Genomic DNA, 576,716 nt, shown 5'->3' on the forward strand with positions numbered 1-576,716 from the left:
GTCATGGCTCATCCTATATAACTACTGCTGTACACACCTTTTCGATTAAAATACTCTCTATATACACCATTTGTTTATATATATATACATATATATACACTGCTCAAAAAAAAAGGGAACACTTAAACAACACAATGTAACTCCAAGTCAATCACACTTCTGTGAAATCAAACTGTCCACTTAGGAAGCAACACTGATTGACAATAAATTTCACATGCTGTTGTGCAAATGGAATAGACAACAGGTGGAAATTATAGGCAATTAGCAAGACACCCCCAATAAAGGAGTGGTTCTGCAGGTGGGGAACACAGACCACTTCTCAGTTCCTATGCTTCCTGGCTGATGTTTTGGTCACTTTTGAATGCTGGCGGTGCTTTCACTCTAGTGGTAGCATGAGACGGAGTCTACAACCCACACAAGTGACTCTGGTAGTGCAGCTCATCCAGGATGGCACATCAATGCGAGCTGTGGCAAGAAGGTTTGCTGTGTCTGTCAGCGTAGTGTCCAGAGCATGGAGGCGCTACCAGGAGACAGGCCAGTACATCAGGAGACGTGGAGGAGGCCGTAGGAGGGCAACAACCCAGCAGCAGGACCTCTACCTCCGCCTTTGTGCAAGGAGGAGCAGGAGGATCACTGCCAGAGCCCTGCAAAATGACCTCCAGCAGGCCACAAATGTGCATGTGTCTGCTCAAACGGTCAGAAACAGACTCCATGAGGGTGGTATGAGGGCCCGACGTCCACAGGTGGGGGTTGTGCTTACAGCCCAACACCGTGCAGGACGTTTGGCATTTGCCAGAGAACACCAAGATTGGCAAATTCGCCACTGGCGCCCTGTGCTCTTCACAGATGAAAGCAGGTTCACACTGAGCACGTGACAGACGTGACAGAGTCTGGAGACGCAGTGGAGAACGTTCTGCTGCCTGCAACATCCTCCAGCATGACCGGTTTGGCGGTGGGTCAGTCATGGTGTGGGGTGGCATTTCTTTGGGGGGCCGCACAGCCCTCCATGTGCTTGCCAGAGGTAGCCTGACTGCCATTAGGTACCGAGATGAGATCCTCAGACCCCTTGTGAGACCATATGCTGGTGCGGTTGGCCCTGGGTTCCTCCTAATGCAAGACAATGCTAGACCTCATGTGCCTGGAGTGTGTCAGCAGTTCCTGCAAGAGGAAGGCATTGATGCTATGGACTGGCCCGCCCGTTCCCCAGACCTGAATCCAATTGAGCACATCTGGGACATTATGTCTCGCTCCATCCACCAACGCCACGTTGCACCACAGACTGTCCAGGAGTTGGTGGATGCTTTAGTCCAGGTCTGGGAGGAGATCCCTCAGGAGACCATCCGCCACCTCATCAGGAGCATGCCCAGGCGTTGTAGGGAGGTCATACAGGCACGTGGAGGCCACACACACTACTGAGCCTCATTTTGACTTGTTTTAAGGACATTACATCAAAGTTGGATCAGCCTGTAGTGTGGTTTTCCACTTTAATTTTGAGTGTGACTCCAAATCCAGACCTCCATGGGTTGATAAATTGGATTTCCATTGATTATTTTTGTGTGATTTTGTTGTCAGCACATTCAACTATGTAAAGAAAAAAGTATTTAATAAGATTATTTCTTTCATTCAGATCTAGGATGTGTTGTTTAAGTGTTCCCTTTATTTTTTTGAGCTGTATATATATATAAATTCTGAAATCTGACATTGCTTGTTCTGATATTTCTTAATTTCTTGTTTTTTACTATTTCAATTATGTGTTTATTGTTACTGTATTGCTAGATATTTCTGCACTGTTGGAGCAAGTAACATAATGATTTTGCTGCACATGCGATAACATCTGCAAATCTGTGTACGTGACCATTAAACTTTGATTAGATTTTGTTTTGAAATAGCAATTGTCTGCAATTCTATTACAAGAACTGGATGGACCCTTTCATTGATTTCACCACTCGGTCAACGTTAGAGGAGCAAATCTATAGACCTTATAAAAGAGCTGATAAAGACCTAATGGTGAAATCATTATACTTTCTTTGTTTAGTCCGTTGCAAATCTATGGTCTTACTCGAAAACTCTTGACATCTATCACATCATCATGATTAGAGGCTGTAGTGAACTGTGGCTCTCAGGGTAGCACACTGTATTCATATTATGTTCACACAATCAGTGGCCTTAAAATATTTTCAAGAGATACTAATGTTTTTGGGAAAATAAATGTCCCAAGGAAGAACACAATGATCTTTGCCCAATTTTACCAATACAAAAAAAGCTTATTTTTTTTAACTAGGCAAGTCAGTTATGAACAAATTGTTATTTACAATGACAGTCTACCAGGGAACAGTGGGTTAACTGCCTTGTTCAGGGGCAGAATGACAGATTCATACCTTGTCAGCTCATGGATTCAATCCAGCAACCTTTACGGTTACTGGCCCAACGCTCTAACCACTAGGCTACCTGCCGCCCCCTCAATGACGTGGTTGAAGTGTTGTTGTGGTTGAAGTGGAATTTCTTAACAAAACACCAATTCTGTGACATCCATGCAAGGAAACAATAATTGTTGCAGTTTTCTGATGTAATAATGCAGACAGATGATTCATTATTCAGTCAAGAAACGATGCCTTCCTAACACATTTTGGAATAAATGACATGGCCAGAATAGGAAATGATACAGTGCCATTTGACCACAGCGCCAATCTTTTTACAGTGTCAAAGTATCTCTAAATATGTGCTGAGCTGCTCCTAAAACATCCATTCAAATCAGAAGCCAACACTGCTTTTCATCTTCAGAAACACTAATTAATTTATATCTGTATGAAGCTGTGGCAGGCTATGTGACGGTTTGTTTTGGATGGCTTGGTCTCTTCTCGTCTGCAGAGTGTGGGGCTTTACTTGATCAGCATTCCTGCTGCTATCTCATTAACTCTAGAGCTGCAGGGGCTGCTGATCCACCCCACAGGACCATGGGTAACAGCAGGCCTGCAGAAGTGATTTCCATCTCCCTGCCCTGCTCTGTTCCTGCTGGCCAAGGCTCTGCTGCTGCATGTGGCTTCTGCTCAAGCTCCAACCCAACGTGTGGCTACATTAACCCTCAGGCAATGAGCCTCGCCACATGTTAACATTGGCATATGTAATGTGTAGGATTATATGGACAGTTGTATTTTCTATTCAGGGTTTAGTTCCTTACAATGTAGGTTTGAGCATGTCCACCACACCATTATGAGTACATTAGTCATGGCTGAATAGAGAGCCGACAGCTAGAAAAAATCCACAGAAAAATACATTTTATGGGTGTATGTAATTTTGTTTTTCCCTGTTTGCCACATTCTGTGCTTCATTTCCAATGTCATGGACTCTACCTCTGGTAGTGCACCAGCTTGAGTTTGGTACCATTGTACCCTTTGTGTGTGTGTGTGTGTGTGTGTGTGTGTGTGTGTGTGTGTGTGTGTGTGTGTGTGTGTGTGTGTGTGTGTGTGTGTGTGTGTGTGTGTGTGTGTGTGTCAGAGGTGCCGGAAAACTTGTGGGGAGACAGAATTTGCCTCAGTACTTTTCAATCAAACTATACATTACTTCACGTCATAGAAGCATGTAATGGCGGAAAAGAAAGCAAGCATTTCTCATTGGACAAGTTGACATAGTACCACCCCCAATTTCAGCCCGTTTGCCTCTGTTTTGTCTGGGGAATACAACCCCGTCCCTGGGATTTCATGCAGTAACCCCCACGCTCGCTGTGATAGGTGGATTAACTTTTCAGTCTCAGTGGTATCCTAGCTACAGACTACAGAGCCTCATCAACCACACATCCGAACAACTACGTTTGGTTGCACCAGCACCTCATTGTTTGACTCTGCACTTGGTTTCTTTCTTTGCTCAATTGATCCAATCTATAGCTAGCTAAGAAAAATATTCACGCTAGCTTTACTAGCCTAGCTAGATGGCTAGCTAGCTAACATTAGCTAGCTAGGTTGATGCAATCATGTAGACAGCAGCTAACGTTAATAATTTAGACTCACTGAATAAATGTGTTTGGCAGAGGATAAAGAAAGAACAAACGATCTGCTGCTGCTACTCAAGGCCAACGGATACTGAAGTTCCTGAAAAGGTCAGTCAGTTTGTTAGTCCAGTAATGTCGGTATATTATTTTGTTTCCGCTGCTAGTGATTATTTACAAATGTTTGTGGCGCAAATGTCAATGTCTTAAAAGTAAAGAACCTACAAATCCCGCCACAGAGCAGTCTACACAGACAATATGAACACATTTGTCCAACCATAACAGATGGATGGATCATTTTTTATTTTTTTTACCATTATTTAACTAGGCAAGTCAGTTAAGAACAAATTCTTTTTTTCAATGACAGCCTAGGAACAGTGGGTTAACTGCCTGTTCAGGGGCAGAACAACAGAGCTTGGGGATTTGAACTTGCAACCTTTCAGTTACTAGTCCAACACTCTAACCACTAGGCTACCCTGCTGCCCCAATGCAGAAAGAGAGAATGCAGAAAGAGAGAATTGATGGCAACAACATAAACATAAGAAATTCAAGAATCTGGCACCACCATAAATTGTATAAATGCAGAGACAGGCAGCCATCATGGAGTCAGTCTTTTTCGAATGGCTAGTATTGCATAGTGACACCTACTGATATGAACTGGTCTTGCAGTTTTGGTTAGAATTAGGTGCAATGGAATGACTGACATTCAATAAAATCTACTTCATGCAAAGGGGGATATTATTTTCAATTAAAATGTTGAAAGTACACTGAACAAAAATATAAACGCAGAATGTAAAGTGTTGGTACCATGTTTCATGAGCTGAAATAAAAGATCCCAGCAATGTTCTATATGCACAATAAGGTTATTTCTCTCAGATTGTAGTACGAATTTCTCCTTGCCAAGATAATCCATCTACCTGACAGTTGTGGCATATCAAGAAGCTGATTAAATAGCATGATCATTACACAGGTGCACCTTGTACTGGAGACAATAAAAAGCCACTATAGAATGTGCAGTTTTGTCACACAACACAATGCCACAGATGTCTAAAATTTTGAGGGAGCCTGCAATTGGCATGCTGATGTCAAGAATGTCCACCAGAGCTGTTGCTAGAGAATTGAATGTTAATTTCTCTAATTTCTCCGGCTCCAACATCATTTTAGAGAATTTGGCAGTACGTCCACAACCAGCCTCACAACCAGACCACGTGTATGACGTTGTGCGGGCGAGCGGTTTGCTGACGTTGTGAACAGAGCGCCCCATGGTGGCAGTGCGGTTATGTTATGGGCAGGCATAAGCTACGGACAAAAAACACAATTTCATTTTTCGATGGCAATTTGCATGCACAGAGATACCATGATGAGATCTTGAGGCCCATTGTCGCGCCATTCATCCGCCGCCATCACCTCATGTTTCAGCATGATAATGCACAGCCCCATGTCACAAGGATCTGTACACAATTTCTGGAAGCTGAAAATGTTCCAGTTCTTCCATGGCCTGCATACTCATCAGACATGTCACCTATTAAACATGTTTGGAATGCTCTGGATCAAAGTGTACGACATCGTGTTCCAGTTGACGCCAATATCCAACAACTTCGCACAGCCATTGGAGAGGAGTGGGGCAACATTTCACAGGCCACACTCAACAGCCTGATCAACTCTTTGCGAAGGAGATGTTTCGCACTGGTGGTCACACCAGATACTGACTGGTTTTCTGATCCACGCCCCTACCTTTTTCTTGAGGTACACTATACTGTATATATAAAAGTATGTGGACACCCCTTAAAATTTGTGGATTCGGCTATTTCAGCCTCAATCGTTGTTGACAGGTGTATAAAATCGAGCACAAAGCCATGCAATCTCCATAGACAAACATTGGCAGTAGAACGGCCTTACTGAAGAGATCAGTGACTTTCAACGCGGCACCATCATAGAATATCACTTTTCCAACAAGTCAGTTCTTAAAATTTCTGCCATGCTAGAGCTGCCCCGGTCAAATGTAAGTGCTGTTATTGTGAAGTGGAAACTTCTAGGAGCAACAACGGTTAAGCCGCAAAGTAGTAGGCCACTTTGGTAGGCCGCGTAGTGCGTAAAAATCATCTGTCCTTGGTTGCAACGCTCACTACCGAGTTCAAAACTGCCTCTGGAAGCAACTGTTCGTTGGGAGCTTCATGAAATCGGTTTCCATAGACGAGTAGCGGCACACAAGCCTAAGATCACCATGCTCAATGTCAAGCGTCGGCTAGTTAAAGCTCGCTGCCATTGGTCTTTGGAGCAGTGGAAACTCGTTCTCTGAAGTGATGAATCACGCTTCACCATCTGGCAGTCTGAGGTTGTTTTTCATGGTTCCGGGTAGGACCCTTAGTTCCAGTGAAGGGAAATCTTAATGCTACAACATACAAAGACATTCTAGACAATTCTGTGCTTCCTATTTTGTGGCAACAGTGTGTGGAAGGACGTTTTCAGTTTCAGCATGACAATGCCCCGTGCACAAAGCGAGGTCCATAAAGAAATGGTTTGTCGAGATCAGTGTGGAAGAACTTGACTGGCCTGCACAGAGCCATGACCTCAACCTGATCGAACACTTTTGAATTGGAATGCCGACTGCGAGCCAAGCCTAATAGCCCAACATCAGTGCCTGACCTCACTAATGCTCTTGTGGCTGAATGGAAGTCCCTGCAGCAATGTTCCAACATCTAGTGGAAAGCCATCCCAGAAGAGTTGAGGCTGTTATAGCAGCAAAGGGGGGGGGGGGTGGGGGGGGGGGCAACTCCATATTAAGGCTTATGATTTTGGAATGAGATGTTCGACGAGCAGGTGTCCACATACGTTTGGTCATGCAGTGTATCTGTGACCAACAGATGCATATCTGTATTCCCAATCATGTGAAATTCATAGATTAGGGTCAAATTATTTCCTAATATGAACTGTAACTCAGTAAAATCTTTGAAATTGTTGCATGTCGCGTTTATATTTTTTGTTCAGGATAGTTCATTTAATGATTGAATATATGGATTTTACAGAAAATCAGTTACTACAGTGAGCGCCAGGGAACCAACCTCTGGTGGGCCAGATGAAGACCAGGACAACTACACATGGTTAGTGGTTTTATGACTCACACATTAAAAAAACGTTACAAAGTCTACTGTGTATAGTGTTAAATTTAACCCGGCCTTGTTACAAAGTCTACTGTGTATAGTGTTAAATGTAACCCTGCCTTGTTACAAAGTCTACTGTGTATAGTGTTAAATATAACCCTGCTTTGTTACAAAGTCTACTGTGTATAGTGTTAAATATAACCCTGCCTTGTTACAAAGTCTACTGTGTATAGTGTTAAATGTAACCCTGCTTTGTTACAAAGTCTACTGTGTATAGTGTTAAATGTAACCCTGCCTTGTTACAAAGTCTACTGTGTATAGTGTTACATGTAACCTTGCCTTGTTACAAAGTCTACTGTGTATAGTGTTAAATATAACCCTGCCTTGTTACAAAGTCTACTGTGTATAGTGTTAAATGTAACCCTGCCTTGTTACAAAGTCTACAGTGTATAGTGTTAAATGAAACCCTGCCTTGTTACAAACTCAAATCAAATCAAATTTTATTTGTCACATGCGCCGAATACAACAGGTGTGGACCTTACCATGAAATGCTTACTTACAAGCCCTTAATCATCCATGCAGTTCAAGAAATAGAGTTAAGAAAATATTTACTAAATAAACTAAAGTAAAAACTAAAATTAAAAGTTAAATAGTCCAGGTGGCCAACTTTGAACATTTCTTCAATTGCAGTTGCAAAAACCATCAAGCGCTAAGATGGAACTGGCTCTCATGAGGACCGCTACAGGAAAGGAAGACCCAGAGTTACCTCTGCTGCAGATGATAAGTTCATTAGAATAACCTCAGATTGCAGCCCAAATAAATGCTTCACAGAGTTCAAGTAACAGACACATCTCAACATCAACTATTCAGAGGAACATTGCATGTTTGTATAGAGTGAAAGGTGTATTTAAAGACATTGTAACCATTCTTTGCATAACGTTCAGCCCTGCTATAGCACTTCACTAAACTACAGAGTATGTTGCCCATTGAAGTTGTTGTCTCTGGCTCTTTTGGTGTCACATTAAGAATGAATAATAACAAGGTTTGTGGTGGTTTGATCCACCTTAGGCCAGGAGTGTTTCCAATTCACATGACCCGACAAGAAAAAAAAACAGACCTGTAGTCATAACACAGAAGAAAAGGGAAGCTATCTATAATAATAATATTTTGTCATTGCCTACGAATAGGACAAGAGATTTACCTGACCAGGCCATGAGATCAGTAAAAACTCCAGGCCTTACACATTTTGACAAAGCACTTTTGAACCTGTGGTGCCACCTGTGTTGTGTGAGTGTGTGCAGACCTGTGTCTGAGTATGCACAACCTTCAGGTTAAACAGATTGCCCTGTCTTATAAAACCCTTTCCAGGTCATTACAGCTGATATTTAGGAGGTGGACAGAGCCCATATGTGGTCATTACAGTAATATCCTCCAGATCGAGCCTGTATATTTTCTTTAACCACCAGCCAGCAGCAGGGCAAAGCGAGGGAGCTGGCAGGGGGCCACTCTCGCAGAGAGTGAGTCCAGCAAACTTATTATGTGGCTTGTTAAGCACATTTACACTCCTGAACTTATTTGCCATAACAAAGGTGTTGAATTTTTACAGTATTGACTCAGGACATTTCAGCATTTTAATTAATTTGTAAAGATTTCGAAAAACAAAATTCCACTTTGACGTCATGGAGTATTGCGTGTAGGCCAGTGACAAAAAATCTCAATGTAATCAATTTTCAATTCAGGCTGTAACATAACACAATGTGGAAAAAGTCAAGGCGTATGAATACTTTCTGTTGGCACTGGAAGTTAATAACCTTATTTATTTGTCCTTTTTTTAACCTTCTAAGATTGTATATGTTAAGGTATATGTATATTGTGATATTCAATCACTCATTTTTCTGAGACCTTTTATTGTCATTGGGGATGGTATACTCTTGGGAGTTTGTCAAGATAGTGGAAGGTAGAGTGAAACCACTGAAGAAAACATACATCACTAATGAGTATGTTCTTGAAAGTAGATCAATTCCCATGTTTGAGATTTTCTTTTAGTATACATACTGTATATGTTCCATTCTTCAATAACTAGACTTTCAGTTTCCAGCTACCCTCTCCCTTTTTATCACATTGCCACTTTTCTTCTCCCGCCCACCCCTCTCTCCAACCTTCCATTGAGAAAGTGCTGGAATTAATTTCTCTTTCTACATCAAAATGGTTTAGAATTAGAGTGCTCATCCCTGGAGATCCCAGAGGTGCTGCCACAAAGTCATAAACCCCATCAGAGGGTTGTCACTAGTTCCCACAGCCACAAAGTCATAAACCCATCAGAGGGTTGTCACTAGTTCCCACAGCCACAAAGTCATAAACCCATCAGAGGGTTGTCACTAGTTCCCACAGCCACAAAGTCATAAACCCCATCAGAGGGTCGTCACTAGTTCCCACAGCCACAAAGTCATAAACCCCATCAGAGGGTCGTCACTAGTTCCCACAGCCACAAAGTCATAAACCCATCAGAGGGTTGTCACTAGTTCCCACAGCCACAAAGTCATAAACCCCATCAGAGGGTTGTCACTAGTTCCCACAGCCACAAAGTCATAAACCCCATCAGAGGGTCGTCACTAGTTCCCACAGCCACAAAGTCATAAACCCCATCAGAGGGTTGTCACTAGTTCCCACAGCCACAAAGTCATAAACCCCATCAGAGGGTTGTCACTAGTTCCCAAAGCCACAAAGTCATAAACCCCATCAGAGGGTCGTCACTAGTTCCCACAGCCACAAAGTCATAAACCCCATCAGAGGGTCGTCACGAGTTCCCACAGCCACAAAGTCATAAACCCCATCAGAGGGTCGTCACTAGTTCCCACAGCCACAAAGTCATAAACCCCATCAGAGGGTCATCACTAGTTCCCACAGCCACAAAGTCATAAAGAGGGTCGTCACTAGTTCCCACAGCCACAAAGTCATAAACCCCATCAGAGGGTTGTCACTAGTTCCCACAGCCACAAAGTCATAAACCCCATCAGAGGGTCGTCACTAGTTCCCACAGCCACAAAGTCATAAACCCCATCAGAGGGTCGTCACTAGTTCCCACAGCCACAAAGTCATAAACCCCATCAGAGGGTCATCACTAGTTCCCACAGCCACAAAGTCATAAACCCCATCAGAGGGTCGTCACTAGTTCCCACAGCCACAAAGTCGTAAACCCCATCAGAGGGTCGTCACTAGTTCCCACAGCCACAAAGTCAGAAACCCCATCAGAGGGTCGTCACTAGTTCCCACAGCCACAAAGTCATAAACCCCATCAGAGGGTCGTCAATAGTTTCCACAGCCACAAAGTCATAAACCCCATCAGAGGGTTGTCACTAGTTCACACAGCCACAAAGTCATAAACCCCATCAGAGGGTCGTCACTAGTTCCCACAGCCACAAAGTCATAAACCCCATCAGAGGGTCGTCACTACTTCCCACAGCCACAAAGTCATAAACCCCATCAGAGGGTCGTCACTAGTTCCCACAGCCACAAAGTCATAAACCCCATCAGAGGGTCGTCACTAGTTCCCACAGCCACAAAGTCATAAACCCCATCAGAGGGTCGTCACTAGTTCCCACAGCCACAAAGTCATAAACCCCATCAGAGGGTGGTCACTAGTTCCCACAGCCACAAAGTCATAAACCCCATCAGAGGGTCGTCACTAGTTCCCACAGCCACAAAGTCATAAACCCATCAGAGGGTCGTCACTAGTTCCCACAGCCACAAAGTCATAAACCCCATCAGAGGGTCGTCACTAGTTCCCACAGCCACAAAGTCATAAACCCCATCAGAGGGTTGTCACTAGTTCCCACAGCCACAAAGTCATAAACCCCATCAGAGGGTTGTCACTAGTTCCCAAAGCCACAAAGTCATAAACCCCATCAGAGGGTCGTCACTAGTTCCCACAGCCACAAAGTCATAAACCCCATCAGAGGGTCGTCACGAGTTCCCACAGCCACAAAGTCATAAACCCCATCAGAGGGTCGTCACTAGTTCCCACAGCCACAAAGTCATAAACCCCATCAGAGGGTCATCACTAGTTCCCACAGCCACAAAGTCATAAAGAGGGTCGTCACTAGTTCCCACAGCCACAAAGTCATAAACCCCATCAGAGGGTTGTCACTAGTTCCCACAGCCACAAAGTCATAAACCCCATCAGAGGGTCGTCACTAGTTCCCACAGCCACAAAGTCATAAACCCCATCAGAGGGTCGTCACTAGTTCCCACAGCCACAAAGTCATAAACCCCATCAGAGGGTCATCACTAGTTCCCACAGCCACAAAGTCATAAACCCCATCAGAGGGTCGTCACTAGTTCCCACAGCCACAAAGTCGTAAACCCCATCAGAGGGTCGTCACTAGTTCCCACAGCCACAAAGTCAGAAACCCCATCAGAGGGTCGTCACTAGTTCCCACAGCCACAAAGTCATAAACCCCATCAGAGGGTCGTCAATAGTTTCCACAGCCACAAAGTCATAAACCCCATCAGAGGGTTGTCACTAGTTCACACAGCCACAAAGTCATAAACCCCATCAGAGGGTCGTCACTAGTTCCCACAGCCACAAAGTCATAAACCCCATCAGAGGGTCGTCACTACTTCCCACAGCCACAAAGTCATAAACCCCATCAGAGGGTCGTCACTAGTTCCCACAGCCACAAAGTCATAAACCCCATCAGAGGGTCGTCACTAGTTCCCACAGCCACAAAGTCATAAACCCCATCAGAGGGTCGTCACTAGTTCCCACAGCCACAAAGTCATAAACCCCATCAGAGGGTGGTCACTAGTTCCCACAGCCACAAAGTCATAAACCCCATCAGAGGGTCGTCACTAGTTCCCACAGCCACAAAGTCATAAACCCATCAGAGGGTCGTCACTAGTTCCCACAGCCACAAAGTCATAAACCCCATCAGAGGGTCGTCACTAGTTCCCACAGCCACAAAGTCGTAAACCCCATCAGAGGGTCGTCACTAGTTCCCACAGCCACAAAGTCGTAAACCCCATCAGAGGGTCGTCACTAGTTCCCACAGCCACAAAGTCGTAAACCCCATCAGAGGGTCGTCACTAGTTCCCACAGCCACAAAGTCATAAACCCCATCAGAGGGTCGTCACTAGTTCCCACAGCCACAAAGTCATAAACCCCATCAGAGGGTCGTCACTAGTTCCCACAGCCACAAAGTCATAAACCCCATCAGAGGGTCGTCACTAGTTCCCACAGCCACAAAGTCATAAACCCCATCAGAGGGTCGTCACTAGTTCCCACAGCCACAAAGTCATAAACCCCATCAGAGGGTCGTCACTAGTTCCCACAGCCACAAAGTCGTAAACCCCATCAGAGGGTCGTCACTAGTTCCCACAGCCACAAAGTCGTAAACCCCATCAGAGGGTCGTCACTAGTTCCCACAGCCACAAAGTCGTAAACCCCATCAGAGGGTCGTCACTAGTTCCCACAGCCACAAAGTCGTAAACCCCATCAGAGGGTCGTCACTAGTTCCCACAGCCACAAAGTCATAAACCCATCAGAGGGTCGTCACTAGTTCCCACAGCCTAACCTTAACCATGCTGCTAACTTCAAGTACATTTTGTTTTCATGAATTTCTGCTATATATAGCCAATTTTGACTTTGTGGCCCTGCTATCTAGTGGAAACCAGGTCAGAGGAGATGAAAAAAACCCAAAAACAATTGCACACAGAATCTCTATCACAGTTGTAAGTCAACAGAAGATTATGTAACTTGTTTATTGACATAGAAAGTGTAGTTACCGTACTTCCTATTTCAAACATCTTGGAAGAGAATGGTGGGTAGTTTCTAATGAGGCTGTTGTTCATAACAATATTTTCTGGGTCACGTGAGACGCTGCAAGTAAAATAATCTCATACTTTGTAAGTGTAATCAATAAGCAATGATGAACTTCTTAGATGGAAAGTAACTGTTTGTAGTCAGTGTTGTCAGATGCAGCGTTATATACATCACATGAAAATGTAATAAATAATGAAGAATGAGTAACTATTAAATATGTATTTTTCATGACAACACGTCTGGGAAAGAGGTCAGCATTTGGTTGTTATCTGTTTAAAGCAACGGCAGATCACAACAATGTAAAGACATTTTCTAATATTTATTAACAGCATAGTAAATTGGCAGCTCTCACTGATGTCAACATACAGTATTTAATGCGTAACCTGTCAATGGGTAATTTTAAAAGGTATCCCCCCCACAGACTTACTGTGAGCACTCAGAGAGGCAGCTCTGTACTTTGCATGACAATTACAATGTATTCGTTATCGTCTGGGGTACATGCAGGGGTAAAGAGTATGTACTCTATAATGCATTTCCAACGTTCTGTGAGAGCAGCATACGTATTGTCAGGACCTGATATACCAGGCATGCAGAAGAGATGTAACCGGAGATTTAATGAAGCCATTCCTTTAGAACCGAAGGATAAATATTAATATACCCTAATGTGATATAGTGCATCTCACCTTCCACTGACTGCAATTCTCAGAAAGCAAAAGGTACTATAATTGGTTTTGTGTGAATAATGTATAAAACATGTTATATTGACTGTGCTTAAGAAAACATTCAAACCAAGAAAGCACATAAAGTGGCAGTTATGTAAGGGGGCTAGGTGGAGCTACTTACTGTAGTGTGCTTTCTGCTAGAGAGTGTGAAACACTGGAATGCTGCTACAGTAGCATCATAACAAATTGTCAACGGTTCAGGTCAACCTATAATATCTCCCTCTATGCACAAATTAAACTGTTCTATATATTTTTTTATGACTTTAGACACAGTATTACATTACAAGTTTGAATATGTTTTCAGAAAAATAGTTTGTATCTTTGTTGATTCTCACGTCCCACCCTCAAGAAACTAAGAGGATTAAGTAAGTAAGGCGATAAATGGTTTCAGTTTCAGATAGTAATGACATCACACAGACTCCCTGGTCTGACCTTCATCTCTCCAAATACCTAAATGGTCCGACTTCCAAAGCAGGCAGGCAAACGTTGTGGGGAAAGGTCTGACGCAAGTCGGTCACAGATTAAGACTGAGGAGTTACTTCACTTCCTGGCTCACAGGAGGAAGGCTGACTCTACAGGCTAGAGGTTATCTCTAAGTCCTGTAACTTTGAGGCGGCTGACGACTGGAAAAGACACAGTGTCCCTTTTACGCCTATTACACAGCCTGATGCTGTCCCATCCACTCCTCTCTAACAGAAGAAACCTATCACCTAGAGAATCACCCAGAGAATCATCTAGAGCATCACTTAGAGAAGGTGTGTATTTCCGCTCCACTTACTAACCCATATCGTAAGGAAACATAACCTGACTAGCTGGTGGCAACAGCTGTTGGGCATAGAGTAGTGACAGAAGCAAGATTGCCAAAATTGCCAATTAGTTGTCCAGAAATCAGGCCTGAAATTGGAATGATGCAGAAATTGACTTAATGCTTGATGTGATTTCACACATGCCATCAGGGAAAGTAGCCATCCAACCAGTGTGTGTTTTTGCCTGTCTTCAAGGTGAATTCGTTATTTTCGGTTTTGGTCAAGATTAGCTATTTGATGTAGCCTACTGTTCAGTGCTTGTAACACTAATGTGTGTGCAATTGTGCCATAATATTGGTCAAGTGAATGTGAACACCAAGGCTTGTAGTCTTCCCATATTCACTAATGTTGTTTTTTATAAAACGTGCTTCTGAGCTTTAGTTTTAGTGCACATATAGGATGTAAGGATGAACATATATCTGAATCTCTAATGGTAATAGCAAAGTCCTAATGGTCACCAAGCCATTCAGATGACCATTAACAAACTCATGGCGAGAGATATCATCATGAAAAGAGGGGAGAGAGAAATAGCGGGAGTTTTCAGTGCTGATTAACTTGATGATAGCCTCATTAATTCTCTGGTCCATTCACACACCAGCCCATTCCAAGTCTGCGGGGGGATGATTGTTGAAGCATATTGCATTTGGCTCAGTCAAAACCATGCCTAGGCCCTGGAGAGAGAGTCAACCCAGGGCTGACCCCGTTTAGCACAGCGGGGGAGCACAGTGACAGGATGGATGTTATATGCCACCTCCCCACTCCCCCAACCCCCAACCCCCCAGCAATGCATGGAGCTCGCTGAAACAGTCAGCTACCATCCTTCTCCCCATCCACAATGTGTCAACTTCATATGTGACTTTATAGGGACAGTGAGCGGGTCCTTGTCGGTATCGCTTCTTGTGCCTGTGTAATATTTGAATGGGAGTGGCGACCCTGTCAAAGTTCAAAGGCCATCTAGAGCTGGTTCTTTGTGTCACAAGATTACACATTTCTCATCTGTTTATCTGTTTGTGATAACATAATGATTATCAGAAACAGTTACCTTGAACTTTGCTTCAGAATATGAGATGACATCTGTCATATTCATTCATGACCACTGTATGTCAAATAGAATTAGCATATAACACATGCTTCATGACATGGTTGGAGGAGTTCTAGATCCTACCGTGTGTACAGGAACATCAAGTACACAGGTTGTAAATAGAAAATCTAAATCTCTTCAACATTCGTATTCAGGTATCTCAGATAGCATCACCCTCGCAAAGGGGAAGAGGGGTTGGAAGTCAGACATGAGCATTTGGGCCCTATGCTGATTATTATTTGTCCATTCGGGATTTAGTGTACAGCTTGTGACACTCTTCTCATTTGTGTGTGTGTGTGTGTGTGTGTGTGTGTGTGTGTGTGTGTGTGTGTCTATGTGTGTACAATTGACAACTCCTGGGAGGAATCCTCAACTGTCACTCAACCACTATCAACCTCTCTGATGGGTGACAAAATGACAAGTGTTTGGAAGAAGAGGAGGGTGGATGGGGGGGCAGAGGATGTTGTAGGAGAGGACAGATGAATCATCAGCTGGAACGGGAGACTTGTCACTTAGTCCTGTGTAGGCAACGCCCTACTAAGACACTTTATGTTGGTGTTTCCTTTATTTTGGTAGTTACTTGTAGACCTATACGTGTATACTGTCCACCTTGCCAACATTAGAATGAATCATTCATCAGAATCTAAAGGATATTCACACATCAATGTCACAATTCAGAGTACAGTTGTACTATTGTGGTCTAACGCAAAAAATCACATGTGATTAATAGGATAGTTACAAATACGTTTTTACCTAATTAAGTTTTATTGCTTTGACCACCGAGGCAGCTAACTCCATGTCCACAACAAGGCTTGGTCTCCTGCGTGCACTGTTAAATAATATACTTTAACAATAGCATTTATATTTTGTCTCTTCCAAGGAATACAATATAAAATAGGTTCTGCTTCTATATTCACTTTGATATGCAAAAGCATTTGTTCTAAGTTACAGTTGTACACTTGACACTTGTTGAGTAAGCAAACAAACATTTTAAATTCAACCTAGCTCTTTCAATTCCTGCAGCATAATCTTCTCTATGCACAAAGACGAATCCTGTCCTCATTGTAGGAAGTTCACCGAACATTCTTGTCCTTATTCAAGAAGTTTGCTCTTGTTTACATCTGAGCGTTGATGTTTTATTTATTTCAAGGAGTACTGCATGTCTAATATATCCTTCATGCTCCATTCATAATAGTTGCTATGATTGTTGCAATCACCTTTCCTTTCCTCACACACTGCAAGGTAGATGGGCTGCTCTGCAAATATGCCAACTACACAGTAGTCTTGAATCTATCTACATTGTGCAGGTATTCTTCCCTAATTGTAAGGTGAACAGAATGTGACACAGGATTCACAGTGTGTTATGTCTTGTGAAGTACAGTATATTATCTCTGTGTGTGATTTGTGAAACTGTCTCTGTGATTTGTGTGCTCTTCGTGTGGTTCCCTGGCTCTTCCCTTAGCCTTATCAAATTGATCTGCATAAATGTTTCCCTACCCTTGTGGAGATGCCTCGGTCCCTCCCGGGAGCCTGTGTGTGTCCGTGAAAGAGAGAGACAGAGAAAGAGACAGAGAGAGTTCCAAGCTCTCCAATCACTGTTCTGTGTGTGCCCGTGAGTGTGTGTGTGTGCGTGTGTGTGAGTGTACGTGTGTGTTGTGAAGGGGGCTGATGTACTCTCTTCTCCCTGAGGGACAGCAGCAGTGATGCGTAGAGAGGTCACGCGTGTCCAGGGCTTTGCCCCTCCTCGCTCTCCTTCTGGCAGACATCCCAGGAAGCTGGCACTCAACCCACGTCACAACTGGACTCACTGAGAGCAATGGGGGACGGGGTCCCATGACCTTTGACTCTACATAATACTGTCTGAATTCAAAAGATGACAGAACACAGACAGGCCTCCAGGAGAGAGAGGATCACTGGCTTTAATCCACATGCAGCAGTTCCTGTTATTATGGCGTCAGGATCACTGCACTTGTTTGTTTTTCATCTCTTTTTATATAATCACAACATTATACGTAAGCAAAACAATATGATTAGTGAATTGGGAATCATATGAAGACGTTTTGGAAACCGCTGAACTGACATTGAGGACATGAAGCCATAAAGAATTTATGCATTTTATCAAGTAAAAGAGTGCCATTGTCGTTTCTATGGTATACTGTAACTGCTAAGCATTAGAAACCTGGATGAGTACTGTTAACATCTTGCTCATGTTAGCAGAGGGTGTACAGTATACAACAACCCCCATGAAGTTGTGACATTTTAGCAGAATTCCTGTGGAATATGTTCCATCTGTCTGCCATCTGTTTTTAATCTGGTAATTGTTACTTTTAGGATGGCCTGTATTACAAATGTTCTCATGTAATGGCAGGAGACTTTTAAGAACCACTGAGAAAGCTTGGTGTGGCAGTATGAAAGCTCTAGCCCATTCCAAGTTCAGAACTGTCCCGGGAGTTCAAGTGTTAGTTATAATTATAGTACAGATGTAAGATCTTAATATGAGCCAGTTTGATACAGCAGGAAAATAATCCTGCAGCAACAACAAATGTGAAATATTATGTAGGGTTTGATACATTTTTCATTAAATAAAATTGCGTCTGAAATTTCAAAGTGGAAATTACTTAACTTGACTTAATTATTAACTTCAGAAGCCATTTTTATACCTCAAATACACGACACGTTTAAAATGTCCAGCATTTCAGTAAAGTTCTCCTGCAACAAGGTGATCAAATTAAGATACTACATATGTACTCCTTTCTATGACGTCAACTGCTGATGTTCAACACCAGGGTCCTCTCAAACATATCTGAACATGGTGTAGGTTATGCATATTGTGGTACTGGGCATTCATTTAGGAATGGAAGGCCACATACTGTATTTTTATTTATTATGGATCCCTAGTCATTCCTGCCAAGGCAGCAGCTAATCTTCGTGGGGTCCAGCCAATATTAAGGCAGTTATATACAAATCAAAACATTACATTACATTTCACAACAGATTTCAAAACACATTAAGTGTGTGCCCTCAGGCCACTACTCTACTACAACATATCTACAACTCAAAAACAACAACAAAAAATGTGTATGTGTGTGTATAGTGCATATGTTATCATCACTGTGTGTGTGTGTGTGTGTGTGTGTGTGTGTGTGTATGTGTGTCTGTGCCTGTGTCTTTTCACAGTTCCCGCTGTTCCATAAGGTGTATTTTTTTCTGTTTTTTTAATTCTGATTTTACTGCTTGCATGAGTTACTTGATGTCAGTGGTGGAAAAAGTACCCAATTTTCATACTTGAGTAAAAGTAAGATACCTTAATAGAAAATGACTCAAGTAAAAGTGAAAGTCACCCAGTAAAATACTGCTTGTCTAAAAGTATTTGGTTTTAAATATACTTAAGTATCACATTAAATGTAATTGCTAAAATATACTTCAGTATCAAAAGTAAAGGTATAAATAATTTAAAAGTCCTTATATTAAGAAAACCAGACAGCACAATTTGTTTTATTTTATTTACAGACAGCCAGGGGCACACCCAAACATAATTTCTCACATAATTTACAAACAAAGCATTTGTGTTTAGTGAGTCCGCCAGATCAGAGGCAGTAGAGATGACCAGGGATGTTATCTTAATAAGTGTGTGAATTGGACCATTTTCCTTTCCAGCTAAGCAAAAAAATAGTACTTTTAGGTGTCAGGGAAAATGTCTGTAGTAAAAAGTACATTATATTATTCAGGAATGTAGTGAAGTAAAAGTTTTTTTAAATATACAGTACCAGTCAAAAGTTTGGACACACCTGCTCATTGAAGGGCTTTTCTTTATTTTTACTATTTTCTACAATGTAGAATAATAGTGAAGACATCTAAAATATGAAATAACACATATGGAATCATGTAGTAACCAAAAAAGTGATAAACAAATCAAAATATATTTCATATTTGAGATTCTTCAAAGTAGCCACTTTTTGCCTTGATGACAGCTCAGCATTCTCTCAACCAGCACACTCTTGGCATTCTCTCAACCTGGAATGCGTTTCAATTAACAGGTGTGCCTTGTTAAAAGTTAATTTGTGGAATTTCTTTCCTTCTTAATCATTTGAGCTAATAAGTTGTGTTGTGACAAGGTATGGGTGGTATACAGAAGATAGCCTTGCTCGGTAAAAGACCAAGTCCATATTATGGAAAGAACAGCTCAAATGAGCGAAGAGAAATGACAGTCCATCACTACTTTAACACAAGAAGGTCAATCAATATGGAGCATTTCAAGAACTTTAAAAGTTTCTTCAAGTGCAGTCGCAAAAACCATCAAGCGCTGTGATGAAACTGGCTCTCAAGAGGACCACCACAGGAAAGGAAGATCCAAAGTTCATTAGAGTTTACTGCACCTCTGATTGCAGACCAAATAAATGCTTCACAGAGTTCAAGAAACACATCTCAACATCAACTGTTCAGAGGAGACTGTGTGAATCAGGCCTTCATGGTCGAACTGCTCCAAAGAAACCACTACTAAAGGACACCAATAACAAGAAGAGACTTGCTTGGGCCAAGAAAGACAAGCAATCAACAAATCTGTCCTTTGGTCTGATGAGTCCAAATATGAGATTTTTGGTTCCAACCGCTGTGTTTTTGTGAGACGCAGAGTAGGTGAACGGATGATCTCTGCATGTGTGGTTCCCACCGTGAAGCATGGAAGAGGAGGTGGGATGGTGTGGAGGTGCTTTGCTGGTTACACTGTCAGTGATTTATTTAGAATTCAAGGCACACTTAATCAGCATGGCTATCACAGCATTCTGCAGCAATACGCCATCTCATCTGGTTTGCGTTTAGTGGGACTATCATTTGTTTTTCAACAGGACAATGACCCAAAACACACCTCCAGTCTGGGTAAGGGCTATTTGACCAAGGAGAGGGATGGAGTGCTGCATCAGATGACCTGGTCTTCACAATCACCTGACCTCAACCCAATTGAGATGGTTTGGGATGAGTTGGACCGCGGAGTGAAGGAAAATCAGCCAACAAGTGCTCAGCATACTTTGAAGAATCTAAAATCTATAATATATTTTGATTTGTTTAATATTTTTTAGGTTATCTCATGATTCCATATTTGTTATTTCATACAATGCAGAAATAGTAAAAATAAATAAAAACCCTTGAATGAGTAGGTGTCACATCCTGACCAGTAAAGGGGTTATTTGTTATTATAGTTTGGTCAGGACGTGGCAGGGGTGTTTGTTTTATGTGGTTTGGGGTTTGTTGGTATATGTGTTTTGTAGAGGGGTGTTTGTTTAGATTAGTCCGGGGTTTTTGGTTAGGTTCTATGTTGTGTATTTCTATGTTAGATCTAGGGTGTTTAGTTCTATGTTTAGTTAATTGAGATTGGGCCTTCAATTGGAGGCAGCTGTTCCTCGTTGCCTCTGATTGAAGGTCCTATGTATAGGGGTGTGTTTGTTGTGGGAATTGTGGGAGGTTGTTTGTGCACTGCTATGTTTAGCCTGCATTACTGTTTAGCTGGCGTTCGTTTTTTCGCTTTTGTATAGTGTGCATCATAAAATAAAGATGAGCATTCACATACCCGCTGCATTTTGGTCCACTTCCTATGACGGCCGTTACAGTAGGTGTGTCCAAACTTTTGACTGGTATTGTAAATGGTAAAGTAAGTTACAGATGCCCCCCAAAAACGACTTTAAAGTAGTTTTACTTAAGTACGTTACACCACTGCTTGATGTGGAATAGAGTTCCATGTAGTCATGGCTCTATGTAGTACTGTGCGCCTCCCATAGTCTGTTCTGGACTTTAGGATTGTGAAGAAACCTCTGGTGGCATGTCTTGTGGGGTATGCATGGGTGTCTGAGCTGTGTGCTAGTAGTTTAAACAGACAGTTTGGTGCATTCTCACAAATAAAAGTAGTGATGAAGTCAATCCCTCCTCTATGTTGAGGCAGGAGAGATTGACATGCATATTATTAATGTTAGCTCTCCATGTACATTTAAGGCCAGCCGTGCTGCCCTTTTCTGGACCAATTGTAATTTTCTTAAGTCCCTCTTTGTGGCACCTGACCACACGAGTGAACAGTCGTCCAGGTGCGACAAAACTAGGACCTGTAGGACCTGCCTTGTTGATAGTGCTGTTAAGAAAGCAGAGCTGCAATTTATTATGGACAGACCTCTCTTCATCTTAGTTACTGTTGCAACAATTTGTTTTGACCATGACAGTTTACCATCCAGGGTTACTCCAAGCAGTTTAGTCTCTTTAACTTGCTCAAGTTGCACATTATTCATTACAATATTTAGTTGAGGTTTAGGGTTTACTGAATGACTTGTCCCAAATACAATGCTTTTAGTTTTTGAAATATTTAGGTCTAACTTATTTCTTGTCATCCATTCTAAAACTGACTGCAGCTCTTTGTTAAGTGTTGCAGGGATTTCACTTGCTGTGGTAGCTGACCCTGACACACAGGCTTTAGTCGGAGCCAGTGGCAGTTCATTAGTAAAGATTGAAAAACTAAGGGGCTTTGAGAGCTGCCCTGGGGAATGCCTGACTCTACTTGAATTATGTTGGAGAGTCTTCCAAGAATACCCTCTGTGTTGTGTTAGACAAGTAACTCTCGATCCCCAATATAGCAAGGAATGTTTTAGTAATAAGGTACGAGGGGGTGTGGTATATCTTCAATATATATGGTATATGGTCAATAAACCACAGCTAAGGGCTGTTCTTAAGTGTGATGCAATGTGGAGTGCCTGGATACAGCCCTTAGCTGTGGTATATTGGCCATATACCACAAACCCCGAGATGCCTTATTGCTATTATAAACTGGTTACCAACGTAATTCGTAAAAATTCATGTTTTGTCATACGCGTGGTATACGGTCTTATACCACGGCTTTCAGCCAATCAGCATTCAGATCTCAAACCACCTAGTTTATACAAAGCCATAACACATAAATTTTTTTCAGCAGCATATTGTGATCAATAATGTCAAAAGCTGCAAAACAGGTCCCACAATCTTTTTATTATACATTTCTCTCAGCCAATTATCAGTCATTTGTGTAAGCGTGCTGAAAATCTGTTGTTAATTTGTTTACTTTGAAAATGTATTGCATCTAGTCAAACACCATTTTTTACAAAAGTTTACTATTCTTGGGTAGCGGAATGACTTTTGCTTCCCTCCAGGTCTGAGGGCACACACTTTCCTGTAGGCTTAGATTGAAGAGATGGCAAATAGGAGTGGCAATATTGTCCACTATCATCCTCAGTAATGTTTCATCCAAGTTGTCAGACCCTGGTGGCTTGTCATTGTTGATAGACAACAATCCTTTTTTTCTCCACACTCAAATTATGTCTTTCATAATTTGGTCAGTTATGCATGGATGTGTAGGTTCATAATTTGTTGTTGACATGTCATGCCCAAATCTGCTAATCTTGCCAATGAAAAAAGCATTGAAGTTGTTGGCAATATCATTGGGTTTTATGATGAATGAGCCATCTGATTCAATGAACGATGGCGCCGGGTTTGCTTTTTTGCCTAAAATTTAATTTAAGGTGCTCCAAAATTCTTTACTATCATCCTTTATATCATATATCTTTGTTTCATTGGACAGTTTGTATTTTTATTCAGTTTAGTTACATGATTTCTAAATGTACAGTATGTTTGCCAATCGGTTGTGCAGCCAGACTTATTTGCCATTCCTTTGGCCTCATCCCTCTCAACCATACATTTTTTCAATTCCTCATTAATCCACAAGGATTAACAGTTTTTACAGTAATTTTCTTAATGGATGCATGCTTATTAGTATCTGGAGTAAGCTATTTCATAAATGTGTCAAGTGCAGCGTCTGGTTGCTCGTCATTACACACCACAGACCAGCAAACATAGGAATCCCTATAAAATGTATTGTATGATTTCTTATACACTATATTAAGCCCAGCTTTAGGAACTTTGGTTTTCCTAGATATGGCTACTATATTATGATCACTACATCCGATGGATTTGGATACTACTTTAGAGCAGATTTCTGCAGCATTACTAAGATGGGATCAATACACATGGATGATTTCATTCCTGTGCTGTTTGTAAGTTCCCAGGTAGGTTGAATGATAACATGGACCAGGTTTCAGGCACTGGTTACAGTTTCAAGCATTTTATTGAGTGGTCCGCTTGATGAAAGCCAGTCAATATTTCTATTTTTTAAAATTTAACTAGACAAGTCAGTTAAGAACAAATTCTTATTTACAATGACAGCCTACCCCAGCCAAACCCTAACCCAGACAATGCTGGGCCAATTGTGTGCCGCCCTATGGGACTCTCAATCATGGCCGGTTGTAACAGCCTGGAATCAAACCAGGGTCTGTAGGGACGCCTCTAGCACTGAGATGCAGTGCCTTAGACTGCTGCGCCACTCGGGAGACCAAATTCTGTTGATATCACATACATTATCAAGCATTTCACACATATTATCCAGATACTGACTGTTAGCACTTGGTGGTCTACAGCAGCTTCCCACAAGAATGGGCTTTAGGTGAGGAAGGTGATCCTGTAGCCGTATTACTTCAGCAGCATTTGACATAAGATCCTCTTTAAGCTTTACAGGAATATGACTCAGAACATCAACGGCAACACCTCCAGTATTGTATTCCTGTCTCTTTTGAAGATGGTGAAACCATGTATTGCTGCCACTGTATCATCAAAGGTATTACCCAAGTGAGTTTCAGAGATAGTAAGTATATGAATGTTGTGTTACTAGCAACTTATCGATGTCATGAACCTTGTTTCTCAGGCTGCATATGTTAATGTGGGCTATTTTTAGCACTTTTCTGGAATTCTTGATTGTATTTATTGCTTTACTTGGAGGCTTATCAGAGGTAGACATGACAGTGATATTTATGTATCAGCTGATAGTGCAGGGTATAATGGGATATGCTTAAGAAAATAAATGGCTTTAACTTATAAAGGAATGAGGAATGGGAAAGGATAGCTGTAGTTGTATGGATTGTATCTGTACATGTGAAGTGTCTTGATGTGCTTGGTTTAGAGTTGTTATACAGTTCAGTTCGGTATAGGTGAATGTTAGTAAAAAATGCTCCGGGGAATGATTCAAACTCTTTCAAAGTCCAAGATGCTGGACTACACTCATTCACCCTGAAAGACCTGATCCTGTTGAATGTCTGTACAGACAGACCTCCCCACACTCATCTACAGCCATTCATTATTCATTCCACAAGGGGGCACACTTCAAAACAGCACAGGTAAAACTGAATAATACATAAAACAAATTTGGAAAATATGATTCATAACGAATTCAGTATGAACTTGTCTGATGTCTCTGATGAAGGCAGGTAAAAAACAAAGTATACCCAGTATCCAAATCTGGCGCCCTGTGGGGAGGCTGAATGGGCAGAGGGCAGGAAGTGTTGCATGATAAACAGAGGGGGTCTGTGTCAATGGGGTGTAAGTGTGTTCATGGTTGGGAGTGGAGCCTGTGAAATGTAGGTTTCCTCGATGCATCTCTTGTACGGAGCTGAGTTAGAATGTATTCAGATGAGGTACTGAATGCAAAGCTAGTCAAATTGGATCAAAGATGCACCTCATAGACAACCCATCAATATTCTCATCACATCACCCCGTCTACCAATTTTTAGACTGCCAGCCAAAAACTCCCCTGTGAACAAACATCAAGCTAAGGGTAAGGTCTCTCTCTCTCCTTGCCCGACACGCACATATGCATGTTGATACACACGCACACACACACACACACACACACACACAAACACACAAATCCCGTTTTGTGGAGTTTAACAAAGTGTTCACGGTGGTGAGCCTACATGGTTAAATGAATTCATGATGTACATATCCTTAGCCACTGTTTAACTAGAGGCAAAATGTACGTAACCAGGTTTGCTATACATATACAACCATGAATCAGTTGCCCCAAAACCACCCCCTGGGCTGTTATGGATTTTTTAAGGAAATAAACAACAAAACATGTACCTCTTTGGAGCAGACCTTGGTTTAAATACTATATTTAGGGTATTTCAATTACTTTCAAAGTAATTTGGAAGTAAGTAGTTTAATATTTGAATGTATTTGGAAATACACTTGGAAAGTACAGTATAGGCATATATTTGAAAATACTCAAATACACAGTATTTATACAAATACTTGAATACTCCCATGCATTTGGACCAGGTCTGTTTGGTATTTGAAGTAATATTTAAATAACAAATACACAGAAAATACATATTTAAATAACAAATACTCAAATACACATGTATGTGAACCCAGGTCTGCTTTGGTGCCATGTTGTGGATTGATTTGAGAATTTGATGTGATTTGTGTGTGCCACAAGTTTTATTCTAACATACCTCACTCCCATTTTTTTCTACTTTTCAGTTCAGTCTGTCCTGTGGGTGGTCTTCTAAAGTCCTTTACCTGACGTTGGGAGCTGTGAGGAAGATGTAGTCCTCGGCGACTGCAGAGAAGACTGCCACAGCGATCACTGATGACTTTTGTATGCATACCTGTGGGATAGTGTAGGCTCTATGTGGGAGTGTTACAGAGAAATATTTCACCGAATAACCCCTGAGTTCAGAGTCAGACAGAACCTCAGGAAGGCGCCAACATGGAGCAGATCTGTGTGTGACACACCACACACCAACATCGCTGTGGAGTTGGATCCATGCACACTGTTTACTGATCTGGCATGCCTTGACGGTAGAGTGGCTCCCACCTGTCTTTGAAATGCTAATTTCCCTTGACACTGATGCTATTGACCTGTATAGGGTTAGTCACTACTCAGTGGTTTCAATAGAACAGGAAATGACTGTCATCTTGAATAGCATATAGTAATAATCTGTGGTCATTTCAGTTGTATTCAAAGGTTGGCAGTACACGTAAAAGGCTATAGTATGCTTAATTGAAATGAGTCCTTTCAGAAGAGCAGGTGCTCCCCTATCCTCCTCAGCAACATTTGTTCAATAAATGCTACATTAATCCCTACAACACCAGATTTAGTGAACGAGCTCAACCCAGTATCACAGATAAAAGTGCATTTTTTTGTGTGCAGTACACAATTTTGTACACAGTGCATTTCAATCACAGATCAAGACAGTGGGTTACTTAAGACAGAAATGATAGGAGGTTGGTCAGGGAGGATGGGTGTGTGTATAACATGAATGTCTAGCAACCCAAAAGTTGTGTGTTTGAATCTCATCATGGATAACTTTTGCTAATTAGCTACTTTGAAAGTACTTACTACTTTCTGTCTACTTTGCATCTACTTAGCATGTTAGCTAACCCTAACCCTAACCCTAACCTTAACCCTTTAACCTAACTCCTAAACCTAACCCTTTATCTATTTAGCTAGCATGTTAACTAGCCCTAATCTTAACCCCTAACCCCTAAACCTAAACCTAACCTTAACCCCCAACCTTAACACCTAGCCTAGCTAATGTTAGTCACAACAAATTGGAATTTGTGTAATGTACCCAAATGCATTATGAAGAAAGAAAATTGTGTAATACACACAAAATGCTTTGTGATGAAAATCATGTAATACACATGGGCCTTTCACGAATTTCGAATAAGTAATTTGTGTCTATTTCACAATAAGTTGTGATAGTGTGTTGAGGAGCAAGCTACTTGTCTCAATGTCAACTTAAGACTCAACAAAAGACACATTTTCTTACTTTAAAAGAAATATGACCGGACCTAGTTGTCCAATGTGTGCATAGGCCTGAGGAAGAGTATATATATATTTACTGTTGATCATGGGGATTCAAAAGCAAAATGGCTAATAGCCCGAAGACACACAGCAGAGGGGGCAACATTAAAGTATCCATGGGAGGAAAGCCCCCTCAGCCATTCCCTGCATAGCTTTTGAACATAGTGTATGTCTGTAAATCAACCAGGATACCTATCACTAAGCTTCAGAGAATTGAGAAGCTAACACTGGATTCCATATACAGTGCCTTCAGAAAGTATTCATACCCCTTAATGTCTTCCATTTTTTTTGTTACAGCCTGATTTCAAAATGGATTCAATAAAAAAAAAAATGCTCACCCATGTACACACAGTACCCCATAATGAAAATGTGAAACATGTTTTTAGAAATCTTTGCAAATATATTGAAAACAGAAATATCTAATTTACATAAGTATTCATACCCCTGAGTCAATACATGTTAGAGTCAGCTTTGTTAGAGACAGTCTTTCTGGGAAAGTCTAAGAGCTTTGCATACCTGGATTATACAATATTTGCACAGTAGTTTTGACTTAAAACAACTTGGAGCCTTCAAATTCTTCAAGCTCTGTCAAGTTGGTTGATGATCATTGCTACACAGCCATTTTCAAGTCTTGCCATAGATTTTCAAGTCGATTTAAGTCAAAACTCCTGTATAACTATGCCACTCGGAAACATTCAATGTCAACTTGGTAAGAAATTCCAGTGTATATTTGACCTTGTGTTATTGTCCTGCTGAAAGGGGAATTTGTCTCCCAGTGTCTGTTAGAAAGCAGACTGAAGCAGGTTTTTCTATAGAATATTGCCTGTGCTTAGCTCTAGTCTTTGCCGATAACATTGCTAGACAACCATTTTCAAGTCTTACCATAGATTTTCAAGCAGATTTAAGTCAAAACTAACTCGGCCACTCAGGAAAATTCACTGTTAACATCCATCACATCCATCACACATTTTGTGTGTACGTGTATACTTGTTTCATGTACAATACCATTTTCACCCGAATAGTTTTCAATGGCAATATAATGTATATCGACTGTTTATGAGTGTTAAAGGGATAGTTTTGGATTTTGGAAATGAGGCCCTTTATCTACTTCCCCAGAATCAGATGAACTTGTGGATACCATTTTTTATGTCTCTGCATTCAGTTTGAAAGTAAATTGCTAATTTGCGTTAGTGCAATTGCAAACAAGCCTTAGTGCAATGACTGGAAGTCTATGGCAACAGCTAGCATGCTAGCTGTTCCTGTAGACTTCCAGTTATTGAGCAGATGCTGGTTAGCACTGGCTCGCAAAATGATCTCTAACTTTCTTCATACTGGACGCAGATACATAAAAAGTGTATCAGAGTTCATCTGGCTCTGGGGAAGTAGATGAAGATACAATACCGAACTATACCCTTAATGAATGTTTGAAGTGCAAATGCTATGAACACATTCTAAAGATGTGTTCATACCATGTAGCCTAAAATGGAATAATACTTTTTGTTGGATTTGCATCTGAGAATTGACAAGCAACAAATGGATAATAGAAAGAAGTAAAGAGAGGACACCAGTGGGAATACCAAATCTGTAAAAAAAAAAACATTCATATTCGAAAAGCAGTTGGAGACCATGCTGAACGTTTGTCCTTTTTTTGTTGCTATCCTAAAGTAAAGGTACAGAAAGACAACAAGAAAGTGCTGGCATGGAGGCTTACCATGACAACAAGAACAACATAGACAATGTCAGCTAGAATAGCTTGTTATGTTTGTAATGCTCTGTTGATTTGAATGGGAAGCAGAGCTCTCGCAAAGCCATCAACAGAGAGCATTCTCTATTCTTTTGTGCTTGAAAAGGAGTTTCTTCGTTGTGGTTTTTGAATAGCACTCAGCCGTATAGGCTAAGCTCCACTAGCTAGAAGATAAGAGGATCAATGCAGGTGAAATGGAAGGATAGAAAATGTTTTCTATTTCTTTGGATGCAAGACGTTGAGTCAATGATTTAAAAGCCTTAAGGATAACGGCCTTTATGAGGCCTTCCTATCATTGACTCAGCGTCTTGCATCCAAAGAAATAGAAAACATTTCATGAGAGCTGAATGGCACCTCGCGGAGGAGGGAACAATTGCCCATGACTTAGCCAAGACTGAAAACTCCTAAAGATATTCATCATCCAGAAAGAACAAACGCTGGTAAACAGTGTACTACAGGCTACGATGGAGTTAGTGATGCAAACTCCACATATAAGTGTGCAGATTAGTCATGGATGGTATAAAATCCTAGGACCTTTCTTTGCTTGCTTTCCACATTGAACGCATTCAGAATGAAAATCTTGAATGTCTCTCGCTGTTTGCTTTATGGCCTGTTATTGTTGGCTAGAAGGGATATAAAGTGCTCTATTGTATGGTTATCAAATGTGAACGAGCCTAACTGTACACTTACTGTATACACTGTCTGAATGAACATAGGCTCAGAGAGAGGATCATGGAGAGTTCAAGAACGTACAGACACACCTGGGACTACTCACATGCACCAGGAATTATTCTCGAGAGATACTCAATAGAAGACTTGAACATTCAGGATGTCCCTTTAGGTATGTAAGGCTTTCATGTTGTCAAGGCAGCATATTTGAAGGCAGGTCTATGAAATAACAGCGCAGGAATCACGGAAGCGTACAGCTAACAACAGCATGACCAGCTTTATTTCCTACCTTTTCTTTCATTGTGGAAACTAGGGCCCACTCCTCTGTACCTCAATGTCCCTGCAAGAGCTCTGGAGAGGAGAGGCAATTTTTTTGTCTCCATATTGCTGTGCTGTCCTGTGCCTGCTTGATTGACAGGTCAATGTGAGAGTGGCATATAGGCCCAGTCTCGCCCCCGGACGAGCTGCCAATCAGAGCTGTGGAGCAAGAGAACCCGTCTGGTGTTGCTGGGCATTGAGCTGCCTGTTGTCTGCCCACACCACCGTTACAGTATGCCTTGACTTTCCTCACTGGAGAAATACATACAGTACATGTCCTGCAGAAAAGCCTACATTTGTTATTGTCTTATTCTGTCATTGATCTGTATGGCTGCCCGTGTAAAACAACACATTTCACTGCACCTATCTGTTGTATGTGACAATAAAACAACGTTATTCTTTATTCGTGAAGCATCTATGAAGGGGTTATAAAGACTTTAGGAAGATTTCCAAAAACCTTTCTAAGATATGTTCTGTTTAATGTGTAATTAAAGACTGCTAGTCCAAAAGAGACAGTCCCTCATAACGGTAAGACGGTGAAGGAGAGCTGCAGTTAGTCAGGGTTGTCAGGTACACTCTTGAGTGGAATCTGAGATCTCAGTAATTACTGATGCTCAATTACCTTATTGAAATCCATTACGTCATTGGATGGCATGAAAGTTTTGAGAATTACAATGATGGGACCTTTTGGGGCATTCATCAGGACTCAGTGAATATCTGAAGGGCAGGTTTAAACAGTACACCTTGGAAATGGCTGCTCTCCCATTTCAGCCTGTCTAGACTGTCCCCTCGCATTATTGCCAACATCTTTACAGAGGGCGCCAGAAAGGGAGCTGCATTGGCATTAAATATTAACACTGTTTTCAGGAATTGGTCAATGTGGCAGGGGGAGGGAAAAAATATTTGTCTTCCTTTTCTAAGTATGGGAAGTTTGAAAGTGGCTCTATTTATGTAAACTGCTATTCATATTTCTGGGGACTTTGTGCAGAATGATATTCCTGCATTGCCCAGAGATTTCAAAGATCAAAGTGGGTAAATGTGTTTGCTTATTAAATGTGTTTAATAAGCAAAGTAAGCAAAGCATACTGACTTCGGGTGATTCAACATCATGGTTTGCTTTTTCGCCTCCCCAATAGAAATGTTATTGAATATTGTCAATATTGACAAACATTACAGTATTTTTTCTGATTAAAAATGGGGTTTAAGGGGTGGGTGTGCCAGGGGTGTGGCCATGGGTGTGGCCAATGGTGTGGTCATTGATCTAGCATTTTAGAGGCCCTCCTGTTGGCCACAGTGTAGCTGTTTTAAAGCACAATTCCTGTAATTCTACACATTTTGCCATGGCTTATGCTATCCGAGCGACAGGCGATACATCATTTTGGACATTTTAGATTCTTCCTGACTGTCCAGCTTTTATTTTGGTGATCGTTTGTTCTCAAATATGATCTTATTTAAAAATATATACTGTAGATCCATTATCTTTTCTACATACTTTTTTATCTGGTTTTAGTAACTGTTTAGAAAGGAATAATGTGTGTGTGAACACGTGTCCATACTTATGTGCTTGCTTGGGTGTATTTGTGTATACTTGTGGTACAGAAGTCCCTAGCCCTACATGACTCCTTGCTAGGGTGGATTAGGTGAGCGCTTCCTGAATCTGACAAAATGAGCTTTCTGTACCATGGCTTATGGCCAAGTAACATCTCTGAGAGGGAAAGGAAATGCTTCAAGGAATGGCATATCAGAATATGGAACTTTGAATCATTCAGATAATGAAGAGTTAGTTCAATAAGTTTCAAAGATTCCCCCAACAAACTAGGACAAAAATAAAATAAGCCCTTATAGTAAGGTGTGAAGATATAGGACCCTGCAGCCTATTTAGTTGGTGTGGGGGAAAAAACTGTTGAATTTATTTAACAGTGCAAGTGATGATGAAGACTGGATCCAGAGGTTGTATTTACAACCTGAGAGAAATGAAGCAAAATTATGAACTTGACATTTTTTTTTACTTACTTCAACTAAATTAATATTATAAAGCCCTTTTTACATCAGCAGTTGTCACAAAGTGCTCTACAGATACTCAGCGTAAAACTCCAAAGAGCAAGTAGATGCAGAAGCACAGTGGCTAGGACAAACTCAGTAGACCAGTGGTTCCCAAACTTGTTATAGTCCCGTACCCCTTCAAACATTCAACCTCCAGCTGCGTACCCCCTCTAGCACCAGGGTCAGCGCACTCGCAAATGTTGTTTTTGCCGTCATTGTAAGCCTGCCACACACACTATACAATATATTTATTAACCATAAGAATGAGTGTACGTTTTTGTCACAACCCGGCTCATGGGAAGTGACAAAGAGCTCTTATCGGACCAGGGCACAAATAATAATAATAAATAATTTTGCTCTTTATTTAGCCATCTTACATATAAAACATTATTTGTTCATCAGAAATTGTGAATAACTCACCGCAGGTTAATGAGAAGGGTGTGCTTGAAAGGATTCACATAACTGCAAAGTTGTGTTTTATTGGAGAGAGTCTCAGTCTTAAATAATTTTCAAGACACAGTCTGAGCATGTATTTAGTTTTAATGCTAGTGAGGGCTGAGAATCCATTCTCACATAGGTATGTGGTTGCAAAGGGCATCAGTGTCTTAACAGCGCGATTTGCCAAGGCAAGAAACTCTGAGCACGGCCCTATCAGCGCATCAGTGTCTTAACAGCGCGATTTTCCAAGGCAAGAAACTCTGAGCACAGCCCTATCAGCGCATCAGTGTCTTAACAGCGCGATTTTCCAAGGCAAGAAACTCTGAGCGCACCCTATCCAGAAATCTGGCAGTGGCTTCTGATTAAATTACATTTCCACAGAACTGCTTGTTGCAATTTCAATGAGGCTCTCTTGTTCAGATATCGGTAAGTGGATAGGAGGCAGGGCATGAAAGGGATAACGAATCCAGTTATTTGTGTCGTCCGTTTCGGGAAAGTACCTGCATAATTGCGCACCCAACTCACTCAGGTGCTTCGCTATATCACATTTGTCATTGTCCGTAAGCTTGAGTTCATTTGCACACAAAAAAGAGAAAAACTTCTTAACCTCTCTGGGATATGTGGGGCGCTAGCTCGTGCTCATGGCCGCACGCGTGACTAAACTAAAGGCTTTCAGCCAAACCACTGGTTCAAACAGCTCTTATTCGCTCCCCTTTTACAATAGATGAGTTCTGTTATACTCACAGACATCGTTCAAACCGTTTTAGAAACTTCAGAGTGTTTTCTATCCAAATCTACTAATAATATGCATATCTTAGCTTCTGGGCCTGAGTAGCAGGCAGTTTACTCTGGGCACCTTATTCATCCAAGCTACTCAATACTGCCCCCGTTCCCAAAGAAGTTAATCATAGCCTCAATTTTGTCCCGCACATTGAATATAGTTGCAGAGAGTCCCTGTAATCCTAGATTCATATCATTCAGGCGAGAAAAAACATCACCCAGATAGAACAGTCGTGTGAGAAACTCGTCATCATACAAGCGGTCAGACAAGTGAAAATTATGGTCAGTAAAAAAACTTTAAGCTTGTCTCTCAATTCCAAAAAACGTGTCAATAATTTGCCCCTTGATAACCAGTGCACTTCTGTATGTTGTAAAAACGTTACATGGTGGCTGCCCATATCATTGCATAATGCAGAAAATACATAAGAGTTCAGGTGCCTTGCTTTAACAAAGTTAATCATTTTCACTGTAGTGTCCAAAACATCTTTCAAGCTGTTACGCATTCCCTTGGCAGCAAGAGCCTCTCGGTGGATGCTGCAGTGTACCCAAGTGGCGTCGGGAGCAACTGCTTGCATGCGCGTTACCACTCCACAATGTCTCCCTGTCATGGCTTTTGCACCATCAGTACAGCTACCAACACATCTTGACCACCAAAGTCCATTTGATGTCACAAAGCTGTCCAGTACATTAAAAATATAATCTCATGTTGTCCTGGTTTCCAGTGGTTTGCAGAAGAGGATGTCTTCCTTAATGACCCCCATAAACGTAACGTAACACCCATAAATAAACCAGGAGCTGTGCCAGGCCCGCCACGTCTGTTGACTCATCCAGCTGTAATGCTGTTACGCACTCCTCTTGGAGGACGGAACGCAACACCCTGCTACTCTCAACTCCCCGTTGAGTGAAAGAGGTATGGGATTGCAGGTGCGGGTAAGGATGACAAAGGCAGAGAATTTTATCGTTAACAGGGAATTTATTCCTTCACGCGGTAAATTTGGGAAAAAGGGTCTGGACGGAACCAAAGCAAAGGAAGTAAAAGTTAAAGAGCCCCCTCTCCTACCTACCCACCCACAACTTATTTAACTAGCACCGACTGGCGCACTAACCAAAATACAGGGGATGGTACACCTTGGTCTTACCTAGTGTGCACAGACAGAGTACATACTACGGGTATATGTATGCCCGCAGGCCTCTTGCCTAAGCACTCCCAAGGTGCCTTCCCCTTCCCCCCTGGGAACAAAAACAGAATAATTACAGACCTAAGTAAACAATTTCAATAATCAAAACAGTTGTTTTGACATACATGTCTGCAGGACCTGCTACAAAACACTTCACAAAACCTGTCTCTGATTAACAACCAACATAGGACATCCAAGACACTCTCTCTGAGCAACACAGGACATACCAATGAGCTCTCTACCTGAGCAAAGGAACACTGGCTTTTATACAGCTGTAGAAGGAGTCTGCAATTGAAGACAGCTGTATCCCTTAACGAGAGGACGAGGTCAGCTCCAATCTGCCATGGGGCCGACCAATCAGCTGCTTGGGGAAATCCAGGAAGCCATTTCCTGAAATATATACACATACATACAAACCCACAACAACACAGAAACTGGGGAGCGTAACACGCCCACCCCAAACTCCTAGTTTGCAACAACAAAACTAAACACACATCCCCAGTTACTAAACACATGGCAGCGCATCGGCGATAACATTCGTCGAACCCTTCACATAGTGAATCTGCACATTGTGTCCTTGTACAATCAGAGCCCACCACATAAGCGACGGTTCTGATTGTACATTTGCTTCAAAAACACCAAAGGATTATGGTCCGTGAAGACCAGTACAGGCAAGGCACTGGAGCCCACATATATTTCAGAATAGAATAGAATAGAATTCACTGGCTTGTATGCGAAGCAGTAACTGTTTCAAAACATCTCCTGCCATGTCACTAATGCCTCGTGAAACAGTGCAGGTGTAGTACTGCTGGTATGTTAGTCTATGGATGCAGGCCTTACTTTTTTTTAACCATTTATCAATTTTCGAGCAAACGGAATGAGTAGCAGCTACATACAGACCGTTAGTGGAATTCCCGCAAGAGAGTAACGTTAATGTGATTGGATGTTAATTATTTGACGAGGCTACCTGTATTTGACATTGTGTTGTTATTTCGCTGAACACTAGACGGTTTAATCTTATTTTTGGCAGTGAAACGAGGCTACTCTGGTAAGGAAAAAACATCACCCAAATGTATAGCCCCGTTGGAAAATTTAAATGTACTGTTTGAAAATGTGAATCACATTTTTATTTGGCGTACCCCCGATGGCATTGCGCGTACCCCTGACTCCAGGACAAAGGCAAAGTGCTTCAAACACAGGACAAAACGTCCATAAACTCATATGTCAGGGTATATGGCAGAGCTAAAGTTGACCTGGACAAGCAGCTTTCCCACAATGAGGAGAGAGGGTATCCTAAAAGTAACGGGTTTGCGAACGAAGGGTAAAAGAGCCATTAATTTGCATACTAGGCCTAATATTTTGCTTTTTGAGTTCCAAATACCGATTATCTGCAGATACGTTATAAAATTATTGGACACGTTCGTTTTGCATAGCCCGGTGCCCAGGTGGGTGGAGATTTCACTTAAAGGGATACTTTGGGATTTTAGCAATGAGGCCCATTATCGACTTCCCCAGTCAGATGAACTCTTTGATATCATTTTTATGTCTCTGCGTACAGTTTTAAGGAAGTTGCTGACTAGCACTAGCTCAATTGTTAACTAGCGTTAGCACAATGACTAGAAGTCTATAGATACATGCTAGCATGCTAGCAGATACCCACAGACCTCCAGTCATTGTGCTAACGCTAGTTAGCATTGGCTCACAAAACAACCTCTAACTTCCTTCATACTGGATACAGAGACATACAAATGGTATCCATGAGTTCATCTGACTCTGGGGAAGTAGATAAAGGGCCAAATTGCAACGGGCCATGTACAACAAACTCACACTCTGAAGTTGGTGAATCCTCACTGCAGGAATAATAAATAGGGAGGAGAGCGCAGCAATCTGGTCCACGCTCATTTTTGCAATGTGCTAAAAAAAATGTATTCTAACTCACATTCCACAATCTGACATAATAGTAGGCTACTTTTAATGCCTCATATTATATATTTGCAATGCTTTCATGGATCTAGGTACATTTTTATGCCCTACTGAACAAAGAGCTGTTTGGGAGCCACATGAACAGCTTTTTTAGGTGAACAGAGACAAAATGATACTGGCTCACTGAAAAGGCTCTGAATGTCCATCACTACTTCACATGAGTTACAGGCACATCGTCACACACATAGGGTAGGCTAATGTTGTTCTCTACCATAGGTTATGAACAAGAAAGGTTTTGATTTTATATACCAGATACACTTTGACTCTTGACACTTCTATTTTCATACAGCAGTAGTGATGGGTCGTTCGCAAACCAACAACTCTTGGTGAACGACGGGAACCGTATTGCATCTATTAAAGAGCCGTTCATTTGACTCTCCAATTTGCATACTGCTATTTCTGCTTTTTGAGCTCCAGACAACCATCATCTGTAGATAAGTTCTTAAAACATTCTCTGGTAATTCCTCACTGTAGCAACAATAGGTAGTAGGGAGAGAGCCTCATTCTTGTCAACACTCATGTTTTCAGTGTGTTCACACTAACAATGACACCGTGGTAAAGAAGGATCAACAGTGCCTCTACAACCTCAGGCTGTTGAAGAAATTTGGCATGGCCCCTAAGATCCCCATGAACTTTTACAGATGCACCTTTGAGAGCATTCTGTCGGGCTGCATGACCGCCTGGTAAAGCAACTGCACCACCCTCAACCGAATGGCTCTCCAGAGGGTGGTGTGGTCAGCCCAACGCATCACCGGGGGCACGATGCCTGCCCTCCAGGACATTTATAGCACTTGGTGTCAAAGAAAGGCCAAGAAGATCTTCAAGGACCTCAGATACCCGAGTCACAGTCTGTTCACTCTGCTACCATCTAGCAGACAGAGTTGGTATTGTATTTGACACCTTTAAAGGTTTAGTCACGTTGATTGACAGTTATGGTGTTTTATGTAGCTACACTGGAAAAGTAGTTTACTTTACAAATCAAATTGGTTACTTACACAGATTTGCAGGTGTTATAGCAGGTGCAGATAAATCCTTATGCTACTAACAGTGAAGTACAATGTCTCACAAATACAATTATAGGAGACTGTTACATTATATTTTGCACTGTTAATGAATCAACATGATGATGAGGGAAGTTAGGGGAGGTTGGAGGGGAGGGGGGGGGGGGGGGGGGTTGGCGGGGGTGCAACTCAATATTAGGAAAGTGTTCCTGTTGTTTGGTATTACACCTAAGCCAAATACATTTAAACTCAGTTTTTCACCATTCCTGACATTTAATCCAAGTACAAAAATCCCTGTTTTAGGTCAGTTAGGATCACCACTTTATTTTAAGAACGTGAAATGTCAGAATAATAGTAGAGAGAATGATTTATTTCAGCTTTTATTTCTTTCATCACATTCCCAGTGGGTCAGAAGTTCACATACACTCAATTTGTATTTGGTAGCATTGCCTATAAAATGTTTCAGGTAGCCTTCCACAAGCTTCCCACAATAACTTCCTCCTGACAGAGCTGGTGTAACTGAGTCAGGTTTGTAGGCCTCCTTGCTCGCACACGCTTTTTCAGTTCTGCCTACACATTTTCTATAGGATTGAGGTCAGGGCTTGGAGATGGCCACTCTAATACCTTTACTTTGTTGTCTTTAACTTAAGCCATTTTGCCACAACTTTGGAAGTATGCTTGGGGTCATTGTCCATTTGGAAGACCCTTTTGAGACCAAGCTTTAACTTCCTGACTGATGTCTTGAGATGTTGCTTCAATATATCCACATTATTTTCCTGCCTCATGATGCCATCTATTTTGTGAAGTGCACCAGTCCCTCCTGCAGCAAAGCACCCCCACAACATGATGCAGCCACCCCCGTGCTTCACAGTTAGGATGGTGTTCTTTGGCTTGCAAGCCTTCCCCTTTTTCCTCCAAATATAACGATTGTCATTATGGCCAAACTGTTCTATTTTTGTTTAATCAGACAAGAGGACATTTCTTGTCTGATCTTTGTCCCCATGTGCAGTTGCAAACCCTAGTCTGGCTTTTTTATGGCGGTTTTGGAGCAGTGGCTTCTTCCTTGCTGAGTGGCCTTTCAGCTTATGTCAATATAGGACTCGTTTTACTGTGGATATAGATACTTTTGTACTTGTTTCCTCCAGCATCTTCACAGGGTCCTTTGCTGTTGTTCTGGGATTGATTTGCACTTCTCACACCAAAGTACGTTCATCTCTAGGAGACAGAACACATCTCCTTCCTGAGCGGTATGACTGCTGTGTGGTCCCATGGTGTTTATACTTGCGTACTATTGGTTGTACAGACGAACACGGTACCTTCAGGCGTTTGGAAATTGCTCCCAAGGATGAACCAGACTTGTGGAGGTCTACAATTGTTTTTCAAAGGTCTTGGCTGATTTCTTTTGATTTTCCCATGATGTCAAGCAAAGAGGCACTGAGTTTGAAGGGAGGCCTTGAAATACATCCACAGGTACACCTCCAATTGACTCAAATGATGTTAATTAATCAGGTTAATTAATCAGAAGCTTCTAAAGCCATGTCATCATTTTCTGGAATTTTCCAAGCTGTTTAAAGGCACAGTCAACTTAGTGTATATAAACTTCTGACCCACTGGAATTGTGATACAGTGAATTATAAGTGAAATAATCTGTCTGTAAACAATTGTTGGAAAAACTACTTGTGTCATGCACAAAGTAGACATCCTAACCGACTTGCCAAAACTATAGTTTTTTAACAAGAAATTTGTGGAGTGGTTGAAAAACAAGTTTTAATGACTCCAACCTAAGTGTATGTAAACTTCCGACTTCAACTGTATCTAGATTATTGATTTCTTGTTTTTATTTTTAAATATTTGGTAATTTGTATTGTATATGGATGACATTCTACTACACTGTTGGAGCTGGTAACAAAAGCATATCTCTGCACCTGCTATAACACCTGAAAATCTGTGTACACGACCAATAAACTTTAATTTGATATGAATAAAGAAATATATACACTACCGTTCAAAAGTTCGAGGTCACTTAGAAATGTCCTTGTTTTCCATGAAAACATACATGAAATGAGTTGCAAAATGAATAGGAAATATAGTCAAGACGTTGACAAGGTTATAAATAATGATGTTTGATTGAAATAGTAATTGTTTCCTTTCGGCAAAAAATCCTCCATTTGCAGCAATTAGAGACTTGCAGACCTTTGGCATTCTAGTCGTCCATTTGTTGAGGTAATCTGAAGAGATTTCACCCTATGCTTCCTGAAGCACCTCCCACAAGTTGGATTGGCTTGATGGGCACTTCTTACGTACCATACGATCAAGCTGCTCCCACAACAGCTCAATAGGGTTGAGATCCGGTGACAGTGCTGGCCAGTCCATTATAGACAGGATACCAGCTGACTACTTCTTCCTTAAATAGTTATTGCATAGTTTGGAGCTGTGCCATTGTCCTGTTGTAGGAGGAAATTAGCTTAAATTAAGTGCCGTCCACAGAGTATGGCATGGCGTTGCAAAATGGAGTGATAGCCTTCCTTCTTCAAGATCCCTTTTACCCTGTACAAATCTCCTACTTTACCACCACCAAAGCACCCCCAGACCATCCCATTGCCTCCACCATGCTTGACAGATGTCATCAAGTACTCCTCCAGCATCTTTTCATTTTTTTCTGCTTCTCACGAATGTTCTTCTTTGTGATCCGAACACCTCCAACTTAGATTTGTCTGTCCATAACACATTTTTCCAATCTTCCTTTGTCCAGTGTCTGTGTTATTTTGACCATCTTACTCTTTTCTTTTTATTGGCCAGTTTGAGATATGGCTTTTTCTTTGCAACTTTGCTTAGAAGGCCAGCACCCCAGAGTCGCCTCTTCACTGTTAACGTTGAGACTGGTGTACAAACAGTGTACTGCGGTATTGCCTTATTTAACCATGACTGTTGAGTGAGTGTTTCAGTGTATCAGTGTATCATTTCTAATTCATATTTCTCATACAAGTCTTTATCTGTAATGTGAGTAAAGCAGAACTGGTACACTATAAGAACATATGAAACTCAAGAAATGTAGAACTGTAGAATGGTTTGGGACATTTGAACCTGTTGCACACTATTTACTTTTGTCTTGTTTTTTGCTCCTTTTGGCATGTCTAAACAAACGAACAGGCAAATAGCCAATGCAACAAGCGGATTCAGCACAAAGGACATTGATCGGAATCACCACAATTTGACAGTTAGGTCTAAAAGATAAAAGTAGAAGAAACAATTTTTTAAATAAATTATCACGGAAAGACGACAAGCACTTTATTGAAATAACTTGATGTTCCTAAAAAAACGTCATACAGTCACTGACACCTTTCACTCAAAGGGCATTGCACAGAGGTCTAATGAGTACAAACTTTTCACAGTAGCTGCATGGACAAAAATAATGTCCAATATAAAGATAAAATTGCAATGTCTGTTGACTGTTTTACTGCTTGTTATATTTGAATAAAACATTGATTATAGGCTACTAATTAGGCTACCATGAGCCTCCGCTGGCAAAATCGATGCCATAACCAATTCCGTTACCAGTTGTGCTGCTTGAAATTGGCACATTCGCACACGTTTTTTAAGAACACAGCTCAAATATTTCCACCCCTCCCATTTCAGTGCAAGCAAACTGATATAAGACATGTCAATTAAAAACCCTGGTGCCAGGGTTGGAAAATAGCCGAGCATTGGCTTTTACAAGTCTGTATTGCCAGAAAGTGTGCTTTTGACACTAGCGCCGCCTTAACGCCAGACGGAAATAGAGCCCTGAGGGTGCTATGGCAACCACAGCAGCACATCAGTGTGTGTTGCATGAGAGAGAGAGAGAGAACGGAAGAGAGAGAGAAGAGTGTTGTTAATTGACTACCTATGAGGATTCTTTCATTGATCAATAGAAGCGATCAGTCATCACCAAATGCCAGGAGTCTCTGTGATGTTAATTAATCAACTACTGTGGTAGTCTAGCCCTCATCACACCCCTATTACAATCCAGCCTCGTCCTCATGTCACTGGCCGTGTCCAAAATCTGGCTTGCCCAACAGTTATTTACTGTATACTGTGTGCTAGTAGTACTACTAGTATATATAGTACCTACAGAAAGTATTCACACCCTTTGACCTTTTCCACATTTTGTTGTGTTACAGCCTGAATTTAAAACGGATAAAATTGACATTTTGTGTCATTTTAGACATTTTTACAAAACGAATTAAAAATGAAAAGCTGAAATGTCTTAAGTCAATAAGTTTTCAACCTCTTTGTTATGGCAAGCCTAAATAAGTTCAGGAGAATTTTTTTTCTTAACAAGTCACATAATAAGTTCTAGTGTTGTCACGATACCAACATTTTACCAACGATACGATACCAGTAGTATTGCGATACCACAGGGGAACATTTTCTGAGACGCCAAACATCTTGTTTGTCCCCGTCCCCCGGACACTTGTTCTCGTTTTCTAAGTTATGCGCATGTGCTACTGAAAAAAACCTGTCACTGATATTTACATTTCTACTCAGTACATCACATATTGAATTAACTTCACACTTTTCACTGTATAATAGAATATTGCATAGAATGGCTCATTTGCTCATACTTGCAAAGGCCTACCTGTGATTTGGCTGGAGGAATGGGAGGAAGGAATATACTGTGCAGTGCATTCTGAAAGTATTCAGACCCCTTGACTTTTTCCACATTTTGTTATATTACAGCCTTATTATAAAATGTATTAAATAGTTTTTCCCCCTCATCAATCTACACGCAATATCCCATGATGAAAAATAAAAACAGGTTTTTATAATTTAAAGCAAAATTATAAAAAATTCTAAACTGAAATATCACATTTACTTAAGTATTCAGACCCTTTACTCTGTACTTTGTTAAAGTACCTTTGGCAGCGATTACAGCCTTGAGTCTTCTTGGGTATGACGCTACAAGCTTGGCACACCTGTATTTGTGGTGTTTCTCCTATTCTTCTCTGCAAATCCTCTCAAGCTCTGTCAGGTTGAATGGGGAGCCTCGCTGCACAGCTATTGTCAGGTCTCTCGAGAGATGTTCGATCGGGTTCAAGTCTGGGCTCTGGCTAGGCCACTCAAGGACATTCAGAGACTTTTGGCACTTTTGCGTTGTCTTGGATGTGTACTTAGGGTCGTTGTACTGTAGGAAGGTGAACCTTCACCCCAGTCTGAGGTTCTGAGCGCTCTGGAGCAGGTTTTCATCAGCGATCTCTTTGTACTTTGCCCCGTTCATCTTTCCCTCGATCCTGACTAGATTCCCAGTCCCTGCCGCTGAAAAACATCCCCACTGCATGATGCTGCCACTACCATGTTTCACCTTAGGGATGGTACCAGGTTTCCTCAAGACGTGATGCTTGGCATTCAGGCCAAAGAGTTCAATGTTGGTTTCATCAGACCAGAGAATCTTGTTTCTAATGGTCTGAGAGTCTTTAGGTGCCTTTTGGCAAATTCCAAGCGGGCTGTCATGTGCCTTTTACTGAGTAGTGGATTCCTTCTGTCTGCTCTACCATAAAGGCCTCATTGGATTGGTGCTGCAAAGATAGTTGTCCTTCTGGAAGGTTCTCCCATCTCTACATAGGAACTCTGGAGCTCTATCACCTCCCTGGCCAAGGCCCTTCTCCCCCGATTGCTCAGTATGGCCAGGCGGCCAGCTCTCAGAAGAATCTTGGTGGTTCCAAACTTTTCCACTTAATAATGATGGAGGCCACTGTGTTCTTGGGGACATTCAATACTGCAGACATTTTTTGATACCCTTCCCCAGATCTGTGCCTCAACACAATCCTGTCTCAGAGCTCTGCGGACAACTCTTTCAACCTCATTTATTTAACAAGGCAAGTCAGTTAAGAACAAATTCTTATTTACAATGATGGCCTACACCGGCCAAACGACGCTGGGCCAATTGTGCGCCGCCCTATGGGACTCACAATCATGGCTGGTTATGATACAGCCTGGAATCCAACCAGGGTCTGTAGTGACGCCTCTAGCACTGACATGCAGTGCCTTAAACCGCTGCACCACTCGAGAGCCCTCATGGCTTGGTTTTTGCTCTGACATGCACTGTCAACTGTGGGACCTTACATGTATAACATTTTACAAACGATGTCGTTTTAATCAAATCCTGGGTCGCTAATTATTGGTTTGATAACAAACAACGTTGTTCCGTCATTTTATCTAGCTAGCTAACAACCTGCTAACTTGACAGTTGGTCTAGGTAAATTTGATTTGACACAGGTTGAAAGCAAAAGGGTCTGCTACTCATAAGATGTGCTTCAAAAGGTAGGATTCATATAGGCCTAATATAAGCCTAAACTATATAAAAAATCTCTTCCTGGTGCTCCTTAAATTCTGCTTGGTGCCTAACATTTTAAATGTTAGGAGCATTGTATGAATTCATTTCTGGGAGAGAGAGAGAGGTTTGTGTGTGTGCGTTTATGAGCGAGTGAGACAAAGAGAGTCAATGAAGTGTGTGTGTGTGTGTGTCTGTTTTAACTGAAGAGTGAAGCAGGTTTGATGCAGTGTTTTCCCCCAATGACATGCAGATCATTATGTATGTACAGTGCATTTGGAAAGTATTCACAACGCTTGACTTTTTCCACATTTTGTTAGTTTACAGTCTTATTCTAAAATGGATTTAAGAAAACATTTCCTCATCAATCTACACACAATACACCATAGTGACAAAACGAAAGAAGGTTTTAAGACAAATAAAAAACAGAAATACCTTATTTACATACGTATACAGACTCTTTGCTATGAGACTCGAAATTGAACTCAGGTGCATCCTGTTTCCATTGATCATCCTTGAGATGTTTCTACAAATTGATTGGAGTCCACCTGTGATAAATTCAATTGATTAGACATGATTTGGAAAGGCACACATCTGTCTATATACTAAAATGAGCGCGAAATCACGCAGGATGAATAAAAAGTAGCTCCAGTAATATGGGTACTATTTTTCTAACAGTTTGCGCTAGAGCCAAGCCATTTTCTTTGCTGTAACGCTGTAAGCATGGCTCAGAGACTGAGTGAAAGTGAATTTGCGATTGCAAAGTCTACTCAGACTGGCCTGTTTTCTTGGTTTAAACAGGTGATTAAATAATAGTTTTTGGTTTTAACAGGCAATTCAATTATACAATCTATCAACTTTGCTCGCTCTGCTCCAATCTATCGAATGTACATGTAACAGAAGATTCATCAGGGTCTGCATCCCCGCTCGCCATCACATCAGCATTATATTTTTTAAACTGATGGAGAAATGGATGCGCAGGAAGAGCACATGGAAGCAGGTGAGTGATGACTGGAAGGGAACATGGCTGGCTGATCACAGTTGCCATACCTAAAATGCGCGTGAAAGTGAAGTCGACATTACTGGACTGGCACACGAGTCTACTTTCTGTAGCTTAAAACATTTAATAGAATTTATAAATCTAACTTTAAAAAAAATTGTATAATAGGCACCAGCTGGTTTCTTTTGATCGATAGGGATGAACATTTGGTAGTATCATTTGAAACGGTACTATTGTATTCTAAAATGTTGGTGTCATAAGAATCATGACGTTTTGGTACCGTGATATTACCATATAGCAGCAACACTAATAAGTTGCATGGACTCACTGTGTGTGCAATATTAGTGTTTAATATGATTTTTGAATGACTACCTAATCTCTGCACCCAACATATACAATTATCTCTATGATCCATCAGTAGAGCAGTGAATTTCAAACACAGATTTAACCACAAAGACCAGAGAAGCTTTCCAATGCCTCTCACAGAAGTGCACCTATAGGTAGATGGGTAAAATAAAATAAAAACAGGCATTGAATATCCCTTTGTGTCACGTCCTGACCAGTAAAGGGGGTTATTTGTTATTGTAGTTTGGTCAGGGTGTGGCAGGGGGTGTTTGTTTTATGTGTTTCGGCGTTTTTGGTTTATGTTCTATGTTAGTATATTTCTATGTTTGTTCTAGTGTGTCTATTTCTATGTTTAAGTTTCTTGGGTTGACCTTCAATTGGAGGCAGCTGTTCCTCGTTGCCTCTAATTGAAGGTCCTATTTAGTAGGGGTGTTTTTCCATGGGTTTTGTGGGTAGTTGTTTCCATGTATTGTCAGTGTACCTTACAGGACTGTTTTTCGTCGTTTGATTAGTATAAGTGTTTTTGTTTTTGTTTTCTTCAAGAAAAGAAGATGAGCATACATATACCCGCTGCGTTTTGGTCCACTCACTACGACGCTTATGACAGAACTACCCACCAAAAAAGGACCAAGCAATGGAGGAAGGAGCAACAGGAGAGCTATCTCGAGTCCTGGACATGGGAGGAGATACTAGCTGGAGAAGGACCATGTAGTAAGGCTGGAGAGGACCGGGAACGTTATGCCGGGAACACGGCTGGCAAGGAAGCCTGAGAGAGATTGGCTGTCAGGCAATAGACCTGAGCCAACTCCCCGTGCTTATTATGGGGAGCAACTGATCAAGAAGATTAAAAATATTCCAAAACATGCAATAAGGGACTAAAGCAAAGAAATTAACTTTATGTCCTGAATATGAAGCGTTATGTGTTGGGCAAATCCAGTACATCACTGAGTACCACTCTTCATATTTTCAAGCATGGTGGTAGCTGCATCATGTTATTGGCAGGTTTGTCATCGGCAAGGCCTAGGGAGTTTTTAAGATAAAAATAAATTCAATAGAGGTCAGGACAGGCAAAATCCTAGTGGAAAACTTGCTTCAGTCTGCCGTTCAGTAGGACAATAACCTAAAACACAAGGCCAAATGTACACTGGAGTTTCTTACCAAGATTACATTGAATGTTCCTGAGTGGCATAGTTTATAGTTTTGACTTAAATCGACTTGAAAATCTATGGCAAGACTTGAAAATGGCAATTGTTTAATAATAATGTGCACATATTGTACAATCCAGGTGTGCAAAACTCTTAGAGACTTACCCAGAAAGACTCACAGCTGTAAGGTGATTCTAACATGTATTGACTCAGGGTTGTGAATACTTAGATATTTCTGTATTTCATTTTCCATAAATGTGCACACATTTCGAAAAACATGTTTTCACTTTGTCATTATGGGGTATTGTATGTGAATGGGTAAGAAAACAAATGTATTTAATCCATTTTGAATTCAGGCTGCAACACAACAAAAAGTGGAACAGTACTATTTAGAACATACTGTTTAGTAAAAATGTATACAGTAAGCAACAAATAACAGCATACTAGGCTCATCCATACAAGATGGCACTGAAAGACATGGTCACCCTGTTTATAGCTCCTAGACAATTTTTTTATGGGATGGGTTATTTCTTACATTATTTGCTCAGAATGTTTCTTGCATTATTATTTACAGCCTGAAATAACTTTTGGATATTAGATTTGCGGTCACTCATCAGCATTTTGACCAGAAATTCAACTTCCCTGAATTGGACCCTTTGTTTTAACTTCCAGAGGCAATTCCATTCAACCCATGGGCTGCTCCAAGATGCTGTCGCCACAGAAGAGGAATAAGAAGTGTGCTTTTAGTCAGACTCAGGAGGCATGCATACCATCCACCACTTACGAGTATTTTACTTGCTGAAGTTCAGTCCCTGGACAATAAAGTAGACGAGCACAGGGCATGGATCTTCTTCCAGAGAGACATCAGAGACTGTAACATACTCTCTTTCACAAATCATGGCTCTCTCCAGATATACTGTCTCCAACCATTGAGCCAGCGGGGTTCTCCATCCATCGCATGGACAGGAAGAAAGAAATCTCTGGAAAAAAGAAAGGTGGAGGTGTATGTTTCATGATGAACTACTCATGGAGTGATTGTGGTAATGTACAGGAACTCAAGTCCTTTTGTTCTCCCGAGCTGGATATACCTGACCATCAAATGCTGCCCGCATTACCTCCAGAGAGAATTTTGTTCAATCAGCATCACGGCCATGTATACTGTATATTCCCACCCAAGCTGACACAGTGATGGCCCTCAAGGAACTACACTGGACTTAGCTGGGGACTATAATAAACGAAATCTGAGGAAAATGCCACTGAAGGTTTATCAACACATCTCCTGTGCTACACGACAGTACAGGGACAAAGTGGAGGTGCAATTCAATGGCTCAGACTTGAGACATATGTGGCAGGGACTCCAGCCTGGTCGTGGACACCAACGCCTTGCTCCTAGACAAGCTAAATACCTTCTTCGCCCGCTTCAAGGAAAACACAGTGCCGCCAACGCGGGCCACCGTTGCTGTGAGCTCTCGATCTCTGTGGCCAATGTGAGTGAGACATTTAAGCGTGTTAACCCTCCAAGACTGCCTGCCCAGACTGCATCCTCAGAGCATGTGCAGACCAGCTGGCTTGAGTGTTTACGGACATATTCAATCTCTCCCTATCCCAGTCTGTTGCCCCTACTTGCTTCAAGATGTCAGCATTGTTCCTGTCCCAAGAAAGTGAAGGTAACTGAACTAAATTACTTTCATCTGTAGCACTCACTTCTGTCATCATGAAGCGCCTTGAGAGGCTAGTTTAGGATCATATCACCTCCACCTTACCTGACATCCTAGACCCACTACAATTGTCATGCCGCCCCAACAGATCCACGGATGACGCAATCACCATCGTACTGCACACTGCCCTATCTCATCTCTACAAGAGGAATACCTATGTAAGAATGCTGTTCATCGACTACAGCTCAGCCTTGAACACCATAGTGCCCTCCAAGCTCATCACTAAGCTCAGGGCACTGGGTCTGAACCCCGCCCTGTGCAACTGGGTCTTGGACTTCTTGACGGCCAACCCCAGGTGGTGAAAGTAAGCAACAACACCTCTGCTACGCTGATCTTCAACGGGGGGGCCCCGCAAGGGTGCGTGCTTAGCGCCCTCCTGTACCCCCTGTTCACCCATGACTGCGTGGCCATGCACGTCTCCAACTCAATCATCAAATTTGTAGGCAACACAACAGTGATAGGCCTGACTACCAGTAATGATGAGACAGCCTACAGGGAGGAGGCAAGGGCCCTGGCGGAGTGGTGCCAGGAAAATAACCTTTCACTGAACATAACAAAATGAAAGCGCTGATTGTGGACTTCAGGAGACAGCACATCCACATCCACAGGGCCGCAGTTGAGAGGGTGAAAAGCTTCAAGTTCCTTGATGTGCACAAAACTGACAACCTGAAATGGTCCATCCACACAGACAGTGTGATGAAGAAGGCGCAACAGCGTCTCTTCAATCTCAGGACATAGAAAAAATTCAGTTTGGGTCCTAAGACCCTCACAAACTTCTACAGATGCACCATTGAGAGCATCCTGTTAGGATGTATCACCGCCCGGTACGGCAATTGCACCATCTGTAACCACAGGGCTCTCCAGGTGGTGGTTCGGTCAGGCCAACGCATCACTGGGGGCATACTGCCTGCCCTCCAGGATATCTACAGCACTCGGTGTCACAGGAAGGCCAAGAATATCATCAAGGACCTCAGCCATCCAAGCCATGGCCTGTTCACCCCACTACCATCTAGAATTCGGAGACAGTACAGGTGCATCAAACTGGGACTAAGAGACTGAAAAACAGCTTCTGTCTCCAGGCCATCAGACTGTTAAATTGTCATGACTAGCCGGCCTCCACCCAGTACCCTGCCATGAACTGAGTCACTATTACTAGCCGGCTACCACCCGGTACTCTACCCTGCACCATAGAGGCTGCTACCCTATGTACAGTACATTGTCATTGGACACTGGTCACTTGAATAATGTTTACATACTGTTTTACCCACTTCATACTGTATTCTAGTCAAGGATAATTCTATTTATAAACTGGGTGTTTCGAGCCCTGAATGCTGATTGGCTGACAGCCGTGGTATATCAGACCATATACCAAGAGTATGACAAAACATTTATTTTTACTGCTATAATTATGTTGTTAACCAGTTTATAATAGCAAAAAGGCATCTCTGGGGTTTGTGGTACAGTTGAAGTCGGAAGTTTACATACACTTAGGTTGGAGTTATTAAAACTCGTTTTTAAACCACTCCCCAAATTTCTTGTTAACAAACTGTAGTTTTGGCAAGTCGGTTAAGACATCTACTTTGTGCATGACACAAGTCATTTTTCCAACAATTGTTTACAGAGATTATTTAATTTATAATTCACTGTATCACAATTCCAGTGGGTCAGAAGTTTACATACACTAAGTTGACGGTGCCATGGCTTTAGAAGCTCTGATAGGTTAATTGACATAATTTGAGTCAATTGGAGGTGTACCTGTGGATGTATTTCAAGGCCTACCTTCAAACTCAGTGCATCTTTGCTTGACATCATGGGAAAATCTAAAGAAATCAGCCAAGACCACAGAAAAAAAATTGTAGACCACCACAAGTCTGTTTCATCCTTGGGAGCAATTTCCAAACGCCTGAAGGTACCACGTTCATCTGTACAACCAATAGTACGCAACTATAAACACCATGGGACCACGCAGCCGTCATACTGGTCAGGAAGGCGACGCATTCTGTCTCCTAGAGATGAATGTACTTTGGTGCGAAAAGTGCAAATCAATCCCAGAACAACAATGGCCAATATACCACAATAAGGGCTGTATCCAGGCACTTGCCATATACCACACCCCCACAGGCCTTATTGCTTAAATAACTACTGCTGTACACACCTTTTCTATTTATATATTGTCCATAATGTCTATACACACCATCATATACATATACTGTATATTTATGTTCCGGACTCTTACATTGCTCGTTCTGATATTCATTATTAGAATTTTTCGGGATTTGTGTGTATTGTTTTGGTATTACTGCAACGTTGGAGCTACAAACATTTGCTGCACCTGCGATAACATCTGCAAAATATGTGTATGCGATCAATCAAATTGGATCGATTTGGTCCTTCTGAGAATGCATAATCTAATGTGCAATTGCGTTTATTCTCACCATTCGTTCATTTTGGTAGAACGTGTCCCCCTAGCTGATAAACCATGAATGGTTCACACATAGGCCTAAAGGAATCATTCTGTACCACAAACATGTTGGAGTGATAAAAAAAAGATGATTGACATTTATCAGAGGCTTTGTGAGAAAGCCTGCCCCCTGTTGTAATTGCAGTACCATTGCAGTTGCCTGAACTCCCCTTGCAGCCATGTGTCTAGAAGGCAGAAATGTGAGACTGCTGTTAGAATATCCTTGCGCTGTTTACTGAACAGTTGGCAGTTGGCTTTCTACTGTGCGCTTCAGCGCAAGAGAAACTAGTAACGGCCTTGAGAATACTGTTAAGCCTTGAATATATCACCAATGTGGAAGGCTAACCAGCCTTCTCCTAAGTCAGATACATTTAATAAAGCCCCTTAGTAAGACTGTGACTTAGGTATTCAGATTCAGGGCACATGGAAGCAGTAGAGAAACATTTCTGTATCCATATACTTCTCCCTCATATTACCCATTTATTGGGTAAGGTCCATATCATATAATTAGATTTCTAATTATATGGTCCATATGTCCCTGTGGGTTATTGCAGGTTTATTGCCACCCATAGCTGTGTTAGCAAAGCATCAGTACATGGCTGTATTTCTCAGCTCTTGCAAAACGCCTTACATCCTCAACTGCTCTCTCTTCTTCCTACCATCTGCCTTCACTTAGCTCCTCCTTCTGTGGGTCTGTAAAGACATATGTTCATTCGATGTTACTCCATTTTGCTTAGTCCGTATGTATCTTACTGGTAAGTCATTAATCAGGTTGTACAGATTGCAAAGCGCACAGGTCAGCTATTCATTAAGAACTGATCTGATTGAACTGCTGATGATTTATTCAGGGCTGAATTAAAAATGACTTTGAAAGGGCATATTTGTTTTTGGTAAGGAGATTGAACGCTCTGTATTTCTCTCCACACCAAAAGCACTTGTTTTACCAACGACTTTACATCTATTTGCACGTCAGGGGTCTCACAAAATGGTTCCAAAACCACTGATGGCATCTTTGTTTTAGCCTGTGAGCTGTTGATTGGCAAATAGAGTGAACGAAAAGAGCTGATTGATTGTGAATAGCTTGTGAATGCCAGGTTGCATAAACCAAGGGGACGGTCTAGCATCACTGTACATTCACATGGCTTAAACAAATGATTAAGGGGTTTCAGAGAGAGAGGAACATATCCCATAGGCCTAATTTTCCATTTTAGAGTGTCTAATCAGAGATACAATAATAATAGTGATTTCAGGCATCATCAGTGTTCAGGGCTAATGAGATAAGGAAAAATCTACACAAACAAGACCATCCAATGAGGAAAACTGTTGAGATGCTATAAAACAAACTCAGAAGTCCTGAAAATGCATAATCAACAACAACTTTGCTTCGCAGAATAATTGCCTCTGTCTGTTAAATAAATTGTGATGTGCAGTAAATAAATGAACAGATAGCTAACAATAAGAGTTTGCATGGGCTAAATATGTTGCGTAAGAATTATGCAAGTGTTTACGTGGGAACCATACCTAACGCAACGTCAGTAAGTGTGTCTGAGACCCCTGCGTCGTGTCTGCTTTCACATGGCTTCTCACCTCAAAGTAAACCTTCTACTGAAAGGTGTTTCAGCACCATGCCTACAAGTGCTACTGTGGGTCAGGGAAGGTGCAGCTTCAGTGCACAATTAGCCAAAGGCATACACTAAGGCCTCATGTTCTACACATCTGCAGAGACATCATGCACACGCTCCACAAACATTATTTGCTTGCAGAAGGAGAGCGAGAGAGAGAAATCCAAGGGAAGGCGTAGCTCTGTGAATCTTAATTGCACAAAGCCTATTATTTGGCAGGGAATACTATTTGTAGATCAGTGATTCTACACCTCACCTGGCTCAAGCTGATCTTCCCCAACAAACTCGGAAGTTGCAGCTAAAAAAAATAACATTAGGGGCAGTTAAAGGGGAGAGTCGATGAAACCAAAGATTATATATTATATTGACAAGATGGCCGACTGAACCTATTGATGACCTATCTTCTCTCATCCTTCTTTGTTATATCCACCTACAGAGCCATGGCAGTTACCTCAGTGTTCTCTAGGCCTTGGCCCTCTGTGACCCTCTGTGAACTTCTGTGACCTTGTCATGAATGGTCCCACTCCTTAATTCAGAGATAGATCACATTTTAACAGTGGAGCTGAATAGTGTTAATCTCTCATCCCCAGGGTTATAACTTCAATGAAATGTAATTATCTTATCCCCTCTAGCTTATTATTACCATTGTAACAGAAAAAAAAAATGTATGAAATTGTATGAAATGTATGTATTCACTACTGTAAGTCGCTCTGGATAAGAGCGTCTGCTAAATGACTAAAATGTAAAAATGTAAATGTAATAAGTATCTTTGCCATTCCAGATAAATTCTATTTTTCTTTGCCGTTTCTCTCATGATATGACCATCTTCCAAAAAAGATGACTGTAAGCTATGGGAAAGGCATATGCTTGCTCACACAGGGTCAATAGACCAATGACACTTATTGTTATTCGTGTCATTTCAGACAACTTGAAGTTGATATGTATGTATGTAATACTGAGATATACTCCTTGAGGTTAATGTTGTTTGCTGCTCAAGCTGCAATGTCACTCAAATTATTTAAAAATAACTTTAACATTTTAAGAACTTAAACTGATACAAGCTTATAATTGACTGAAATGTCTAAAATATAAATGCAACATGTAAAGTGTTGTTCCAATGTTTCATGAGCTGAAATAAAAGATCACAGAAATGTTCCATACTCACAAACAGCTTTTGTCTCTCAAACGTCGTGCACACACTTTGTAACACCACAGCTGCATAACTGTTTTGACAAATAACCTAATGGGATCTTTGGAGAGCCAAAATTTGCTTGAGTTTTCCTTGTCAGCTTTTGATTTGGGGCAGGTTTCTGCTTGAAAGCACTAGCAATGTGTTTATGTGCATTGTCAAAAGACATCTAGGCATCAGCGGGGGCAGGACTGTGTGAAATGCCCGTTACTGTGTCTGCTGCTGGACAAAGTACTTATGTGTTTGTGCGTATGTACGTCTACGTCTGTGTGTGTGTGTGTGTCAAAATCACATTTTATTTGTCACATGCGCCGAATACAACAGGTGTCGACATTACCGTGAAATGATTACTTACAAGCCCTTAATCAACAATGCATTTCAAGAAATAGAGTTAAGAAAATATTTACTAAATAAAGTGAAGTGGAAAAAATAAGATTAGTCTAGGTAATTTGTAAAGTGACTATGCATACATAATAAACAGCGAGTAGCAGCAGTGTAAAAACAAAGGGGGGGCCTTCCTCTGACACAGCCTAGTATATAGGTCCTGGATGTCAGGAAGTGATGTACTTGGCCTTACGCACTACCCTCTGTAGGGCCTTACGGTTAGATGCCGAGCAGTTGCCATACCAGGAGGTGATGCAACTGATCAGGATGCTCTCGATGGTGCAGCTGTAGAACTTTTTGAGGATCTGGTGACCCATGCCAAATCTTTTCAGTCTCCTGAGGGGGAAAATGTGTTGTCGTGCCCTCTTCACAATTGTCTTGGTGTGTTTGGACCATGGTAGTTCATTGGTGATGTGGACACCAAGGAACTTGAAACTCTCTACCTGCTCCACTTCAGCCATGTCGATGTTAATTGGGGTCTGTTCGGCCCTCCTTTTCCTATAGTCCACGATCAGCTCCTTTGTCTTGCTCACATTGAGGGAGAGGTTGTTGTCCTGGCACCACACTGCCAGGTCTCTGACCTCCTATTTATAGGCTGTTTCATCGTTGTCGGTTTTCGGCCTACCACTGTTGCGTCGTCAGCAAACTTAATTATGGTGTTGAAGTCGTGCTTGGCCACGCAGTCGTGGGTAAACCGGGAGTACAGGAGGAGACTAAGCACACACCCCTGAGGGGCACCAGTGATGAGGATCAGTTTGGCAGGTGTGTTCTTGCCTACCCTTACCACTTGGAGGCGGCCCGTCAGGAAGTCCAGGATCCAGTTGTAGAGGGAGGTGTTTAGTCCCAGGGTCCTTAGCTTAGTGATGAGCTTTGTGGGCACTATGGTGTTGAATGCTGAGCTGTAGTCAATGAGCATTATTCTTACATAGGTGTTTCTTTTGTCCAGGTGGGAAAGGGAAGTGTGGAGTGGGATTGAGATTGCGTCATCTGTGGATCTGTTGGGGTTTTCTTGGGCACAGGGACTATGGTGGTCTGTTTGAAACATGTAGGTATTACAGATTCCGTCAGGGAGAGGTTGAAAATGTCAGTGAAGACACTTGCCAGTTGGTCCGTGCATGCTTTGAGTACGCATCCTGGTAATCCGTCTGGCCCAGCGGCTTTGTGAGCGTTGACCTGTTTAATGGTCTTGCTCACATCAACTACAGAGAGCGTGATCACACAGTCGTCTGGAGCATAAAAGGCATTTAGCTCATCTGGTAGGCTCGCGTCACTGGGCAGCTCACGGCTGAGCTTCCCTTTGTAGTCCGTAACATTTTTCAAGCCCTGCCACATCCGACGAGAGTCAGAGTTGGTGTAGTAGGATTCAATCTTAGTCCTGTGTTGACGCTTTGCCTGTTTGATGGTTCGTCTGAGGGCGTAGCGGGATTTCTTATAAGCGTGTGTGTGTGTGTGTGTGTGTGTGTGTGTGTGTGTCTGTGTATAGTATGTGTATCTGGCTGGTTAATTATTGAGTTGATGTAAACTGGCAGCTTGATGCGTCCTAAATCAGACAGGTACAAATACGTAGCGTACTGTCAGCCATTAATGAGCAGCATTAGGTTAGATACATGAGTGATGAATAAATAGAGGCTGGGAGGGTTTGCACACACTCGTGTTTAGAATGAGGAATGGGATCAACTTATCCCCAGGCTTCTCCCATTGGCTCTCTGTGGTGGATCGGGTTAAAAGACACAACTTCGTAAATATCGTTCTAGAGCAATTTTTTGGCAAAATCTTGATACATTAAAGCTATGCTGTGCCACCAAGGACATAATTTGAATCATTAAACTGGACTGAGAAATCATTTTTAAGGCTCAAATAATCTTTGTGAAAAGTCGCACCCTAAAGAGAGTTCATTTAATATTAGCTGCAATATAATATAATAAAATGTGATGAGATGAGATGCCTTTATTGTCAATTCACATGGTACTTCATCTTGCTCAGATAAGCATATCCAATTGTAATGCAACGGAAAACGCTTCAACAAATGCAACCAACACATTGACATATTTCTCTGGCATGATGTTACGCTGTCATGACAGTACAGAATGCAGTACACTTACTTGACTGTTAGGTTGTCTTGGTAATTCAAGATGGCTGTTGTAATTATTGAGAGAATGAATTCAAATAAAGTTGAAGATATACATTAACAGTCTGAATAGAAAACAACAGATAGACGGTATGTGGGGGAGTTGTGTACTGGATAACATGTTACAATGACTCATCGACTGAAGACAGAAATAAAGTAAAGAATACACCAACTTTTTTTTATCAACACACAGGGCACTACGTAGTTGATCAACAGTATCTTACATACTACTTAAACCTGCATTTTACTATGTAAATCATATAGTTGAATGAATAATTCATTTTTATTTATTACCTGAAAGTGTTTATAGGTCTGTATGGTGCTGTGTCCGTTTTATGTATGACAGTGTCAGTATTGACATTTGTCTCTGCAGTGGCATTTAACAGCCTTTGTTAGACAACGTGGTGGTATATGTGCATGTCTGAGAGGTGTAAAACTTATCTCTCCACATTCCCCTGGGGACCCATAGGAGGAGCCTTGTGACTGGTTGTTATCGTTGCCCTGTGAAAGAGGATGCATGATGGGGATAGCAGGACAGACATCGTAACAACATAAGTCTAACTGGAAATATAGGCTTCTGGTCTATCCCCAAAACCACCATCTCCCAGATAACCACTGATCAATGTTATGATGCTTTTTCTTTCATGTCACAACCCTTTCTTCTTCAATGCTTTTCTATTCAGCTATATCTCCCCACCCCCTTACCCTCTCAGCCTCATCCTTCCTTCCTCCTCTCTTTAATTTCAATTCCCTCTATGTTTCAGAGACATAACTGGGAGGCGCTATGTGAGTGAGTGACAGCTCCTGCATTGTGACTCTGCTCTGCCGGTGTTGCTGATACTAAGATGCAGCCTGTTCTGTTCTGGTAACATGCGACAGTCTGCTAATACTGCAGAGCTTTGCACAGGATTTGTGCATGCATTCTTCATCTCTCTCTCTGTCTCTCTCTCTCTGTCTCTCTCTCTCTGTCTCTCTCTCTCTCTCTGTCTCTCTCTCTCTCTCTCTCTCTCTCTGTCTCTCTCTCTGTCTCTCTCTCTGTCTCTCTCTCTGTCTCTCTCTTCCTCTCTCTCTTCCTCTCTCTCTTCCTCTCTCTCTTCCTCTCTCCCTCTGCCCCTCCCTCTTTCTCTCTCAGAGGCGGGCAATCTTCCAAATGCTGGCGGAGCTAGCAGGTGCAGCCTCGTTTCTCTCTCTCACTTCCCTTCCTCTCTGTCTCTCTCTCCCTCTCGCTCCACCAGTGTGCACATTCTGCTCAGCCCCTGCTTTTTTCTCTCTCTCATTTGCACTCCCTCTCTCTCTCTCAGCATCGGCAGCAGCAGGGCAGGGAAGCAGCTGTCTCCCTGATTCGAATACCAGAGCCACCGGTCTGCTGGATCAGCATCCTTGGCTAAAACCACAGGAGGGTCAGGCTGTAAAGCCGAAGAGTCTGTTGTGGAGATCTCTAATCATCCTGAAGCAATCCCTGGAGAGACGAAAAACAGCAAAAACTGCAACAAATCACAACATTGACTGGAAGGCTGCCATTCCTCATAGAGGGACCTGAAGTAGAGGAGCGGGGAGAGGAGTGGTACAGGGTGGTTTCAACGGCTCCCTCTCTCTTTCTACATCTCCTTTACTGTCGTTTCTGAGAGGATCCTTATCTTCTCTCTCTCTCTTCTCTTTTTCTCAGTACACGAATGTAGTTGGCGGAAAAGGGGCAGGTTTCTAGCTCTTTGCTGCATTAACAGGCAGTGCACAGACACGGCGGGGCAGAGAGCGGACAGCTTGGGGAACCTGAGCTACGGGAGGAGAGGAAGGGGACAACGCATCGCAAACGACAGAAACACCCTTTACTGCCACCATTCACCCATCCTTTTCTCTCTCTATCTCTAAGCTCCAGGGTTGTTTTTTCTCCTCGTTGCCATCAATGGATTCTGTCTTTTTTCCCACTGGAGAATAGCAAACAACTCATTGCTGGGAGTTGGCTTGGTTTTGCTCTAAAACTGAATTTTAAAAAAGCATAAAAAGAGAGTACCTTTGTGGATGTTGTAGAGAGCAGGTGGTCTGAAGAGGGAGCAACAGCGCACCCAGGGCAAATCTCTCCTCTCTCTGACGGGAGGGACAGGTTTCTGTTTCTGGGGCTGAGTAGCTGACTCAGCTAAGGAGAGATAGCTGCAGAAACCCAAGGATCCTGTCTGCCTTGCCTACTTACTGTAGGTGAGGGATTCAGAACAGCCCCTGTAAGTTTTTCTCATCAGCATCGATAACCCAAACGCCCCATCTTGGAATATTGACCGAGGGAATGAGAAAGAGTGTGAAATAAAGAGGGCTATTCTATTCTCCTCTTCATCTATTTTGTCTGGATCGTCCTTGGAGTTGGAAGTCTTGGTCGCTTTTGGGCAGGATTTCAACTGGACTAAAGATCATTCCAAGTTCCAACGCATCTACATTGGCTTTTTCCACCTCTGTTGTGCGTCTCTGAGAGTGTCTGAGTGTGTTTGTTTGTACGTATCTGTATGTGTGTGTCTCTGTGTGTGTGTGTGTGTGTGTGTGTATGCGTTTGTGAGCATCTTGTTGCGTGTGTTTCCTTCTTGATGTCCAGCATTGTCGGCTGCCATTCTGCCTCGTGCTGCCCATGCCCGTCACGCGCCTGTCCCCAAGGTTAACCCTTGCTAAGCCGCGTGCAGGATGAGCGAGAGCTCCGGAGCAGTCACATCCGGGGCGGTGATCCTGGAGGAGTGTCCAGAGGGGAGTGGGGAGCGAGAGCAGGTCCAAGCCCAAGAACCAGGGCGCCTGCGCTGTGGAGGCTGCACCCTGTGGCCCCGCCAGCAGACATGGCTATGTGTTGTCCCTCTGCTCATAGGCTTCATTGGCTTGGGACTAAGCCTGATGCTGCTCAAATGGATTGTGGTGGGCTCTGTTAGGGACTACGTGCCCACAGACCTGGTGGACGCCAAGGGTATAGGACAGGACCCCATGTTTCCCCCCCATCTCTCCAAGCCCAGCGCCTTGCCCAAGAACTCAGACACCACCAGTACCACCACCACGGCAACCATTACTACCGTGGCCAACCCCACCTCAACCACCGTCACGGCAGTGAGGGGCAGAACTCGAACTGTCGTTGCCAACCACCCTGGTGGCACCACTACTACAGCCAGGGTGGGTGGTGCATCAGGCAGCCAGGTTACACCTCGCAGCACCACACAGCGCCAAGGCAACTCTGGGGGTGGAGGACCACAAGGCCCCCTTATTACCACAACCACTGCCGCACCAGTCGCCGCCTCCACTTTTACCACCTCCAGCCCTAAACCTTCTAACCCCACTGTGCTGCACGACTCCACACAAATGTGGACCCACGAGCACACCACGGGGAGGCCTGCCTCCACTCCCACATGGACCCATGTGAACCGAAAAACACGTGAGTCACCACTATCTGTAATTACTGCTTGGTTTGAGAAGAAGCTAAGGTACTGACTAGTCACTATTTCTTTCTAATTTGCGATTAACTCTTTTTTGAATCAAGACATTTAAATACTTACAGACATTGGTTGGTTTTGTGTTGCAAATCTAGAAAAAAAGTCAAATGTGCCTTGGTTGGGTGATTTACCATTAGTTTATATATATATATATATATATATATATATATATATATATTGGAATATATATATATATATTGGAATGAGATGTTCAACGTATGTGGACACCTGCCCATCGCTCATCTCATTCCAAAATCATGGGCATTAATATGGAGTTGGTCCCACTCTTCTGGGAAGGCCTTCCATTAGATGTTGGAACATTGCTGCGGGGACTTGCTTCCATTCAGCCACAAGAGCATTAGTGAGGTCGGGCACTGATGTTGGGCGATTAGGCCTGGCTCGCAGTCGGCATTCCAATTCATCCCGAAGGTGTTCGATGGGGTTGAGGTCACGGCTAAGCGCAGGCCAGTCAAGTTCTTCCACACCAATCTCGACAAACCATTTCTGTATAGACCTCAGTTTGTGCACGGGGTCATTGTCATGCTGAAACAGGAAAGGGCCTTCCCCAAACTGTTGCCACTAAGTTGGAATCACAGAATCGTCTATAGTGTTATTGTATGCTGTAGTGTTAAGATTTCCCTTCACTGGAACTAAGTGCCTGGAATGAAAATCAGCCCCAGATCATTATTCCTTTTCCACCAAACTTTACAGTTGGTACTATGCATTGGAGCAGGTAGCGTTCTCCTGCATCCACCAAACCCAGATTCGTCCATCAGACTGCCAGATTGTGAAGTGTGATTCACTGCTCCAGAGTCCAATGGTGGCGAGCTTTACACCACTCCAGCCGATGCTTGGCATTGCGCACGGTGATCTTAGGCTTGTGTGCGGCTGCTCGGCCATGGAAACCCATTTCATGAAGCTCCCGACAAACAGTTATTGTGCTGACGTTGCATCCAGATGCAGTTTGGAACTTGATAGTGAGTGTTGCAACCGAGAACAGATGATGTATACACGCTACGCGCTTCAGCACTCGATGGTCCTGTTCTGTGAGCTTGTGTGGCCTACCACTTCGCGGCTGGCCGTTGTTGCTCCTAGACATTTCCACTTCACAATTACAGCACTTACAGTTGACCGAGGAAGCCAAGCATGGCAGAAATTTGATGAAATGACTTGTTGGAACTGTGGAACCCCTTCAAATTGGTGGATTTGGTTATTTCATCCACACCCTTTGCTGACAGGTGTATAACAATGAGCACACAGCCATTCAGCCTCTTTTTGAATTAAGACAATAAAAACCTGTGTGATAGAATCCTGAGTTGTTGTATAATGTGCAGTTTCCAATGTGAAATTCACAAAGTCTAAAGTTCTTTATGGATGAAAGGTGGGGATAGTGATGATGGTTGTGGTTGTGGCTGGTAACTCCCCTTATGGAAGGGTAAAAGCTGCAGGAATAAATTATCCAGTGTGATGGATTGATCAAATGAGAGGTTCTTGCATCCTTTTGCTTTCCGGGAAGATTACTGTCAGCATCCTCACTGGATTCCATATTCTCTTTTAAGAAATGTATGTTCAACAAATTTCCACGTGGAGTTGATGAACATCTGTCAGTGTAGCTAGCTACAGTAGCATGCTAACCTTATCTAGCTAGCTAGCAAGCTGTCTTGCCAACCTTATCTAGCTAGCTAATAATATCTGTTGTTGCTGTTTTTTAACTACATCATATTCAAATGATTAGCTAGCTGGCTCTATGGCTGGTTCTGGAGCTAATGTACCTGGATCTGGAGCTGGATTTGTCGTAAGCATTGATTTATGGAAAACTTTGCCACAGATGGAAACCACTGGCCTATCTTTGACTTATCTCCAAAGTTTTGGCATCTTCCATAAATTGCAGCTGCGAATCTGCTATAGAAATAATAAGTTGTAGCTCTGGTTATATGGCTAACTTTTGAAAGATAGCTGATATGCATTTTTCTACAGTGTAATTTCTACAGTGCAATCTTTGGTAGTTTGCTGGCAGGCTTCGGCTACGGTACAGCAACGTCAATTCAGCCCATACTCATGGTTCTTACAGGGGAAGTGGCATGATAGTCTACAATTATTTTGCTCATGCATGGCACAAATGACATGTAACTATGTTCCTTGAATTTTCATTCGCGGGTGCCTTTTCATTATCTGGATAGACACTTGTGGTTTCTAGCTAACGCTACACCAATCAAAGCAATGGAATGTGTAGTGAAACAAAACTTTAGTGGTCAAAACCATTCATTTTGGGGTGATTGGGGGGGAGCGGGTTTGCAAAATGCTATCATATCACACAATTATACCATTTATAAAATTGTTATATAGGTTTTTTTAATACAGACTAGCTAAAAAAATATGTAAAAATTTACGAATTATCCAATGTATTACGATCATTTTCTGGCAGAAAAAGTGAAGGTGAAAAATCATAAGTTTGCACCCCTTATTTTTATTAGCTCCATGGCTCAGGCGGCCAAGTGGACACAAGGCTATTTGGCTCATCTCAGTCACGTAGAGGAATAACTTTGCAGCTGTTTCTGCAATAAACAATGCCATGCTTGTGGGTGGTAACATTCAAATAAAACCCAGGCCTGAAACAAATGTGGGCTGAATATAATTTGAATGTCATTTCATAGGAAACCACCACATTAACACGGATTTGCACATAGACATCTGCCAACTGATATTAACACTTATAGTTTTGTAGAAATGTTTCTGCCTTCTGTAAGGTTAGGAAACATTGCCTTGAGCCTTGAAATTCTCCCTCATGGGGATGGTCCCGTGTGGCTCAGTTTGTAGAGCATTTCCCAGAGGGGACCAGTACAAAAACATATGCATTCACTACTGTGAGTCACTCTGGATAAGAGCTTCTGCTAAATTACTAAAATGTAAATGATGGAGGATAATGAAAGTTCACAAAAGTAAAGGTAGACATATCAATTATATAGTTAGTGTTTTTACTGATATCAATTCCGTTACCAAATCGGTATTCGAATTTCTGAAAAATCGGTAATAGGATTTCTGCATTTGAATTGGCTACAATGGGAAGTCATAGCAGTCACAAAACACAGCTGGGTTCTCAAGTTTGGACAGCTCAGTACAGTAAAGTAGAGTTCAGTACTGTACACAGTAGAGCACACTAGAGTTGTGTACACTATACTCTACTGTGGTCTACTGTACTATACTTAACTCTACTGCACTGAACTCTACAGTAGTCAATGTGTCATGTCATAGCTGACACTTCATTCTTTCTGCAGACCTAGTTGAATCTTAGAGCTTTTGGAAAATGTGGACACAAAAAACTGAGGGAGATTTTACCAAAATTCTGTTACCAAACTTTGCATCTGCACAGTAAATGTGTTTTTGTAAAATGTTCAGTGTAAATTGTTAAAAGTAGTCCTTGTGCATAGAGTGGTAGGGTTTGTTAAACTTTGAAATCAATGTTTTTTGAATGGGATACATTTTAAGTGAAAAATCTGAGCAATTCTGTTACCGTGAAATTGCCCATAGCCTATTTACTAGGGCTGTGACAATACCAGTATCGCAATATTTTTTACTTTGCAAAAATATGAAAACACAAAGCCGACCAAACTCTTTGGTCCTTTAAAATCCTGCTGTATGTAAAATATTGTGTGCTACAGCTTTGGAAAATAAATAAATGTGACTCTGGACGACAACGTAATGAAGTTTCTTTCCAACATTAGTGCTGTTTCCTAAATAAGTTAAATCCACTTTGTGTTTAGTTTCCTTGCAATGGTACTAACGAGTATTATGATACTGGTATCGTCTTGGCCTTACTATCTACTGTATCAAGACTGGATTAATCTGAAAACAACAATGTTATGCTCTCCCAGTTCTATCCGCTCTACTGTCCTAGACTCTGGTCGTTGGATCACCATAGCCTATTGATTTGTGCAGGAGGGATTTTCTTGCAGTGATCAATCAACTTTGTACCTATGACTCCATTACTCCAATGATAGATGTTATTTTTCCATCACGTTGTCTATTATGATCCTTGAATTACACAAAGCAGAGCAATACATCAAATTAGCAATACATACAAACTCATGCATACAAACTTCTGATGGTGTCCAAAGTAATCAGAATTTACTAGATTGGAATTAAGTGTACTCTTTGATCATTAGAGTCAGTAAAAATGTTGTATTATTTCATAAGCAAAGAAAACAACAGGAGCCATTCATCACACATTCATTTATTAATTAACCATTTTAAGAATGCCATTTCGCGAGCAAGTGCTCCTGAAAACCATTAGGCCCCAGTGATGGATATCCCATGGAAAATGCCACTTCTCCAGCATACTGCAGCAGCCAACTCTAATCCCACTCCCCCCTCCTTCCTATATCCAATCTTCCATCTTCCCACACATTGTTCGCAATTTCAAAAGGGCATATTTTCCTTAACTATCAATTACATTTAGATTTGCTTTAGGTATTTATTGAATTATCCTAATTAATGTACTACCTATCTTTACTGGATTATCCTAATTAATGTACTACCTATCTTATCACACATTCATTCATTTAAACGAAAGGTGCTTACACTGAGATTTTTGTCCTTTAGATAATACATTCTGAATGTGAATGTACTGAACAAAATTATAAATGTAACATGTGAAGTGTTCACCCCATGTTTCATGAGCTGAAATAAAAGATACCAGACATTTCTATACGCACAAAAAGCTTATTTGTCTCACATTTTGTGTGCAAATTTGTTTACATTCCTGTTAGTGAGCATTTCTCCTCCTTTGCCAAGATAATCCATCCACCTGACAGGTGTGGCATATCAAGAAGCTGATTAAACAGCATGATCCTTACACATGTGCACCTTGTGCTGGGGACAACAAAAGGACACTCTAAAATGTGCAGTTTTGTCACACAATAATCCCACAGATGTCTCAAGTTTTGAGGGAGCGGGCAATTGGCATGCTGACTCCAGCAATGTCCACCAGAGTTGATGCCAGAGAATTGAATGTTAATTTATCCACCATAAGCTGCCTCCAACGTCGTTTTAGAGAATTTGGCAGTACGTCCAACCGGCCTCAAAACAGCAGACCACGTGTAACCACGCCAGCCCAGGACCTCCACATCGTCTGATACCAGCCAACTGGACAGCTGATGAAACTGAGGAGTGTTTATGTCTGTAATAAAGCCCTTTTGTGTGGAAAAACTCATTCTGATTGGCTGGGCCTGACTCCCCAGTAGGTGGGCCAGGTTCCCAAATTGGTGGGCCTATGCCCTTCCAGGCCCACCCATGGCTGCGCCCCTGGCCAGTCATGTAAAATCCATAGATTAGGGCATAATGAATTTATTTCTATTGACTGATTTCCTTACATGAACTGTACTGTAACTCATTTAAACCGTTGAAATTGTTGCATGTTGCGTTATATTTTTGTTCAGTATAAATAAAACTATAAAGAACACAACTAAAGTCAGTGCAGTTCCTACATAAGTCTTTATCTGGTTATTTTCCAGTTCTAGAAGGATGTGCTACCCGCAGAGGGACATGTTTCTATTGACTTGACAAGAGGGTGTGTAAGTGTATATTTGCTAGGATTACTTGTCTACTTGTCGGGCCCAATTACCTCTGCCATTTAGATAGTATATATTCAGGTGGCCTTTCTACAGTGGGGGAGAGTAGGTTCAATTTAATACAGTATTATTTCTAACAAAGATATATAAATATATTTTCAGCAGGATGTGTATCCCTGGAAATAATCAGAGTTCATATAAACTTTACAGTTTTTAAAACACAGTTTGTCCCAAAAAATTGGACTCTTGGCACAATTTACCCCAGGTATAGGGATACATTTAGCCGTGGGACAGGGTAAATTAAGCTGGCCACAAATGTCTGAACTGAATGAAATATTACCACTACCTTTTTAAAACCATACCTATCTTCATTTCCCAAATGCAATTCAACACAATCACAATAGGTTTTTGTCTTTTAATAATTTTCAAACATATTTTAACAAAGCCTTAACAACTACCAAACACTTGGTATTTTTTTTTTTACACTTTTAACATTGGCTCTTGTTACCTCATATACCAGGAATAATGCCTTGCATTACACCTGAGAAGAAAACACTTCAATTTGCTCATCTTGCCATAGGGTCAACTGTTGGCTCAACTTACCCCATGGCGATTGGCTCAGTCCCAAGGCAAACATTTTGACTATATTAGCCCACACTGCTATAAGGATACACTTTCATGCTAGGTTGAGGACCTCATATTGAAACTTATAGAGACCCAAACTGATGTATAGAACCATCTTAAACGTATCTACTTTGATGTAGATACAAGCATCATGAAACCTCTAACACAATAAATTAATTTGACTTCTTGAAAATCCGTTTTTTGGATCTAACTTGCTTACCACTTTTTCCATGTGGTATCTTCCTTAACAGACACCCTGAAATGATGACCTCTTCCTAAATATTTGGTCATAAGATACATTTTGTGTATGGTTTCCTAGAAACAAGGGTGGCTTAATTTACCCCTTTGGCTCAACTTACCCCACTCTCCCCTAATACAATTTGAAAGGGATGTTACTTTGTCTCAGGCATTGAATATTGAATCAGGGTGTCAAGCAGCCATGCTTTAGCATCGTTCACTGGCACTATGCTAGATTACTTTTTACTCAAGCCATCCTTAATCCAGATTAATTTCTCATCACTCTGGAGGAGCAGCTAAACAGAATTATGCACCTATCATTAGTCACACCCATGATGCGGTTACAAGCATCCCAGTGATTGGGATTGTATTGATAGACAGTATTCTGTACCGTATAAGACTGGGTAATATGCTCATTGAAATGTTGTGACTTATTAGAATCTATGAATAAGCCATTTTTCATACAATACTCATCAAACAAGTGTGTTGTTTTTCAAGTGAAATACGAACCTGTTAGTTTCACATATACAGTTCCAAGTTCTAATGTCACATGCACAAGTACAGTGAAATGCCTTTCTTGCAAGCCCCAATTTAACATAAAAAAATAACATCAAGTAGAACAAAAACAAGAAATAAGAAGACCAAGAGAAAGTAAGAAGTTATATCCAGGGTCAGTTCCAATAGCATATTTACAATGTGCATGATACTGGAGTGATAGAAATAGATATGTATGGGGGTAAATGATAAACAGAGTAGCAGCACCGTAAGTTATGATTATATGTGAGTGTGTGTGTGTGTGTATGTCTGTAGAGTCAGTTAAAATGGGTGTTCATGTTATGTGTGTGTTGGAGTGTCAGTGTGCATGAGTGTGTAGAGTCCTGTGAGTGTGCGCAAAATACAAATAAAATACAATGGTCAACTCAGTCTGTGTAACCATTCTGTTAGCTACTTAGCAGTCTTATGTCTTGGGGATAAAAGCTGTTCAAGAGCCTGTTGGTCTCAGGCTTGATGCAGCGGTACCTCTTGACGTGCATAAACCCGAGAGAACAGTCTACGGCTTGGGTGGCTGGAGTCTTTAACAATTATCTGGACCTTCCTTTCACAACTCCTGATATAGAGGTCCTGGATGGCAGGGAGCTCGTCCCTAGTGATGTATTGGGCTGTCCGCACCCCCCTCTGTAGCGCCATGTGATCGAGAGCGGTGCTGTTGCCATACTAAGAAGTGATGCAGCCAGTCAAGATGCTCTCAATGGTGCAGCTGTAGAACTTTGAGGATTTGAGGGTCCATGCCAAACCTTTTCAACCTCCTGAGGGGGAAGAGGCACTGTCGCGCATTCTTCACAACTGTGCGCGTGGGAATGGAACATTTTTAAGTCCTTAGTGATTTGGACACGAGGAACTTGAAGCTCTTGACGAGCTCCACTACAGCCCCATCGATGTGGATGGGGGCTTGCTCACCCACCCCCATTTTCTGTAGTCCACGATTAGCTCCTTGGTCTTACTGGCGTTGAGGGAGAGGTTGTTGTCCAGCCACCACACTGCCAGGTCACTGACCTCCTCCCTCTAAGCTGTCTCATCGTCGCCGGTGATCAGGACTACCACCGTAGTGTCGTGCGTGGCCACGCAGTTGTGGGTGAACAAGGAGTACAGGAAGGGACTAAGCACACACCCCTGTGGAGCCCCCGTGTTGAGTGTCAGCGTGGCGGAGGGGATGTTGCCTACTCTCATCACCTGGGGTTGGCCCGTCAGGAAGTCCAGGATCCAGTTGCAGAGGGAGGTGTTCAGTTCCAGGGTCCTAAGCTTACGCTGTGCTGTAGGTATTCCTCTTATCTACAGTGCCTTCAGAAAGTTTTAACGCCCCTTTTTCACATTTTGTTGTGTTACTGCCTGAATTTAAAATTGATTAAATTGAGATTTTGTGTCACTGGCATACACACAATACCCCATAATGTGAAAGTGGAATTATGTTTATAAATTAATAAAAAATGAAAAGCTGAAATGTCTTGAGTAAATAAGTATTCAACCCCTTTGTTATGACAAGTTCAGCAGTAAATATTTGCTTAGCAAGTTACATAATAAGTTGCATGGATAGTGTTTAACATGATTTAACATGACCCAGTCACTACAATGATACAGGTGTCCTTCCAAACAAAGTTGCCGGAGAGGAAAGAAACCGCTCAGGGATTTCACCATGAGGCCAATGGTGACTTTAAAACCATTAGAGAGTTTATTGGCTATGATAGGAGAAAACTGAGGATAGATCAACAACATTGTAGTTACTCCGTAATACTAACCTAATTGACAGTGAAAATAAGGAAGCCTGACATAATAAAAATATTCCAAAACATGCATCCTGTTTGCAATAAGGCACTAAAGTAAAACTGCAAAAAAACATTGGCAAAGCAATGAGCTTTATGTCCTGAATACATAGCGTTACTGTGCAGTATGTTAGGGGCTAATCCAACACAACACATCACTGAGTACCACTCTTCATACTGTATTTTCAAGTATGGTGATGGCTGTATCATGTTATGGGTATGCTTGTCATCGGCAAGGACTAGGGAGTTTTTGTAGCATAAAAATAAATGGAATAGAGCTAAGCACAGGCAAAATCCTAGAGGAAAACCTGGTTTAGTCTGCTTTCCAACATGCGCTGGGGGACAAATTCACCTTTCAGCAGGACAATAACCTAACACACAAGGCCAAATATACACTGGAGTTGCTTACCAAGATGACATCGAAAGTTCCTGAGTGGCCTACTTACAGTTTGTCTTAAATCAGCTTGAAAATCTATGTTAAGACTTGAAAATGGCTGTCTAGCAATGATCAACAAGCAACTTGACAGAGCTTGAGTCATTTTTTAAAGAAGAATGTGCAAATATTGTACAATCCACTTAGAGACCTACCTAGAAAGACTCACAGCTGTAATCGCTGCCAAAGGTGATTCTAACATGACCATGTGCGAATACTTATGTAAATGAGATATTTTGGGATTTAATTTTCAATACATTTGCTAAATTTGTTAACTTTGTAATTATGTTGTATTGTGCGTTAGATGGGTGAGAAAAAACATATATTTAATCCATTTCGAATTAAGGCTGTGACACAACAAAATGTGGAATAAATCAAGGGGTATAAATACTTTCTGAAGGCACTGTAGGTGGGTGAGAGCAGTGTGAAGAGCAATCGAGATTGCGTCGTCTATGGATCTGTTGGGGCGGTGTGCAAATTGGAGTGGATCTAAGGTGTCTGGGATGATAGAGTTGAGATGTGCCATAAACAGCCTTTCAAAGCACATCATGATTACAGATGTGAGTGCCACAGGGTAGTAGTCATTGTGGCATGATGTCATTTTAAGACATGTGGGGATTACAGACTGGGACAAGGAGAGGTTGAAAATGACAGTAAATATGCCTGCCAGCTGATCTGCGCATGCTCTGAGAACGCGCCCTGGAATACCTTCCATTAGCCCATGTTTCACTGAGATCATTTACTGTTGTATTCTATTGATTTGACAGTCCGAAGTGGAATCAGAGCCATTTAGGATCTGATGGGGCCTATAAACAAGATTTATTAGGAACTCTTCAATCCTGGTGCCTCTAGTCTAAGATTAAGGTGAGCCATTCCCATGTTTGGTGGGCCTATTCCCTTTCATGAGGACTTAGGCAATTCAATGTACTGAACCCCATCCAGCTACAGTACAGCGATAGTGAACATTAACCTTTTAAATAAATGACATATTTAAGAGTGTACTGTGCATGCTTGCCTGATTGTGTGTGTGTGTGTGTGTTTGAATGTGTGTGTATGTGTGTGTGTGTTTGCGTGTGTACCGACAGGGTGGGGATGGGGTGGCCTAGTTGTGACCCAGTTGTGACCCAGTTGTGACACCCAGACTAGTGAAAGCTGGGATTCACTGCTCATCCTTGAAATCTGATTGCTTCCCACCTCTAAGAGGATTTATGGGCAGAATTACAATTCTTGGACATGCCCCTTGTTTGGGGTTTGGCGGTCAAATCATCATGTTATGTTTATCAGTATATTCCTAGAATCATGATCCAAAATATTTTGGTCCTTGGTATTAAATATCAATGCAATACCTTGTATTGCAGTGTTCAGAAGGAAATGTTGAAAGAAGGTTTGCATGGGTAAAGTCATTGCCAAAGTCAGAATTTCTGAGATTTTTCCCAGACTGCTTTGCAAAATGTGACATGCTGTGAATTTGAAAATGCACAGAGATTTTGGAATTAGATCAAAGTACATGTTGAATCAAAGCTGGGCCATTAGACATGGCTTCAGTCTCATCTACCATTGAGCTGGTTCATCAGTTAGACTAACAAGATATGATTATTAACTGGTCTGCCTACCTATCTCTATCAGTTATTGATAGTAGGCTATATAGGCCTAGCTCAAGGAGTATGTAGATGGGTGGGTGCTACACTGGAACAAGAGAACTATGAGTGAGGTGTGGGGACATCATTCAGGGTGACACCAGATGTAACATGAATACAGTGTACTCAGAATGTATTCAGACCACTTAACTATTTCCACATTTTGTTACGTTACAGCCTTATTCTAAAATTTATTAAATTGTTTATTTCCCTCATCAATCTACACACAAAACATTTTTATGCAAATGTTTTAAAAATAAAAAGCTGAAATATCACATTTACATAAGTATTCAGACCCTTTACTCAGTACTTTGTGGAATCACCTTTGACAGCGATTACAGCCTCAACCTGTATTTGGGGAGTTTCTCCCATTCTTCTCTGCAGATCCTCTCAAGCTCTGTCAGGTTGGATGAGGAGCTTTGTACACAGCTATTTTCAGGTCTCGCCGGAGATGTTCGATTGGGTTCAAGTCCGGGCTCTGACTGGGCCCCTCAAGGACATTGAGACTTGTCCAAAAGCCACTCCTGCATTGTCTTGGATGTGTGCTTAGTGTCATTGTCCTGTTGGACAATTCACGCCAGTCTGAGGTCCTGAGCGCTCTAGAAACAGTTTTCTCTGGAGACGGTTTTCATCAACGATCTCTCTGTAATTTGCTCCGTTCATCTTTCCCTCGATCCTGACTAGTCTCCCAGTCCCTGCCACTGAAAAAAATCCCCACTGCATGACGCTGCCACCACCATGATTTTTGCTGAGGAGTGGATTCCGTCTGGCCACTCTACCATAAAGGCCTGATTGGTGGAGTCCTGCAGAGATGGTTGTCCTTCTGAAAGGTTCTCCCATCTCCACAGAGGAACTCTAGAGCTCTGTCAGAGTGACCATCGGGTTCTTGGTCACCTCCCTGACCAAGGCCCTTCTCCCCCTATTGCTCAGTTTGGCCAGGTGGCCAGCTTTAGGAAGAGTCTTGGTGGTTCCAAACTTCTTCTATTTAAGAATGCTGCAGACATTTTTTGGTACTCTTCCCCAGATCTGTTTCTCGACACAATCCTGTCTCGGAGCTCTACAGACAATTCCTTCGACCTCATGGCTTAGTTTTTGCTCTGACATACACTGGCAACTGTGGGACCTTATATACAGTAGACAGGTGTTTCCAAATCATGTCCAATCAATTGAATTTACCACAGGTTGACTCCAATCAAGTTGTAGAAACATCTCAAGAATGACCAATGGAAACAGCAAAGGGTCAGAATACATATGTAAATAAGAATTAGTTTTTCACTGACTTGCCTTGTTAAATAAAGGTTAAATTAAAAATTAAAAATTAAAGACAAAATAAGGTATTATTTTATTATGAATACATTTGCAAAATGTTCTAAAAGCCAGTTTTTGCTTTGTCATTACGTGGTATTGTGTGTAGATTGATGAGAATGATATATTTTTTCATCAATTTTATAATAAGGCAGTAATGTAACAAAATGTGGGAAAAGTCAAGGGGTCTGAATACTTTCCGAATGCACTTTATGTGATGCTATGATGCTGAAGTAAACATTGGACATTTACATCGGCAATAACGTTATCAGACTCCCTTATTCACCCACACTTTACATGGCGACAGAAGTGGTGAAACAGCACAGGGACTGCACCGCATCGACCAACTGGTTTTCAAGGAAAATATCGCAGACAGCTAAATAAAGTTTGAAAAGGAATGGCGTATATACTGCCAAGTATATTCAATTACTGTATTTTAGATTTGCTCAATCACCAAGTCTTGAAAATGGCTCCCCAGTAACAGTCATGATGGCAAATCAAATGGCTATTCACATGATGTATCATTACTAATCTAGCAGGGGTTATCAGAAAGCTGTTTTGGATTTACATTTCAATCAATTTGAATATTTCTGACCCTGCATCTCTAACAGAATGCAGAAATACATTCTCATGCATTGCCATTAGATTGAATTCCTCTCTGAAGCTTTCGCAATAAAGCCTCATGTTACTTTGATTTATCCTGGTGAAATGTCCTAAGGAGGGAAGAGCCTTTAAATATTTATGTGCAGAAAAGGAAACATGTTCAATATGTAGAGGAAAATGTGAATAATTGACGATGCCCTATGACAAACTCAAAACAAGAGTGAAACATGGCTTATGCTTCATGAATCGGATAGAAGAGATACGGAGATAAGCTAGAGATACAGGATGACACATGGTAAAATACTAATTGTCGGAGAGTTGACAAGGTGTGTTCTTAAGACTTTTCACCAGGAGATGCTCCATTGCTTCTTGAAAAGCGGGGCAACCCTGGGTAGCCTAAACTGAACATAGAAACGACCTCCCTCAGTACAGTAACATGTCTAGCAAACCCATTGGTCCCAACGGTGACGGAGTACAAAGTGGCTGAATGCTAGAGATGTATCCTTTTTATCAGAGGGGCTTTTGATAATGAATTCAGTTTTAAGCAGGCCTGAGATGAGGTTCCTTAGATGTCTATGGCGGTGAGATGTGAGATCAGTTTATATATTTTGGATTGGCTTTCAGACCCCAGCTCCACTTGTCCTCCAGAGACGGATTGCCACTTTACTCAGAACAGGGACGACACAGAAGTGTTTAGTCCTTGCTGATGACAGTATAAGGACTTGCATTAATAGTTACCTACAGCAAACTGGCTTGAACTGATTCAATAAGTGATGCAATGAAAATATGAGCACTTGCCACCTGTCACTTCGAACTTTGCAGAACGAAACAATTTGTCTAGCATTCCTGGAATGATGAAATTCCTGGAGCCCCCAAACCTCATATTCTTCTTGGGCAGCAGATGTCTGGTTTGAACTCCAGTTCCAATATCGATCACCATAAAAAAAGCCTTGCTATACACAGGAATGACAGGGATATTAATGAGTTATTGTCCTATTATCTACAGCAGGCGTTATTAATAATGAAATGCTTGCGTTTGCGGTGTAGTAGTTCATGTGATTTGGTTGAGCAGTCCATCATTAAATATGATAGATGCAGTATAATCTATATATAATGGGTATCATGCTTCTATAGAGATGGTATAGGGTTTGTCAGAATGTGTAGAATGGAAGCTTGCCTTAGGAGCTTGTCTTCATTATTAGGATATTTGTCTATGTCACAGCTGCTCTCAGCCAAAATATGCCTTCCACTGAATCATCATGGGCAGTATAACACATCCATTATGTGCTATTTTGTAGATATTTTGTTATCTGACATTTCCCTCATCCTGCAATTCAATTGTTCTTATGAATGACGACACCCAGGAAAGGTAATGTACTGATGTTCCACTAGACCTATCAATATTCACAGAAATGTAGCATGTACAGTAAATTCCTTAATATGTTCTCTAATGTGTTGTACACATAAATGAATTGAAATTGATTTAAGCTTGAAAAGGAGTGATTATCATTTTGCCAACTCTCCCTCTCCCTTGTGCTTCTCTTTCTATATCCTCTTGCAAGTAAGCTGCAAACCGTTTATTAACATTAGTGAGCAAACAAACGTCACAGTGCTTTGATTTTAGCCACGGTCAGTAGCTGGGGCTGTGGTTTGTAGCCTATTATTCTGTAGCAGCTTCAAAGGAGCTGAGCAGTGTGACAAATGCGGGCCATAAACCTCCAGCAGCTTGGCAGGACGGCCGGTGGACGCTGGCCAAGATCAGACCAGAGAAATAGCCTACTGAGGAGGAGGAAGAATTCTCTGGTGGCAGGCAGACCTTACCCCAAAACACACCCCAACGGGAACACACAAGTCTAGGTAGAGCTCATCAAGGCAAAACATGGTACAGTATGTTCTGTCCATTCTGGCTGATTATCTTCATGGCTGATAACCATCCTGGCTGATAACCATGCTGCTAAATACAGAATACAGCTGCTACCTCCATTGTTTAACCTACAAAGAGGGGATTATTTCATTGATTCAAGTCAAAGGCAAGTCCATTTACGGTCTGCATTGATTCAGTATCTCCCTCAAGGTCAATTTCGGATTAAATTCAGTTTCCTTTGATTCCACCACTGAGTAGAATGTCACCTGACTGGAGAAATTTCTTCAGTGCTGAGCTTGATCTACTTTGTTCTCAATCCCATTGAGTGTTGGTGCACGTGTATGTGAGTGTGCACAATGTGTGCACGGAATGCTTTGGCATGGTGCACGAGAGAGTAAGTGTGCACATTTGAATGATCACTAATTAGCGATGTATTTGTGTTGCCATGGCAGTCTTCTGGAGGTTGACTCTCTTCCCCCTTCTGTTTCCCCACTAATATGGTTCTCCCCTGGGATTTCTTCTCTAACGAACAAAAATATAAACACAACATGCAACAATTTCAAAGATTTTACTGAGTGATAATTCATATGAGGAAATCAGTCAATTGAAATAAATTAATTAGGCCCTCATCTATGGATTTCATACGACTGGGAATACAGATATGCATCTATTGGTCAAAGATTTTTTTTTATTAAAAAGTAGGGGCGTGGATCAGAAAACCAGTCAGTATCTGGTATGATTGCCTCATGCAACACGACACATCTCCTTTGCATAGAGTTGATCAGGCTGTTGATTGTGGCCTGTGGAATGTTGTGGCACTACAATGGGTCTCAGGATCTTGTCACAGTATCTCTGTGCATTCAAATTGCCATTGATAAAATGCATTTGTGTTTGTTGTCCATAGCTTGTGCCAGCCCATACCATAACCCCACTGCCACCATGGGGCACTCTGTTCACAATTTTGACATCAGCAAACCGCTCGTCCTTACACCGCCATACACGTGGAATGCGGTTGTGAGACCGGTTGGACGTTACTGCCAAATTCTCTAAAATGACATTGGAGGCTGGTTATGGTAGAGAAATTAACATTCAATTCCCTGGCAACAGTTCTGCATGCTCCCTCAAAACTTGAGACATCTGTGACATTGTGTTGTGTGTCAAAACGGCACATTTTTGAGTGGCTTTTTATTGTCTCCAGCACAAGGTTCACCTGTGTAATATTCATGTTGTTTAATTAGCTTCTTGATATGCCACACCTCTCAGGTGGATGGATTGTCTTGGCAAAGAAGAAATGCTCTCTAACAGGGATGTAAACAAATTTGTGCACAACATTTTTGAGAAATATGGGTTTTGTGCATATGGAAAATGTCATTTTTTTTTAATTTCAGCTCATGAAACATGGGACCAACACTTTACATGTTGCGTTTATATTTTTGTTCAGTGTATTTTAAATCTGTATTCCCATTCTCCCTGTTTCCCAATCATCATCATCTTCCATGGACACCACATGTTCTCAATGTGTAATAACATACCCTGAGCTATTGAGAATCATCGTTAAATGTGTTTGGTACCAATTATTTAAATGTTTTATTTCAACCATGCAGATTCAATTGCTGTTATCACGAAGATACATGTATTCCATTAACTGAGTGTACATGTGCCTGAGTGCCTGCATGCTTGTTTGTGTGAGTGTAGGTGCATACCAGAGGAGGCTGGTGATGGGAGGACGGCTCATAATAATGAATGGAATGATGCTACAGTATCAAACACATGGAAGGGGTTTGATGTGTTTGATACCATTCCATTTTTTTCCATTCCAGCCATTACTATGAGCCCGTCCTCCTCACTTGAAGTGAGACCAGCCACCACTGCTGCATACACATCTTTGGGTGTGTGTTCATATACATTATGTGAGTCATCTGAGGAACAGAAGGGCCATCTTGTGTCCCGCATGAGATATCGATTCCAGTATTATTTTGCCTTTTTTCCTCTCAGCAGTTTAGCAGAGCCCTGTGTTCATGCGTAGGCTCTGATTATCTAGGTGCAGAGCGTTTGGCTGCTGTTATTTTTAGCTTTTAAGATCCGTTTGAGCTGTGCATGCTGTGGGGGCCTGGTTTTCTGGCACAGGGCTCCTTTCCTTCATCTCTACCACACATCTCCCTTTCTGTCAGCCAAAACCCATTAAGACAGTCCTGATCAGAAAACTGGGTTGATAAGTGCAAATCATTTCTTAATTGTTATTTCTGCAAGACATTTTTGATGTCAGTGTATTGAGCTGATTCAAAAGTATGTTAAACGGTTGGTATGTCAGCGACCAGTCTGGGCCTCATATACACACCCATTCCACTCTCTTGGTGTCATTGAAATGGCTGATGTAAAATTTCACAGAAGGGCAATGCAACCTTGATGGAACCCCCCAATCGACAACAAAGAGAGAGATACACACCAAATGCTTAAGTGCAATGCTCTGCTACACAGTAGGGCTCCGGGCCCTGCCCTTGGGTAGTCTGTTACATGGCTTTACTCTCTAATCATGACATGGAACAACCCGCTCAGAGTGTGCCAGGGTACTCTCACAGAGTGCAACGTTAGGCTATCAACACTTCCCCTTTCTGTCCCCTCCATGCTTATTACGGTGGCACACGTCTCAGAGAGACACTCTCTCTGGTTGTGACAGGCCTCAGCCCTATGGCTCTCTGCTCCAGGGCAGAGTTGCGGTGGGGGGGGGGGGGGGGTTATGGAAGAGTGACTCTACACAGCCGCTGAGAGGAGAGGCAGAGTCATCCATCTACACTGGACACTATCGCTTCATCGTCCCTTCCACAGCCTACTCAATGCATCTACATTTATATTGGCCCTGCTTCGAGAAATCCACCAGAAGGCGTTTAGATTGAAGGTGATGTATAGTGGATGTGTGCTGTAGGGTAGGATAGGAAGAAGTATGGTCAGCTTTTTGGTAGCTACTGCATTGAGGAACGAGGTGCCAGTCCGATGTGCTTGGTTTACGCTGAGATGAACATGTTGGTGATGAAGCTGTCAGAGGCCTGTCCGCCACCTGTCAATAGTGAATGATGGCTCTCTGTTTCTCTAGCTTAGGAGCGGGCATACAGGCAGACTTTAGGCTCTGTTCAATCAAATCCGCTTTTGTCAATTTTTCAATTTGAGCATAATTATTTTTTATATAGCCTACACTTTCTCGTTCTGAACTTCTAACACCAGTGGGACAGGTGTGGCTTCCTGACAATAATCACAAGAGCAGCTGCTTACCGATTTAACGGCTCCAACGCAGTTCCACCTCCTACACCACCAAAACATCACCTATGCGGCTGTCGGCTTTCGCCTGTTAACGATTGATCTGATTGAATCTAGGCCTTAGTGGAGGACGCTGAGACAAGGAGTCATGGCGGCAGTTTAGTATGAAGTACTGTACCGCTATCTTTCACCAATATACCAGGGCTGTACTTGGCAGTTGTCTCATGTTTCACATTCTATTCTTTTTTAATGCGTAATCACAAGTAAGATATTGCTGACCCTGTTTTAGAGTCAGGTCAAGGTAGCTGTGGGCCAATTGTGGTGTGATCTCAGCAGGTGTGAAGACAGCTCTGCCTATTGAGCCCCACAGAGGAGGTGTGGTAATACCCATAAAACCTAGTGGTCAAACAGGGAAATGGTTCCAATTGTTTTTCTTGAAAAAGAAAGGAGAGCCACACACTAGAAGCTCAGATGCAATAATTTAATAACCGAAAAACCAATGTTTCGACAGACAAGCTGTCTTCATCAGGGTATAATTGTTTTTCTAACATTCATTTTTCCCATAGGAGAATTTAGAAACACTTAAAATAAGTGCTGTTTCGGGTAGGCTTACCCTGGCATGACGTTTTGATAAACATGTAAATTTCTTTTGGCCAAGTTAACTTTTATCAGTATTTTCCGCTCTATTTACTCTAGACTCAAAAATGATAATTAGCATCAAAGTAGACATGCAAAACTACAAGTCCCTGTAAGCTCCTGCACATCATCTCTAGCTGACACCTTTGCTAACAGGTATTGTGTCAATTTAAAACTTGCACAAGACAGTTCACAGAATTGTCAATTTAAAGAAATGTTGCCAATTTATTCTTTACTGCATTTACCTAACATCAGATAGTTAATCCACATTCTTATCTTTACCTCGATTTGGCAGTCTCGTCCAGATTATCATGGCATTTGTAGTTATTTATGATAGCCACGTTAGCAGTCAATTAGCGTTTCATTTTGGGGGGTAAATATAGGCGAATATATTGATAAAAGTCACCTCATCCTAGAGGGATTTACACTGTTATCAAAACTTTGTGCCAGGGTAAGCCTACACGAAATACAGCCTTTATTTGAAGTGTTTCTAAAATCACCTATTGGAAAAATGCATGGTGGAAAAACTATTGGAACCATTTCCCTGTTTGACCGCTAGGTTTTATGGGTATTATGACTCATACTGTGGTACAAGCCAGTTTGAATTATAAATCAAATGTTCCGGGCACAGCTTGGACAAATACCTTTTTTCACATTTGATAACGCCCTGTTAACAATTGATATTACGCTTGCGAAGAGTGGCATTGTACAGGCAAGCTGTCTAAAATATAAGTGAGAGCATTGCAGGCAAGTGACGGAGCAATAGCAATCGTGTCATGGCAGATGTGAATTACAACCCTGGCACTCTCTGCTGTTATGTGCTATTAAAGCGCATCAGAGCGCACATAAAGGTTACATACTACACACTGCTGTTCTATTCAAAATGGTGGCTGTGCAGATAAAGTACTGCTGAGAGAGACGGAGAGCATTTTAGATCTAATTATTTTGTGTGCTATGTGTGTGTGCCCCTATTTTATATGTTTAAGTTGTTAGCTGTTATTTTCAGAGGGTGGTGTTTCATACAGTGGAAGGGAAACGAGGAAGGAGCAGCGATAGAGGAAAGGGACCTTGTTGGCCTCACCCTTCTACTGAACGTGGATGACACATCCCTCGTATTAGAGACAACTGCCATTAATGCACAGGCTTGGGTCTCTATGGGATTAATGGGATTTAGACTGTTTTGCCCTCTTTATCTCTCTGCCGCTCTCTCTCTCTTTCTCCCCGTCTCTCTCTGTCCTGCTCTCTTTATATATATATCTTTCTCTCACTCTCTGTCAACACACAGGATTGCGTCAGAAAATCTACTCATTCTCTCAAAGCTAAATCCACATAATGGTATTGGGAGTTTATCAGTCTCTAAACTCCCTCCCCTATAACATCTGTCACTCTGTCACGGAACTCTGTCCCCCCTTCTGTCAATCATCCCCCATTCCCAGAGTAGTGGTACTCTCTCTACCACTCTGTCAGTAAGTAAGATGGGCTTCCACAGTCTCTGTGTAGTTGACTTGCCTCCCTCTCTACTCTAGTCTATCACTGAATAGTGGGTTTCTCTCCCTTACCTTAACTGTTCTATCCTGAACTATCACTGTACAGTGGACTTTGTAATGGACTTCTCTCCCCACTGTCCCTCTGGGTACTGGATTTTTCTCCTCTGCCATTAGAATTCAGGGCAAATGCCATCCATTTCTGGAACCTTCTCACCCTCATTAATGCGGCCGGACCTTCAGGCGTTCAGATCTAAACACATATTAACCTTTAGCGAAATGCGTTCTTCCAAACCTCCAATTTGCTGCGCTTTTCCGCATCCATTCAGCGCCAGATAGAATTATTTTGGGATTTTGGGCGGTGTGATGTATGGCCCTGCATACAGGCCTAGCCGAGGCAGTTATTGCTCCTTTGTGACAGAGAGGAAAAACTGCTCAGGTTGTGCCCATATCTCAGGACCAACACATTAATAAATAATGAGTTTACAATGATATATGGGTGTACAGGTGTGCATAATGGGAAGGCTCTCATTGGGTTTAGGATGTGGCTTAGCATGTGTTTTTGTCTGGGTTCACGCTCATAAACCACTCTAATTACTATGTAAATGCTATAAAGACTTTATATTTATTTTTGCTATGTTGTAAATTACACTTGTTGTACCGTCCAAATTGCTTACACATAGTAGTTTACCTCTTTATCTGACTGGAGATCAGTGGACCTATCTGCATCTCCGTCCTCCATTTTGAGGGTATTGTGTGCCATGTGGCTGGACCTGTTCACACAGACAGCTAATATTTGCCTTTGATCCCTGCAGGACATCTTGCAGTTCTGATGCATCATGCATTCAAATGGGCTTGCTCCAACTAGGCAACTATCACATCATGTAGATATTTTTACTGAAGTCTTTAAAAATTGTTTTTATTTAACTAGTCAGTTATGAACAAATTCTTATTTACAATGACAGCCTAGGAACAGTGGGTTAACTGCCTTGCTCAGGGGCAGAATGACAGATTTTTACCTTGTCAGCTTGGGGATTCGATCTAGCAACCTTTCTGTTACTGGCCCATTGCTCTAACCACTAGACTACCTACCACTCTTAAGTGTTGACTGGCTTTGGTTATGTGTCTTTGCTACAAAGAATACCCTACATCCAATTATAGTGAGGTCCTATCTAGTTCAACAACAGTTACAGGCAATAACATGAAGAGACCCTTTAGTCAAAGACAAGATTGGGGACTAAATGTAGCCTAGATGTTGCTATAAGGAATGTATACAACATCTTAAAATAACATTCAGTAGATATAAGGTTATGCTATGGATCTAGATAATAAGTTCCAAGTTCTGCTTAGTAAGGATGTTTGGTCCTGGATGTGAATGAATGTTACTTGTGTACTGTGAACCAGCTCCTCTCCTGGGCTTTCTGCTAGGAGATAAATGAGTTTCAATCCCTGAGTCATTGTTTACACTGGCATTATTCCAACTCAGTCCTGATTGAGTAGAAGAAATTAGGAACCTGCCTTAAATCCCTTCAAGATATATTGGGAACACTTTAGCGAAGGACACGGTTTAAACTACTAAAACCGTGTTTTACGACAGTAAATTCTCCAACTCTGGGAGACACTAGTGGCTGTACTCACTGTAAATTGTCATGTTTTCAACAACTGATATGAAGGATTTCAAGTTTTTTTTGATACAGTGCATTTGTCGCCCATACTCTGCTCCCAGTGGTACATGCCTGAGTTGTAGCTAAATTGCTCTAGCCAAGCTGTCTTGACGACTGTTTTCTGGGCTGGACTGTGGAGATTGAACTGTCAGACTGGACAGTAATGGACTAAAATCCTCCAGAGGAGAGCCCCTCTACCTTCTCTCCTCTCACATGCCAGGTTATATTGACCCTACCTCAGGCGTGGCTGTGCTTCTATACAATCCTTATTTGTGAGTGTTTTTCTGCATGGCAGTGGAAGGGTCCGGGCCATGGTGTGATGGATGGCAGGACGGATGCCCGTTCCTCACTCCTGGGCCCAGCTTTACCGGTAATGGGTTGCAACACGATAGCAGTATAACCTGAGGACAACCCGGGGGAAAAAGGAAGCCCAGGCTATTCCTCCAAAGCCCAAATCTGACAGAATAAAGCACAGAGGTTTTCTGAAACGTGAAGGTGATTTACAATCTCGCAGTGAGGGAAAGGAATCATGGATCATTTCCAGGTACCTATAGTGTTTCTTTCTTCAATTGTTCAAACAAAGATGCACATACTTGCTTTCACAGTATCACGGTGCAAGGCAGCCACCAATTCTCAGTAAATTGTATTGTCCCATGATGACCTAGAACTTCCTCATACGCCTTAGTATTTATGTGATTAGCCTATAGGGAGATGGCAGTGGGCATTAAAATTCATGGACCGAGGACACTGCAGATTTACATAAGAGTGTGCTTGACAGTTTAATTGCATAATGAGTAGAATAACAAATGTCATGGAAACCACTTAGCATGGAAATAAGGCATTTCTGTTGACCTATCAACCCCTCCTACTATTGGTTGTATGAGCTTTACTGTTTCATTCAAACCGCCCCTTATGTGTTCTGTGTCAAATATCCCTTCACTATTGGGTACAGGTTAGGGAGATGGAGCTGTATTTTTATGTCACTTGAACAGGAAGGCACAGAGGAAGTGGTGGTGTTCTTTGGTCGTGGTGTTCTTAATTTGGATGTGGGTTGCTGTTCCTGTCCATTAGAGTTCTGTATTTTGTCATGTTCTATGTTTTTGTGTGGACCCCAGGAGGAGTAGCTGCTGCTTCTTTAACAGCTAATATGGATCCTAATAAAAATCATAAATCGTAAATCATAAAGGCTTGATAAGGAGCACTAGAGGACTATACACAAAATGGGTTGAAGAGGCTCAGTTGGAGATTGGGTAACAATGGCAGATTGGTCGGTGTAGGGTAAACTGGAGACTGATTGGTCTCTTACTGTGTACCAGCGCCTCATTGTGGGATCTCATATTGTTCCTGTGTGTGAGAGGAGATGACTGTGTCTGTGTGAGTGTTTTTCACAGTATCTGATTGGGTCTATCCAATTTGACACCAGCAGGCTGAATGAAATACCCTCGTCCAGCACTTTATCATGAGCTGTAATAATATTTAACGTACAGTAGAAAGCCTACTATGGGGGTTTGTTGGACTCTATATATAGTATAGCATATCCATGACGGCTATCTCTAACCCTAGCTTTGATGGCTATCTCTAACCCTAGCTTTGATGGCTATCTCTAACCCTAGCTTTGATGGCTATCTCTAACCCTAGCTTTGAGCGAAGGGGTTTGCAGATTTTATTTTCCTACAGAGTGATAAAAATGATGGGCAACCATGGACACATTCAATATTTAGCTAGACTTGTGCAAGCACACATGCACATACACCCATACACAATACCCAAACCATTGTGGGCACCGATGTCTCATTGAATGTGCCATGTTGTCTCTTCAATGAACTGAATGTCTGATGGTTGTTGTAGCATAAGCAGTGGAGTGGAAGACAGGGGATTGTCTATGCAGGTAGCTATATCTACAGATGTAGGATCTGAATTTTATCCCCCTGTTGTTGCAGGAAACTAGTGTATTCGAGGTTTAAAGTTATAAAGTGTGTAATTTCCACTTAAAAATGTCAGACTTGATTTGCCCTAACTAAAATGTATCAACCCCTACAAAAATGTCCATTAATTATGATCTACACAATAATGAACATTTCCTGTTTTTCGGCTGTGAGAAACTGGTCAAATTAAGATCCTACAGTTCAGATCCAATCATTGGGCTAGTTTGAGGGAAGGAAAATGGGAAAATTGGAAAATGGAAGCAGCAGGGCAACAAACAAGCTATTTACGCCACGATTATTCCCCATCACAAAGACGCCTTCTGTCAAAATGTTCTATTTTCTTTGGTGTCAATTGTCATGTTTCTCCCATTTCTATAGCCCCTCTATCAGGAGGGACTAATCGTTTTTTCTCAAATTGTCAAATCATTACAGTTTTGTGCGAACAGGCATTGTGTGCCTGAATGAGCTCTCTTTTGTTGACTTGTTCTATTTTAAGACGTGTCACATTGCATAAATGATTGGAGACAGGCACAGGAATATTTAATAGGGGGTTTTAATACTCCACCCAAAAATACAACATGCCATGAAAGGCACGGGGACGAAGCCCAAAACAAACATGTATACAAAAACACAAGGATGTAACCCAAACAAAAGAGCGTCGTAAAACCTCTAATAAATACACGGGACGAGACCCGCAATACACAAGTGCACAATACATGCAGCACGAAAGCCGAAATAACAAAGCACAGGTACTCACAAGACCAACCTACATGGGAACAATAACCCGACAAGGACAATGGGGAACAGAGGGCACATATATAACATACTAACAAGGGGGAATGGGAACACGGTGTGGGTAATGAGACAAGACAGTCCAGGGTTGGTGGTAATGAATCTAGTTCAGTGACGCCTTGCAAGCCGCTGACGTAGACCTGAGCTGGTGCACTGAATTTTTTTGTTTGAGATCATCTTCTAAAGCTACTGATGAATCAGGAATGTGCTGCTCTCTACAGGTACCCAAACACAGGTCCTCAAACCCTTCTCTCCATTAGCTAGGACAACTGTATCAGCGCTGCAGTTAGGACTAGAATCAAAGTCTAATCAATGATCATTAGAGATTTACCATTCAGAGTCTATGGAGAAGCACTTGTTTTATAGTCAATGCTTGTCTCATCTAACACAGCCAGCTTCAACCTAACAGAGCAGGACACACAATCCCTTTCTCCACCTCTTGGTCATAGTGAGATGACTGTGATAGGATCCATATTGAGACATATTTCCTGATTCTTCAGCAGCAGCAGCTGTAGTTGTTTTAGCTGTGGTTATAGATGTTGGGGGATGAGGTCAGAATGTATGGTGTATCATGCTCCAGCTTTCAATATCTGGGAAAAGATCCACATCGGGCAGCAGATGAGCGTGTCTGAGAATGTGGTGATGAGGCTTGTGGAACCTCACGTTGGCAAGAGGACAAATGTCACCATGGACAATTTCTTCACTTCACTGTTATTGGTGAACAAGTCTGGCCGGCACCGTGAACATAGTAAGACGGGCCCTCCATCCCTCTGCGTAAAATAAGGCACCTGCACAGCCGTTGTACTCCGCAATGGTTCTGAAGAATGACAAGACGACGGGAACACAATAACAACCAGAGATTATTACACACAACAATCAAACAAAGGTATGTCAAAGTCTGTCAAGCAAATGAAAGTTAGGAATATTCGTGTCAACTGTTAGGACAAGGGATAACAGCTAAATTAAATCCAACTAATGCCCTTGGGTGAAGACGCACACAGTGTAAGCACGAGCTGACAATAATTGACTATCTTTGGCTATCAAAGCATTCATTATAATGCCATTGTTGTTTTTCTGCCGAGTTTCAGTATTTGTCAAGGCCACACGGCACTTCTAATGATGTTTAGGCTACTGATGTTTTCATCATTTGACCATGCGCCTTCTTGACTGTTCGTCTTGGTGTTTGGGGTCTTCATTTTATTTTGTCATTTAAAAAAGAAGCTGTTACCGTGTTCCAACACAAATGTTTTCTGTTTCATAGTTGTAACAAAGGCACCCCACGAATAACTTTATGAAAACACTTCAATTTTTTTTTGTATTTTTTTTTTTTTACATATAGTCTACAGTAAAATAAACTAATGAACATGCTATTGTGTTATTTGAAATAAAATAAAAATTGTATTCTGTTACCCAAGGCCTTCATAAACACAACCAAATGATTATTATTGCGATAGCTTTTATACGAAATGTATTAATTACACTGTTAGAATGTGGCAGTCATGAAAACTGCTCATTAGCCTGAAGGGGGGTCCCTCGAGGCCCAGTGGTACCAGTGTTAATGCCTGCTCTACATGGGTGAATCAGTCAAGAATCACTCTGCAGTGGTGGCTGAGGCACATACTGTATGACGCATGTGGGCTTTGCCCTACGATCAGGTAAATCCAGGCTGAGGCTTAGTGTATGTGGCCACTTGCCTTCACTTTAGCTTCTCTTATGGAAGACCCTCAACAGACGTTTCTGTACAGCCCCTCCCTCCCCTGCTCGCAACTCTGTACACACATGGTGTGTATGCATATTTTCACACACACACACACACACACACACACACACACACACACACACACACACACACACACACACACACACACACACACACACACACGGGGGTTGTTGAGGACATGGGATACTCCAGTACAGGCATCTATGACCAACTGATTCCAGGGACCAGGGGGAAGAGCTACTGTAGCAGAGCAGTAGTCTCATTACAAATCCTACCATCGCACATCAAAGAACACACTCACTATTCTGGAGAGAGCTTGGGGATGAGGGGAAATAACTATGTGCAAATACGCTGCACACACACACCCCTGGATGTTGACTGCACAAATTGTGTGTGTGTGTGTGTGTGGTGTGTGTCCGTGATTGCATGTATCTAGCCTATATGATTGCATTCAATGTAAATATGCGGCGTGGGTGACCAAGGGATTACCAATACTAACGATCCAGACAAGTTGAATGGGAATACCCCATTCTCCAGCATTCCAGCATTCTCCAGTCTATCAACACAGTAGTGTTCAACCAGGGCTCAGACACACCAATAGCGTTTGCTGGCCGAGAGTACTTAGCACCTCTGAACGTAATTAGCGAACCGAGTGTGCACCGATTTTACATGTAGATGTCAGCAGTAAGATGTCTACAGCGGGTGGTCCCTAAAACACAGTGCACTGAACGACAGAAGAACACTAGATACACATTTGGTGCGATGTGTGCAAGCCTTAAAAGCATCAGGAAGTTATCTCACATAGAGCAGTAGAGGTGGACCCTCTTGGGTCCCAGTACATTACATCTCCAGCCTTACCCTCTGTCTCTCTGAGTAATCTCCTGATGTCTGCTACTTTAGACCAAGACTGGCTCTGAGAGGGTCAGGCATTAGGTTAATGAAATACTCTTCCCACTGCTGAAACACTTAGATAATATTTTTTTTTTTGTTAGAGATGTTTTTCACAATTTTCCTGCTTATCAGCCATTCTGTTTTAAATGTCATCACGCATTTGCTTTGGGCTAGCCCGGCAAGCAATTTTAAGTTTGAGGGATGAGAAGAGTTTACATTTTGCTGCTAGCTGTCTGTGTATATTCGGTATGGGTTAATCTCTCGTGGGCAGATGTGACCGGTGTAGATTGCCTCTGTGTTGTGTTTAAATCGGCTTACATATAACCATAGGATCAGAGTTGGTGTTGATCTTTTATTCTCTGATATTGACAGGAAAAGCAAATGTTTTGCTGGCCTTTTATGCCAATTCCTCTCTTCCACATGTCTACATTAGAAATGAACAATAATGTTCTTTCACATAACAATGCAATGCAAATGCAATGTACAGTATTACATGTCAATGTACAGTATTACATGTCAATGTACAGTAGCCTATAGGCCTAGGCCAGCTTTGTCAATGACAGCCAGGTGTTACCTACAGCACAGTATATAACGTGCACTTGCGAACACAGCTGACTATAGAATGTCGTCAAAATATATTAACAAACAAAAACACATGACATACCTGATAAGGATAGGAAAAACGTCCAGAAAACAAATGCTGTCTGCCCTTATACAGTACCCCAACTTGGATTAACAACGAAAGGGGACATGAATGTCCATGCTAGCACAATGACGACATATACAGTAACTAAAAAGGGCACTTACAACAACAAAAATAATGTACACTAATATTAGGCATGGGAACTATTCTGATTTTGTGTAATTATATGATATAAAATTCAACACTTATATTCAACTAACATAAATGGTACCGGAGATCTGTACTAGGGTCACCAATAGCATTAGTTCTGGTGCTTGGAGTTTTCATCACTGGTGAACATATCACGATTTTGCAGGTGTTGGCATCTTTCCAATTTCGGAAAGGGAGGGGACAATAGGCCCATAGACTTGCCCATAACTTACAAAGAGAGAGGGTGAAGCTTCTCGTTAAATCTCTTCTCTTAACATGCTGAGTGATTAAACCAACTTTTCAGGAGGTTTTAGGTTAATAAATTGACTGACATCAGCTCAATTACTTGAATTCCATTTACTTCATTTTTTTGTGAGCCCAACGCGCCGTTTCTCTAGAGAGAAGTCAAATCATTCACGAGAGAAATCTGAGAAATCAAGTCAAGAACTATGTGGAATGCTGGGCTGAAGGGAGTGGTAGTTTTCATTAAGCAAATTTTCAACCTAGTTCAGTGCAGAAATTTGGTAATACATTTCAATGACCATAATCCATTGCGCCAGTTGTGTCCGGCTCAGAGACTGGTCAGAGAGGAAGAGGCGAAGCGAGAGGTTTCACTCACCAACATCTGTCCAAAATAAGCACAATGTGTTTTTAATGTCTAATGTTTAAGGACAGAGACTGGAATATTTTCAATGTTCACTATTTTAGGCTTTGGAATTTCCCTTAAAAAGCTCTAAAATCATTGTAACACCAGTATTTCATAATGCATTTCATGTTTAAAAAAATTATTGAAACCAGAATAGAAAACAATAAAAAATATATTTATATAATCGAACCGAACCGATCGCTCAGCACTAATGAACCAAAAACTTAATCGAGCATCTGACCAATTACTCAAGACATTAGTCCTGGGTTTAACCAAGATTAGGTATGGGTGTATAGTATGTGAGCAGGTTGACATTTATTGTGATGAGTCTTGACCTTGAGGAAGAACTACGCTGAAAATTCAAAAATCGGCTATATTGTAGAAATTCATAAAAACAATCATATGCTTTTTGATCTTAATTTAAGGTTAGGATTCGGCATTAGGGTTAGTAGTGTGGTTAAGGTTAGGGTTAGAGTTGGGTTTAAAATCTGATTGTTTGACTTTGTGGCTGTGCCAGCTAGTGACCACTCCAGAACAAGATTAATGACTATAAAACGCTAACCTGCTGTATGTGCGTGTGTTTAACTTTTTTGGGCATGGTATATTTTCTGGATGGAAGTCATTCCATGTTTTTAGTAAAGCAGGGGTTTTGATGTATTTGGTCACAGTTTGGCATCGCAGGCCAATTCATCAATTCCTCCCGCACCCTCGGCAGGGAAGCACAACACACAAATCTCTCCCCTTCCCCCAGGAAGTGGCGCTGATGGCAGGGGCCTACGTCCAAATGTCGAGATTTATGGGGCGTAAAACATCTTGGGCGCACTACACATCATCTCCATTGGGTTTGGGCAGGGGGCAGGAACGTGGCACTCAGGCAGCAACTGACAGGCCAGATTCCCCTTTAGAGGCTGGAGTCTGTTTAGTGACTGATAGTCCGCTTAGCTGCTCAGGTGCTTGCGCTCTTACCAGTGTCTGTTTTGGTAGGGGTGCCTGACTGGGACTCAAGAACAATGTGGCTGCTAAGAAGTTTGTGTGTGCCATCATTCTGTATTGCCTGAAGTACTGGAGGACAAATTCAAAAGGGGTTTGGGTGGGTTTTCTTTCTCATCTTGAGAGTTCAACCTCTGTGTCTCCCTGGTGTTTTTTTCTCAGAGTACAGATTTATACTAACGAACGAAAGACTTCAAGTAAATGCAGGGTCTTGAACAGACGCTTTTAATAGCCAAGCAACGGCACATATTTCAGAAAATAAACGGCTGTTTCAAATAAACACTGGGTCTAAATGAATTGTTAACGAGGTTACCATGAATTACCATTAATTGTTTATGAGGTTTAATGTTTGATTTGTTACATTAAATAATTCAGTAACGACTCAAAAACATTATGGCAATCATCTTTTTTTATCGCCAGTAAGAAACTCCTAGCCATTGGCTGAGCATTGCTAGCTAACTGGCAAGCACAAAAACAGTCAACAACTTTGGGAGTAATAGACCCCCAGAAACCGTGGCAAAGTAAGAACTGCCGAAAATACACACTCAAAGAGAGAATAATTATTCTGTCAAGGAAGTTTTACATATTTTTTTTTAAAGAGGCACAAGACAAAAGAAATGTGACAGTGTTTTTTTTAAAATGTATTTTATCTTTATTTAACTAGGCACGTCAGTTAAGAACAAATTCTTATTTTTAATGACGGCCTAGGAACAGTTGGTACCTTGTCCAGGGGCAGAACGACTTTTACATTGTCAAGTCTGGAATAACAATAATGAGGCTATATACAGGGGTCCCAGTACCAAGTCAATGTTCGGGGGTACAGGTTAGTCGAGATCATTTGTACATGTAGGTAGGTGTAAAGTGACTATGCATAGATAATAAACAGTGAGTAGTGGCAGTGTAAAAACAATGTAAATAGTCCTTGTAGCCATTTGATTAATTGTTCAGCAGTCTCATGATTTGGGGGTAGAAGCTGTTATGGAGCCTTTTGGACCTAGACTTGGCGCTCTGGTACCGCTTGCCATGCGGCAGCAGAGAGGACAGTCTATGACTTGGGTAGTTGGCGTCTTTGACAATTTTTTGGGCCTTCCCCTGACACCGCCTAGTATATAGGACCTGGATGGCAGAAAGCTTGGTCCCAGTTATGTACTGGGCAGTACGCACTAACCTCTGTTGTGCCTTATGGTCAGATACTGAGCAGTTGCTATACCAGGTGGTGATGCAACCAGTCAGGATGCTCTCGATGGTGCAGCTGTAGAACTTTTTGAGGATCCGGGGACCCATGCCAAATCTTTTCAGTCTCCTGAGTGGGAAAAGGCATTGTCGTGCCCTCTTCACAACTTTTTTTATGTTCTTTTACAGTATTCATTACTTCGCAAATCCACTGCACAGAGCTCTTTACTCGGCTGTAAACTCATGCTGTTCTCATTACCCCCACCAATCAGAGCTGATTGGAAAAATAGTACTGCTAGATTAAAAAAGCCATAGGTTGTGATCCAAAACTGATATAGGATGTCTCTCTCATTGACATCAAGTGTTAATTTACGTAAGAGCATGTGCACATTGCAAGTTAAAGGATGTGGCCCAAAGTACAAGGTACTGTATGTCCGAACTTTAGGTTCTAATTCATGGCTACAGTATCTCAAACCTGTAACTGATTGAAACAGTAATTAAACAGGAACTTATTCTCATAGACAAACTATTCATGATGTTTTGCCAGGAAATGTAACTCCTCGGATGGACTGGTTGGTTCTTTTTTAATTTTATTCACTACAAGAAACACGACTTTGAAAGTTTGTATTTTTCATATAGTGTAATATGTGACATTTCTGCAATCCAGTTGGAAAATAGGGCACGATAGTTATTTCTGCTAGACACAAAGGAACCAGTCAAACAAGAAAGGAGACAAGATAAATGCCATAGTGGATTTCAAATGAATACTGTAAGTTACTGGTGATGACTTGTAATGAAACGGTGGTGCTGATTAGCTTACCAGTTTATGCATTTAAGAAGTTTGAGGTGGTAGTTGAGTTGAATTGAGTTCAAATCGAATCAAATCATATTGTATTTGTCACATGCGCCGAATACAAGAGGTGTAGACCTTACCGTGATCTGCTTACTTACAAACCTTAACAAACAATGCAGTTTAAGATAATATTTACTAAATAAACTGAAGTAAACAATAAATAAATGCTTATTGAACAAAAGAAGAAATTTGAAAAATAACAAATAATGAAAAAGCAACAATATAATAACAGTTACGGGGTTATATACAGGGGGTACCGGTACAGAGTCAATGCGCGGGGCACAGGTTTGTCGAGGTAATTGAGGTAATTAATACGTACATGTAGGTAGAGGTAAAGTGACTATGCATAGATAATAAACAGAGAGTAGCAGCAGTATAAAAATGTGTGTGTGTGTGTGTGTGGGGGGGGGGGGGGGGTCAATGCAAATAGTCTGGGTAGCCATTTGGTTAGCTGTTCAGGAGTCTTATGGCTTGGGGGTAGAAGCTGTTAAGATGCCTTTTGGACCTAGACTTGGCGCTCCGGTACCGGTACCTCTTGCCGTGCTGTAGCAGAGTCAGTCTATGACTAGGGTGGCTGGAGTCTTTGGCAATTTTTAGGGCCTTCCTCTGACACCGCCTGGTGTAGAGGTCCTGGATAGCAGGAAGCTTGGCCCCAGTGATGAACTGGGCCGTACACACTACTCTATGTAGTGCCTCGCGGTCGGAGGCTCTCGATGGTGCAGCTGTAGAACTTTTTGAGGATCTGAGGACCCATGCCAAATATTTTCAGTCTCCTGAGGGGGAATAGGCGTTGTTGTGCCCTCTTCACGACTCTCTTGGTATGTTTGGACCATGTTAGTTCGTTGGTGATGTGGACACCAAGGAACTTGAAGTTCTAAACCTGTTCCATAACAGCTCCATCGATGAGAATGGGGGCGTGCTCTGCCCTCCTTTTCCTGTAGTCCATGATCATCTCATTTGTCTTGATCATGTTGAGGGAGAGGTTGTTATCCTGGCACCACTCTGACAGGTCTCTGACCTCCTTCCTATAGGCTGTCTCATCGTTTTCGGTGATCAGGCCTACCACTGTGTGTCATCGGTAAACTTAATGATGGTGTTGGAGTCGTGCTTGGCCATGCAGTCATGGGTGAACAGGGAGTACAGGAGGGGACTGAGCACCCACCCCTGAGGGGCCCCTGTGTTGAGGATCAGCGTGGTGGATGTGTTGTTACCTACCCTTACCACCTGGGGGCGGCCCGTTAGGAAGTTCAGGATCCAGTTGCAGAGGGATAATTGATGCAAAGAAAATCTAATTCAAGAATTGTAAAATTAGAAATAATTTGTATTAATTAGGTAATTATTGAATGGGAATTTTTGTTCTTCTCCTGAGTTGACTGAATTAAACTGGAATTGGACACCCACTGTGCCACAGGGAAGACCCTCAGTGAGAACACCATGTGTTTTCCGATTGATATGTTTACATTGTTATGTTTACATGTGCAGTGTTCTCTTACTACATGTATTATTACGTTTGCCTTCAGACTCACAGTTTTGTCTGAACGTGTTTCTATGTGTCTTTGTGTATTAGTCTGAGGTTTTAGTATGCATTGAGATTCAGCATCTACATTTGTCTTCCCGAGCCATTAGATTTACCGCGGTTTCCTCATCAATGCTACAGTATTCTGCCTGTCTCCTCCAGCCACTGTCTCTCTCCCTCCCGATGCCACTCCCTACAGAGAGAGAAGCGTGCTGCTCTTTAGAACATGAATAGCAGCCCGTCAGTCTCTCAAACACTGACACTGAAGTATTAATGTGACCTGCCTCTTCTCAGCCCCTCAACTTCCAATAAAAACATAAAGAATTCTCACAGTACTTGCACTCTCAAGTAAACTGCAACCAATGGAGGTCTGTCCTGAACAATGATTGGCTAGATCATTCTGACCCCTGCAACTACTTAGTGATCTATACTTCGGCACCAAACAACATTCTTGGAGCTGTCTGATAATAGGCAGACTAAACCATGGGATTTGTTGCATAAAACGAAAACAAGTTTGCATCTGCTTGATAAGGAACAATGGAGTGTTCTGAATGATCTTCAAAACAAGTCTGTACACTCTGGGAAATATATGTGAAGAGATATCTTCTCTGAGAACCACCAGTGTAAGCAAATTGCATATTAGTTATCTGTCATCACGTTTATATTGCTTTCTGCTTATTTCAGACAATTTGCTCTTCTATCTCAGCATGCATGTTGCTTTTGTTGTCCACCATGATGAAATCGGGGAGGGGACTCTGGATCTGTATCCGTCCGGCCGTACTTTCGTTTGTATGTTAGTCACATGCGATATCTCAGACAGCACTGGCCCGATATTGACGAAACTTGGGTGAATGATGCGTCTTCCCATAGAGATTGGCCAGATGGTGGCGCTATAACAAGAGATTGAAAATGAAAAATTTGAAAGGTCAGGCCCCTCACTCTGTTTGACTTAAAGTCAAGACATTTGATACATAGGTCCCTATCCTCACAAGGAACACATTTGCCTAGGTATACACATAAGGTCTACCATTTTGAATTTTGTGAAAAACACTCTTCTAGCACCGAATGACCGATGTGCACAGAACTTGATATGTGGAATCTATAGACAAAGGTCTCTTTTTTCCAGACTACTACCTAAAAGACCATTGTCAATATTGACCGACAAACATTCACGTGGGCGTGGTCTGGCACATACATGCATATAAATCAGTCAAGGATATTCATATTGCAACACAATATGGTACACCTGTTGCAAATACTGTCCAGACTCAACTTATGCAGTAATATTTAGATCTACCACACGGTGGCGCTATAACGGGCACATTAATATATCTCTTGATCTGTTACTCTGAAATTTGGCACACATGCTCTGTATACAGTAGTGACTATGATATTATTTAAGATTTTTTTAAATATATATATAAAATATAGATATACAGTACCAGTCAAAAGTTCGGACACACCTACTCATTCAAGGGTTTTTATACATTTTTACTATTTTCTACATTGTTGAATAATAGTGAAGACATCAAAACTATGAAATAACACATATGGAATCATGCAGTAACCAAAAAAGTGTTACAAAATCGACAGCTTTGCACACTCTTGGCATTCTCTCAACCAGCTTCACCTGGAATGCTTTTCCAACAGTCTTGAAGGAGTTCCCACATAGGCTGAGCACATGTTGGCTGCTTTTCCTTCACTCTGCGGTCCAACTCATTCCAAACCATCTCAATTGGGTTGAGGTCGGTTGATTGTGGAGGCCAGGTCATCTGATGCAGCACTTCATCACTCTCCTTCTTTGTCAAATAGCCCTTACACAGCCTGGAGGTGTGTTGGGTCATTGTCCTGTTTAAAAACAAATGACAGTCCCACTAAGCGTAAACCAGATGGGATGGCGTATCACTGCAGAATTTTGTGGTAGCCATGTGTGCCTTGAATTCTAAATAAATTACAGACAGTGTCACCAGCAAAGCACCCCCACACCATCACGCCTCCTCCTACATGCTTCACGGTGGGAACCACACACGTGGAAATAATCCGTTCACCTACTCTGCGTCTCACAAAGACACAGTGGTTGGAACCAAAAATCTCAAATTTGCCCACCAGTCTAATGTCCATTGCTCGTGTTTCTTGGCCCAAGCAAGTCTCTTCTTATTATTGGTGTTCTTTAGTAATGGTTTCTTTGCAGAAATTCGACAATGAAGGCCTGATTCACAGTCTCCTCTGAACAGTTGATGTTGAGATGTGTCTGTTACTTGAACTCTGTGAAGCATTTATTTGGCTGCAATTTCTGAGGCTGGTAACTCTAATGAACTTATATTCTGCAGCAGAGGTAACTCTGGGTTTTCATTTCCTGTGGCGGTCCTCATGAGAGCCATTTTCATCATAGCGCATGATGGTTTTTGAGACCGCACTTGAAGAAACTTTAAAAGTTCTTGAAATTTTACGGATTGACTGAAGTAATTTAAAGTAATGATGGACTGTCTTTTCTCTTTGCTTATTTGAGCTGTTCGTGCCATAATATGGACTTGCTCTTCTGTATACCACCCATACCTTGTCACAACACAACTTATTGGCTCAAATGCATTAAGAAGGAAAGAAATTCCACAAATTAACTTTTAACAAGGCACACCTGTTAATTGAAATGCATACCAGGTGACTACGTCATGAAGCTGGTTGAGAGAATGCCAAGAGTGTGCAAAGCTGTCATCAAGGAAAAGAGTGGCTACTTTGAAGAATCTCAAATATAAAATTAATGTTGATTTGTTTAACACTTTTTTGGTTCCTACGTGATTCAATATGTGTTATTTCATAGTTTTGATGTCTTCACTATTATTCTACAATGTATAAAATAATACAAATGAAGAAAAATCCTGAAATGAGTAGTTGTGTCCAAACTTTTGACTGGTACTTTAAAATAATCCACTTCCAATAAACTGGTCAGTGAAGTCTTTTGGCCCGTGTGTTTGTGTGTGTCTGTGCCTATCTGTGTGTGTCTGTGCCTATCTGTGTGTTTCTTTGCGGTGATGCCTGCAGTGTGTGGTGTAGCGTGGGCAGCAGCAGTGCATTAGGAGTGCATGTGTGACACAGTCCCCCACAGTGCATGGTAGTTCCACAGTTACTACTGCCAGGCACATCATCATTGAACATCTCACCCTTCAATGACTGTGGTACAAATGATCACTCAGGAAGGGAGAGCAAATGAACGTTAAAGGAGCAGTGGAGTGGGAGGGAGAGGGAGAGAGAGAGGGGAGAGAGAGAGGGAGAGATGGGGAGAGAGAGAGAGTAAGGGAGAGGGAGAGGGGAAGAGAGAGAGAGAAGGGGAGAGAGAGGGAGAGAGGGAGAGAGGGAGAGATGGAGAGATGGAGAGAGAGAGAGGGAGAGAGAGGGAAAGAGTGGGAGAGAGTGGGAGAGAGAGAGCCCACACATCAACAAAAAAAACTGGTCCATCGCTCTAACTCTGTGATAATGGATGGGTAGGCCTGTAACTCCAATGCACTTAAATATTGGGTAAATGTGACTGATGGTGATGATTTAGTCAGTGATTACGCAGGCCTCCATGCCCACACTAACACCTCTGGTTTGGCATTGTCAGGGCTTGATGGGAGCCATAGGCCCCTCTCAGGATACCTCCAACTAGCATCATCAACCATTCCAGCCTTAATACCTACTGTGTGTTCATGGCATGGGTGATATATTGCTAGAGCTATTGCCATAGGCATTGTGCATGGGATAAGACCCCTCTGTTACGCTGGTAATGCTTTTCTTAATGGAATTCTGACCAAGGGTCATACACTCAATACCCTCCTGGTTGTGTTTTGTTGTGTGTGTGTTGTGTGTGCCTGCGTGCATGTGTGTGTGTTTGGGTGGGTGGGGCGGATTCTGCGGTGGCTGCCGCTGCAGCGTCCCATAGTTTGGTGCTTGTCAGTGGGCCCCTGCTGTGTGAGTTATAGCCGTGCTGGCACGCAGGAAGAAGTAATCGATATGCGCACAACGTTCACTCCATTACAGCCTAGGCGCGGCGGCTTAAAAAAAACATTGATCGATTTACAGCAAATTTTTATTCCAGATTCCTGTTCCTACTGCTTTCCCTTCCATTCTCTCCTGATCTAGCGATCCCTTTTCTCCTTGCTTCCCCCCGTTATCCTCTTTTAGTCTCTCTCTCTCCTTCTCTCCTCTCTCTCTTGCTCTCTCTCTCCCTCCTCCCCCACTCTCTCTCTGTCATTCTAACACATCCATACTGTAGTTTTTCTTCACCAGTAAGCCCAAATGGTTGAGATAAATAACGAGAAAATATGCACCTGCTGAGTTACGCTTTAAAATTGAATATTGTTTGAGAGAAGCGTGCTGAAATCAGTAAACTGATCTAATCTGAGGCTCTGCAGTTTACTCAGAATGTGTCAAACATCAACCAAAATAGACTAAGAATGAGGGATATGGGGTGAAATTAGATGACAATGAATATATATTCCACAACATCTGCAATAACAAATCCAGGACATCGCTTGTTGCATGCAAATGATGGTAGATGTTATGTTTACACAATAACTAATTCAGAGATCAGAAAATCCCCAGATAAGCCCTTGTCAGTGGAAAATCACTTGCAGATTTTCACTAGAAGCAGCCACTCTTCACATTAAGTCCAGATTTGGATGGTTTGCTTTCATGTCAAAATTAATCTTTGCTATTGCACTATGTTGAATATACAGTAGCTTTTGTGACATCTGATAGCATAGATAGCGTTTTTCTCTACTGGTATGCGTGCATGTCAAGCCGTGTATGTAACAAATCCTATCACTGTGCTCCAAACCTAAAGCCAAATCCCATACTGAACCAGGTCCCACAATATAATTTCAGAGCAGAGCTCTCAGCCATTGTCATGTCAGTGTTCTAATCAGGGATAAGCTAGCTAGAGGTTAAGTGGAATGGGATGTCAAATATGGTTGATTCGAAACAAGATACCCCAAAAATGGAATGCTGCAAGCCTAAATGGCTATTAGTGCTAAAAGCATGTCGAGAGCTATCTCACTGGGCACAGATGTCAATTCAACGTCTATTCCACGTTGGTTCAATGTAATTTCATTGAAATGACATGGAAACAACGTTGATTCAACCAGTGTGTGCCCAGTGGGAAATTACATTGGATTTGCAAAAAGTCATCAACTGTTGTTTTGAGAGTGTAATTATGTCATCATGCTAGCCAATTTTCAACATAGACAAACCTTTTCTAAAATATGTTGAATTTGTACCTTTGAAATAACATCAGATCTTCAATGTCACATCCACTATCAGAAGAATATACTATAGACTGGACTCCACCTCCTACAGGAGAGTTGATTTATCGACAGCTGTCCCTTTGGTCTCCCATCCAAGGTTTTAACCAAGCCAAGCTTAACTTTAATATTTGTCACGGACTACTACCAATGTGCTATCATGAGAATGGTTATTGCAAGATCTTTTAATAACTAAATAGATTCACTGTTGCAACCGAAGTAATTCCGAATGGTTGGTTTAACAGAGCAAATGAAATGAAACCATACTTTATCAAACTTTATCAATCATATATCATAAATAATACTATTTAGGGATATATAGCATTTACAAAGTCATCAACAGATATTGTTTCAATTCACCCCAGGGTTCAACTAAAAATAGACAAATACATATAAGTCTAGGGTTTCAAGTTTTGGTTGATTTCAAATGGAATCTTCAAATTAATCATTAACATGTTGGATTCACGTGTTTAAAGTATCCAACCATCTCCTTTAAATGTTGATATTTGGTTGCGTTGTCAACCTAACACAATTCAATATGTCTTTTTGTAATACAGTAAATAGCCTAAAGTTAAGGCTATCTTACAAACTAATGTAACTGTTTTTATTCAACCTTGAAATAAGTAACATCCATGGCCACGTGTTGAGGTTACTGTAACAATAAAAGTCTTCTTATGTAATCATAGAAAGCGTGCGAGTTCAAGATAGCATGCAAAGGTTGCAGGTCTGTGGAGATCTCAACAATATAAATATCTGTGCAGAATTCCCAACAGCATTTATCACTTGAACTATGTACTTTTAATGTAATCTCAACTACAATCCAGGCCATTTGCTATTAGATGAAGCACAGTGAAAACACATGAAGTTGTTGTATAATATTTACATTTGTACATTTTTGTCATTTAGCTCATGCTCTTATCCAGAGCGACTTAGTAGTGAGCACATACATTTTCATACTTTTTCGTAATTTAAAATAGCTGACATTGGATTTCCATTGGAATTTGGTTGTGCTTTTAGGTGGGTGAACGCATAGTGCTAAACATTTGGGAATTCAACAAACTTCTGGCTGTCTTTTTGAGTGGGTGAGTAAAGACTGAAATCTAATTGATCACCATTTCGCCCAAGAATTACACACATTTCCACGTTAAAATTATTGGGTTTGCCCAGTGGGATGGCTCAGTATAAAGGAAACATGCTTATCCAGGAGCAACAAGTTACTAGTTTGGTTTCATAGAAAATGTAGGCCCAGTATTTTGAGAGTGCATATAGATTAGAATTTGAATAACAGTAAGCTATGTCTCGCTCCTCCTTGCCCTAGGATTGGGCTAGTTTAGATCTAATCTGCATATTGTGTGGGATTAGAATCAACTAATCTCTACTGTACAAGCCTGGTTAATTTTACCGCCCAGTTATGATGTGTTGTGTCATGCTAGTGGTGTTGCATGAATATCCAGATGATTTAATCAATTGCCAGAAGTGCCTTGCAGCTGTGCCACACATAATGTTTAATTTCCACTTTGTGTTGTATTATTTCACCTTCATGCAGAGTTCATCTTCTATTTCTTGTAGATAAGTGTGTGTATGACCGTGAATGTTAAAAGAGTTGTGAGATGAAATGTGGATTGCGAAGGTCATTTTCCCATTGAACATAATGGACACATGTGGGAACATCAAAGTCATCTTGTATGTGGTGATTCAGGTGGTTTGGTCTACCATTTCCTTTTGTTTGAACCCTGCGTATCTTACTATAGATAGCCTTGTGGTTACCATAGGGATAATGAACTCTGCCTACCTCACCATACTGGGCGTTCTCAGATGTAGAATCAGAGAGGTGTATTGAGCTAAAGGCAGGCTTTCTTCTGATCCCCTCTATCTCCGGGTCAAGGTTTTAAAATGTGCTCTTTGAACGTGTTGTCGGGGATGAAAGGGTATTAGTCACACACACAGGTTTCACTCATACTTATGGCTCCGCTCCAGAAATGGTTCTCCATAGGTAGTGGGTGGAAACAGGGTAGCGATGTGTGTGGTTTTCACCCTCGGATAACGATTGCATGCTTGAGTGTTTTATATGCGAAGGTGTGAATACATGCCATGCACTAACAACATTCATGTTAAAATATGCGGTATGGTACCACATAGCTGAATACTGTGACATGATAAGGTCAGCTTGTATGCAGCACATGTTACAGTACATGACATGAGGCTCATATGAAATCTGACTCGTACCGACAATATATTAGGCTCCTGCAGTGCATATGGAAGTAGCATGTTGTGAGAGAGCCACTAACCTATAATAGATTTTAATTAGGAGGTCCGGGTCCTTTCATCCCAAAACAGGAATAACACATTCTAGGCCATTGACTGATGTATATTCATCTGAAATGTAGGGATTCACACCCTTCATAAACACTAATATGTACTATATACGGGCAATTCCACAGTAGCGGAAGTGCACTGAGACTCCGATATTTCACTTCGAAGATTAACAAACCATACAACTCTATGCACAAGGACTACTTGTAACAATTTACACAGAACATTTTGAAAAAACACATTTACTGGAAGAACTGTGCAGATGCAAAGTTTAGTAACAGAATTTCGGTAAAATCTCCCTTAGTCTTATGTGTCCACGTTTTCCAAAAACTCTGTTAAATATCTGCTCTGAATTAAGATTCAACGATATTTGCAGTAAGAATGGGGTGTCAGCTATGACATGACACAATGACTTTGAAAAAAATGCTTTTGGTTATTGAACTACAGTAAGTGAGGGGATTTACACCTGCTAATGGAATTGCGGTAACAGAATTTCATCATGGGTCCCTGATCTGTACTACACAGAAATGCATAATAATCATGGTGATGTATCCTGAATAGGTACACAAAGGTAGAAATATGTAATATCCTCCTTTGCGTATTTGGGTATTATTCTACACACTGGCTATTATTTTAATGAGCTAAATCCCCAAACAAGAACAAATTTGGTTGGTCTGGAGCTGGAACAAATCTGAACCAATCATGTCTATGTTTCACAAGTTTGGTCATCAAAGTACAGCACAGTAGAGCTCAGTAGAGTGCATTAAAGTACAGCACAACCCAGAACAGTACAGTACAGTACAGTACAGTTCAGTACAGTACAGTAGAGTAGAATAGAGTATAGTTCAGTACAGTACATTATAGTGTACTCAACTCTAGTGTGCTCTACTGTGTACAGTACTGAACTCTGCTCTACTGTACAACTATACTTTCTTTAATGTACTTGAATGCGCTATATTGTGCTGTGCTGTGCTGGGCTGTACTGAACTACACTCTATTTTTCTTTACTGTGCTGTACTTTACTGTGTTGTGTTGTCAAAACTTGTGAACCCAACTGTGGTTTGTGACTACTATAATTTCCCATTGTAGAAATTGCAGAAATCTTGTTACCGATTTTACAGAAAATATGTTACCAATTTGGCAACAGAATTCTGAGTTTTACTTCTGGGAACCTTCATTATCCCTCCTCCTCATGAGGGAGAGAAATTAGAAAATATCTTGAAGAAATGTGGGTTTTTGGTAACGGAATTTCAAGGCACAAGGCAATGTTTCTTAAACTGACAGAAGGCAGAAACTAAATATGTGTTGATATTAGTTGGCAGGGGTCTTTCAACATTATTGTGTATTGATTTATTTCTAATTCCTTTTAAAACTTTTTCTGGTAGATGTTTTTTAAGACCCCGTTTCCATCTGTTTGACTAGAAATCAAAGCCTTTGCTTATAAAATATTTTTAAGATGGAAAATGGTTGGAAAATGTTTATATATATGCCTTTATTTCTAAAACATATAGACTCTTAGCTTTTATTTGAGACTCAATTTGACATGCTCCTATGAACTTCACATGTTGGTGCTCATGGGTCCTCATAGAAATGACCATAGCTGCCTGGCTAGCTAGCTGGACCTTTTTATGCCACTTTAGTCTGCTGTTGTGCAGCCTGAGCATAGAATAAAAACAGCATTTCTAGGCGAGTTGAAGCAAATTAAAATGCATTTTTGCCAATGGGGGATTTTATATCAATGCGGCACTATAGCAACGCAATCTTGCCAAGGACAGCGTGAGCCCTAGATACAAGCCTGGTGTTAAGAAGCGTGTTGGAGTAGTCCTATTTGTGGAGGCGTTAAGTTAAGGGGGCCTGGGTATGTTTTCTACATTGACAGCAGGAGAAACAGGTTGGGGAGCTCAGAGAGAGCCTTACTATAGCTCAGCTTGATATCCGTCCAGGAAAGCAGCAACTCTCTTTTTGATTTATTCATGTGCATTTATAACTGTACGTGTATAACCATGAAGTCTTTAGGTACAGGAGCTCAGAACCTATATTTAGTTTATTTTGTTATTCATTTGTAAGTTTGTTTATGCATCATGGCAACATTGCCAAATGGATGGAAGAGAACACTTGGTATAATACAGGCAACAGCAACATAGAATAGAAAGACGATTTTATAGGCCAAATGTCATTTGCAAACCTTTCAAAGTCCTTCCTCGACTAGAGCTACAACCGCAAATCAGGCCACCAGATCAAGAAAATCGCAGATTGATACTATATTAAGTGGAAGTATTGCTCAGAGCTCGTGACTACATGGTGTGAATAGTGGAGCGGCGTGGTAGCCAGCACGTGAAATGTCATCTCGTAGGCAGAGGAGATGTGGGTGACAGGGTGATACTGAGGAGATGGGATCCCTCCTCACTCCCTCTGCTTCACTCATGAACTCCCAGCTGAAAATCTTTCAGGCAAATAAAAAGTTATTTCAATAGTCTGTCTCTCTGAAATAAGAAATAAGAAACTGGGACCTACTATATAATGTAGGTAGCAAACAGCACACAGTGCAGAAGAAATATAGCACACAAGTATACGGCATGTGTGGCAAGGTTAATCGCCTGTTAACGATTTCATTCATTCAACCCTAATTACCACTGATCCATTTTCTCAGAGGGGGTGATTCAGCTATACTGTGCTGTGTGACTTCGACATTGGGCCACCTGCTATTGATGCAAAATTGGTCTATTGTAGTCATAATTGTGTGATAGAAAGGCTCTAATGCATTTCTGAATTCCTACTGTGTATTTTGCTGCCATAATGAACTAAATTGAATAATTTCTCACTCTAGCTTGCGTCATACATTATGTGATTGTTAGATTTGAGGTTGACTTCACATTTACCTGTGCTGTCGATAGCTAATCCTTATTTTAATTCTCCTGGTATTATTATCTTGAATCTATTGACTGTGATGCGTGCATGCAACGATTGGAACACATGGTTAGAATCTAGTGGTCTAATCGAATCTATATTGCTTTGTATTGGCACCTGCTCTGTCAACAACTGCTGCTCTACCAATTAAGATTGGAAGCTGTTCAAAGGCTTTGCGAGAGAGAGAGAGAGAGTACAGGAAATAAGAGCTGAAATTTAAGATACCAGAAATTTCCATACGGACAAAAATCGTATTTCTCTAAAATTCTGTGCACAAATTTGTTTACATCCCTGTTAGTGAGCATTTCTCCTTTGTGAAGATAATCAATCCACCTGACAAATGTGACATATCATTATACAGGTGCTTCTTGTGCTGGGGAAAACAAAATGCCACAGATGTCTCAAGTTTTAAGGGAGCGTGCAACTGGCATGCTGACAGCAGGAATGTCCACCAGAGCTGTTGGCAGAGAATTGAATAATCATTTCTTTACAATGAACCGCCTGAAACGTCATTTTAGAGTATCAGTACGTCCAACCTGCCTCACAAGCGCAGACCACATGTAACCATGCCAGCCCAGGACCTCCACATCTGGCTTTTTCACCTGCAGGATTGTCTGAGACTAGCCACCTGGACAGCCGATGAAACTGTTTGTTTGCACACAGCCAAAGAATTTCTGCACAAACTGTCAGAAACCGCCTCAGGGAAGCTCATCTGCATGTTTATCATCGTCACCAGGGTCTTGACCTGACTGCAGTTTGGAGTCGTAATCCACTTCAGTGGGCAAATGCTCACCTTTGATGGCCACTGGCACACTGGAGAAGTGAATCCCGGTATCAACTGTACTGGACAGATGGCAGACAGTGTGTATGGTGTCATGTGGGTGAGCGGTTTGCTGATGTCAATGTTGTGAACAGAGTGCCCAATAGTGGAGGTGGGGTTATGGTATGGCAAGGCATAAGTTATGGCAGTTATGGCATAAGTTATGGACAACAAACACAACTGCATTTTATGCACAGAGATCGTTACGAGATCCTGAGGCCCATTGTCATGCCATTCCTCCACTGCCATCATCTAATGTTTCAGTATACTAATGCACTGCCCCATGTACCAGTTCTTCCATGGCCTGCATACTCAACAGACATGTCACCTATTGAGCAGGTTTGGGATGCTCTGGATCGACGTGTACAACAGTGTGTTTCAGTTCCCGCCAATATCCAGCAACTTCCCACAGCCATTGAAGAGGAGTGGGACAACAGATCCGTATCTGTATTCTCAGTCATGTGAAATCCATAGACTCAGGCCTGATGAATGTATTTCAATTGACTGATTTTCTTAAATTAACTCAGTAAAATCTTTGAAATTGTTGCATGTTGCATTTATATTTTTAGATAGTAAGTAAGAGAGAAAGAGGGCTCTGTGCTTGGTGGAGTTCCTCTGAGTGCTCAGCTGTGGTAGATGGTGCCAAGAGGGTGAGAAGCCCTTGTTTCAATTGCAGATTAAATAGCTTCCCGTCTCATCTCCGGTGCTCTCTACTCCATTTGCCATGTTCTCAAGGTCAAATCCTTGCTCTATGAGTTGCTCTATCTCGCCATCTCTCACTCTCCCTCGCTCCCTGTGGAAATATATCCTTCTGCTGTTCTCTATCCTCTCTCCTTCCCTCTCTGCCTCCTCTATCCCTTTCTATCTCTCCTTTTCTCTCTCTTTTTGTTGTTGCCTCTATATAATGGTATAGGCTCAGCGTCTCATGTTAAATTAGTCTGAAAGCTCGCCACCAAATCTCGTCCACCGCACACACGGTGGCTGTTGTTTCTGGAGGCGTGTTTGCATAACCTGCCTTGCTGTAAACTCACAGCTCTCTCATGGTGTTGGAAAGGCTGTTGTTTGTCTCTTTATGTGTTTGTTCTTCCCCCTCTCCCCACTCTTCACTATCTTTTTTCTCTCATTGAGTGTGCTCTTAAGGGATGATGCTGCTTGCTTGCAGGTCTTATGTGTTTGGTGGCCCCTAGCCCAGTCAAAAGACAGTGTGAAATCTTGAGGGAAATATTTTATAAACACTTCCTCATACATGCGCTCCTGACAGTTCTATTGGTTTTCAAATCAACTTTCTTTCATTGTCTATCAGCCAAAGGCATTATCCTAGTCATATTAGCTAACCATGATAGTTGTTGCATCTTTAGATCTCTCCTCTGTACATTTCTAATGGATTTATTCCATCTCTGTCCATGAAACCGGTGTGGTGCACATTTTTGGAACATTCCCACATAGGGCCTACCTGGCTTGTGCACATCACTGTGCTTAAAATCTGAAGAAATAATAGTTTATCAACATCTTTATCTAAACATTATGATCTGTTCAATCAGCCTTATTCATTGCTATGCCGTAGACCTCCACTACACTACTTTGATACGCATCAGTTGGTATTATTCAGTGAGTATATGCAATGCCCACGGAAATAAAAGTGGGTATACAGCGTATATGTTTTTTTGTGTTAGCTAGTGTCTATGAGCTTGTTTTGTTGTGTGTTTGTATATTGGCTAGGGTTAGTGTTGGTGTCCTTACAGAGAATATAGTGATGCTGAATGTGAGAGGACAGCCACAGGGAGCTGTCCGATGTAGTCGGTAACAGGAACACACAGGCCTGTCCGCTGTCCACGGATGACAGTGCTGAATCAGCAGGGAGGCAGAAGGCCCTAGTGCTGAATCTCTCTAAGGCTCTAATGTAGTTGTCCATTGAGGGTGGTGCTGAACTGTTGGCTGTATAGGGAATTAATTCATTTGTGCAGCTGACTTTGGGCTAAGTAATACTAAATTCTCAAAACACATGTCCTTGTGGACTACTGAGATAACTACTCTTTTATAACTATGGATTAGAATTTTCAAAACTGGGATTGTTATCTGTTATTTGCTTTTAGTTGCTGGCATTTTAGTCCATGGCTGGTGTGCCATAATCCATTATTGGGTATCAATTCCAAATACAAGTTAAGAGGCTTTGACCTAGTATCAACATCGACTCTCCTCTCTGGCACGACGTCTAAGAGTCTAGCTGCTTGGGTGCTATGATCTAGCTGCTTGGGTGCTTGGCTGGAGTTTTGTCCTCACCAAGAAACCAAGGCTGTCTTCGCCAATCCTTAATTAGAGGAATAATATGACATGGTGAAAGTCCTCTTTAGCTCCCAAGGCCTCCCATGTCTTCCTGAGTGCAGATGAAACCCATTAGAAGGGATTGACAGTCTTATCCCCAATTCCCTCTGAGACTGGACTTGACTGGGCTTGGGAGAGGCATGCGCAGTGTTAGTGTGGGTGTTTATCTTTCCTCCCAGGGAAGAGGGAGAACAAAAAAGAGAGAGAAAGAGGGAAGAAGGGATGGCTTGTGTTGAGGGTGAGCAAATTTGGATTTGCTGCTTCGCTGCTAGGCTCAGCCTGGCTCCAGAAGCAAATGACTGTCTAACTTGCTCAGTGTTGCAGGTAATTTTTTTCATTCACTGGGTTTGGGCTGATCTGAAAGTGGCTGGAGGCTAATCAATCCAGCTTAAGATCAAAAGAGACCCTACAACAGGTCGGGTTTGTGTGTACGTGTGTGTCTATGTGCATGCATGTGGTTGTGTGTGTCCGTGCGTGAGTCAGAGGGAGATCAAAGAAAGAGCAAAATAAATAGGGGTCATTTTAGGTAAAGAGAAGTTCAAGACACTGAGCCCCAAGGGATTGTGGTAAGTAGTAGTGCATCATGGGAAATAGCCTTGGGGCAAACGCTGGAGCACGCGGCCAAGAGAGAATGTACATGTGAAGCAGCAGGACTGAAACTTCTGGACTCCTCAGAGCTGCTGGGCTGTTGGCAGTGGTGGTCTGCTCTCCCTAGTGGTTGACCTCACCCACCTGGCAGCCCTTACAGCATGAAGAAATCATATGCACACACAGTGTGGAGCAGAGCGTTCGACATGCAATGAAATATTAATGAAGTTGCTGCCAGTTCTCTAATAGCCATCCTTTACTATTTCTTGGCAGGCCATTATTGTGTCGCTCTGGTAGCTGCAGGCAAGGAAATGGTTAAAGGGCAATTGCACCACTTTTTAAACTCATTTTCATTATCTCCAGCAGAATACAAGTGTCTACATATGTGAAAACCGCGGTTTTCGGCTTTTTGTAGAAAAAAGTTTAAAAAGTTTAAACATTTTAAAAACGGTGATTTTCAAACACTATGAGATTCGAGGTGACGTGGGGAGCATAAAAATACCTCCCTCTGGCTAGAAACTACCCTGTGATGTCACAGAGAAGCATTTTTTAGGACCTTTCTTCTTATCTTTTTGACCACAGATCATAGAAACACGTTTTCACATACACTACATTACCAAAGGTATTTGGACATCTGCTTGTCAAACGTCTCATTCCAAAATTATGGGCATTAATACGGAGTTGGTCCCCCCTTTACTGCTATAACAGCCTCCAATCTTCTGGAAGGCTTTCCACTAGATGTTGGAACATTTCTGCGGGGACTTGCTTCCATTCAGCCACTAGAGCATTAGTGAGGTTGGACACTGATCTTGGGCGATTAGACCTGGCTCGCAGTCGGCGTTCCAATTCACCACAAAGCTGTTCGATGGGGTTGAGGTCAGGGCTCTGTGCAGGCTAGTCAAGATCTTCGACACCAATCTCGACAAACCATTTCTGTATGGACCTCGCCTTTTGCACGGGGCATTGTCTTGCTGAAACAGGAAAGGGCCTTTCCTTTACCACAAAGTTGGAAGCACAGAATCGTTTAGAATGTCATTGTATGCTGTTGCATTAAGATTTCCCTTCACTGGAACTATGGGCCCTAGCCCAAACCATGAAAACAGCTCCAGATCACTATTCCTCCTCCACCAAACTTTGCATTTGGGACAGGTAGCGTTTTCCTGGCATCTGACAAACCCAAATTCATCCGTCGGACTGCCAGATGGTGAAGCGTGATTCATCACTAAAGAGAACACGTTCCATTGCTCCAGAGTCCAACAGCGGTGAGCTTTACACCAATTCAGACGACGCTTGGCAATGCGCATGGTGATCTTAGGCTTGTGTGCAGCTGCTCGGCCATGGAAATCCATTTCATGAAGCTCCCGACGAACAGTTATTGTGCTGACGTTGCTTCCAGAGGCAGTTTGGAACTCGGTAGTGAATGTTGCAACCAAGGACAGACAATTTTTACGCGCGACGTGCTTCAGCGGTCCCATTCTCGGCGGTCCCATTCTGTGAGCTTGTGTGGCCTCCCACTTCGCGGCTGAGCAGTTGTTACTCCTAGATGTTTCCACTTCACAATTACAGCACTTACAGTTGACCAGGGTAGCTCTAGCAGGACATACATTTGACAAACGGATTTATTGGAAAGTGGCATCCTATGACGGTGCCACGATGAAAGTCACTGAACTCTTCAGTAAGGCCATTCTACTGCCAATGTTTGTATATGGAGATTGCATGGCTGTGTGCTCAATTTTAAACACCTGTCAGCAACGGGCGTGGTTGTAATAGCCGAATCCACTAATTTGAAGGGGCCCATACTTTTGTGTACATAGTGTATGTAGACACGATATGGTGCTGGAGATAATGAATATGAGGTTGAAAAGTGTCAGGAGTTGCCCTTTAACAACCACACATATCCCCTCAGTGCTGACATGGATGGGGCTGCCTCTTCATCTTATTCTCCTTTCACTGGTCACATGATGTGTCTCTCCTGTGGATTTAACTGCATTAACACATAAACGTCTAAGCCCTGTCTAAGCCAGGGGGTTGTATGGAATTGTTTTAAGGTCATACCAAGGTTAATTTTGCTATTTGATTTAGAATTTTAAGACCCCTTGAACTTTACAAAAAATGTAGACTTTTTGGGGGGTGAAAATGTTTTTGGGCCTTACTGCTATTAGCCCATACAAACACATTGAATACCCGATTCACAACATGGACCTACAGATAGTCCCCCCAAAAAATCTAAAGGAAGTTTGTTTTGATGTGTCTGTCCTATATCTGAGAGACATAAGAAAGATCAAAAACATTTGTTATTTTTTTTCCCAACGCAAATAAACATATCTCTAGCTTAAACTGACAGATTTTTATGGGGATTTTTTTATTATGCTAATTAGATTCCCACGGGGGCGCGGACATCGACTCTAGGGGGTTAAACCCTAAACGTTATCCTAATGAGATTCCTCTGAGGAAAAATGTTAGTCAGAACCAAAGAAAATTTGATGGGGAAAATATTCTGAATGAAACAAACAACCCTGATTGCTTTAGTAGGAGGTGCTTTTGTTATAGCACAGCTGTTAGTTTGTCATGTATCGATGTATAGGAAACATATATAACGTCAAAGTGTAAGGATCAAAGGTTAGATTAATGTGGGCTCACAGGATTTATAAGTCTAGCATGAGTCAGGTCAGAGTATTTCATGCCATCGCAGGGAGACAGGCTGAAGGGAGATTATGTGACAGAGCTGAAGAGAACATAACCACGGTGGCCAACTGAGAGGCCTCTGGAATGTGACTGGTTAAAGTGTCAAAGCACAAGTTAAACCTGAAGAAGTTATCCTGCAGAGAGCGTTAGAGTGAGGCAGAGTTTGGGGGTGATGTCATACTTCCCTTCTACGTTCCATTATTAAGTGCTTAAACAGTGGAGAGCAGGAGTGCAGAGAGGTTATTTGAGGGCACAGTCATCTCCATAACCAGGTGATGGCATCTAGACCTCAACACCTTAATAAGAACATGTTTTTACACTCATGACACCCTTCGACCTACAGCCCTTGTCCCTATACACACTCATGCATACATGGTCATTAATTATCAACAGCCCTCACTATGTTGTCCGTTCTATTGGCCTCGCTATTGCGTGTGAAGCTGTCAGGCATGTGGAAACTGTTGTGCCTAACTTGCTCCTAGGCTGACGTAATATTCTATTCTCCAAATCCCTATTGGCCTTGACTTTGCTCTACCTGGGCAGTCCGGTTGGAGTTGGAGTGGTGCAGCGCTGGGCTTCTATCTAGGTCAGATACTGTATGTGTTGGTGTTCGCCGCAAGTCCCTCAGCCCCCCTGCTAGCCAGTGCACCAGGCCTGCTATCTAAGATGTTAATGTCTGGCTATGAAACTTTAAATACCCTGACTGGTTCAATAATTTAACAAGGCAACAGTTAACATGTCGTCCCCCACAATTATGCACCCCCCTTGCCTTGGGCCAACTGAGATAATGCGTGACTAGCGAATGTCAGTTAATTACTGTAGCTCCTGCCTTGAGCCAATCGATGTAATTTTGTAAATGCTGGATCTCTATGGCAAGACGCATCTGTACCCAAGTTTTGTCAAAATCGGTCCAGTGCTGTCTGAGATATCGCGTGTAACTAACGTACAAACTAATGGACGGACGGAGACAGATCCACAGTCCCTTCCCCGATTTCACCGTGGGGGACAATAATTACCTCTCAGCAGACACTCCTGTGTATGGCACAGTCCATTTGTCTTCCAAGGTTTGCAATTGGAAAATACAGCCATTTCGAAAGCTGTTAGAAGGCATTATAGGACTTGGTATGTTCTTGTGTGCCTATTCACCCAAGAGTGTGTGCGCATTTGTGTTTGCCGGAGCCTCACAGTGCTTTTTTGTGCTGATTATCTGAATTGGTCCAGCTAATGACATAGAAATTAAAGAACCTTTGTATTTCAGCTTGGCTAGTGTATTGATATTTGGTGAACCGGTGTGTCACGTTCGTCGTAAGGATGGGACCAAAACGCAGCGGGAATGTGCATACTCATCTTTATTATGAAGAAAACCAAAATAAACACTTAAACAAAAACAACAACGAAAAACAGTCCTGTAAGGCACACAGCTTGCATACGGAACAACTACCCACAAAAACCCATGGAAAAACACCCCTACTAAATAAGACCCTCAATTAACTAAACATAGAAATAGAAAAACTAGAACGAACATAGAAATATACGAACATAGAACATTAACCAAAAAACCCCGAAACACATAAAACAAACACCTCCTGCCACATCCTGACCAAACTACAAAAACAAATAACCCCTTTACTGGTCAGGACGTGACACGGTGAGAAGAGAAGAAGACAATTTATGTTAAGGGAAGAGAAGAACCTAAGGCCTCCCTCCCCTTTCCTCCTCCTAGGAGTTCTGTCCCACGTAGACTATGGTCAGAGTATTTACTGGCCCATAACCCCCTGGTAATGTCCAGCAGGATGTCTGCCATGCCTCTGTGTCTGGTGTCTTCATACAGAAGGACTGTGTTAAGTTTTTGTCCCTCTCTTTTTATGACTGCACTGAGTTTTTCTTTTATCTCTATTGGGACGAATGGCCTGAGGTTTCCACTTCTAATTACAGATGAGAGAAACAGAGCTAAAGCACCTGCCCTTACCTCTCAGAACATTATTCATTTCTCTATCTCCTTCTATTTCTAAGCCATTGTTAGGAAATAATGTGGAGAGGACAGTGTAGGGATGTTTTCAGCATATTGTTTACGTCATGTTTCTGAAGTTGTCAGCAGGTGTTGTTCCTCTCCAATCATCATGCCCTCAAAGCCTTTCTCACCTGATTCAGCTCTCTTGTTGGTGATTTAGCCCTTTACTTCCTGTATTCTATTTCCCTGTTTTGAGGGCTGCATAAAAACAACAATTGCTTCACTTGGCATGTTCACAACCTTGATAGCTTCCCATGGACAGAAGGTTCTGCGTCAGAAACCTACAAATATACCCTAACCTATTGAAGGGGATCTTTGAGTTTTCGACGATAGAAAACTCAGGTTATGCACCATAGATTCTGTCTGACAGTGTTTGTGCTTTTCTGATGTCTGCTTACTTTGCTATTATTTTTGTATCCTCCAAAAAAACGTCCTCCCTGTCTCTCAACCTAATAAACAGTGTCGGAGCAAGATCCAAAACTATTTGTTCCTCTTGCTCCTTCTATTTACCAGAACTATCCATCCATTCCCACTTTATCTCTCTCCTTTTAATGTATCTCTCCTTTGGTCTATCTCTTCTTATTTATGCCAGTCTTTCCCCCTCTCTCTCTCTTCCTCTCTTACCCACTCTCTCTCACACTCTCTCTTTCCCCTTGCCCTCTCTCTCTGTATGTCTGTCTGTCTTCTTTCCCATCTTTACCTTGCCTTGTAGCTGCCTTGTAGCTGGGCGTGCTGAATACAGAGCAGGGCGCCTCTCATCTCAGTGCTGATTGGTATGCAAAACATACAGCAATGCAGGGAGAGAGGGATCCACTGTCATTGGGGAGGAAATGGATAGCAGGGATTTGGGGCTTGACTGACACGGTTAACTGTAATAAATGGCCTCAGTGCCACCTGATGAATGAGCAAAGGGCCATAAATACACCGCTCAAACAGATAAACACAGACAGAGCAGGTAGCCCGACAGCACGTCCACAGATACACCCCCGCCCGGTACCCAGCCCAGTCGCCTACAGGAAAGGACCAGACAGACTATCAACATGTACATACACTGAGTGTACAAAACATTAGGAACACCTTCTCTTTCCGTGACATAGACTGACCAGGTGAATCCAGGTGAAAGCTACGATCCCAGTGTCACTTGTTAAATCCACTTCAGTCAGTGTAGATGAAGGGGAGGAGACAGGTTAAAGGATTTTTAAGCTTTGAGACAATTGAGACATGGATTGTGTGTGTGCCATTCAGAGGGTGAATGGGCAAGACAAAATATTTAAGTGTCTTTCAATGGGGTATGGTAGTAGATGCGAGGCACACCATTTTGTGTCAAGAACTGCAACGGTGCTGGGATTTTCACGTTCAACTGTTTCCTGTGTGTATCAAGAATGGTCCACCAACCAAAGGCCATCTAGTCATCTTAACACAACTGTGGGAAGCATTGGTGTCAACATGAGGCATTATCCCTGTGGAATGCTTTTGACACCTTGTAGAGTCCATGCCCCGACGAACTGAGGCTGCTCTGAGGGCAAAAGGGGGTGCAACTCAATATTAGGAAGGTTTAGTCACCTTGATTGACAGTTATGCATGGATCATTTATATACTCGTTGAGAAATATTCACTTATTTAGACAACAGCTTGATTGTGCCACATGTCAACGTTGAATGTTAGATTGGCAAACATGCATGTATCACTTCCAAAAATGCCAATGTAAAGAGATGACAAGGATTTCAATTACTGGTTATGTCACACCCCAGCTTATACCTGAAGGAGCAGGCAATTATTCACACCTTCTGTGCGTGTGTGTGTTTAGGTGCGTGTGTAGGTGTCTCTGTGTGTGTAGGTGTGTGTAGGTGTGTGTGTGTGTTTAGGTGTGTGTGTGTGTGTGTGTGTGTGTGTTTGGGTGTGTGTGTGTGTGTGTTTAGGTGTGTGTGTGTGTGTGTGTTTAGGTGTGTGTGTGTGTTTAGGTGTGTGTGTGTTTAGGTGCGTGTGTGTGTTTAGGTGCGTGTGTGTGTTTAGGTGCGTGTGTGTGTTTAGGTGTGTGTGTGTGTTTAGGTGTGTGTGTGTGTTTAGGTGTGTGTGTGTGTAGGTGTGTGTGTGCGTGTGTGTGTGTGTTTAGGTGTGTGTGTAGGTGTGCGTGTGTAGTTGTGCGTGTGTGTGTGTTTAGGTGCGTGTGTAGGTGTCTCTGTGTGTGTAGGTGTGTGTAGGTGTGTGTGTGTGTTTAGGTGTGTGTGTGTGTGTGTTTAGGTGTGTGTGTGTGTGTGTGTTTAGGTGTGTGTGTGTGTGTTTAGGTGTGTGTGTGTGTGTTTAGGTGTGTGTGTGTTTAGGTGCGTGTGTGTGTTTAGGTGCGTGTGTGTGTTTAGGTGCGTGTGTGTGTGTGTGTTTAGGTGTGTGTGTGTGTTTAGGTGTGTGTGTGTGTGTAGGTGTGTGTGTGTGTTTAGGTGTGTGTGTGTGTTTAGGTGTGTGTGTGTGTGTGTTTAGGTGCGTGTGTAGGTGTGCGTGTGTAGTTGTGCGTGTGTGTGTGTGTGTGTGTACGTGCGTGCGTGCGTGTACCGTAATTTCCGGACTATAAGCCGCAACTTTTTTCCCAGGCTTTGAACATCGCGGCTTAAACACATTCTGTGACGTGCTCAGTTTTTTGGCGGCATGAAGCTTTCATTAGACCAATGAAATTGCCGAACGGGTTAAGGTCAAACAACTATTTTTGTTTACTGTTTAGATTAAATCGAGCGCTCTCGGACTTCCCATCATTCTGATTACGGTAGTCATTTTGTCACCCTGATTCCTGGGGGCACAACAAAGTATTTGCAGCCACTCGACATCAGTGTAAATCGTGCATTTAAGGTGGCGCTCCGTGTTCAGCGGGAGGCTTGGATGACAAGTGGGGAGAAATCCTTCACTAAAACGGGCCGCATGCGAAGAGCAACTTATGTTCAAGTCTGCCAGTGGGTCCTGACAGCGTGGAGCATTGTCAAAAAATCCACTATCATATCAACGGGTTTCGAAAGGCTGGACTGCTGCGTGTTGAAGAGGGCTCAGCGGGGGATTTGCCTCCGGATGAAAGTGACGAGAGCGACAATGAAAACGATCCAATATCGGATGAAGCAATTCTGAGGCTATTCAACTCCGACACCGAAGGAGATGGTTTCAGTGGTTTCAGTGCACAGGAGAAGGAAGATGGTGACCAATGACTTTCTTGGTAGGCTACTGTTTACTGCTAATTTTGTATTTTTTGTTACAAGCTGTGTTTCGTTAAAGCCTATTTATTTTTGTTACAAGCCGTGTTTCGTTAAAGCCTATTTATTTTTGTTACAAGCCGTGTTTCGTTAAAGCCTGTGTAAAGTTCATTTGTTTCAATGTACCGGTAGGCACCTGCGGCTTATAGACATGTGCGGCTTATTTATGTTCAAAATATATATATTTTTTTAATTCAGTGGGTGCGGCTTATATTCAGGTGCGCTTAATAGTCCGGAAATTACGGTGGATGTAGGTGTGTGTAGATGTTGGTGTGTGTGTGTGTGTATGTAGGTATGGGCAGGTGTGTGTAGGTGATTGTGTGTGTTCGTGTACATAGCATGTGAAATTTGAAGAGTTCAGGTGGTGATGAATGCATTGTGCTGCTGCTCCTCTGGGGCCATTACTCAGATACCACCTGGGTCTACTACAGCAAGAGGAGGACATGGAGGATGGGGTTGAAGGCCAGGCCAGCTGGGGGGGGGGGGGGGGGGGGGGGGGGGTGCCTGCATGCATGCACTTCTATGTGCACGTGTTCATTCTCTCAGTGTTTGAATGTTTCTCTGTCATCAATCCTATACTCTGTACTCAGTCGTTGGTGGGCAGCCTGTCCTCTCTCATAGTTCTTCATCAGCAGTAGCAGTGGACACCCCAGTTACTTGCCCTCCTGCTGACAGACTATGGAACCCCCCTGCTTCCTGCATGGCACCAGGCACAGCTTAGCTAACTAACCCATCATTTCACGTCATCCCAGCATGGCATGCTAACCCAGCCCGGTACTAACTGGACATTGCGCTAACAGGCTCCCAAATTATAGCAGTCACTGCTGTGACTCTACAGGCCAAGACCCAGGTGCTCAGCAGTGTAAGATATGTTAACAGTCAAACAGGCTGATGTTGTTATAGACTCCCATAGTTTTGTAGGCCTTTGCTATTTCATTCTGTTATCAAATGGGTCCTGAATAATGGACACTTGCAGCGGGCTTTTCCAACAGTGTGCTGTTCTATCTACAAGGTTTATTCAGATTGCACATCATACAGAGGACAGATGATAATGATGAGATGTTCTTTATATGATAATTATATGGAATTTCTCCATGGCTACGAGGAGATTTCTCTCCTTGTGATTGGAAGACTGAAGGGTAACCACATGCGTACGCACGCACGCACACACAATCTTTGTCAACAACATCTTCTGAGAGAATATGGATGGTTCACTGGTGTTAGGAAAAAAATTGTGGTGACTCAGCAGAGCTATTTCTGTGCTGGCTCCTCAACAGATGACATCATGGACCATGGACAAAGGAGAGGTAGGGGCGGGGGTAGATGAGATAAGAAAAACACCAGTCCTACTACAGGAACAAAACATTAAAGCATTTGAGGAACTCTGTGGACTTTTGTCTCCAGCTGTTGGAAACAAACCACCCATTTTCCTGAACAGCTCCTGGTGAATGAATGTGTCTCTGCTACTTGAATTGTGAGACCATTGTTGTTTTAGTGTGGACGAGCTCAAACAAAGCTGAAATACAGTCTTGCGATAGGCAGGCTCAGTAAAGCTCCAGTGTCTCTACCCTACAGTGGTAGCGTTTTATGGAGCTCCTAAGCCTTTGGCCTAGAATAGCTTGGCATACAAAGTTTCCCCATCTCTGTCTGAGAGTAGCCAACCTTTGCAAAGTCACAGTTATAGTAGCTTAGCTTAGCAAAGCTTAATCTTTGGCCCTAGTTCAAAGCAGTGATGGGTTCCTTGGCATTGCTTCCCTCCTCATATCCCCCCCCCCCCCCCCAAGATACTAAGGACATGTACAAGTCCTCCCCATCCTCCTATCCCCCTGAAGATCACATCTGTCACCCCCCTCAACACTCACACACACACATACAAAGACAACACTGTAGAGAGTGTTAATGCAACGATAAGCTTGTGGGAGCTGCAGGTTAAGCAGCTTTTAGACAATACTGAGGAGGTGGCTCGGTAACCAAGGCGCCGTGGCAACACTATCGCTGTGCCACATGAGTAACCCAGATGTGCTATGCACGTCATATCTGCTCCCTCCATCCCACGAGTGAGTGAGTGAGTGAGTGAGTGAGTGAGTGAGTGAGTGAGTGAGTGAGAGAGAGAGAGAGGGAGAGAGAGAGGAGAGGAGAGTGTGTGTCTGTCCACACAGAGAGACACTGAGAGACAGTGAGTGTGTGGGGTAGGGTGAATAATGCATGGCTCAGAATCACCTGAATTTGAAATACCTACCTCTTATTGTTCGTTTTTTGTTTCCAACCATGTCTGTTAGACATTCACCCCATAATTCACCCTTTCACACATTACTTGTTCTGGGCTCTGTGGTGTGCTGGTCTGGTTGGTGGTGCAGCACACTAGCTAACTGTGCTAGCAGTACAGTAATGATAGCGTTAGCATCAGTCTCTATGGCTTGACAGCCACAGCTGTGTGCATTCGCCTGAGTGGGAGCAACCTGACTCCAGAGTGGGTGGCTATACTAATGCCTGCTTCACTGAATTGTTCTCATCTTGTTTCCCGGTAGGGGTGTGTGTGTGTGTGTGTATCCGTATAAAAATTGCATATGCATCCTGTGCCACAAAATTCATTGTGCATGAAGGGGCCGCCTGAGAGAATCATTCTCAAAACAAATTCACTTTTAATTCATTTCGATTAGAGTTGGACCATGTGTCGTGCTTCTGTTCCTTCTGGTTCGGTATGAAATGTGTGCTTGGTTAATATTAATTACTTTTCTGTCTAACAAAGTTATGCTAACTCGGCTTCTTCATGAATATTGGCATGCATCTGTGTGCCCTAACCTCTATGTGCTTATATGGCTTACAATATATTAATAAGTGTGTTTGTGTGTTATAAGTATGCAAAGATGTGTCCTGGCATAGAGGAGAGAGGGACCAATGAGAAAGAAAGAGATAATGTCAAGAAATGGGGACGATGAAGTTGAGCAGAGTCACCAGGAGTGGCTGGTGTGATGTTACTAAGAGAGGGTTTTCATTAACACAGAGACTTTATCCATATTCCTATTACAGGATTTTACAGTTTCTTCTTTTTCTCGCAGACATTTCTATGCTGGCTTGAATCCTCAGATGGAGAGACACAGAGAGAGAAAATTGTCAAGGCCCACAGTCTTGGAGAAGGAGACATCACTTAAAGAGATATGGGTGATTATAGGCTATTAGTTCCAGATGAGGAACGAGCCAGCCAGGCCCGCCCATAATGGTTCCTACCGCAAGAAGAAGCCAAACCAATGACTCTCCGTTATAGATGAAATCAATATTATGTTTATACATCGATCTTGCCCTCTCCAATATTGCCTGTTTGCAGCTAGCTTGGCGCCTACGCTGTTGGCACGCCAAAAAATGGACCCGTCAAGTTCGAGAGCTGATATGCTGACCATTCTGTAATCTCGTGGAGTGTGTCTTCACTTGAACAAATAGCACAGTAATGAAATCCTGTCAGTTTATTTTGCTTCACAAACTGGGGTTGTCATGCCAAATAATGTCCCCCAGACAAAAATTTGGGACAGGCCCTCAACTGTTTATAGACAATTCCTTTCTCTACTGAGAGAGAGAGAAAACTAGTGAGACAGAGAGCTACAGAGAGGGATAGGGAGAAACACCCACTCAATGTGATTCAATGTGATGAATTTAATCAGACATGCTAGCAAGCAAAAAAAAGAATCCCTTATGTCTCTCCCCATTTGATATCTCAATCTTTCCATCTCACTTTCCTTGCAATTAGAACAACATTCAAAGTTAAGTCATGAATCCACACCTGTGAAGGAATATGAGCTGTATGTACTGCTGTGGTAAAGCAACCCTATATTATCAAATCAGGTAGGAGGTAATCAGAACAGGGGGGCCTGCAAGCTAACAGCACAGCTCCAAATGTCATCCTGACTGTTGTGTCAGTGCTTTTTGTGAATGATTCTGTAGTTGCCACGGTAATTTAGCAGACAAAGAGACCTTCCTCCTCCTCCATTGGTGTCTATGGCAACTGCTTAGCCTTAACAGCTGTCCTCACAACTTAAAGTTATTTTCAGAGTTCTGGTTAATCACAGCAAATTAAAAATAATGTTTTTCTCATTTTGTCATCCATTTCAGTTGACAAGGGTGTGTTCTGCACCTACATGGTACACTGTCAGTCCAAGGCAATGTACGCACATCCAGTCATTTTCAAAGATGGAGAATAACATGCTCCCAAAGTTAGAAACATTCATTGTTAGCAGCAGTCACATCTGCACTTGTGAACACCCGCACACCCCAATAACATAAAAAACACCCACAAGACATTTCTCTATGCTTTTGTACCCAAGTTCTTGACCTTCAGTTCCTCACTGTGCTGCTTTAGACTCAATAGACTCCTTTGACACAAACACGCTGCAGACATCCTTACATATCTGAGTAAACAGAGTTAAATTAGAGTTGACAGTTTAAATAAAAAACCCACTAGTCTGAAATGGGGGAAAGATCTGAATTGGTTGACCTTACCAAATTGAAAGATAACCTTCCCTTTTAGTAAAAATGACTTATTTAAGAATATCTTTAGGAATCTTAATTGTAGCGTTGGCTTTTGTTTGAGAGCGATGAGCCGGAAACTTTTGGCTTCGGCTGTGTTTTCCTCCAGATTCAATTAAATCCAAAATACTTGATTTATCCCGCAGGGGGCAATTATGTAGGCAGGAGTGGAGATACGTAAAAACAACATACAAGAACATACAACCTAATTACAACTACACAGCACCAATAGTTATGAAAAACATGACAAGCAATGATTCAAGTCTGGTTCCTAGAGGAGAGGATTGTCAAAACAGATGCATGAATATGAATATACATATAAAGTGACAAAGTACTCATCCAGATGTAGTGGATCGCTCCACGAGATGGGTGCTTTGTGCGTACCTTTGATTTTTTAAGTAGAAATTGTACACCAATATTGATTTTTAAAAGCCTGTTATATTAAGTATCATTTATTATAGACCACATGGAGAGTTCAATACATTTTTAATTTGAATAAAAACGTGTCCCTGTCAACCCTGTGTCACCTCTAAGAATATTTGAACCCACTTAACACCAACATTTCTCCAAGTTTTCACCATCATCGTAAAGCCCTAGTTATTTTGTTGCTTTTATTTATGTCTGTCTGTCATTCAAAGGTCAACCCTGTGACTGAATTCTCCTTTTAATATGGTGAAACTGAAAGCACAAGCTACAGCTAGCTAGCACTGCAGTGTATAAAATGTGGTAAGTAGTTGACTCAAAGAGAGAGAAAGACAATAGTTGAACAGTTTTGAAGGAGAAAAAGCTAGAGAAATGTCGTATTTTTTCACTTTCAGTTTCTCTTACTTAGCTAGTAAATGCAGCTGGCTAGTTTAGTTACTAAAACACCCGGCTCAAACAGATGGATGCTATGTTAGCTAGCTGGCTATGACTAGTCAACACAACACTGGGACTCTTCAAGGTAAGTCAAGGTAAGCTCAAGGTAAGCTCTTGTTTTTAATAAATTAATTCCACTGGGGCATGCTGGTGTAAGTGCTTACTGATTGTACACTGTAATGTTACTGCATGATTGTAGTGGGTGTACTAACGCATTAGTTCTATTAGCTATGTTGACTATGACGTTACTTTAGCTAATATGGTGACAACGATGAAGGCTGTGTGTAGCGGTTATGACATGGTTTGGCTTGGAAAGGTTTTTTAGCCTGGTCACATACAGCTGATGTGTTGTTTATTGAAGTCCACAAACAAAGGGAAAAGGTGAGAGGAGTAGAGTGCCTTGAGGCGAGAAGGAATACAAAGTGGCTACTATGAAAGTGAACTGTGTATATGCGTGATCAGGGGTGTATTCATTCTGTCGATTGTGTTGAAAAATGTTTCTTAAACGGAAGCAAACGAAACAGTGATAAAAATACCTGAATTTGTCCAATAGAAACTCTCATTTGCAACTGTTGGACTAATGATTACACCCTAGATAACCTAGATGCAGGCAAGAGTGTGAAAGGCAGTATTGAATGTGTCACTGTCGGTTCATGTGTCACTGTCTGTCATCTCAAATTTTCTCTCAACCTACGTTGTAAACTTTCATTCATAGGCTAGATTGTATCAAACTCCTGATGAGTACACGGAAAATGTGAGTATCATGTAGTAGCCTAAACCTATCGATGTTGAACTGGGTGAATGGAATATGAATGACAGCCAATGACAGTCATCCAACATGCTGTAATAGAAAAATTGGCCATGCTCATGAAAAAAGAATCATCAGAAACTGTACTGACCGCCACTGATTCTGGTCACATCTGGCTGAGAAACAAATCATTCCAATTGTAGAGATGGGAGAGCTAGACCAAGAGGAGACTACTTCTTCCCACATTTTAATATACTGATAGCATTAGCAATTATCTCTAATAACGAAATATATATGTTAAATCAATGTTGGAACACCAATACAATTGTAAAGCCTATTTCAACAGTGGAAGAAAGACCTATGGACAAACTCCGGAAACTGAAATGTATTGGATGACCAGAGACTTTATGACATGCCCATCTTTATTTTGGTCTTGACTCTTTGCCTGTGCCAGCAGGCAAAAGCCATTTTATGAGCACTAAATGGTAGTGTGTTACCCGTTCACCCCTGTGAATAAAAGAGGAGGGATGCTTGTCTCCCTGCAACAGACCATTACTTCTCCATTGTTTGCCAAAGCTCAATGTCGTAAATAATATACAATGGCTTAATGTACTTCCAGCGTGTCTGACACAAGGTCATGCCCACCAATGGGAGTAGTCCTCTCAGTGTGAGAAGCCAATGAGGTGGGAGCAGGAGAGCTGTATCATTGTGGTTTTCAAGCGACAGTGTTGCTTGAGGTTACCGCACTACAATGCATGCACCTTTTGAATGTATAGTCCTGGCTATAGCCTGGTCTGATATTGATGCACCTTCCACATTTCAATGGGATATTAATACATTTGTAGATGAAATCAATAATATGTTTATACATCAATCTTGCCCGCTCCAAGATTGCCTGTTTGCAGCTAGCCTGGCGCCTCAGCGGCTGGCACGCCAAAAAAAAGGACCCGTCAACCTCAACCCTTTCGTAAGGGGCTGATATGCTGACCAATCCGTAATCCCGTTGGAGTGTGTCGCCACTTGAACAAATCTCTCTTACTATTTACATTAGATCTTGATATGACCACTATAGGTGAAAATGGAAGGCTCTACTGGTGGAGATTGCCGGACCTAGCTACTCCATACTGTTTGATAATGACTGTCGGCTGTCGTCCTAATGTAGTGTGGAGTGGTCTGCATGATGCCCCTAGAGAGTAGGAGCAGGGCACAAAGGTCCAGCCCTTTATCCTGGAAAGCAGTACTCCAGAGGCAGATTAGCAGTCTTGCCTCTCCGCTAACACTTATATTTCTTTCCAGAGCTACACCACCCCCCTCTGCGTTTTTCCTTGCAGATAACGAAAAGCAATTATTATGAGTCTGGGCATAGTGTATTTGTTTAATGACAGTAAATGTGCTAGGTGCTCTCAAAATGATGGCCTTTGTGTAGAACATTGTTGTTGTCAGGATATTTCTTAACCTCTGATTTTTTTCACAAGATGCAGACAGAGTCCCATGCTTACTAATATTATTTAAATTGCTACTTTCCATTCATATTTCACTTGTACACAATTGAGTCTGATGCTGATGTCAGTTAGCACTCATCTTATGTTCATTACTGAGGAACCACAAACTTCGCCCACTTGGCAGTTTATCCTTTTCCATAAGGCTTTTTCCTGGTCTAAGGTAACTGTGATCTCCACAACCAACAGGCTGTCCATCCACATGGCCTAGCTAGTTCATCTACAACAGCATATAGGCCAGAGACACTTGATGGATTAATTCAACCTTTTAATCACTTCACCTCCCACTGATATCCAAGCACCAGGATGACAGACATAGCCACACATTATACAGCCACATTATACAGCCACATTATACAGCAATATTATACAGCTACGTTACACAGCCACATTATACAGCTATATTATACAGTTACAGTGACGGAAAAAAGTATTTGATCCCCTGCTGATTTTGTACGTTTGCCCACTGACAAAGAAATGATCAGTCTATCATTTTAATGGTAGGTTTATTTGAACAGTGAGAGACAGAATAACAACCAAAAAATCCAGAAAAACGCATGTCAAAAATGTTATAAATGGATTTGCATTTTAATGAGAGAAATAAGTATTTGACCCCCTCTGCAAAACATGACTTAGTACTTAGTGGCAAAACCCTTGTTGGCAATCACAGAGGTCAGACGTTTCTTGTAGTTGGCCACCAGGTTTGCACACATCTCAGGAGGGATTTTGTCCCACTCCTCTATGCAGATCTTCTCCAAGTCATTAAGGTTTCGAGGCTGACGATTGGCAACTCAAACCTTCAGCTCCCTCCACAGATTTTCTATGGGATTAAGGTCTGGAGACTGGCTAGGCCACTCCAGGACCTTAATGTGCTTCTTCTTGAGCCACTCCTTTGTTGCCTTGGCCGTGTGTTTTGGGTCATTGTCATGCTGGAATACCAATCCACAACCCATTTTCAATGCCCTGGCTGAGGGAAGGAGGTTCTCACCCAAGATTTGACAGTACATGGCCCCGTCCATCATCCCTTTGATGCGGTGAAGTTGTCTTGTCTCCTTAGCAGAAAAACACCCAAGCATAATGTTTCCATCTCCATGTTTGACAGTGGGGATGGTTGTCTTGGGGTCATAGGCAGCATTCCTCTTCCTCCAAACACAGCGAGTTGAGTTGATGCCAAAGAGCTCCATTTTGGTCTCATCTGACCACAACACTTTCACCCAGTTGTCCTCTGAATCATTCAGATGTTCATTGGCAAACTTCAGATGGGCATGTATATGTGCTTTCTTGAGCAGGGGAACCTTGCGGGCGCTGCAGGATTTCAGTCCTTCAAGGCGTAGTGTGTTACCAATTGTTTTCTTGGTGACTATGGTCCCAGCTGCCTTGAGATCATTGACGAGATCCTCCCGTGTAGTTCTGGGCTGATTCCTCACCGTTCTCATGATCATTGCAACTCCCCGAGGTGATATCTTGCAGTGAGCCCCAGGCCGAGGGAGATTGACAGTTCTTTTGTGTTTCTTCCATTTGCGAATAATCGCACCAACTGTTGTCACCTTCTCACCAAGCTGCTTGGTGATGGTCTTGTAGCCCATTCCAACCTTGTGTAGGTCTACAATCTTGTCCCTGACATGCTTGGAGACCCATTTGGTCTTGGCCATGGTGGAGAGTTTGAAATCTGATTGATTGATTGCTTCTGTGGACAGGCGTCTTTTATACAGGTAACAAGCTGAGATTAGGAGCACTCCTAAATGAATGCACTCCTAAATGCAAATCGATTTATAACATTTTTGACATGCATTTTTCTGGATTTTTTTGTTGTTATTCTGTCTCTCACTGTTCAAATAAACCTACCATTAAAATGATAGACTGATAATTTCTTTGTCAGTGGGCAAATGTACAAAATCAGCAGGGGATCAAATACCTTTTTTCCTCACTGTATATTACACTGCCACATTATACAGCCACATTATACAGCTTTCTTATACAGCTATTTTATACAGCCACATTGTACAATGACAAAGAAGGGAAAGAGGCAGAAGCGGCACATTCTTAGCAGCCTGAAAGCAGCTTTTTGATGGGCATTGTTGATACTCAGCATGTCATTCGCTAACATACAGACATTAACAAGTTGCTGAAATTAAACAGTATCAGAACAAACTGTGTGAAAAATCCATTTTGCAAGGCAAATGATGTGTCTATTGGGAGCCTACCGAGGCACAGACGCATAATGTAGCCAAATTATCTCTGGTATTTTCTTATTAATGCACGTTCAATTTTTAAACGCGTTTTATTCATCTCATGCATATTGATGGTACAGCATGTGAAATCACTGAAGTGGTTGGTAAACACACTAAACCAAAGATGTGTAAGTTTTCTACCAAACAAGAAGGGTGTGTAAACTGTCACATGAGGCACAATGTATGCCCTATGCTAGTGGTCCTCTGCATGTCCAGTGCTAGTGGTCCTCTGCATGTCCAGTGCTAGTGGTCCTCTGCATGTCCAGTGCTAGTGGTCCTCTGCATGTCCAGTGCTAGTGGTCCTCTGCATGTCCAGTGCTAGTGGTCCTCTGCATGTCCAGTGCTAGTGGTCCTCTGCATGTCCAGTGCTAGTGGTCTTCTGCATGTCCAGTGCTAGTGGTCCTCTGCATGTCCAGTGCTAGTGGTCCTCTGCATGTCCAGTGCTAGTGGTCCTCTGCATGTCCAGTGCTAGTGGTCCTCTGCATGTCCAGTGCTAGTGGTCCTCTGCATGTCCAGTGCTAGTGGTCCTCTGCATGTCCAGTGCTAGTGGTCCTCTGTATGTCCAATGCTAGTGGTCCTCTGTATGTCCAATGCTAGTGGTCCTCTGTATGTCCAATGCTAGTGGTCCTTGGAACTACTGGTGGTGTCAGTTTACATTTTAAAATATCAAAAAGATATTTGTGTTATTGGAGGCTAGATCTCATACTGTATTCAGCTACATTGAGCTGCCAGGGATACACCAGTCAAAGGTCAGGGGAAAACATCATTACACATATGAGACCAAAACAATGAAGAGTTTACTTAAAGTGTAGAGATATACTCCTCTCTCGTGATTTACTGCCATAGCTGGCTCAGTTCAGTTATGGTCTCGCTGTGTGTTTATGTGGAGGAGAATAATGTTTTTTAATTGAAATTTAAAGCATACATTTTATACAAAAATTAAGCCGCTCCAAATCCCCCATACCTCCACCTTTGCCTAATTTAGATATTTTTTTAACCTTTATTTTACTAGGCAAGTCAGTTAAGAACAAATTCTTATTTTCAATGATAGCCTAGGAACAGTGGGTTAACTGCATTGTTCAGGGGCAGAATTACAGATTTTTACCTTGTCAGTTCGGGGATCCGATCTTGCAAACTTTTGGTTACTTGTCCAACACTCTAACCACTAGGCTACCTGCCTAACCTATTTATCAGAGAGGGAGAAAATAAGTACAAAAAAATAATGTCAACAACAAAAACAAGCAAACAAGACATACAGTAGGAATAGATAATACCAACATTCAGGTACTGGTAGGTAAAGGTAGACAGGACAGCACAGACAGGATTTAGAAGGCCAGCCATGTCACGGGTTGAAGCTGTGGCATATGGGACGTCCATTAACGCTTGTTTTTTCAGCCATTACAGAAATAGAATGTGACCATGTGGAGTGACCACTAATAGTCACATATCAGCCATTACAGTAATAGGGTCTAACACAAAAGGGCTCAACCATTACTGGTCATATGTCAGTCTTGATGGTGTTGAAATGAATCTCTCTCTGTGTGTGCTCCAGGAGCCTTGAGAGAAATGAGTCTGGTCCTGAACGTGGAGTTTTTGGAGAATTCACAACATTTTTACAGAAGTGAAGTACTGTCAGAGTTTAACATGTTTACAGTACAACCATGTGGCGATGTGCACCTCAGAGCTACTTGTCACACACTCTGTTGTCACACACTGCCATATCAACATCGATTTCACAGTCTCCTGCAGGTGTTATCGAGCATATGAATGAAAAAGATGCTGTCGATTCAAGTGTTCTCTGTCCTAGTTTCCCTACATACTTTGTTAATATTAAAGACAACAACCATCCCAACATGTTTTTTTCCGCCTAAGCAGTCTCATAATCTTCCATATCAGATGGTTCCCGTGTCGATTTAAAGTCTGTCTAGCTTGGAGAGCCGGCTGACTATAATAAATGTTTTTGCCTGGGGCAGCTCAGACTGCAGGTCAAATACAGTACATTTGGGCTGATTCTGCACTATTGTCAGAAGTACATTTTAGACCTGTTGTCGTATAGGACTTCTGTGAATCAGATAAATGTACTTTAACTTAATCTGAGGAGAGAGATTATAAGCAATGACGGAGTACCATCACTATCTCTGGATTATAAATCACTAAGCCATCACAATAATTTGCAACATCACCATTATACATTTTCATTGAGCTATCGGATTTAAATTAAATTACAATGCGTCTACTCGTACCAATGTACAGCTGAAAAAATGTATCAATGTCAAACAAAGAAAAGTATTTTTTAACACTTTTTACATAACTTTTTATTCAACACTACCACTCAAAGAAAGGAGTGAATGCATTTTCTTTACTGTATGTCCTCTGGGATTGGAGTAGCCCTGTTTCTGCCTGTGGTGGTCGTGGCTTTTCAGTGTGGAACATTTCTGTTCGCTAATTACAGTATGTCTCCCTTGGCTGTGGTGTCAGCCCCCTTAGCCCAGTGTAGTCTAGTTAGAGGTAATGCTAATGGCTGAGTTGGCTCTGACAGAGCCGTGGGCATCCAACAAGGTCCGTGCTGAGCTGCCCCCTCTTTTGATTCTCATCAGATGGCTAGGCAAGCCCATAGTAGTTCTGAAGAAGTCATGAAGCTGTAATATCATAGTGGTAATGCTTAGCAATTAACCAACATTTTGTTGTTGTTTTTTTGGTTGTTAAACAACTAATTGACCGAAGTCGGTTCAAATATTTGAATTCCAATTATTTTTTATTTTTTGTGTGAGCCCAACTCACCGTTTCTCTAGAGAGAAATCAAATCATTCATGAGAGAAATGATGTCGGAACTATGTGGGACTCTGGGCTGAAGGGAGTTGCAGTTTTCATTAAGCAAATGTTCAACCTTGTTCAGCACAGAAACGTAGTAATTAACTACAACGACCATGATACATTGCGGCAGTTTTTTCCAGCTCATACATACACGGATCTCTGGACGGATACACTTTTACGCCACCTATGTTAGGTTAGATACGCACAGACTGCATAGGCCGCATGAGAGAGGAATGTACACAACACAATGAGGAGAGGGACAGAGACAGTTCTGAAGATGTCGCCGACAGAGATGGTCGCCTCGCTTCAAGTCCTTAGGAAACTATGCAGTATTTTGTTTTTTTATATGTATTATTTCTTACATTGTTACCCCAGGAAAACTTAAGTCTTATTACATACAGCCGGGAAGAACTATTGGATATAAGAGCGACGTCAACTTACCAACATTACGACCAGGAATACAACTTTCCCGAAGCGGATCCTCTGTTTGGACCATCACCCAGGACAATGGATCTAATTCCAGAAGCCGACCCAAGACAACGGCGCCGCAGATGGGGCAGACGGAGCGGCCTCCTGATCAGGCTCCATAGATGTGCACATCGCCCACCACTCCCGAGTATACTACTCGCCAATGTCCAGTCAAGGTAGACGAAATTCAAGCAAGTGTTGCCTTCCAGAGATTGTAACATTCTCTGTTTCATGGAAACATGACTCTCTCGGGATATGTTGTCAGAATCAGTTCAGCCAGTGGGCTTCTCCATGCATCGCGCCGACGGAGATAAACACCTCTCTGGGAAGAGGAAGGGCGGGGGTGTATGCGTCTTGATTAACGACTCATGGTGAAATCATAACAACATACAGGAACTCAAGTCCTTCTGCTCACCCGACCTAGAATTCCTCACAATCAAATGCCGGCCATATTACCTTCCAAGATAATTCTCGTCAGGTATTGTCACAGTGATGTACATTCTCCCACAAACAGACACAAAGATGGCCCTCAAGGAACTTCACTGGACTATAAACTGTAAACCATATATCCTGAGGCTGCTTTTATTGTAGCTGGGGATTTTAACAAAGCAAATTTGAGAACAAGGCTACCTAAATTCTATCAGCATATTGGTTGCACTATGCGTGGGGGTAATACACTCGACCACTGCTACTCTAACTTCCACGATGCATACAAAGACCTCCCCCGCCCTCCCTTCGGCAAATCCGACCATGACGCCATCTTGTTCCTACTGTCTTATAGGCAGAAACTCAAACAGGATGTACCAGTGACTAGAACCATTCAACGTTGGTCTGACCAATCGGAATCCACACATCAAGATTGTTTTGATCATGCGGACTGGGATATGTTCAGATCAGTCTCAGAGAATAACATCGACCTACACGCTGATTCGGTGAGTGAATTTATAAGGAAGTGCATTGGAGATGTTGTACCCATTGTGACTATTAAAACCTACCCTAACCAGAAACTGTGGATGGATGGCGGCATTCTCGTAAAACTGACAGCGTGAACCACCTCATTTAACCATGGAAAGAGGTCTGGGAATATGGCTGAATATAAACAGTGTAGTTATTCCTGCTGCAAGGCAATCAAGCAAGCGAAATGCCGGTACAGGGACAAAGTGGAGTCGCAATTCAATGGCTCAGACACGAGACGTATGTGGCAGGGTCTACAGGAAATAACGGACTACAAAAAGAAAACCAGCCCCGTCACAGACACTGACGTCACACTTCCAGACAAACTAAACACCTTCTTGCTAACAAGAACTGCGCCCCCCCCCCCTTTCCTTCTCCGTGGCCGATGTGAGTAAAACATTTAAGCGTGTTAACCCTCGCAAGGCTGCTGGCCCAGACGGCATCCATATCCGCGTCATCAGAGCATGCACAGACCAGCTGGCTGGTGTGTTTTTACAGACATATTCAATCTCTCCCTATCCCAGTCTGCAATCCCACATGCTTCAAGATGGCCACCAAAGTTCCTGTACCCAAGAAGGCAAAGATAACTGAACTAAATGACTACCACCCCATAGCACTCACTTCTGTCATCATGAAGTGCTTTGAAAGACTAGTCAAGGATCACCTCCACCTTAACGGCCACCCTAGACCCACTTCAGTTTGCATACCACCCTAACAGGTCCACAGATGATGCAATCGTCATTATACTGCACGCTGCTCTATCCCATCTGGACAAGAGGAATACCCATGTAAGAATGCTGTTCATTGACAACAGCTCAGCATTCAACACCATAGTACCCTCCAAGCTCATCATCAAGCTGGAGGCCCTGGGCCTCAACCCCACCCTGTTTAATTGGGTCCTGGACTTTCTGACCGGCCGTCCCAGGTGGTGAAGGTAGGAAACAACATCTCCACTTCGCTGACCCTCAACACTGGGGCCCCACAAGGGTGCGTGCTTAGCCCCCTCCTGTACAAGTCAGTGAGACAACTCAAAGGTAAAATCCATTAACGCCAAGATAATGGAATTCATTGCCCTTGACAATCAACCGTTCTCTGTCGTGGGTAATGCTGGCTTTCACGACTGACCAAGCACCGGTACACACTAACGTTACCAATTGCGCAATTGTTCAGATGTTGCCCTACTGGAGTTACACAGTAATAGCGTCACTGCTGTTAGATTCACGACATGGACAGCAAATTCTATGGACAGCAAATTCGACAGCAAATTCTGGGGTAGCTAACTAGCTTTAGCTTGGTACCTAGATAGCACCAATACAACCAGCCTGAAAATAGTGAAACTGCAGAAATGTTCACTATTCTTAGCTGATTTAGGAATCCTTGTGAGTAAGTATTAGCTAGGTAGCCACTTGTTGTTCGCCTATTGAAAATGAACTTCAGCTCATGAAAATAAATAGCTCACCAGCTACTTAACCCTGTTGCCCAAAGCTAACTTTATAAGCAGCCAGCTAGCTTCATCTGGCTAGTGAGGCTCAACCTGACCAGGTTATGTGTTGTGAAGCTAGCCACAATAATGATTAGGCACAATAGTGGAATTTGTGGTTTGCCTTCAAAATAAAAGTACCTCTTTGAAAGTGATGCAGAAGGTTACAATTGTGGAATCATGACATATTTAGACTAGATAATGTTAAACAAGGTTGGAATGTGAAGCAGTGAAATGTGGTGTCAGTCTACTCGGTAACACCCACAGAACACAACTGTGAAGAGTTTTCGCAAATATTAGCATTGTAGCTCTTATCATGGGACTGTGACTGTGTGAAATCACCTCCCCAGTCAGCCTATTGTGTGTATTGACATTCATATTGCACTGTACAGCTTTACCTAAGGATTGGGGATCAATGAAATGTGGTAACAGTCTACTCAATACCCAAGATATTTTTTTCCCAACCTCCTCCTCAGAGTTAACAGACTCCAAAACATCCACACAGTATTGTTTTTCCTCGGGAATAGTGTTCAATACACATAGGTTGACAATAAATGTGGCTCAATTCACAGTTGTTTCAGACTCCCGCAATAGGAGCTACGATGCTAATGTTCTCTGGGTCTCACAGAGTAGACTGATACCCCATGTCATTGATCCACAATCCATAGGTAAGGCTGTACAGTGAAATAAGTATGCCCCCAATGCAATTCTAAAGTATAATACATCCAGTGTGATTTCAACAGATTTTTGTCCAATTAACAAATTATTGTCTTTTGTTGATTTAATACAACAACATTCCAACCTCGTTTAGCATGATCTATTCAATTATGGCATAATTCTACTATTTGTATTGATTTGCATCACTGTCAATGATGTGGCTAATCGTTATTGTGGCTAGCTTCACATAGATTGGTCCGACCACCATTAATCAAATAAGAACTGTCTTATAAATTAGGGTTATTTTAGATGATGACACCTAGGGGGAAGAACATTGTTTGTATCCATTAGCTAGCTAACTTTTTTTATGACCAGCACTGTAGGTGCGGGAGACAACTTTACCAACTTCATAGCATACATATCGATGAATCACTGTGACATATGAAATACGAGTGATAGTGTAATCAATGTGTAATAACTACGTAAAAAATGTATGAACGCGTTAAAATATTATGTGACGTGCAGTTATGTTCAGGTCCTGATTGGTCAACAAGCTTATTTGACATGTGAAATAGTGTTATTTGACGTGTATCTTCTTTGACATGCAAAGACCCAAACGGCATTCCATAGAAATCCTGGTTGAGAATGAAACGACTGAACAAATGAACAATGAAACCGCACAGCAAGTAGGTGAAAGAAATAGGTTTTGATTGTTTTACTGGTAATGGCTCCATGCGTAAATCCCAACAAAATAACTTGTGTGGTGCGTGTGTGTGTGTTTGTGTAACCTTTATTTAACTAGGCAAGTCAGTTAAGAACAAATTCTTATTTACAATGACGGATTCGAACCAGGGACTGTAGTGATGCCTCTTGTACTGAGATGCAGTGCCTTACACACTGCATCCATGTGTGTGTGTTAACTGTAATTAACTATACTATAATGCTTAAAAAGGCCACCATTTTTAATTTTTTTTATATCGGTATAGTTTTTTTTGGCAAGGAAAATATCGGTATCTGCCAAAAATGTCATATCGGTGCATCACTACTCTTTTTGCTTTTGAAATTTCCAATTAAAAGCTATAAAATCATTGTAATGTCATTATTACATAATGTATTTAATGTTTAAATTAAATATTGATACCAAAATTGAAAAGGGTGATAAACCAAACCGAGAAGATAGTTCCTGTCTAACTCTGCTATTGTTACAAATAGGCTTCACTGTCATAAGGGTAACCTGCTCGGGCAGGCCACAAAAGCACCCAAAAGCATCCCAGGGAGAGAAGACGGAGAAGGAGCCAAAGAGTTCCAGAGACTGTGCCACTTCTAGATTAGCTAGGCAATGACAGTAACAAGCTTCCCATTGGGCACAGACGCCAGTTCAAACGTCTAGTTTTTATTTAAATTTGATTGAGTGGTCAACTAACGTGAACTCAATGTGAAATCAACCAAACGTTTTACCCTGTCATTGGATTTAGGTTAAAAGTTGGGTGAAAAACAGATGCAATTCCCTTACTTTGATTACTTTTTGTAAATCCAATCAGTTTTCCATGATGATTCAACGTTGTCACACAGATTTTTGGGGTTCAAATGGCGTGGAAACAACTTTGACTCAGTTTTTGTCCAGTTGGTTTTAACTGAAGATGTAGGCTACACTTGCATTTTACCAAACACCCCACAAGAGAATGGGGTGCTGAAGGCACCTCGCCCGACGCCTCAAATCCAGTATGGAGTGAATGGAGTATGCTGGGGCCCCCTCGATGTCCAGAGTGGGTGGAGGATCCTCCCGCACCTCAGACTCCTGGAGCGGGCCAGCCACCACCGGCCTGAGGAGAGACACATGGAACGAGGGGTTAATACGGTAATCGGGGGGAAGCTGTAACCTGTAACAACCCTCGTTCACTCTCCTCAGGACTTTAAATGGCCCCACAAACCGCGGGCCCAGCTTCCGGCAGGGCAGGCGGAGGGGCAGGTTTCGGGCCTCACTGCGGTGACGGTCTGCGCTGTTTTTCTGGCGCAGCACGGCCCGCTGAAGGTGAACACGGGCAGCTTCCCATGTCTCCTCCGCACGCCTGAACCAGTCGTCCACCGCAGGAGCCTCGGTCTGAATCTGATGCCAAGGTGCCAGAACCGGCTGGTACCCCAGTACGCACTGGAAGGGAGAGAGGTTAGTGGAGGAGTGGCGGAGCGAGTTCTGTGCCATCTCGGCCCAGGGCACGAACGCCGCCCACTCCCCCAGCCGGTCCTGGCAATAAGACCGCAGAAACCTGCCCACATCCTGGTTTACTCTCTACACCTGCCCATTACTCTCGGGTGAAACCCTGAGACCCCCAGACGTTCCATGAACGCCTTCCAGACCCTCAACGTGAACTGGGGAACTCGATCAGACACTTTATCCTCAGGCACCCCGTAGTGCCGGAAGACATGCGTAAACAAGGCCTCTGCAGTTTGTAGGGCCGTAGGGAGACCGGGCAGAGGGAGGAGACAGCAGGACTTAGAGAACCGATCCACAACGACCAGGATCGCGGTGTTACCCTGTGAGGGGGGGAGATCGGTAAGGAAATCCACCGACAGGTGCGACCCTGGCCGTTGTGGAACGGGTAAGGGGTGTAGCTTCCCTCTGGGCAGGTGCCTAGGAGCCTTAGACTGGGCACACACCGAGCAGGAGGAAACATAAACCCTCACGTCCTTAGCCAAGGTAGGCCACCAGTACCTCCCGCTCAAACAGTGCACTGTCCGACCAATCCCAGGATGACCAGAGGAGGGTGACGTGTGGTCCCAGTAGATCAACCGGTCACGGACAGCAGACGGAACGTACAGACGCCCAGCGGGATACTGGATGGGAGCGGGCTCTGCACGCAACGCCTGCTCGATGTCCGCGTCCAGCTCCCACACCACTGGCGCTACCAGGCAGGAGGCTGGAAGTATGGGAGTATGATCCATGGGCCGCTCCTCTGTGTCATACAGCCGGGACAGTGCGTCTGCCTTCACGTTCTGGGAGCCTGGTCTGAAGGACAGGGTGAAAACAAAACAGGTGAAAAACATGGCCCACCTTGCCTGATGAGGGTTCAGTCTCCTTGCTGCCCGGATGTACTCCAGATTGCGGTGGTCAGTCCAGATGAGAAAAAGGTGTTTAGCCCCCTCAAGCCAATGTCTCCACGCCTTCAAGGCCTTGACGACAGCCAACAGCTCCCGGTCCCCCACGTCATAGTTTCGCTCCGCCGGGCTGAGCTTCTTCGAGAAGAAGGCACAGGGGCGGAGCTTCTGTGGCGTACCCGAGTGCTGAGAGAGCACAGCTCCTATCCCAGCCGGGTCGAAGACTGCCCGGAAGCGGCGGGTGAACTCCTCGAAATGGTCCACTCCAGGGCTTTCCCAGAGAGGCGCGAGACGAGGGCGGACACACTAACGGCCCGAAGGAGCCGGGTGGACGGTTGCCAGGTATAGGTCGAGCTGCAACAGGAACCCCTGGCAGCCTGTAGCTGTCCTGTCGTATTCCCGGGGAAGGGCGAGACGAATCCCCCAGGGACCAGGAGAAGGGGGGCGAGTAGTGGTTGTACTGATGGAGGCGCTGGAAGAACTCCCTGTCTCTCCCAGCAGTCCATTGTTTGGACAACGCGGTCCATGGCGGTGCCAAGATGGTGGAGCATTGTCGCGTGCTCACAGACGCGCTCCTCCACCCCTATACCAGGGGCACCTGCTCCTGCTGACTCCATAGTGGTGCGGAATTCTGTGCGTAACTGGCGGCAGGGAAGTCAGGCGCAGGAGAGCAAAACTTGGTAATCAACGGAGCAGTTTTATTCATAAAACCACCGGTAACCAGAACCACAAAACAAATGGGTACAAAACCCGTCGCGCACCAGAGAAAACGTGCACATGCACTTACAATAAACAATTCTGCACAAAGACATGGGGGGAACAGAGGGTTAAATACACAACATGTAATGAGGGAAATTGAGACCAGGTATGTGAGAAGACAAGACAAAACAAATGGAAAATAAAAATGGATCGATGATGGCTAGAAGACCGGCGACTCCGACTGCCGAGCGCCGCCCGAACAAGGAGAGGAACCGACTTCGCCGGAAGTCGTGACAGAAACGCCTTTTTGTGCAAATATTGATATAATAACCATGACATCAAAGGCAACTTGGAGTCCCGTGATGATATGGTGCAGTGTCCTCCTACTCGGCAAACCATTTTATTATGCTACAGATGAAATAAGTTATATTGAACTTCACAGGGTGGTGAAAGTGCACAGTGATGAGCTTGATGCCCATTTCCAATATATTTTGAGGGTCTTATTCTGGTTACGTGAACATCAATGCTTAACTGCCATTTGACAAATATAAATAATCATCTCTGCAATGTATCTGCGAGGTGTTGACTAGAAGGCACGTGCCAAGGCCACAGCAGGCATATTTGCTATTTAACGCAACAGTTTTTGTCAGTAGAGTAAGAAATGTGATGGAAACGCATTGAACTTCAGATTTTTATTCAGTACATGAAAATGTAAATTAAAAAGTACATTTTGTGCGCACTACATCATCACATACTGATTTTTATCCGCTACACTGATGGAAACATTGCATCAGATTTTAGTATATTCGCAAGAAAATCTATAGCCAATTGGATGGAAACAGAGCAACAGATGAGACTGATGTTTGTTGTCAATTCCTCTCCTTTGCTTTCATCTCTTGGCCCTTTGTGCAAATGTAGAGCCCCTCTTATTGGCTCCCGAGTGGTGCAGAGGTCTAATGCACTGCATTTCAGTGCTAGTGGTGTCACTACAGACCCAGGTTTGGTTCCAGGCTGTATAAGAACCTGCCGCTATTGGGAGTCCCATAGGGTGGCACACAATTGGCCCAGCGTTGTCCGGGTTAGGGTTTGGCCAGAGTAGCCTGTCATTGTAAATAAGAATTTGTTCTTAACTGACTTGCCTAGTTAAATAAAGGTACAAAAAAAAAGTTTACAACTGAACAAATGGCAGGCAGGTAATTAGCAGAACTAAAATATTGGTTTACACAGACTCTCAGACAAATACATTTTTCAAGATAACCTTCCTCTCCTTGGAGAATAGTCGGCCGCATTCATAACTAAATATAATTATTAAAAGGAAATTGTTTTCTTTGCAGCCGGTATATTGGCTTCCCACTTCAGCAATTATTGAAACAAAGTTCTCAAATAGAGAAGTACACATTTTTGGAGAATTAATTGAAAGTAAACAATGTTGACTTTGTTGACTCAATCCTATGTAAGTACTTGGTCTCTCGGGGGAGCACCATAGCTTTTACCTTGCTGCTAACGATATAGGAGGATGAGAGGTGGACAGAGGTAGAAGAAGACACTACAGTACCTTCCTCTTCCTTGGCTGATACATCGCCTGTCACATATCCCTTTGTCCCTCCTCGTCCCTCTTGCGTCACTGCCCTCTCATTTAAGGCCAGAGCAGTTACCAAATCTGCTGCTCCAGATGTGACTGCCAGCTGGATAGATGGGGGTTGCCTTGATATCTGTCCAAAATACCACTTCCCCCCAGCGAACACACACACACGCACACGCACACTCACCCCACAGTAACATTTTCATTGTGTGTTACAAAACCCACCATTTGTAGTATTATTTTGTATTATCCTGTTAATCCTATACCCCAAGCAACAGAGAGACCAGTGAGCTGATGTCCATGGATTGGTCCCCAGCAAACACGCACACATACGCACGCACGCACGCACGCACGCAAACACGCACGCACCCACACACACACACTAGCCACAGAGTCACATTTTCATTTTCATCGCATGTGACATTTTGAAGTAACATTTTATATCCTGTGAATCCATGCCCCAAGCAACAGAGAGACCCCCCTGATGGAGTCAACATATTGGGACAGTTGTCCCTCATAACATTAGTCTCAGTTTGATTGACATAATCATCCTGACTGTTATCTACAGCTTAGTGGATTTTGGGGAGAAGTGTGTTACCTTTGAGCAGATCAGAGGTGAACATCATGTCACCATCATTACAGTACATTACATTTACTAATAATATTATGGTAAATATGTATATCATGTCTGCTGCACATGTTTATAGATGGAAATACTGTATGTGTAATATTCATCTATAACGCCTGGTATCTCAACAACCTTCCCGCCCACTATTGCAACACTATCATCAACATGTGAACAACAACTTAAAAGCGTACCTAAATCTCAGCCTACGTCTGTTTCATCCATATTGCGCATAGCCCTGTGCATGCTGCTGACAGCTTGGTAGCATCATTGTGAATACTAATGTGAAGAATAGGAGGCGGACGGTATCACTTTGTGCTGAACCACTCCCTCTCTCCAGTGAAAAACAGACCAGCTCAGTTGCCGATAGCAGAATGACTGTAATATCCCCTTAGCCCACGGCAGGACGAGATGATGTCGCCCTGTGTCTCCCGTGGGCTATGAGGAATCATCTGGCCGTTGAGCCCAATGCATGATGCAGAATACTGCGCTGCACATTATTTCAATGTATGTACGCTGTAAGGGCATGTAAAGGCTCTGTTACGTCCATTGCAACCGCAGGAATTTTGTCAGCCACCTCATGGGCCCACCATGGGCCCTGTCACTTCTCACAGCAGAGGTAGGAAAGGAGAGCTGTGTCGTGCCCAGCACAGCAGCTCTGTCAGCTGTGGCTAGAGAATATCACCAAGGTCAATCGGGATTGATTTCTCAGACCGGTGTCAAGCTGTGAAACATCTTTCAATAGGCATCTGCATTGGTGTGAAGTAGCCAGTTCACTTTGTTTGAAACTATCCCATATACACACATTTGAACACGCTGCGTGAATGAGTTCTGATGGAAATATCTCCTTTAAATTCTAACCGTTGCTCTCCCTTGCCCTCATCCCCACACCATTTCTCTCTCTCTCTCTAATTCACCTTCTATCTCTTGTTCCTAGCACTATCCCCTCTTCTCCACTTTCTTTTGATTCTAATAGATTCTTGTGTGCAGGTAGTACACTCAGTTTACTTTGAAACTCCTCTGCACTGTTACTTTGCTGATTGTTTTGTTGGGAAGGCTTGTTCCTGTCACGCAGACAAATGACACTTTCCACTAGGCACAGATGTCAGTTCAACGTATAACTTACATTTGGTTGAGTTGTCAACAAGTGTGAATTCAATGTATATGTCATTGGATTTAGATTAACAGTTGGGTGAAAAAAAGACAATGCCCTTACGTTAATGCCTTTTTTCAAATCCAATCAGTTTTCCACATTGATTCAACATCATCACATGGACTTTTGTGGTGGAAATGACATGGAAACAATGTTGATTCAACCACTTTTTCCCCAGTGGGTTCCCTCTGTGAACTACCTTATGGTTAACACAGCCCGTTCTCAGCATCAGAAAATGCCTTTGGGACAGCTTGCTATCAACTTTACTGTTTGAAAAGGACAGATTGTCCGTCCTTGTGTGTGGTTGCATCCTTTCCCTTTTCATTCTGATAACGTTGAGTTTGTGTGCGTGTGTGTGAACGTGTGTGTGTGTATATGCGTGTTTCACATGCATGGTGTGCATGCATGTGTGTTTGCTTGCTTGCGTGTGCAGTATGTGCCTGTTCATTCATGTCTTGGGCCATGACCAGGCCATGGCTGTAATATACGTGAAAGGATGTGGAATAATAACATGCATGACAGAATGAATGAAAGGTTGATGGTTACTGAGCCAATCCAATAGAATATATTCATATATAGGGGTCATATACCTTGACTCTAATTCTGTTTCAGTCCAGTGCACTGGGTCTTTGCCATGCAGAGCTACTGTATTGTGTGTGAGCTGTGTGTTGTTTACTGTGGGCTGGCTATATCAGGCAGGAGTGCTCTTGATAAGCACTTCCATTTTCTTTGATCTCTGACAACCTAAATGAGAGGTACAATCGGTCGACAACAGTTACTTGCTTTTTGTGAAGAAGGAACTCTGCTTCAAACTTTTGATCTGCCATTTGATTAATGTCCTCAATGGAACCCAAGGTACTAACCTTGGTCCTGCATAGTAATCTGTAATCGTCAACTAGCCGCCCCTATCTCCTACTCTGGCCTAGCCTTCAGTTATGAGCTTGACCTTCGTGAAGGCAATTGGGACATGTCAGCAGCGTTCAAACTGTTAGCGATCTCAGTTTGCGATGGCATTTCCTCAAGCCACGGTGGCAGAAGCTGAGGGGCACATGGGGATTGGTTTGTGTGGTATTTGATATTTACACATGTTGCCTGAACACCTCTCTCTCCCTCTCTCTTTCTCTCTCTCTCTCTCTCTCTCCCTATCCTTGTCTCCCTATCCTTGTCTCCCTATCCTTGTCTCCCTATCCTTGTCTCCCTATCCTTGTCTCCCTATCCTTGTCTCTGATCTTTTCTCACCACCACTCTCTAGCTCTCGTTGGTTCTCTCCATCCCCTCTCTACCTTTTACGGTCGTGGTGACTAAATGCATGTCAAGGCCTTTCTATGAACACCTTATCCCTCTACCAAATGGAGGAAAAAATATCCCACTTCCCGATTACAATATCTCTGAAAAGCAATCGAAAGTGTACCGGTGATCAAGTCAGTCAAAGATAGGTTTCTATGTTCTGTAGATTCAGAGAATCCCCTGTCTGTTTGGTCTAACTACTGGAGCATGTTTGATTTCAGTATTGAATAATGGGAGAAATCTAATGGGAGCGAGATAAGATCTTAATATTGTCAAATCTGCCTAACAAAGGAACACATATCAGCGGGGAGAACGAACGCGGCTGAAAGGGAGTGGATGGCAACGAAGATATTGCTTGCGTCAATGTCTGCTGACGGTATTTACTTAGCATCACATTATGTCTGACAGCGGGCATGTGTATTCTGCTCAGCTATTTCCATCAAATCAGTCAATGGAAACTGCTAGATTTGGGCCCAAGTCAACAGTGTGTCCTTGAGAACAGGTTTCATACTAAAGCCTTGATGCCCTGATTAGATATGCAGTCGGTTTAATAATTGCCCATTTTTTCCACCAAATTGTCATTAGATATTTGATTCCATAGATCATTGGTATCATGATTCTGTCAGTCACATTGAAAAAGGGTCTAAATAAGTTCAATGCCATCATTTGCAGTCTGAATCTTCCCTTACCATTATATGTACCTTCCTATCGTGCAAAATGGCCATCTTATAGTACTGAGAAAATCTCCTCGCAAAACACCTTAATCTCCTTTCAAAGATAAGGTAGTCTCGTCTCCCGCACCGAGCACCTGCCCTCTATGCAGCACCTGTCACCTCTCTACCACATTATCTTATCCCCCTAAGGCCACCCTCTGCCTCCCCCTGACCCCCATCTCCCCTGCTATACCTGGCTGCCACTCCCATGCAACATCTGCCATCGCCACAGGTGGTCATCCGCTACATCCCAATAGCACACTCTGAGCCGTTCCCTCCTCACAGTCACCAGCTTGAGTGCCCTCTCTCCAACCCTGGGGCACTCCTCCCCAATCTCTCCAAGGTGCCAACAGTTCATTTACTCTGAGCCCTGTTACCCTCTGGGTCCACCTTCTCTAAAGGTTTTACCGTTGCATGGTTTTCCATGTACACCACTGTAATTAGGAAGAGAGTGTAGCGTAGGGAGTGGGTGATACAGGGACAGGGTTTAGGTGTAAGTGGTGGGTTTTTCTGTGCAGGCTAACTTCAGGACATGAATCCTGAATGTTTACAGTATATAAGAAAATGTGAAGGAGTGTGGGAGAGAGCGAGGGAGGGAGTAGCATATTTTTTTGGGGTGACCTTTCACAAACAAGTGCTGGTGGCAGAATGGCTAAATGCCATCAGGAAAAGTTGCTTAATCTTTAAGACGTGAGGAATGTGGTTGTGGGAGGGAAAAGGTGAATTTTTTTTCCTTTATTGAACAAGGCAGACCCTACCATGGGTTTAAAATACTACATTCACAGGGGTGTTTCAGAAAAGGTCAAGCTTAACAAAAAAAATCTGTTTAAAAAAATTCCCCAACTTAAATGTCTCAGTGTAGCTTTCTGGGCTGTAATCAGAAAACTGCAGGGCATGCCTAGAATAACATTATGAACCTTCAACAGTACATACAAAGTAAATCCCTTTACAGTAGCAAGCCACTGTTGTACCTGCAGAAAAAACACCTTCAGTAATGTAATAAACAAGCTAGTTGAGGTATTAAATTTGCATGAATGTCAATACATGCATTGACCTCAAGGTGTCTACAGAATTCACTCTTCACTCCTCTGTGTTTATTGAGTGATTACCCAGAGTTATCATTCTGCATGCCTGTTTGGGCTTCATGAATATTCCTGGCGTGGCTGGAGCGACTCTGTCGGAACACTGCTATGTCCCGTGTCAAAGCAACAGCCAGAGGGATTTAATGCTGACAGAGGCTGTTTCAGTGGCAGAGACGAGATAAATAACAAATGGACTCGCCAATGTCACTCTCGGGCCATATCTCATTTTAAATACGCACACACACACTGAAAGTAAGACAGCAGCTCATTTAAGCATGGCCTCATCCCCTTTCTGTAAATTCTGATTACATCACTAGTGTTAAGGAAAAGACAGGTGTCTGTGACCAGCTCAGGATAGTGTTCCAAGTAGACTGGTGGAATGTGTTACCTCTGGATCCACGCAGGCTGCTGGGGTCACGTGGGCACGGTGTGCCTCCGATTCAGCCCGGAGCGTCCATCTGCCACGTTTCTACAGTGAACAGTGTGTGTTAGTCAGTGGGAGCCAGACCCTATGTATCCACTTGCTGTGACCTTGCCTGTGTTCCAGAGCCTGTATGGAGCAAGTAAGAGAAGGGGGAGCCAATTTGCCATTCTGGATTTTCCCTTGTTTTTCTTGTGGGTTAGAGGGTTGACAACCATACCACACACTGAACGCCAACAGAGACAGTCCCACCTGTACTGTAGTAACGGATTACTGGATAGCAAATATACTGTAGATCAAACCAGTAATTCCAAGCACTGTTTGGGAACAGAACCTTCTAAAGTTCACAGCTATGTTTTTAAAAGGAATTTAAAATGAACTCGGAATTAAAATCCGGTGTCAAACTCAACTGGGACTTGCCACATTCCAATAATTGTATCCCTCCGTTTCCTTCATCTCAGTATGAATATAGCTGCATGTGTTCCCATAATGCCTGGATTACAGCTATTTGAAGCAGCTAATGTTCCCCTACCATGCTCTTCAAATACTTTGAAACCCGTTCATTTTTCTTTATTTTACTGTGCTATCTCAACTATATCCCAAATGCATGAATGTGGGCCAAACAGAGCTATAGTGCCATGAGACAAAATCATGTTTTATCTTGCAAAGTCAGTGACAACCAAAATCATGTTTTGTCTCGCAAAGTCAGTGACATCAAGTAAGAGTTACAATATGTTGGTTATGTTAAGTGAAATATAATGCAAGCTTAAAAAAGTTGAATAATTGTTTAGGCATTGGATAAAGACTAGTGTTGCTATTTCGATGATCACAAGAATCATAACAAGTAGTCTGTGATGATGTAAGGCTTCCTGAGTCATTTTAGTGCTGCTTTGTGTTTAACTAATTGACTGCATTAGTTGATGGTTTTAGGGTGGATCTGCAGGGTGTTGCAAGGAGGACAGGCAGGCAAGTCAGCCCTCTCAACCACCTTGTTTCCAAGGAAAGCATTGATTCAGTTTTGCAAACACACATCCCCTTGACAACAGCAGTTGAGTTTGTTTAAAAAAATAAAAATAATAATAATAATAATTGTTGAGTTCTTTGTTGTACTTCAGTGTGGCCTCCTGGTTTTAATGTTTACTCCTCAAAGTGTACTCACAATCACCCAGAGATACACTGCATACTTGGTATTCTGGCAAGAACACATTTTTGATCGGTGTGTTTGAATTTCAGGTATGCTGTAGCACATGTTATTTGTGGGTGCATAATAATTTTGGATTGATTCAGCTGATGAGGTGATGAGTGTTTCCTTCCCTTCACTGTTCCCTGGCAGATCCTTTTCCCCCAGCCTTAATGCCATGCCTCCTCTCTCGCTCTCTCTCTTACACTTTCTCACTCTCTGTCTCCCCCCTCTCTCTTTCTGTTCTTACTCCCTATCCCTACCCCTGTTTCTCTCTCTCACCCTCTTTCTCTGTTTTTACTACCGATCTCTCTCTCTCTTTCGTTATGTCTCTATTCTTACTCCCTATCCCTTTCCCCTCTCTCTCTTTGTCTCTTTCTCTATCTCTCTGTCGGTCTTACTCTTTCCCAGTACAGCAATATTTTGTCGTTCTCCTCAACACTCATTTATCTGTTTATATTGCTGTCTGTCTCACTGAGAGCGACTCAGTCACTGCACTCATCATTTTTCACCGTGATGCGCATCCCTCACTCTCCTACACCCCTCTTCATGCTCTTTTTGTCACATTTCTACTCTCATCTCTTTTTCATATTCCCATTCTCTTCCCCAGAATTGGGCGTGGCACTGTAAAAATGGCAGTGTCTCATTAAAATAATAATGCATCCATTTTGTGTCAATGTACAATACAGTGCAACATGTTTCAGTGTTGATTATAACAGCAGTATTGACACTGAAATGTGGATTCTGAATTGCACAGCCTTGTCAAAATGGTGTTATAATATCAGGGCTTATTGTGAAATAGACTAATTATTTATTAGAAATTCGTCTTTGTTGTGTTTAATAGACTATTTTCTTCACAACGCATTTTGTCTGTTTCATACAACTTTTTTTCTTCATAACACTTTTGTGTACATTACACAAATTCTTATTTGTTGTGGTTAACGTTAGCCGGGTTAGGGGTTTGGGCTTAAGGTTAGGGTTAGAATTAGGTTTAAGGTTAAGGTTAGCTAACATGATAGCTAACTAGTTAAAAAGTTGTACGTTGTAAATTTGTCCATGACGTGATTCGAACACGCAACATTTGGGTTGCTAGACAGTCGCGTTATATGCCCACATATCCTCAATTACCTATAATTTCTGTCTTAATAAAGTAACTTCAAATATGGAGAAAAAAAATTATGCATTCACTATTGTAAGTCGCTCTGGATAAGAGCGTCTGCTAAATGACTAAAATGTAAATGTAATGCGGGCGTTAGTCACCTGATTTCATCAGGGGACTGGGTTTTTAATGTCTGACAGACAGTGTGGTTTCCTCCCGCATCTTCACAAGGTCCTTTGCAGTTGCTCTGGGATTGATTTGCACTTTTCACACCAAAGTACGTTCATCTCTAGGAGACAGAACGCGTCTCCTTCCTGAGCGGTATGACGGCTGCGTGGTCCCATGGTGTTTATACTTGCGTACTGTGACGGCCCTGAATGTTTCTGAACCGTCTCAGTGCTTCTCCTTCCAATAGAGCGCTTTTCCTTTAATTCCCAATTAATTAGTGCTTCTTCCAATAGAGCGCTTCCCCTTTAATTCCCAATTAAATAGCCAGCATCAGCTGCGCAAAAGAGGAGTTGTGATGGAAACATGAATGAGGATGTGTTCGACCCTCAAGTCTGAAGCTTCTCTCTTCCGTTGTTGTGTTGCTGTAAAAGTGTGCTTTGTGTAGCCTAATAGAAAATCTACCCAGGATCGGATCCACTCTTTGCGTCTGGCGGATTGGATTCTCTGACTGACCGACTGACTACAACCTTTTTTGTATACGGTATTTCATTTGTTTTGGGTGTGATGTATACCGTGATGATTTATGTAGTTAGTTGTAGTTGAGGATTTATTGAAATGTGTGGTAAAATATTTGTTCTTTTCATTGCATGATTGACACTGTGTTTACGCTACGCTGTATGAACGGACACCCATTGCGTGACTAAGGTCAGTTGAGTTCCCTGAACTTGTTTACCGGGCTGGACTCTTTTTAGGCCCGAGGTACAGGACATTTCTGAAGGAACCAGAGCTGTTTAAAGCTCCTTATTGTTATATTGTTGTGTGTGTGTGATCATTTATGTTGTTAATACATCCACGCAAAAGAATACAGTTGTTTTGAAGTTATTTCCATTGTTTTAAGGGTTCATGAAACGTGTATTTCCATCCTGACATTTACATGAGTCCTTTGTATTGGTGTAGACTTGACGGACCAGATGGGACTCATTCCCTATCAAACTAAAAGGAGAAACTAATATTTTCTCTGGTAGGCACAACCTACCTGGCACCCCTATAAATTATAACCTCAAGTCAAAACCGTTACATAAAAAATGGCACCCCAGATGGGACCTCAACATTGAGAAATAACCAAAGCAAATCTTTTGTGTGGAATTAAAACAATGGATTCACCCCAAGAAAATGTGCTCATCCATATCATACCTGTCAATGGGAATACACAGGGCCATTCTGACCATCGAGCCGACAATACAAATCATAATGTTAATGGAGTTGATTTGGGCCAGAGCCCTGGGAATCTGAATGCTCTGTCTGGACCACAGGCCACAGGAGGTCTAACCAGCTACTCCCTTATTGACATGGATCTGTGTGGAAGTACTGAGCTAGCCCTCCCTCTGACGCCCAACCTTCCTCCATTGTCTGGTTTATCTCCAGAGGTGGTAGTCTTACAACTTCAAGGTGACATCCTTGATATTCGTCGGACTCAACAACATCTCCAAACTTTAATCCACCATAAATTCAAATGTCTGAGTGAAGAGCAACAACAGAGTGCCATGGAATTCAGAAATTCACTGAGCACTCTAACCCACACGCTGACAGAGCTCAGTGAGAGTGGAAGACGGGATGTTACTGGTGCCATGGACAGGCAGTTTGACTACCAACAAACCCAACTCACTGCCACTCTCCAGTGGCGCTTGCAACATCATCACACTGAGGTCCTCAAGGATGTTAATTCAGTTTTTTTCCCTCTGGTTAACACTGTAGACCACTTGCAGAAAGAGCTCTCTAATTGTGTTAAAATGTTGGATGACGTGTCTGTTGACATGGCCTCCATTAGGCACAACTCCTTGCACAGAGCTTCTCTGGTGTCCACTTCTGTTCAGACCACTGAGGGCCAAGCTGGAACCTCAGAACAGCTAAGACGAGGCCATGCTGCAGCCACCCCTTGCAGGATGCAATCCACCATGCATCCTGGTGTTCATTTTCATGGTCCGATAACTCCCTCACCCTCTACTTCCTCAATCCCTCCTAACTCTTTTGTTCATGGTGATTTGATTAGACGTCATGTGGGGGCGATGCCCATTAAATTGCAATTTCCCACCTTTGGGAAAAGGATGACAGTCCTGATCCGCTAATGTATCTGGAAAGATGTCGTGACTTTCTTGCCCTCAATCCCCTGGCTGACAAAGAACTCCTTGCCACATTGAGGAATGTGTTGCATGGGACAGCTCGAGACTGTTGGGATGTGGCACGTCTCACCACTACCTCCTGGGCTGAATTTGAGGCCAAGTTTTCCTCTGCATTTCTGTCTGAGGACTACACAGATGAGCTGGCAGACAGAGTCAGGAATCGAGTGCAAAGAGAGAAAGAGAGTATCTGTGACTTTGCATACGGTTACCACTCCCTGTGCAGAAGGTGGAAACCTGGCATTGAGGAGGAAGAGGTCATTAAATTGATCTTGAAGAACATCAACCCACTACTAGCCAGTCAACTCAGAGAAAGAGTCACCACTGTTGATGGACTGGTTCGCCTGGGACAGCAGTTTGAGAAGGACAGAGAATGCCAACAGCAATATGAACAGAGAAAGAAACAGACACCCAAACCGTTACCCAAGCCAGACCATCAACAACAGCCAGAGTATCCAGCCAAGACACCTCCCATGTTCTGTTGGAGATGTAGCCAGAAGGGACATTCTTCAGCTACATGTCCAAGACCATATCAAGTAAACCCTTCCAGAAACCACAAATCACAACAGGCCAACACACCTAACTCCCTTCGCAGGAATGACCATCCTACTCTGGGTGCTTTGACCAGAGCTGAAACCCCAAGAGTCACTGCCTACGCCCCCCCATCGACATCCCCTTCCTTTCAGTTAATACCGCACCAACTGGTGTTACCCCTGTCCATAGGTCCATGGACAGGAAGAGCCATCCTGGACACCGGGTCATCCTACACACTGCTCAATGAGAAACTGTGGAAGGAGGTTAAAGGACCACACTACAACTTGAAGCCGTGGACAGAAGGTCCACTCTATCTGGCTGATGGTGAGGCTAAACGACCACTTGGATGGAGTGAGGTAGAGTTCCGCCTGTGTAACCAGTCCTATATGATTCCTTCTGTTATCCTACAAACCAAGAACCTTGCTTTTCCTGTCGTGTTGGGAATTGATTTCATGTACTTCAGTGGTGTCCAGATTGATATCGCACACAATTGCTACTGGTTTCCATACAATCCGAGCAAGAAGCATTTCTTCCAGTCAGAAGCTACAAAGTTACATGATTGGGGTCCAAATGTGGCAGTCTTCTCTGCCATTGCTCCGGTACCACTAACCCTTGATAATCCTTCTGATGATCTCCTTTTACAGGCTGTGAGAAGAGCTCAGCTGGAACAGCCAGAGGAGTTAAGGCTGTTGGAACAGCTGCAGAATAACGCTGATGTATGTACTTCAAAGCTGGGACGTACCGGGCTCCTGAAGCACAAAATATTCCTTACACAGGAAATGCCGATCAAGCAGAAGCCATATCGTTTGTCCCCAGCGAAGCTAATCATCCAAAAGGGACTCATTAATGATATGTTGACACAAAATATAATTGAACGTTCATCCTCTCCCTGGGCTGCTCCTGTTGTCCTCATCCCAAAAAAGACCGGTGGTCTTAGATTTTGTGTGGACTATAGGAAGACCAACAAGGTTTCCCAGACTGATGCCTATCCTCTTCCCACCATCCAAGAGATCCTGGAGTCATTGTCTGGCGCGGTTGTGTTCACTACCCTTGACCTCAATAGTGGCTATTGGCAGGTTGAGATGGACCAAGAAAGCAAGGACAAGACTGCTTTTGTCTGTGCTGAAGGCTTGTTTTCCTTTAAGGTGATGCCTTTTGGATTAAAGAATGCACCTGCCACTTTCCAAAGGCTTATGGCGATTGCATTAGGTGAGCTCAAAGGGAAGATCTGTTTCGTCTACCTGGACGATATAATTATCTACTCCCAGACCAGAGAACAACATTTTCAAGATCTTCAAACAGTGTTGGACAAGCTAAGGGAAGCTGGTCTGACATTGAACATGAAGAAGAGCAACTTCTGCCAAACCTCCCTGAAGTTCCTTGGCCATATTGTGTCTTTTGACGGCACTCATGTGGATCCCGAAAAGACCAAGGCGGTACAAGATTTCCCTGTCCCAACCACACTCAAGGCCCTTCAACGGTTCCTTGGGATGGCTGGATGGTACCATCGGTTTGTGTTGAACTTCTCCCAGGTGGCAGAACCCCTCAACGCATTGAAGCGAAAAGATGCGAAATTCCGATGGACGGCAGAGTGCCAGACCTCTTTTGAAACCCTGACACGACACCTCGTCACACCTCCCATTTCGGGTCATCCCAACTTTGATTGCCCCTTAGTTGTTTACACTGATGCAAGTGATGTTGGACTTGGTGCTGTCCTAGTCCAACAGACTGGACTTGGCACTGAAGAAGTGCTAGCGTTCGCCAGTCGAACATTGAATGGAGCAGAACGGAACTACTCCACAACCGAGCAAGAGTGCCTTGCAGTTGTCTGGGCTTTGGAAAAGTGGAGGTACTACCTGGAGGGAAGACACTTCACTGTGGTCACTGACCATTCCTCCCTTGTGTGGGTGTTCAAGACCAACAAACCAAGCACCAGACTCATCAGATGGGCTCTACGGTTGCAAGAGTTCACCTTTGCAGTAGAATACAGGAAAGGAAAATACAACACTGTTCCAGATGCCTTATCCAGAGCTCCTGCTGGTGGTAATGGTGGCCCTCATCTTACATGTGCTACTGTCCTGTCAAGCAGGCGAGACTCACCCAAAACTGACTTTCCCATCTCTGATGAGGCCATTTGGAAAGCCCAACAGGATGATCCAGAAGTACAGGCTTTGTACCAGACTATCCTTGAAGATGGAGAAAAGATGGTCAATCCTACCACCAAGCTGACCATCATTGAAGACAAAGTCTACCGAGTTGTACAACTACCTCACAGAACACTATACCAAATGTACATACCTGAAACTCTACGCCTTCAACTGCTTCAACATTTCCATGAAGACCCGTTAGCTGGTCATTTGGGCAGGTTCAAAACCTACAAGCGGTTGCAAGCATTACTGTACTGGCCACATTTGAGCATGGATGTGAAGTCACACATCCGAAACTGTCAGGTTTGTCAAATGTACAAACCAGAAGGTAGAAAGCCTGCTGGCAAGTTGCAGCAAACTGTGGTTACCCGACCTTGGGAAATGTTAGGAGTGGATTTGATGGGTCCATTTCCTAGAAGCTCCAATCAGAATGTGTACATGCTTGTTTTTGTTGATTACTATTCCAAGTGGGTAGAGCTCTTTGCCCTGCGTCAGGCCACAGCAAGGACTGTCTCTAACATCCTTACGAAAGAGATCCTGACTCGCTGGGGAGTGCCTGACTACATCCTGTCTGATCGAGGTTCCCAATTCGTCTCTGATCTCTTTGAGGAGACCTGCCAAAGATGGAACCTGAGACAGAAGTTGACCACGGCCTATCACCCACAGACCAACCTCACTGAGAGAGTTAATCGAACCTTGAAGACAATGGTTGTTTCCTATGTAGGGACCCAGCACAAACACTGGGACAAGCACCTTCACGATTTTCGATTTGCCCTGAATTCTGCTGTGCAAGAGTCCACTGGAGTCACACCTGCAGAGCTGAACCTGAGTCGTCCCCTCCGAGGACCCTTGGAGATGGTGCTACAGCCCCAGCAGGTTACTCCAGACGCTGCTTGCTATGACCAGTTAGTCCATCTCCACAACTTGAGAGCTCTTGTCTCAAAGAACATGATCCAGGCTCGACTCAAGCAGAAGCAAAATTATGATAAGAAGAGACGAGACATGCAGTTCCAGCTTCGTGATCGGGTGTGGCTTCGCTCTCATCCTTATTCAAAAGCTGAACAATTCTTCTCGGCCAAGCTCGCTCCTAAATGGCAAGGACCATATAGGATTGTGGAGCAGAGCGGCCCTTTGAACTACCGAGTGGTGAAAGAGGACACAGGTGAAGATATGCGCGTTGTCCATGTCTCACGCCTTAAGGCCTGTTACCCCTCGGCTGAGGAATTGGAGGAGATTGAGCGCCGCAAGGTCCTGGAGATCTTTGAAGAGGAAAGTGAGGAGACTTTTCTCGGATTCCCAGACCCAGAAGTCTCACGTCTTAAGGCCTGTGACCCCTTGGCTGAGGAGCGTGAGCACCAAAAAGTAATTAATATTTTTGTAGAGGAAAGTGATGAGGAGACCTTTCTCGGTTTCCCCGACCAAGATGTGCCTTCCAGGGCAATGGTCGGCTTTTTCCAGGGGAGGGGGTGTGTGACGGCCCTGAATGTTTCTGAACCGTCTCAGTGCTTCTCCTTCCAATAGAGCGCTTTTCCTTTAATTCCCAATTAATTAGTGCTTCTTCCAATAGAGCGCTTCCCCTTTAATTCCCAATTAAATAGCCAGCATCAGCTGCGCAAAAGAGGAGTTGTGATGGAAACATGAATGAGGATGTGTTCGACCCTCAAGTCTGAAGCTTCTCTCTTCCGTTTGTTGTGTTGCTGTAAAAGTGTGCTTTGTGTAGCCTAATAGAAAATCTACCCAGGATCGGATCCACTCTTTGCGTCTGTGGACTACACCTCTCCGTTGGTTTTCGTGGCCTTCCTCCGCTGGAGATCTGTCGGCGGATTGGATTCTCTGACTGACCGACTGACTACAACCTTTTTTGTATACGGTATTTCATTTGTTTTGGGTGTGATGTATACCGTGATGATTTATGTAGTTAGTTGTAGTTGAGGATTTATTGAAATGTGTGGTAAAATATTTGTTCTTTTCATTGCATGATTGACACTGTGTTTACGCTACACTGTATGAACGGACACCCATTGCGTGACTAAGGTCAGTTGAGTTCCCTGAACTTGTTTACCGGGCTGGACTCTTTTTAGGCCCGAGGTACAGGACATTTCTGAAGGAACCAGAGCTGTTTAAAGCTCCTTATTGTTATATTGTTGTGTGTGTGTGATCATTTATGTTGTTAATACATCCACGCAAAAGAATACAGTTGTTTTGAAGTTATTTCCATTGTTTTAAGGGTTCATGAAACGTGTATTTCCATCCTGACATTTACATGAGTCCTTTGTATTGGTGTAGACTTGACGGACCAGATGGGACTCATTCCCTATCAAACTAAAAGGAGAAACTAATATTTTCTCTGGTAGGCACAACCTACCTGGCACCCCTATAAATTATAACCTCAAGTCAAAACCGTTACAGTACTATTGTTTGTACAGATGAACGTGGTACCTTCAGGCGTTTGGAAATTGCTCCCAAGGATGAACCAGACTTGTGGAGGTATACAATTCTTTTTCTGAGGTCTTGGCTGATTTATTTTGATTTTCCCATGATGTCAAGCAAAGAGGCACTGAGTTTGAAGGTAGGCCTTAAAATACATCCACAGGTACACCTCCAATTGACTCAAATGATGTCAATTAGCCTATCAGAAGCGTCTAAAGCCATGACATCATTTTCTGGAATTTTCCAAGCTGTTTAAAGGCACAGTCAACTTAGTGTATGTAAACTTCTGATACAGTGAATTATAAGGGAAATAATATTTTTTTAAACAATTGTTGGAAATTACTTTTGTCATGCACCAAGTAGATGTCCTAACCGACTTGCCAAAACTATAGTTTTTTTAACAAGAAATTTGTGGAGTGGTTGAAAAACGAGTTTTAAATACACTTAGGTTGGAGTATGTAAACTTCCGACTTCAGCTGTACATAGACATGGAATCACTGGTGACTTTCAAAGTGTTTACATACTGTTTTTCTCATTTCACATGTATATACTATATTCTTTTCTACTGTATTTTAGTCAATGTCGCTCGATATTGCTCCTCCTGATATTTATACATTTCTTAATTCCATTATTTTACTTTTCGTTTTGTGTGTATTGTTGTGAATTGTTAGATATTGTTGCACTGTTGGAGCTAGGAACACAAGCATTTTGCTACACCCGCAATAACATCTGCCAAATATGTGTATGTGACCAATACAATTTGATTTGATTTGTGGAGTCCATGTCCCGACGAATCGAGCCTGTTCTGAGCTCCAAAGGGGATGCAACTCAATATTAGGAAGAAACAGTAATAATATTGAATTATTAATTCCCAACCAAAGCTACTGTGGACAGTATTTTCCCCAAATGGAGAGCTGCTTGTTATGCATTATACCTTATTGTCTGGGCTCTGCTCCCTGGGTCTTTATTGTCTGGGCTTTGCTGCTTGGGTCTAATCTAACCCAGGAGAATGCATCTCTCATCTGGAGCTCAGCTCTCAGTTCCATTTGGCTGACAGCACACTAATGTGCTGTATGGGGATGGGCCCTTGTGAAGTGCTGATATGGTAAATGCAACCTTGTGGCCTAGACACACAAAACACGAGCACGCTCGCACACGCACACACATACGCACAGGGACACATGCGCGCATTCTCTTAAGCAAACAAATGCGCATATACACACACTTGCACATTGACCATATCACATGCAGGCATACACTCACAATCCTACTTTCCACCTCCATGTGGACAGTGGCTGTAAAGAATGGACACTCCCATTCCCAGACTTCCAGATACCCCCATGTACTGTAGAAGAGACCTCCTTCTGTCTCAATTCAGTGTGGATACCAGGCTTATATGCCATGTTGAGTAGCAGTGCTCCAAGGCTACACATGTTCTCCTGCATGTTCCCCTTTTCGAAGAGCAATTACTGTCAGTGTAAAGCGCTGCGAGTCCTTGCCACCTGTCCCTGACACTCTTAAGCCCTGGCTGATAATTACAGCTCAGGAGGAAGAGAGGGCCAGTAGCCAACCCCTCTGACAGGACTTCTAATTGAATCTCAACAACTGATCTTTAAAGTGGGATTGTGCTGGCTCCCGCAATGACACCGCTCAGGTGTGTGTGTGTCTGGCTGTGTCTGCGTGTACATGTGTGCATGTGAGGGGTGGCTGGGTGAGGGGTCGGGTGGGTGGGTAGAAGGTTATGGCAATGACAGATGGACCGAGTAGCACACCCTTTTAGTGAGGAATGAGGATCAACACAATGTTACTCTGTATTTCCTGACAGTTGAATGTAATGGCACCGTCAAGTCACTCCATAGCAGTGATCGGGAATGCGTTAACAGGTCCTGGATATGCCATTATGGAGAATGCCAGGCATTGTCAAAAGGAAGCATTGTCAAAAGGAAGCATTGTCAAAAATGTGTCTGTACTATTCTGTCCAATCTACTGGCCCGTCTGTAACCTTTATGACTGCTTCGATTATGTTCCCCTGTATGGCCGTCTGTAACTCTGTGGATGGCCTGCCTGAACACCAGGACTTATTTTGTAGGGGGGGGGAACCAGCTCAATAATACTTAAACTGCTACTCAGAGCTATTTGTCGTTTTAAAAGTACGATACATGTAGTTAACTAATTCTATATTCGTGTTTCTTATTTCTGCTAGTGCTGGATTTTCACGAACAGCGGCCAATCAACTATTCACTCTGATCTTAACTCCAACCCTCCGATGTCCACAGATTAACATCTTTCCCAGAATATTACCATTTGAATATTTCCTTTTGCAATACATCCCTCCATTTTACTGTAATGTTTTACAAGGGTCTTGAACCTTCTCCCGAAATTGACCTAAAAATAAATACTTTACCTAAGAGGATAATGATATTTTCCATTGACTGATCGTGGTTTTTCAGATCCCTTGAAAATGCCATGGCTTTGCAGTATGGGAATCGAGGGTGCAGTGTGGTGGAGCTCCATTCCATCACTCTGATCCCTACTGAGACAGAGACAAAACTCAGAGCATTTTTCACGGTGTTGGCCTGTAGGTTGTGATAAGCTGCCGAATGTGGATGACAGTCGCTGCTTAGAACACCAGAGTTATTTTTGCAGGCGTATAAATAGTTTGGCTGTCCCACTGTGCTTCAATCAGAGACAGATTCCATGCAGGGCTGACTTCTAGATAGGTTGAAAGGAAATAATTTTTTAGTGCATAGCCTATATACAATTGTGTGCGCATGCACGCGAGAACACACACACACACACACACACTGTAGTTTTGTGGGGATTTAATTCCTCTAACATTAATTCTGTGGCAAACAAAAGGAAAATGTGATTTTGTAGGAGCACATTGATTCTTCGACAAACACAGCAGCTGCTAATTGTAAATGGAATTCCCCAAGGAATGTTACACACATGCAAAACACACCCAAGAGCATTCAAACAAATACAAAGATGTATGGGGACATATTCCCATATGTGTCGCTTTGCTTTTAGAAATTATTGAAATGGTAGAGATGGTAGAACTGGTAGAAATTGTAGACCTGGTAGAACTGGAAAGAGCTGGTAGAAATGGTAGAACTGGTAGAACTGGTAGAACTGGTAGAAATGGTAGAGATGGTAGACCTGGTAGAAATGGTTGACATGGTAGAACTGGTAGAACTGGTATAAATTATTGAAATGGTAGAGATGGTAGACCTGGTAGAACTGGTAGAAATTGTAGGCCTGGTAGAAATTGTAGAACTGGTAGACCTGCTAGAATTTGTAGAACTAGTAGAAATTGTAGAACTGGTAGACCTGGTAGAACTGGTAGAAATTGTAGACGTGGTAGACCTGGTAGAAATTGTAGAACTGGTAGACCTGGTAGAATTTGTAGAACTGGTAGAAACTGTAGACCTGGTAGAACTGGTAGAAATTGTAGACCTGGTAGACCTGGTAGAAATGGTAGAAATTGTAGACCTGGTAGAAATTGTAGAACTTGTAGAACTGGTAGACCTGGTATAATTTGTAGAACTGGTAGAAATTGTAGACATGGTAGAAATGGTAGAAATGGTAGAGATGGTAGACCTGGTAGAAATTGTAGACCTGGTAGAAATTGTAGAACTGGTAGAAATGGTACAACTGGTAGAAATTGTAGACCTGGTAGACCTGGTAGAAATTGTAGAAATGTTAGAAATTGTTTGGACTTAGAGTCCAACAACACAAAACAGCTTCTCTCCATGTTCAGTGTGATCACAACATTTTCTGCATCATGCCAAGTGTTTATTTCTTATGTGTCTTTTTCCTCTTTTCAAATAAGAGTGTGACCCTTTACAAAATACAATCTATAGTGACGGTCCATAAGGAACAAATATGTGCAGCACAGGAGGATGGTGACAGTAGGATGGCTCATAATGTCTGGAATGGGGTCACTGGAATGGAGTGGTATCAAACACATGGAAATGTGCTTGGTGTGTTTGATATTGTTCCATTCATTCTAATCCATTCCAGCCATTAGGATGAGCTCGTCCTCCGATTCAAAGTACCACCAGCCACTGCTAATGTGCAGGCATCCTATATGGAGTCTACTGTAGGTTGAAGATACCCAGGTTAGGAAGCTTTTCTAAAACAGAGTCATGGGACCAGCTCTGTTGCTACCTACTGTAGCATAGCTGGTCCTATTGTTTAGAATGCTTCCTAATTTATTCAAAGAGTCATGGGATATTAGAATTATCTTGTCTTATCCTTTATCATTTTCAAGTTATAGAGAAGTACTGTATGTATTGTATATGCACCCTAGCTGTCACGACCCGACTTTAAACCAAGTCAGTCACAGAAAGTACTCCAGTGTTTCAGAACTGTGGTGTCCGGGCGTGGTGGAACCGATTTTAAAATTGTAGGGGAGAGTCATTTTTTACATCACTCCATCAATTTTCCAGCATCACTCCATCAAGGGAAATACAGTATTCTTTCTAACAAACATATCTGCATATACTGTATTTCAGGATGTTGTGTATACCTGGAAATAATCAGAATTAATGTAAACATTACAGTTGTGTACAATTTATTTCACAAACACAATTTAACACAATCACAATCGTTTTTTGTCTTTTAATCATTTTAAGCATCTTTTAATACAGGCTTAACACCTTACAAACACTTTGTAATTTATTTTTTTTACACTTTTAACATAGGCCAGGCCCTGTTGCTACCTCATATCCCAGCGATAATGCCTTGCAATACACATGGTAAGAAAACACTTCAATTTGCTCAACTTGCTATTGTATAAAACATTGACTCAACTTACCTCATGGCATTGGCTCACAACTTACATTACCCAGAGGCAAACATTTTGACAATATTAGCCCACACAAATACAAGTATGCACCTTCATGCTAGGTTTAGAATCTCAAATTGAAGCTTATAGAGACCCCAACTGGTTTAGAAACAAGCATCATGAAACCTCTAATACAGTAAATCAGTCTTTTGGACCTAACTTGCTCACCAATTTTCCCACGTGGTTTCTTCCTTCACAGTCTCCATGAAATTATGACCTCTTCCTTAATATTTGGGCAAACAATTAATTTTGTGTATTGTTTCCTAGAAACAAGGGTGGCTTAACTTACCCCTTTGGTTCAACTTACCCCACTCTCACTTATTGCTAATTCAGTTTGACCAAAGGGAACAGACTCTGGCTCATTGTGCTGTGAAAGTAACGCACTGTAATCGGAAGGTGCTGTGTCTATGCCAGCCTCTGGCCATGTTTCAGAGCCAAGATGTGTTGTCTTGTAGTTTATAGCCAGGCATTCTACAGTGCGCTCCAGGGATAAGGGTTGTGAGACTGTTGCTGTGTTTCTATTGCCTTCAAAAGAATCCAACATTTTTGTCCTGTTCTTTGCCATTTTATCTTTGATCACTGAACCACACTGAATGCTGATTTGTGCTGCTAGAGTTCGCAAACATCGCAGACATTTAGAGAGTGATCTCAACAAACAATTTCTTTCACATGGCTGAGCTGAATCAGTCTGAGACAGGAACACACAGGATGCAAGCCAAGTACTGTTGGCACTCTCCTGGCTGCTTCCTCACACTGTCTCTCCCTTATTATCCAAACATGACTCTCTACTGTTGTACTCTGTGAGAAGGGAAAGTGTTTTGATGTTTGCAGTTGTGGCCTCTAGGTCAGTTTAGTATTTAGGATCAGCAACCTTTGACCTCTAGGTCTATTCAGGGTGAAGTGCAGGACCTTGTGATTGAGATCACTTAAATCCGACAAATCAGATGCATCCTCTTTGTGGAGATCGATTGCCAAAAGCTGTGTTCATTATCCGACTCTATCTTCTCTTCGATGGCAAATTTGTATTTAACATGCTGTCCACTTCACATTCCTCTGTCTGTCAAGAGCCTTTTAGCCAAACCAGACACAGGAATAGGGAGAAAACAAGACAAAACAGGAAGTTTCTGAGACTGGTACAGCTGTCTATTTCGGGAGCTTCGTTTTATTCTCTCTCTCTCTCTCTCTCTCTCTCTCTCTCTCTCTCTCTCTCTCTCTCTCTCTCTCTCTCTCTCTCTCTCTCTCCTCTCTCTCTCTCTCTCTCTCTCTCTCTCTCTCTCTCTCTCCTCTCTCTCTCTCTCCTCTCTCTCTCTCTCTCTCTCTCTCTCTCTCTCTCTCTCTCTCTCCTCTCTCTCTCTCTCTCTCTCTCTCTCTCTCTCTCTCTCTCTCTCTCTCTCTCTCTCTCTCTCTCTCTCTCTCTCTCTCTCTCTCTCTCTCTCTCTCTCTCTCTCTCTCTCTCTCTCTCTCTCTCTTCTCTCTCTCTCTCTCTCTCTCTCTCTCTCTCTCTCTCTCTCTCTCTCTCTCTCTCTCTCTCTCTCTCTCTCTCTCTCTCTCTCTCTCTCTCTCTCTCTCTCTCTCTCACTCACATTAGGGCCATTCAACCCTGTATTTCCCTCAGAGTGACTTACGGCTGCGATCTATAAGGTTACACATTACGAAGTGAAGGGGGTAGTGTGACTGGTGACGAGATAGGCCTAGCACTGTAGCTGTTACATTGTGTCAGCTCTGTGGAGAGAGGAAGGCACAGCATGTAGGTCCACACTACTCCAGTCCTAATACTCTAGAGTCTATGGCATGTTCTATTTCTCTACTTGGCAGTAGAGTCGTGCTGTGTCTTTGACTCACTAGCAATAGACAGTGTTATCCCTATGGGTTAATTAGACCAGTGGAAACAGGAGTACAGTTGGGGTTAGGAGAGTTGTACATTGTGTTTGTGTTAACCCTGCCTACACACATGCCAACAGTGAGAGACAGGTGTCTGCATTGGCCAGGAATAGGGTCAGTTACTGGGAACAGTAAGTTCTCTTCCCAGCTCTGAGATCCAATTAAATGAAGCATATGTCACAGTAGTGTCCATGCATTATAACTATGACTTTTTATGGAATTTGGATTATTGTGCTGAAGAGATATAATGATCTCATCTATGAATGGAGGACATCAGTTCATGTATTTACCATCATGTTGTAGCCTAGTTGAGTTTTGGAAGGGAGAGAAGTCAGGATGAGAGAGGAGGACTTGGGATGGACTGTGTGCTTTAAATCAAAGCATAAGATGCAAGATAATGATACAACAGAGCGCACAGCATATGCTGCAATTTTGTCTGCACTGCAAATAAATAAGAATGAATTGCCAGAACAATCAATCTTTCTCAGCCTCTGAGGAGTCTTTTATCTTGGTGTTTGATGCTGTGCATTTGGACTCTCCCTCTGTCAGTCGAAGGAGAGTTGTCATTTAATTTTACACTGCTCTTTGTCTCCTTGATCCTTAGCTCTCGTGGACAGACGCACTTAACATAGTATGGTATTGTAGTGTCTGTCAACAGACTGTGGGATGCGACGACGAATGAAGAATCTTGTTCTGGTTTACTTCGTTTTTGTCACTGATCATTTGGACAAATCACAATTTCGCAGGGGCTCACATCTTGCAAATATCGGAAGGGGAGGGTAAATTGGCCCAAAGACATCGCAAGTCACATTAGTATCGTTCTCTTAACATCTTCCCCCAGAACTTAATTGAGCATCTGATGTAATTACGCAACATCTGGGTTTCCAAGATTACCTTGATCCAGACTCGGGCAAAGTGATCCCTATGCATTCTATAGAAAGTTGTCATCATGGGTACCACTCATTTGTCTTGGATTACAATGGCAGTGATGGTTTAGTCATCTGCCCTAGAGTAGATTCATGAGCTGGCTTCAAACTGAATCCTGAACTAAATATCCTCACTTTCTAACAGGGTACATTTGAAGATGCAAATTTGTGCCTTTTCCTTTACTGTGTGTCAAGATTTTGATTGTATGATTTAAATTTCAGTTTTTTTTCTGGTTACAAACTGTGGCCTTTATGATGATAGCACAATTAGTGTAACATATAGCAAGATAAGGTGATCTTATCGAGGATAAAAATCTGCAAAGTAATTACTGTTGTCACATTGAGCACTAATAGACAGTAATTATACCACAGAAAAATGCCTAAGATATCTTTTGCTCATTATTGTACAGTAGGTGCTGTTTATATCCAATTTTAAATAGCGATTGGTGAGTAATTTGTTTCAAGGAGGGAGAAAGAAAATACTAAGAAGCCTATGGAGGGAGCAGCAGGAGTGAAAATAAATACTCATGGCGCAAGGGGTAAATAGCTCTCGTTAAAGTGGATTTATTACCAACTCACAGACTCCTTAGCCTTCTGGTATCTCCTTTGTTGGAGTGAAGTTGGGAGTGCTTGATAAACAGGCTGGTGGAACGCTTTGTAAAAGCACAGTCGCAGACATGGGGACTGTTTGTCTGTCTGTCAACTTTATTCTGGAGATTTTGACAGCCCGGAAAATGCCATACGACAACGACAACAAGCAGCAACAACGACAGAAAAACATAACCATATCTGCCCATTTATCATATCTGCTTGCTGCCTAGCAACCATTTCTCCCATTAGCATGGAGTAATTAAGTCAGCAATGCCCTGTATGATATCTGGGCCCTCGTTAGGAGTGAACTTTGCGAGGTGGGTTGGCGGCGCGGGTGTTGGCGGGCAGTCTCAATGATGTTCCTCGTAATGAGACGCCCCCTGCTCTGCAGATGGAGCCAGAGCAGGTGTCACTGGCCTTGGGCTGGGGGAAGCCGCCATATGACCACTGTGCCATTTCCATTTGAGCGAGCAGAATATTTAAATGTCTTTGTGGGGTATCCGTGTAATCAAAGGATTGACTGCTGTCAGGGGAAGTGGATTTCACTGAATCTGGTAAATATCATGCTTCTTCTGCTCTCCACAGAGTTCTTCCCAGTCCCATTGAGAAAAAGTCTGATAAACTGATCGCACATTATCTGGGTCCAGATCTGACCGGAGGCATAACCTGCAAACCTCTTGTAACTAAAAAAGGCACCACCAACCCACCTTACTCCCCACAACCTCCAACACTATCATACTGAATGCAGCTCATACCCATTCTATTTCCCCACTCCCTCAATGTTCTGACTGTGGTTGTGTTCCAAAATGCATACTTGTGTTCAATCTAGAGAGTATACGGAGTATGGAAGTCAACTGTCATTTTTCATGTGCGATTCCAAACATAAGAACACGAAAAGTCAAGTATGTACTAAGTTTACCAGAAGTTCTATAAGTGTCCTTGGGAGGTCTGGGGAAAAAAAGCACGCTCAGGAAGTCCCCGCTTGGGACAAAATGTTCCAGAGGAGTAAGGAATAACTTTGTAAAATGTAAGTATTAGGTTTATTTATTCACCAAATTATGTTAAAATGTTCAACAAATTACTTTCACATGAATTTTGAATTCAAATGTTGAGTCACTGCTGTTAATTAGCCCGCTAGCCAAGCTTAATTAGCTCATTGGACACGATGATGGCTAGCTAGCAGGCGATCTAATCCTGGTTATCATCTGTTTAGGGATGAACAATTAAACAGACTAATCGTAAAATCAGCAGTGTTGATTGTGAAGACCCAGACAGTTTTTTTTTTTTTTATCCTGAATTTGTGAACTTGCTAGCCAGCTAATGACAAATGTAGCAAATCATAATTTATTTAAAAAAAAAATGTTTTCAGGGACAGATGACAACTGATGCTTTCATTTCACTCCATGGCATTGGCTTGGCGGGACAAAATAGTTGTGCCCGACTGGTTTGGAGGTAAGACATTTGAACAACATCTGGTTAAAAATGTGGGAAATGGAGCTAGCTGTGTTCTGTTCAATCTAGGATTGCTAGCCAAGTTAAGTGTCTGTTTACCTAACGTTAGCTAACTTTCTTCTTGTCACTTTCCCCTTCTCTCGTGTTTCACCATTGCATATAAATATCTTTTTTTTAATAATTAAATGATCAATTAAAAGTAAATCGGTGACAACTTTATCAAGCCTATGAATACGCAAAACTGTGTACACAACCACTGCACATTAACAAAGGTAGTTTTTTTTTTTTTTAGCATTGAGGTTCGTTTTTGCTCTGTTCCCCTCAGGTTGAAGCACATCCCACACCATCACCCAGACAGAGAACTTGGGGACTTCCCGTCCACCAGGAAAACCCCCCCTATCCCAGGAGTTTAGTCAGGAGTTTATTCAGCAATGTGAAACATCACTATGTTCGAAGTAGAGCCACACATTATTCTCTATCATACAGAATTGTCAGCTCATTGTAACATCTGAAGCTCATTCGAAAATACAGATGTGGGTTATTTCTGCCCAGGGTTCTGCGCTGTGCAAGTTTCTATTCCTGCCCAGCAAACACCATGTTCAACTATTCATTGTCTACAATTTGGACCACAATTAGTTGAATAAGGTGTAAACTCCTGTCCTGTGTATAAAGAAATTGTGGCTGCCATGACAAAATTGGCCCTCAAGCTTTTAATGTCAATCTCCTTGATGTCCCTCACCTGGGGATGCTAAAAGGTTTATTCTACTGAGCCATGTACTTTATGATCATTTTCTTATCTTTTATTATTTATTATTGTTGTTGCATTGTCGAGAAGGAACCTGCAAGTAAGCATTTCATTGGACCATGCGTATCCTGTACATATGACTATTAAAATGTGAAACTTGAATTATTTTGTACAATTTTGTATTTTGTTTGTATTTTATTAGGATACCCATTAGCTGTTGCAAAAGCAGCAGCTACTCTTCCTGGGTTCCACATGAAACATGACATAATACAGAACATTAATAGACAAGAAGAGCTCAAGGACAAAACAACTAACAAATGCATTTAAAAAAAGGCACACATGGCCTACATATCAATACAATGGACTGTGTTGTAAGAATTCATGCACAGATACAGCAAAACCGATAAAAGGGTTCATATTTATTAAAAATGACAAGTGTTGACGTCTCCCCACGGTTCTGGTTTTGAGGCTTGGGCATCTGGGGACTGCGGTTTGTCTGTCTAATCCCCTGCAAGGAGAGAGAAAGGCATTAATAATATAAAAATGGTGTATTCATTCAAATTGAATATACATTCCTGTTTGATATGCAGGCATATTATTAAATTGGACATGTTCTCCTTTATAATATGCCAGAGTTTGTTTTGTATTCAATGCATTTATCTTACATTAGGATTAAGTAGTCTAGGCCTTCTAAAGCAGTTGTATTGCATGATATTGCCTATCAATGAGTTATCAATGCAAAAGGTGAATATAAAACCAAGCTATCTTGAACATCAGTGTAATTTAATAATATGCATGGGTATTATAGTTGTATGCATTTATCCCAATGCAAGCCTGCTCATTGGAAACAAAATGCCAGCAGTCCATATGCAATGCAATATTAGCTTCACAGTGAAACGCCACTTATTCTGGCTATTTATCATTCTAGAACAGTAAGCAAAAAAGCTTATTTCCCAAGTATTTTTTTATTTTTTGGATTCAGTATCTTTACAATGCATGAAAGCTTACCTGTCATACGTCCACAACAATGTAGCTGCAGACCAAGTAATTTGCGAGAGTAGGTACTGAAAAAATGTATTATGTTACGTTTACTTGTTATTCGTGTTGAATATGACTATTTTGGGATAGTTGTTCACTTAATTGCTAGCACTAGTTGCAGACGCTGCTCATTGGGTACTGAGTAAACACTTGTAGCTAGCTAGCATAAAAACTATCTTTGTTGACGCTGGCTGCGTGATGATGCAGTTTCCTGTTTAGGTTAGAGGTCACGTCAAAGTACGTGTCAAATTGAATGGTTTATAAGCACCCCGCGTTCTCCCATACTAGACACTATCAGGTGTTCTTGGAAGATCACCCTTCAAAGAACGGGAGATCGCAGAACACAAGTGCACATTATTTAGCGCAGCCTGTGTTTCAGTATATCAGAGCCTTCTGTATACACAGACACACAGAGGAGCTTGACTTTGGGAGAGAACCAGCTGCCTCACCGCTGGGCTCCTGGCACATGTTGTGGTGAGCTCACTCGCTCTCAGGTGCCACATATCGGTTCTGTATTTGGACCCTCTGGTCTCCAGTCACCTGAGAGGTGTAGTCATAGCAGATATCAGGCAAAGTGCACCCTTTCTCTCCTCTTATGTATGTGATGTTCTGCTTTATGGGCCCCTCTCTGCCACCCACTATAAACTCATCACACAGTCAACCCACGCTCCAGCCCCTCCAGCCCAGTGAAGTAAAGCAGTCACATTGTTGTGACTTTGATTATGGAGAAACCAAAACCCTGTGAATACGTAATTTAACAAACCATTGAGCACTCAGCAGCTTGTGGTTATTTGCTTTCCTAACCTTAAACTGTTTATTACATTTTTTTTGTATTTGTGTGTGTGTGTGTGTGTGTGTGTGTGTGTGTGTGTCAGTGGCGGTCGGTGCCGTTTATGAGCATGGCCTTATTTCTATTACAGCATATTGGATGACTGTCATTCATATTCCATTCACCCAGCTCGATGTAAGATCAATAGGTTTAGACTACTACATGATACTGGAATTTTCCCTATACCCATCATGAGGTGTAATCATTAGTCCAACAGTTGCAAACGAGAGTGTCTATTGAACAAGTTCAGGTATGTTTATCCCCGTTTTGTTCCATTTGCTTCCGTTGAAGAAACGGAATTTGCAAAATTAATACACCGTTGATCACACACAAACATGTTTCACTTTCATAGCAACCACATACAAACAGCATGATCCCTTTGATCATTGGATAATTCCTTCTCGCAGCTACGCGCTATCTTCCTCTCACCTTTTCCCATCGCTTGTGGACTTCAGTGCACAACACATCAGCTGTCTGTGACCAGGCGAAAAAACCTTTCCAAGCCAAACCTTCATATCATAACCGCTAACCTCTACACACCCTAGATCGTTGTCACAATATTAGCCAATGTCAAGTCAACATAGCAACTAGAACTAACGCCCTAGTAAACCCGCTACAATCATGCAGTACAGTGTATAGTTAGCAAGCAGTTTAGCAGTTACAACGGCGGGCCCTGGTGACAGTAAATCAATAACGCCAAAAGCTTACTCCGACTTAGAAAAATTCCAGTGGTAACATAGCATCTTGCTCTGCTCTGTTTGAGCCCGGTGTTTGATTAGGATTAACTATCTAAGTAAATGAAAGTGAAAGTTAAAAAAATTATGAAATATTGCTAGCCCTCTCTCTCTCTCTTGCTTCTTCATTTTTGAAGAAATTAATTTGTTGAAACTGTTCAACTATTTTCTCTCTTTGAGTCAACTACTCACCAGTAGCAGTGCTAGCTAGTTATAGCTTATGCTTTCAGTAAAGATTAATTCTTAGATCCTTTCATTGGGTGGACAACATGTCAGTTCATGCTGCAAGAGCTCTGATAGGTTGGAGGACTTCCTACGGAAGTCATAATTACTGTGTAAGCCAATGTACCCAGAGGAGGACGGAAACTAGCTATTCTCCGACTACACCATGGTGCTACCCTACAGAGTGCTGTTGAGGCTACTGTAGACCTTCATTGCAAAACAGTGTGTTTTAATCAATTATTTGGTGACGTGAATATATTTAGTATAGTTTTATCTAAAAAGGATAACAAATGTAATGTTTTACTATTTGTATTTTTACGAACTTCACTGAGGACGATGGTGCTCCCCTTCCTGCTCTGAGGAGCCTCCACTGGTATGTGTCTGTGTGTTTGTGTGCGTGCGTGTTTGTGTATCTGTCCATACGTGTGAATAAGCATATCCATCTATGTGTGTCTTTCCCTCTCAAGTGTTTAATGGCTTTAAGACAGTAGCACTTTGTCAATGACCTTGGTACTGAGGTTCTAACTTGAGATCAGACGACATATCAGACTTTCCTGTACATTAATCCAATAATGTTTCCTTGTTCCTGCAACTAGGCCTATTCACTGTAAACATCACATACTGTAAATGCAACATTATTCCTCACATATTCTAACCTGAAAAGAGCATTTCTTGGTGACATCTGCATGGATGCATTATTACTTTTTGGACGAGTGATTGACACTTCCAATAACATGTCAGTAATCCATGCACATCCATGACTCTCATGGGCAGAGAGGAGGACTGTTTTGTTCACCATCACCAGCTTTGTGTTTCTCTCTTTTTGTGCTTTACATAAGCCTTGGCAGATGTGGACCCTGAGCGCTAGGAGGCTTTGCATTCATTTTTTAATCTCTGCCCCAAGCAGACGGGCTATTATCACAGTACATTTGCTCAAAGTTTTTTACAAAAAGTATATGTCTTGGAAATTGTTTTTCTTTCTGCATCTTTCATGCAGTACTCTTTCGTTTTTTTATGTGTTTATGGTCGCTTCATTTACCTCACATACACGCACTCTCGCACACATACACAGACTCTTCCCTTGTCCCGGCTCAACTTGTGTATTTTGATATGTACCATCATTAAAAGTCCCACTTCTACCTTAGCCATTGGCATGGAAGTGCTCTTCAGGATGTGTATCCATCATGCTGCTTGTTGACACATCTTCAAAGACTAGTTGTCAGTCACTAGGCAGTGGTGTCTGGAACCAACGCTTTTGTAGGGAGATGATGGAATGTTTTATCCATCTGCTCTGGAACTACTGCTCTTGGGATCAGCCCTGTCACAGATAGAGAGACACTGATAGAGTCAGTGATGGAGTGCGAGAGAGAAAGAGAGAGAGAGAGAGAGAGATATTTGGATTTACATGGATTAAAATAGATGGTCAAAGGTTAACCCTTAATGGCCTCACTACCCCAAAGGCTTTGGTTAGCATAAGAGGTGAACTGAGTTCTTCTGTAAAGCAGGACTACTAAACCCATGTGAGTCTCAAAGCCATTTCGTGTCATTACACAGATGTAGGATCGTAATTTGAGCCAGTTTGTGGCAGACGGAAAATAATCCTGCAGAAACAGGAACAGGACATTTTAATTATTATGTAGATTATAATTAATGGTGCAATATGCAGAAATCGCTCTGCCATTTACTGGTTGCTAAAATTCAAATAGTTTGCCTAATTTCAGTTTATGTGACAAAACAAGCGAGTATAGTGTAGAGAATCTTTGTACCATCTAAACCGCTGTTAAATATATTTTACATAACCCAAAAGATTGTATTTTCAGCTGTTTGAAGCTGATCTATGTTGCCGAGAGTAAAAGACCCAAAGACTAAACTTAAAGGTGCGATATGCAACAATCGCTCCACCATTTCCTGGTTGCAAAAATGTGAATAGTCCGCCTATTTTCAGTTAACGTGACAAAACCAGCAATGTATAGTGTAGAGAATCACTGTACCATCTAAACCGCTGTGAATATATTTTTTCCATAACCAAAAATATTGTATTTTCAGCTGTTTGAAGCTGGTGTACAAAACCAAAAGTAAAAGACGCAAAAATGTAACTTAAGAATGGGAAGCATAGAAATAGTGCACTTACAGTGGTTTAAAGTACTACTTAAGTCGTTTTTTGGTTATCTGTACTTTACTGTTTATATATATTTTTTACTTTCACTCTCACTGAACTTCACTACATTCCTAAAGAAAATAATATACTTTTTGCTGCATACATTTTCCCTGACACCTAAAAGTACTCATTACATTTTGAATGCTTAACAGGACAGGAAAATGGTCCAATTCACGCACTTGTCAAGAGAACATCCCTGGTCATCTAGTGCTTTGTTTGTAAATTATGTCTGAGTGTTAGAGTGTGTTCCTGGCTATCCGTAAATTTAAAAAAGGAAAAGAAAATTGGACCCTCTGGTTTGCTTAATATAAGGAATTTGAAATGATTTATACTTTTACTTTTGATATTTAAGTATATTTTAGTAACTACATTTACTTTTGATATTTAAAACCAAACACTTTTAGACTTTTACTCAAGTAGTATTTTACTGGGTGAGTTTTACTTGAGTCATTTTCTATTAAGGTAACTTTACTTTTACTCAAGTATGGCAATTGGGTACTTTTTCCACCACTGAGCACATAGATCAGATTTACCACTTCTTAGACTTGCTTTCAATGAGAATGACAGATCTATAACTCCAAATTATATGGGAATTTGGTTAGGTTGCCCAAAAAGTTACATATTGCAGCTTTAATGGAAAAAAATGTAGGGGTTGACACATTTTTCATGGGAAAATCAAGTCTGAAATGTAAAACTGGTATTGATTAAGTCTTTTTAGACCTCAAATATAGTACAAGTTTAAAGTGTCCTGCATTGCAGGAAAATTGTCCTGCAACATGATGATCAAATTAAGATTCTACATCTGTATATCCCCTTTAACCTGACCCAAATTACCTGTTGTATTCTCATTACTTCCATGCCCATATGTACTATATTGTACTGTAATCTGACATCACTACTGCTCTTACAGACCCAAAGCCCACTAAATTTGAACAAATGCAATAAAAGGGAAGAACTGATATGCAGTATTTATATAAAAACAGAGAAATCCATGTGACGTTATAAAAATGGCCATGTAATTGTGCTCTCTCCTGAGTCAGTCACGCTAGCCTGGCCCAGTCCTGCCCTTGTATCTGACCCAGCAAAAAAAAAAAGATTGTTAAACTCCAGACTAAGCAACACATATTCTGTTATGAAATCAAAGTAGACAGCCAACTCTGCTTTAACGCCACATATGTAAGTGTTCTAGAAATGCTGAGTTTTTGTGGGGTTGAATGGATGCTTGCTTTGTACACCGTGTAGGCAGCATCAGTACCAAACAATGACAATAATAGCGCTACAGTGCCAGCTTTTCATGATTTATTGAAAAGCAGTGGGCATGCATTAGCCATGCACGGTGGCCGTGCCATGGGTTCTCACTCAAAAGTTGAAATAGTATACAGTTGATCCTTGTAGTTTCTGTTTGAAACTTAACTTAATACAATTTGTTTTGTTCATTCCCTTTAGGAAAATGCATTTTACTCATTTAGTAGACACTTATCCAGAGCGACTTACAGTTAGTACATTTATCTTAATATAGCTAGGTGAGACAACCACATATCATAGTCGTAGCCTTACAGAGGCAAGGGGAGTCCAAAGAAAACAAACACTTTACTCTAGCAGACATGCAGCAAGCCAAATGGAAACACAAGGCTTGTACCTCTGTGTCCATTACCTGACTTAGACGTTGCTGATCATTCAATAGGAGGTTATTTATGAATCGTAGTAAGAAGAAACATCCATATCCCTGGCAAGATTCCAATTACGGATTTGCTGAGACGTAAGAAGTAGACTTTGTTGGTTGAGAGTCGCTAGTTTTATCTCTACGTTATGTTGCGACCACTGTCCACGGTGCGGAAATCACAGCTATTTGCTTGTTTGTTTTGTTTAAAATGGCCATTCTACGACGGACACAAATCCACAGGTTATCTATTTCTGCCGCTGTGTCTCACAAAGTTTTGTTCAACAGCAATTAGATCACAGAGTCTGTCTAACTGTTGATTGTCAACCGAGCTACTCATCTGAAACAAACTAAAGCAAGAGCTTAACATCACAACCCAGATGGCAGATCCTCCTCTGGATTTTTCCACTGTTGTGGAACAAATACGTTCACATAAAGAAAATGAGAATTAAAAACAGGTTCAACCTCTGGTTCGACCGTGATCTGGAGGAGTTACTCCACCTCAAGAATTCCATTTGGCAATTTGCTCGGCACACGCATACTCAGGCTGACTGGCTCTCGTTCAGGCAAATAAGAAATAAGTGCACTCAGGCTATCCGGAAGGCCAAAGTTAGTTTACTTTAATGAGCAGTTCTCTCTCTGTGGGTCTAACCCCAAGAAGTTCTGGAAAACGGTTAAAGATATGGAGAATAAACCCTCCTTCTCACAGCTGCCAATGTCCCTTAATAATGTTGATGATGTGGTTTTTATTGACAAGGAGCCCATGGCCGAGCTCTTTAATCATAACTTTATTAAGTCAGGATTCCTATTTGACTCTGCCATGCCTCCTTGCCCATCTAACATTTCCTCATCTTCCACCCCTTCTAATGCGACTATCCCCGATGCTCCTCCCTCTTTCTACCCTGCCCCGCTACAAAGTTTCTCCCTGCAGGCGAGAGCTCCTTAAACTTGACCCCAAAAAAACATCTGGGTCAGATGGTTTAGACCCATTCTTCTTTAAGGTTGCTGCCCCTAGCATCACCAAGCCTATCTCTGACCTTTTTAACCTGTCTCTCCTCTCTGGGGAGGTTCCTATTGCTCGAAGGCATCCACAGTGTGTTCTTTATTTAAAGGGGATATCAAGCTGATCCTTACTGTTATAGGACAATTTCTATTTTACCCTGTTAATCAAAAGTGTTGGAAAACCTTGTGAATAATCAACTGACTGGCTTTCTTGACATTTATAGTAATCTCTCAGGTATGCAATCTGGTTTCCGCTCAGGTTATGGATGTGTCACTGCAATGTTGTGCTGCTACTTTTATTGACTTGGCCACAGCTTTTGATACGGTAGACCAGGGGTACACACAATGCTGTCGGGGGTACGCCAAATAAAAATGTGATTCACTTTTTTTTATGCAATTTTTAGTGTTCTGCGAAATAACAACACAATGTCAAATACAGTTAGGCTAGTCAAAATATGAACATCCAATCACATTAACTGTTACTCTCTCGTGGGAAACCACTCTTGCGCAGACATTTCGAAACGAAACATGACAATTTGAAAAATAAGCCAAAGGAGCTAGAAGCGTCTGATATGGTGAGCTACCGAGTGGCTAGGACAAGCAAGCCCCATACTATTGTGGAGGACTTAATTCTTCCTGCTGCCGCGGATATGGCTGGGCGATGCTGAGGGAAAAGGCCAAAATTACTATACAGACAATTACTTCATCAAACGACACTGTTTCACAACACATTAGTGACATGGCAGGAGATGTTTGAAACAATTGCTGCTTTGCATACAAGTCAGTGAATTCTATGTGTTACAGCTGGATGAGTCAACAGATGTGGCGGGCCTGGCACAGCTCCTGGTGTATGTCTGTTAAGTTTATGGGGGGGAATTAAGGAAGACATCCTCTTCTGTAAACCACCAGGACAACAGGAGAGGATATTTTTAAAGTACTGGACAGCTTTGTGACATCAAAGGGACTTTGGTGGTCGAGATGAATTGGTATATCTACTGATGGCGCAAAAGCCATGACAGGGAGACATAGTGGAGTGGTAATACACGTGCAAGCAGTTGCTCCCTATGCCACTTGGGTACACTGCAGCATCCACCGAGAGGCTCTTGCTGCCAAAGGAATGCCTGACAGCTTGAAAGACATTTTGGACACTACAGTGAAAATTGTTAAGTTGTTAAAGCAAGGCCCCTGAACTCTTGTGTATTTTCTGCATTATGCAATGATATGGGTAGCGACCATGTAACACTTTTACAACATACAGAAGTGCACTGATTATCAAGGGGCAAAGTATTGACATGTTATTTGGAATTGAGAGACAAGCTTAAAGTTTTCTTTGCTGACCATAATTTTCACTTGACTGACAGCTTGCATGATGACGAGTTTCTCACGCGATTGGCCTATCTGGGTGAGGTTTTTTCTCGCCTGAATGATCTGAATCTAGGATTACAGGGACTCTCCACAACTATATTCAATGTGTGGGACAAAATTGAGTTGGAGCTCTTTTCTGTCTGCATTAACAAGGACAACACACAGATCTTTCCATCATTGTATGATTTTTGTGTGCAAATGAACTCAGGCTTACGGACCATGTCAGATGTGGTATAGCGACGCACCTGAGTGAGCTGGGTGCACAATTACGCAGGTACTTTCCTGAAACGGATGACACAAACAACTGGATTTGTTATCCTTTCATGCCCTGCCTCCTGTTCACTTAACGATATCTGAACAAGATAGCCACATCAAAAATGCAACAAGCGGTTCTGTGAAAATTGAATTTAATCAGAGGCCACTGCCAGACTTCTGGATAGGGCTGCACTTAGAGTGTCTTGCCTTGGCAAATCATGCTGTTAAGACACTGATGCCCTTTGCAACCACATACCTATGTGAGAGTGGATTCTCGGCCCTCACTAGCATGAAAATGAAATACAGGTACAGACTGTATGTGGAAGATGATTTAAGACTGAGACTCTCTCCAATACAACCCAACATTGCAGAGTTATGTGCATCCTTTCAAGCACACCCTTCTCATTAACCTGTGGTGAGTTATTCACAATTTGTGAAAACAAATACGTTTTTATATGTAAGATGGCTAAGTAAAGAGCAAAATGATTGATTATTATTATATTATTATTTGTGCCCTGGTCCTATAAGAGCTCTTTGTCACTTCCCACGAGTCGGATTGTGAGAAAAACTCACACTCATTCTTATGTTTAATAAATGTATTGTATAGTGTGTGTGTGGCAGGCTTACAATGATGGCAAAATACAACATTTGAGAGTGCGCTGACCCTGGTGCTAGAGGGGGTACGCAACTGGAGGACTATTAAAAGTTTGGGAACCACTGAGGTAGACCATTCCACTCTTGTGGGCCGGCTAAGGAGTATTGGTGTCTCTGAGGGGTCTTTGGCCTGGTTTGCCTACTACCTCTCTTAAAGAGTGCAGTGTATAAAGTCAGAACATCTGCTGGCTCAGCCACTGCATGTCACCAAGGGAGTACTCCATGGCTCGATCCTAGGTCCCACGCTCTTCTCAATTTACATCAACAACATAGCTCAAGCAGTAGGAAGCTCTCTCATCCATTTATATGCAGACGATACAGTCTTATACTCAGCTGGCCCCTCCCCGGATTTTGTGTTAGGCACTCTATAACAAAGTTTTCTTTGTGTCCAACAAGCTTTCTCTACCCTTACCCTTAACCTTGTTCTGAACACCTCCAAAACAAAGGTCATGTGGTTTGGTAAAAAGAATGCCCTTATCCCCACCGGTGTGATTACTACCTCTGAGGGTTTAGAGCTTGAAGTAATCACCTCATACAAGTACTTGGGAGTATGGCTAGATGGTACACTGTCCTTCTTTCAGCACATATCAAAGCTAGGTTAAATCTAGACTTGGTTTCATAATCGCTCCTCTTTCACCCCAGCTGCCAAACTAACCCTGATTCAGATGACCATCCTACCCATGCTAGACTACAGAGACATAATTTAGAGATCAGCAGGTAAGGGTGCTCTCGAGCGGCTAGATGGTCTTTACCATTCGGCCATCAGATTTACCACCAATGCTCCTTATAGGACACATCACTACACTCTATACTCCTCTGTAAACTGGTCATCTCTGTATACCCGTCGCAAGACCCACTGGTTGATGCTTATTTATAAAACCCTCTTAGGTCTCACTTCCCCCTATCTGAGATAGCTACTGCAGCCCTCATCCTCCACATACAACACCCGTTCTGCCAGTCACATTCTGTTGAAGGTCCCCAAAGCGCACACATCCCTAGGTCGCTCCACTTTTCAGTTTGCTGCAGCTACCGACTTGAATGAGTTGCAAAAAATACTAAAATCTCTTCGTTCAAAGACTCAATCATGGACACTCTTACTGACAGTTGTGGTTGCTTCACGTGCTGTATTGTTGTCTCTATCTTCTTGCCTTTTGTGCTGTTGTCTGTGCCCAAAGATGTTTGTACCATGTTTTGTGCTACTACCATGTTGCGCTGCTGCCATGTTGTGTTGCTACCATGTTGTTGTCACATTGTGTTGCTAACATGCTGTGTTTTCATGTGTTGCTGCCATGCTATGTTGTTGTCTTAGGTCTCTCTTTATGTAGTGTAGTGTTGTCTCTCTTGTCGTGATGTGTGTTTTGTCCTATATTTTTATTTTATTTTTTATTTTTAATCCCAGCCCCCGTCCCCACAGGAGGCCTTTTGCCTTTAGGTAGGTCATCATTGTAAATAAGAATTTGTTCTTAACTGACTTGCCTAGTTAAATAAAGGTTAAATAAAAATACAATATATTGTGATAACAGTGACTTGGCAATGTGCTATAGCAGTGACTGTGAATGCCAATCCAGCCAAAAGGGCCATAGTAGTGTCTGTGTTTGAACACAGTGTGACCTTGTACTGATCTCCCTTCCATTCAGAACACAGTGTGGCCTTGTACTGATCTCCCCTCCATTCAGGCTCCATGGAGGAGATGAAGGGGGGTAGCTGTGAGGGAGTGGGGCTTTCAGCTTGTATTGATTTGTGAAAAAGGGATGCCCCAGTGCCTTTTGTAAGCCATCAGACAGTGCAGGAATTAGCATAGTCCTCCTCCACTTACTCCTCCTCCTCCTGAGACAGAGAGGGAGGGTGTTTTCTGTCTCCCTACAGACAGGAGAGCAGCTTGCCAGTTGAAACACTCACCGGCCTGCTCCCTGGGACCCGATAAGACACCAGAAGTTTGGTGGGGAAGGTCGACACAATGCATACATACAGATTGGCAGACACACACACACACACACACACACACACACACACACACACACACACACACACACACACACACACTTTGGGTGGTAGACCATTCTTGATACACACGGGAAACTGTTGATCGTGGAAAAACCCAGCAGCGTTGCAGTTCTTGACACAAACCGGTGCACCTGGCACCTACTACCATACCCCAATCAAAGGCACTTAAATATTTTGTCTTGCCCATTCACCCTCTGAATGGCGTACATACACAATCCATGTCTCAATTGTATCAAGGCTTGAAAATCCTTCTTTAACCTGTCTCCTCCCTTTAACAAGTGACATAATTAATAAGGGATCATAGCTTTCACCTGGATTCACCTGGTCAGTCTATTTAATGGAAAGAGCAGGTGTTCTTAATGTTTTGTAGACTTTGTGTATATGGATATACCTGTATGCATATGCAATGTAATACTCATATGCACATGCATACACGCATACACACAAATATTATGGAATAGTGTCAGTCCCTTTGACACACTCCTTCTGAAAGAGCACACTTTGTGACAGTATCAACAGAAGTCTGCTGTTCTGTGTCTCCTGGTCGAGGCTGAGAAGAAATTAAGATGGACTCCTAATTTGCTCTTAATCTCCGTTCTCACTGGAGCTGTGTGACTCAGAAAACATTTAACTCCAACCACATCTTTTAAACGTCACGTGAATTTCAAATGTTAATATTTCTGGCATTTTTAAAGTCCCCCTCCGTCCTTTTCTAAATACGTCTATTTAACACATTGACGAATTTTGATACAACAAACAGAATTTGTGTTATAAGCAGTTTTAGACGGACATGTAATTCCCCTCCCCCAGTTGTCTGCCCAGCTGATAATGGATCATCAAAACTACCCCTAAACTATAATAGAGGTAGTCTAAATACAATATTATATTTAGAATAGTCTGATGGGTGACAATATAATCAATTGTCAAATGGTGAATGAAGTCACTGATGAACAGCACAACGTAAACTGTGTAATTGACACAGAGGCAGGAAATGGAGCACACTGGTTTTTAATACGCGGGTTGACCGTGATAAGGGCAGAAGACTGTAATAAGCGTGTCTTGCCTGCTAAATGAACAAATTAACAAATGGATTTTATTGGCACGGCGCATAGCCATAGACTAAGCACAGTAACATTAAACTCAAAATATGCTTTTCTGTTCTTTAGAAATGCATTTATTTTTTCATAATGTTTCGTAGGTCCTACCTAAATAAATAATGGATTTTCTTGTGATGTGGAATAGAACATTTATTTATTGGAGTGAGTAAAATGTAAAGGAGTGGAACGAGCCTGTTAGCAAGGCAGGCAGTGCAGCAGTCCTCCCACCTAACTCTCCTGATTAAAGACAAATGCTTTAATATAAAAAACTGTTTTTTTATTTTGTGAAAGAGGTATGTGTTTGTCTGTGGATGTGTGTGAATAATGCATTTGCGTGTGTATACCTCTTGTTTGTGTTGTCATTTTAGTGTATGTGTTGTATTGACATAGTGTATGTAGTCCTGCTGCATGAGTCTTTGTGTTTACAGTAGTTTGTACTTTGTTTGTACATGCGTGTGTGGATATGAACAATATTCAAATGATATAATAATAATGATAATAATAATAATAATTCATTCTCTTATTATATTAGCTATATGTATCTGTGAGTGGGTGTGAAATGCTGCAGAGTACTGTTGTTATGGAGTATGTTGGCCTCCCATCCCCTCCACCTTACTGAAATACACTGTACTGAAATATATCTTACTGAAATGCACCTTACTTAAAATACACCTTACTGAAATACATTTTACCGAAATACACCTTATCGAAATACACCTTACGGAAATACACCTTACTGAATTACACCTTACTGAAATACACCTTACTGAATTACACCTTACTGAAATACACCTTACTGAATTACACCTTACGGAAATACACCTTACTGAATTACACTTTACTGAAATGCACCTTACTGAAATAGAAAACCCTTCAGACACCAACATCTACCTATTTCTGTCTAGTGGCTGATAGGCCATTATTTTCCTATCTCTTATCCAATGCCCAATTAGGAGAAGAATGTCCTATCCCTTATCCACAGCCCAATCCATTATATTGTGCATTGTTCCACCTATTCCTGATGAGGCCTTTTTCTAATCACACATGTTCCTTGGCCGCCTTCGGAGCAGGGTAATGTTTGTGCAGGGAAGTGTATGTGTGTGTGTCAGAAAGGTCAAATAGGGGGTGCATGTATTAGTCCTGTTTCACACATGTACAACTGTGTGGTGTGAAATGGAAATGTGTTTTTTGCATATCCCACACACCCTGAGACACCCTCGGAGAGTGGGGTCACGGGCAGTGACACACACACAGACATGGACAGTGTGTGTGTGTGTGTGTGTGCACGCTCTATCTCCTCCTCTTCTTTCTAATTGATGCCAGATCAAAGGAACACACTCCACCTGGAATCAGCACCAGACCAGACACATCTAACTGCCTGTCCCAGAGTATCCATGAAACCAGACCAGACACATCTGACTGCCTGTCCCAGAGTATCCATGAAACCAGACCAGACACATCTGACTGCCTGTCCCAGAGTATCCATGAAACCAGACCAGACACATCTGACTGCCTGTCCCAGAGTATCCATGAAACCAGACCAGACACATCTGACTGCCTGTCCCAGAGTATCCATGAAACCAGACCAGACACATCTGACTGCCTGTCCCAGAGTATCCATGAAACCAGACCAGACACATCTGACTGCCTGTCCCAGAGTATCCATGAAACCAGACCAGACACATCTAACTGCCTGTCCCAGAGTATCCATGAAACCAGACCAGACACATCTAACTGCCTGTCCCAGAGTATCCATGAAACCAGACCAGACACATCTGACTGCCTGTCCCAGAGTATCCATGAAACCAGACCAGACACATCTGACTGCCTGTCCCAGAGTATCCATGAAACACAGAGGAGCATATGAACAATACATGAGCGAAAAAGGGGGAGAGAGGGGAGTCAAGGGGAGATAGGTAATGGTTTTATGGATGAGAGGGTTTTATGCATTTCTGTGTATATGGTTGAGAGGGATGGAGGGGAAGGGAGTGGTGGTAGCGGGGAGGGAGAGATAGAATCAAATGGACGATGAGGAATGTCTACTAAATCCCATGGTTCAGCCCAATTACTCTGTATTGCCAGAGCCATCCATCCCCAGCTGTAGGCATGTACACAACACACAGGCAATTACACAGAGCCATTTACACTCTCATTAAAAGCAATAAACATCAACGAGGACATTGTCATCATGGAAAGCCTAGTGTGGGTGTCGGTGCAGGTCTCAGTGTTTGTGTGTGTCTGTGTCCTGTTTTGTCACCATCCTATGTGTCTGTCGGTGCAGTAGTGCATGTGCTCTGTGTCTTGGACATGTTTTCAGAGTATGTGTGTATGAACACAAGCTGAGGTGCTTCCCATACTGTGATGGAATATTGATTAAATACCACAATCCCATATCCACGTATGGTCCACTAGAGCTGGGCGATATGGCCAAAATATTATATCACGGTATTTAAAATAAAATGGACGGTATGACGGTATTTGACGGTATTTTTAGTTTTTGAATAATAAAAGTTGCTTTATGAGTAGTGAGTGATCCTACGGTGGCAACACATATATTCTAAGTGATTTCAGTGAGTCTTTCTCCATTCTGATTGTTTTATACTGTTCAATTCAACTTCAACCAAAACAAATTTCAGCACTTCTATAATTTCCGTATTTCCTGCACTCAATTGCAGTTGTGGAAAAAGTGCCAAAATCAAATCAAACGTTATTTGTCACATGTGCCGAATACAACAAGTGTAGACTTAGAAATGCTTACTTACAAGCCCATAACCAACAGTGCAGTTAAGAAAATATTTACCCAGTAAACTAAAATAAAAAGTAATAATAAAAAAGTAACACAATAAGAATTAACAATAATGAGGTTATATACAGGGGGTACCGAAACAGTGTGCGGGGGTACAGGTTAGTTGAAGTAATTTCAACATGTAGTTGGGGGTGAAGTGACTATGCATAGATAATTAACAGCGAGTAGCAGCAGTGTACAAAAGGGGGGGGGGGTCAATGTAAATTGTCCAGTGGCAATTTTATTAATTGTTCAGCAGTCTTATGGCTTGGGGGTAGAAGCTGTTGAGGATCTGCTAGCCGTGCGGTAATAGAGAAAACAGTCTATAACTTGGGTGAACTTGAGTCTCTGACAATTTTATGGACTTTCCACTGACACCGTCTATTATATAGGTCCTGGATGGCAGGAAGCTTGGTCCCAGTGATGTACTGGGCCGTTCGCATTACCGTCTGTAGTACCTTATGGTCAGATGCCGAGCAGTTGCCATACCAGGTTTTGATGCAAACGGTCAGGATGCTCTCAATGGTGCAGCTGTAGAACCTTTTGAGGATCTGGGGACCCATGCCAAATCTTTTCAGTATCCTGAGGGGGAAAAGGTTTTGTTGTGCCCTCTTCACGACAGTCTTGGTATGTTTGGACCATGATAGTTTGTTGGTGATGTGGACACCAAGGAACTTGAAACGGGAGAGGTTGTTATACTGGCACCACACTGCCAGTTCTCTGACCTCCTCCCTATAAGCGTCTCATCATTGTCAGTGATCAGGCCTACCACTGTTGTGTCGTCAGCAAACTTCATGATGGTGTTGGAGTCGTGTTTGGCCACGCAGTCATGGGTGAACAGGGAATACAGGAGGGGACTAAGTACACACCCCTGAGGAGCCCCAGTGTTAAGGATCAGCGTGGCAGACGTGTTGTTGCCTACTCTTACCACATGGGGGCGGCCTGTCAGGAAGTCCAGGATCCAGTTACAGAGGGAGGTGTTTAGTCCCAGAGTCCTTAGCTTAGTGATGAGCTTCGTGGGCGCTATGGTATTGAACACTGAGCTGTAGTAAATGAACAGCATTCTCACATAGGTGTTCCTGTTGTCCAGGTGAGAAAGGGCAGTGTGGAGTGCGATTGAGATGGATATCTGTGAATATGTTGGGGCGGTATGCAAATTGGAGTGGGTCTAGGGTGTCTGGGAGGATGCTGTGGATGTGAGCCATGTCTAGTCTTTTAAAGCACTTCATGGCTACTGACGTGAGTGCCACAGGGAACATAGTAGAGTAGAGTATTTTCTTTAGGAATGTGGTGAAGTAAAAGTAAAAGTTGTCAAAAATAAAAATAGTAAAGTAAAGTACAGATACCAAAGAAATTACTTAAGTAGAACTTGATAATGATTTTACTTAAGTAGTACTTGAAAGTATTTTTACTTAAGTACTTTACACCAGTGCTCAATTGAGAATTTCCACACTGCCACATAGGGCTGCCCGATATGGGCAAATAATCTAGGACTTATTTTTAACGAAACGTTGCAATGCGATTTGACTTGCGAATTAGAGAAAAACTGTTGGAATCATGGAAATAGAAAGACTATTCTAATTCTATAGTTAGAATATAATAGTGGGCACATTGAATACAGCGTTGTTTGAGATGAGAATGAATTAAAATGCCAGGCAGGAGATATTGTGACAGGATAGGAACTAAAGGTTGATACGTGTTTCCTTGGGGTACCTATACATTTTGGCTACATTGCATGTTTTCTCTTAGCTACTTCATGTAGCTAACATATTCTTCTTTGAATTAGAAGATACTGTTGCACAAACAACATGCTGATTTAGGTCTACACCATTACTGGTATTATCAGGCTGTATTAGCTAGCTACGTTTGCTCTTACTCGGTACATTTATTAGCTAGCTAGCTATTAGCATTAGCGGCTAACAATTAGCATCTCACAAGATTTAGGGCAACTTGCTAAGAAAGGACAAACTAGCTGTCTGCTGATGTAAGAAACACAAACTAATAGTGTCATTATAGAACGCTAGCGGATTTATTTTAAGAAGTAAAGTGGAAACAGCATTGTTGTCATCAACATTGACCATGCAGACTGAACATTTTACATTTTAGTCATTTAGCAGATGCTCTTATCCAGAGCGATTTACAGTAGTGAATGCATACATTTCATTAAAAAAATTCCATACTGGTCCCCCATGGGAATCAAACCCACAACCCTGGCGTTGCAAACACCATGCTCTACCAACTGAGCCACACGGGGATGGAACGCAAGTGTCTCGTGGTTGATGAACATCAAATGCGCTCCGTGAGTAACAGGGGGCGTGGAAAGTGTCACGGAGGGAAAGAGCAGAGAGAGATGACTCAAGTAACAAAGTAAACTATAAAAATTGACATTACACATGGCGTATCACATTTAACAAACTAAACGTTCAAGGTAAAGTAAAAACCCAAACCGGTCCCTGCATCAATACCGGTATATCATAAAATGCGTTATACCGCCCAGCCCTAACACACACACACCACACACACACACTACCCTGAACATACATTACCCTTGCTCCACCAAAGGCAGCACACACATGAAGGCACTTACCTTACTGAGAGATATGGGAATATTAAACTGTCATATATACTGTCACGCGAACACACATACCCATGAGGACTGATGCACTCTCACAAGTTAAAATAGTGATGAAGGCATTTATAGGGCTTTAGCATGGTGGTCCACTGTCCTCAGGGACAGGGCTAAAATGAGCAGAGGTGTATTTACCGGCACGCTGTGGACTGGCGCGTGACCCCGGTGTGTTTGGGATTTAGGGAGCTGGGGCGGATCCTGCTTACCTCAGGCTGCATTATCTCAGAGCCACTGATCCATGGCCAGATGTAATGTTCTGGAAGACCTGGGTAGAGAGAAAGAGAGGGAGAGTAACTCACTTATATAAACACACTGTTTATAGTACAGTATGCTGAGAGAGAGATACACACTTGCTTAAACACACTCACACAATACACCCTGGCACACTGGGGCGCACACGAGCCCAAGCACTCACAAGCTGGTACAGACACGGACACACACAGACACACACAGACACAGAGGCGTTGTCCTTTGTGATGGCAGCAGAGTGACTGACCTTGTGTGTTTGATAGAGCACCTGTGCGTGTGTGTCTGTGTCTGTGTCTGTGTGTGTGTGTGTGTGTGTGTGTGTGTGTGTGTGTGTGTGTGTGTGTGTGTGTGTGTGTGTTCAGGGCTACTGTTATTTATCACAGGGCAGAGCCATCCCCTGTGAGAGGAATTAGTGCCTTGGCCAATTACAGCAGCCCTGAGAGATCTCACTGGAACCACATCCCAGGACCTCCACACTAATACCTCTACTAAATTGTTACACTCACTTTACCACAGTGAGACTAAAGCTTATGACTGGGAAGACTCACACAGACACAGTACATCTAAAGAATGTGTCCCCCTGCCAACAATCCATAGGCCTGGTGCCTAACATCAAAGCTGTTATCCGGAATCTGGTTTAAGATACAAGATCCCCAGTCCAGTCATCTTGGTGGACATGATAACGGAAACATTCCCCTGCTAATCTGATCAAATGGGACAGACACTCCTGTACTGGCAGCTCTGTGTGTGTGTGTGTGTGTGTGTGTGTGTGTGTGTGTGTGTGTGTGTGTGTGTGTGTGTGTGTGCGTGGTATTCTTCTCACATCACAGGGCACACACAGGGAGTTATCTATCTCTAAACGGAAACAGGATAGGCTCCCCACTCGTACGCACCAATGACGCCATCTCATCCTCCTCTGTGAGGGATTTCAAAGGATTGCGGCATCCACGCAGAAATAGAAGCTTGAGGGGGTAGAATATAGAAACAGAGCGAGCACAGTATGAAACCAGGCCAGCTTTCATCATCATTAAAACATTCCAACTGCAGCAGTGCAAATTGCAATCACACTGGTTCCCATGCCGTCACAATTACGTTGGACGATTAGAGCCAGATTAAAAAGTAATCAGAGAGTATATGAATGCTGTAATTGTCACTGTCCCGCTGAGGAGACAGACACACGTCAATCACAGTGTTCGCCTCCCAGCAGGAATTACCACCGTCCATCTTGACCAACTAGACTGCTATTAACTGCCATCTTGTGAAGACGGGAATATGTTGATGTTTTATTAGCCACAACCCACCTGTAAAATGGACATATTACACTTGGAGCGACGGTTGGACAATCAATCGCCACATTTAGAAATACATATTTTTATTCACGTTCTCATACGTACATGTATATTGCGTATAACATACATACAGTACATATACTCAGCTTTAGAAAACAAATCAAATCTATACATTGTCCTGTTCTTTGCTATAAGTGTCAGTGTAGGCGTAGAACTGCATCCCTCTGAACTTCTTTGATCAACCACACGTGTCCTGATCTGTGACAAATGAAGTCCCATTGAGGTCAGAAACCTATTTTACAAGGGAGATCTGGCTAAAATGCTAATACAGCAGAATGGATCATGACAAAGACAGGTAACATGCCAGAGTCCTAGATGTGAAGAATAAAGAACATAATAAATAATAGGAATTAACACATGAAAGGGCAGTGCTGCACGCCGCTATTATATCCTACTGTTTGCTATACTGGGTATTACACCCCCAGAATGCATCTACAAACACAATGATGAAAACTTCTACTGTACTGTATTGCACGCCTGGGTGCCTGCTACTGAGCTCTCCACAGCTTTCTATTTCTCTCCCAGACTCTCCTCCCCAAAGTCTTTCACTCTGTTGTGTGTGTGTGTGTGTGTGTGTGTGTGTGTGTGTGTGTGTGCGTGTTCCCGAGGGGTTGATAGATGTATGTTTGTTCTGCGTTAAATGATCAGTCTTCTTTATTTCCCGGATGTGGGGATATGTGATTGTCAGATTTGTCTGAGCAGTAGAGCAGCAGTGAACATCTTCTTTCTTTTTTCATTGGCTCGCCATGGTAACTTACATTGCAATGCAGATTTAATCCTCACTCCATACTGCTTCCTGTTCACGACGTACCGCCTGCCTCCCTGCTGATGCTCCACAGGGACATGGATGTTGTTAATGTGTGTGTTTGTCTCTGAGGTTTGATGTTTGTATTAGACCACGGCTGAGCCCAATATTCCCTGTCTATCCTTGTATTGGGTCTAGAGAGGGATATTATGGTCTGATGCTGTAGGGGGGCTCGGTGAAGAGCAAGGGTTACCGTGTTAAAGGAATGCCCTGCTGGGAATGTGTTATTGGTACTCCATTAGCTTTCAATACATTTTTTCCCCTCTGCCAACCATAAAATGAGAGAGAATAAAGTATTTTATTCTACGTTATTGTATTGCTTAGTGTTCACAGCTCCTTCCACCAGTGTCTATATGGATTGGTTAAATAGGGGATTATGGACACACTATGTGTGTGTTGTTAGTAGTTCTTTGTCCATGAAAATAGCCTTGTTCTTTACTGTCTGCTTCTCTTCAATTCTAACACGCCACTTAGAACATGACAGTGTCCTCCATGAAGATTGTCTGTGTGTGTGTGATGTGGGTGTGTGTGTGTGAGTGTTTGTATGTGCGTGTCTGCGTGCTCATGCATGTTTATTGAGTAATACAGAGCCTCTTGGCAGGTTCTGTTGCAGTACGTGAAGTTAGTTGGGACCATTATTTCTTCTAAGCATCTTCTTGTTTGTTCAGACGATGTGCTGATCCTGCGGATTAATTCTACTCTACTATTCTACTGATCCATTATGTCTGTGATTCTACTCAATGATCCATTGTGTCTGTGATTATAATGGAAAAAATAATGGACCATGATGCATTTGCTCCACATAATGAGGTTCGACCCCTAGACATCAGTAATGTAATTTGTTTCCTCTATATATGCTATTCTACCGCACTATTGTTTAGCTTTTTAACAGTTTTCTGAATGTAGACTTCATCAATAAACAGCAAACTTTTAATAAGAAATCACAAAGGCATATATTATGGGTCTTTAATAAAAAATAAAATTATATTATTTACAATATATAAATGTATTTGTACAACTTGATGTACCCTTTCTTCCTGTCTATGTAAATACAAGAGAAGGGTTGCAAAATTCTGTAAACTTTCAATAAATTCCCTGGTTTTCCAGAAATCCTGGTTGGAGGATTCCGAATATTCTGCTTATTCCTTCCTAATTCTGGGAATCCTCCAGAGTGCTATATGTAAATACAACAGTGACTCATTATAAGTGACTCATTATAAGTATTTGTTTGAATACAATTAACTCACTGACATTATGCATTATGCATATATTAACTGTATTGCTACTGTGCGAGGTTTATCATTCTAATTTCTCTTCCTGTTTTTCTCTCTTTTCGGTCCTGTGTTCATCCACTCTCTGCCCTGCGTTCTTTCTACCCTGCAGGTAAGTTTCACTATTATCATTATTATTATTATTGTTGTTATTATTATTATTATTAATCTACTGTTATTTTGAGCCAGATATACTGGTAGCTGTTTCAATGGGCATCAATTAATGTGTTGTTCCTCACTTCCAATGAGTCAGTATTCTGTTACAACACTAGCATCATGGGAAGATCCTACTGGTTGGCTGCAGCTGCTACATGTGACCCTGGAGTGTGTATGTCACTGATTACCAGTGCTGTGTGGCTGTCTCGAGGCCTGGCCTTCACCAGTCCCTATCTACCCCTTCTGTTGCTACACTATCAGTCACACCAGTGTTCTCTGGGCTACAGAAGCTTGTATTCAAACAGGGGCTCTGGCCAGCTGGTGGCTACTGTGTAGCCGGTAAGGATGGACATGAGTAATCGAGTACTGGAACTGACGTCAAAACTCAATCTTTAACCAGAGATAAAAATACTGTAAAACTATTTGGTCAAAATGTTGTCTTAAAGACAACATTAATTTGCTTTGACTCTAGTGTTCCATTTGTAAATGTGCATTTGCGGGGCACAACAGAAAATAAAGCCAAGCATCAAACAGTTTTCTCCCTAAATTCCCTTTCCCCCTCTGTCTCACTTACTCAATTGCCTTCCGACCGTTCCCTCTACACATTAGTGCTGATTGCGCACACCTAGGCCTACGTAAATGAATGCCTATAAAATGTATCTAACTGATGGGATACACAAGCTACATTCCTTGCCAAATGATGACAGTTTTATCATTAATTCAAAATGGACTGGTTGACTAAAGTTGGGAAAAATGTGTTCCAACAAGGAGTTTTGGAATAATTGCATCCTGTCTAATTTCTGTTTAGGCTACTTTGCTGAAAATAGACAGGTTCCACACAGAAAATATACAAAAACATTCGTTTGATAAAGACAAAGAGCGTATTTTCATCAGAATCAAGATCAGGAAGAATAAACTAAATTGAATGTCTGTATATCAAAAAGAAGACAGATTTTGGTTTGTAATAAGACCCTCTTTTCTGCAAAACAAGGCTATGCCACAGCCCAACCATAGGCTTCTTCAACCAAGTGCCACTGCTGAGGTTACTGCCATTTAGAAGATTGTGTTCCATAATATAATGTAACCAGTTGATATTACGGTTTCATTTAAGAATCTTAAATGGAACCTAATGTTGTATTGAATGAATTTACAGTATATGGGGCGATTTAGCCATTAGGATCTGTGATGGTTATAATAAACTAGGCACTGTTGCTCACTGTTGGCATATACTGTACCAATCAAAAGTTTGGACACACCTAGTCATTCCAGGGTTTTTCTTTATTTTTACTATTTTCTACATTGTAGAATAATAGTGAAGATATCAAAACTATGAAATAACACATATGGAATCATGTAATAACCAAAAAAGAAGTAGCCACCCTTTGCCTTGATGACAGCTTTGCACACTCTTGGCATTCTCTCAACCAGCTTCATGAGGTAGTCACCTGGAATGCATTTCAATTAACAGGTGTGCCTTGTTAAAACCTGTTGGGGTGTAGGGGGCAGTATTTTCACAGCCGGATGAAAAACGTACCCAATTTAAACAGGTTACTACTTTGGCCCAGAACCTAGAATATGCATATTATTAGTAGATTTGGATAGAAAACACTCTGAAGATTCTAAAACTGTTAGAATGGAAACAGAACTCATATGGCAGGCAAAAACCTGAGAAAAATCCAAGTAGGAAGTGGAAAGTCTGAGAAGTAGTTCTTCTTTTGATTCTCTATCAAAACTACAGTGTCTGTGGGGTGACGTTGCACTTCCTAAGGTTTCCATTGGCTGTCAACAGCCTTCAGAAAGTGGTTTGAGCATTCTCTTGTCACTGGGCAGATAACAGGAGCTCAGTTACTGAGTGGACTGCCTGGCAACAAAGGGATTGGATATGCGCTGTCACGCGAGGGCGCCGTTCCTTCTTTTTCTTCTTGAATGAATATGCTATTGTCCGGTTGGAATATTATCGCAATTTTACGTTAAAAATACCATAAAGATTTATTTTAAACAGCATTTGACATGCTTCTAAGTACGGTAATGGAACATTTTGACTTTTCGTCTCTGGTACCGCGCTCGCGCGGTATGCCTTTGGATAGTGACCTGAACGCATGAACAAAACGGAGGTATTTGGACATAAATATGGAGTATTTTGAACAAAAACAACATTTCTTGTGGAAGTAGCAGTCCTGGGAGTGCATTCTGACGAAGATCAGCAAAGGTAAGACAATATTCCTAATACTAATTCTGAGTTTAGGTTGCCCCGAACTAGGCGGGTGTCTGTATAGCTCGCTGTGATGGCTGAGCTATGTACTCAGAATATTGAAAAATGTGCTTTATCTGTAAAGCTATTTTAAAATCTGACACAGCAGTTGCATCCAGGAGTAGTCTATCTATAATTCTTTAAATAATTGTTATATATTTTGTCAATGTTTATGATGAGTATTTTTGTAAATTGATGTGCACATTCACCGGTGTTTTGGTGGGAATACATTTTCTGAACATCACGTGCCAATGTAAAATGCTGTTTTTGGATATAAATATGAACTTTATCGAACAAAACATACATGTATTGTGTAACATAATGTCCTAGGAGTGTCATCTGATGAAGATCGTCAAAGGTTAGTGCTTCATTTAGCTGTGTTTTGGGTTTTATTGACACATGTCCTTGCTTGGAAAATGGCTGTGTGATTATTGTTGTCTATGTACTCTCCTAACATAATCTAATGTTTTGCTTTCGCTGTAAAGCCTTTTTGAAATCGGACAATGTGGTTACATCAAGGAGAAGTGTATCTTTAAAATGGTGTAAAATAGTTATATGTTTGAGAAAGTTGAATTATGACATTATGTTATTTTTGAATTTGCCGCCCTGATATTTCACTGGCTGTGTCCCGCAGGTGGGACGCTACTGTCCCACGTAGCCCATAGAAGTTAAAGGATAAATAGTGGAATTTATTTCCTTCTTAATGTGTTTGAGCCAATCAGTTATGTTGTGACAAGGTAGAGTTGTCCATATTATGGCAAGTAGAGCTCAAATGAGCAAAGAGAAACAACATTCAATCATTAGTTTAAGACATGAAGGTCATTCAATCCAGAATATTTCAAGAACTTTGAACGTTTCTTCGAGTGCAGATATAAAAACCATCAAGCACTATGATGAAACTGGCCCTCATGAGGACCGCTACAGGAAAAGAAGACCCAGAGTTACCTCTGCTGCAGAGGATAAGTTCATTAGAGTTACCAGCCTCAGCAATTGCAGTCCAAATAAATGCTTCACAGAGTTCAAGTTAAGGACACATCTCAACATCAACTGTTCAGAGGAATCAGTGTGAATCAGGCCTTCATGGTCAAATTACTGCAAAGAAACCACTACTAAAAGGACACCAATAATAAGAAGAGACTTGCTTGGGCCAAGAAAAGCAATCAATGGACTTTAGACCGGTGGAAATCTGTCCTTTGGTCTGATGGTTCCAAATTTGAGATTTTTGGGTCTAACCGCTGTGTCTTTGTGAAACGCAGAGTAGGTGAATGGATGATCTCTGCTTGAGTGGTTCCCACCATGAAGCATGGAGGAGGAGGTGTGATGGTGTGGGGGTGCTCTGCTGGTGACACTGTGATTTATTTAGAATTCAAGGCACACTTAATCAGCATGGCTACCACAGCATTCTGCAGCAATACGCCATCCCATCTGGTTTGCGCTTAGTGGGACTATCATTTGTTTTTAAACAGGACAATGACCCAACAAACCTCCAGGCTGTGTAAGGGCTATTTGACCAAGAAGGAGAGTGATGGAGTGCTGCATCAGATGACCTGGCCTCCACAATCACCCAACCTTAACCCAATTGAGATGGTTTGGAATGAGTTGGACCGCAGAGTGAAGGAAAAGCAGCCAACAAGTGCTCAGCATATGTGGGAACTCCTTCAAGACTGCTGGAAAGCGTTCCAGTTGAAGCTGTTTGAGAGAATGCCAAGAGGTGTGCAAAGCTGTCATCAAGGCAAAAGGTGGCTACTTTGAAAAATACTTTTTTGATTACTACATGATTTGATATGTGTAATTTCATAGTTTTGATGTCTTTGCTATCATTCTACATTGTAGATAATAGCAAAAATAAAGAAAAACCCTTGAATGAGCAGATGTGTCCAAACTTTTGACTGGTACTGTAGATAAATGGTCACATATTTGTTTCCAGTGCAGGCCTGGAAAAGAAGAAATAGCTTCTTCTTTTTTATTTCAGTAATCCAATAAAAAAAGTTACTGTAAAATAAAGTACTGTAAAAATCCCAAAATGGCAAATGCCCATCCCTAGTAGCCAGGGAAGAGACTGGCTCTGTTGTGTTTAAAGTGGAGTCAGAGAGGGATTTTAGTATTAAAGGACCAGTGGAGGCAGAGAGGGATTTTAACATGAAAGGACCAGGACCATGCTGTGCAGACATTGTGTGATTGAATGCAGAATCTATACAGTACAAAAGTAAAACCTCTGATATACCCATTGTAACCATAGTCTTTACAATATATGAATACCATCATTAGTTGATAAGCTGAATCAGCTGTTTTTAGCTTGGCTGGAAAGAAAGCCTGTTGATTATTTGGCTCTCTGTGATCAAGGTTTCCTTCCCCATGCTTACACCTGCCAGCCCATGTGCAGTGACATTGTCATTGTGTCTTTACTACCCAGTGGTGGATGGATGTTCTACAGTCCCACGCACACACTGTGTCAAAAATGCTATTCTATTACTGTACTGTGCAGTCAGTTGTTAATGTGAGAATGGTGTTACTCTATCTAGCGTGCAGCCAATGTGAGATGGGATGCGTGCGTGCCCACCTGCCAGCCAACCCCTGTGGAGCTCACCTTGCCTGCGCCCGTAATCAGATCCCCAGTGCAGTGTGATAGAGAGCGCCCCACGGAAGGAAGGAGCAGAGGGAGGGAGGATGGATGAGAAGAAACCTCTCTTTAGGTTTCAAACAGACTGTACTGCTTGGCACATGAAAGCGCCTCTGCATCTTTGGAGCGTTTTTCATTCATAATTGATTTGTGTCACATAATAAGGGAATTAAGACCAAAATAACCTGGTTTGGACGATAGAGGGCTGAGATTCATTGGTGGTGTCACTACAGAGCGAGGTTGGGGGGTAGAGGGAGTTCGCCTCCCATTAGGGGATTGCATAAACTCTGTCATGGGTTCTTGTCTCTTGGGCCCTGCTCCAGAAGTAAATGTGCAGGGATAGACTCCCCAACCATACAAACTGGAGCAGCAACTGAAAAAGGAAGCCGATCCCCCACACTGAGACCTCACCATCAAACATTATTCCCATGAAACAGAATAACATGCATGCAATATGAAGTCACATAAGACAGTAGCATGTTTGTATTAGGTTTCAGTGTACTCCAGTGTTGCTATGTGGGGGTCTCCCTACTCATTGGCATTCTGCTTTAGTGACATACTGCCTCAGTCACATCTCTCTGCTGGCTGCACTGTACTCAAAAGACAGCAGAACAGCTAAAAATAGATGCACAGACAGATACAATGCATGCACAAAGAATGAATACAAACATGTTGGAGATTAGTCAGATAGATATTTTGACTACAACGTTCTATCCTTGTCTCTTCAGAGACAAATAGAATCTGAGAGATGCAAAATAGAGATCAAAGTTCCCAGTCCCCAAAGCAGATACCAGAAGCAAGGAAGCAGAACAGAGGACATCCTGCATACAAATTCAGTGAGATTTCATTACAGATGGGGAGAAAAGCAACTGCCCGGCATTTAATAGACTACTATACACCGAGTTGTTCATCGTTTATCTTCGGTGGATAGTTTATAACTTCATGAACCTCACGCTCTCACTCTCTCTCCATCCATCCCTCTCTTCTAGCTCTCTCCTTCTCCCCTAGCTCTCTCTCTCTCACTCTCTCACTCTCTTGCGTCTCTCTCCCTATCCTGATAGCTCACACACACTTCTTCCTCTGTCGTTCGCTTCAAACTTTAGTCTGAGACTTCATCATTGAAGTCATTTGTGTTGACAAGGGGCACAAGGGGCGTTTTACAAAACAAAGTGGATTGTCTCTAACAAATCAGAGTACCAAATTACACATTTTCAAACAGCCACTTTACCCACGTGTGTTCTGGCCCTGGCCCAACCCATCGGTTTCTGGGACCAATCAGACGGGCCCCGAATAGTAGGTACTCAGATCCACCTGCCTCTGTGCCCTCTCACTACTGTATGTGGCTGACGTGGCCCAAATGCTCATCCACAGCCAGCAGCATTTATCGCCTCAGGCCCTGCAAACCAGCCCTGTTTTATTTACTATGAGCTCCCTCAGCAGAGAGAGAGAGGGGGAGGGAGAATGAGGGAGGGAAGAAATGGAGGGTGAGTGAGAGAGTGAAGAGAGAGATATGGAGATGGACGGTGAGAGAGAGATAGAAAGAGAGGTAGAGACTGTGATTTCTGTATTTATCCATTATATTGATGCATTTGTAAGGTTAATTAGTTATTTTGCACATGAGTATGTAAGAGGTGAGGGTGGATTTGTGCATGCTGGTATGCCTACAGTATGTGAGTGTGTGTGTGTGTGTGTGTGTGTGTGTGGGGGGGTGTATGTGTGCTCCTCGCTCACATACAGCGGGGGGGGGGGGGGCACAGAGTGATTGTACTGCACTTGAGAGATAGCGATGGAGACAGCTCTCTCTAGAGACCAGATGCTTCCTTTGCTGACAGGGGCTAGTTCAACACACACACACACACACACACAAACTGTGAAGCACAGGTGGTAAGCTATACAGTTCTCGATTGTACAACAGTTTACTGTTTTTTGCTTGCTTGCTCTGTACATTTTTTACAGTAAATTTGGGGGAAATGTGTTGCATATGATTCCTTGCAGAGCTCCTAAATACCATTTCTGTTTCATCCCTGTAACCATGCTTCATATGTAGCAACTCAGCCTGAACAGTGTCACTGGGCACATGAGGCATAACGCTTACATATGCTTTACATAACACAAAACTTAAATATTACACACAGCCATTTCAAATGAATACAGAGATCATTTTACATTGGACAAGAGAAGACAAGGAACCTGTAGTTGAAACTAGTGGGTTTGAGATGACTAAATGGTGTATGATGTAAAAACATGTAGGAGTTGCTTCTGTAGATGTAACAGTTGCAAGATTTTAACATATACTGTATGTTAATAAATACAGTATATATAAATACAGTACATTCGGAAAGAAATCGGACCCCTTGTCTTTTTCCACATTTTGTTACGTTACAGCCTTATTCTAAAATGTATGAAATAGTTTTCCCCCCTCATCAATCTACACACAATACCCCATAATGACAAAGCAAGAACAGGTTTTTAGAAATTTTTGCAAATGTATACATTTTTTTATTTTTAAATATCTCATTTACATAAGTATTCAGACCCTTTACTCAGTACTTTGTTGAATCACCTTTGGCAGCAATTACAGCCTCGAGTCTTCTTGGGTATGGCGCTACAAGCTTGGCACACCTACGTGTGACACCACCTGATCTTATGTAGCAAAAATTGTGTTTTTTACATTAGATAAAGTAGAGACTCAGAGCTACAAAATGTTATATGATACACTGTATTTTTGAGGAACAATGGGAAAGTAATGCTGCTTTGAAAGTTGATAAACTTGTAAACTCACTTTTTAGAAAATGGCCTTTGAATGTTTTGGTATCAAGTGAAGACCTCTTCTTTGTCTACACCCATTCAGTATCGTTCACACCCTCTTAAGCTTTAGCCACACCCATCTCGGTTCGCTCTCAATGATTTGTTACCCTCTGGATAACATGAAAACAGCCTAACCTAGCTAGGTAAACAACGTGTAAGATCCCACACACGTCACGTAACGTTAGCTAATGAGCCAGCCAGCTAACATTAGCTAGTTATACACTTAACGTTAGCTAGGGAGCCAGCTAGCTAACGTTAGCTAGCTCACAGTACATTTTAGCTTGAAATGAAACCACTTTCTGTCAAAATTATAAATGTCTAATATCTGAAAATGTAGCTATCTAATGCTAGACTATCTTACCCGTATACATCATCCCGCATGTCACGGATGCCATGCCACAATTGCCCTTAGTTTGAAGATGCAATCTGCAGACAGGTATATTCTCCATCTCTTTAGCTATCATACTGATTCCACTGATTTCAGAACTCGATCCTCCAGAAAGTGGAAAGCAACCCTTATGCAGCTCCACTGCACAATACATAAAAAAAGCTGCGTTCGACAGGATTACCAACACAGACTGACCAGCTCAAATAGACAGAAGCCTTCTATATTTCAGACCAATCCGAACTCCTCTCTCGGCATGTCCAGCCCACTCATTATCTCAGCCAATCATGGCTAGTGGGAAGATTGGTCACTTTTTCTGTGACTCAACCAACAAGGCTCATCATTTAACAATTTTATTTGTATTTACAGATGGCATACACATTTGTTATTAAGGTTCATGAAAGTTCACATGTTCCAGAAGGCATTTCTCCCCAAAAACACATTTTGATAAAATTAAAAAATAAACGTTAAAATGGCTTTCCTGTGACGTTGTGACTTGCGACATACGCCCAGTTTCCTGAAACGGGTCACATATTTGGGGAGTTTCTCCCATTCTTCTCTGCAGATCCTCTCAAGCTCTGTCAGGTTGGAAGGGGAGCGTCGCTGCACAGCTATTTTCAGATCTCTTTGGAGATTTTAGATCGGGTTCAAGACCAGGCTCTGGCTGGGCCACTCAAGAACATTCAGAGACTTGTCCCGAAGCCACTCCTGTGTTGTCTTGGCTGTGTGCTTAGGATCATTGTTCTGTTGGAAGGTGAACCTTCACCCCAGACTGAGGTCCTGAATGCTCTGGAGCAGGTTTTCATCAAGGATTTCTCTGTACTTTGCTCCGTTGATTTTGCCCTCGATCCTGACTAGTCTCCCAGTCACTGCCACTGAAAAAATCCCCACTGCATGATGCTGCCACCACCATGCTTCACCATAGGGATGGTGCCAGGTTTCCTGCAGACGTGGCACTTGGCATTCAGGCCAAAGAGTTCCGCCTTGGTTTCATCAGACCAGAGAATCTGAGAGTCTTTTAGGTGTCTTTTGGTAAACTCCAAGTGAGCTGTCATGTGCCTTTTACTGAGGAGTGGCTTCCCGTCTGGCCACTCTACCATAAAGGCCTGATTGGTGGAGTGCTGCAGCAGATGGTTGTCCTTCTTGAAGACTCTCCTAGCTCCACAGAGGAATTCTGGAGCTCTGTCAGAGTAACCATCGGGTTCCTGGTCACCTGCCTGACCAAGGCCATTCTCTTTCGATTGCTCAGTTTGTCCGGGCAGCCAGCTCCAGGAATAGACTTGGTGGTTCCAAACCTCTTCTATTTAAGAATGACGGAGACCACTGTCTTTTTGGGGACTGCAGAAATGTTTTGGTACCCTTCCTCAGATCTGTGCCTCGACACAACCCTGTCTCTGAGCTCTACGGACAATTCGTTTGACCTCACGGCTTTGTTTTTGCTCTGACATGCACTGTCAACTATGGGACCTTATATAGACACGTGTGTGCCTTTCCAAATCATGTCCAATCAATTGAATTTATGACAAGTGGACTCCAATCAAGTTGTAAAAACACCTGATCTCAATTTCGAGTATCATAGGAAATGGTCTGAATACTTATGCAAATACAGTATCTGTTTTTTATTTTTCATAGATTCGCATAAATGTAAAAAAAAAAAAAAACGTTTTCGCTTTGCCATTATGGGGCATTGTGTGTAGATTGATGAGGAACAAACATTTCTTTAATCCATTTTAGAATAAGGCTGTAACGTAACAAAATGTGGAAAATGTTAAGGGGTCTGAATACTTTCAGAATGCACTGTATAATACTGTAGACAGTTGAAGTAGGAAGTTTACATACACCTTAGCCAAATACATTTAAACTCAGTTTTTCACAATTCCTGACATTTAATCCTAGTAAAAATCCCCTGTTTTAGGTCAGTTAGGATCACCACTTTATTTTCTAATGTGAAATGTCAGAATAATAGTAGAGAGGATTTTTTATTTCAGCTTGTATTTCTTTCATCACATTTCCAGTGGGTCAGAAGTTTACATACATTCAATTAGTATTTGGTAGCCTTGCCTTTAAATTGTTTAACTTGGGTCAAACGTTGCAAGTAGCCATTTTCAGTTCTGCCCACAAATGTTCTATAGGATTGAGGTCAGGGCTTTGTGATGGCCACTCCAATACCTTGACTTTGTTGTCCTTAACTTAAGCCATTTTGCCACAACTTTGGAAATATGCTTGGTGTCATTCTCCATTTCGAAGACCCATCTGCAACCAAGCTTTAACTTCCTGACTGATGTCTTGAGATGTTGCTTCAAAATTTCCACACAATTTTCCTGCCTCGTGACGCCATCTAGTTTGAAGTGCACCAGGCCCTCCTGCAGAAAAGCACCCCCACAACATGATCCTGCCACCCCCTGGCTTCACGGTTGGGATGGTGTTCTTCAGCTTGCAAGCGTTCCCCTTTTTCTTCCAACATAACGATGGTCATTATGGCCAAACAGTTCTATTTTTGTTTCATCAGACCAGAGGACATTTCTCCAAAAAGTGCGATCTTTGTCCCCATGTGCAGTTGCAAACCGTAGTCCGGCTTTTTTATGTCGGTTTTGGAGCAGTGGCTTCTTACTTGCTGAGCGGCCTTTCAGGTTATGTCGATATAGGACTCGTTTTACTGTGGCTATAGATACTTTTGTACCTGTAGAAAAGTAAATAAAAACAATATGGGGATGAGGTAGGTAGATTGGGTGGGCTATTTACAGATGGACTATGTACAGCTGCAGCGATCGGTTAGCTGCTCAGATAGCTGATGTTTAAAGTTAGTGAGGGAAATATAAGTCTCCAGCTTCAGCGATTTTTGCAATTCGCTCCAGTCACTGTTAGCGGAGAGCTGGAAGGAAAGGCGGCCAAAGGAGGTGTTGGCTTTAGGGATGACCAATGAGATATACCTGCTGGAGCGCGTGCTACGGGTGAGTGTTGTTATCGTGGCCAGTGAGCTGAGATAAGGCGGAGCTTTACTTAGCATAGACTTATAGATGACCTAGAGCCAGTGGGTCTGACGACGAATATGTAGCGAGGGCCAGCCAACTAGAGCATACAGGTCGCAGTGGTGGGTGGTATAAGGGGCTTTGGTAACAAAACGGATGACACTGTGATAGACTGCATCCAGTTTGCTGAGTGGAGTATTGGAAGCTATTTTGTAGATGACATCGCCGAAGTTGAGGATCGGTAGGATAGTCAGTTTTACTAAGGTAGGTTTGGCGGCGTGAGTGAAGGAGGTTTCTAGATTGATTTTGGATTGGAGATGTTTAATATGAATCTGGAAGGAGAGTTTACAGTCCAGCCAGACACCTAGGTATTTGTAGTTGTCCACATATTCTAGGTCAGAACCGTCCAGGGTAGTGATGCTAGTCGGGCGGGCCGGTGCGGGCAGCAAACGGTTGAAAAGCATGCATTTGGTTTTACTAGCGTTTAAGAGCAGTTGGAGGCCACGGAAGGAGTGTTATATGGCATTGAAGCTCGTTTGGAGGTTAGTTAACACAGTGTCCAAAGAAGGGCCAGATGTATACAGAATGGTGTCGTCTGCTTAGAGGTGTATTTGTAAGTCGCTCTGGATAAGAGCGTCTGCTAAATGACTTAAATGTAAAATGTAAAATGGATCAGAGAATCACCCGCAGCAAGAGCAACATCATTTATATATACAGAGAAAAGAGTCGGCCCGAGAATTGAACCCTGTGGTACCCCCATAGAGACTGCCAGAGGTCCGGACAGCAGGCTCTCCAATTCGACACACTGAACTCTGTCTGCGAAGTAGTTGGTTGAACCAGGCGAGGCAGTCATTTGAGAAACCAAGGCTATTGAGTCTGCCGATAGGAATACGGTGATTGACAGAGTCGAAAGCCTTGGCCAGGTCGATGAAGATGGCTGCACAGTACTGTCTTTTATCGATGGCGGTTATGATATCATTTAATACCTTGAGCATGGCTGAGGTGCACCGGTGACCAAATACATCCACAGGTCCAGCTCCAATTGACTCAAAATATGTCAATTAGCCTATCAGAAGCTTCTAAAGCCATGACATCATTTTCTGGAATTTTCCAAGCTGTTCCAAACTTCTGACCCACTGGAATTGTGATACAGTGATAAGTGAAATAATCTGCCTGTAAACAATTGTCGGAGAAATTACTTGTCTCATGCAGAAAGTAGATGTCCTAACCGACTTGCCAAAACAATAGTTTGTTAACAAGAAATTTGTGGAGTGGTTGAAAAACGAGTTTTAATGATTCCAACCTAAGTGTATGTAAACTTCTGACTTTAACTATATGTTAATTAGGGCAATGATATCACTTCGGTGTTTAAGTACATACTACTGTACTCTAGTGTCAAGTGTCAGTGTGCAGCGGGTAGGACCGAGTCAGGCGCAGGACACAGAACTGAGTAAAAACGTATTTTACTCGAAAAAAATCACAAACTAATTCCATACAGGGAAAACAATCCAGCTCGACACAAAAGAGCGACCACTTAACAAAGAACAAACACGCACAAAACCATGTGGGAACCAGAGGGTTAAATAGGGAATAAATTATAACGTAATGGAAACCAGGTGTGTACAATCAAGACAAAACAAATGGACAAAGAAAAGTAGATCGGTGGCAGCTAGAAAGCCGGTGACGTCAACCGCCGAACACCGTCCAAACAAGGAGAGGCACCAAGTCGTGACATCTAGATACATTACGTCTTTTGGCTCGTTTTGGCTCGTTTGTTTCTTTGCTTGAGTCAACCACTGTCGGTTTACTGTGGGAAGAGGTCATCACAACAGACAGAGACAAACATCTGTGAGGCTAAATCTAATAGATTATGGACAGGGGTCAATGTGCGTGTATGTTTTTGTCTGTGTGTGTGTGTGTGTGTGTGTGTGTGTGTGTGTGTGTGTGTGTGTGTGTGTGTGTGTTCGTGTATTTGTGTATGTGTGCATGTGTGTGAATGGTTGAACAGGACATTCGGGACCTGTTATCTCCACTTTTCAGAAGATTACAGGAAGATTAGGACACACACACGTACACACACACACACACACACACACACACACACACACACACACACACACACACACACACACACACACACACTTACAGTTTACATATCTGGGAGTGGGGTTATGGAAAAAAGGTGCTGGAAATCAATTAGGATATTTGTGTATTTTTTCAAAGGAGAATGTTGCTGAGATATGGATTAAACCAACCACAAACACTGTGTGTTGTAAGACACTGACATAGACACAGAGATACAAACATTCCCTAAATTACTGTATTAATTTGCTAATACTAGAGGTCGACCGATTAATCGGAATTAATCGGTATTTTTGGCCGCCATTTTTTATTTTTTTTATTTAATATTTTTTTAAATAATATTTTTTAACTAGGCAAGTCAGTTAATAACACATTCTTATTTTCAATGACGCCTAGGAACGGTGGGTTAACTGCCTTGTTCATGGGCAGAACAACAGATTTTTACCTTGTCAGCTTGGGGATTCAAATCTTGCAACCTTACGGTTAACTAGTGCAATGCTCTAACCACCTGCTTTACATTGCACTCCACGAGGAGCCTGCCTGCGAATGCAGTAAGAAGCCAAGGTAAGTTGCTAGCTAGAATTAAACTTATCTTATAAAAATCAATCAATCAATCATAATCACTAGTTAACTACACATGGTTGATGATATTACTAGTTTATCTAGCCTGTCCTGCGTCGCGAAAAAGGACTGTCGTTGCTCCAACGTGTACCTAACCATAAACATCAATGTCTTTCTTAAAATCAATACACAAGTATATATTTTTAAACCTGCATATTTAGTTAATATTGCCTGCTAACATGAATTTCTTTTTACTAAGGAAAATGTGTCACCTCTGCAACAGAGTCAGGGAAAATGCAGCAGTTTGGGCCGCCTGGCTCGTTGTGAACTGTGTGAATACTATTTCTTCCTAACAAAGACAGCCAACTTCGCCAAACGGGGGATGATTTAACAAAAGTGCATTTGCGAAAAAAGCACAATCGTTGCACGACTGTACCTAACCATAAACATCAATGCCTTTCTTAAAATCAATACACAGAAGTATATATTTTTAAACCTGCATATTTAGCTAAAAGAAATCCAGGTTAGCAGGCAATATTAACCTGGTGAAATTGTGTCAGTTCTCTTGCGTTCATTGCACGCAGAGTCAGGGTATATGCAGCAGTTTGGGCCACCTGGCTCGTTGCGAACTAATTTGCCAGAATTTTACGTAATTATGACATAACATTGAAGGTTGTGCAATGTAACAGGAATATTTAGACTTAGGGTTGCCACCCGTTAGATAAAATACGGAACGGTTCCGTATTTCACTGAAAAAATAAACGTTTTGTTTTCGAGATGATAGTTTCCGGATTCGACCATATTAATGACCTAAGGCTCATATTTCTGTCTGTTTATTATATTTTAATTAAGTCTATGATTTGATATTTGATAGATCAGTCTGACTGAGCAGTGGTAGGCACCAGCAGGCTCGTAAGCATTCAATCAAACAGCACTTTCATGCGTTTTGCTAGCAGCTCTTCGCAATTCTTCAAGCATTGCGCTTTTTATGACTTCAAGCCTGTCAACTCCCAAGATTAGGCTGGTGTAACCGATGTGAAATGGCTAGCTAGTTAGACGGGTGCGCACTAATAGCGTTTCAAACGTCACTCGCTCTGAGACTTGGAGTAGTTGTTCCCCTTGCTCTGCATGGGTAACGCTGCTTCGAGGGTGGCTGTTGTCGATGTGTTCCTGGTTTGAGCCCAGATAGGAGCGAGGAGAGGGACGGAAGCTATACTGTTACACTGGCAATACTAATGTGCCTATAAGAACATCCAATAGTCAAAGGTATATGAAATACAAATCGTATAGAGAGAAATAGTCCTATAATTCCTATAATAACTACAACCTAAAACTTCTTACCTGGGAATATTGAAGACTCATGTTAAAAGGAACCACCAGCTTTCATATGTTCTCATGTTCTGAGCAAGGAACTTAAACGTTAGCTTTTTTACATGGCACATATTGCACTTTTACTTTGTTCTCCAACACTTTGTTTTTGCATTAGTTAAACCAAATTGAACATGTTTTATTATTTACTTGAAGCTAAATTGATAGTATTTATGTATTATATTAAGTTAAAATGTGTTCATTCAGTATTGTTGTAATTGTCATTATTACAAATAAATAAATAAAAAAATCGGCAGATTAATCGGTATCGGCTTTTTTGGGCCCCCAATAATCGGCATCGGTATCGGCGTTGAAAAATCATAATCGGTCGACCTCTAGCTAATACAATATGTTTACGAATGTGGGTGATATACAAACATTCAATTCAAAACACATAAAGACAGGCACACATCATAAACATACTCACATAGCACACAGCACGCAAGCATGGGAAAATGGAGGATTTCATCTTCTCTCATCTTCCTCTGAGATCTGACCTCTGACGTATTTTTTTTACTTTTTTTTTATCTGAGGCAGTGATAAAATGTGTGTGTGTTATTATACAGACAGGTGAATGGAGGGTGAGATATGAACTGGAAGCTGCAGTGGCAGTAGCATCCAAATTACTTCCCTGATCCAGTGAGCTTGTGTGAGAGCTTGTCTGGCTCTAGTCTCTGGGTAAGGGAAGGGTAGTAGCTGGGGGAAGGGTGGCGGAGTCCCAAAGATGGATTTGGAAGTGCTTTGATGCAAACATATGACAAAGACTCTAATACAAGGCAAGGTCAGAGATGCACCTTCTGATTCTGGAATGATCTGCCTCGCTTCTCAACCCCACACAGCATCTTGGGTAATTTCAGTGGCACCGCGGTCGGTCTGCCTGTGATATATCAGCATGAACAGTGTCGTCAGGGGCAGCAATTCAGGTCTTTCGCAAGGCAAGAAGCCGAGAAAGGAGAAAGATGAGAGGTGTGAGAGGAACCGTTGCATCGTGACAGACAACCCCTCCGTTTGCTTGTTAGCGCTGAATTAATAGTGTGTGTGTGTGTGAGAGAGAAAGACAACGGGTGAGAAATTGAGGATGAGAGAAAGTCTGTGGGAATGGTAAGGTTTCTCTTATGCAGAGGACGAAGGGAGATGAGCTATAAAAAAAATGTGTGGGCAACATTAAGTGACACATCATCAGATGTACTGTGGGCAAACAGTGTTTCTTATTAACCCATCATGCACAGCAAGACATATCACATCAATGAACTCTCTTTGCAAAGGCAGACATAGAATTATACCTAAAAAAGCCTGTCCACAATACTGTACAAGATGCCAGTGTACAAGCATGACCGGGCTAATCATAGTGCAGCTGACTTGGTTCCAGAGCTCATAAACGACGGTGTACGTTTTGTAATGCATCTGACTTGACCCTCCGTTGTGTCTCCAACAAGACCTTTCTAAAGGAAAACCCACTGAAGACTGGATGAAGAGATCACAGCGGAGAAATATGTGACTGACCGCCTCCATTCGGTCTTATGTAGCAAAATTTGAAATTGTGTTTTTACATTGGGTAAAAGTAGAGATTCAAAGCTATAGAAAATTGTATATCATACACTACAGTTGAGGAACAATGGGAAAGTAATTTTGCTTTGAAAGTTGATAAACTTGTTACTGCACTTTTGAGAAAATGTCCCTTGAATATTTTGGGACACCTATTGAAGAGCTCTTCTTTGTCTATGTTCATTCAGCATCATTTACACCCTTAGCCCAACCCATCTCTTTCAGGATTCACATGGGAAGCCATGTGCAAAATAATGAGTACGGTAGTGTACAAACAAAGATTTCAAGACTAAAGTTTGGGTTATACTACTTCTATCGAAATGTCTGTAAACAGTTGTCACAGTGACATCATGAACTTTCTATTGTCGTCCGACATTAAACATTGTCGTTATGAAAAAGTAAAAACACAAAAACGACGGCTGCATGACATCAGCAGCCTGGGGGTCCAAAATAGCATAACTGGTGCATTTTAACACCAATTAACCCATCTGTTATATCAATCTAGCAAACCTGGCAACTAAAAGCAACTTTGTAAACAGTGTTTTTGGTTCATTTTTAGCTTGTTAGAAGGTGTAAACGGTACAGTGAAGTGGTTACTTGTATAGTGGAGTCTTTTGTTTAGGCATGTAGCTAGCTAGCTAAACAATGAATCATAATCCCAACTCATAACGTTATTACCCTGCATGAATCTACAGGTAGCTAAAGCTAACCAACTAGCTAGGTTCAACGTTAGCTAGCTAGCTAACATTAGGCTGTAACTAGCAATGCAAATGGGTCTGAGATACGAATAACATTACTACACATTACTTCACGTAACGTTAGCTGGCAAGCCAGCCAGCCAACTAACGTTAGCTAGCTAGCTAACAGTACTCTTTAAAATGACTTTCTGATCAAATTAGAAATGTATAATATCTGCAAATGTAGCTATCGAGACTCTTACCCATATACATGGATGAGCGGTTCTCCCTCTCTGTCACGGATGCCATGGTTGCCCTTAGTTTGAAGATGTAATCCAGACAGGTGTTTTATAAAACAGCCTTCTGTGTTCTCTTTTTGACTGCTTCCTCATTTGCAATGAAACGCCAGAATTTTCTCCATCTCCTTAGCTATCATACTCTGCTTCCACCGGGCATTCCACTGATTTCAAAACTTAGCAACACTTGTGCAGTTCCTTGTGATATCTTTCAAAAAAGCCACTTTAGAAAGGATTACCTACACATGCTAAGCATCTCATGTTATAGACAGGAGCATGCTACGTGCAGAACAATCCGAACTCATCTCTTGGCATGTCCAGCGCATCCATTATCTCAGCCAATCATGGCTAGCAGGAAGGTTCCTAGCTTTTTCCATGGCTAAACCTACTAGGCTGGTAATTTAACAATTGTGTTTGTATTTACAGATGGCATATAAGTTTGTTTTTTATGCACATGTTCCAGAAGACATTTCTGAGAAAAAAACACATTTTGATGAAAAAATAAATGTTGAAATACCTCTCCTGTGAAGTAGTGATGCGCGACATACGCCAAGTTTACTGAAACGAGTCGTATGTTATTGACCCCGCTATTCTCTCCCCAAAAGCTCTGCGTCTGAATCAAGCCCCACCTCAACCTACGTCCACCATCATCTCCACCGTGGGTCGCGGATATCACTGACCTAAGACAAGGTAGTGATTTATCAGTCAAGAAAGTGAGGCAGACTGCTAGACTCCAGTAATGGAACATAAAGAGTTGTTTCGCTTTCTCCAGCAAGTTATCTTTTCTCTTGTTTTATTGCCTGACGATTTAGTGTAGTTTAAGCGAGAATCAACCCTATATATTCTCTTCATGTCATGAAGGTGTCTCTGGGCCACCTGATAAAAACAGATAGTGTCTTTGCGTCTCCTGAAGCAGGGTTGATGTTTTTTGTCACAAATCTTGCCCTGGATGCAGAACTGAGTGATTTCCGCAAGATGGGCAATATCATAAAAATTCATAAAAACAAACCTTTTGGTCTTCATTTAAGTTTAGAATTAGATATTACAGTTAGCAGTGTGGTTAAGGTTAGCGTTAGATATTAGAGTTAGTAGTCTGGTTAAGGTTAGCGTTAGATATTAGAGTTAGTAGTATGGTTAAGGTTAGCGTTAGATATTAGAGTTAGCAGTGTGGTTAAGGTTAGCATTAGATATTAGAGTTAGCCGTGTGGTTAAGGTTAGCGTTAGATATTAGAATTAGCAGTGTGGTTAAGGTTAGCGTTAGATATTAGAGTTAGTAGTGTGGTTAAGGTTAGCGTTAGATATTAGAGTTAGCAATGTGGTTAAGGTTAGGCTTAGGGTTAGGGTTAGGTTAAACATTTTTATGACTTTGTGGCTGTGCCAGCTAGTGACCACTCAGCAGAGCTGCCTCCAGGGCAAGATTCATGACAATAATCTACTCTCCTGAACCCCCGGAATTTGTGTGTAGGGGGATCAAGTTCTTCAGGTGTCGGTGTTGGATGATCGTAAAGAAAAACGGGTAAAGGTAAATCTAATGCCTTTATGCTCAGTTATACAAGGAGTTACTTTCCCAAGCACCTCTTGGTCCTCAGATGAGGAGATAGAAGTTAATGGACTCTAAATCTTGTGCCCTACATTGTAGCAGAAGCCTATACAAGAGTGTCTCTACAACCCCTGACCCATGTTGGGGGGCTACAGTCTGTCATGGCCTCCTTGCTCTTGACATCAGGACCCAGCAGCACTGCTCTTTGGCAGCATCCCACTGTGTTTGGTCTCACCACCATCTTTACGTAACTAATTTAGCCTCTGGGCCCATCCCTGGGCGTGAAAGTGGTTTCGACAAGATTTCTGCACACCCAGGGCAGGGTCCTGGATAGATTCCCTGTCCTGCAGTAATAGGTACTCTCAGCTCAGCTCAGCCACACATACCAACTCTGCTGGGAAATTGATTCGGGGGAATTTACCACTGTGGGATGCCAGATCCTCAGTTCCCTGCTCATCTCCTTCCAGCATCCAGCATTGTCTTCATGGGGGAGTGGTTGGCGATGCCAATTTAGGACCAGGCTAACTAGAGCCTAGCTTGGAATGAGAAAAGGCTCATTTTTACCTATCAACTGGCGACTGAGTTTTGGATATAAAAAAAACGTTACGTCCAGTATCAAACACCTATTCTCACAATACTATTGGACTGACTACTCAAAAGACACCCTCAATCTGGCTGTATTGTAAGTGGAGCTAAAGCTGTCTTCTTATGCTAATGATATTGACATTGAACCACAGGGCATATTTCCAAGATCAAATCTATGTAATTCAATGTCTAGATGAGTCAAAAAAGACATTACTAGTTTGTGCTCTGGAGCTGATGGAGAGCTACTGTCATAGAATTAGGAAGTAGAATACAAAATTATAAAAAGTATTATTAAATAGTAATTGAATAAGATCTCTATGGCTACTGTATTCGTTGTCATTGAGGAGAGATAATGAGAGACAGTGGGTTGCTTCTACTGTACTGCCAGATGGTGTCTTGGGTAGAATGAGTGATTGATTCACACTTAATGTTCTACCTCTGTTTCTGCATAGGGAGGTAGAGTAGCATGTGTTTGTTGAGAGTGAGTGAGGTAGGGTGAGACAGAAGCTACTGAGGCAATGTGTAGGAGTCAAAAGTCATGCGTCTGAGGACAGCCGTTGGAGAGCCCAGCATGTACTAATTAAAGTTCCTGTCCATGGGTTTTTATTCTAAGCCTTTGTAAAGAAAATCCTTTCTTCCTTTGTTTTTTTTACACTGTATTCTGTAAGTTTGTTTATGTGTGTGTGTGTGTGTGTGTGTGTGTGTGTGTGTGTGTACGTGTGTGTACGTGTGTGTGTGTGTGTGTACGTGTGTGTTTGTGCGTGTGTGTGTGTGTGTGTGTGTGTATGTGTGTGTGTGTACTGACAGCTCGTCAGGCAGCCAGTGAGTGGGAATCCCAGCAGAGCAACAACACATAACAACACACAGGAAGTAAGCTCCCTCCATGTCACATCAGGAAGAGAGGGGCAATCTTCCCAGAATACTCTCCACATGCTGTCTGTGCCGATCCGTCACCATGGCGATGACGTGGCCCAGTACTGTATAGCGTGGGCGTCCCCAGAGCTCCTGGGACAGAACAGCCAGCCACACACATACAGAAGCTAAATTCCAATCAGTTCAGCCCTACACCGCATAGCATCGGCTACGGTCCCCCTCACTCCCAGAGAATATGGGGATACCAAATTGTTTTGAGGATAGGGGCCTCCCGGTAGAGTCCAGGCGATGGCAGCTGGGCCACACATGGTCAGAAGGAGATTGCTGAGTCGCTGGAAAGTGTGGTTTGAGGTATGGGGAGGGAGATGAGATTATTGAGCATTAGGAGGCCTGGAGGAATTTACTCTGTCTTAACCTGGAGCCTGGCATGGATGCCGTACTGACTGCTAATAGCACAGTGGGACTGGGATGCCGTCTGAATGATGTATGATGCACAGACATGTCTGAGGTGAAACCTCTATGATTCAGACCTTCTGTCAACACACATGTGTGTGTTTGTGGTGTATGTGGATGTGTGTGTGTGCGTGTGTGTGTGTGTGTGTGTGTGTGTGTGTGTGTGTGTGTGTGTGTGTGTGTGTGTGTGTGTGTGTGTGTGTGTGTGTGTGTGTGTGTGTGTGTGTGTGTGTGTGTGTGTGCGTGTCTGCCTTTATGCTTGTGTTGTTTTTATCTATCTATTGCCTTGTCACAGCTTGTTCACATATACCCAGCAGCGTGTCAGAACGAGGAGTGTTATCCAAAATGATCCAAATTAATCTGATGCATCGGCATCCGGCTGTCTAACACACAATTCCTTCACCACATGTACTACTAGTCTGACTGGGGTTTCATCAAGCACTGGTTCTCCCGAGTGGCAAAGCAGTCGAAGGCACTGCATCTCAGTGCTAGAGGCGTCACTACAGACACCCTGGTTCGATTCCAGGCTGTATCACAGCCTGGAATTGTGCACCCATAGGGCGGTGCACAATTGGCCCAGCGTTGTCCAGGTTTGGCTGGTGTAGGCCGTCATTGTAAATAAGAATTTGTTCTTAACTGATTTGCCTAGTTAAATAAAGGTTAAATAAAAAATAAAAATATATATGCCTGTCAGGGGATGAGAGAGGGCGAGGAAGAGAGAGAGGCTCATCCCCACCTCTGAAACCACAACTGGGAGTTCAGCCACATAATGAACTGTACTGGACTGTATCCCCTATCAGAGCCAGTAAGAGAGACCCTGTAGTATTCCTAATGTGGGAAGAGCTCAGGTATTACTGTGTACCCATGGGTAGAGACAAATCAAATAATATTGTATTTGTCACATGCTTTGCAAACAACAGGTGTAGACTAACTGTGAAACCCTTATTTATGGGCCCTTCCCAACAATGCAGAAAGAAAGAAAATAGAGAAATTATAGAAAAATAGAATGTGTTATAATAAAATTAATAACAGATACACAACAGACTGGCTTTACTGTGTAGCCTGCAGGGACATATATAATTGGGCTTTACTTTGTTCCCTGGAAGAGGAGATGGAGACTTTGTTTCTCCTATAGGCATAATCAAGCTTTAGTACTGCATGTTCTCGTTGGGAATGAGGCCAGAGTACCTCCCCTATAGAAGTCTTCACTGAGTCCTCCGTTGGAGAACTAGAAATGTGGTGTTGTTCATAATGTGGAGATGCACACAAGGTCATAATGTTACAGCCTTTCAAAGTTCAGACAGGGGATAAAGCTTTTTAGATACTGGGTGGTTCGAGCCCTGAATGCTGATTAGCTGAAAGTCGTGGTATATCTGACCGTATACCATGGGTATGACAAAACATGGGTTTTTACTGCACTAATTATGTTAGTAACCAGTTTATAATAGCCATAAGGCACCATAAGGTATCCTAGCACTCAGCGTTGCATTGTGCTTAAGAACAGCCCTTAGCCGTGGTATATTGGCCATATACTGTACCACACCCCCAATGGCCATTTGCTTAATTATACCCTTGCAGCGCTTATCTACTTCGCTTGGCTTTACCTCATCTATGTGTTATATGTGCAATGTTAAACTGGGATTCTTCCAATGTCTTTGCCTCAAGTGTGTTCCCCACATACGATTGACGTGTTTCCACCCCGGTGTAAACTTGTGATTTGTCAAGTCTGTTAAACAGCGTAGCTGGTGTTGACATGACTGTGTGGGTGTTGTCCTGTATGACATTTAACATTGGGAGGCCAGTAACATCCAGGCTGACCTGAGATGACAGTAAGGCTGAGGCGGCCATATGGTGTGATATTTCTGCTGATGACAACAAAATAGATGGATTTTCTCATCCAAGTCAGTCACGTGAGCATCTATACTGAAAGCCCATGAACATCTCATATGACACCTGGCTGCCAGTGTTTCTAAGCTGTTGTTCTTAATGACCATATGTCTAAGTACTCGGATGGACATTATGATGCCCTTATATGAGACCATATAAATGTAAAGTATCGCTGACTGGATTCACAACTCTCCCTTTATGGAATAAGAATAGGCACTGATCTGAGAACGTCTGGGACACTGGAACAGCCCTGTTATATTGTAGAGTGCCAGTCCATTGCATTCATTTACCTCTCAACCATTTGGCTTGAAATAAAATTGCCTCTATGACTCATGTCCTACTGTAGCCTTTGGATTTCTTTCCACTGCACAGGGTAGCCCAATGGCACAAGCGTCAACAAATTAGAAAAGGGGCCAGGAAAGTTTGTTTCGGCTCCTTGGCTAAGATTGTTTACATTTGTCTCTATTTCTCTAGAAGTAATTTTTGTCTTTCAATCCAACAATGTTCCCGTTTCATAGTCGAAGCCTAGTCTTTTTCCCCTCTGTGAGGACAGAGGAGTAAATCCATAATGTCACTCCCCAAGCTGCTTACAGTACGACATTGAACAAATATGTAATTTCCCTTATCCCACTATTCCCCATACCATTCTTAGAAATGTTAATTTTCATATCTGAGATTTGATCTTGTTATTTCCTTCAGCCTGGTAAGCCAAGCTACTGGGAATTGTTTCATCAGGGGAATATTTGGGTGTTGTGACAACCCTGTAAGCTGAGGGGAATGTGACTGGTCACATGGTAACATTACTGTTATTTGCCCTGAGGTTATGCTCCTCCTCATATTATTTCCTTCCTCTTACAGGCTATTCCCCTTGCAGGCTACTCCTCTTATAGGCTGCTCCTCTGATAGCCTCTTTTAGGGTACTTGTCTTATGCTACACCACATGCAATATGTGGCATGTTGTTTGACACTAGTGTCACATTATCTGTCATGTCATTCAAACTGAAGGACACGTGTTGTCTGTAATACCCTGCATTTGCAGTAGTAGAAGATGTAGATTTTATTGGTTCCTCACAGTCATGGATTGAATTGTAAACCAATTTACAATCATATGTTATCTTCAAACACTAAACTAGCATAATCATTTCAATATGATGCACGGTCAAAAAATCCAATATATACAAAACAATAATACTACAATGACAATATATGGGGTTGCAGATTTAAGACAGACATTGGCTCTAATATGGAGTTCTTAGCTTGGTATTTATTAAGCCCCTGGGCTATATGGTGTGTGCATTTATCAGTTTGGTGAAGTATTTCTGAGAAAGAATTCATAGGTAATAGAGGCACTTGTTGGTTGAATGGATGCATGGATTCTGATTGTAGGTGTCATGGTTACAATGACAACCCATAGATTCACTACCCTATTCTCAGCATATCCTGTAAATCAGGTAAGATTTAACAATCTTCACATTTTCAAACAGTACATTTATATTTTCCAACGGGGCTATACATTTGGGTGAGGTTTTTTTCTCACCTGAGTAGCCTCGTTTCACTGCCAAAAATAAGTTTAAACCGTCTAGTGTATAGCGAAATAACAACACAATGTAAAATACAGGTAGCCTGGTCAAATAATTAACATCCAATCACATTAACCGTTACTCTCTAGTGGGAATTCCACTAACGGTCCGTATGTAGCCACACATAGCTGCTGCTCATGTTGGTATCTGTACTGATGGCGCGAAAGCCATGACAGGGAGACATAGTGGAGTGGTATGCATGCAAGCAGTTGCTTAAGATGCCACTTGGGTACACTGCAGCATCCACCTAGAGGCTCTTGCTGCCAAGGGAATGCTTCACAGCTTGGTAGACGTTTTGGACACCACAGTGAAAATGGTTAACTTTGTTAAAGCAAGGCCCCTGAACCCTTGTGTATTTTCTGCACTATGCAATGATGTGGGCAGCAACCATGTAAGGCTTTTACAAAATACAGAATTGCGCTGGTTATCAAGGGGCAAAGTATTGACACGTTTTTTTTAATTGAGAGATGAGCTTAAGGTTTCTTTACTGACCATAATTTTCACTTGTCTGACAGCTTGCATGATGACGAGTTTCTCACACGACTGTACTGTCTGGGTGATGTTTTTTTTTGCCTGAATGATCTGAATCTAGGATTACAGGAACTCTCCGCAACTATATCAATGTGCGGGACAAAATTGAGGCTATGTTTAAGAAGTTGGAGCTCTTCTCTGTCTGGATTAACAAGGACAACACACAGGTCTTTCCATCATTGTATGATTTTTTTGTGTGCAAATGAATTCAAGCTTACGGACAAGGTCAACTATGATATAGTGAAGCACCTGAGTGAGTTTGGTGCGCAATTACGCAGATACTTTCCCGAAACGGATGACACAAACAACTGGATTCGTTATCCCTTTCATGCTCTGCCTCCTGTCCACTTACCGATATCTGAAAAGAGAGCCTCATCGAAATTGCAACAAGCGGTTCTGTGAAAATTGAATATAATCAGACGCCATTGCCAGATTTCTGGATAGGGCTGCGCTCAGAGTGTCCTGCCTTGGCAAATCGCACTGTTAAGACACTGATGCCCTTGCAACCACGTACCTACAGTGAGGGAAAAAAGTATTTGATCCCCTGCTGATTTTGTACGTTTGCCCACTGACAAAGAAATGATCAGTGTATCATTTTAATGGTAGGTTTATTTGAACAGTGAGAGACAGAATAACAACAAAAAAATCCAGAAAAACGCATGTCAAAAATGTTATAAATCGATTTGCATTTTAATGAGGGAAATAAGTATTTCACCCCCTCTGCAAAACATGACTTAGTAGTTGGTGCACACATCTCAGGAGGGATTTTGTCCCACTCCTCTTTGCAGATCTTCTCCAAGTCATTAAGGTTTCGAGGCTGACGTTTGGCAACTCGGACCTTCAGCTCCCTCCACAGATTTTCTATGGGATTAAGGTCTGGAGACTGGCTAGGCCACTCCAGGACCTTAATGTGCTTCTTCTTGAGCCACTCCTTTGTTGCCTTGGCCGTGTGTTTTGGGTCATTGTCATGCTGGAATACCCATCCACGACCCATTTTCAATGCCCTGGCTGAGGGAAGAAGGTTCTCACCCAAGATTTGACGATACATGGCCCCGTCCATCGACCCTTTGATGCGGTGTAGTTGTCCTGTCCCCTTAGCAGAAAAACACCCCCAAAGCATAATGTTTCCACCTCCATGTTTGACGGTGGGGATGGTGTTCTTGGGGTCCTAGGCAGCATTCCTCCTCCTCCAAACACAGCGAGTTGAGTTGATGCCAAAGAGCTCCATTTTGGTCTCATCTGACCACAACACTTTCACCGAGTTGTCCTCTAAATCATTCAGATGTTCATTGGCAAACTTCAGAAGGGCATGTATATGTGCTTTCTTGAGCAGGGAGACCTTGTGGGCACTGCAGGTTTTCAGTCCTTCACGGCGTAGTGTGTTACCAATTGTTTTCTTGGTGACTATGGTCCCAGCTGCCTTGAGATCATTGACAAGATCCTCCCGTGTAGTTCTGGGCTGATTCCTCACCGTTCTCATGATCATTGCAACTCCCCGAGGTGAGATCTTGCATGGAGCCCCAGGCCGAGGGAGATTGACAGTTCTTTTGTGTTTCTTCCATTTGTGAATAATCGCACCAACTGTTGTCACCTTCTCACCAAGCTGCTTGACGATGGTCTTGTAGCCCATTCCAGCCTTGTGTAGGTCTACAATGTTGTCCCTGACATTCTTGGAGAGTTCTTTGGTCTTGGCCATGGTGGAGAGTTTGGAATCTGATTGATTGATTGCTTCTGTGGACAGGTGTCTTTTATACAGGTAACAAGCTGAGATTAGCACTCCCTTTAAGAGTGTGCTCCTAATCTCAGCTCGTTACCTGTATAAAAGACTTCTGGGAGCACTCTGATTGAGAGGGGGTCAAATTCTTTTTTCCCTCATTAAAATGCAAATCAATTTAGAACATTTTTGACATGCGTTTTTCAGATTTTTTTGTTGTTATTCTGTCTCTCACTGTTCAAATAAACCTACCATTAAAATGATAGACTGATCATTTCTTTGTCAGTGGGCAAACGTACAAAATCAGCAGGGGATCAAATACTTTTTTCCCTCACTGTATGTGAGAGTGGATTCTCGGCCCTCACTAGCATGAAAACTAAATAAGGCACGAACTGTGTGTGGAAAACGGTTTAAGACTGAGACTCTCTCCAATACAACCCAACATTGCAGAGTTACATGTATCCTTTCAAGCACACCCTTCTCATTAACCTGTGGTGAGTTATTCACAATTTTCGATGAACAAATAAGGTTTTATATGTAAGATGGTTAAATAAAGAGCAAAATGATTGATTATTATTATTTTATAATTTCTGCCCTATAAGAGCTCTTTTTCACTTCCCACATGTCGGGTTGTGACAAATACTCACACTCATTCTTATGTTTTATAAATGCATTTTATAGTGTGTGTGTTGGCAGGCTTGCAATGATGGCAAAAAACAACATTTGCAAGTGTGCTCACCCTGGTGTTAGAGGGGGTACGCAGCTGGAGGTTGAATGTTTGAAGGGGTACGGGCCTATAAAAAGTTTGGGAACCACTGCTGTAGATGAATCGTAACTCTAGTGAACACGCCTCCTGTTGCGATGATAATCACAGGTGTGTTCTATACCAGTTCCCACTATTGACACTCTCGCTGGGAGATGGAAAGGCACAGCGTTTCAGGCCTGTTTTCCCCTCATTCTCCTGCCGCCTCCCCAGGTGGACACACAATCCCTCCATCACACAGCATCGATCCATCCTTCCACCAACCGTTAACCACCCTGTATGTTCCTTGTTCTGACCAGAGAGAGACAGAGAGAGAGAGAAAGAAAGAGAGAGAGAGTTTTCATCGACCTCTTTGTGCAATTCCATGTACCATCACAGGATTAAGATTGTGTAGGTGTGCATGCAACTAGTGTGTCTAGACATATAAGAGACAAAGTGAATTATCCGATTTTTGGAGCAGACCAGAAGGTATGAGTCGGTTTCTTTGGTGCTTGGTAATTTCTCTGCTGATATGAGGTATGTGTAAACCAACGTATTTTGAATGCAATAACGGTCAGTGTTATAGAGAGGTGTTCATGCTGGGCACATATATGGGATATGGACCAACAAGCACACTATTGACCGTGTGTGCTTTAGGCTGAGCTATGTAATGCTTGGACTAGCAGCAAAACAACAAACAGATCTTGAGGGCCTCACACATACAGCAGGCTTTGAATCGAAACATTTGGGCTGTCAAGCTAAGGGCTCTGTAGACATATGTATGTCTGCCTGCGGAGGCAGTTGTGTAGTTGTGGGCTTGAAACGATGCCAGAGAGGGGCATGTACTGTCGATTCCATAAGTGCTTTAGGTGCTCAGCTTAAAGACGTAAGACGATATCCCATGTTACACAGCTGTGTACACAGACACCAACTCTCCACTCTCCACTCCACCCTTTCATTCAGTAAATACAGGTGTAGGATTTTAAAGTGATAGTTCACCCAAGTTACAAAATTACATATTGGCTTCCTTACCCTGTAAGCAGTCTGTGGACAAGGTATGACAGCAATCCATGCTTTGGTTTAGTTTCCCTGGCACTGTTTCCACATGCTAACGCTTTAAAGTTATTCAAGTCATGGGATCGATATTAACATTTTCCACGCATCATGTTCAAATCATCTATAAGTGACTTTGTTGAACTTTACAATCAATTGTAGATACTTTTGGATCATTTGGAGATGATGCGCGAAAAATGCTAATATCGGTCCCATGACTTGAATGGATATGTGCCACAAATGCTAAAAATTTGGCATGTGAAAAAAGTGCCAGGGAAACTAAACCAAAACATGAAATGCTGTCATACCTTGTCCATAGACTGCTTACAGGCTAAGGAAACCAATATGTCATTTTGTATTATGGGTGAACTAGCCCTTTAATTTGTTCACTCTTAGGTTGCTGAGAATTTACCTGCACTGCAGGAAATGCAGATGAGCTTCGTGATTTACATAAATTCACTGAAAACCCACACTAACATGTGGTTATATTAACAGTATTACACTTTCATGTAGACTACTTTTGGCCAGCTAATAGCCTAACCACCGATCAAGCAACATTATGGACTAAACGTTCAAATCCTAGTGCTGCAAGATTATTTTCCTGTGACAGTATAGGTCAAATTAGCCCTTCCCTTATCTTCGAATAGGCTATGCACAAGTGATGTTCCGGGTCAATCCTAAAAATATGATTTTAACCTTCCAAGATGTATTTTCCAGTAGCTAAGAATGTCCTCTTTCATATGTTTTCCCCCCTGAGTTGATAGACCCAACTGTTTAAAATTGAGAGCCAAATATTTGATTACTGTACCAAAGTCATAAATCAATCACATTATGAGATTTTGTGACATTTATAAAATGTATTGCTAATTTTCAGCCAAACTTCCTCTGAAAATCACAGGGAAAACATAATTATATCCTTGTGATCATCATGGTTAGATCTTTACTGCACAAAATACAATTTGTCTCTAGCACAAAGGTCAATGTTAAAGGTCTTAAAGGTTAAATTGCAGTTCAAATACAGGTCAAGTGTCGTGTATTTTGTTGTTGTTTTACAAGGTTATTACCCCTACCTAGACGCCTAGATGAATGGTCATTTAGAATTTGCATGGTTAAATAGTATTTTAGTGATAGAAAATCTGACATCAGCAGATGAAAACACCACTTAGGCTAAATGAGAGCTGAAGGGAAGTGACACAGGTCTGTATCAAAAACAAACACGAGTGGAGATGATGCTCCACTCCAAGGTTCAAGCCCATTCAGCCATTAGAGAACCATCTGTTTCCTCCGTTCTCCAGATCGGCTCATAAATCCCAACAGACTCAGTGTAAGGATGGACTTTCAGGTATTTTCGGAGGGAGTCTTCTAGGTACCAAGTTTACTGTACCATATGCATTCTGCAGGTGATGGGTTTTCTCTCTCTCTCTCTCTCTCTCTCTCTCTCTCTCTCTCTCTCTCCCCGTGTAACAGTTTGTAAGCTTGTCAATACAAATTATATGTTGGTTCTATCTGTCATCCATTAATTTAAAGGAATTTGACAAACACATGTAGCTGTTTATAAAATAATTATCTAAAGGAGACAAGTTGGCCGATGTTTAGCAACCATTTCCAAGCCTTTGACAGCCACAAGTTTCACTGACACATTTTTAGACTCTCATTCCTTTCAATCAATGTTGTACGATTGTCACATTTCAACAGTGAGTTCACTATGAACGTCTCTGTATGAAGCTGCACTCACAGATGGATGTAATCTGTCACATCTCAAAGTGGAATGGTTAGAAGAAGAAAAAACATCAGATGCCCGCAGCAAACTTCATTACAACTTCACTTAAATAAATCATTTATTTTTAATGGAATCCAAGAATAGTCATGAATATAAAAAGAAATAGGGATTCATCAAATCCTCTTGCCAGCTCTTTGTGACCACACAAAAATGTTCATTTTCAAACAGAAGAATCTAGAGAGCAGACAGTGGGGTGTTAACTTTGAGATGCAGGACAGCGGTAATATTAAGACTCTTGAGGATGAAAATGGATTTGTTATTCTTCCTTTATTTTATCATTGACCCACATGCGGAGCTTATTTCGTACATGTCTATATGTGAGCCACCGACAAGAAAACCAGACAGATGAGTAAGCAGATTGTGAATAGGGGAGATTGGAGATTAAATGATGCACAGTAAAGCCAAACCATTGCCAACTAACCTTTCCATTTGGAGGTGAACAATGAACTGAGATACCTAGTAGGGCATTCAGGATAGCAGCTCCACAGCAAAAAAAAACCCAGCTTAGTCTCGCTCACTGGTGGTGTGCTTGAGTTTAGGGAGCCTGTCATCTGCATTGCAGCGCGAGCTAAAGAGCTGTCTCAAAGGGAACTGTGACTGTGTCTGTTATCTGCATTTACACAGAATCACAACTGTGAAACACCACTTATGCAGTCTGACTACAGTATTGGAAAGAGGAGAGACAGAGAGATAGACAGATAGATGGATGGATGCAGGGACAGACAGACACACATAGGGTTTGAGAGACAGAGAGATACAGGGTTTGAGAGAGGGCCAGATCAGCAGGCATTCCAATAGGAGCATTAACTGATAATTATATGAATATAGAGACCGAGAGAGAGATTTAATTTGATTGAATTGAGAGAGAGAGAAAGAGAGAGAGGAGGGAGGGAGAAAGAGACAGAAAAAGAGAAAGAGGGGGAGGGAGTGAGGTAGAGAGATAGTGTGGGAGAGTGGAGAGAGAAAGGTATAAGACAACAGGAAGTAGGTGGGAGGCAGCATCTGCCTGCCCCTCTCTCTTTCTCTCCTCTCTCCTCATCTCTCTCTCTTTCTCTCTTGCTCTCTCTCTCTCATTTCTCCCTCACTCACGATGAAGACACTGTGCTTTATGGATTAAACACCAGGGTGTGTGGGACGGTAATCAGTTGTGTTAATGCTCATGCCTCCTATTGTGTTATCCTCTGCCCTTTTGTTCCAGCCACGCAGCTGTAAACTGAAGGACACCAAGACAGAACGGAGTACACACACACACACACACAGTCAACAAGACCAAAGCCAGAATATAGCTACAGATAACACAATCACTGGGATTCAGAACTACCAGCTCAGTATCTTTCCATGGAATGTATTTTTGTTTTGCAAATAAGTAGCTACCCAGCTAGCACATACTGTTAGGTTCTGAGCTTGGTGAGAGCTTAGTTTTCCTTTGGTTATTTTCATACAACCTTTTTCACAATGTTCTGGGACTGGTGCATTCTCAGCACATTTAAGGAACTTGGCAAAATAACATTAATTTCTTGGTATTTCATTATTTTAACAGAAAGTTTCCTTAAACTTCAGACATGGTTACATTTAATAACATTTCCAGTAATGTTCTCCAACTGGTTTGACACTGGAAATGTTCTCAAATAACTCAGAGAACGTTTAGAAGCAATGTTGTCCTGTGGGAATTTCTATACTTTCCATAAAAACCACAAGAAAACATTAGTAATGTTCAAATAATGTTCTAAGAATGTTTTTCAAAAACATTTTCATTCCATTCTCAGCATCAACAAAACTCTATCTTTTATCTTGTTAAGTGTGTTCAGGTGTGTTGGCCACAACCACTAACTGGCCACACCTGATATTAGTGAATGCTTGTTTCCTTTGAAATGGGGTATGTTTGAATAGACTAAAATATACAGCTTTGTATAAGTAAAAAAACATGGCATGCTAGCTCCATCCTGGTGGCACAGCGGACTAATTCCATGGATAGAGAACAGAAGAATTTAGGTTTGAATCTCACTGATGCCTTGTCACAATAAAAAATAAGTGTGTTTGCATGTATCCTAGCTGTGCTTGGTGTTTGAAACAATTAACCTAAGCTAGAAGTGTTATTGAAAGTCTTACTGAAACGTTCAGTGAAAGTTTTCAGGAAGTTATTCAAAAACCTCCAAATAACCTGTAATTTCTGTTTCAGAATGTTTAAAAAACATTTAGTTTTATCGGTAAAGAAACGAATGGCCTCATTTCGAGAACCAATGGGAAACTAAAACTTATGTTCCCACAACTTTCAAGGTACCAAATCGGCTAGCTGGGTAGTTCTTTACATGAAAAAGCAACCATTTTGTCTCAACGTCTGAGTCATATTTCTGGCGGCAATTGGAAAATCTGTTACTTACTGGTCATATTCCCATGATGACAGTTTCCATGCAGAAAATCGTTTTCATGAAATATAATAAGTGTGAATATTTCCAACACCTCACTTCAGAACTAGACTGTGTGAACTATGGGTGAAAAAGATATTCTATAAGAGGGCCAGGTGAAAATAGCATTTCAACATCACCTCAATAGGAATAATAGAGCAGGTCACAGACAGTTCAGGATCAGGACAAATCCCCCCCCCCAGCCCTCCTTTACCCTCTCCTCCCCCTCCCCCTCCCTCCCCTCCTCCCTCCCTTACCTTCCCCTCATCCCCCCCTCCTTTCCTTCTTTTCTTTCCCCTCCTCCCCTCCTGCCCTGTGCTGTGTGACTCTATAATTGCTTTGACCCTGAGGCTCCGGCGGAGGTTTCCAGAGGCTGCAGAGAAGGACGGGATAATCATGTCACATTGATGGAGCCTGTCTCAAATCTAGCCTGGCCAGAGAGAGGTGGCACTGCAAACAGAGTGGGAACACAGAGCAGCGAGGGGAAAGTCAGGAGCAGGAAAAGTAGTCAGGCAAGGAGATATGGAGTCAGATTGGGAGAGAGTCAGAGAAAAGAGGGCAGGGAGACAAGTGACCCCAGCCAAGGTCATCTCACTAGAGGTGTCACACACACCAATACAGGATGCAGGCTTAAAGGGATACTTTGGGATTTTGGCAATGAAGTCCTTTATCGACTTCCCCAGAGTCAGATGAACTTAAAGAGATACTTTGGGATGTTGGCAATGAAGGCCTTTATCCACTTCCCCAAAGTCAGATGAACTTGTGGATACCATTTTTATGTCTCTGCATCCAGGATGAAGGAAATTAGAGGTAGTTTCACAAACCAATGCATGCTACAGTAGCTGTTACCATAGAGTTCAGGTCATTGCGCTACTGCTAGTCAGCAATTGCGCTAACGCTTGTTAGCAAGTTAGCAAAATAAAAGTGTATCCATGAGTTCATCTGACTCTACTGAAGTAGATAAAGGGCTTCACTGCAAAAATCCAGAAGTATCCCTTTACGCCTAATGTAGACATCCTTATTAAGGATTTTCTTCATATAAAAACATAAAATCATTCAGATGCAGCCCATCACAAGTGAATATTTGGAATATGTCTTAGTACAACTCTTAGTATTTGTATGTGAACAGGGCAGTTTTACAGGCCATTATATTCCATGCAACTGAAACTGTTATTATCTATCCTGTATCCATTCTAGTAGTATGTATGTTTACATGGTTCTGAACACCTTCCTGTTCTGTCTGGAGGGAGAGATTGTTAGTCTTGTTTGGTCACAGAGGACAGATCTGCTTATCTGATCGCATTTTTTGCCCTCTCACCAGAGCGTCCCTCTAGGAACCATACCGGTGAAAAATGATAATGAATCGCTCACACACACAACACATACTTTTCTCTCCTATTACAATAACTGCATAAATTCTCTCTCCGGATAACACTTGCTAACTGGAGAAATGGGTGAAAGAGGAGATGTGTTGAAGGGAAAAACTATTTTTAGCCATTACCGAAACAAGTCTTCAATAGATGCAGTGTCATTTTTTTGTCATCCCTTTTATATCGCTTCATCCCTCTAATGACAAACTGAGAAGGCCTCTGCTTTCTGAATCCTTCTGCCTCCAAACGCATTCAGGGAACACGTTTGCGTGTGAGTGTGTGTGTGTGTGATTGTGAGGGTGAGTGTAAGTTTAAGTTCGTGTACATACATGTATGTGTGCTAGCTCTCTGAGCTTATGTATTGTCTGGGTTAATTTAATACAGTAGCAGTCAAAAGTTTGGACACATCTACTCATTCAAGGGTTTTTACATTTACATTTACATTTTAGTCATTTAGCAGACACTCTTATCCAGATCGACTTACAGTAGTGAATGCATACATTTCATTATTTTTTTTTTTTCTGTGCTGGCCCCCCGTGGGAATCGAACCCACAACCCTGGTGTTGCAAACACCATGCTCTACCAACTAAGCTACAGGGATATATTTTTACTATTTTCTACCTTGTAGAATAATAGTGAAGAGATCAAAACTATGAAATAACATATATGGAATAATGCAGAAACCAAAAAAGTGTTCATCAAATCAAAATAGATATTTGAGATTCTTCAAAGTAGCCAGCCTTTGCCTTGATGACAGCTTTGCACACTCTTGGCATTCTCTCAACTACATTCATGAGGAATGCTTTTCCAACAGTCTTGAAGGAGTTCCCACATATGCTGAGCACTTGTTGCCTGCTTTTCCTTCACTCTGCGGTCCAACTCATTCCAAACCATCTCAACTGGGTTGAGGTCGGGTGATTGTGGAGGCCAGGTCATCTGATGCAGCACTCCATCACTCTCCTTCTTCGTCAAATAGCCCTTACACAGCCTGGAGGAGTATTGAGTCACTGTCCTGTTGAAAATCAAATGGTAGTCCCACTAAGTGCAAACCAGATGGGATGGCGTATCACTGCAGAATGCTGTGGTAGCCATGCTGGTTAAGTGTGCCTTGAATTCTAAATAAATCACAGACAGTGTCACAAGCAAAGCACCCCCACACCATCACAACTCCACCTCCATTCTTCACTGTGGGAACAACACATGCAGAGATCATCCATTCCCCTACTCTGCGTCTCACAAAGACACGGTGGTTGGAACCAAAAATCTCAAATTTGGACTCATCAGACCAAAAGATAGATTTCCACCGGTCTAATGTCAATTGCTCGTGTTTCTTGGCCCAAGCAAGTCTCGTATTCTTATTGATATCCTTTAGTTGTCACGCCTGCTCCCACTCCTCCCCCCTGGTGCTCGAGGGCACCAGGCTACCCTGCATTACGCACTCCTGCCACCATCATTTACGCAAACCTGTCTTCTCTCGTCACGCGCTTCAGCGATATTGGACTCACCTAGACTCACTCAATCACCTGTTTATTACCTCCCCTATATTTGTCAGTTCCCCAGCTCTGTTCCCCGCTGCTGCATTGTTTGTCATATGTCTGTGTTACCCGTGTCCTGACGCTGTTCCTGTCTTGTTCTATGTCTGTTCCCGAATAAATGTCTGACTCCCCGTACCTGCTTCTCCTGTCCGGCGTCGGCCCTTATATTAGTAGTGTTTTTTTGCAGCAAATCGAGCATGAAGGCCTGATTCAAGTAGTCTCCTCTGAACAGTTGATGTTGAGACGTGTCTGTTACTTGAACTCCGTGCAGAATTTATTTGGGCTGGAATCTGAGGTGCTGTTAAATGTAATGAACTTATCCTCTGCAGCAGAGGTAACTCTGGGTCTTCCTTTCCTCTGGCGATCCTCATGAAAGCCAGTTTCATCACAGCGCTTGATGGTTTTTGCAAATGTCCTTGAAATTGTCTGTGTTGACTGACCTTCATGTCTTAAAGTAATGATGGAATGTTGTTTGTCTTTGCTTATTTGAGCTTTTCTTGCCATAATATGGACTTGGTCTTTTACCAAATAGGGCTATCTTCTGTATACCACCTCTACCTTGTCACAACACAACTCATTGGCTCAAACTCATTAAGAAGGAAATAAATTCCACAAATTAACTTTTAACATGGCACACCTGTTAATTGAAATGCATTCCAGGTGATTACCTCATGTAGTCGAGTATGCAAAGCTGTCATTAAGGCAAAGGGTGGCTACTTTGAAGAATCTCAAATATAAAATCTATTTTGATTTGTTGAACACTTTTTGGGTTACTACATGATTCCATATGTGTCATTTCATAGTGTTGATGTCTTCGCTATTATTCTACAATGTAGAAAACAGTAAAAATAAATAAAAACCCTGTAGTGAGTATGTGTCCAATCTTTTGACTGGTACTGTATCTAATCCTCATTTTATTTCACCATATCTCTCGACCACATTGGAGACTTTAAAAAAAGCTCTACTCTAGAAGACAATGATCTCATTTCATTTAGACCCTATTATCCCATCAAGTGTCTCATCCCTTGACCTAAGCTCAGTCACAAAGAAGTTTGCTCTGGCCTTGGAGCTAATGCCTGTGTTTCATTAGTCAAAGCCCCACCAGCAGGCCATCCGGCAGGCGGTGGCCATGCAGCGGGCCATGCAGCGGGCCATGCAGTTGGGGCAGACCATAAAGTGGTGGGTCAGATTCTTTCATCCCTGAAACACAGTCTGGGAAGAGATTAATGGCCCTCCTGCCAGAGTCTGACAGAGACTCCTTTTTTTATAATGAGAATCCCCTGCCGTGCCTAGTCTTTGTGTCCCTGTGTCTCCCTGTCCCAATCTCCATCCCTGAAAGAGATGACTGACCATTGACACTAGCACTGTGTCTGGGAAAATGAACTCAGATGGAAATGGAAATATATTTTTTGGCCACATAGATATGGTTGATTTGTTTATTTCTATACATTTTGAAAACCAAAACGTACAATCCAGGAAACAGTAGATAGACAGAATTGTCTAGCCAGAATAAATGTTGGTAGAAGAGTCCATAAGGGAAAACTAATTATGAGGACAAACTGTTGTGTTGTGATGGAAGAGTCATGAGACTTATTTGCAGGTGGAAGAGACAAGACAGATCAAATGATTAAGATTACCCGAAGTTTGCAAATAAACACATCATTGTCCCCCTGAGAATGAATTACATGAATATAGTAAGATAAAGAAAACAAAGTTGCTGGTCTGAATCAGGAACACATGCAGTATAGAGTATACTCTCAATGTACACTATCTTTGTTTAAACTCTTAAAATCACTGGGCCTGAGTTAAATGTACACATCACTGACGATCTGAAATGGTCCACCCATACAGACAGTGTGGTAAAGAAGGCGCAACAGTGCCTCTTCAACCTCAGGAGGCTGAAAAAATGTGGCTTGGCCCCTAAGAACTTCACAAACTTCTACAGATGCATAATTGAGAGCATTCTGTCAGGCTGTATCACCACCTGGTACGGCAACTGCACCGTCCTCAACAACAGGGCTCTCCAGAGGGTGGTGCAGTCTGCCTAACGCATCACCGGGGGCACACTGCCTGCCCTCCACGACACCTACAGCACCTATGTCACAGGAAGGCAAAAAATATAATCCAGGACATCAACCATCCGAGCTATGGCCTGTTCCCCCGCTATCATCCAGAAGGTGAGGTCAGTACATCAAAGCTGGGACCGAGAGACTGAAAAACGGCTTCTATCTCAAGGCCATCAGACTGTTAAATAGCCATCACTAGCCGGCTACCACCCAGTTACTCAACCCTGCACCTTAGAGGCTGCTGCTCTATATACATAGACATGGAATCACTGGCCACTTGAATAATGGAACACTAGTCACTTGAATAATGTTTACATACTGTTTTACTCATTTCATATGTATATACTGTATTCTATTCTACTGTATTTTAGCCAATGTCACTCCGACATTGTCCATCCTAATATTTCTTTATTTCTTAATTCCATTATTTTACTTCTAGATGTGTGTGTATTGTTGTGAATTGTTAGATATTACTGCCCTGTTGGAACTAGGAACACAAGCATTTCACTACACCCGCAATAACATCTGCTAAATATGTGACCAATAATATTTGAGTTGATTTGATTTGAAATGCCTGAGCATTCCATAATAAGTCAGCTGATTGACAAAGTGAACAACATTATTAGGCTAACATTCTATCCTTCATGCACCGTGTCTGGAGTTAATACATCATTACAACAACGTGGTTGAACTGTCTGGGTGTCAAACCATCTTGCTATGTTTGAGATGTAACTAGTTGACATGGACAGGAGTAGAGGGACACTCACTTCTGTGAGATATGCTGTATAGATGGTAAACTGACAGTGGTGTCATACTGGGAGAGAGGAGAGAGCAGCCAGTGGTTCTGTGGGACCTACAAAATGGATATCCAGCAGTGGCAGACGACAGCTGTCTGGATGAGACATTTCTGGGATGAAAGGAGAACACTGACTGCCGTATCCTCCTCTGCATGGCTAGGAAACATCTTTCATTAGCAGTGTTTTTGCATGTCTGTGGGGGAGTGCGCATGTGCATGTGCGTGTGTTTGTGCGTGTGTGTCCGTGCGTGCAAGTGTGCGTGCATGTATGTGCACGTGTGTGTACTTTCAATGCATGCGTGGGTAAACTCATTAAATGACATACTCCGTAGGGGGTTAGACAAATACCTATGTATCTTCTTCATTTAGATTATAAATTGCCCTTCCCTCCAACTTCATTCAGAGAGCACACAGGGCCAAAAAGGAAGAGATATAAAGAGATGAAGGGAGAGACAGAGGAAGAGAGAAAGGGAGAGAGAGGAAGAGAGAGAGAGGAAAAGCGGGATGAACTCCTGGGAACCCTCCCCCCATGGAGGCTAATTAACCTTTCAGGTTCTCCACATCCCTTCACTGAGCAACCGATGGGGGCAGGTGGCGGCCCAGGGACCAGACGACTGACTCAGTTTGAGACTGACCTTTTCTCAGGACTTCTGACCTCTCCCTCCATCTGTCCCCCTCCTTGTCTCTTTCCCTCGCTCTCCCTCTCTCTGCCCCTCTCTCTGCCCCACTGTCCCTCTCTCTGCCCCTCTCTCCCTCTCTCTGCCCCTCTCTCCCAGCAAGACCCTGTCCAGAGCGTTATATCCTGCTGCCCCGGTGTCAGATGCAATCTTAATAAAACACATTTGTTAAGTGTAGCAAATAATGTCATTAGGTACAAGGTCGTCAGCAGTGATAGCCAATGTTCTAGGGCGCTTTGGTGACTCATTCCTGGGCTTGGGCTTTATGAATACTGCCCTCTCTAAGGAAGGCCTTACAAGACAGGAATTATTGGTCTGGATGCAAATATAAGCCTACAGTACTTGGTGCCTCATTGCCACACTCCATTTTAACAACTCATCCATCCATCTGCGTCTATTTACTCTCATTTGTCTGAACTCACACCTCCTCCATCTTACCTACAGAGTAATGACTCCAATCTGTCTCCCAGCCTGCATCGAGCTCCAGTTAGAAGCTACATTACAGAAGCTCCAGTCTCATTTCAACAAGGGCAAGACAGAACAACTCATGTGGATATCGTGGGCCTTAGCTAGCAGATTGGTGTTCAAATCGGCACTTCCTTAGTTGTTCATAGCTTTCACCTAGCAGCTACATTTGTCTTACTATTTGGATATAAGACGCGAATTGGCTATACATGTGTTGAGAGAGAATGAAAGGACACCACAGTATACTAATCAAATACTTTTACTGTCAGCCATTTTCTGTTATCCTGCCTATTCAGCTCCATCACATCAAAACATACTCTCTCTACATCACACACAACACACACACACGCGCACATGCACACGCACACACACATGTACACTGTCTGCTTTACAAGACCAAGTAGCAGAGAGCAATTACTCTTCCTCGTTTCACGATTTCTCCGGGGTCTTAAAAAATAATGTGTTTTCAAATTCGGGTCTGTGGCGTATTTCAAGCCTCGTCTGTCGGTGAAATATGAGCACGCAGGGGCGAAATGAAAGGCAGCCTCTGGGATATAGTGCTGGGAGTAAATAACCTGATACCAGTGTGTGTGTTAGAGAGACACAGGATAACATTTAAACAACGGACACAGGTCTAGGTGCTTCTACCAGCCAGAGGAAAGGGATGGGTTGACAAACTGTCTGTTTCATAGCAACCTGCTTGATGACCTCTATCCCCAGAGAGGGATGATATCTCTTCCTACCCCAGGGTAGGCCACTGCCCAGGACTTGGACCTGATTTTATCACTTATCAACAGAGGGACAGAAAACATAGTTCTGAACCGGGTAATTACTGCTTCAGGTTCCATTTCTCCAAGGTTATGGTTCTGTTTTCCTCTTACAGTTTTAGACTGTATTTATTTTGAAGTCCAAGTGGGATGGGGGAATGACATGCAGTACAGTTAACAACATTGATTTGAGTTTTATTGATGATCTATATGCATTCCTCTCCAGTGGTAGCAGGGGAAGCTGATGTGATGGCCAGGGGCATTGATAAGATAGTTTGCTGATTATGAACTAGAGCAGGTATTGCCAAACGGGGGATTCACAGCTTCCACCTAGGACTTACATTTGGTCTTAGTATTTGTATAAAAGACGCAAATTGGCTTTCAACGTGTTGAGAGAGAATGAAAAGGACACCACAGTAGACTAATCAAATACATTTATTGTCAGACATTTTCTGTTATCCTGCCTATTCAGCCCCATCACATCAAAACATACTCTCTCTACATCACACACAACACACAACACACACACACACACACACACACACACACACACACACACACACACACACACACACACACACACACACACACACACATACACACACACACACACACACGCACGCAATCCCGTTTGGGGTACGCCAAATAAAAATGTGATTCACATTTTCAAACAGTACATTTATATTTTCCAACGGGGCTATACATTTGGGTGAGGTTTTTTTCTTACCAGAGTAGCCTCGTTTCACTGCCAAAAATAAAATTAAACCATCTAGTGTTCAGCGAAATAACAACACAATGTCAAATTACAGGTAGTCTAGTCAAATAATTAACATCCAATCACATTAACGTTACTCTCTCGCGGGAAACCTTCCCTCTTGCGCAGACATTTAGAAATGAAACATGACAATTTGAAAAATACGTTTTTTGAGCGAGAATTAAGACGACTTTTGAGTAGTAAGACATGTACAAAAGCAACAGATACCATTAATAAGAGGGACTAGAAGCATCTTATATGGTGAGCTACCGAGGGTCTAGGACAGGCAAGCCCCATACTATTGTGGAGGACTTCATTCTTCCTGCTGCCGAGAATACGGCTAGGACAATGCTGGGGGAAAAGGTCCCAAAACGTATACAGACAATGTCTTTATCAAACAACACTATTTCACGACGCGGGCCTGGCACAGCTCCTGGTAAATGTCTGTTACATTTATGGGGGTCATTTAACCTCTCTGGGGTATGTGGGACGATTTCGTCCCACCTACGTAACAGCTACTGAAATTCCAGTGGCGCGATTTTTGAATCGTTAGAAATACTATTACTTCAATTTCTCAAACATATGACTATTTTACAGCTATTTAAAGACAAGAATCTCGTTAATCTAACCCCACTGTCCGATTTCAAAAAGGCTTTACAACGAAAGCAAAACATTAGATTATGTCAGCAGAGTGCCCAGCCAGAAAAAATCAGACACCCATTTTTCAAGCTAGCATATCATGTCACATAAACCCAAACCACAGCTAAATGCAGCACTAACCTTTGATGATCTTCATCAGATGACACACCTAGGACATTGTGTTATACAATACATGCATGTCTGTTCAATCAAGTTCATATTTATATCAAAAAACAGCTTTTTGCATTAGCATGTGACGTTCAGAAAAAGCATAACCCCCGCAAACTTCCGGGGAATTTACTAACAGTTTGCTAAATTACTCACGATAAACGTTCACAAAAAGCATAACAATTATTTTAAGAATTATAGATACATTACTCCTCTATGCACTCGATATGTCCGATTTTAAAATAGCTTTTCGGATGAAGCACATTTTGCAATAATCTAAGTACATAGCCCGGCGTTACAGGGCTAGCTATTTAGATACCCACCCAGGTCAGCCTCCACCAAAATCACATTTCCTATAAGAAAAATGTTCTTACCTTGCTTGTTCTTCATCAGAATACACTGCCAGGACTTCTACTTCAATAACAAATGTTGGTTTGGTCCCAAATAATCCATCGTTATATCCAAACAGCGACGTTTTGTTCGTGAGTTCTAGACACTATCAGAATGCTTCTTCACGGTCCCGCGCATGGCGCATTGGCGTGTCAAAAATGTCTAAATATTCCATTACCGTACTTCGAAGCATGTCAACCGCTGTTTAAAACCAATTTTTATGCCATTTAACTCGTAGATAAGTGATAATATTCCGACCGGGAGTATGCATTGAGCCTAAACAGCCGAATAAAATTTCTCCTCAGAAGCGACTCGTGCACGCGCCTCATTCAAAGGTCCTCGGAGCAGCCACTTACAAAAGGTGATAATGTGTTTCAGCCTGAGGCTCCCTCGTAAACCTTCAGTTATTTCCCAGGCTCTGAGAGCCTATCGGAGCCCTGGGAATTGTCACGTTACAGCTAAGATCCTTACTTTTCAATAAAAAGATGCAAGACGCAAGACTCCTTGTCAGACAGGGTACTTCCTGCTTGAAACCTTGTCAGGTTTTTGCCTGCCATAGGAGTTCTGTTATACTCACAGACACCATTCAAACAGTTTTAGAAAATTCAGAGTGTTTTCTATCCAAACATGAACAATAATATGCATATTCTAGCTTCTGAGTTGGTGTAGGAGGCAGTTAAAAATGGGAACATATTTTTTCCAAAATTCTCAATACTGCCCCCTAGCCCAGACAGGTTTTAAGGAAGTCATCCTCTTCTGCAAACGACTGGAAACCAGGACAACATGAGAGGATATTTTTAAAGTACTGGACAGCTTTGTGACATCAAATGGACTTCGGTGGTCAAGATGTGTTGGTATCTGTACTGATGGCGCAAAAGCCATGACAGGGAGACATAGTGGAGTGGTAACGTGCATGCAAGCAGTTTCTCCCTACGCCACTTGGGTACACTGCAGCATCCACCGAGAGGCTCTTGCTGCCAAAGGAATGCCTGACAGCTTGAAAGACGTTTTGGACACTACAGTGAAAATGGTTAAGTTGTTAAAGCAAGGCCCCTGAACTCTTATGTATTTTCTGCATTAAGCAATGATATGGGTAGCGACCATGTAACACTTTTACAACATACAGAAGTGTGCTGGTTATCAACGGGCAAAGTTTTGACCTATTTTTTTAAATTGAGAGACAAGCTTAAAGTTTTCTTTAGTGACCATCATTTTCACTTGTCTGACCGCTTGCATGATGACGAGTTTCTCACACGACTGGCTTATCTGGGTGATGGTTTTTCTTGCCTGAATGGTCTGAATCTAGGATTACAGGGACTCTCCACAACTATATTTAATGTGTGGGACAAAACTGAGGCTATGATTAAGAAGTTGGAGCTCTTATCTATCTGCATTAACAAGGACAACACACAGGTCTTTCCATCATTGTATGATTTTTTGTGTGCAAACGAACTGAAGCTTACGGACAATGTCAAATGTGATATAGCAAAGCACCTGAGTGAGTTGGGTGCGCAATTACGCAGGTACTTTCCCGAAATGGACGACACAAACTGGATTCGTTATCCCTTTCATGCCCTGCCTCCAGTCCACTTACCGATATCTGAAAAGAGAGTCTCATCGAAATTGCAGCAAGCGGTTTGGTGAAAATTGAATATAATCAGACGCCACTGCCAGATTTCTGGATAGGGCTGCACTTAGAGTTTCTTGCTTTGGCAAATTGCGCTGTTAAGACACTGATGCCCTTTGCAGCCACGTACCTATGTGAGAGTGGATTCTCGGCCCTCACTAGCATGAAAACGAAATGCAGACACAGACTGTGTGTGGGAAATGATTTAAGACTGAGACTCAAATACAACCCAACATTGCAGAGTTATGTGCATCCTTTCCTCATTGAACTGTGGTGAGATATTCACAGTTTTTGATGAACAAATACGTTTCTATGTGTAAGATGGCTAAATAAAGAGCAAAGTTATTGAATATTTGACAAAAACTCACACTCATTCTTATGTTTAATACATTTATCGTATAGTCTGTGTGTGGCAGGCTTACAATGATGGCAAAAAACAACCTTTCAGAGTGCGCTGACCCTGTTGCTAGAGGGGGTACGCAGCTGCAGGTTGAATGTTTGAAGGGGTACGGGACTATAAAAAGTTTGGGGAGCCACTGAACTATAGGATGTAGTGACAGGTTAAATGGTGTGGAACAGTAACCCTCTGATTAAAAACACTGCTGAGACCAGAGCCCTGATATAGACCACCAACCTTTCTTGGGTAACAGAAACAGAAATTGGCCACTGGTTAAAAGAATTTGTAGCTATGTTGTGTAAAATAAAATCTTGCGTAACTAGTTATTAATTCCTCATAGGGGTCTATGACATGCAAGAGTGCAGACAATCACAAGGCGCATGTTGAGTCCGGGGAGTGAGTCAACACTTTTGATTCAGCCTATGTAAGATCCCAAATTACTTTTGCGCAGTGCAGGGATGGTCGTTGGGTAAGAGAAGCTCAAGACCAGAGTTCTAATGCTAATCCTCAATCTGCATAAACTGCATGCACTGTGTATTCTACCCAGCGCTTCCTCTGCTCGCCACCCCTCTGTGTTAATGTGATATGATGTCCTCTCACAGTTGGTTTTGAAGGTAGAGGTAAAAATGAAGACGGGCACGGTTTCCATGGTAACACGCTCATAGGATTCGGTTCGATCCCAGTTGAAGCAATCTAGATTTCTAACGATACTAGATACACCAGACAGTCCACAGCGTGGAATCGGGAGGACCTTTTCTGCTGACCATGAGACCTAGATTCAACTGAATAACTGACCACTCGTCATTAGCCAAAAGCCCTCTGGGGTCAACATAGGACTGGAATGCATCAGCAATGTCCGCTGGCAACCAAGATCTGTGACTTTGTGGTGTAGTGCATCTTATACTCTACTGGTCTCTTGGAGACGTGTAGATTCTGATTGCTGTCTCGGACCACACTACACACCATGCCCATATAGGGAAGCCTTTGTTTAAGTGTGTGGTTCTTCAGCATAGAAGAGCTGGGTCTTAATCTGACCAGTGTTAATTAAAACACAAACAAAATTAAGATGCTGGGATGCGCCTCCTAAATACACAATTATTTCCAAAACAACAACCCAGTGCTCTTCAGCTAAGACCACTGAACGGAAGGCTGATTCACAAGGCTTCACTGGGAGAGTAGCTGGGAGTCTCCATACACTATAATTCCTTCTTGTCTCCCGCTGTTCTTCTCTTTCATTCACCCTCCTCCTTCCCCTCTGGCTTTCTACCTTCTTTTCTCACACACAATTGTGAAGATAACCTGAAATGTCTTCACATAAGTAAACCATTTTATTCAAGCTCCTCGAGGCGAAACACATTAGTGAAATAGTGAAATGAAGGTAACTGAAGACAGTTGCCTTGTTTGGAGAGGCATACAGTAGATAGTTGCTAATGAGAGCATCTATTTGGCTAAGAACTCAGATCTGAAAGAGAGATTTTTCAAGACGCCATTTTCTGCCAGTCATGATGGTGTGTGTGTGTGTGTGTGTGTGTGTGTGTGTGTGTGTGTGTGTGTGTGTGTGTGTGTGTGTGTGTGTGTGTGTGTGTGTGTGTGTGTGTGTGTGTGTGTGTGTGTGTGTGTAAATTTGCCCGGCAGTGTGATTTGCCTTCCTTCCATCTCACCCCCTTCACATGGGTTGCTCACAGCCATAGTGCTGGAATAATGAAATTAATGTTTTATAGGCAATTACGCTGGTAAGATGAAGAGCTAGGACAGACAGCCCAGAATATGAGGAAATTTCCCTCCCTACCTCCCTCCCTCCCTCTCATTTCTCTCCCTTGATCTTTTTGTAGTCTTTACATTTCACTTTTTTATTTTTGTCTCTAAACCTCTCTTTGTATCCATGCCAAGAGGGAAAATGTATGTGAAATCGTCACCTTATTTTAAATGTTGTTTTTATCCCACCGGATTCTCTCTTGCTTTAACTGTTCCGATTGGTGGAAGTAAGACATTATTCTCTTCATGGGCTGCCAATGTATTCTACCTGACGGGGATAAACAGCGGGCTGCCAATGTATTCTACCTGACGGGGATAAACAGCGGGCTGCCAACGTTTTCTACCTGACAGGGATAAACATTTGCTGGAGAGTAGATATATCTGTGAGTCGTTGTCATCCATAATACAATCTGTTTATTCAGTGAGCTGTATATTTGCTGGCATTCAGACTATGATTGCATCTACACTTCTCTCACCCCCTCACTCTTCCTCTCGTTGTCTCGCTCTCTGACTTTCACCCATGCAAGTAAAAATGTTAGTGAATTAAGTAGCTTTAGTTACAGGAATAATCTATTGGTCTGTGCAACATCAAATAATAGGAGAAAATCAGCTGGTACATAAAAAGAAGACAAGATTGGAAAATACACAAAAGCGTGCCGTGTTCATTACTCAATGTCATTCCATCTTGCTGCCCAGCCGCCAACAGCAATTTATAAATCATGGCAGAGAATATCTCATCACTGTGCACATTTCTGGGTCTGGCTCCGCTCCAACTCCTCAATTAGTCAGTATTTTCCTGGAGCAGGCGGGCTGGGCCTACTTATTCATTGATCAGGCCCCTGGATAGTTGCCCAGTACGTTGCCTGCTCAAATTCAGCAGATGCAGGATCCTAATCCTGAGGCAGGGCTAGATAGAAAGACATCTGCCCTTGATTCCTCCATCAGTTTTACTGGGTAAGGGACTGTATCTGTTTTATGATCAGTCTCAACTAAATCTGTGTCTGGTTTGGGACATTAATGCTTTCCAAGATTGTCATTTGAGATGAATTATGTTAAGCGTAGTACAGGTCATTCCCATTTGTAAAGTATATGATTGATATATGATGCCTCAGAACAGCCTCAATTCGTTGGGGCATGGACTCTACAAGGTGTCAAAAGCTATCCATAGGGATGCTGGCCAATTCTTCCCACAGTTGTGTCAAGTTGGCTGGATGTCCTTTGGGTGGTGGACCATTCTTGATACACATGGGAAAGTGTTGAGCGTGGAAAACCTAACTGCGTTGAGGTTCTTGACACAAACCGGTGCACCTGGCATCTACTACATACCATTTTTCAAAGGCACTTAAATCTTTTGTCTTGCCCATTCACCCTGAATGGCACACATACACAATCCATGTTTCAATTGTCTAAGGCTTGAAAATCCTTCATTAACCTGTCTCCTCCCCTTCATCTGCACTGATTGAAGTGGATTTAACAAGTGACATCATTAAGGAATCATAGCTTTCACCTGGATTCACCTGGTCAGTCTTTGTCATGGTAAACGGCAAGTGTTCATAATGTTTGGTACATTCAGTGTATATGATATACTCCTTTGTGATGTTCAAAATGTCAAACACTGACTCATCGTCATTATTTACCCAACACAATGTACAGTGCTATTCTTTGCAGGAAGTCAGACATTTGTATTGGTAGCTTGGCATCACTTAATCCTCTTCTCTCCTTGGGTCGTGTCTGTGTGCTATTGCCCACCTCACCCTACCGCTAAACAACCTCAGCTCCCTCAATTATTCATCCCAAAATGTTTCTTCCAATAACTCCCTGAAATGCCATTTTAAGAACCATTGTTATGTCTTATGTAAAACCTTTCAATTATTAATTCCTCAGGTCTTAACTGGGGGGGTTTTTCTCTCTTTTTTTTCTCATTCCATTTTGTTTTCTGGGGACGTTCTTTTGGGCTGTGGCTTGCATTGTGATGTCACTTCAACCTTTTCCTTGCATTCTGCAGGTAAGTGTATGCACATTGCACTCATATTTATGGACTCATTATTTATAGACTCAATTAAAATTGACCTGCTTTGAGTTATTATTCTGTCATGCATAGAGACCTTATGGAGTTCAGGGGATTGTTGGCTACAATTGGTGCTACAGTGAGGGAAAAAGTATTTGATCCCCTGCTGATTTTGTACGTTTGCCCACTGACAAAGAAATGATCAGTCTATCATTTTAATGGTAGGTTTATTTGAACAGTGAGAGACAGAATAACAAAAAAATCCAGAAAAACGCATGTCAAAAATGTTATAAATTGATTTGCATTTTAATGACGGAAATAAGTATTTGACCCCTCTCTCAATCAGAAAGATTTATGGCTCCCATGTGTCTTTTATACAGGTAACGAGCTGAGATTAGGAGCACACTCTTAAAGGGAGTGCTAATCTCAGCTTGTTACCTGTATAAAAGACATCTGTCCACAGAAGCAATCAATCAATCCGATTCCAAACTCTCCACCATGGCCAAGACCAAAGAGCTCTCCAAGGATGTCAGGGACAAGATTGTAGACCTACACAAGGCTGAAATGGGCTACAAGACCATCGCCAAGCAGCTTGGTGAGAAGGTGACAACAGTTGGTGTGATTATTCGCAAATGGAAGAAACACAAAAGAACTGTCAATCTCCCTCGGCCTGGGGCTCCATGCAAGATTTCACCTCATGGAGTTGCAATGATCATGAGAATGGTGAGGAATCAGCCAAGAACTGCACGGGAGGATCTTGTCAATGATCTCAAGGCAGCTGGGACCATAGTCACCAAGAAAACAATTGGTAACACACTACGCCGTGAAGGACTGAAATCCTGCAGCGCCTGCAAGGTCCCCCTGCTCAAGAAAGCACATATACATGCCCGTCTGAAGTTTGCCAATGAACATCTGAATGATTCAGAGGACAACTGGGTGAAAGTGTTGTGGTCAGATGAGACCAAAATGGAGCTCTTTGGCATCAACTCAACTCGCCGTGTTTGGAGGAGGAGTAATGCTGAATGCTCAAACATGGAGGTGGAAACATTATGCTTTGGGGGTTTTTTTCTGCTAAGGGGACAGGACAACTTCACCGCATCAAAGGGACGATGGACGGGGCCATGTACTGTCAAATCTTGGGTGAGAACCTCATTCCCTCAGCCAGGGCATTGAAAATGGGTCGTGAATGGGTATTCCAGCATGACAATGACCCAAAACACACGGCCAAGGCAACAAAGGTGTGGCTCAAGAAGAAGCACATTAAGGTCCTGGAGTGGCTTAGCCAGTCTCCAGACCTTAATCCCATAGAAAATCTGTGGAGGGATCTTAAAGTTCGAGTTGCCAAACATCAGCCTCGAAACCTTAATGACTTGGAGCAGATCTGCAAGGAGGAGTGGGACAAAATCCCTCCTGAGATGTGTGCACACCTGGTGGCCAACTACAAGAAATGTCTGACCTCTGTGATTGCCAACAAGGGTTTTGCCACCAAGTACTAAGTCATGTTTTGCAGAGGGGTCAAATACTTATTTCCCTCATTAAAATCCAATCCAATATAAAACATTTTTGACATGCGTTTTCGGGAACAGTCTCTCACTGTTCAAATAAACCTACCATTAAAATTATAGACTGATCATTTCTTTGTCAGTGGGCAAACTTACAAAATCAGCAGGGGATCAAATACTTTTTCCCTCACTGTAGATGTTGGGTATCACAGAGGCAGGGCCAGGCAGGATGTGACCTCACTATCCCATGTGGACAGATGATGTTATGTGGGGGAAGCAGAGGTCATGGCCAGTAGCAATAGTGCATTAATCAAGAGATTATTCTGTGATGGACTATTTTAATTTGTAGGATGGGTCTGTTTGCAGACTGTGTTTTATGAGGTGTTTCATGTTTTATTATGTATGGCTGGTTGCACAATTGACATTTTTGATATACTTCTAGTTTAGTTTGGTGCATATACAAATGAACATCGACAGGTGTCATCATTCCACTGCACCCATACAGAGTGTTGCTAGGCCACTGCTAAGACTTGACATTCCTCACACTTCTCCTGGGGAGGAAACTGACATTTCACCATCGAATACATAATCAGAACATCGTTTTGACATGCTGGTCTGGCAACTATCACACTATACAAAAGCTTCTCTGACACTCAACTAGAAACATTGTCTCTTGATGCTAGAAATACTGTTAACAAGACTATATGAATGTAGTTTCACTTTATCTTCTCATTATATTCTGAATAGCCTGCAAACACAAGTTGTTCAAAATTGTCAGAGAAAAAGAGAACCGATAACATCATCAAATCTGCCGTACAATATTGAGAACTTGTTTTACGGTGTGCATGTCAAGGTGAAGTAAACAGTGTAGTGAAAGAATAAACACTCCCCTTTACAGGTGTCCATCTCATGGTGTGTGCTGCTGTATGACACAGTAGGTAGGAGGTCACCCCGCTCCAACAGAGCACTGTCTTGTCAGTAGTTGCACTGGGTTTTCGACAACATTTAACATTCAGCTGGTTAGAGATATTGGAGAATTGATGGGGTTTACCCACATGTCTTGTTCTCTTTTTCTTGATCTCATTTCATCAGCTTGCATTTTTCCAAACTGAACTATATTCAACCTTGAGATTCTCTTTGATATTTTTACACAGTACTTTTCAAAGTTCCCTGAAGGCCTCCTGAAGTGGAAGCTGATCTTGTCTCCGTCTCCAACCAGTGTCTGTGTGCCTGTGTGTGTGTGTTTGTCCTGTCTGTGTGTGTGTGTGTGTGTGTGTGTGTGTGTGTGTGTGTGTGTGCGTGTGTGCGTGCGTGCGTGTGTGTAATCCATTGAGACATACTCAAGAGTCCAGCATGGTGGGAAGACACAAAGAATAGCTAATCTAATGGCCTTTTCCTGTCTGTTTCTGGGTGACACCTTACTGAGGAAATCTATTTGGACCAAGACTCTCCTCCACACTCATTGAAGGGAAACAGGGATGGAGAGACACACAAAAGGATAAATGGAACCATCGGGACAGTTATAGATTTAGCAATGCAAATAAACAAAGCGAAATAGATTGACAAAAGTATCCATCTGACTTGATTGGTTTTAATCTAATGTAAATTCTTTCTATTTTGAACGGTGCCACCTGTGCTCTCCAGCCACAGATGGCAGAAACTCACCCATCTCTCTCTCTCTCTCTCTCTCTGGTCAGAACAAGGAACATACAGGGTGGTTACAGTTGGTGGAGGGATGGATTGATGCTCTCCCTCTCCCATACATCCATTTGAACTCGGGTTGCCAGAGCTGCCTTCCTTGTGGCATCCGTAGGGGAATCATCAGTGGCGCTCTAATTAATCCACAATGCTGGGTTAGTGAGCCGTGTGCACCAGGGTTGGGGTCAATTCCACTTAAATTCAAGTCAACATTGAAAACCTCAAATTCAAATTCCATTTGTTCCCCATTGAAAAGCATGGAAGAGAATTGGAATTGTAGTGTACATCCAGAATTTACTGGAATTCAAACGGAATTGACCCCAACCCTGGTGCGCACATGGCCTATAAATATCAATTAGACAGGCAGAGATTAAAGAGTTAATGACACATTAATGTACCCATGTGCTAGTTGCTGACCATCAATAACTTCATAAATAGTGATTGTAACACTGGCATTGTCATTCAGACTAAGGCCAGTCATGCAACACCTACCAACAGCCTAAACACAAACACTGGCAGGCTAAGGAAGGGTATGGCACATTTTATTTTTGTCCTTGCAGGTAACATGCTAGGGCATCACATGATCTGTGACACTCACATAAGAGTGTGGGGCATAACCACTGTAATTAATATACTACGAAAAGACCTTTATTCCCCACCGGTAATGCCTAACCAATACATTTGGTTGGTCTTAAATACCCTTACATAGGAGCCCCAGAAATGTTCTTAACTGACCAACAGCACAGGAAATGATATCTAATATCTCTTATTAGTCAAACCTTTTTATTATTCAAGCCTGACCTGCAGCGTTGTACTGATCCCAGTATGTTTCTTCAGACCAGGAAAGTAATGGTGAGTTGAGCTGTATATATGTATTTATCGTTCTCTCCCTCAGGCCCCCAGTCTGGCATGGGTGTACTCAGTGTGACATGCTAACAAGGCGACCACACACACAATCCTATGAATATTAAACAGAGAGGACGGAGATGAGTTAAGAGAAAAAGGTGGGAAGTGAATGTGAGGGGAAAATGGCTAAGAAATAGAACGAGAGAAGCAGAGATGGTATAGAGAGATAAGAGAGAGGGAAGAGGAGAGGAAGGAAAACACTAATGCTGTGGCTGCTCAGGTTCCGGTGGGGGCCAGAGGGGGAGTGTTAGGAGCCCAGGTCTCCCTCAGCAGAGACAGGGTGATCAGAGCTACCTTTCCAGGCTGTCTTCCTCCATTTTCCCATTCCCCCGTCTCTCTCAGTGGAGCAGGCTGGGGCCAAACGGAGTAGCCACCACCAAAGATGGATTGAAATGTCCAGTCCCACCTCACTCTGACAGCAACATTAATCTTCACTCCTCCAGATGAAAGTCTTTCCTCTCTCGTTCTCTTGCTCCATCTCTTTCTATCTCTATATCAACTCCCCTTTCCTCCATCACTGATCCCTCTAGCCTGACTGAAAGTTATCTAGGGCTCTTTGATAGCGCAATCTGCAGGTGACCTCCACTGTGTGAAAGTGTGTGTGTGTGCTTTGTGTGCATGTATGGGTGGTGAAGAGGCGATGTTGGGGCCAGATGTGTGTGCTCAGTCTGCTGAGAGAAGCTGAATGTGTAGGTTGCATTGTGGGAGAGAGGCAGACAAGATGAAAAGAGAAAAAGGACCCATTTCCCAGTGCTGGATGAGGCCCAGCTAGAGGAGAAAATAACACATTAAAACAACTTCAAATGTAGGTGTGCAGTTACATGACACAATGTCGGTAGAGCCAACGTCGCAGAGCCAAAGTCGGTAGAGCCAACATCAGTAGAGCCAATGTCAGTAGATCCAACGTCAGTAGGGCCAACATCAGTAGAGCCAACGTCAGTCGTTTTTTTTCATTCTTTCTTTGTTGCTCCAACCCCTTGGCGATGCCCCCATTTGCCCCTGAGTTCCGGGTGTACCATTTTGACCCTGGTGACCCTGGTGACGGGATGTACCAAGTTTAACTCCCCCTGGGGCTGAGTGTTACCTCGTTACAAAGAACATACTGCGGATGAAGCCTGGCCGTTTAGAACAGAGCTTTGTAGAGAGAGAGAGAGAGAGAGAGAGAGAGAGAGAGAGAGATGACTTTCGGCCATCTGTATCTGGCGATCTGTCCCTCAGCAATATTTTCTCTTAATCTGACTGTTTGTATGGGGAGTCAGAGCGAGAGAGAGAGAGTGAGTTTCTGCCATCTGTGGATATTGTTTGAGTACTGATGCCTGCTTAGGATACATGTGTGTCAGTGTTTGTTTGTTGTTTAGATATTTCTCAGTATTCATACAATTACATATGTTTAGACAGTACACTGTAAAGCACAGTACATCCCAGTGTGAACTAGTTAGGAAAGTTGAAACGAGAGTAGACGAGTTAAACATGTTCTAAATACAGAACACTTTGCTCTGGTCCTCAACTTTTCTTAGAAATGGTCAGATCACTTAGAAAAAGCCTCCCTGATTATGACAGTTCATAAAAAAGCAGTCACCTTTATCCATCTCATCATCTTTGAAAAAAATACATGTCCTTATTTCTCTTCTGGTTAAACTGTTCTCCTGCCTTGTTTTGTATCCTGCGATCGATTGATACAAACATCCCCCATGCTATGTTTTATTGAAGCACTTTTATTAGGTTAGGATTGGGATATAATTGGATTTATTTTATTAGGTTAGGATTGGGATATAATTGGATTTATTTTATTAGGTTAGGATTGGGATATAATTGTATTTATTTTATTAGGTTAGGATTGGGATATGATTGTATTTATTTTATTAGGTTAGGATTGGGATATAATTGGATTTATTTTATTAGGTTAGGATTGGGATATAATTGGATTTATTTTATTAGGTTAGGATTGGGATATAATTGGATTTATTTTATTAGGTTAGGATTGGGATATAATTGGATTTATTTTATTAGGTTAGGATTGGGATATGATTGGATTTATTTTATTAGGTTAGGATTGGGATATAATTGGATTTATTTTATTAGGTTAGGATTGGGATATGATTGGATTTATTTTATTAGGTTAGGATTGGGATATAATTGGATTTATTTTATTAGGTTAGGATTGGGATATGATTGGATTTATTTTATTAGGTTAGGATTGGGATATAATTGGATTTATTTTATTAGGTTAGGATTGGGATATAATTGGATTTATTTTATTAGGTTAGGATTGGGATATAATTGGATTTATTTTATTAGGTTAGGATTGGGATATAATTGGATTTATTTTATTAGGTTAGGATTGGGATATGATTGGATTTATTTTATTAGGTTAGGATTGGGATATAATTGGATTTATTTTATTAGGTTAGGATTGGGATATGATTGGATTTATTTTATTAGGTTAGGATTGGGATATGATTGGATTTATTTTATTAGGTTAGGATTGGGATATGATTGGATTTATTTTATTAGGTTAGGATTGGGATATGATTGGATTTATTTTATTAGGTTAGGATTGGGATATAATTGGATTTATTTTATTAGGTTAGGATTGGGATATGATTGGATTTATTTTATTAGGTTAGGATTGGGATATGATTGGATTTATTTTATTAGGTTAGGATTGGGATATGATTGGATTTATTTTATTAGGTTAGGATTGGGATATGATTGGATTTATTTTATTAGGTTAGGATTGGGATATAATTGGATTTATTTTATTAGGTTAGGATTGGGATATAATTGGATTTATTTTATTAGGTTAGGATTGGGATATGATTGGATTTATTTTATTAGGTTAGGATTGGGATATAATTGGATTTATTTTATTAGGTTAGGATTGGGATATGATTGGATTTATTTTATTAGGTTAGGATTGGGATATGATTGGATTTATTTTATTAGGTTAGGATTGGGATATGATTGGATTTATTTTATTAGGTTAGGATTGGGATATAATTGGATTTATTTTATTAGGTTAGGATTGGGATATAATTGGATTTATTTTATTAGGTTAGGATTGGGATATAATTGGATTTATTTTATTAGGTTAGGATTGGGATATAATTGGATTTATTTTATTAGGTTAGGATTGGGATATAATTGGATTTATTTTATTAGGTTAGGATTGGGATATAATTGGATTTATTTTATTAGGTTAGGATTGGGATATGATTGGATTTATTTTATTAGGTTAGGATTGGGATATAATTGGATTTATTTTATTAGGTTAGGATTGGGATATGATTGGATTTATTTTATTAGGTTAGGATTGGGATATAATTGGATTTATTTTATTAGGTTAGGATTGGGATATGATTGGATTTATTTTATTAGGTTAGGATTGGGATATAATTGGATTTATTTTATTAGGTTAGGATTGGGATATAATTGGATTTATTTTATTAGGTTAGGATTGGGATATGATTGGATTTATTTTATTAGGTTAGGATTGGGATATGATTGGATTTATTTTATTAGGTTAGGATTGGGATATGATTGGATTTATTTTATTAGGTTAGGATTGGGATATGATTGGATTTATTTTATTAGGTTAGGATTGGGATATGATTGGATTTATTTTATTAGGTTAGGATTGGGATATGATTGGATTTATTTTATTAGGTTAGGATTGGGATATAATTGGATTTATTTTATTAGGTTAGGATTGGGATATAATTGGATTTATTTTATTAGGTTAGGATTGGGATATAATTGGATTTATTTTATTAGGTTAGGATTGGGATATAATTGGATTTATTTTATTAGGTTAGGATTGGGATATGATTGGATTTATTTTATTAGGTTAGGATTGGGATATAATTGGATTTATTTTATTAGGTTAGGATTGGGATATAATTGGATTTATTTTATTAGGTTAGGATTGGGATATAATTGGATTTATTTTATTAGGTTAGGATTGGGATATGATTGGATTTATTTTATTAGGTTAGGATTGGGATATAATTGGATTTATTTTATTAGGTTAGGATTGGGATATAATTGGATTTATTTTATTAGGTTAGGATTGGGATATAATTGGATTTATTTTATTAGGTTAGGATTGGGATATAATTGGATTTATTTTATTAGGTTAGGATTGGGATATAATTGGATTTATTTTATTAGGTTAGGATTGGGATATAATTGGATTTATTTTATTAGGTTAGGATTGGGATATGATTGGATTTATTTTATTAGGTTAGGATTGGGATATAATTGGATTTATTTTATTAGGTTAGGATTGGGATATAATTGGATTTATTTTATTAGGTTAGGATTGGGATATAATTGGATTTATTTTATTAGGTTAGGATTGGGATATAATTGGATTTATTTTATTAGGTTAGGATTGGGATATAATTGGATTTATTTTATTAGGTTAGGATTGGGATATAATTGGATTTATTTTATTAGGTTAGGATTGGGATATAATTGTATTGCCAGTGTTATGAGAGATGTTCGTTTGGAAATGTGCATTGCACAGAAATCTATAAGCACTGTATTTATCCTTTGTTCACCAGGGAAATCTTTACCTCACCAAGACACACAGAATAGACAACAACAATAACAACATACCCTCTGTCCACAAAGTCTATCATAATATATCCAGGGATAAAATGAATCCTCCATCTCAATCTCTTTCTTGGACTGAATAGCAGTTTCCTATCCAATATTTCCATTTTCCACCTCTTATACCGCTTAGTGTGTTACAATATCTGTACATCAGGAATGTAATATTAAGGCTACTTTGTAGCATTTTGGGGTTTCTTTTGATATTCCTGTCTCCCCGGCGTCCCTCTCCTTCCATTGCAGCCGCAACGTCAACATGGTTGGAGCTCTCAGATATGAACAGGGATATAATTTTTCAAAACCCGCTCCTGCTGCGGCAGAACAAGCTCCATGATTACAATCTCTCACTTTATTAAAATAGTTAAGGAACCCCCTCCATCCCTGCCTCGCTCGCTACTTAGTTCATTTAACTGAATCTGATGAGAGACTGACTGAATGGGGGAAGAGGCAGTGGAGCATGACCGCTGCACACATCTCATTATAAGCCCTGAACCAATCACTGAACCACAGGCCGACTGAGGCCAGCACATAGCGTACTTGCAGGAGGCACATGCATCGTGATCGTCATGCCAACAGCAGGCTTAGCTTAAACCTTCACAGAGCTGATGATCAGCCACCCATCCACCTGCTGAAATTGACATTTGTAGGATGAGCCCATCAGAGCTTCCAAACAACTGCTGGGGTTGCTATGGTGAACCCTCCTTTCTATTTCCTACTCCATGCTTCTAGCATGATTAGCCCTGGTGAGTAGATAGAGATGAGCAGGCGAGCGTTGACACTGGTTCTACACTGACGCAAGGCCAATCTCACAGATGCTATGAGGGCCATAGTTTTTCTTAAATCTCTATGATATTCTCTATGATATTCATAAGGGAGATATGTTGGTGACCAGAAATTTAGTGACAAGACCCCATGAAAGTAGTACAGACAAGTACGTCTGTGATTGGCTCAGACAATGATTGACAGGTCTATGGAGGAATAACAGGCCTAACTGTAATTAGCTAGTGAGTGATTGACAGGTGTGTACGCAGTGATTAAGTTTGTGAGTTGCTGGCTTGTCTCTGAGAGATTGACGTGTGCGTTATTACTGGCCATGGACAGTTAGACAGTCATCAACTCATTTCACTGTCTGGATGAGGGACAGTGACAAGTGAAAATATTGGGTTTGCATGCAGGTGGTGACACCATTTACTCAGACTATGTGGTTTACAAAGACACACTAGGGTTCAGTATATATGACTGTCTAGCTCTGAAAGGTCCTGACTTGACCAATACTGTCATCCATCTAATAAACTTAGACATGTCTTCCACATTCATGCTGCTGGAGGAAGACCTTCTCAAAAATTATACAGTAGATATAACATGTATACATTTGGTCAAATCAGCCTTCATTAGTGTTGTTGAAAGTTTCTCGCTGAGTATATAATGCCTAAGGGGCCATTTCAGATCATCGTCAGTACATACACTGAGTGTACAAAACATTAAGAACACCTTCCAAATATTGAGTTGCAACCCCCGTCCGTCCGTCCCTGTGTTGCAGTTCTTGACACAAACCAGTGCGCCTGGCACCTACTACCATACCCTGTTCAAAGGCACTTAAATCTTTTGTCTTGCCCATTCACCCTCTGAATGGCACACATACACAATCCATGTCTCAATTGTCTCAAGGCTTAAAAATCCTATAACCTGTCTCCTCCCCTTCATCTACACTGATTGAAGTGGACGTAACAAGTAACATCGATAAGGGATCATAGCTTTCAACCTGGTTTCACCTGGTCAGCCTGGCATGGACAGAGTAGGTATTCTTAATGTTTTGTACACTCAGTGTATAGTTAAAATCCTTTTCCCTCCCAGACTATATGGCGGCTATCACATAGTATCCACATGCAAATGTACCATTAGTGCTTAATGTTACATTAGCCTAATGTGAGTAGCTGCCTCGGAGGATCCCTAACAGCTCTGTGAGGACCAGCTGCCGCATCCTTTTTAATACACTTGGCTGCTCTGACTCTGTGCTTTCCTGTGAAGCTGACAGAGAACATCCACCTCCGCTTTGACTCCAGTCGTCCTGAGTGACAACAACTCTCATGACACTGCCCATGTTGTTCAGGTCATCTCCACTCTCATCTTCCTCCTCCTGTCCACTTCAGTCCATGGGCTTCAGGCTGGTGTTGCTATCACTGGTCAATGGAGGAATGGACAGATGTCCAGGGGTGGGCTTCTTCGTGCCTGAGGGGTAGGATATTATCACAGTGGTTCTAGTCATGTCATTTCTTTTCTTGGAGTCTATAGTTATATTTCTCCGGCCAGTCTTCTGCTCTCTTTCTATGTGCTCAGTGAGTGACTCACTCTCCCCCCTCTTTCTCTTCCCTTGTTCTTTGTCTTTGTCTTTCTCTCCCTCCCCCTCTCCCAGTATTAGTGTAGTAGTTGATGGACAGTTTTTGCTTGTAGAATTGTAAAATGTGGTCCAGGGAGAATGTATGTTACACCACCACTACATCCACTAATCCGGGACACAGGATAAATACTTGTTTTTTTTGTTTTCATCCCGGCCTCTGGTATATACTCACTCATGGTTCAGACAACAATACTTCACAATTCTGGGAGCATCAGTTCATGTTAATAATGGCCATTCAAAGGAACCAATATTGTTAACACTAGAACCGCCAACGGCATCTTTTGAACATCATGTGAATCTAAAATTGTAATATCTCGGCAATTTTTAAAGGCATGTAGCCTAACGGTTAAGAGCGTTGGACCAGTAACTGAAAGGATGCGGGTTTGAATCCCTGTGCTGACAAGGTGGAAAAATCTGCCGTTCTGCTGTTGAGCAAGGCAGTTAACCCCCAACAACAACTACTCCCTGGGTGCCAATGACGTTGATTAAGGCAGCCCCCCACACCTCTCTGATTCAGAGGGGTTGCGTTAAATGTTTATTTAATTTATTTTTATTTCACCTTTATTTAACCAGGTAGGCTAGTTGAGAACAAGTTCTCATTTGCAACTGTGACCTGGCCAAGATAAAGCGGAGCAATTCGACACATACAACAACACAGAGTTACACATGGAATAAACAAAACATACAGTCAATAATACAGTAGAACAAAAGAAAACAAAAAGTCTATATACAGTGAGTGCAAATGAGGTAAGTTAAGGCAATAAATCGGCCATGGTGGCGAAGTAATTATAATATAACAATTAAACACTGGAATGGTAGATGTGCAGAAGATGAATGTGCAAGTAGAGATACTGGGATGCAAAGGAGCAAGATAAATAAATAAATACAGTATGGGGATGAGGTAGGTAGATAGGCTGTTTACAGATGGGCTATGTAAAGGTACAGTGATCTGTGAGCTGCTCTGACAGCTGGTGCTTAAAGCTAGTGAGGGAGATATGAGTCTCCAGCTTCAGAGATTTTTGCAGTTCGTTCCAGTCATTGGCAGCAGAGAACTGGAAGGAAAGGCGGCCAAAGGAGGAATTGGCTTTGGGGGTGACCAGTGAGATATACCTGCTGGAGCGTATGCTACGAGTGGGTGCTGCTATGGTGACCAGTGAGCTGAGATAAGGCGGGGCTTTACCTAGCAGAGACTTGTAGATAACCTGTAGCCAGTGGGTTTGGCGACGAGTATGAAGCGAGGGCCAACCAACGAGAGCGTACAGGTCACAATGGCGGGTAGTGTATGGGGCTTTGTGACAAAACGGATGGCACTGTGATAGACTGCATCCAGTTTGTTGAGTAGAGTGTTGGAGGCTATTTTATAGATGACATCAATGAAGTCGAGGATCGGTAGGATGGTCAGTTTTGCGAGGGTGTGTTTGGCAGCATGAGTGAAGGATGCTTTGTTGCGAAATAGGAAGCCGATTCTAGATTTAATTTTGGATTGGAGATGTTTGATGTGAGTCTGGAAGGAGAGTTTACAGTCTAACCAGACACCCAGGTATTTGTAGTTGTCCACGTATTCTAAGTCAGAGCCTTCCAGAGTAGTGATGCTGGACGGGCGTGCAGGTGCGGGCAGTGATCGATTGAATAGCATGCATTTAGTTTTACCTGCGTTTAAGAGCAGTTGGAGGCCACGGAAGGAGAGTTGTATGGCATTGAAGCTCGTCTGGAGGTTAGTTAACACAGTGTCCAAAGAGGGGCCAGAAGTATACAGAATGGTGTCGTCTGCGTAGAGGTGTATCAGAGAATCACCAGCAGCAAGAGCAACATCATTGATGTATGCAGAGAAGAGAGTCGGCCCGAGAATTGAACCCTGTGGCACACCCATAGAGACTGCCAGAGGTCCGGACAACAGGCCCCCTGATTTGACACACTGAATTCTATCAGAGAAGTAGTTGGTAAACCAGGTGAGGCAATCATTTGAGAAACCAAGGCTGTCGAGTCTGCCAATAAGAATGTGGTGATTGACAGAGTCGAAAGCCTTGGCCAGGTCGATGAATACGGCTGCACAGTAATGTCTCTTATGGATGCCGGTTATGATGTCGTTTAGGACCTTGAGCGTGGCTGAGGTGCACCCATGACCAGCTCTGAAACCAGATTGCATAGCGGAAAAGGTATGGTGGGATTTGAAATGGTCGGTAATCTTTTTGTTGACTTGGCTTTCGAAGACCTTAGAAAGACAGGATAGGATAGATATAGGTCTGTAGCAGTTTGGGTCTAGAGTGTCACCCCCTTTGAAGAGGGGGATGACCGCGGCAGCTTTCCAATCTTTGGGAATCTCAGACGATACGAAAGAGAGGTTGAACAGGCTAGTAATAGGGGTTGCAACAATTTAGGCAGATAATTTTAGAAAGAGAGGGTTCAGATTGTCTAGCCCGGCTGATTTGTATGGGTCCAGATTTTGCAGCTCTTTCAGAACATCAGCTATCTGGATTTGGGTGAAGGAGAAATGGTGGGGGCTGTTGGTTGCTGTGGAGGGTGCCGGGCAGTTGACTGGGGTAGGGGTAGCCAGGTGGAAAGCATGGCCAGCCGTAGAGAAATGCTTATTGGAATTCTCAATTATAGTGGATTTATCGCCGGTAACAGTGTTTCCTAGCCTCAGAGCAGTGGGCAGCTGGGAGGAGGTGCTCTTATTCTCCATGGACTTTACAGTGTCCCAGAACTTTTTTGAGTTAGTACTAAAGGATGCAAATGTCTGTTTGAAAAAGCTAGCCTTAGCTTTTCTAACTGCCTGTGTATATTTGTTCCTAACTTCCTTGAAAAGTTGCATATCACGGGGGCTATTCGATGCTAATGCAGAACGCCACAGGATGCTTTTGTGCTGGTCAAGGGAAGACAGGTCTGGAGTGAACCAAGGACTATATCTATTCCTAGTTCTAAATTTTTTAAGTGGGGCATGCTTATTTAAGATGGTGAGGAAGGCACTTTTAAAGAATAGCCAGGCATCATCTACTGACGAGATGATGTCAATGTCATTCCAGGATACCCCGGCCAGGTCGATTAGAAAGGCCTGCTCGCAAAAGTGTTTTAGGGAGCGTTTGACAGTGATGAGGGGTGGTCGTTTGGTCGCAGACCCATTACGGATGCAGGCAATGAGGCAGGGATTGCTGAGATCTTGATTGAAAACAGCAGAGGTGTATTGCGAGGGCGAGTTAGATAGGATGACATCTATGAGGGTGCCCGTGTTTACGGATTTTGGGCACAATAGCATAGATTCCAGGCATAGTGTACAGACAAAGGTAAGGTAGGATGTGAGTACATTGGAGGTAAACCTAGGCATTGAGTAATGATGAGAATAATATAGTCTTTAGAGACGTTTAAACCAGGTGATGTTATCGCATATGTAGGAGGTGGAACAACATGGTTGGTTAAGGCATACTGAGCAGGGCTAGAGGCTCTACAGTGAAATAAGACAGTAATCACTAACCAGGACAGTATTGGACAAGGCATATTGGTATTAGAGAGAGGCATGCGTAGCCAAGTGAACATATGGGTCCAGTGATTGGTTGGGCTGACTGGGGACACGGCGATTCAGACAGTTAGCAGGCTGATACTAACAAGCTTACAGTTAGTAGGCCGGGACTAAACAAGCTAGCAGTTAGCAGACCGGGGCTAGCAAGTTAGCCTTTGGGGACGTCGCGATGGGGGTAAGTCTATTTTTGCCTCTTCGTGCGGTGACGTTGATAGACCAGTCGTGGAATTAGTAGGGTTCTAAGTAGCTCTAGATAGCTAGCAGGCCGGTTAGCAAAATGGGCCTTCAGCGGACGTCGCGCCTGAGGGGCCTGTTGGAATCCTCGGGCAGATTATGTCAGAATACCAGTCGTAGAGGATCGGCGGGGTTCCATGCCCCGTACTGGCAGTAGAAGGGGTCTGGATATTGTAGACCAGGAGTGGGCTTCGGTGGTAGCACAGGAGCCCTGGCCAAGCTAGCTTCAGGCTAATTGGTGCTTGTTCCGGGAGCAACCACATTTCGGTTGAATGCATTCAGTTGTACAACTGACTAGGTATCCCCTTTTTCCAATACACACGTTGTAAGAATTTCGATATCCCAAATAGAATTTGATTTGTTCCACATTATGTTTTGTAATATTTACAGTTTATTTATGAAAACTCAGGTGATTGATTGCTGCATAACTTGATATGGCATTGTCTTTACTTTAACATAACAAACTATTATAAAGCTATGCTACTTTAAAATAACATACTATTATAAAGCTATCCAATACAAAGATGGCAAGATTAAAACAACAACAATACCAATACTTCCAAAAATATTTTCTCTCAGAAGGACAACAGCTATTGGACCAAAAAAATACAAATACCGCAAAGCTGAATACATGTAAATGGTTTGAACAAAATAGAATTGCAAAACAGCCTGATGATAACAGCCTGAGGATAGACTGAGGATAGCCTGAGGATAACAGTCTGAGAATAGCTTGAAGATAATAGTCTGAGGATAACAGCCAGAGGATAACAGCCTGAGAATAACAGCCAGGGGATAACCATCTGAGGATAACAGCCTGAGTATAACAGTCTGAGTATAACAGCCTGAGGATAACAGCCTGTGGATAACAGCCTGAGGATAACAGCCTGAGAATAACAGCCTGAGGATAACCATCTGAGGATAACAGCCTGTGGATAACAGCCTGAGGATAACAGCCTGAGAATAACAGCCTGAGGATAACCGTCTGAGGATAACAGCCTGTGGATAACAGCCTGTGGATAACAGCCTGTGGATAACAGCCTGAGGATAACAGCCTGAGAATAACAGCCTGAGGATAACCATCTGAGGATAACAGCCTGTGGATAACAGCCTGAAGATAACAGCCTGAGGATAACAGCCTGAGTATAACAGCCTGAGTATAACAGACTGAGCATAACAGCCTGAGTATAACAGCCTGAGGATAACAGCCTGAGGATAACAGCCTGAGGATAACAGCCTGAGTATAACAGCCTGAGAATAACAGCCTGAGGATAACCATCTGAGGATAACAGCCTGAGGATAACAGCCTGTGGATAACAGCCTGAGGATAACAGCCTGAGGATAACAGCCTGTGGATAACAGCCTGAAGATAACAGCCTGAGGATAACAGCCTGAGTATAACAGCCTTGGGATAACAGCCTGTGGATAACAGCCTGAAGATAACAGCCTGAGCCATAGTCACTGACACTAGCCAGCTACCACTCGGTTACTAAACTCTGCACCTTAGAGGCTGCTGCCTTATGTAAATAGAAATGGACCACTGGTCACTTTGAAAATGGAACGCGGGTTACTTAAAACAAATTTGCATACTGTTTTACCCACTTGATATTTATATACTCTTAGCAGTTGATGTTATTCTTCAATAGCACAGACCCCGAAGCAAATCAGGGGGAGAAAAATAGGTTTATTCAAAGAGAACAAATCATGGTGGTTATGCTGGAAAGTAGATGGTAGGTGTTCATTCTTCGCTGTCCTCAATGATTCTCCACAGAACAAAGCGACAGTATGTCATTTATAACCCAACCCTAGCCTGTGGTTGACCAATTAGAATTCCTTGCAGTAAAATTGGGCAAATGGCCAGATAACAGGTATCCCATTTCAGGCTCAATGTATAGACAATTTGAACCAATGAGAACTTGCCACATGAAGCTACGAGTCCAGGACTGAAACCCTTACACAGATTCTAAACAGATGTTGAACTGAAAAACAACTATTTCCATTGATCGTTAATTCCCTATTGACCTCTAGTCCTCTGCGTTGTATGTTATGTTTAAATATTCTTACAATACTGTATTCTAGTCAAGGCCATCCTACTCAACTATTGCTATACATATACTAATCTATCCATATATTCTTCAGATATACTACATAATCTATCATATACTGTCCATAATGTCTATACATCCCATCACATATATATATACAGTATATTTTAGATTTTAGATTCTTCAAAGTAGCCACCCTTTGTCTTGATGACAGATTTGCACACTCTTGGCATTCTCTCAACCAGCTTCATGAGGAATGCTTTTCCAACAGTCTTGAAGGAGTTCCTACATATGCTGAGCAGTTGTTGGATGCTTTTCCTTGACTCTGTGGTCCAAATCATCCCAAACCATCTCAATTGGGTTGAGGGCGGGTAATTGTGGAGGCCAGGTCATCTGATGCAGCACTCCATCACTCTCCTTCTTGGTCAAATAGCCCTTGCATAGCCTGGAGGTGTGTTTTGGGTCATTGTCCTGTTGAACAACAAATGAATGTCCCACTAAGCGCAAACCAGATGGGATGGTGTATCGCTGCAGAATGCTGTGGTAGCCAGGCTGGTTAAGTAACTTGAACTCTGTGAAGCATTTATTTGGGCTGTATTATCTGAGGCTGGTAACTCTAATGAACTTATCCTCTGCAGCAGCGGTAACTCTGGTCACTGACAGTGTCACCAGCAAAGCACCCCCTCACCATCACACCTCCTCTTCCATGCTTCATGGTGGGAATCACACATGTGGAGATCATCCATTCACCTACTGTACTCTGCGTCTCACAAAGACACGTCTGTTGGAACCAAAAATCTAAACTTGGACTCTACACACCAAAGGACAGATTTCCACCGGTCTAATGTCGATTGCTCATGTTTCTTGGCCCAAGCAAGTCTCTTCTTATTGGTGTCCTTTAGTAGTGGTTTCATTGCAGCAATTCAACCATGAAAGTCTGATTCACGCAGTCTCATATGAACAGTTGATGTTGAGATGTGTCTGTTACTTGAACTCTGTGAAGCATTTATTTGGGCTGTAGAAAATTGTAAAAATAAAGAAAAACCCTTGAATGAGTAGGTGTGTCCAAACTTTTGACTGGTACTATATAGTGTTTAGTACCAGTCAAAAGTTTGGACACGCCTACTCATTCAAGGTTTTTTAAATTTTTTTTTTTTACTATTTTCTACATTGTAGAATAATAGTGGAGACATCAAAGCTATGAAATAACACATATGGAATCATGTAGTAACCAAAAAACTGATAAACAAATCTAAAAATATTTTATGTTTGAGATTCTTCAAAGTAGCCATGCTTTGACTTGATGACAGCTTTGCACACTCTTAGCATTCTCTCAAGGTAGGGGTGGTATACAGAAGATAGTCCTATTTGGTAAAAGACCGAGTCCATATTATGGCAAGAACAGCTCAGATATGCAACGAGAAACAACAGTCCATCATTACTTTAAGTCATGAAGGTCAGTTAATCAGGAACTTTGAAAGTATCTTCAAGTACAGTCACAAAACCATCAAGCTCTATGATGAAACTGGCTCTCATGAGGACCGCCACAAGAAAGGAAGACTCAGAGTTACCTTTGCTGCAGAGTTCATTAGAGTTACCAGCCTCAGAAAATGCAGCCCAAATAAATGCTTCACAGAGTTCAAGTAACAGACATATCTCAACATCAGCTGTTCAGAGAAGACTGCGTGAATCAGGCCTACATGGTCGAATTGCTGGTTCCCACAGTGAAGCATGGAGGAGGAGTTGAGATTGTGTGGGGGTGCTTTGCTGGTGACACTGTCTGTGATTTATTTAGAATTCAAGGCACACTTAACCAGCATGGCTACCACAGCCTTCTGCTACGATACATCCCATCTGGTTTGCTCTTAGTGGGACTATCATTGTTTTTCAACAGGACAATGACCCAACACACCTCCAGGCTGTGTAAGGGCTATTTGACCAAGATGGAAAGTGATGGAGTGCTGCATCAGATGACCTGGCCTCCACAATCACCCAACCTCAACCCAATTGAGATGGTTTGGGATGAGTTGGTCCGTAGAGTGAAGGAAAAGCTGCTAACAAGTGCTCCGCATATGTGGGAACTCCTTCAAGACTGTTGGAAAAGCATTCCAGGTGAAGCTGGTTGAGAGAATGCCAAGAGTGTGCAAAGTTGTCATCAAGGCAAAGGGTGGCACTACTTTGAAGAATCTAAAATATAACATATGTTTTGATTTGTTTAACACTTTTTTGGTTTCCAAATAATTCCATATGTGTTATTTCACAGTTTTGTAGTCTTCACTATTTTTCTACAAGGTAGAAAATAGTAAAAATAAAGTAAAACCCTTGAATGTGTCACGTCCTGACCATAGAAATATATTATTTTCTACGGTAGAGTAGGTCAGGGCGTGACAGGTTTTTTTATAGTTTAGTTTTCTATGTTGTCAGGTTCTAGTTTTGTATTTCTATGTTGGGTTTTGTTTGGGATGATCTCCAATTAGAGGCAGCTGGTCCTCGTTGTCTCTAATTGGAGATCATACTTAAGTAGGGGTTTTTGCCACCTGGGTTTGTGGGAGATTGTTTTTGATTTTTCACTTCTGCGTCACGGTTTGTTGTTTTGTTCTTTAGTTTATCTATTGCATAGTTTCACAGTGTAAATAAAATGTGGAACGACACACACTCTGCACTTTGGTCTGCTTCGCCTTACAACAACAGTGACAGAATGAGTAGGTGTCTCTAAACTTTTGACCAGTAGTGTATATATATTTATACTCCGGACTCCAATATTCCTCATCATAATATTTCTATATTTCTTCATTTTATTATTTAACTTTTAGATTGGTGTGTATTGTTGTACATTGTTAGATATTACTGTACTGTTGGAGTTAGGAACACATGGATTTCACTACACCCGCAATAACATCTGCTAAATACGTGTATGCGACCAATAACATTTTATTTAATTTTATTTGGATGTGCAACATCAGCTAACGTGTCCTCTTGCTGTCAGAATGGCTAACGCTGTATCAGTATTTTCCAGTTTATTTGGGGGTACAACGGGTCATTTGTTTTTATGGGGCACACTTTGCTAGAGCCCTTGATGTCTCCAAAACCCATTTGTATTAGATATGCTTTCATTTTTTCAGCTACTTAGTACCCAATGGAAATATAATCTTGTTCACGTACAGGATGTTGAATTCACGGACAGCATTTAAAGTGTGCATTCTCTAATTCATGTCAGCAATGAGACTGTGTAATACATTGCTTATGAATGATCTCTCCACATTGCAAAATCATCATCATATAAATGGAACATGCTATCAGTGCATTACCGTCATTCCAAATGGCCCCATTACTAAGATAAACTAGGCTAACGATGCCTTATCCGCCTTCAGACATTTCAAATGACCACACTGCTATATCCAACCTTGCTAAGGTCGTGGTAATAACGATGAATGTAATCTGAATCGATTTCAATGTTTTACAGTTCATGTGCTATAAAACCCTCTGCCTGGCAAGAACCGTGGCTCAATACTGTCCGTTGAAACGATTAGCCCCTCAATAACCCGTTGACTGGTGGGGTCCATTTATTTAGGAGGGATAGTTGTCATTGATGCTGGTCACTTGAGTTGTTCAGGTTTCTACCCCTATTGGTAAATGGCTTTCTGGTGGCCATGTGTAATTCACAACAGGTCAGTCTACCTTCATGCTTGAATGGTGGTAAGCAATATGTTCTGATGTGTTAACATTAGCCTTTCTATGTATAGAAAACCGCTAATTCACATAAACATGTTTAGCATCTCCTGGACTCCACACATACATGCCTCTTTGGAACATCTACATTTCAAAAAGTTGAATAAATCAGTTGAATATACACCATCACAATAAATCCATTATTTATTTTAGTCAGGTCTAAAGAAACATTAAGATATGAAGAAAATGAATCTCAGGAGAACAGAACATGAGTTGGCCTACTGTCGGTCTACGTTATCTGGCTATGCTCCATGCCATAGGCAGTAGGCTGATTCATTTAGCTGACAAGATATGCTTATAAGTCCAGTGACATTATTTTATATGATTTTATAGTAAGAAGAATACAATTGAGCTTAGCTGAATAAAATGAAACTTATATTTTTCCCATTACGGAGCAAGTGTGCAGATGAATTGGCTATGTTGAGTATAAAAGTAAATATTTGAAACTGGTCCCATAAGCAGAATTTTGAGTTATTTGGCAACTGTAGTTGTGAATTATAAACAACCTTAAAATGTCTTAGAAATCAAAACATATATGGGACGCATGATGCGACTATAGGAATGATTTGAGAAAGTCGCAAAAAAAGCTTGCGCTCTGTTCCTTGCCTCAGGCTGCACATGCTGTTCTCTCATCAAGTGATCATATTTTCACTCATCAGACTTTTCTCAATTTAATCTTGTCTTTACTAATATCTAAAATTTGTTTAGCTTTAGAATGGCCCATTATGAAATGGGCAGGAACAGGGGGAAAAATAAAAGAAATATAAGCTGAGAAAAAAATACAAGAACACTTATTTAACTCTACCCATCAAGCACATTTTGGGGACCATGCACTCTTTGCACCACAGGTGATTTTTCACCCAAACTCTGTATGCCGTGGGCTCTCCAACTTCGTTCCTGCAGCTACTTAGTGCTTAATTTGGGAAACAAAGTTAAATATGCTATGCTCCAAAATACCTATCCATGAGTCTGAGAGAGAACGTATAGCCCTAGGCAATGCTGTTGGTTCATTGATTTTTCAAGGCTGCTCACAGTTAGCCTAAATTAGTGAATTTCTATTTCATTTTGAATAGCCTATTAATAGGGAATTTGTAACATTTTCATATTTAATTGGGTGACACGTTACCTTTAGTTATACAGAATATCTCACCACCATGTGTTTCCATCCCTCCTCTCGCTCCTTTATTCCTTTCTAGAGTGCGTAGACGGGCTGTCAACAGTTTAATGAAATATGTTTTGTTGCAAAAACATGTTACTATCCCATGTTCCCAAACAAAACATATTTCACTAAACTGTTGACAGCCCGGTATATGGTCACCTCAATAGCCCTAACTATGTATCAACATGTGGTTTTTGGCATCAATGCCTATGCATGCCCTTCCTTGCTAATTATTTTTGTACATAGACTGAAAGGATCTAATGTCTTTGATAGTACAGTCAAACGGAAGGATGTTGATTTCTTTACAGAGTAACCCTATACAAATAGTATGGCTAATGGTTGAATGGTAATGTCGTTACATGACAGGCTTCTTGCCTGCTATCTAAGTACAGATGTACGATCTTCATTTGAGACAGTTTGCTACAGCTGGAAATGAATCCTGTAACAACAGTAAATGTTAATTATTATGTGGATTATAATTAATGGACATTTTTGTGGGAGTTGATACATTTTTCGTAACATAAAATCAAGTGGAAATTACAAACTTCAGAAGCCTTTTTAAACCTCAAATACAATTCAAGTTTTACATTTCCTACATTGCAAGAAAGTTATTCTGCGAGAGGGTGATCAAATTAAGATCCTACATCTGTAGGATACTGTTTGCATCTAACAATTAAACTTTTGAGTGTTCCATCCATTTCAAAGCCCAGTTCTCCAGAGCTGAATTGACTGGGTCAGTGGTGCTGAAATGCTGCACTGTGTTGGGGACTCTGTCCATAGTGCTGAAACGCAATACTATTTTCGGGGAGCCGTCCACAGTGCGGAATTGCTGCACTGTTTTGGAGACGCTGTCTATGGTGCTGACGTTCTGCATTACATTAGTGACGCTATCCATGTTGGTGAAAAATGTGATGTTATTTTTGATACCATTCATTACTTTCGCAGTAAAAGTAATTGATTTAACTTTTTTATTTTAACTCACAACATATAGTGCACTTTGATGTTGATCAGCTTCCTCAACATGAGAGAAAATGAAGAGAGGACGTGAATAAATTGAAAAGTGATTGTATGCACCTGTAAACCAGTGGGAGGAATATCACTTTAAATAAACCATATTTAACCACCTTAAACAGCACAAGTATGGAAATGTACAGGTATGTATAGAAATGGGAGGGGGGAAAGAAATGAACACAAAGAGAGGGAGACAGGGAAGATAGGACGTGTGTGTGTGTGTGTGTGTGTGTGTGTGTGTGTGTGTGTGTGTGTGTGTGTGTGTGTGTGTGTGTGTGTGTGTCTGTGTCTGTGTCTGTGTGTGTGTGTGTGTGTGTGTGTGTGTGTGTGTGTGTGTGTGTGTGTGTGTGTGTGTGTGTGTGTGTGTGCGTGCGTTTGCGGGTTTTCGCGGTCCATTACTTGTGAAACAGTGGAGCTTTAGGGAGTGTGATTATAAGGGAATTCTGCAACGGAACCAGTCCCAGCGGATGCAATTAAACACACAAACCACCATCTTCCCCCACCGCCCCCAAAGGTTACCATAACGATAACAATCATAATGATGTGGATGATAAGGGGAATAATTAGCTTCGGTTGTACTTTTCCTTATGATATAGTCAACTCCTCTGGCCCATTACCAAGTACTGGAGTTCAGCTATCATGAAAGAATCAATTGGATCTATAAATGTCAGCATATCAACTCAGTAAGTCAAGAAACGTACTGTGCTCAAGTCACCCGTCTTCCTCTGTCACTCAAACCCCTTTATCACACTTTGAGATTCAAGGATTATGGTGCTGGTGGGTTTTGTGGTGGCCCATTGTGCTTGAGTGATAGTGCCTCTCCTCTTTGTCCACTAGCTTCAGTGTCTATCTTGACACCCTGAAGATCACATTCTTGAAGGCTGTGTTTTTGAAGTGCAAGGCAATTGAAGGCAGAGGAGAGTCAATGATCTTTGCTGCTGTTCATTGCAGCTAGACAATGCCAAACACAATGCTAAATTATATTGATATAATGCCAGCTAATAAAATAAAATAAAATAATATTTGTCACATGCGCCGAATATGTTATTAACTAAAGTTTAAAAAACTAACACAATAAAATAACAATAACGAGGTTATATACAGGGGGTACCGGTACCTAGTCAATGTCTGGGGGTACAGGTTAGTTGAGGTAACTGAGGTAATGTGTACACGTAAGTAGGGGTAAAGTGACTATGCTTAAATAATAAATAGCTAGTAGCAGCAGCCCAAAAAAGGGAGTCAATGCAAATAGTCTGGGTAGCCATTTGATGAACAGTTTTGCAGTCTTATGGTTAGGGGGTAGAAGTTGTTAAGGAGCCTTTCGGATCTAGACTTGGCGGTCCGGTACTGCTTGTCGTGCGGTAGCAGAGAGAACAGTCTATGACTTGGGAGGCTGGAGTCTTTAACCATTTTTAGGGCCTTCCTCTGACACCACCTGGTATAGAGGACCTGGATGGCAGGAAGCTTGCCCCCAGTGATATACTGGGCCGTACGCACTACCCTCTGTAGCGCCTTGAGGTCAGATGCCGAGCAGTTTCCATATCAAGCAGTGATGCAACCAGTTCTCGATGGTGCAGCTGTATAACATTGTCAGGATCTGAGGATCCATATCAAATCTTTTCAGTCTTCTGAGGGGGAATAGACGTTGTCATGCCCTCTTCACAACTGTCTTGATGTGTTTGGACCATGATAGCTTGTTAGTGATGTGGACACAAAGTAACTTGAAGCTCTCGACCAACTCCACTACAGCCCCGGTGCTTGGCCCCGCTTTTCCTGTAGTCCACGACAAGCTCTTTGGTCTTGTTCACGTTAAGAGAGATGCTGTTGTCCTGGCATCATACTGCCAGGTCTCTGACCTCCTCCCTCCTCCCTCCTCCCTGAGGCCTACCACCGTCGTTGCGTCGTCGGTATAGAGGACCTGAATGGCAGGAAGCTTGGCCCCAGTGAAATTCTGGGCCGTACGCACTACCCTCTGTAGAATACTCTGAGAGAGCAGCATAAAACAAAATATATCTGCGTGTACATTGTCTTGATTGACCGGAGATCACAGGAAGCTTATCTTACAGCAAGGCCAGAGCCAATCTTGGACTAGCAATAATAACTATCCAATGTGAACGCCTTGTCCCCTCATTCACAGCAAACATAGATTTTTCCTCTGTAGATAGCCAGCTAAGCCTTTTAAAACCTCAGGTATAATTGTTGTGTTTAGGAGGTCCAGATAACGATTAGCAAAAGCAACAAACAACCATAATCTCCGGCCATTTGCCTGCACATCTGCAGCTCTGCTTAATGGCAGTCATTTTTTATGAAAAAGGGTAGCCTCATTCTCTGCCTTTGTTCCTCTGAACAGCAGATGCACTTCAGACAGTTTTTATCCGTCTCTCTTCATGGATGGTCTCTTCTCAGGTGATTATCCATATCACAGTAATGGAGCGGGGAGGTCCTGGGCTGATTAAAAGGTTGGTCAGGTGATGCATTATCCACAGACTGGTATTGTGGACCCATTCCACATTACTGTGAGTATGAGTATAGAGAGAGAGAGAGAGAGAGAGAATGAGAGAGTGAGAGACATAGAGAAGACGGGAGAGAGGGAGGGAGAGGGAGGATTACCAGTCCTTGGGGTGGTGCAAGGCTACTTCAACTGCTTGGATAACAAAAGGGAGGATGGAATGGGAATGAGAACAAACAGGGAGAGGAGAGAGGAAGGAGGGGAGCAGGGGAGGAGGGGGGAACGGGAGAAGGAGACCGTGTTGTAGGGGATGGAGGTGTGGATGTGCTGGGGGTGAAGGATGGAAGAGTCGGGGTTGGTTGTGGTTGATTGGGAGGCGACAGCTCCAAAAGGTCCTGGCGGTGTCTTGTTTGTTTACGGAGCACCCTGATTGGCGGCCGACTGTTGTTTTTTTCCCCACCTCTCCTCCTCTGCCTAGCGTGAAATTGGACATGATAGCTTAGAGGCTTAGCAATCCTAACAGGTAAATGATGTGGCTGAAAGTGGTATATATATATGGGGGGGTGGAGAAATAAATAGGTATGGGTGCAATAATACAAATAGAAATGTGTGAAAGAGGGGGAATCCATTTGACTAAGCCTCGGTGTGGTGGAGGTGATATGAGCCCTGCCTTAGGTTGGCCTTATTTTCCTGATAGAGACTCATGGAGAGTCAGAGATATAGTCCATCATCCTAGCTGCATGATAGCAGAACACAAGAGAAAATGGAAGGATAGGGTGTTGACCTGAGATTGAGAGTTCCAAGGAGGAAAAGGGAGGGATTTTTTTTATATATATATATATATATATATATATATATATATATATATATACATACTCTCATAGTGCCCCTAATCTTATGTACATTACACATGCAACACAAATACATTAGTTACAGCACTGTCATGATCTCACTCTCCAGTTACAGTAAGTGAGCATATAGCTTAAACAGACACAGTGGGACTGCCTAGGTTTCACTCTGGCTCTTGCCCCCCCCCCCCCCCCCCCGCAAAGGCAGATCTCAATAATGCATTGCTTTGGGCTACTGTCGCGAGGGCCCCTGTTGCCCCATGGTGGCTCCTCCATTTTGTTCCAAACAAAAGAGGGCATTGTCACGTTGCTGTACCATGCATCTGTAAGGACATGACACATGTATAATGCATGCAGACTAATTACATAAGACAATGGAACTGTGCAGCTCTTTAGAAGATATGTTTCATAATGCCATTTAGCAGATGCTTTTATCCAAAGTGACATACAGTCATGCATGCATCCATTTTTCTTATGGGTGGTCCCGGGAATTGAAACCACTATCCTGGCGTTGCAAGCGCCGTGTTCTACCAACTGAGTTACAGAGGACCACGAGCTACAGACAATGTTACTCATATAGGCCCCTCTTGAAAACGATATTGTGCGTCACTAAGACAGTCTGTGGAACAAAGACTTTGTTACATAGTTAGCTTGACAGTCAACTCTACTGGCCCCATATGCCCCCATATGAACTATTTGTCAGTGATGCTTCGGCTGTCTGTGAAGCTCATTTTGAAAGCCCTAAATGCATTTCCTAGATAGATTTATGGATGAAATGGGGCATGGTATCTCACAGATGGCTGAAGGTGAGACAATCTCCATTCCTTTCCTCTGCTGCCTTTTCCAGCATACATATTACTCAACAAGGTGTTTCAAGCTACATCTGTCCAGACGCATTCCATTTTTATACCCTCCACTTACTTTGATAATGTTTGTACAATGTTAATGTTGAAGGGATTTTAAGTTGCAACCTCAGGTAAGATGAGGGGTGGTGGTTTGTGTATATTTGTGAACAACAGCTGGTGTGTGATCTCTAATATTAAAGAAGTCTCAAGGTTTTGCTCGCCTGAGGTAGAGTACCTCATGATAAGCTGTATGTACACCACACTATTTACAAAGAGAGTTCTCATCTATATTTTTCGTAGCTGTCTATTTACCACCACAAACCGATGCAGGCATTAAGACCACACTCAATGAGCTGTATAAGGCCATAAGCAAACAGGGTCGGCACCCCTAGTGGCAGGGGAGTTTATTGCAGGAAAACTTACATCCGTTTTACCTCATTTCTACCAGCATGTCACATGTGCAATAAGAGGGAAAAAAAACTCTAGACCACCTTTATTCCACACATAGAGATGCGTACAAAGCTCTCCCTCAACCTTCCATTTGGCAAATCTGACCATAATTATATCCTCCTGATTCCTGCTTACAAGCAAAAACTAAAGCATGAAGTACAAGTGACTCTCTCAATATGGAAGTGGTCTGATGACGCGGATGCTAAGCTAAGCTTTTTTGCTAACACCAACTAGAATATGTTCCGGGATTCATACAATGGCATTGAGGAGTATACCACCTCAGTTACCGGATTCATCAATAAGTGCATCAACGTCATCGTCCGCACAGTGACCATACGTACATATCCCAACCAGAAGCCATGGATTATAGGCAACATCCTCACTGAGCTAAAGGCTAGAGTTGTCGCTTTCAAAGAGCGGGACACTAATCCGGATGCTTATAAGATATCCCGATATGCCCTCTGGTGAACCATCAAACAGGCAGAACGTCAATACAAGACTAAGATTGAATCCTACTACACCGGCTCTGACACTCGTCGGACCATTGTGTATCACGCTCTCCGTCGCCAATGTGAATAAGACCTTTAAACAGGGAAACTTTCACAAGGCCGCAGAGCCAAACAGATTACTCAGACGTGTACTCAGAACATGTGCTTACCAACTGGCAAGTGTCTTCACTGGAATACGTATATGTTTCAAGCAGACCATCGTAGTCCCTGTGCCCAAGAATGCCAAGGTAATCTGCCTAAATGACTACCACCCCGTGGCACTCACGTCGGCAGCCATGTGCTTTGAAAGGCTGGTCATGGCTCACATCAACACTATCATCCCAGAAACCCTAGACCCACTACAATTTGCATACCGCCCCAACAGGTCCACAGATGACGCAATCTCCATTGCACTCCACACTGCCCTTTCCCACCTAGACAAAAGGAACACCTATGTGAGAATGTTGTTGGTTGACTACAGCTCAGCATTCAAATCCATAGTGCCCCAGAAACAAATTCATCACTAAGCTAAGGACCCTGGGACTAAACACCTTCCTCTGCAACTGGATCCTGGACTTCCTGACGGGCCGCCCGAAGGTGATAAGAATAGGCAACAACACATCTGCCACGCTGATCCTCAACACAGTGGCACCTCAGGGGTGCATGCTCAGTTCCCTCCTGTACTTCCTGATTACCCACGGCTTACCCATCCAACACCACCATTAAGTTTGCCGATGACACAACGGTGGTAGGCCTCAGGGAGGAGGGAGGAGGTCAGAGACCTGGCAGTATAAAGCCAGGACAACAACCTCTCTCTTAACGTGAACAAGACCAAAGAGCTGGTTTTGGACTACAGGAAAAGGGGGGCCAAGCACCGGGGCTGTAGTGGAGTGGGTCGAGAGCTTCAAGTTACTTTGTGTCCACATCACTAACAAAGTATCATTGTCCAAAAACATCAAGACAGTTGTGAAGAGGGCATGACAACACCTATTCCCCCTCAGGAGACTGAAAATATTTGTTATGGGTCCTCAGATCCTCAAAAAGTTATGCAGCTGGTCCATCGAGAACTGGTTGCATCACCGCTTGGTATGGAAACTGCTCAGCATCCGACCTCAAGGTGATACAGAGGGTAGTGTGTATGGCCCAGTATATCACTGGGGCCAAGCTTCCTGCCATCCAGGTCCTCTATACCAGGTGGTGTCAGAGGAAGGCCCTAAAAGTTGTCAAAGACTCCAGCCACCCAAATCATAGACTGTTCTCTCTGCTACCGCATGGCAAGCGGTACCGAAGAGCCAAGTCTAGATCCAAAAGGCTCCTTAACAACTTCTGCCCCCAAGCCATTACACTACTAAACAGTTAATCAAATGGCTACCCAGACTATTTTCATTGACTCCCTTATTTATGCTACTGCTACTCGCTATTTATTATCTATGCGTAGTGAATTTACCACCACTTACATGTACATATTACCTCAATATACCTCGACTAACCTGTACCCCCAGACATTGACTAGGTACCGGTACCCGGTACCGGTTACTTTTATTTGTATTTTTTTGCAAATATTTTGTTACTTGCTTCTTTTTTTTTACTCTTCATTGTTGATTATGTGCTTGTAAGTAAGCATTTCACAGTAAGCTCTACTACACCTGTTGTATTCGGCACAATTTGATTTGTCACACGAACGTACGTTATCTTCTATAATCTTCAAGCCTTCCAGCACATGGAAATTAAACTACTGAGCAGTAGAAAATTGCTGAGGCTGTAGTTATGGTCCTTATGTCCCTCTCTCCACCACAACACCTGGTAGAAAAAGGGTAACATAGATTTAACTGTGCACCAACAAGTTAGGCCCCGTTGTTCATCTCCTAATTCCCAGCTTGGTGTGATGAAAGGTGCAGGGGCCAGAATCTGCAATGTGACCTCCCATCTCACCTCAACTCATCTGTATTCTAGTGCTCTGGTCTGCTGTCTACAAAAGAGAGATATTGGGTCCTCCACAGAACAGCAAAATGATAGAGAGAGAGAAAATAGAAAATAGGTGATAGAAAAGGACAGAGAGAACACAGCAAAGAGTGAGAGAGAGCACAGCAGAGAGAGAGGGTGAGAGAGAGAGAGAGAGAGAGAGAGGGTGAGAGAGAGAGGGTAAGAGAGAGAGGGTGAGAGAGAGAGAAAGGGCGAGAGTGAGAGAGAGGGCGAGAGCGAGAGAGAGCATAGCAGAGAGAGCATAGCAGAGAGAGACGGCGAGAGAGAGAGAGAGAGAGAGAGAGAGAGAGAGAGAGAGAGAGAGAGAGAGAGAGAGGGGGGTGATGAAGATGGGAGGGAAAAGAAGATAAGAGTAGAGATGAAAAGAGGCACTCATTTTAGTCCGCTGGTGTTGTGGTCCAGTGCACATAGAACAGGGGCAATTCTTTCTGATTTTGCTGTGGAGAGTCTGACATTAGGGACTAATAGAGTAGTCCGGAAGTGCTGTGTGCTGTGGCCCAGTACCACCCACACTCACCCCAACACACGGACACACACATGCGTCTGACCCGCCACACTGATATGTATTTATCTGGCAAGACAAGATCCCGTGAGTCCAGCTCCAAAATATAGATGAGATGAGAAGTGAGTAGTGATGCTGGAAAAGATCAATACGGTTACATATCGCAATATTATCTTTGGACGATATTATTTTTTACATTTACATTTAAGTCATTTAGCAGACGCTCTTATCCAGAGCGACTTACAAATCGGTGCATTCACCTTATGATATCCAGTGGAACAACCACTTTACAATAGTGCATCTAAATATTTTTTTTGGGGGGGGGTTAGAAGGATTACTTTATCCTATCCCAGGTATTCCTTAAAGAGGTGGGGTTTCAGGTGTCTCCGGAAGGTGGTGATTGACTCCGCTGTCCTGGCGTCGTGAGGGAGCTTGTTCCACCATTGGGGTGCCAGAGCAGCGAACAGTTTTGACTGGGCTGAGCGGGAACTGTGCTTCCTCAGAGGTAGGGAGGCGAGCAGGCCAGAGGTGGATGAACGCAGTGCCCTTGTTTGGGTGTAGGGCCTGATCAGAGCCTGAAGGTACGGAGGTGCCGTTCCCCTCACAGCTCCGTAGGCAAGCACCATGGACTTGTAGCGGATGCGAGCTTCAACTGGAAGCCAGTGGAGAGAGCGGAGTAGCGGGGTGACACTAGAGAACTTGGGAAGGTTGAACACCAGACGGGCTGCGGCGTTCTGGATGAGTTGTAGGGGTTTAATGGCACAGGCAGGGAGCCCAGCCAACAGCGAGTTGCAGTAATCCAGACGGGAGATGACAAGTGCCTGGACTAGGACCTGCGCCGCTTCCTGTGTGAGGCAGGGTCGTACTCTGCGAATGTTGTAGAGCATGAACCTACAGGATCGGGTCACCGCCTTGATGTTAGTGGAGAACGACAGGGTGTTGTCCAGGGTCACGCCAAGGTTCTTAGCACTCTGGGAGGAGGACACAAGGGAGTTGTCAACCGTGATGGTGAGATCATGGAACAGGCAGTCCTTCCCCGGGAGGAAGAGCAGCTCCGTCTTGCCGAGGTTCAGCTTGAGGTGGTGAGCCGTCATCCACACTGATATGTCTGCCAGACATGCAGAGATGCGATTCGCCACCTGGTTATCAGAAGGGGGAAAGGAGAAGATTAATTGTGTGTCGTCTGCGTAGCAATGATAGGAGAGACCATGTGAGGATATGACCGAGCCAAGTGACTTGGTGTATAGTGAGAGGGCCTAGAACAGAGCCCTGGGGGACACCAGTGGTGAGAGCACGTGGTGCGGAGACAGATTCTCGCCACGCCACCTGGTAGGAGCGACCTGTCAGGTAGGATGCAATCCAAGCGTGGGCCGCGCCGGAGATGCCCAGCTCGGTGAGGGTGGAGAGGAGGATCTGATGGTTCACAGTATCAAAGGCAGCAGATAGGTCTAGAAGGATGAGAGCAGAGGAGAGAGAGTTAGCTTTAGCAGTGCGGAGAGCCTCCGTGACACAGAGAAGAGCAGTCTCAGTTGAAACCTGACTGATTAGGATCAAGAAGGTCATTCTGAGAGAGATAGCAGGAGAGCTGGCCAAGGACGGCACGTTCAAGAGTTTTGGAGAGAAAAGAAAGAAGGGATACTGGTCTGTAGTTGTTGATATCGGAGGGATCGAGTGTAGGTTTTTTCAGAAGGGGTGCAACTCTCGCTCTCTTGAAGACGGAAGGGACAAGGCCAGCGGTCAAGGATGAGTTGATGAGCGAGGTGAGGTAGGGGAGAAGGTCTCCGGAAATGGTCTGGAGAAGAGAGGAGGGGATAGGGTCAAGTGGGCAGGTTGTTGGGCGGCCGGCCGTCACGAGGCGCGAGATTTCATCTGGAGAGAGAGGGGAGAAAGAGGTCAAAGCACAGGGTAGGGTAGTGTGAGCAGGACCAGCGGTGTCGTTTGGCTTAGCAAACGAGGATCGGATGTCATCAGCCTTCTTTTCAAAATGGTTGACGAAGTCATCCGCAGAGAGAGAGGAGGGGGGGAGGGGGTCAGGAGGGAGGAGAAGGTAGCAAAGAGCTTCCTAGGGTTAGAGGCAGATGCTTGGAATTTAGAGTGGTAGAAAGTGGCTTTAGCAGCAGAGACAGAAGAGGAAAATGTAGAGAGGAGGGCGTGAAAGGATGCCAGGTCCGCAGGGAGGCGAGTTTTCCTCCATTTCCGCTCGGCTGCCCGGAGCCCTGTTTTGATACCAAAACTCCGGTATGTTTCATCCTATAGCTTGTCTCCATCTTCTTTTTAAATAGTGAGTCAACATGTTTTCAGCACTTTAATTTCCCTGACTGATCACAAGTCATTTTCTCATGGCTCTCTCTTGTCTGTTTGTAGCAGACATATGTTGAGCAATATGTTTGGAGCATCAAATCGCATTAAAATTGCAGCGTCGAATCGTAAGACACATAGAATTGTTAGAATCACAATACATATCGTATCGGCACCTAAGTAGCGTGATAATATGGTATCGTCAGGTCCCTGGCAATTCCCTAGACATGACATCAGTTGGCTCATTAAGGAATGGTCAGGCATTTAACTCAGGCCCAGTGATTGCAAGTTTAAACAAAGTGTACAGTACATTGACAGTAAACTATATACTGCAGTGGACGTTTTTTTTATCTTTCTATGTTAACAGAGATGGTAAAGTTGACAGTTGGGTCGATAGAAACAGGAAGTGGTAGAGACACAACCATAGACACACTCTCTATGTGTGTTTGTGCCTATATCCGTTTGTGTGTATCTGTGGTTGTGTGTGATCTGGTCAACTGTGTGAGTGAGGGCTAGAGTGACCCTGTGACCCCCAGCCCTAGCAGGGCGCTCCAGTGACAGCAGGCTGTTATGTGGGGCTGTCCGGGTCACAGAGGGCTAAAGAGAAAAGACAGGCCTGAGCACATGGGCAGGGGGACTCCTGATTGAAGTCCTGACCTTAGACTGCTGCCTGCCTGGGAGATCTGGCCTAGGTCAACTGAACTCGTTCCCTGGGATGTGTCAAGACCAACATTTGGCATTTACACTGGGTTTTCATACATTTTATTTTGAATAGGGTAAATGCATAATTTTTTACATTCACAAGTAACAAGGTCTCTCCTTGCTGTGTGTCGATGTTGATTGTCAATGAAAATGTTTCTTTCTTTCTTTTCATCCCACTGGTTTTATTCCTTGTCGTCTGTTTGTCTTCGTTATTTCTGAAACGGAACTTGTTTAATTTCTTTGAGCTTTGTGGTTGCATAGAGGAAGATGCTGTGTGTCATACTAAGAGAAAGGTACTATCTGCTCGGTTTGAGGTACCTAGGTCTGTAATACTTTACCTTCACCTTCTCTTTTGTGGGAGTCTGTTCAACAGCAGATGGTTCTCTCTTCTCTCAAACAAAATGTGGGTGTCACTGAAATTCTACATACTTTCTCTCTCAATGGGACACGCTTCTAATACATAGCAAAACAGAACCTGCTTACACAGTCTAGATAGGAAAAGGCTCTCTTTCTCTCGCTGTCCTCTCTTCGCATCTCTCCTTCTCTACTCTCTCGATCTTTGTGTAGTGGTTCTGCCCTTTCCTTGACTTGTGGTCCAGCATTTCACCTCTCTGCTCTCCTGTGAAATCTCAATTACTCCTTAAGAGTCTATTGACGCAATTGACACACACACACATGCATATATTATTCTATCCTAAAAATGTTTTTGATGATTCATGGTATGGCCATCTTAAAACAATAGAACCCGGCCCCCCAAGCCTTAGACTTTTAGAGGTTAATTGGTTCGACAAGCTCTTTGGCTTTTACTAAGCATTGTGAATCACATGTGCAGAGTGTGGACTAGGGTAGTGTGACTATTTATTCTTATTCTCCTTGCCCAGAGTTCTGGGTGAGTGTGGTAAACATGAATCAGATACAGGTAACTGCCAGAATTTCTTATTTAATTTGATTTTATTTAAGCTTTATTTAACTAGGCAAATCAGTTAAGAACAAATTCTTATTTACAAAGACGGCCTACCAAAAGGCAAAGGCCTCTTGCGGGGACTGGGGCCCAAAACACACATCACAACAAAAGAGACAACACAACACTACATAAAGAGAGACCTAAGACAACAACATAGCAAGCCAGCAACACATGACAACACAGCATGGTAGCAACACAACATAACAACAACATGGTAACAACACAACATGGTAGCAGCACAAAACATGGTACAAACATTATTGGGCACAGTCAACAGCACAAAGGGCAAGAAGGAAGAGACAACAATACATCACACAAAGCAGCCACAACTGTCAGTAAGAGTGTCCATGATTGAGTCTTTGAATGAAGCGATTGAGATAAAACTGTCCAGTTTAAGTGTTTGTTGCAGCTCTTTCCAGTCGGTAGCTGCAGCGAACTGAAAAGACGAGCGACCCAGGGATGTGTGTGGTTTGGGGACCTTCAACAGAATGTGACTGGCAGAACAGGTGTTGTATGAGGATGAGGGCTGGAGTAGATATCTCAGATAGGGGGGAGTGAGGCCTAAGAGGGCTTTTATAAATAAGCATCAACCAGTGGGTCTTGCGACGGGTATACAGAGATGACCAGTTTACAGAGGAGTATAGAGTGCAGTGATGAGTCCTATAAGGACCATTTGTGGCAAATCTGATGGCCGAATGTTAAAGAACGTCTAGCCGCTCGAGAGCATCCTTACCTGCTGATCTATAAATTATGTCCATGTAATCTAGCATGGGTAGGATGGTCATCTGAATCAGGGTTAGTTTGGCAGCTGGAGTGAAAGAGGAGTGATTTCGATAGAGGAAACCAAGTCTAGATTTAACTTTAGCCTACAGCTTTGATATGTGCTGTGAGAAGGACAGTGCACCGTCTAGCCATACTCCCACGTACTTGTATGAGGTGACTACCTCAAGCTCTAACCCCTCAGAGGTAGTAATAACACCTGTGGGAAGAGGGGAATTCTTCTTACTGAACCACATGACCTTTGTTTTGGAGGTGTTCAGAACAAGGTTAAGGGTAGAGAAAGCTTGTTGGACACTAAGAAAGCTTTGTTGTAGAGCATTTAGCACCAAGTCCGGGGACGAGCCAGCTGAGAATAAGACTGAATCATCTGCATATAAATGGATGAGAGAGCTTCCTACTGCCTGAGCTATGTTGTTGATGTGTATTGAGAAGAGCGTGGGGCCTAGGATTGAGCCTTGGGGTACTACCTTGGTGACAGGCAGTGGCTGAGACAGCAGATTTTCTGACTTTATACACTGCATTCTTTGAGCGATGTAGTTAGCAAACCAGGCCAAAGACCCCTCAGAGACAACAATACTCCTTAGCTGGCCCACAAGAATGGAATGGTCTACTGTATCAAAAGCTTTGGCCAAGTCAATTAAAATAGCAGTACAATATTGCTTAGAATCAAGGGCAATGGCGACATCATTGAGGACTTGTAAGGTTGCAATGACAAATCCATAACTTGAGCGGAAACCAGGTTGCATACCCGAGAGAATACTATAGACATCAAGAAAGCCAGTCAGTTGATTATTGACAAGTTTTTCCAACACTTTTGATAAACAGGCAAAATAGAAATAGGCCTATAACAGTTAGGATCAGCTTGATCTCACCCTTTAAATAAAGGACAAACTGTGGCTGCCTTCCAAGCAATGGGAACCTCCCCAGAAGGAGAGGCAGGTTAAAAAGGTTGGAGATAGGCTTGGCGACGATAGGGGGAGCAACCTTCAAGATGAAAGGGTCTAAACCATCTTACCCAGATGGTTTTTTGGGGTCAAGTTTAAGGAGCTCTTTTAGCACCTCGGACTCAGCGACTGCCTGCAGGGAAACTTTGAAGCGGGGCAGGGGAAAAAGAGGGAGAAGCATCGGGGATAGTCACATTAGAAGGGGTGGGAAATGTTGGACGGGCAAGGAGGCACGGCTGAGTCAAATAGGAATCCCGACTTAATGAAGTGGTGATTAAAGAGCTCAGCCATGTGCTTATTGTCAGTAACAACCATATCATCAACATTAAGGGACATGGACAGCTGTGAGGAGGAGGGTTTATTCTCCAGGTCTTTAACCGTTTTCCAGAACTTCTTGAAGTTAGACCCACAGAGAGAGAACTGCTCCTTAAAGTAACTAACTTTGGCTTTCCGGATAGCCTGAGTGCACTTATTTCTCATTTGCCTGAATGATAGCCAGTCAGCTTGAGCATGCGTGTGCCGAGCCCTTCGACAAATGCAATTCTTGGGGTGGAATAACTCTGCAAGATCACGGTCGAACCAAGGGCTGAACCTGTTTTTAATTCTCATTTTCTTTATGGGGGGCGTGTTTGTTAACAATACCACTGAAAATATCAAAAAAGACAGTCCAAGTGTCTTCGACAGAGGGTATCAAGCTGATTCTATACCATTTTACAGAGGCCAGTTCATGAAGGAAGGCTTGCTCATTAAAGTTTTTTAGCAAGCTTCTATGACAAATCAGGACAGGTCGTTTCACTGAGCAGCCATTAAGAACACAGGCTGCAAAACAGTGATCACTAAGGTCATTACAGAAAACACCAGACTGATACCTATCAGGATTATTTGTGAGGATAACATTGAGGAGAGTAGCCTTTTCTGGGTGTTTGGAGTCATACCTTGTGGGATTGGTGATAATCTGAGAAAGATTTAGGGAGTCCCATTAAGTTAGGACTTGGTCAGGTGGTTTAAGCATGTCCCAGTTTAGGTCACCTAGCAGGACTAATTCAGACGTGTAAGGGGCCAGGAGAGAGTTTTGGGCAGGTAGGGTACAAATCAAATCAAATCAAATTTAATTTATTTTTATAGCCCTTCGTACATCAGCTGATATCTCAAAGTGCTGTACAGAAACCCAGCCTAAAACCCCAAACAGCAAGCAATGCATGTGAAAGAAGCACGGTGGCTAGGAAAAACTCCCTAGAAAGGCCAAAAACCTAGGAAGAAACCTAGAGAGGAACCAGGCTATGAGGGGTGGCCAGTCCTCATGCTATCTTCCTCCGCTGATGGAGGACGAAAGCATCCAGCAACAGTCAACGAAGAGCTATTTGAAAGTTTAATGCTTAAAACCAGCAAATCAAATTGTTTGGGGACAGACTTGGTGGAGACAACCGAGCACTGAAGTTGATCCTTGGTTAAGATTGCCCCTCCAGCACCTTTGGAAGATCTGTCTTGTCGAAAAAGGTTATAACCAGAAAGGTTAACATCAGTATTCAAAACACTGTTCCTTAACCACGTCTCAGTAATGACCAACACATCTGGATTGGAGCTGTGAACCCACACTTTCAATTGATCCATTTTAGGTAATAAGCTTCTATTGTTAAAGTGTAGAAAACCCAGGCTTTTATGAGAGCAGAAATCAGTGAAGCAGATATCAGAGCACAAGTCAGAATTGGGGCTAGCAACAGTAGATGGGCCAGGGTGTACATGCACATTTCCAGATATCATCAACAGTAATACAATCAAGGCACAGCACAGGACAGGGAGAGCTCTGCAGTGCTGATTTATGACATCTGAATGTGCATCAGATGACAACAAGATCATATTGTACAGCAATTTCATCAGATAACATGAATACAAAGCCAGCGAGAGGTGGTTAGAATAGGATGGGAGGCCAAAAGTCTGTGTAACCAATAGAGAGTCAGAATAAAGGAAACACTTGAGTAAATGAGGGATACAAAGTATATTAAAAGCAGGTGCTTCCACAAAGGTGTGACTCCTGATTTAATTAAGCAATTAACATCCCATCATGCTTTGGGGTCATGTATAAAAATACTGGGCAGGCCAATATTTTGGCCGTTATTTTGGCAACCATGGCCCCATCCACAGGGCACGAGCGCTCAGTGAATGGTTTGATGTGTATGAAAACAATGTAAATCATATGCCATGGCCATCTCAGTCACCAGATTTCAACGGCGGCACCTGAGACAGCGTTTTAAACCACCACCATCAACAAAACACCAAATTATGGAATTTCTCATGGAAGAATGGTCCTCCGATAGAGTTCCAGACACTTGTATAATCTATGCCAAGGTGCATTGAAGCTGTTCTGGCTCATGGTGGCCAAATGCTGTATTAAGACACTTTATGTTGGTGTTTCCTTTATTTTGGCAGTTACATGTACCTGCATACACAGTGCTGCTCAAAGACGTATATGTATAATCCATAGTCTGGGTTTACAGATGTTTTAAGCAGTACGTCTTGACACAGGCCCAGGGCCTTGCCTCTGTGGTCAGTTGACTCCCCAACATGGATCAGTATGTCCACAGATGGTTGTGGCTGCAATTCGACAGCGTTCGATGCCACTCTGTCGTTCCAAAACCTCTAAAAATAGAGCTCTGAACGAGGCACAGTTATCCAGTGGCATATCCTATTTCTGTCACTGTAATCCCACCAAGTGTAAATGGGATAACTAGAAGTGAGCCTGACATTCAGCAATAAGACAGACATTATACTCTACTCCTTTCAACTTCACCCCCTAACTCCCTCTCTCTCCATTCATCTGTCTTCCTCTGTCATTTTCTATGGCCTCATTTTTCTAATCTTGATTGTTTGTCTCATTCCCTCTTCTCCTTCATTGCAACTGAGCAATTTTGGTCGTATTTATTTCCCAATCGATCAAGGTTAAATTACCTTTCCTGCTTTCTTAACACTAAGGAGGACTTAGTGTTTAAAGGACTAAACAATCCAATATGTTTTCACTCTGACAATAGTCCAATACTTTCCCCACTTTTGTATATATGTGCTTCTGCATGAGCATGTGTATGATTGAGTTTCTACCAGGATGCAATATTGCCATGGAGATCACTAGAATCTTAATCTGCTGTCCAAATTATTCATCATACCACTATGTCAAGATTGACCTAATTACATTTTATCTCCTTAAGAATTCTCTAGACTAATCGTGTTGAACAGGCATCCCAGACTTCGGAGGAGTCTCAAGATCTATCACTGTCTTCACAGGCATGAGTACATTTTTGGTTTAAGGGTACTTCTATTGTTTGTGTTGTACTCCATGTTGTCACAGTGTGTTGATGCTTACTTAACTATATACTTTCATGTATCATTCATAAATCATCTAAAGAAGGCAAATGACAAGCTTCTGGAAGCATGTACTGTATTACGATCATACAAAGTGTTTTGAACTAACAGAATAAGTAGCTCTGTGAGGACACTGTCGTGGAAATTCATGTATACTGAGAGAGACTTGGACAATCAATCAAACAATCAATCTTTATTTAGCATCGATTAATTATTGCAATAATGAAGCTGGTCAACCTCACACTCTGAAGTGTGTGTTGCCCAGAGCTTAACCTTACAGAGGAGTCCTAGTTCTGATATAGCAGACACATAAAATGCTTAGTCATGGCTGGTTCCACCCCTCCCATGCAGACCAGGGGGCATCATAAGGCACCTCGGCTTCATCTTGTGGTTTTCTGCACCTGGTACTATTTTAACCCCCAACCCGGCTTAGTCTCCCAGATGCAAGGATGATTTGGAAACAAAGAGGGATTGTTCTACTCCTAAACTATCTCTAGTAAAACCAATGTACTTGACCATACGCTCAGATTAGCTGCAGGGAGCTAGAGTAGAGACACTCCCTTTACAAAAACACTGCATTAGGAGGACAGAAATGACTTACTATTTGTTAAGTATATAATTTGACTATTAATATCAAACAAATCAGATAAATACGTAATTTTTCTCTCACAAAACATCACATAACTAAACTTTGAAATGCACATGTGCACACATACAGACACGTGTGTTTCATGTGAATAGTTTATGCTTGCTTTGCAGCTCCTTCCTAGCCCACCCACAGTGAGTAAATATTTAATTGATGGTTAGATTCAGATCTGTATTGGGAGATAAGCAGTGTTTCGCTTGGGTAAGGAGATCCACTGTCTCACAACTCACTGTGCAAAAAGTGGTTGTAATGACGTTGAATCAATTTGGAAAAATTATTGGATTTGAAAAACATAATCAACGTAAGGGAATTTAGCCTAAAATAACCTAAAATACAATGATATGCTGGTCCAATTCTTTTTTTTTTTTATTTCACATTGTCAACCAAATGTAAATCAAAACTAGACGTTGAAATGACGTCTGTGCCCAGTGGGAAACTAATTATGGCTAGGGCCGTGTGTGGTAAGAATAACAAGGAGCCTAGTTCCCATAGCACGGCTGCTTCAAGAGATGATTTTTCGCAAAAATGTTAACTCTCAATTTGGTTCCTCTGAAAACATGAATAGCGTCCAGACTATGAATCCCACTCCCATCTATATTGAATAAAAGATAACTGTTTCCAGTGGCATTTGAAGTAAATTATCCAAATCCCTAGAGACTCAGGTCCATCCAACATTGAGCCAAATACACTGCTCTGTTGTTGAAGTCTGTCAGTGCCATGAAAACAAGGTATAGGTAGCCAAAATGAATAATTCATGGATGTGTTATGTATGTGCAAGGTTTTACATGATACTTTACATAATACAAAATAGTGTAGCCAGAGGCACACCTCTTAAGCTGCTGACGCTAGCCATTTTCCCATATTCACATACACATCTACAGTGTACATGAACAAATTGGTGGCATGTCGAGATTAGCATCCCTGCATGTATGTCCATTTATGGAATGGGAACTGAGAATATCATTATTATGTGTGAGTATGACGGAATCAGCATTGTCTCCTCAGCCACAAGAGTTTAGCTGCATATCCTTAACTGAGCTGTACTGCTGGGAAAGCAAGGACACCTATCACACGTGGCAGATTGGATTGAATGAACTGAGATGGTAGGAAGCAGAGTGAGAGAGAGCAGGGTAGTGTTATACATGTCTGGCTCAACATTTCACAAAGATTTCAAAGATATATAACGTTCCAATCTAATGCAATTATTCGAATGGAGGCTGGTAAGTGAATTATAAAGTGATGGAGAGTTCCTGTGTATGCAGGCCAGGATAGACGGATGACTGACAGACTAACTGACGGAAAAACAATAATCATAATCCCACAGCTTTCATTGATCTTGGCTTCAGGCACAGTTGCACACGCAGCTTTTTGGAGATGGCTACAGTAAGAAAGTTCTGATCCAGATCATTCATTCACCCATTTCTCCTGCTGATGACAATTGACTTCGCGTCTGCCCATTTCAGGCCTGTCAGTCTGCCTAATTCAGGCCTGTTGGTCTGCCTAATTCAGGCCTGTTGGTCTGCCCATCTCCCCCTTGCATATGTCAAGCTCATCACACACAGATGTGTCTCTGAGAGACTGTGAAGACCTCCCTGCTTTTTCTCCCCAATTTTGATCTTGTCTCATCGCTGCAACTCTCCAACATGCTCGGGAGACGAAGGTTGAGTCATGCGTCTATCGAAACATGACCCGCCAAACTGCGTTTCTTAACACCCGCCCACTTAACCTGTAAGCCACCCACACCAATGTGTCGGAGGAAACACTGTTTAACTGATGACCGAGGTCAGCCAGCAGGCACCCAGCCCGCCACAAGGAGTCGCTAGAGCACAATGAGCCAAGTAAAGTCCCCTCGGCCAAACCCTCCCCTAACCTGGAAGACGCTGGGCCAATTGTGCGACACCCTCCCTTTGGGACTCCCAATAACGTCCGGTTGTGATACAGCCAGGGATCAAACCCCGGGTCTGTAGTGATGCCTATAGCACTGCGATGCAGTGCCTTAGACCGCTGCGCCACTCGGGAGGCCCAGACCTCCCTGCTTTTTCCTTCAACATGTTGGCCGCTTACACTTCAAGGCGTCTGCTGCTGATGCAGAGGAAAATGAAACGACTTTGGGTCCTTGAAAAGCTCTATATACTGTTAGTCCCATGTATTATTACTATTATTATTATAATGATTGTTATTATTCAATTTGTTTTTGTCAACTCCAGTAAGTTGCACGGATTCTCAGCAGAAAGACTTCAGGTTAAAAGTAGAGCTATTGAGTTTTTTCGATCGACTAAACAGACTGACGGGAAAGAGGAGAAGACGGTCAGAGGGAGTTAGCGAGAGGTCATGTGGCCTAGGAAGGGATATGAATAATCTCAAAGAGCTATTCGCTAAAAGAACTGCTAGCAGGCTAACCAAATGTTGTACTTCTATAGTGTACGTTATTGGAGTAAAGCCTTGTGATAATCTACTTGCTCTATTGATTCAGAGGTCAGTCTAGACATCAGCTTCATGTCCCCAATACAAGGACACTATTTTATTGGTTTCTTCCAGGGAAATAACTTGTTTGTGGGATCAACTGTCAACAGAGGGAATGGTTTGTAAAAATGATAGAGAAAAGCAGACTCCTCACGTAATGTATGTGTGATAACTTTAAAACAGCTTTTATATGAGATATGGTCTGGAGACCCTCCTATACTATATAACACCTTCCAAGTGAGGTATATACAGATATTCCTGTATCTACTATAGCCATGGGTTTAGCCTTTCTTACATTTACAGTTGTTTATTGCGACTGTCAAATATATTGCTATGTCCATGGGCAGGTATATTTATAGTGGTGCTGTATTCTCCCTGAAACAGCCAGGCTGTAAAACAAACTGTGGTATGTGTTCTCTGACTGATGCATTATGGGAAGCGGAGCCAGTGCTCCGGGGGAGGCAGTCTTTGATGTGAGATTCTGCAAAGAGGACAGGAGGAGAACAGCCATTAGAAGAGGAATGGAGGAAAATATCTCCCTACCTCTCGGTCTGTCTCTCTCGCACACAAAAACACACATGTGCTATAATGTACACTGTGTACATTATTTACCTCAATTGTACATTATATACAGTGCCCTCTGTAATTATTGAACAGTGAAGCATTTTTCTTCTTTTGGCACAATGCTCAAAAATCTTGGATTTAAAATCATATACTGACTATAAGGTTAAAGTGCAGACTGTCAGCTTTTAAGTTGAGGGTATTTTCATCCACGTCGGGTGAACTGTTTAGAAATTACAGCACTTTTTGTACATAATCACCCCCATTTTAGGACAATATTGGGACAAATTCACTTATATATGAATTCAAGTTGAAAAAATATTTATAGCACGCAATGACTACATCAAGCTTGTGACTCTACACATTGGTTGGATGCATTTGTTCTTGTTTTGGTTGTTTCAGAATACTTTTATTGTAAATAAGAATATAATATGTTTCTAACGACTTCTACATGAACGTGGATGCTACCATGATTATGGAAATTCTTGAATGAATCGTGAATAATGATGAGTGAGAGAGTTACAGACGAGCAAATATCATTGCCCCAAGACATGCTATCCTCTGTAACTTTCTTACTTATCATTATTCATTAACACCAAATGCATCCAGCACATTTGTAGAGTCACAAGCTTTATGTAGTCATTGCAGCCCATGAATATGGGACCAAATACTTAACTTTTTACTACTACACATAAGTGAATTTGATCCCTTAAGATGGGACTATGTACAAAAAGTGCTGTAATTTCTAAACGGTTCACTTGATATGGATGAAAATACCCTCAGATTAAAGCTGGCAGTCTGCACGTTAACCCCATAGTCATTGTTTTTCAAATTCTAACTTTTGGAGTATAGAGCCAAAAGAAGAAACAATGCTGCAGTATCCCAGTAATTACGGAGGGCACTGTACCTCCACTGGCCATCGCTAGTGGACACTAACAATGGCCAGAAAGACTTGTGCAATTCAAACACTGCATACAATGAATGAGGCATACACTTACCTATACACGCCCAGGCAAGTGTGTGTGTGTGCATGCATGTGGGTGTGTTTGTGATGGGATAAAATAGCTCTGGTATCTTCTTGCATCCTTGCAACAGTGTGACATGGGGAGTAGAGGTTGTTGTGAAGGTCGAGCGAGTCAGCTCTTCTTGGTAACACTAGGGAGGAGGAGAGATTGATTATGTTTCCCTGTCTGACAGTGTGAGTGTCCTGGCTCCAGCAGCTTGAGAGATGACTCGAGGCATGAATAGCTTACTCATGATTAGTGGAGACAACATGGTGGGAAAAATTTCAAGTGATATTGGAGACGTGTGTAAGTTAAGATGAATATCTATATGGGGAAATGCATTGAACGTTGATGTTCGAAATAGACCTATTATGGTCATAAATAACTAATATTGACATGAGATCCCTCATGTGTGAGCTGTATGATACAGTCATAACCATAATATAGATGTCACAGATCAAACCAGATTACACTTTGCCGTGGTGTCAATAAGGACTTTCTTTTAACACCGGCTACTTTTGATGTGCTTCTCGGCAGCTAAGGAAATGTAATAACCCTTTTTGCGTAAGCACATTTATTTACCGCCATAGAAGTGTTCCAGGAGCTCAAGTATCACTTCTGTAGTTGCAGCATTTTCCCATTGATAAGAGCTACTGTGAACAGTGTGGAGTTCTCATATTCTTGATTTAGTTTTCCCATTCATCTCTAATCCATACTACTCTGTTTGTCGATCAGGAGATTGTCTTCCCTCTCCTGGCAAGCAATCAACACTTTCAGTAAACATTTGATCTATTTCATTTGGCGCGGTGAGCAGCACTGGTGGTGGGGGAGAGGAGGGGATTGGAAACTCTCTCCAGAAATCAGATGCACTGAAAGGCATGATATGCGATTATATGAGAGGAGGAATGCACACCGCAAGAAAAATGATGTCTCTCTTTCAACAGGGAGAAAAAATGAATAATAAATTGATGTCTGTGTATTTATTTGCTTGTCGGTGCGGAATTTCAGAACGATTTTATACCTCGCTAAACTGCTTGCTCTGAAATGATCAGGTGAGCCGTCAAGAAATGCATTGAGGATGCATTGTGGTTTGAGTGTATTCTTTAATATCATGTGACTACATGCATACATGTTTTCTTTTAATTCTCCAGCATCAAAACATAAATATGCGGATTAAAAGATAACATACATTTATAGAAGATTACACATTAATGGATTTGGCAATTTCAGCCACACCCATTGCTGACAGGTGTATAAAATCAAGCTCACAGCCATGCGATCTCCATAGACAAACATTGGCAGTAGAATGGCCTTACTGAAGAGCTCAGTGACTTTCAACGTGGCACCTTCATAGAATGCCACCTTTCCAACATGTCAGTTAAATTTCTGCTCTGCTAGAGCTGCCCCGGTCAATTGTAAATGCTGTTTTGGTAAAGTGGAAACATCTAGGAGCAACAACGGCTCAGCCACAAAGTGGTAGGCACACAAGCTCACAGAATGGGACTGGCGTGTGCTGAAGCGCGTAAAAATCATCTGTCCTCAGTTGCAACACTCACTACCAAGTTCCAAACTGCCTCTGGAAGCAACGTCAGCACAATAACTGTTTGTTGGGAGCTTCATGAAATGGGTTTCCATGATCGAGCAGCCGCATACAAGCCTAAGATCAGCATGCGCAATGCCAAGCGTCGGCTGGAGTGGTGTAAAGCTCTTCGCCATTGGATTCCGGAGCAGTAGAAATACGTTCTCTGGAGTGATGAATCACGCTTCACCGTCTGGGAGTCTGACAGACAAATCTGGGTTTGGTGGATGCCAGGAGAAGACTACCTGCCCCAATGCATAGTGCCAACTGTAAAGTTTGGTGGATGAGGAATAATGATCTGGGGATGTTTTTCAACTCCATATTAATGCACATGATTTTGGAATGAGATGTCCGATGAGCAGGTGTCCACATACATTTGGTCATGTAATGTAGGTTTTGATGTTTTATGGATGAACACGAGTGTCTGTACTTATGCACTCAGGCGCTCTTGTGATTTTCTGTTTGCCTTTTACCTGCTACCTGTCTACAGGAGATAGTGTGCAGGATGTGTGTCCCCTGTGGCCTGGGCCACCCCACACAGGGAGATGAATTATAGATGTGTCGCTGGATGTGTCAACATTCATTGACGTCACACCACACATCACACAGTGACAGGGAGATGAGGAAGGGAGAATGAAAGGACAGAAACTAAATCAGAGAAAAAAAGCGCAGAAAGAGAGGAGAGTGATTGTATTGGCTGTTCAGAGTTTCCTGGATGATGTCAGTAATACTATCACATTGTTTTATTTTATTTTATATATTTATTTGTGGTTGATAATCAGCGGGACTAGAGTATTGGTAAAGCAGCTGACTGCTAGTCTAATGGAGGAACCACTCAGTGGAGATACATTTACACCCAAATTGTATTACATGTACTCAATATCTTCCTAATTCCCCAAACACTTAGTTTTACCTCATTAACCTTTTGTAGCTGGCCAGCTATTGTTTAGAGCTATGTGTAGATCTTGCCAGAGCTAAGTTCATAAGCCGTTGTGAAAATTGGTTTTCTAATAAATAACCACAAACCTAATTGGAAAAGAAGGACTCAGATAAGCACAAATAACTAAGATACAGAGCTGAAAAGCGAACCATTTGACCATAAACGATAGAACATTTGTGTGATGAAATTTTCTGCCTACTCTCCTCCAACTGTGTCTATGATGTGTATTAAACTGTTTTAGATAGAGAGACAGAGATAGAGAGGGGGAGAGAGAGAGAGAGAGACAGAGAAATACCCTCTTAGAAAACAAAGTGCTATCTAGAACATAAACAGGCTCTTCAGCTGTCCCCATAGGAGAACCCTTTGAGGAACCATTTTTGGTTACAGTTAGAACCCTTTTGGGTTCCGTGTAGAACCCTTTGCACAGAGGGTTCTACACGGAACCCAAAAGGGATCTACCTGAAACCAAAAAGGGTTCTACTTTCGAGAGAGAGAGAGAGAGAGAGAGAGAGAGAGAGAGAGAGAGAGAGAGAGAGAGAGAGCTCTAATTTCAGCTCTGTCACTGCTAATCAGTGGGCTGTGCTATACAAATTACAGGGGGGTGGGGGTAAGAGCTAAGCATCATCAACAAAGGGGGATGAGTTAATGTGGGAATACACTGAAATTGACTGGCAACAAGATTATACTGGGAGAGTAGGAGGGAGAGAGAGGGAGGGAGGAAGAGAGAGGGAGTGAGGAAGGGAGGGAGGACGTGCGAGCAGCCATGAAAGTGAGGCGAGGCCACTGTGTGCGTGCTCCTGGGTGTTGACGTTTGAGTGAGAGAGAAATGCTCTGCCGCTCTTGTGGGCGTGTGTGTTCTTGACTTCAACCGCTCTCCCAGCCAGGGCCGTATGATCTAGCACTGTGTCGTAGCCTTGTGATGTAGGCAGGGGGCAACACAACCAGGTCTTTCTTTACTGCTGCATTTTACTGTGCCATTTGTGTTGCTTTTTACTCTACTGTATTTATTAACATCCCCCCACCATCTATTGCCTTATGATGTGGGCCCCTATATGTAAGAGCCAATCAGTATAGTGCTGGAATAACACCAGGGCTTCATACAGCACCACATAAAGTGGCATTCAATGCCTGCATAATCTTCTCTTAATAATAGTTTTGACAACTTAGGATCTGGCATCAATTTGACCTTTCAGTCATTATTGAAACTGTTAACATTTGATATATGATATATCTGAAAGAATCTCGTCATATTGTGGCATGGTCACAGAGTGTCAGGGCATTGTTATCACAATGCTTTGCTGTCTCTGTAACAGCCACTTCAGGTGCATTGTTACATTATGGTCTATTCTTGTTGTAAGTTCAGCGTTTCACTTCTTTCTCTGTGTTGGTGTTCCCAGAGCCCTAACGAGCTGTACACAAAGAGGCATCAACCCCGAGAGTCCCTAACGATTTGCTTTAGAAATGGAGCTCTCCATTCACAGTTGCCAAGCCCTACAATAAAGGCCTGAATAAAAATACAGCCGACCTTATAGAGAGCGCTAGAAAGACAGAGCACGCCCCAGGGAGACCAGATGCTAAATTACCCCTCCAACTTTAACATACGCTCTAATCACATAGACTATATACTGTCATTCTTATTTTGTTGTAATTTGTGTATGTTTGATTATATTTACACATTGTGTAAATATACGTTTTTTTTTCGGTGTGAAAATATTATTCATGTTTACTTGTGTCCTGCTTTAGATTCATATTAATAGATAACCTGTTACTAGAAATGTGGTTGTATTTGAGAAAGAATCCCCACCCTAATGGAAGACTGCTGTGTAGAAAGTCTGCAGGACGCTGCGCTGGTACCAGTGGAGGCTGCTGAAGGGAGGACGGCTCATAATAATGGCTGGAAAGGCGCAGATGGAATGACATCAAACACATAGAAACCCTGTGTTTGATACCATTCCACTTACTCCGCTCAAGACATTGTTGCTGTATTTTTCTTTCTTAGCCTGAAGACCACTACAAAAAAAAAAAAAATGCATGAAATGAAATGTATGAAATGTATGCATTCACTACTGTAAGTCGCTCTGGATAAAAGCGTCTGCTAAATGACTAAAATGTAAAATGTACATTTTGGGCACCATAAGAAACACATTTACTACATGTTTTCTTTGTCTTCACATCCATTATGCTGCATTCGCATATTGGAAATAATGGAAGCTCCGGCCTTGGAGAAAAAGCTTATGCTAAAATGATTCCATGCATATTGGACCTTTTGATTGTTGACTCATAATGCTGTTCAAGCTTAATTAAACAGAGTCCACCCATCCCCCCATGCTTTCTCCTTTGAGCATTCTGCTTCATAGGCTTGCCACCAATCAGCAGTTTGAGTCACAGGCTGGCCCGTACCCCATTGATTCAGTCATATCTTACCCCTTTTCTCCTTAGAACTGGGCCCTACTATCATGGTCCAATCAAAAATGATTCTCACATCCGCACTTCCTCCTCTGTCGCCCAATCAGCATTCTGGTCCTGCCTTCAGTTCGCTTGCCGCAGACCATGTGTCAGGGGGGATATTGTATAATATAAAACCTGAACTCCGATCACCCCCCTCTTCCTCCCCACTCCTCATAGCACAACAACTGATGAGCATCTGGACAGAGCAGGGGCAGGCCAGTTCTAGCTGACCTGTGCTCATCTCGTGAATTTAGTTCCCTTGAGGGTACATACACTGAACAAAAATATAAACGCAACATGTGAAGTGAGCTGAAATAAAAGATCCCAGACCTTTTCCATACGCATGGTGGGTGGCGGTGGGGTTATGGTATGGGCAGGCATAAGCTACGGATAATGAACACAATTGCATTTTATCCATGGCAATTTGAATGCACAGAAATGCTGTGACGAGATCCTGAGGCCCATTGTCGTGCTATCCATCCACCGCCATCACCTCATGTCCATGTCGCAAGGATCTGTACACAATTCCTGGAAGCTGAAAATGTCCAAGTTCATCTATGGCCTGCATACTCAACAGAAATGTCATAAATTGAGCATGTTTGGGACGCTCTACCAGCATATATGCATTCCCAGTGATGTGAAATCCATAGATTAGGGACTAATAAATTCATTTCAATTGAAATTATAGCCTTGTATCGTTTATGGTCTGTCTAAAGCTGCCAATACTCCCAGCTCTGCCAGCCTACAGTACTATCTTGTTCATTCTGTCTATGTGAACATGCCTTTATACTTAAAGAAGTTCCAGATGAAGTTGTCTAATCAATGGGCAATTTGGTGCAACCATCAGTGGTCTGTCTCATAGTTGACAATAGAAGATGATGAAAATGTAGTACAATGAGGTCCTTATACAATACATGTTCAACAGGAAGAGAAAGACAGAGAGGGGGTAAATTGCAGTTATGCAAGCAGTCTGCTTCTCTCCCTCTCTCCTCTCTCTCTCCCTCTCTCCTCATTCTCTCTCTCTCTCTCTCTCTCTCTCTATGTTCTCTCTCACTCTCTCTCTCTCTCTTCTCTTGCTGGATAGTATGATTATAAGCCCAGAGCCACTGATGCTTCAGAGCGAGGACAATTGAACCTGTCCCTGAAGTAATAGCTTCCTCTAGAGCTTAATTAACAAAGTCACACTGTGTTTCGTTATATCAGGGAAAGAACAGAAGCTGACAAATCGATCAGGAAATCCAGAGAGGGGCGAAGAGTGGAGCCAGGGAGGGGGTGGTTGCCTCATTCTCTCGGATGTTCAAAGTTAGCTCTGTCATAGATCTTGCTATAAAATCTACACAAAGGCTTGACACTAATGCCATTTTCATGAATGTTCTTGTTCACCCTTTGTGAGTGTTTACCTGCCTGTGTTTGTGGCTTTGATTATTTATAAATGGTTTCTTAACATTAGACGACAAAAAATGTGAAATGAATTGTTACAAACAGTTAGTCTTACATAATGCAATTTACCATGGCATTACTGATGGAGACTAACACTGCTATTCCCAGACTCGCTTTGAACTGCACACTTACTTTCCCCCTGCAGATCAATGATTAGATTTCCTGTAAATCTTCAAAGACCCTCTTATTGATCCAATTGGCCAGTAATCTTCCCTCCCTTGCTCTGTTTTGTATAATCTAGGGGAGTACAACTAGACCTGATGCAGCAGGGTACGTTCACATGTATCATCAGGAGACTTCTGTCTCATATCTGAGAACACTGATTAGGGATTGAGGTTGAGTCGGAGTCTGTTGGATTTGTTTCTGTTATGAAAACACAGTTGAGGAAGGTTGATGGGTTGAAATGTCCATTATTTATCCTCATCCCATTGCTAATGCACACATTTAAATATTTCTGATTGAAACAGTGGTCTCCAGGTCTGTCCGGGTTTGAAGTGCAACTACAGTATAGGCTACTACTAAATATTACCCAGATGCATAGCAGGTGATTATTTGCCAATCAGAAACAGGTAAGTTCCACCAACACTCAGGGGAAGGTGACGTTCAGTCTGAAATACTGAATCCAGTAATTCGATAGTGGGGTAGAATACAGTGAAAACACTTGAACCTTCAACTGTAGATCTAAGTGATTCAGGTTAAAGCTACTGAAGAGGAACATTGACAGGCAGACTGCTGACACAACTTCCTCAAGCAATTATTATGCTGATAAAAACATTAGATTGTACAATCTCAGTAGAATGCGTGTTTAAACAATATCCCCAATGCAATGTCAACATCAACAATGTCAATAGCTCCCATGTTGCCATTATCAAGATTTTGGAGTTATGTAATAACAGAGTAACACCATCTGAAATGGACACATTAGCATTGCAGTACTGCTACAATGGAGATGGATGACTTATATACAGTTGTTAAATTACATGTGGTAGCAGAGGTTCTGAACTATAAAATGCATTTAGGGCAGTAGATAGCCTGGCAGTTAGAGAATTGGGCTGGTAACAGAAAGGTTGCTAGTTTGAATCCCAGAGCCAACAGGATGAAAAAAGTCTGGTGTGCCCCTCAAACTATGCTCTTGCGTCATGAAGACAACTTTCCTAACAATGTTTGACCCCTACTAGCTTTTGACCTCTTGACCTTTTGACTTATAGTATGTGATTTAACATCCATTGGTTTAATCGATTTCAAAGAATTTTGGTTGGTGTTGACACCTCTGCTTTAGGGGGTTTTGCATTCAAAACAAGATCTTTGGACAAGACAAAACATTTAACTTTCCAGAAATCCAACCTCCCAAACTGACCACTATTACAGAACAACCAAACAGTGTTTCTGAGACCGATTCCAGCATCATTGGGACAAACATAATTGGGACAAACGTCATTAGCCCAGCATCATTGGGAGAGGCATCATTGGCCTATAACGTGTCAGACGGGAGGCAGCCAGGTGATAAAAGGGCAGTGTTGTCCCTCTCCTCTATAATCCTTGGTCTGATAGAAGGACAGTGTTGTCCATCTCCTCTCTCATCCTTGGCCTGATGGAAGGACAGTGTTGTCCCTCTCCTCTATAATCCTTGGTCTGGTAGAAGGACAGTGTTGTCCATCTCCTCTCTCATCCTTGGTCTGATGGAAGGACAGTGTTGTCCCTCTCCTCTATAATCCTTGGCCTGATGGAAGGACAGTGTTGTCCCTTCGCTTTATAATCCTTGGCCTGATGGAAGGACAGTGTTGTCCCTCTCCTCTCTAATCCTTGGTCTGATAGAAGGACAGTGTTGTCCCTCTCCTCTATAATCCTTGGCCTGATGGAAGGACAGTGTTTTCCCTCTCCTCTCTAATCCTTGGCCTGACGGAAGGACAGTGTTGTCCCTCTCCTCTCTAATCCTTGGCCTGATGGAAGGACAGTGTTGTCCCTCTCCTCTCTAATCCTTGGTCTGATAGAAGGACAGTGTTGTCCCTCCGATTTATTCCTTGGCCTGATAGAAGGACAGTGTTGGCTCTCTCCTCTCTAATCCTTGGCCTGATGGAAGGACAGTGTTGTCCCTCTCCTCTCTAATCCTTGGCCTGATGGAAGGACAGTGTTGTCCCTCTCCTCTCTAATCCTTGGTCTGATAGAAGAACAGTGTTGTCCCTCTCCTCTCTAATCCTTGGCCTGATGGAAGGACAGTGTTGTCCCTCTCCTCTCTAATCCTTGGCCTGATGGAAGGACAGTGTTGTCCCTTCGCTTTATAATCCTTGGCCTGATAGAAGGACAGTGTTGTCCCTCCGCTTTATAATCCTTGGCCTGATAGAAGGACAGTGTTGTCCCTCTGCATTATAATCATTGGCCTGATAGAAGGACAGTGTTGTCCCTCTCCTCTCTAATCCTTGGCCTGATGGAAGGACAGTGTTGTCCCTCTCCTCTCTAATCCTTGGCCTGATAGAAGGACAGTGTTGTCCCTCTCCTCTCTAATCCTTGGCCTGATGGAAGGACAGTGTTGTCCCTCTCCTCTCTAATCCTTGGCCTGATGGAAGGACAGTGTTGTCCCTCTCCTCTCTAATCCTTGGCCTGATGGAAGGACAGTGTTGTCCCTCTCCTCTCTAATCCTTGGCCTGATAGAAGGACAGTGTTGTCACTCCGATTTATTCCTTGGCCTGATAGAAGGACAGTGTTGTCCCTCTCCTCTCTAATCCTTGGCCTGATGGAAGGACAGTGTTGTCCCTCTCCTCTCTAATCCTTGGCCTGATGGAAGGACAGTGTTGTCACTCTCCTCTCTAATCCTTGGTCTGATAGAAGGACAGTGTTGTCCCTCCGATTTATTCCTTGGTCTGATAGAAGGACAGTGTTGTCCCTCTCCTCTTTAATCCTTGGCCTGATGGAAGGACAGTGTTGTCCCTCTCCTCTCTAATCCTTGGCCTGATGGAAGGACAGTGTTGTCCCTCTCCTCTCTAATCCTTGGTCTGATAGAAGAACAGTGTTGTCCCTCTACTCTCTAATCCTTGGCCTAATAGAAGGACAGTGTTGTCCCTCTCCTCTCTAATCCTTGGCCTGATGGAAGGACAGTGTTGTCCCTTCGCTTTATAATCCTTGGCCTGATAGAAGGACAGTGTTGTCCCTCCGCTTTATAATCCTTGGCCTGATGGAAGGACAGTGTTGTCCCTCTCCTCTCTAATCCTTGGCCTGATGGAAGGACAGTGTTATCCCTCTCCTCTCTAATCCTTGGCCTGATGGAAGGACAGTGTTGTCCCTTCGCTTTATAATCCTTGGCCTGATAGAAGGACAGTGTTGTCCCTCTCCTCTCTAATCCTTCGCCTGATAGAAGGACAGTGTTGTCCCTCTCCTCTCTAATCCTTCGCCTGATAGAAGGACAGTGTTGTCCCTCTCCTCTCTAATCCTTGGCCTGATGGAAGGACAGTGTTATCCCTCTCCTCTCTAATCCTTGGCCTGATGGAAGGACAGTGTTGTCCCTCTCCTCTCTAATCCTTGGCCTGATGGAAGGACAGTGTTGTCCCTTCGCTTTATAATCCTTGGCCTGATCGAAGGACAGTGTTGTCCCTCTCCTCTCTAATCCTTGGCCTGATGGAAGGACAGTGTTGTCCCTCTCCTCTCTAATCCTTGGCCTGATGGAAGGACAGTGTTGTCCCTCTCCTCTCTAATCCTTGGCCTGATGGAAGGACAGTGTTGTCCCTCTCCTCTCTAATCCTTGGCCTGATAGAAGGACAGTGTTGTCCCTCTCCTCTCTAATCCTTGGCCTGATGGAAGGACAGTGTTATCCCTCTCCTCTCTAATCCTTGGCCTGATGGAAGGACAGTGTTGTCCCTCTCCTCTCTAATCCTTGGCCTGATGGAAGGACAGTGTTGTCCCTCCGCTTTATAATCCTTGGCCTGATGGCGTGAGCCAGGTGTGACTAATCTGCCAGATAAAAGGAGGCCAGAGGTGCATGGTGCCAGCATATAGATAGAGGTATTAAAGAGCTCTTGGCATATTTACGACTGCTGGGCCTAATGCACTGTTGACATGTGATATTGCAGAGAAAGGCCTGGTATATGAATGTCGACTGGTGGATGTATCGTCAGTAGGCTGGGAGAGAGAGAGAGAGAGAGAGAGAGAGAGAGAGAGAGAGAGAGAGAGAGAGAGAGAGAGAGAGAGAGATGGGGTCAGCTTTGTGGCTTGACTGGAAAGACAGATAGAGACAGATTAGTCAGTCAGAATATCCCTACCTGCCAGATGTCACTGAAAGCATGTGCATGTGACTGTGTCTCTGTGGGGGTGTGTAGTCAGTGAATGCAAATGGAGATGTGGTTAAATGTATATTTCCTTCCATGTATTAGTTTGTTCAGGGTCCCACTGTGCAGCGTGAACCAGACATTCCTGGTCAGACACGTCATGCTATAGACAGAAAATATGCCATGCAGCAGCAGTCATGGCTTTGCACTGCCTCTGTGTAATCTAATTCCCCATACTCCGCTGACCAGTGTCACACACACACACACACACACACACACACACACACACACACACACACACACACACACACACACACACACACACACACACACACACACACACACCTCTCGGTACCTATAGACCTAACCATTGTGCTAGGGAGATTGCTGTTCTTTTGTCCATCATTGGCTGCATAAATAGACTGGGGGCCAATCTGGAGAGAGTGGGTCACATACTCAGTGTAGCCTGAGGAGAGAGGGGATGAGAGATGCCCTTCCTTTTGTACTAGGAAATTGCCATTGACACCCTTAGTCCGAATGGGAGGCTAGAGGGAGGTGGACAGGATAGCAGGTAGTGAATGGTGGAATGAGGGATGACAGCAGGAAGGATGGAGGGTGAAAGAGGAGGACAAAACGCACATAACAAACAAACAAGTCCCCCCCCTCCCAGTGCATGCTGGGAATGTTCTGGATCCCTAAGTGTTTGCCTCTGTGTGACATCAGTGATTGGCATGACCTCAGAGTGGGACAGGTCAGTGGCAAATCTTCTCAGTGGAACAGAGGCTACAATCTGAACTAAAACTGTACAATATCATGATGTCATTAGGCACATTAGCACCTGAGTTTTTAATTGAAGTGAGCTGGGTGGACTACTGGTCATGGGGCTGATAGATGCTACAGTCCTCATTCATTAGAACCACATTTTACTTGAAGTTTTCCATATTAAATGAGTATCTTGGTCATCTTTATCAACAATTAACATAGAAGAATTACCAACAATTAACGTGGTAAGAAATACCAACAATTCATTTTTTGAAACATACAGTATAGTACAATATAAGTATAACGGATTACTACACATCCCACAGAACAGTGGAGGGAGCACTGGACCCCTTATTTTGAAAAAGCTAATTATTAGTTTGGACGTTTGAGTCATTATCTTGAGACTACTATTCAGCTAATGGTGTAATTTGAGATATGAAATGTTTGCTACACTGAGATTCATGGGCCATGAAAGGGGTTTAGACCACAGCCAGTTCTACTGTTACTAAACCAAACAAGAAACAGCCTACAGCAGAATTATTACATGTTGTTCCTGTTCCCTCGGGGGACATCCATCTAACCCGCCCCTTTTTTAAATGAACAAGGCTTTAAAAATGAAACATCTGATGTTGGGCGGTAACCTAGCGGTTATGAACATTGGGTCAGTAATTGAAAGGTCGCTGGTTTGAATCCCCTAGCAGACTAGATGAAACAAATCAGTTGATGTGCCCTTGAGCAAGGCACGTGACAGTATTTGCACCTGTAAGTCGCTCTGGATAAGAGCGTCTGTTAAATGACTAAAACGTAAATGGAATGCTTGTCATATGCATTACTGACTAGCGTGTCACAGAGAAAGATATAGTACTGAGAGGACAGTACAGGGCATTCCTACTATAACAACTATTTCACTGCAGGAGCCCTTGTTTCCCATTTTTGGTCCACTTCGTTCTGTGTTGTCGTTATACTCTGTTCCTTGGGCGATCGATACTCAGCGACCTTCACTATCAGTCAGACTCCCAGGCAATGCATCGGGGGAATGTCACTTTTGAAGGACGCTATTACCACGGCGCCCACGGGAATCTCATCCCTTAACCTCATTCAACGCTTCCTTGCACAACACAAACACACTCCCAGAGAAAGACAAACCGAGACTGAAGGATGCGACAGAGAGCATAAGGTCTATTTCTCAACTTAGAAATCACAATGTCCTAAAGTGTTCTTCACACCCTGCCATCACAACATCACCTCTCTATGTGAGCAGTGAAACACTACACCCATCTCAAACCAATCACGCAAATCGCTGGGCTGACATACTGACCGAACAGAACGATCTCTGCAGTTTGGAATGCCCTGAGGAACTCCCTGAAGTGGAGCTCTATAGTTTTAGCCCTGGGTGTCTCTGCCTTAATCATTACCACAGTTCCATACAGCAGGGTTACCCAAATTCGGTCCTGCACCCCACGTGCACGTTTTGGTTTTTACCCTATCACTAGGGGTGGGGTGGGGGGATTGAGACGAGAGGAGACGAGAGTGGAAACCTGTGTTATCCATGTTATCCGTGTTATCCATGACCTAATAGTGGTGCATTGATCTGATGGGAGGGACTCTCAGATGAGTCTAGATCAGTGTTTTCCAGCCCTGGTCCTCCAGTACCCCCAACAGTACACATTTTCATTGTCACCCTGAACAAACACACCTCATTCACCTCATTGGGGGCTTGATGATTAGCTGACAAGTTGAATCAGGTGTGCTTGTCCAGGGTTTCAATATAAAGGTGTACTGTTGGGGGTACTGGAGTACTGGAGTTGGGAAACACTGGTCCAGATGTTGCCTGGGTTCCTCTGAGATTGACAGGCAGCTGTCTCCTTATGAAGTCATCTGTCCTTGGATGCCCAACTTTCTCTTGAAGAGTTGTGACATCTCTATAATTCCTTACAAAAAGAGAAAATAGCTGTTGTACTGCCATCATCTTTGGGCAGTTTGTGATGCTGAATAGCAAACAAGCCTAACATTAAAATCAGGTCTAGGTTGTTTAAAACAATAGAGGCTCTCCAGTGTGCTTCGTGGATGTTGGCTACTTGACGATGTGGACCTCTGGTTGAGAGACTCTCATATCATCCAGAGGAACTGAGGCTCGTTTCACTGGGTGTGTTGTCAAAGAGGGGAACATCTCCAGTAAGAGTGCCTCTCAAAGTCTGGCACAGCAAGGGAAGTGCTCTTAACCCCAAATTAAATATCTTTTTACGCCAGGGAATCCAAGTGTATCATCACCAGAGCCAATGGGAAGGACTCTCAGGCAAGGCCCAGGGAACATTATACTGTAGGGATGATGTTGGAGCAACACCAAACCATTGCTTGTAGAAGGACAAATTAGAATGGACATGGACATTCTGTGCATGCTGGCTGTCGTTGTGAGCTTTATTCAGTGATAATGACAGCCCTTTCTGAATTTACTCCGTTCTACTCCTTCCTCTATGAACAACAGCAGAATTAGACTTAATTGTATTTCTGATCCCTCGGAAACTCATCAAAAAACTCCCAGCTCATAGCTGGTTTTAGGATGATGTTAATAAGACACCGCCGAGATGGATAAGACAATTCTCAGCCATTAGTAAAATCAACTCATAAAAGTTTATCTTAGCTGGTAATCATGACAGTTTGAGGCACCGCAAAGGAAATATAGTGATGACACTAATTCACATTGTTGCAAATGATGGGGAATAACCAATCACAATGAGGCATTGCCAGTTGTAAACTCGACATGGCACACTTCTGACAACCACAGTGAATGTGACTGTACATCAAACGTAATGGTAAAACGTTTGATATAATTTCCGCCTGACACGATCACTTTGCCTACTCTTAACTAATATGTTTGCATGCATAACCTTTTTTAACCAATTTTGATGGTTGTTAAAAGCGGAATTTTTACAATATTACCGTTATATCAACACACTCACTCGTCACCCCTGTTTAACAACTCTACATCACTTTAGCACGGTAGGCATCAAGTCACTTGCCGATAATGTTGCATGCCCAATATAGATATATATTTTTAACAACGGGATGTTGGTCTCTAAATGGTTAACTTTTTATTTATTTTATTTTATTTCACCTTTATTTAACCAGGTAGGCAAGTTGAGAACAAGTTCTCATTTACAATTGCGACCTGGCCAAGATAAAGCAAAGCAGTTCGACAACATACAACAACACAGAGTTACACATGGAGTAAAACAACATACAATCAATGATGCAGTAGAAAAAAATAAGACTATATACAATGTGAGCAAATGATGTGAGATAAGGGAGGTAAAGGCAAAAAAATGCCATGGTGGCAAAGTAAATAAAGTATAGCAAGAAAAACACCTAAATGGTAGATTTGTAGTTTGAAGAAAGTTCAAAGTTAAAATATAAATAATATGGTGCAAAGGAGCAAAATAAATAAAATAAATAAATACAGTAGGGGAAGAGGTAGTAGTTTGGGCTAAATTATAGAGGGGCTATGTACAGGTGCAGTGATCTGTGAGCTGCTCTGACAGCTGGTGCTTAAAGCTAGTGAGGGAGATAAGTGTTTCCAGTTTCAGAGATTTTTGTAGTTCGTTCCAGTCATTGGCAGCAGAGAACTGGAAGGAGAGACGACCAAAGGAGGAGTTGGCTTTAGGGGTGACCAGAGAGATATACCTGCTGGAGCGCGTGCTACAGATGGGTGCTGCTATGGTGACCAGTGAGCGGAGATAAGGGGGGACTTTACCTAGCAGGGTCTTGTAGATGACCTGGAGCCAATGTGTTTGGCGACGATTATGAAGCGAAGGCCAGCCAACGAGAGCGTACAGGTCGCAGTGGTGGGTAGTATATGGGGCTTTGGTGACAAAACGGATGGCACTGTGATAGACTGCATCCAGCTTGTTGAGTAGGGTATTGGAGGCTATTTTGTAAATGACATCGCCGAAGTCGAGGATTGGTAGGATGGTCAGTTTTACGAGGGTATGTTTGGCAGCATGAGTGAAGGAAATAGGAAGCCAATTCTAGATTTCACTTTGGATTGGAGATGATTGATGTGAGTCTGGAAGGAGAGTTTACAGTCTAACCAGACACCTAGGTATTTGTAGTTGTCCACAAATTCTAAATTCTAAACTTGAAAGAACATGATGTAGGTAATTAAATAATCGAAAGAAAAACGTTTATTTATTAGCCTAGTCTAGTTTAGTCATATCATACGTTTTTAGTCATATCATGGGAAATAGACTTCACGTGAAATCATTGTCAAAAGCACAAGAGATTGGCTACTGTTGCATGTAAGTCTATATTATTTATGGATGGATCATAAATACACTGAACAAAACAAAAATGCAACATGCAACAATTTCAAAGATTTAACTGAGTTACAGTTCATATAAGGAAATCAGTCAAATGAAATACATTTATAGGGGCCTAATCTGTGGATTTCACATGACTGGGAATACAGACATGCATCTGTTGGTCACAGATACTTTTTAAAAAATGTAGGGGTGGGGATCAGAAAACCAGTCAGTATCCTGAGTGGCGCAGAGGTCTAAGGCACTGAACCTGGGAAATGTTGTCCCTTCAATGTTTGTGCGAAGTTGCTGAATATTGGCGGGAACTGGAACACGCTATCATACACGTCAATCCAGAGCATCCCAAACCTGCTCAATGGGTGACATGTCTGGTGAGTATGCAGGCCATGGAAGAACTGGGACATTTTTAGCTTCCAGAAATTGTGTACAGATCCTTGCGACATGGGGCCAAGCATTATCATGCTGAAACATGAGGTGATGACAGCGGATGAATAGCACGACAATGGGCCTCAGGATCTCGTCACGGGATCTCTATGCATTCAAATTGTCATGGATAAAATGTAATTATGTTCGTTGTCCGTAGCTTATGCCTGCCCATACCACCATGGGGCTCTGTTCAGAATGTTGACATCTTAAAACCACTCGCCCATACACATGGTCCGTGGTTGTGAAAAAGTGTACCTGTGCAATGATCATGCTGTTTAATCAGCTTCTTGATATACCACAACTGTCAGGTGGATGGAAAGGAGAAATGCTCACTAACAGAATAACACAATTTGAGAGAAATACGCTTTTGGGGACATTTCTGGGATCTTTTATTTCAGCTTATGAAACATGGGATCAACACTTTACATGTTGCATTTATAGTTTTGTTCAGTGTAGAAATATGATCATATAGAAACAACTTTAAAGCAATTGCATGTGGCACCGGAACCACTGACTTGCTGCAATGTTCTACTATCAAGACACCTGCTGGTAACACTTAACTGATTAGGACAGCTCATGAGGTGTCGTAAATGTCTGTAGACTAGGTGGGATTCTTATGACTAAAGAGGCTTCATGCAAAGCTTTTATTTTTACCCATAAGAGTAGGAGTAAAATGTCTCTATTCTCAGCACTTATGATCCATTTTCTACTATGAGACGCTTTGTGGATACAGGCCCAGGTGTGATGAACTAAATCCTCAGGAGGTGTTTTGTTTCAAATACTGTCTAAAGTCTAAATATGGGTGGGATTTGCACTTAAGGTTATAATTGATTGGTTATATTGCACCACACAAGCTCAATCAAGTGTAATGAAAGTAATTGAAAAAAAACAAATACTATTTGAACTTAGGTCTGCTAACTTACAACTCTTTGCAGGACTAAAGATGTAAATTACTTCCTTAGCTACGTAACTCCAATGCATTTACATGGACTTGTAAGCTGAAATGTTGATTAATGTGTACTGTCACTGTATAATAAACAGCATATGTAAAATGAAAAACACAACAGCACGACTCAACTCTAGTTTAGCTAGGCTAACTCCCCATATATGAAGGACCATTGAGGCATGGCCTAGCTTTTTAATAGAACTGTCATCACTTAGGCAAAGTTGATATTCTCCCCACAGCGTAAGCTCTGTGTACATCAGGCTTGGTGTTATTGATAATTGAGAGGAGTCAAGTTCCAAACACTGCAGACATTCACAGCAGGTCAGATTATCAGCATTCCTCATTCATCTTCTCTCAGTGATGTACCAGGAGTTGGGCAAACACTCTGGGCTTTGTATTAACTTTACATATAGTGTATTACAGCACGTTCACTTTCACTTCTACTGAAACCTGCAGAGGAGACAAATAGGAAAACACTCACATGGCCACTCCTGCTGCAGCAGAGCGGGGCTTGGCGTTATTGGGCATTTCTGGGGAATTTGTTGGGAGGATTTGTTCATTTTTTCTTAATTTCAATTCTTGGAGTACCTTGTTGAGCCCTATGTGTTGCATTTGTGACACGCGGTGTGCATGGTCGTTTACGACCCAGTCTTGGATAGGAAACACATGTCTTATCGTGTGAATTTAAACTGATGAAGTGTGTTCCTTGTTGTTTTTACTAACATTATCTCTTTATTTTTCTCTCTCTCTTTCTCTGTCTCCCTTTTCTGTCATCTCTCTATTTTCCCTGCAGCATCACCCACCATTCCTCCATTGGTCTCAGAGCATTTCAAGCAATGTCACGAGAAGGACCTGGCCTACTGCTTGAACGATGGAGAATGTTTTGTCATCGAGACGCTGAGTGGTCCACACAAACACTGCAGGTGCGGCGACTGTGTGTGTGTGAATGAGGCATTCAAGAGGGTAGATTGAGAGAGTCTACTGTTAAAGACTGATAAGTGTTCCACATTATTTTTTCCAAGAAACAGTATCTGGGACCATGTCTGTGAGGTAGTGAGTTTGATGGTAACTATTAGTTGACCAGCTGTGGTGCATAGAGTCCCTTTTCTGTCAGATTTAAAGTGGCATTTTTACAGAAGTTTGTCCCCAAAGGGTGGTCTCAGAGAAAACAACTACAATCGTGTGCAACACTTGTTATTCAAAGCTTGAAATCTAAGACCTCCTGTGCATTTCAGCAAAGACATTTCTGAGTGCAAGTGATCATTGGAACAGGTTCTTCACAAGTTACCGACCCCAAGTTACAATGGCATAGAGGAATGAATAAGTTAATATTCTTAATTGATGAGCCAAGAAATTAAGAGACCATGATCCACGTTTGAATTGTAATTGGTGAAGTAGTTTAAGTCGTTGTTCTGTTATGTCACCTGCTCTGAAGGGACCAGGTCACCGAAGGCCTGATGTTTTAATGCTGAGGAGTTGTTACTGTGCCAGCCATGGAAATTCTCTGAAAGTATGTCACACATAGAAGTAATGCTGCCAAGAGTACTACACACACACAGTCACACACACATCAAAGGGAATCTCAGAGAGTGGTGGATTTTCTGGGTTTTAGACAGTGCTACTTTATGGTTATTTGACTCGGGTCAAAACTCACCTCAGGTATGGCCCAATGATGTATATAAACCCAGGATTGCTGATGCTATGTAATGGGAGGTTTTGAAGCCACCTGTCAGGCATATTGGCACTCCCCAGAAGAATCAGTCCTGCATAGAAGTGAATGGAATTCTACATTATTTCAATTAAATATTTCAAGGACAAAATTACATCTATTTAAGTTTTTTTGTTGTTGTAGTGGGGACAGTAATATTAGAACTTAAATAAATATATACTTTAAGGAAAATGTTTTTATGTATCTGTTTTATATGTTTTGACCATGACAGCTTGCTCAATTTCCACATTATTTATTACAAGATTTAGTTGAGGTTTAGGGTTTAGTGAATGGTTTGTCCTAAATACAATGCTTTTACTTTTTGAAATATTTAGGACTAACTTATTCCTTGCCACCCATGCTGAAATTAACTGCAACTCTTTGTTATGTGTTGCATTCATTTCGGTCGCTGTAGTAGCTGACGTGGATATTGTTGAGTCATCCGCATACATAGACACACTTTACTCAAAGCCAGTAGTATGTCATTTGTGAAGATTGAAAAAAGTAAGGGGCCAATACAGCTGCCCTGAGGAATTCCTGATTCTACCTTGATTATGTTGGAAAGGGTTCCATGAAAGAACACCCTCTGAGGTACACTAACTCTTTATCCACAATATAGCAGGGGGTGTAAAGCCATAACACATACATTTTTTCCAGCAGCAGACTATGACTGATAATGTCAAAAGCCACACTGAAGTCGAACAAAATAACCTCCACAATCTTTTTATCCTAAATTTCACCAGTCATTTGTGTATGTGAGGTGCTTATTGAATCTCCTTCCCTATTATCGTGCTGAAAGTCTGTTGTCAATTTGTTTACTGTAAAATAGCATTCTATCTGGTCAAACACAATTTTTTTCAGTAAATGTACTAAGGGTTGGTAACAGGCTGATTGGTTGGCTGTTTGAGCCAGTAAAAGGGGCTTTACTATTCTTAGGTAGCGGAATGACTTTTGCTTCCCTGAAGGCTTGAGGGCACACACTATCTAGTAGGCTTAAATTGAAGATATGGCAAATAGGAATGGCAATATTGTCTGCTATAATCCTCATAATTTTCCATCCAATTTGTCAGACCCCGGTGGATTGTCATTGTTGATAGACCCCCCCCCCTAAAAAAAAATCCTCTTCCACACTCACTTTACGGAATTCAAAATTAAAATGCTTGTTTTTCATAACTTGGTCAGATATATTTGGATGTGTAGTATCACCGTTTGTTACTGGCATTTCATGCCTTTGCAAATTTTGCCAATGAAAAAAGTATTGAAGTAGTTGGCAATATCAGTGGGTTTTGTGATGAATGTACCATCTGATTCAATGAGCTGAGTTTGCCTTTTTGCCCCAAAATGTATTTAAGGAGCTCCAAAACTTTTTGCTATCATTCTTTATATAATTTATCTTTGTTTCATAGTATAGTTTATTTTTTATTTTTTTGCAGTTTAGTCACATGATTTCTCAATTTTCAGTATGTTTGCCAATCGGTTGTGCTGCCAGACTTATTTGCCATACCTTTTGCCTCATCCCTCATCAATCCAAAATGATTTAACATTTTTACAGTTATTTCCTTAATGGGTGCATGCTTGTTAATAACTGGAATAAGCAACTTCATAAATGTGTCAAGTGCAGCATCTGGTTGCTCCTCATTACACACCACAGACCAGCAAATATTCTTTACATTATCAACATAAGAATCACTACAAAACGTATTGTATGATCTCTTATACACTCTACTAGGCCCAGCCTTTGGAACCTTGGTTTTCCTAGATATGGTTACTATATTGTGATCACTACATTCGGTGGATTTGGACACTGCTTTAAAGCAAAATTTCTGCAACATTTGTAGCTATGTGATCAATACATGTTGATCATTTCATTCCTGTGCTGTTTGTAACTACCCTGGTAGGTTGACTGTTAACCTGAACCAGGTCGCAGGCACTGGCTACAGTTTGAATATTTTTCTTGAGTGGGCAGCTTAATGAAAGCCATTCAATACTGAAATCACCCAGAAAATATACCTCTCTGTTGATATCACATACAATATCAAGCATTTCACACATAATATCAAGATACTGACTGTTAACACTTGATGGTCTATAGCAGCTTCCCACAATAATGGGCTTTAGGTTAGGCAGATGAACCTGTAGCAATATTACTTCAACAGCATTTAACATGAGATCCTCTCTAGGCTTTAAAAGAATGTGGTTCTTATTATAGACCGCAACACCACCCCCATTGTCATTTCTGTATTTTCTGTAGATGTTATAACCATGTATTGCCACCACTGTACTTATCTAAGTGGGTTTCTAGCAAGTTATTGACTCCATGAACCTTGTTTCTTAGGCCACATATGTTAACATGAGCTATTTTTTGCACTTCTCTGGGATGCTTGATTATTTTCATTGCTTTACTGGGAAGCTTAGCAGAAGTGGACATGCTCATGCTATTTATGTTAGGTCAGGGTGAGTTGCACACAGTGGACTTTCTACTAGGGCACACCGCCTCAGTGCCTACAGCATCACTCTGGTTCATAGGCACATGATTACTGTATACAATAGCAGTGGGATCAGCAGAGACATTCAGGGCAGTTAGAGGGACCTAAATTAGGTTACTTACATTGTGTCTTCCAACGCCCCTGGGATAATGTACATTTGCTGAAGCATTATGACAACTCAGAGACACAATGGTTGGGATTAACTGAGCTGGGCTTGGGTCATTGATAAGTCATTGTCTCAACATAGCCTTATAATCCTGTGAAGGGATTCCAGGAACCCAAATTATTTGGGTGGATCCCATCCTCCTTATAAAATGAGCTTTGTTTCCAGAAGGCATCAAAATTGTCAATAAATGTTACACCCACAGAGCCAGTTTCGTTGCCAGTTATGGAGGGCTAAAAGTCTTCTAAAACATTCAATGCCATGATTTAGGGAGGGCAAAGGGCCAGATATTATGGGGAGTTTGTTGTTGTCAAGCAGCGACCCAATCAGTTCTTTAAAATCCATCTTCAGCTGTTCTGAGCTGCCCTTCATAATGTAATTGAATCCCACATGAACTATGATATACAATATTTCCTGATGCTGGTTTAAAATGTTTGGGAGCCGATTATTGATGTCCTGTACTCGTGCTCCTGGATAGCACAACGTTTTTGCTCCAGGGACTGAGACATTTCTCACCATTGGACCTGCCCAATAAAACGGCCGGGGGAGTGTCAAGATGGAGGTGCACTGGCATCAAAACAGTGCCTCCTGTTAGTGAACCTGTCCTCTCCAAGTCGGAGTACTATAACTTTAGGTGTATTTTCAAGACCAATCAGGTGGTGGTTGTTCTTCGTTGCCACCTGTTCCCATGGCAATACAGTCTGAAAGGACTGCTGGAGACTTTCGGAGGTTGCAGTGCAGGCTGCTGGACCTTGAACACATTGATACAAGCAAACAGTAAAGGCTTGAAAATATGTATTCTGAGCACCAGATGGGAGTTGGAGAGTTCCACATCAAGGGTTAGGTTCCTCCGAAAGCACCCTGATAGTGCGGTCTGCCCAACGCATCACCGGGGGCGAACTACCTGCCCTCCAGGACACCTACAGCACCCGATGTCACAGGAAGGCCAAAAAGATCATCAAGGACATCAATCAACCGAGCCACGGCCTGTTCACACCGCTATCATCCAAAAGTCGAGGTTAACACAGGTGCATCAAAGCTGGGGCCGAGAGAATGAAAAACAACTTTTATCTACGCCACTCCCTTGGACCGCCATGTAGTCTATGATTTTGTTTTGGTTCTCATTTTCCTAGATGACACACAGTACCTTTTCATCGAGGTCTATGTATTTTTTGGACTGTTAAATAGCCATCACTAGCCGGTTTCCACCCGGTTACGCAGCCCTGCATCTTAGAGGCTGCTGTCCTATATACAACGACTTGGAATCACTGGCCACTTTAATAATGGAACACGAGTCACTTTAATAATGTTGATATGATGTTTACATACTGCTTTAGTCATTTCATATGTATACACTGTATTCTATTAAAAAAAGAAAATAATAGATATTACAAGCATTTCGCTACACCCGCAATAACACAATTTTATTTTATTTGATTGTCTTTGTTATTTCTATTAAGTTTATGGGATGGGAATGTCCCTTGGTCCTAAATACATAAAACATCCCTTGCATCAAAAATAAAATGGAGTCACTGTGACTGTGTTGTATATTATACAGTGATTCCAGATACTGAGTGTGGATGATTTCTATAACATTAAGTGAGAGAGGGCTGATTTGATTGTTGGGAAAAAATGATACAATTATTGGTTGTTATTTACCTTTGAAATGAAAGCACTCTCAACAATCAGGCCTATCATCATGGTTTCCAGTCAAAGGCCAGTCAATGAAGTAATATTATTACCATTTCAGTTTCATCTCTCAACATTGTTAATGAGGCCTATTCTAACTGCATGTGTAAGGGTATATCATTGAACAATCCCTAGGCAATAGCCTCAGCAGACTGAGAGGGTCAGGGATAGAACACTGCAGTGCATCTGAAATGGAAGAATGAGAATGTACACTGACTAAAATATAAACTCAACATGTAAAGTGTCCCATGTTTCATGAGCTGAAATTAAAGATACCATAAATCTTCCATACACATAAAAAGCATATTTCTCTAAAATGTTGTACACAAATTTGTTTACATTCCTGTTAGTGAGTATTTCTCCTTTGCTGCGGACAATAAAAGGCCACTCTAAAATTAGACAGTTTGTCACACAACACAATGCCACAGATGTCTCAAGTTTTGCGGGAGCGTGCAATTGGCATGCTGACTGCAGGAATGTCCAACAGATATTAATTTCTCTACCATAAGCCACAATCCTCTACTCAACAATTTTCCATAGAATCATAAATTAACAATCAACTCCCTTTCCCTAAGTCTCAAAGTAGCTGAAAACCGCATGCCAAACTATTAATCCAGTTTATCAAACCACCATTTACTACTGTTAGGCTGGGGTTACACAAAGCAACTGTCATGCATTTTTAGTTACAGTTGCAGGTTGCGAGTAACATCATCTCAAGCAACTTTGCTGTTACGTATAGCAAGTCAAACGTGATTAAAATGGCATGCAACAGCCAATCAAATTAAAGCTGCTTCTGTCATATGGTTTTTGAATTTTAAACTCACCCCATGTCATCTACTGCATTACATTGTGATTTCACAAATTATTATTTGTGTATCCAACCGTTTCGTTATTGTGTAAGGATTGGTTTAGACAAAATGCAATTGCCAGCTCTGTTTGATCAAGCTAGATAGCTATCTAGCTAGCAATGAGCCAACCAAGCTAGCAACACACTTGCTAGCTAGACACAGCTCATGTTGAACAGTTTCAGTTGAAAATGCTCAGGGAGAGGTTTGGGTTCACATCGAAATTACAGTTATTGACTGTAATGACAGCTTTAGTGAACAATGATGTTGTTTGTTAACCGGAGGGGATGCACTCCCTCTGAGTCAAGTAATGCAACTTGTATTTTTATTTTGTAACGAATTTCAACGAAAAAGTGTTGCTTTGTTTTGTGGATGGTCTCTCTCTCTCTCTCTCTCTCTCTCTCTCTCTCTCTCTCTCTCTCTCTCTCTCTCTCTTCTGCCTATCCCTTGCTCTCTCTCGCTCTCTCTCTCTCTCTTCTGCCTATCCCTTGCTCTCTCTCTCTCTCTCTCTCTCTCTTCTGCCTATCCCTTGCTCTCTCTCTCTCTCTCTCTCTCTCTCTCTCTTCTCCCCCCCCTAGTGGATACTTGAATAACAATCAGTCCCTAATTGTGTGTCAGCCAGGCCAAGCTTGGTCTAAGATAAGAGAGACCCAGGGCTTGAACACACAACCATGTTTATTTATTATATCTTTGGGGCGGGAATTCGATTTATTTTTCAGCGTCAACCGACTGTAAGGGCCTCCGTCTAGTTAGTAACAAGGAGACGTTAAGCCTTCCTCGCTGCCGTGGAAAAAAAGGCAATCCCATCTGTCACTGTGCGGCAGTGCAGGTTGGAAACGAGAGCTGAGATCCCTGCGAAGCCCCTGCCAATATTACTGAGGCTGAGACGCCATGCAGTTGGGGCTGTTTGCTTCTCCCTGGTAGAAAAGGGATCTTATCTGAAATGAATTATCAAACTTCAGCATCATTTTGGTGCAATTAAATATTGTTTCCAACATACATTGCAAACATGTTACAAAACCTAAGCTTACTGGAGAGAACTTTACATGTTCATGCCTTCTGGCTTATCTTTCTCTCACACACACATACTTACACACACACTTACACACACACGATTACACACACACTCGCTTACACACACACACACACATGCTCACACAGACACACACTTGACGCAGACAGTCTGTCTGCAGTATTACAAACTATCCAGTACGCTGAGCAAGAATTTAGTAGCCTTGGTGCCAGTATGTTTCTTTTCCCTGACAATGACAATGGAGTAGGCAAAAGCACAAACAGATCTGGGACCAGGCTAAGATCAACGTAGAGAAAATCTAAACAGATGGCTGTCTTTTCTATTGCCTCATCAAGCCATTTGTTATTCATTGATCAGTTGCACTGAGGGATAGCAGTATGGGCAGGACTCTGGTGTCTTGGGCTTACACAAAGTAACTAGGCCTACAACTACTTTGAGTTCTTACGTTTTATTTTAGACTGAAGTGGGGAACTGGAACGGTAGTGGTGTCGAGGAGTCTGTGTCCATGATAAAAGGGCTGAGAAAATGATTTCCCAGAACTAAGCATGTGAAGCCTTAGCTTCATTTAAGTCAATGACTTGGTTCATTGTAACGGTTTCACTCCAAAGGACAAGTCCTATGCCCTGAGGAGGTCCTATGAGGACAATCAGTGTTGTGCAGCCTCTGGCAAAAAGAAACTGCATTCTCTATCAGATAATGATATACTGTTTTCTGAGAAAGTTTGGGCTCCTTTCAGTCATGTCTGACAGCACTCATCATCTCGATTGACAATTGAGTTAGATAACAAGCAGAGTAACTCCTGGAGCAAACTGCTGTTCCAGAAAACAGTTTTTTTTGACACTCCACCAAAGATCAGGGCGAAGAGGGAGGGAAGGAAAACACACAGATATAGAATCTTAATTTGATAACCTATTTGAGGATTAAAAAGGCTTCTGAAGTTTGTAATTTCCTCTTAGAAATTTCAAAATTGAAATGTATCAACCCCTACAAAAATGTCCATTAATTATAATAATTCACATTTCCTCTTGCTGCAGGATTATTTTCCTGCTCAAGCAAATTGGCTCAAATTTAGATCCTACATCTGTATTTGTTCGGATCTTCCTTCCTGATGGTTATCTGACTGTGTACTATTGCCATAGACATTGAGAAGGATTCAATTCCAATTCTCTCAACATTTCTCCATTCCCACTTACCATAACCCTGGATTTTCCATGTGTGTTCAGGGACGTCAGACAGTGATTTGATTGACGCCAGCCTAGAGGACATTAAGTGAAGCTGCTCGTTTTAAATATATAACCTCTCTTTCCCTCACCTGATAATTTCCACAGGGAGCTCCTGAGTACCCACAATGCACCTGAGCACAAGAGTGTGTCCGGTATATGGAGGGGGACAATTGTATTATGTGGTGTATTGTTTTTTGAGTCCCTGTTATTCCATATAGTCCGCCTTGATGGGTAAGCCTTGGGGATGTGTGTGTGTGTGTGTGTGTGTGTGTGTGTGTGTGTGTGTGTGTGTGTGTGTGTGTGTGTGTGTGTGTGTGTGTGTGTGTGTGTGTGTGTGTGTGTGTGTGTGTGTGTGTGTGTGCGCCATGAATGGTAAACAAACAGCAGATCCATTCTGCTCCCTGTCTGTATCCCGGCTGTATGAAAAACCCATCTGCTTCAGTAAAAAAAATTGAAATATCTCCCCTCTTTTTCTTGTCTGTTCTTAATGCCATCGGAGCGTGAAATTGATTGTGTATCAGTGGGGGCTCGCCTGAGCCCTCTCTGAGTAATGAGCACTTCTGATGCAGATGCATGTTTTCAAGGTTGGAGAAAATTAGGATAAGAGTCCAAATATTGTAGCTAGACAGAGAGTGTCTGTAAATGAACCCTCACAGACGTGATTAAGTACATCCAGTATGCCAGCAAAACGGGAGAGGGAGAGACGACCGGGATGGGAATAGACAGAGGAGAGGGAGGGTAGAATCAGCTTTATCTGCATTTTGATTTAAGTATGGTAATGTTTGCAGAGCACATGCTCATAGTCTTGTATATCAGAGACACTCTGATTAAAGCAAATGCAATTACTGGTAATTAAAGACCTGATGTTCACTTGCCAATTGTAATCAGCCCTCTGTACAAGGTTAGATCAACACACTCAAGTGTAAGGAGTCATACCTATTTTTCATTTATTTTTTATTACCAGTGCTTATTTGAGTTTAAAGGGATAGTTCGGGATTTTGCCAATGAGTGAGAATTAGATGAACTTGTGGATAACGCTTTTATATTTCTGTGTGCAGTTTGAAGGAAGTTGCTACTGTAACTAGTGTTAGCACAATTGCTAACTAGTGTTAGCGTAATGTCTGGAAGTCTATAGTCTTTGCGCTAACACAAGTTAGCATTGGGTACGAAACTACCACTAACTTCCGTCATACATGGACGCAGAGACATAAAAATGGTATCCACGAGTTTCTCTGACATTGCCAAAATCCATAAATATCCCTTTAAATTCAAATAAGCATTGGTAATTTAAAAAAAAATGAAACTCTGGGGAAGTAGATAAAGGGCCTCATTGCCAAAACCGCAAACTATCCCTTAAACACATCCGCTGAGGCACATTCTCTGCACAGACTTGTTTTACTATAGAAAAAGGTCTTCATTGCAGTAATTGAAACCCCTCTGTTCAGAGCAACAACCAAGATGATGTTGTCCTCTTACCAGAACAGTGACTAAGCTCCCACTCTACCTAACTACAGTATGTGTGCTTGCCACTGGATATGCATTTGTGTGTACAGTATATACTGTATTTAATATGGACAACAAGCAGTACAGGCAAACTACAGACAGAGAGCCTTTTTCTAATAACCGGTGGGGAATGTGTGGGCGTGAAATTATCATGACCCTCCCCAACAAATCCACTTTGGCTAATCATTCTACCTGATTAGCCTGAGATTAAGATCACTGTGTTATTTCAGGCCTGTTTCCTGCTCAAGGCGAGAGTTCAGTCAGAATGCAATTTCCCCACCTCTTGAAGTTTCAATTGATTAGTGTTGACGTCATTGTTCTTTCTAATTAATATGATTCAACAAGATAATTGTGCAAGTGTGTTAACGTGCTGGGTTTGATAAATAGCAGGGAAATTCCAATTAACACACATAGCTGAGGTGATTCAGAATATTAGGTCCTTTGGCCATGAGGCTCACTAAAGGAATTATTCTGCGCCTTTGAACGACCTTCCTTATCTGCACTCATTGGAAAGCTAGTTGTTGCTTGTTAAGTAGGCTACAAACACAAGGAGAGAGAAAGGTGTATGCATGCTCACACCTACTCACACCCACTTCACGTGTTGCATTACATTCATCCTTCACTTAGATGTAGCGTAGTCTCATGCTTGAACAGGCATTGCATCTGTATCCATCCGTATCGCTTTAGAGACATTCTTCAACATGAGAACTGTGCTAATGGTTGTCTAGTTGAACCTTCCTCTGACAACTAGCAGTTATCTCTCAATTACCTTCTAGGCTGTCAACCCCACTGCTGTCATCAGGAGGACGGAAGAGAGGTCGTCATAGCAATGGAGAAAGGTTTATTAGATGTTAAGGAATAACACTGAGCAGCAGTCTTTATTCATATCGTCTCACTCAGACATGCAGAAAACCCCATACATGTATGCACATACAGTGATGAGAGAGGGAGGGAAAGAAAGAAGTAGGAAGAGAGAGAGAGAGCAAGGGATAGGCAGAAGAGAGAGAGAGAGAAAGAGAGAGAGAGAGGAAGGAGACATAATTTTGTGGTGTTTATAATCAAGGCATCCCTTTCAAGTCAGAAGGTTTGATGTGCTAATGACATGCAAATGTATGCAAATGTTCCCTCCTTTTGCCCAAACTCTTATTGAGTTAGTATAGCCCCTTTGCAAGATAGAGTGCTTTTACTAAAAATAAACACAGTTAGGGGGGAGAAGTAGTAATAAAAAAAAATCCTAACACCACAAACCAATTTTTTTTTACATTTTTTGAAATCCATTAAACTTCGAGAAGCGTTATCCCAGAAGAAACAGAGGTGCATTGTAGCCTACAGCAGACAAGGAGAATTAGAGATATTGGGAAGAAGGACATATTGAGAAGAAGTGTCAGAAAATAAGGAAAGCAGGGAGAGAACTTTCATGAAAGATTACAGGCCAGGAGACTTTGTTTAACAGTGATAGGAAACGAAGACAGCAGATGCTGAAATATTTAACAAGCATAGTAACTGCTACCTTAGAGCTATCTTCAGATGTAGGTTTTAATTTGAGGCCCATTACTTTGAGACGGTACATCGCCAAAAGGTTAGACGTATCTATCAAGCGGTGTAGCTATCTATCAGGTATTCTTTCGAGATTTCGGTGCGAAGAGAAGAGGGGGATTGATTTTTCATGGCGTGGAGGCCTGTCTGCTTCCGTCTACCTGTCTTCTTATTCATCATGTCCCTGCTTCTGTGTTCACATCTGTCACTGTGCCTTTAGGTTAAGATCTAATCAAAGCCCTGTGTCCAAGAAGGAACAATGAGCTCCTACTATGTCAGAGGTGGCCTTTTTTTTGCCATCATCACTTGACGCATGATGTTAAAGTGAGTGCGTACACAGAGTACATAGTGCTTGGTTGATGTCGCTAAAAGTTTGCTTGCTTTGGGGGGCAGCAGAATTTTCACCATTTCCACACTGTACAGGGATTTCCATTCAGCGCTATGGCAGATGCCTCCACAGGTACTTGTGGTGGTTATGAAATTGTTTTTGAACTGCACTTACATAACGGACATTATGCTGAGGTCATGTACATACACAAACACAACAAAGACATTTATGGTTGAGAGAGCACCAGAGAGGAAACAACAAGAACTTGAGTCCATTAGTTTCTAATATTAGACAAACAATTTTTTTGTATTCAAGTTTCCAAGTTTATTTGCCATGTGCACAGCATACATGTGTAAAACAGTACAGTTAAATTCTTACCTTGAGTAATAATAATAATATAGATAATAAAAGAAAATAGATTACAAAATATACACTACTGTTCAAAAGTTTGGGGTCACTTAGAAATGTCCTTGTTTTTGAAAGAAAACCACATTTTTTGTCCATTAAAATAACATCAAATTGATCAGAAATACAGTATAGACATTGTTATTGTTGTAAATGACTATTGTAGCTGGAAACGGCAGATTTTTTATGGAATATCTACATATTCTACTCCCTTCACAGAACAGCGCAAACTGGCCAGCATCCCGGAGTCGCCTCTTAACTGTTTATGTAGAGACTGGTGTTTTGCGGGTACTATTTAATGAAGCTGCCAGTTGAGGAGCTTGTGAGACGTCTGTTTCTCAAACTAGACACAAATGTACTTGTCCTCTTGCTCAGTTGTGCACCGGGGCCTCCCATTCCTCTTTCTATTCTGGTTAGAGCCATTTTGTGCTATTCTGTGAAGGGAGTAGTACGCAACGTTGTACGAGATCTTCAGTTTCTTGGCAATTTCTCGCATAGAATAGCCTTCATTTCTCAGAACAAGAATAGGCTGATGAGTTTCAGAAGAAAGTTCTTTGTTTCTGGCCATTTTGAGCCTGTAATCGAACCCACAAATGCTGATGTTCCAGATACTCAACTAGTCTAAAGAAGGACAGTTTTATTGCTGCTTTAATCAGAAAACAATTTTCAGCTGTGCTAACATAATTGCAAAAGAGTTTTCTAATGATCAATAACCCTTTACAATGATAAACTTGGGTTAGCTAACACAACATGGCATTGGAACACAAGAGTGATGGTTGCTGATAATGGGCCTCTGTAAGCCTATGTAGATATTCCATCAGCTGTTTCCAGCTACAATAGTCATTTACAACAATAACAATGTCTACACTGTATTTCTGATCATTTGATGTTATTTTAATGGACAGAAAATGTGCTTTTCTTTCAAAAACATGGATATTTCTAAGTGACCCCAAACTTTTGAAAGGTAGTGTATACCTGAATAAAAACTGCAGAATATCTGCGATGTGGGTTAAAGAAACACGAGAATGCAAGTATATACATGTCAGTGTCAGTACATTATTCAATGTGCAGGGGTACAGGAGTGGTTGTACAGTATATACAGGTCAGTGTCAGTACCTTATTCAATGTGCAGGGGTACTGGAGTGGTTGAGGTGGGCATATACATAAAATAGTGACTGGTAGTAGGATATACAGTGCATTCGGAAAGTATTCAGATCACTTGACTTTTTCCACATTTTGTTGCTTTACAGCCTTATTCTAAAATGGATTTTAAAAAATGTATCCTCGTCAATCTACATAAAATTCCCCAAAATGACGAAGAGAAAACAGGTTTTTATTAAAGTTTTGCACATTTAAAAAAAAAAATACAATAAATAAATACCTTATTTCAGATGACCTGGCCTCCACAATCCCCTGACCTCAACCAAATTGAGATGGTTTGGGATGAGTCGAACTGCAGAGTGAAGGAAAAGCATGCCAAGAGTGTGCAAAGCTGTCATCAAGGCAAAGGGTGGCTATTTGAAGAATCTCAAATATAAAATATATTTTGATTTGTTTAATGCTTTTTTGATTACTACATGATTCCATATGTGTTATTTCATAGTTTTGATGTCTTCACTATTATTCTACAATGTAAAACACAGAAAAAATAAGAAAAACACTTGAATGAGTAGGTGTTCTAAAACTGATAGTGTACATACTCAGAACTGTACTTGTTGAAATGATGCTTGGTGATTAACAAAGTTGACATACATTATAAACAACTAGGTAGAGTGAGCATAGAGCTATAAGAGAATGAGCAGATGTACAAATGTACCGTTTGTATACGGTTGATATACAGTGGATGTACAAATTTACAGTATCAGTATGAATATATCTAAATGCAGAGAGATGGACAGAATTCAATGCAGTTTAGTGCAGTTATTTAGTGTACTGTTCAGAGATGGCTTGATGCGGTGTGCAGGATAGAGTGCATAGTCCTTTAGTCTCTATGGGCCAGATGGTCAGTTGGTGAGGGCCACAGCCCGGGGGAAGAAACTGTTCAGGTGGTGGGAGGTTTTGGTCATGGGTGACATGAACCGCATGGTGGAGGGTGTGACCGGGGTAGGAGTGGACGGATATGATCTTTACTGCACACTTCCTTGCTTTGGAGTCATGCATGACCTCGATGGAGGGCAGGTGGCAGCCAATGACCCTCTCTGCAGACAAAACAATGTGTTGCAGTTTGCCCTAGCAGCAGGCAGACACAGACCCAAACCAGACGGTGATGAGGAGGTGAGGTTGGACTCAACGAGTACATCCACTGGTGTGCCTTCTTGGTGACCTCTGGGATGTTGTCCTCCCACTTGAGGTTATGGGAGACAATAGTCCCCAGGAATTTGATTGATTCAGCCATGCTAACAGCTGAGCCATAAATCCCGAGGTGGAGAGATGGTGGGGGGGAGTTTTCTGAAGTCAACCACCATTTCCACGGTTTTGTCTGTGTTGAGTTCCAGGTTATTGTGACTGCACCAGGCCAATAGCCGGTTGACCTCTCCACGGTACAGTGAGGGAAAAAAGTATTTGATCCCCTGCTGATTTTGTACGTTTGCCCACTGACAAAGAAATGATCAGTCTATAATTTTAATGGTAGGTTTATGTGAACAGTGAGAGACAGAATAATAACAAAAAATTCCAGAAAAACGCATGTCAAAAATGTTATAAACTGATTTGCATTTTACTGAGGGAAATAAGTATTTGACCCCTCTGCAAAACATGACTTAGTACTTGGTGGCAAAACGCTTGTTGGCAATCACAGAGGTCAGACGTTTCTTGTAGTTGGCCACCAGTTTTGCACACATCTCAGGAGGGATTTTGTCCCACTCCTCTTTGCAGATCTTCTCCAAGTCATTAAGGTTTCGAGGCTGACGTTTGGCAACTCGAACCTTCAGCTCCCTCCACAGATTTTCTATGGGATTAAGATCTGGAGACTGGCTAGGCCACTCCAGGACCTTAATGTGCTTCTTCTTGAGCCACTCCTTTGTTGCCTTGGCCGTGTGTTTTGGGTCATTGTCATGCTGGAATACCCATCCACGACCCATTTTCCATGCCCTGGCTGAGGGAAGGAGGTTCTCACCCAAGATTTGACGGTACATGGTCCCGTCCATCGTCCCTTTGATGCGGTGAAGTTGTCCTGTCCCCTTAGCAGAAAAACACCCCCATAGCATAATGCTTCCACCTCCATGTTTGATGGTGGGGATGGTGTTCTTGGGGTCATAGGCAGCATTCCTCCTCCTCCAAACAGGGCGAGTTGAGTTGATGCCAAAGAACTCCATTTTGGTCTCATCTGACCACAACACTTTCACCCAGTTGTCCTCTGAATCATTCAGATGTTCATTGGCAAACTTCAAACGGGCATGTATATGTGCTTTCTTGAGCAGGGGGACCTTGCGGGCGCTGCAGGATTTCAGTCCTTCACGGCGTAGTGTGTTACCAATTGTTTTCTTGGTGACTATGGTCCCAGCTGCCTTGACATCATTGACAAGATCCTCCCGTGGAGTTCTGAGCTGATTCTTCACCGTTCTCATGATCATTGCAACTCCACGAGGTGAGATCTTGCATGGAGCCCCAGGCCGAGGGAGATTGACAGTTCTTTTGTGTTTCTTCCATTTGCGAATAATCGCACCAACTTTTGTCACCTTCTCACCAAGCTGCTTGGTAATGGTCTTGTAGCCCATTCCAGCCTTGTTTGGAGAGCTCTTTGGTCTTAGCCATGGTGGAGAGTTTGTAATCTGATTGATTGATTGCTTCTGTGGACAGGTGTCTTTTATACAGGTAACAAACTGAGATTAGGAGCACTCCCTTTAAGAGTGTGCTCCTAATCTCAGCTCGTTACCTGTATAAAAGACACCTGGGAGACAGAAATCTTTCTGATTGAGAGGGGGTCAAATACTTATTTCCCTCATTAAAATGCAAATTAATTTTTGACATGCGTTTTTCTGGATTTTTTGGTTGTTATTCTGTCTCTCACTGTTCAAATAAACCTACCATTAAAATGATAGACTGATCATTTCTTTGTCAGTGGGCAAACGTACAAAATCAACAGGGGATCAAATACTTTTTTCTCTCACTGTACATGAACTGATCGCCGTCGGTGATGAGACCGACCAGGGTGGTTTCATCTATAAACAAAGTAACTTGACAGATGCATTGTCGGCGGCACAGTCATTAGTGTAGAGTGAGTGGAGTAGAGGTGAGAGCACACATCCTGCGGCGCTCTGGTGCTGAGTGAAAAGAAGGTGTCTTCCCAGCTTCACGTGTTGAGTCCTGTAGGTCAGGAAGTCAGTAATCCACTGACAGATGGAGCTGGACATGTTCAGCTGGGAGAGTTTGTCCTGTAGTAGTTCTGGAATGATGGTACTGAACGCAGAGATAAAGTCCACAAACAATATCTTTGCGTATGTCTTTGGGTTATCAAGGTGTTTGAGGATGTAGTGTAGGCCCATGTTGACAGCGCCTTCCACAGACCTGTCAGCTCTGTAGTGAAACTGCAGTGGGTGCTGTAAGGTGTCAGTGATGGTTTGGAGATGGGACAGTACCAGGCGCTCAAAGGTTTTCATGATGACCGATGTGAGCACTGCAGGTCTGTGGTCGTTCAGGCACGACACCTTTAGTTTTTTCATGACTGGAACAACGATGGAAGATTTGAAACAGACAGAAACAGTACACTGCTCTAGTGACTGGTTGTCTTTGAAAACAGGGAAGAGTTGGTCAGCGCAGTGCTTAAGTGTGGTTGGAGAGATCTTGTCCAGGCCGGCAGCCTTCCTGCTGTTCTGTTTCCTAAAGAGTCTAATGGTAATGCCAATCAATAATCAATGGACAGCAAATCAAATCAAATGCTATTGTTCACATACACATATTTAGCAGATGTTATTGCGGGTGTAGCGAAGTGCTTGTGCTGCAGCAGTGTAATGGAGCAATACATCTAATCAATAATTATTGTAGCAGCAGCGTAGGTTATGTCTGAGTGGGTAGAGACCTGCGGATGGGCATAGAGTCAGTGTGGATAGTCTGTGGGAGAGGGAGTAGTAGTTGCTAGCCATTTAACAAATCAAATCAAATGGTATTTGCCACATGCTTCGTAAACATCATGTGTAGACTAACAGTGAAATGCTTGCTTATGGGCCATACCCAACAATGCAGAGAGAACATTTTGTGAAAAACATTATAATGCGAGGAATAGATACATAATGAGTAACGAGAACCAGTACAGGTTCTATGTGCAGGGGTACAGGTAATTAAGGTAGATATGTACATATAGGTAGTGAAAAAGTGACTAGGAAACAGAATAGATAATAAACTGATTAGCAGTCTGTTTGTATGAGCCTTGATGCACCGGTACCGCCTTCCGGACGGGAGCATGGAGAACAGTCCATGTCTCAGGGCCTTTCTCAGACACCGCCTGGCAGGTACATCCTGAATGGCTGCGAGCTGTATTATTAGTATGCACATTGTGGAGGTCATTTGAAAGTGTCTTGTGCCTTTCATGTATGAGTTGTAATTGTGGGCGGCTACAGATAGCATTATATAAGTTGTTTGGAAGACAAGCTGGAGGGGGCAGCAGTCCTTCTCTAGCTTTATGTAATGACTCCTGTTACAAACTGCTAGAACTCTAGACCAGACTCTCGTAGATCAACTCTAAGCAGGGTTTAACCTGGGTTGACTCACCAGTCAAGGTCAAGGAAGTGACAGGCTATTCATTTTGGGTAAAAGTTACAATGTGTCCCTGGGATTTAAAAATGTATATTTAGGTATATGTTTTGCTCTTGGATTTATATTTTCTCTCCTCTCAAGATCCTTACCCTATTGTTTGGGCTTCATTGATTGACAATTTCTCAGTATTCATCTACTATAATGTGATGCCCCTCAAACTGGACAGTTTGATATCTTCCCTTGCTTTTGTTCAGGACGTGTTCTATTGTGTCACTTCTTTGTGATTGCTTGCCTTTCCCAATAATGAAGAGATAGCACCATGCTTTATGAATACAGGAACACTGTAGCAATCTGAGCCCCATGTCTTGGATTCCTCTTGATGGCCGTTTTTAGAGTAGTTATTGATTTTCAATACTCATCTCAAATTAAAGCTCCACATTTGTTTTTCCTGTGTATATTAGGCTACATGTCCATCATTATCATTGCTGCACAGCATCTATCTATTGTGGTTTGTTAGCACCACGTATTGTAAAGATTCCTTCTCCATTCATCTGACTCACTGTTGGTCTGACTTACAGGTAGGTTGGTCTTACCTACAGTACAGTTAAATAGTAAAATACTTTAGAGAACTGAAGGTTCAGAGATAATGGCAAAGTGGTTTAAAAGAACCCCCCAAATCAAAAGGGCTCAGAGAAGGAAACATGTTGTCATTTTCAAACGTTAATCTTGTTTTCAAAATGTCCAGTCACATTCAGAAACTTCTGACTAGTGCTTATGTGGAAGAAAAGTCGCTAATTGTATGTGGTAATCTTGTGAACCTTTATGATCACCTTGTGTGATTTTAAATCAAGGGAAATGTAAACATTATCAAATCAAGGAAAATGTAGACATGATCAAATCAAGGGAAATGTAGACATGATCAAATCAAGGGAAATGTAAACATTATCAAATCAAGGGAAATGTAAATATGATCAAATCAAGGAAAATGTAGACATGATCAAATCAAGGGAAATGTAGACATGATCAAATCAAGGGAAATGTAAACATGATCAAATCAAGGGAAATGTAGACATGATCAAATCAAGGGAAATGTAGACATGATCAAATCAAGGGAAATGTAGACATGATCAAATCAAGGAAAATGTAGACATTATCAATGAAATCTGCTGCTTATTCAATTATTGATGACTTTCTACTTCCTATCACTGATTGCTGCAATTATGGAGATGTTAATGTGTGATTAATGAAAGCATAACCACGTCAACTGGAGCCAGGACGATGATCAAACAGGATCAAAATAACTCCTGGCATTGCTTACGCTATGAAGGGATAATCATCTTCTCCAGAAACACAGCCATCATTTTTCATTTGGTTTGGGATGTTGGGGTTATTACAAGTGGAGGATCTTTTTGACGTAGCCCCAGGTTGTTTCTGTGCTTGGACTCAAACAGGATCTGTTATTGTCATTGAGTGATGACGATGATGCCAAAATGGTTGAGATGGCATCAATCTGCTAACAATTGCCTCTGCTCTCTATCCCTCTCCAATCTGCTATCAATTTCCTGTGCTCTCTATGCCTCACTCTAGTCAACCCGTTAGAGAGAGATAGAGGGATCATTCAACAGCTGACCTAGGAGTGGTGCTAATGGTATTGTGCAGCCACATGCCAGACATCAAGTGCAGGGCATAGGGCATATGACAGGTATGTAATGATACACCGGTTCCTCATGGACATAATGGGAAAATCTAAACAACCTGAATGAGAGTTTCACTTTACTCATTTAATTCAGTTTGACTTGTTGATCTGCTACATTCCCTGACCAGTTGCCTTAAAGTACATTTTTCTGTGTGTGTGTGTGTGTGTGTGTGTGTGTGTGTGTGTGTGTGTGTGTGTGTGTGTGTGTGTGTGTGTGGAGGTGTGGGTGTGTAGGTGTGTGTGTGTGTGTGTGTAGGTGTGTGTGTGTGGAGGTGTGGGTGTGTAGGTGTGTGTGTGTTAGTGGAGGTGTGTGTGTGGAGGTGTGTGTGTGTAGGTGTGTGTAGGTGTGTGTGTGTAAAGTTGTGTGTGTAGACGTGTAGGTGTGTGTTTAGGTGTGTGTGTGTAGAGGTGTGTGTAGGTGTGTAGGTGTGTGTATGCAGTTATGTGAGTGTGTAGCTGCTAATCCCAAATCTTCTCAATCCAGATTTTCTCAGTCCCAGTGTGGGTGACCTGATGTCACAAGCTGTGACATCACCTCATAGAATCCTATATTTAAGATGTTTGCTTTTGTTTATCTTATTTTGGTGAGTTTTTTCTGCTCTAATTCACCAAGGATAATGAGAATAGAACGGCCCAAGGAAATCATTTCCCCTTTTTAAACCATGGGGAGTGACAGAAGGGTGGCTGTGGAATCAAAGGGGCTCTTGAGAACGAGAAGCGAAACAATATCCCTTGGCTGAAATCGTTTCCTCTTTGGCTGTGCAAAGATGAAATGAAAAGCCCAAAAATGTGTTAATTGCATTTTTCCCCTCGCTCTTCAGTCTGCCAAAAATAGCCTGGAGAAAATAATGTACAACAAGAATAATTATTAGCTAGCCTGACAAGGCTGTGTTTCCAAGTGGAACCCCATCAGTACTGTGGTTAAGGTTTTGAACATTATTAAGATGTCTCCTTGACTGTTGCTAGGCTTCCCAGAGCAATACAAATACACACACACACACATCCCTACTCTATAATGGCAATACAGACACACACCATGCTCTGCATACTGTACTAACAAACAAACATACACTAACACACACACACACATACGTGACAGGTCCCCCTGTTACCTGGAGAACATTGGTTGTTAGTGGGCTGTTAGGGCCTGGGGAATGTGTGTGACAGTAATTGCTGGTGTGGTGTAGTAATGGTGCTATGAGAAGACAGAGGCAGGGTAATTAAGTGACCTGGTAAAGCCTGTGTTACTGAGTGCTGTGATGCAGCTGTGGTTTGGACTTGACCCAGGTCACATGGAAGGCACCATTCATCAAGCACACTTCTTCAGGGTCAAGTTTATAACCTGCTGAAACTGTTTTCCTTTATGAATCACCAATATAAGCCCTTAAGAGCTCTTTCATTCAGAATAGAATGAGATATGTTTCCATATTGCCCCTCTGAGTGAGCCACTACACCATTTGGTCCCAGAGGTCACAGCAAGCCTCCCACTATCACCGCAAGTTCCTTTTACTCACTGAGAAGTTGGAGAAAGTCAGCAATTTTATGGGACTGTGGATTCAGAACATCATAAAAAGTAAAAAGACGAACCGCGTCAGATTTACGACTGTCAATAAAGACAAAGAGGCTTGTTTGCGTATGTGTGGAGGTGCCAATGGGCCAGGATTAAGTAGGACGGGCAGACAGAGAGCCAGACCTGAAGGTTTTATTAGGGTCACAAAGTTACTTTATAACAGCCTATTAGTGAATGGCAGTGTGGCTTATGGAGATATAAGGAGCCAATCGATATGTTGTGCCAGGGGAACGGTTGATGATGCACTGTAAATCAGCTAGGCTGCGTTTACACAGGCAGCCCAATTCTGATATTTTTTCCACTAATTGGTCTTTTGACCAATCAGATCAGCAAAAAAAAAGATGTGCATAGATCGGATGTTATTGGTCAAAAGACCAATTAGTGGTGGAAAAAAATCGTAATTGGGCTACGTGTGTTAAGCTGTCCAAGATACTGAAGGACTGTAGCTATTGGAGGGCATCTGGTTATGTATGTCTAGACCTGCAGGCTCTTATGAGCTATCATGAGGACCCACACACATATATTGAAGGAACAATTTTCAAACATACATAACATCACTGTCCAATCAGAGATTCAGGAACCATACTTCATGCCCTCCATGGGTTTCTATGGACATGCTGGTCTTAGTTACTGGAGCCCATTGGATGAAACATGTCCTTGGGTGTAAATCAAAACAGACAAACACCTAATTGCTGTGCACAGTAACTGCAGAACACATTAACTATTGAACTCAGTAACTACAGAATACAGTAACTATGGAACACAGTAACCGTTGAACACAGTAACTATAGAACTCAGTAAATATAGAACACAGTAAATATAGAACACAGTAACTATTGAACTCAGTAACTATTGAACACAGTAACTATAGAACTCAGTAACTATAGAACACAGTAACTATAGAACTCAGTAACTATAGAACACCTCCCTGTTATATTGTTTAATTAGACTCTTTTAACTTCTCTATCTTCAGGACTCCACATATAGTCAAAACTAATGACAGCATCAACTGCTATAGCAGTTAATGAATGTATTAATAACCACTTCACAATAATATGAATATCAGCGGTATGTCAAAGACTAATAACCTAAGTGTTATTTGAGATATTTATAGAAAGGAGCTTATACTGTAAAGTATATACTTAATGCTAGTATTTATATAGAGCATATACAGTTGAAGTCGGAATTTTACATACACCTTAGCCAAATACATTTAAATGCAGTTTTTCACAATTCCTGACATTTAATCCAAGTGAAAATTCCCTGTCTTAGGTCAGTTAGGATCACCACTTTATATTAAGAATGTGAAATGTCAGAATAATAGTAGAGAGAAGGATTTATTTCAGCTTTTGTTTATTTCATCACATTCCCAGTGGGTCAGAAATTTACATGCACTCAATTAGTATTTGGTAACATTGCCTTTAAATTGTTTAATTTGGGTCAAACGTTTCAGGTAGCCTTCCACAAGCTTTACACAATAAGTTGGGTGAATTTTGGCCCATTCCTCCTGACAGAGCTGGTGTAACTGAGTCAGGTTTGTAGGCCTCCTTGCTCGCACACGCTTTTTAGTTCTGCTCACAAATGTTCTATAGGGTTGAGGTCAGGGCTTTGTGATGGCCACTCCAATACCTTGGCTTTGTTTGGAAGTAAACTTGGGAAGTATGCTTGGGGTCATTGTCCATTTGGAAGACCCATTTGCGACCAAGATTTAACTTCCTGACTGATTTCTTGAGCTGTTGCTTCAACATATCCACATAATTTTCCTTCCTCAGGATGCCATCTATTTTGTGAAGTGCACCAGTCCCTCCTGCAGCAAAGCACCCCCACAACATGATGCTGCCACCCCCATGCTTCACGGTTGGTATGGTGTTCTTCGGCTTGCAAGCCTACCCCTTTTTCCTCCAAACATAACGATGGTCATTATGGCCAAACAATTCTACTTTTGTTTCATCAGACCAGAGGACATTTCTCCAAAAAGTACGGTTTTGGAGCAGTGGCTTCTTCCTTGCTGAGCGGCCTTTCAGGTTATGTCGATATAGGACTCGTTTTACTGTGGATATTGATACTTTTGTACCTGTTTCCTCCAGCATCTTCACAAGGTCCTTTGCTGTTGTTCTGGGATTGATTTGCACTTTTTGCACCAAAGTACGTTCATCTCTAGGAGACAGAACGCATCTCCTTCCTGAGCAGTATGACGGCTGCGTAGTCCCATGGTATTTATACTTGCATACTATTGTTTGTACAGATGAACGTGGTACCTTCAGGGATTTGGAAATTGCTCCCATGGATGAACCAGACTTGTGGAGGTCTACAATTTGTTTTCTGAGGTCTTGGCTGATTTCTTTTGATTTTGCCATGATGTCAATCAAAGAGGCACTGAGTTTGAAGGTAGGCCTTGAAATACATCCACAGGTACACCTCCACATGGCCCAAATGATGTCAATTAGCCTATCAGAAGCTTCTAAAGCCATGACATCATTTTCTGGAATTTTCCAAGCTGTTTAAAGGCACAGTCAACTTAGTGTATGTAAACTTCTGACCAACTGGAATTGTGATACAGTGAATTATAAGTGAAATAATCTGTCTATAAACAATTGTTGGAAAAAGTACTTGTGTCATGCACAAAGTAGATGTCCTAACCGACTTGCCAAAACTATAGTTTGTTAACAAGAAATTTGTGGAGTGGTTGAAAAACGAGTTGTAATGACTCCAACCCAAGTGTATGTAAACTTCCGACTTCAACTGTATATTATTTATATTTTAGATAGCATTTGTAGAGAGGCTTATCTAGGCAATCTTTTTCAATTAGCTGTGTGAAATACAGCTTTTATGGTGTTACAACTTACTAATAGCAATATGTGACCTAAGTTCCACTGTTCTCTGTTGGGCCCTTACTAATGATGTTTCAACTCAATCTCCAAATAAAACGCCCCCCCCCCCCCCCCTCATCGTAATTGCAGCAACAGAATTACAACATGGCTTGCCGTTTTAATTACACCATGTGGTGCCATCTGTGGTGCCGTCTGTAGATTACTACGTGTGTTACCATATTCAATACGGCACATTTTGTGGTATCTTAGCTGTCAGTCAAACTGCCCAAAAATGAAACCAAAACATAAGTCAGGCATTAACTCTGAATGGTTTAGGTTAGGGTTAAGGTTAGTGATAGGGTTGTGAAATGCACCGCCATTTCCTGGTTGCTGAAATTCAAAGAGTTCAACCTAATTTCAGTTTATGTGACCAAAGAAGCAAGTGTAGTGTACAATCAAAACCGCTGTGAAATATATTTTCCATAAGCAAAAATATTGTATTTTCAGCTGTTTGAAGTTGATGTACAAAACCGAAAGTAAAAGATGCAAAAACGGAAGTTAAGAACGGGAAGCATAGAGATTGAGCACATAGAACAGACCTACTGCTTCTTAGACTTGCTTTCTATGAGAATGACAGATCTATAAATCATGTTTCTATATGCGTTTGGTCAGGTCACCCAAAAAGTTACATATTGCAGCTTTAAGTTTAGACATGAATTCCGAATGGTTAAGGTAATGGTTAAGGTTTGGGATATGGTAAAAAAAAACGTGTGAGTGCTTTGTAAGAGAGTTGTGAATGTCAGGGTCACAACCATGTATCCTATTTTTTAATTTTTTTAATTTAACCTTTATTAAACTAGGCTAGTCAGTTAAGAACAAATTCTTATTTACAATGATGGCCTACACCGGCCAAACCCAGACGACGCTGTGCCAATTGTGCGTCGCCCTATGGGACTCCCAATCACGGCCGGTTGTGATACAGTCTTCAATCAAGCCAGGGTGTCTGTAGTGACGCCTCGAGCACTGAGATGCAGTGCCTTAGACCACTGTGCCACTCGAGAGCTCTTGGGGGTCAGAGCTCTCTATGTCGGTAACACCACCACCACGCTGCATGTGTCTCCCTGGTTATCTCATCCTGTGCTCTCTCTTCACCCCGCAAGCACTACTAGGACAGTAAGAGGTGCTATATTGTAACTGTCTGACGGCAAGGTCATACACAAAAGCTTTCTCTCACCATCTCTGTGTCACACACACACACACACACACACACACACACACACACACACACACACACACACACACACACACACACACACACACACACACACACAGTCTGCGTCCATCAGATTAGAGGGCTTTCCAGGCGTCTGCCCTTGACTTGAGTGTTCAGCGCTCAAGCGATGAAGGGAGAGACAGGAAGAGAAGAGGGGGAACTGATGGAGATGGGTTTGCTCCTATAGGTCATCCATGAGAAAATGGCTCTATGCAAAGATAGAGGCAGGATCCTTTAGGTTTCTCTGTGTGAAAGATAGGGGGAAATGGAGGGAGAGGAAATGAGGAGACCAAGGTCAGGTTTCCTGTGGAGGAATCAAAGAGCTGCTCATGAAAAGAGAAAAATGCATAAAATGAACGATGCACTACACTTCTAAGATTTCTAAGGTTTCCTGAGGATGTTCCGATGTTCCACACTTACACAGACGACAGAGTAGTACAGTTTACACCTTCAGCATGCATAAGTTTTGAAGTCCTAGTTGGCATAGTCTTGTTTCAGTCTATATGCATCACTTTTCCTACATAATATCTCTCTCCGAATAATGACCACTGGGAGATGCTTTGCCAAAGAACATATTGTCATTCTTTCATCGTCAGGATATCCTTTGGCTCTATCACAGACGAGTGACTACACAGGCGCTCTGATGTGTGTGATATCTCCCAGACTATCTGTCTATTCTCCTTTTTCAAGAGGATTTCAAATGTTTTCCCTGTTTTAAACAGAAGCCCACGTGGCCTGAGGTTCTGAACATCCCCTGACCTAGACTCGTCTGTGGCGTGTTATCTTTATTTATGAGTCTTTGGAAACCCGCTTGACCGGCAGTGCGGTGGCATTCTGAACACGTTAGCCACGGTCACCTTTTGCCTTTGTGCAATATTAAAACTTTTTTCCATACGCATTCCAGAAAAGGGTGCTTTCCTGATTTTAAATTAGATTTTACCATTATGACATCGAAATTAACACTGTTTTGGAGACGAGCAACTAGAAATAAGAGCATTCTGAATTGATATCAAGTCTGTGTTTATTTTGAGAGGTGTCGAGTGTGTTGGCTTCTCTTATTGGCAGTTGCTACCTCTCTATTCATGGAGATGGGAGCTGCAAGGGCCTGGCAGTAGAGATTAAGAGCATAATCCACTCATTCTTGGACACCATAGTCCCATATACTCAGGATAATATAATGTCAACATGGCTGTGAATCAATGGTCTTTTGTCTTGCTGTATAAGTAAATTGCATCCTTTCAGAGAATGTTCACCGGACGTTCACCCTGACCTGTTCACCGGACGTGCTACCTGTCCCAGACCTGCTGTTTTCAACTCTCTAGAGACAGCAGGAGCGGTAGAGATACTCTGAATGATCGGCTATGAAAAGCCAACTGACATTTACTCCTGAGGTGCTGACCTGTTGCACCTTCGACAACCACTGTGATTATTATTATTTGACGCTGCTGGTCATCTATGAACATCTTGGCCATGTTCTGTTATAATCTCCACCCGGCACAGCCAGAAGAGGACTGGCCGCCCCTCATAGCCTGGTTCCTCTCTAGGTTTCTTCCTAGGTTCTGGCCTTTCTAGGGAGTTTTTCCTAGCCACCGTGCTTCTACACCTGCATTGCTTGCTGTTTGGGGTTTTAGGCTGGATTTCTGTACAGCACTTTGAGATATCAGCTGATGTAAGAAGGGCTTTATAAATACATTTGATTTGATTTGAATGTCATGGAGGAGACTGTACCACAATGCTAAAATCCAATGCAGCTTAAATCACACTATTGTACAGTTTACTGGAAACTGGCCAATCAGCAAATGGAACAAGTCAGATTTTTCCTTCCTCCAGTTGTTGGGTTACAGCTCTGCCATGACATCAGCATCAACAAAAAGTTACAGAAAAGTTCCCGCAATACAGTTTATATGGAGGTCTATACGTAAATGACCTAAGTTCCACATGCAAGATCCATGATTATTAAGAAATATAATTGTTGCGCTGTAAGGTTTCTCATCCCTCTGAACTCTGTCTATTATCTGACCCTAGCATCAACATTTCCGGTGTTGAATAGACAAAGGTTCCTGAGGTCCACAACACAAAACCCCACCATCAAAGGTCTGAAATTATCAACATCGTCTTGTCCAAGTGAGCAAAAGCACAGCCTTTCTTTTTTTCTTCTTCCCCCTTTTTCTCCCCAATTTCGTGATTACGATCTTGTCTCATTGCTGCAACTCCCCAACGGGCTTGGGAGAGGCAGAGGTCGAGGCATGCGTCCCCCGAAACATGACCCGCCAACCGCGCTTTTTAACACCCGCTCACTTAACCCGACGCCAATGTGTGGGAGGAAACACTGTTAAACTGATGATTAGCGTCAGCCTACAGGTGCCCGGCCCACCACAAGGAGTCGCTAGAGCGCAATGAGCCAAGTAAAGCCCCCTGTCCAAACCCTCCCCTAACCCGGACGACACTGGGCCAATTGTGCTCAACCCTATGGGACTCCCGGTCACGGCCGGTAATGACACAGCCTGGGATCAAACCCCACTGCGATGCACAGCCTTAGACTGCTGCGCCACTCGGCCCGAGGACAGCCTTTCTTAAGAGTTTCTTTGTCACTATCACTCTTACACCTAACAGTGGTGGTATTAGGTTGGTGTAAATGATGACTGTAAGTTATTGGTGACTTTTACAAATCCATAGAGCGAGAAATCTGATTTAATGCATCATAAAGGAAGTAAAAAGCTAAAACATGCTTTACTGGCACATCTGTGTGAGTATGGCGTTGTATGTAGCTAAGTGTCCGTGCTTGAGAATACAATATGAGAGTGAGTGAGTGAGTGAGTGAGTGAGTGAGTGAGTGAGTGAGTGAGTGAGTGAGTGAGTGAGTGAGTGAGTGAGGAGGAGAGAGAGAGAGAGAGAGAGAGAGAGAGAGAGAGAGAGAGAGAGAGAGAGAGAGAGAGAGAGAGAGAGAGAGAGAGAGAGAGAGAGAGAGAGAGAGAGAGAGAGAGAGTGAGTGAGTGAGTGAGTGAGTGAGTGAGTGAGTGAGTGAGTGAGTGAGTGAGTGAGTGAGTGAGTGAGTGAGTGAGTGAGTGAGTGAGTGAGAGTGTCAAGGTCAGAGATTAAAAGTTTTTTCTCTCCAGACCAAGGGACACGTTAAGCCTTGGGGATGAAAAGTGATTATATGGTAGTAATTGAATCTCGGTACACAGGTCGGAGAAAAGACAGAAAGAAAGAGGGAAAGAAAAGAAAAGAACATGTCAAAGAAGGTGAATCATCCAGACACCAGTGAAGGTACAGGGACACAAAAAATACAGTCATTATACAGTCTTGCAGTCTGATCTCAATAGTAAGACCTTCAGGATTCCTTTCTTTCCTTCGTTTTAGCTCATAATCTGAGTCCCATGAATCAGGTACCAGCAAATGGATTATCCTTGATATATTGGGTTATTGTTAAAGTGTTATAGCAGTTAGTCATGAAGTAGATATGGCCTTTAGAGATTTAGTCCTTAACATTCCTAACTACTCCCCGGTAAATAAGGCATTCATCCCACTAGCCAAAAGCCGCTTAAATAAATCTGAGAAATGAATAAGTAATGAACGGAAATTGCATTAGAATGGTGGGATGGATGGGAGTCAAAGGAATGGGCAGAAAGAGGGATGGAGTAAGCTAGTCCGTTTCGTAAATTATCTTCCAGTTCCATGATCTATTTATCCCATGGCATATTCTATCTTGGTAAGAGTAGTGTCAAAGCCAATTCTAACACATGCAGGTGATTATTTGGATGGCATTAAATGATGTGACTTATACTTGTCACCTGTCAATCACAAAGAAATCTCCCTTTTCCCTTTGTTGCGTGAAGGATGAAAGTGATCAGGTTAAAAGTGCAGTAAGGAGACTAAAAGTGCATCATGTTGGAGTCTGAGCTAAACCTATGTCTGTTATCATTTCCCTTTAGGGTGACTAGAAATGTGTGGCAGGGAGAGTAATCCTTCTTAACAGAGAACAGAATGAGGTGTATTCAGTAGTGACTGTAAGTGGTCGAGAACAGCAGAGAGAGAAATGAGGGACGAAAAGTGGGAAATGATTGCAAGGAAGTGAGAGGGGGTGACAAATGGAAAAACACAAGCACACATTGCCTTTTGGAGCGAGAGAAGTATTGTGCAGATGAAAAACAGGATAGAGAGAATAAGAACAAGATACCATAATACTCCACTCCACACGGAAGTGAAAGAGATGGAGAGAGATGGACAGTGACATTATAGCTGGAAAGAGAGATGAAAGGAAGCAAGAGGAAGGGAGATGGATAGAGAGATGGGAGAGTGATAGTAGCTGACGGGAGTGAACACAGAGTGGATCACCATATGGGGGAGGCAGAGGGGTGCAGCACTAGCACGGCGCAGCGAACCAGCCTCTCTGGCTCAGGGTCCTGAGAATCACAGCTGATTATTGGACTGTAATTGAATCCCTCTGATATGCAACGCGTTCAATTCAGCTGCAGTGCAGCGATCGATAGGCTGGGGCTTTTTCAAAATTCTCCTAATACCCCTCCCTATGAAACACTTTATCTCCATTTACAATTTCTATTCTCCCTCTCTCTGCTGTTCCTTCTTTCCTCACCCTTCTTTCGCATAAACAGAACAGGGCTGCTTCTTCCTTTATATCTGTTTCTCTATATTATTCTCTATATATAGAGAACATCCCTCCCTACCTCTCTCACCCCTTACAGAAAATCCACATGAAATTTCACATGTGAAATCTTTGACAACATGTTTCTGGAACACTTCACATGTGATCACATGTTTTCACATATGTAGTTTCATCTTATCACATGTTTACATGTTGTCACATATTATCACATTAACTTTACATAAGATCACGTGATCACATGAAAACATGTGTTTTTGGAACACTTCACATATGTTTACATGTGAAATTAATGTGATTTTTCCATAAGGGTCTATATTATCCAATTTGTCAATAGGTATATAGTCTATTCCTTTCGTCCTCCACTAGATTAATTTATTTAATTACTTTTACACGAGAATTATAGCTACTTAATTTGCCTGCTCCTAATTATCCTGCCATGGCAGAGTTGTCCCTTTGGCAATCCCCCCTGATGTCAGTGCCACAGGGTGCTGCCTGCCTGGGTAAATGCAGTTAGAGTAAGCCCAACTGAGCATACCGGCTCCAAGCCACCGATGGCGCGTTGGGGTCAGAGCTATACACTGCTGCTCTCTGCAGACTCAGTGACACTGTAATTAAAATCAAGCAGGGAAAAAGGCAACCCCAGCAGTGTCCCTCCATCTGAGGTATTATAACAGCAGCCGGCCGGGCACGCAAGACGGAATCCAAAATGCCCTAGCTGGTTGTCACGACTGACAGGTTCGGGATGGCCAAACCAATCCGATTTGTTGTCTGTGATTTTTTTTGTACTAGTCATAACGATAACCAGCTATGAACTGTGAGAACTCCATCCTAGGTGGATGAATAAAGCTGAGTTTTAAATGATTTTATGCAGTAGCATGAAGTTGACACCGGAGAGGTTGACCCGTTATCCTACTCCTGACTATTGCTAGTGGAGGTTACCATAAAAACATACAGTGTTCATGGGACTTGGTGAGGCCAAAGATCCTGAGCAATGGCAATGTGGAAGCTGGCTTTACTATATAGAATGACTTTGTGCGTGCATATGTGGGTGCATGTGGAAAGGAGAGAGTCAGTGTGTGTGTTAAGAAGGAGAATGAGGGTATACCAAACACAGGAATGTGTGTGGGTAGGGCTGGGGCTTACAAGCTAAATATTTGATGTGTCTGGCTCACTCTACATATTTTACACCACTGATCTAATGAGCTTAAGCTTATTCTCAACACATCTCTCCTAAACTCATACTGCCATTGTACTAAAGAAACCCTGCAGAAAGCTAGCATGTATAGTTAATGCACTAGCACAGGTAGGAGCAACCAGCACAGCAGTACAGCAAGCATCTAGTCAAAACTGAACAGAACGTGTCTAGCCGTATGAAAGTAGGACAGATGAAACAAGAGAAAACAAATATAACACCATAAAAACTGAAGTCCTTTTCAAGGACAAGAACAGAAGTTTAACTGGGTTACCCTACCTGGCCAGGTTCTGGTGTCAGAAGTATCTGATTTGTTTGTAGGCTCACAGTCATATTGTAACTGTCCCCACATATCCTGTCAAGCTCAGTATGATCTTATCATCCATGTAGCCTCATGATAAGTTCTATCTCCCAACCAGGCCAACTGAGTTGACCCCTTTGTTGTTTGATATCTTCCATTGATCAATAAATCAAATCTCAAATAAGTGACCTGTTGAGACTGTTCATGGGGGTCATGGTTCATTGACACACACACACAAAAACACACACACACACCATACTCCAATGTCACCATGACCTTTTGCATCTCAAGTCCAGGTTAAATAGAAATCGAGAGGAAAGCTGTTTGCATGGAGATACATACACCATGCTTGATGAATGGTGTCCGTGATGGCCAATAAACTAGGTCCAAACTTTGAAGAAGTTGTAGACCTGCCAAAGGGGAGAATTTTGACAAAGATCAAAGGTCGAGATGCTCATTGCTGGAAGTGTGAAGAATTTAGCATTTTCAACATGGTTGAGATGTTTGATGTTGTTATCTTTTCCTTGCATAACATCTTAACTTTACCAAAAATCCATACCCCATATACATTTCTTTCATGGTGGTGTCGTAAATGTCAGATATTTTTTCTTTACATTTCAAAATAATTAGGAAAACAGATTTGAAACTAAACCCATGTTTTTCCTTGAAGCTGTCCAAATATTGCCAGAATATTATCAGACCCATCCCCAAAGATGTGACATTTTATGCTAATAGCTACTTCTAATTGGCCATATCTTTATGAATGACTCTTACACACATTATTTGAATCAACACATTAAAGTCAAAACGAGAAGATGTGTGATGTCAGCAGCAGACTCATAATTCATTTAAGGTCTGGAAACTTTGTACAATATAAGTTCAATTTAAAGATGACAATGCTGTAATAAACAGCTTATAACACCCTCTATCCAGTCTGTCCTCTCTCTACAGTCATTATAGACGGCAAGTCATAGAATGAAGCACCCATCAGGGGTTGTGTAATTGAAGAGTTTATGCGAGTGCATAGCAGTTAGGCTTGGTTAGGCTCCCATCCTGATGTGTTGCTGTAATGGAGCTCCTGCTGCCTGGGTGATAGCTTAGGCTAGGCTTGGCCTCGCTCTGTTGCCTCTCACCCACCATTCCCCCAGGCTCTGCCCCGCCAAGCCCCCAAACACAATGTCTGCTAATCAGCTGCCCTCTTTATATAAGCAATGTGAAAAATTACAAATCAATATTTTTCCATATACAGGACTCAAGCCATGGATCAGATATTCACAACTCCCTTGTGCTTCAGTGCAAACAGTTCAGCTTGATTCAAACCATACTCAGAAATTAGAGAGATTTGTGCAACCATGAACAATATGTACGCACACAGAAAAAAAGGTTCTATATATTGCCAAATAAGGGTTATTTGGCTTGCAACCATAGTGGATCCCTTTTTGGTGCTTTATGGAACCTTTTTTTTAAGGTTCTATGAAGAGCAATGCTCATAAGGTTATACATGGAACCGTTATGGTGCTATAAAAAAAAACTTTCTTTAGGTTCTACAATAAAACATAATAAAATATTTTATATAGTACCTGAAAAGGGTTCCTAAGGTTACAACCTATATACAGTAGAACCCATTTTTATGGTGCTTTATAGAACCTTTATGGAGAATGGTTCTATAAAGAACCTTCCTCAATCTCAAATGTTCTTTGTAGTTTTTTTTTTATTATTCTGGTTAGTCATATTTTATTGTTAAAATTCCTTAGCTGTTATTATTGTATTGATTGACACGTTGAGTCAAGTGTGCTAGCTCTGGAATGGCTGGGGGTCCCTGAGGAGAGAATTTACAACCACTGATTTAGCCAACTGTTCTCAGAGCCATACAGTATATATAGAGAGAAGGGCCAATGCGGTTGAAAGTTCCGATAGCGCCACTTTCTCCTCCATAGCCATTGTTAAGTGATAATTTACGCTTCCACGTTGTGCTGTTTATTTCTGATAGTTTTCAAAACCTATGAAGATGTCAAGTGAAAGCATATATGCAATTTTTGACACTACAACACAGTAAAGACGATACACATTTTCCCGAATGCTAATCAATAAAAACTTCTGATAAATACGCTGCTCTGTTTTGCTTGTTTACAGCAGGTCAGTTCATAACAAACAGTCAGAGGCACTCGTATTGCTACAACACCAACATGTCAAGAATAAAGTTCTATATGGCTGCTAACATGGAAGCCGTTCTAAAACCTGACCTAACTCTCTATATATACAGTACCAGTCAAAGGTTTGGAGACACCTACTCATTATTTGTACTATATCCTACATTGTAGAATAATAGTGAAGACATCAAAACTATGAAATAACACATATGGAATAATGTAGTAACCAAAAAAGTGTTAAAAAAAATCTACATTTATTTTATGTTTGAGATTCTTCAAAGTGGCCACCCTTTGCCTTGATGACAGCTTTGCACACTCTTAGCATTCTTTCAAAGTTTCAAACTTTGAAAGTTTCTTCAAGTACAGGGATCCTGAGTGGTACAGTGGTCTAAGGCACTGCATGTCAATGCAAGTGTCACTACAGTCCCTGGTTCAAATCCAGACTGTATTACATCCGGCCATGATTGGGAGTCCCATAGGGCAGTGCAGAATTAGCCCATCATCATCCGGCTTCTGAAATATCTGGAATGTAGTAATTCCTCTCCATAAGTACTGTACAACAAATTATGATGGTCTGCAAGTTAGATATCAGAAATACAGTTTTATTATCCTGGGTGCCAGTCTCTTTAGCTAATTCACTCCCTATACTCCATGGTATGTGCCAAAGAGACTGGCCTTTCTGCCATAGATGCGGTAAAGGAGTCAATGGAACGCAGAAGTTCCATTGACCAGATTGGTGCACATTCAACAAATCTGATCTAACAAAGTGGAGAGTCATCAAATTCGTCATGATGTGCTTAAGTCCGATTTGGATATATTTTGCTATTTTCACTGCATAACATGTAGAAGTTGTCCCTTTTCAGGTTTAGAAGAAGTGACTGCTAAATGCTAACTCCCGTTCATATAAACTGATTAGAATAGCTAGCATACAGATATCGATGGTGGTAGTCACTTGTTAGGGCTAGCCTTTTTTCAGAATTTCCGCCTGACTGACGTGCCCAAAGTAAACTGCCTGTTACTCAGGCCCAAATGCCAGGATATGCATATAATTGGTACCATTGGATAGAAAACACTTTGAAGTTTGTAGAAATGTTAAAATAATGTATGAGTCTATAACACAATTGATATGGTAGGAGAAAATCCAAAGACAAACCAAACAGATTTTCTTTTTGAGATCCCATGCTCTTACAATGGAAAGCTACGGGTCCTATGCAATTCCAGCTCACAGATTGCAATTCCTATGGCTTCCACTAGATGTAAACAGTCTTTATTCAAGGTTTCAGGCTTGTTTCTTCCAAAATGAGGAAGAATTTAGAGTTTTGGTACAGGGAGTCAGAGTTGGAAATCAGTCTGTGAGTGCGCGACGAAGAGGACGCGCACTTGCTAATTTTACTTTTCTATTGAAAAATACTTCTTTCCGTATGAAATATTATAGTTTATTTACATTTTAGGGTACCTGAGGAATAGATAGAAACGTAGTTTGATTTGTTTTAACAAAGTTTAGCGGTAGCTTTTTGGATTCCTTTGTTTGCATGCTGAACTCAAATCGATGGCGACAACTAAACAGACTTTTTGGGATATAAAGAATGATTTTATCTAACAAAACGACCATGCATGTTGTAGCTGGGACCCTTTGGATTGCATATCAGAGGAAGATTTTGAAAAAAGTAAGTGATTATTTAATCGCTATTTGTGATTTCATGAAGCCTGTGCTGGTTGAAAAATATGTTGATGTGGGGCGCCGTCCTCAAACAATCGCATGGCATGCTTTCGCTGTAAAGCCTATTACAGTTAGATTAACAAGAATTTAAGCTTTTAACCGATATAAGACACTTGTATGTACCTAGATGTTAAATATCCATAATTTTTTATGATTATTTATTTGAATTGCGTGCTCTCCAATGTCACCCAAAATTGTTGACAGGTGTCCCGCTGTTGGGATGCCTAGCTCTAAGAAGTTTCTGTAAAATAGTTAATTGGTAACGATGACATGAACATGTTTTGGGGTTGATATCCATATAAGCTGTCACGTTCGTCGTAGGAAGGAGACCAAGGCGCAGCGTGGGTATCGTTCCACATCTTTATTTATATGTGAAACTATGCAAGACATACAATAAACTAATAAACAAAAACAACAAACCGTGACGAAGAGGTGCAACATGCACTAACTCAAAATAATCTCCCACAAAACCAAGTGGGAAAAACAACGAATTAAATATGATCCCCAATTAGAGACAATGATGACCAGCTGGGAATTATACGAAAACCCCAACATAGAAAAAAGAAACTAGAACATAACATAGAAAATTTAAACTAGACAAAACCCACCAGTCACGCCCTAACTTACTCTACTATAGAAAATAATGAGTTCTCTATGGTCAGGACGTGACACAAGCATTATACTCTGATTTTTACCTCAACATAATGTGAAATACACATATAAACAATAGACTAAATGTACGCAAATTTTGCTGGAGGCAATAGAGTGGTGAGGAGGAAGAAGAGCTCCTCGGACCCTTCATGTTCGGAAGTAATTTAGACATTCATTGTAGCCATCGGGCTCTGTAGAGTTGCTATTTTCTTGAGTTGTCTCATGTCAGTTAACTCGTGAGATTCCTGGATTACTCATTGTACTAATAAAGTCTGATTTAATCAACAAATACTATTGTCAGTTTAAAAACGTTTAAGGGTACAAGAGTACTGTGTACATTTCTGGCTGTGTTGGCAAAATCACTACACATCCCATTGTGCCAAGTGGGGAGAGGCAGCCCATTGTCACAATTCCAAAACCAGTCAGAAACGTCCAGCTAACGCTACGCCAATTATGCCAGTGGATCTTGGATCCGCGTTAAGTAGCAATCATATCCTTCACCAGCATTGTCTTATGACATGACAGGTAGCTCGAACCAGTCATGACTATTCAACAAAACAATAAATAATTTTCTACTTTCTTTCGAGCAAATGTCTTAGTTGTATAATTGTACAACTAGCAAAGGAGTTTTGAAGTTGAGGATGCAGTATTCATGAAGTTTGACAATGAGGCCAAAACTAGCATAGTTCAGCTAGTTTAGCCAGGGAAAACCGGAGAAAACAACCACAGGACAGCATATAGTTGGGGTCACATGCACATTAGGCTAATTCGGGATACAGATTGTAGTTTATGCCCTGATATAAGGAGCTGGCAGCTCAAAGTTCGATGAAACAATTCAGAGACTGAAACAAATACATCAGAAGACAAATATTTAAGGAGCGAGAATATGTATACAATCTTGAAATCAGCTTGAACTGTCAATAGTAAAACAAAGCTTGAAACCATGTTTGAGTGAACCTGAGACTCCTCCTCATCACCACTCTATGAGGAGACTCTAGATATTTCTCCCAGGGCCTTTCCCCACCATGCATTTCCATGTCAATTCCATTGTTTTGATTGTTCGATTGACCTCTTTACCTGATCTATCTTCAAATATGAACATTCTATCATTAATGAGCTCGAAGAGAACAGAGGATTTGATCCTGATTCGATCATGCTCAAAGCTATCTACCAATCACAAAGATTATGCAAATATTGGAACTCTATAGCTTTTCTTCTCCACAGAACACGTTGGTATCCGGTTGTTAGCAACCGTTTTTTGTCCAGATGAAACCAGTCTGTCAAAAGTTGCTAGCTCACGTCTAAATTCTCAAACTAAATACATACTGCAATTCCAACCACAAACTGTCTTAGTTTAGATATTAAGCCTCAAAATACAACAACTTGCCTAGCTAACAGCTAAATGTTTTTGACGTTGTTATGAATTCTAATTCTATTGTTGAGCCTCCACATGTTGTCATGGAAAATATGAATGAACCAAGGAGCATCTCAGCCGTAAATCCAGCGAATATTGAACTTTGAGATTGCCGAAAGGCCAGTCTCTTTGGCAAAAACAAGGAGTGTTATGGAGTGGAATGTTAGAGAGACTTGTACTCAGACTACAGGCTCATCACTGTGCAAATAGAAGCATGAAACTCCTAGAAAGCTTAAGTTATATTATGGTGTATGTGTCATCAAAAAGCGCTGATGTGGGTACATAGTTCATCCCCTGGTCTGAACCTTATCAGATAGGAGTGATTTTAAAACTCATTTTAATGTTTCATGTAGGCCTATGGCCCCGTGGAGCTGTGTGTGCACTTTATCATTGTAAAGATGAAATAAAATATGGGAAGGGGGGGAAGAGAGATTAACCCTACGCACTGTAATATCGACTCAGCTAAGCGTGAACTCCTAAGGTAGTGCTTCATAGACCCGCCTCTCTGTCCCACTTCTGAGGCAGTTCTTTCTTCAGTTTAATGACATAAATGACAGATCTTTGGGCTGTTTAAGAAAAATTACGTTTAAGAAAAAGGTGACATGTTCTACAACAAATACTTTTACCTGTAGTGTCACACCTGACCCAAAACATCTAAGGGTTTTGTGCAGAGGGAATGATTGTTCTGTTCTGTTGCTGCACAATACTCTAACTGCACTTGCAATGAGCAATGGCTCTGTGATGGAAATGTAATCCCCCAGCACAGTGTTTGGAATGTGCCGACCACATTGTCAAGCTTGACTGGTGACTTTGAACTGCAGGCGACAGAAGCGATAATGAATTCCGATGGGACGAGGAGGGCTGCAGTGAGTGTTAAAGGTCCAATGCAGACATTTTTCTCTAAAAATCAAATAATTTCTGGGTAAAAAATAAGTACCTTAATGCGATTGTTTCAAATAAAATAGCTTTTTGGCAAAGAGAATTTTCTCATGCAATGATTTTGATAGGATTGTCTGTGAGTGGTCTGAGTGGGGAGGGGAAATTGAAAACTAGCTGTTATTGGCAGAAAGGTTTGGAACTTTCTTTCTTATTGGTCTATTAACTAATTTCCTGTCTGGTGACATCACCAGGCAGGCCAAAACTCCATTCCACCAGAACAGGCTGAAATTTCAGATGGTCTTTTCAAACAGCTCTAACACTAAAAGGGCATTTTCACAATTTCAAAATATTATTCCAACCTCATAGTGTGGAAATATATATAAAACACAGGGATATCGCGTTTTTGACAGCACTGGGCCTTTAACTCTAAATTTGCATGAGAGTGTCCTGTTATTTCCGTCATGATGCCAATGCTTGCTGGAGCAAATCAAATAAATAAATTGAGGCCGGGCACAGCTAAGTTAGTGCCCCCTTTAAATATTCATTCGTTCTTCAACAATTCTGCAAATTCTTTTTTTCTTATTTCTTCTCTCTTTTTTTGTCTGATCTCTGAGAATGCTCCTTGGTCTGAATTATTCAGCCAGGCCAGTCTGGCAGTACGGAAGGAGAAAGCAGAGGGTAGAGAAAGAGATAGGCCTGACTTTTTAAAAGGAGACCTGTCAGGGATGCTCCATGCTCCTCCATTGGTCCCTGATAGAAAGTAGGTTATGCTATTGATATTTGAGGGGAAAACAAAAACAATTGTGCATGTGCTCATGCACATAAACAAACATCCTACTATTCTTGACATGATTTTCACTCACAATTATGTTTTATTGTTTTGTTTTGACTAAACACAAAGCATTTCAGCCCACAAGGCCTCCATCAGCTGAGTGGGACATTGTCATCCAGGACAGCTACAGGGTTGACATGTTTGTTCTCTATAATGTATTTGCTTTTCTCTATGATTTATTTTGCATGAATAAATTGTGTCCATCAAGACCATTGGGAATGGCAACAATGCTCTTAATATCAGTCATATTTCTCAGCTTGAAGGTCACATGGATTCTTAGATAGACCATCTCCAGTTCCTGGTTTATCTTTGCTGTGTTCCTGAGGAATGCTTGGGTGTGATCATCCCTGTGTTTCTCAGCTTGTTGGTGCCCAACCATGCAGCCACCAACAGATGTTCAAGAGGTGATTACAATGTAAGAATGTCTTCTTTCATTTCCTGACGTGGGCTGTTAAGATCCGTGTACACCACGATTGGAGAGAAACATCTGTTGGAGAAAAATTACAGTAGCGATGCGTGGGTAAAATCACTGGGGAAGCCAAGCCAGGAGAAAAAGCCATATTACAACCTATGTTATGATAATTGTGTTCTTTGCTCTATAACCCATTCATTCATACGGAACCGCAATATACACATAAGGGCGAGCCAACAAAAACAGTTTACTAAACAAAATCAACTAGGCTATACAGTGCGTTGGGAAAGTATTCAGACCCCTTGACTTTTTCCACATTTTGTTACATTACAACCTTATTCTCAAATGGGTTAAATAGTTGTTTTCCCCTTTCCCCCATCAATCTACACACAATACCCCATAATGACAAAGCAAAACAAGTTTTAAAGATTTTCTTAGCAAATTTATGAATAAAAGAAAACTGAAATATCACATTTACATAAGTATTCAGACCCTTTACTCAGTACTTTGTTGAAGCACCTTTGGCAGTGATTACAGAGTCTTCTTGGATATGACGCTACAAGCTTGGCACACTGTTATTTGGGGAATTTCTCCCATTCTTCTCTGCAGATCCTCTCAAGTTCTGTCAGGTTGGATGGGTAGTGTCGCTGGACAGCTATTTTCAGGTCTCTCCAGAGATGTTCGATCGGGTTCAAGTCTGGGATCTGGCTGGGCCACTCAAGAACTTGTCCCGAAGCCACTCCTACATTGTCTTGGATGTGTGCTTAGGGTTGTTGTCCTGTTGGAAGGTGAACCTTGGCGCCAGTCTGAGGTCCTGAGCGCTCAAGAGCAAGTTTTCATCAAGGATCTCTGTACTTTGCTCTGTTATTCTTTCCTTCGATCCTGACTAGTCTCACAGTCCCTGCCACTGAAAAACGTCCCCACAGCATGATGCTGCCACCACCATTCTTCACCGTAGGGATGGTGCCAGGTGTTCTCCAGATGTGACACTGGGCATTCAGGCCAAAGAGTTCAATCTTGGTTTCTTCAGACCAGAGAATCTTATTTATGGTCTGAGAGTCCTTTAGGTGCCTTTTGACAAACTCCAAGCGGGTTGTCATGTGCCTTTTACTGAGGAGTGGCTTCTGTCTGGCCACTCTACCATAAAGGCCTGATTGGTGGAGTGCTGCAGAGATGGTTGTCCTTCTGGAAGGTTCTCACATCTCCACAAAAGAACTCTGGAGCTCAGTCAGAGTGACCATTGGGTCCTTGGTCACCGCCTTGATCAAGGCCCTTCTCCCCCTATTGCTCAGTTGGCCGGGTGGCCAGCTCTAGGAAGAGTATTGGTGGTTCCAAACTTCTTCCATTTAAGAATGATGGAGGCCACTGTGTTCTTGGGGACCTTCAATGCTGTAGAAATGTTTTGGTACCCTTCCCCAGATCTGTGCCTTGACACAATCCTATCTCGGAACTCAAAGGACATTTCCTTCGACCTCATGTCTTGGTTTTTGCTCTGTGATGCACTGTCAACTGTTGGACTTTATATAGACAGGTGTCTGCCTTTGCAAATCATGCCCAATCAATTGAATTTACCACAGGTGGACTCCAATCAAGTTGTAGAAACATCTCCAAGACGAACAATGGAAACAGAATGCACCTAAGCTCAATTTCGAGTCTCATAGCAAAGGGTCTGAAAACGTATGTAAATAAGATTTTCTGTATTTAATTTTTTATAAATTTGCAAACAATTCTGAAAACCTTTTTTTGCTTTGTCATTATGGGGTATTGTGTGTAAATTGATGAGAAAAAAATATATTTAATCATTTTTAGAATAAGGCTATAACGCAAAAAATGTGGAAAAGGGGAAGGTGTCTGATTACTTTCCGAATGCACTGTATATGCTTAGTTTCTGTGTGTGTGTGTGTGTGTGTGTGTGTGTGTGTGTGTAGGTGTGTGTGTGTGTGTGTGTGTGTGTGTAGGTGTGTGTGTGTGTATTTGTGTGTGTGTGTGTGTGTGTGTAGGTGTGTGTGTGTGTGTGTGTGTGTGTGTGTGTGTGTGTGTGTGTGTGTGTGTGTGTGTGTGTGTGTGTGTGTGTGTGTGTGTGTGTGTGTAGGTGTGTGTGTGTGTGTGTGTGTGTGTAGGTGTGTGTGTGTGTGTGTGTATTTGTGTGTGCATACTGTATGTGTGTCTGTGTGCATGCAAGTAAAAAAAAACATGTTGACTCACCATACATGAAGATTAGTTGAATGCCATTGCCATTCTGCTCTCTTTCCTGTTGGCAAAACGGTCTATGATTGTCATACAGTAGTATACGCTTTTAGTTTTTGTTGTCATAGGCAACCTAGCTAAAATACTTGCTAGCATAACTTCCTCGCATAGAAAACAATGAACCAGCTATGTTAGCTAGCTAGTTAACGTGAGCTTATTAGGCTACATCTAAGCTACATATTGAACTTCAATCGTCTTAGGCCAGTGGCACAACATATGAATTAACGGGTAGATCAAATTTCCGATTATAATCATTGGCCTGTACAGAGAATTAATTCAAAACCACAAGTTCAAATCCCCATCTCCTTCCATGGCTTAGGAAATGGCCAATTTAGCTAGCTAGCTACTGCAGGACAACAACACAAGTGGACCAGAAACAGACATGTTTTTCTGAAAAATATGTGTTGCTTTTGATGTGATTTGATTGTTGTGAGCCAAATCCAATCTGGCCTCCCTTGGTAGGTGCTGGAGTTGCTGCACCAGGACAACCCACAGTTGAGCTCAGCTGATTGGTATTTTTTTAATTTTTTTTTAAATATCAAGGACAGCCAAATGCAAATGCTTTCTGGCATCAATCAATCAATCAACTTCACATCAGCTTTAAAGGATAATAGTAAATCACTGTGACACAGCCCCATTCCATTTTACTTCCTAGACCTTCGGGATAATTGTCTATCATGGAACTTGGAGCTTGGTATTCGGAGCTTTAAATATTTATTTACATTTTTGGAAGGTCTGGTAAGGTCTTTGGGATAATGTCATACTTTCCCAAATGCTGTTTTAGGCCTATCCTAAAAGTGCAAAAGGACAACATTTTGCCCTGTCCATTGTCATCTTGTCTCACACTCTCCCTGGTGGCTCTCTGTATCTGTAACAACAATGAAGATGATAATGGGTTTCTCCATGCAAGTGTGGAAGCTAAAATTTGGGCTGCCAAACTTAAGGCAATCTTATGCTATCTAAACCACAGTGTTAGTCCTATTACAACTGACTAGGTTAGCAGATTAGTACTGGATTGGCTGCTAACCTCTTAAGCTGACAGTCCCCGAAAACAGGCACTAGAATTACTTAAAAAGATATCTTAACATTACTTGTATTATTAATTTCCAAACCTTTTCAGTCAGAAGACCTGAGCTTCCTAAGACCATGTAAATGTCCTCTGTTGAATAAACTTGTATTTGCCTCCCTCTGTTGGTCAGCTGCATCAATACGTCAATTTATATCACTTCACTGCAACGTTACGTCAAAGAGGCCATAATTAGAAAAACATTTATCCAGCTCGACTGCTTCACAACACAGACATGGCAAAGCAATCGCTGAATTTGTCTCAAGCAGGCGGATTTAAATACATAACTTTCATAGCGCTACAATAACTAATGCAACCTACACACTTCCTTAAACCTAAAATAAGCCTTTCTCCCCTTATCTATAGGAGGGACACACGCTGTTTAAATTCCCCAAGTGTTCCTTTAGTCATTCACAAATGTAACAGATTTTGATTGTCACTAATGTCATGATATGTTTGGTAAATCAGTAAAGAAGTTGAAATATTTTGGGTAGATGTTCCTAAAATAGATGATAACTATATATGGAAAAACATTTTTTATATGTTTTATTAATATTTTATTGTGTACTAGATCACATGGGTTGAAAAGTTGTTTTTTTTCTCAGACATAAATAAACATTTCTTGGTGAAAGCCAAACGCCACAGCTTTCTGGGGGGGGGGGGCACTACTACATTAATAAAATATTGCACTCTTGCTAGATTGATGACTAAAACCATAGTGAAACAGTGCAAAACGACGACTGTCAGCTCATCTTTAAACAAGAGTAATCCCCTTTCAGGCCATGGTGCCTGGCGTGTCAAACCTCTGCCGAGAACATATACTGTTTACTCATGAATAAAAACAGTAATTCATCTGCTAATTAGTAGTTATTCCTAACAAATCACTTGCAGCCAAAGATAAATACACACTCTTCAATTGTGGGTAATCAGAAGGCCTGCCGCCCGCACCCCTTCTGCCACTTGCTCTCCTTCTGCCCCCCTCCCCCTTTCTGCCTCCAGCACCCCTTCTGCCCCACCCGCCCCTTCTGCCGCCAGCACCCCTTCTGCCGACCACCCCCTTCTGCCGCACACGCCTCATCTGTGTTAGATTCAGTTCCATTTTCAAAATGTTGTCTCCCAAAGTCTAATAATCTGATACGGTAGGCCTATGTTTGCTATAGTTATACATATAGTTCATTTTTCATGACTACAACATGATTATAAACGTAAATGTATCAATCCCACTGGTTGGTGCCATTGAGCTACCTCTGTCTATCCTCACCCTGCCTGTCCTGGCCAATCTTTCAACCCATTTCAACTGTTTTAGCCCACTGGTCCAGAAACCATGACAAGCCAAACACAGCAGCACTGTAACACCATGACAGACAGACAGACCACCATTCACTGCAGTCACCCATAAAAAGTCAACACCAACCACTCAGTCAGTGAAGCCCTATGTCATGCTATGAACCGACTGATGTCATGAACTAAGCCGATTAATCTCCTTAGATATTCCAACCCCAGAGGCTTTCCTTCCTTCAACAGGCCTTTGTTGCTCAAGTGGATCTGTTCACTGTACCTCATGCGGAAATGCATCTCATTTGAATAAGCCGTGAGAGGACTAGATCTGCCCGCTCTTCTCTCTGCCCCCTGGTAGTGACAGCTAAACCTAGTAAACAGAGATAAGGAGAGGGGGGCCCTTTCCTTGGACAATTGCATGTAAATAGATACTTTTGCGTAATGCCCTTGGCCGCACGGTAATCTCCTGCTGCAGACAGGATTTTCGTAAGCATGATCGGTAACATGATCTCTTCCGGGGTTACATAATGTCCCTGTTGGCGCATCATCTATAACTGTCCCCTTGGCACAGCGTTGCTGCTGCCAATATTGCTTATGTTGAGAGCTCTGCGGATAAGTTATGATATGTTCATGTTGTGGATCCAAGAAGCTTATATACAACATATGATTGGTTCATCTTAATGGGGAAGTTTTCTGTATCAAGACTACAGTGAGTATGCAGCTGGGGTCAATCTGCCAATTCAAAGATATTCTCAAAGAGGTGAATTCAGTTCCTCAATTGACAGAATTGAAACACAATGTAGGCTACCCCAACCCTGTTTGACACTAGTAATGTAACACCTGTCTGTCCCATCTTTTTTCCTGAGCCTGTGGCCAGTACACTATCCTGATACTATCCCTCAGTGCTGACCTTACAATACCTAACAACCACCAGGGAAATCAGTTTTGAAGGCTGTCACAGCAACACCACAACACTGGCTGATTAAAACCACCTTCAAGATCAGGGCCTAGCTTTTCGGGCCTTCAGTACTAGCAATGTGTCCCCTCTTACCTGACCTCACTGTTTTGGTACCAGTCTTTTAAATGCACTTAACTCTTTATCTGACTCTCATCTTTACTTTTTCACTTTCTCAAGTGCACTTTTGTCTTGAGTTTCAAGCATTGTGTTTTGGTATTGGAATTTACTTACAATTACTTTGGTTGATGGAATAAAAGTTTCAAACCAAAACAAAACCTTGAGGCTGAATGAAAAATTAAGAAGTTCCCAAAATGATGAAGGATAGTGGTTTTGTTAGTGTGGAGGACTAAGTACACACTGTTCTGTTGTTTTGATGAGGGACAGAATGGATTTTGACTGTCATTTTATTTCCAGAGGACATCTTTGTACATAATGCAAAGAAAGTGTTGATAGCACTGTCATTACAGCAAAGAACAGCAGGATTTTAAGGGGATGTATTTAGGGAGACTGTATAGGGTATACTATTCTGCTGAAACTGGTTAGTGTAATGTAATGTAATGTTTATACTACATATAGCAGAAGCACGATAGATGTACATTCCAGTTGCTGTAGAGAATGTCAGCATGTGAATATGTGTGTTTGCATGTTGTGAGTCTACGACTAATTACTGTATGCATTTCACTGTTGTGTGTAAGATGCTTTTATGAAAGCCAATACCAGCGATTCATGTGTTACGTGTGTGAAAGTTTGTTCATAAGCTGCAAATGCAGCTTACGAAGCTGCAGATCAATCCGTGATGCTTTTGACTGGCTTTTCTGAACGCTGACATGGATGTGGGTTAAAGCCTCTGATCATCATTAGAGAGATCAGTGCCTGGCTGTGCACGCTGGCTGATACCACTGAAGACTAGTAGGGGACCAGTGGATCGCTGTCACAGTGTCCTACAGCTGCTCGTATTAGCAGGATATTAACAGACACTCCTCAGATAAGATGGGGAGGAACTAGGTGTAGATAAGCCTCCCGCAGACACATTGCCAATACGCCTCATCGGGAAGGTGGTTGCTATGGTAACCATGTTGGAGTTTCACTGCACCAAAGGGGGAGTGGGGGGGGGGAAAGAATTCACTTAAGACTTTGTTCCAGAACTCAAGACTAAATGCACTTAATTTGTGGTGATGAGGATGATGCTACTGTGATTAGATGTTTTGGTACTTATTTCAAGGCCCACTGGTTATGAGAATGGAATGAATTGAAAAGCCATTTGATTGCAGAAGTAATAAAGTAAAGGTTAGGTGGTCCGAATTATGTCATTGGAAGTAACTTTCATAGTAAATAATCTTGATTGTTGATCGATGGGATAGATTCAATCTAGACTAAGATATGTAAAAATCATTTGAAATTGATAATTGAGTTATGAAGTTTGCATTTGTTGTTAAAATAAATGATTACAAAACAAAATGTGTTGTTGACAAAATATTGAAAAGGGTTGTCTGGTAGCGTCAATAAATAGACAAATATATTGTGACCTTGGTACACTAGGGTTCTATCTGCACTAAGCATAGTTCTGAGATATTGAGCATCAGTTTTCACATCTCAGAACTGTTTTGTAGTGAATCATTTTTTGATAACCCATTAAGGTCCTCACTTTAATGGTACCTAAAGTGCAGAGTATCAAAATCCTGAGACATGGGGGTGCAATAGCAGCAATAGCAGATAGAACCTTATGGCTCTGAAATGTCAATCTGGGTTCAACCATAAGGTTCTGTCTGACACTTCTGAATTAGACATGTTCAGTTTTTAAGACGACTGTAGCTATTTGAATACATAAATGACAGAATAACACTATTTTATCAAGATAGAGTCAAAACACATCATCAAATACAGAAATGTATTATGATCATTAAACAAATTACTGTCATCACTGAACAACGATGTGACATCATTTACTTTAAGATTACTAACAGTGCTGTTGTTATTTGCACTGCAAACCATTATTGCTGGCTAGACTAGCCTTGACCATATTTAGGGGGAGATGGCAAAGACGTGTTCTGACTGGTTCATCTGTATTTATTCAGGCTTGTGATTGGATTGCAGATCAAATCTTTTAGCACCAAGTTGAAATGGGTTTACACAGATATAACTTTTGAATTGTAATTTTTTTTCACTTAAGAGTAACTTTTTCAAAATTATAACTTTACCGACACATTAAGAACCCTCTAAATATCTATTATATGTGACTAAATCATTTTTGACAAAAATCTCAGATAGAACCTTTATAGTCCCAAGGTCTCGATTTGTAGTTGAACAAGTAATTGCGTATCTAGAATTTTTTTTTTTTACTTGACTTGAGACTTGACTTGGAAAAACTTGTGACCTAACGCTACTTGACTTGCTCTTGGAATGCACAACTTGGACTTGACTCGAGACTTGACCGTTCTACTTGGCACTTGACTTGAGACTTGGACCTTGTGACTTGAGATGTGCTTGTGACTTGAATAACAACTTGGTCCAACCTCTGTCCAGTCATGTAATCTAAGGGAGTTGGCCCAAAGCTGTGTTACTACAGTGAGGGAAAAAAGTATTTGATCCCCTGCTGATTTTGTATGTTTGCCCACTGACAAAGAAATGATCAGTCTATAATTTTAATGGTAGGTTTATTTGAACAGTGAGAGACAGAATAACAACCAAAAAATCCAGAAAAACGCATGTAAAAAATGTTATAAATTGATTTACATTTTAATGAGGGAAATAAGTATTTGACCCCCTCTGAATCAGAAAGATTTCTGGCTCCCAGGAGTCTTTTATACAGGTAACGAGCTGAGATTAGGAGCACACTCTTAAAGGGAGTGCTCCTAATCTCAGTTTGTTACCTATATAAAAGACACCTGTCCACAGAAGCAATCAATCAATCAGATTCCAAACTCTCCAGCATGCCCAAGACCAAAGAGCTCTCCAAGGATGTCAGGGACAAAATTGTAGACCTACACAAGGCTGGAATGGGCTACAAGACCATCGCCAAGCAGCTTGGTGAGAAGGTGACAACAGTTGGTGCGATTATTCGCAAATGGAAGAAACACAAAAGAACTGTCAATCTCCCTCGGCCTGGGGCTCCATGCAAGATATCACCTCGGGGAGTTGCAATGATCATGAGAACGGTGAGTAATCAGCCCAGAACTACATGGGAGGATCTTGTCAATGATCTCAAGGCAGCTGGGACCATAGTCACCAAGAAAACAATTGGTAACACACTACGCCGTGAAGAACTGAAATCCTGCAGCGCCCGCAAGGTCCCCCTGCTCAAGAAAGCACATATACATGCCCATCTGAAGTTTGCCAATGAACATCTGAATGATTCAGAGGACAACTGGGTGAAAGTGTTGTGGTCAGATGAAACCAAAATGGAGCTCTTTGGCATCAACTCAACTCGCCGTGTTTGGAGGAGGAGGAATGCTGCCTTTGACCCCAAGAACACCATCCCTACCGTCAAACATACGAGGTGGAAACATTATGCTCTGAGGGTGTTTTTCTACTAAGGGGACAGGACAACTTCATCGCATCAAAGGGACGATGGACGGGGCCGTGTACCATCAAATCTTGGGTGAGAACCTCCTTCCCTCAGCCAGGGCATTGAAAATGGGTCGTGGATGGGTATTCCAGCATGACAATGACCCAAAACACATGGCCAAGGCAACAAAGGAGTGGCTCAAGAAGAAGCACATTAACTTCTTATGGCTTGGGTGCGCTGTTTTCACATCTGGATGAAAAGTGTGCCCAAAGTATACTGCCTGCTACTCAGGCCCAGAAGCTAGAATATGCATATAATTTGTAGATTTGGATTGAAAACACTCTAAGGTTTCTAAAACTGTTTGAATGATGTCTGTGAATATAACAGAACTTATTTGGCAGGCGAAACCCCGAGGACAAACCATCCAGGATTTTTCTTTTTAGGACACTCTCTTTTCAATTGTTTTCATTGAGAATCCAGAATGCTAAAGCAGTTGCTTGCAGTTCCTATCGCTTCCACTGGATGTCAACAGTCTTTAGAAATTGGTTGAGGTTTTTCCTTTGTGTAATGAAGAAGTAGCCCTGTTCAGAACGATGCTCGAGGGAAGTGTACTGTTTGATAGAGACACGTGACCTGAAAAGCACGCTCCACTTTGTTTTCCTCCGGTATTGAACGCAGTTTATCCCGTCTTAAATTTGATCGATTATTTACATTAAGAAATACCTAAAGTTGTGTTAGGAAATTGTTTGAAATGTTTGGACAAAGATTACAGGTAACTTGAGATATTTTGTAGTCATGTTGCCTCAGCCAGGGCATTGAAAATGGATTGTGGATGGGTATTCCAGCATGACAATGACCCAAAACACACGGCCAAGGCAACAAAGGAGTGGCTCAAGAAGAAGCACATTAAGGTCCTGGAGTGGCTTAGCCAGTCTCCAGACCTTAATCCCATATAAAATCTGTGGAGGGAGCTGAAGGTTTGAGTTGCCAAACGTCAGCCTCGAAACCTTAATGACTTGGAGAAGATCTGCAAAGAGGAGTGGGACAAAATCCTTCCTGAGATGTGTGCAAACCTGGTGGCCAACTACAAGAAACGTCTGACCTCTGTGATTGCCAACAAGGGTTTTGCCACCAAGTACTAAGTCATGTTTTGCAGAGGGGTCAAATACTTATTTCCCTCATTAAAATTCAAATCAATTTATAACAATTTTGACATGCGTTTTTCTAGATTTTTTTGTTATTATTCTGTCTCTCACAGTTCAAATAAACCTACCATTAAAATTATAGACTGATCATTTCTTTGTCAGTGGGCAAACGTACAAAATCAGCAGGGGATCAAATAATTTTTTCCCTCACTGTATGACTGGGTCACTGAGTGTGCATCTGAGGGGAAAAGGTTAGCATTTGTGGGCAAACAGGCTGGGACTGGACATGTGATTTGAATCGGTTCCACCCAGCTGCTGCTTTCACTTTGAGTTGTTTTGGGGCAAAATGATATGCTACTGTATGAAAACAAACATCGAAGCTGAGGGCTACACATCTGGCATTGGGCATAATAAGGGAACATCCCCCTCTATTGGAGCAGCACTGTCCAATTTTAATAAGGGAAAATCTCAGAAGTGCGTCACAAGAAGTCACTGTTGCCCTTGAGTGTGTGCATCAGGACTGGGTCTGTCTTTTGGAGGGGATTGGACACAACCCATGGCGAACTTCATCAGTGATGTTTATGCCAAGCCTACTTGAAGCTCTCAGCCCTCTGGTCCCCTTTTGTTACTCTCATTATCCAAAATGCAATGCTTTCTCCCAGCATCAGGTTCTGTTTGTGTCCCTGAATGGTGCATATGTGTTGTGCCCAGTCAGCTTACGGCACTAAGAGATGTGTGGGGAAAGATGGCACAGGGACGAAAGTCCCCATCCGTTCATTAAGAGCTGGCCTGGAAATCCGGTTATGGGGCTGTAATAAGGCACTGAGCTGCTCAGATAAAACTGGATCCCCCCAATTCCCCTCCTTTAAGTGCTAGCTGGCCATCTCTCATTCACCCTCCCCTCCTCACACAATTCTCAATCCTCTTCTTATGTAAACTCATCCCCTCCAACAGCTTGGACTGGGCATTCCCCCATCTACTGTAGCTTGCCCTACATACAATACAAAATCTGCACCGATGACTTTGCAAACTGTGTGCTGTGTCGGTGTGTCATCGACTTGGTACGAGACAAATGCTAATTGGTTAAGTACTGTATGAGTCAGGGTTTTCAGACCATTATGTTTTGGCCTATGTTGGATATATGCAAACCATAGCTACAGTATGTATGTTGCTGAATCAGTGTGGGGTGACTGCTCACAAAAATATATGTATATTTTCTTTGCTGCAGAAGGAAAAACGGCCATCCACATTTCCCTGCCGTTTTTCTTCTCATCACGGCTAACAAAATAGTGCTTCCTCTCACACTATTGCATAATATTACACTATTATTACCTCCACTACTGCATTATAATGATGGCAATAAAGATAACATCAACACTCACACTTTAAATTACATTAATTCACGGTTTAGGTGCTCTCTGAGAGTTAGTCACCCTCCATTTCTCCTTAGCAGTCATAGAAGGTGCCCAGCCTCACCTTCTCCTGCCTGCCTACATGTCCACTCGCTATGCCTATTCAAAGCAAGCCTCCTCAAGCGGAGCCTTCCATAAGATCTGGTCATTTGTTATTCAATTTAAGACGGCTAAGGTCATGTTGGATCATTAGGCGGAAGGTTGTTTCAAAGGCCCTGCGAGTAGCAAGAAATCCACAGAGAAAGGGAGAGAATGGGGAGCGAGAGAAACAGCCAAAATGTGGAGGCCTTAAATCTGGGGAAAGAAAAAGCGCCTTGGTTAGTTTGATTGGGCCGCTGCCACTAGCAGAAATTTCACAACCTGACAAATGAACTCTGAAGGGATACATGTATATTCTATAGTTTTTTATTGTAACAAAACCACAATAGAACATATTGTTTTCTTTAGATTTCTTAATCCCTTTTGAAAAAAGAGTATTGTTCCAGATACGCTCTGAGCTATCCTCCCTAGACCAATGATCCACTACTGCTACTGCTACTGCTACTACTACTGATATTGCTGCTACTTCTGATACTACTACTGATATTGCTGCTACTTCTGATACTACTACTGATATTGCTGCTACTTCTGATACTATTGCCACTGCTACTACTTTTACTACTACTCCTTCTACTACTTCTACTACTATTATTACTACTACTACTTCTGCTACTACTGCTGCTACTACTACTACTATGTTTACTACTACTGATACCACCACTAGTACTACTACTACTACTACTACTACTGTACTTCTGCTGCTGCTACTACTACTACTACTACTACTACTACTACTACTACTACTACTACTACTACTACTACAACACCTACACCTACACCTACTTCTACTACTGCCACTGCTACTACTACTTCTAGTACAACTGCTACTACTACTACTACTACTACTACTACTACTGCTGCCACTGCAACTACTACTACAACAACAACAACAACTACTACTACTACTACTACTACTACTACTGTTACTACTACTACTGTTACTGCTACTGCTACTGTTACTACTGCTACTACTGGAACTACTACTACTACTACTACTACTACTAGCACTACTACTACAACTACTACTACTGCTACTACTACTACTCCTTCTAATGGAATAATGTCAACAACAAAAAAATTGTATAATTGGGATGCTATGTAGTTTACATTTCTTTTTACGATTACATGGCAGCCGAAGATGCTGTACACTAAATCCTCCTGATTCCTGCTTACGAGCAAAAATTAAATCATGAAGCACCAGTGACTCGGTCTATAAAAAAGTGGTCAGATGAAGCAGATGCTAAACTACAGGACTATTTTGCTAGCACAGACTGTAATATTTTCCGGGATTCTTCTGATGGGATTGAGGATTACCCCACATCAGTCACTGGCTTTATCAATAAGTGCATCGAGGACGTCGTCCCCACAGTGACTATACATACCCCAACCAGAAGCCATGGATTACAGGCAACATTCACACTGAGCTAAAGGGTAGAGCTGTCGCATTCAAGGAGCGGGACTCTAACCCGGAAGGTTATAAGAAATCCCGCTATGCCCTCCGGTGAACCACCAAACAGGCAAAGCATCAATAGAGGACTAAGATGGAATCGTAGTACACCGGCTCCGACACTTGTCGGACTGGCAAGTTTCTTCACTGACATTTTCATTCGCTCCCTGTCTGATTCTGTAATACCAACATGTTTCAAGCAGACCACCATAGTCCCTGTGCCCAAGAACAGTAAGGTAACCTGCCTAAATGACTACCGACCCGTAGCACTCACGTCTGTAGCCATGAAATGCTTTGAAAGGCTGGTCATGGCTCACATCAACACCATTATCCCAGAAACCCTAGACCCACTCCAATTTACATACCACACCAACAGATCCACAGATGATGCAATCTCTATTGCACTCCATACTGCCCTTTCCCACCTGGACAAAAGGAACACCTATGTGAGAATGCTGTTCATTGACTACAGCTCAGCGTTCAACACAATAGTGCCCTCAAAGCTCATCACTAAGCTAAGGACCCTCTGACTAAACATCTCCCTCTGCATCTGGATCCTAGACTTCCTGACGGGCCGCCCCCAGGTGGTAAGGGTAGGTAACAACACCTCCGCCAAGCTGATCCTTAACACGGGGGCCCCTCAGGGGTGCGTGCTCAGTCCCCTCCTGTACTCCCTGTTCACTCATGACTGCACGTTCAGGCACAACTCCAACACCATCATTAAGTTTGCTGATGACACAACAGTGGTAGGCCTGATCACTGACAACGATGAGGCAGCCTATAGGGAGGTGTTCAGAGACCTGACCGTGTGGTGCAAGGACAACAACCTCTCCCTCAACGTGATCAAGACAAAGGAGATGATTGTGGACTACAGGAAAAGGAGGACCGAGCACGCCCCCATTCTCATCGACGAGGCTGTAGTGGAGCAGGTTGAGAGCTTCAAGTTCCTTGGCGTCCTCGGCACATGTGACAAATACAAGTTGATTTCATTTGAAATGCAACAAAAAAATTGACATCTGACATTGAAAGCAAAACATGAAATAAACTACTTTTACTTTGACTAACACATGGCTAGTTTAAATAGGACTGTTATTTCAGACATCCTGATGTTGCAGGTGCTCAGTCAGTCAGAATGTGAGTTTTGTCGCCTCTTTAATGACTGCAGTGCTGCAGTCCATCCATGAAGTTAATGAAACTGCAAGTAAATAGGCTACAAGAGACTATATTATTATTATTATAACCATTAGCTTTTGCAGAAGCAGCAGCTACACTTCCTGGGGTCCACACAAAACACAAAATATGCCAAGTAACAAAACACTGGTACACTGATTGACAAGGACAGTCACACAAATGTAAAATACAACGATATACAAACAATACAAAAACATAATTCTTCAGCACCCCATGAATGGCTGCTTGACTGTTGACCACACTTATACCTGCTGGCGCCACTCACAAACTGATCCCTTCATCCATGTCAGAGCAATATGTTTACAACCAATAAGTGAAAGAATTCTGCTTTACATTAGACGTATCATGCTTCTAAGGGCTGGTAACAGCCTTAGAACAGCATAGATCTTTTTTAACCCCTTTTTCATGATATCCAATTGCGATCCAATTACGATCTTGTCTCATCATTACAACTCCCCAATGGGCTCGGGAGAGGCGAAGGTCAAGTCATGCATCCTCCGAAACATGACCCGTCAAACTGTGCTTCTTAACACCTGCCCGCTTAACCCGGAAGCTAGCAGCACCAATGCGCCACAAGGAGTCACTAGAGCGCGATGAGCCAAGAAAAGCCCCCCCGGCCAAACCCTCTCCTAACACGGACGATGCTGGGCCAATTGTGCGCCGCCCTATAGGACTCCCAGTCACGGCCGGTTGTGACACAGCCTGGGATCGAACCAGAGTCAGTAGTGACGCCCCAACCACTGTGATGCAGTACCTTAGACCGCTGCACAACTCGGGAGGCCTAGAACATAGATTCTATTGAAAATATTTTAATTAAAGCTTCATAATACCATTACATACACATTTCAGTCGCTCTTATCCAGAAAGAAAATTAGGGTTGAAAGTGCCTTGCTCAAAGGCATGTCGATAGATTTTTCAACAAGTCGGCTCGGGGATTCAAACCAACGGCCTTTCAGTTACTGGCCCAATGCTCTTAACCGGTAAAATACCTGCCGCCAACACAATCAAGCAAACCACTGATGCAATGCCTAGAGCAAAACATGCTCAGCAGAGCACAGAGGGGATATGATTGCAGCATATCCAGAATGATCACATAATTATGCATGCTATTTTTAACATTAAATCATCTAGCTACTGGTGCACATTTATTGAGCTTTGCGTTATTGCATTGGCTACGTTGTTTATCTGTGTGCTTTTGTGTTCCAACCCTTGACATTGAATTTAGTGCAATGCGTGGTTTGATTCTAAATTGATAGATTTAAATAATTTGTCTTTCTTTCACCAAGATTGTGGGAGTTTGGGAATGTTGTGGTGCATGTGCTTTTGAATGCACTGGAATGCTGTATGCAAGTGACCTCTATAGCTTAATTATCCTTGACACTCCCTGTCGGATGTTGTCAGTTTGAACAACACTTAAAACATAGGCGACAAAGTCAGTACCGCCAAGTTATTAGGCAACTTGCTGTTGGAGCCATGTTAGAAAACACATATGGGGTAGAGAGACAGGAAGAGTGGGGATATGTGTGGGTAATTAGTTCAAAACTAGCCTACATCCATCTACTAACTAGCTCTTGTCAGATCGAAGTATTGCTCCGTGAGTCAAACACAACACATCATTAATTGTGTGTTGGTTGATCTCATAGTAATCTCGTTCCCAGACACTTCGGCTCAAATGCGTGAAGATTCTGGTGGACCAACGTGTCAAACTTGGCCTTCGTCAGCCAGTACAGAAAGACCGGGAGAAACTCCTGGGCGCACAGGCAATGGCTTAATTGGCTTAATCTACCAACCAATCACCTCCCATATCACCTTCCCCTACCCTCCCCACACCTGGCCTCTCCATTGGCATAAACCTGACGTTGTGCTGACATGGCAGCTGTCAAATCTGGGAAGTACCATCAGTGGACACAGCTTGTCTGATTGCATTATCACTACCAGATATTTGCTGTACTTTTTAGAGTCACCTTAATGAACACAGCATCAGCTCAACAGGAGATTCCTGCACTGTCAATGTCCTCTATCACCACCGTTGGACTGTGGAGGGGAATAATGGAGAGGATAATGGGTGTCACATCCAGACAAGTTGTGTTGGGCTTCTGGCGTTGTGTGCTCCCATCTGTCCTGTACCTGTTTATAGGGCTGTTATCAAGGAAGAGGATGGCAATAAAGCCCAAAACCGAGCACAACCACATCCCTAACCATAAACATAGTTTGACAGTGACATGGGACATAGGGAGTCTCCTATGTCACATTTTTAGTTGACAGATTCAACTGGCATAAGCAAAGAAGACAGAGGAGGTTCATTGCGTGACCAAGCCATCATCATTAGTGTCATTGTACTCCCATATAGGCCAATGTATGACGAGCATGGTTCAGTAAAGCAATGGAAAGTAACAGTGCACAGTGTCCAAGAGATGTTGTGGCCTGCTGCCGTCCTCTAGGACCATGTGACCGATGCTGTCGTGCTGCTGTGTAAAGGCAGTGTGCTCAGGCATACACATCATGCAAGGACAGCTCTGTCAAATGCATGTTGTCTGTACTTCACTCTGCAGAGTGGGTAGATATTTTAGTGTCTTGCAGATACTCATCCCTCCTCCTCTGTCGTTAAGGTAGTGGTTTAGATATATGTGACCGACCGACTCGATGAAATCGTGTTTTTTAAATTGGATAAACGTAGAGACTCTAGAATATGGTATATCATACACTACAGTTGAGGACCAATGGGAAAGTAAATCTGCTTTGAATGTTGCTTAACCTCACTTTTGGTAAGCCTACTGGAGAGCTCTTCTTTGTCTACACCCATTCAACATTGTTCACACCCCTTAGCCCCACCCATTTCTTTAAGGATTCACATGTGAGGTCATGTACTAAACAACCAAAGATTTTCCCCATGTATCTACCTGGCAGTGTTGACATCCCCAGTGAGATGGTTAGGAACTCTGTCTTAACACTGAGCCATGGGCAGCAGCTCTCAGCCTGTGCTGAAGGGTTGTTATCAGGTGAAGAACCCCTGAGCACCCGGTGCTAACAGACCAGATGGAGCTGCTGCAGCCTGACTGTCAGGAACAAGAGACAGGCCCCAGATGAGCTGAGAGCTCAGATTTTTCTCTCTCTCTCTCTCTCTCTCTCTCTCTCTCTCTCTCTCTCTCTCTCTCTCTCTCTCTCTCTCTCTCTCTCTCTCTCTCTCTCTCTCTCTCTCTCTCTCTCTCTCTCTCTCTCTCTCTCTCTCTCTCTCTCTCTCTCTCTCTCTCTCTCTCTCTCTCTCTCTCTCTCTCTCTGCATGGGAAACATATGTTTACATTGCCAAAGCAAGTCAAATAGATATAAAACAAAAGTGAAATAAACAATAAAAAATGAACAGTAAACATTACACTTACAAAAGTTCCAAAGGAACAGAGACATTTCAAATGTCATATTATGGCTATAGGTCGGCAACAGGTCACAAATCTTGCTTCTGTGATGGGACACTGGTATTTCACCCAATAGATATGGGAGTTTATCAAAATTGGATTTGTTTTCGAATTCTTTGTGGTACACAGACCTCTTTGTGGTACACAGATGATGTGTATGCCTGAGCACACTGCCTTTACACAGCAGCATCTGAGAGAAATATGTGTCTCTAATATGGTCATACATTTGCCAGGAGGTTAGGAAGTGCAGCTAAGTTTCCACCTCATTTTGTGGGCAGTGTGCACATAGCCTATCTTCTCTTGAGAGCCAGGTCTGCCTGGATCACTCACAGTGCTCAGGTATTCTGCCAAATAGCATTCTAGTTTGCTTTACTTTTTGTTAATTCTTTCCAATGTGTGAAGTAATTATCTTTATGTTTTCTCATGATTTGGTTGGGTCCAATTGTGTTGCTGTGCTGGGGCTTTGTGGGGTCTGTTTGTATTTGTGAAGAACAAAGCCCCAGGACCAGCTTGCTTATGGGACTCTTCTCCAGGTTCATTTCTCTGTAGTTGATGGCTTTGTTATAAAAAGTTTGGGAATCGCTTCCTTTTAGGTGGTTGTAGAATTTAACTAGGATTTTGATAATTAGCAGGTATCGGCCTTATTTGATTCAAGTATTATTTGCCAGATCCTAATTGCCAGATGTCGAATTTGATGTTCCTTTTGATGGCGTATAAGGCCCTTCTTGCCTTTTTGCTCAGATCGTTCACAGCTTTGTGGAAGTTACCTGTGGCGCTAATGTTAAGGCTGAGGTAGGTATAGTTTTTTGTGTGCTCTAGGGCAACGGTGTCTAGATGGAATTTGTATTTGTGGTCCTGGCAACTGGACCTGTTGGAACACCATTATTTTTGTCTTACTGAGATTTACTGTCAGGGCCCAGGTCTGACAGAATCTGTGTAGAAGATCTAGGTGCTGCTGTAGGCCCTCCTTGGTTGGGGACAGAAGCACAAGATCTTCAACAAACAGTAGACATTTTATCTAAGATTCTAGTAGGGTGAGTCCTGGTGCTGCAGACTGTTCTAGTGACTCGCCAATTCATTGATATATATGTTGAAGAGTATGGGGCTTAAACGGCATCCCTGTCTCACCCCACAGCCCTGTGGAAAGAAGTGTGTGTTTCTTGCCAATTTTAACCGCACACTTGTTGTTTGTATACATGGATTTTATAATGTTGTATGTTTTTCCCCCAACACCGCTTTCCATCAATTTGTATAGCAGACCCTCATGCCAAATTGAGTCAATAGCTTTTTTTAAATCAACAAAGCATGAGAAGACTTTGCCTTTGTTTTGGTTTGTTTGTTTGTCAATTAGAGTGTGCAGGGTGAATATGTGGTCTTTCGCACGGGAATTTGGTAAAATTAAGCTCAGTACAGTGTTTTCACTGAGGAAATGTAAGAGTCTGCTGTCAACGATAAGGCAGAGGATTTTCCCAAGGTTGCTGTTGATGCATATCCAACTTTATTGGCATGGGAAACATATGTTAACATTGCCAAAGCAAGTGAAGTAGATAATATACAAAAGTGAAATAAACAATGATGTCTCCTCATCATGGTGACAAATGCAAGCCTGGGGCTCTCTGGCAAAATGGACTGGCCTAATTAACACAGTAATGACGCTGCAAAGTTGAGTCATCTCACCTGTATAATTAACACTTGTTGCGTAAATCCCTCTCTCCCTATCTCTTTATCTCTCTCTCTCTTTCTCTTTCTCATCTCCTTCTCTCTCCCTTTATTCCCCCTCTCTCTCTCTCTCTCTCGCTCTCTCGTTCTCTCATTCTCCCCCTCCCCTGTCTCTCTGTACTAATATAAAACAAGCCCAAATTGAAATGCGATATGGAACCACACATTCAGAGCAATGGGGATATCAGTCTATTTCTCTCTCTCTCATTCTCTCTTTCTCTCTCTGTGTGAATGTCAATTGTGCCCTTACACTTTAACATTCTACAGTGTGTCACAGAGACAGAAAATGTAAGTCTAACTAGAGGACACATCTCACAGAAAGAGAAGAGGTTCTGTCGACTGGGTTGAACAAAGACTTGGCTGTGTCTGGCCTGTGCTGTCTTTTCCCATCTTATTTCCCGATGAGTTTTCAGGCATTATTTTAAAGTGGAGTCTTAGATCTATTTTTTTTTTGCAATTAGCGCCAAGCATGGACCCGGTCCCGCGGCGAGGAACAACTCCTGTGTAAATGTCTTCTTGTAATGAACTAATTATTTCCTCTCTTCTTCCTCATCATGAATTCCCTACCCCTTCCCCCACTCCCATCCAAAAAGTAAGGATGTAAACAAGAGTTTTGAAAAGTTTCAAAATGTTTTTATGGGGGCTGTCAGTGTCCTGTTTGCTAAAGTTTCATAATGCAAATGCTAGTGCTACATGTAATAACATTTGCCAGAATGACAAAAACTATTTTATCGCAGCTCTCCTGTTCTTTGAGGCTGTCTGAATGCCCATCAAATTAAAACTAGCCTACATTATTGACCAAATGTGCTATTATGGAGGATACTGCACCAAAGCACAGATAGCTAAGGCAATTATTGGTTAAAGTAAACTCAATTTGACTGTATCATTTTTTTTCTAATTTACATTATTTAATATGAGTCATCACATTAGCCACATGCTTCTTCAACACAAAGACACTTTCAGTGGAAGAATTAGCTCAGATTAAAGAAATTACATTGTCTATATCTCACAAGCCGCTCAACATAAAGCTAATGTAAAGCATGGATTTGTGTGGCTCTCTGTTCAAAGCCATTGATCTGAAACATTGTGGTTCAGTTACTCGTTACATGCATCTCTTGAAAGAAATAAAAGTAAAAGAAATAAGAAAAAAAACCGGTTTCAACCAATGATAAAATGTCTGTGCAATTTATACATGCCACTGATTGGTTGTTAAAAAGCGTGGCAAAAACACATTTTAATTCCTTTTAATTCATGACACAGTCATGCAAACCATGTCTGACTTGCTTTCACAAGCATCCCCTTGATACCCATCAGAGGGAGGGAGAGTTGTAAATGATTCAAGTGGTTCAGCCGACACTGTGATTTTAAGTATGTTTAAAAGTGCACCCTGTGACTGAAATGTGCTGCCCCCTGAGGAGGCAGGTCTTTGTGAATGTGGTTAAAAATAAACATCTGTTTTGCCTCTTGCATGAATGTGTATGTAGTTTCTCAAGTTTCCACTAGGGAAGTTTTACACCGCAGCTGCAGCCTTCATGGGCACAGGAGATATTTTGGGTTATTGACAAATACCTCCTTCTGAGTTTTACTGTGGGCTAAGCATGTGACTGTTAATGCTACTAAGAACCACTGCAGCCTGGAAGACAATATGTTCTTAAGCGGTCTATCAGAAGAAGACACGTTTTCTCTATAGAGTCAGGATTCTCTGAAGGTTTATTTTAGGATGGTATGTTATAGCCACTGTCACCTTTGTGACAACTGTATTATATACTGTATATACACTATCGGTCAAAAGTTTTATAACAACAACTCATTCAAGGGTTTTTGTTTATTTTGACAATTTTCTACATTGTAGAATAATAGTGAAGACATCAAAACTATGAAATAACACATAAGGGATCATATAGTATTATATTTGAGATTCTTCAAAGTCGCCACCCTTTGCCTTAATGACAGCTTTGCACACTCGACTACATGAGGTAGTCACCTGGAATGCATTTCAATTAACAGGTGTGCCTTGTTAAAAGTTAATTTGTCGAATTTATTTCCTTCTTAATGCGTTTGAGCCAATGAGCTGTGTTGTGACAAGGTAGAGGTGGTATACAGAAGATAGCCCTATTTGGTAAATTGACCAAGTCGATATTATGGCAAGAAAAGCTCAAATATGCAAAGACAAACAACATTCCATCATTACTTTAAGACATGAAGGTCAGTCAACGCAGACAATTTCAAGGACATTTGCAAAAACCATCAAGCGCTGTGATGAAACTGGCTTTCATGAGGATCGCCAGAGGAAAGGAAGACCCAGAGTTACCTCTGCTGCAGAGGATAAGTTCATTACATTTAACAGCACCTCAGATTCCAGCCCAAATAAATTCTGCACAGAGTTCAAGTAACAGACACGTCTCAACATCAACTGTTCAGAGGAGACTACTTGAATCAGGCCTTCATGCTCGATTTGCTGCAAAAAAACACTACTAATATAAGGGCCAACGCCGGACAGGAGAAGCAGGTACAGGAGTCAGACATTTATTCGGGAACAGACATAGAACAAGACAGGAACAGCGTCAGGACACGGGTAACACAGACATATGACAAACAATGCAGCAGCGGGGAACAGAGCTGGGGAACTGACAAATATAGGGGAGGTAATAAACAGGTGATTGAGTGAGTCCAGGTGAGTCCAATATCGCTGAAGCGCTTGACGAGGGAAGGCAGGTGTGCGTAAATGATGGTGGCAGGAGTGTGTAATGCAGGGCAGCCTGGCGCCCTCGAGTGCCAGGGGGGAAGAGCGGGAGCAGGCGTGACAGTACCCCCCCCAGGGGCACCACCCGGCGTCCCACCTGGGCGAGCAGGCCGAGACATGGGTGCTGGGCAAGCCGGCTGGGGGTAAACTCCCCAAGAACCTGGTAGGGGCGTGGGAGAAGCTTTGCACACTCTTGGCATTCTCTCAACCAGTTTCCCCTAGAATGCTTTTCCAGCAGTCTTGAAGGAGTTACCACATGTGCTGAGCACTTGTTGGCTGCTTTTCCTTCACTCTATGGTCCAACTCGTCCCAAACCATTTCAATTTGGTTGAGATCGGGTGATTGTGGAGGCCAGGTCATCTGATGCAGCACTCCATCCCCCTCCTTCTTGTTCAAATAGCCCTTACACAGCCTGGAGGTGTCTTGAGTCATTGTCCTGTTGAAAAACAAATGATAGTCCCACTAAGCCCAAACCAGATGGGATGGCGTATCGCTGCAGAACACTTAGCCATGCTGGTTAAGTGGGCCTTAAATTCTAAATAAATCACAGACCATGTCACAAGCAAAGCACCCCCACACCATAACACCTCGGAAATACACATGCGGAGATCATCCGTCCTCCTCCATGATTTACGAAGGGAAATACACATGCGGCGATCATCCGTTCACCCACAAATTCACCCTCAAATTTGGGCTCCAGACCGAAGGACAAATTTCCACCAGTCTAATGTCCATTGCTCGTGTTTCTTGGCCCAAGCAAGTCACTTCTTATTATTGGTGTCCTATAGTGGTGGTTTCTTTGCAGAAATTCAACCATGAAGGCCTGACTCACACACTCTCCTCTGAACATTTGATGTTGAGATGTCTCTTGAGATGTTACTTGAACTCTGTGAAGCATTTATTTGGACTGCAATTTCTGAGGTTGGAAATTCTAATGAACGTATCCTCTGCAGCAGAGGTAACTCTGGGTCTTCCAATCCTGTGACGTTCCTCATGAGAGCCAGTTTCATCATAGAGCTTGATGGTTTTTGCGACTGCAATTGAAGAAACTTTCAAAGTTCTTTACATTTTCCGTATTGACTGACCTTCATGTCTTAAGGTAACAATGGACTGTCGTTTCTCTTTGCTTATTTGAGCTGTTCTTTCCATAATATGGACTTGGTCTTTTACCAAATAGGGCTATCTTCTGTATACCCCCCCACCTTTCACAACGCAACTGCTTGTCTCAAACGCATTAAGAAGGAAAGAAATTCCACAATTAACTTTTTTAAGAAGAAACACCTGGTAATTGAAATACAGTCCAGATGATTACCTTATGAAGCTGGTTGAGAGAATGCCAAGAGTGTGCAAAGCTGTCATCAAGGCAAACGTGACTATTTGAAGAATCTCAAATATAAAATATATTTTGATTTGTTTAATACTTTTTTGGTTACTACATTATTCATTATGTATTATGTCATAGTTTTGATGCCTTCACTACTATTCTACAATGTAGAAAATAGTCAAAATAAAAACCCTGATGAGTATGAGTAGGTGAGTAGGTGTTCTAAAACTTTTGACCAGTAGTGTTTCTATATTTTTTATTGTTGTAATTGTACCAAATTTTGGGTAGTTGATAGTTACGATCTTGTCTTATCACTACAACTCCTCAAGGGGCTCGGGAGAGGCGAAGGTCGAGATGTGCATCCTCCAAAACATGACACTCCAAGCCACGCTGCTTCTTAACACACTGCTTGGTTAACCTGGAAGCCAGCCGCACCAATGTGTCAAAGGAACTGACTGATGACTGAAGTCAGCTTGCTGTTTTCCGGCCTGCCACAAGGAGTCGCTAGAGCGCGATGAGCCAAAGAAAGCCCCCTGGCCAAACCCTCCCCTAACCCGCACAGCACTGGGACAATTGTGTGCCCCCCTGTGGGGCTCCAAGTCACGGCTGGATCGAACCCCAGGCTGTAGTGGCGCCGCAGCACTGCGATGCACTGCCTTAGACGGCGATGCACTGCGCCACTCGGGAGACCCAACTGCATTATACTAATGGTCTGCTAGATAATGTCTAGGAGCAAGAGAGGTGAAACATGATTTGGTCTAGTCCACTTCAGACAGAGACTTTAAGCTTGTTGCACGTCTCCTCCAAAGATAAGACAAATTAATCCAGTCAGGTCGCAGAACAAAATGAAAAAACACACAAAATTAAATCAAAGTAAGTTAAAAAGCAGGGAAATATTAAGCACAAAGATAAGATGTCTAGTGATAAGGTGTTAATATGCAGGAGAGAAGGAGAGAGAATGAAGGAGAGATAAGGGCTGAATGTATAATCTGTACTTTAATTGCATTTTAACCTCAGAATGGGATTCATGCTTGAGCTATACCACTGTATTCATACAGCTTCTAATAATCATCTCCAGTAGCGGCACTTGTTGGGTACTTCCTGCATTTATAGAGCCCGTTCAATATCTCCTCTCACCGTTGGAAAGGCAAAAGTCTTTCTGATAGGGACATAGGAGTTATAATCTTGGTGTACCACTTTTTCTTCCTCATTGCTAGAGGCGTAGGACTGTCTGCTTCCATGCTGTGCCTGTGGGTTACAGAGAGGAATGGAGAGGTTGGGTTCACCCGGGGGTTGAACAGGGAACATCAGCAAAGTCATGCCATCTTTTATTTTCAGGTCTGCTAGCAGCGACTTGTGAATTATTGAGCACATTTCCTCCCAGTTGAAAGGCTACAGAGGTGCAGGTTGTACAGAAAGACTGGGGCTGAGAGTGAGACAGGGCTCACCTTCGCTAGGCTGCCATGTATACAAATTTCACTTGGCATATTTTATTTAAAGACACGGTTAGCAAACAGGAAAAAGGGCCAACGTGAGGTAGAAAATGAATGTGCACTGGGACCGGCGGCATACAAATGGTTTGTTAGTCTCACCTTAATGCAGTGGTTGTCAAACCTGGTCCTGGGGACAATGAGTCTCTCATCAGCACCTGGATTCACAGGTGAGAAATCACATTCAAAACAATGCACCTGATAACCAGGTCCATTAAGGGACTGGTTCTCAGTCCTGGTCCTGGGGACACAAAGGGGTGCACATTTTTGTTTTTGCCCTAGCACTACACACCTGATTCAAATCATCAAAGACTTTTGATGAGTTGATAATTTGAATCAGCTGTGTAGTGCTAGGGCAAAAACAAAAATTACCAGGATTGAGAACCAGTCCCATAATGGACCTGGTTATCAGGTGCATTGTTTTGAATGTGATTTCTCACCTGTGAATCCAGGTGCTGATGAGAGACTCATTTGGACAACAGACTGATCAAATTAATTTAGAGATGATCTTCTCTGTTATCTATAAGTTTCTGGATTTGAATACGGAATGAATAATGTGTCTGGGGAAAAATACAATGTAATTGACTCAAACAATTGTCTGGAAGACGCAATGTCTAGAACTTAGTGAAATTGGTTGGTGCAGTATCAAATGTCTGTTTTCAACAGTACCATGGTCCTGCTTGTTCACATTGGGTACTGAAGACTCTCAGTAACCCAAGATGTGACATCTTCTCACAGCTAAACAGGAGGTTGAGTAGGGTCTCACCTTACTCCCTCTCTTTTATCACCTGACTGGTGGTGATTCTGTAAGAGCTGTGTGATGAGGGGGCCGTGGAAAGTATTTGTTGGTGTGATGGTTGCACTTGCCTCCGCCAATACTATTAGAAAACAGGGTTCCAAAAGGGTTATTTGGTTGTTCCCATAGCATAACCCTTTTTGGTTCTAGGTAGAACCCTTTTGGTTTCCATTTAGAACTGTCTGTGGAAAGGGTTCTACCTGTATCCAAAAGGTTTCTGCCTGGAACCTAAAAGGGTTATACAAAGGATTTTCCAATAGGGACTGCCAAATAACCTGTTATGGTTCTAGATAGCACTTTTTTTTCTAAGAGTGTAGTAAAGCCCAAAGCACTGAGGTACTCACCTTGTTAGCCTGCCTAACTCCCTTCTTCTCATTCTGGTCTTATCTGGCTCCCACCCTGTCGTGACTGAAACATAGCATCCCAGATGCATTTCAAACACTCCGTCTGGGAAATATGAAAAGAGACTCTCTTTTGACTCTGATAAGCAGTAATCGAAGACAAATGACATTCCTTGATTATTATTAAAAAGAAAAGTGTCTATGTCATTGAAGGAAGATGTGATCAGTTAAGGCCTCATTTGAAATAAATTGTATTTGATTGGCTAAAGGTGTGATTAAAAACAAGTCCTTGCCATACTCTGGAGTATTATACAATACAGTAATTGGATACATTATACCAAAGAGAATATTGAGCAGTGTATGGAAAGAAACTTGTTGGTTCTTTTTTTTCTCATCTTCTTTTCATTTCTCTCTAGATGTTTTCAGCTTGTTAGTATTACCAATTATTGGACAAACATAGCCTGTTCTTGTACGAAGCTGTGGTTGACAATTTAAACAAATGCAACTCCCTGCCCGACACTCAATGTTTCTACTCTTTTCTGGTCTCACACTCTATTTCTCATCTGTCTGTCAATAAAATCATTTCTAAATATTATAGGACGGTGACTTTCCATTCCCTGCTCTCATATACACTGAGTGTACAAAACATTAGGAACACCTTTTTAATATTGAGTTGCAGCCCTTTTGCCCTCGCAACAGACTCAATTTGTCAGGGCATGGGCTACAAGGTGTCGAAAGCATTCCACTGGGTTGCTGGCCCATGTTGACTCCTATGCTTCCCACAGTTGTGTCAAGTTGGCTGGATGTCCTTTGGGTGATGGACCACTCTTGATACACACAGGAAACTGTTGACCGTGAAAACCCCAGCAGCGTTGCAGTTCTTGACACACTCAAACGGTGTGCCTTGCACCTACTACCATACCCCATTCAAAGGCACTTAAATTTTTTGTCTTGCCCATTCACCCTCTGAATCGCACACATACACAATCCATGTCTCAATTGTCTCAAGGTGTAGACATCCTTCTTTAACCTGTCTCCTCTCCTTCATCTACTCTGATTGACATGGATTTAACAAGTGACATCAATAAGGGATCATAGCTTTCCCCTGGATTCACCTGATCAGCCTGTCATGGAAAGTGTATGTTTTGTACACTCAGTGTATGAGTGCCAGCAAACCCTCATCTAAGTACAAACACAAAGACTACAACATACAGATGTAGGATCTTCATTTGATCACTCTTTTGTTGCTCAGGAAATGCAGATGAGCTTTGTGATTTACATAAATTCACTGAAAACCCAAATTAACACACGTTTATATTAACAGTACTGCACTTTTCATGTAGCCTACTTTTGGCCAGTTTATAGCCTATCCACCAATCAAGCAACATTATGGACTACGTGTTGCAGTGACAATATAGGTCAAATTAAGATCCTACATCTGTTTAGTAAGAGACACAGATACAGTGCCTTGCAAAAGTATTCACCCCCTTGGCATTTTTCCTATTTTGTTTCAATACAACCTGTAATTTAAATTGATTTTTATTTGAATTTCATGTAATGGACATACACAAAATAGTCCAAATTGGTGAAGTGAAATGAAAAAAATTACTTGTTTCAAAAAATTCAAAAACAATCTAAATGTTTTAAAGTGGTGCGTGCATATGTATTCAGCTCTTTGCTATGAAGCCCCTAAATAAGATCTGGTGCATCCAATTACCTTCAGAAGTCACATAATTAGTTAAATAAAGTCCACCTATGTGCAATCTAAGTGTCACATGATCTCAGTATATATACAACTGTTCTGAAAGGCCCCAGAGTCTGCAACACCACTAAGCAAGGGGCACCACCAAGCAAGCGGCACTATGAAGACCAAGGAGCTCTCCAAACAGGTCAAGGACAAAGTTGTGGAGAAGTACAGATCAGGATTGGGTTATAAAAAAATATCAGAAACTGAACATCCACACCATTAACATCCGCACCATTAAATCCATTACTAAAAATGGAAAGAATATGGCTGTCACGTCTGCCCCCCCCCCCCCCCCCCCCCCCCCCCGGCGCTTGAGGGCGCCAGGCTGCCCTGCATCACTCACTCCTATCATCTATTACGCACACCTGCCTTCCCTCGTCACACGCAGCAGCAATATTGGACTCACCTGGACTCACTCATCATCTGTTTATTTCCTCCCCTATATTTGTCAGTTCCCTTGCTCTGTTCCCTGCTGATGCATTGATTGTCTTTTGTTTGTGTTACCTGTTTGCTGACGCTGTTCCTGTCTCGTTCCATGTCCGTTATTTATTAAATGTTTTACTCCCTGTACCTGCTTCGTCTCTCCAGCATCATCCACGTGACAGAATGCAGCAGCCAACCACAGAAAGCATCGGGGAGTACTGGCGTTCCAGTTGGTATGATGGCATCGGCTCTGGGTCGCCACCGATGGAACCGGGGTCGTCAGGCTTCCACGCCCTAGCTATCTCGAGAGGTTTCCTTTCCCCGGTAGGCTCGGATGGTGCCCATTCCACATCGGGCCTCAGCCGGATCGTCAGTTCTTGTTCGCCCAGCTGGTCCAGGAGTTTTTTGTTTGTTTGTTTTGTTGGTGACGTCGGGTGGATTCTGCCGCCGATGGAATCGGGGTTGCCAAAGCCAGTCCGTCGGGCTTTCACGCCCTGGCTGGCTCGAGAGGTTTCCTTGCCTCGGTTGGCTCGGCGGCTTCCCATCCCACGTCACACTCCACCGGATCTTCGGGCTCCCTCTCTGCAGCGGGATCGACAGGCGTCTTGCCTCAGCCGGATCGTCGGGGGTACAGTCACGTCTGCACCCGCTCTCGCTTGAGGGCGCTTGAGGGCGCCAGGCTGCCCTGCATCACTCACTCCTATCATCTATTACGCACACCTGCCTTAGCTCGTCATGCGCATCAGCGATATTGGACTCACCTGGACTCACTCATCATCTGTTTATTTCCTCCCCTATATTTGTCAGTTCCCTTGCTCTGTTCCCCGCTGCTGCATTGATTGTCTTTTGTTTGTGTTACCTGTTTGCTGACGCTGTTCCTGTCTCATTCCATGTCCGTTATTTATTAAATGTTTTACTCCCTGTACCTGCTTTGTCTCTCCAGCATCATCCACGTGACAATGGCACCACAGCAAACCTGCCAAGAGAGGGCCGCCCACCAAAACTCACGGACCAGGCAAGGAGGGCATTAATCAGAGAGGCAACAAAGAGACCAACGATAACCCTGAAGGAGCTGCAAAGCTCTACAGCGGAGATTGGAGTATCTGTCCATAGGACCACTTTAAGTCGTACACTCCACAGAGCTGGGCTTTACAGAAGAGTGGCCAGAAAAAAGCCATTGCTTAAAGAAAAAAATAAGCAAACACGGTTGATGTTCTCCAAAAAGCATGTGGGAGACTCCCCAAACATATGGAAGAAGGTACTCTGGTCAGATGAGACTAAAATTCAGCCTTTTGGCCATCAAGGAAAACGCTATGTTTGGCGCTAACCCAACACCTCTCATCCCCCAGAGAACACCATCCCCACAGTGAAGCATGGTGGTGGCAGTATCATGCTGTGGGGATGTTTTTCATCGGCAGGGACTGGGAAACTGGTCAGAATTGAAGGAATGATGCATGGCGCTAAATACAGGGAAATTCTGACCCTAAGCATACTGCTAAAGCAACACTCGAGTGGTTTAAAGGGAAACATTTAAATGTATTGGAATGGCCTAGTCAAAGCCCAGACCTCAATCCAATTGAGGATATGTGGCATGACTTAAAGATTGCTGTACACTAGCGGAACCCATCCAACTTGAATGGGCTGTAGCGGTTTTGCCTTGAAAAATTGACAAAAATCCCAGTGGCTAGATGTGCCAAGCTTATAGAGACATGCCCCAAGACACTTGTCACTGTAATTGCTGCAAAAGGTGGCTCTACAAAGTATTGACTTTGGGGGGGTGAATAGTTATGCACGCTAAAGTTTTCTGTTTTTTTGTCTTATTTCTTGATTGTTTCACAAGAAAAAATATTTCTCAGTAGGCATGTTGTGTAAATCAAATGATACAACCCCCCCCCCAAAATCAAGTTTAATTCCAGGTTGTAAGGCAACAAAATAGGAAAAATGCCAAGGGGGGTGAATACTTTCGCAAGACACTGTATACCTATTTTCAGAGAGTGCTGTACTTATCTGAGCCCATTCTGAACCATTGAGAGAGAAGGAGAAACTATAGTAGCTTTAAAGTGTGTAATTCTGTCCGGGCCAGGGCTAGATGGATACTCCAGAGTGTAGGGAGCGTAAGGGCCAAGCCGCTTGTGAGTGGCGCTCGCTCTTGTCATCCCTGTGTAGGTGTCAAGCTGCCCCGTTGAGCCTGATCTGATGGCTTGCTCCGTTCTTGAGAAAATGGCTCTCTGAGAGTCCTTCTTCAGCTCGAGCTGTTCCAGCATGTCCACTAACCTGAGAGTTCAGGGGGGCTGAATGCTAGCTGTGTGGCTACCCTCATGCTGGGTCAAGCCCACTTGGCCACGCGGTATGAGGTTTTGTGAAGTGAAGCAGTTAAGAGGACGGAGTCAAGACAATATATCCATTGTCCACTTTGCCCAGAATGCCATTTTATGCTCAGAAAATGGGTTGCAATCTGGTAGGATATACAATAATTGAAAAGTCATGTCACAGTTGTAGAAATGGATTGCTGTGCCCCATTTTTACATAGACCTTAACGCTTGACTCGGGGCAGTTGCTGCACATTCGACTGTAGACCAAAAGGCCAGACAGTAACATGAGGGTAAATTGTTTTGTTCCATAATCTATCTTGTGTCGCTTGGGCACAATAATAGCTTTTTCAAAATGTCAAATATTGTATATCTGTTGTTAAATCAAGAGACTTGATAAATGTTCATTATAAAGGCACACAAAACCAGAATAGCACTTAAACAATCCAGAGGAAGAATTATTGACGAAAATACAGAGCATAGAGCACATGAGTAGTCAGCCGGTGAGTGCTGCTTTCTCTCTCTTGCACGCATGATCTCTCTCTCTCTTTCCTCTCTCTTTCCCTCTCTCTCTCTTTCCTCTCTCTTTCCCTCTCTCTCTTTCCTCTCTCTCACACACTCTCAAACACAATAGGCGGTCTCTCCTCCAGATGCTTCAGTTTAGGAAATATGACGTGTATGAGGGGGCAGTACTTGTGTGCTACAGTGTAAACATTACTAAGGCAGGTTTGATTGAATCTGATGGCTAGGGACAGATCTTCGTATCCTGTATCTGTTACTATGTTAAACTAACTTTATGTAATAGGATTATCTCCTTTCGCCAGCGTTCAAAGTTTACACCTCTCAGCCCCCTGGGATTATACCACGTCTGCCTAATGAAAGACCCACTGCCTACCACAGCACAAAATGCTCAAATGCTAAACATGCTAATGTTCTTTTCACCAGATCAAACTTAAGGCAGTTACCTGACATTTCTCAACGTCCACCATTTCATAATTGAAATAATCTCGAAGAGTACTACCAATCCAAAGTGCTGTTGTGCAAATCCAACTGCAAAGTATTATAAGGATTTCTATCTGTAAAAGGCTATGATATAATACCATAATGTCATACCATTTTGATGTTTGTCTCTAAAGTCATAAAAATATATTAACAACAAGAAATGATACACTGTCAATTCAATATAGTATGATAGTACAGTAGACTAAAGTATATTGTTTCATACTACACAAAATAGTTTCCCACACGGTAACTTCTGAACTTTTCCATTAGAATGTGACTGGCGATGCTAACTGAGTCTGTTGATGCACTGCACATGTTGTGATGTGTGTCCCCACATCCTCAGATGAACCTGAGGCCTTATATTTATATCTATCTCCTGCCTACAGAGCTTTGTGCATCAGGCTCCATTGGTTAGTGAGATATACACCTCGTTCTACAACCCCCCTCCCATGTTTGTTCCTGCTAATTAATGACTGTGGCGCTAATTAAAACCAGAGCAGCTTTCAATACCTTCTGCCTCCTTCAGAGAAATATCACATTTCCATTTACTTGTCCCAGAGACTAATGAACATTCTGGTGCAGGTTTTCAGGCGAGAAACACAGTGGCAGGAAACTGCGCCAAGTGGGATTGGGAGAGAGTGTGTCTTCATAACCAGAGGGCAACATGAGAGAGACACAGGAAGGAGACAGGCCTGCCATGAGAATTGTGTGACTGAGTATGCAATGATTGCCAAGGAAAAACACATGTACTGTACGCACATAATATCCAAAAATAAAATAGATTCACATGCATTTCCCATTATACCATGGGAAAGAAGTACAAATAAATGCAATGAGCGTACACAAATATACACTATATGGCCAAAACTATCTGGACACTTGTTCAGAACATTTCATTCCAAAATCATGGGCATTAATATGGAGTTGATCTCCCCTTTGCTGCTATAACAGCCTCCACTAGATGTTGGAACATTGCTGCTGGGACTTGCTTCCATTCAGCCACAAGAGCATTAGTGAGGTCGGACACTGATGTTGGGCAATTAGGCTTGGCTCGCAGTCGGTGTTTCAATTCATCCCAAAGGTGTTCGATGGGGTTCAGGTCAGGGCTCTGTGTAGGCCAGTCAAGTTCTTCCACACCGATCCCAACAAACCATTTCTCTATGGATCTCGCTTTGTGCACTGCTGAAACAGGAAAAGGCCTTCCCCAAACTGTTGGCAAGATCAAATCAAATCAAATTGTATTAGTCACATGCGCCGAATACAACAGGTGTAGACCTTAACGTGAAATGCCTACAAGCCCTTAACCAACAATGCAGTTTTAAGAAAATAGAGTTAAGAAAATATTTTCTAAAGAAACTAAAGTAAAAAATAATAACATTCATAAATAAAAAGTAACACAATAAAAAAAACAATAATGAGAGGCTATATGTGCGGGGGAAGCACAGAATCAATTAAAATGTTATTGTGTGCTGTAGCCTTAAAATGTCCCTTCACTGGAACTCAGGGGCCTAGCCCGAACCATTAAAAACAGCCCTAGAACATTATTCCTCATCCACAAAACTTTACAGTTGGCACTATGCATTGGGGCCGGTAGTGTTGTCCTGGCATTCGCCAAACCCAGATTCATCCGTCGGACTGCCAGACGGTGAAGTGGGATTCATCACTCCAGAGAATGAGTTTCCACTGCTCCAGAGTCCAATGGCGGCAAGTTTTACACCAATTCAGCCAACCCTCGGCATTGCGCATGGTGATCTTAGGCTTGTGTGCTGCTACTCGGCCATGAAAACCCATTTCATGAAGCTCCCGACGAACAGTTCTTGTCGTGCAGTTGCTCAGTTGCAACACTCTGTAGTGAGTGTTGCAACCGAGAACAGGCGATTTCTATGTGCTACGCACTCGCCGGTCCCGTTCTGTGAGCTTGTGTGGCCTACCACTTCGCGGCTGTGCTGTTGTTGCTCCTAGACGTTTCCACTTCACAATAACAGCACTTACATTTGACCAGGGCAGCTCTAGCAGGGCAGAAATTTGATGAACTGACTTGTTGGAATGTAGGCATCCTATGACGGTGCCACATTGAAAGTCACTGAGCTCTTCAGTACGGGCCATTCCACTGCCAATGTTTGTCTATGGAGATTGCATGGCTGTGTGCTCTGGTTTTATATACCTATCAGCAACGGGTGTGGGTGAAATAGCCGAATGCACTAATTTGAACGGGTGTCCAGATAGTGTATTATGCAGTCGAAGGACACTGATTCTTGTAACCATTCTCATGCGTTCACCGGAGAAAGCAATGATGCTGTTTGGTATTGAGTCTTGATTAACCTGCTTGCTAAGAAACTTGCAGGGCCCATTTGAAACACACTGCAGTTTTATTGTGTCTCTCTCAAGGAGTCGGAGTGAACGCACAATGATTTGAATGATAACATGTTCGATCTGTCACAGCCTTGAGCACCGTGATGTGTGTGTGTGTGCATGCGTGCGTGAGTGTCCACATACATGTGTATGAAGCCTTAACCTCTCTCTCTCTCTCTCTCTCTCTCTCTCTCTCTCTCTCTCTCTCTCTCTCTCTCTCTCTCTCTCTCTCTCTCTCTCTCTCTCTCTCTCTCTCTCTCTCTCTCTCTCTCTCTCTCTCTCTCTCTCTCTCTCTCTCTCTCTCTCTCTCTCTCTCTCTCTCTCTCTCTCTCTCTCTCTCTCTCTCTGTGTGTGTCTCTCTCTCCTCTTTACCATCCCCTGGTTTCTTCAGACCATTTAATCACAACATCTCTCTTTCTGTCCTCTTTACCATCTCCTGGTTTCCTCAGACCATTAACGTCTCTCTCTCACTCCTCTTTACCATCTCCTGGTTTCTTCAGACCATTAACGTCTCTCTCACTCCTCTTTACCATCTCCTGGTTTCTTCAGACCATTAACGTCTCTCTCTCGCTCCTCTTTACCATCTCCTGGTTTCTTCAGACCATTAACGTCTCTCTCTCGCTCCTCTTTACCATCTCCTGGTTTCTTCAGACCATTAACGTCTCTCTCTCGCTCCTCTTTACCATCTCCTGGTTTCTTCAGATGATTTAATCACAACTTCTCTCTCCCTCCTCTTTACCATTTCCTGGTTTCTTCAGATCATTAACGTCTCTCTCTCACTCCTCTTTACCATCTCCTGGTTTCTTCAGATGATTTAATCACAACTTCTCTCTCCCTCCTCTTTACCATCCCCTGGTTTCTTCTGACAATTTAATCACAAAGTCTCTCTCTCTGTCCTCTACAATTCCCTGGTTTCTTCAGACCATTTAATCACAAAGTATCTCTCTCTGTCCTCTTTACAATCCCCTGGTTTCTTCATACAATTTAATCACAACGTCTCTCTCTCTCTCCCTTTTCTCTTTACCATCGCCTGGTTTCCTCAGACCATTTAATCACAACGTCTTACTGCCTTTTGCTTACCCAGTTCCTCCTAATGGCCTCCAGTTCTTCCTCACAGCCACCACCAAAACTCCATTCTTTTAATGATCTGCTTCTCCTCCAATTTGTGCAACGAGGGGGGCCTCATCTTGAAGTTTTACGATAGTCAGGGTCGCCGACATCGACTGTCAGAGAAACTGCTAATTTACAAAGAGATTCTAGAGAATTAAAAATACATTCGTTAAAAGTCACCGGTTTGCAAGTTTCTTGTCATGTTCTCTGAACCCGGTAGGAAGGGACTTTCTGATTAGGGACAGCTAAGTGGACTGAGAATATTAACAGGCTCCTTCCATCTGGCTCCTGGAGTATGGGAAATGTTTAATGCTGAACAAATGTGACTCATATAATAAATGTTATCGGGCCGCAACCCTGACTTAATTTACATTTAGCTTTAAAGAAATATTAATGAATTGAGCATTACTGAGTCATGGTGTGGGCACATTTTCCAGCAAAGCTCATACCTATCAATGCATGAGTTTCATGCATGAATATGTGTAAAAAAGCAGGCCCGCCTAATGATTGAAAATTAAGCTTTAGTACCTAAAACCCCTAGACAAAAGAAGCTGTGTTTAAACAAGCTCTGAGCCTTTGGAGGACAGTTCAAGCTTTGATACAGTATGACAAACCTAGGCCTAGTGTAAGCCTCTTAGCATTATATGCAGTTTCTGTGCTCTGCTTTTACATACTTATCAGCAACGGGTGTGGCTGAAATAGCCGAATCCACTCATTTGAACGGGGGTCCAGATAGTGTATCATACAGTCAAAGGACACGGATTCTTGTACACATTCTCATACGTTCACCGGAGAAAGCAATGATGCTGTTTGGTATTGAGTCTTGATTAACCTGCTTGCTAAGAAACCTGCAGGGCCCATTTGAAACACACTGCAGTTTTATTGTGTCTCTCTCAAGGAATCGGAGTGAACACACAATGATTTGAATGATAACATGTTTCTGTGCTCTGTGTGGAAAGGTCATATATGAATGCTGTGTGTGCTTCAGTGGTTGGTCCTGAGGACACGGTTCTATCGTATGTTCCTAACTGTCTGGCACGGGGATTAGGGCTGAGAACTTCTGAGAAGTCAAAGAGCAAGAGAGAAAGAGAGAGAGAAAGAGCGAAAGAGTGAGCAAATAGAGAAGGAAGAGATTGATTCCATGCATATTTCCTTTGTGATGCTCCTGGCCACCTGACACAGATAAAATAGAGTGAACATTAATTGTATCATGAAACAGGATATTTTATTGCCAGCCATGTACCATAGCCCCTAACCACTTTTTTGCACACATTTCTCAATGTTCTAAACCTGCTTCACCCCAAGTTCCCAATGTGTTGACTGAAATGTATTTTTATTCACAGGTGTAGAGAAGGCTACCAGGGTATACGCTGCGACCAGTTCCTGCCCAAGACCGACTCCATCCTATCTGATCCAAGTAAGAACGTTTCCTTAATCCTCCCATTAGAACTAAACTCAACCTCCAGAAATAGTGACTTTTATTGCAGCCAATTGTTTCTGTGGATTCAGGTCTACATTTATATTAGAGCTTTTACTTGAAGTGATTTCAGATTGGCTAAACATGGACATTACAGGGCATTGTCTGTTCTCAATTATCAAGAGAGCACAGCCTGTGCTATATTTGAAAAGTCCCATCAGTAATCTTTCTCAGTTTGATGGCCCTGACTACATGTACAGGACGTCTGCTATAATAGAAACACTGACTATGGGTCCCCACTGATGCTCTACAGACAATTTGCTCATTTATAAACTGGGTCGTTTCGAGCCCTGGATGCTGATTGGCTGACAGCCGTGGTATATCAGACCATATACCAAGGGTATGACAAAATATTTATTTTTACTGCTCTAATTACGTTGGTAACCAGTTTATAATAGCAATAAGGCACCTCGGGGGTTTGTGGTATATGGCCAATATACCACTCTATATGGCCAATATACCACGGCTAAGGGCTGTGTCCAGGCACTCCACGATGTGTTGTACGTAAGAACAGCCCTTAGCCATGGTATATTGGCCATATACCACACCCCCTTGTGCCATATTGCTTAATTATGCCATGATTAGGAAAAAAACACATGAATAAAATCATCTCATTGCCAGTTTCTGAAGAATCTGTCTCTAACTGAATGGTCTCTCTATTCATCACACCTAAACTCCCCCTAAAGAACATATTAGGTAGGCTGGTGCAATCCTATCAAAGCAGATATTTCCTGCCTTTATGATAAAGTGATCAAATGCCTTCTGTAAGCTCCACCCTCACCATTGAGTCAACCAATTACATAATTTCTGCCTTCGGGCAGAGCTGCCTCCAGAACAAGATTAATGAGGAAAAACGCTAACCTGCATAACAGAGAAGCAGAGGAAAAAGGTCCTTGAAAAATCTGACATTCCTTCTTAATAGCTGTCTAGTTCCTTTCATTAGTGTGTGCACAGTGTGTGGGTGTGTGTACAAAGAAAGTTCAAAAACATTTTGAAAGTAACTTATATGTTTCTTTCATTGGAGTATGTCTGCTAAGGTCATACTGCCTCTCACAATACCAGGTCTATTGATGTCTTGGCTCTTCCACTAGCCTCAGTGATACAGCCTAGTAGCCTCAGCACCCACATTAAAAAATACTACAGTTTACTATAAAATACTACAGTACATACTATAGAATTCTGTACTAAACTATAGTATACTGTAGAATACTATACTGTAAACTGCAGTATACCTTGATCATGTGGGCTGCAGATAGTCTAGTGGTTAAGAGCATTGGGCCAGTAACCAAGAGGTTGCTGGTTCAAATCCATGAGCTAACTAGGTGAAAAATCTGTCAATGTGTCCTTGAGCAATACACTTATTGCTCCTGTAAGTCACTCTGAATTAGAGCATCTGCTAAATGACTAAAATGTAATGCGTGGTACTTACTATAGAATGTTGTAGTATACTTTAGAATAATATAGTAAACACTACAGTATACTACAGACCGCAAAAACAATACAGTAATTACTATATTATAAACTACAGTACTTTAATGTACATCTACCCTGCCCATTACCATCCCCCATATCCCAATTTGTGCCACCCATAAGTGAGAAACCTACATGACCATATATTGTGTTCCCAACCGCTTACTAAAAACTGTCTGTTCATACCTCAGTCCTACCTACCTACAGGTGATGGAAAATTTGCTCTGTGCAGCTGCACGTTGATAAATAGTATCACCATAATCAAGAACAGGTAGACAGGTTGACTGCACAATCTGCTTCCTGCTGACTAGAGAGACACAAGATCTGTTTCTGTAAAAAAAAAAAAGGCCACTTTCAATCTTAGTTTCTTAACCCCATGAAACATGATGGCCTGAGTTCTGTCACTAAGATAACCATGAACAGGCGTCAGAGATCAGGCCTATCGAGGACAACTTATTCAATAAAATAGCATGATCAACAGTATCAAAAGCTTTTGACAGGTCCACAAACAAAGCAGCGAACAAAGCAGCACATTTCATTTTAATGTCTAAAGTATTGACAAGATCTTTAACAACTAAGTGGTTGCTGTAATAGTGTTACGCCCAGGCCTAAACCCTGATTGGTTTACATTCAAAATACAGAGCAAAGTTGTACATTTACCAAGGATTCAAGAATCTTAGCTAGACAAGGAAGCCTTGAAATGGAGCGATAATGATTAAAATCTCTACTATCCCCTCTCTTATGAAGTGACAGCACAAGAGCTGATTTCCATTTTTTAAATGTATTTCCTGATAAGGATGTTGAGTAAAAAAATTGGGTTATTGAGCCGACAATGATGGACGCTGCACACTTAACCCTTAAGTGTCACGGTTGTCGTCGGTGAAGGAGGACCAAAACGCAGCAGGTACGTGTATGCTCATCTTGAGAATTTATTAACTTCAAAAAATGAACGTACAAAATAACAAAACAAAAAAAGAACGAAGAACAACTACAAACAGTCTGGCTAGCATAGGCTCAACACAGAACAATCACCCACAAATACCAAACACAAACACACCCTACTATATGGGACTCTCAATCAAAGGCAGATAGACAACACCTGCCTTCAACTGAGAGTCCCAACCCCAATTAACCAAACATAGACATACACTCACTAGACTCCACATAGAAATACTTAAACATAAACCAAAACCCGGAATTACTAAATCAACCACCCTTTTAACAAAACACACCACCCTGAACCACATAAAACAAATACCCTCTGCCACGCCCTGACCAAACTACAAAAACAATTAACCTTATACTGGCCAGGACGTGACATTAAGAGTCTAAGCCCTGTCTAACCTGGGGGAGGGGTTCTACTAAGCTATATGGTATTGTTTTAAGAAGGTCATACCAATAATCATCAATCAATAATTTTAAGACCCTTTGAAATATCCCCAAAATGTTTTATACATGAATTTTTTGGGGGGGCCTTTCTGCTATTATCCCATGCAAATGCATTGCATAACAGATTCACTACTTGGTACAACAGATAGTCCCCCCCCCAAAATAAATGTATTTAAACGCTTATTTTTGGCACTAAACTCTCCATATATACTTCCATTAATTTTTTCAACTGGTATGTGATGTGGGTGGGCATCCTAGAGCAACACAACCAACATGTACATATTCGAGAGAGTCTCACCTTTCCACAGAGTGGTCAGACTAGTGTGTAGCCTAAACCGTTAGGACGCTACAGACGATTTTGTAAGAAGACGGATTTTCTCATGGTCTGACAAACACCGCTCTAGCTCTGTCACCTTTCACTGCAGATGCGGAAGTGCGACATAGGCGGATGGGGGAAATTGAGACGCATCCATTGCAAAAAAACCCTGATATCTCTAGCTTAAAATGAAGGATTTCCGCAGGGGCGTGGACATTCAGTAGACCTTAGGATAAGCAGACCGCAATCCAATTGGTCGGCCCCTTTGGTGTTCTAGTTGTCTATTGCTTTGGTTTTTACTTTGTGCAGATACGTCATCTTGAGGAATCTACCTTTAACAAAACCTAACCTATGATCTGACCCATCACATTATGCATTACAGCCTCACAGTGGCAGGAAGTGACATCCCAAAAACACAAAAACGATACAACACATAAATGGCTCCTGGCCTCCCATTCATAGGCTACGTACTTTCTGTCATTAATACTAAAACTGAAACTAAATATTATAAACATGAAATAGAATTGTTTTGATAAAACATAAACTAAATACAATCTAGTAAAGTGGATCTGAAAACTAACTGAACCTAAACTGAATATCAAATTATAATTGTGAAACTAATAGAAATAAAAAACGAATATCAAAACACAAAACTATAATAACTGACTAAATATGTTGCATTTCTGCCTTGTTTTGTGGGAAGATGACAAAAAAGCATCAAAACCCACCAGGTCTCAATGCTCGGCCATTTGAAGTGTCTGGCTACAGGGATTTTAATTGAGTTCAGCCCAGGAAACTCCATGGGTATCATTTTCTTAAAAGTCATTTAATATATCATGTCCTTTTCTGTATTGATCCTGGAGTCGAGGGTGGGCCATCTGCTATCTCTGTGAACTTTGTCATTGTGAGATGAAACGTGAGGGACAGATTGTGCCGAGTAGAGAGCTCTGCCATTATCTCACCATCCTCTCCATTACATCCCCTTCCAAATGGCTCTTTCATCGCTTTAATAGCTTTAGCCACAGATTCCTCTTGAATCGCTGTGTAACTTTTATTCCTCACAGTTTTTAACACAGAGGTTAAATAATAACGTCATCATCTGCCGAGAAGTGTTTTCAATTAATTTTATCTTGTTTGGATTTTGGAACATAAATTAGCCTTCTGGGGGTGACAAAAGGGTTGAAAGAAACTTACAGCAGTTCAAAAAATAACAAAGCGAACTCCCCACCTCTGTTTTGGTAAAAAGCTGAGTGATGGGGCTGAAGATATAACCACTCTCAAATTCATAGACAGAGCTATAGATGCAATGACTGGCCATCTATGATATGAACATTATAGTTTTAACCATGTTTTGAGGCATGGAGTGTTTGTTTTCATTGTCTACAAACATTGGAGTAAAGCAAGCTTATATTTTGGGTTCTGATGGGGTACAACAGTTGAACTAAGCTCATGAGACATTTATAAGTTATATTATTCAATAATCAATGGGTACATATCATTCATTTATAAGTCCAACAATGGATGTAGCAACTGCAGATTGCCCCTTTAAAGCAAAAAAGATTAGTTTGAGACTGGTGACAGATTCACAAGAGTGGTCATTAGAGAGAAAATGTAAGTTAATGCCCAAATTAAACTGGCAATCCTTGCTGTAGCCTGCAAAAGTCCAAATCCATTCAGCCAACAGCAGAGGGTGTATTATTAGTGTCCACCATGGCAAGTGGACCCAGCAGTTTAAGCAGTTATATTATTCAACCTTATTCTCCTTTTCCTAGCTAAGCATGAACTGGGCTTCCACTGACCCAACAGCCCCCTACAGCTCAAACTGTCTCCGCCTCTCCCCTTCTCCTCCTCCCTTTCCTCCATACACTGTCCCCACAGATCTTCTAATACTAAATACAGGGCCTCAGTTGAGCTCAGAGTTTTCCAGCAGTGCAGTTCACTGGCAGGCCAGGCTGATCCTGCCAAGGCCTTTGGCTCACCAAGGCTGTCCTGAATACCACAGTGAGAGACAGGAACCTTACAAAACCAGACACTCCTGGTTTGGACTTTCATCATCCTCAAAGGTTCCACTGAGACTATGGTCATGACTTAATCTCTCCATCAAAGCAGGACAAAATCCAGATTTCTAAGAGGATAGGAGCATCTGTCTCCTTCTGGAACTAGCCTGTTGGGATCCTTGGATAACTTTGCGCCTGCCAGAGCAAATCTTACTACAACTCCAAGGAGCCTTTTACTGATTAGACCCCTTATGTGCTTCAGGAATATGGCTTCAAACTGCTGATAGTTTTACTCTACTACTGTAGATCTGGGTAGTCTCATGTGATGTGGCCAAGAAGTGGTGATCACAGTAGGGAACAGAATTGATATGCTTTAACATTTACTTTTTGTTTGTGAAAATAATAGCTCGCTGCTTGGCACATTCTATTTGTTGGAACATTCACAGTATACATTTACATTTAAGTCATTTAGCAGACGCTCTTATCCAGAGCGACTTACAAATTGGTGCATTCACCTTATGATATCCAGTGGAACAACCACTTTACAATAGTACATATATATATTTTAGGGGGGGGGGTTAGAAGGATTACTTTATCCTATCCTAGGTATTCCTTAAAGAGGTGGGGTTTCAGGTGTCTCCGGTATAATGTGCCAACCAGAAGCCAAGGTAAAACCACATGTATTCTGTTTGAATAGGGAATGTTTTCACCCTCTGTCTCTCTCTCCTTCCATATTAAACACCCTTCCTTTCATCTCCAGCACTCCTCTTGGACCCTTACATTAATTGTTTTTACTAATGACCTACCAGTAGTATTGAGTAAAGCCTGTGTGTCTATGTACACTGATGACTCAACATTATACACATCAACCACACTCTTAGGAAAAAAAGCGTTCCAAAAGGGTTCTGCCTGGAACCAAAAGGGGTTCTTCAAAGGGCCAAACAACCCTTTTTGGTTCTAGATACCACCTTTTTTTCTAAGAGTGTACCACAGCAAGTGAAATCACACAGCAACACTTAACAAAAAGCTGCACTTAGTTCCAGAAATGTTGGCAAGTAATAAACTAGTCCTAAATATTGTATGTCAAAAACTAAAAGCATTGTATTTTGGACAAATCTTTCACTAAACCCCAAAACTCATCTAAATATTTTAATAAATAATGTGGCAGTTCAACAAGTTGAGGAGACTAAACTGCTTGGTGTAAACCTACATTGTAAACTGACATGGTCAAAACATGTTGATGCAACGGTAGCTAAGATGGGGAGAGTTTATTTATTTATTTTATATTTAACTAGGCAAGTCAGTTAAGAACAAATTCTTATTTACAATGACAGCCTACTGGGGAACAATGGGTTAACTGCCTTGTTCAAGGGCAGAAAGACAGATTTTTACCGTGTCAGCTCTGGGATTCGATCCAGAAACTTTTCAGTTACTGGCCCAACACTCTAACCACTAGACTGGCGCCTTGGTCTGGCTGTGATAACGCGCTGCTCTGCTTTCTTGATATTACAATCAACTAAGCAAATCCTGCAGACCTTAGTTTTAGCACACCTGGACTTAGGGCTGGGCAGTATGGCCAAAATATTATATGATGGTATTTTTCTAATTTTTGACGGTATTTGATGTTTTTGATTAATAAAAGTTCTACATTCGCTTTGTGAGTAGTGCGTGACCCTATGGAGGCAACACATATGTTCTAAATTATTTCAGTGGGTCTTTCTCCATTTTATACTTTCAATTCAAGCTCAACCTAAAATAAATTCCTGCATTTCAATCAAGTTCTGCATTTCCTACCCTCATTTGAGATCATTTCCACACTGGCACAATATGGGCAAAAGACCTAGGCCTTATTTTTAACCAAATGTTGCAATTGAGATTTAGATCAAAACACTTAGGTGAACTTTTGGAATCGTGGAAAAATAATGTTTATTCTAATTCTATAGTTAGAAAATAGATAATAGTGGACACTTTGAATACAGTGTTGTTTGACATGATAACGAATGAAAATGCCATGGACGAGTAACTGTGACAGGATATGAACCAAAGTGATGTTCAATGTTTCCTAGGGGACCCTATAATCTTTGGCTACATTAAGTCTTTATTCATGTAGTCAACATATTCATGCTTTGCCTATTCCTCTTTGATTTAGAATATACCGTTGCACAAACAACATGCTGATTTAAGCCTCCACCAGCACTGGTATCAGGCTGTATTAGCTAGCTACAGTTGAAGTCAGAAGTTTACATACACCTTAGGTTGGAGTCATTAAAACTTTTTTTTCAACCACTCCACAAATTTCTTGTTAACAAACTACAGTTTTGGCAAGTCGGTTAGGACATCCACTTTGTGCATGACACAAGAACTTTTTCCAACAATTGTTTACAGATAGATTATTTCACTTATAATTCACTGTATCACAATTCCAGTGGGTCAGAAGTTCACATACACTAAGTTGACTGTGCCTTTAAACAGCTTGGAAAAATCCAGAAAATGATGTCATGGCTTTAGAAGTTTCTGATGAATTTACATAATTTCAGTCAATTGGAGGTGTACCTGTGGATGTATTTCAAGGCCTACTTTCAAACTCAGTGCCTCTTTGCTTGACGTCATGGGAAAATCAAAATAAATCAGCCAAGACCTCAGAAAAAGAATTGCGGACCTCCACAAGTCTGGTTCATCCTTGGGAGCAATTTCCAAATGCCTGAAGGTACCACGTTCATCTGTACAAACAATAGTACGCAAGTATAAACACCATGGGACCACGCAGCCGTCATACTGCTCAGGAAGGAGACGCGTTCTGTCTCCTAGAGATGAACGTACTTTGGTGCAAGAAGTGCAAATCAATCCCAGAACAACAGCAAAGGACCCTGTGAAGATGCTGGAGGAAACAGGTACAAAAGTATCAATATCCACAGTAAAACGAGTCCTATATCGACATAACCTGAAAGGCCGCTCAGAAAGGAAGAAGCCACTGCTCCAAAACCGCCATAAAATAGCCAGATTACGGTTTGCAACTGCACATGGGGACAAAGATTGTACTTTTTTGAGAAATGTCCTCTGGTCTGATGAAACAAAAATAGAACTGTTTGGCCATAATGACCATCGTTATGTTTGGAGGAAAAAGGGGGACGCTTGCAAGCCGAAGAACACCATACCAACCGTGAAGCACGGGGGTGGCAGCATCATGTTGTGGGGGTGATTTGCTGCAGGAGGGACTGGTGCACTTCACAAAATAGATGGCATCATGAGGGAGGAAAATTATTTGCATATATTGAAGCAACATCTCAAGCCATCAGTCATGAAGTTAAATCTTGGTTGCAAATGGGTCTTCCAAGCAAGGAGGCCTACAAACCTGACTCCGTTACACCAGCTCTGTCAGGAGGAATGGGTCAAAATTCACCCAAATTATTGTGGGAAGCTTGTGGAAGGCTACCCGAAACGTTTGACCCAAGTTAAACAATTTAACGGCAATGCTACCAAATACTAATTGAGTGTATGTCAATTTCTGACCTACTGGGAATGTGATGAAATAAATAAAAGCTGAAATAAATCATTCTCTCTACTATTATTCTGACATTTCACCTTCTTAAAATAAAGTGATGATCCTAACTGACCTACAACAGGGATTTTTTAAAATTAAATGTCAGGAATTGTAAAAAAAAAACTGAGTTTAAATGTATTTGGCTAAGGCGTATATGTAAACTTCCGAATTCAACTGTACATTTGATGTGACTCAGTAATTTTATTAGCTAGTACAGTTTAGCATTAGTGCCTAACACAATTTAGCTTAACTTGCTAAGAAAATACAAACTAGCTGTTTTCGGATGTAAGAAACACAAACTAATATTGTAATTATAGGACGCTTGTGGATTTATGTTAAGATCAAAGTGGAAACAACATTGTTGTCATCAACATTGTTGCATGTGCTGCATTGACCAGGCAGACTGAACGAAAGTGTCTCGTGGTCAAGCAACAACAAATGCGCTCCTTGAGTGACAGGGGGTGGGACTAGGTCTGTTTGGAAAGCGTCATGGCGAGAGAGAGAGCGGAGAGGGATGACTCAAGTAGCAGAGTAAACTATACAAATGGATGTTACACATGGCGTATCACATCTAACATACCAAACATTCAAATACCGTTATAGAAGGTAAAAACCCAAACTGGTCCGTGCATCAATACCGGTATATAGTAAAATACGGTATACCGCCCAGCCCTACCTGGACTACTGCCCAGTTATATGGTCAAGTGTCACAAAGAAGAACATAGTCAAATTAGAGTTGGCCCATAACAGAGCCGCACGACAGGCCTTTAGATGTACACAGAGGACCAATATCAATAACATGCACTTCAATCTGTCCCGGCTCAAAGTAGAGGAAAGATTGACTGCATCACTACTTGCGTTTGTAAGCGGTATTGACATGTTGAAAGCACTAAGCTGTCTGTTCAAACAGCTAACATACAGCTCAGAAATGCATACATACCCCCCACAAGACATGCCACCAGGGGTCTCTTGACAGTCCCAATGTCCAGAACAGACTCTGGGAAATGCGTAGTACTACATAGAGCCATGACTACATGGAACTCTCTTCCACATCAAGTAACTCAAGCGAGCAGTAAAATCTGATTTAAAAAAAACAATAAAACAATACCTCACGGCACAACACAGAGACACAAACACACACGCATACGCACACACACACTCTACACACACACATTGCAATGTTGTGGTATTGTGGATTTTATATCGTACATTTGTAATAAGAGAGTAATAATGTAATAAAGTATTTATTGTATGATGTATTGTTTTATTTTGAATGTTGTGTTTTGTAGTGATGTAATTGTTTTCATGCTGCTTGGAATCCAGGAAGAATAGCTGCTGCCTTAATGGGGACCCTAATAAATACTAAATACTCTGCTCCCATTGTTTTGGACACAGAGTAACATATTCAGACTGATAAATTGCTGAGGTAAACTCAAGGCTGGGCTGTTGAGACACACTCCTTTTGTATTGCTCTAAGGTAGACTCAGCACTTCTGGATAATCAAATCAAATTGTATTTGTCACATGCGCCGAATACCACAGGTCACCTTACCGTGAAATGCTTACTGTTCTTTATTTTTTTTACCTTTTATTTAACTAGGCAAGTCAGTTAAGAACAAATTCTTATTTTCAATGACGGCCTAGGAAAGGTAGGTTAACTGCCTTGTTTAGGGGCAGAACGACAGAGTTATTTTACCTTGTCAGCTCGGCGATTTGATCTGCAACCTTTCGGTTACTTGTCCAACACTCTAATCACTAGGCTACCTGACGCCCTACTTACGAGCCCTTAACCAACAATGCAAAGTTTTTAAAAAGTAATTAAGAAAAATGTGCTAAATAAGTTAAAGGAAAAATAGCAACACAATAAAATAACAGTAATGAGGCTATATACAAGAGGTACTGGTACGGAGTCAATGTGCAGGGGTATGGATTAGTCAAAGTAATTGAGGTAATATGTACATGTAGGTTGGGGTAAAGTGACTATGCATAGATACGAAACAGAGAGTAGCAGCAGCGTACAGTATGTGAAGGTATGTGCATGCGCGCGTGCGTGGCATCAATATGCATGTGTGTGTGTGTGTTTTGTGTGTGTGTCCGTGTGTGTGTTGGAGTGTCAGTATGGTATGTGTGAGTGTGTGGTTAGAATCCAGTGTGTGCATAGAGCCAGCGCAAGAGAGTCAGTGCAACAACATTTTTTAAATAATAATAATAATAAAATAAAGGGGTCAATGCAAATAGTCCGAGTAGCCATTTGATGAACTGTTCAGCAGTCTTATGGTTTGGGGGTAGAAACTGTTAAGGAGCCTTTTGGACCTTGACTTGGCACTCCGGTACCTCTTGCCGTAACAGAGAGAACAGTCTATGACTTGGGTGACTGGAGTCTTTGACAATTTTTGGGGCATTCTTCTGACACAGCCTAGTATAGAGGTCCTGGCTGGCAGGAAGCTTGGCCCTAGTGATGTACTGTAGATACTATCAATATGTACAGTATTAGACCTCGTGAAGACGATCCTCATCCACAGATTGAATTTCAATTGAATTTAATTCTGCCCTGGACCAGCATAGAGGGAAAACATATTATCTGCCAATGTATCTTTATGAGATCTGATTTCATGTACTGCAGCATTGTATGCACTACAGGAGATACATTTATAGCAGGCTTGGGGTCAATTCCATTTAAATTCCAGCAAATTCAGGAAGTACACCGAAATTCTAATTCAAATTCTTTTCAATGCAGAAACATTTGGCTGGAATTTAAATGGAATTGACACCAATGCTGATCTATAGCACAGTGCAATTTCCATTCTGAGGAATAAAACCTACATATTTGATTTCACGTTATGAACGCATAAAAAGTTGTGCTTGAATGCATAAAGGCCTTCAATTGTGTAATTCATACATCTTCCCATAATGGAGAAAGGCAAAAGTATAAATCACCTGGGTCAATTGGTATCTAGAGAGTAGGTGTTGAGATTATTTCAAGGGTGAGCTCACTATACAGACTGAAATCCTATGGGTCAGTTGTTAGTGCACCGCTGAACTCCTACCACATGGGGACTCCACCTCTCACTGTCATTTGAGCCCTCAGTCGCCTTGTAATCCATATCTACATTAGAAACTATTCATCATTTTATCACTACCATCCGTTTGTGTCTGGAAGAATAGCTTTAAATAGCATAAAGCAAAACAGTTCCACACAGGTGACACTTTCTGACAGATGTAGGAGGCTAATGATCACTTGTCATACACTATATATACAAAAGTATGGGGACACCCCTTCAGATTTGTGGATTCTCTTATTTCAGCCACAACCGTTGCTGACAGGTGTATAAAATCGAGCACAAAGCCATGCAATCTCCTTAGCCAAACATTGTCAGTAGAATGGCCTTACTGAAGAGCTCAGTGACTGTCAACATGGCACCGTCATAGGATGCCACCTTTCCAACAAGTTAGTTTGTGAAATTTCTGCCCTGTTAGAGCTGCCCCGGTCAATTGTAAGTGCTGTTATTGTGAAGTGGAAACATCTGGGAGCAACAACGGCTCAGCCGTGAAATGGTAGTTCACACAAGCTCACAGAACGAGACCACCAAGTGCTGAAGCATGTAGTGTGTAAAAATGGTCTGTCCTTGGTTGCAACATTCACTACCAAGTTCCAAACTGCCTCTGGAAGCAACGTCAGCACAAGAACTGATCGTTGGGAGCTTCATGAAACGGGTTTCCTTGGCCAAGCAGCTTCACACAAGCCTAAGATCACCATGCGCAATGCCAAGCGTAGGCTGGAGCGGTGTAAAGATTGCCGCCATTGGACTCTGGAGCGGTGGAAATGCGTTCTCTGGAGTGATGAATCACACTTCACCATCTGGCAGTCCAACAGACAAATCTGGGTTTGGCAGATGCAAGGAGAACACTACCTGCTTCAATGCATATTGCCAATTGTAATGTTTAGTGGAGGAGGAATAATGGTCAGGGGCTGTTTTTCATGGTTCGGGGTAGGCCCCTTAGTTCCAGTGAATGGAAATCTTAATGCTACGGCATGAAACAACACTCTAGACGATTCAGTGCTTCCAGCTCTGTGGCAACAGTTTGGGGAAGGCCCTTTCCTGTTTAAGCATGACAATGCCCCTGTTCACAAAGCGAGATCCATACAGAAATTGTTTGTCGGTGTGGAAGAATTTGACTGGCCTGCACAGAGCCGACTGCGAGCCAGGCCTAATCGCCCAATATCAGTGCTCAACCTCACTACTGCTCTTGTGGCTGAATGGAAGCAAGTCCCCACAGCAATGTTCCAACATCTAGTGGAAAGCCCTCCCAGAAGAGTGCAGGCTGTTAAAGCAACAAAGGGGGGACCAACTCCATATTAATGCCCTTGGTTTTGGAATTAGATTTTCGACAAGCAGGTGTCCACATAATTTTGGTCATGTAGTGTATCTTTAACGAGGTTTAATAAGCTTTAACAACTTACACCGTTTAGATCTCGTACCTTTTAGCTAACTATCACTTAGCTAGCCTATCAGTCTCAGTCCAGATGTTAACATTACTTCTGTAACAATGAACATATGCATTTGTAGTTTTTTAACTAAACTATGAACAATGTACATGAAATTTATTTAAATCAAATGTATTTATAAAGCCCTTCTTACATCAGCTGATGTCACAAAGTGCTGTACAGAAACCCAGCCTAAAACCCCAAACAGCAAGCAATGCAGGTCTAGAAGTACATGTAGTCAGTCAGGTCCTACAACAGACTCCACTTCAGACGAACCTGTCAGGAGTCAGTAACAGGTGAATGCCACATGTTACGTTGTGATGCTGTGCCGTTTTATATCAAACACATGTTCTAAACGGAACAGGGCTTTGTCAGCAGCAGAACTATTCCATCCCCTTCCAGTCCTCCTCACTGAAACGCAGCGAGAGAGCCGCATTTCTGCAGATTCCTTTAAGCACAGCCTTGCCTCTCCCACGCAGGAGTGAAAAGTGTGAAGGCTGATCTCTGGAGACATCGCCATGCTGCGTTCAAATTGTCAGGAAGGGAAAGAGGGGGCTTAGCAGCACTCAGCACCAACCTGCTCTGTCACAACATCAGGAAGTCGCACTACTCCACATACTGTACAGTGTGTGTGAACTCTGCAGGAGCCGAGGTGGGCGTTTAGTTTAGCGGAATAAGGTAGCCTAGCGTGGGTAAAATAACCTCCTCTGTTGTATTCCTACATTCCTACTATTATGTACTCCAACCTTTTCTGATAAACAAGCACCTGAGAGACTTTCTGCTTGTATGTAACCCCGTCACTATACATTAGCAGCGAGTACATTTGAGAAAATTGTAAGGTGTGAGGACTGATCCCGTAATAAAAGGCCATTGAAATTCAACAGATTACAAAGCAAAACTCCCAGTAATTGCTTTCACAATTAAAAGGTGTATTGATGAATGGGAGGCCTGTGGCGAACAATGGTGAGCTGCAGTATTAATGATATGCAACAAAGGTGGACTAAGGCTGTACAAAGGAATAAGCCATCAGAAAATATAATTTGATCTGTACAGTAATCCTTCAGGTCAATCACATAAAAATGTTAGAGAAAAGATTATGCAAAACATTCATTTTTGTGTGGCGTACAGTGTTGGATCAGTTTTAGGATGCCTGAGGATGCAAAAGCAGGGCATAGTTAATCACATGAATCATTCCTCAGGAGATTCTTTCCACCAGAGTGGACAAAGTGTTAGATAATAGCTGAGTGAGGTTTCTGTGCTCCGATAACCAAATCCATTATGCCTGTATAGAATTAGATTTTTTTTTAAAGCAGACAAAAACAAGCCATGCCTCTATTGTCCTACAAATCACGTTCCTCCCACAGTGGGTGAACTTGGTGGCAAATGTAGAATTGTTGATGCAAAAGGCTTAATGGATTGCGATTGCTGAAGCCAATTTACCTTCTGAGATATGTATTAAAGGATAACACCGGTGCAAAAGGAAATTCATATTTATTGCGGCAATTCATCTGGCACGGCCCAGTGCGATTCCGCTTGTTCACACTTGTAAAATATTTATACAAGCCCATGGTAATGGTTTTGGATGGGCCATTTACAGTGAGGTATGGATCTTGTCAGCTGGATTGTAATGAAGAATATGGGAGTTCTATGCCGATTATCCTAGCGCATTGTAACGGCTTGCTGCATGCGGATTGTGCTCTCCCTGGCGATGGGCTATTAAAGCTGGGATGACAGAGGATGGGAGGCTGTTCCCTTCTTCCCTCTCACTCTCTGTTGGAGGAGGGCTAACTAGTGGAGGAATACTGTAGCCAATCTGCTCTGTGTTCTGATGCTTAACGTCTTGAAATCCACCAGTCACTTTGTCAGGACACAGTAATACAGTCTTTGGTATTTTATTAGTCGTAGTAGTTGATGTTTAAGATAATACATGGGTTAGCTAAACATTTAGCCTGCTCTCTTAGATTATATACATTTTTGGGGTTCTATATTGTACAAATCTGGAAGCTCAAAGTTCTTCTAGCATACACAAAGCAAATGCCATGCACTGAGAAAGCGACACTATGGAGATCCAGGGAACGCAGTCAGCTGACCAGGGCCAGCAAATCACAGGCTCTACCTGCTTGGGGGTAGCACTATGGACATCCACTGCTGTCAATCCGATATAAGTGGGTCTCAAGGCATACAAAAGTATAATCAGTGGGTCGCTGTAATGACAGCTCAGTTTGATTGTAGATGTTGTGCTGTGTTATAGCTACCCTCATCTCTTATCCACTGTTGTGTGAGTCCCCAGTAACAGCCACAGCAGTCAGAACCTGCAAAGTAGTAATGACAGGCTGCCAGGTTGACAGGTGGAAACAGTGATACTTGTCTGGCTCTGTGATTTGCATGGATGGGATATGTGAATGGGTGCTACAGAGAAAGGCTTCATCTTAGATTGAAATGGCCTTTTATTGCTTTTCACTATACATGTACAAGTTGACACTGGATTTAGTACCCTTGTTTATTTCTTATAGAGTATTGGGGTGTGATTATTATTAGAGTGTACGGTTGCAGGTAAACGTGTCAGCCCAGGAAAGAGCAGCATAGCAAGTTATTTAATATAAATTTTCATTCTACTTTAAATTAAACAATGCACAGTAGCAATTGTCTGCAATCATTTGCTCTTGCAGTCCTTAGGGAGAACATGGCTGTCAAAATTAGTTATTTTGGCAATGGAAGGCCGGACTATTCAACTTTTTTTTTAAAGCCTCAGGGACTTCAGTTATGTAGACTGCCGGTGCCAGGTGGAAAGCAGAGCAATTCCAGGCCTCTGTGCTTGACCAGAGTTGCCCCACACAGGTCTGTGGTAACGATTGTAGTCAGAGGTGTTTCTCTATACACCTCTGCTGCTCCAAGGCAACTCTCAGCCATTATGGCCCAATAGCTTCAGGAAGAAGCAGGCTGCTCCCATAGGCTGCATTGTTGGAGTGGAAGTAAGGGTTAAGAGTGGAAGGGAATCAGTGGAGAATAGGAGTCAGCTGTCTGGCATTGAAACAAATGAGGCTAGAGAGGGAATGTTGAGGTACATCCTTTCGGTGCTCATGGATGGAGTTTGTGAGCACTATGAATTTGTGATTACATTTTAACCTCCTTATGTTATTCAGTTTTTGTCCCAATCTGAAACACCAGCCTTCGCCTATTTCACTTCTTGGAACAGGAAAATACAGAAAATAACATTCTCACCTACACTATATGCCATTAACAGCTGTCATTTCAATGTGTAAGAGCACCCCCCCCCCACCACCACCCAATCTGACCAGGAGAATAGAGTTTCCGTTACAGATAGCTCGATCGTCACATCCATTTCTGTCCTTGCTCGTATAGTAGCTGAAACGGAGCATACATCTTCAAACCAACCTGAAGTTAGCAGGTCTCTTTGCCAGGCCTCTCCTCCAAGCCTCTCTCTCTCTCTTTTACCTCAGGCTAAACCCTGCGTTCTCCACAGCATTCTCCTCCACCCCCTCAGACCGTTCCCCTCAGACCAACTGGTGTCTAACTGAATTAAGGGAAGCTCCTTTTATAGTCCATCTGGACTCCCTCCAGGACCCACTGCCCCGCAGGCGCAGGCACAGAGTCTCACAGGCTTGGCGGGCAGTCACTTCCCCAACTCACCATTCCATAAGCCTCCCTCCCTCTCACCCTGCACGGGGCCACTGGAGCGGCCAGCCTGCCTGTCATTATCACTCTCACATGGGCCAAACTGATCCACTTGGACAAGAGAAGATGTGAGGAGGTGACTCTGGGGCTGCATTCCAATCCAAAAAGGTGTCCTCTTCTTGTTCACTCTCGTTTATGGATTTCAAACGGCTGTGTCGGTTCTAGCCTACTAAAAGACATTCATGTAACTTCCACCCATATGTTTTCACCTATCAAAAGCTGGCAGATCTTTAATATAGAACTGTATGCCTCGCGCAGCTCCCATCATGTAGAAATGATGCATGCCAACAAAAATAGAATTCACACAATCCCTTTTTTGCACTTTACACTCACTGAGAGATATTATATTTGTTAAATGTCACTAGTGAGTTTGCTGGAAGCAAACACCATAGTATAATTTAAGGATGCTCTCACTCTATTGGGAGTACTGTAAACAATACTCACTCCAAATAGCTAGTGTTGTCACGTCCTGACCATGGTAAGCTGTTATTTTCTATGGTAGAGTAGGTCAGGGCGTGACAGGGGGGTTTATTTCTATGTGTTCTATTTCTATGTTCTTAGGTTCTAGTTTTTGTATTTCTATGTTGGTTTGTTTGGGATGACCTCCAATTAGAGGCAGCTGGTCCTTGTTGTCTCTAATTGGAGATCATACTTAAGTAGGGGTTTTTCTTCCTGGGTTTTGTGAGTGATTATTTTGAGTAGTGTTTGTTTCTCCTCTGCGTCACAGTTTGTTGTTTTTTCATTTCAGTTATTTGATGTATTGCATAGTTTCACAGAGTAAATAAAATGTGGAACTACACACACGCTGCACCTTGGTCCTCTCCTTTTGACAAGTGTCTTTGCTTAGTGAATTTGAAGCAAGTTGAACAAGTCATCAGAGAGTTGTCTTAAAACCATGCATACAGTACAATTTTTTTAAATGGTACATGATTTTCACACCTAATCGTATAACTTCCAAATTGCCCAAGTACTTCAAACAGTCTTCAAGCGGTCTTCAAAGGGAGACTAATCTCATTCAAGTGTCATCATAAGATAATTTCTTATCTCCACATTAATGGAGAAGACAGTCGTTGACCGTAGGTGTCTGACTGTTGAGTCACATGGTCTGTTGTGTGTCGGTGTTACTAATGTGTTTTGCTGACCCTATGGTGCATGACACAAGACCTATGGGGTTGTTCGGGTGGGCAGGGGTGAAAGAGGTTTTCTGTTAAATAATTAATCTGATCATGATTGACTACTGCTTCAAGGCTCTATGAGAGTCACAAGTCCTACACCTCCATTCGTTGGAAGAACATTTATATTTTGCTTGACTTGACTTTGTAAAAATTATGGTGAGAGTAAGAGGTGGGGTGAAAAGGTGGGTTCCACCATGTTTAGGATCTGAAGTTTGCCACTCAGACGTCTTGTGTCTCCACTTGCGCTGCCAATTAGCTAGCTTTTTGGTGGTACTTCTCGGTGAGATGCGTGTGTTTGCGAGTCAGAGGTCCCTGGTTTGTGCATCGGTATGAGCCGAATCAGGAGGCAGTGGTACTCGCTGAGCAAGCAGCGTGATGTCGTTTACACTTAGACATTTTGAGTTAGTGATGGCATTTCCTTTAATGTTTTGAGCAGGTGGATAGGGAGGCTGAGTGGGGGTATAAACGTACATTGTGTGCTAACCATTTGAAAAGATTAAGTTAATCTTTGACTTACAGAAGTGGTGGCAGAAAAACATTTTCGCAATCCAGCTGTGCCCACAGAACAAGGGCAGAACGATTATGGAGATTTTCCAGTCTTACTCACAGAGAGGGAGAGAGAGGATCTTGTGGTAACTTCCACAAAGCTTTGAATGATCTGAGAGACAAGACAAGATGGGCCTTTTACGCCATCAAAAGGAACTTATAATTCAACATACCAATTAGGATCTGGCTAAAAATACTTGAACCAGTTATAGAACCCGTTATCCTTTATGGTCGTGAGGTCTGGGGTCCGCTCACCAACCAAGAATTCACTAAATGGGACAAACACCAAATTGAGACTCTGTATGCAGAATTCTGCAAAAATATCCCGTGTACAAAGTAAAACATCAAATAATGCATGCAGAGCAGAATTAGGCCGATACCCGATAATTATCAAAATCCAGAAAATAACCACAACCACCTTAAATTCCACAACCACCTAAAAGGAAGCAATCTCACCTACAAAGAGATGAACCTGGAGAAGAGTCCCCTAAGCAAGCTGGTCCTGGGGCTCTGTTCACAAACACGAACACACCCCACAGAGCCCCAGGACAACACCACAATTAGACCCAACCAAAACTAAAAGATAATTACTTGATACATTTGAAAGATTTAACAAAAAACAGAGTAAACTAGAATGCCATTTGGCCCTAAACAGAGAGTACACAGTGGCAGAATACCTGACCACAGTGACTGACCCAAAATTAAGCTTTGACTATATACAGACTCAGTGAGCATAGCCTTGCTATTGAGAGAGGCCGGCATAGGCAGACCTGGCTCTCAAGAGAAGACAGTCTATGTGCACACTGCCCACAAAATGAGATAGAAACTGAGCTGCACTTCCTGACCTCCTGCCCAATGTATGACCATATTAGAGACACATATTTCCTTCAGATTACACAGACCCCACAAAGAATTCGAAAACAAATCAAATTTTGGGTGAAATACCACGGTGTGCCATCACAGCAGCAATATTTGTGACCTGTTGCCACATGAAAAAGACAACCAGTGAAGAACAAACATCATTGTAAATACAATCCATACTCAATTCAAAGGGTTTTATTGGCATGGGAAACGTGTTTACATTGCCAAAGCAAATCAAATAGATAATAAACAAAAGTGAAATTAACAGTGTTGTAACGATGTGCAAATAGTTCAAATGAAAAAGGTGTTTATTTAAGGTGTTTATTTTCTCTTTTTTATTTTAACTATTTGCACATCGTTACAACACTGCCAATAAAACCTTTTGAATTGAATTGAACAGAGAGAGAGAGAGAGAGAGAGAGAGAGAGAGAATCTGAGCTGTTAGGGGATGTTAAACCTTGTACGCATCACTAGTCAGAGTTGGTCTCCCGGATGAAGTAAGAGCAGGGGTTAAAGAAGCAATAAACATTACATCACCCCTCTACGTTCAAATCAGAGACCAACTCTGGCAGCTACACTCTTGTCCTTGTTTGCGAGGCATCCGGATAACCCCAGTTCACTGCCCATCCTGAAAGATCTGAACCGACAGGAAGGAACAACCCTATTAGCCCTAAATTGATAAACACAAATGTGTTAGGCAGCATTAACAACTGATAACTGATGGGCAGTAGTTGTTATTTTGGGCAGGGGGTGATCCATGCTGTGAGTCAGGGTGGCAGAGATCTGTTCTGGCTGAGAGAGGCCTCCAGCCGGGAGGAAGATAACGAGCTTTTACAGCCCTGATTTAAAGAGCTTTATGAGGTTCTAACAAGCAAGATAGGGCCATGTTTGGCCTAAAACATTCATGAGGATGAAATCGGTTTTACTGGATATGAAATTACTGTATTTAATTTTATTTCAGTATTCATGTTTTTATTTGGAGAAACGGAGTAAGGTTGTAAAAGGCCCTCTAAAAAGCCATTTGTCATAAAGATCAGGTTGTACGTTGAGCTCAGGACACAAGTATTTGGAGTTGGATTGGAGCCAAGGGGAGTGTGCCAGAGCTTTCTGGAGACATCCATCACGTTTTTCCATTACTGCACCCAGGGGCATACTGGGACAAGAATTCAGCCCTTGCATTTTATCCCCCCCACCCCAGCAGGCTACCAGCCATACACACACAACATATCCCCGCACTTAGACAAAGGCAGTAGTGCTGACACACATTATTGGCATTACAGTACAGCGTTTCTCAACCATTTCTGTACCAGTGACTGGCGAGACATTGTCCTCCTCCTCTTTTTTAATCAGCTTATGTTTAAAACAAATGCAATATGTAAAAATACCACTAGAGATACAACTCACCGCTATACAGTAACTGGGCCTAGACATTTGGTGAGCCTCCCTGTTGTGCTGTCTCAGCATCTTCTCTGCTGTCACTCTGTGCTTCTTCTAGTTCTGTCTGCCTGCCTGCCTGCCTGCCTGCCTGTCTGTCTGCCTGCCTGCCTGCCTGCCTGCCTGCCTGCCTGTCTGTCTGTCTGTCTGTCTGTCTGTCTGTCTGTCTGTCTGCCTGTCTGCCTGTCTGCCTGTCTGCCTGCCTGCCTAAGCCTTGTACGTTATAAAAGCCAAGCTAACGACTTCCTAAACTGCTTTTCCCGCAATTGCATTTTCAAATGTTATATGATCAGAATGCAGCAAGCCCCAGGGAATCATGCACAGGGGCAGGGCAGACACTTTCAGTACAGGAATCATGAGGATAATGCTTTAACTGTCATGTTTTTATCTGTCCAAAAAACATGAAGTTTTGAGTGAGACGACATTGTAGAATGTGTTCTTTGTACGTTTATTTTTAAGGATCCATGATCTTGGCTGTCTAATGAGTTGGAGCAGGTCTTTTTGCTGATGCCACGTTTGACTTTGAATATGAGTTTGTGTGACCTCAACTTATCAGAAAATATGGGAGCAAGCCATGTAAACATTTATTTTTTATAAATATAAATATATATTTTGTGTGTGTGTCAATTTCAACAAGCCCACCCAACTTAAAATATGGTCCAGCCCATCTGGCATTTGCCAGAATTGCCAGATGGCCAATCTGCCCCTGACTACACCTTTGCAGATATGGTCACAGGGATACTGTGTTCTGTGTTCTGTGTGTGTGTGTGTGTGTGTGTGTGTGTGTGTGTGTTTGCGTGCGCACGCGTCTATGCTTGCGTGTGTTGCTTTATTGCTGCAAGGGCTGTGTGATTTACTCTGAATCCACTGGCAGACCCCTAAAATTTACCGCCCTTTATGTGACATTTGTTGGTACAGATACAAAGGTGTAGAGCATAGGCTTAATAAGGGCAGTCAGTACATCTTACTTACTCCAGAGGAAGACAGGACCTCCTTCCTTACCTGCTTCACAATATTGCCTTCAAGTGCAACCAAGGTCAGGTGTATTGTATTATTACTGGTAAATATTACTTCCCACCTTACAGTACATGTAGTTGTGATTATACTGGTGGTATGGTGGGGATGCAGTGAATATACTGTTCCCTGAATTGCAGAAAAAGCAGATTGGTAAAGTAGGAGGCTAATTAATTCAGACATTTGATTACACCAACTACAAATGTGATTGTATGGGTATTCATGGAAACAAGTCAAGACGATGGGAAAGAAATGCCTCTAGCTGAGTATTGAGAATAGAAAGCACATTCACTGCCATTAACTTACCACTTCAAACACAGTAACACATAGCGACAATCTAGCTGTGCCAGTGGGATTGACACTTTTTGTGTGTAAGTGGTAGCAGAGGCTTAGTGCATGGTTGTAGCTGGGGGCAGATCCCCGTCGCAGAGACACCAGTCTCAGTGGGCTTAATACACTCCTGCTCCTCTCCTCAGCCAGTCACAAAGCAGCACAGACTTCAAAATGCCCGCCTCTCTGTAGCCTTATCTGCTGCAGCTGAAAGAAACTGCAAAAGTGATGGAGACTACATGGGATTGGGATTCTGTAGCAAAGGAGCTCATGAACTCAAAAGTGCTGGGTCAGCTCCACTGTTTATTCCCACATTGCAAATGTTGAGAATCAAATACTATTTTTTCTATTTGGTCTCAATAGAGTGGGGGTGTGGTGGGTTAGGGTAGTACACTCTGAGAGACAGTGCTACTATACCTCTAGTCGAACCTGGACTCATGGGTAGACATAGCATAGTAAAGAGAAGCAGGTTTACTATGTTACGTCTAGTCTATGAGACCAGGCTGTCTAGCCTCATGGAGAACCAGGCTTGAGGTGTGACAACAATGTGATTTTGGAGTTAAGGCTACGTGAGACTACAATACCTCCTATGCTACTGGGCCCCTCTTTTCAAATTCTATATTTGTACAGTGCTTGCTCAGGACCTCAGCACTAGATAAACTAGCTGACTAATGAAATGTGGGAAATTAAAGACAGACAGGGTTGTGTGTGCGTGCCTGTATTTGCACACAAAGCACACGATATGTATTGTAATTTATTCATTTAACTTTAATTAATTAATATAACTAATTATTAAATGGTGAACACATAAAGACAGACATTTAGTTTCATCACTTCTGCTATGGTCATTTATACCGTGATTATTACCATCAATACTACCAATAGCCACATTAGCAAACTCATTTGGTAAAAGAAAAAGACGATTGAATACATCCATCCTAGAGTTGTAAAAGTATCTCATTCAGACAAAATAGTCTTCTGATTCCCTCTACCTATAGTCTATCATAGGAAATAGGGCAGTTGAGCCACATGTGGCCAGCATGAAATCTATTGTCAGTGAACAATCAATAAATTGTTAATCAATCAAATGAATTTTATAAAGCCCTTTTTACATCAGCAGTTGTCACAAAGTGCTATACAAATACCCAGCCTAAAACCCCAAAGAGCAAGCAAAGCAGATGCAGAAGCACAGTGGCTATAAAAAATGTCCTAGAAAGGCAGGAACCTATGAAGAAACCTAGAGAGGAACCAAGCTCCGAGGGGAGGCCAGTCCTCTTCTGGCTGTTCCGGTAGGAAATTATAAGAGTACAGCAGGGTCAAATAATAACCACAGTGGTTATTGAGAATGCAGCAGTTCAACATCTCAGGAGTAAATGTCAGTTGGCTTTTCATAGCCGAGCATTACTAATAACAATCTATGTCAAATGCATCACTTCATATCTAAGTAGTAGCCTTGTCTGAGCCAAAAGTCTCCTGTTTCTGTAGCATTTTGGCAGCTTGTGTATAAGTACACAATTAAGTACAATTAATGCTCTACCAGATACTGTAATTTTGAATAAGAATGCAGAACGTATAAAACTAAACAGTGCATCATGTTGGAAAGTAAAGAGTGATCAGTGCCTCTGCTGGGCCATCTGTCAGTGGGATAGACCCACTCATTTCTCTCCTGTCCCCCATCACCAAACTGCTGCACCCCAACACACGCCTCCCCAAACTCACCCTGTGTGGACATGCATGCATGCCTATGTCTTAGTATGTGTGCTCCCAATCATGTCTGGCTGCCATGATTCCCTTCAGAGTTGATGACATCTCAAACAACAGCATATTGAAGCACAGCACATGATGTAGAAAACTGATGTAGCTCCACTGTGTGCATATTTTGCTTGAGTGGTGGTTAAGTGTGACAGTTAGTCATTAGTAGCTTATTTCCAGCTACAGTGCGTTGAGTCAGTATCGCAGCATGACACTTCTGATTGGAAGGTGTGAGCCTTTCACAGAGACACAACCACACAGCAGAGTGGAGTCAACCATTCTGTCCTTCTGTCTTCAACCAGAGGTGGCACCACAGGTTCCAGAGTGGTGGGGCAAACTATTTTTTCCTGGGGCCAGTAGTTTTTCCTGATCTGGTAACCTAACCAGATATGGGCTATGATGGGACCAGAATAATTCTAATCAGGTCACATGTTTTTAAACTCCTGGCCTCGGGGAGGCCTCGGGGAGGATGAAAACCCTGTCCAATTGCAGCAACCTTGTACTTGTTCATATGAATTATTTGTTAAAGAAGGACTGGGGGGGGGTCCCCTATACACAGACAGAGAGAAAGCAACATGATTGGGCAATAGCACTCAAAGGACTGAGCTTGCTTTATGCAAGTTTGCATTGTGTAGGTTTGTCCTATGCAACTATAAGCCTAATAAAAATGTTTACCCAGTCTATGTCAGCTATAGTGTTTATTAATTCATTCCAGTTAATCATTTTGGTAGCCTAGTCAGCCCAAGTTTGAATATAAAACAAATGTGATCCTATTATTTTCTCCTAACACAAACAAATGGACTATGAAGACACAACGTTACCTCTTCATTTACCCTGGCCTCAGGGACAGGGTTATGGTTAGGTTTAGGAGACTGTATGCAGCTGCTGTTCTTAGTAGTCAACAGTTGATCAGACTGAAAAATCATCTAGTTTCCATTAACCTCTCTTGGGGAGGTGGGACGCTAGAGGTGGGATGCCCACCCACGGTTCACACTATTCAACAGCCAGTGAAAAATCAGAGCTCCAAATTCAAAACCACAAGATGTCATAATTCAAAGTTCTCAAACATACGACTATTTTACACCATTTTAAAGATACACGTCTCCTTAATGTAACCACATTTTCCGATTTCAAAAAGGCTTTACGGCAAAAGCATAAAGTTAGATTATGTTAGGACAGTTCCAACACAAGAAAAACCACACAGCCATTTTTCTAGCAGGGACAGGCGTCACAAAAACCAGAAAACCAGCTAAAATTATGCACTAACCTTTGACGATCTTCATCAGATGACACTCCTAGGACATCATGTTACACAATACATGCATTTTTTGTTCGATCAAGTTGATATTTATATCCAAAAACAGCATTTTACATTGGCGCATGATGTTCAGAAAATATTTTGCCTCCAATACTGCCGGTGGATCAGCACAACAATTTACAAAAATACTCATCATAAACGTTGATAAAATATTCAACTGTTATTCAAAGAATTATAGATGAACATCTCCTTTATGCAACCGCTGTGACAGATTTCAAAAAAGCTTCACGGGGAAAGCACACTTTGCAATAATCTGAGTACTGTGCTCAGAAAAATACACCAGGCAATACAGATACCCGCCATTTTGGAGTCATCTAAAATCATAAATAGCATTAGAAATATTCACTTACCTTTGATGATCTTCATCAGAAGGCACTTCCAGGAATTCCCAGGTCCACAATAAATGTTGTTTTGTTCGATAAAGTCCATAATTTATGTCCAAATACCTCCTTGTTGTTTGCGGGTTCAGTAAGCTACTCCAAGTGTAGGAAGCGCGGCCAAAATGTCACGACGAAAAGTCTAAAAAAGTTATATTTATGTTCGTTCAAACATGTCAAACGTTGTATAGCATCAATCTTTAGGGCCTTTTTAACTTAAAACTTCAATAATATTCCAACCGGACGATTCCAATGTCTTCAAAAACGTTTTGGAACACGGGAATGCGCACCAATGAACCCATGTGCTTTCCTGAGTCAACAACTTCCAACTTCCTTTGTTGGCTCTCTGTTCACCATAGACGCCTCAAACAACTTTCTAAAGACTGTTGACATCTAGTGGAAGCCTTAGGAAGTGCAAAATGAACCCTAAGTCACTGTGTGTTGGATAAGCAATCACTTGAAAAACTACAGCCTCAGATCCACCACTTCCTGGTTGGATTTTTTTCTCAGGTTTTTGCCTGCCATATGGGTTCTGTTATACTCACAGACATCATTCAAACTGTTTTAGAAACTTCAGTGTTTTCCATCAAAATCTACTAATAATATGCATATTCTAGTAGTAGGCCGTTTAATTTGGGTACGTTTTTCGTCCGGCCGTGAAAACACTGCCCCCTACCCAAGAGAGGTTAAATGTGTAGCCTGGCGAAAGTAAACCCAGCACAGGACACTAACTAATGTGGGGTTGTTTATTCTGTCAAAGATTATATTTAAAATAGGATAATGTAGAAGGGAAATCACCACAAGATGAAGTCACCATAAAGTAAAGTGCAGTCTAAATCACAATCAAATTAAATAAATATGTTAGTAAAGTGCATAAAAACAATCTGAGTACAATAAGTGCAAAGTGAAATGCATAAACGGTAGTGTCTCTGCTTTCAATAGAAAAACACAATAAAATACAGAGACCACAATGTTCACAGTTAGAATAGACTTTATAGTATTTCAAATATCTGGGTACAAGATATCCATAAATAAAATGACATTGTGCATGAAAAACTAAAATGTAGTCATAAAACAATATGAATATTTACAAAAACACTGTCCAGGTGATATCCTAACCCCACATGGAACAGTAGGTCTTCATCTCCCCCATACTGCACTGGGAGAAATGTCATATCAACTGGATAAGAGCGTCTGCTAAATGACTGAAATGTAAATGTAAATGTAAATAAGTTACAATTCAAATATTTTACAAAATACAACACCCTGAAGCATTACATGAAATAGAATGTAATTCTGATAATTACTCATGCTTCAAATAATGTTATCATCAACTCCATAACGTGGTTCTGAGAGCACTGGTATTCAGCTAGCAAGAAGCTAACATCCTCATGTCAACCTGAAAGTATCAACAGGCTGACATGACCATCTGGCATAAATATTACAAAACAAACTCTTATACACTGCAGATGATGCAAAATATTATATATTCTGGTACAAGAGTAAAATAAAAAGTGTTATTTATCCATCTAAAGTGACGTTGGACCCACGATGGATTTCAACAGCTCTCCAGTGTAATTGCTTGCTCTCACTCTTACACACTGCGCATGCACAATCCCATAACCGCTTGCACACCTTATTCATAAATCTCTTAAAGCGACAATGCCATCTAGTGGATATAAATGAATACAGCTATGCGCTTTAAACACCTGGCTACAAATACATGTCAATTTGCTAATGTTTAGGTGTAGCCTGCTACAACATTTATGTAAAGAGATTTTGCTTGTGTCTGTCGGGAGTGATGTGTTATCATTTTTGCTAAATTAATAAGCTACCAGAGGAAGGTGGAGAGCTTTGTGCCCAATGATTTATAGATTACACTAGATGACTGACTGGGGCGCTGTGTTGAAGCCACCATACCTCCATCTTGACACACCCCCACCTTTGTAAAAAATATTTTGGAAGCTATAGAAATGCATTTAATAATGTCTACATTAGTTTTTGCCACATTGTATTATATTACAGACACCTTAATCCATACTTTTAAATTCGATCATGTGAGTTAATATATATATATATATATATATATATATATTGCATTCGGAAATATTCAGACAACGAGATTTTTGCCCACATTTTTGTTACGTCATCAATCTACACATAATACCTCATAATGACACCGTGAAAACAGGTTTTTAGACATTTTTGCAAATGTATAAAAATAAAAAACAGAAATACCTTTTTTACATAAGTATTCAGAGCCTTTGCTATGAGACTCAAAGTTGAGCTCAGGTGCATCCTGTTTCCATTGATCATTCTTGAGATGTTTCTACAACTTGATTGGAGTCCACCTGTGGTCAATTTAATTGATTGGACATGATTTTGAAAGGCACAAACCTGTCTATATAAGTTCCCACAGTTGACAGTGTATGTCAGATCAAAAACCAAGCCATGAAGTCGAAGGAATTGTCCATAGAGCTCAGAGACAGGAATGTCTCGAGGCACCTATCTATTGAAGGGTACCAAAACATGTCTGCAGCATTTAAGGTCCCCAAGAACACAGTGACCATTCTTAAATTGAAGAAGTTTGGACCCACCAAGAGAGCTGGCCGTCCGGCTAAACTGAGCAATCAGGGGAGAAGGGCCTTGGTCAGGGAGGGACCAAGAACCTGATGGTCACTCTGACAGAGCTCCAGAGTTCCTCTGTGGAGATGGGAGAACCTTCCAGAAGGACAACTATCTCTGTAGCACTCCACAAATCAGGACTTTATGGTAGAGTGTCCAGATGAAAGCCACTCCTCAGTAAAAGGCACATGACAATCCGCTTGGAGTTTGCCAAAAGGACTCTCAGACCATGAGAAACAAGATTCTCTGGTCTGATGAAACCAAGATTGAACTCTTTGGCCTGAATGCAAAGCGTCACATCTGGAGGAAACCTGGCACCCTCCCTACGGTGAAGTATGGTGGTGGCAGCATCATGCTGTTGGGATGTTTTTCTGCGGCAGGGACTGGGAGACTAGTTAGGATCGAGCGAAAGATGAACAGATCAAAGTACAGAGAGATCCTTGATAAAAACCTGCTCCAGAGCGTTCAGGACCTCAGACAGGGGCGAAGGTTCACCTTCCAACAGGACAACGACCCTAAGCACACAGCCAATACAATGCAGGCGTGGCTTCAGGACAAGTCTCTGAATGTCCTTGAGTGGCCCAGCCAGAGCCCAGACTTGAACCTGATCGAACATCTCTGGAGAGATCTGAAAATAGCTGTGCAGGGAAGCTCCCCATCCAACCTGACAGAGGATCTGCAGAGAAGAATGGGAGAAACTCCCCAAACACAGGTGTGCAAAACTTGTAGTGTCATACCCAAGAAGACTTGATGCTGTAATAGCTGTAACTGTAACTGTGCTTCAACAAATTACTGACCAAAGGTTATTTTTTAAGATTTGCAAACATTTCTAAAAACCTGTTTTTGCTTTGTCATTATTGTGTGTAGATTGAGAAAAAAAAACGACTTGATCAATTTTGTAATAAGGCTGTAACTTATCAAAATGTGGAAAAAGCCAAGGGGTCTGAATACTTTCCGAATGTACTGTATATATATATATATATATATATATATATATATATATATATATATATATATATATAAAATATAATTTTATGTTCTCATGTTACTGTCCCACTACAACAAAATAAATGCCTAAGTAAAAGTAATGTTATCCTTGAAAAATGTAATTGAAATACTGTAGAATTCCATTCATTCCTATGGAGGATTGCTCCTACTGGGGAGTGCCAATATTGCCCACCGGTGGCTTCAAAAGCCTCTCACTGGACAATACATACAGTAGCATTAGCAATCCAGGGTTTATATACGTCCTTGGATGTTCTCAGCCCGCACAACCTGCGATTTCTGTGAACGTGATAAAAGTAATAAGTAAAAGCACATAAAGCACATAAAGGCTTTACAATTCATAAAGTTTACGTTAACTGACTGCTATTATATCATAGAACAAAACGTATAAGATATCCTAAACCTGTGTTAACTTATTTTCAGCGTTTATTCCAAAACCCTATTCATTCATTTTTGCTGTAGGTGGCTGAAAGAACCAGAGGTAACTCATTCCCGGGTTTGAGGACTACAAGCTGCCGAGTTTTATGTGAAGGACAGAGAAATTGTGGGCGAGTTGGCAAATCATGAGAAAAATCGCAACAAAAAAAACAAACTTTTCCCCTCTTTTTAAGGTTTTTGCATCAATATTTTCATTAATGGGATACTTCGGGATTTTGGTAAAAACCTGTTGAGGCCAGGGGGCAGGTTCTTATCCCGGTATTGGGATTCATTGTCATGTGACCATGGCGGGGAATTCAAAACTGCAAGAGTAATCATTTCAAATAATCAAATAATCAACTATTTTCCTCCATTTGAAAGATATATCTCCTAAATCTAACCACGCTGTCCGATTTTCAGAGGCTTTACGGAGAATGCATAAAGTTAGGTTATGTGAGGAGAGTACATTGACAATAGCTGCGTGTAATGTTTAGCCAATTCAAAGAAGGGCATCAACAGACAGAAAACTAGCTAGAATTATGCACTTACCTTTGACAATCTGCATCAGATGACACTCATAGGACATTATGTTAGACAATACATGCATTTTTAGTTCCATCAAGTTCATATTTATATCCAAAAACAGCATTTACAGTCACGGTGAAATTCAGAATTTTTTTCGGCTCGAATGCTCCCAGTGAATCCAGCATTACAAATCACGGAATTACTATTCGAAAACATTGGTAAATTATAATATTGTCATTCAAAGAATAATATATTATCATCTCGTAATTGCTACCGAATGGCCAGATCTCAAAATAACTTTACTGGGAAATCACATTTTGCTATAAACTGGGTACTATGCTAACAACATAAGCTAAGCTATAAGCTAAGCTAAGCTATACCGTTAGCATTAGCATCATCTAATATCGATAATAACATTCTAAATATCCCCTTACCTTTGATTATCTCCATCAGAAGGCGCTGCCAGCGATCCCAGGTCCAGAACAAATGTGGTTTCTTTTGATAAAGTTCATAATTTATGTCCAAATAGTTAGCGTTCAGTAGGCTCCCACAAAATGAGGTGGGCAGTGTAAAGTCACGCCGAAAAGCTAAAAAAAACCTAGTAAATAATCTATTTATGTTTGTTCAAACATGTCAAACGTTGTTTAGCATTAATCTTTTGGTCCATTTTTAACGTGAAACATCAGTAAACATCAGTAATATTTTCACACAACCTATCAAGTGTCTAGAATAAACGATTATGACAAAGACACTCTTCTCAGATTCATGCGCAGGCGCAAAAAATGAAGTGATGACGTGTCAACTTGTAAGCATTCTAATTCGGTCTGTATTCATGACAGATGCTTCCAACAACTTTCTAAAGATCATTGACATCTAGTGGAAGCAGTAGGAGTTGCGAACTGAATCCTTTCTCACTGTGGTATCTTTAAAACAATGACACTAAATAGTACAGTCACAAAATTATCATTTTTTTAAATCTATTTTTCACAGGTTTTTGCCTGCAATATGAGTTTTGTTATACTTACAGACACCATTCAAACTGTTTTAGAAAATTCAGAGTGTTTTCTATCCGAATGTGTTAATAATATGCATATCCTAGCTTCTGAGTTGGTGTAGGAGGCAGTTAAAAATGGGCACATATTTTTTTCAAAATTCTCAATACTGCCCCCGTGGCCCGTAGAGGTTATGCACTTTATCTACTTCCTTAGAGTCAGAAGAACTCATGGATACCATTTTTATGTATCTGCATCCAGTATGAAGGTTGTTAGAGGTAGTTTTGCTAACCAGTGTTAGTGCAATGACTGGAAGTCTAAGATATCAACTAAGTTTTAACAGTTACCATAGACTTCCAGTTATTGGGCTAAAACTAGCTAGCAATTGCACTTATGCGCATTAGCAACTTCCTTCAAACTGCACACAGAGACATAAAAAATGGTATCCACGAGTTCATCTGACTCTGGGGAAGTAGATAAAGGGTTTTATTGCCAAAATCCTGAAGTGTCCCTTTAAACAAAATCAGAAGTCATGGGAAAATGCTGGGGCAAATGCCAGCTCACCACACATTTTCCATGGCTTCAACACATTTAGATGATTGTCTGCCTAACCTACAGTATCCCACATGCTCATCTGACATGCCCCCCCCCCCCCCCCCCCCCCAGATAGCATATGAACATGTCATAAGCCATGGCAGAAATGTTTAGAATTATAGGAAGTTAGCTGTAAAACTGGTACCTTTTCTCTGAACCTCATGGCAAGATGTGGAGAACAGCACAGAATTTACTTTACATTTTCGAAATTCTCTCAGCCTCATTGCAAAATGTGTAGAATAGCATGACATCAGCTATAAAACTGCAATGTTTCTCTCTGCCCAATGACAATATGTGTAGAATTGCAGGAAATTAGCGTTAAACGGAAACAATTTCTCTCAGCCTCATGGCAAAATGTGTAATAGCATGAGATTAGCTATGAAACTGCAGATTCTTCTCCTGACTCACGCACATCCTTTAACACAGGATCATTTAACCATTAACCTGAGGGGGAATGTGGCTGTTACACTGGGAAACTAAGATGATTAGGGCCGCCATTTTGCTAGTTTTCAAATGGATGAGAGTGTGTTTGTGGAGGGTGGTTGTGGCTTTCAGGGTCATAGACTTCATCTTAAAACTCACCAGCAACTAACTCTAGACTCAGTACTTTGAATTGCCTACACACCTGGGCCAAAATGTGACTGAAGTTTCAAAGGATGTGGACACACTGTACAGTACATACTGTAGAGCTCAAAGCCTGGGTTAGGGTTTGCCTTATTTATGAAGTGGGGAACGGGCGTCAGACAGTCTCTCGCAGGACAAGGTGTGTGCAGGGTCTCAGGTGGACCTGGTTCCCATAGCAACACCTCCAGACACAACAGAGAAAGAGAGGGAGACAGAGAGGGCTGAATCCAAGGACATGCTAGCCTCCAGGCGTCACAACACTGAAGGACGGCTAGTCTTAACTGCCAGCAAAATGGCTGAGTGTCCATGGAGACAGAAACAGTGACAGAGGGAGAGAATGGACATGTGTGTGTGAAAGAGAAAGAGTCAAAGCCAGTGTGAATCTTTTATCTTTTCTATCCATCTTTAATCTCGGAAGATAATTTTTTACTCTACTGTACCTCAGAGAGGCACACCATAAACCGATCACGTATCAATTCAAATCTCTTCAGCTCATAGGAGGTGGCTATCCGTCAAGACATTGATTTTTGCACAAAAAGAAATGAGAACACTTAAATTGGAAATAAATAATGTCATATTCTGTTTTATTTCCAAGCCATATACCAGCACCATTTGTATTCTGAAACTCTGAACATGATACGATCCCTCAGCACATTGATACAGTAATTCATGGTGTCACACAAAATAAGAGAGTCAGGGCTGGAGTTTTCCCTCGTTTACTGTACCATTTTAAACTTAGAAAAACTGTTTAACTGACAGACAGAAAATGTATTGACCTCTCAAAAGTAAAACACAACTTCCCAGGAACGGCACACTTTGAAAATGGAGTATGAGGAATGAGGAATGAGGCATTTTCTAAACGCCACTTTACCCACCTGTGGTCTGTCTCTTGCCCAACCCATCGGTTTCTGGGACTAATAAGACGGTCTAGAATGGATTTCCATTCTAAAAATCATTGGAAAGGTACTCAGATCCAGACTCATTGCGGAGAACAAACTAACGTCTGTGGGTATGGCATAGCGTTTGACCGGAGCAAGGAGTTTGGGTAGCCAGACAAGGGTAATGCCTCACCTGATATCTCAACCAGAGTAGTTGTGACAGTAGCAGTTCACTTCTCTCACTAACAGCAACTGAGGGTCAGCTTCCGGAATGATCAAGTACAGTTGAAATAACCATGGAGTCTCATCTATCAGTACAGGGCACCACGGCAATTCACAGTTACCTACAGTATGTAGTCGCGGAGATGGTAATTTTGTTTGTTCCCTTTGTTTGCTATTCTTAACTACAGTTCCAAACTTTGAACACCTTTACAAAGGTCTTGCAGGTAGACATAGCGAGATTTTGTATCTCCTCAGGTACCCCAGATATTTCACAGTTTTGTGTTATCCCTGAACTAGCTCACCTGATTCACCTAATCTAAGGCTATGTTGAATACATTGTGCTAGCTCTGAAATTGTTTAAATACATGGATTGGCTGGGGGTCACTGTGGAGAGTTTTGAAAACCCCTGCATTAGAAGACGATTAAAGTCAATAGTTACAGTGAATTGCCAATTCAAAGAAACTGGTAAGTTACTGCTGAAAAATGTATTTTTCTGTGTATGTACAGTGCGTCAGCATTCTTTTACCACAGGGGGACTCACAAAGGCTTGGCCTTGACAGGCTTGTCTGGATACCTGGGTGGGTGAGGAGGCAGTGACATGATCATGGGACAACATGTCAGCCAACCAGAAGTGAAGTCTCTGAGATGGTCTTTTTTTCCCTTTTTTGTTTACTTCAGTTCAGGTGAAGAACTTAGAATGCCTTTACAAAAGCATTGCAGTTAGAATGACTGACTTTGTGTTGAAATCATGGACATTGAAGGACAATTATAGTCATCAGTTAGAGTGAACTGCAGATTCAAAGAGACTGGTGACTTCTGGATGTTTTTCTTTCTCTCTATACTGGTATGTGCGTCAGCATTCTTTCACCACAAACTCGCAAAGACTCACAAAGTCCCCCATAAGGCTCCAGACTACCCTTAACCAACTACCTTTGATACCTTGGTGGGTGGGGAGGCAATACCATGAATAACGAGACAACGGTAGATGCACCATGGGACAACATGTCAGCAAACCAACAACATGTCAGTCAACCGACATGAGGGGCTTTTTCCCGGGAGAGCAGCTTTAGGGAGTCTGTATTTCTTGTGGTATTTTCTGGGCTATTTTAGTAGTTTTGCCTCTTTACGCATTTACCTGCAGACAGGTGGAGGGGCTATGTTGGCATGGTGAGTGTTCTTCAGGGAGGTGTGGGGTGGAAGGGAAGTAGGATGACCGGCAGGTCACAGGTACCCCACTGGCTGCACCTGCCTCTCCGTCTGGCCACAATCACACAGAGACATCAGGGAACAGCCACCTATGTCAGAGGAGGCTGCTGAGGGGAGGACGGCTCAAGATAATGGCTGGAATGGAGTGAATGGAATGGCTTCAAACACATGGAAACCATGTGTTTGATGAGTTCTATACCATTCCAGTTATTCCGTTCCAGACATTATTATGAGCCATACTCCCCTCAGCAGCCTCCTCTGACCTATGTACAAACTGCCATATTGTTCTACCTAGGGCTCTGTGTCGGCCAGCCCACACTGGTACAGGGGAGATGGCGTTCGCAAATGTCACCTCCAGCTGAATAACAAATTGAACTTTTGTTCTGCCAAAGACTCTCCAGTGAAAAATATAGATTTTCTTTTTCTTTGTGTTGCTATTCTATGTGTAGGATCACTCTTATATTATGGCCTTCCCGCACTGTTGCAGTGCACCAATAAGACACAGGAGTTCCTTTTTTAGGTTTAGATTGGTACAATATGTTCTACAGATCTGAGTTCAGTTCCAACTGGGTGAACGGCACCAGGATGCCATCTGGTTGTGCTGTCAATATTAAATAGCTTGTCTCGTTATAATTAGTAATGCTCTTTTATGCTGTGATGTTGCCTTACTGCCACACCTCTGGATTTAGATAGATGTTGCTGTACACATTTGTTATTTTCAAAATTAATCTCAAGATGAAAGGCAATGACAAGACATCATGAATAACTATAATAAAAATATATATAAAGTACAGCATATCCAGGTAGGGCTGCAGTACAGCTTTCCTTTTCTCTCTATTCACAGGTACAATACATCAACAGCATTTTCATAGAATACTCATTCCGTTGCGTTCCTCTCCATGTCACTGTGTATTGAAGGGAGATCTCTAGAAGGGAGGCTGAGGTCTCAGGATCACTGACTGAGAAATGATGCAATGACATCGCTCTTTAAAATTATGAGATTAAGCTCAGATCTCCCAGACCCCTTGGTATTCCACTATGCAGCGTAATTAATCTTACCTCTGACAGTACGCTCAGGAGATAGATAACATCTCCACTGCGGCAAAGCCATTGGTGTTAGGAGTGTTTCAGCCACTTATTCATGTATACCAATATGTTTCTCTGGGGCTACCCCCCACTGTCCTGACCTAAGTGATGACTATTTTCCCACCGTAGTTCAAACTATATGACACACAGACTAAAATGTACATTACAATTACAATAAAATGTACAAAATGTCCTTATAAATGTAAATAGTATGTTTGTGCTGCATGGATTCTTAGGGAACCATTTACATACAAGCTCCACAGTCAAAACTGCGGAAACAGTCTTCCACTTTTTGTAAACTGAGATGTAGGCAAAAGTCTTATGTCAGGATATCTCACTACGCACGGATATCTTTCACAGAGTGTAATATACACTAGAAATCATGTAATTCATGGTGCGTTTTTCGAGCATGGGAAATAAGTCACGGAGTCTATGGGCGCAGTCTACTCTGTGTCAGCTTGGATTATGCCCAGAGCATGTGTCTACTGACGCTATGTGACGTGAATACAGGGGGCTATTGGATCCCCCTTACATAAAACCACAAGTCATAGACAATGCTAATTTACGTTGTGACAGGATGCTAACGTGCATCTGTTTCTAATAGCTTTCTCTCTCTCTCTCTCTCCCTCCCTCCCTCCCTCTCCTGTTGTCCATGTCTCCCCTTCTCTCCTCTCCTCACTGGAACAGCAGATCACTTGGGCATTGAGTTTATGGGTAAGAAAGCTTCTTCCTTTTTTACACTGCTATGAGTCATGTTTTCTGAAATCAAGTTGTGCACCCACTTCGTTCGTAATGTTTATGAACCGTACTTATATGACTTGCATACCTTCCACGTTTGTTTGTTTTCACCTTATTAATTATATATAATATTTCTATTTTATACATAACTATACCTTTTGTTTGTTTCGATGAGAACTTTTCACTATCCCATAATGTATGTAATGCAATTTAGAGGAGAGCAATTTTCTCAAAGTCCTTCAAACAGAGGGCTATGGCAACTCCCCTTCACCTCTCCCTCTCCCTCTCCCTCTCAAGTTCCCCCTTAGAATACTAATGTTCTCCAGTCTCCTTGGAAACGGCAGAGAACAGAGAGGCAGGAGACAGTGAGGGAGATTTAATACTGTTGGCACGGTAACTAACAGCATCCTTGCACACTGGCACTGCCTGTACGTGTGTCTGTGGGGTCTTGACGGGAGAGCACATTCCCATCCTGCCAGCCTTTCTCCATTTGGCATTGGTGTAAATTATGGGCAAAAGAGCTGTAGTTAATGACATTGTACTGTGAGACATTGTTAATGACTCTTCTTCATATAAACACAGCTGGTGTACTCAGAAGACCATAGATACCTGGGAAATAGAGGTATCTGCCCAACAAAGTATGGAAGAACCATAGCATCTATATCAGTGCTTTCGGAAAGTATTCAGACCGCTTCCCTTTTCACATTTTGTTACGTTACAGTCTTATTCCAAAATTGATTGATTTAAAAAAAGATCTATCAATCGACACACAATACCCAATAATGACAAAGAAAAAACTGGTTTTTAGAAATGTTTGCAAATGTATTAAAAACAAAAATCTGAAATATCTGACGGCCTACAGGGAGGAGGTGAGGGCCCTCGGAGTGTGGTATCAGGAAAATAACCTCACACTCAACGTCAACAAAACAAAGGAGATGATCGTGGACTTCAGGAAACAGCAGAGGGAGCACCCACCTATCCACATCGATGGGACAGTAGTGGAGAAGGTGGAAAGTTTTAAGTTCCTCGGCTTACACATCACGGGCAAACTGAAATGGTCCACCCACATAGACAGCGTGGTGAAGAATGCGCAACAGCGCCTCTTCAACCTCAGGAGGCTGAAGAAATTTGGCTTGTCACCAAAAACACTCACAAACCTTTACAGATGCACAATTGAGAGCATCCTGTCGGGCTGTATCACCGCCTGGTACGGCAACTGCTCCGCCCACAACCGTAAGGCTCTCCAGAGGGTAGTGAGGTCTGCACAACGCATCACCGGGTGCAAACTACCTGCCCTCCAGGACACCTACACCACCCGATGTCACAGGAAGGCCAAAAAGATCATCAAGGACATCAACCACCCGAGCCACTGCCTGTTCACCCCGCTATCATCCAGAAGGCGAGGTCAGTACAGATGCATCAAAGCTAGCTGGGACCAAGAGACTGAAAAACAGCTTCTATCTCAAGACCATCAGACTGTTAAACAGCCATCACTAACATTGAGTGGCTGTTGCCAACATACTGACTCAAACCTCTAGCCACTTTAATTGTTAAAAATTGGATGTAATAAATGTATCACTAGTCACTTTAAACAATGCCACTTTATTTAATGTTTACATACCCTACATTACTCATCACATATGTATATACTGTACTCTATACCATCTACTGCATCTTGCCTATGCCGTTCGGCCATTGCTCATCCATATATTTTTATGTACATATTCTTATTCATTACTTTACACTTGTGTATATAAGGTAGTTGTGAAATTGTTAGATTACTTGTTAGATATTACTGCATGGTCGGAACTAGAAGCACATGCATTTCGCTACGCTCGCATTAACATCTGCTAACCATGTGTATGTGACCAATGAAATTTGATTTGATTTGATTTGAAGGAATTGTCAGTAGAGCTCAGAGACAGGATTGTGTCGAGACACAGATCTGGGGAAGGGTACCAAAACCTTTTTGCACAGAGCTCCACAGAGGAACTGTGGAGCTCTGTCAGAGTCACCATCGGGTTCTTGGTCACCTCCCTGACCAGAGCCCTTCTCTCCCAATTGCTCAGTTTGGCCGGGCTGCCAGCTCTAGGAAGAGTCTTAGGGGTTCCAAACTACTTCCATTTAAGAATGATGGAGGCCACTGTGTTGCTGCAGAAGGCCAGCATCCCGGAGTCACCTCTTCACGGTTGACGTTGAGACTGGTGTTTTGCTGGAACTATATAATGAAGATGCCAGTTGAGGACTTTTGAGGCGTCTGTTTCTCAAACTAGACACTCTAATGTACTTGTCCTCCTTCTCAGTTGTGCCCCTGGGGCCTCCCACTCCTCTTTCTACTCTGGTTAGAGCCAGTTTGCGTTGTTCTGTGAAGGGAGTAGCACACAACGTTGTACGAGATCTTCAGTTTCTTGGCAATTTCTTGCATGGAATAGCCTTCACTTCTCAGAAGAAGAACAGACTGATGAGTTTCAGAAGAAAACTATTTGTTTCTCATCATTTTGAGCCTGTAATCGAACCCACAAATGCTGATACTCCAGATACTCAACAATTCTAAAGAAGGCCAGTTGTATTGCTTCTTTAATCAGAACAACAGTTTTCAGCTGTGCTAACATAATTGCGAAATTGTTTTCTATGATCAATTAGCCTTTTAAAAGGATACACTTGGATTAGCTAACACAACGTGCCATTGGAACACAGGAGTGATGGTTGCTGATAATGGGCCTCGGTACTGTTATGTAGATATTCCATAAAAAAATCTGCCATTTCCAGCTACAATAGTCATTTACAACATTAACAATGTCTACACTGTATTTCTGATCAATTTGATGTTATTTTAATGGACAAAAAATTTGATTTTCTTAAAAAAACATGGACATTTCTAAGTGACCCCAATCTTTTGAACTGTAGTGTATATAGTTATATATATTTTTCAAGGGTTTGGCTGGGCGCTCAACTGTAGGTTGTAGGAGTCTTGGTGGCTCCAAACTTCTTCCATTTAAGAATGATGGATGCCACTGTGTTCTTGGTGACCTTCAACCCTGCAGAATTTTTTTGTACCCTTCCCCAGCTCTGTGGCACTATAAAATCCTGTCTCGAAGCTCCTCGGACAATTCATTCGACCTCATGGCTTGGTTTTTGCTCTGACATGCACTGTCAGCTGTGGGAACTTATGTAGACAGGTGTGTGCCTTTCCAAATCATGTCCAATTAACAGAATTTACCACAGGTGGAGTCCAGTCAAGTTGTAGAAACATCTCAAGGATGATCAATGGAAACAGGGTGTACCTGAGCTCAATTTTAAGTCTCATAGCAAAGGGTCTGAATACTTATGTAAATACGTTTTTTATTTTTAATAAATGTCTAAAAACCAGTTTTTTTTTTTTTTTGCTTTGTCATAATGGGGTAATTTTGCTTTGTCATAAGGGGTATTGTGTGTAGATTGGTGAAGGGAAGATTTAATCCATTTTAGAATAAGGCTATAACGTAACAGAATGTGAACAATATTTGTGACTGCATTAAAGAAAGTGTTTTTAGCTCATTGTGCTAATTGTCTCATATGTGGTGTCCTTGTTCAATAAGGATCACCGACCAGTGTTAATCAGGAAAGAACAAAATGTTCTAATCTGGTATAGCTTCGTTAGAATTTTTCTCTCTAATTTAGTCCACTTCAATGTTATGCAGTTCACCTGAGGCAGGATCATCAGCCAGCTCTCTAATTCCTCTGGGTAAACCCTGTGAAATCAACCATTTGTAGTGGGTCACAAGGGAAGACACCACAAACAGCATTTTACTGGAAGAGCCAGAGAGACTGAGGGGGATGGAGAGATTGCAGTAAGAGAGAGAGAGCGAGAGACAGAAAGAGAGAGAGAGAGGAGAGAGAGAGAAGGAGAGAGAGAGATTTTAAATGTCTCTATTCGTTTGTTTACTGTTGTTTTTTATTGTTTATTTCACTTTTGTTTATGATCTATTCCACTTGCTTTGGCAATGTAAACATATGTTTCCCATGCCAATAAAGCATTTTGAATAGAATTGAGAGAGAGAAAAGCTGGAATGAAGGAAGATCCAGACAATAGGACAGAAACAAAGGAATGCAGAGAAACAGGAGTGAGAAACAGAATGAGATGGGTAGTGAGAGTAGAAGAAGGAGGAGAGAGAGGAAGAGAGAGATCTTACAGACAGGTAAAGGAGGTATGCTACTCCAGGCCCTCAGTCGGTGGGGAATGTAATGATCTTTGATTTTGTTGGGCAATAAAAATAATTTGCATGCCAATGGAGGCCATTCCCACAGTAGACTGTTACCTACGTCCACTGTGAGCCATGGATTCCAACTGACAGTGACAAGGAGTGAAGAAGTGACAGATTGCTTCATTGTGCATTTTACTCTGTTTGCTTGGTTTGTTTGTTTGCTTGATCCCTGCCATGCGTATGTGTCTCAAAATGATACCTGTGAAGGAAATGTCATGTTTCCCTCTGAGGCACAGGTTCAAAATGGACACAGGGGACAAGGAGAGATAACCTGGCTCCTACAGCTCTGCTATTGTAACTTTGATTACAATCACTCACACTGCACTTGCAAGTCAAATGCTCTCCGCAAAGAGACTGTGCGTGCGTGTGTGTGTGTATGTGTGCGTGTGTGTGTGTGTGTACGTATTGAGTGGGGTTAGATTCTTTGATGTGACTCCTGGAGTGAGAGTGAAATGTCAGTCTCCTCTGTCATTATCCAGTTAAAGAAAGTTATCTACAAGAAGGAGGAGTTGATGCCATCAAAAGCCAAAGTCCCCAGCCCTGTTTAACTGACACGTCATGACCACCAGAGGCTTCACTGAGTGGAAAACATACAATAAACAGAAATTACTTCAGTTCTGTTCATGTACCCAGGTCAAAGAAACAATTGAGTGGCAATGATGTGAGTGCTTACACATGTAGGCATGTGTTAGCTTTCCTGTTCTTCCTGTTGTCTCAAGTCCTTTAATGGCAAGGGGGAGAAGGTTGCTGTCTGTCAACTGAAACTAGGAACAGCAGGGGCTCTGTGATGAAACTGTTTTGGGTTTCTCTCTTATTTCCATGTGTGAAACACATCACTGTTTCACAGTCATAGGGAAGGGTGTCAGACACAGTGGAGAGAATTGACACAGATACAAATACTACCGTTCATATTCATGCCCCTACTTAAGGAAGTATTTATAGTTGTTAGCTACATATTTATTCCAGCATAGTTGCATCTTATTAGTAGAATAATGGTTTATAATATCGATGTTGTAATATGTTTCTCTCATATTGATTTATTTCTAAACATATAGGGCTAAGCTATGTGATTAAAGGGCTTAGGCTTTGTTATTAGTTTTAGCAGAAAGTATGGGTACCTGAAATGTCCTAATCATATATGATATCAACCACAGAGGAACAGTAGAATCTTCATATTATAATAATGTTATGTATAGTATAACAGAATCAGAGTTTTCTGGATGCACCCTACGACATGCTAGCGGTGTAAAGCTCGCCTCCATTGTACTCTAGAGCAGGGGAAATGCGTTCTCTGGCGTGATGAATCACCCTTCTCCATCTGGCAGTCTGACGGACAAATCTGGGTTTGGAGGATGCCAGGAGAACACTACCTGCTCCAATGCATAGTGCCAACTGTAAAGTTTGGTGGAGGAGGAATAATGATTTTTTTCATGGTTCAGTCTCCTTAGTTCCAGTGAAGGGAAATCTAAACGCTACAACACACAATGGCATTCTAGACGATGCTGTGCTTCCAACTTTGTGGCAGAAGTTTGGGGAAGGCCCTTTCCTGTTTCAGCATGACAATTCCCCCATGCACAAAGTGAGGTCCATACAGAAATGGTTTGTCGAGATTGGTGTAGAGGAACTTGACTGGCCTGCACAGAGCCCTGACCTTAACCCCATCGAACACCTTTGGGATGTATTGGAATGCCGAATGTGAGCCAGGCCTAATCGGCCAACATCAGTGCCCGACCTCACTAATGCTCTTGTGGCTGAATGGAAGGAAGTCCCCGCAGCAATGTTCCAACTTCGAGTGGAAAGCCTTCCCAGATGAGTGGAGGCTGTTATTGCAGCAAAGGGGAGGCCAACTCCATATTAATGCCCATGATTTTGAAATGAGATTTTCGAAGAGCAGTTGTCCACATACTTTTATTTATATATACACTGAGTGTACAAATCATTAGGAACACCTGCTCTTTCCATGACATATACTGACCAGGTAAAAGCTATGATCCCTTATTGATCTCACTGGTTAAATCTACTTCAATCAGTGTAGATAAAGGGGATGAGGCAGGTTAAAGAAGGATTCTTAATCCTTGAGACAATTGAGACATGGATTGTGCCATTCAGTGGGTGAACAGGCAGGACAAAATATTTAAATGCCTTTGAACTGGGTATTGTTGTAGGTGCCAGGTGCACCGGTTGGAGTGTGTCAACAACTGCAATGCTGCTGGGTTTTTCACACAACAGTTTCCATTTGCGGTGTGCCAAGTAGTTGGACAAAACAAGTATTATTACGGATATGGGTGATTACGAACAGATTCTTTTTTGCAATTATCCGTGATCAGAATTTTATTTTTATTTTTTCCGGATGCCAGCAACCCTCTATCTCATGTCAGTCAGTCACAGAGTTTCTAAACCATACTGTCCTGTCTTTGAGTCACTCATGTGTGTAGTCTAAATAACTCAACTGGCTAGTTTGCCTATCTGTAAAGAGCGTTGATCCGTTGATCCTGCTGCTCTAATTGGATAGAGAGAAGCTGTATTTCTCAGTTGACTCACTTTATCATTTCGTCCAATCACTTTTCCTCATGTTATCGGTCTGATCATTTAGAATGCTGCTGCACGCTACTATGATAAATCACATGATGAGAACGTTTGCTATCAAACTCTCAATGTGCATAATATCTAACAAGTGGTGCGAGAGTAGGGAAAAAATATGAAACGCTAATGCGCATTCTGACTGAGTGACAGCAAACTTAGCTGCCCACTGCAAGTTGAGGACAAAGACACTGACACAGACACAGACACAAGCACTCCTCCGCGCACTGGTCCTAATCTGCAACTTTTATGCAGTGAGAACGTGCAGAGTTATTTTGCCAACATCCATTTAGGCATATTAAAACACTTCAGTTTTTTCCGATCACAAGTATCACCCAATCCGACTATCAACTGTCAATTAACTGGTACAATTATGAATACGAGTATGGCCATGTCGGCACACCCCTAGTTTCCAGTGTGTATCAAGGATCGTCCACCAACCAAAGGACATCGAGCCAACTTGACACAACTGTGGGAAGCATTGGAGTCAACAAGGGCCAGCATCCCTGTGGAGAGCTTTCCATGTCCATGCCCTGACGAATTGAGGCTGTTCTGAGGGCAAGAGGGGGTGCAACTCATTATTAGGAAGGTGACTATATCACATGTACTTCTTGTCACTCTTACGTAATGTAACCATTACTGCATGGTTCTACAATTGTCCTGTTAAACCACATGACTAATTTGTTATTTCAATTGGAAAGAAAACAAATATGACCTTGTACCCTTACAAATACACATCATATTTGTAATTTAGGTTATATGATTTATTCAGAACCAAAGCGATTCTGAATCAGTGAACCAGAGCGCAGGGGTTCGTTTACTGTGGCTACAACTTCATGTACTGTAGGCCGCCCTTGACCTTGACAACACATTGTTAATTACCTCCAAACGGGGCTTGTATACAGCATTTATGACGTGCATCAGAGGAACAGAGTAAAACCTTTTCCCATTAGTGTATCATCATGGTACTCTGCAGGGAGGTTGTGGGCACAGAAGATTCAGCTGTATGGACTAAAATAGTCCATACAGTCCCTCAGTGGAGGTGTCATAATACCCATAAAACCTAGCGATCAAACAGGGAAATGGTTCCAATCGTTTTTCACCATTCATGTTTCCCTTAGGGGATTTTAGAAATGCTTAAAATAAGGGCTGTGTTTCGTGTAGGTTTACCCTGGCGTGACGTTTTGACAACCATGTAAATCTCTCTCTGACAAGGTGACATCAATATATTCAGCTCTATTTACTCTCAGATTCGAAAATTTGCATCAAAGTAGACATCATGCAAAACTACAAATCCCTGCAAGCTCCTGCACATCATCTCTAGCTGACACCTTTGATAACAGGTATTGTGTCAATTTAAAACTTGCACAAGACAGTTCACAGAATTGTCCATTTAAAGACATTTTGCCATTTTATTAATTGCTACATTTTGCTAACATTAGATAGTTAATCCAGAGATTCTTACCTTTGCCTCGATTCGGCATTCTCGTCCATATCATCATGGCATTTGTAGATCTTTATGATAGCCACATTATCAGCTAATTAGCATTTCATTTTGGAGGGGTAAATACTGGTGAATATATTGATAAAGACACCTTGTCCTAGAGATATTTACACGGTTATCAAAACATCACGCCAGGGTAAGCCTACACGAAACAGCCCTTATTTTAAGTGTGTCTAAAATCCCCTATGGGACAAATGAATGGTGGAAAAATGTTTGGAACCATTTCCTTTTTTGAACGCTAGGTTTTATGGGTATTATGAATCATACTGTGGTATTCTATTAACAGTGAGGTTGTTTTGTAGCATGTGAGGCGTCACTGGGAGTGACATGCAGGGTTAGCTGTCATGGGATTGCAAGTGCCACTTTCCTACGTCTCCCACAAGGTTCCTCTCTTCTCATAATTACAGTAAACAAGGTTATGTGATGACTCAGGCTGATTAGATACATCAAAACAGAAATACTGCCCCTTGAAACTACTGGTGGGAGGGAGGGAGGGAGGGAGGTTAATTAGCCCAGCTCTCAAGTGTTTTGGCTTCAATATTGATTTTGATAAGATAAAGTAAATGAATGTATTACTGGGCCATGTTTGGTGTGTTCTACAGTTGGCTACAAAAGCCTGGGGCTCTCCTGTTCTTCTTGGCCCAGAGAGCACAACACGATAGGGCTACCTGGGTAAAACATTTTGGAAGATGGGACCAACAATTCCATAAATACTGATTTTTAATAGAAATTGCAATACATGTATGTACAATGTTCCTCATTGCCTTGCCTCATAATCATGTTAGACATGTGGATATCAAACTGTTTTGTCCTTCAACCCATGTACACCATATTGGTCAAAATGATTTAACCATTTGTCTGTTGCATGGATACAATTTTCCCCTATTTTGTGGGGATTTGTGTGGTGGTTCTCCTCAAGGTCTGCTGTACCAAATATAATCTGATTGATTGCCTATTAATTCCTTTGAAGGCAACTATGATTTACTTTTTCATATGAAAAGAGACAGCTGCCATTTGTCACCCTTAATGGTGACCATTACAACTATAACTCTTATCTTCTGTTTTCAGACACGGCTACATTACAACTAGCATCTATGACAAGGCTTTGCATCCAATGGGGCTGATGATATGACAGTGTTGTTAAGACTAACTGGGGGGTTGTTTGGTTTTATAAATGGCATGTGAAAATTAGACATGAACATTATTATTACAGTGAGTTAAAACCTGTTGAGGCCAGGGGGCAGGATCTTATCCCGGTATTGGGATTCATTGTCATGTGACCATGGCGGGGAATTCAAAACTGCAAGAGTAATCATTTCAAATAATCAAATAATCAACTATTTTCCTCCTTTTGAAAGATATATCTCCTAAATCTAACCACGCTGTCCGATTTTCAGAGGCTTTACGGAGAATGCATAAAGTTAGGTTATGTGAGGAGAGTACATTGACAATAGCTGCGTGTAATGTTTAGCCAATTCAAAGAAGGTCATCAACAGACAGAAAACTAGCTAGAATTATGCACTTACCTTTGACAATCTGCATCAGATGACACTCATAGGACATTATGTTAGACAATACATGCATTTTTAGTTCCATCAAGTTCATATTTATATCCAAAAACAGCATTTACAGTCGCGGTGAAATTCAGAATTTTTTCGGCTCGAATGCTCCCAGTGAATCCAGCATTACAAATCACGGAATTACTATTCGAAAACATTGGTAAATTATAATATTGTCATTCAAAGAATAATATATTATCATCTCGTAATTGCTACCGAATGACCAGATCTCAAAATAACTTTACTGGGAAATCACATTTTGCTATAAACTGGGTACTATGCTAACAACATAAGCTAAGCTATAAGCTAAGCTAAGCTAAACCTTTAGCATTAGCATCATCTAATATCGATAATAACATTCTAAATATCCCCTTACCTTTGATTATCTCCATCAGAAGGCGCTGCCAGCGATCCCAGGTCCAGAACAAATGTGGTTTCTTTTGACAAAGTTCATAATTTATGTCCAACTAGTTAGCGTTCAGTAGGCTCCCACAAAATGAGGTGGGCAGTGTAAAGTCACGCCGAAAAGCTAAAAAAAACCTAGTAAATAATCTATTTATGTTTGTTCAAACATGTCAAACGTTGTTTAGCATTAATCTTTTGGTCCATTTTTAACGTGAAACATCAGTAAACATCAGTAATATTTTCACACAACCTATCAAGTGTCTAGAATAAACGATTATGACAAAGACACTCTTCTCAGATTCATGCGCAGGCGCAAAAAATGAAGTGATGACGTGTCAACTTGTAAGCTTTCTAATTCGGTCTGTATTCATGACAGATGCTTCCAACAACTTTCTAAAGATCGTTGACATCTAGTGGAAGCAGTAGGAGTTGCGAACTGAATCCTTTCTCACTGTGGTATCTGTAAAACAATGACACTAAATAGTACAGTCACAAAATTCTCATTTTTTAAAATCTATTTTTCACAGGTTTTTGCCTGCAATATGAGTTTTGTTATACTTACAGACACCATTCAAACTGTTTTAGAAAATTCAGAGTGTTTTCTATCCGAATGTGTTAATAATATGCATATACTAGCTTCTGAGCTGGTGTAGGAGGCAGATAAAAATAGGCACATATTTTTTTCAAAATTCTCAATACTGCCCCCGTGGCCCGTAGAGGTTAAGGGCAATGTTTTATTTTCTGTGGTCATCTCCTTGGAGATTTCTCTCAGAACCAATGGGCACATATTCAGGTTAACATTGGTTATGGGAGCGTCTCTGTGGACACTAACTTCTCTCCCAGTCCTAGGATTTTCCTATTTTTGCTCTTTGTTCCTCTGTCAATGTCAGCTCTTCCGCTTCTCTTCATTTCAACAGAGAGCAAGGAGGTGTACAAGAGACAAGTGCTGTCAATCACCTGCATCGCCGTGGGGATAAGTGTTCTGGGCACGCTCTGTATGGCTCTCTACTGTCGGAACAAGTGAGTGGACATGATCACCCAGAGGATCTGATCTCAGTTCAGTTCCTATACCTAAACCAATAGAACACACCACAGGCAATTGGCTATTGATCTAGTTTCAGCTGACACTCCGTGTCAAATACAGGTGAAGGATCTTCATTTTATCACCCTTTTGAAGCAGGAAATGACTAACTTCTAGTGCATTCAAGGCTTAAAAATTCTTCAAAAGTTTGTAATTTCCACTTAAACATTTCTAACGAAAAATGTAGCAATCATTAATTATAATCCACACAATAATTCACATTTCCTTTTGCTGCAGGATTATTTTCCTGCTGTGAGAAACTGGTAAAATTAAGATCCTACTCCTCTAGCCTACTGTAAGAATACGGATTCACAGTTGTATCCCTCCAAATAAAGTTAAAGGGAAAATGATTAACTTCATATTCATCATCTCCCTCACCACTCCAACATCAACATACACTGTATGTGAAAATGCCGTGTTTCTATGTTTTGTGGAAAAAAAGATAAGTGTTTCAAACGACATCATCAGTGTGCATCCTGATTTTAACCAATTATGAGAAGGAACTGCCTACTAATGGTCTACTAAGTGGTTGATGATGTCTTGGAAACACTTAACTTCCTCTATCTTTTTTTACTACAAAACCTAGAAATGTGGCATTTTCACATATGTTGATGTTGAGGTGGTGCTAGAGATAATAAATATGAAGTTGAATTTTTTATTTATTTCCGTTTAATACATTTGCATACTTTTTTGCATTAAGATAGCTCTTGGCAGTTTGTTTTATTGTATCGGTATGGGCCCTACACACATTAATTGTGTACGCATGTTGTACATTCTGTTTACGCCTGAAAGCACCTGTCTATAATGTATATCCCTTATATATTCATCCAGAATGCTGGGTCAAACATCCAAGCTGTGATGGCAAACTGTCATTCAGGGTATAAGGAGCAGACAGCCCTGTGATAAATTCATTGTAATTTCATAGGGTCTGTAATATAACGATGTGAGTGAGTGAGCAGTCTGACAACAAGATAATCGGATCAAACCATGTTCTAGAGCCATTTGGAATTCATCTAAAATGGAGTTAGAGCACATGGACACATTAGCTCCATCAGAGCCCCTCAGTATACACTTCCTCACTACAACAACTAGGGGTAGAGAGGTACAGAGTGGGGTCTGAGGGTTAAAGGTCAAGGCAATGCTGTGGTTTAGTTAACATGCCATGCACATGCACTCCCCCTCAGGAGACGCAGGGAAAAACTCCAGGCCCACTTGAAAGAGAGTCGCAGCCTGAAGGACTACAGCGCCAATGCCTCTGCCCTGGAGTCCAAACCCGGCCTGAGGCCTAACACGGGCCTGCAGCTGCAGAATGTGAGTATACTGGGTGGATTGTCCCCTTCCTCTGCATCCTTCACTCTAAAGACATGTATCTAGGGTGACTGATCATGCTGTTGGCTTACATCTCATAACCATTCCACTGTTCCAAAGACATGGACGTCGATTATGGCAGCCTCCCACACCTCTCTGATTCAGAGGGGTTGTGTTAAATGCGGAAGACACATTTCAGTTGAGTGCATTCAGGTATCCCCCTTTCCCTTTCCTTTCCCATTTATGCATAATGTCTTTGTCATGCAGAGCTGTTGGAGATATGTTGTTCGCTCATGGGTGCAGTAGCAATCAGTCTACATTGGAGATTGGCATGATAAACAACTGCCTGTCCTATGCCACCCCCATCCACCCGAACCTAACTGTTCAGAGTTAACGCTGTTAGCACAGAAGTCTTTGAGAGAACACTGCTCAGTCATTTGGGACCCCGGGCTGGTTATTGTTGTATTCATCATATGCTCAATAGCCTCTGACGACAGATCTATCTCAGACACTGCCTATCTGAGCTGTTTGCACGGCAAACAGAGCGTTCATTTGAATGTCAGTCAAAGTTAGTGCCAGAGAGGGATAGGGATGTGAGGGTAACACACACCACTGCAGCTAGTTATGAAGTCATTGTTTTAATGTGATACGAGTCATTGCACCAATGTAGCCAGCACACATTAGAGTCCTGCATTGGGTCGGATACCCACGGTTCCTCGCGGGTGAGCAGCAATAGAATCAGCTGCCGGGTAGAATGAAAACATTCTTTCCACCCGTGGGTCGGCTCGCGGTTCAGAACAATTACATTGTAAGTTGGAAACAATTTAAATCCAGATAATACACTTCTAAATAACCCAGGAGCTTGTTGGTTTGCATTGTGTTGTGAATTCCATTCTGTGAGCGGCGAGGCAGACATAAGGCTGTCAGAACACACACGCATTGAGAGTGTGAGGAGCCCGGAACTGTTCCTTATTTGTGTGGTGCTAAAATGTTCTAATTTGTCCACGCGCAGAGCTTATGTTCCCACTCCCCACGTGAGAATACAACACATTGCCAAGTTTACTTTCTCTGGATAGCCTAGCTCAGGCAAAAATGGCTAACGTTGGTTGAGCAGCCCAGGTGACAGACCCCGGTCAATAGTGGTAAAGTTCCTGAGGTTCCAGAACAAGGTGGCTATTCTGGAGAGAGCCAAGAACCTGAGAGGAACCAACACTTCCTCAACGAGGACTTCTCTGAAGCTGTGCGCCAGAGGCAAAAATAACTGATCCCAGTCATGAAGGCTGCCAGAGAGCGTGGGGACATTGCTTTCATCCGCTACAACAGGCTCATTGTCCACCCACCCACCCAAAAGCCTGGAAGGGGTGAGAGACTAGCTCCAGCCCTGCATCACACACACACACACACACACACACACACACACACACACACACACGCACACGCACACACACACTTACTTTTCTTGATTTATTCAATATTATTATCTCTGGTAAGCTACTCAGAAAATGGTTAAAGATATCAATATGGGCTATATGAAGAGTTTATTTCCAAAACACTATATCCACTAATTTTTCACATTTGTGTTTTTTCATCAGAAATGATTGCTTATGGTCATAGTGGTGTTGTGGGTACTGCAGCACCCCCTGAATAATACAAACATTATAATATTGATTTATTTATTTCCACAAAAGGTTGTACACTGGGCCTGCTAGTCAAGACAACCATCTGCAGCACGGACAAAACAATTAAAATGCGCCCCCACCCACAAAACATCTTCCCATAGCTATGCTTATGGGTATCTTCATGTGTGAGTAAAATATTACTGTTTTCAGAAATTATATTAATAGATTTTAGATTAGTTTTTTAGCAAAACACTATACAGTATATCCATTGCTTAGCTGGAATGGAATGTTTGTGTACTGTATATTTGACTGTGATATGTTGTTGTCTCACCTAGCTATCTTAAGATGAATGCACTTACTGTAAGTCGCTCTGGATAAGATCATCTGCTAAATGACTAAAATGTCAAATGTAAACATTTTACATACAGATCTCATATTGTTGTATTGATTTTTTTAATGATTTTTTATATTGATATGACAAATGCATCATTTGTACATCATTTGTACATACATTTTTTTATGTTTTTAATTACCGATCCTTGACTTCGGCGATGTCATTTACAAAATAGCCTCCAACACTCTACTCAGCAAACTGGATGCAGTCTATCACAGTGCCATCCGTTTTGTCACCAAAGCCCCATATACTACCCACCACTGCGACCTGTATGCTGTCGTTGGCTGGTCCTTGCTACATATTCGTTTATAAGTCTTTGCTAGGTAAAGCTCCACCTTATCTCAGCTCACTGGTCACCAAAGCAACACCCACCCGTAGCACATGCTCCAGCAGGTATATTTCACTGGTCTTCCCCAAAGCCAACACCTCATTTGGCCGCCTTTCCTTCCAGTTCTCTGCTGCCAATAACTGGAACGAATTGCAAAAATCACTGAAGTTGGAGACTTATATCTCCCTCACTAACTTCAAGCGTCACCTGTCAGAGCAGCTTACAAATCGCTGCAGCTGTACACAGCCCATCTGTAAATAGTCCATCCAACCAACTACCTACCTCATCCCCATATTTGTTTTTGTTTTCTTCTCTTTTGCACACCAGTATTTCTGCTTGCACATCCTCATCTACACATATATCACTCCAGCGTAAATTGCTAAATTGTAATTACTTCGCCACTATTGGCCTATTTATTGCCTTACCTCCTTACTTCATTTGCACACACTGTATCACATTTTTATATTGTGTTATTGACTGTACGTTTGTTTATCCCATGTGTAACTCTGTGTTGTTATTTTTGTCGCACTGCTTTGCTTTATTTTGGCCAGGTCGCAGTTGTAAGTGAGAAGTTGTTCTCAACTGAACTACCTGGTTAAATAAAGGTGAACTAAAAAATAAAAATACACTGCTCAAAAAAATAAAGGGAACACTTAAACAACACAATGTAACTCCAAGTCAATCACACTTCTGTGAAATCAAACTGTCCACTTAGGAAGCAACACTGATTGACAATACATTTCACATGCTGTTGTGCAAATGGAATAGACAACAGGTGGAAATTATAGGCAATTAACAAGATACCCCCAATAAAGGAGTGGTTCTGCAGGTGGTGACCACAGACCACTTCTCAGTTCCTATGCTTCCTGGCTGATGTTTTGGTCACTTTTGAATGCTGGCGGTGCTTTCACTCTAGTGGTAGCATGAGACGGAGTCTACAACCCACACAAGTGGCTCAGGTAGTGCAGCTCATCCAGGATGGCACATCAATGCGAGCTGTGGCAAGAAGGTTTGCTGTGTCTGTCAGCGTAGTGTCCAGAGCATGGAGGCACTACCAGGAGACAGGCCAGTACATCAGGAGACGTGGAGGAGGCCATAGGAGGGCAACAACCCAGCAGCAGGACCGCTACCTCCGCCTTTGTGCAAGGAGGAGCAGGAGGAGCACTGCCAGAACCCTGCAAAATGACCTCCAGCAGGCCACAAATGTGCATGTGTCTGCTCAAACGGTCAGAAACAGACTCCATGAGGGTGGTATGAGGGCCCGACGTCCACAGGTGGGGGTTGTGCTTACAGCCCAACACCGTGCAGGACGTTTGGCATTTGCCAGAGAACACCAAGATTGGCAAATTCGCTACTGGCGCCCTGTGCTCTTCACAGATGAAAGCAGGTTCACACTGAGCACATGCGACAGACGTGACAGAGTCTGGAGACGCCGTGGAGAACGTTCTGCTGCCTGCAACATCCTCCAGCATGACCGGTTTGGCGGTGGGTCAGTCATGGTGTGGGGTGGCATTTCTTTGCTCGCCAGAGGTAGCCTGACTGCCATTAGGTACCGAGATGAGATCCTCAGACCCCTTGTGAGACCATATGCTGGTGCGGTTGGCCCTGGGTTCCTCCTAATGCAAGACAATGCTAGACCTCATGTGGCTGGAGTGTGTCAGCAGTTCCTGCAAGAGGAAGGCATTGATGCTATGGACTGGCCCGCCCGTTCCCCAGACCTGAATCCAATTGAGCACATCTGGGACATCATGTCTCGCTCCATCCACCAATGCCACGTTGCACCACAGACTGTCCAGGAGTTGGCGGATGCTTTAGTCCAGGTCTGGGAGGAGATCCCTCAGGAGACCATCCGCCACCTCATCAGGAGCATGCCCAGGCGTTGTAGGGAGGTCATACAGGCACGTGGAGGCCACACACACTACTGAGCCTCATTTTGACTTGTTTTAAGGACATTACATCAAAGTTGGATCAGCCTGCAGTGTGGTTTTCCACTTTAATTTTGAGTGTGACTCCAAATCCAGACCTCCATGGGTTGATAAATTGGATTCCCATTGATTATTTTTGTGTGATTTTGTTGTCAGCACATTCAACTATGTAAAGAAAGAAGTAATTAATGAGATTATTTCATTCATTCAGATCTAGGATGTGTTATTTTAGTGTTCCCTTTATTTTTTTGAGCAGTGTACATTTGACTGTGTAAAACATAGCAATACTACTTATTTATCTGAGAGGGAGGCAGATATATAACATTTAGCAAAAAAAAACATGATTATTTGTCTCTCTGAAATGAAACCATCACGTGAAAGATTTTAAACATGTCTGTCATTGAACAAACGCATGCAATGATCACATAGTGGGGGGAAAAACACACCAATCTCTCTCAAAATTTCTTTAATCAATAAAAGCCAATTCAGCAACATTTCTGAAAATGGATATATAGCATTTTGGAATGAAATTCTTCATACGTAGGCTTAGAAATAAGCTTAATGAAATCAATAACTTGTGTACATCAGATAACGTTCATATATTGACCATCTCTGAGACTCACTTAGATAATTCCTTTGATGATACAGTAGTAGCAATACAGGGATATAACATATATAAATGAGACAGGAATACCTATGGGGGAGGTGTTGCTATATACTGTTTATTCTGAGCCATATTCTTGTAAAGCTTAGAGAGGATCTTATGTCAAATGTTGTTGACGTGCTGTGGTTGTAGGTTCACCTGCCTCATCTCAAGCCTATTATTGTGAGTGTTGCAATAGGCCACCAAGTGCTAACAGTCAATATCTGGATAATATGTTTGAAATGCTTAATAGTCTATGTGATGTTAACAGAGAGGTCTATTTTCTGGGTGACCTGAATATAGACTGGTTTTCATCAAGCTGTCCTCTCAAGAGAAAGCTTCTCACTGTAACCAGTGCCTGTAATCTGGTTCAGGTTATTAATCAACCGACCAGGATGTTTACAAACACTACAGGAACCATGTCATCGATGTGTATTGATCACATTTTTACTAATACTGCAGTACTTTGTTCTAAAGTTGTATTCACACCCATTGGCTGTAGTGACCATAATATATAGTGGCTAAATCCAGAAAAGGCAAAGTTACAAATCCTGGCCTAAAATAGTGTATAAGAGATCATACAAAACATTTCATAATGATTCCTATGTTGAAGAATATTTGTTTGTCTGATGTGTAATGAGGAGCATGCAGACACTGCACTTGATGCATTTATGACATTGTTTCTTCCAGTTAATGAAAGGCATTAAGAAACTGACTGTTAGAAATGTTAAGGCTCCATGGATTGATGAGGCATTGGAAAACTGTATGGTTGAGAGGGATTAAGCAAAAGGAGTGGCTAATACATCTGGCTGCACATCTGACTGGCTGATTTACTGCAAATTGAGAAATTAAGGGACCAATCTGAACAAAAAGAAGAAGAAACTGTATTATGGAACTAAAATAAATAATATAAAGTATGATTGAAAAAAAGCTTTGGAATACTTTAAATGAAATTATGAGCAGAAAGACTAATTCAACTCCATATTTCATTGAATCAGAAGGCTCATTCATAAAAAAAAAACTGTTGATATTTCCAATTATTTTAATGACTATTTCATTGGCAAAGTGGACAAATTTAGAAATTAAATTCCAACAATAATCTGTGAGCCATGATAATCATGAATAAAATGCCTAATAATGAAAGAAAAGCATTGCGATTTTGAATTATGTAAAGTAAGTGTGGGAAGGGTGGGGAAATGATTGTTGTTCATCAATAATGAGAAACCGCCTCATATTGACAACTTAGATGGAAAGCTACTGAGGATGGTAGCAGACTATATTGCCACTCCTATTTGTCATATCTTTAATCTGAGCCTGGAGAAAAGTGATTGTCCTCAGACCTGGAGGGAAGCTAAAGTTATTCCGCTACCCAAGAATGGTAAAGTGCCCTTTACTTGTTCTAACTGCCGACCAATCAGCTTACTGACGGCTCTTAGGAAACTTTTGGAGAAAATGGTGTTTGACCGGATACAATGCTATTTCTCTGTGAATAAACTAACAACATACAATACTTTCAGCATGCTTATCTAGAGAAGGGCACTCAACATGTACTGCACTGACACAAATGATTGATGATTGGCTGAAAGAAATTGATAAGAAGATTGTGGGAGCTGTACTGTTAGATTTCAGTGCAGCCTTTGATATTATTGACCATAATCTGTTATTGACAAAACATATGTGTTACGGCTTTACGTCCTCTGCCACATCATGGCTATGTATCCAATAGAACATAGGGTGTTATTTAATGGAAGCTTCTCTATTGTAAAACATGTCAAGTGTAGAGACTAAACTTCTTGGTGTCACTTTTGACTGCAAATTGTTTTATTTATTTTTAAAGCAACTTACAACACTTTATAGCATAATGCCTCACCCCTATCTGATCTAATGAACTCTTAGGCACATGTATATGTACTGATGTGTGCGTAATTGTCAGCAATGTGTGTAACTGTCAGTAGGACCTTTTTTCTGTTGTTCAATTTGTGAAGTTCAAAATCAAATCAAATTAAATCAAATTGTATTTGTCACATGCGCCGAATACAACAGGTGTAGACCTTACAGTGAAATGCTTACTTACAGGCCCCTAACCAACAGTGCAGTTTAAAAAAATATGAATAAGAATAAGAAATAAAAGGAACAAGTAGTTAAACAGCAACAGTAAAATAACAATAGCGAGACGATATACAGGAGGTACCAGTACAGAGTCAATGTTGGGAGGCACCGAAGTTCAGTCCTTGACCTGTTCTTGTCTATTGATGTTCTGTATTATGTCATGTTTTGTGTTTTGTGTGGACCACAGGAAGAGTAGCTGCTGCTTAGGGATCTGAGTAAAATACTAACCGGGAAGTAAAAATAAAGGTTATGATAAGGGAATAGTCTACACTACCATTGTCAAAAAGGTGCTCCGTGAGTGAAATCCCCAGTTTGGAAGGACAACAACGTGGTAGGTGGTTACACAGCCTGCAAGCACGGAAGTCTATTTGTTTTTGATAATGCAGTTAATTATCAGTTAATTATTACATTAATTCAGACTTTCGTTCATTAGACCATACGCAGGCCATGTAAAGTGTAAACCGGTGCAGCTGGAAAAAGTTTGAGTAGTCTATTAATAAATGTAGCCTAGTTTTTGCAGCCTATATTCAATTCTGGAAATAGTTTATTTAAGTTTTAATTGAAAGGTATTATTTTTTATGTCGGCTATAGGCTTTCATTAGGTAAGAAGGCTAATTAAAAGGCAATTTTTCTCAAAGTGATTTCAGTGACGCATCACATCTTGAAAATATTGTTCTTAATTAATGGCATAGTTTCCTTTTATCAACATTTTGAATAGACTTGCAGAAAAATGTATTCATACAATTAATATTTTTGGCTACCAAGTGGCGCAGCGGACAAAGGCACTCCATCTCAGTGCAAGAGGCGTCACTGCAGTCCCTGGTTCGAATCCAGGCTGCATCACATCTGGCCATGATTGGGAGCCCCATAGGGCGGCGCACAATTGGCCCAGCGTCGTCTGGGGTTTGGCTGGGGTAGATCCGTCATTGTAACTAAGAATTTGTTCTAAACTGACTTGCCTAGTTAAATAAAGGTAAAATAAATAAATTAAAAAGATATATCTCTATATCTATATATATACACTGCTCAAAAAAATAAAGGGAACACTTAAACAACACAATGTAACTCCAAGTCAATCACACTTCTGTGAAATCAAACTGTCCACTTAGGAAGCAACACTGATTGACAATAAATTTCACATGCTGTTGTGCAAATGGAATAGACAACAGGTGGAAATTATAGGCAATTAGCAAGACACCCCCAATAAAGGAGTGGTTCTGCAGGTGGTAACCACAGACCACTTCTCAGTTCCTATGCTTCCTGGCTGATGTTTTGGTCACTTTTGAATGCTGGCGGTGCTTTCACTCTAGTGGAAGCATGAGACGGAGTCTACAACACACACAAGTGGCTCAGGTAGTGCAGCTCATCCAGGATGGCACAACAATGAGAGCTGTGGCAAGAAGGTTTGCTGTGTCTGTCAGCGTAGTGTCCAGAGCATGGAGGCGCTACCAGGAGACAGGCCAGTACATCAGGAGACGTGGAGGAGGCCGTAGGAGGGCAACAACCCAGCAGCAGGACCGCTACCTCCGCCTTTTTACAAGGAGGAGCAGGAGGAGCACTGCCAGAGCCCTGCAAAATGACCTCCAGCAGGCCACAAATGTGCATGTGTCTGCTCAAACGGTCAGAAACAGACTCCATGAGGGTGGTATGAGGGCCCGACGTCCACAGGTGGGGGTTGTGCTTACAGCCCAACACCGTGCAGGACGTTTGGCATTTGCCAGAGAACACCAAGATTAGCAAATTCGCCACTGGCGCCCTGTGCTCTTCACAGATGAAAGCAGGTTCACACTGAGCACATGTGACAGACGTGACAGTCTGGAGACGCTGTGGAGAACGTTCTGCTGCCTGCAACATCCTCCAGCATGACCGGTTTGGCGGTGGGTCAGTCATGTTGTGGGGTGGCATTTCTTTGGGGGGCCACACAGCCCTCCATGTGCTCGCCAGAGGTAGCCTGACTGCCATTAGGTACCGAGGTGAGATCCTCAGACCCCTTGTGAGACCATATGCTGGTGCGGTTGGCCCTGGGTTCCTCCTAATGCAAGACAATGCTAGACCTCATGTGGCTGGAGTGTGTCAGCAGTTCCTGCAAGAGGAAGGCATTGATGCTATGGACTGGCCCGCCCGTTCCCCAGACCTGAATCCAATTGAGCACATCTGGGACATCATGTCTCGCTCCATCCACCAACGCCATGTTGCACCACAGACTGTCCAGGAGTTCCTCTTGCGGATGCTTTAGTCCAGGTCTGGGAGGAGATCCCTCAGGAGACCATCCACCACCTCATCAGGAGCATGCCCAGGCGTTGTAGGGAGGTCATACAGGCACTTGGAGGCCACATACACTACTGAGCCTCATTTTGACTTGTTTTAAGGACATTACATCAAAGTTGGATCAGCCTGTAGTGTGGTTTTCCACTTTAATTTTGAGTGTGACTCCAAATCCAGACCTCCATGGGTTGATAAATTGGATTTCCAATGATTATTTTTGTGTGATTTTGTTGTCAGCACATTCAACTATGTAAAGAAAAAAGTATTTAATAAGATTATTTCATTCATTCAGATCTAGGATGTGTTATTTTAGTGTTCCCTTTATTTTTTTGAGCAGTATATATATATATATATATATATATATATATATATATATATATATATATTTACACAGGTAAGGGGAATAGTAATAATAGACTAATAATAATAATTAAAAATCAAGTGTACTACTCTGCAGTCATAAAAACAATGAAATACATTTCTGTAATATGACATGTAGCGTTTCGGCTCTCGGAACAGTTCCAAGCGATGGGTCTGTCCTGATGTCGAGGGTGGGGCTCGGAATTGATGTGGCGTGGGTGTGGCTCCAGAAAAATCTGACCCTTGCAGGACTGTAGTACACATATGAAGTACTGTATCTTGTTACAGAATCCTGGTATTACTATGTTGATTTTGGATTAAACTCGATACTATTGTCATTTGTTTTTAAGGTCCAATGCAGACATTTTTATCTACATATCCATATGAAGTACCTTACTGTGATTGTTTTCCATTAAAATTGTAAAAAAGACACAAGAATAGCTTATTATCAAAGAGCAATTTCTCAAGCAATAATTTTGCTAGGACTGTCTGGGATTGGTCTGACTGGGGAGGGGAAAACTGAAAGCTTGCTTTTATTGGAAGAGAGGTTTGGAACTCTCTTTCTTATTGGTCTATTAACTAATTTACCACCTGGTGATGTCACAAGACAGGCCAAAACTCCATCCCACCAAAGCAGGCTGAAATTTCAGTCGGTCTTTTCAAACAGCTCCTACACTAAAAGGGCATTACCATAATTTCACAATTTTGCAGTATTATTCCAACCTCAGTGTGGAAATGTATATATACACAAAACACAGGGAAATCACATTTTTGACGGCACTGGGCCTTTAATAACAGAATATGGCTGTCCTGTTGTCAATGCATCTTTCTAGACTGTTTTATTTCCTCTGGAGTCTATTGGGAACTTATGCTAATGCATGCTATTTGTTTCTTTTGTGCCTACCCACACATATATTGATATAGATTTTTATCTGCAAGCTATCGGTTACCAGGATTTCACAACATGGCTGCCTGGGGGGGGGGGGGGGGGGGGGGGGGGGGTGGAGTCAGTGATAGTATCACACACACACACACACACACACACACACACACACACCTCTACTCCCTTCAACCCCCTACTCATTGTCAAATGATACAATTGCTCTAGCATCTCGCAGTCTGTTTTTAAATCAATTGTGACCAAGGCTGCCCTTTTCTTCCTATCTGCAGCAGCACTCTGTGGAGGTGCTATGCTTCATGATGGCTCACCCCTCGCTTCATGATGGCTCTTCCCTCGCTTTGTGATGGCTCATCCCTCGCTTCATGATGGCTCACCCCTCAGGATACAGCATTCTGCTAGGGGAAGAAAATAAATGGTCCTGACGACATCTTCGCACAATACAAGTCCTAAATGCTGATTCTGCTCTGGGTGGTGTGCAGATGAAACCCGCAGGCGGATGGCGGCCCTATCTCTTCTAGATTAAAACATCCATAACACTAACACGCTCCCCGCTGTGCCATAACAGCCACAGCCGCGGTATCAACACGCAGGCCTCGTCACATATATTACGTGTTGCATAACCCCTCTCTTATTGAGATGAATACCTGGGTTGATTTCATGAAGCAGTGTTGAGGTATTTGGCTCTGTGCAAAACCTTTGATTGGTTCTTAAAAGAAGCAAAGCTACTGGACTGACTGCAGCACACATCTGCTACCTATTTTATCCATTGGATCAGTTCTAGAGAAAAGCATATTGGTATTGGGTGAGCAGTCTTGTGTATAGACTGTCCTAATTTTGGTCTGAAGTCCAAAGGATTAACAGTATATTTGTTGTGAGCATCCTGTACTGTATTTGTGGGTTTTCAGTCAGGATGCATAACAAATTAACTTTAACTTTATGACCCTAGACTTTGTTTCAGTTACATCACACATATAGACATTATTCAATTCTGCGTCATCAGGAGTAAGTTAGTAATGCCATCCATCCAGCGTTAATTGATCCTTCTCCTGTGTGATTTATTTACGGCACATTCCGTACCCCTGTGCAACAGCTAACTTTACATATTTTTTTCACATCTGGGAATAATGAATGTTCTCTGCCAGGCTAAATATTAATTAGCGATTTTCTTAACATCTACATGGTGGAGTGTGTCAAAACGTTTCAGCCCGCAAGCACCTGATGACAGAGCAGAATACAGGAAGCTGAGGGATGAGTGACAGAGCGACAGAGTGGCAGCTTAAAAAGAGGTGCAGTGTTGTTGTGGATGGCTGGTGGAAGTCTGGAAGTCCTGTTTTGGTGGATTACTGGGGGAGGTGAAGCGTGTCTGCTGCCATGTCTGGCTCTCTTTTAAAAGCTTTAAAACCATGAGTTTCTCTTTTTTTCCGAAGCAGACATTCTGCAACTCTTCCTTGTGTAGTTTTAATACCCCGAAGCTCTTTCTATTTTGCTGTCTTGTACTTGAAATAAGAAATATCATAGTCCCATTGTGTGAGAGCGTGTCACATTTTCTCATGCATCCTCATTTCTTTTCTCCCTATCTAGTCTCTAGATTTCGGACAGTAATTGAAATTATATAACACTTTATTAGCATCAACTTGAAAATAAATATTGCATAAAGTGAACAACAAAACATTCATTTGACATGATTAATCCAAAATCACATTTGAATTATAGTAACTTTTTCAATCTGGCTGCATGAATTTAATGTTGAGTATTTGAAAGCCATACCTCCTTGTTAATGCTATGATGAATGTATCAGCATTGATTAGTTACCAGTTAGAAGTCAAGGATCCATTTGAGTCCAAGGTCCAAGGATACAAAAGTAAGATCAGCTCAGGACGAGGAAGAGACAGCAAGAGTCTAGCTAATAAGCTCGCTATCCTGCTTCACTTAGTCAGGACTGATGCTGTTTCCCTATCAAAAGGACAAAGTCAGCCCTGGCAGCAGTGGACAGGAAGAGGGTAGACAGGGAGAGGGTGTCACGGTTGTCGTAGGAAGGAGTGGACCAAAGTGCAGCGTGTGTGTCGTTCCACATTTTATTTACACTGTGAAACTATGCAATACATATAAATAAACGGAATAACAAAAACAACAAACCGTGACGCAGAGTTAACATACACGTACTCAAAAACAATCTCCCACAAACTCAGGTGGAAAAAAACCCTACTTAAGTATGATCTCCAATTAGAGACAACGAGGACCAGCTGCCTCTAATTGGAGATCATCCCAAACAAAACCCAACATAGAAATACAAAACTAGAACCTGACAACATAGAAAAACGAAACTAGAAAACCCCCCTGTCACGCCCTGACCTACTCTACCATAGAACATAACAGTGTCGTGTCTTTGGCTATGCCGGATTAAGGGATATGACATGCTAACTTATAAAATTATTTCTCTGTAATTAATATTACCTGATTAAGCTAATCATGTAAATGTAATTAACTAGAAAGTCGGGGCACCACAGAAGAACGTTTATAGAGCTGTTATCTTCCGAATAAACTCTTAAAATACTTAGTAATATTTTACATCGATAGCAGTCAATATTAACCCTTATCTTATTTTCAGTCTCATAATGAAAGTTGTAAATTCTTGGTTATCTTCACGAACCCTGGCTAACAAGTTGAATCAGCAATACAAAATTGGGTTTAATTATTTATTTACTAGATACCTAACTAATCACACAGAATTACAAATACACAGAATACAATGATGTCATACAGAATTCACCCCTGGTGGACGGAACCTGGTTACACAAAGAAAGGGGGTTGGGCTTGAATGAAAGGGCGGGAAGACTTAGGAACAAAGAAACAGCAGCTATGCTATCGTAAATACATTATCTTATGCATTCTAAATTACCGCCCATTTGGAAAAGGAAAATGCATTAAATATTTACTCTGAGCTGCGCTTCGGTAGATTGGTCGTAGATGCTGGCCGGGTTGGCCAACAGATCTTCCTGTAGTGGAAGAATGTCTCAGGTGGTAAATTGAATACGTGGTGGTATCTTCGTCTGGTTGTTAGACTGGATCCGTCGTCCGTCCTTTCCTAGCCCACGTTAGCAGCGGCTAACTCAACGGCTAGGAAGTATCACTTCTGTAGTGAATAAGCTCAAAGTTCATACCAGTTCATACCATAGCTCCCGCCGTGGTTGGCTTAGTTCTGTCCTTGATATGTGTCTGTCCTTCTAACGTAGAGGCTGCAGACCTCCCGTACTGGAACACACTGGTTATCTTTTCGTCAAAGGCTTATATAGTGGAGAGGGGGGAGGAGGTGTTTCATCGTTTATAACCCCATGTCTCTTCACAGGGTTGGGCCACTGATCGGGCAGGGCACTTTCCTTATGAAAACCCAATTCTCTCATTTGGAAGCTAAAATTACATTTAATCTCCTAACAAACAATTTCAATATCAAACATTTCAATTGCATAACAATTCCATGTGACTCTGATAACTAGAGGGTGTATACTTTCTCAGGTACAGTTTATGTCGTCCTGTCATCAATCATAATGTCTCAGATAACAATGAACTGACATACATACTCATTACGTTATCAAGCATATTTCCAACTGGTTTTATTATCAAAAGATGGTTCCTTTCCCCATTTGTTTGATGTTCCCAGACTCTCTATATTTAACAGGACAGCAGTCCTTCAGTAGGGTCAGTAAGAGAGGGGAAGGGAGAAAGGTATTTATGGGGGGGGGTCATAAACCTTACCCACAGGCCAACGTCATGACAACAGCTTTCTAAGGTCAGGACGTGACAGAGGGCACAGTATTAGGCACCATAGATGGACAGAAAGGGGGTAGACAGGAAGAGGGCACAGTATTAGGCACCATGGGTGGACAGGAAGAGGGTACTGTAGACAGGAAGAGGGCACAGTATTAGGAACCATAGATGTAATGTAAAAAGAATGAGAAAGCCATAGAAGATCTGCAGGAAATTCTTGAAGGTCACTTTCTTGCTGTTCACAAACTGTTTTGAAAGGGTCCTTGAAGTCAAGAAACGTCAAGTGCTCTCTTTAATAGTGACTTTAGTAGACCTACATGTTACATGTTGGTCATGCCAATGTGCACACTGGAGATTTAAAAAAAACCTAGAGTCTAAGCCCTGTCTAAACCGGGTGTGGGGGTTCTACTAAGCTAACGTATGGAATTGTTTTAAGAAGGTCATACCAAGGATCATTTAGTTATTTGATTTGGAATTTGAAACATTGAATTTGGGCTTACTGCTATTAGCCCATACAAACGCATTGAATAACAGATTCACTACATGGAAAAACAGATAATCCCCCCCAAAAAGCTAAAGGAAGTTTGTTCTTAAGTGTTCATCCTATATCTGAGAGATATAAGAAAGATCATGATTTTTTTTTAAAGTGTTTACACGTATTTAACTGCTTATTTTTGGCACTAAACTATCTCCATATATACTTCTATAAATGTGTTTAACTGGTACCAGGGGACCTTCAGACGAGTCTTATGAGGCTTGTGGCCGTCTTTCCATAGAGGGGTCATAATAATTTGGACGCTACAGACGTTTTTGGGAGAAGACGGATTTTTGGGATGTCTCACGATCTGACAAAGACTGCTCGAGCACTGCCACCTTTCACCGCAGATGCATAAGCGCGACATCGGCAGATGGGGTGGACTGATATCATTAGTTTAAACTGACGGATTTTGATTAGACTCTAGTGGGTTAAAAGATGTTTCAGAGGCATATGTAGTCTTAACATTAAGGACTCATCCAGTTCTCGGTTGAAACAACTCCAATAGCTTTCTCTGTAATTCTTGATAATCCTGTCTGCATGTACTGTTAAATGAGCTTTCCAACAAGTTAACCTGTTTGGATGCATGAGTGCATCTATTTAACCCTGATTCTTACACCCATATTGGCACCATTTATATTGAACTAGTAATATTTCAATTGTGTCAGCGAATTCATTATTGCAGCTTTATTATCTGTAATGGCTCGCAGTGTGAGGAATTACCATTAAATCATGCTTACGCTCCAGGCTTTGGACAACAACAGTAAAATCTGAGAAATTACTTAATATCATTTTATCTTGGATTAATGCATGGTTCCTGGTGTAGTGCTGCACATCCCATCATGGATTGTGGTACCAGAAACTTCCTTGGGTTAATCTGCTGTCTGTCCGGGAATAGTGTCCAATTATACTGACTCTGCTCCTCTACACCAATCCTTCTTCAACTATCTGCACTCCTCTGCTACACTTGAGATGTATAGCTCTACTTCTCTTTCACATCCTTTTCCGTTCTCACTCGTTGACACAGTAAAATAGAAGGAGGAGTCGATTAGATAGAGAGCAGGAATGCCATTGAAATTCCTGTCATCATTCTTCTCTTGTCATTCAACGGTCTACCTCACGCTGTGGCGCTCAAAGGGCAAAGGTGTGTGAGCATACTGAGTTATGTGTACAAGTAATATAAGTCTTTAGATGTGACTCCAAAGGAACATGACCATTCCATACTGACTGGAAATGGAGTTATACAAATAGAAAATGTGTGCTTTAGCTATCTGCATAGCTCAAACCTAATTGTATTGTATGCATAAACATTCAATATGATCTGTATAATCGATATGTGCCGTATAATCAATATGATCTGTGTAATGCAGTTGTAGGTTATAACCTGCACATGAGTACATTTACATCTTCGTTGATTTTTCAGTATTGTAAGAGGTCCTCCCAGCCACATGAGGGAGCTGTCTGGGAGTCCAGCTTTGCCCAGTGCAACGCCACCCCAGCCAACAACTCCAGAGGTCCAGGCAGAGAAAAACATTACAGGTATGATTTCCTCACATAGAACTCAGTTGCCTGAATGATGAACACTTCTCTGTGGAAGTTCAATGTCCCTTACAGTAATTCACTGAGACGCAGTGAAGAGAGAAATTGAATTAACCACATTACAGCGCAGCCTAAGATCATTTTAGATTAATTGAATGCTTTAAACAAAGAATGAGACTAATTACAATTGGTGATAAACATGTTAATGTGCATATCTGTAACCGGACTGAACATGCCAGCGAAGAGTCAGAGATCTGACTCCAACCACATGCCATGTTCTTAAAAGGAGAATTGCTGTAATACAATGAGTTCATTTCCACATTGTAGAATACTGTGCTAATGGAAAGCTCTGTTGTGGCTTAACTCTTTATACTACATTAGCTTCCTGGAAGACCACATATATACTGTGGGCTATAGATGTATAACTCTGTGGACTTACATTACCCGAAAGCTCATATGATTCAAATGTGACTCTATGTGATTTTTTTATGTGATTCTAAGTCGTGATTCTATGGGGCTTTTATGGCAACAGCCTTGGCATGTGAATCCCATGTAATGGAACAGCGAGAGCTATATCTCTGGGAACAGCTAGTCCTTCGCATTACAATGAAGTCCAATCACAGTCAAGCTGATCTCTCTCACTCAGAAGCCCGATATCCATCATTAACTTCTCAGTGGTATTTCCTGCTTTCGTATTCCACTTGTATTCAGTGAGCTGCATGTGAGCTGGGACCCAGGGAATGCTATTGACTTCACATGATTTCAGGAGTAGGGAAACCACACTCACTCATATAGCATTGTGAATTTCCCTAGCCACCAACCTGCCTGCATAATTACAAGGACATTATGGTGGCTATAGTGATCCACCTTTCCTTGTCAGTGTGTGTGTGTGTGTGTGTGTGTGTGTTTGCATTGCGCCAGTGTTTGTTTGTTGGGATTACAGATAACCAAATCCTTTTGTGTCTGTTTGGCTTAATCCACATCCGCCTTCTTTCTTAAATGTTAAGCTCCGACAACAATTTGATTCCCCCTCTGGTTTTGTTGGTGGCTGGATTGTAAATTGTTTGCTTACAGTCCTTGCCCTTGCCATAAGTGATGTCTATAGGATCATGTCAGTTTGTATGATTGCACTTATGTCGGCTTAGGGAGGATTTGGATAAAGTTTTCAGCAAATTAAAGTGAAGATATGTTTCCAAAATAGCTTGAAACTTGACAAGCTCTTGAGTGAATTTTGTGTCGAGGGAACCCTTGAACTGTAGTTGCCATGGTGCTCTAGAAGCAGCCTTGGTGGAAAGCTACTGTAAATATGTACATATTTTGTTATGTTTAAGTGTTTTTAATTCAGTTTTTTTTGTATCATCTGTTTTGTTTCTGAACTTTGAGTTTTATTGCATATTTCTGGTGGTTTTGACCCACAGATTTGCAGATAGACTGGCAGGTCATTTTTTTGTTGTTGGCTTGGCTAATTGTTTTTGTTCGAGTGATGCATCTGAACAATGCACCAGCTTTTTTGCTTCACCTGGCTGCTGCTTCCTGATCTTTTGAAAACATAGATTGAAGAGTCACCTGAAGCTTGAGAGGAGAGGAATTGGAGTGCTGAGGTAGAGATTATGAGGATGACTAGCTACTACTCTGAACTGTGTGTGGTGAGCATTATGGTGCCCTGGTATACTGAGACATCACCCAAGTGAATGCCATACATTGTGAAGGAGGTCCAGTGGCCTACCCAAGTTCATCACCAGACTCTTCATCAACCATCTCCCTGACCACCTTCCTCTGATCAAGCCATGAACTGTCCTTCTCCATCTTTGGAGGATGCATGTACTCAAAGACGTGGCCTCTATTGGTTGATCTAGTTAACTATAGCTAGGCTACTCATGATGATGCAATGGTTGACATAGCTAACTATAGCTAGGCTACTCATGATGTTGCATAGGTTGCTTCTTTTTTGCTTTTGAAGCGCTATAGAAATGTAATAAATTACTATTATTATTATTATTGGCCATCACTATCCCCACAACTTTGGCAGCTGGTTAGTTACAAGACTTATCAAGCATCAAATCAAATAGTCTTCACTTGTCTATAAGCATTTAATGTATACTGGGGTTAAACTATCAATAAAGATATGATCTGGCACACAGAGAGAAGTTTTCAAAGTCCTCACTGCACATGACTAATCAATGACTTCCCACCCCAAACCCCAATCATGTCAACACACTGCAGAAACCCAGAAACTCACACTGCAGCAAGAAACAGGAGATGTGTTAGCAGAGGGACACAAAGGTTGTATGACAGGGGAAACTCAAGTTTAATTGACTGGAGAAATGGCCTGATTCCTTTTCTCCTAGATGGATTGGCAATCAGCCACACTTGTCCAATAGCCTGTCTTTAGCAGTTTATGTGGTCCCTCTGTGTAGCGAGCGCCTTGTAACTATGTGATGTTCATTTTGCTGTTCAAGTTGTTCATTTTCTGGATGGGGAACTCCTGGTGGTACATCTTCTCATCCACAGCCATGTGATGGCTCACAACAGAGGGTAGCACTTTACTTGGATAGTCCCAAGTAGATGGTTTGTAGATGTTCAGTAGATGTTCAAAAAACTGTCAACAACATTTCAATTAACTATCCACTAACCCGAACCCAAACCCTAACCCTAGCCCTAGCCCTAGCCCTAGCCCTAGCCCTAAACCTAACATTAACCCTTATCCTAACCCTAACATTAACCCTTATCTTAACCCTAACCTTAACCCTTATCCTAACCCTAACCTTAACACTTATCCTAACCTTAACCTTAACCCTTATGCTAACCCTAACATTAACCCTTATCCTAACCCTAAACTTAACCCTCATGCTAACCCTAACATTAACCCTTATCCTAACCCTAACATTAATCCTTATCCTAACCCTAACATTAACCATTATTCTAACCCTAACATTAACCCTTATCCTAACCATAACCTTAACCCTTATCCTAACCCTAACCTTAACCCTTATTCTAAGGTAGCCTAGTGGTTAGAGCGTTGGACCAGTAACCGAAAGGTTGCTGGATTGAATCCCTGAGCTGACAAGGTAAAGATATGTTGTTCTGCCTCTGAGCAAGGCAGTAAACCCACTGTTCTCCGGGCGCCGAAGACGTGGATGTTGATTAAGGCAGCCCACCCCACCTCTCTGATTCAGATGGGTTGGGTTAAATGCGGAAGACACATTTCAGTTGAAGGCATTCAGTTGTACAACTGACTAGGTATCCCCCTTTCCCTTCAACCCTAACCGTAACCGTAACCTTAGAAAGCATTTGCTTATCAATAGATACTGTGTTGACAGTGGCGATTTTAGCATGTAAATCTTGGTGGGGCAAACTCAAAACAAAAAAATTAGATGCATGCCAGCAAAGCCACTACACAACCAAACACTAAACACTACATTTCACTATAACAAGCAGTGCCCACAAACTGTTAGAGCCTACATAAATCTGTCCCAACAGCAGAGCTTTCTTTTAAGCACAATGGAGTGAATCCTTACCTGGCTATCAGCGGAGCCTTGTCTGGCAGCGAAACAATTCATACAGCCTCATTTACTGCCTTTAAAAAAAACATAGCTGATATGGCTGACAATATCTCCCTGGCATATTACATCATTTATGCAGCAGCATATAAGACATTTTGGACTCACCTTGTTGTGCGAGGTGGTCCTTCATTGGCAAATTTTGTCATCAAAGAAAGAGAAAGATTTACAATCAAAACTTATTTTCCAAGTACTGAGTGTGTTTATTCCCCACTTCCCAGTTGCAATGCTTGCGGTTAGCCACTGCCAAACAACTCATTGTTGAATTAGCGATTTTCTACTTGTTGTGTAATGCTTAATTCCAATGGCCGATGAGCACCGATACATTTTATCTATAATTTATCTTCATTATTTATCTTCATATGACAAGGATTAAAAAGGATTTGCCAGTAGATTGTCTACTTGATTAATGATGATGACTGCAAGCTAAATCAAAGCTAATGTAGCTATAACGTAATTTGACGTCATTTTATCTGTGGCCAATGACCTTGAGGCTTCTTGGAAGGGCACTTCTAATCTAAGTCTATGGCAGGACCCAAAGGGCTCACATTCTTGATGTCTACCCTTACTAAAGGCAGGTGACGTAGTGTCCCCATGAGTGACAGAACACTTAGCCAATCACGGTGCAATGCTCCTATTTTCTGCTGGCCTGCCCCACCACCACAGAAAGCACTGAGCTAGGCTGAAACACCTGCATTTTGGAGCTGCCTGTTTGTATGTGGCTTTACTAACTCAATGATATATATATTTTAAAAAATGGTGTGACATATGTGACACTTTTTTTGGGGGGGGGGGCTCAAAACAGGTGGGGCTCTGCCCTGAATGACGTGTCACCTCTGTGTGTTGATAGTATGACCGTCTGTAGAGCATCTATTTGGGATTATCTAAATAATGTGTGACCGATCAATCAAATAAAATCAAATAATCCACTTTCGATCCCATTCCCTGTGGTTGATTTCAGAAGCGGCTCCCTGTCTCACAGTCCAGACCAGAGAAGTAGAGCCACCCATTGGTCAGTACCGCGTAGAACTCTGCCTATACCCAGGGGAAGACTAAATCCAAATGGAGGATCCAAACATTCTGGCCCCGCCTACCAACACCTCCAGGAGTTGGAGTCGTCTGAGAGGGAGGTTGAATCATTGAGAGGGTAAGTTACACTGTCGGTTTATCAGAGACATTAGTACTGACTACATATCAATTGTCATTCAACTTATATTAGCAGTAATAGCAAAAATGTAGACATCATGTCCTTCCCCTTGAATACTACTTCTGCAAACTCAGAATAAATGTGTTGGTAAAGTTCAAATCAAATCATCAAATCAAATTTTATTGGTCACATACACGGGTTTAGCAGATGTTATTGGTCACATGTGTTTAGCAGATGTTATTGAGGGTGTAGCGAAAAGCTTGTGGTTCTAGTTCTGACAGCGCAGTAATATCTAACAAGTAATCTAACCATTTCACAACAAATACCTAATACACACAAATCTAAGGAATGGAATGAAGAATATATAAATATATGGATGAGCAATGTCAGAGTGGTATAGACTTAGATACAGAGGATAATATAGAATACAGTATATACATACGAGATGAGTAATGCAAGATATGTAAACATTGTAAACAGTGACATTATTACAGTGACTCGTGTTCAATTTATTAAAGTGGCCAATGATTTCAAGTCTGTGTATGTAGGCAGCAGCCTCTCTGTGCTAGTGATGGCTATTTAACCATCTGATGGCCTTGAGATAGAAGCTGTTTTTCAGGTAGTTTGCCCCCGGTGATGCGTTGTGCAGACCGCACCTCCCTCTGGAGAGCCCTGCTGTTGTCGGCGGTGCAGTTGCTGTACCAGGCGCTGATACAGCCCAACAGGATGCTCTCAATTGTATTTTAGGTGACAAGCCTCATTTCTTCAGCCTCCTGAGGTTGAAGAGGCGCTGTTGCACCTTCTTCACCACACTGTCTGTGTGGGTGGACCATTTCTGTTTGTCAGTGATATGTATGCCGAGGAACTTAAAACTTCCCACCTTTTCCACTGCTGTCCCATCGATGTGGATGGGGGGTGCTCCCTCTGCTGTGTCCTGAAGACCACGATCATCTCCTATGTTTTGTTGACATTGAGTGAGAGGTTATTTTCCTGACACCACTCTCCCAGAGCCCTCACCTCCTCCCTGTAGGCTGTCTCATTGTTGTTGGTAATCAAGCCTACTACTGTTGTGTCGTCTGTAAACTTGATGATTGAGTTGGAGGAGTGCATGGCCATGCAGTCGTGGGTGAACAGGGAGTACAGGAGGGGGCTGAGCACGCACCCTTGTGGGGCCCTAGTGTTGAGGATCAGTGAAGTGGAGATATTGTTTCCTATCTTCACCACCTGGGGGCGGCCCGTCAGGGAGTGCAGGCCCAATTGCACAGGGCAGGGTTCAGACCCAGAGCCTCAAGCTTAATGATGAGCTTGGAGGGTACTATGGTGTTGAATGCTGAGCTATAGTCAATGAACAGCATTCTTACATAGGTATTCCTCTTGTCCAAATGGGATATGGCAGTGTGCAGTGTGATAGCGATTACATCGTCTGTGGACTTATTGGGACGGTAAGCAAATGGAAGTGGGTCTAGTGTGACAGGTAAAGTGGAGGTGATCTTTGACTGGTCTCCCAAAGCACTTCATGATGACAGAAGTGAGTGCTATGGGGTGATAGTCATTTAGTTCAGTTGCATTTCCTTTCTTGGGTACACATTAGTTGGGTAACGTAGATAATTAAGATGTTTTATTTGTATAATATGCTTATGTGAGATACTTGTCATTAGGATGGCGTGTCCCTTGGACTCTGGTGTTGACAGTTGCACGTTTCCCTTAGCTGGGGCTCAGTCACTTGGGGCCCAGAGAGGGGAGAGGTCAGACTTGTCTTTTATATGTCTCTGTTTATATGTCTCTTAAACCATGTCCACAATGCCTTAAACCACAATGTCTGTGCGCAGGTCACTCCCCTCAGTGAGCTTGTCCAGGAGTGGGATCAAGAGGGGGTTTACTTGAGATGGGAGTATCTGGAGTTGACAATTGATATATGCCATTGGATGAGATGGTGTTTTTGTACTATGAGGTACCAGGAACGAGATTAGAACCTCGTCAATGGGACCACACTGAACGATAATTTATAGCAAATGATATCTGGCTGTGGATACTCCTCTCTCTGAAGTATAAGTTTCCTTTGTGAAATGTTCTTGGGATCTGTTATTCGTCATGTATGTTGAAGGGGTGGATTTTGGGTATAAAAGCTCTTTGTACGTTTGTGTAATCACCTCCCTTTTTCAATGGTTCATTCGAGAGAATGCATTATTGAAGGTCAAAGTGCTTTTGCAAAAGTATCTTAATTATTAAAGATGTAGTTAACTCGGACTGGTGTGTTTGTAACTCTCCTCATTTGGTAATGCAGAAATTAGCCACCACAAAGCGTGTGGGGACAGCAGAATGGGATAGGGAGTGATTGAATATGTCTGTAAACACACCATCCAGCTGGTATGCGCATGCTCTGAGGACGCGGCTAGGGATGTCGTCTGGGCTGGCAGCTTGCGAGGGTTAACAAGTTTGTCCCCCAATAAGTTTTCCAAATGTAAAAGATTAAACAATGCTGTTTTTGACATCGTAACATATCACAGAAAAACAGATTTTACACAATCCCAGACTCCCAGAGTTTAGGTACTTATACATTCAGACTGTTTCTGTTTGCTGCAGTGGTTTCGGGGTCATTATTCTCTAACAGAGAGAGAGCACTGCTGTGTCCGTTTTGAAGAGGAGGAATGCTGCATAATGAGCCCAGCCTATCCCAGGCTCCAAACCCAGGCTCCTATCCCAGATCTTATCCCAGGCGCCTATCCCAGGCTCTTATCCTGGGAGCCTATCCCAGGCTCCTAACCCAGGCTCCTAACCCAGGCTCCTATCCCAGGCTCCTAACCCAGGCTCCTAACCCAGGCTCCTAACCCAGGCTCCTAACCCAGGCTCCTAACCCAGGCTCCTATCTCAGGCTCCTAACCCAGGATCCTAACCCAGGCTCCTAACCCAGGCTCCTAACCCAGGCTCTTATCCCAGGCTCCTAACCCAGGCTCCTAACCCAGGCTCTTATCCCAGGCTCCTAACCCAGGCTCCTAACCCAGGCTCTTATCCCAGGCTCCTAACCCAGGCTCCTAACCCAGGCTCTTATCCCAGGCTCCTAACCCAGGCGCCTTTCCCAGGCTACCATCCCAGGCTACCATCCCAGGCTTATATCCCAGGCTGTGTGGCCCTTCTGTCTGCCTCTGTCATCACACCTCTGACATCTTTCATCTCTGATTTATGGGTCCAACTGTAATCTTTAAACAAGAGTCCCTGTCGCCAAATCCCACAGGGCGACGTCTGCTTTCTCTCCTCCACTTGGTTTAGCTCTCTCTCGCTCTACTTCTCTCTTTTTGTCTCTCGCCCTCTCTCTCTCTCTCGCTCCCTCTCTCCATCCTGTTTCCTTTCTAGCTATCTCCTCAAGTCTCCTCTCTCTCTCTCTCGCTGCCGCTCTCCATCCTGTTTCCTTTCTAGCTATCTCCTCAAGTCTCCTCTCTCTCTCTCTCGCTCCCGCTCTCCATCCTGTTTCCTTTCTAGCTATCTCCTCAAGTCTCCTCTCTCTCTCTCTCGCTGCCGCTCTCCATCCTGTTTCCTTTCTAGCTATCTCCTCAAGTCTCCTCTCTCTCTCTCTCGCTCCCGCTCTCCATCCTGTTTCCTTTCTAGCTATCTCCTCAAGTCTCCTCTCTCTCTCTCTCGCTGCCGCTCTCCATCCTGTTTCCTTTCTAGCTATCTCCTCAAGTCTCCTCTCTCTCTCTCTCGCTCCCTCTCTCCATCCTGTTTCCTTTCTAGCTATCTCCTCAAGTCTCCTCTCTCTCTCTCTCGCTGCCGCTCTCCATCCTGTTTCCTTTCTAGCTATCTCCTCAAGTCTCCTCCCTCTCTCTCTCGCTGCCCGCTCTCCATTCCTGTTTCCTTTCTAGCTATCTCCTCAAGTCTCCTCTCTCTCTCTCTCTCGCTCCCGCTCTCCATCCTGTTTCCTTTCTAGCTATCTCCTCAAGTCTCCTCTCTCTCTCTCTCGCTGCCGCTCTCCATCCTGTTTCCTTTCTAGCTATCTCCTCAAGTCTCCTCTATCTCATCTCTCGCTCCCGCTCTCCATCCTGTTTCCTTTCTAGCTATCTCCTCAAGTCTCCTCTCTCTCTCTCTCGCTGGCCGCTCTCCATCCTGTTCCTTTCTAGCTATCTCCTCAGGCTCCATCTTCCTTCTCAGTCCCTCTCTCTCTCGCTCCCGCTCTCCATCCTGTTTCCTTTCTAGCTTATCTCCTCAAGTCTCCTCTCTCTCTCTCTCGCTGCTGCCGCTCTCCATCCTGTTCCTTCTAGCTATCTCCTCAAGTCTTCCGCTCTCTCTCTCTCCGCTCCCCTCTCCTCCATCCTGGTTTCCTATCTAGCTATCTCCTCAGTCTCCTACTCTCTCTCTCTCTCGCTGCCGCTCTCCATCCTGTTTCCTTTCTAGCTAGCTCCTCAAGTCTCCTCTCTCTCTCCTCTCGCTGCCGCTCTCCATCCTGTTTCCTTTCTAGCTACTCCTCAAGTCTCCTCTCTCTCTCCTCGCTGCAGCTCTCCATCCTGTTTGCCTTCGAGCTATCTCCTCAAGTCTCCTCTCTCTCTCTCTCGCCTGCTGCCGCTCTCCATCCTGTTTCCTTTCTAGCTACTCCTCAAGTCTCCTCTCTCTCTCTCGCTGCCGCTCCCTCCTCCTGTTTCCTTTCTAGCTATCTCCTCAGTCTCCTCTATCTCTCTCTCGCTGCCGCTCTCCATCCTGTTTCCTTTCTAGCTATCTCCTCAAGTCTCCTCTCTCTCTCTCTCGCTGCCGCTCTCCATCCTGTTTCCTTTCTAGCTATCTCCTCAAGTCTCCTCTCTCTCTCTCTCGCTGCCGCTCTCCATCCTGTTTCCTTTCTAGCTATCTCCTCAAGTCTCCTCTCTCTCTCTCTCGCTCCCTCTTTCCATCCTGTTTCCTTTCTAGCTATCTCCTCAAGTCTCCTCTATCTCTCTCTCGCTGCCGCTCTCCATCCTGTTTCCTTTCTAGCTATCTCCTCAAGTCTCCTCTCTCTCTCTCTCGCTGCCGCTCTCCATCCTGTTTCCTTTCTAGCTATCTCCTCAAGTCTCCTCTCTCTCTCTCGCTGCCGCTCTCCATCCTGTTTCCTTTCTAGCTATCTCCTCAAGTCTCCTCTCTCTCTCTCTCGCTCCCTCTCTCCATCCTGTTTCCTTTCTAGCTATCTCCTCAAGTCTCCTCTCTCTCTCTCTCTCTCGCTCCCGCTCTCCATCCTGTTTCCTTTCTAGCTATCTCCTCAAGTCTCCTCTATCTCTCTCTCGCTGCCGCTCTCCATCCTGTTTCCTTTCTAGCTATCTCCTCAAGTCTCCTCTCTCTCTCTCTCGCTGCCGCTCTCCATCCTGTTTCCTTTCTAGCTATCTCCTCAAGTCTCCTCTCTCTCTCTCTCGCTGCCGCTCTCCATCCTGTTTCCTTTCTAGCTATCTCCTCAAGTCTCCTCTCTCTCTCTCTCGCTCCCGCTCTCCATCCTGTTTCCTTTCTAGCTATCTCCTCAAGTCTCCTCTCTCTCTCTCTCGCTGCCGCTCTCCATCCTGTTTCCTTTCTAGCTATCTCCTCAAGTCTCCTCTCTCTCTCTCTCGCTCCCTCTCTCCATCCTGTTTCCTTTCTAGCTATCTCCTCAAGTCTCCTCTCTCTCTCTCTCGCTCCCGCTCTCCATCCTGTTTCCTTTCTAGCTATCTCCTCAAGTCTCCTCTATCTCTCTCTCGCTCCCGCTCTCCATCCTGTTTCCTTTCTAGCTATCTCCTCAAGTCTCCTCTCTCTCTCTCTCGCTGCCGCTCTCCATCCTGTTTCCTTTCTAGCTATCTCCTCAAGTCTCCTCTCTCTCTCTCTCGCTGCCGCTCTCCATCCTGTTTCCTTTCTAGCTATCTCCTCAAGTCTCCTCTCTCTCTCTCTCGCTGCCGCTCTCCATCCTGTTTCCTTTCTAGCTATCTCCTCAAGTCTCCTCTCTCTCTCTCTCGCTGCCGCTCTCCATCCTGTTTCCTTTCTAGCTATCTCCTCAAGTCTCCTCTCTCTCTCTCTCGCTGCCGCTCTCCATCCTGTTTCCTTTCTAGCTATCTCCTCAAGTCTCCTCTCTCTCTCTCTCGAGCCGCTCTCCATCCTGTTTCCTTTCTAGCTATCTCCTCAAGTCTCCTCTCTCTCTCTCTCGCTGCCGCTCTCCATCCTGTTTTCCTTTCTAGCTATCTCCTCAAGTCTCCTCTCTCTCTCTCTCGCTCCCGCTCTCCATCCTGTTTCCTTTCTAGCTATCTCCTCAAGTCTCCTCTCTCTCTCTCTCGCTCCCGCTCTCCATCCTGTTTCCTTCTAGCTATCTCCTCAAGTCTCTCTATCTCTCTCTCGCTCCCGCTCTCCATCCTGTTTTCCTTTCTAGCTATCTCCTCAAGTCTCCTCTCCTCTCTCTCGCTGCCCGCTCTCCATCCTGTTTCCTTTCTAGCTATCTCCTCAAGGTCTCCTCTCTCTCGCTCTCTCGCTGCCTGCTCTCCATCCTGTTTCCTTTCTAGCTATCTCCTCAAGTCTCCTCTCTCTCTCTCTCGCTGCCCGCTCTCCATCCTGTTTCCTTTCTAGCTATCTCCTCAAGTCTCCTCTCTCTCTCTCTCGCTCCCGCTCTCCATCCTGTTTCCTTTCTAGCTATCTCCTCAAGTCTCCTCTCTCTCTCTCTCGCTGCCGCTCTCCATCCTGTTTCCTTTCTAGCTATCTCCTCAAGTCTCCTCTCTCTCTCTCTCGCTCCCGCTCTCCATCCTGTTTCCTTTCTAGCTATCTCCTCAAGTCTCCTCTCTCTCTCTCTCGCTGCCGCTCTCCATCCTGTTTCCTTTCTAGCTATCTCCTCAAGTCTCCTCTCTCTCTCTCTCGCTGCCGCTCTCCATCCTGTTTCCTTTCTAGCTATCTCCTCAAGTCTCCTCTCTCTCTCTCTCGCTGCCGCTCTCCATCCTGTTTCCTTTCTAGCTATCTCCTCAAGTCTCCTCTCTCTCTCTCTCGCTGCCGCTCTCCATCCTGTTTCCTTTCTAGCTATCTCCTCAAGTCTCCTCTCTCTCTCCTCTCGCTCCCGCTCTCCATCCTGTTTCCTTTCTAGCTATCTCCTCAAGTCTCCTCTCTCTCTCTCTCGCTGCCGCTCTCCATCCTGTTTCCTTTCTAGCTATCTCCTCAAGTCTCCTCTATCTCTCTCTCGCTCCCGCTCTCCATCCTGTTTCCTTTCTAGCTATCTCCTCAAGTCTCCTCTATCTCTCTCTCGCTGCCGCTCTCCATCCTGTTTCCTTTCTAGCTATCTCCTCAAGTCTCCTCTCTCTCTCTCTCGCTGCCGCTCTCCATCCTGTTTCCTTTCTAGCTATCTCCTCAAGTCTCCTCTCTCTCTCTCTCGCTCCCGCTCTCCATCCTGTTTCCTTTCTAGCTATCTCCTCAAGTCTCCTCTCTCTCTCTCTCGCTCCCGCTCTCCATCCTGTTTCCTTTCTAGCTATCTCCTCAAGTCTCCTCTCTCTCTCTCTCGCTGCCGCTCTCCATCCTGTTTCCTTTCTAGCTATCTCCTCAAGTCTCCTCTCTCTCTCTCTCGCTGCCGCTCTCCATCCTGTTTCCTTTCTAGCTATCTCCTCAAGTCTCCTCTCTCTCTCTCTCGCTGCCGCTCTCCATCCTGTTTCCTTTCTAGCTATCTCCTCAAGTCTCCTCTCTCTCTCTCTCGCTGCCGCTCTCCATCCTGTTTCCTTTCTAGCTATCTCCTCAAGTCTCCTCTCTCTCTCTCTCGCTCCCGCTCTCCATCCTGTTTCCTTTCTAGCTATCTCCTCAAGTCTCCTCTCTCTCTCTCTCGCTGCCGCTCTCCATCCTGTTTCCTTTCTAGCTATCTCCTCAAGTCTCCTCTATCTCTCTCTCGCTCCCGCTCTCCATCCTGTTTCCTTTCTAGCTATCTCCTCAAGTCTCCTCTATCTCTCTCTCGCTGCCGCTCTCCATCCTGTTTCCTTTCTAGCTATCTCCTCAAGTCTCCTCTATCTCTCTCTCGCTGCCGCTCTCCATCCTGTTTCCTTTCTAGCTATCTCCTCAAGTCTCCTCTATCTCTCTCTCTTTCCTTTTCAAGTCACCCCTTTCTTTCTTTCTTTCTTTCTTTCTTTATCTCTCAGTCTCTCCCTCTCTCTTTCTCTCTCTCTCTAATTATTAAACATGTTGTTTGGATCCTGGATGCTGATTGATTGATAGCAGAGCCTACATGTAGGCCGTCAATTTATAAACTTAATCTCTTCTGGAAAAAAGTGTCCAGACAAAATATTTCCATAAGCTGCTAGGCTAGCATTTGATTTGCAATGGTTGGGGTTTGTAAACCTTGCTGTCTGCCTCTCAGACCTGTGGAACAATGTTGCAGTTTTTTTGCAATCCCCACCGTGCATGCATATGAACGTGAAGAGAATAACAGCTTCTCTGAGCCAGGCGGATTCATTTATCATGATCATTATAATCGATATATTCAAAGAAATGTCAATAGAAACAAAGGTAAAACAAACATAGTTTTCTGTCTGTTGCAAATAGAATGGATATAATTAGCGACCAGCCCATTTGGCTAGCAATTTCAGAACTAACAACTGGCTTTTGCTCAGACTATATTGTATGGTGGAAGGATCAAATAAAAATATTTACTCAATATAATAATGTTTTTAATGAAAACATGTCATTAATCTTTTTTGTATATGTTGGCAACCATTTTATAAAGCAATAAGGCCCTCGAACCCGGGAATCATTGAAAATAACACCTTCCTAAGGGCTGTTTCCCCGGCCCTTGGCTTCACCTTGGGCTTAAGAACAGCCCTTAGTCCGGAGTTATCACACAATAATTCTCGGGTTCTCATGCCTTATTGCTTAAATAAAGCCCCAGAACGTGGAATGCTGCTGCCTCGGCTCTGACAAAGCTTTAGACTTAATTTCAAGAGGAGAAATTTCAGAGGCAGAATTTTTTTTAGAAGTGAAAAAAGAAAGGCTCACTGCACTCTAGTTTTTACTCCTTCTCTTTGTTTTTCACTGTGCTGAGCAAAGATAAAAAATGAGGTTATGTTATGATCTCCAGTAAAATGGCGTTAGCTCAAATGGAGTGCTTGGCCTGTCGGCGGTGGATTGTATTTTTAATGACGGTCCTACGCTGCCCTTCCTCTCTCTTAGTTTGTCAGTGCATGACGGGTGGAGGGATTCAGTGGGAAGCGGAACAGCAAGACCTTGAAACCAGGCAGAACTTACTGAAAAGACAGACTCTGTGGGGACTCAGCCAATAAAACTATCACTATCATTGTCAATGAAATAGATAGTGTTATACTGATAGACTTTGAAATGTCATAACAGCATAGCAGGAACTTTTACAAGGAGGGCAGTGCTTTAGACATGTGGATAAGGTCAGTCGTGTTACAGGGAATGTTCCAGTCAACTAATTGGTTGATATTATAAATTCTTAGAAAAAAAGGTGCTATCTAGAACCTAAAAGGGTGTCCCCATAGGAGAACCCTTTGAATAACTAGTTTTGCAGGGAAAATCCTTTTGGTTTCAGGTAGAAACCAAAGGGAACCCAAAGGGTTCTACCTGAAACCAAAAAGGCTTATCCTACGGGGACAGTGGAAGAACCCTTTTGGAACCCCTTATTCTAAGAATATAAGTCTGTCCTGTACTCTACAACTCTAGGTGCAGATCACTGTCAGGTGCTTGTAGAATAAGCAATAACAGGTGAACGGCCTAACTCTGCTGACATACCAGATGCTAGACATAGCCTCCAGCTGGCCCTGAAGGCAGGAGCACATGATTAGTTGAAAAGACTGACTGACCTATTTACAGATTTACAGACAACCAGCACATAGAGAGAGAATCCCCATTCCAGTGAGTTGCCATGGAGACACTGCGGTAAAGGGTGCCATGAGAGAACACAATGAGCGAGAGCGTGTGAGAGAAAAAAAGAGGCAGAGAGGGAGGTAGAGCGAGAGAAGAGAGAGAGGAGGAATGTAGAAACTACCTGTTTTGCATACAACAGTAAAAACAAATCAGTAAGAAGTGCTATCCCTCTCATTCCGTGCCTGTCAGAAAAACTTGCTGTTATCTCTCCAGAATGGCTTAGGCCTACACCAACACAGAACTCCACTTGTGTTCTATTGTAACCAGTATTTTTAGATACACCTGTCAGATTTCTCAGGGCTTTCTCAAATGCACAGAGGTATAATTGAATTATGCAAATGCCTGTCTGTCATTGCGGTGAAAGTGTTGCAGACAGAGTGTGGAGATACAGAACTTCTGCATAAATCTGACATATCAAAGTACCTGCCTGAGATGTAACTTGGCTCCTTTTTACAAGGTCACTATTACTGTAATTGATTCTACTGACAAGGTTACTATTACTGTAATTGATTCCACTGACAAGGTCACTATTACTGTAATTGATTCTACTGACAAGGTCACTATTACTGTAATTGATTCTACTGACAAGGTCACTATTACTGTAATTGATTCCACTGACAAGGTCACTATTACTTTAATTGATTCCTCTGACAAGGTCACTACCACTGGAATTGATTTCTCTGACAGTCACTATCCCTGTAATTGATACCTCTGACAAGATCACTATCCCTGTAATTGATACCTCTGACAAGATCACTATCCCTGTAATTGATACCTCTGACAAGGTAAATTCCATAAGGAAGCATTGACTGTGGATCTTGACTGTTCTGGCCCCACCAGACTGGATTGTAAGTCCCTCACCCTCCTCTGGTCTATAACATTCTAATAGACTACTCTGTCTATCTTTAATGGGCTCCTAATTATTCTGGATATTACCCCTGAATGAACCAGCCAATAGTCTGTCCAAGAATTCTATGGAATGTTCTTGTCTGACAGGAATGGTCCAATCCCGTCCCTGCTTTGCTGCACCCACCAGCTTTCTCAGCTGGAATAGCGTGTTCATTCATCAGATCAATTTGGAAAAGGATCACTACTATCCCACGCTCTGACTCTGGATAAGAGCATTTGCTAAATGACAAAAATCTAAATGTTCAATGTCTACTGTCCCAGTCTCTTTGTCATTTACATTCATGAACCATAATAAAACATTACAGTATTATCTAAACATCCATAAAATCCATATATACACTTGAAGTCGGAAGTTTACATACACCTTAGCCACTTACATTTAGACTTAGTTTTCACAATTCCTGACCTTTATTCCTAGTAAAAATTCCCTGTCTTAGGTCAGTTAGGATCACCACTTTATTTTAAGAACATGAAATGTCAGAATAATAGTAGAGATAATTATTTATTTCAGCTTTTAATTATTTCATCACATTCCCAGTGGGTCAGAAGTTTACATACACTCAATTAGTATGTGGTAGCGTTTCCTTTAAATTGTTTAACTTGGGTCTGTAACGGCCGTCGTCAGAATGAGACCAAGGTGCAGCGAAGGATGTGTTCATCTTAAATGATTTTAATGACCGAATGAACACTAGCAAAAGAAAACACGAAAATGACAGTCAAACAGTTCTGTCAGGAATAACAAAATACTAGACAGAAAACATTCACCCACAAACCCCAAAGGAAAAACAGGCTGCCTATGTATGACTCCCAATCAGCAACAACGATCTACACCTGTTCCTGATTGAGAGCCATACACGGCCGAAACAAAGAAAACCACCAACATTAAAAAAGAAACCTAGAACGCCCACCCATGTCACACCCTGAACCAAACCAAAAATAGAGAACAAAAAAACCCTCTCTATGGCCAGGGCGTTACAGGGTCAAACGTTTTGGGTAGCCTTCCACACAAGCTTCCCACAATAAGTTGGGTGAATTTTGGCCCATTCCTCCTGACAGAGCTGGTGTAACTGAGTGAGGTTTGTAGACCTTCTTGCTCACACACGCTTTTTCAGTTCTGCCCACAAATTCTCTATGGTATTGAGGTCAGGGCATTGTGATGGCCACTCCAATACCTTGACTTTGTTGTCCTTAAGCCATTTTGCCACAACTTTGGAAGTATGCTTGGGGTCATTGTCCATTTGGAAGACATATTTGCGACCAAGCTTTAACTTCATGACGGATGTCTTGAGATGTTGCTTCAATATATCCACATTATTTTCCTTCCCTCATGATGCCATCTATTTTGTGAAGTGCACCAGTCCCTCCTGCAGCAAGCACCCCCACAACATGATGCTGCCACCCCTGTGCTTCATGGTTGGGATGGTGTTCTTCGGCTTGCAAGCCACCCCCTTTTTCCTCCAAACATGACGATGGTCATTATGGCCAAACAGTTCTATTTCTGTTTCATCAGACCAGAGGACATTTCTTCAATGATCTTTGTCCCCATGTGCAGTTGCAAACCGTAGTCTGGCTTTTTATGTTGGTTTTGGAGCAGTGGTTTCTTCCTTGCTGAGCGGCCTTTCAGGTTATGTTGATATAGGACTCGTTTTACTGTGGACCTGTTTGTACCTGTTTCCTCCACCATCTTCACAAGGTCCTTTGCTGTTGTTCTGGGATTGATTTGCACTTTTTGCACCAAAGAACGTTCATCTCTAGGAGACAGAACGCATCTCCTTCCTGAGCGGTATGACGGCTGCGTGGTCCCATGGTGTTTATACTTGTGAACTATTGTTTGTTCAGATGAACGTGGTACCTTCAGGCTTTTGGAAATTGCTCCCAAGGATGAACCAGACTTGCGGAGGTCTACAATCTTTTCTGAGGTCTTGGCTGATATCTTTTGATTTTCACATGATGTCAAGCAAAGAGGCCTTGAAAGGTAGGCCTTGAAATACATCTACAGGTACACCTCCAATTGACTCAAATTGTGTCAATTAGCCTATCAGAAGCTTCTAAAGTCATGACATTGTTTTTTGGAATTTTCCAAGCTGTTTAAAGGCACAGTCAACTTAGTGTATGTAAACTTCTGACCCACTGGAATTGTGATACAGTGAAATATAAGTGAAATAGTCATTTACTTGTGTCATGCACAAAGTGGATGTCCTAATCGACTTGCCAAAACTATAGTTTGTGAACAAGAAATTTGTGGAGTGGTTGAAAAACAAGTTTTAATGACTCCAACCTAAGTGTATGTACACTTCCGACTTCAACTGTAGATATCTACATAAATCAATGCAGATAATTAAAATACAAAGTACAAACACATACAGTGCCTTCGGAAAGTATTCAGACCTCTTGACTTTTTCCACATTTTGTTACGTTACCGCCTTATTCTAAAAGGGATTAAATGAAAAAAAATCCTCAGCAATCTACACACATTACCCCATAATGACAATGCGAAAACAGGTTTTTAGACATTTTAGCAAATGTATTAAAAATAAAAAGAGAAATACCTTATTTACATAAGTATTCAGACCCTTTGCTATGAGACTCGAAATTGAGCTCAGGTACATCCTGTTCCATTGATCATCCTTGAGATGTTTCTACAACTTGATTGGAGTCCACTTGTGGTTGGACATGATTTGGAAAGGCACACACCTGTCTATGTAAGGACCCACAGTTGACAGTGCATGTCAGATCAAAAACCAAGCCATGATGTCGAAGGAAGTGTCTGTGGAGATCCGAGACAGGATTGTGTCGAGGCACAGATCTGGGGAAGGGTACTGAAACATTTCTGCAGCATTGAAGGTCCCCAAGAACACAGTGGCCTCCATCATTCTTAAATTAAAGAATTTTGGAACCACCAAGACTCTTCCTAGAGCTAGCCGCCCGGCCAAACTGAGCAATCAGGGGGAGAAGGGTCTTGGTCAGGGAGGTGACCAAGAACCCGATGGTCACTCTGACAGAGCTTTAGAGTTCCTCTGTGGAGATGGGAGAACCTTCCAGAAGGACAACCATCTCTGCAGCAATCCACCAAGAGTGCTGAGTGACCAGACAGAAGCCACTCCTCAGTAAAAGACATATGACAGCCGCTTGGAGTTGCCAAAAGGCACCTAAAGACTCTCAGATCATGAGAAACAAGATTCTCTGGTCCAATGAAACCAAGATTGAACTCTTTGGCCTGAATGCCAAACATCACATCTGGTGGAAACATTACACCATCCCTACGGTGAAATATGGTGGTGGCAGCATCATGCTGTGGGGATGTTTTTCAGCGTCAGAGACTGGGAGACTAGTCAGAATCGAGGCAAAGATGAACAGAGCAAAGTACTGAGAAATCCTTGATGAAAACCTGCTCCAGAGTGCTCAGGACCTCAGACTGGGGCGAAGGTTCTACCTTCCAACAGGACAACAACTCTAAACACACAGCCAAGACAAAGCAGGAGTGGCTTCGTGACAAGTCTATGAATGTCCTTGAGTCGCCCAGCCAGAGCCCAGACCTGAACCAAATCTAACATCTCTGGAGAGACCTGAAAATAGCTGTGAATCAACGCTCCCTGTTCAACCTGACAAAGCTTGAAAGGATCTGTAGAGAGGAATGGGAGAAACTCCCAAAATACAGATGTGCCAAGCTTGTGGCGTCATACTCAAGAAGACTCGAGGCTGTAATCGCTGACAAAGGTGCTTCAACAAAGTACTGAGCAAAGGGTCTGAATACGTATTTAAATGTGATATTTCAGTTTTTTATATTTATAAATTAGCAAATATTTCTTGAAACCTGTTTTTGCTTTGTCATTATGGGGTATTGTGTGTTGATTGATGAGGGAAAAACAATTTAATCAATTTTAGAATAAGGCTGTAACCTACCAAAATATGGAAAAAGTAAAGGGATCTGAATACTTTCCGCTGACACAGTATGTGTACAGCACATACTGTACAACTCACTTCTATAACCTCACCTAAAATCTATGAACAGAGCAATTTTGTATTACAATGTTTAATTCTGTACACCATGGTCGTATATTTGCACTCTGTTGGGTGCATGCTTGGATGTTTTCAGGCTGATTGTATTTTCCACATCTAACGAGATTTGCTCCAAATGTTATTGTGGGCATTAGCAAACTGACATCCCTGTTATCAGAGAGCAAGGCCCAATATGGCTTTCTAAATGTGGCTCGTTTGGGGCTCATTCCAAAACCTCAGTGAAAAAGAGAATCATCAGCTTTGAAAACCCCCTTGTTGGAGGCTTACATCTCTGATTAGGCTATTACAAGAAAGAGAGTGACTCAAAGTTAAATATTGATGCGACAAGAGCAGCTAGCCTTTGTCAGGGATTATGAATTATTACACAAAGATAATGAGCCCCAAGCCCTAGATTGTACCTCAATTGAGACGTTGATATTACAGAGAGGATATGTTGCTGTAATGTGAGGTAGCTTATGCCAGATCACTTTGAGAAAAAGAAGAGAGAGCAAAGAATCAATATTTGATATCAACAACACAACACTTTGACTTTGAAAGTGCCTCATGAAGCACAAAAGCAATTTCTATGTCGAGAACAAATGGTGGACTATCTCATGTCTAAAAGTGAATGGGGACATTGTTGAGTGCTGATTACTTCATTAATTATCCTACATGCTCAGATGCGTCAAACATATTCTTGTTGGACTAAATATTCATGCCATGCTCCATTTAGTTAAGTATCCCCATTTCAAGGTGTCAAATCAATAATGTAGTGTCTGAATTCCCTCTTAACTTTCCCAACTCATGATCCAGTTCAAACTTTGTGAGAGTGTTGGGCTAGATAAAGACATGAAAGAGAAATGTCAAGCTCATCTTGTCATTTTTGTGCTCTTCATGCCTCTGAGATGGCAAGGTGAATTTTGGCTCACAGAGTACCCTTGTTCTGTTTAGGAAGGTGCTTTAAAGGCTTGAGTTAAAATGATACTCAAAGCAATTAACTTTTCTTGAAGTAAAATGAGTACACGTGGGAATTGACAGCAATTGTAATTATCTCTCTCTCTCTTTTTGCTCTTCCCTTCATCAGGTGCCAGCTTGTGAGGGCCGGGAGCGACCCGCGACAGGATGCCTTTCTAAATATGCAACCCCCCGTGTCGGTGGAGCAGTCGTGGGAGAGCAGGGTGAAGGTGCGCTGCTGTCCTCTGGACCAGGGCCTGGACCATGACATCTCCACTTCCACCTGGAGCCTCAGGCGTCCCAGATGTCCAAGCCGCTCTTCCCCTCCTCCTTTCCGGACCTGCTCCATCCCTATCATCCCCTCTGTCCAGGGCCACAAGGACCAGGTCTCCTGTTTGCAAACAGCTACTGGCTCAGCCACCTGCAGCACCATGCCCAGTAAGGAAGTAGGAGGGCGCTCCCTCATCATGCTGCACCCCACCTCCACCTCCTGCTCCTCCTCTATTGGGGGCCAGCAGCAGGACAAGGTGGCCCTTCTCCTAGAGGAGGCCCAGGAGCATCTCAGGGCTCTTGCCCACAGGAAGCAGGAAGACAGCGTCGGCGCCGCCCCTCAACTGCCCAGAGAGACTGTGTGCTTCCTGACACTCAATGGTGGAGCAGCGGGGGGTTTGAGCCCTAATGGACCCACTGAGACCCAGTTAATGAGCCCTAGAGAACCTCACAGAGACTCAGCCCAGCCCTGCCAATGAGACAACGAGGTCTGGGCCCTAGCTTCCTGTCTGGATCTACAGTAAAACAACTGTGCTGTCTTGAAGTCAAGACTGTAGAGAGCTCTGCATCAAAGGGATGAGATTAAACTGAATAGAGAAAAATAATATCATGGAATAAACAATGTGCATACTGTATGGAAGAATGAACAGAGGGATGGTCTATGGAGTGATGAAGAGAGAAATTATGTATATGCATTTATTTAAATGAGAAGCTTCTTAGACAAAAGAAACCAAATAGTCTGTCATCTCCATGGTGTTTTTAATTGTAAAAAAAATTATATATAAATATATATGGATATAAATATATGGAATTAAAAAGGTGACCAAGTTCAGTTGAGGAATACAGGAATGATGTACCGTCTTTCTTTTTTTGTAAGAACTCCTCCACATTTTTCAGGCTTGGAGCACGTTTGTGTGGACCTCATTCACCCTTACCCCTTCTGTTTTGCTACCTGGTGTGAACCGACGATGCAGATAAACATGGCTGCCACAGCAACAGTATCTACTGTAAAACAACCTCTCAACTACCATTGTGAGTCTACCCAGCCAAGGATTATAACAGTCCCCCCTTGCCTTGGATATACCACAGCAGTATATTGAAGAACAATTACAGAATGATATAGAGAGACTTTTGCAGATAAACTACCCCAGGTTGACCCTGTCACTGGCTTGGGACAGCAGGTTGATAAGACAGGCGTGATGCTAACATGGTTGGCTAGTTTGGTGTCTTATTCCTTTTTTGTACGTGAGTGGAATTCCTCCTCTGCTGACCAAGTCGTTTAGCATGGGTGTTTTTTTCCCTCTGTCTAACCCCACACAACTCTGAGTACACACACACACACATTCCCTCGGCACACAACGACGTGTACAGGTGTGTTGGGGGTACACAGCAGGGATGGAGGGACCAAGGATAATAGGCCGGAGCAAGTGGAGGAGTTTCTGTTTTTTAGTTTCAGTTTGTTCGTGATGAACAATCAGCTGCTTTCTGGGGAAGGGGAGGGGGGAGACTGGAGAGGGTGGTTGAAGAAAAATGTGTTTGTGGTACCTATGAAGTGGGGACTTCAATTTCTGTTTTGAATTTAGAACCAAATGTTGGGGGAGAAAAGCATAATGGAGATTTTGCTGATTTTTTTTATTTTCTATTTCATTTTCAATGGTTCTGCCCCCTACCCCACCCACCCACTAACCCGTGAAATTGTGCATGCAGATAATATTTGTTTTCAGATTAACACCAATATTCTCTAGTGAGTTGCTGATTTCACTCACAATGTTTGGAATTTCACAATCAAATAACCTTTTTATCAGAGGTTTACAAGCAGACCATAGAGGTGGCCAGGGCTTTGGTAGGTAGATAAGGAGGTAAGGCTCCATATTGCCAACAACCCTTTCAGAGTTTTTTTTTAAAATGATCTCCACAATGAGGTCAATGTAGCAGTAGTAATAACCATTGGAGGTTTCCAGATAAAAGCTAACTATTTATGTGTAGGACATATCCGCTTGATGCCTAACAAGCTAAATGAATCGTGCTGCATGATGTACTTCATGCATCAACGACCAACAGTCGCATTTGGGTCATCAGACTTCAAGTGGAAATGTGCCGTTATCTGTAAACGTCCAACGCGTATTACTTTACCTGAAACCATTTTCAATGCATTTTCAACTGTTGGTCTTGGAAATCATACATGCTCTCTGTACATCCACCCTGCTGAATGGTTTTTGCAGTTATGAAAATCAATTTAAGTCGGGCATCTCTCGTTTCCACTCTGAACATCTGAACACCACATTACATTTGCCAGTAATTGAACACTGTCTGCTACACTCCACATACTTTCCGTTAACTTTATCAGAGAAGAAGCAGTGAAAAGGGGTCAGCCATATGACCGCCTGTCTTGAAATGATTAACAAACTCATTGACCTTTCCTGCAAATGCCTCAAGACTAGGGTGAGACTAGGGTGAGACATTCTATATTAGGTCCTCATTTTTCCAGTTTCTGTCTATACATGTGTCTGTTTGTGAATCTATGTGAAGGCTTATGCATTTCTGAGAGTATGTGTTTTATTTTTCAAATCAGATTGCTCATTGGAGTGTGTGTGTGTATACGTGTGCTTGTGTGTGTGTGTGTGTGTGTGTGTGTGTGTGTGTGTGTGTGTGTGTGTGTGTGTGTGTGTGTGTGTGTGTGTGTGTGTGTGTGTGTGTGTGTGTGTGTGTGTGTGTGCGTGTGTGCATGTGTGTTTGTACGTGCGTGCGTATGTGCATGGGTTTGTGTGTGCGTGACTATTTGCATGCATGTGGTTATAGAAGTTAATGCAGTGTATACACATGGGCCCATACTGTATGTCTATGTCTTAGTAGGAGATTTTGCTCAGCTGGACAGACAGCAGTGGAGAGGTTAGCTGGCTGATGGCAGGGTTAGACCATACAGGCCAGACAGATAAGAGACCAGCTTGATCCACAAAGACCTCTGACTGCCAGGGAAAGCAACCCCATCAGAGCGTGGCAGTGTCTACTCTCCCCACAAATGGCTGGAGATGTTTACAGCCAATGCCAGTGATGCAGAGCCTTTTATCCTCTACCCTGATAAATGCAGGGTTGTAATCAGAGTTTGTTGTGAGAGTTTGGGGGAATTATACTTTGTCAGGTTTGTTTTTCTGAGACAAATCCAGTTTGGGGTGTGGGAGGGGGTCCAAGCATTCCAAGGTGAAATCTCACAGCAGGAAAATGATTCAGCACTGTTCATTTCCATTTGAAAAGGCCTGTGTTTCTTAGTCTGAAGTTTATTCAGTGCTGTTCGTTGAGGCAGAAGAAAAAGTTAATCCCTGGTGACGATTCTGAGCCAGTGGATGTGTAAACCTCTCTGTAAAGCTGATCTGCCTTCATAGAGAGTGACGGGGCAAGGAAAGAAACAATCCACCATGACTCGCTCTTGTACTTTTACCTACTCTGTGTGTGTGTGTGTGTGTGTGTGTGCGTGTGTGTGTGTGTGTGCGTGTGTGTGTGTGTGTGTGCGTGCGTGCGTGCGTGCGTTTGTAGTAGCAACGTTCATCAGGCACAGTGTACCAATGTGTTAATTACTGGTGCTGAAATTCATCTTCAGTCAAAAGATGTTCTGATTACTCAAGTATTCATCCAGAGATGTCTATGTCACACTTAATTTTGGATTGAGTATTGCTTTTCAAATGTGAAGGCTTGAAGGAGTTCAAAAGGTAAGGGTGTTGAATGACCAATCAACAAAACAGCGTTACATCAATTGTAATAAAAATATTCAGGGCAGAGCTATATTTCAGATAAGCATGGGATTATACCTAGACTCATTTCTAATGTCAGGCCAGGTTTGTAACCTTGATGTCAGCCAAGTGTCATTCAGATAATATTACAGATCATTTAACCGATAGCGTTTTCATGGTTATACACAGCTATGTGACAAGTGGTAGTTACATAGTTGTTATAAAATGGTAACGCAAAACGGACATGCAAGTAAATGATGCAATAGCATCCGGATATAAAGTGGGAACTAAGGTTGTTTTGACCCTCTGCTGCCTATGTGTGAATTATCCAGTCACTCTATCATAGGGTGGTCAGACTGGTTTAGGATATATATTATCCCTTCAGCTTCATATCATGTCACTGCGAATGTTCATTTTTGAAATAAGAATGGGTCTAAAAATGGGTCTTGAAATCCAAGTTGTGAACTCCAGAGATGTTCCATGCCAGTGTATGTGTGTGTGTTGACATAGAGTTTCCCCACAAAACCCTGGCTAATGTAAAAAATATTCCAGTTGTGATATGAAAAATAGAGTCTCATTTTTGGCAGTGAAGAACTTTATTTCAGTGATACCCCTCAAAAAATGATATAGTGGATTTTTCTGTTCATTTTATTTTTGTATTTTTGTTTTTCAATAAAGATGAGTCTTCAGTGTTATTTCTTTCAGTGCATCTGCAGAAAATGTAAGTAATATTACGGATATTTTGGAGATTATGGAAAATTCATAATCCAAGGTATTATTAGTTACAGCTACAGAATTCCTGAAATCTGATAAAGGTGCATAAAGCGCAGCTCAGGGATCAACAGATAAAGAATGGTCATAATATCTGAAGATTGCTGGTGAAGTCAACCTGGAGTGAGGAGGAGGACATAGGTGGATGCAGAAACACACAGACGACAAGGTAATAATGTGCTGAGAGAGAGAGAGAAAGCTCATTAGACAGTCACTGACGGGGAGAGATGCAGTAGGATTTACTCAGACATAAAGGTACATGACTCAGACAACCAATACGTTACAGTCCAACCAATACATTACAGGCTAACCAATAATACTCATACTAGGTAAACAGAATGGTCATGTTATTTTCTGATGAAAGATATACAGTATGGACAATAAGAAAACTACCAAACACGTGTGTGTGTGTGTGTGTGTGTGTGTGTGTGTGTGTGTGTGTGTGTGTGTGTGTGTGTGTGTGTGTGTGTGTGTGTGTGTGTGTGTGTGTGTGTGTGTGTGTGTGTGTGTGTGTGTGTGTTAAGGTGTGTGTGTGTGTGTGTGTGTTAAGGTATGTGTGTGTGTGAAAGTGTGTACGTGTGAAAGTGTGTGTGCGTGCCTGCATCTCTCACAGATAAATCACTACTGGATTAAGTGAACATTTGATTACTGTTAATGGATCACTGATACTTGGGTGATCCCAGTCCAAGTACAATGGGAAGACACACATTGTTTCTGTCTGCTATGGTGACCAGTGATCACACACCTATAACCATACAGTTGAAGTCGGAAGTTTACATACACCTTAGCAAAATACATTTAAACTCAGTTTTTCACAATTCCTGACATTTAATCGTAGTAAAAATTCCCTGTCTTAGGTCAGTTAGGATCACCACTTTATTTTAAGAATGTGAAATGTCAGAATAGTAGTAGAGAGAATGATTTATTTCTGATTTTATTTATTTCATCACATTCCCAGTGGGTCAGAAGTTTACATACACTCAATTAGTATTTGGTAGCATTGCCGTTAAATTGTTTAACTTGGGTCAAACGTTTCAGGTAGCCTTCCACAAGCTTCCCACAATAAGTTTGGTGTATTTTGGCCCATTCCTCCTGACAGACCTGGTGTAACTTAGTCAGGTTTGTAGGCCTCCTTGCTCACACATGCTTTTTTCAGTTCTGCCCACACATTTTCTATAGGATTAAGTTCAGGGCATTGTGATGGCCACTCCAATACCTTGACTTTGTTGTCCTTCCAACTTTGGAAGTATGCTTGGGGTCATTGTCCATTTGGAAGACCCATTTGCGACCAAGCTTTAACTTCCTGACTGATGTCTTGAGATGTTGCTTCAATATATCCACATTATTTTCCTTCCCTCATGAAGCCATCTATTTTGTGAAGTGCATCAGTCCCTCCTGCAGCAAAGCAACCCCACAACATGATGCTGCCATCCCCGTGCTTCACGGTTAGGATGGTGTTCTTCGGCTTGCAAGCCTCCCCCTTTTTCCTCCAAACATGACGATGGTCATTATGGCCGAACAGTTCTATTTTTTCCAAAAAGTAAGATCTTTGTCCCCATGTGCAGTTGCAAACCGTAGTCTGGCTTTTTATGACGGTTTTGGAGCAGTGGCTTCTTCCTTTCAGGTTATGTCGATATAGGACTCGTTTTACTGTGGATATAGATACTTTGTACCTGTTTCCTCCAGCATCTTCACAGGGTCCTTTGCTGTTGTTCTGGGATTGATTTGCACTTTTCGCACCAAAGTACGTTCATCTCTAGGAGACAGAACACATCTCCTTCCTGGGCGGTATGACGGCTGCGGGTCCCATGGTGTTTATATTTGCGCACTATTGTTTGTACAGATGAACGAGGTACCTTCAGGTGTTTGGAAATTGCTCCCAAGGATGAACCAGACTTGTGGTCTACAATTTGTTTTCTGAGGTCTTGGCTGATTTCTTTTGATTTTCACATGATGACAAGCAAAGAGACACTGAGTTTGAATGTAGGCCTTGAAATACAACCACAAACACCTCCAATTGACTCAATTAGCCTATCAGAAGCATCTAAAGCCATGACATTTTCTGGAATTTCCCAAGCTGTTTAAAGGCACAGTCAACTTAATGTATGTAAACTTCTGACCCACTAGAATTGTGATACAGTGAATTATAAGTGAAATAATCTGTCTGTAAACAATTGTTGGAAAAATGACTTGTTTCATGCACAAAGTAGATGTCCTAACCGACTTGCCAAAACTATCATTTGTTAACAAGAAATTTGTGGAGTGGTTGAAAAACAAGTTTTAATGACTCCAATCTAAGTGCATGTAAACTTCCAACTTCAACTGTATGTCAACCTCTGGTTTGATCATCAACAGCGTTTCCCTGTGTTTCATCTCACTGAGAGGCTGAGCACCAGCTGATTCAGGATCAGTCCAGGCAAAGCATGTGATGGGGTTCGAGAGACACTACAAACCAGTACTACAGCTCTCAGATAAGTGGCCAACAGCAAAGACGGGTTTAAATCAATAACAAAAATGATCCAGCAAGGAAAAAACATATTTTTTTTCTCCATACAATGACATCCATACGTTTAACTATACTGAACAAACATATAAACCCATGTTTCATGAGCTGAAATAAAAGATTCCAGAAATGTTTCATATGCACAAAAATGCCACAGATGTCATGCCACAGATGTCTCAAGAGTGTGCAATTGGCATGCTGACTACAGGAATGTCCACAAGAGCTGTTGCTAGATGTTTGAATGTTAATTTATTTACCATAAGCCACCTCCAACATCATTTTAGAGAATTTGGAAGTTCGTCCAACCGGCCTCACAACTGCAAACCACGTGTAAGCATGCCAGACCAGGACCTCCACATCCGACTTCTTCACCTGAGACCAGCCACACGGACAGCTGATGATGAGTATTTCTGTCTGTAATGAAGCCCTTTTATGGGGAAAAACTCATTCTGATTGGTTGGACCTGGCTCCCATGTGGGAGGGCCTATCCCAGGCCCACCCATGGCTGTGCCCCTGCCCAGTCATGTGAAAGAGTTTAGGGTCTCATGAATTTATTTAAATTGACTTATTTCCTTATGTGAACAGTAACTCAGTAAAATCATTGGAGTTGTTGCATGTAGCGTTTATATTTTTGTTTAGTATAATTGCATTTGTAACACATAATGCACCATATGGTACGTTTCAGCGGATCTGTGTACAATATCTGTCTTCAATCTGTGTCACGGTCGTCGTAGTGATTGGACCAAAATGCAGTGGGAATGTGTATGCTCATTTTATTCTTTATTAAATAAATGAACACTGAACAAAAAGAACGACGAAAACAGTCCTGTCAGGCACACAGCTAAACAAGAAACAACTACCGTAATTTCCGGACTATTGAGCGCACCAGAATATAAGCCGCACCCACTGAATTAAAAAAAAAAAATTATTTTGAACATAAATAAGCCGCACATGTATATAAGCCGCAGGTGCCTACCGGTACATTGAAACAATTGAACTTTACACAGGCTTTAACGAAACACGGCTTGTATCAACAAAAAAAAGTCAATTCCTAACGCTGCTGTTTCCAATGTCTTATCATCGACTCATTAAGACCAAGCTCCCATGCAGCAGCTCTATTTCCTTTTCCAACAGCCAGATCAATCGCCTTCAACTTGAAAGCTGCATCATATGCATTTCTCCGTGTCTTTGCCATGATGAGGGTGACAAAATGACTACCGTAATCAGAATGATGGGAAGTTTGAGAGCGCTCGATTTAATCTAAACAGTAAACAAAAAAGTTGTTTGACCTTAACCCGTTCGGCAATTTCATTGGTCTAATGAAAGCTTCATGCCGCCACAAAACTGAGCACGTCACAGAATGTGTTTTTTTGGAGAAAAAAAATTGAAAGCGGGAAAAATCCATATATTAGCCGCGTCATTGTTTAAGCCGCGAGGTTCAAAGCGTGGGAAAAATGTTGCGGCTTATAGTCCAGAAATTACGGTACCCACAAAAACCCCATGAAAAACACCCCTACTAAATAGGACCTTCAATTAGAGGCAATGAGGAACAGCTGCCTCCAATTGAAGGTCAAAACAATAAACTAAACATAGAAATAGAATAACTAGAAAATAGAACATGGAAATATAAAACATAGAACACTACCCAAAAACCCCGACAACAAAAAACAAACACACCCCTGCCACGTCCTGACCAAACTACAATAACAAAATAACCCCTTATACTGGTCAGGACGTGACAGTACCCCCCCCAAAGGTGCAGACCCCGGATGCACCTAAACATAAAAAACACAAAAATAAACCCAAACTAAAAGGAAGGGAAGGGAGGGTGGCCACCGTCACCGACGGTTCTTGTGCTACACCCCCCCTCCCCAACCTCCTACTACGGAGGTGGCTCAGGCTCCGGCCTTACTCCCCAACCTAACCTGTCCACCCCCGCTAACTGCTTATTATATTTTACCCCTCCCAAAGTCTCTGGACTAGGTTGCATCATTGGAGACCTCGGACTGGAGGGCGACTCTGGCTGCGCCGGTTCCGGACTGTAGGGCGACTCTGGCTGCGCCGGTTCCGGACTGTAGGGCGACTCTGGCTGCGCCGGTTCCGGACTGTAGGGCGACTCTGGCTGCGCCGGTTCCGGACTGTAGGCCGTCTCTCTCGGTCCCGGACTGTAGGCCGTCTCTCTCGGTTATGGACTGTAGGACGTCGCCGGAAGCACTGGACGGGGAACTGTCGCCAGAAGCTCTGGACGGGGTACTGTCGCCGGAAGCTCTGGATGAGGTACTGTCGTCGGAAGCTCTGGAAGGGGTACTGTCGTCAGAAGCTCTGGACGGGGTACTGTCGTCGGAAGCTCTGGACGGGGTACTGTCGTCAGAAGCTCTGGACGGGGTACTGTCGTCGGAAGCTCTGGACGGGGACTGCGCACTGAAAGCCTGATGCGTGGGGCTGGCTTTGGAGATGCCAGACTATTTACACGCACCACAGGGCTAGTGCGAGGAGCAGGAGCAGGACGTACTGGACTGGACTGACGCACTGGATGCCAGGTGCGTGGGGCTGGTACTGGAGGTACCAGACTGGGGACACGCACCCCAAGGCTAGTGCGAGGAGCGGGAACAGGACGTACTGGACTGGGCTGACGCACTGGAGGCCTGGTGCGTGGTGCTGGCTTTGGATACGCACCTTGAGGCTAGTACGAGGAGCAGGAACTGGATACACCGGGCCATGACCAGCACAGGTCTGGAGCGCACCGCCTGCACCACCCGTCCTGGCTGGCTAGTCACAGTAGCCCTGCATGGGTGAAGTGCTGGCAGAGGGCGAACTGGACTGTGCAGAGGCCTGATGGCTGCCGTGCGTAGAGCAGGTTAGCCTGGGCCCAGGAGATGCACCGGTGGCGAGATGCGTTGCGCAGGCATACTCCTACCAGGCTGCACGCCCACTCTAGCACGGCACTTGCGAGGGGCTGGGATCGCTCGCACCGGACTGTGCGTGCGCATGGGCGAGATTGTGCGCACCTCCACAAAGACCAGCACTCTCATGATTCGCTGCTCCCCATAAAAAGCACGGGGAGTTGGCTTAGGGCTCTTGCCTGACATAGCCACACTCCCCGTGTGCCCCCCCCAAAAAATGTTTGGGGGGCTGCCTCTCATACTGTCCAATCGGCGCGTATAAGGCCTCATAACAGCGGAGCTCCGCCTTGGCTGCCTCCAGCTCCTCCTTAGGGCGAACGTATTCCCCAGCCTGGTGCCATGGTCCAGCCCCGTCCAGAATTTCCTCCCATGTCTACGATTCCACATAGCTCCTCTCCTGGTGCTGCTCCTTCCGCCGCTGCTTGGTCCGTTGTTGGTGGGTAGTTCTGTCACGGTCATCGTAGTGATTGGACCAAAATGCAGTGGGAATGTGTATGCTCATTTTCTTCTTTATTAAATAAATTAACACTGAACAAAAAGAACGACGAAAACAGTCCTGTCAGGCACACAGCTAAACAAGAAACAACTACCCACAAAAATCCCATGAAAAACACCCCTACTAAATAGGACCTTCAATTAGAGGCAACGAGGAACAGCTGCCTCCAATTGAAGGTCAAAACAATAAACTAAACATAGAAATAGAATAACTAGAAAATAGAACATAGAAATACAAAACATAGAACACTACCCAAAAACCCGGGACAACACAAAACAGACATACCCCTGCCACGTCCTGACCAAACTACAATTTTTACATTTACATGTACGTCATTTAGCAAACGCTCTTATCCAGAGCGACTTACAAATTGGTGCATTCACCTTATGATATCCAGTGGAACAACCATTTTACAATAGTACATCTATATTTTTTTGGGGGGGGGGGTTAGAAGGATTACTATATCCTATCCCAGGTATTCCTTAAAGAGGTGGGGTTTCAGGTGTATACGGAAGGTGGTGATTGACTCCGAAATAACAATAATAACAAAATAACCCCTTATACTGGTCAGGACGTGACAATCTGTCCCTTTTTAGTCATCAAATGATTACTTTAGATGTTTGAATTAAACCAGCTTTAGTCTTTAACAGTAGGTATCTCATCCATTATTAATGCATATCTTTTATGTATATTATATTTGTGTTTGTAAGCCACATACAAAATTATTATTTGAGAGTTTAACAAGCGTTCAACATAAAACAAATCAAAGGTTGCCTATGCTTTTCAAGAGAGAGAAAACAGAGAAAACAACAGCTCTAGGATGACATTGGATGCAAAAAACTGAAATGTAAAACAATAACGGCACTGCAGACACTCAGCCATTATTGGGAGACTATATGGTGACTCTCCCTCAGGCTGCATTGAATGGACCCATTAGATTGCATAACTAAAGACCAAGATAGAACAAAGATAGCAGATTTTACTGGATCCTCAATCTATTCCTTCTGCTTTCTTCACCAAATAAATCACTGCTGATTGTAGTCATCAATCACAACATGAAACACAAACCATCCCTGACAGACTACCATTATAAACTGATCTTCCTTGATTTTGTTATGTATCTATTCATTTACCTTTGTTTATACTGAGTTTATTGAAACCAAATTCTCTAATAGAATGAGTTGGTGAGCAGCAGGAAGGTTCATACAACTGCTATGATCTTGACTGACCACAGAGTAAAAACCGTGGCTTGATGTTGGTGCAGAAGAACGACCCTCTTTGTAGGACAGTGGCCCCATCACTGGAGTATTTGGAGATCCTAGACCACAGGGGGAATATCTTCCAACACCCCCACCAGAAGCAAGCTTTATAGGCTTTATACTGAGCTAGGATTTGTATATGTGTATGATAGGTATGTTATTTTACCCACACTGACATTCATGTTTGGTCTTCTCTGGCTTGGCGATATCAATGAGAAATTGATTTCTATATGTAAAAGAGTCCACGCCACCGCTGTCATTGACATGATTAATCAGGCATGGTTCCTGAAGTGTCCACCTACACTGAGTGTGAAAAACATTAGGAACACCTGCTCTTTCCATGATAGACTGACCAGGTGAATTCAGGTGAAAGCTAAGATCCCTTATTGATGTCACTTGTTAAATCCACTTCAAATCAGTGTAGCTGAAGGGGAGGAGACAGGTTAAATAAATATTTTTAAGCCTTGAGACAATTGAGACATGGACGGTGTATGTGTACCATTCAGAGGGTGAATTGGAAATATTTAAGTGCCTTTGAACGGGGTATGGTAGTAGGTGCCAGGCACACCGGTTTGAGTGTCAAGAACTGCAACGCTGCTGGGTTTTTCCATGCTCAACATTTTCCCGTGTGTATAAAGAACGGTCCACCAGCCAAAGGACTTCCAGGCAACTTGACACAACTTTGGGAAGCATTGGAGTCAACATGGGTCAGTGTTCTTAATGTTTTGTACACTCAGTGTATACATAATCTAATCTCCTGTTAACCATGATTCTGATAATATTGAAAAATCATAAGAAATTAAATGTCAAAAGGTATTGCCCCCTTCCTATTATCTATCCGAACAATAACATATTAAATATGGTGGCTGCCCTGCAGGCTGACAAATAGATCAAATATAGGGTACAAACAGGTTCCATAGCCACATGGCAATATATATTAATGTTATTGTTGCTTCTATGTTATGTAATCAAACGACTACTAATAGTGTAGTTAATATGCAAGTCTGAAAATGGGCCAGAAAAAAACATTGATTAACTCTTTAGAAGTGAGATGGAGAGTGCTGTCTCTTAGTTATGGTTGTCTAGAGATCAGTTTTTGTGGTATTATTTAATTGTCCCGGGCCCACAGACATAATCATTATTCCATGCGTCTCCAGTAGGCATAGAATAATGCGTTTCTCACAACACGGTCAATGTTACTGTTCCACAGTGCAACCGTGCTGCATCGATAAAGATTGTACAATATCAAATTCAGTCAATGAATGTTTGCGGTATGAAGCAAACGCGCATGTGCACACACAGAAACAAACAAATACAAATGGAGAGAGTTTATGGATGCATTTATGCACTGTAGGTGGACTCTGAGAAATTGTGTGTGTTTTAGGGGAAACAAATGGAATGAATTATTAAGCTGCATTCTGATTAAGAGGAAATATTACAGGAAACAGAAAACACAACTATAGGTGAGTAAGGCCACAGGCTTCTCATCAGTTGTCAGTAAAAATAAAAATACATCTGATCTTGTTGCTCAAACAACCTCCAATGTTTAGTGTAAATGTGTTCATTCTGGAAATAGCAAATCTTTTCCGAAAATAGAAATTGTACATGATAATCTCTCTGGGAGAGAATGAAGCAAAACAAACAAGGATCATGTAGGTGAAAAGAAGAGACAGTTGGTGCTTGCATCAGCAGATCTAAAAGAACATTTCCAACACTAACAAACAGTTTTCATAATCCTCATGTATTTTAATATGTTAAGATATGATGACAATGTCGAAAAATTCAAGCAATTTTTTTTTATTAACCACATGATACACTTAACATACACAATATAACCACATGATACACAAACATGATACACAACATTCATCACAGCAAATCATTTGGATGGGTAATCTCTTCCCCAAAAGACATTTATGGCCCACGCAAAAGAGAGGCTCCTTGAAAATGATGTCATTACTCCTGAGCGATAGCTCCCAGTCCGATTGTTAGCTGTAGAAAAACAAGTTGGCGCATTCAATAGCCCGTAACTCAAGATAAAAATCTATAATAATACTCTTGCGCTAGTGCTTATAATGGCTGGAAAACCCCATCACCTGCTAGGCTTCTCTCTGAGCTGTTTTCTTTGCTGCTGTTCAGCAAAAACACTTAGGAATCTATTCAATCGGCATTGCTGAAGCATTACAGATTGCGCGATAGAAAAAGAGAAAGGAATTTCAACAGCTAAATGCATCAATTTGGTGCACTTTAAGGTAAACATTGAGAGATTAGAACATTGAGAGATTAGATATTTGTCAGGTAATTTGCACCTTCCCACCTGCCACAGCAGACACTGCCAGTACTCAATTACAATAGCTACTGTGGGACTCTCTACACTGGAACACATACAATGCCTTCAGAAAGTATCCACACCCCTTGACATTTTCCACATTTTGTTATGTTACAGACAGAATTTTAAATTGATTAAACTGAGACAATTAAAAATGAAAAGCTGAAATGTCTTGAGTCAATAAATATTGAACTCCTTTGTTATGGCAAGCCTAAATAAGTTCAGGGGTAAAGATTTGCTTAACAAGTGAATAATATGGTTCAGTCTGCTTTCCACCAAACACTGGGAGATGGATTCACCTTTCAGCAGGACAATAACTTAAAACACCAGGCCACATGTACACTGGAGTTGCTTACCAAGAAGACAGTGAATGTTCCTGAGTGGCCGAGTTACAATTTTGACTTAAATCTGCTTGAAAATCTATGGCAAGACATGAAAATGGTTGTCTAGCAATGATCAACAACCAATTTGACAGATCTTGAAGAGTTCTGAAAAGAATAATGGACAAATATTGTACAATCCAGGTGTGCAAAGCCCTTAGAGACTTATCCAGAAAAACTCTGTAACATATAAGCTGGGAGTCAGGAAGCAGGTGCAGAATGTGAGTTTAATAATGAAATGATAAAAAAAGAACAAACATGAGAAGCGTACTGAACGTGAGCGAAAACAATACTACCTAATGACTGATGTCAACTGAGGCCTAAATAAAGGGGGGAGTAATCACAAAGTAATAATTATAATAGTTGCTGGGGCCAGTGGTTGGTAGACTCGCGACGTCGAGCCCCGGAGAGAGGGAGCAGGAGTAGGCATGACAGGCTTACAGCTGTAATCGCTGCCAAAGGTGATTCTAACATGCATTGACTCACGGGTGTGAATACTTATGTAAATGGATTATATATCTGTTATTTATTTTCAATAAATGTTTAACAATTTCTAAAAACATTTTTACAATTGTCGTTATGAGGTATTGTGTGTAGATGGACGAGAAAGAAATATATATTTAATCAATTTTGAATTCAGGCTGTTTTGTTTTCAAATCTGTTTTTAGAATACTGACTAATCAGCAAATTACAAGTGACCAAATCGTATTTGTGTGTGTTCAGACTGCAATCATTTGCTTACATGGCTAGGCTAGTTGTCATAGTAATGACGGCTATGTGTGCAGTGGTGCAGGCTTATTGGTGGTGGTGCTCGTGCTTCCTATCACTCAGAAGTTATGTAGCATACTAAGGTGACAACCATGGATGTTTTCCAGTTTCTTTGAATGTTCAAAATCATAGGGTAATAACTTTTCAAAACAAGTCCTAGCTAGGTAGCTGTTTAGCTTTCTAGCATATTCACTAGTTTGTTTGTAAACAATTAACAAGCGTGTTAGCTACCACATGTTCTTGTCAAACTGTCAACACAGTAGCTAGCAAGCAACAAGATATCCCAAATAACAGTCCAAAAAACACTTAAGGGCAAATAAATCAGGTGGTCTGAAATGTGGCTTGAAATATCTGATTCCATGTGCATTTTTTGCAGACTGCAGGAAAAATAACAGATTCTAAACGGATATGCAAATAAATTGCTTGGATCATGTCCTGGTTGTAAAAAGTGTAAATAAACCGTTGTTTTAATAGTAATTTCACAGGCCTTTTCACCTCAACTGCAATTTTTTTGTAAACCATGATTTACTTTTTCACTGTCTCTATTTCACCTGTTATAATTTGTGAAAATAAATACAATTAATTAGAATCTATAGAGCAGCTTGAAGTGGTACAGTCCACTGCAGAGGTGTCAGACTCATTCCATGGAGGGCCTAGTGTCTGCAGGTGTTTTTTTCCCCTTTCAATTAAGCCCTAGACAAGCAGGTGTGGGGAGTTCCTTACTAATTAGTGACCTTAATTCATCAATTAAGTACAGAGGAGAAAAAAAACACAGATATTCGGACCTCCATGGAATGAATTTGACACCTGTGGTCTACTGTGTGCTCAACCCACCTCTGTTCTCTCTCCATCTTCCCTCTTCTGTCACTTTCTCTGTGTCTTGTCTGTTGTTATCTGTGTCTTGTCTGTTGTTGTCTCAGGTTCTTGTTTGATACTGTCTCCTTTGTCTATCCTCTTCTGTTATTTCCTGTTCTGTTCTTCTGGTGCCTCTCCCAGAGGAGCCTGGTGGGAGGGCTCATGGTAATGGTTGGAATGGAATAAATGGAACGGATTCAAATGTGGTTTCCATATGTTTGATGTGTTTGATACTGTTCCATTTATTCCACTCCGGCCAATACAATGAGCCCGTCCTCCTATAAGTCTGCCCACCAGCCTCCTCTGGTCTCTCTGCATCATATCCTATCATTCTGTTGCTGTCTCTGTGTCTTGTCGGGTGTCTCTCCATCATCTGCTCTTATGTTGCTGTCTCTGTGTCTTGTCTGGTGTGTCTCTTTAGTTTTGCAATCCAAAATGGTCAAGGGGATACTGGGGAAGCTTAACTTGTTTTGGGCCTCTCTCTGGGGCATGTAAATTATCCTCTTCCTTACCAGTTGCCCCTGGCTGCTGCTGTTCTAAGTTCTCCACTGACCTGCTGATCTCATCTGTCCTCCTCCTTGGCTCATCTGCAAGGTAGCAAGGTAGAAGTGCAACATGTCATGAGTTAGTTTTAACATTACTCTATACTGACATGACCAGGGCAACTCAACTATAAAGAAAAATTCAAGTATCCACATAACAGAGCAGCACAACTCCAAACATGACAGATAAGAAGCTACATAGCCCATAGGTCAAGGTTCCCCATTTTTTATCATGTTTCAGGTAAGCCCCAAATGCAGACCGTGTCGAAGTAAGAACAGTTTATTACTAGTACAGGGGCAGGCAAAACAACAGGTCAAGGGCAGGCAGAGGTTAGTAATCCAGATAGGGTGCAAAAGGTCCAGAACGGCAGGCAGTCTCAGGGTCAGAGCAGGCAGGGGTCAATAATCCAGTGTGGTGTGGCAAGGTACAGAACAGCAGGCAGGCTCCCACACCTCCGCCGGCTCATCGGGCTCCCACGCCTCAGCTGTTTCGTCGGGCTTCTGTCCAGCTCCCATGCCTCGGCCGGCCAGTCAGGTTCACCCCGGTGGGACGAGGGGGGGTACTGTCATGCCTGCTCCCGCTCCTCTCTGGCGCTCGAGGGTGCCAGGCTGCCCATCATTACGCACACCTGACACCATCATTACGCGCATCAGCGCCCACACCCTGGCTGGCCGGTCAGGCTCGCCCAGGTGGGATGCCGGGTCAAACCACTGGGGGGGGTGGGGGGGGGGGGGGTACTGTCACGCCTGCTTCCGCTCTCTCTGGAGAGCACCAGGCTGCCCATCATTACGCACACCTGTCACCATCATTACGTGCATGAGCACTCGCTGGACTTGGACTCCGTTAACTTGTTTTTTGCCTCTCCTATGTGTGTCAGTTCCTCGGTTAGATCCCAGATTACATAACATTTGAGCACACATAACTTAAAGGCAAATGTATTTTCAATGTTTTGTTCACATACAATCTAACCACAAAGCTGGCCATTTTTTCCCCTCTCTTTCTGGCTGCCCTCCCCCTTCCTTTCTAAGTTCAAGTTATATATATACAGTTGAAGTCGGAAGTTTCGATACACCTTAGCCAAATACATTTAAACTCAGTTTTTCACATTTCAGGACATTTAATCCTAGTAAAAATTCCATGCCTTAGGTCAGTTAGGATCACCACTTTATTTTAAGAATGTGAAATGTCAGAATAATAGCAGAGAGAATTATTTATTTCAGTTTTTATTCCTTTCATCATATTCCCAGTGGGTCAGAAGTTTACATACACTCAATTAGTATTTGGTAGCATTGCTTTTAAAATGTTTAACCTGTTAGGGCTAGGGGGCAGTATTTACACGGCCGGATAAAAAACGTACCCGATTTAATCTGGTTACTACTCCTGCCCAGTAACTAGAATATGCATATAATTATTGGCTTTGGATAAAAAACACCCTAAAGTTTCTAAAACTGTTTGAATGGTGTCTGTGAGTATAACAGAACTCATATGGCAGGCAAAAACCTGAGAAGATTCTGACCAGGAAGTGGCCTGTCTGACAATGTGTTGTTCTTCTTGCCTCTGTTTATTGAAGACTGAGGATCTTTGCTGTAACGTGACACTTCCTACGGCTCCCATAGGCTCTCAGAGCCCGGGAAAAAGCTGAACGATATCTAGGCAGCCTCTGGCTGAAACACATTATCGCCTTTGACAAGTGGCCGATCAGAGGACAATGGGCTTAGGCGCGTGCCCGAGTCGACCCTGTGCTTTATTTTCTTTCGTCTGTTTACCTAATTGCAGATTCCCGGTCGGAATATTATCGCTTTTTTACGAGAAAAATGGCATAAAAATGGATTTTAAACAGCGGTTGACATGCTTCGAAGTACGGTAATGGAATATTTAGAATTTTTTTGTCACGAAATGCGCCGTGCGCGTGACCCTTATTTACCATTCGGATAGTGTCTTGAACGCACGAACAAAACGCCGCTGTTTGAACATAACTATGGATTATTTGGGACCAAACCAACATTTGTTATTGAAGTAGAAGTCCTGGGAGTGCATTCTGACGAAGAACACCAAAGGTAATCAAACTTTTCTAATAGTAAATCGGAGTTTGGTGAAGGCTAAACTTGCTGGGTGTCTAAATAGCTAGCCCTGTGATGCCGGGCTATCTACTTAGAATATTGCAAAATGTGCTTTCACCAAAAAGCAATTTTAAAATCGGACATATCGAGTGCATAGAGGAGTTCTGTATCTATAATTCTTAAAATAATTGTTATGCTTTTTGTGAACGTTTATCGTGAGTAATTTAGTAAATTGTTAGTAAATTCGGCGGAAGTTTGCGGGGGGTATGCTAGTTCTGAACGTCACATGCTAATGTAAAAAGCTGGTTTTTGATATAAATATGAACTTGATTGAACAAAACATGCATGTATTGTATAACATCATGTCCTAGGGTTGTCATCTGATGAAGATCATCAAAGGTTAGTGCTGCATTTAGCTGTCTTCTGGGTTTATGTGACATTATATGCTAGCTTGAAAAATGAGTGTCTGATTATTTCTGTCTGGGTACTCTGCTGACATCATCTAATGTTTTGTTTTCGTTGTAAAGCCTTTTTGAAATCGGACAGTGTGGTTAGATTAACGAGAGTCTTGTCTTTAAAATGCTGTAAAATAGTCATATGTTTGAGAAATTGAAGTAATAGCATTACACCCAGGTGGTGAGGGTAGGAAACAACATCTCAACCCCGCTGATCCTCAACACTGGGGCCCCACAAGGGTGCGTTCTCAGTCCTCTCCTGTACTCCCTGTTCACCCATGACTGCGTGGACATGCACGCCTCCAACTCTATCATCAGGTTTTCAGACGACACTACAGTGGTAGGCTTGATTACCAACAATGACGAGACGGCCTACAGGGAGGAGGTGAGGCCCCTCGGAGTGTGGTGTCAGGTGTCCTCTTTCTATTCTGGTTAGAGCCAGTTTGCACTGTTCTGTGAAGGGAGTAGTACACAGCGTTGTACGAGATCTTCAGTTTTTTGGCAATTTCTCGCATGGAATAACCTTCCTTTCTCAGATCGAGAATAGACTGACGAGTTTCAGAAGAAAGTTCTTTGTTTCTGGCTATTTTGAGCCTGTAATCGAACCCACAAATGCTGATGCTCCAGATACTCAACTAGTCTAAAGAAGGCCAGTTGTATTGCTTCTTTAATCAGAACAACAGTTTTCAGCTGTGCTAACATAATTGCAAAAGAGGTTTCTAATAATCAATTAGCCTTTTAAAATGATGAACTTGGATTAGCTAACACAACGTGCTATTGGAACACAGTAATAATGGGCCTCTGTACGCCTATGTAGATATTCCATAACAAATCTGCCGCTTCCAGCTACATTAGTAATTTACAACATTAACAATGTCTACACTGTATTTTTGACCAATTTATGTTATTTTAATGGATACAATTTTTTGCTTTTCTTTCAAAAACAAGGACATTTCTAAGTGACCCCAAACTTTTGAGCGATATATATTTATTTACAGCTTTAGAAAAAGTTAAGAGACCACAATAACAGTATATATAAATAGCTAGAGTAAGTGAATAAATTTTTTTTAAATATTAGCTCAATGAAATAATTTCACATTTAATATGGAAATTCACAGACATGAGCCAAGCATGGTTACCTGTATAATGGAATAGGTTATAAGACCTGTATGATTCATTTAATTTTATCAGTCAGTTCTACCACCTCTACATTGCCCATTTTAAACAGGATTAAGTATGTGGTTTTAGTAAAGTTCAGCTTCAGTCCACAAGGGAGTACTGTGTCACTGTCAGAAGATACAGCTTCAGTCAGAAAAACATTTTCTCATCTCTGAGGTCTCAGCTAGCTAGCCAGCCAGTAGCTTCCGAAGCAAAACCAATCAAATACACTTGCTGGAAATAAACAATGTTCCTAATATTATGACTTTTATCAACACCCTTAGCTTGCCAATTCACAAAAAATACTGTTAAATAACTGACTGACACCCAATAGCTTAAGGATGCTGAGTGCTAAAGCTGTCTTATTAGTATTAGCCAACACTTATGCTGAGGGAGACCAGCTAGTTAGCTACCACCAACCCTGCACAAACCTGTGGCTAACTCTGCTGCTGCTGCTGCACTTTTACGTTTTGGCTGTTCTGCCCTCTCCACCTCATTCACTGCTGTCTGTTTGTGCTCAACATGCTCACTTTTTTTTGCCTCTCTTCTAAGAAGTTTTGAATATCCATATTTGCTCTGTGCTGCAGACTCTGAGTGACAGGCGCTTTGCTGAGTGATGACATTGACGTCTAGCTGCAGGGATTGGGGAGGGGTCAAGGGACGTGAGCGGTCCACTACGTCGTGAAATCTCGACCAAGCCTCCAAGGGATTCCTACAGTGACTGCTACTGCCTTGTCAGTAAAACATTTTATTTTTATAATACTGCATAGCGCAAGTGATGCATGAATATGGATATTCATTTTAGATCAATATAAAATTATAATACTGTTGGACCATCAAAAGATTTGGGGCTGGACCAAAAACATGTTTTTTCCTTTATTCAGCTATGTTAGAAACTGCATGGTCACCTTTAGTATTTAATGTATGCAATAAAGCTGAACAATCACACAAAATGAAAATTGTTCTGCGTTAATGTGAATGTATAGTAGACAGAAACCATTCACTGTTCTCTGTCCCATGTTACCAATATTTGGATAACTTGCTGTGGTAATTGTCCCCTTCTCTAATTTCTACTAAGCTCCTATACCCCACCTCTTCTCTCACAAACACTTATACTCACACACACACACAACACACACACACACACACACACACACACACACACACACACACACACACACACAAGCCCTGGCTCTAGTTCTGTAATTACACCTCAGACGAGGGTCCCAGGGATGGCCATGCTGACACAGCCAGACTCAATCGCTCTATAGGGAGGCTGCTGCAGGTGTGTCATTTTTCTTCCCCTTTCTATCACTCCCTGCTGCTTTTCTCTCAGTTTCCTCAGTATCCATTTCCATGAACTAACAGTCTCTCTCTCTCTCTCTCTGTCTGTCTGTCTGTCTGTCTGTCTGTCTGTCTGTCTGTCTGTCTGTCTGTCTGTCTGTCTGTCTGTCTGTCTGTCTGTCTGTCTGTCTGTCTGTCTGTCTGTCTGTCTGTCTGTCTGTCTGTCTGTCTGCCTGCCTGCCTGCCTGTCTGTCTGTCTGTCTGTCTGTCTGTCTGTCTGTCTGTCTGTCTGTCTGTCTGTCTGTGTGTCTGTCTGTCTGTCTGTCTGTCTGTCTGTCTGTCTGTCTGCCTGGTGTGGAAATCCCTCTCATTCCATGTCAGCCATAAAGGGATGGAGTATAATGATCCCCCAGGCCCCCCATGTCTGCTCTTCTAGTAGACTAGGCCTGTCTCCAACTAGAGGGTGACAGAAGGCTGAGAGGCAGCCTCTTGTCTGGAATCTGTGACATGCTCCAGGATGATGGGGAGATCAGGGAGGGAAGCCTGTGGTTTAGGTTTAAAGAGGAACATCCCCACCCATCCACCCTCTCTCTCCCTCTCTCTCTTATCTTTCTCCATCCCCCTCTCTCTCTTATCTTTCTCCATCCCACCTCCACCCTCCTCCTACTCCCTATTGCAACAGAGTAATGAGGTCAGGTTCCACTGGGAAATGATATGACATAGAGAGAGTATGATGTGGTTGTATCAAAGCAGCTCAAACGCCCCCTGCTGCTGGGATGCGACTCGAACGCTCGGTCGGGGGGATAATCATAGAGGATAGTGATTGGTGCTAAACTGCCGACAAACAAGAGGGAGGTGGTGGGGTGCTGTACCGTTTTCAAAACACTTCTGTAAAGTCCTCCAAGGAAAACATTTCATCCATGCACATTCCAGGAGGCTTTCTCTGATTGGAGAGGCAGAGATGTGCCGTGATTGGGGGACGACACAGTGATGACAGGAGCAAATCAACATTTAAGAGGGGAATTTCCCTGGAGTGAGACTACCGTTACTTGAACCAATCACAGGGTAATTACAGCAGATTAGGAAAGTGATCATAGGGTACATATCGTTCCCCCACATCCAACCCCCCTTTTCATGTCTCTTGGGGTCTTTGTCTCCTCCACCTCTGACATTCTGATAGGCTGGGAAAATAACCTCCATTCTGTGGGATTCAGCAGCTTAACAGCATGGCCTCCTTAGCATGTTTGATTTATAGTTCCCCCCCTCTCAAGTGACAGAGCAGGCTGAGAATTGGACAGTGCATGCATGCTAGCTTATAAAATCATGTAAAACACAACTTCATGAAAGGAGGCGGATGGCTTTCAGTCTGGGAATACCCAAGGAATGGTTTCAAAAGCTATAGCAACACAATAATAAATCAGTGCAGAAACACTGGTAAATTGAAATATACCGTATGTTTAAAAATTCTGGATCGTAGCATGCTCATTACAATTGAGGCCTAGATGTGGAACTGCGGTGGAGCTGTCAAATCTGTGAGCAGCTGCTCTGATCATTGTCAGGAAGCCACACCCGTCCCACACGCATTAGAAGTTCAGAGCGAGAAAGTGTAGGCTATATAGAAATAACAACGCTCAAAATACTGAGGATTTCTATAAGCCTAATCGAGGTATAGATTATATCTCACATTCCAGTGTTTGAACTTGCAAGGTTGCATGGGATATATCTTAATGCGACTCCGTGCAGCCAATGGCAATTTCTGCTTTAGGTATATTACCCGGAGCCACTTCTGGATATGACAGCTCGTACGCAGTTCCACTACAGATACCACCCACTGGCGTAACACAGTTTTTCTGGACCCTCTCAAGGTAGACTACCTGAACCTGCATGATATGAGCAGTCCTCACACTCTCCGCAAGCTTGGCTAGAAAGTTGTTGTGCGTAAAATCAGTCTATTAATGCCAAATAATACGGTCAGTCAACCCTCAAAACACTAGCTTACTAGGGATTGTTTCATTATGCAGTGTACTCTATAGCTATATAACATATTTATCGGCTTCTGTATGTCCATTGCGCTGCACACAATTTAAACTTAGTCTTGAATGACGCATGCCAAGACATACCAGAGATAAGGGACTGTTGCTATTACAACCACACAACTCAAATGCAGTATGAACGAAATCGCAAACAGCTTTTTTTGTTCAAGCCCTCAAGAACTGTTGTCTGCTAAAGATGATAATCTGTTTACATCTGCCAATATATTGGTTGTCCAGTATCCTGACGGCCTGTCCCCAGAGCTCCTATACAGTTCTTACAGTACAATCTCTTTCTGTAACTTGTTGAGGCCAGCAATAAAGGAGAATGAGAGGCTCAATTAAAGATGTTACATAACTGCTGCATTTGAAGCACAACTCCCTTCTGCCCAGTTTCCCTGATGTTGCTACGGCAATCAAGCTGTTTTTACCATGCCTGTAAATCGCTTTTACGGAGAGATCGTTTTCTAAGCTAAAACTCATAAAGAACTACCTAAGAAGCATTAGGCTCTAGGTCTGATATGCACTTTTGAACACCTGAGTAAGCTCCACTCATTGTACTGGCGCCGTTGTAGCCTTGACCACAGCACTTGTTCACTGATATTACCGCATACTTTCGATCAGTTTCTTTTTTCTTTTTCACTTTTTCAGTCACATTCCTGAAGCCCAATAAACAAACAATTAGCTTCCTAGTACATATGGAAATGAAAGGTTTATGAATTACTTTTTAGAGGCTTACTGTCTAAATGATTTTATAAAAATACAAACAATTTGACAACGATGATGACAGTTGCATGGGCCCCCAGAGCTCGTTGGCCCCCTGTCTTGTGGGGGCTGCGGGGGTGTTCGATTTGCCACTATGCAGATTTTTGGCTAAAGTGGATCTGATTGAATAGAGCCCTGACTTGGGTTAAGGGGTATAGAAATCAATGTTTTCAAATGCCACTTTGGTCAAAGAACACAAGGTACCCCAGGGGGCTATGGCCATGAGAAAAAGCTCTCGAATGTTTTGTGGCACTGAGTTGCACAAAGTAGTGGGGAATTAAAATGCCTTACGTAACTTCTTCAGCTAAGACTTCAAACTTAAACTCAAAGGAGCCCTGTTCTCAGAAAAACAATAACTCTAGATTTTAATCAATAGCATTTTCCTTCTATTCACAGATGTTCAGTTTCTCTTTCTCTCCCACACTGAGTCTGACATTATAATGTAAGAAGGCTTGTGTTTCCTCTTCAGGTGCAGAGGCAGTCAGGTCATTTTTCTCCTCTGCTGTTGTGATCCATAAAAGTGTCTGGTGAAACATTACTGTCAATGCAGTTGAGTCATCCACCTCTGTCTTTGTCATCTCATCATGCAAAACCAAGGATCCATATTGATTCTGATGTCAATGGGTAGCTCTTTTCAACAAAAAGCTATGCGTTTCTGTGTGATCATCCAATTTAAAAGTGGTCGGGAGTGAAAATTCACAATTCCACCCAACCCACTGGCTACATCTATGGGTATTTCATTTGGAATCATAATGCACTGGAGTAGCCTATTTTACTGTAGTAAAACAGAGTTTCTACATCATCACAGTATGATTGGTTATTCCTTATCTCACCTCAACTAAAACACTTGTTTTAACCTCCCACTCGTTTACTGTTAGAACAACAAAGATCCAGTGTGTGCCTTGGTCATTAGTCACTGTGCCATCCAATCCAAGGGACATTACCATCAATATATAACCCCACTATAAGTTTCAGGCTTCCATTTAAAATGCTTAAATTGACCCCAAAATATGTGAGGCCAGTTAAAGTGAGCAGAAATCAATTTCATCTGGCTGAGAATTACACAGGTTTCTTTTATTTTACCTTTATTTAACTAGGCTTGACAGCCAAGGAACAGTAGGTTAACTGCCTTGTTCAGGGGCAGAACAACAGATGTTTACCTTGCCAGCTCATGGATTTGATCTTGCAACCCTTTGGTTACTAGTCCAACACACTGCCACCCCAGGTAGCCCAGCCTGTTACATTTTACATTTACATTTTGCAGACGCTCTTATCCAGAGCAACTTACAGTAGTGAATGCATACATTTCATTTCATGCATTTTTTTTTTGGTACTGGCCCTCTGTGGGAATCGAACCCACAACCCTGGCATTGCACACACCACGCTCTACCAACTGAGCTACAGGGAAGGCTGTTACTGACAGAATAAAGGAAACACAGACATAATGTGTCTTAATAGGGTGTTGGGTCACCAGTACAGCTTTAATGGGTCTTTGGATAGATTCTGTAAGTGTCTGGAACACTTACAGAAGGGATAGTCCTAGTCGGTATTAAATAGAACGTTGCGGCCCCGCCCACCAGTCTTGGGGGAAAACAATCCATGGTCACAGACCTTTTTCAAACGCAATTTTCTTATTGTCTGCTTGTTTAAGTCAATTACAAAACTACATTTAAGAAAAGCACAACATGTCTATAGATTACTTTTCAACATTTCCTGCTCCAGAGCTTTCTTACTTCTTAGAAAAATTGTATATTGTAAGGCTTCCCTCGCCCCTTTTCATGACGGTGTTAGCAGCCACTTGAGTGAGTGAGTGCTAGCTAGCTACTGACTGGAACATTAAGCTAGCCAAGACCAACAACACAAACAAACTGACTATACAGCTACAAGTAATGAATGGAGTTTCAAACGGACTGTACTAAACAAGCTAAATTTACTTACCTGTGATGAAATGTTTTCCACACACATAGCTACGTCTAGCTTACTTGGACACTGGGTCCGCACAATTTCCCACGTCGAATAGCCTGAAGCCACAGGGCTCTTCTCGCAGGATTTACTCTAAGTGGGGGCACTGTAAACCGTAGGTCGGGAGTTTTGATCTGGGTACATGTACATTGAACAACACAGCAGCTTTTAGGCATGTTTTGTTTTTGTATAACAAAAAAATCTATGACAATGATGGTTCTTTTACACTGGGGGTCAATAGGAAAGAATGTTTTCCCCAATTTGTGGACATGGTTGAGGAGAATTCCTCATTATTACGTGAATATCAACTCGGAGCATGCGACATTCTTCCATGCTAAATTCCATAATTTGGTGTTTTGTTGATGGTGGTGTAAAACGCTAACTCAGGCGCCGCTCCAGAATCTTAGCCTGACGACTCACACTAAATTCTACCTCTGCTCTGTTGTTCGCCACATACTTAAGAATGAGACTGTCATCAATGAAGTCATTTGTGCTGACGAGGGGCGTTGTACAAAACCAAGTCCTCAGCGATTAGATTGTCTCTAACCAATCAGAGACTCAAAGCCAATGACACATTTTCAAACCACCACATTTATCCACGTGTGTTCTGGCTCTGGCCCAATCCCTTGGTTTCCTGACCAATCAGACAGCCCCGAATGTGTTCGCATTTGGTGAAGGGTTGGGGAGGTACTCAGATCCAGACTCATTTTGGAGAAGAAACGAATGTCCGTGGGCGTGGTGTAGCGTTTGGCCGAAGCAAGGGGTCTGGGTAGCCAGGGTACCAGAATCTCCCATAAGTGTTCAATTGGGTTGAGATCTGGTGACTGAAACACACACACGCATGCGCACACACACACACACACACACACACACACACACACACTCACCCTTTACAGTTTTTTCAATTGTTTAAGCACAATTTTGAAAACAGGGCCCGGTTTGTCAAAACACTACACACAATTAGCACAACCCTACACCAAAGTAGCACAACACCAGATCATTTGCAAAATGGAACACTTTTGTCAAAACTATACACGACTTCATTAAAACAATATTTTGTTACCATAAGAAAAACACACATTTCATATGACTTCAATCTTTTTGAACCAGTTACCCACTGCTGTTGCTAACCTAAAACACTTTTAGCAAGTCTAATTGTCAGTGATTAGAGTACTGTAAATGAAGTACACAGAGAAAGTGCAACTATACAAACACTACACAAGACCAATGCTGCAGACTGAGGAAAATATCATTTATTTCTCTCCATATACCCAAATCAGTCAACATGGAGAATCACAACATAACATGTCCCAGTTTTCATGCTACTACAGTAGTGTGCATAACACTGTTAGCTCAGCAAACAACAGACAAACGTAAAATACTGTATCCAGTACAGGTTACAATTACAGTAAACAACAACAAACATAAAAAATTATCGGGAAAAAACGGACAATATTGTACAGAAAATACTACAGTAAACATACTATACATCATCTCTTCGCCTAGCTGGATCTGGCCAGAGAATTTCATCATCACAAGCAATATCCTCATTAGCAAGACAACGCGGGAAGAACTGTCTTGAATGTCGAATCCATCCTTGCACAGCTGCGGCGTCGACTTGGTCACAAGCGTCCTCCATGGCCTGAATGAAGGGTACCTGAGCCTGGGTCTGGAGATCGTAAACCTTCCACCGCCATGCAGAGAAAAACTCTTCCATAGGGTTTAGAAACGGAGAGTATGGTGGAAGGTATAGTACTGTCAACTGTGGATGGTGTTGAAACCAGTTCTGGACCAAAGCAGAGTGGTGGAATGACACATTGTCCCAGATGACAGTGTATTGCATCTGGTGCATTTCATTACCTGCTGTGACGATGTGGTGCAATCGGTCCAAAAATGTGAGAATGTGAGGTGTGTTGTAAGGGCCCATTTTGGCATGACGGAGGAGAACCCCATGCTGTGAAATGGCAGCGCAAAGGGTGATGTTACCCACACGTTGCCCTGGGACATTGATTATAGCCCTGTGGCCAACGATATTTCTGCCTCTCCTTCTTGCTTTTGTGAGGTTGAACCCTGCCTCATCAATATATATGAATTCATACAGGATTTCCTCAGCATCCATCTGCAAAACTCCCTGAAATACAGTGAAAGACAAGATTGTGTAGTTCAGGATAGGTCTAGTATACAGTCAATGTAAAAAAGTAATGTGTGCAGTATGCAACATCACAGTGCTAAAGTGAACAATACAAACCTCCACATACTCATGCCGCAGCTGTTTGACCATCTCTGAATTCCGCTCGAAAAGGCACTCAATAAAGTTGTTTCATTTGAACCTGATGTCTTTTCAGGATGCGTGCCAGTGTTGACTGAGAGACCTGATGGACATTATTGAAAATGGCATGGTCACCGATAATGTTGGCTTGTAGTTCTCTGAGCCTGATAGCATTATTGACCAAAACCATGTTTATTATCTCTCTCTCTTGTTCTTGCGAGAATATGGGCCCCCTTCCTCCTTGTCGTTCCCGACCCTCAATCCTATGTAGAGAATAGTACATGTAACTTACTGTACAATGTCACAGGAAGGGGTATCACAAGTGCTGATATGGTGCATACAATAAGCGGCTGATTACTGTAACTGTAGACAGATCTTCTTTTACCTGTTTTCCTGTCGAAAAGTCCTTATGACAGATGCCACTGTATATCTGCTAAGATTTGGCTGAACTCTCAGTCCAGCCTCCCTCAGCGTCACACCGTGGTTCACAACATGGTCCACTAGTGTTGCACGAATGTCATTTGATAAGTTTGGTCCTCTTCTTCTTTGTGCACGTTCTCCTCCTGCTTCAGGTCTTCCTCGACCTCTGGCTCGGCCTCTGCCTCTTCCTCTACCTCCTTCTCCTCCTCTGTGCTTTGGAATTGCAAGGAAGTGACATCATGATATACGTCTGTGTCTGATGTATACAAGTGTGTTTAGTGTTTTGCAAATCACTGTGTGTAATGTTTTGCAAATAGTGTGAAGCTGACAATGTGCTTACAGTTGTGCAAATCTAGCCTTGTGTTTTGCTCCTTGAGTGTAAGGTTTTGCTAATTGTGGGAAAAGTTCAATTTTAGTGTGTAAGCAATCGTAAAAAACTGTAAGCCCCCCTATGCTTCGTTGAAACCCCTCTTTTAAAGTCACTGAGATTTCTTCTTCTAGCTATGGTAGCCAAGATAATGGGCAACTGGACATTTTATAAATGCTTAGTTTACTCACCACACCTGTGTGAAAGCACCTGCTTTCAATATACTATGTATCCCTCATTTACTCAAGTGTTTCCTTTATTTTGGCAGTTACTTGTATGTATTGCTTCTTTAGTTACTACATTACATAAACAAATGGGCTGACGGGGTAACTGCAGCCTGCACCGCTTCTCCCGTTCCCTCAGTCACTTCAGTAATCAAGATAAAGAATGACTCCACAACTGGAGCGGAGCACTCATTAATGCCCATCAAACTTGTTTATTGCCAGGATTTGACAAAATAATTGAGAAAGATTAAGATAGATATTGTGTGCCTGTGCGCGAATCTTTGTGCGTGTATGTGTGTTAGACTGTCTGTGTGTGTGTGTGTTAGACTGTCTGTGTGTGTGAGTGTGTGTTAGACTGTCTGTGTGTATGTTTGTGTTAGACCGTGTGTGTGTGTGTGTGTGTGTGTGTGTGTGTGTGTGTGTGTGTGTGTTAGACTGCCTGTGTGTATGTGTGTGTTAGACCGTGTGTGTGTGTGTGTGTGTGTGTGTGTGTGTGTTAGATTGCGTGTGTGTTAGACTGTGTGTATGTGTGTGTTAGACCGTGTGTGTGTGTGTGTGTGTGTGTGTGTGTGTTAGATTGCGTGTGTGTTAGACTGTGTGTGTGTGTGTGTGTGTGTGTGTGTGTGTGTGTGCGTGCGTGCGTGCGTGCGTGTGTGTGTGTGTGTGTGTGTGTGTGCGTTAGACTGTGTGTGGAGGAGCTGTAAGGTGCATTGCTTTGTCTGCCTCTGTTTGAATCTTTGCTGTCAAAGTAATTTCTACCACTCTATTTTCTTCTTATGTTTTGACTGGGTAATGGTCTAGCAATAAAAGATTCAAACAGAGAGAAAAAAAGCAATGCCCTTACAGCTCCCCCACACACAGTCTAACACACACACACACACACACACACACACACACACACACACACACACACAAATATAAAATAAATAATAATAATAATATTTACACCAATCTGGGTATAGTTCTTGAGGCACATACAGTGGGGTCTGAAATGATTGACACCCTTGATGAAGATGAGCAAATATGACAAATACTGAGCTATATTGTATGCTAAAAATATTGGGAATTTATTTTATTTTAAACTGAAACTATTGCTCAGAGAAAGAGATTTTATTGAACAAGTAATATTTTTTTCTTTCAAAAAGGTAGGGGTCAAAATTATTGACCCCCCTGTTTTCCATGCCTTTCAATTCCGTCTTCTTGCGAGAATAACGGCACTGAGCCTTTCTCTAAAATCTTTTATGAGTTGGAGAACACATTGGAAGGGATCTTAGACCATACCTCGATACAGAATCCTTCCAGATCCTTGACATCCTTCGTATGCGCTTACGGACTGCCCTATTCAATTCAAACCACAGGTTTTCAATGGGTTTCAAGTCCGAGCAGACTGAAGTAAGCAGAAAATAGTCAGGTTAGTAAGGGCTATGTAAGAAGATGCACACCTTCAATATTTTCTTCGAAGATAGTGGTCAGTCTGTCCAACCATCTGGCCTAACACTTTAGTGTTTCTTCATTTCATTATTCCAAAGCTTCTACAGCCACAATGTGATATTGCAAACTTAATGGAAATCAGAGAGCTATTCCAGACGTACAGAAATGTGAAGTAAGTATTTGAATATCATATTTTAGCTCTTAATTACCTTGATGTGGTTTTAGAAGAGGACAGTTGTAGTAATTAAACATGTTGTTTAATGGCAAAGCGTTAGCTACATTTGTTAAATTTGACAAGCTTTTTCAGATAACAAAAACTCATTATTTGGCATGCCCTGCTTCTTCGCTTGTCTAGACATAGCATTATCACTTTTAGAAAATGTTTACAGATTCAATTGAGAGGCTCGTAAAATCACTGTGGAACTAATCATGAATTTACTGATTAAGAACACAAATACTTGGCTGATATCTTGTTTGGAGATATTTTAAGCAGTCGCACCAGTTCTGCATTAAAGTTAGAAGTTCTTTTTGAAACTGCTGATACAGTAGCTACCATTACTATGAAACCCCTTCTGGAATTGTAAAAACCAATCAAGCATAAGGTTTTGTTTGCTTTAGAGCAATTACAAGTTGTATGATTGAATTATTTAACTTTCGCAGGATCTTACAATCAGGATCAGCACAATTCCAACTGTGACTTCATTACCAGCAGGCTCTCCTTAAAGCCATAGGTTTGTAAAAAAAACTTAATGTGCGATGAAACCAACAGAGTGCACAATAGACATTTAGGGGTCCCTTTTGATCTGTTTGAATTCTTATGAACTGTTTGTACCCATTTGCATTTCTACAAATATCAAAGCTCAGCTTTGGTTACAAGCACACACATAAGAGAGAATGCAAAGAACACCTCTTCTGTAGATGGAAGAGACTTCCCAAAAGGAAAATAGTTATATGTAGCCTACGATACCAAAGTAGCTTTTGATCATTATTGAATATTAACTATTCATTCTTTCCCATTTGAGTCTTATAGCTGAGACAAGATGCAAATGAGCAGATTTCTGTCACACCCTGATCTATTTCACCTGTCTTTGTTATTGTCACCACCCCCCCACCAGGTGTCTGTTTGTCTGTTGCCAGCTAGTTTTGTTTGTCAAGCCTACCAGCGGTTTTCCCCCTTGCTCCTGTCTGTTTCTAGTTCCTGTTTTCTAGTTTTCCCTGTTTTGACCATTCTGCCTGCCATCCTGTACCTTGTCCCACCACACTGGATTATTTGACCTCTTCCTGCCCTGACCCCGAGACTGCCTGCCGTTCTGTACCTTTTGGACTCTGATCTGTATTACTGACCTCTGCCTGTTTTTTTTGCCTGCCCCCTGTTCTAGTAATAAACTTTTGTTACTTCGACACTGTCTTCATCTGGGTCTTCCCTAAAAAGCGATCGATTTCTATGAAAATGCTGCATGACATAATGGGAATGACAAGATACCTGTGCAAAAATGACAATTATTGTTATCAAAAATAGCAATTATAGTAATTATATTTGTGCGATTTGAGAGTGTGGCATATTGAAGAGTATATTTCATATGTGAGAGATGGCAACAGCTACTGTACATTCAGGCTGATAATCAATCCAACCCATTATAGCAATGTTTACAATGTGTCTTTGTTTGCAAACTACTGCTTGTGTACTGTACACTCACCTATTGAGAAACCTCGAAAAGGGGTTGAGTCTACCTGGTTGTAGTAGTCTTAGTAGTTAGTAGTAGTAGTAGCAGTAGGAAGAGAAGGATGAGCAGGAGGAGGACGAGGAGAGAAGAGGAGAAGAAGAGGTTTTGACAGTAAAGCCATTCTTTATTTGACCACAGTTTTCCCTAGAGCTACTAGACTGAATCGAGCCGAGAGTAACACACACAGACATGCTCACACGTTCAGACTGAGTGAGAGAGAGAGATAGATAGATAGTGAGCAAGAGATCAAATCAGACCTCCTCACATCTGATCAAATGAAAGCACAGATACGATAGGGCTAATGAGACAGAGTAAACTAGAAGATGAGGAAGTAGTGGTGTTAAACAACTCGCCCAGCGGCTCGCCTTGCTGCTCACAGGAGTTATAAGAATGATTGACAATGAGGAAGGTGAGAGAAACAGAAGGACACAATGACTGAGAAACACTCAGACACAGGAATAAGGCTTGGGGGAAATGGTTGGAGATTGTGGCCTTACTGGGCAAGTACTGTATGTGGAGGTGAAGCTTTGAGCTACTCAATAAGCATTTAGATTAAATATTATTTCATAAATTAATGGCAAACATTCCATTACAATTTTTTTGTAATGGTTACTGCCCTAAAAATTGCTAATGTGCTACTCTCTAGAAGCACTGTGACCATATTACCACCACACCGGCAGTCATGAGTCATGACCGCAGAAAATTCCAGTAAAATTCCACGTGACCGTTGAGTCACAGTAATCTCCTCTTATGCACTCTTATGGCCTCCATCATTCTTAAGTGGAAGAAGTTTGGAACCAACAAGACTCTTCCTAGAGCTGGCCTTCCGGCCAAACTGAGCAATCGATGGAGAAGGGCCTTGGTCAGGAAGGTGACCAAGAACCCGATAGTCACTCTGACAGAGCTCTAGAGTTCCTCTGTGAAGATGGGAGAACCTTCCAGAACGACAAGCATCTCTGCAGCACTCCACCAATCAGGCCTTTATGGTAGAGTGGACAGACGGAAACCAACCCTCAGTAAAAGGCACATGACAGCCCGCTTGAAGTTTGCCAAAAGGCACATAAAGACTCTCAGACCACGAGAAACAAGATTCTCTTGTCTGTTTAACCAAGATTGAACTCTTTGGCCTGAATGTCAAGCGTCACGTCTGGAGGGAACCTTGCACCATCCCTACAGTGAAGCATGGTGGTGGCAGCAACATGTTGAGGGGATGTTTTTCAGCGGCAGGGACTGGCAGACTAGTCAGGATCGAGGCAAAGATGAACAGAGCAAAGTACAGAGATTGTTGATGAAAACCTACTCCAGAGTGCTCAGGCCCACAGACTGGGGTGAAGGTTCACCTTCCAACAGAACAACGACCCTAAGCACACAGCCAAGACAACGCAGGAGTGGTTTCGGGACAAGACTCTGAATGTCCTTGAGTGGCCCAGCCAGAGCCCGGACTTGAACCTGTTGGAACATCTCTGGAGAGACGTGAAAATAGCTGTGCAGCAACGCTCCCCATCCAATCTGACAGAGCTTGAGAGGATCTGCTAAGAAGAATGGGAGAAACTCCCCAAATACAGTTGTGCAAAGCTTGTAGCTCATACCCAAGAAGACTTGATGCTGTAATCGCTGTCAAAGGTGCTTCAACAAAATACTGAGTAAAGGGTCTGAATTCTTAAGTAAATGTAACATTTCGCTTTTCTTCTCAGTAAATTATCTAAAATTTCTACAAACCTGTTATTGAAAAAAACGATTTAATACATTTTAGAATAAGGCTGTAAAGTAACAAAACGTGGAAAAAGTCAAGGGTTCTGAATACTTCCCGAAGGCACTGTATTTACGTAGTAGGCTTACACATTAACCTGTTGAGGCTAGGGGGCAGTATTTTCACTGCCGGATAAAAAACGTACCTGATTTAAACTGGTTACTACTCTTACCCAGAAACGAGAATATGCATATAATTAGTAGATTTGGATAGAAAACACTCTAAAGTTTCTAAAACTGTTTGAATGGTGTCTGTGAGTATAACAGAACTCATATGGCAGTCAAAACCCTGAGACAAATCCTAACAGGAAGTGGAAATCTGATTTGTGGAATCACTTTCAAGCCTTTGCCTATGAAACACACCGTGAGTTAGGATTCATTTAGCACTTCCTAAGGCTTCCACTAGATGTCAACAGTCTTTACAAAGTGGTTTGAGTCTTCTCCTGTAAAAACTGACCGAACGAGAGGCCTGGAAAGTTTGTCATAGGGGGAGGGCCATTACTACTATGACGCGCGTGCCCATAGGTACTCTCTCGTTCCGAAACGTTTTGTAAGACAATGCAATCGTCCGCCTTGAATATTATTGAAGTTCTGATTGAAAAAGGCCCTAAAGATTTATGTTATGCAACGTTTGACATGTTTGAACGAACGTAAATACATTTTTTTTGCACATTCTTGACGACAAGTCCCGCGCGCTTTGTACATTTTGAGTAGCCTTCGGAACGCGCTAACAAGAAGGAGCTATTTGGACATAAATTATTAACTTCTTCGAACAAAACAACATTTGTTGTGGACCTGGGATCCCTGGAAGTGCCTTCTGATGAAGATAATCAAAGGTAAGGGAATATTTACAATAGTATATTTGATTTTAGATGGTTCCAAGATGGCGCTAGTCTGTATCGCCTAGCCTATTTTCTGAGCATAGTACCTCGTTTATTGCAAAGTGTGATTTCCCAGTAAAGTTATTTTGAAATCTGGCAATGCGGTTGCATTCATGAGATGTTCATCTATAATTCTTTGAATGACAATATTATATTTTACCAATGTTTTTGAATAGTAATTTTGTAAATTGTAGCGCTGATTCACTGGCAGTTTTGGAGGCTAAATATTTTCTGAACATCACCGCCATTATAAAATGCTGTTTTTGGATATAAATATGAACTTGATAGAACAAAAAATGCATGTATTGTCTAACATAATGTCCTAGGAGTTTCATCTGATGAAGATTGTCAAAGGTTAGTGCATCATTTTAGCTGGTTTTCTGCTTTTGGTGACGCCTGTCTTTGCATTGAAAATAGCTGTGTGTAATGTTTTGTCAATGTACTGTCCTAACATAATCTAACTTTATGCTTTCGCCATAAAGCCTGTTTGAAATCGGACAACGTGGTTAGATTAAGGAGATGTTTATCTTTCAAAGGGTGTAAAATAGTTGATTGTTTGAGAAATTTAAATTATTCGATTTTTGCTGTTTTGAATTTCGCGCCATGTATCTTGTCAACCAATCCCGTTACCGGGATCCGAACAAGGGGTGGCCCCAACAAAGTCTAGTAAGTAAATTTAATATACGCCATCGCAATGAATCCATTCTTTTTTTTAGGCAGGTCTAAAGAAACATTGAAAAAATATATTTTAGAAGAACAGAATATGAGTTGGCTTACTGTATGTAATCTGCCTATGCTCCATGCCATAGGCTGGTTTGTGACATTATTTTATATTATATGATTTTATAGTAAGAAGAATATAATTGTAAATAAGAATTTGTTCTTAACTGACTTGCCTAGTTAAATAAAATAGATAGGATATTGTTCCCATTCCGAAGTGAGTGTGCATATGAATTAGCTATGTTGGGCATAAAGTGGTCATTTGAAACAGGTCCTATACACTAGATGTAGAGTTATTTGTCAACTTTGGTGTGAATGATACAAACCATAACATTTATTAGAAATCAAAACGTGTGGGCTGTATGATGCGACTATAGGCTATTGATGATTTGAGAAAGTCGCAAAAAAAGCTTGCTCTCTGTTCCTGTCACGACTTCTGCCGAAGGCGGTCCCTCTCCTTGTTCGGGCGGCGTTCGGCGGTCGACGTCACCGGCCTTCTAGCCATCGCCGATCCACTTTTCATTTTCCATTTGTTTTGTCTTTGTCTTACACACCTGGTTTCAATTCCCCAATTACTTGTTCATTATTTAAACCTCTGTTCCCCCATGTTTGTTTGTGAGTAATTGTTTGTATGTAATACGGTCCGTTATTGTGGGCTCGCATTATTGCGTTCTATTTGTTTGTATTTTGAGTAAATACGTTTTTACTCATATCTGCTGTCCTGCGCCTGACTCCTCCACACCAGCTCACACAGACTTTGTTACAGAATTACTCACCTGAAATGGAGTTAGCAGGAGCAGACGACCCCCTTTTGCGGTAGAAGAGTGCGTCCAGCAGCAAGCGACCATGTTACAACGTCTGAGAACCGCCAAGGATTGCGTGCTGCAGACGAAGGATAGATGGGAGAGAGAAGGAGGTCCTCCAACGCCTCCACCAGCCCCACTACAGCAGGCTCCACTGTCCACCCCTCCTTCACCCGGTCCCAGCGGGATTTGGCTCGCACTCCCGAGGGAGTATGATGGGACGGCTGCCGGATGCCAGGGGTTCCTACTCCAGCTGGAGCTCTACCTGGCGACCGTCCACCCGGCTCCTTCGGGACGTGAGAGCGTGTCTGCCCTCGTCTCCTGCCTCTCAGGTAAAGCCCTGGAATGGGCCAACGCCGTATGGAGTGAGGGAGACGCGGCGTTGGACCATTACGCAGAGTTCACCCGCCGCTTTCGGGCAGTTTTCGACCACCCGCCTGAGGGTCGAGCGGCAGGTGAACGTCTGTTCCACCTGAGGCAGGGGACGAGGAGCGCGCAGGATTTCGCTTTGGACTTCAGGACCCTGGCCGCCAGCGCGGGATGGAACGACAGGGCCCTGATCGATCACTACCGGTGCAGTCTGCATGAGGACGTCCGTCGGGAGTTGGCCTGCCGAGACACCACCCTCACGTTGGACCAGCTGGTGGACCTTTCCATCTGTCTGGACAACCTGCTAGCCACCCACGGACGTCGAGATTGGGGCCCGTCAGTTCCATCCCCCAGCACTTCCGATCCGACGCCAATGGAGCTACGTAGGAGGTGCTGCATTTAGGGTGACCGGAGAAGGGGTCATTCCCTGCACCATCTGTGGCCACAGAGGGCACACTGCTGGTCGGTGCTGGGGAGTTCCTCAGGGAGTCGAGGCAGCAGGCAGGGCACTATCGTGTCACCTCAGGTGAGTCGGCACCAGGCTCACCCAGAGCCCACTGTTGCTCACATGTGTTTATCAAATTTCCGAAGTTTTCCCCGCATTCCCAGCATAAGGCGCTCGTAGATTCAGGCACAGCTGGGAATTTTATTGAGCGTTCATTTGCTCATAGTTTAGGGTTCCCCCTTGTTCCTGTAGATATTTCCCTTCCCTGTGCATGCCCTAGATAGTCGACCATTAGGGTCAGGGCTGATTAGGGAGGCCACCGCTCCACTAAGCATTGCCACGCAGGAGGGTCACAAGGAGAGAATCAGTCTCTTCCTTGTTGATTCTCCTGCATTTCCCGTGGTGCTGGGCCTACCCTGGTTGGCCTGTCATGACCCCACTATTTCGTGGCAACAGAGGGCTCTCAAGGGGTGGTCACGAGAGTGCTCAGGGAGGTGTTTGGGAGTTTCCATCGGTGCGACTACGGTGGAAAGTCCAGACCAGGTCTCCACTGTGCGCATCCCCTCAGAATATGCCGATATGGCTCTCGCCCTCTGTAAGAAGGCGGCGACTCAATTACCACCCCATCGACGGGGGAATTGTGCGATAAATCTCCTGGTAGACGCAGCCCTTCCCAGGAATCGCGTGTATCCTCTGTCACAGGAGGAGATGGCAGCTATGGAAACATATGTCTCTGAATCCCTGGGGCAGGGATACATTCGGCCCTCCACTTCACCTGCCTCCTCGAGTTTCCTTTTTTTGAAGAATAAGGATGGAGGTCTGCGCCTATGTATTGACTATCGGGGTATCAATCAGATCACAGTGAGGTACAGCTACCCTCTGCCTCTCATTGCCAGTGTGATAGAGTCAATGCACGGGGCGCGCTTCCAGTGCATCCTGGGGTATCAGCCGGTTCTGGCACTTTGGCATCAGAGCCAGATCGAAGCTCCTGCGGTGGACGAATGGTTAAGCGCTCGGAGGAGACCTGGGATGCCGCCCATGTACACCTGCAATGGGCCGTGAGGTGGCAGAAGGTGAGCGCCGACCGCCACCGCAGTGAGGCCCCAGTGTTCGCACCAGGGGACCGGGTCTGGCTCTCGACCCGAAACCTGCCCCTCCGCCTGCCCTGCCGGAAGCTGGGTCCACGGTTTGTGGGGCCATTCAAAGTCCTGAGGAGACTGAACGAGGTATGCTACAGGTTACAGCTTCCCCCAGATTACCGTATTAATCCCTCGTTCCATGTGTGTCTCCTCAGGCCGGTGGTGGCTGGTCCACTCCAGGAGTCTGAGGTGCGGGAGGTTCCTCCGCCCCCTCTGGACATCGAGGGGGCCCCGGCGTATGCTGTTCAAACCATCCTGGACTCGTGGCGTCGGGCGAGGGGCCTTCAGTACCTCGTGGAGTGGGAGGGGTACGGTCCGGAGGAGAGATGCTGGGTGCCGGTGGAGGACGTCTTGGACCCTTCGTTGCTGCGGGAGTTCCATTGTCTCCATCCGGATCGCACTGAGCCTCGCCCTGCGCCTCGTCCTGGTTTCAATTCCCCAATTACTTGTTCATTATTTAAACCTCTGTTCCCCCATGTTTGTTTGTGAGTAATTGTTTCTATGTAATACAGTCCGTTATTGTGGGCTCGCATTATTGCATTCTATTTGTTTGTATTTTGAGTAAATACGTTTTTTACTCATATCTGCTGTCCTGCTCCTGACTCCTCCACACCAGCTCACACAGACTTTATTACAGTTCCTTGCCTCAGGCTCCACATGTTGTTCTCTCAAGTGATCATATTTTCACCCATCAGACTATTCTCAATGTAATATTTTCTTTACTAATATGTAAAATGATTTACGATTTAGAATGGCCTATTTATCAAATGGGCAGGAGCAGGGGAAAAATACATGTCATCCATATGCAAGAGAATAGCGAATGGAGGCTTTCCTGCTGGTTTTTGTTGTTTCAGTCATGCCGGATAGGCTACTGCTATTCCGCGCAAACTCTGTATGCCATGGGCTCTCCAACCCATTTCCTGCAGCTACCCAGTGCTTAATTTGGGAAACCAAGTGAAATCTGTTTGAGAACACCAATAGTTCACAACTAAACATATTTCATTAAACTGTTGATAGCCGCTATCTCTGCGCGCTCGAGAAAATAATGGAGAAGAGAGGAGATGAAAAGCGCAGTGGTGAGATATACTGTAGCTAAAGTTAAATAGATGTTCCAAATGCGCGCATCAGCGGCATGTATGTGGCTTGTATGTGTGGACAAAATGTAATGACCGCCACAGCCCTAGTCAACACTACAGAAAAGTTATCCTACATGTGCCCTCACTCACACACATTATTTCATAAACTTGTGGACAGATAAAGTGTTTGGTTTTTACAAATGTTTTGCAGATCTGTTATTTCCAAGGAGAAATAAATTGTAGAACAACATTTTAACAACTTTTTTAAGAAAACGATTATAATTCTTAGTAGATTTGGCTATATATCAGTAAGTAGTAGTGTACAGTAGAACAGTTTATGAGTTATACAATTCATTAGAGAAAGATGAGCCCTAGAAGGATCTGGAACATAAAAGACACCAGGTGCTCAGGTCCCACACTCATGCAAGACAGAGCTGACAGCACACTCAGATGCAATTCAAATCATCCTCCAAACTTTGTCTCACAGGGCAACACTTCCTTTTAAAAAGCAGTCTGTGATTTTGAACGTCTGCTACAATCTGAGTCATGCACTCGAAATATGGTGGGTTCTCTAAGGAGAGCAGCTTGGCAGATCCATGTAATAATAATATTATAACCATCTCTTAGGTAACACCACTGCAGCAACAGTGAATAATGTTAACAAAGAACACGTAGGGGGACTGAAGACATGAAGGCATCCTTTGAAGGGGGACCAGAGAAACAATGAAAGGCCGGGAATTTAGGAACCACATAATAATGGACCTGGCCCAGCCAGCTGCAGGATGCACACTGATCGCTCTCTACGGATCCTTCTTTTACACAATCAGCTCTCTTTTATCCACTCTCTGCCTGGTTGAGTTGGGAAAAAACAGAGGTAACGTAAAATAGCTACAATGAACCATTCTGGCTCGCACAAGCCAAGGCTCGTGGCAAGGCTACTTACTTAAACATTTTGAATAACTCATATGATTTGAACATGGAAGCGTTAAGTTCATGTTACCCAAGGTGAGTGATGTAACTATTGGTACAGGTAGGTGAGTAATATAGCCATTTATGTGTGTGTTCTAAAATGCTGCTAGCCATGATGAAAAGAGCTATGCTAATGGCCCTGGTAGTGATGCAGCACCCTCTCTCGGGAATTGTAATCAGTCACATTGTGTCCCACTCTTCCCGTTCCCCTCAGAGGAATTGTTCAAGCCATTCCCTTGTGCCCCGGTCCTGACCCCTAGTGGCTTTAACTGCCTCGTTTCACTAATGGCAAGGTACAGGTAACTGCCAAAATAAAGGAAACACTTGAGGAAACGCTTTATGTTGGTGTTTGATATATGGGAGGTAACATTGCAAAGACATTGCCTTCCCCAGTCTCTGTTTCATGAGACATTTTGGGTCCGTAGAGAGATGAGCCCAGCTGTTTACTGTCCTGTTTCTATAGATATAGTACAGTACAAAGGATGTTCATGGAACACGACATCCTTCTCTCCTGCCTAGAAAACACACACATCACTCACACAACCAAATAACTGTCCTGTGGGAATCTTTGACATGAACTCCCTTACATTAAGTACTTTACATCACTTATTAAAGGGATTGTTCACACAAATTACAAAATTACATGTTGGCTTCCTTACTCTGTATGCAGTCTATGGAAAATGTATGACAGCAATCCATGCTTTTGTCCTGGGCACTGTTTTTGCATGCTAAAGTTTTAGAATTTGTGGCACAAATACCGTTCAAGTCATGTGGCCGATATTATAATTTTTTTGTGCATCATGTTCAAATCAACTATGTGCGAAAAATGCTAATATCGGTCCCATGACTTGAATGGGATTTGTATGGTATACTGATATTAAAATCAGGTTTGACTGTATGTATGCACGCTGCTATACATATATTTTTTACTTTGAGAAAAGTGCATCTATATTTCCCTATTCAACACAGAACTCAGTAACTTCAAGGAGCTTGGAATGAGCTGCACATTACACATAATCCTTTCCGGAGACACCTACCAGTAATATTTCAGCCCTTCACAGGACAATAGGAACAAATTGAAGGTGTCACAGATCTGAGTTGTGCATGGAGATATACAGTGCATCTCTATTCTGAAGCTCGAACAATGTGCTGCAGCACCAGAGCACTGTGTATTATTGCATTGCATCTTCATAAATGTTTGTATGTATGCATATGTATGTTGTACGCATTCGTAAATGTATATATTAATCGTGCAACGTGAATAGTATATTTGCACACTGAATGAGTACACTGTCTTAAAGTAAGGTAAAAGAGGATTTTACTTGGTACAGATACATGAGCAAATTGGATTGCTTCCGAAATAAATCTGCAAAGCATACTTTATCACAACATAAAGAGCTCTCCTGGCTGCGATATATATTCCACCCAAATTCCAGTACAACGCAGAGGATAATGGATGATTGCCTAAGCAGAACATCCATAATTCAAAAATGATTTATTTAGCATGAAGGTGGAAATGTACAAGCATGCTGTGTGGGGTATGTGCATGTGTGTCTCTGTGTACGTGGTGTGTATGTGTGTGTGTGTGTGTGTGTGTGTGTGTGTGTGTGTGTGTGTGAGAGAGAGAGAGAGACAGAGAGTGCGAGAGAGAGAGAGAGAGAGAGAGAGAAAGAGAGAGAGAGAGAGAGAGAGAGAGAGAGAGAGAGAGAAAGAGAGAGAGAGAGAGAGAGAGAGAGAGAGAGAGAGAGAGAAACTATGTGGTGGCAGCAGGCGATGGCATCATCCAAGCCTCAAAAGCTCCCCCCAAAACCTGTCTTTCGGAAAGAACAAATATTTGTCGATCTGTGAAATAAATAGAGGTAAAAGCTTGCACCGCTCTCCAGAGCATCTTACACATTAGAAAGCTAGCACATTGAGCACACTAGCTTATTAGCTTTTCCACATGCTGGAGTGAGTTAAACATACCAAGGATTAAAAATAGATGAAGAAGGCACAAAAGAGCAGCAGCTTTCGCAGCATCAATCTTTGATTAATGGCGATCTCTTCAGGCTTAATGCAAGCTTTGCCTTGTTCAACAAAACCTAATTAGGATTCAGGTCATTTGAGCAGACCCTTGTTTATAGGATCACATTGATGTTACTTGTGTTCCATTGCTAGACCTGTCTGACATGCTGGTGGGTAAAAGCTCTGGCAAATGGTCTATTCTTAGATTCTTAGGGGTTTTTGCAAACTTAAGAAACACTCAACAATACACGCACACTGCTCAGTGAACATGTGGATGAGGGTTTATTAAGTTGCAGTGTTCAGTAAGGTAATCTTAACATATAATAACATCTAAGTTAAACTTTTATTAGGAAATAGTCAAATTAGTGTTATGTGCTGTCATTTCTAGTGTTTCAATAAAACAAATACTCTTTACCAAACATTTCACAGTTTATCATTTTCTTCACTTATTTTTTGAATTGTGATAATTGTGATGAATCAACTGTCAAGAAAATGTATTTCATTTGCACAGACATGAAAACATTCACAACAGGCACAGTTTCCAAACACTCAAGAGCAAGATTGCCCTTCCAGCACCATGGACAGCAACTTAACAACCTTTCTCTTTTGTGCGGTATTATTACACTCTTCATTTGTTATGCATTCAAACAGGAATTGGAAAATCTGCCTCAAAATTTACAAGAGGCCTGTGTGTTGCAGATCTCCTCATAAGTCAACACTGTATGTCGAGGGTATCCTAGTTTTACTGCCATCACAGCTGTTGATGTTGACAAATGCTTTTGATTTCTTACCACCTAAAATATATTACCCAGAGCCAAGCTTTGCCTCAGTGTGGTTGTTTGCACTAACTTCAGGGGGATAGTTGTAACTATTTCAGAGTGAGTTGCCCATCTGGCTCAGTAGAAAAGCTCTGTTTCAGGCTGATTTGTTTTTGTTTCAGACACTGCCTGTGTTAAGTGAACCCAAAGTCTCTCTGCTCCTACAATACAGGTTGGTACACTGGCTGTGTTAAGTGAACCCAAAGTCTCTCTGCTCTTCGAATACAGGTTGGTATAGTGGCTGTGTTAAGTGAACCCAAAGTCTCTCTGCTCCTCCAATACAGGTTGGTACAGTGGCTGTGTTAGGTGAACCCAAGGCCTCTTTGCTCCTCTAATACAGGTTGGTACTGTGGCTGTGTTAGGTGAACCCAAGGCCTCTCTGCTCCTCCAATATAGGTTGGTACAGTGGCTCTGTTAGGTGAACCCAAAGCCTCTCTGCTCCAACCAATATAGGTTGGTAATTTAGCCATTTCCTCTGATGTCACCTTAGCTTTCTTTGATACTACTTTAGATTTGTTTCCTCCCTTGTAGCGGTGAAGCTCTACGAAAGTGTTTTTCAATCATAATCTGTTTATTGATTTGCCAGACAGCGAAATGGAAAGACACAATACAGTTTCATGTCATGTCCACCTTAGTATTCACAAAACACAGACCTAATACACGTTGATGTCCTTTAGCACATAATTAGATTAACTACAGTGTGTTCTGTTGTTTGTAGAGACATACAGTAATTTGAGACATACAATAGTTGTCTACCCCCTTTGTCTTTCTTTCTGTTGCTGACACTGTCGACCCGGGTATTTCAATATTGACCGGACACTGTCGACCCGGGTATTTCAATATTGACCGGACACTGTCGACCCAGGTGTTTCAGTATTGACCTAACATTGTCGACCCAGGTGTTTCAGTATTGACCTAACATTGTCGACCCAGGTGTTTCAGTATTGACCTAACATTGTCGACCCAGGTGTTTCAGTATTGACAGGTTGTTAACAAAGCTCCTGAACATCCTACAGGTGATCTATTGGCATGTTGTCACTTTGTCACTGATGCTCCCGTTGTATCTTTTACCACCCAGTGCTGTGGGGGACATGTTTACTGTAGATATAGTCTGGTGTGTGACGATTCACTGCCTCTCCTATACAAAACCCATGAACTAAAAGGCTGTAGGTGTGTGAATGTCAAGATGTGTGCATACTGGTAGCGAAGTCAGGTGCAGGAGAGCAGAGATTTGTGAACAGGCGCACACTTTATTGAGGCAAAAGTGCAAAACGCACAAAACAGTCACAAGAATTATGTTTAACAATAAACATCTTCGTGAAAATAACACGGAAAAACCAAGCCAGTCTGGCGCGTCAGCAAATACACACGTAGCACAAACAATCTTACACAAAGACATGATGGGGAACAGAGGAATAAATACATGTAGATTGATTGGGGAATGAAAACCAGGCGTGCAGGGAATAAGACAAAACAAATGGATACATGAAAAATGGAGCGGCGATGGCTAGAAAGCCGGTGACGTCGACCGCTGAACGCCGCCCGAACAAGGAGAGGAGACGACTTCGGCGGAAGTCGTGACAGTGAAATGAATCTATAGGATAAAAAGTTGTTTGTCTTTACATACAGTACAGCTTATATCACCGTGCTGAGAAGTGTTGAGGATAGAATAGAATGTGTTCCCTCTGAACCCTTGAGGCTGTAAGCAGTGATGAATCTTTGGGCCCCTGTAGCTAAAGCTGAAGGCTAAGTCTGATGGGGGTTGTGACTTCCTTCTTCGGGCTCTGTGTTGGAAGACTGCAGGTTATATACACAACCCAGATCTGGGTGGCTGACAAAAGCCTGATCTGTACAGAGAGGAGATAAAAGCCCTGTTTATAGCTTGTGCTAACATCCTTCCTTTGTCCTGTGAGCACAATCAGAATGTGGACAAGATCAGGACAAAGGACACATGTTAGCACCAAGTATAAACAGGGCTAATGAGGGGAAAGGCAAGCTGCAGCTACAGAATGGAAGCAAACAAAAGTCTTTGTTTTGTTTACAAGGTCAGTGGAAATGTGACGATTTATAACTGGTCATACCACCTGCCACAATATGAAAGACATGCATTTGCATTACTTCTTATTCTGAACATGAGTTTCAAGCATGAACAGTTTACATGTTGTGAAACATATGTTAGCCAAACGGCTACATTTTCGACACCATGTTGACTGGAATTAAGAGGCACTTACCAGGATATGATGTGCATGCTGATGGGTGAGTACATATGGACACACTTAGGAAGTGGGACAGAAGGAGGAAAATGCATGAAGGCAAGCCTCCAAGTATATGAAATGGGCTCTGAGACATAATATGTACCGACAACATGAATGTCCCTTTAAATAACACTACATATTAAACTGTAGCTGCACTCAAATGTTGAAATAATCACATAAATTCACTGAAAACCCGCAGTTCTCGTTCTTTCTTGCTCGCACAAACACTGAAGCACCAGACAGAATAAATGTTCTACTACTGCAGGTCCTAACAAAACTCTTTTTATATATAATAAAATCGTCATGCTGCAGGATTATTTTACTCCTGTGACGAAACTGGTCAAATTAAGATCCTACATCTGTATAGTTGATTAAAGACATGAAACATGTTGCATAAACGTGTCTAGTGGAATACATTTGGTTTTTATTAATGTCATCAATGTGTTTTCAACTCTGCAATTAGCAATGGTGATTCATAAGTAAGTGCTGCTATTACAATTCCACGTACAATAATTAATGAACTGCAATTGCAAAATGGTCAATTACAGTATTTAAATCTGCACTCTACTTTTATGGGATAAACGAAACAATGTACATGTCACAGAGTTGGAGAGTCAACACACACACGTGCACGCTCGCACAGGTACACGCACACGCACTTATGTGTGCACACACACACACTCTTGCACACTCCTCCTTTTAATAATAGGTCGAAGGCGCTGGAGTGAGGAAATCATAGCCAGTCTTCAAAAGTTCAAGAGTATTGACAGCACAGCAGGTAGGAAACACCACTCAATAAAACATTTCAGTCAAAAACATAAATCCATTTGACTGGGGCCTCTCCAACCTTTCAATCCTTCAGCCAGAGGTCACAATTAAACAAAATTCCAGGCAACGGATAGCAAGGCAAAATGGCAAACTAATTTGGGAAGAAAACATTCGAAGAGAATTAACTGTGTGAATTGCTACAGAGATGTAACTTACAGATTTTTTTTTTTAAAGATGTCTCCCTCTGAATGGAATGGTTACTGAGAGTATTGTTGAGTTTTTGATGTAATAGGTTATATCTGAACTTTACATAATGAGCATGAAGCTGTAAAGGCTAATGAGGATATGTTTTAGCTAAGCTCCTAATCATTGTTGGTGACAGCTCAGTTGCCATTGGTTTTAGTGTTACAAAGAACAATTAAATAATTAATTAATTTTAACAGTGTAATCATTGTTTCAGCTAAATATGGAAACCAGGTATAAGCTCAGCACTTATACCTATTTTCAAAATAAAGAGACATTAAAACATGCACCTTGTCAGTGAAGCCCTAACCTTGAATTTGATGCTGTTAAAAGTTTCAAGTTTCTTGCTTTAATATCACATGCACAAGTACAGTGAAATGTCATTATTAGATATTACAGATCGTTATTAGATCGTTGCAGTCTATTACATACACAATTGAAGAATTCTGAATTGGGTACCAAAATACCTGAACATATCAACAAATGCATGTTAGTAACATACACATTACCTTTATCGATTACAACATACAGTCTGTTGAATTAATCATTTTTTTATGGGCGAACAGAGTCAACTCAGAATTTGACCTTGGGTATTCCTCAGAAAGATGAGTTTGAAATGGGACTCCATCCTCCATCCCCCCTGTGAACCCTCTTTGTTCATCTTTATATAATTGTTCCGAGACCAACACCAGAAGTGCTGAGGGGCAGAGAGATGATGACTAACTCATAGTAGAACAACTTTTTCAGTCTTCTTTACCGAGCTCTGAACAGAATCGCACTGCACTTGGAATTATTTTTATTTAGAGCGTCTCCAAAATATTTTATAAGTAACCCAAGATATTCCGCCGGTGTCATTTCCAATGGGAGAAAATGAACTATAGTGGCCAGAATAAGCAAAGAGGTGGGCAGAGTCAAGCCAGAGCTAACGAGATCCTTTTGGCGCGTATTTCTAGCGTGTATTTGCATATTTCCGTTATGTGTGTGTGTGCAATAAATCAATTCGCCTTTGCACTCCTTCTAAACAATGCCATACTTAGAACATTTTAGAAAGGGTCAAGTCTTCGAAACTAGCACAAGGCATTCTGTTCGTAACCGATTCTAGTTTTGGGAACAGAAAACTGTATTTGCAGAATGTCGGACAAGTTTTATCTTGCTCTATGTTCTCCAACATCCTGCTACATTACTTTCTCCCATCGCCATATTTGGTGCATGAGAAGAAATTCTAAACGGATGCTTTAGATTTATACATCCTGTGAGACATCTGGCTCCTTCTCTCTGTGGCATCTCCTCTCCTTGCCCTACTCCCATAGCAATTCAGCTCTTGGAACGGTGCAGCCTCACCTCCTGGCAGTGCATGATGGGAGCTGTCACTGAGGTGATGTGACAGGTGAAAGCCAACCAGCACTCTCCCTATGCAGCTTTCCTAGCCCTCCTCTGTTGGCTACGAGGCAGATGGCATGTTAGGGACACAGGAAAGGTGGTTCAGGTACAGTAAGTCTTTCTGGGAACTGAGGTGGGTATGTGGAGGAGGAAGGGGGACTGTTGATCTCCTGTGTGAGTATGTCTTTTAGCTGCTGTGACAAGCACCAGCTGACTGTGTCACTCCAAATCACCAGCAGAATCCAGCTAAGCAGCCAGAGAGACAGATGTTGGTGCTGACATTGAACAGTTAGGGAGAAGAGCTAAAGAGAAAAACAAAGGTGACGAGTGTCTGATAAGCATTGTCCAAAGCCAGCATTGAGGTCGAGGAGGAATCGTTAAGAAAGACACGTTCTGGTCCTGTCACTGTCAACTGCCTCTCTCTTGTGTACAGTATAATGACCGCCAGTGCTTTGTTGAGGCCTTGGTAGGCTACTCAACATCTGTCTGGACACCATTTTAAATATCTTAAAGACAGTGAGCGGTGTAGGGAGCTGAATCAAGATGGAGGAGGAAAATAAGCAGAGCTTTAGCTCGCCAAGGGGAGCAGACAACAGAAGCCTTTACGTTCCTTTAGGAGCACCTGGTTCATTCACTGCCTTAGAGGGGAGCAGCAACGGATAGCTCCATCCATATCTATAAATAGCACATGGCTAAGATTAAGGAAGGACATATAACACCAGGCGAGCCTCCATCAGTAGCACGTCAGTAAAGGGTTTAGGTTAGGAGGATATACAGTGCCTTCGTAAAGTATTCAGACCTCTTGAGTCTTTCCACATTTTGTTACGTTACAGCCTTACTCTTACACACTGCACATGCACAATCCCATAACCGCTTGCACATCTTATTTATGGATCTCTTAAAGCGACAGTGCCAGCTAGTGGATATAAATTAATACCGCTAAGTGCTTTTAACACCTGGCTACAAATACATGTCAGATCGCTAATGTTTAGGTGTAGCCTGCTCCAACATTTATGTAAAGAGTTTTTGCTTGTGTCTGTCGGGAGTGATGTGTTATCACTTTTGCTAAATTAATAAGCTACCGGAGGAAGGTGGAGAGCTTTGTGCACAATGATTTATAGATTACACTAGATGACTAAAAGGGGGTGTTGATGCCACCACACCTCCATCTTGGCACTCCCCCACCATTGTAAAATATATTTTGGAAGCTATAGAAATGCATTTATTAATGTCTACATTTGTTTTTGCCACATTGTATTATATTACAGAGACCTTAATGCATACTTTTAAATTATATTATGTGAGGAAAAATATATACATTGCATTCGGAAAGTATTCAGATGCCTTGACATTTTTCCCCATTTTTGTTACGTTAAAGCCTTATTCTAAAATGTATTAAATTAGTTGTTTTCTTCATCAATCTACACACAATACCCAATAATGACAAACCTAAACAGGTTTTTCGAAATTTTTTCAAATGTATTAAAATAAAAAACAGAAATAAAAAATGTACAATTATTTTACATAAGTACTCAGACCCTTTCCTATGAGACTCAAAATTGAGCTCAGATGCATCCTGTTTCCATTGATCATCCTTGAGATGTTTCTACAACTGGATTGGAGTCAGCTGTGGTGAATTCAATTGATTGGACATGATTTGGAAAGGCACACACCTGTCTATACAAGGTCCCACAGTTGACAGTGCATGTCGGAGCAAAAACCAAGCCATGAGGTCGAAAGAGTTGTTCGAGAGCTCCAAGACAGGATTGTGTCAAGGCACAGATCTGGGGAGGGGTACCAAAACATTTCTGCAGCATTGAAGGTCACCAAGAACACAGTGGCCTCCATCATTCTTAAATGGAAGAAGTTTCGAACCACCAACACTATTCCTAGAGCTGGCCGCCCGGCCAAACTGAGCAATTGGGGGTTGGTCACTCTGACAGAGTCCCTCTGTGGAGATGGTAGACCCTTCCAGAAGGACAACCATCTCTGCAGCACTCCACCAATCAGGCCTTTAGGGTAGAGTGGCCAGACAGAAGCCACTCCTCAGTAAAAGGCACATGACAACCCGCTTGGAGTTTGCCAAAAGGCACCTAAATGACTCTGACCATGAGAAACTAGATTCTCTGGTCTAATGAAACAAATATTGAACTCTTTGGCCTGAATGCCAAGAGTCATGTCTGGAAGAAACCAGGAACCGCTCATCACCTGGCCAATTCCATCCCTACGGTGAAACATGGTGGTGACAGAGAGATCCTTGATGAAAACCTGCTCCAGAGCGCTCAGGACTCACCTTCCTACAGGACAACAACCCTAAGCACACAGCCAAGACAACGCAGGAGCGGCTTCGGGACAAGTCTCTAATGTCCTTGAGTTGCCCAGCCAGAGACCGGACTTGAACTCGATCAAAAATCCCTGGAGAGACCTGAAAATAGCTGTATATCTACATTCCCAATCCAACCTGACAGAGCTTGAGAGGATCTGCAGAGAAACTCCCCAAATACAGGTTTGCCAAGCTTGTAGTGTTATACCCAAGAAGACTCGAGGCTGTAATCGCTGCCAAAGGTGCTTCCACAAAGTATTGAGTAAAGGGTGTACTTATGTAACTGTGAATGCGATATTTACATTTTTTTATATATATATAAATGTGCAAAAAATTCTGAAAACCTGTATTTTCTTTGTCATTATAAGGTATTGTGTGTAGATTGATGATGGGGGGAAAAACAATTTAATCAATTTTAGAAAAAGGCTCCAGAAAAAGTGAAAGGGTCTAAATACTTTCTGAATGCACTGTATTTGGATCAATTGGAAATGTAGATTTTCTTCCATTTGTTGGATTTCATAAATTGTCAGACTACAATTCGCTATGAGAAAAATGCCACCCTCAAATAAAAAAAAATATAAAATATAATTCTCTCCATTCTGGTTGAATGTAGAATGGTATATCTGAGCAGAATAAGGAAAGAAGGTGAGAAAGAGTGAGAACCCCTGCTAAAAACCAAATGGAGCAGCCAGCAAATAGCACGATGGGATGCGACAGCCTATGACGGGGGTGGGCAACTCCAGTCCTCGGGGCCTGATTGGTGTCACACTTTTTCTCCATCCCTAGCAAACACAGCAGATTAATCAGATTGCATTCTAAACTGAAGATCATGATTAGGTGATTATTGGAGTCAGGTGTGTTAGCTGGGGCTGGGGCAAAACTGTGACATCAAACAGGCCCCCGAGGACTGGAATTGCCCACCCCTGGCCAATGAGGTTCCCTGTGCACCAGGGTCACTGGATAGATGTGAAGACATCTGTGGATACACAGACAACAGAGACAACTGATCCTACACACTGTCTCAACACCAAGAAACTAACAGAACTAAAAGACTCCCAGGATAAGTCAGTCAAACCTAGGATTATACATATCCGTTGACTTTCAATAAATTCCCTGGTTTTCCAGAAATCCCAGTTGGAATCAGGAGGGAATATGCAGGAAAAATGTCTGTAAAACCAAGTATTCAAAGTTCCTGGAATTTTGCAACCCTACTTGCAGCCACCCTTACCTAGTGTCACTGACAGCCACCCCTAACAAGAGTCACTGATACCCACCCCTTACTAGAGTCACTGACATCCACCCCTCACTAGAGTCATAGAAACCCACCTCTAATTAGAGTCATAGACACCCACCTCTAATTAGAGTCATAGACACCCACCTCTAACTAGATTCATAGACACCCACCCCTAACTAGTCATTGACACCCACCCCTAACTAGAGTCATTTACACCCAACTTTTACTAGATTCATAGACACCCACCCCTAACTAGTCATAGACACCCACCCCTAACTAGAGTCATTTACACCCAACTTTTACTAGATTCATAGACACCAACCTCTAACTAGATTCATAGACACCCACCCCTAACTAGTCATTGACACCCACCTATCTCTAGAGTCACAAACACCCACCCCTAACTAGAGTCATTTACACCCAACTTTTACTAGATTCATAGACACCAACCTCTAACTAGATTCATAGACACCCACCCCGAACTAGTCATTGACACCCACCTATCTCTAGAGTCACAAACACCCACCCCTAACTAGTCATTTACACCCAACTTTTACTAGATTCATAGACACCCACCCCTAACTAGATACATAGACACCCACCCCTAACTAGTCATTGACACCCACCTATCTCTAGAGTCACAAACACCCACCCCTAACTAGAGTCATAGACAGACAGTAGATTATAACATTATATATGACTCTGCGCGTTACCATTCTCACCCAAATAGTTTTCACATGCACACTCACCCCCCACCTCTCCCTCCCCTAAAGGTTACTACAACCTCCACTCTGTTGACCTATGTGGTGCATGTGGCTGGTGTGGGATTTTTGGAGTAGAGGACACCTTTTGGTAACAAAATATCCTCGCCGGTCCCATTCCCATTCACAAGGGGACGAACAACAAGCAAGAGTCGCCGACCATTGCTAGTAGTAGCCAGCCAGTAGCTAGCTGGCAGCCTAGTTAGCTGGCTTTCGCCTGGCTAAAAATATAGCTAGCATTTTTTGCTTCCCACATCTCCATGTGAAATAATCATATTTATAATTTAAAAAAATATTCCCTGGCAAATATTCCTATACTAAAACAATATATGAGTTTGATATACTATATTCATTCCCATATTAGATAAAAATATAACGTCATGTTTTGGTCATGGAGAAAAAGTCACATGGCTAGCTAGTTGGCTATAACACGTTCTACCATTTCACAATAGCCTTTCATCACTAGTTACTACTCCTAAAGAAAATACCTTTTTGGGTGGATTCTTGGGTTTTGTTGTTGTCTTCTCATTTGTGGTGAAAGCAAAAGAAGAGTACAGTCGCGCCTTGCTAGCAAGTTGGCTAAACATTGCAAGCTAGCCTTTTTAGTAATACTTGCCAGTGTAACCTAAAACATTACCCTAATTTGACATGCTGCTTACAAGTATTCGCTCTCATATCAGCCAAAAATAGAATGTCATAATTTTTAGTCACAGGAAATTATATTAGGTTATCACTGCAAAATAGCCTACTTTGATGATTAGCCTATATAGCCAATAGACCAGATTAAGGAACCAAGTGACAACACTGCCCCCACGGCAGCAGTTTTCGTCTACAGGTAGACAAAAACTGCCGCCTCTTTTGTGATGAAAAACAACATTGCAACACGATCTGTCGGCCCCGTCTACGTATTCTCAGTAGATGCCTTTAGCCCTTCAGGGCTCCAGCCATTTGAGACCACTTCCCTTTGAAAGTGGTACCCTTATCAAGAACACATGTTCAATCCCGAGGTTCAACAAGCACAGGAAGAGAGGAAACTCAAAATAGAGTTAAAATGGAACCCTTATCGGGCCAAAGGCTTAAGCTGAAGCACCAATATATAGGGGTTTTGAAGCGATACAAGTATTCATTACATGAGGATGGATGTTATCTAGCCATCATGTACAGCATATTTTATACTCCATCCTTAGCCTTTACACAGGACCCTTTGAAGCTGAATCCAAACAATATTCTGAAGATGATTCACTTTTCCGATAACTCCATAGTCACATTATCTCTGAGGTGAGGTTCAATAGATGAGCAACACTTCAAGGTTCCACTTTATTTCATTCTTCCTTGAGTTTGCAGTCCAATTTCACAGGAACAGGAGTGGATATATAATAAAATATTGAAACCATTTGCGGCAGTGTTTACCACTAAAACTGGCAGGTGATGTATTTGCTTGAACGGAGTCTCGAGACCCTAGCAAACATCGGCTTTTCATTTATCTGACATTCATTTATCTGCATGTCCAACCCTTATATTTAGCCTCACAATTAAGTGTTTTTCTATTTTATTTTCAGGACAACCATGGCTACAAGTAGAACACAAAACAATTTGACATCAACAGTTGCATTCAATAAAAAAAATAAGGTCAGCCAAAGCAAAAACGTGTTCTAGCTCAGCCTTCATTAAACACAAAGGTTGGTATCAATGAATGCAGAAGAAAACACAGACAGTTTTAAAGTGATTAGAAGTCCAAAGAGTGCCACAATCACAGTGGGACTGTAGGAGTTAAAAGACACACAGCCAGTGATAACACTCTTCACATTCTGACACCTGTATGTCCTCTGTGAGACTGTGGTCCATAATGTAATTGATCAAGCCTAGCTCAACTCTACTCCCTGTGGAATCCTACTGGGGGGAGCCTCCCACAGTCAGTTAGGTAAGAGTTAGGTAAAGGTTGGGGTAGGGATTAAGGTTAGGGATCCCGGATAGCATTAACCATTTTAAATGCACCAGTAGACCGGGTTTGTCACCTGAATCCACTCTCCTAATGTACCATGAACAGATAGATACTGTATACAGTATGTTTACACAATAACCTTAGTCTCCTAGACCCGTCGCCACACTTAGTTTTACAAATCTATATGGGGTCACTGTATATGCACTTACACAATTTGTGTTTGAAGGAACTGTCAGATGTGTCAGCGTACAGTGTACTGAGCAGCGTACTGACGTGGCATACAGAGGGATATCATGCCTCACAGCACTGGCCAGGGGAGATACAGTGTAGATCACGGTACACCACTATGTGGTCTAGTAGTACAGATGGAAACAGTGGGAGACAGGCGTTGGAGAAGATCACTAGTAGATGCATTTAGTAGAGTAACAGGACTAGGAGCCATTGGCAGAGGGCATCTTTAGGATTTGCATAAGCTCTTGAGGAACTCTTACATCTCTGTAAGCCTCATTGAAGCTACAAAACTGTCAAGTCTTCAACCTTAACATGTGATGACAATACAACAGAACAGATTAACAGGGATGACATTTATCTTTAAAAAATATCTATCTGCTTTGGATAAAAGCGTCTGCTAAATAACTAAAATGTAAAATGTAAATGTGAAAGCTATGCCCCTACTAAGCCACGCCTCCAGTCCAGGGTTCCTCCTGGAACCCTTTCTTACATTGAAACATGAAAGGTTCCTCCAAGAACCCCTCAACTAATCGAAGGTGCAAATATGTACCATTGACTAGCAATTCTTGAAGATATCCAAGATTCCTTGAGTTACCAATAATTCTAAAAGTGTAGCAGGCAGGTCAGTCAGCCATGCCCAGATCGGAGTGGACACATTGTGTTTGCTTTCTTTCCCCAGTTTACAGCTCTGGGACCAAACTGCAATTCTGAATTAGGCAGGACCAAATTCAGCCATTTGAATGGATAATGGTACTAAACCTGCTTCATTTTAGCAGACACTCGTATCCAGATCAATTTACAGGAGCAATTAGTGTTAAGTGCCTTGCTCAAGGGCACATAGACAGATGTGTTATGTCAGCTCATGGATTCAAGCCAGCGACCTGTCGGTGACTGTCCCAACGCTCTAAGTGCTAGGCTACCTGCCGCCCAGTTAATTAGTCTTCTATTTACATTAATTAACAGAAATGTTGATAATTAATCTTTAGCCACAGCCCTCTTTTGGCTGCCTGGTAGAAAATTCTGACTTTTATAGACCAGGGTTTTTTGGGATAAAACAAAGAGTCTTTAAATGTAAAGTATTATTTATGTAATAGCTACCCTTTGAAATGGTCCATGACGTTATATTTTTCTGCTGGGTACATAACTTTTATTGTTACGCAAGTAATGACTGTATGCTTGAATTAAATGAAACTATGTCCACTTCTGCGTCTGTACTCTTCCGACCATTTGTTCAGCAAAACTACCACTATTGAGTTAGAGCACTGCAGCCAGCATAAGAGGGGATTAGTCTGGCTAATCATGTAAAACACAGAGTGGGTGGAAATAACTCAGCAATGCAGATGGCATCATTTGTTTGGTTAGCTTGGGGCATCATGCCCATTGCGTTGGAGGATTTTGGACGTCTTTATTCAAAGCCAGATTTGATCTGTCACAGGGCGCCCAGATCTTGTTTTGAACTATTAAGAGAACTAAGGTCAAACCATAATTTCTCTGGAATTAAGGTCAGGAATGTACTCATGATGCTGCTAAAAATGGATAACACAACACAATCCCATAACAGGTAACGGTAAAACTAACGAAATTAGAAACAAAACAAAGTCCAAGTCATTTGAAAAGATTGGATTAGGTCAAAGCCTTGTTATTATCAAAATGTATTTATTGCTCACAATCTTTTTTATGATGCTTATTGGACTCCATATTAGACTCCTTATTAGACTCCTTATTAGACTCCTAATTAGTCTCCTTATTAGACTCCTTATTAGACTCCTTATTAGACCCCTTAATAGACTCCTTACTAGACCCCTTACTAGACTCCATATTAGACTCGTAATTAGTCTCCTTATTAGTCTCCTTATTAGTCTCCTTATTAGACTCCTTATTAGACTCCTTATTAGACACCTTATTAGACACCTTTGACCATGGATAACAAAAAGATACTAGACAAACTTGGGCACTCAAACACACACACACACGCACACACACAAACACACACTCACTCAGAAGAAAACATGCTATGCAGCGTTCTCCCTGTCCATAGTTCATATATCAGTGTGGGATAGTTGGAGAGAGTAGGGTTAGCTTTTATGGATCCTGGATAATTGAAAACGATAAATATGCCCTTTCAAACCAAAGAAAATAAACTCAGGCCTCTGCTAGATTTAATGCTCACCCAACCAGCAATACAGATGTCCTCTCAATGGAATAGATTGCCTTACGCCTCATAGGGCCATCCTTGTCTATAGAGTGACATTCACTACATCCTTGTTAAACAACACTCCGCCGGAGGGTCAAAGGTTGTCATCCAGCCAAGTGTTAGCTGCATGTTCGAAGAGAGAGTTGCATTTATAACCCTAATGGTGGTAGAATATTGATGATAACCAAACTCTGTGTACAGTCCTTGCCAGGTTTCCCCAATGCTTAACCCTACTGGATTGCAGGAACCTCAAGCAGTTTAATACAATCAATCCCTCTGGCCTCATGTGAACAACTTTGTATGGATCTCGCTCTTTCGAAGTGCTGAAATGTTGCTCTGGAAAATGGGGGTTTGTTTATTATGATTCCATGTCCACCCCTGAGATAAATCCTAGTACTCCCTCTGCTCACACACCTTAAAATGAATGCTGAGTCTGTTCATCATATGCACCACAGGAAGTATTCTCATTACCTTTAGCTTGACTTGCAAAACATACGTCTTTCACGGGCATTCACATCTAATCTTAAAAAATGTGCAGTCACATTTTGGGGTTCGATTGCTTTGATTGACCACCCGGGTGCATTAGAAATTCTAACGATACTGTATGTAATCACATGATCAGCAGTTCTGTATTCTGGAATATCAATTATGTGGGACGTGGTGATGATGCTGGCTGTATAATAAGTCATCTCTGGTATAGATTAGATATCTAAGGTTAATGGTTGGGTACCAGAAGTATCACAGTCCACAAATTGCGTAGAACCCGAGGACATTAATGACTATGTAAGGGATTCCTTTTTACATGGTATATCTCCACTTGATGGAAAGACAGAGTCTAAGCAATGTACAAAGCAAATGAACTATACTTCAATAACTAGTTAATCCAATTTATTATGTTCTAGCTACAACCATACAGTATTAACTCAAAAGTTGCTATAAATGAGTCATCATTAATATCTATTTAATTTCCCTAATCTTGAGAGTTTTATGTGTTTTAGAGTTTTATGCATTTGGGTCATCACACTAGTAGAGTCATTGGTTTGCAGAATGTGAAGTGTGGACAATCACGTTAACCTGTAACATGTATAATTCATGTTCCCTCTAGGCATGAGGCATGAGCGCCCAGGGCAAGATCACTGCAGGAAAACGGTATTGTAGCTGGAAGGCCTTGTCGTGACTGACATCCCGCTAGGAGTGTTTGTCGTTCTCTGTCTGGTAGTCTGGTGAAATCAGTGACCTACTATAGCTTTAGCCCTCAGCATACCTTTTTCTCCTGATGCTCTTTGCTCTAGCTGTCATTTCAACCACATCAACACATTTCTCCCTTCTTCCTGCCAACATTCCTGATGAGGATTGTGTCGAGCTATAGGTCAGCCCCATCCTTCTCTTCCACTGACAGAACATGAAAAAGATAAGCATGAGGATGGGATTTTTTTTCTGTCTTATTGTTTTTTTTCTCCCTGTCTGTCCTGTTATTGCTGACATTTCCAGACCTTAATTGGTGTGTTGCAGTCCTGACTGTCACATCAAAACGACTCTGGTCCACTAAGGATGAAAAGTCTGGGTCCTGAGTCGTCACCTCAAGGCCAGGATTAACACAGTCAACAGATATCCAATCTTTCCACAAACCCAAGACCATTACCTATGGGATTGATGCTGGTCTTCAGAAGGGTCATTCTATTTTATTGTGCAGAGCACAGTGTCAACCTATACATTGGATTGAGATTTGAGGTTAAATAAATGTTCAAGGTAATGGGATATCTAAGAACACAACTAGCTTTTAATGTGTTGTTTGTTTTTGGATTCTGAGATGGTTTTCAGGAAATAATTGTCAACGGGATTTGTTTTGATAAGTAGGCCAACTGGAGATGCAGGGTCATTCACATGCTTTACTCTGAGCTATAACGAGCAATCATACTTTACTTCAATATCTGTTAGTCAGAGAACGTAGGCCTGTAAATGAATTGTTTTGAGGAAACATTTGTGCTAACTGTTTTCAATGTGAATCTTAGCATCACCAACCTTGACTAACACACAGAAAATCAGCAGAATAAAGCGTCCACCCCTGAAAAGTTCAAAAAGCGACTAAATCTCAATCAGAGATAAACACTGCCACTATCCCCTGTGGAGAAGAGTTAGGCGGAGGAGATAAGCGGAATTAGATTTATGGCTTTTTAGATGAAATTCAAACTGCCACAGCTTATTAAAGACGCTGGGGATTCATCGTTTTTGTCTCTGGAAAGTAGGTGCCAGTCATAAATGTGCTATTATTATGTCTGGGTCACAGACATTATCCAGGATTTTCTCATTTTTTTCACTTATTTATTGTTTGTGTGCAATTCAGCATCCTTATATTGGCCTGTCAGGGTAATGCTTCCCAAGTGAAAGGGAAAGTCATTGCCACCAAGCCCTCAAGCACTGCTGGGCTGCGTCATACATTTCTCCAGACTCTTTGTTATGCATCTTTGTACTCAGAGGACAGTGGGGAGAGGGCAGGGAGGGAAGCCTCTGAGCAGGTCTCTGAGCAGGTTTCTGAGCAGGTCTCAGAGCAGGTCTCAGAGCAGGACTCGGAGCAGATCTCGGAGCAGGTCTCGGAGCAGGTCTCGGAGCAGGTCTCGGAGCAGGAATCATGCTCAGATAACATAAAGAACTTGCGATAGTAAAGTTTTGAAAAACGTATTTGTTATTTAAATTCAACGACCAATCAATACTCGCCTTTGTGTAATGATTTAACTCCCACCTCTTGTGGGGCATTTATTTTGGAGCACGTATAAATAACAACTGCACAAGAACAGACAGTGACTGACACACACGTCACAGTCAAAATAGTACCTAGCTAGAAATTGTGCAAAAATGTGTTTTCAAAAATGTCAAAGAATAGGAAAGTGGACAGTGAATGTATGGTGTTCCAGCAAGAGTGGACATCGAAATATTTCTTAATTGAGGTATCAGGAAAAGCTGTGTGCTTAGTGTGCAAAGAGGGCATCGCTGTCTTGAAAGACTACAACTTGTCCCGACACTTCCAGACGAAGCATGCAGAGAAATATGTCTTCTGAGTAGAGGGTAAGTGCTTCAAAATAGTTGATTTCTCAGTTGCAAAAGCAGCAAGTACTTTTCACAAAACTGCATTCAGCAAACGACGGCATTGCGAGAGCTAGCTATGTACTGCCCCACAAATTGCTAAACATAGCAAGCCATTCGCTGAGGGCAAATTCATTAAATAATGTTTAATTGACTCTGCAGCAATACTTTTCCCTGACAAGAAAGAGCTGTTTAAAAATGTTTCCCTGTCAAGACGAACAGTGACACGGCGTGTTGAGGACATCGCAGAGAATATGGAACAACAGTTGAAAGACAAGGTAAAGGATTTCACCTATTTCTCCTTGGCCCTGGATGAGAGCAGTGATGCGACGTGACACGGCGCAGTTGTTGATATTCTTACGAGGCAAAACCCCAGACTTTGAAATTACAGAGGAGCTTGCTTCAGTGCAGTCAATGAAGAGCACAACCACAGGGACAGATTTATTGGAGGAGGTTAATAAGTGTGTAGCAAAGCTGGGACTGAGTTTTGAAAAGTTATCCAGTGTGACCACTGATGGGTGCCCAAACTTGACAGGAAAAAGTGTTGGCCTTTTGAAAAGGATACAAGATCAAGTAGCTGAGCTGAACCCAGATCAGAAAATGATTTTCCTGCATTGCATTATTCATCAGCAGGTGCTCTGTAAATATGTTCTGAAAATGAGCCACATTGTGGATGCAGTCACTAAAACTTCATAAGAGCAAAATCTTTAAACCACAAAATCTTTAAATCAATGTTGGAAAAGACAGGGTCATGCAGATCTCCCCTACCACACAAACGTGAGATGGCTGAGTATGGAGAAGGTTCTTAAAGGGGTGTGGGACCTGAAGTCGGAGATTGCTGAGTTTTTGTAAATAAAAGGAAAATATGTGGATTTCTTTCAATTGCAAGATAAAGAATGGTTGGCTGATTTTGCCTTCACCATGGACCTCATGAATTACATTTACATTTACGTCATTTACCAGACGCTCTTATCCAGAGCGACTTACAGTAGTGAATGCATACATTTCATACAATTATTATTTATTTTTTTCTGTGCTGGCCCCCCGTGGGAATCGAACCCACAACCCTGGTGTTGCAAACACCATGCTCTACCAACTGAGCTACAGGGAAGGCTATTAACTGAATACCAAACTACAAGGAAGGGTCCTTTTTGCACATCAGATGTACAGCCTTGTCAAAGCCTTCAAGGGAAACATTTATCCTCCTGACCCGCCAAGTAGAAGCCAACAATATCGCCCACCTTCCGACACTACTAGTCTGTTCCCTATCAGATGACCAGTGGGAGAAGTATACATCGCTGCTGCGTGCTTTGAACTGTGAGTTCAAAGCAAGTGTTGGAAAATGACATGTTGTTGGTTTCCTCTCCTTTCACGCTCTCACTGACCTGCAACTTGAGCTTATCGATCTTCAGTCTGATGCAGTGATTGGAGAAATATTCAAAACAATGTCACTGACGAGGTTCTATGCATCTCTGGATGAACAAAACTTTCCAAAGATTATGAGTCATGCTCAGAAGATGTTTGTACTGTTTGGGCCAACCGTTGTATTTGTACAGACATATTCAGTGATGAAATATAACAGGTCAAGGCACAGATCATCTCTTACTGACTCTCACCTCATAGCAATCCTGCGCATAGCGACGTCAGAAACTATACCTGACTTCACTGCTCTAGTCAATGCCCATCAGAGACTTCACTCCTCACACTGATTGAGTAGTTTAAATGTAACGCTGAACTCTCTCTCTTTCTTGTGTTTTTGTGCATACCCGTTAAAAGAGTTCTTTCCGTGGTGCTGAATGCACAACTTTTCCCTTAATGAAAATACCTACCAAAAGGAGAACATGGATGTGGTTTATTTCTGTGCATGTTAAAAAAGTAAAATAAGTAGCTTATCTAGACGTGATTTACAGTAGATATATCTGTCAACACAGTCATACACGTGATGTATAATCCTATAATTTGATTCTGGCCCACGATAGCAAAAATATATTCTAATGTGGCCCTCCATGGAAAATAATTACCCAGGCCTGATCTAGAACGTGATATCTCAACACACATACCAAATATGATGCTCTGTGGCACAACCCCAATACACCACATGCGTGCATGTGTGTGCCTGTGTGTGTCATTAACCTCGAAGATGTAGAATTCACATTCTTGAGACAGTGACATTGTAAATATAAAACTGCTATTTAAAAGGCCTGAAGCTATAAGAGTGACTAAATATTGAAAAATCTATATTCACACTGAAAAAAGTATGTTGGTGGCAGCACCATCAAGTTGTGAAGTTGTACTTCCTATGACAGCAACAGCTTGGGAAGACTCACACTCAGGCAAGCGATAATTATACTGAACAAAAATATAAACACAACATGCAACAATTTCATTGATTTTACTGAATTACAGTTCATATGAGTAAATCAGTCAATGTAAATACACTGCTCAAAAAAATAAAGGGAACACTTAGACAACACAATGTAACTCCAAGTCAATCACACTTCTGTGAAATCAAACTGTCCACTTAGGAAGCAACACTGGTTGACAATAAATTTCACATGCTGTTGTGCAAATAGAATAGACAACAGGTGGAAATTATAGGCAATTAGCAAGACACCCCCAATAAAGGAGTGGTTCTGCAGGTGGGGACCACAGACCACTTCTCAGTTCCTATGCTTCCTGGCTGATGTTTTGGTCATTTTTGAATGCTGGCGGTGCTTTCACTCTAGTGGTAGCATGAGACGAAGTCTACAACCCACACAAGTGGCTCAGGTAGTGCAGCTCATCCAGGATGGCACATCAATGTGAGCTGTGGCAAGAAGGTTTGCTGTGTCTGTCAGCGTAGTGTCCAGAGCATGGAGGCGCTACCAGGAGACAGGCCAGTACATCAGGAGACGTGGAGGAGGCCGAAGGAGGGCAACAACCCAGCAGCAGGACCGCTACCTCCGCCTTTGTGCAAGGAGGAGCAGGAGGAGCACTGCCAGAGCCCTGCAAAATGACCTCCAGCAGGCCACAAATGTGCATGTGTCTGCTCAAACGGTCAGAAACAGACTCCATGAGGGTGGTATGAGGGCCCAATGTCCACAGGTGGGGGTTGTGCTTACAGCCCAACACCGTGCAGGACGTTTGGCATTTGCCAACACCAAGATTGGCAAATTCGCCACTGGCGCCCTGTGCTCTTCACAGATGAAAGCAGGTTCACACTGAGCACGTGACAGACGTGACAGAGTCTGGAGACGCCGTGGAGAACGTTCTGCTGCCTGCAACATCCTCCAGCATGACCGGTTTGGCGGTGGGTCAGTCATGGTGTGGGGTGGCATTTCTTTGGGGGGCCGCACAGCCCTCCATTTGCTCGCCAGAGGTAGCCTGACTGCCATTAGGTACCGAGATGAGATCCTCAGACCCCTTGTGAGACCATATGCTGGTGCGGTTGGCCCTGGGTTCCTCCTAATGCAAGACAATGCTAGACCTCATGTGGCTGGAGTGTGTCAGCAGTTCCTGCAAGAGGAAGGCATTGATGCTATGGACTGGCCCACCCGTTCCCCAGACCTGAATCCAATTGAGCACATCTGGGACATCATGTCTCGCTCCATCCACCAACGCCACGTTGCACCACGGACTGTCCAGGAGTTGGCGGATGCTTTAGTCCAGGTCTGGGAGGAGATCCCTCAGGATCCGCCACCTCATCAGGAGCATGCCCAGGCGTTGTAGGGAGGTCATACAGGCACGTGGAGGCCACACACACTACTGAGCCTCATTTTGACTTGTTTTAAGGACATTACATCAAAGTTGGATCAGCCTGTAGTGTGGTTTTCCACTTTAATTTTGAGTGTAACTCCAAATCCAGACCTCCATGGGTTGATAAATTGGATTTCCATTGATTATTTTTGTGTGATTTTGTTGTCAGCACATTCAACTATGTAAAGAAAAAAGTATTTAATAAGATTATTTCTTTCATTCAGATCTAGGATGTGTTGTTTAAGTGTTCCCTTTATTTGTTTGAGCAGTATATATTCATTAGGCCCAAATCTATGGATTTCATATGACTGGGAATACAGATATGTATACAACAAAGGATGTAAATGATTATCATTTATTTAGTTGAGGAATCTGTGGGATTGTTTGGATAGATTCCCAACCTGTTTACAGTTCTTGGATTGGACATTTTAGTTAAACTTAAAACAAGTCAAACATGAGGAAAATAATGCCCGTTTTATTTGTAGTTAGTTGAACGAAAGAGTGCTCAACCATACCACTTTTGAGACTTGTATGGGGCATTGCAGGTACCACAGATTAACAAAAATAAAACCTCGTTTTAGAATCCATGTCACGATGGTCCCTTGTGCATTCATACATTTATGAAATGTATATTTTTGTTCAGCTAATGGTGTCATAGATGAAAGGCTGCTTTAGAAAACATCATCAAGTGAGTCAGGTGACAGAGGAAACCAGCCTATGGCCTGGGGCTGAAGAGAAAGTGAGAAAGCCTGGTGCTGGAAAAGGACTAGCTATCACTTGGGAGTCCACGGTGTGACCACAAGCATCTTAATGAAGGGAGAGCTCACAGCCACTGGGTGAAATTGATCCACACTGCAGCCAACAATGTCAGAGCCAGATTATTCAAATGTACAACAGTGCAGAAAATCCACATACAAGCCATACAAGCCTGAATGACTGTTAATGAATGCGGCTCTTATTGGTTGGTATCTACAGTATGTATCTTGTCATTGCTCTGGTTACATAGTTTAATGTGCCCTACATGCCTTTATTTGCATGCTGCACAGATGTAAGGTCTTAATTTGACCAGTTTTGACCAGGAGTAAAATAATACTGCAGCATAATTTCTAATGGGAAATTAGCCTTGATAGGCTTCCGTAGGCTATAGTTTAGGTGTGAGATCTAGTGAGAGAAAGATAACACCAGGTTTTTAGTGAATTTATGGAAATCATGAGGCCAATTTAAATTTCCTACGGCTCAGGAAAATTCCCTGAGACAACAGAGTGATCCAATTAAGATACCACACCTGTAGCTTCACCATCTGTCAGGGATCCCACCAGTTTCCACAAATCCCACATGAAGATGACAAAGCCTGTAGTCAGCCTACTCAAGATTCATGCAAGGTTTATATCAGATAACATCAATACCTTGTCATGACTAGGGCTGTTACGGTGATTGTATTACCGCCACACCGACGGTCATGAGTCATGATGGCAGACAAATTCCATGTGACCGTTTAGTCACAGTAATTAGGCTTCTCCAAGCTCTGATGCTGCTGATGGTCATTAGTAGCCTACCAAACTTGCTAACTGCCAGGTATTCAGCACTCTATTGTCCCTCTAATCACTCTGACATCAATCCAAATGTAATCGAAAATGTAATCAAACACTTAATGAGAGCCCATGAGCTCATGTTTCGCAACATTTCTATATGCAATTCCATGAGAAAACAGATTTTTAATGGCCTCTATTAAAAAGAAGATCCCATCAGCTTTCTATAGGCTAAGCCTACTATATTTATTTATCAACTTTACTAATATTTAGCACATTGCTTTTCTTTACTACAGGAGTAAAGCCTATATGGGTGCCATGAAAATGAACAGCGGGAAACGGTCTAAGGCACTACATCTCAGTGCTAGAGGCGTCACTGTAGACCCGGGTTCGATCCCGGGCTGTATCACAACCTGCCGTGATCGGGAGTCCCATAGGGCGGCGCACAATTGGCTCAGCATCGTACAGGTTAGGGGAGGGTTTGGCCGGGGTAGGCCGTCACTGTAAATAACAATTTGTTCTTAATTGACTTGCCTAGTTAAATAAAGGTAAAAAAAAAAATACAAATAAAACATGTGCATAGATGACATGTATTTTTTTCCCATTCCCCTGTTCCAAGACAGGTGCAGGATGATGGTCGATTCTAAATCAAACTACCGTAAATTCCGGACTATAAGCCACAACTTTTTTCCCACGCTTTGAACTTCGCGGCTTAAACAATGACACGGCTAATATATGGATTTTTCCCGCTTTCAAATTTGTGAGTCCTGACAGCGTGGACCATTGTCAAAAAATCCACTATCATCAACGGGTTTCGAAACGCTGGACTGCTGCATGTTGAAGAGGGCTCAGCGGGGGATTTGCCTCCGGATGAAAGTGACGAGAGCGACAATGAAAACGATCCAATATCGGATGAAGCAATTCTGAGGCTATTCAACTCCGACACCGAAGGAGATGGTTTCAGTGCACAGGAGGAGGAAGATAGTGACCAATGACTTTCTTGGTAGGCTACTGTTTACTGCTAATTTTTTCTTTTTTGTTACAAGCCGTGTTTCATTAAAGCCTATTTATTTTCGTTGCAAGCCGTGTTTCGTTAAAGCCTATTTATTTTTGTTACAAGCCGTGCTTTGTTAAAGCCTATTTATTTTTGTTACAAGCCGTGTTTCGTTAAAGCCTATTTATTTTTGTTACAAGCCATGTTTTGTTAAAGCCTGTGTAAAGTTCATTTGTTTCAATGTATCGGTAGGCACCTGCGGCTTATAGACATGTGCGGCTGATTTATGTTCAAAATAATATTTTTTTTTAAATTCAGTGGGTGCGGCTTATATTCAGGTGCACTTATTCGTCCGGAAATTACGGTAATTTCACACATATATTATTTAGTATATGTAAAGACAAAATTACATTAATAATAGTCTGATGGGTGACAATATTAGCCTTATTATCACTTGTGAATTATGTATTATCACCTGTGTGAATGATGCCCAGTGCATGCCTTTTTTCCACAACTTTTTCAGATCATAGTCACACACCTCATGTAGCCTAGCCCATAGCCTAAAGTGGCCAAATAACTTCTTAAAATTCAGCACATTAATCCGGTTTATAACCGGTGTAGAGCCTAACCGCATACATAGGCTGCACATGAGTTTCAAGTTTGGGGAAGATAATTTTCACCATAAAAATACATTTGCCATCACTTTCGAGAACAGTGATTTCCCACTAATTGCATATTGGAATATTTGCGCTTATAGCCTACTGCCGTGTGCACATTGCTGCACTTATAATGTGAAGAAATAGCCTAATAGTCTATCAACATTTTAATCTAAATGTTCTGATCTGTTGCATGAGTCTCATTGCTTTTAAAAGTATTTTTATGCGAGTGGTTGTATTAATTTGGGATCTATCGCATCCCACAACTGTCCCAGACTATGTTTTGAATGTTTATTTCTTGCACAGAAGGACAAGTTGACCAATAGAATAGGTCAACTTTTGTACTACGGGGGATAGTAGATTGGCATAAGCTAGTGCTTTTGCTGTTCGTTAGGCCTATTCATCTTGGCTGACAAAAAGGAAACTAAATGTGGACAGTTCTAACAGAACATGTAATTTTATATTTTATTCAGCTAAGTTCAATTGTATTCTTCATACTATAAAATACAAAGAAATAATGATATGGAATTCTAAGCAAATCTTGTTTGCTAAATGAACTAGTGTAGCCCACAGCCATATGGCATAGCCATATCAGAGCCTAACATAAGCACAACTCACAGTATGCTATTCTGTTCTTCTGAAATAGACTACATTTTCTTCATATCAGGTTTCTTTAGACCTGTCTAAAATAAATAAAGGTGCAGGCTATATTGAAGGTGCAGGCTATATTAAATTGATTTATTGTACTTCTACATCAGTGGCTTGTAGGGAAGCCAGGAGATGCTAAACCCAGTTTATGATAATTAACGGTCAATTACCATGAGACCGGCAGTTATTTGCTTGACAATCACAATTTAATGACCGCCACAGCCTAGTCATGGTTTTGGCGCTTTCACCTTCAGTATACAGCCGTTAAATTAGATGTGGTCAATCAGCATGTAGGCCTAGACAGCTGTCTTACTTGAGTATTACACCACTGAGACTCAATAATGTGTAGCTAGCTTAGCCTGCTAAGGGACCCACCCGGGGGCTGCTTCCATTTCCTCACCACACAAAGCCTCAGGACCTGTGCTTTCATTTCACATAATGTATTAATCTGTGTTTTCTTATGAAAGAACTTAACCCGGGAAATGTCATCAATATCCAGATTCTTATCGCCGCTTAAAAACTTGGAGAGTGCAGGGCTGTTTAGGGGCCTTTATGAATGTTGTAAGCCGGTAATGCAGCGACTTTGATGGAACACTCACGTGGAGCTGATATTGATCCCAAAGCGCCGTAATGCGCTTAAGATGAATTAGTCAAAGCCATGGGAAGGCCTATCTGCATACTATTTACATGTTGATGGTGCTGCATTGGGCTGAATGCAGACACATGGAGGCCCATGTTGAATTATTCAGTAGCATCATCCTCTACAAAGCTAGAAGAGCTGGCACTGGGATAGAGAGCCGGCCACTGCCACACAGCATCCAGGAACAACATATCTGTATAGCAAAACACTACTGGCAGATGGATCGCTAGCTCTCAAGCTAGCTTGCTACCACCATACATTTTAAGCAGATATCTGTCAACATAACAAATCACTGAAGATATTTGAGATATTGTATATGCTGTCATTTAGGAAGCCATCATTCCGCTAAGGATTCTGTAAGCTGATCGTCATGATCTGCTTGAATAGCTCTTTGATGATGAGAAAAAAATGTAACAACCTAAAGACAATCTCAAAAGGATTACATTTGTACATGTAGAAAGTGTTTAAAATATAAAGGTGTGACTGTCTCCTGCAGCAGCAGTCCACTGCATACTCTCCGTCCACATTGATAAGAGCCCTCTGTCACACACACAGGCTGTTCTCCAGCCTCTGCATAACTCACTCTCACAGCCTTTGGCACTAATGGCTTTTGTCATTGGTTCATGTGAGGCATGTGCCCCGTATTAGGGACAGACAAATACATAAACCCAGATTGCAGCAGACAGCTTCATTTTGATGTGAATTAAAATACAGAACGGGGTTACAATAAAATAATGACAATGAGGACAGGGTGAGGATGAAAGCAATTGGATTAAGATGTCCCACTGATTTTAAACAAGGAAAATGTCAGTGATACTGTATACCTTGCTTCTGATGATTTTCATATGTTTTTTTAGAAGGACAATATGTCTGCACCATATAATATGACTGCACCATATACAAGGTTATCTTAAATCCATTTAATTCATTCCTCATGACATCCCAGTCACATTCAACCTCTGGATGGCCTTTGAAACTGGATGACGGGTGTATTTTCATTTGAGAGAGATACAAAGACAGAAAATAGAAGCGAGGGAGAAAGTGAGTGGTCTGACTAGAGTGTATGAAAGCTGGCAAAGAGGACTTCAACCTAGCGTGTACGATAACATTTAAACCAGATTCCAGGAAAGTCACGAATGGCACTCTGTTCTGTCTCGAGGGCTTCCTTTGTACATTCTCCTTTCAGAGATCCATATATGGGTTCATGACTTGTACACTGTCATAGACATAGACTCTCCCAATCCCTCCCACAGGGAGCTCTTTTCCTGCACTGTGACACTTCCCCCTCAGCCACCCTGCTCTAACAAGATGGCTTCCAGATGGTGTTTGTGTATGGCTTGAGTGTCGTTCTCTCTCCCCAAATGGCTCATTTATGTTAGTATCAGCTCTTTATATGGGATTGACATCCCTTCATTTAAAGATAATCTCTTGCGGGTGTAGCAAATGTCTTTCATGAGAAACGATCACTTGTTGAGCAACGTTTAGTTTCAAATACTTTCCTAAAAAAAAAGCATTCTGTGGTTCATTATTTCATTTTCATGGTCCACATATTAGCTACTGAACAATCACAGCATGTTCTTATCACACAGCACAATGGCAGACCTCTGCAAAATATAAAGGCAGTATGAAGTGAGTTAATTAATTAATATCACTACTTATATTAGATTACTCATTATCCACACGCCAATAGACACACTTGACATGAGGAGATTGGTCTTTACAAAATCGTCTCAGAATGATCTCTAAAATTCTACATCAAAGAGACAATCATGCAAGAAGATCCCTCATGTTCCAATAGTATCCTACAAGGGGAAATTCCCTTAAGCTCAAAATCATGCACCAGAGCACATTAATCCATTTCAGAATTCAGTATTGATAGAAAAAGGAAACTCAATAAGATACACAAGGAATTTACTCATCATCTACAAAGTTGCCAGGAGAGGGGAGAAGACAGAAGTAATCCTATTATAGGGTGTCCAATCAAAAGCGCATACTTTTGACCAATGGGTAAAATAATGTTAATTGTTTAGATAATACTCTAAGAAAACCAATGGTCCAAACCTAATTTCTTTATCATAATCTGTTCTTACCATTGTAGGATGTCCAAAACTAGGGTGACTAAATCAATGGAGGCCAGAGAAAAAAAAGTGGTCAAAAATCAGGAAAACTGCATCGCGTCAGCTAGGCTAGATTCTGCGCAAGAATTAAGGCTACTGGCTACCTGGCAGGCTCACTTTCCCATAGAACTTGCCATTATTCTTCTCAAATAAACAGGACTTAAAACAATATAGAGGTAAGATGTATATAGATTCTGAGACATGACATAGTATTTTCATATTTTAGTATAGGCTTTTTATATTCATTTGAAATTCCTGTACTTTTACGAAGATTTATCACCAAAAAACATGCAGAGCACTGAGCGTATACCAAGATTTTTATTTTCAAAGACTTCGACATTTAATTCAACTCGTGTCCTGCTAATTTTGCTTTTTGTGACTCGCCGAAACAATTTTGAAGACGACGATTGTCACGTTCTGACCTGTAAAGGTGTTATTTGTTAGTGTTTAGTATGGTCAGGAGGTGGCAGGGGGTATTTTGTTTATAGGTTTCTGGGATTGTTAGTCTATGTGTATAGACAAGGGGTGTTTGAGTAGAGTGGTCTAGAATTTTGGTATATGTTCTATGTTAGGGCATTTTCTATGTTTATTCTAGTCACTCTGTTTCTATGTGCAGTTTTGTTCTTGACCTTCAATTGGAAGCAGCGGCTCCTCGTTGCTTCTGATTGAAGTTCCTATAATTAAGGGTTTGTTTGTATTGTGGGTAGTTGTATTCTGTTTTGTGCTATTCACCTGACAGAACTGTTAGTGTCGTTTCCGTTAATTGTATACGTGTTTCATTTGTTTCTCCTTCTTCAATATTAAAAAAAGAAGATGAGTATACACTTCCCTGTTGCGTCTTGGTCCTCCACACACCACAAGCATTACAGAACTACCCACCAGACCCGGACCAAGCAACAGAAGAGGGAGCAGCCAAGGAAGCAGGAGGATTACAGGGAATCGTGGTTATGGGAGGAAATCCTGGCGGGAGAAGGTTCGTGGCGAAGGAACGGTGAGGACCGGGAGAAGTACGTTGGGACACGGCTAGCAAGGAAGCGTGAGAGGCAGCCCCAATTTTTAAAAAAATTGGGGGGGCACACGGGGTGGGTGGCTGGGCAAAGGATGCCCCTGAAGCCAACACCTCGTGCTTATTATGGGGAGCACATGGAGTGGAGAGCGCCGAAGTACGAAGATACGCAAGACCTCGCCCATGTGCACGCACAGTCCGGTGCGTGTGATCTCAGCCCCAAGCAAAGGCCGTGCTAGAGTGGGAATCCAGCCTGGAAGGAGGATGCCAGCCCAATACGTCTGGCCACCGGTACGCCTCCGAAGTCCAGGCTACAGGACACCACCTCTATGCACGGCGACCATCAGGCCCCTGCATAGCCCAGTCCGCCCTGTACCAGCACCCCGAACGTACAGGGCTACTACTGCCATCCAGCCAGGACGGGTTGTGCAGGAGGTGAGCTCGAGACTTCCAGTACTCACCCAAGGCCCGGTGTATCCTACTCCTGCTCCTCCTAGAAGCCTTCAGGTGCATGTATCCAGTCTGGCTCCTCCGAAGCCAGCACCGCGCACCAGGCTTCCTGAGCGGCAGCCTAGTCCTGCTCAACCTATCCCTGCCCCCCGCACAAGCCTACAGGTGCGTGTCTCTAGTCTGACTCCCCCGAAGCCAGCACCACGCACCAGGCTCCCAGTGCGGCAGCCCAGCCCAACTCGTCCTACTCTTGCCCCTAGCACTAGCCCTGAGGTACGTGGGCCTAGTCCGGCATCCCCTACGCCAGCCCCACATATCAGGCCTTCAGTGCACGTGCCCAGATGGCACAGCGACAGCGTCTCGCCCAGAGTGCCCAGCGACAGCGCCTAACCCAGAGTGGCAGACAACAGCGTCTCAGTCACAGAGCCCGACAACAGTGCCTCAGCCCGAGTGTCCGGCACCTATGCCTGAGAGAGAAGTGGCCCACAGTCCACGGCCAGAGTCGCACGACAGTCCAGTGCAAATAGAGTCGCCCGTAGCGAGGATCCCAAGTCCGAGGTCGACAAAGAGGGACCTCGCCCCAGAGTCTGCCAAGAAGAGGGGTGAGCAAGTGGCGGAGCGAGGGATACGTCCCGCTCCAGAGCCACCTCCGTAGGGACGAGTATGCGGGAAGGGGGGAGCGTTGCAGAGGCATCGTCGGTGACGGTGGCCGCCCTCCCTTCCCTCCCATATAAGCTGGGATTTTTTGTTTGTTTTGGGGTTTATTTTTGTATTTTTCTTTTGTTAGGTGCATCCGGGGTTTGCACCTTGGGGGGTACTGTCACGTTCTGACCTGTAAAGGTGTTATTTGTTAGTGTTTAGTATGGTCAGAACGTGGCAGGGGGTATTTTGTTTATAGGTTTCGGGGATTGTTAGTCTATGTGCATAGACAAGGGGTGTTTGATTAGAGTGGTCTAGAATTTTGGTATATGTTCTATGTTAGGGCATTTTCTATGTTTATTCTAGTCACTCTGTTTCTATGTGCAGTTTTGTTCTTGACCTTCAATTGGAAGCAGCGGCTCCTCGTTGCTTCTGATTGAAGTTCCTATAATTAAGGGTTTGTTTGTATTGTGGGTAGTTGTATTCTGTTTTGTGCTATTCACCTGACAGAACTGTTAGTGTCGTTTCCGTTAATTGTATACGTGTTTCATTTGTTTCTCCTTCTTCAATATTAAAAAAAGATGAGTATACACTTCCCTGTTGCGTCTTGGTCCTCCACACACCACAAGCGTTACAACGACGACCGCAAAAATGTTAAATCCTCAAAAGTTGTTGTGAGAAACCTGCACCGCTGTGTCAACAGAGCTCAGTGCATATTTTCGGATATATTAGGTTACAAAATCCAACTTTTTGGATATAATATTAATGATATGTTAGAGAAAAACCCCAATGAGGGATTCAGAACATGAATAATCATATTGGTAAAATTTATTTTATAACATAAGGAAGTGAAATTCCATCACCAAAGCACGTTTTCACCAATTCTGGGCAGAGTAGGTGGACACCCTACCTATTATTGAATTTGATTATCTGCAGTCGCAGTGCTGTTGAGATACATTGTTCCCAGGTTCTGTTTAATATCCCTCCTCGAATGGAGGAGAAAATGTAAATGTGCAGAGGACATTATGCAGTGTGGATAAAGGGGGGTGGAATCTCATTGCGTTTTTTGCCATTTTTCTACGAGCATAGACAAGCATCACTATAATGATGAATCAAGAGTTTCTCAGCAACTTTAATCAAAAGGAGAGAAGGGGGGACCATCTCACTATATGGCTGCAATCAATGGCCTCGGCCGCCGTTAATGAACTGCACCCGCGTTCAGCCGCAGCATTACAAATGAAAGGCGTACTCCACTCAGAGGAACCCTGGTCTCATTTGCATGTAAATAACAGGATGTTAGTCCTGCACTCCTATTCAGCCAGCTCAGCGTCAAGCTGTTCTCTCTCTCTCACACACACACACACACACACACACACATACATACACACCCAAATACATGCACACAGCTGGATGTCAGTGTTTTATGGCCAGTGTTCTCTCCCCTGTAGCAGATGCAACACCCCCACAACTATGTGCAGCAGGCCTGAACCAACCAAAAAAACAGCTATGGTCTGACTTTAGTAGTTAAACAGGCCTTTAGGAGTCGACTGAGGCAGAGTAGTTAGGCTAGCTGTAAAGGCTGCCAGCCATGACACACACACACATACTTAGAAACATGTCCACCTACCCATACGCGCACACAAACACAATTATGCACGCAGACACACACACACACATAGGACATGCATCCCTTCATCCAGGAAAACACATGAATACACATGAGCAACATGCCACACTCAGTACTTTTGATGCGCCGATTCCTTCCTAACAGGTTATTGTTGATTTTGCAGAGCAGACTGCAGGCTGAAGATAAGAGTCTCAGGCAGTGTGGCACTGTATACTTCCCTTAGGCTATGATGCATCTCATCTAATCTCCAATCCAAATGAAGAAGGCAATGTCACATTGCTCCAAAAATCTCCATTCCAAATGAGGGGGAAAGACCCTGTTTTGCACTATGGAGGATATTATCGCTATCTCTGTCTCTCAGTGTTTAATGAGGTCGGAGAGTGCAAGTTAGGCACACGTTGTCGTCGAAGCACCTGCTCACTGTAAGGACACCAGGTAATTCTGACCATTATTTTGGAATGACCACATATTTGGGGCAAAATATCACAGAATGTAGCTGGCTAACTGCCACTTCCTAACAGCCTGAAGTGTTCCGTGGGAAAGGAACTGACCACATAGTCAGTTCTACAGTGTTATGCTGTGAGCCTTTGGAGAGTCTGGCAGCTGGTACATTTGAAGGGAAAGACACATTGAAGCTACAACAGGAGACAATGCATTACAGCTGAATATTAATAACTTGACATTGGGTATTTCTTTGTACCTGTTTCACTGAATTGTATGTGATATAATTCAAAACGCATGAAAGGAATTGTCTTTCATGTGCTCTGGCAGAAAATGTCTCCTGCTTTGTGGACTCTGGTCGGAGCCAGACAGTGAGAGGTGGGCCGACGTGTGAGAAAGAGCAAGTGGGTGACAGGACAGCGTTCTGCTCTCTCCTTCAGGGACGCAATTAGGACAGCCTATCAAACGTCACTTTGAGGAGAGAGCCTATGGGAGCCAGTCAGGTCGCATGGTACAGGTGCAGTAACATCTATCTCAGAAGCAGTGCTTTTTATAGACTTACATTTGCTCTCTCTGGCCCTACACATGCTGCTTCAGTCAGCTATCGTCGCCACATCACCGCCACATACAGTACCTTCCTGCAAATGCAAGGGACACACATGAGCTAAGCGGCAGCCATTAGGGATAAAATCATAGGACATTTATCACACCTCAGAAAAGGGATTTTTCTTTGTGTGTGTGTTCTATCTTTTTGGGGATGTAAAATCCCCAAAAGTCCCCACAAGGATAGTAAAACACGTATTTCCATTCAAAAGCTTATTTTCCCTAACCCTAACAACTCAACACATTTCCCACATCCCCATGAGGACAAAGTCTATTTTAAGTTTAGGGATTAGGTTTAGGGTTACAATTAGGGTTAGGGTAAGGGAAAAGTTATTAGGGTTAGGGTTAGGGGTTAGGGAAAATACAATTTTGAATGGAAATACATTTTAGGTCCCCAGGAGGATAGTAGAACATAACGTGTGTGTTGTGTGTTGCGTGTGTGTGTAGTGTGTGTGTGTGTGTGTGTGGGAGTAGTCTTCATTTACCAATCACTTGAACATGTTCAATGAATCTACACTGTTCTAACTAATTAAGTAGGTAGGACAACACAGATCCATTTAGGATGAACAGGTAATGTGGGTTTTACTAGCATATGTAATGAGACTTCAGGAGCAGTGTTGAAATCCCCCTGTGCACAATAATTACACAAGATTTGATTTGACTGTAGAGCAGTGGTCACCAACGCAATCGTCTGGTCAATCTCCAAGGCATTCCTTGTTGATAACCAAACATTTCTGTAAAAAACCCAACAATAAAGCCTTGCGTTTATTTTTTTATTTTTTTTATTTTGCGCTGTTGGCGGTAGGTGCATTTGATTCAGCAGCCCTCCCACCAGGAAAGCAAAGTGTTCCCATATTGAACTATTTCATGTGTCTGAAGGTAGAACTCTGGCTACCCGACAGGCCCAGAGAGCAAATCAAGTGCACCTATAGGCCTACAGCTGGTCAATGAGATAGCTCAGATCACCGTGTCTACACAGTATCCTCAAGCAATAGGCTGTAAAAAGAAGCCTTGAATGCACAGTAAAGTTCATACTGTGAGATTTCTAAACCATGACTAGAGAGAGACTCAACGAACACAGCAAAGGGCTGCTGTTTTTATTAATAACACTTTAATAAGCCATAAAATGTGTGTTTTCCTTACTTCCACTCATGCTACAACCAGCACTGCAGCTGCAATGAATGAGTATAGCAAAGTGTTTCAATAAACTTCCGTTGTTATTATTAGCGGCTTGTCTTTTTTAAGATCAAGGAATCTTTCACTTTCTCTGGTCATAGGAGTAACAACATGAATTGGTGCATGAGGCAGAAATAATGCAGTGCGACTTGAGTTTTGCCATCAGCTGAAAGACTGTGTCCCCTTTTCTCAGTGGAGGGAGGGAGAGTGGAGGGACAGTGAGTCGGGTGAGAGGCAGCCTCACTGCTGCTCCCTCCCTCCCCTCAGACTGACCATCAGATCCAGGCCCTCAGTCCAGTAAAAAACAGAGAGAAATTGATTAAGCTCATTCAGCTGTGCCTCACAAGTAATTGAACAAATTATCTATTAGCAGTGTGATCATATACCTAACATGTTGAAATATTATTTAAAAATGGTCTGAGAAGAACATCGGCAGGGCAAGTCAAGCATAGCCAATATGCATTGATAATGGACTACAGCCTACTGCACAAACCCTCATTGCCACATAACTGATTTTAATTGGTTAATGTTGCCCTTTTTTTGGCATGTTTTGTGGTTGATCTTGGCTTGTATTTTTACTCAGAAAGTGATCTTGACTCAGAAAAGGTTGGTGACCACTGCTGTAGAGGAAACAAAGGCCATGAACACTATGTACACTATGAGTACTATAAACACTATGAACACTATGAGCACTATGAGCACTACGAACACTGCGAGCACTATGTGCACTATGAGCACTATGAGCACTATGTACACTATGTACACTATGAGCACTATGAACACTATGAGCACTATGTACACTATGAGCACTATGAACTCTATGTACACTATGAGCACTATGAACACTATGAACTCTATGTACACTATGTGCACTATGAGCACTATGACCACTATGAGCACTATGACCACAATGTACACAATGTACACTATGAACACAATGTACACTATGTGCACTATGAGCACTATGAACACTATGAACACTATGAGCACTATGAACTCTACGTACACTATGTGCACTATGACCACTATGAGCATTATGACCACAATGTACACAATGTACACTATGAACACAATGTACACTATGTGCACTATGAGCACTATGAACACTATGTACACTATGAGCAGTATCAACACTATGTGCACTATGACACCTATGAACACTATGTACACTATGTACACTATGAGCACTATGAACACTATGAGCACTATGTACACTATGAGCACTATGAACTCTATGTACACTATGTGCACTATGAGCACTATGACCACTATGAGCACTATGACCACAATGAACACAATGTACACTATGTGCACTATGAGCACTATGAACACTATGAACAGTATGAGCACTATGAGCACTATCAACACTATGAACACTATGAACACTATGAGCACTATCAACACTATGAACACGATGTACACTATGTACACTATGTACACCATTAACAGTATGTGACTATAAACGCTATGTGCACTATAAACACTATGGACACTATGTGCACTATGTACACTATAAACGCTATGTGCACTATAAACACTATGAACACTATGTACACTATAAACACTATGAACACTATGTACACTATAAACACTATGAACACTATATGTACTATGAACACTATGAACACTATGTACAATATGTACACTATGCACTGGAGCATGTCTTGCGGTTTCATCGTCTCTATAACACATGTAGATTGTTATGATATACTGTATTGGTGTACCTTCTAATACCGTTCTAATTCAATTGTTATCAGCATCCATTTTCAATATTACATCATGTATTACATAATTTGTCTAAGAATATGGTATAAAGAAAGATGACATTACACATGTGCCTTTGATCCAATTCCTTCTTACAGATGGTAACCCAAATGCAATTGGAGATTTCAGCACAGTTGTCTCTATCGCTACACAGCCATTTGTACAGCATAACAGCAATTTCCTTGACAAACAGAAAACACTTAACAACCAGCTTATTGCATCTAGTTAAATCTAAGTGCTCACATGAGTGGATTGAAAACATTAGACACTCACTCCAGTTTAGTATGAGCTGAGTTGAACATTTGGTTACATTATTTTGTCTTTATACAACGGGTGGGTCTAATCCTGAACGCTGATTGGTTAAAACCACATTCCAGCCGGTGTCTATTCCACAATTGAAATCTATGATGTTAAAATGCCTATTTACTCTGTTCCATCTGACTGCGCAATCCACTGTCTAAACAGCACAGCCAGGCAATATATAACCTTGACCTCCACTATTAAAAGCATCTAGACATTATCTCACATTCCTTTCAGACAAACATTTTGTTTTCAACAGCAATTGTATAAACCTTGCTGTCTGTCTCTCTGACATTTCCAACATTGTTTCAATATTCAAATTCGATGTCCAGCTGTGCCATATTAAGGAACATGTCGGGAGTCGGGATGTGGCAGCTTTTCTCAGCCAATTGAAATCATGAATCAGCATAGTTTTTTATGGATGTATACAAAGAATAATCAACAGAAAACAGGTCAAATTTTGGTCTGCCGCAGGACACCGACCAAAATGAAGATCCCGGGGATCAGGAGCAGACCAGTCACCTCTGCTGAGGCGCGGGAAACCTGTCAGTCCAGCTGAGACGCGGGAGCATGGTGTCATGACGTTGCCCTCTTTGAGTACAGGGAGGACAGTTGACCCCCTCCCCCTTGCACCATCCCCCAACCTACCCCCCCCCCCCCCCACCCAGGCCCTGTGTGAAGGGGTGGTAAAATTCTTGAGGGGAATCTCCTGCCACATGGCCCATAGAGAGACACAGGAAATTCTTCCAACTCACAGAATTGGGGAACCGAACGACATTTATGTTCTGGAGAAGGTATAAAAGATTGGTGAAGAATCCAGCTACGAACTGGTCCGCTTGGTCCAATTTTGTGATACTCAGAAGAGACAATATAGCCATATTACCATAATACTGTTTATATAATAGCCTCAGCTATGGGACTTGCATCTAAATGGTTGTATAAAATGTATTAATAAGGATAAAGCTATTTGCAATACATTGAGATGCTATGTACTGATGTTAATGTGATAGAATGTATTTTCTGTTCAAAGATTAAATCAGTCATCGGCACGCCCCCAGGGACACAGACAGGACCAGGCGTCATGTGACAAGCCTGTTCTATGTTCACGTATAAAACCCCACCCTGATTTAATATCTGGAGACCAGCTTACCTCAGAAGAGAGAGCCAAGGTTTGACCACCCAATTCCTCTACTGAAAGTTACCTATACCACGTGGTTAAACTTTTAGACTATCGAGACCAACAGAATAAGAACAAGTCTTTGATATTAATTATTAGTTTGTAGCTAAGTAAATTATATCATTGAACGCGAAGACCAACGAAACATCCATTCTATGACGACATTAATGAATGTCGCTTTGAAAGATCCATTCTAACCGAGAGAGAGAGAACGGGAAAAAAACTCTCCAACAGGACAAAAACTCTCCAACAAGGATCCTGACGACACACTGAGCGTAAATATATATTGATTGCAATTGTTCCCGAATGAGTGAGCGTTCATGTACAAAGGATTAGCATATCAATTGTTAACCTCTCTAGGGTAGGTGGCACCAAATCGTCCCACCTACGTAACAGCCAGTGGAATCCTGTGGCGCGTTATTCAAATACCTTAGAAATGCTATTACTTTAATTTCTCAAACATGTTACTATTTTACAGCATTTTAAAGACAAGACTCTCGTTAATCTAACCACACTGTCCAATTTCAAAAAGGCTTTACAATGAAAGCAAAACATTATATTATGTCAGCAGAGTACCCAGCCAGAAATAATCAGACACCCATTTTTCAAGCTAGCATATAATGTCACAAAAACCCAGAAGACAGCTAAATGCAGCACTAACCTTTGATGATCTTCATCAGATGACACACCTAGGACATTATGTTATACAATACATGCATGTTTTGTTCAATGAAGTTCATATTTATATCAAAAACCAGCTTTTTACATTAGCATGTGACGTTCAGAACTAGCATACCCCCCGCAAACGTCCGGCGAATTTACTAACAATTTACTAAATTACTCACAATAAACGTTCACAAAAAGCATAACAATTATTTTAAGAATTATAGATACAGAACTCCTCTATGCACTCGATATGTCCGATTTTAAAATAGCTTTTTGGTGAAAGCACATTTTGCAATATTCTAAGTAGATAGCCCGGCATCACAGGGCTAGCTATTTAGACACCCAGCAAGTTTAGCCTTCACCAAACTCCGATTTACTATTAGAAAAGTTTGATTACCTTTCGTGTTCTTCGTCAGAATGCACTCCCAGGACTTCTACTTCAATAACAAATGTTGGTTTGGTCCCAAATAATCCATAGTTATGTTCAAACAGCGGCGTTTTGTTCGTGCGTGCAAGACAGGGTTACAAGCACGGTGCATTTCGTGACAAAAAAATTCTAAATATTCCATTACCGTACTTCGAAGCATGTCAACCGCTGTTTAAAATCAATTTTTATGCCATTTTTCTCGTAAAAAAGCGATAATATTCCGACCGGGAATCTGCAATTAGGTAAACAGACGAAAGAAAATAAAGCATGGGGTCGACTCGGGCACGCGCCTAAGCCCATTGTCCTCTGATCGGCCACTTGTCAAAAGCGCTAATGTGTTTCAGCCTGGGGCTGCCTCAATATCGTTCAGCTTTTTCCCGGGCTCTGAGAGCCTATGGGAGCCGTAGGAAGTGTCACGTTACAGCAAAGATCCTCAGTCTTCAATAACAGAGGCAAGAAGAACAACTTGTCAGACAGGCCACTTCCTGCATGGAATCTTCTCAGGTTTTTGCCTGCCATATGAGTTCTGTTATACTCACAGACACCATTCAAACAGTTTTAGAAACTTTAGGGTGTTTTCTATCCAAAGCCAATAATTATATGCATATTCTAGTTACTGGGCAGGAGTAGTAACCAGATTAAATCGGTTACGTTTTTTATCCGGCCGTGTAAATACTGCCCCCTAGCCCTAACAGGTTAATATTAATGAACTCTGTGTGCCTCCTCAGCTGCCCTTTATGACCCTTTGTTTAACAGGCCGCCATGCCTGTTTAGCCCACTAGGCCACATTACTCTACCAATTCTTTGTGACGATAATTACTGTTTGTATGCTTTCTGTGAATTACTTAGTTTACTAAATAAATGATTTTAAGACAATTGATGTATGGATGACTTTAGTAAAGGCTGGATTCGTGCAGATACAACAATTTACGACGTTTGGAATGAGACTGGACGCGAGGTAAAATACACCATTTTAACCAGAAGAATATATCATGTAATATATCATGTTATAATATAGGAAAGTTATATTAGGAAAATTATAACTTTGTAATCTGAATATTTTCCTTGGTGCCCCGATCTCCTAGTTAATTACAATTAAACGATTAATCAGTTTAATCGCGTGATAATAATTACAGGGAGTTAATTGATAAACATGTCTTCAGTTTAATGGTGCCCCAAAGACACGACAATGGCAACCTAGAGCACCGTGGAGAGAGCATACATGATGGTTCCCCCTCACGGAGCGTTCGGCTCCAGCCGCAGGACACCAACCAAAGGGACAATCCCGGGGATCAGGAGCGGACCGGTCACCCCTGATGATGCGCGGGAACCTGTCGCCGGAAGGAGCGCAGGAACCTGACAGACCGGCTGAGGCAGGGGAGCCTGGCGATCCGACTAAGGCATGAGAGCCTGACGAGCCGGTGGAGGCAGGGGAGCCTGGCGATCTATCTGAGGCATGAGAGCCTGTAGCTGCTCCCGGACCAGACGTCATTCCCCCCGAAACCAAAAAAACACTCCCTGATGCTTCCGTTAGGTGAGGCGTTATTCTGTGACGATGTGCACTGAGAGTCGGGAAGCAACTTCAGGGAATAAATAAACACAACATAATACAAAACAAGAAACACTGACAATACACAGACATGAAACAGAAACATAAACAATAACGCCTGGGGAAGGAACCAAAGGGAGTGACATATATAGGGAAGGTAATCAGGGAAGTGACGGAGTCCAGGTGAGTCTGATGATGCGCAGCTGCGCGTAACGATGGTGACAGGTGTGCACCATAAGGAGCAGCCTGGTGACCTAGAGAACGGAGAGGGAGCACAAGTGACAGTTGTTTTATTAAATGTTTCACCTGCACCTACTTCTTGAATTACAGCGTCTCCGTTACAGTTGCAAACTTATTTATTTTAAATACTGGAAATAATACATTTACATAAGAATTCAGACCATTTACTCAGTATTTTGCTGAAGCACCTTTGGCAGCGATTACAGCCTCGAGTCTTCTCCCATTCTTCTCTGCAGATCCTCTCAGGTCTCTCCAGAGATGTTCGATCGGGTTCAAGTCCGGGCTCTGGCTGGGCCACTCAAGGACATTGAGAAACTTGTCCTGAAGACACTCTTGCTTTGTCTTGGCTGTGTGCTTAGAGTCGTTGTCCTGTTGGAAGGTGAACCTTCGCCCCCAGTCTGAGGTCGTGAGCGCGCTGGAGCAGGTTTTCATCAAGGATCTCTCTGTATCTCTCTCCATTTATCTTTCCCTCGATCCTGACTAGTCTCCCAGTCCCTGCCGCTGAAAAACATCCCCACAGCATGAGGCTGCCACCACCATGCTTCACCGTAGGGATGATGCATTCAGGCCAAACAGTTCAATTTTGGTTTTATCAGACCAGATAATCTTGTTTCTCATGCTCTGCAAGTCTTTAGGTGCCTTTTGGCAAACTTCAAGCTGCCCTTCATGTGTCTTTTACTGAGGAGTGGCTTCCGTCTGGCCACTCTTCCATAAAGGCCTGATTGATGGAGTGCTGCAGAGATGGTTGTCCTTCTAGAAGGTTCTCTCATCTCCACAGAGAAGCTCTGGAGCTCTGTCAGAGTGACCATCGGGTTCTTGGTCACCTCGCTGACCAAGGCCCTTCTCCCCCAATTTCTCAGTTTGGCTGGGCGGCTAGCTCTAGAAAGAGTCTTGGTGGTTCCAAACGTCTTCCTTTTAACAATGATGGAGGCCATTGTGTTCTTGGGGACCTTCAATGCTGCCAAAATGTTTTTGTAACCTTCCCCAGTTCTGTGCCTCAACACAATCCTGTATCAGAGCTCTACAGACAATTCCTTCGACCTCATGGCTTTGGTTTTTGCTCTGACATGCACTGCCAACTGTGGGACCTTATACAGACAGGTGTGTGCCTTTCCAAATCCTGTCCAGTCAATTGAATTTACCACAGGTGGACTCCAATCAAGTTGTAGAAACATCTCAAGGATGATCAATGGAAACAGGATGCACCTGAGCTCAATTCGGGTCTCCTAGCAAAGGATCTTAATACTTATTTAAATAAGGTATTTCTGTTTTTTTATTTTTAATACATTTGCAAACATTTCTAAAAACCTGTTTATGCTTTGTTATTATGTGTGTAGATTGATAAGGAAAATGTTTTATTGAATCCATTTTAGAATAAGGCTGTAATGTGACAAAGTGTGAAAAAAGTCAAGGGGTCTGAATACTTTCTGAATGCATTGTATCCTCCAAACACCGGCTTCACGAGCATTATCACTTAAGGAGAAGTGATTCAGTAACATAATATAATCTGTCATAAGGACATTACTATGAGTGCTTGGTTTAATTGTTTTCAAAAAGCTTTTTTGAGAAATACAACACACCCAATTATAACAATTAAATCAAAATCTATCTTTGAGTTTTTCCATGGCACTGCTACCGTGCTCTGCCACTGTCAGCAGCCCGCTCTGACTCAACCCTGTTGGATCACAATAATAAGGCTTTAAAATGCTTATTCTTCAATAAGCATGTGTGCCATTACAAAATGAGGATCGATCCAAGAGACGCATGGGGTGTTCTGGATAGTGGTGCTTAAATTGAATGTGAATGAAGTTCAAAATCAATAGGTGACAAGGCCACATGACCCCAATGCTTGAGTGGCCAGATCCATGCCCATTCTAGTGAGTGTACATAGAAAAGGTAAGGCAAGCTTGCCATATATTGAGCAAAACTGCAATGGCAGCAGTGTCAGCATTAGCTGACATCCATGTTCATGAGCTGAAATAAAAGATCCCAGAAATGTTCCGTACGCACAAAAAGCTTATTTTGCTAAAACATTGTGCATCATTTTATTACATCCCTGTTGGTGAGCATTTCTCCTTTGCCAAGATAATCCATTCACCTGACATGTGTGCCATATCGACAAGCTGATTAAACAGCATGATCCTTACACAGGTCCACCTTGTGCTGGAAACAATAAAAGGCCACTCTAAAATGTGCAGTTTTGTCACACAACACAATGCCACATATGTCTCAAGTTTTGAGGGAGCGTGCAATTGGCATGCTGACTGCAGGAATGTCCACCAGAGCTGTTGCCAGAGAATTGAATGTTTATTTCTCTACCATAAGTCGCCTCCAACGTCATTTTAGAGAATTTGGCAGTACGTCCAACCGGCCTCACAACCGCAGCCCACGTGTATGGCGTCTTGTGGACGAGTGGTTTGATGATTTCAGTGTTGTGAACAGAGTGCCCCATGGTGAAGATCCTGAGTCCCATTGTGAAGTCCATTTATTTAAAATCTGTGACCAACAGATGCGTATCTGTATTCCCAGTCATGTGAAATTCATAGATTAGGGACTAATGAATTTATTTAAATTAACTGACTTCCTCATAACTGTAACTCAGTAAAATATATTAAATGTTACGTTTATATTATGTTTAGTACACATACCAATGTAACCAAGATACACAAGCCTCCAATGGTGGTATAGTTCATATCATTCAACAAAATTACACACCACTCAGCTCAGCTCAGCCATAGACCGATGAAGCATCCACAGTTACAACCAATAGGTGGCACTAAAAGACCAATCTATGGACACATTTAATCTGAATAGTTTGTGACGCAACCTCCATAGCCTTTCAGTATGGATTTACAATTCTTCCAATGCTGCGCGGTGGTTTAGTTGAGCAGTGTGTAATTTTGTGTGTGTGTGTTTGCGAGCTAAATATTAATATGCAAAATATTATTACACACATATCAGCAATCGAAATTACAAAAGAGGTACAGTTCAAAACATGGAAAAAGTGTCACATCAAAACCAAATTCTAGCTGGATAAATCAAATGCATCAAAGGGATGTTGTCGATTCTCATGTTCATTCAACAGTAGCCTAACCTGCAAATGGCAAAGGAAAATGCATTTAGGAATACATTTACTTGTAAATTAAGTCCATTCGTCTGTCCTTCAGGGTGAACCTCTCGGTGACAGCGATCATAGAAATGGTCAAACAAACTCTTGTCTCTGGGCATCAACAACTTTCTCCATGTCACTGATTTGTGCACAGCAGAACTCCATGTCCATTCATTTATTTTGCATTAATTTATTCCGCAACATGAAAGAGTGCATCATTTCCGCTGACAATCTCCATCAGCAGAAAGCCGATTGATGCCTTTGACAGCCAGGTATCAAATCCAGAGGCCATCAGCAGTGTCCGTTGTCCCAATCGGATTATTTTCTGTCCCATCCTCTGATGAAGGTCAGGAAACGCAGGTAGTGGTTTCCCTCTCTGAATTATGACAAGTTTTCCTTGGAAATCCAACTTGGAAAATTGTTTGTGGTGCAGTACAGATGTTGGATCTTAATTTCATAAATCTTTTGTTGCTGAGAAAATGCTAACTTATATTTGAGTTTTAAAAAGGCTTCTAAAGTTTGTAATTACCACTTTGAAATTTCAGACTTGATTTGCCCTAACGAAAAAGATGTCCATTAATTATAATACACATAATAATTCATATTTCCTGTAGATGCAGAACTATTTTCCTCCTATAGCAAACTAGCTCAAATTAAGATCTTACATCTGTATAGTTGTTAGGTTGTTTTTGCTTTGTTCAGCTTTGTTCAGCTTTGTTCAGTTCAAGGGATGTGAGTGCCAAATTATGTAGACACGCCCAAAGTGCAGAGTTTACCCCAGGCTTACCCACACAACAAGCTTTTCATAACTTTTTTTATTAGATTATCACAGGGTAAGCACAGCATGTCCCTGTGTAACTTGTTACTTTGATATTAAAAGCACATCTTGGCAAAAATATATTTAAAATAAATCATATTCATCATATTGGGGGGGGGGGGTATTGCAGTGGTGGCAACAATCTACTCCAAGTTGAATGAAATATAATTATAAAACATTTTTGGATCCCCTATTGTTAATACTCCATCACATTCCCCTTGTGAGGATAACGACACTGAGACTTTTTCTAAAATAATGATATAAGATTGGAGAACACATCTCAGATCATTCCTCCACACAGAATCTTTCCAGATCCTTGATATCCTTCGTGTGTGCAGCGCTTATGGACTGCCCAGACCTGGGTACAAATACATGTTTATTTAAAACAGTACTTTTATACTTTATGAGTATTTTAATGGTTATTTCTACCAAAAAAATTAAGAATCAACCAAATTGTATTTAAGAGGATTTTCAAATGCGATTTTCAAATACCTTGGTTAAATGCATGTGAGTGCATTTGAGTCAGTGTATTAGAATTGTATTGAAACTGTATTTCCAAATACATTAACATTTTCACCTACTTGTCTATTGAAATAATATACAAGGTAAAACTTATTTTGAATGTATGCGAAAGTAATTGAGATATATAAATAGTATTTGAATCCAGGTCTGATTCACACACATGCTTTCATGTACACACACACACACACACACACACACACACACACACACACACACACACACACACACACACACACACACACACACACACACACACACACACACACACACACACACCGCTCTAACTTGATACTAAAACACACATTTGTCTAAAACAGCTTATAATTAATAAGGGGGGGGGTGACTAGTGTGGAACGGGGACATCCAAACCAGAGCTAATATTGGCAGATGTGTAACTAGCAGTGATAAGGCAGTGAACGGTAAAGTCATTTGTCTTATTTCTCCAGTGCATCAAAGGAATCCATTAGCGGAGCCTCATCAAACAAGAGCCACTCCTGGTGTCACCAGTACAGCGAAAACAAGGACTTAGCCATGGCACAACACCAGCTTCATCATGGGAGACAATGTAACCTGCGGGCTAAAGTAGTTTAGCCACTCAGCATTGTGTAATACAACAGTTAGTTTATATTACAGCAAAGTTTCATTCTCAATTAATTGGGGTTACAGTAGCCTTCTGAGGTATAGTACAGCGGGCGGATATCTGTGCCTCGGTGCCAACACATTGCCTGATTTTTAATGGTGTTAAGGATGAACAAAAATTCAGGAGAAAGGACCAGACTTGTGTGCAACACTTAACTAGCTGCCTTGAACGCAGCTCCCTAGCAACTCCACAAGCACCAGCTGCTAACCATTGCCAATCAGCCTCAACTACTGTTTGCAACACTTAACTAGTTGCCTTGAATGAAATTAAAACAAGCTTCAGCTGCTACTAACTGATAATCTACCTCAACACCTTTTTCTAACTCTCCTTAATCACCATTCCCACCCTACTTAAACATGACCAAACAGTAATTCTGCTCTCTGTTTTGCATCGCATGCAAGATACAAGCCACAATTTATTGAAAGTGCTTCTCAAAGTTTACTTAGTTACTTAAGTTAGCTTACTTTTTTTACAATGGTGTTTGATCTCATCATGTCGGATTCTGAGATGTTTTCAGATCAAGTTTCAGACTCTCCATTATCAGGGACACACCACCTCTAACTAGACGGCTATGGTCCATTGTCTTGGTGCCCTGCCTCCGTTCCAGGCCTTACAAAGAATGCCTTGGCCGGCTTCCAGGCTGATCTCTGTGGTGGCTGAATCAGAAATAGTTGGGTAACATAGACAATTAAGATGTTTTATTAGTTTAATATGCTTATGTGAGATACTTGTCATTAGAAAGTGTCCTTTGGACTGGCGTCTTTCAGTTGCACGTTTCCCTTAGCTGGGTCTCAGTCACTTGGGGACCAGAGAGGGGAGAGGTCAGACTTGTTTTTTACATGTCTCTGTTGCTATGCAGAATATCAGCAAGATAGGAGGACTGAATGAAACATTGTCTTCATATGTGAATGTCTTTACCTATTCTTAAACCATGTGAAGGGATGGCGTGATTAATGGGGAACGAATTAATCGTCTCCACAATGTCTGTGCACAAGTCACTCCCCTCAGTGAGCTTGTCCAGGAGTGGGAACAAGAGGTGTCTTACTGAGGATGGGCCTCTGAGATAGCCTGACAGAGGAGATTTATGATGTATTTTGATAAGAACGCCTAAAAAGCATTCCAGAGGACATGAGCTTATGGTTTTGTTCTATACCGTACCAGGGAGGGACGGTTCTAGGGAGACCAGACACCGGTCTATATAATGAACACTGTTGAGATAGCAGTTGCTGTCTGCTGTGTTTTATTGATATCTTTTCATACAAAACTTAACCTTTGTGAACTGTTCCTAAGATTTGTGGTTCGTCAATGTACGTTGAAGGGGTGGATTCATGTGTATAAAAAGCTCTTAGTATTGTTGTATAGAGATCTTCCTGGTTTATTCGAGAGAGTGCATTATTGAAGGTCAATTATTAAAGATGTAGTTTAACTCAGACTGGTGTGTTTGTAACTCTCCTCATTTGGTAATGCAGAAATTAGCCACCACATCTCCCCACCATCGTGCTCGCGCCTCTCTTCATGCATGGAAGGTTCGGGGCCCCACCATCCCTCCAATCTACAGAACCCCTCCCCTCTACTCCCGCTTCAACCTCTTAGGCAACCTCTCTTGCTCCTATTTTTCTCACTGGCCCCGTGACAGCTGCATGGGCAGTGGCTCACCCTCTCTCTCTCTCTGCCAGCGACCGCCTTTCTCTCTCAGCATACTGCTTCCTTTACCCCCCACCTCTCATGCTCTGTCTCCGCCGGCGATGCAACTTGTCTTCCGGTTCCACGCTCTGGCCTCACGGCTACCTTGCCTGTTCTGTCTTCACAGCCTCCAGCTCCCCTCCCACTCCAGGTCTCGCTGGCTTGTGACCGCTGCTCTGGCAGTGGCTCACCTTTTATCTGCCAGTGTTGATCTCTCTCTCACCTCTGCCATCACTGCAGCGTCTCACCTTTCCTATATGCCAGCAATGACCTCTCACATCCCCACCTACTCAGCCAGTTACAGGCCCGCCACCCTCCAAACTGCCTCTCTGTTCCAGTCCTCACTGTCAGCCCAGGCCAGCCCCACCCTCTGCCCCACCACTACCTCTCTACAACCTTCCCAGCTCATCCTTCATCCGCCGCAACCTTTTATGACTACCATCGGCGGTTCTCAGCAGCACTGCCTCCATGCTCCGGCAATGGAACATCATGACATATTGGGGTGATCTCGACATAGAGCTCTGTCACATCTTCGCCGGCAAAGTGTCTCTTGCCTGCAACCTCTGTGGCAGGCCATCCCACCACGCCACCGCCTGCAACCTATCGGCCCCATGCTCAACGGCCCCTGAAGCTTCCTCTTCCCTGCATCTGCTCGCTGTTCCTGCCCTACCCTCTTCCTCTTGTTAGACAACGTTCTGCCTTAGCTGCCACCTCAGGGAGGAAGGACCACCGTGTTTGTCCCATGCTCTTCTCTGGAGGTCACATGATCTGCAACAATTTCAATAATTACGGCTGCAGCACTTTGTCATGCAAGCTCCTCCACACCTGCACATTTTCTAGTGGCGCCCACGCTCGCACCTCCTGCCCCCAGAAACCCACTCCTCCTTCTGCGGATAAATGACTGCTGGCCAACTTCACCACCCCATCAATGTCATCGCCATGGCTGCGGACTTGGACATTTTACCCTGACCCCTAATTTTTCCGATTTGCTTGAATTGGGTTTTCTCCCGGTCTCATTTCAACTCCTTGCACTCCTCACTTCTGCTCCAACCTCCATTCTGCACTTGATGAACCAGAAGTAGTCTCCAAGTTATGATTGGCACCTTCTCCTCTCTGCCATTTTCCACCTACCGTATCGGACTCCTCAGAATTTCCAACCTAAAGTATTCTGGCAAGAATCTCATTGATTTCTCCCCCCCACAAAACTTCAGTCTCCAGCGTCAACAGCCTCATCCTCAGTCCTGAATTCTCCTTGCAATACACGCAAGAGCAGCCCTCAAATATTCTACACCTTAGCCGAGGCCCTCTGTTGGATCTTGCTTAATGACAACGGGCTTCCTTTTGTTCTCCATCTCAACGATTTCTTCACTATTGGCACCCCTTCATCACTTCCAGCTCTGTGCCTCTCCACCTTCGTCTCCACCTTCAGCTGCCTTGGCGTACCTCTCTCTGAGGAGAAGATAGAAGGCCCTTCTACTCACTTCGAATTCCTCTGCATCATACTGGACACAGTCCCCGTCAGTCCTCCCTGCCTCTTGACAAACTTCAGCAATATTCCCTCCTCCTGTCTAATTACTTGGAATCTCCCCACTGCACTAAACATCCGCTGCTTTCACTGCTGGGCCACCTGAATTATTTCATCAGGATTATCCCTCAAGGCCGTTCCTTCCTGTCCCACCTTCTCTCCCTGGCCGCCTTCCTTGCTTCACCGTGGTTTTCGACACCTCGTACCTCTCGGAGCTCAGGCCTTGGCACCATCTCAGTCATTGGAATGGCATCAACTTTTTCTGATGACTGTCTCTTGTCCCAAATACTTACAGCTGTTCACCAATGCTGCCCCTTCCATCGGGTACATACAGTGAGGGGGAAAAATAATTTGATCCCCTGCTGATTTTGTACGTTTGACCACTGACAAAGAAATGATCAGTCTATAATTTTAATGGTAGGTTTATTTGAACAGTGAGAGACAGAATAACAACAAAAAAATCCAGAAAAACGCATGTCAAAAATGTTACAAATTGATTTGCATTTTAATGAGGGAAATAAGTATTTGACCCCTCTGCAAAAAATGTCCGTATTGGCTGACCTTCATGTCTTAAAGTAATGATAGACTGTCGTTTCTCTTTGCTTATTGTTCTTGCCATAATATGCGCTTTGTCTTTTACCAAATAAGGCTATCTTCTGTATACCACCCCTACCTTATCACAACACAACTGATTGGCTCAAACTCATTAAAAAGGAAAGAAATTCCACATTAACTTTTAACAAGACACACCTGTTCATTGAAATGCATTCCAGGTGACTACCTCATTAAGCTGGTTGAGAGAATGCCAAGAGTGTGCAAAGCTGTCATCAATGCAAAGGGTGGCTATTTGAAGAATCTGAAATATAAAATATATTTTGATTTGTTTAACACTTTTTTGGGGTTACTACATGATTCTATGTGTTATTTCAAAGTGTTGATGTCTTCACTATTATGCTACAATGTAGAAAATAGTTAACATTTTGAAACCCTGGAATGAGAAGGTGAGTGAACTTTTGATTGGTACTGTATATAGTTAACATAGTAAAAATCTTTGAAATTGTTGTATTTATATGAGTTACAGTCCATTGAAATAAATTCATTAGGCCCTAATCTATGGTTTACAAATTATTTGATAGCAGATATTGGTCAGATACCTCAAACAAACCAAAAAGTAGGGGCGTGGATCAGAGAACCAGTCAGTATCCGGTGTGACCACCATTTTTCTCATGCATCTCCTTTGCATAGAGTTAATCAGGATGTTGATTGTGGCCTGTGGAAAGTTATTCCAGTCCTCTTCAATGGCTGTGCGAAGTTGCTGGATATCGGCGGGACCTGGAACACACTGTCGTACACATCGATCCAGAGCATTCGTGACATGTCTGTTGAATATGCTGGCCATAGAAGAACTGGGACATTTTCAGCTTCCATGAATTGTGTACAGATCCTTGTGACATGGGGCCGTGCATGATCATGCTGAAACATGAGTTGATGGCGGTGGATGAATGGCAAGGTATCGCTGCATTCAAATTGCCATTGATAAAATGCAATTGTTTGTTGTCTGTAGCTTATGCCTGCCCATACCATAAACCCACCGCCACCACTGTTCACAACGTTGACATCAGAAAACCGCTCGTACAAACAACGGCATACAAGTGGTCTGCGGTTGTGAGGCCGGTTGGACATACTGCCAAATTTTCTAAAACAACGTTGGAAGCAAGTTATGGTAGACAAATTAACATTCAATTCTCTGGCAACAGCTCTGGTGGACATTGCTGTATTCAGCATGCCAATTGCACGCTCCCTCAACTTGAGACATCTGTGGTGTGTGACAAATCTGCACATTTTAGAGTGGCCTTTTATTGTCCCCTGTGTAATGTGTAATGATCATGCTGTTTAATCAGCTTGTTGACGTCCCACACCTGTCAGGTGGATGGATTATCTTGGTAAAGGAGAAATGCTCACTAACTTGGATGTAAACAAATGTGTGGAACATTTCTGGGATCGTTTATATCAGAAACACGGGACCAAATTGTACGTGTTTATATTCTTGTTCTCTGTGTGTGTGTGTGTGTGTGTGTGTGTGATGGTGCATTCGGAAAGTATTCAGACCCCTTGACTTTTTCCACATTTTGTTACATTACAGCCTTATTTTAAAATGGATTCAATTGTTTTTTCCCTCAGCATTCTACACGCAAGACCCCATAATGAAAACGCATAAACAGGTTTTTAGATTTTATTTTACTAATTAATAAAAAATTAGGTCACATTTATATAAGCATTCAGACCCTTTACTCAGTACTTTGAAGCATCTTTGGCAGCAATTACAGCCTGGAGTCTTCTTGGGTATGACGCTACAAGCTTGGCACACCTGTATTTGGGGAGTTTCTCCCATTCTTCTTAGCAGATCCTCTCAAGCTCTGTCAGGTTGGATGGGGAGCATCACTGCACAGCTATTTTTCAGGTCTCTCCAGAGATGTTCGATCGGGTTCAAATCCGGGCTCTGGCTGGGCCACTCAAGGACATTCAGTGACTTGTCACGAAGCCACTCCAGCGTTGTCTTGGCTTTGTGCTTAGGGTCGTTGTCCTGATGGAAGGTGAACCTTTGCCCTAGTGTGAGGTCCTGAGTGCTCTGGAGCAGGTTTTCATCAAGGATCTCTCTGTACTTTGCTTACAGTAGGGATGTTACCAGGTTTCCTCCAGATGTGATGCTTGGTATTGAGTTCAAAGTGTTCAATCTTGCTTTCATCAGACTAGAGAATCTTGTTCCTCATGGTCTGACAGTCCTTTATGTGCCTTTTGGCAAACTCCAAGCGGGCTGTCATGTATTTTACTGGGGTGTGGCTTCTGTCTGGCCACTCTACCATAAAGGCCTGAATGGTGGAGTTCTGCAGAGATGTTTGTCCTTCTGGACGGTTCTCCAATTTCCACAGAGGAACTCTGGAGCTCTGTCAGTGACCAACTGGTCCTTGGTCACCTCCCTGACGAAGGCCTTTCTCCCCCGTTTGCTCAGTTTGGCTGCGCGGCCAGCTCTAGGAAGAGTCTTCCATTTAAGAATGATGGAGGCAACTTTTTTCTTGGGGACCATCAATGCTGTAGACACTTTCCCATCTGTGCCATCGACTCAAGCCTTTCTCTGAGCTCTACAGACAATTCCTTTGACCTCATGGCTTGGTTTTCGCTCTGACATGCACTGTCAATTGTGGGACCTTCATATTGACAGGTGTGTGTCTATCAAATCATGTCCAATCAATTGAATTTAACACAGGTGGACTCCAATCAAGTTGTAGAAACATCTCAAGGATGATCACTGAAAACAGGATGCACCTGAGCTCAATTTTGAGTCTCATAGCAAAGGGATTATGTAAATAAGTATTTCTGCTTTTCATTTTTAATATATTTGCGAAAATGTCAAACTGTTTTCGCCTTGTCATTATGGGGTATTGTGTGTAGATTGATGACAAACATTTTTTAATCCATTTTAGAATAAAGATGTAATGTAACAATGTGGAAAAAGTCAAGTTGTAACGTCCATCGTTAAAGGTAGACCAAGGCGCAGCGTGAGTTGGGTTCATCATACTTTATTTTAAATGTGAACCAGCAAAAACAATAAACAATACAACGAACGAAAAGCTATGCGTGCAAACACATGCAACACAAAGACAAGATCCCACAACTGACTGTGGGGAAAAAGGGCTGCCTAAGTATGATTCCCAATCAGAGACAACGAATGACAGCTGCCTCTGATTGGAAACCATACTCGGCCAATAAAGAAAAAACAACATAGACATACAACACATAGAATGCCCACCCCATGTCACACCCTGACCTAACCAAACAGAGAAAAACGACTCTCTCAGGTCAGGGCGTGACACAACGGGTCCAAATACTTTCCGAATGCACTGTGTATACTGTACTTCCATTCATTTTCTCACCTTTCCACAGTCGGGTCATAATAGTGTAGCCTAAACTGTCCGGGCGCTACAGACAGAAGTTGGCAGATCGGCTGTACCGACTTCAGACAAGTTCCAAGATGCTTGTGGGGATCATAGAACAAAACGGAGAACACCATCGTGTTCATGACAGTCTCATCTTTCCATAGAGGGGTAGTAATAATAGTTTGCAGGCCAATCCATTCGGCTGCTACAGACAATTTTGTGAGAAGACCGATTTTTGAGACGTCTCATGATCCGACAAACACTGCTCTAACCCTGTCACCTTTCTCCACAGATGCGGCATAGGTGGATGTGGTGGATTGAGACTCATTCAATGCAAATGATAATGATGGTTGTAGTTGATGACTTTGGCAAGGTAACTGCTGATTGACTTGACATGAAACTAAAGTTTTAATGTGCTGAGCTATTGCATAGCAGAAAATTCTTGCATGATGTGTTTGTAGAAAGTTAAGTCCCCTATTGACTGAGGTCAATGAAGCTAAAGCAACAAGGTGATAATGGCTGGATCTATTTAGCTTGCTTTTGCTGTTCTCAAAATTGCATTTTTGAGTTTTTAAATTGTTTAGAAATGCAGTAAATGAGCTGAAATGACATTTCTGATATGCACCTTCACAGAGAAGCTTATTAGGAAGCATAAGGCTGCAGCAGGACTGACTCCATGGTGCTGGGAGAGAGACAGCAGGGGGTCTGAAACATAGAGCTGCTGTGTCCTCTCTTCCTTGATCATTAGTGTGAGTTAGAGAGACGCTGCTGGGTACCGGCTGTACACCACTGGCTTTCAGCCCCGAGCATATAGCACACAGCTTGGCCCAGCCCTGTCATAAAGCACACAGGCAGGCCACTGTCAGAGCTCTGATAGAATAGGTTATACTTACAGTACAGCTACAGGATACAGAACTTGTCAATACTGAAAAAAGTAAAAATCTACTTAAAATGCTGCACTCTAAGGGCTTCCCGAGTGGCGCAGCAGTTTAAGGCACTGCAGTGCTGAGGCATCATTACAGATCCGGGTTTGATCCCGGGCTGAGACCCCATGAGGTGACCTACAATTGGCCCAGCGTCATCTGGGTTAGGGGAGGGTTTGGCCGGTCGGGATTTCCTTGTCCCATCGCACTCTAGCGACTTCTGTGGCGAGCTGCGTGCATGCAGCCTGACACAGTCATTATTCAATTTCTGTTAGCCACATGTCTGTGGAACTTGTTCAGTTTATGTCTCACATGTTGAATTTTGTATCGTTCATACAAATATTTACACGTTAAGCTTGATGAAAATAAACTCTTTAAAATAAAGTCAAACCCTTGAATGAGTAGGTGTATCCAAACTTTTGCCTTGTACTGTATGTGTATACAAACCCTCCCCTATATAAACTCAGCAAAAAAAGAAACGGCCTCTCACTGTCAACTGAGTTTATTTTCATCAAGCTTAACGTGTAAATATTTGTATGAACATAAGATTCAACATGTGAGACATAAACTGAACAAGTTCCACAGACATGTGGCTAACAGAAATTGAATAATGTGTCCCTGAACAAAGGGTGGGTCAAAATCAAAAGTAACAGTCAGTATCTGGTGTGGCCACCAGCTGCATTAAGTACTGCAGTGCATCTCCTCCTCATGGACTGCACCAGATTTGCAAGTTCTTGCTGTGAGATGTTACCCCACTCTTCCACCAATGCCCCTGCAAGTTCCCGGACATTTCTGGGGGGAATGGCCCTAGCCCTCACCCTCCAATCCAACAGGTCCTAGACGTGCTCAATGGGATTGAGATCTGGGCTCTTCGCTGGCCATGGCAGAACACTGACATTCTGGTCTTGCAGGAAATCACACAGAGAACGAGCATTATGGCTGGTGGCATTGTCATGCTGGAGGGTCATGTCAGGATGAGCCTGCAGGAAGGGTACCGCATGAGGGAGGAGGATGTCTTCCCTACAATGCACAGCGTTGAGATTGCCAGCAATGACAACAAGCTCAGTCCGATGATGCTGTGACACACCACTCCTAGAGATGAACGTACTTTGGTGCGAAAGTGCAAATCAATCTCAGTCCGATGATGCTGTGACACACCACTCCTAGAGATGAACGTACTTTGGTGCAAAAAGTGCAAATCAATCCCAGAACAACAGCAAAGGACCTTGTGAAGATGCTGGAGGAAACAGGTACAAAAGTATCTATATCCACAGTAAAACCCTAAGTCCTATATCGACATAACCTGAAAGACTGCTCAGTAAGGAAAATGCCACTGCTCCAAAACCTCCGTAAAAAAACAGACTATGGTTTGCAACTGCACATGGGGACAAAGATCGTACATTTTGGAGAAATGTCCTCTGGTCTGATGAAACAAAAATAGAACTGTTTGGCCATAATGACCATCGTTATGTTTGGAGGAAAAATGGGGATGCTTGCAAGCCGAAGAACACCATCCCAACAGTGAAGCACGGGGGTGGCAGCATCATGTTGTGGGGGTGCTTTGCTGCAGGAGGGACTACACATGCGGAGATCATCTGTTCACCTACTCTGCGTCTCACAGACATGGCGGTGTCTGCTCATGTTCCTTGGCCCAAGCACATCTCTTCTTATTATTGGTGTCCTTTAGTAGTGGTTTATTTTCAGCAATTCAACCATAAGGCCTGATTCACGTAGTGTCCTCTGAACAGTTGATGTTGAGATGTGTCTGTTACTTGAACTCGAGTTATCTTCTGCAGCAGAGGTAACTCTGGGTCTTCCTTTCCTGTGGTGGTCCTCATGAGAGTCAGTTTCATCATAGCACTTGATGGTTTTTCCGACTGCACTTGAAGAAACTTTTTACGTTTTTGAAATGTTCCGTATTGACTGACCATGTCTTAAAGTGATGATGGGCTGTCATTTCTCTTTACTTATTTGAGCTGTTCTTGCCATAATATGGACTTGGTATTTTACCAAATAGGGCTAGCTTCTGTATACCACCCCTACCTTGACACAACACAACTGATTGGCTCAAAAACATTAAGAAGGAAAGATATTCCACAAATTAACTTTTAAGAAGGCACACCTGTTAATTGAAATGCATTCCAGGTGACTACCTCATGAAGCTGGTTGAGAGAATGCCAAGAGTGTGCAAAGCTGTCATCAAGGCAAAGGGTGGCTACTTTGAATAGGGTGGCTACTTTGAAAATATATTTTGATTTGTTTAACACTTTTTTGGCTACTACATGATTCAATGTGTGTAATTTCATAGTTTTGATGTCTTCACTATTATTCTACAATGTAGAAAACAGTAAAAATAAAGACAAACCCTGGATTGAATAGGTGTGTCCAAATGTTTGACTAGTACTGTATATATAAAAATGTGTGTGTGTGTGTGTATGTGTATGTATGTGTATATATATATATATATATATATATATGTAACAGTTGAAGTCGGAAGTTTACATACACCTTAGCCAAATACATTTCATCTCAGTTTTTCACTATTCCTGACATTTAATCCTAGTAAAAATTCCTTGTCTTAAGTCAGTTAGGATCACCACTTTATTTTAAGAATGTGAAATGTCAGAATAATAGTAGAGAGAATGATTTATTTCAGCTTTTATTTCTTTCATCACATTCCCAGTGGGTCAGAAGTTTACATACACTCAAATAGTATTTGGTTGCATTGCCTTTAAATTGTTTAACTTGGGTCAAACATTTCGGGTAGCCTTCCACAAGCTTCCCATAATAAGTTGGGTGAATTTTGGCCCATTCCTCCTGACAGAGCAGGTGTAACTGATTCAGGTTTGTAGGCCTCCTTGCTCACACACACTTTTTCAGTTCTGCCCACAAGTTTCAATAGGATTGAGGTCAGGGCTTTGTGATGGCCACTCCAATACATTGACTTTGTTGTCCTTAAGCCATTTTGCAGCAACTTTGGAAGTATGCTTGGGGTCATTGTCCATTTTGAAGACCCGTTTGCGACCAAGCTTCTTGTCTTGAGATGTTGCTTCAATATATCCACATCATTTTCCTTCCTGATGATGCAATCTATTTTGTGAAGTTCACCAGTCCCTCCTTCCTAGCTGTTTAAAGGCACAGTCAACTTAGTGTATGTAAACTTCTGACCCACTGGAATTGTGATACAGTGAATTATAAGTGAAATAATCTGTCTGTAAACAATTGTTGGAAAAATTACTTGTGTCATGCACAAAGTAGATGTCCTATCCGACTTGTCAAAACTATAGTTTGTTAACAAGAAATTTGTGGAGTGGTTGAAAAACAAGTTTTAATGACTCCAACCTAAATGTATATAATCTTCTGACTTCAACTGTATATAAAATACACACACTGTAGGCAAAAGAAAAGGCCAGGTTGGGCTTTTGACAGGTTTTCCAGATCTCACATGCTTTGTTTTGAAGACAATTATGTTTTTATTCACTGGCAAAAGTGCCAATTTTATGCAGGCAGGTCACTCGTGATACAAGTCAGTATTCGACATCCATCCATGTCTGGGGACGTCGGGAGATGACGTAGAAACCGGCCACTTGGGGCAACAGTGAGCGCTGTTACATTGAAGTAGGTGTGGACGGGGACGGGCGTATGCATCTGCCTCTGGTTCCAAAAATTGCATGTTCAAATCTAGCGATAGAAAGTTGTTTTTGATGTTTTGGCTTTAGCCTATCCCAAACCTTAACCATTACTTTAAACATTTGGAGTTAATGCCTAACCTTAAATACACTGCTCAAAAAAATAAAGGGAACACTTAAACAACACATCCTAGATCTGAATGAAAGAAATAATCTTATTAAATACTTTTTTCTTTACATAGTTGAATGTGCTGACAACAAAATCACACAAAGATAATCAATGGAAATCCAATTTATCAACCCATGGAGGTCTGGATTTAGAGTCACACTCAAAATTAAAGTGGAAAACCACACTACAGGCTGATCCAACTTTGATGTAATGTCCTTAAAACAAGTCAAAATGAGGCTCAGTAGTGTGTGTGGTCTCCACGTGCCTGTATGACCTCTCTACAACGCCTGGGCATGCTCCTGATGAGGTGGCGGATGGTCTCCTGAGGGATCTCCTCCCAGACCTGGACTAAAGCATCCGCCAACTCCTGGACAGTCTGTGGTGCAACGTGGCGTTGGTGGATGGAGCGAGACATGATGTCCCAGATGTGCTCAATTGGATTCAGGACTGGGGAACGGGCGGGCCAGTCCATAGCATCAATGCCTTCCTCTTGCAGGAACTGCTGACACACTCCAGCCACATGAGGTCTAGCATTGTCTTGCATTAGGAGGAACCCAGGGCCAACCGCACCAGCATATGGTCTCACAAGGGGTCTGAAGATCTCATCTCGGTACCTAATGGCAGTCAGGCTACCTCTGGCGAGCACATGGAGGGCTGTGCGGCCCCCCAAAGAAATGCCCCCCCACACCATGACTGACCCACCGCCAAACCGGTCATGCTGGAGGATGTTGCAGGCAGCAGAACGTTCTCCACGGCGTCTCCAGACTCTGTCACGTCTGTCGCGTGCTCAGTGTGAACCTGCTTTAATCTGTGAAGAGCACAGGGCGCCAGTGGTGAATTTGCCAATGTTGGTGTTCTCTGGCAAATGCCAAACGCCCTGCACGGTGTTGTGCTGTAAGCACAACTCCCACCTGTGGTTGTCGGGCCTTCATACCACCCTCATGGAGTCTGTTTCTGACCGTTTGAGCAGACACATGCACATTTGTGGCCTGCTGGAGGTCATTTTGCAGGGCTCTGGCAGTGCTCCTCCTGCTCCTCCTTGCACAAAGGCGGAGGTAGCGGTCCTGCTGCTGGGTTGTTGCCCTCCTACGGCCTCCTCCACGTCTCCTGATGTACTGGCCTGTCTCCTGGTAGCGCCTCCATGCTCTGGACACTACGCTGACAGACACAGCAAACCTTCTTGCCACAGCTCGCATTGATGTGCCATCCTGGATGAGCTGCACTACCTGAGCCACTTGTGTGGGTTGTAGACTCCGTCTCATGCTACCACTAGAGTGAAAGCACCGCCAGCATTCAAAAGTGACCAAAACATCAGCCAGGAAGCATAGGAACTGAGAAGTGGTCTGTGGTCACCACCTGCAGAACCACTCCTTTATTGGGGGTGTCTTGCTAATTGCCTATAATTTCCACCTGTTGTCTATTCCATTTGCACAACAGCATGTGAAATTTATTGTCAATCAGTGTTGCTTCCTAAGTGGACAGTTTGATTTCACAGAAGTGTGATTGACTTGGAGTTACATTGTGTTGTTTAAGTGTTCCCTTTATTTTTTTGAGCAGTATAATTAGAAGTTAATGCCTAAACTTAACTCTAACCTAAAAAAATGGCTGTTAATTCCTAAACTTATTTTTAAACACTTTGAAATTTGACGTTTGGAATAACTTCGAAATTTGACATTTGAGAAAAATGTCTGAACGTCTAATTCTGACCTGAGACATTGTAGATTTTATGCACTGCCAAAAGCTAAACTGTTTCTCTAATTTATGCCTCAGTAGTAAAAACAGAAAGCAAGGCAAATGGAATTTAACAGATCATACTGTACGAAAGACTCTCATAAAGTAAAAAGACTAACATAATAGTCTGTCATGTTGTTCAACAAATGGGGGGTGCTATACAACATATGTGTGCTATCTTCCAGAATCATCTTACTTGTGTTGTGATGCTCTTTACCATTGGTGATACCATGTTTCCCCAAAGGTTGTACTGAATCTGATTCCCTCTATCATGCTTTCACTCCATCAGAGTCTCCTGCTTCACATGGCTTAGGTTAAGGTGGCTACTCATGGGAGAAGGTTGGTGCTTGGAAGAAGTTAATAATGACATAATGGAGGATCTTCTCCTCTAGTGATTGGGAGAAGGAGATAGGCTTGACTGCACCTCCAATTCCACCTCCCTCTGGTAGTCTGGATGTGGTCCGGACTAGTGTCCAAAATGGACAAAGTCTGTCTGTTGATTTGTGGCTCACCCAGTAGCATATATTATATGTGTTGTGGAAGATGTAAGATTGTGTTAAGAGTGTGATCTTCAGTTCACTACACTACCTCTATCTGTGCCTCTCCTAGAAACACACAACGCCTTGAAGAGAAATCTTTTCATACATTGCAAAGAGCTCTACCAGAGCCTGGAAGCCTCTCCCCAAATGTTCAGTCTGAAAATGAGCTTGATAACAATGAGTTCCTTTTGTGTAAGTCTATCTCGTGCTGCCTTTCCCCTTCACCCAGTGCTCATCTAAGTGCTCATCTAAGGTAGATCACACTCCTAATACATTCTGACACCTTCCACAACACCACTAATATACTGTACTGCAAGGGTGTCAAACTCATTCCACAGAAGGATTGTCTGCAGGTTTTTGGTTTTTCCTTTCAATTACGACCTAGACAACCAGGTGAGGGGGAGCTCCTTACTAATTAGTGACCTTAATCAAGTACAAGGGTGGAGCAAAAACTCTCAGAAACGTGGCCCTCTGTGGAATGAGTGTGATACGTGCTCTCCATTATCACATAACTAAAAGCAGAAAATATATTTGGTTGATGGGAGGTTGGATTCCACTGTATTTAGATTTCCCCTGATTAGATTATTGTCCATTTATAATTTTGAGAGTTTAATAATACCAATCTTAAATCACAATTTATGCCATTCCTATCTAGTTGCTCAGGCATAGTCTGTCACGTCCTGACCAGTATAGGGGTTATTTGTTCTAGTCTTTTGTATTTCTATGTCTAGTTTATTGGGGTTGGACCTTCAATTGGAGGCAGCTGGTTATTGTTGCCTCTGATTGAGGGTCCTATAATTAGGAGTTTGTTTTTCATGGGTTTTTGTGGGAGATTGTTCTTGTTTAGCTGTTTGCCTGACAAGACTGTCCAGTTCGTTTTTGTATACGTTGTCTGTGTTTTCCTTCTTCCCCAAATAAATAAAAAGATGAGTGTACATTTTCCCGCTGCGTCTTGGTCTCTACCCTACGACACCCGTGACATGGTGAAAAACCATTTCCATTGGTGCCAAGAGAAGAATCCAGACCACAGCCTTTAATTGAGGTGAGGAGCTTTTACTCTAGTGATTGGGAGAAGGGGATGGGCTTGCCTGTACCTCCAATCCCACTTCCTTCTGGGAGTTTTGATGTGTTCAGGACTAGTGTCCAAAATGGACGACAAAGAAAACCGCCACTGTTGCTTGAACGTGAGAAGAGAGAATAAATTTGCAATATATTAGAGCATGCCTGCGTGTGTGAGAAATACCAACTACAATGTATGGGCAAGGTGGTATGCTTGAACTTACTATGGTTTTTCAGTAAATACTTCTGCAGGTCCAGCAAATTTAGCAAGTTTATCCTTGTGCATAGACACACTACCTATGACAGTGAGCCTCCCTCAGTTGCATTGGAAGTAAAGTAAATCTGGTGCATAGCCCAGTCTGACCTTTTCAGCTTCCTCAGTAGCTCCAGGTATAAAAAAAACAGATAAAGCTGTGTCCACAGGATCTGGCTGTACATCCTGTTAAACAGAGCTCCAGCAGCCTGCTCCAGCCCTGACCCCCAGCGTCCCTCTGTCTATCACCCGCCACAGTGAGCTCCAGCTGGGGTCAGCAGTAATGGGCGAACCTGGGAAGTCTGCAAAGCGCCACACGAATGATGAGGTAAACATGTCTGGGTCTGATACTTACGCCACCTTACTGAGCCTGGTTTAGCTGTGTGGACAAAATGTGATAACTTGTATTAGTATCAGTATGGCCAGGAGTGGTGATATTGGAGAAGTGTTCTGGTTAGAGATGTTGATACTCTGGGCAGTTTTCATTGTGGAAGATATCACTGTACTTTTTGCTCTGTAGTTTCTCATTTATGAAATAGACTAGCAGACATACAATGCTACCACCATCATCTTTCTTTACTGATGTTGGAAGAGGAGAGCATGCCTTGAAGCGTTTTATGATAGCAAGTCAAGATGATCATAACAGGGAAACACAAAATGATTGCTTGGCCCCTCCCATCCCTTTCTCTACACCGTGTACAGTTGCCGTAGCAACCTCGTATTCTTCAACCCGACTTGGTAACTCGCACTCTCAAACCGTCTCATTAATCATAATCTTAAGCGCCAACAGCGAAAAGAGGCTGACCAACCGGTGTGGTTCAGACAAAAATTAATATGATGGGATAATAGGTTGTGTATAACCAGAACATGTGTGGTGTCAATTTGGTCACACTTTTTGATTTAGGAAAACTGTCTTGTGTCTGTTAAACTCAAGGCTCTACCCATCAATCCTCTCATTCTCTCAAGGTCAGACACAGAGATTTTCATGATCGTAGTCGGCTTTGCCAAATGAGGCAGTTACAATAGACTCAAGATATCAGTGGAAGGCAGAATGATGATAGAACAACTAAGATGGAGCTACAGTTTTGACAACATTTCACAAGTCAATTTTAATGATCTATGCTTCTTGCCATTTTTTCCTATGCTTTTATCAGTTATGTAATCGTTACTGCGGGGATAAAATCTGTATTGCCTTATTCATGACAAGGTAAACAGGACAGTCTCTCAGGAAGCCATTTTAATAACCTACAGATGTGGGGTCTTAATTTGATAAACCTGTTGCAGGAGTATTTTCCTGCAATGCAGGAAGTTATACTTGTAGTGTATTTAAGGTTTAAAAATGCTTCTGAAGTTTGTCTTTTCTACTTTGAATAGAAAATGCGTGTAAATCTTTAGTAGCTTTAAAGGGTGAGCCTTGACTAGAATACAGTATATACGGTATACACTGAGTATACAAAACATTAGGAAAACCTGCTCTTTCCTTGACAATGACTGACCAGGTGAAAGCTATGATCTCTTGTTGATGTCACTTCAATCAGTGTAGATGAAGGTGAGGAGACAGGTTAAAGAAGGATTTTTAAGCCTTGAGACAATTGAGACATGGAATGTGTATGTGTGCCAGTCAGAGGGTGAATGGGCAAGACAAAATATTTCAATGGGTACAGTAGCAGGTGTCAGCCACACCAGTTTGAGTGTGTCAAGAACTGCAATGCTGCTGGATTTTTCACACTCAACAGTTTCCCGTGTGTATCAAGAATGGTCTACCTTTCAGCCAACTTAACACAGCTATGGGAAGCATTGGAGTCAACATGGGCCTGCATCCCTGTGGAATGCTTTTGACACCCTGTAGTCCATGCCCTGACAAATTGAGGCTGTTTTGAGGGCAAAAGGGGGAGTGCAACTCAATATTAGGAAGCTGTTCCTAATCATTTGTACACTCAGTGTATATAAAGTGGGTAAAACACTATGTAAACATTATTAAAGTGACCAGTGTTCAATTACTCTATGTACATAAGGCAGTGGTCTCTAAAGTGCAGGGTAGAGTACCAGGTGGTAGCCGGCTAGTGACAGAGTCTAAAGTGAAGAGTGGGGTACTGTGCGGAGGCTGGCTTGTGGTGACTGTTTAACACTCTGATGGCCTGGAGAGAGAAGCTGTTTATCAGTTTCTTTGATGCAGCTGTACTGTCTCAGCCTTCTAGATGGTAGCGGGGTGAACAGGCTGTGGCTCAAGTGGCTGAGGTCTTTGATGATCTTCTTGGCCTTCCTGTGACACCGGGTGCTGTAGATGTCCTGAAGGGGAGCAGTGTGTCCCCGATGATGAGTTCGGATGACCGCACCGCCCTCTGGAGAGCCCTACGGTTGCGGGCGGTGCAGTTGTCGTACCAAGCGGTGATACAGCCCGACTAAAATGCTCTCGATGTTGCAATTGTAGAAGTTCGTGATGGTCTTAGGGTTAAGACGCATTTCTTAATTTAGTCTCCTGAGGTTGAAGAGACACTGTTGAGGATCAGCATGGCGGCAGTGGTGTTGCCTACCTTCACCATCGGTGGTCGGCCCGTCAGGAAGTCTAGGACCCAGTTGCACAGGGCAGGGTTCAGACCCAGGGCACTGAGCTTAGTGATAAGCTTGGAGGGCATTATGGTGTTGAAGGCTGAGCTGTAGTCGATGAACAGCATTCTTACATAGGTATTCCTTTTGTCCAGGTGGGATAAGGCAGTGTACAGTGCAATAGCGATTGCGTCGTCAATGGATCGGTTGAGGCGGTATGTAAATTGTAGTGGGTGTCGGGTAAGGTTGAGTTGATAGGATCCTTAACTTGCCTCTCAAAGCACTTCATGATTACAGGGTGATAGTCATTTAGTTCCGTTACCTTTGCTTTCTTGGATACAGGAACAATGATGTACATCTTGAAGAAAGTGGGGACAACAGACTGGCATAGGGAGAGATTGAATATGTCCGTTAACCCTCCAACCAGCTGGTCTGCACATGTTCTGAGGATGCGGCTTGGGATGCCTTCTGAGCCAGCAGCCTTGCGAGGGTTAACACGCTTGAACATCTTACGGTGGCCACAGAGATCGGGAGCACACAGTCCTTGTGAGCGACGGGGACCTTCGGTTACTGCTCAGTGTTGTTTTCCTCGAAGTGGGCAAAGAAAGTGTTTAGCTTTTCCACGACGTGGCTGGCTTTCCCTTTATAATCCATGATTATCTGGAGGCCACATGCGTCTTGTCTTTTGCCTCTTTGATTGCCTTACAGAGGTCATAGCTGGTCTGTTTGTACACATCCACGTTTCCAATCACCTTACCATGGTTAAATGCAGTGGTTCGTGCTTTTAGTTTTGCGAGAATGCTGCAATCTATCTGCTGTTTTTGGTTTGGATAAGTTCTAATCGTCACAGAGGGAACAACATCCACTATGCATTTCCTGATGAACCCAGTCACTGAGTCAGTGTATACGTCGATACTATAATCAGATGCAACCCGGAACATTTCCCAGTCCACATGATCAAAACAGTCTTGAAGAATAGATTCCGATTGGTAAGACCAACGTTGAACAGTCCTTACCAGTTTTCACGGAGGAATCCCGGTTTCAACTGTACCGGGCAGATGGTAGACAGCGTGTATGGCATCGTGTGGGAAAGCAGTTTCCTTATGTCAACGTTATGGACAGAGTACCCCGTGTTGGTGGGGTTATGGTATGTGTAGGCATGAGCTATGGACAACACACAATTTAATTTTATTGATTGCAATTTCAATTCACAGAGATACCTTGATGAGATCCTGAGGCCCATTGTCGTGCCATTCATCCGCCGCCATCATCTTATGTTTCAGCATGATAATGCACAGCCCCATGTCGCAAGGATCTGTACACTGTTCCTGGAAGCTGAAAATGTCCCAGTTCTTCCATGGCCTGCATACTCACCAGTCATGTAACCCATTGAGCATGTTTGGAATGCTCTGGATCGACATGTATGACAGGGTGTTCCAGTTCCCCTCATTATCCAGCAACTTCGCACAGCCATTGAAGAGGAGTGGGACAACATTCCACAGGCCACAATCAACAGCCTGGTCAACTCTATGCAAAGGAGATGTGTCGAGCTAAATGAGGCAAATGGTGGTCATATCAGATACTGACTGGTTTTCTGATCCACGGCCCTACCTTTTTTTAAAGGTATCTGTGACCAACAGATGAATATCTTTAATCCCAGTGATTGAAATCCATAGATTAGGGCCTAATGAATTTATTTCAATTGACTGATTTCCTTATGAACTGTAACTGTAACTCTGTTGAGTTTATATTTTTGTTCAGTATATAAATACAATTGTTATAATGTGATTCAACCTGTCTCAGCCTACATTTCAACATTTCAGGATTATGGTCTCAACACCATTCTCAGCAGGTGAGGGATACTGAAAGTAACCCTTTTCTCAGAGTGTTCCTGTGTGTGTGCTTTCACTCCATCTGTGATTGACCCCCTACTGGTCCAGGCCTGCTTTTAAGAGCTTGTGTGAGTCTTAGTTACTGTGGAGAATTTGATTTGAGTCTATTGAGAGGAAACAATAATTTCATGAGTTTAAGGACCAGACATGAAATGGGTTTAGAATATTTAGTGAGGAAATGGAATGGATGTGAGAATGAGGAATCAGTGGGGAAATGAGAATGGACCGGATGAAGCCGAGGGCTGCAGATAGGGTTTGGCTTGGAGTCTCAGTTAGAAGTCACCATCAGGCCGTGGTAGTTAGACTGCTGTGGTGAAGGCAATCCCCTCCTCCCTAAACAGTAATTTATGAGTCTTGACTAAGAAATATAGCACTGTACTGAAACACTCAAAACATTTGATAAAGCACCAAACAATTCCAACAACTATTTATATTTCCTGGAAAGCAGTCAGAACAGCACGGTTGTGTCTGCCTTATTACCTTTCACGTACTGCATAAATTGATACTCGTACCTGTCTCTGTTGTTGACAGAATAAACAGATGCTTGACAAATGCCATTGTTTTGTGAGGAGTGTGTGAATTGCAGTGAAGGAGACAGCATTGCAACACTTCATACACAGGCTTATGATGGCTGACTTTGGGCTGCTTGACTGGCTCATTAAATTCACTTTTCATGGGAGTGGGGTAGGCATTCAACATGTAGATCTGAAGAATATGCCAATCGTAATAAACACGCCAAAGCCGCTGGGAGATCATCATTCATCTTTGAGAGCTGAGAACCGGCCTCATCTGTTAGGTGGTAGTCCTGGGGTAGAAAGAAAACCACAGAGAGAGTGAATGACAGAAAGAGAAAGAGGGTTGTGGGAGATGTTCAATTAAGTTTCCCTCGCCACCTAGTGACTCATTAATCAAGTGGAGATAAATATTACACCACATTAGCTCCATTCATTCTGCAAAATCAATTCTTTCCAAGGCACAATTTCCCTCTCTTGTTCCTCCCACCTAAGGGGAGAAAATAAATTGCTGCCTTTTAATAAGTGGCCCTAATGCAGATGAATGGTGGTAGCTAGCCGTACGCAAACACCCCTGCCACCCACCTTCACAGTAAACAGGCATTCAAGCCTAGAGACAGTCTCTCAGTCCCAATGTCAATCCATCAAAGGGGCAGGCTCTGTTTGTCGACTTAGACCTTCCACTACTTCTTCCACCCCCCTCCCCCACCCCCCCAATGCTCACGCAAGGCTGTCTCTCCTTTCACCGAGTACAAGGATAACAGCTTGTTCTGTATCCAGTAAAACGATGCACTGTGCCCAAAGTGAGAGAAGGCTGTGGGTTCTCAGGGACACTCAGTCCCAGCTCCCGCTTCTCCGTAAGCATTAGAGGATAAGAGCAGCACTGGCGTACCACACACACATTTTCCTGGCTGCCCCATGGCAAAATGTGTACAATTGCAGGAAGTTAGCTGTCCTTGCGGAGGTGCCTCGCAAAACTGCGGTATGCCACTGAGCAGCAGATGACCAGTTGTCATTAGCTACTGTGACTGAGTCCTATCCCTGCCCTGTGGGGGTCAGAAGGATACATGTCAGAGGTGTGCTGCTTTCTGGAACACAGAGTCACAGAGATAGCTGTTACCTGCCATTTTATATCCTGCCAGATTATTATATTACCTACCAGATAGTAATGGTGATATTGATGCTAGAAACAGTCCATTGTCCTGTTATAGCAGTGAGATACATTGTAATGAAAATAACTTAACACCCTATTTTCATTCCAGGGAACACGTCAATGCAAACTGCATCTCTTATATTTGACCTCTATGATTCCAGTAGGTATACCTCCCCTATCTGTGCAAGCACAGACGAGACAGACCTTGAGAAGGACAGCTCCTCTAACTCCAGCTGTCAATCAGAAAGCAGAGCAACCAGAGAGGAATAAATTATGAGTTTTATCCTGCATAAGATATTAGGGAAGAGGATTGCAGGCCTCAAAAAAAAAAAATCTCTCCACTCTGTACATATTTATGAATGAAAAAGATACATGTACTTGCAGGAAGTACAAGTGACTTCTGATAATGAATGTTAGCCATGGGGATTAGAGCAAATGTATTCCACTCTGAGCAGCAAGTCCAATTTAGAATATGACACAGGCAATACAAATACAATAATTCCCCTTGTAAACTAATCTGTTGTAGTGAAACATGAGTAACAAGTGAAAGAGTACTTACTTATTCAGTCATTTATTCATTGATTCAAATTAACATAGGACTTTGCAAAATGTTTGAGCTATATTATTCATAAATGGAGAGTGAGACAAAGATGGAGATGCTTTCAAATGGATTTCAGGTGTAATGTTAGGACCTTCACCCAAACCTGTTCAATCCAACAAGTAAGAATATTTTATTGATTAATTTTGGACCTGAGAAGCTTTAAGACCGACGACACTATTTGCTTACTCATATCTTTAAATTAAATAAGTTTGCATTTACAATGTGATAGAATGTGAAAAACTCTCTCTTCTCTTGTTATTGTGCTGTAGACGGATGCTAAGAGTGACCTTACAAAAACCTATAAAAGACCCACATTTCTCTTCCCACATGTGACATCACTCTTTTAAAAGCCTCCCTTCAGAGAGGAGCTGCATGTCACGGCCATGGTCAGAAAGACAGACAGAGCACTGAATGCTGAGTGAAAATGTCTCTTTTTACAGATAAATAGAATAAAACCAAAGAAATTCACAGGGGTGTGAATGTAATATACAGTGCCTTGCAAAGGTATTCAGACTCTTTGGATTTATTCACATTTTACTGTGTTAAAGTTAGATTAAAATGGATTTAATTGTTATTTTTTTGTCAACAATCTATGCAAAATACTCTAATGTCAAAGTGTAAGAAAAATCATGTATTATTTTTTAGATAAATAAAACATGAATAACTAAAATATAGTAATTGCATGAGAAACAGCCCCTTTTTTAGGCAAGCCTCAATTCGTTGAAGTGTAAAATTTGGGTTAAGAAATCACATAATAAGTTATATGATTTTTGTTCATAAAACATTGTTCTGACTGGCTAACATCCTTTCACATTAAAAGCATGCAATACGTCTGTCATTTCATTTCAGGTGTTTATTTATGCTTAGAGTGGGTGCATTTGCAACACAATATCAATACAATACCTTCATCCTCAACACATTTTATGCGTACATTTCCAGTACAGCTGCTTTTGTAGAGGGCAAGGGTGACAAATCTTCAATGTCAAACCTATTTTCCATTATTGACACATCAACCTAGCAGTTGATTACCCTCAAGGTACAGTTCTCTGTTCCATTAGCTGGCGAAGGGCCATTTATATACATTAGGGTTAAAAACACAGCAGCCATTTTCTCCTTTGTTCTTGGTTCATTTCCTTCACCAATGTTGGCTTAGTCTTTAGGATGTCAGTATAGTAGAATGTGAAACATTAGGACAATGATCTTAAAAAAATGATAAATCCCCATATAATTTCTGTAGCCATTGACAGGGCATGGAATAGACATACAATTAATTATTTTTGCCCTATCAATGGTTTGATGTAAAAGGCTTGAAAGAGCAGTTCAAGAATCAGCCCCTACAGGATTTCACTCTGAGTTTTTTATATATTAGTGGGCAAAAATGCTTGATTTTGCTGTGGCAATTCTGTCATTTTGCATGGCAATATGCAATGATTTTGTCCAATTGTTGTGAGAATGAGCTGACGAGGGAAACAGTTTTCTTACGTGTGGCTTGACTGAACCATATTATGCGATAAGTGTGCAATGATTGGTTGAAAGTGCAAGCCCTTTTTTTGTACTGTGGTGATGGGTCAGTTTTATGCAATAATATTGCGATGATTTGACTGTTTTATGCGGAAATAGTGTGGTGATTGGTCGAATTTATAAACCCAAGTATAATATGTGGGGAATTGTTGATTTTGCTAGAAAAATTGCGATCGCGGAATCCTGGCAGGACTGGTAAATCATATGTAATGTGACTACTGTACAGTGTATGAAAACATACAGACCAGCCTGAATAGTAGCATTTCACTGTAATGTATAGCGTGGAGTGGCCCTATGCAGGACTAGCTACAGTGCCTTCAGAAAGTATTCACACCCCTTTACTTTTTACACATTCTTACACATTACAGCCTGAATTTAAAATGGATTCAATTTAGATTTTGCATCACTGGCCTACACACAATACCCTATAATGTCAAAGTGTTATTACGTTTAAGACATTTTTACTAATTAACTACAAATTAAAAGCTGACATTTCTTGAGTCAATAAGTATACAACCCCTTTGTTATGAAAAGCCTAAATGAGTTCAGAAGTAAAAATGTGCTTGACAAGTTACATAAGTTGCATGGACTCACTCTGTGTGCAATAATAGTGTTTATTAACATACTTTTTGAATGACTACCTCATCTCTGTACCCCACACATACAATTATCTGTAAGGTCCCTCAGTTGAGCAGTGAATTTCAAACACAAATTTAACCACAAAGACCAGGGAGGTTTTCCAATGCCTTGCAAAGAAGGGCACCTTCAAACATTGAATATCCCTTTGAGCATGGTGAAGTTATTAATTACACTTTGGATGGTGTATCAATACACCCAGTCACTACAAAGATACAGTTGCTTGAGTTGCTGGAGAGGAAGGAAACTGGTCAGGGATTTCACCATGAGGCCAATGATGACATTAAAACAGTTACAGTGTTTAATGGCTGTGATCGGAGAAAACTGAGGCTTGATCAACAACAATACTAACCTAACTGACCGAATGAAAAGAAGGAAGCCTGTACAGGACATGCATCCTGTTTGTAATAAGGCACTAAAGTAAAACTGCAAACATTTTGAAAAATAAATCAACTTTATGTCCTGAATACAAGCATTGTGTTTGGGGCAAGTCCAACACATTACTGAGTAGCACTCATCATCTTTTCAAGCATGGTGGTGGCTGCATCATGTTATGGGTATGCTTATCAATGGCAAGGACTAGGGAGGTTTTTAGGATAAAAAGAAATAGAATAGAGCTAAGCACAGGCACAATCCTAGAGGAAAACCTGCTTCAGTCTGCTTTCCACGAGACACTAGGAGACAAATTCACTTTTCAGCAGGACAATAACCTAAAACAAAAGGCCAAATATACACTGGAGTTGCTTACCAAGATGACATTGACTGTTCCTGAGTGGCCTAGTTACAGTTTTGAATTATATCGACTTGAAAATCTATGGCAAGACTTGAAAACGGCAGTCTAGCAATGATCAACAAACAACTTGACAGAGCCAACCAACCAACTTGAAGAATTACAAAAATATTAATGTGCAAATATAGAACAATCCAGGTGTGCAAAGCTCTTAGAGACTTACCCAGAAAGACTCACAGCTGTAATGGCTGGTAAAAGGTGATTATATCATGTGTTGATTTAGGGGTGTGAATACTTATGTAATTGAGATATTTCTGTATTTCATTTTCAAAAAATGTGCAAATATTTCTAAAAACATGTTTTAATTTGTCATTATGTGGTATTGCGTATAGATGGGTGGGAAAAAAACATATTTAATCCATTTTGAATTCAGGCTGTAACACAACAAAATCTGGAATACTGTAAGTCAAGGTATATGAATACTTGTATCCTGTGACATTATCAGGTCCTGTCAGAGCCTAGAGTATGACCCATATGGCCCTGTCTAGAGATAAGACGTCCCGTCAACATAATGGATTAGGAACAGCACTGGGGCCTGCTGCATGTAAGTGTTTTTAAAGTGGGCCTCTGTGACACCACTCCCAGCATACAATCCATGATCATACTCACTGAGATGCAAAGGTCAAAGGACTGCAGCACACAAAGATATATCAGGGTGTCACCAAAACCAGATTAGGCATGACAATCCGTGACCTATGAGATAGAGGTCAAACTTATACGACAAAGGTGGGCGACTCACCTCATCTCCCACCTCAACTATCACTTCATCTCCCACCTCAACTACCACCTCAAAAACCAACTCAACAACCACCTCAACTACCCCGCAGTGGAGGCTCCTCAGAGGAGGAAGGGGAGGACCATCCTCTTCAGTGAATTTCATCAAAATATATATTTTAAAACATTTAAAAAGTAATCCGTTTTAGATAAAACTATACTAAATATATTCACGTTAACAAGTAATTGATTAAAATACACTGTTTTGCAATGAAGTTCTACAGTAGCCTCAACAGCACTCTGTAGGGTAGCACCATGGTGTAGCCGGAGGACAGCTAGCTTCCGTCTTCCTCTGGTACATTGACTTCAATATAAGACCTAGGAGGCACATGGTTCTCACCCCCCTCCATAGACTTACACAGTAATTATGACATTCATCCGGAGGACGTCCTCCAACCTATCAGAGATCTTGCAGCATGAACTGACATGTTGTCCACCCAATCAAAGGATCAGAGAATGAATCTAGTACTGAAAGCATAAGCTACAGCTAGCTAGCACTGCAGTGCATAAAATGTGGTGAGAGAGAAAGACAATATTTTAACAGGTTGGACAAATTAATTTCTTCCAAAATGTAGAAGCAAGAGATTGTTTTTTTCTTTTCCCTTTCAGTTTAACTTACTTAGCTAGCAAATGCAGCTAGCAAGTTTAGCTTACTCAAACACCCTGCACAGAGAGATACTATGTTAGCTAGCTGGATATGACTATCCAACACAACGCTGGAATTCTTCCAAGTCAAGGAAAGCTTTTGGTTTTACTCATTTATTGCCACCGGGGCCCGCCGAAGTAAGTGCTTAACTGCTTACTGACTGTACACTGTAAAGTTACTGCATGATTGTAGAGGGTTTACTAGCGCGTTAGTTTTATTAGCTATGTTGACTATGATGTTACTTTAGCTAATATGGTGACAATGATGTAGGCTGTGTGTAGCGGTTATGGTATGGTTTGGCTTGGAAAGGTTTTTTCACCTTGTCACATACAGCTGATGTGTTGTGCATTGAAGTCCACAAGCAAAGGGAAAGGGTGAGAAGAGGAGAGCGCATAGATGCGAGAAGGAAAACAACGTGGCTGCTATGAAAGTGAACTCTTTACCCGGGATCAGGGTTGTATTCAAGGCAGTGTGTGTGTGTGTGTGTGTGTGTGTGTGTGTGCGTGTGCGTGTGTATTCGGGGGTGATTCCATTAATTAATTGCTTGTTTATCTTAAGTCTGAGGGCAACAGATATGGCATCCTGGAAAGACTCTGACCTAAGCAGTGCACAGCACTGAGGAGAGTTCCAAATATTTCAGAGAGTTCTGTGGCATCCTCCTCACATCAAAATGGCCTGGCTTTAGCTCTCCAGGCTTCTCTAATTATTACACACTCTTTAATATTACACACTCTTTGGGCTCCTGAGTGGCGCAGCGGTCTAAGGCACTGCATTTCAGAATTAAAGGCGTCACTACAGACACCCTCGTTCGAATCCAGGCTGTAACACAACCGGCCATTATGTATTATATTTTTTATTTAACATTTATTTAACTAGGAAAGTCAGTTAAGAACAAATTCTTATTTACAATGACGGCCTGGGAACAGTGGTTTAACTGCCTTGTTCAGGGGCAGAACAACAGATTTTTACTTTGTCAGCTCAGGGATTTGATCTAGCAACCTTTCAATTACTGGTCCAATGCTCTAACCCTACCTGCCGTTATTGGGAGTCCCATAGGGCGGTGCACAATTGGCCCAGCGTCATCCGGATTTGGCCGGTGTAGGCCGTCATTGTAAATAAGAATTTGTTCTTAACTGACTTGCCTAGTTAAATAAAGGTAAAATATATATATATATATATATATATATATATATATATATATATATATATATATATACTGCTCAAAAAAATAAAGGGAACACTTAAACAACACAATGTAACTCCAAGTCAATCACACTTCTGTGAAATCAAACTGTCCACTTAGGAAGCAACACTGATTGACAATAAATTTCACATGCTGTTGTGCAAATGGAATAGACAACAGGTGGAAATTATAGGCAATTAGCAAGACACCCCCAATAAAGGAGTGGTTCTGCAGGTGGGGACCACAGACCACTTCTCAGTTCCTATGCTTCCTGGCTGATGTTTTGGTCACTTTTGAATGCTGGCGGTGCTTTCACACTAGTGGTAGCATGAGACGGAGTCTACAACCCACACAAGTGGCTCAGGTAGTGCAGCTCATCCAGGATGGCACATCAATGCGAGCGCTACCAGGAGACAGGCCAGTACATCAGGAGACGTGGAGGAGGTTGTAGGAGGGCAACAACCCAGCAGCAGGACCGCTACCTCCACCTTTGTGCAAGGAGGAGCAGGAGGAGCACTGCCAGAGCCCTGCAAAATGACCTCCAGCAGGCCACAAATGTGCATGTGTCTGCTCAAACGGTCAGAAACAGAGAACACCAAGATTGGCAAATTCGCCACTGGCGCCCTGTGCTCTTCACAGATGAAAGCAGGTTCACACTGAGCACGTGACAGACGTGACAGAGTCTGGAGACGCCGTGGAGAACGTTCTGCTGTCTGCAACATCCTCCAGCATGACCGGTTTGGCGGTGGGTCAGTCATGGTGTGGGGTGGCATTTCTTTGGGGGGCCGCACAGCCCTCCATGTGCTCGCCAGAGGTAGCCTGACTGCCATTAGGTACCGAGATGAGATCCTCAGGCACCTTGTGAGACCATATGCTGGTGCGGTTGGCCCTGGGTTCCTCCTAATGCAAGACAATGCTAGACCTCATGTGGCTGGAGCGTGTCAGCAGTTCCTGCAAGAGGAAGGCATTGATGCTATGGACTGGCCTGCCCGTTCTCCAGACCTGAATCCAATTGACCACATCTGGGACATCATGTCTCGCTCCATCCACCAACGCCACGTTGCACCACAGACTGTCCAGGAGTTGGTGGATGCTTTAGTCCAGGTCTGGGAGGAGATCCCTCAGGAGACCATCCGCCACCTCATCAGGAGCATGCCCAGGCATTGTAGGGAGGTCATACAGGCACGTGGAGGCCACACACACTACTGAGCCTCATTTTGACTTGTTTTAAGGACATTACATCAAAGTTGGATCAGCCTGTAGTGTGGTTTTCCACTTTAATTTTGAGTGTGACTCCAAATCCAGACCTTCATGGGTTGATAAATTGGATTTCCATTGATTATTTTTGTGTGATTTTGTTGTCAGCACATTCAACTATGTAAAGAAAAAAGTATTTAATAAGATTATTTCTTTCATTCAGATCTAGGATGTGTTGTTTAAGTGTTCCCTTTATTTTTTTGAGCAGTATATATCACACAACATGCTATCACATGAATGTTCTCTACAAGATGTACACCAGTCACCTCTTCCCCTTTCATTATCTTGGTTTGTTTCTCAGTGGCTTCCATGTAAAGTACATATCAATAACAAGTCAACCTTTTGCTCATCAAACATAGTCATGGGCAGCAGCACATATAAAAAATGAATGCATTGTCTGAATTATATTTTTCCTTTATGGTAAAGGACATTTACCATCACACAGGAAGATAGACCTGTGTGGAGTACAGCAGGGACATATTTATTAAAGCTGCAATATGTAACTTTTTTTGGGTGACCCAAACAAATTCTCATAGAAATGTATGTTATAGATCTGTCATTCTCATTGAAAGCAAGTCAAAGAAGCGGTAGATCAGTTCTATCTGCGCTATTTCTATGCTTCCCGTTTTTAAGTTTAGTTTTTCCATCTTTTACTTTCAGTTTTGTATACCAGCTTCAAACAGCTGAAAATACAATATTTTTGGTTATGGAAAATATCTTTTCCAGAGGTTTAGATGGGACAATGATTCTTGGCACTACCATAGACTTGCTTGTTTTGTCACATAAACTGAAATTAGGCAAACTATTAGAATTTTTGCAACCAGGAAATGGCGGAGCAATTTCTGCATGGTGCACCTTTAAGTATGAAGATAACAAGGAAAAATTTGAAGTTTTTCATTTGCATTACATTTTAAATTTGAAAGTACATTTGAAACTATCAAAATCATATAACTTTTAAAAAGATACAATGTTCATAAATGGTACACCACACTTACAAATCATTAAGTGCAAATGCTACATTTTCTTCTGACAACATCAACAATTCCTAATTTCAAGTTATAGTTAATGGTGAGCTAACTATTTATAAATGCCTTATAAATAGATTATTACTGAACATCATTGTAAAGTGTTACCTTAATGGGTAGTAAAATGAATCAGCTTGGTGAGGGAATCAGAATCAAAATCAAAATAACAGCTGGTTAATGTGTCAGGCCTCTGGGCTGTTTTGGACTCCCACAAAGATATCTCAACAAGACTCTACTTTTGAAAAAAAAAAGAAATCTTCTTTGATAAACCTTATTTTATGTGTATTTGGACTCCTCCAAAAAAGCTTGACCAAAGTCTGTGCACTGGACTTACCCAAGTGTGTTATGAATGTGAATTAGGTCAGCGGAGGCTGTGTTTTCTGCTAGCAGTCGTTCCTCTTGTATTGCCTGTCCTAAGTTCACTGTGGATAGGCAAAGCACAGTGGACATCACACAGATCCCTGGGGAATGCTAACTCCCTCAGCTGAACTATGCCCCACAATTACTTATTTGGTTGTTCAGGGTGAATAAATCCTGTCTAGAATGCACCCTGAAACACAACCTGACAAGTTTGAGACATGCTGACAGTAGGAGTTTAAGTAGATAGGAGTGGTTGTCATTTGGGGGCGGCAAGTAATCTAACGGTTAAGAGCGTTGGGCCAGTAACTGAATGGTTGCTGGTTCAAATCCCCGACTCGGTGAAAAATATGTTGATATGCCATTAAATAAAGTACTTAACCCTAATTACTAGCTGTAAGTTGCTCTGGATAAGTCTGCTAAATGACAAAAATAGAAACATGATATAAATTGTAATATTAGAGAGATGAAAAAACAACCTAAAGCTGTTTCACTGTAGATCTAAAGTGACTATGTTATAGTCTCTACGCCCATGAGTGGGAGTGGACCACCAGCAGGAGATACTGTCTACTTTATGGGGAGAAGGGGTTAGTGCTTGGGGAGCCTTTATGCCTGACTCAGTCTGCTCCCACAGGACTGAGGAGGGATTTGGGCCATCTTTGTTTGCTTCAGTGCTAATCCCTCAAATTAGCCAGTCACGCATCTGGGAGACAGCAGCAAGACTATGGGGCTGCTACTGTAATATATGTTCTCTCTCTCTCTCTCACTCTCTCTCTCTCTCTCTCTCTCTCTCTCTAATTAACATTAAGAAACCACTGCTTTTCCAAAGAATGGCTTCCGGGTGATGAGGGCTTTACAGGCACTTTAAGCAATGCATGCGAGTTGGACATCATATCCACACTCACCATGCACTGCAGAGAGAACCTCAAGACCCAGGAGAAGAGAGGAGCTGCATAAGAAGCAGAAAAGCTAGCTGGGTTGGTATGTATTCGGCTTGTTAGGGGCCCTTGGGGAACACACAGCCGCTGACCAGGCAGCACCACCATGCTGTATTTAACATCCACCAGCAGGCAGGGGAGAGAATCTATTCCCCCGAGAGGAACTCTCATACATGGCTGTCAGATCCACTGTGGGTTCTGGTGAGTCAGAGGGCCCGTGACTGCCCTCTGACTCACCATAGAACTAGGCTCTCACTAGCAGAGACATACGCTAAACAACACCTAGCATCAGCATGCTCAACATGGAAAAAACACACCTGGGTCATGCTATATTTTACTAAATAACCCAACTCTGAGTCATTTTCTTTTTTTTTCACTGTTTGCTTTGGTGAAACGTCTCATGTGTAATTTATGAAACAGCATCTATATAGAAAATGTATTAGTTGGTATGTTCCATCAAAATAATGACAAAACAGCATGATAAATGACCTGAAGGACTTTAAAGGGGTAAAGGATCATGGAATCAGTGTCTCACCATCAATACCATTGATTTACCATCTTCAACATAATCAATTCCCATAAATAATATCCCCAAATCTTCTCTCAATGACATCAACCTTAACTTAGAACTTGATCCTTTCGCTTTTTATTATTTTATTTTACCTTTATTTAACCAGGTAGGCCAGTTGAGAACAAGTTCTCATTTATAACTGAGACCTGGCCAAGATAAAGCAAAGCAGTGCGACACAAACAACAACACAGAGTTGCACATGGAATAAACAAGCGTACAATCAATAACATAATAGAAAAAAAAAGAAAGTCTATATACAGTGTGTGCAAATGGCGTGAGGCGGTAAGACAATAAATAGGCCATAGTAGCGAAGTAATTACAATTTAGCATGTTTCATGCTTAAGCGTGCTTAAGAGTTAGAGGACAAATTGTGATATCGTGATTGTTAGATTCAGTCAAATAACAAAAACATTGAAATAATTTCGCCCTGTGAGAACAGCTAGAACATAAGGACGCAATTTGTGCATTTCCTCCTCCTCTGCCCCCTCCTCACTAAAGACATGGTGAAGAGGAGACTAGCTAACCTTCCTCTCTCCACCTCTGCCCGCCTCAGTGCCCGGCCCCAGAGGGCCAACGCAATGCAGATGCCTGTCTCTTCTGTTCTGTGTTAGTTAACAGCCGCCATGAGCTTCACCACTGCTCCACTCGTCCCATTTCATCAGTCTAATTCACATCAACCCTGACTAAAAGCTAATAACGCAGGAGCTCGGCGATCATGACCTGTGCCAGAATACACAGAGGGGTCCCTATTGACGTAATAAAACACAAGTAGGATGAAGGAATAATGTTTCGTAGCAGAAAGTTACAGTAGGTCTAGTTTGGAAACATAAGCCCAAAAGACAGCTACCATACCTTAGGGAAGAGTGGAAGTCAGATAGTAGATCTCTGCCTCTGGGCTACAGTCAGAGAGTCTCTTGAAACAGCTGAGTTGGGAACCTGGCCCATCAAACCTCCCCGGGCTGCAGGAAATTGTGGTGTTCGATACTAACTAGTCAGTATATCAACCACCCTGTCCCAATCAGCATAGGTTCACAGCTCTCATTCATTCCACTTTTGCACCAAACTAAACTGGCCCAACAAACAGGTAGGGATGTTTTTCCAATGTATTTTCTCTACACAGCACGGAGGCAGCCTAACCCTATTTTCCCTAATGGAGCATTTATTACACACTAGCATTCATGCCTTTGTTTCCTGTGCTGTTCAATTCCCTGTTGAATTCCCTAATCTTACAGGCCCTTGCACCACCTTGAGCACCTGTGGAGGGTGGCCTAATGCCAGCGCCGCAGGGACAAAGGAGAGAAGGAAGGGGGGAGGAAGAGAGAGAAGGATAATCCTGTTAGCAAACTAATCACTGTGCTCAGGAACCACACAGGGAGAACGTCTAGGGATG

General features: G+C 42.2%; 1 protein-coding gene across 2 annotated transcripts; it reads left to right on the forward strand.

Moving 5' to 3' along the window:
- Positions 1 to 57,941: 57,941 nt before the first annotated feature.
- Positions 57,942 to 458,553, forward strand: LOC115193657 (pro-neuregulin-3, membrane-bound isoform-like). 2 transcript variants are annotated; one of them, XM_029752521.1, is made up of 9 exons: positions 57,942 to 59,070; positions 293,679 to 293,808; positions 369,477 to 369,550; positions 406,173 to 406,199; positions 417,433 to 417,535; positions 418,781 to 418,907; positions 435,172 to 435,287; positions 439,809 to 439,994; positions 455,800 to 458,553. In XM_029752521.1, the coding sequence occupies exons 1-9, from the start codon at positions 58,341 to 58,343 to the stop codon at positions 456,416 to 456,418; spliced, it is 2,112 nt and encodes a 703-aa protein (XP_029608381.1). In that variant the 5' UTR covers positions 57,942 to 58,340; the 3' UTR covers positions 456,419 to 458,553. The 2 variants fall into 2 exon arrangements, with proteins under 2 accessions (XP_029608381.1, XP_029608382.1); XM_029752522.1 differs by having other exon boundaries at positions 406,176 to 406,199.
- Positions 458,554 to 576,716: the final 118,163 nt, after the last annotated feature.

Source organism: Salmo trutta, chromosome 5 (genome assembly GCF_901001165.1).
Source record: "Salmo trutta chromosome 5, fSalTru1.1, whole genome shotgun sequence".
Classification (NCBI taxonomy): Eukaryota; Metazoa; Chordata; class Actinopteri; order Salmoniformes; family Salmonidae; genus Salmo; species Salmo trutta.

What these genes read in the sequence shown, in the direction of transcription:
- LOC115193657 (XM_029752521.1), top strand. Translation starts at nt 58,341, where the DNA reads ATGAGCGAGAGCTCCGGAGCAGTCACATCCGGGGCGGTGATCCTGGAG. An exon ending in GCTCTCTACTGTCGGAACAA is followed by an intron (nt 417,536 to 418,780) that starts GTGAGTGGACAT and finishes ACTCCCCCTCAG; the next exon opens with GAGACGCAGGGAAAAACTCC. An exon ending in CGGGCCTGCAGCTGCAGAAT is followed by an intron (nt 418,908 to 435,171) that starts GTGAGTATACTG and finishes TTGATTTTTCAG; the next exon opens with TATTGTAAGAGGTCCTCCCA.